The 576,716-nt window shown below is 42.7% G+C and overlaps 1 protein-coding gene across 1 annotated transcript; it reads left to right on the top strand.

Annotated features, from left to right (window-relative positions):
* Positions 1-179,765: 179,765 nt before the first annotated feature.
* Positions 179,766-433,224, top strand: MED13L (mediator complex subunit 13L; the record flags this gene model as incomplete). Its single annotated transcript, XM_084254298.1, has 31 exons — positions 179,766-179,837; positions 212,526-212,763; positions 305,873-305,957; positions 314,184-314,267; positions 378,690-378,835; positions 380,580-380,771; positions 381,161-381,349; positions 383,351-383,513; positions 385,793-385,897; positions 389,836-390,567; positions 391,369-391,594; positions 392,880-392,985; positions 393,294-393,418; positions 396,135-396,234; positions 402,207-402,427; positions 403,014-403,219; positions 407,773-408,710; positions 412,503-412,682; positions 413,282-413,505; positions 415,234-415,426; positions 416,125-416,551; positions 417,095-417,314; positions 418,694-418,882; positions 420,902-421,125; positions 421,314-421,456; positions 424,506-424,664; positions 425,883-426,059; positions 427,357-427,511; positions 429,844-430,005; positions 431,951-432,063; positions 433,092-433,224. The coding sequence occupies 31 exons, from the start codon at positions 179,766-179,768 to the stop codon at positions 433,222-433,224; spliced, it is 6,627 nt and encodes a 2,208-aa protein (XP_084110424.1).
* Between the last annotated feature and the right edge of the window lie 143,492 nt (positions 433,225-576,716).

Below are 576,716 nucleotides of genomic sequence, written 5' to 3'. Positions count from 1 at the left end.
AGGCAAGACACATACCAGAACCAAACCCGAAAGAGTTGACTTCCAACTTCTTTTGTTGAAAGTGCTTCATTCAAATAACATTGAGAGAGCTCCCACAATGGCCCAGGGAGGGGGTTACAATTTCCACTATTTCCTCACAGATTACACATTAAACCCAAGAGGGGCAGGAGGATGGATGTGTCAGGAGAGCCGGAGGCGTCAGCAGGCACCCAGAAAGGACAGCTGGTGCTGGCTTCTTTGAATAAACTCCACATCCTTTTCAAAGTTCAGTCACTTTGTTTCATTTCCTTTTCGAACAGGGGTCCTGGGGTCCAGCTCTGGTCTCCGAGCAGGAGGGCCAAGCCTAAGCCACAGCCAGCCCCTCCCAGCAGTCCCGCCCATCCCCATTTCCCTTTTCCAGTTATTCAGGCTTCGCAGGCCATTGCAGCCTCGAGTTGCCAAGTGAACATAAATCAAGAGGCCTCAGCTCCCGGCTCTTTGAGAAACACCCAGAGACTTTGCAGAGCCTCGGGGAGGGGGGCATGAGGAAGGAAGGAAGAAAGAGGCGTAAGGAGAAAGTGACATGTGGTTCCTTTAATCGCCCTGCGGAAGGAGAGAAGAGGACGTTCACACAGAGCCCCCCCAGCCCCACCGAGAAGCCAGCTCTGGGCCCCACTGTTTAAGTAACTGCTGTTGGCATCACCCGGGTTTGTCTTGGCCCAAACCTGTCCTGGGAAACAGGAGAAGCTCACGCTCTTGGAATTCGCTCTCCTAACGATTCACTCAGCAACTCGGCTTTGGTGGACAATTGAAAAAAAAAGGAAAGAAAGAAGAAAAGAAAAGAAAAGCCTTTGAACCAAGGACTGGGTGTGCCTCTCTAACTCCTTGGCGTGGGCTGGCCTGGTGGTGGAGGGAGAGAGATGAACTTTCCAAGAGACCCCACGGGAGACTCTCCCAGGGGTGAATGGCCATTTTCTAGAGAAGATCGAGTGACCCAGAGCAGCCGCGATCTAGAAAGGCTGAAGGCGAATGCTGTCTGCTGCGTTCCGAGGGCTTGGGAGCTGGGCGCCAGCCAAACGAGAGAGCGAGCTGGTGCTTGAACAGTTGTCTTTAACTGAATGCTTCCATACGCTGGCTTTTCACCAGAACTTTCCATTCCTTATCTCACTGGGTCCTCCAGCAACCGGCTAGGGTGTGTCCTCCGGTCCCCCTGGACAGGGAAGCCAGCTGAGTACTGACCTGCCCAAGGATGCATTTGGCTAAAGCCCAGCTTCAAAGTGGGGGCCGTCCAATGTCAGCCTGGTTTTCTTTGACTCCCCCACCATGTTCTTGACCACTCTACACGCCCCCCCCCCGCTTCTATTTATTGCTGGACCCCCAAATGTCATCCCTGTACTCTCCCTGATGACATGGAAACACCGAGGCATTCATTCAGCCGGTGACCCCAGGAGTATGCTCTCTGACCCTGTTACTGAGGCCTTCAGCACCCCTGGGTGCTCATGTCAAAAGCCATTTAAGGGCCTCCCTGGTGGTGCAAGAGGTTAAGTCGCAGCACTATGATGCTATGCACAGCCACTGCTGCATGAGTTCTATCCCCAGCCAGGGAGCTAACTACGTGGTGCAGCAGATGTGTGTAGCTGTCTCACGCGCTGCTCCCCTCAGCAGTGTGTTTCAGTAGATCTGCCTGTTCTGCTCCCCACTCTGTCTCTGGTCAATTCTTTCATCACCCCTCCACCCCCCACACACCTCTGGCCTACACCCCAGCTCTTGTATACATAGATAAATAAATCTTTAGAAACAAAACAAAAGCCATTTGATTAATAAGGGTCCTGGCCCTGTATCCTCAGACCCCCTGAGGGTGTACAGGTAGAACTCAGGGTCCAGTGAATTTGGCTGGGGGAAAATATTTATTTATTTACTACCTATTTATCATCTGTTTCACTAACCTCTCATAGAGAGGTAGCCTTTTCTCTTAATAGGAATGTCAGTGACAAGCCACTGCAGTACCGGCTCACGCACACACATTCCTGTCACTAACATGTCACAATATTGTTGGGGCTCCTCACAGCTTGGAAATTACAGCAGCAGACAGACTGGCCGCTACATCTTATTACTTAATGTATAATAAAGAAGCTTGCATATTGCTATTTCACAAATTTGGTTTTTCATACTTTGACATCGGTGTTACTCCATATTGGTTTCCTCTGCCATCCTACGTGCACAGGCGAGGCCCCAGGGGAGGGGCTGTGTTGAGCTCATGGCAGAAAACCCTATTGGTGTGGGTCTGTCTGCCCCTTTTGGTGCCTCTCTGAAAACCCCATGCCTGCACTATCTCCCCGGAGAAAGCACTATCTCACTTTTATGGTGCTCTGTGGAGGGGAGGGTGGGTGGAGGAAGAACTGGACACTCAGGCCCCGTGGCCTCCTGCCCCATCATGCCCAGTGGTGTGGTCAGTCCCTGGAGAATGTCTGCCTTGTCTCGCCAGGACGGCCTCACTTCTCCCTAGCTTACACACTTGCTCAGAAGATGCCCTGGTAGGGCCGGTGAGGGTCTGGAACAGCCTTTGAAAGTATTGGGCCTTCCCGGTGGCGCAGCGGTTGAGCGCTGGGTTGCGAAGCTGCCCGCAGCTTCTGCAGCACCAGTTCGATCCCCGGCTGCTCCCCGGCCACAGAGGAGGGTCCCACATGGCGTGCAGACCTCTCCTGCCGCCCGCTGCTCCCCTCAGCAGTGTACTTCGGTCCTTCTGCCTGTTCTGCTCCCCGCTCTGACTCTGGTGAATTCTCTCACCCTCCCGCGCTTCTGACTGTACCCAGTGCTTGTATAAATAAATAAATCTTAAAAAACAAAACCAAAAACAGATCTATTAAAAAAAAAAGTATCCAGTCAACTGAATTTAATTAACCTGCAGTTCTAGAAGCCAGCAGCATTTTCCTAAGAAAGCAAGACAACTTCGAAAAGTCTCCTGACACTTTCTTGTGGCCATTTCCTTTTCTTCAGACCGTGTCATAAAACTGTCTACAGGCTGGTTTTCTTTTGAAGATGGATCTGGTTGGCAAGACATTTTTTTTTTAAGCCAGCACCATTGTCTCATCTTTTGAAACTTAGGAGCACTGGAACCTTCCCACCTTTCTCTGCATTTGCTTTGTTTCCCCAAATTTGGTTCCTCAAATGGCCCAGGGGCCGCCATCTTGAATAGTCATGTCCCCACCAGCTCACGCCTGGGGCAGCATCATACTCGTGAGCCAAATGTTGATCATGGTACCACGCTGAGGAGGGCAAAGCGGTGGCTGAGGGATACTCCTGCTTCCAAACGCACCTGCTGTCTTCAATAACTGAGCCCTTACGATGTGCTAGGGGCTGCAGGTCAAAATATTATTATTTTTATTCAAGACTTACTTTTATTTATTTATGCATATAAGAACTGAGGTATAAGCCAGAGGTGCAGGGGGTGAGAGGATTCACCAGAGACAGAGTGGGGAGCAGAACAGGCAGATCTACTGAAATACACTGCTGAGGGGAGCAGCGGGCGAGGGATCAAACTCATCCTGCAGTGGCTGCTGATAGATAGAGTCATAGTGTTGATGCTTCACCCCTTGCACAACGAGGGAGGCCCTGCAGGCCAAAATATTAGCCAAGACAGAATGTTCCCACCTTCAGGGCACTTTATATGGTCAAGGGAGAGATAGAAAATAAATATGTCACCAAACAGACATAAAACAGATAAAGACTGTCATAAGGGCCAAGGAGGAAGAAACAGATGGCTGGAGAATGCAGAGGGATATTCTTAGATAAAGTCAAAGAAAATCTCTCCGAGAAAGTGACATTCAAGCTGAGACCTAAAAAGATGAGCCGAGCCAGGCGTGGGGAGAGCCAGGGAAGAATATCCCGAGGCAGCAGGAGGAATGTGGAGCATGTGCAAAGGCCCCGGGGTGCAAAAGGCTTGGGAAGGACTAGGAGCTGGCAGAGGCCAGGGCTGCTGCCGTGTGTGACCAAGGAAGAGCGCGCGGGAGGAGAGGGAGGAAGGTGCAGCCGGCCTGCTGGGCCACGGAGCATTGGACAAAGTTTGGATTTTACTAGAGGGGGCTGGGAGGGGACTGCCATTTCCAGGGGGGTGCCCGCGTGTGATTTACCTGGAGGGATGGATGCTTAGCCATCTGGCCCTTGGAAGCCTGGGCATCGACGTTTCAGCCTCCCATCCACACCGCCCAGGACCTGCCCGCTCGCTCACGCAGTTTCCCCTTTCGCATCAACACCCACACACGAGCTTGGGAGAAACAGTTACAGGGGCCTCAGGCCAGAGCAGGCCAACTCCACAGGGGTGTCTCTCTCATCGAGGTCCCACAAGGTAGCGCTGGATGCCAAGGTGCCCCCTCCGGCTATGCGCGCGGTGTCTGGTCCCGCTGGGCACTCGCCAGCTCGTGGCCGGGGCCAAGGTGGTGCTCCTCAGGGTCTGCACCCCATGCAGCCCGGGCAGGGGGTGCGGCACCTGCCTCCCAGGATGGCTGGCAACTTTCAAACTAAGGAAGCGAAGTCGCAGTACTTGACCTTGGTAAAGAAGGGGAGCAGCCGGGGTCCTCATGGGCTTCAGGGACGCGTGGGCCCCCACATCTCGGGCACGGGTGTGAGTGTGCACGTGTGTCCGCCGACGCGGGTAAGTGCATTTTTCAAAGGAGAGGATCCGAAACCCTCTTCCCAGTTTTCCAGAGACCTGCGGCCCATCAGAGAAGAGTGGGGTGCTCCGGGCTGTAGGGCCCGCTGCTGGCTCTTACAGCCCTTCTCTCGCTCTGAGGTCCAGTTAGACATTCGCTTGCCGTCGGCTTTGTGCCTCCCCTGAGTCTATTTCCACGGCTGACCCGGCGTCCACAATCCCGCCCAGCAAGGCGCCTTCAGGCGGGGCCCAGTCCCCCCACCACACTCACAGGAGGCCGCAGGGGTCGGAGGCACTTTGGCCAGGGGCAGATGAACCGAGCTAACTCAGTGCTGTCTTACTCCTCCCGGACACTCAGCTGCCTGAAGCCAGACTTCCCGCTCCTGCAGGCTACCCTCCAAGAGCCAGAGCCGAAGTGGGGGTTTCGGGGGCCGTGTTGGACTCGGAACAAAGATGGGCCCGTTTGCTGGAAGAGGAGAGTGCAGAGCTAGTAACGTCTCCCAGAAGGCCGGCCTGGGTGGTTTGTATGTATTATATATATCTGCGTTACACACGCATCCAGCGCAGCACCCAGCACATTCCAGGCACTTAACAAAAGCCATAAATAAATGATGGCCATTTCCAAGCCCATCCACCTACCACGCCCTCCAGGGACCCGTCTACTCACCTCTCATCCCGCTGCTTCTTAACTGGTTCCCCCACCTCTTTCTGACAAGTAATAAAATTAATGATACCTTATGTTGGTGTTGCATCTTTCTTCTGCAGAACTCCAAAGAGTCGGCTGTCATTATGTCTTCACCCTCATTTCTGGGTTAGATTAAAAAGGCAGGGGTGGGGTGCGCTAATCACCCCCACCTGCCTCACACCAAATCAATGTTATTTCAAGGAAGCCAAGACCTAGGACCCGACAGTGTTTGCCCGGATGTGTAAGTCACAGGCAGGTGGGGCTGGGAACAAGGAGCCACCCTCCAGATTGAATTTGATCTGTCCCAAGACTATTTAAATCTTTTTTGCCTGAAGGCAAAGCAGCTCTTTGTAATTCCGCTCATGTCCTTCATGACCCCTTGGTGCTTGAGGTTTCAGAAAATCCCTTGACAGGAAGATACCCACAGGGAAGAAGAGGTCTCCAATGGTGTGCTACCAGCTGTGGGGAATTTGCCTGCCACCTACACCACAGGGATTTCCAGCCAAGTTCTGCTGGCACTCCCCTGAGGGTTGAGTTAGGGATCTGGGTGGTCTTGGTCCACTTTGCAGCCTTGGACTTGTCTATCCTTCTCAGCTTCCAGAACAGAGTTCACGGGCAGTGAGAGGCTACAGAAGGGGAAGGAGCGTGACCCAGACCAGACAAGAGGCCTGCCTCAGCTTTGAGGAGCTGAGTAACCCAAGGAGAGAGTGGGCTGGGAGTTTCGGGCCTCAGTTACTCCATTAATTAAATGGGCTTGCTACCAGCCACCCTTGGGCCTCATTTGGAGTCAGTTGCTCACAGCAGAGTAACAGATGAGAAATTGCTTTGAAAAACTTAGATACTCTCTCGTGATACCAGAGCTGTGAAGTCTGTCTCAGGACAGATGCAGTTGCTCTTGAGGGTCACTTGCAGATTCCTGCAGCTGGAGGGGAAGGTGGGGCTCATCAGCCAGTCATTTTCCAGAAGAGGAGTGGGTACGGTAGGCTGAAAAATGGCCCCACCTCTCCAGGACAGCTCTGTCAAATTCCTGCAAACAGCAAATACTACCTTACTTAGGAAAAGGATCTTTGCCAAGTGTTATAATAAGATTTGAGATGAGAGAATCTGGGATAATCCACCGTGTCCTAAATGCAATCACATGTGTTTCTAGAAATTACACATATAGGGAACAGACATGTGAGGATAAGGCCACGGGGCCCGGGAGGAATGGTCAGGATGATGCAGCCACCTGCTATGGAGCACCTGGAGCCACCCAGGTAGACAAGGAAGGGTTCATCCCTCCAGGCTTCAGTGGGCGCTCAGCCCTGCTGACACCCTAATTTCGACCTTCTGGTCTCCAGAACTGTGAGAGAACAAATTCCTGTTGTTTTAAGTCACCCAAGTTTGGGATAATTGGCCACTGCAGCTCTCGGAAACTAATCTGAGGTGTGCAAATTCCTATCCATGTGGATGGCCCAGCGGGTGTCCCTCTGAGGGTCCCATGCCACCTGGTCTCTTTGACAGGCGAGGAAGCTGGGCCAGATTCTGCCCCAGAGCCCTCTCTGAAGTTCAGGGTCAAGGGAAGACAACAGCAAACTCTAAGCGCGATGCCCCATGGGCTGCACGAAAGGAGGGGAGAACGTGCCTCTCAGGAGCCGGCCGAAGCTGGAGCTCGCAGACAGCCCGGAGAGTGGCCGGCCAGCTGCTGGCCTCGGCCAAGGAGGAGCAGGTCTCAGCTGCGAACCAGGTGCCTGGGGCGCAAAGCTGCGTCCTCCCTGCCCGGGGCAGGCTCCACGCTCCAGGGCTGCCGGCACCTCCCAGCGCCACGGCCGTGGAGGAGTCCTCGGAGCAGGCCTTCCTGGAGCCCGCGCTGGTGCTCAGTGCCCGCCTGCAGTCCAGCCTGGCGGCGGTGATTCTCCTTCGCAGGGCCCCTGAGAATGGCCGCTTGTTGGGGGAACTCCAGAGATGGATTTTTAACCCAGAACAGATTTCCACAGAACTGTCAGAAACGAGCGCCTTGTAAGTCCCCCTATGAGCCAGCCGCCGAGGAGGGAAATTCCTGCTGAAATTCTGGCATCTTCCGGGTCCAGTGCCCTTGGTTTGAGTGGAGTGAGCGGGGGGAGCAGCTGCACTTGACCAGGGCCCGGCCACGCGGGATCAGGGAGCAGAGCGGCCTGAGAGGGGCCGGGGTGGGGGGAACCAGCCTTTCTTGCTGGGAGTCTAAGCTGAGCACTGACACCTCATTGTCCAGCCTGCACCAGGGGCTTCCTCCTGCTCATGGAAACACCTGTCCGCCCATCCGTCTGTCCGTCCATCTGTCCATCTGTCCTGGGCTCCCTGCAGGCCATGTCTGCTGCCACTCTGGAGGCCCGCAGGCTGGGAGGGCTCTGTCTACGCATGTTCTCAGCCTGGGCATTCTTGGCCTCTGCACTGTAAGGTACTCAGCTGCACCCCTGACCTGTGGCATCTTCCACCCTGTCGTGGCAACACCCAAATGTCTGCAGACGTGGCCCACAGTTCCCTGCCGGGCAAGATCGCCGCTAGTCTGGACCCATTGGTCTCTACACACCTGCTTTGCCTTTTGCTGGGTGGCAGAAGCTCCCTCTGGGCACAGTGACCCCCGTGGGACCTCGGAGCTCATGATTCTCTCCTCTCACTGCTATGTCCCCTCTACTGGAAGGCAAGTAAAAATAATGTTACGATTTATTGCATGCTTGTCTTAAACCAGTCACTTCATTAAACCCTTGTTTGAAACTCGATCAATTTATTCTGTGACAAGGCACTGGAGGATGAGGAGACAGAGGCAGAGACTGTCAGTGACCGTGGTCAAGAGCACGCAGCTTTTCAGGAAGGGAGTCAGCTCGGACCACCGACCTCTTCAGCTCCATTCTGCAGGGCAACTGCAGTGACGTGCAGTATTCAGAACAGGCCCTGGAAGTTTAAATTTTAAATTAGGCCACTGGTCCTAAGATGGCAGGTGATGTTATTAATGATATGACGTTACTTTTCGGATGAGGAATAGAGGACATAGTTCAGATGAGGAAACACCCCAAAAACATCCTGGGACTTGATTCCTGGTCTCCTGCATAGAATTCAAGCTTCTCCTACTGCACCCAGGATGCACCTGGACAGGACCTTTAGAGCAAGGGCTGACGATGCAAAGGCCCTTCACGTGTTCTTGCTGCTGTCAGATCAGGGAATTTCAAGTAGGAAACACTGTTTTACCACGTCAATCCCCCAGGAACCAGAAATGGATGTTCCACGTGGATTGCTGGGTGCTTGTGTATACTTGGCATATTTAATGGGGGGTGTAGCAGGTGAATTTGTCTTGTGCCATCCGGAGTCTCTTGGAAACAGCTGCTCCTTTCAAGGCTGCTGGAAACTGCTGGGAGGTGACGATGGCCAGAGTGATGACCTGCAGGTGCTTCCTGCGCCCCTTGCACACCTGCCCCCACCTCGCCTGCCATCTCACTGGACAGGTGTCACATCCTTTACCTGCATGGCCATCCTGCGGGGTAGTGATTATCTCTCAGGTTTTGCTGCTGAGAAGACAGAGACTTGGAGAGTTTTAGGGACTCGGTTAAGATCATATGTTCATACACGGGAGAACCAAGAGTAGCGTGTGGGTCCTCAAACGGCTTTCATGGGTTGCCCAAGCACCCAGTCCTCCAGTCTCACCGGGAGGTGAACACAGTGTAGTAGAGATAAAAAGCAGGGTGCTCTAGTACAGGCCTGGTCCTAAAGACGACCAACCTCCTGGCTATGGGAGTCCTGTCTAGGTTCTTCATTCATTTGACACATCTTCATGAAGTACCTACTATGTGCCTGGTGTTGTGTAGGAGGCAACAGACATGAATAGGTAGACAAGTTCCCTGTGCAGTAGGCTGAATGGTGACCTGACCCCCCCCAAGAGATAAGTTGTAGGGTAAGGAAAAATGTCAGGCTTTTCTGCCCTCCCGCCATAGGATAGATGATGGATCATTGTGGTCCTGCATGCATGCCTGATGGCGGGCACCTGGAGTAGGGTGTGGGCATAGGTAGATGGGATTCACCCGGGCTAAGACTGGGCTTTTAAGGGCAGTATCACGGGGACACCAGCAGAAGCCGAGAAAGAAGCCAAGAATGAACGGAAGACGAGAGAAGAAGAGAAGCAGAGAGAAGGCCAGAGAGCCCAGACAGAGTGAGGATTTGCTGGGGGCTGGGAGGCCTGCCAGCCTCCCGGCCCCCCAGCACCCCTGCCTGCTCTGTACTGGTAAATCCCAATAAAAGCCTGCAAAAGCCACTGAGGGCTCTGACTCCTCCTTTACCCGGTCTGCTGGATCAGAGAACATGCACTGTGGTCCTTCCTGCCCCTACATATGTCCACCTCTGAACCCCCAAAATTTGTGAATACAACTCTTTTTAGAATACGATCTTTGTAGATCTAATCAAATGAAGGATCTCGAGATGAGTTCCTGCTGAACCCTTAAATGCAATGACAAACAAACATCCTTATAAGAGAAAGGCAGAGAGAGGCGAAGACGGAGGCTGAGATTCGATGTGGCTGCAAGTCAAAGAATATGAGGAGCCCCAGGGGCTGGGAGAGGCAAGTAAGGACCCTCCCCATGAGCCTCTGGAGGGGGTGGGTCCCTGCGACTCCTTGATTTTTGGGTTGGATCTCCAGAACCGTGAGTCAATTTCTGTTAAGTCAATCACTCATGACCCATTTGTGGTCATTTGAAAAGGCTGCCCCAGAGTATACAATGTAAGGGGATCATTTTGACAATGAAAAAGTATTGGCTGGGAAGGGACTCAGGTAGCGCAGATTACAATTCACCAGAGCAGACCCTCTCACGCCTGTCTGAGCCACTCAGGCAAGGTCTTCCCGGAATCCAGCACAGTGGCGTCCTCAGGACCCCACACTTCCAGCTGTTACAAAAAGGCAGCCCTCGCGGGTAATTAGAGAGAAACAGGCTGCAGGTGCCAAAGGAAGGTGCTTCTATCCTTCTTCAGCTTTCTCTACAAGAAAGGGGCCAGACAGGAGTCATTCAAAGCATTTTCTGAGACCTGGAGCTGGACAACCTCCTCCCGCAGGGGTGCCAGCACTGTGGCTGTTGTGCAGGTCCATGAAAGGACCACGAGCTCAGCAGTTCCAGACACCAAAGACAGAACGGAGCCGACCTGCTCCACACTTAGCCATCAATTCAGTTAGTAAATATTTTTGCAGGTAACCACCAAAATGTGGTGGTGGGGAACAAGTCAGAAGTGCCCTTCTGGCACTTTCAGTCAACTGACTGCCCATTATGTGCCAGAATCTTATAAAAATGATGAAAAAGATGCCAATTAATCTCCACTCTCCCTACTGATTGAGGGCTTGTGCTATGCCAGGAACAGCCAAGTTCAAGTGTGTCCTTTCAGCTGATACCAGTGGTAACAGCCATCACTTTGTGCTGGGTTTTGTCCTTAAGCCCCCCGCAAGCCCTGGGGGCTAAGCATGCTGGCCCCCACCAGGCAGAGGAAGACTCACACAAACTGGGTGGTTGTGACTCCCCCAGCTAGGAAGTGCCAGAGGAGGAGTTTCAACTTGCCCAGATTCTAGAACAGATGCTTTTAATTATGCTGCCTGCTGATTAATTCTCAAAACATCCCTATAAATAGACATTCTTAGTCCCATGTTCCAGATAAGCAAGCCGAGGCTCCGAGAGGATTTTATGGCTGCAGCCCAGCGCCAGGACTCAGGTAGGTGAGTGCGACACCCCCCAGCTGCAGAAGGTAAAGCCCCACCTAAAAACTCAGTCATGGGGTGACTGGCATTTAATGGGCCCTTTTTTAAAAACTCAGCATGAATGCCCAAAAGTCCATGAGGGACAAAACATGGGAATTTTCAAGAAAGGCTGCCACCCTGAACTTGCAGGACCTCCCGGCCTCCCCTTAAGCCCCATCCTCTCGAAGCACCTCGTCATTTCTTCATCAATGACTTTTTTGGGCATTACTTCTCGGCTCTGAAAAATACTGTATCACAGTGGGATTTCTCGGGATTGCTGCGCTCCTTGGGATTTTGCAGCTGGGCCAAGCAATGCCCCCTCGCCTTGCCTGGCCCCTGCAGTGTCCTTCTCCTGGCCTCTTTTCTTGCGCTCACTCGGTGCCAGGCGCTCTTCTGGGGTTCCGCAGGGGGCGCCTTTTAGCCTCCCCCCCCAGTGCTGGGTGCAGACTGTTGTGCAGAAGCCGCCTGTTTCACAGCTGAGGCGACTGTGCACCCGCGAGGTCGCGCGCTCTGTTTCAGGCCACACAGCGGAAGGGCCGGGACTTGAACCCGCCGAGCGCGTCCCTCGGGGAGGGAATGAACTCGGGTGCCGGGCGCAGCCGGGGCCCAGGCTGGGCCGCGCCTGCCGCGGGGTGTCCGGGGAGCTCCCGCAGGGCGCGGGCGGCGGGACCGTGACCCCGAGTTCCCCAGCGCGCGATTCCGGCGCTCCGCGGTGCCATTGTTTGCTAAGAAACGATCCCGCGGCTCCGAGGGGAAGCCGCGCCCCGGCCGCGACCCGGACGCGGGGAGCCCAGGGCGGGGGACACCGCGCGCCCGGGGGTGGCGGGGCCCGGGGAGGGGCACCCCGGGGCAGGCGGGGCGCGCGGAGCCGGTTCCTCGCGCCCCGGAGCAGGCCCGGGAGGGAGCGCGCCGCGTTGCAGGAGAGCGGATGGTAACAAACAGAATTGGGCTTTAATGGGGTTCGCACAGATAGAGCAGAAATCAAATTAGGGCCTAATTGGCATGCACGAGGCGGCGCGAGCAGCGCAGCCACCCCGGGGACGCCGCGTGCGGCCTGCGAGGGGCGGGGGGGGGGCGGGACCCCCTCTCAGGCGACGCCCCCGCCGCCGCGCGGTCCCGGGAGAGCCTGGGCGCGCGAGCACCCCGAGAGGGCCGCACGGGGGGGCCGCGGGCAGCTCCACCCCTGACTTTGATCCGAGTCTTTCTGAACGGCTGGAGCGGCTGCGCAGGGCTCTCCCGGCTTGTGCTGATGGAAAAGAAGAAAAGGACTCGGGGAGGCGCGCGGGGAAGGGCGCGCGGGAGGGCAGAGCCATCCGCGGGGACCCGAGCGCCTGCGCCCCTCGCAGCCGCCCCCCGCCGTGGCTGGGCGTCCTGGCCGCGGGGCGCCCCGTCCACACCGCGACCCCGGGGGCCGCTGCCGCCCCGCTGCCCCAGGCGGCGTGGGGCGCACAGAGGGGGCTGGTGCGGTGCCCAGAGCGGCCCGGGAGGGCACCGTGGAGCGGAAGCTGCTCCCGAGGTTGTGCTTGTATCTGCTTCTGCCAGAACAGCTCAAGTAGTTGGATTTTTTCCCCTTGTCTATCTTTCAAAGTGCTTATAGGAGCCTCCGGAGAGACGGTGATGCCTTGGTTGTATTGTCATAATGCGAACGAAAAGTTCAAGCACTGCTTTGCCAGGTTTCCCAGTTGGGGTTGTCACTGTGTCGGAGGAATCTTAGGTCTGCCCTGTTTCCCTGGAGTGTCCGTGGAAGTCTTATGCCTCGGCAGGCCCCATAGGACCTGTGCCAAAAGGCACAGGCAGTGTTTGGGGGGCAGAACCCTACAGAAGCAGGCTTCCCGCAAGGGTCGAGTGACTCACGTTGGTAGGAGACCAGCAGCAACTCTCCCTCCTGCCAGCTTCCAGGGGTTTGTCTACTCAATGTTTGGGGGTGGCGGGGCGGGGCAGGGGAGGGAGGTATTTTAATAAAAGCCTCAGAGAGGTGCAGTGACTTACCCAAGGACACACAGCAAGCTGAACCCAGTTCTATCTGACCCCAGATCTCGGGTGGTTTTGGTGGAACCAAGTACATGGTGCTTAACAGTGATCCTGTCCCCTGTTCCAGAAAACCAAGAGTTAGCGTGGTGTGGCCTCTCAGCAGCTGGGAGGTAGGATGTCTTGTTTCCATCTGTGTCATTGCCACCTTTGGGGTATGGCCAGATTGGAGGAAGCTTGGAGCACCTAATTCTGTTCATTTCAAGCCTGGGGTGGTGCCTTGATCTGCCTCCAAGTAGGATCAGGCCTTTCTCGGTGGCAGCTGATTAAGAGCATTCTAAGGCAACATTTTCCAAATTATTATGTGAAACATGTCCAGAATTGTTCGTGAAGCAACAGGCTCTGTGATCAAATGATTTGGGGGAAATTTGGAATTGAACAACGTTAAACCTGCTTCTTTACTGCAGGACTTTTCAGAGCCTTTCATGTGTTCAGAGGTGAACACATTCCCCGCTTGGGAATGAGAAGTGTTTTCCAAATCATAAAACTCCTTTGTATGACCTAGTGTGTTTCAGAACTCCTGGCCTGGATTGGGGCAAGAGCTTGTCCTTTACACTGCTATCTACTGTCTCCTTTTGTTAGGCGAGACACTTTATTTATTTATTTATTTATTTTTGTGGGACCCTCGCCAGCGGCCGGGGAACGAACCTGCGCTGCAGAGGCTGCGGGCAGCCTCGCAGCCCAGCGCTCAAACTCTGTGCCACCAGGGGAGGCCCCGACCCTTTATTTTTATTTTTTTAAAGATTTATTTTATTTATACAAGAACTGGGGTACAGGCCAGAGGCACAATAGGGTGAGAAGATTCACCAGAGAAAGTGCGGGGAGCAGAACAGGCAGATGGACCGAAAACACTGCTGAGGGGAGCAGCAGGCGAGACAGGAGAGGTCTGCCGCGCCATGTGGGTATCTCCCTGGCCAGCCAGGAATCGAACCCGTGCTGCAGAGGCTGTGGACAGCTTCATAGAGCTGCACTCAACCTGCTGTGCCACTGGGGAGGCCCAGGAGAATCACTTTAAAAGTCCTGCTCAGGTAGAAAAGTAGTCACAGTTCCCCAAATGTTCCCAATCACGCTCTTCCATCAAAAATATTTATTGAACCTCTATGTGTCCAGAGCATCAAATCTGGAGACTGAAGTTAACTGGTGGATATAGGTTTTGCACTCAGTCAAGCGTGGTTAGTGTTGGGATTTCTGACATGGGTGCTGCTATTTGATCTAGTGGCCTCTTGGGGCTCTGCTGGGTGGAAGAAATAAAATACGCCCACCCACATAACTAACAGCTTGGCACATCAGTGACAAAGGCCAAGTACAAATGTTTTGTAAACAGAGCTAGTCTATTCCCTAAGCACATTTAAACATCTTTATTAGATTTTCAATTTTAATAAAATTAATACAAATTAATAAGCAAAAAATAATAAGCAAAAAGTTCCTTTTCATACTCTGCTGCACCATCTCTGATTCTCTAGAAGTGATCACTGTTCAGGCACTATGTGCCCTTCCAGACTTTTCTCTCTCTCTTTTTTTAAACATTTATTTATTTATTTATACAAGCACTGGGTACAGTCAGAAGCGCGGGAGGGTGAGAGAATTCACCAGAGCCAGAGCGGGGAGCAGAGCAGGCAGAAGGACCGAAGTACACTGCTGAGGGGAGCAGCGGGCGGCAGGAGAGGTCTGCACGCCATGTGGGACCCTCAACCGGTGTTGCAGAAGCTGTGAGCAGCTTCGTAACCCAGTGCTCAACCGCTGCGCCACCAGGGGAGGCCCCCCTTCCAGAGTTTTCTATGCATAAACAAACATGTAAATGTGGGGTTTTTTTCTTCTTGCAAAAAAACTGGGTCATAAGACACACGGCTTGTAACCTACTTTTCCCCACCTTAACTGTGTGTGATAGTCCTTTCTCATCAGCAAAGTTCAAGCTCCCTCTACTCCCAGCTGCTCCCACAAACCCACCCCTTCCCCATGGGACGACTGAGCAACTTTGGAACCCTTGGGGAAGAAGAGGTCATAAGAACCAGCTCATGTGTTGCCAGACATATGTGTGCTGGGGAGGGGGGTTGGGAAAGATGGAAAAGTATTTAGCTGGAGGGAACAGCATATACAAAGGTGTGCAGATGGGAAGGCAGGGGAGCTGCTCTGTGTACGACAGCCACTGCCATCCCCTTCTACACATACCATGAAGAATCTGTCCAGTCCTTTTCCTTTTGAAATGCCTTTTCCGTGCAAGGCTGGGATGTAGCTAGAACACAAGCAGCTACAAGACTGGGTCAGGTCTCCGCAGGCTTTGTCCAGCATCCTCTCCCACGTGGGTGGTGACTGTACCTCAAGCCACCAGTTTCCTGTTTTCAAAGGCGCTTTGAATTGGAATCACCTGGTGTGAGACACTTTTCCTTGGAAGTGCACAAATGGCAAACTTGGCGACACAATTGAGTGACTTGAGCATGTCACCAGCCACTTGTCACGTTCATTCATGCACTTGAGGGGTCAGTTGTAGCTGCAATTAGCTGGTTAACTAGCATCTGTGGGGCTCTCAGGAGCTGCTGAAATACAACAATGGTGGCAGTGGGAGGGATACGACTGCAAGGGCAAATATTTGTCCCTGTGGCAAAGGGAATAGAGAAGGGGCCCTTTAAGAGTCTCCCCAGCAGGCAGTGAGGAATCAGAAAGCAATCATAATTAGTCTTCAGAATGAACCACGATGGGCTGAATGTCAGACACGCATCCTGTCTGGAGGCTGCGGACACCCCCAGAAAGGTCCCCCTTGTTCTGGCGCTCCGGTTCCCTGCAAGGAGGCTCGAGACTCTATTAAAAAGCCCGAATAGCTGAGATTCTCCAGGATCAGCAAATCCACACCGAAGACCTTAAATCAGCAGAATCTGCAGGCTTCTGGCTTCGCTGGCTGGTGTGCAATGCTTTTCAATTGTCTCCATTCAGTTCGTCGAGTGCATCTCATAGGCCGAGTGAGATGTTTATCATTTGTCAGTCACAGGGGCGATGCTTGTGGCTGGGCCTGCCACCGCCGCCTCAGCCCCCAGCATAAAGACATCAGCAGCTAGACAGGACCCAGCACTCCTTGGTCGCCAAGTGTGGGACTCGGTGCCCCAGTGGAGGATGCCAGATGCCCCTGGCCTCCATGCCCTGTCCCGGAAGGGCGCCCCTCCTTTCCATCAGTTTCTGCAGTCCTGCCAGGGCCAAAGTGGAACCTCAGAGAAGGAAGTGCTGTTCTTTAGACCAAGGTGGCTGCTGTGACCCAGCTGGTGGCTCTAGATGGGCAGTGGGGAGGTGCTTGGGTGGGGGCTGTCCAAGAGCTGCTATTTTCTCACTGAGTGGCCTTGGCTTGTTGTGTGGGCAGGCAGGCGTGATGACCCCTCCCCGGGATCTTTTTTTTTTTCTTAAGATTTATTTTTATTTATGCATACAAGAGCTGGGGTGCAGGCCAGAGGTGCAGGGGGTGAGAAGACTCACCAGAGATGGAGTGGGGAGCAGAACAGGTGAATCTACTGAAATACACTGCTGAGGGGAGCAGCCGGTGGCGAGACAGGAGAGGTCTGCCGCGCCGTGTGGGTCAGCTCCCTGGCTGGGGATCAAACTCATGATGCAGTGACTGGCAATAGCTTGATAGCGCTGAGACTTTAAACTCCTGTGCCAGCCACCAGGGAGGCCCCCCCTGCCCCGGAATCTTGAGGTGAAATGATGGAGATAAAGTGGAGGCTTAGAATCCAGGACTGGTTCCAAATGAATAGCATGCCCTGTTTCTAGCAAAATTCACACAGTTAGATCTTCTTGAAACAATAGTAATAAAAACACTTATTGACACAATGTGAGGTACTAAAGGCCATTGAACTGTATAGTCTTAAAACTAGTTAAATTGATACAACACATGCCATTCTGTTAGGCCACAATTTAAAACAACACTTACGAGCATCTGCTTCCTGCTAAGTGTTTCACCTGCACTTCAGCTCAATAACTGTGTCAGGTGGGAGGCGTTATCTCCATTTTAAAGACGAGGAGGTGAGCTCCCAGCGGTCACCCTCTGCCGAGCAGCCGAGTCTGGTCTCAACAGGACCCGAGTGCATCTTGATTCCAAAGCCCATTCTCTTAACCTTGACGTTTTGATGTCTTGTTTGTAAGAGGCTGGTATCTTCGGATGCCAGTTCCGCACCGTAGTACCCTTATCGGTGGTTTCACTTTCTCTGCGGTCAAAAGCAGCCTGAAAATAGAACATAGTTTGAGAGAGAGAGATCACACTTGCAAAATGTTTTACAGTATCTTGTTATAGTAGTTCTGTTTTATTATTGCTGTTATTAATTTTTTATGGTGTCTAATTTATAAATTAAGCTTTATCATAGGTGTGTGTTAGGAAAAAATAGCATGTTAGGGCTCAGTACTATCTGCGGTACTGGCATCCACTGAGGGTCTTGGCTGGCATCCCCAAGGAGAAGGGGGTGCACAGCACTGCACACTGTGTCTGGCTCCCTTCATACCATCAGTCAGCCTTGCGTGAAATGCCTGGTGAGTTCCAGGGGCCATGTCAGATACCAGGGAAGCAAAGATGAACGAGACCCCTAGCACAGGACAGGGCAGGAAACAGGCAGAGGAATAAACAAAAGAGTGAGTTCTTCGGCAGGTTGTAAGCAGAGGGCCACGAGGAGGGGCGTATTGCTGAAGGTAGGAACATCTGAAGTGAACGTTGCAGGATGCAGATTCTTTCTCCAGGAAGTGGAAGAGGGGGTGGTGTTGTCAGAGGCGAATGCACAGTCTCTTGTAAGTGTGGGGAATCCTTAAAGGTCTGGGAGCAGGCAAATGACAAGATCCCATTTGTAGAACTGCAGTGAACAGGAGGTCCCACTTCACCATTTTTTTCTTAGTAAAATTAATATAACCAGAACAAGTCCAGTGTCTATCAACTGATAGTAGATCAACAAAATGTGCAGTCACGTGGGATTTAAAATGGAATATTATTTAGCTATGAAAAAGGAAGAACAGGCACTGCTACAACATGGATGAAACTTGAAAACGTGAATTAGATGAAAGCAACAAATCCCCAAAGGTCACATATTATGTCATTTCACTTTCTTTTTTTTTTTTTTTTTTTGTGGGACCCTCACTGGTGACCGGGGATCGAACCGGCACTGCAGAGGCTGCGGGCAGCCTCGCAGCCCAGCGCTCAACTGCTGTGCCATCAGGGGAGGCCCTGCCATTTCACTTTTAAGAAATGTTCAGAATAGGCAAATCCATAGAGACAGAAAATAAGTTACTGTGGCGGGGGCGGGGGGCTGGCGAGGACGGTCGTGACTTCTAATGGATCTAGGGTCACTTTTTGGAGTGAGTGACAAAAATTACATCTGGAATTAGAGCAACACATAATTTTGAGACTAAATGAAAAATAGTTGAATTGCCCACTTTGACAGGGAGAACTTGACGGTATGTGAATCATGTCTTAAAGCTTTTGTTAAAAAAACAGCATAACCATAGTAAATAGTGACTTGAAAATAGGAATCACCTGTAATCCTATACTCCCCCAAGGCAGCTATTTTTCATTCCTGCATTTCCTTCTTTGTCTCTGCACTTATAAATTCTGTATGCACAGTATCAGAGAGTATCATTTTTGATTTCTTCTCTAACGTAGCATTTCATCCCAAGTATTTGTCCACATTCCTATGAGGTTTCCATAATTGTTTTCAGATCTGAGTTTTAGCAAGATGAATGAATTCATTCAACAAATATTTTTTTGAGCACCTTTCAAGTACCAGGAACTGTCCTATGCACTGGACAAGGTCCCTATTCTCATGGAGCTTATATCTGACTGGAGAGACAACCAACCAATAAAACAATAAATGAACAAGATAATTTCTGCTAGTGAAGAGTATAATATGAAATCCATTCTGTTTATATGAGACAGTCACTATAAGGGGCAAGATGTGGAAATAACTTTAGAAAAGGTTGTTGTGAACAGAGGTGACCTTTAAGCTGAGATGTAAATGACAAGAGGATGCCAACTATGTCACTGACGGTTGTTCTAGGAAGAGCACACAACCTCTGCAAAGACCCTGGGGCAGCAACTGTTCAGGAACAGTAAGAATTTGGGTGACAATACAAAGGGCAGATTTGAGGGAGGAAAGATGTGGCAGATTTGGGGGCCAGGTAGGTGGCAACAGAATTTGATCCATGAACTTATTAGCCAGGACTAGGGACGAACAGTCCTTAGCGGTTCAAGTCCAGTCCAGGTGTAGTCAGCAGAGTTGTCTTCCAGCCTGTGCTTGGGAAGGAGCCTGGGGGGCCAGAGCTCAGTGGAGGCCCTGGATCAGAGATGGGGACTGCCCCTTGCTGTATTCTCTGGCTTCCCCAGGAGCCCAGGTGCTTTCCAGCAGAGCCACACAAGGCCACACCCAGAGAGCCCTGGAGGCCTGTGAAGCCTGGCTAGTGTGTGGGCAGAGCCAGCAAGTGCCAACCTGACAGCTGATGGCACCCGGCCCCTCCCTGCTGCCTCACCACCTGCACATCAAAGTGGCAGAACTCCTAGCACATCCGCTTCCTCTGGCCTTGAACCTAGCGGGGCGGGCATCATGCTCCCAGCAGGGCACCTCCTCCCTTCTAGCTCCCTGCTCTGCTCCAGCTCCCAGCCCAGGCTCACAACTCTCACGGTCCTCAGATCACCGGCTGGCCTTGGAGACAATCCAACTGGGTCAGGCCCCCTGTGTGAGCCCGCAGCTCTGGGTTTCAGCTGTGACGTGCTTTGTTGCCCATGAGCACCTCCCCATTTGACTGTAAGCTCCAGGAGGGCAGGAACTAGGGAGCCACAATGTTTAGTAGGAAACACAGGGCTGCCAGTAGAAATATAATATGAGCCACATATGTAACCTAACATTTCCTCCAGCCACATTCAAAAAGCAAAAAGAAACAGGTGACATGGATTTTAGTAAGATATTTTCTTTAACTTGCTACATCCAAAATATCATTTTGTCATGTGACCAATATAAAAATGTTAATGAGCTATTTCACACTTTTTTTTCCTCATACTAAGTCTTCAAAATCCAGTGTATATTTTGTATTACAGCACATCTCCATTAGGATGCTAAATTTTCATTGGAAATACTTTTCTTATTTAGAATTCATAAAATTTACAGGGGGAGTAGACTCACCCGTTTTTTTCAAACATATAAGTTTTCCAATAGCTGAAATGAACACTTTTTTAAACTGTAAGTGAAATTAAATCCAATTAAAAATACAGTTCCTCGGGCACTCTAGCCATATTTCAAGTGCTGGATCCCGTACGTGGTTGATGGCCACCATATTGGAAAGCAAAGAAGTATTGGGTGGCCGTACTTCTGATATGAGTGGTTGATGATAAATCAGGCTTTCACCATTTACCAGTAATAGCTGAGGCTCTGGGTGGTTTTTTTTTTTTTTAAAGATTTACTTTTATTTATGCATATAAGAACTGGGGTGTAGGCCAGAGGTGTGGGGGGGTGAGAGGATTCCCCAGAGACAGAGTGGGAGCAGAACAGGCAGACTAACTGAAATACACTGCTGAGGGGAGCAGCAGGCGAGACAGGAGAGGTCTGCTGTGCCGTGTGAGTCAGCTCCCCGGCCGGGGATTGAACTTGTGCTGCAGTGGCTGGCGATAGCTTGATAGCGCTGAGACTTAAACCGTTGCACCCCCAGGGAGGCCCGGGGTGGTTTTTAAATGCCCACATAGTCTTTGGTCTGCCTTCCTTCAGAAATTGGAGCCTGATTTTTTACCCCTGGAGTGTGGGTCAGGCTCATGAACCCCTTCAAAGGAATGGGATGTGGCTAAGTGACTGAGTACGACTTCCAGGACTAGGTCATCCCATGCACTCTGGGCCTTTCAGCCTCTGCCCAAGCTCCCAACTGTTCTGGTCTTGATCTTGGACTCCCCTGGCTCTCTGGTCACTGTGCAGCTAGGACACCTCCCTTGGACACTGCTGTCACAGAGACCATCTCTAAGACTTGGTCTTTGGACCAGGCCCACGTCCAGTCGACTGTGGTCAGAGTGGAGAGGTCATGAGGTCACGAGGTCAGCTTTCCTCAGAAGACCACCAAAACACGCAGGACATAAAAGTCTTGTCTCCATATTGACCTCGGGCCTCAGTTTCCTTATCTGTCCATGATAATAGTATGATGAGGACCACCTCCTCGGGGAGCCGGGAGGGGCCAATGAATAGACTCATGGAAAAGCCCGTTCCTGCTGAGAGGCCTCGCTTCAATACTATTACTGAGACGAAGGTGTATAGGAAGTAACAAATGTAGTCAGAGTAATATTAATCAGGACCCCTGTTCAAAGGAGTCTCAAAGACTTAGGACATGGGGTGCGCTTTAAACACCAGTGAGATGAAGGAGATGAAGTTGAGGGGTTTTTTTTTCAAGAAGCTGTTTCTTGCCTGTGGCGTTTTTAGCTTATGCATATCATCCCTGTAATATTTCTTCTTCCTTTTTTGTTAATGGCTTGGGGGTTTGAACACTATTTTGTTCAGCCACACGGGGAAATGTTTAATGAATCCTTGTGAATATTCATTAAATGCTGTTAATATTTTCTGGTGGGGGAGGCCCTGCTGCCCACCGCGGCTCTCTGCACAGAGGCAGGGAAGCAGCCCACTGCTTGATTGTGCTATTTGTTTTCCATTTCGATTGCCCTATTTTCCGGAGACCTCGGTGGTTTGCAGGGGCCAAGGGTGGAGGCAGAGCGGGTTTCCTGGTCCCTTATCCCCAGACCCACAAAGCTGTCTTATAGTGTAGTCAGTGAGGCTGAAGACGGGGCTACTCTACACCCCAAGTGATTACCCTCCTTGCAGGTGTCAGGAATATTGGCTTTGGGGTGTTTATGAGTAAAGAGGACTCGACTAAAATTAGCTGGAGTGCTATTTAATTCAAAGACTCGTTCATACACCTTCCTATAAGAGGTGGGACTTAATCTTTCTCCCCTGGAGTATGGCCTGACCTAAGTAACTTGCTTCAAATGAATAAGGCAGAAGTGACAGTAAAAGGCATCATGGCTTCTTCCATCCTCCTCAGATCACTGGTCCCTGGGGCCAGCTGCCATGTGGTGAGGATGCTCAAGCTGTCCTGTGGTGAGGGACAGCAGTTTCCAGTCAATAACCATGTGAGTGAACCACTTTGGAAAAGAATGCTCCGGCCCCAGAACACAGCCCTGGCCAGTATCTTGACTATAACTTTGTGAAAGGTCAACACTGAGCTGGGAACTTCTGGATGAGCTGCTTTTGCATTCCTGACTCCCTAACCTATGTGAGATAATAACTGCTTATTATCTAAGCTGCTACATTTTGGGGTTATTTTACACAGCAACCGATAACTTAAGTGACAAGGGATTTATAATCTCATACAATTTTCTTGAGGGAGGATATTCCATGGTGATAATTCAATGGCACATTGATGTCATCAGGGACCCGTGTTCTTGCCATCTGCCCACTCTACCTTCTTGAATGCGTTTGTTTCTGTCTTCGTGTCTGTCTCCTCATGATGTCACGGTGGCTGCCACAGCTCCACACATCACATCCCAGTGCAGCTGCACTGAGTGGAAGAGGAAAAGTACCCACAAGTGCCCCAGGAGACTTCCCCTTATGTCTCACTGGTCCAGGCTCATCACAGACTTCACACACACCACTGAGGAGAGTAGAGTCACTTTAGCAGATTTGGACTGATGACAAATACCTGAGGTGGGCCTGGAGGCAAGCCACTCAGGTCTCCCTTCAAGGAAACCTGTTAGTTTTCTAGCAGGTTATCTGACAGCTGGTAGGTGAGCAGCTTCTGATCCACTGCAGCATTCAGGTAGAGGTCCTGCTCTCTCGGGCTTCTCCCTGACAGTAACTATATATGGTGGGGTCCTAGAGCCGGGCCTGTCCCATGCAGAACTCAGGCTCCAGATCAGCCCAGCCAAGACTTCCTCCTTCTTCCGCCCACCTCTCTGTGCCAGGCGTCAGACCAGCATTGCCGTCCGAAGCTCTTCTGCATCCTCCTGCTTCCTCCCCTCAGCCTTCACAGGCATCTCCCCAATAAATCCCTCATGCTCATCTCATCGACTGTGGTTTGGCCCCTGCTTCCAGAGGACCCAGGTTGCCCCTGGAATGGTCTTTCTCCAAACAAAATCCAGGGAGAGGGGGTGGAGGGGTGGCTGATGGGCAGGTAACCCCCAGGGCGTGTGCAATGTCCAGCGGCCCTCGGTGTGAATCCCAACCCCACCTGGCTGCTCTTGGACCAGGAGACATGTTAGCCTCGCAGGTGACACTCTCAACAGCATGCACAGACCTCCCAACACGTGCCAGTCACACAGCCACCATTTGAGTGATTCCTCCTTTAAGTTCCGTCTTGTGGCTTAGTAATCCCCACGATCAGTCTTGGAGTGGGTGCTCTCTGCAACCCCCTTCTCCCCAAAACTGAAGCTCAGCGAGCAGAAGCAGTTTGCAGATGAGCCACGTGAGTCATGGCAGGACAGCTGTGGGTCCCCGACTGCCCCTTCCAGCACGAGTGTGAGCCCGGGCCCCTGAGGCTGCAGGTGCCTGGCAAATGCCGCTGCTGATATTGATGGTTGCTTTACAGGGCAGTTCAGCGTGATGATTGCTAACATTTATTGAGCACTAGCTGTGTGCCAGGTGCCTTAAATAAATTATCTTGTTTACACCTCGTAGCGATTTGTTGAGGGAGGTCTTTTGCAGCCCATCCGGGAGTCAGAGGCTCGGGACAAGGGACTAAGGTGGGACCCCAGCCAGGTGGTCGGACCTCAGAGTCCTCAGGAGCCACTGCACTGGCTGCTGCCAGGAGCTCCACTTCCAATGGAGGCTGAGCCCGCTTGGGGGCCTCACTCTGCATCTGAGCTCGAGGCTCCAGGCAAGCTGCTTGGTATCTCCAGGCCTCTGTTTCCCCAACTCTGAAACTGGGCATGAATAGCACCTACCTCACATGTATTTTGTTCTCATTTAAGTTTTGTTGTTTTTTGTTTTGCTAGATTTTTTTTTTTGCTAGATTTAAATGCAAAACATCTTTAAAGCTAGGACAGTGCCTATTATGCTAGTCAGCTCTTAATTAATCATCACAGGATTCTAGGCATTGTTGACATTTATCTCTGATTTTTGTCTCTCCAGAAATCATAAATCTGGTCCTGATTACCACCTCACGCACAGAGTCTTCCCAAGGATTCACAGTCTTAGTCTTTTATCTGTTCTCTAAAATATGATCCAATTTACAAAACTTTGACTTACAACTGCTTTCAAAGCCCAGCTGCTGTATAAAATGATGCACCCCGCAGCTGGCTGCCCCACAAAACACCCTTCTCCCCCTGCCGTCACCCCCCAGGGGCCTGTCAAGGAGTAGGATTCGCAGTGCTTTGGGACAATCAAGGGTCCTTTTGTAAAATGAATCACACCAGACTGTATATCAGTTGGGGCAATCCAGATTTTCCTGTTTCAAGTGAGCCCCCAAAACCTAAGACCCACTGGGAGGCCAGAAGAATAAAATGCCCATTGTCACACCTCTGATCCTTCCAGAACTCCTCAAAGGCGCAGGGCAGGGGAACTACCGCTCACTCCGTTTCCTCATCTGTAAGTGTGCGTGAGTATCGGCTGGCCATAGTGTCCTGCACGCCGCCGGAGGACGGAGTGCGGGCGTGTGAAAATACTCGATGTGGTCAAACAATGTGTAGAGTCTGGATGGATTTCATCATTCATGTTGTTTACCGAGGGCTCACAGGATCCCTTGGATCCAATAGAAATTCAACACGCCAGCACTGTCCTGTGAGGATTGCTGCCCCATTAGGAGGACACTTCCTTACCTACAGCAGTACTTCTTTAAGGTTCGGTTCAACTGGCACCTTCTTTATGTACATTCAACTTTTATCTAATATTATGTGAAAGCTGCAGGTAAATAAAACATGACTAGGAAAAAAAGGAAAGCAATCAAAACGTTAAATACTGCAAGGGACATGAACATATATGTCCATATAAAAATATGGACCTTAATGCTCATAATAGCAAAAAGGTGGAAACAATCCAAATGTCCTTCCATGGATGACTGGAGAAGCAAAAGATGGTCTATCTACAAAATGGAATATTATTTGGCCACGAAAAATGAAGTGCTGTTGGGTGCAGCAACATGGATGAAACTTGAAAACACGATCCTGAGTGAAACACATCAGTTCCCCAAGCTCATAGTTTGCATGATGCCGTTCATGGCAAAATCCAGAATGGGGAAATCTCTGACGAGAGAAGGTGGCTCAGAGATGGGGTTGGAGGGGAGGCAAAGCTGGAGATTGGCGAGTTAAAAAAGTAAAAACAATGAACTATAAACTATGCTTGTCATCCCTCACCCATTAAGATGTTTGCCCACCAGGGACAGCCATGAGTAGAAACATCTGCCCCCCAACTTGTCAGTGCTATGAAAGTAACCAAAAAGAGCATGGGCTACAGCTCTCTGGGGAGCCTTTGAGAAGATTGTAGAAGGGTAGAAAAACGGGTAGGGGCTGGGGAGGGGCACAGGGAGCACAGCCCATTAAAGGTTTGGGGTTGGGAATGAACAGCCTACATTTGGGGGTTTCAAAGAGACTGTTCTGGCTGGAGCAATGGGTTTATTTTGAAAGAAAACTCACAGATGATGGGCCTCCCTGGTGACTCAAGGGGTTAAGCGCAGCACTATGAAGCTATCTGCAGCCTCTGCAACCCGAGTTCTATCGCCAGCCAGGGAGCTACCCACATGGTGCAGCAGACCTCTCCTGTCTCACCCGCTGCTCCCCTCAGCAGTGTTTTCAGTCAGTCTGCCTGTTCTCTTCCCCACTCTGTCTCTGGTGAATCTTCTCACCCCCCACATCCTGGCCTATACCCCAGCTCTTGTATGCATAAATAGATAAAATCTTAAAAAAAAAAAAGAAAAAGAAAACTCATAGATGAGATCAAAGTGATAGATGGGGTGGGGTCCAGGGGGTACTGGGGAGCCATGACTTCACCTTGGAGTTCTGGAAGCTGTGAGAGGCTCTTGAGCAGGAACTTGACAAGAGTTCATGATTGAAGAAGGGGTGAATGGAAATAGCCTTTGGGTGGTGGTTGTCGTCAGATGTCGCCGTGGAGAGCTGGGTAACTTATGCAACATTATACACCAAAGTGATCTTGATAAAAAAAACCCACAGCACATTAAAAGTGGGGGGAAAGATGCAATGAAGCTGTCCTTATCTCTCAAGTCTTTACATGTGCATGCAGCAGCTGCAGCCACTGTAGCAGCACAGGTGTGAGGTCCCCGAATATGGAAGCTTTTTTAAAGAAAGCAACCAGGGGAGGATCCCCAGAGGAGAGACTTGGGGATCCACTTTCAGGACCTCCTGTCTCCAGAATTAGAAAAAATGGTTAAGCTCGGCCCAAATGACTCCATTTGGACACCCAGCACAAAGAAATCCCACGCCCTCCCCATCAGAACCCCCTTCCCAATAGCCCCTCATGTCGGGTCTGGAGCCCCCCCATAAACAGTGAGTCCTCACCGTGGGTGGGGGGTCAGGGAGACTGGGTCTGTGTCACCCACCAGCTCCAGCCTCACCCCTGGGGAGAGGACCGGCCAGGCGGAAGGACTGGGGGGGGGAGCAGGACAGGTGAAGGGGGCCGTGGACGGGGAGAGACCCCGGGGAGGCCCAGGGCAGGCAGGGCAGCGCCTGAGCTCTGCAGCTCACCGCGCGGGGGCTGCTTGAATAACCGAGCTAATCTGTGCACATCCCGAGGGGGAGCCCCCGGCGCCATCTCTAATCAGGTCGCTCCTCTCATTTAGAGGGTTTAATGTACCATCCTTCATCGTGGGACCGCGATGGCAGCCCGTCGGCTGCTCAGAGGCGCTGCCTCTGCGGCCTCCACAGACTTCCTCTCACCTGGTCCCTGGAACATCGCCCCCCTCCCTCTCTCCTCTGGGCTGTGCGCCCCTGCTTTGCTGGAGGTACCACCCTAAGGCACACACTGCCCCTACTTCACACCCTTCCCCGCTCCAGCTGGGATCCAGGCTCCAAGCCGAGGCCCACCTTGCGCAGCCCAGCCCCCAGCGCCCCTGGGTGCCCAGCAGACAGCAAGCCTGTGTGCAGCTTCTCCAGCGGGCTGGGGGCCTGGAGATGCTGGGGGTGGGCGTGGCAGGGGGCTGCTGTCCCCATGAGACGCTGAGCAGCATTCCTGGATGCCCCTGGCCTTCCTCTCCCTCTGTGTGACAACCAAAGAGGTTTCCAGACAATCCCGAGTGTCCCCTAGGGGCTGTCACCCCTGACTGAGAATCCCTGCTCGGGGCATGGACAGACACTTCGCCCTCTGCGAGGCACAGCCCCAGGCAAGTCCCTGTCCTAGTGGATTGGGGGAGAGTCACATGAGGTGACCCAGGAGACACAGCGACCTGGCCAGGTGGCATCGGCCCTGGCTTACGCCCTTCTGCTCTTCTTGTTTTAGTTCCTGGCATTGTCTCTCTCTCTCTGGGCCAGCTAACTTCTGTTTGTTCCTCAAGGTTCAGCTTGCGCCTCAGCGCCTCCAAGAAACCTCTCGCAGCCTCGCCCAGATAGGGGTCATTTTCCCGCTGCTGCAGCATTTCCCAGGCTGGAGGGAAGTTGTGTGTTTGAGAGTCTGGCTCCTGTGCCCCAGGCAAGCCCTTTGGGGCAGAGAGCCTCAACCCAGCACCTGCATTCTGGCTCAGCTCCTGCTTGGGATGAAAGGGGGTTCAGGTGGGGTGTGGTGTGGACACTGATCTGATCTGCAGGCTGAGGGCCAGGGATCTGCCTTGGGCAAGGCAAGTGGGCTGGAGTCACCCCAGAGCGGGTGGAAGCCCATTAGCTCAGCGGGAATGCCATCCACGCCCTCACCAGTGTAGATGCAGATAAGCAGTCCTGTCTCGTGGCTGGCAGAGTGGACTTGGTCCCAGCTTTACCCATCTGTACAAGGGGGATGATGGCAGCGACCTCCTGGGGTTACTTGGGGGGTGGAGGGAGGCAAGGCAGTGAGAGCGGGGGTCTTCCCATGATGCAGGACGGCGCTCAGGCCAGCAGGCCACAGCCCCTGGCAGGGCACAGCTTTGGAGAGCTCCTTAGGAACCCTCCAGACCAGCGGTGGAGGCGGTGGTGGATGGGCTGTGCTTTCTCATCAAAGAGAGTTTCTTGTCCTTTGTTTGCAATCTTAATCTAGGAGATGGATGGGATACACAGCTTATTTTTCCTGTTCAGATGTAGAGAGGGCTCTGTGTCCACAAAGGATAGAAGCAAAAGAAAGCCACTTAAGTCGTAGTAGCCGATATCTAGCTTGGAATCCAGGAAGAATTAATTGATAACAAGGGTCATTAATCCCCAGAGCAGGATGCCACCAGCACAGATAATAGAATTTCAATTACTGGAGGGTTTCTTGTCTATTAAAGTCCTCCTGTTTCTACAAGGCCGTGTTTAACTACCACAGCCCCCAGGACACCTTCCCTGCCACCTCGTTTCATGCAATTTTCATCATCCTTTGACCTCTAGAAGCACTTACTGCTTGTGTCCTGTGTGTGTGTGTGTGTGTGTGTGTGTGTGTGTGAGAGAGAGAGAGAGAGAGAGAGAGAGAGACTGATCCACCTGGATCACAGAATCCTTGAGTGTAGGAAGCTGTGCCCTATATTTTGCTACAGTTTTCTCTACTAAAATGCCTTTGCAAGGTAGTCAATCAATATCACTTCTCTTGTTCATTGTAGAAAAAAATCAGAAAAATCCTGACAAGCTACAAGAAGCCAAAAATGAAAGATCACCCATAACCCCTCCGCCCAGGGAAACCCAGTCTTGACATCTGTCCAAGATTCTTTGATTTTAAAATTCAGCCAAGTGTTACATGAATGCATGCAAACTCTTCAAAAAGACGCAGAATATGAAAGAGGAACAGTCCCTTCCCTGCTCCCCAATCCTTCTCCACGGAGGTAGTGACTGTGCGCTGCTCAGTGTGAGCCTGGGCAACCTCTGTCCTGCATTCGCAGACTTGATGTGCAGAGAGGTGCGTGTCATGTTAAAGAAAATACCACTGGGTCCCGTAATGTGTGTGTTTCTTTGATTTGCCTTTTTTAACCTAACACTGTCTTGAAGAGTCTTTTCTATAATTCCTTTCACATCTTTATTCTCTTTGACAACCAGATAACATTCCATTGCATCAAAAGATTACGATGTATAGACACACTCCCCTCCTCATGGCCATTTACATTGTCTTCAATTTATCACTAATGCAAAGTGCAGATTTTTGCCCATGTGTCCAAGTGTCTTTGTGGGAAAAACACATGAAAATGAAAGTATAGGGTCATGTGATATAAGTAATAATAGACATTTTCCAATTTCTCTCCAAAAATCATCCTTGCAGACCATGAGAAAGTCTGATCCTGTACCCTTGCCGATGAAAGCTGATCCATCCTTAATTATTTTTGTCCATATCATGCATCAGCAAGTTATAGCTCCTTAATCTGCATTTCCTTGCGTCTTGCCATCTTTTCTTATGTTTATTTGCCTTCATCCTTCTTTCTGTACTACTGCTGACGGGCACACTTTTTTTAAAAAAAGAGATTTATTTATTTATGGATACAAGAACTGGGGTGTGGGACAGACGTACAGAGGGGTGGTGGTGAGAGGATTCACCAGAGACAGAGTGGGGAGCAGAACAGGCGGATCTACTGAAATACACCGCTGAGGGGAGCAGCGGGCAAGATAGGAGAGGTCTGCTGCACCATGGGGGTAGCTCCCTGGCCCGCTGGGGATCGAACTCATGCTGCAGTGGCTGCCATAGCTTCATCGTGCTGAGACTTAACCCCTTGTACCACCAGAGGCCCAGACAGACATGCTTTCTAAGGCATTGCACGGCTTTGTCGTAATCTGCACTTGTGGCTCCCAGGACATCTTTCTACGTCAGCACACACACTTTTGCATCATTCTTCGTGGCTACATCACAGGTCAGCACCACATTTTCCAGCCAGTTCCTTATTGTTGGGCATTGAAGGACGTCCCCATTTTCACCTGTTTCAGCCCAAAGTGATGACTATCTTTATAGCTAAGTAACGCCTTAGACGCTTTCTTACTTCCTTGTGAAATAAGACCATTCCTAGGAGTGGTCAAGGAGCATATAGATTCTAAGCCTGTTGCTACTTAGGGCCAGAGCGCTCTCCAGAACAGCTGGCTGGCAGGTTTCCCTCCCCTTCAGCAGTGGCCAAGTGTCCCCCAGCAGGGCACAATCACCCCCGGTTGAGATCCACTTCTCTGCAGATGGAGAGGGTTGAGTGCCCAGGCAGCTATAGAGAAACACCCTTTTTCTTCCCTCCTATGGTCTGACTCAGTGGTTCTCAAACCTGAGATAACAGTTCTGAGACATTACCACATACACCCTACTTTATGAGCAGGGAATTTTCAAGGGTCATTGGACTCCATCCATCTTGGCCTTACTTGCAGACATGGGAACCTAACCCCTCCAATAGTTGTAGCCCACAGGCCTCCCGGAGGGCCCTGGCGTGGTCTTTCCAGCAAGGAATCTCTCTCATGCTTCTGTGAGGTCAGTGGGGATAACCGCCATTTTTTAAAAAAGATTTATTTATGCATACAAGAGCTGGGGTGTAGACCAGAGGTGTGGGGGGTGAGAGATTTCAGAGACAGAGCAGGGAGCAGAATAGGTGGACTGACTGAAATACAATGTTGAGGGGAGCAGCGGGCGAGGCAGGAGAGGTCTGTCGTGCCATGTGGGTCAGTTCCTTGGCTGGGGATCGAACTTGTGCTGCAGTGGCTGTGGATAGCTTCATTGTGCTGACATTTAACCCCTGGTGCCACCAGGGAGGCCTGATAACCGCCATTTTTGACCACTTCCCACGCCCCGGGCTCTCTCACTGCATCCTCACTTGGCTGCTGTGATGAAGGACATCACTGCCCCACTCCACAAAGGAGACACGGAGGCTAACATGGGCTTTGTGTGATGGTTTGCCCCCATCACACAGCACGTCATCGGTGGAACCCGTTTAACTCTAAGCTGTAGTGCTTGTCATTAGAAAGTGGGCACTAGTTAAAAGGGATGCCTGTGACCAGCTTTTGTTCATCGATTGACATGTCTGCCTTCGCAACTACACATCAAGTTGGTAGAAAATAAAATGGGCAACCTCCGTGGCTCTTTGCCCTGCGTGTCTTCAGGGCCAGAGGTTGGCACAGCATGAACCCTGTCCTGTGTGAAGGCCTTGGTTCTTGCTGGCATAGAAGCAGCCATGCCTTGAGGCAGGGCACTGAGCCCACGACCTCATAAAGTACCATCCAAACCCCAACCCTGAGTGTTTTGGGGGTCGTCTCCACCGCAGGCTTGTGTGAGCTGTTTGTACAGGATGCCGTTTAGAGTCAGGAAAGGATGCTTCTCTTGTAACTTAAAGGAACTTGGCCATGGAGAGTTCCAGCTTGCAATGGAGGAAACCACCTCTTGCCTTCCTTCCTTACCTCCGGAAAGATGCTTGACCCTCAGAAGAGGAAAGCCCGCTGGGTACCTCAGAGGAAGGTGCAGCTACAAAACCGAGACTGTGATTAGATCAGCTGAGGCCTCCTGTTCTGACCAAAGGAACCAATTAGATGATCTAATGGGAACCGTTTTTGTCATCCAGAAATTACATGATGCTGTGAAGCTGCCACTACTATGCATCTTTGATGGTAATAACAGGGTCTCCCTCCAGGGTCACAGAACAAAGTGTACCACACTCCCAGGCCTCCGCCTCTGGGGCCCTGCCCCCATTTTGCTGCTGGCTGGAGTGAGGGGCTCACCTTCCCTCACTTGTCCGGTGGCTCATGGACGGCAGACCTCTTGCTTCCTCTGCTGTCAGCCTCAAGTTCCAGGGATAGTGGAGTTTCCCTCAAAGTGTGTTCTGGGGAGCCCTCACCTCACAAGTAACTGTGGTAAGTTTGGAAGATGTTTCACTTCTAGGCTCCTGTAGGGTTTTCATAAGTAGATGAGCACATTAAAGGCCCCGAGGAGTCCAGCAGCAAAGGTATCTTCTTTACTGTGGTTAACCGGAAGTTTCCCGAACTTATGTGACCACAGAATCCTGCTTCCACATACTACCCTTAACATCCTCTCACAGCCCTTCCAGTAACTCCGCAGTTACCTCGACTGTCCTGAAGCCTTTAGCAGAGAGAACCTCAGGTGTAGGGAAGCAGACGCCGTCCATGGAGAGTGGCTTGTGATCAGGAGGGTGAGGATGCTTCTGGGAATCTTCCCCCTTTAACACCTGCCCTTTGTCGATGGCCTTGAACAGCCCCAGGATGTTAAGGATGCCTTTGACCACATCAGGCCAGACAGTGCCATCATTGGCATAGGTTGGTATTTTCATACTAGGACAGAATTGTTGCCTGGTGCTGATGTTGATGGGGTGTGACCTTGTTGATGGGGGTGGTGCTGGGTTGAATGAAGAAGGTCCTCTGGAGGGAATGAAAACAGAACCAGGAACACAAAGAGGGGCGTTGTCCCCAGCAGAGGCAAGCAGACTGGGCTAAGGCTGGGGAGCCCCTAAGCTCCACCTGAGATTATGCTACAATAGATGGTGTTGCTGGTATGAAAGAGGCCAAATGACACCCACAATGAGACAATATGGCCGCATGGATGTCTAGTGTCTGTGGGTGCACACCCTTCTACATCACGTTCCAGGCAGCCTGAGCTCTGACAAATGCAGTCAAGTGACATTGCCTGGAAGGAAGTGAAAGCTGGTGGTGGGGGCGAGGGGGAAACACAGAGGGAGGTGAACAGGAGACCGGACAAGGCTGATGACAGCCACCTTAGTGTCCTGGCTCCAGTTACCTCTCTGCTCACATGTGTTAGGTGTTTGTTTGTTTAGGTCAGCTGCGATTTATTGAGCACATACTATGCTGGTTGGTTCCTGTGCTAAATACATTGTCCACCTCTGGGGAAGACTTTTCTTCTCCTTAGTAGACGTGAGGAAACCAAGAGACCCAACGGCTAAGTAATAGGCCTCGTTGGGGCATGCACAGCTAGTAGCGACAGAGTTGGCATCTGAACTCGGACTTTCTAATGCCAAAGGCAAGTCTCTCCATCCTGTGTTGTACTGCCCAAGTCACATGGACAAACAGTTGCCCTCCTCATCCCTCTCTCCAGATCCTTTACCTGAGGGAGAACATATACATCTAGAAAAGGTCGTGAAACATATCTATATAAGAACAATTATGCATTGAACCTTCAGATATCAACCACATAGGTTTGGAAATAGAACTTAGCCAACAGTTTGGGGAGCTCTTGCGTGTCCCTTCCAGAGGTATCCCCCATTCTGACTCTCTAGATATTGGTTTTTAATTGTTTTGCCGTATATAGTTACATCCCTAAACTATTTTATTTTGCCTGATTTAGAATTTTATATAAATAGACTCATGCTTGTAAATACTTTTTTTCTTCCTTCTTTGTGCTCAACCAAATGCTTGGGAGATTCAAACACACTCTTGTTCTTGCTGTAGTACATCTCTTTTCAATGCTGTATCGTATTCCATTGTAGGATCATGAAACAGTCCATTCTTCCTACCACTCCACTGATGGACCTCTGGGTCATTTCCAGATGTTGGCAATCACAGCAATAACTCATTGTTACCTGTGTCTATAGATGCACATAGGTAAGAGTTTTTCTAGAACAGAAATTTAGAGTGAGATTTCTGGGTGACAGACTATGCATATCTACAAGGTGACTAGGAATGAGGTTGTGCATATCTGTGCATATCTACAAGGTGACAGGAACGAGTTCCTGTTCCTCCATGTCCTCACAGCATTTTTTGCAATGTCTATCTCTTGATCCACTGTCACCTCTCTGCTTCACCAACCTGTTCATAAATTTGCCAAGGCAAATGAAGAAGTTCAGCATCTACACTGGTCGGACTTTTGATGGACCCCATATTTACAGAATCGGGGGAGCAGGGCAGCGATCTGTTTTTACACAGCCTCCCCAGATAGTCACCTCCATCTGAAGACCACTGTTCTAGAGCCCTGGCACATTTTTTTTTTTTAAAGTCCTGGGGTCCTTTTTCCAAACTGTACCTTATACAAAACACAATATATAATATATAAAATATGTAAAGTAGGTAAAAATTGAAGCTGCCTGCTTGGATCAGGAAGTTGAGTGGAGCAGTCCATGAATCAGACTGGGATTCAACACACCCACCCCTCTGCCTCCCGGGGTGGGGTGAGACTACATTTCCCAGACTCCTTTGTAGGTTGGGTGTAGCTGTGTGACCTGGTTCTAGCTAGTGCATGTAGATGGAATCGGTGGGGAGCATTTCCGGGTCTGGCCCATAAAATCCCACCTCATCTGTAGGCTAAATGCAGCAGATGCTGAGGCTGAGAGGAGGGCCGAGTCGAAAGCTAGAAGAAACTAAATGATTGTGCAGAAGACTGCCTGCCAAACAGCCTCACCCACTTGGGATTTCTCATAGTGAGAAATAGATGTCTGTTGTGTTAAGTCATAGATATCTGGAGGTCAGTTTGTTACAGCAGCTGGCATTGCCTTAGCCTGTCCTTGCTGCCTGTTCCCCAGGGCACCTCCGTGGAATCCTGGTCTTCTGGGAAGCCCGCGTAGACGGCCACAGGTGCAGATAGAATGATCCAGCACATGCAGAGAACCCTACCTCCCTCAGCTTTTGTATGGATTTAATGAGATAATATATTTGGAAAGCACTCCGGGTGCAGTGAAAGGCATTTCAGATGTGAGTTATATTTAGTTATTGATACCGCGTTTCTGCATGTGTTTCTTTCACTACACCCGCAGCCAAGCCTCTCTCTAGTGGCTACTCCACAGAAACTGGAGAAGCATTAATGCAGTAAATCTAAAAACTCAGCCCCTCACTCCCTTCTGCAGGCAGGGCTGGGCCACAGTCCCCAGAGCAGCTGACCCTACCCATAATGCAAATCCTGCATTCAGCCTGGCTATTTTAAGAGGCAAGGAATAAGAGTCCCGCTCTCCCCATAAGAAATGTACATCATCCTCTGTTCTTTAATTTCCTTTTGATTAAAAAAAATCAGCCTATCTGAAAAATATCTGCTGAGAGAGATGAGAATTAAAAAAAAAAAAAAAGACAAATATGCTTTGTGGTCCTTCACAGTCACAGGGAGCATATAGGACTTTTTTCTGTGAAAGTTGTCTTGATTTTTTGGTGAGTGATGAGGATATGGGGATCTGATTTTAATAGTTTGGCACTTAGAATTATCTTGAAGTTCTCGGGCTGGAGAAAGAGGTAGGTTTAAGTTCTTCCGAAATGTGCATGACATCATCCGATCTCTGCCTCCACAATCACATCCTCTTCTCCTCCTTTCGTGTCTGTGTTCTCTTTTATAAGAACACCAGCCCCTGGATTTATAGCCCACTGGACATGCAGGATGATTTCATCTCTGGATTCTTAACTAATTAACTAATATGCAAAGATCTTTTTCTCAAGCAGGACACATTCTGAGGTTCCAGGTGGATATGGGGGCAGAGAGAAACACTCTTATACCAACCCCCCCACATCCATCCCATACACATTTGCACCCGCTTTCAACATCTGGATATGAAGCGATGGGCACTGGAAAATGGGGATGATTATAAACCCTCCCAATAAGTGTCATTTACATGATAAAATAGGGCATTGGCTGGCTTTGCACAGCGCCAGGCAGATAAAGAAGGAAATGCAGGGATGAAGACAGTAGGACAAGTATGTATTTGTAATTACCACAGTAATGCATAAATGGATGGATTTTCTCAAGATACTGCCTTCTCATCACTTTCTTCCTTAAAAGCCAACAAGGCTTCCTCATCGCCTGCGAACAAAGCCTGAGCTTGTTCGGTTAGTTAGTAAGGGCTTTGCAGTCGGAACCTCCATCAGACTTCCTCTCTCTAGGTCTTGCCCTGAAGCCTGATTGATCCTGAGTTCTTCCAGCCTTTTCTGCAGGTGTCTTGTCTACTGGACCCTATCAAAATCCTCTCACATCTGCTTAACGTGGAAGCTCGCCTGCCACAGTGAGCTCTGCCCCCACCAGGCTCCAGTGCCCAAATGGGTTTACTGGGAATTACTGACTCTGACTGGTACTTCATTTCCTCTCATCATTTCTCTGATCCACTAGGGATGGTAACTTCTTGAAGTCAGGGGGCTGTGTTTCTGACCAGGGACTTTGTGCCTCTGTGGAAAGTCCTTGAGCCGTAACCTCAGACAGCAGCCAGGGTTTCAAGCCCAGCTCTGCCCCTTCAGCAAGTTGCTTAACCTCTCTGCACCTCTGTTCCCGAATCTATGAAACAAGAGTAGCTGTCTCCCTCTTAGGATTCGTGGGGGTTAAGCAAAGCCACACAAGTAGAATACCTGGTACCAGGTAGTCAGGAAGTTCCCATCCACAGCTGGAGGTCACCCATGCATTGACATGTAATGGGTGGTGGGAGCTTGCAAATGTTTGTGGGTGATAGCAGTGGAGAGAGAAGGAGACATTTGGACATAAATTATTAGCCAAAATAATAATGATAAGTGATTATGCTCAGGTATGGTGCAAACTTTTCCATGCACGCACTGGTATTTAATCTTCCCACCTAACCAAGGACCTTTCGCCAACTGTCAAAAACCGAGCCTGCATGTTATGACTGTCAAGCAACGCAGCCCTGGGAAAAATAGTCCTGGTCAGGAGTGAATGGTGACTCTCCCCCTACCTTGTCTCCCCATCCTGTAGTCACGTGGCTGCAACCCTCACCTAAAATCTTTTCCTGTCCGCCCTCCCCTCCCCTCCCCTCCCCGCCCCCACCCAGTGCATCCCCCTGAGGTGCATTGGAATCTTGTCACCCAGATCTCCCAGGTGTCAGGAATCTGACCGGGTGAGGGGGGACGTAGGGAAGGAAGTTAGGAAGTGCCTCTAGGGAAACAGCAATATTCCGCCTTGACCTGGGTGCTTAGGAAACAGATGCTATCAATAGAGCGCGGCAGCCCTCCTCACCCTTCTGCGAGCCAAGCCGGGCAGGGAAACTGAGACACGTGACCCAGGAATGGCGCACAGACAAACATAAATGGACTAACAGCTCCTCCCGTTCCTCTGGGGCTCTGTAATTGCACAAAGTGCTTTCCGGTGGAGGCCAGGGGAAGTTTGACGCTCTTGCTTGCCAGTCTCTGGATTCCGATTTTGGAATGTGGCCGGGGGAGGGGGGTGGGGGCTGCTTTTTAAAACAGCCCCAGCTGCTCAGGTCAGTGACTGAGGCCTTCCCTGGGAAGGGAAGATTTTCACAGCAGCCTGGGGGAGACAGCCACCCGCTGCCATTGTGTTCCTTAAGGTCAAATGGGGGAAATTTAGACCAGAGGAGGCCAATGGGAGGGACCTCAGAGCAAGCCGAGCCCTTCACATCCTCCAGCAGGCTGCCCAAGTCAACCTGAGCCTGGGCCTGCCGATCACCGGCCCAGCTACCAACCTCAACATTAATATTTACAGCTGCGAGTGTTTGCACACTTCGCACAAAATGCCCCCAACAGCAGGCCTTGCACTGTGCTGCCGGCAAAGGAAAATTATGGCCTTGGATTTGAATAGCTTCCCTTTCCTGGGAAACAGCAAGGATATGATTTAGTGAATGTTCCAACCCACTGTTGCAAGGATCCAGAAAATGCTGTAGGTAGTGTTGCTCTCTTATTGCAGAGTGAGCCGGTTAGTTGGAGAGCTGTAGTTGGGAGTTCAGTTTCTGGAGAAAGGAAAATATGAGTCCCTCTTTGCTCGCAGGGCTGGCCCACCCCGTGCAATGCCACTGTGGAACCAGGGAAGGCCCCCGCTGAGTCCAGCCCGGGCTCAGCCCCTGTCTGACCCTGACTTCGTCACTGATCCCCTCTGGGTCTCCATGTCCTCCTCTGTGAAATGGGGACAAGAGAATCTACCTACTCACTCAACGAATGCTCCTCTGCATGGCAACTGTCCTGTCTCCCGCCTGCCGATAGGATAACCAGTGTCCTGATTTGCCCGAGACAGCAATTTCCAGGTACTCGGAATGTTCAGCGCTGAGACTGTGAAGTCTCAGGCACATGGGGAGGCGCTGGTTACCTGGACCACAAGCCTGGAGAGAGGGCAGAGGCTGTCCTGGCCTGAGGCACATTCTGAGGCCTTGTGGGCTGGTGCCCAAGAGCTCCGTCATTAGGCCTTTGTTCCACTTCCTGCGCTTAGTTCTTGGTTCTAGAAGTGAGTAGGGTCTATTTTGCTTGGCACACAGTAGGTGGTTTATAAAGCATCGCTGAACTGAGTGGAAGAGTGGAAGCCTTGCAAACACAAATCCATCCCTCACTGTGCCTTGGCCTTAGTCCGTGGGCTGGCGTTCATTGCCTGAGCACTCCCTTTGTGGCCTTGGGCAAACTCCTAAACCTCTCTGAGCTCCTGTTTCTTCACCTGTGAAGTGGAGATGATAAAATCTGGCTTGGAGGGTGGTTGTACTGTTGGAGATTTAAGCGTGAAGTCCTGATTTCATTCCTCGTTGGCGCCTAACCCGCTTCCTTGGAGTGCCAGCCTCGTGCCCGGCCACCGCCCGCTCCCTGTGCGTGCTTCCCACCTGCACCGGCTGCACCGCACCATCTTGAAGGGCAAGCTCTCACCTTGATTTTCACCGGTGGTCTCCACCCTGGTGACCGGGCTGAGCTGTGTTTGTCAGATTTCTCTCATGTCAAGTCACTTTTTTCTCCCTGAGAGTTATCTTTTCATCATCGACAATCAACATTCGTTGTAGCTAGAGGAACTTTCTTTGTTTCCACTATAGGAACTCTTCGGTACATTTGCAGGGAACAAGGCCCACAGCCAGGGTAGGCTGTATGGAGGAAAAACTGATGACTTGGCACAGGGCCCCCCAAACCGGGGTTTAACCCTCTGCTGTCACCATCTTGAAATTCTTAACAATGTTACTAATGACTTTGGATTGGTTTTGTAAGTGGAAGTTGACGGGACAATGCACAAGGAGCTCACAGCCTGGGCTCATGGGGGATGTGGCACCCACCTGCCAGGGCAGCCACTTTCCACTTGCTCCCCATCTATCTACTCCCTGGCCCCACCCAGTGACTGCTGCCTCCTCTGTCCCTGCAGACCAGTGGGGTTGGGCGCGCCTTTCCTGCAGCATCTCAGACAGCCAGTGCGACTCAGAGAGGTCGAGTCAGATCCCAAGTGCCCTCTGGTGAGGGGGGTGCACTCTGGCAAGGGGGGAAGGGGCTTGCCACACAGTGGGGGCTTGCCTGTCCACCGCTGATTGAGGTGGTGGTTCCTAGGAAAGGAAGATGCCCGACTTAATCCCTCCCCTACGCAGGGCACCACACAGTGGCCCGGGGACCGGGGACGGGGGAGGAGTCCCCAGCAGCCAGCGCAGGGCGTGCACGCATGCACGTGTGCCAAGTCATGGGCAGGGCATGGCCCCCATGAGGGTGCACGCTTGTCCCCCAAGCATCCCCATGCCTGAGAGAGCACAGTGTTAAGTGGCCAGTAATGACAGGTCGAGGGAGAGAGCAGAAGAAAGGAAAAAGCTTTTCTAGGTTATTCCTTTGAACGGCACTGTTCCCCCTTTGAACAAAGGCTCCACGTTCTCATTTGCATCGGGCACCACAGATCACATGCCTGTCCTCCCCTCACCGCTCAGCGTGGCCCCGCTCCACCCCGCACCCGGCGCCTTCTGTGGGCTGGAGAGTGGCAGCCTGGCGAGGGGGGTGGGGGGCACTTCTGAAGCCCAGCTGGCGCCAACCTGAGGCTACCTCAGAGCCAGAGGACACGGTTCTTCTCCGTCCTTCCAGTTCTGTCATGAGGCAGTAGAAACCGCAGAAACTGAGGCACAGAGAGGAAGGGCTCACTCCATGCATAGCACGTGAGCGAGGTCAGACGAGGGGCTTCTTCCAGCTCAACCCCAAGTTGGCCAACAGCTGTGAAGGGTCGGGGACTCCTGCCGCCGTGGGAGGAGGCCGGGCGGGGTGGAGGCTCAGCTCCGGACAGCCTGGGCCCGGCCTCTCTCTGCTCTGAGCCTTGGTGTGCTCCTCTGCTGAATGGGAGTAAACGACAAGGGGCCTCGGGCTAATTCAGCCAAGGGGGCGCATGCGGGCCCTCGTGCTGGAGGGCTGGCCGCAGGGTCCCTGCTGTGTCGACCAGGGATTTGCCCCTGTCAGCCCCACGTCCGGACAGGATTCGCCGTGTCCACACCGCCTGCCGGGGGCTGTGAAGGCCCAGAGAGCCGGACCCAAGTCTGCGGAGGCCCCTGCGGGCCCTGGGTCCAGCAGACCCGGGCTGAGTAAGAAGCTTGGCCCGGGAGGGAGCTGGGGGCGTCGCCGCCTCACCTGGAGCAGGCTCCTCGGTTTCAACTCCATAAACTGTGAAGGCGACAAAGCCCTTTCTGTATTTTGCGAGAGATACAGTTTGCAAATGATCTCATTACCCCCGCAGCCATGAGCAGAGTTATGTCGGGCCTTCTAACAAGTGGCAGTAAAACATTTTATGGGCCCCTCCGCCCCCCTGCTCCCCCCCACCGTGTAATTTGCTCTGTTTGGGATTGGACTTGGTGTTTCCCCCCTTCCCCGGCTCTTTCTCCTTGCACTTTCTCTCATGTTAATTATATTAGTTGCCATGGAAACAGTGATGTCATTGGCACGGGAGTGCTCAATGACATCCAAAAGCACAGTTTATAGCATGGCTCGAAATTTATTCCATGGCTCGCAGCCTTGAGGGGGGTTATACGGCGATTATATCGCCGGCACCATCTGGGCACGAGGGTGGGAAGTAGTGGGAAAGCAGCTGGGTTGCGGGGTGCTTCCCAGAACCCCAGATTCTGGGGGACAGCTACATTTGGACACATGCAGGACCCCTGGGGTGCCTGAAGAACGGCAGTGGCTCCCCCACCGCCCAGAGCCTAGCGGCACCCTGCCCCACATTGTCCTGGATTTAGCATTCCAGCATCCTGCACAGAGAGGGGCTTGAAAGTGCTAACTCAAGAGTGTGTGTGAGCAAGTGCTTCATGCACCCAAGCCATGCTGCTGGGGTGGAAATGTGATCTGCTGCATGCAATGCACGTTAGTTCACACGCAAGTTTCGCGTACACATGCACACACAAGCTTGCTCTTCTGTGTTTCCTTCCAGAAGGTACTATTGCATCCACATTAGTGCTTTTTGTGCCATGCCCCATCCTCCATGGCTCACTTTTTAGTAAGTTGCCTTAGACCGAGCTCCAGGGCTGAGCTAGGGGACAAAGCTGTGCACGGAGGGAGCGGGGTCGTGCTCCTTGCGGGGAGACGCACAGGTGTGGGCCACGCACGCTCGCCCCATGCCTGGTTTCTGTTGTTCTGTGAGGGGCCTAGTTCCATCTGGCGCTGCGCAGACAGACCCAAGGTGAGAGCCACTCAGCAGCCCCCTCTCCTCCCTGGGGACCAGGGGATGTGTCTTCGGTCCCCGCGGTAACCCTCCCCCTGAGCTCGCAGAGAGCCACGGAACTGTGCTCAGAGCTAAGGAGACCCCAGGTGTCCTCAGTTCTGGAGCTCTTGTGTCTGAGATCAGAAGGATAAAGGGCTCTCTGGGAAGGCTGACTCTAAAGAGCCAGCGGGGAGGCACTGCGGGGCATAGGCGCCGGTGGGGTGCGGGGGACAGGACGTGAGGGGACAGAACTCTCGCTACCAACAGTGTCAATGCAAAAGCAAAATTGCTGCTCCCAGAGTGTGGTGTTCGAGACGGAGACTTCAGGCACCCTGACCCCGAGGCCTCAGTGACACCGGGCTCTCACTTGGCTTCTGCCTGACCTCTCGTTCTCTCCTGCGCTGGGAATCTCTGCTTTTCTTGTAAGTCCACCTTATTCCAAAAAATGCCCTGGGGCCAAGACACGTGTCTATCCGAGAACCAACCATCGAGGCCAGGGGCGTGGCCGCCTCCCACTGGCCGGGCCCCGCGTCACATGGCCACGAGGCGCCTGCAAGAGCGGGCGCGGCCTCTTGGCAGAGGAGGCGAGGCCACCAGACAGGTGCAGTGCGGAGCTGTCTGTGGGAGGCACCTGCGTCTCTTCCTGCCCCTGTTCTAGGCTTCCCACCCACGGTGCTCGACCGCATCAGGATCCTCAGTGACACACGCCCACACCCCCAGTCTTTGTCAACCACCAGGACACAGATGACTCAGCCAGAACCCCGCAATGTCGTGGGGAAACTGCTTAGTAGACATACGAGCTTCTGCAGGAGCGCAGGGCTCCAGGCCAGGAGGAAAGACGGTGGAGAACCATGTCCTGGGGTGTGTGGCGACAGGTGCAGGTGGAGGAAGGGGCTAATTCACGGAGGGTGCAGCCACCAGGGGTCTTGAAAGGACATGCCGTGGCCAAACTAAGACTCACATGCAGGAGCAACCGCGGCAGTAGCGGCGGACGGAGTGGGCGGGGAGTGACTTTCTCATGAGCCACCTCAACACAGCCCCGTGAGACGGGTGCCGGGAGGTGCATGCATGCTCGCAGGGAGCCCTGACTCGGGCGTCCCATGGAGGTGTGTGTGCGACAGTCATAATTACAACAACAAATAACAATAATGATCCAGGGGTGATTTCACCAGGGGATGATTTTACCAAGGGAGAAAGAGAGAGTGAGAGATTGGGGTGGAAGGAAAAGGAGCAGAGATGGTTTAGAGCAGCAGTTTCCAGCCAGGGGTGATTTATGCCTCAGGGGACACTGGACCTTGTCTAGAAAATTTTTTGATTGATACAGTTTGGGGGGGTGGGGGGGCGGGCAAAGTGGGTTTGATGCTAGATGAGGTCGAGTACTGTGGGTGGAAAGCCTGGAACACTGGCAGGTGGTGGGTGGAGGCCAGGGATGCTGTGAAGCACCCCACAACGCACAGGTTAGTTCCCACCACGAAGAGTTATCCAGCCCAAAGGCCAATGGGTCGGAGGTGGAGAAACCCCTGCTCAGGTTAAGAAGGGTTTGGCGCAGAACATAGTATGGGCCGTGAAAAGGGCTCTAGGCAGGACCAGGCCCTAAGGTGGCAAAAGACTGGAAGAACCCAGCACCACCACCACCACCAACTTCCCCTCCTGACAGCGGTGTCCTGAGGGGCTGCGGCACCCAGGGGGCGGCTGGGAACGGCAAAGTCACTGAAAGTTCTGGAGCCCTGACAGTCTGTGGGCCGGGTGACCCACTCTCCAGGCAATGCGCAGCTCCCGAACCTCAGGCCCGCCTCATGTCCCTCGAGTGGATGCAGATGTCCTGTGTGTGGGCTCCACTTGCCACTGGGCACCCCCGGCCTGGAAATGTGGCGCCCCAGGCACTCGGCTTGCAGATCACACGGCCCAGGCAGCCCTCGAGGTCTCCGAGTCAGAAATGTTGCTCGGTTTTAGTAACATGAGCGCAAGGAAGGGAGAAGGGTTTCGGCGGGAGGAGGAGGAGAAGACGGGAAAGACAGACTTCGCAGGACCCTGAGAAAGAAAAACGCAGAGGTTGAGAAAGAGGAGGAGACCAGGAGAGGAGACCAATGGCGTGCGGGAGAGAGAAAACCGGAGAAAGAGCCAGACGGATGGAGATGATTGAAAAGAGAGTCAGAGATGGAGAAAGAGCACAAGGGAAAAAGAGCAAGTAGAAGGGAGGCTGGAGAAATGGTCCCTTGCAAAGCCCGTGGCCCAGTCCTGGGCCGCGCAAGGCCTCGCCAGCGTTCAGCCGGAGCCAGGGCATCGGGAAGTTTTCTGTCGCAGGCCCGGGACGAGCCAGCATTGTTCCCATTGTTGCTGGCATTCCCTGCCGACTGGACATTAGCCAACAGGAAATTCCTGGGACAACTCTTTCCACTCGGAGTCTTTTAAAACTCTTATTTATTTATTTTAATGTTCCTTTTTTCAGGGATGAAAAAAAGAGTGAGGGGGAAAAGGAAAAAAAGAAAAAGCAATGAACCACTTGGACAAGAAAAACATAGCCACAACCACCCGGGCCGGGCCGGGAGGCTCAGAAACCATTGTGTCCGCTCCGTCCCATTCTGCCTCTGGAAGGATTTATGACCTCACACTCCCATGACATCACAGTGCGTTGCCATGGTCCCTGCTTTATTATCATCAACAAAGGGCTATTCGTTGGGGCCCTGACGGGCTGAGCGGGGTGGGGGAAGGGCTCTGTGGGATGTGTCTTCTTGGGAAGGCAGCTTGTGCGGAAGTCTACAAAGCCGCCAAAATAGTCATGCTCACATTCCCTTCATGTAGCCCTGCAGCCCCTGGACAAGGTTGGGGATAGAACAGGAGGGGTGAAGTCAGCTCCCTGGGGGAGGCACCTCTGGCATGGAGTGTTCTCGCTGCTGAAGGGCAGCTTCCTCCGGCTCCCCTTGATGCCCCTAACAAAGTTCACATTCAGTCATCAAGAAGGTGTTGAGTGCCTACTATGTGCTAGGCACTGAGAACTGGGTATGTATTGATGAAAGGCTCAGCAGTCCAAGCCCTGCCCCTCTCAGACCTCTCAGACCTGCAGTGCTTGACAAGTGCACAAATAGATCAATAGGGGGGTGTGAAATTGTCATTGGGGGTGAGTACCCTGAACAGAGCAAACAGGAAATTAGGATGAGAAGAATGGAGGGAGGAGACTACTTAGATGTGCAATCCTGGAGGGCCTCTTGAGGAGGTGGTGTTTTAGACACGACCTGAAGGAAGAGAAGGAGTCAGCCATGAAGAGAGGGAGCCACAATAGGAACTGAGCGGGGACAGCTGTGCCAGGCGGCATGACATCAAGATTTACGTTCTCACCATGGGTGTCTTCCCACAAATTTATTCCCGGACAGCTAACCCAATGAGAGGACTCGTAGGTGAGTTGTTGCCGTGAATTCAAGTTGAATAAAATTTCCGGGCCCTATCACAACTGTGCAAACAAGGCCCTGGTATGGCACAACTATCCCTCTGGCACTTGGTGAAAACAAATTAGCCAGCAGCAAAAGCACCTCTAGGACTTGAGCTCACTCTCCCGCCTGAGTCAATGATGCTCTTAAGTTGAAGAAAGGGAAAAGGAAGGGCATGGCAGGGTGGGGATTCTGCAGAACAGCTGTGGGCACTACCAGCCAGTCAGGAGACCAGAGGAGGGACATCCCAGCCCACCTGAGAGATAGACCCAGAGGGAGCCAGGACTCTGGGCATAGAACAGATGAGAGCTTCCGGATCACCTGCCCAAAGATGGGGACAGTTGGGGCGGGGAGCCCAGAAGAGGGGCCAGGCCTGGCCTGGGTGGCAGAGGGGTAAGGTGCGGAGCTGTCTCGCTTCCTGTGTGCCCTTGGTGGGCTCACTTCACATCTCAATCCTGCCAGCCACTGTGCATGGGGTTGTTCAGACATTCAGTTCATTTAATACTTAAGGAAGCACAAAGAGGTTGGCCTGGCCAGCCCCATTTTGCAGATAAGGACAAAGAGATTGACTTATACGCCTGAGGCCCTCGCCCTGTCCTGCCTGACTTAAGTGGGGTGCGTGTTCTCAGCCACGGAAGCCTGGCCTGTCTGCTGGTGCATGGCTGCATGGGAGGGGGCACGGGACCGTGGCAACAACCACAGGGAAGTACCAATACCCGGGCTGCCCGAGACATTCGGGGTGAGCCAGAGACCTACAGAGAGGAGAGGACGGGGGATAAGGACTCCATTCTGCATGCTAGGTGGTGCACCCACGGTTCATGCACCGCCACCCTCGTGGGCCTCTCCAGATCCCAGTCAGGAAGACCAGGTTAGCACACGGGCAACTCGGCTGGTCGAGCCGGCTGGCAGAGAAAGCACCTGTACGGGAAGTGAGGGTGTGTGGACCATTAACTCAGCATCAGGCATCTCAGGTTCTAGGGAAGTGTCAGGTTTAATTAGTATCTACCCCAGGCTTAGCGCTTTACTGACCTTGCTTTATTCAATTCCCACCACGTTTTATAAGGTGGCGTCGTTTCCCATGTTACAGACACTGGAACTGGGGCCCAGAAACACGCCAGGCCTGGCTGTGTGCCCCTAGGCAGAGATAGAATGTCTCTAGGCCTCCGCTTCCTCTTATGATAAATGAGCGCATTGGTCTTCTCCAGGGATGGGTGAACCTTTTCTGTAAAGAGTGAGATCGTGTTATTTTAGGTTTTGTCGGTCATATCCTCTTTGTCACACTCCTCCACATAAACGCAATCCTCGACAATACGTACGTGACAAATAAGCATGGCGGGATTCCAATAAAACTTTATTTACAAAAACAGCTGGTGGGCCTCCCCAGTGGCGCAGCGGTTGAGCGCTGGGTTGCGAAGCTGCCCGCGGCCTCTGCGGCGCCGGTTCGATCCCCGGCTGCTCCCCGTCCACCGGAGGAGGATCCCACATGGCGCGCAGACCTCTCCTGCCGCCCGCTGCTCCCCTCAGCAGTGTACTTCGGTCCTTCTGCCTGTTCTGCTCCCCGCTCTGGCTCTGGTGAATTCTCTCACCCTCCCGCGCTTCTGACTGTACCCAGTGCTTGTATAAACAAAACAAACAAATATAATAATAAATAAATAAATAAAAACATGCCTCTATAAAAAAAAAATTAAAAAAAAAAAAAAACAGCTGGTGGCACTTCACATCCACTAGGCCGACGGTGATGCAAAGGTCACCCTCACCATGTGGGGAGGCTCCCAGCAGCATTATGCTTAATAGTCAAAAAGTGGAAATAACCCAAATGTCCGCCCACTGGTGAGTGGACACGCAAACGTGGCGCATCCACATTTGGAAAGTGTAGTGGCAGGGAGGCCACAGGGCAGGCTCTCGATGACTGTAGCAGACAGGTAAAGGAGGAGAGAGTCCTGGAGCCCTCGGTGGCTTTTGCAGGCTTTTATTGGGATTTACCAGGTACATGGCAAGCAGGCGGGCCGGGGCCCCCCCGTAAGTCTTCACTCTTCCTGGGCGTTCTCTCTATCTGCTTGGAGTCTAAAGAGTCCTGAGATGATCATCATTTAGACGCGGCGTTCTCTCGTGGCCTCTGCTGCTCTGCCTGTCTTCTCTCACTCGTTCATTCTCGTTCTGTTCCTTCGCTCTGCTGTTTGTCCCCGTGACGCCGCCCTTATAAGCCCAGTCTCTCAGCCCAGGTGTACCCACTCCATATGCCCACACCCTACTCCGGTGCCCGCCATCAGGCATGCATTCAGGGCTGCAGGCATCCACCATCCATCCTAATGGCGGGAGGGCAGAAAAGCCTGATGCATTTTGCCTTACCCTGCAGAAAGGAATGCAGCGCTGGGACCCGCTGCACCGTGGGTGACCCTAGGGTACATGATGCTCCGTGAGGGGAGCCAGTCACAGGAGGCCACAGAGTGTGGGATTCCATTTACATGAAATGTCCAGAATAGGCAACCCCACAGACACCAGAGTGGATTAGTGGCTGCTTAAAGTTGGGGTAGAAAGAATCAAGGGGTGGGAGTGGAGCTAGTTATAGGTTTCTTTGTGCAGTGATGAAAACATTTTAAAATAAACTGGGGGGTTACACATATCTGTGAATATATTAAAATTTATTTTAAATGAGTACATTTTATGGTATGTGAATCCTATCTCAAAAATTAGCCATTGTTGGGCCTCCCCCCCGTGGCGCAGCCAGCGGTTGAATGCTGGGCTGCGAAGCTGCCCGCAGCCTCTGCAGCGCCGGTTCAATCCCTGGCCGACAGCAAGGGTCCCACAGGGCGCGCAGACCTCTCCTGCCGCCCGCTGCTCCCCTCAGCAGTGTATTTCGTCGGTCTGCCTGCTCTGTTCCCCGCTCTGGTTCTGGTGAATTCTCTCGCCCTCCTATGCTTCTGAATGTACCCAGTGCTTGTACAAATAAATAAATAAATCTTAAAAAAAAAATTAGCCATTGTTTTTTAAAGCGGTGTATACTGATAAAACAGGGGGAGCATGAAGGAAATGGGGGGTGAATACAAATATTGCAAGTTGATTTTGGTGTTGGGTGCATGACTGTATATATTTACAAAAACGTATCAAATTATACGCTTAAAATGGGTGAACTAATTTATGTAAATACATTGAAAATGGGCAAATTGATTTGTGTAAATTATATTTCAATAAAGTTCTTAAAGAAGGGGGGAAACAGATGGCAGATTGGATCTGGCTGACAAACCCTGGCTTACTGACCTCTCGTCTAAATGATAATCATTTCAGGACTCTTTAGACTCCAAGTAGATAGTAAATGAAACTCAAGCTGGTCCTGGCAAAATGAGGAATTTGCCGATATACACAACTGAAAAGTCTAGCGGTTTAGTGGGCTTCAGGCACAGTTGTATCCAGGAGTACGACTATCACAAGCACCCCCTATCACTTCCATTCTCAATCTCAATATCAAATCTATAATTTGATATGTCTTTGTAAATATATACAGTCGAGATATAGCTACCAGCAGCTCTATCATATTCTCCCAGATTCAAGTTCAGCAGAATAAAGTAAACTTTTCCAAAGGCTATAGCAAAATCCACATGTCCCATTGGCTCTGATTGGGCCTCAGCCCCATCTCGGAGTCAAAGGGAATGCAGTGTTGTGATTGGCCAGTTCCAAGTCACAAGGTACCTAGAGCTGGAGGCTACATTTAGTGTTACCCAAGGACTATATGCATGGGGGGATGGGGACTTTTGGGGCTGGAGGGAAAGTGGCTCCCTAGAGGAAAATTGGGGTGCTAAAACAAGGGGACCCAGCAACAGAATTCAGGAAGCATTTCTTACACCAAATATTTTTGCTTAAGCAATTCCAAACACCAAAGGAGTTAAATAAACATTGTTAGTCATGTTCTGTCAATGACAAATTGAAGCCCCCAAGAGTGAAGACAGCCTGCAGGTCACCGGCAAAGCAAACCCCCTCCCCTCGGCCCCAACTATTTCACCTTTGCTCTCAGCATGGGGTTTAACTACCTGCAAGTCAAGACAGAAGGGGTCATTTATTCAACAGACGGTTATTACAGCCAGCCACGCACACCATGTCTGTAAAATTCTCTTAGATCAGGAAATTGAAAGGTCTGGAAATTAAGGGGCAGACATAAAGACTGTGCAGCAAAGAGCAGGCTGGTTCTGGAGTTCTGGGGGCAGCGCCCCACTGCCGAGACAGCCAAGTTTTGGAGGAGGCAGCAGAGCCTTGGAAAGTCGTCTCCAGTGCCTGCAGAGTTGCTGTCTTCACCTCCCTGGAAGGGGAAGCAGGGGCCCATGGAGAGGAAATCAGAAAGTTGGGGGTCCTGGGTCCAGGCCGGCTCTGATCTAATGAGCTGTGTCACGCCGGCAGCCGGTTTCTCTGGTCTCAGTGTCAAGTGAGACCATTTTCACGCACCTTTCACCTCTGCCAGGCTTTCCCTGACCCTGACCCCCTGCACTGGTACCTGCATTGCCCTCCCTGTCCGTGATGTACCTCCCCACTCCACCTGGACCCTCTGCTCCCCCTCTAAGCTCTGCTCCCTCCTCTGAGCACAAAGGCCATTCCCTCTGCCTGGAAGGTTCCTCCTCTCCCCACTTCCCCCAAGACGGTCTCTTCTGGATCATGGTGTGTGTGTGGTGGTGGTGGTGTGTGTGTGTGTGGGGGGGGGGGGTGTTGGCTCATGGAGAGGGTCCCTGGCCTCCCTCAGCCCCTTGGGTCCTGGGTCTCTCACCCTCCCCATATCAGGTTTGATTGTCCCTGCGCACTCGGCCATGTCTGAAACAGCCAAATCTTCCTTTGGTCCTCGCTGTCTTCCTCGGCAAGAACTCACAAATTTCATGACAGCAGAGACTTTGTCCTTTTCATGTCGCTATTTCCTGAGGTCTAGAACAGGAGCTTGTGGACAAAATGGTTATGAAATAGCTGTAGAGTGAATGTGGAAACTCTACCCAAGCTCTGAGTTCCTTCACGTAGCCCTTTGCACCGCTCCGCCGCCCCCAGCTGTCCCACCTGCAAAGCAAATCTCCTCCGTACCCCACCGGGACCCCCTAGTAACTTAATTTTAGACTTTGTGGAAGGTAGCAGAATGGGGGCTTCAGAGCCGGGTATGTCTGGGTCTCCATCCCTGCTTTGCCATAAACTGTGTGACCTTGAGCAAGTCACTTTATCCGGAGCCTCAGTTTCTTCATCTGTACAAACCCATCTGCTGAGGTTGGGGGAGAATGAGTAAGCAGCTCCATAACGGTGAGTCTTTTGTCTGTTTTGTTCTCTGCTGGATCCCCAGTGCTTAGAACACAGCAGGTGCTCGGTGAATGGGTGACCTCTCAGAGTTCTAGAAATCTGAAGTCCAAGGATAAGGTGCCTGGGAGGTGGGGGGGAGGGGGTTGGCTCCTTCAAGAGCGTCTCTCTTAGTTTCTGGGGCTCTGAACAATCCCTGGTATTCCTTAGAGCTGCAGAGCCCACCTCTGCCCAGCTCTAAGGCCATCCCCCCTTTTGTCTCTGTGTCTCCGCTTGTAAGACACCAGGCATTGGATTCAGGACCCCAAATCATCCGGGGTGATTTTCTCTTGAGATACTTAACTAATGACATCTGCAAAGACCCTATTTCCAAGTAAGGTCACACTTTGAGGTTCTGGATGGACATGAAATGCAGAGGGTTGCGGGGGAGGTGGACTCTATTTACAACCCCATACAGAGGATCAACATCTGCAAAAAAAAAAGTTGCTTCTTCTGAGGGACACCTCTGTGACAGCTGCCCTGGGCAGGGGACCTCACGGCCCTCCCGGCCAGCCCCGTGGACCCTCCCGACACCCACCCTGTGCCCCCAGGCTCCTGGGAAGTCTGATGGCTCCATGACAAGCCCCACTTGTTTGGGGGGAAGCCACAGTTGCAGAATCCCAGCGTGAGAAGGGAAGGAAAGTGCTGACTTAAAAACTGAAACCCTGACAGATGTAGCACTTTTTAACTCTGCGATGGGCCTGTTGGCACTTGTCAGCTCCCAGCACGATGCTAATGTGCGCTTTCATCAAAGGACGAGTCTGCTCCAGCTCCTCCTCCTGCCTGACCTCTCCCACAGGCTTTGCTGGGTGTCCTGCCTGCCAGCCCCCCACACTCCCCCTGCCTCCCCAGGTGACTTTTGGCCCCTCCCTTTTATATGAATGACCTGCCTTCCTTCCCCCTTGCCTCCCGCCCTCCCCCATCATCCCTGGTCTCTCCCCATGTCAGTCTCCGCCCCCCCCCCCCCCCCCAGTATTCCCTCTCTGCCTCCTTTTCTTTCAGTTCAGCAAGATAAACATTTGTGGAGCCTCTACTGAGTACCAGGGACTGGGCTAATGAGGAGGGTCAAGATGAACCCCCTGCCACTTTGTTCCCTTTCTCTCTCCTCTTGCCTCTCTTCCACCTCTGGGGGAATCTTCTCTCTTCCCCGGCTTTGGGCCTGTCCAACCCAGCCCTGGCTCTCCCTCCTTCTCCCCGCTCCCTCCCGCCTCTGCGGCTCTCCCTCTCACTCCATCAAAATTCTCCCCACCAACTCCATTTCCTCCCCTGTCCCCAATGTCAGGCTTCAACCCCCGAACTAGAAAGGTGGCCAGCTAATTGCAGGCCCCTGGGCCCGCTGGCGGATAGGGTCAGGCCACGCTGCCTTGCCTGCTGGAGCAGGGGGACAGCTGATGCAGATGGACAGACAGGGGTCCAAGGGCCGGCCCTGCCGCTCTGGCCCAGAACTGCTGAGCAGCCGGATTGAGGGCACAGGAGCTTCCCGAGGCCCCGGCCCTGCAGGCAGCCAGGACCAGCTGATGCAGGAGACACACAATCAGGGGCAGGACTGAAGCTTCTCGGCAGCCCTGAGCAGGACAGGCTGATTGCAATGGACGTGGGCGTTGCGGGCGGGCTGGACGCCAGGGTGCCAAGGGCAAATGGAAGCCATGATGTCCACGGTTATAAAGGGAGCCGGAATTGGGGGCCACCTGGGGCTGGAGGTCAGCGGGACAACCATTCAGGGATGCTTTCCTGAAAATCCCAGAGGTCAAAAGAAGATCACCTGGGGACAATGCTTGGCATTGCCCATTGCACTTGGCCCGTCTACGAATGAATGGACAAACCAAGCTCCCCATGTCTGCTCTGCCCCTGTGGCCATGCTGGGCATCTACACATTGGCAGTGCCACTGCCCGAGCCGGGGCCTCATGACCCAGTGCTGGGCAAAGAGACGCTTGGAAAAGTCTGCAGAGGCTTCTGGAAAGCTCTCCTCACACCTAAGAAGGGGGTGCTGAACTGAAAGTGACGCTGGGAGTCCCGCAGCCTGAGATGAAATGGACCTCAATGTTGTCAAATCCAAGACCAGAACTCGCGACAATGGTGATTCTCTGCGGCGGAGCATGTCTTCCCTTGGCTTCTTACTGCGCGAAATGACGGCTTTTGCTGCTGTTTAAGGCTGCCGGAGCCCGTCTGAAGCATGTCCTCTGTAGCTCGCAGGCCAGGCACCCGCAATAACAAACATGGTTCTTCGATTCTCTGAGCATCGCTAGTGATCTTAAAGCTCCCTCCCCCACCCCAGAATGGCCGTGAGAATCCAAGAAATCCTACATCTCACACAATGCCTGGCACATGGGCAGCTCTCAAGACACACAGTCGTAATTATTACTTACATATCAGTTCATCACAGTCAATGCATTATTTACAGTTGGTTATATGTGGTTGTTATTAGTGCACTTTGCCAAATATTTCTGGTTCTCTCTCCCTTCCAAGCATAACAGGATTGTGCTTCTTGGTCCCTTTGTGGGTGGGAGAAGCCATGGGTCTAATTCATACAGGCTGGCCCTGCTCCCACCCGCTCCCCGGACCCGATCCGTGTTACCCCTGCCAGCTCACCCAGCAGTGCTCTGGCAGAGCCGCCAAAATGCTGCCTCCCTCAGGGACACTCAGGCAGAGCTGTCCATGGCAAAACTGTCACACACAGTCATTTCCCCCAAGGCACCCACATTCCATGGGTGTGGGGTGAGGGGGGCAGCTTGCAATGCCAAAAGCACCTCCCACTCTTTGAGAATGGGTGCAAACTGGAGCTACTCTTTCTGTGGAGCTTTTCCAGAGTGGTGATCTCTTTCTAGGGGCCCCCAAATTGCTCCTCCTGCAATCTGGCTTTTGTCATTGAGCCCCAGCGGCAGATGGGGCTTATTTCAGTCCCCATGAAAAATCAGTGATTATTTAAAAAAGGAAAAGAATACGTGTTGGTGAGGATGAGAGTCAGAACCCGTATACATTGCTGGTGGGAATGCAAACAGGTACAGATGCTGTAGAAAAGAGCAAAAAGTTCAATGTGGGATTACCACATAGCCCAGCAATGCCACTCCTAGTATACACTCGAGAGAATTGAAAACATCTGGCCACAGAGAACCTTATACACAAATATTCATAGCATTAGTCATGAAAGTAAATAACTTCAACAGCCCAAAGTCCTTCAACGAATGAATGGACAAACCATGGCCTACCCAGACACAGGAATATTACTTAGCGATGAAAAGGGATGAAACATTGACATGTGTTACCATGTGAATGCACCTCAAAAATGTGAGGCTAAGTGAAAGAAGCCAGCCCCCAAAGGCCACATTTTGGATGATGCTATTTGTATGAAATATCTAGAGTAGGTAAATCCATGGAGACAGCAAACAGATTCATGGCTGCCGGGGCCTAAGAAGAAAGCGAGAAGGGGCGGGGGGCTGGGGCCGGGGGAACATATGAGTACTGGGCAGGGAGTTTCCTTTCTGAGTGATGAAAATGGTTCTGAATACCTGTCAGGCAGAGCCCGGGGCATAGCAGGCACTTAAGAAATGTTTATTCCTCATCCTACCCCCACTCTACCTGCTCCCCATAAAAGGGATAAAAATTCTTTTAAGTATCATAAGTGCCGCACTTGAACCTTTGGACTGGATCACAGCTGCCCTTAGGGAGGGTCTTGTTTACCTCTGTGCCCTGACCACAAGCTTGCACTTTGACATCTGCGTTACCTCCAGCTTGCAGGCTTGAGAAAACCCTGCCCAGCTCCTCTCCAACCTGTGTAATCACATGTTGTGCTGGGTCTCCCTGCCACTATTTACTTAGCCGGCATCATAATTAACTGTTTATTAGGCTCTTTCAGCCAGGCTGGGATTCCCCACTTATAGCAAGATGCAGTGTCCCCTGGCTGCCCCTCCTTTTGCTGCCTTTCTGGAAAGACCTGGTTTCTTTCTCCAGTCCTTCCTGAGGCTCCCTGGGCTGAACGCTCTTCTTGGGGTATTGAAGGGAATGGCAAGGACAAGTGAGTTGCTCTGGCATCTCTGCTGGGCATGGACTGGGAGCTGTGTCTTAGATCCCCACAATCTAGGGTGGGCCCCCAGTGAGATTCTAAGACCAGCTTTGTCATTTGGGAGACCCACTGCAAAATGAATATGCAGGGCAGTGACAGCAGAGTCATGCTAAGTCCAGGCCCTGTGTGACCTCATAGGCTGCCCCCCAAGGGATCACTGTCCTGGCTATAGATGTGAGCGCAGCACAAGAATCCAGCACTCACTGGCTTTCCAGGGCAAGAGCCTCAGACTCCTGAGTGAGATTCCAGCTCTGCTTCTTATTGTGTCTGTGATCTTGGACAAATCATGTGTCTCTCGGGCTCAGCTTTCTCATCTATAAAATGGGGCCACGCTTAGAGAGCACGCGCTGGTGTCTGGCCTATAGCAACTGCTGCAAAAGCATTCACCGTTATTATTTAATTGACCTGAGTGGATTCAACTCATCTCCACAGCAATCTAAGGGTGGGTGCTGTTATTATACTCATTACCAGGTGGGGAAACCGAGGCACAGACATTCCCTTAGGCGGGGAGGCTCCTATTTGAACCCAAACACCGGTACCAGATGTTGTATAAGAGGGAGCAGAACAAGTGGAGGAGCCCTAGAGGAGAAGGTGCTGTGCCCCTCAGTGGGCAGTGGAGGTGACCACACCCCCTAGGGGTCTGTTCCGGTGCCTGGCTCCTGCAGGTGCCAGTACACATGAATGGGATTGAAGCACCTAAGATTCTTTCACATCTCGGGGGGTTCTGAGCATTTCTGCTGTGTAGTTGGGGCTGAAGTATAGTGGTAAGAGGTCTTGGCCAGTCACCCAGCCAGGAAGGGACAGCCCTCCTGGGTCTCTCCAATTCCAAACTCCTAGCTCTTTCCTGCCTAGCCTGCTCCCTTCTGGAAACATGCACAGTTGGCATTGCTTAGCCGGGAGCCTCGGGTGGCCCAGATCCTGGGAACGTTGCCTGCACTATTCCTTCGGGTCAAGTCAAGCCTCTCCTCTCACCTCTGGTCCCTTCCCCAGGCAGATAAAATAGCAAAACCGCGAGCTATGTGCTCTCAGCAATGCTTCCCAATGGGGTGATGGGGGTGCTCCTCTAGCCCCTCAACTCCATTAGCCAGTGTTTTGCAGCCTTTGATGAACAGACGTTTCCAAAATCCAGGCAAGCAAGGAAGGCTGGGCTGTAAGCGAGGCCTTGGTAGAGTGCTCTGGAGAACTCCCAGGAAGGACTTCTCCTAACAGTCTCCACGATCCCCATCTCCATGGAGCCTGAGGATTCTCACTGTGAGAAATCCAAAACCCAGCCTGGCCTCCAGAGCCCCCTGGGCCTGAGCCCAGGGTGGAGGGGTGAGCTGAGCGATAGCGACTGATCCTTTCCAGGTGCCAGGCTGTGGAGCAGGCAGCCCTGGCGGCCAGGGGCTCCTGTCACATGCCTGCCACCAGAGGAGGCGAGAAAGGAGCAGACAGGACTATTTCCAGGGACAGCTAGCTACTCCCCCCCCCCCCCCCGGGAGGTTTGGGGGGGGGGCTCTTTGGAGACTCAGACTTTGTCTTTGGAGACTCAGACTCAGAAAAGTTACAAGAACAGTACAAAGAATTCCCACATACACCTCTCCGGCCTCAGTATCCTCCCCCCAGACCTGCCCCTCCATCCCAGTTGCTCCCTTCCCCACACCCTCCTCCCGCCCTCAAACGCTCCCCTTTTCTGCCTTCATTTCTCACCCTCTCCCTCCTTTCCCTCCATCCCTCCTTCTCCCCATCCTGCCCCCAGCACAGGAAGCTGCAAAAAAAAAATAAATAAATAAAATAAAAATGAAGATATTTTTAGCCTGTGGGTCCTAGGATCCCCATTCAGTGAGACCAGCAGTGAGAGAGTGGAAAGGGTTGGGAGGAGTTTTGGGGGAAACTTATTTCTTCTACATAACAAAGAGGTGGGCCGTGAGAGAGGAAATGCAGTTGGGGGAGAGGGTGGGGGAAGGCGGTCAGGGCTTGCCTTCGGTGGGGCTGTGGGGTCTGGACTACAAACTGAACGTTTAGTTATTACTGGAGAGCTGGACGCCAGCTCTTTGTATGCAACCAAGTCCACAGAAGGAGCCACATGGGGACCCAAAATTTATATGGGTTACATATTGTTATACACAAAACATCATAAGGGAGGTCACAGTTCCAGCAGGAATGTGTTCTTGAAGATCTTTACATAATTAAAACCTCAAATAATTCAAGCTCCCCCTGAAAGAGGTGGAAACATGTCTCTCTGTCCATTAAAATGTCACCAGTGTCACCAACACAGGGTGCCGTGCGCCGCAGTGAAACTGCGCTTGAACCACTAGGTTCGAAATGATACGATTACTGATTTTTTTTTAAACTGGGGAGATTTGCACTGTTCTACATGTTGCACCTAAAGGGAGGCTTTACTTCATGCATGTTTTATATTGCACTGTGTCAAATTTGCAATTCTACCTAATGACCTGTTCTCCCCTCCCGTGCAAGACCCACAGCGCTGCAGGACTGGGTGCCGGGGAGAAGCCCAGGGCTGAGGTTTCTGCTGCAGCCCCTTCATGAAGGAGACGAGAGGGGTTTGGCTCTGTCCAGGAGGGAACAGGCCCCTCACTTGAGCTCAGACATGTGCGCTCCCCCTCTGGGCCTGGCCTGACGATGTGGCTGGTGAGACCTTGGCTTTCGGAGCTTCTGCCACCTGCTAGCGTTCTGATCTTGGGGAAGCATTTTTCACCTCTCTGAGCCTCAGTTTCCACAGCTGCAAAAAGTGGTTACTAATAGCCACCTCAGAGGTGAGCTAACAGATCCCACTGCGCTTCGCACACAGCCTGGCTGGTGCAGAGCCTCACCCCCAAACCCCCTAATGCAGGGGCGCCAGAAACTGCAGATAGAGCTGAACCTTCGTGTGCTGTTTCTCCTCTGCACACATACCTGGGAACAAGCTACATTTACAAATTTGGTCGAGTGAGAGATGAACACCAGCGCTAATAATAAAACAGATTGCAATGAGTTGTATAGCTGTGATCCTCTCTCAAAATACCTTACCGTGCATAATATTTTTGGACCGAGAGTAACTGAAACCTCAGAAAGTGAAACCACGGAGGGTGGGGAGGGGCTGAAAAAGCCCACATCGCCTCCCTCTGCTGCTCCAGCCTTGCTTATCTGTTGGGGTTCAGTTTCCCCGCAGACCGTGGCCCCCCTTGGGCAGGACCTGTTTCTCCGCGGGGTCACAGTCTCGGCCCCGCGCAGAGAAGACCAGCAAACCGCTGAAAGCCGGGAGCTCCTGGACCCCACACGACACTCAGTCTGCCTTGGGGGCTCCTTTCCTTCTCTCCTGGACTCCAGCCCCAGGACGGTCCTCTCCCCCTCTCTCCAGGGGCGATGGGCGCGAGGAACACCGGTTCCAACCCCACCAGGACTCCGGAGCGCCAGACCTGCAAGCCCCCTTTCTGTCCGGCCCTCCCCTCCACTCCTGGGGAGATGAATTAGCTGATAAAAGTTGTTTACTCCTGGGCTCAGGGAACTCAAAGGGAGCAGATCTGCACTTTAAAGGCCCACTTTGGAGCCCGGCGCTGCTAAACCCAGAGAAAGTGCTGGTTAACGCAGAGGGAGAGAAATGCAGGGCTTGGGGCTACTACTCAGCCTTCGCAGAGCTGCTGCTGTTGCACCTTAATTATTGGTTTCTGCGCCCTGCTCAGAGGGTAAGAGACCCGAAGACCTGGAGAGGGAAGAGAGCGTCTCGCAACACCTGCTGTGTCTCTGACTTTGCGTCTTGCTAAATCCCCCATCCCCTGGCGGGAGGCTCTTCTCTGACCTTCGTTTTGCAGATGGAGAAACTCCTGCTCAGAGAGGTTAAGTGTCTGGCTGGAGGATGCACAGCTTACAGGCAGCAGAGCTGGGAGCCAGACCTGATCTGTGCCACACCAAGGATGCTGTTCTTTCTTGCATCTTTCCCTCAGGCAGCCACAGTCCCTGCTACTCAGCGGAATGGAATGTCTGACATTCACGGGCCTCTCTGATTCCCCCAGAAGCCCGGAGGAATCTTGACTCATGGGCAGGAAAGCAGTCCCTGCAGGCTCCTTGCCCCAGTCTGCCTCCCCACATCCACCAGCTGTCTCAGCACCCACCGAACCCACCTTGCATTCCTAGGTGCCTTGGTCTATATCTTCCCTGAGTCTGGTAGTCCCTGCCCCAGCCCCTTGCCTTCGGGGCTCATCTAGATTCACCCCCAAACTGATCCAGCTCAAATGTCTCCCTGGCCTTAGCTCACATCCTTTTTCCTCCCATAAAGCAAGATCACACCAGTGTGCACAGCACAACCCAGGGCACCATTTGCGTAGCCCACAGCGCACAGTCCAGATGTTCTCTGATAAGAAGTGTGATGTGTCTTGTTATGGTTGTAAACCTAAGGGCAGTGCTGAAGTCATGAGCAGCGCCACACCCAGCACCTGCCTGATGCTCATGAACGTAAATGAAAAGAATTCACAAATGGATGACTGCTACCAGGGAGGACCCTAACAGACAGAGGCAGCAAACACCCCAGAACTACCCTTCCAATCTAGCATTTCCCCTGCCTTCGTGCCCCTGGGGAAGGTGGGGGTTCAGTGGCTCTTTCCAGCACAGTTACTGTAACAGGGTGGTCCCCAGGAAAGGGGGAGGTTCCTTGCCCCACCCAAGGGAGGGTGGAGCTGAGCAGGAAGAGGAGAAGCAGAAGAAGAGACTGAGGAAGGAAGCAGGATGGAGCCAGGAGACCTGGAGGAGGCGCATGGAGCCTAGAGACATGTGAAGAAACTGCGCTTGTCTTTTGGTCGTGGACTGGGTGACACAGATGTGGGTGAGACCCGTGGGGAGGTGACCATGGCAGCTTTTATCTTGATGTTGATTTTGCTCTTTTCCTTCCGGGCTTGTCCGGTTGTTTCTGACCCTTTTCTGTGGGTCCCCACTGGAAGATGCTTTAGACTTGTGGCAGGCTTTGGGGCCTTGCTCTGGGCCGATCCCATATGGATGGACTTTTACCCACGAGGGGACGGGTCACTTTGGGTGCTTCACTTAGAAACTAGACTCTTGGCCTTACCTGTATTGTTTCCTAGTTTTATTAAAGATCCTTCCCATTAGTCTCATGTGTTTTGTGTTGATGCGGCGGATGGCCGAACCCATTTAGAATAGGCAGGTTTGCGGGGTTTGGGCTGCCCCTCTCCCTGTCCTATAACACTACCACAGCTCAAAACCCCGTCGGGGTTCCTCTCTGCGGAGTTGTCTGAGAGGCAGGTTCGCAGGCGGCTTCCTCTCCTACCTTGTGTCAGAACTGGCTCCATTTAACTTTGGGCTGTGTCCAGAGCTCAAGCCCACTCTTCAAAGAGGAGCACCAGCCACCCTTGAGGAAAATCAAGGAGAACCCATGTGCCAAAAAGCTAATCCTCAGCCCAGTGCAAGATGTGTCAGTGCAGGGCAGCCTGGCTGGCTCGCGTCTGGCCTCTGAGGCGCCGCCTCTGAAGGGCCACCCTGACTTAGGTAGATGTGTCTCGGGGGTTAGATTTGCAAGATCCACTCTGAATAAATGCCACAGTCAGGCTTACAAGGAACAAACTGGGCCTTCGTTGACTGGGCCTTCCCTAGCTGCTACGCTTTTTAATGAAACCTGTCTTGCGTCACCCTCAAACCCATATGAGGTGTGGACCTCACACTCCCCCATTTTACAGATGAGGAAAATGAGGCTCGGAGAGGTAAAGTGACGGGTCCAGGTGCTTCGTTGGGTCACGGAGATGAGACTTGGACCCGGATCTGCCAGGCTTCTGAGCCGATGTCTTTCTTACCACAAGCAGTGTCGGTCTCCGGTGTCCTGCCGACACCGGCTCCTGTGTGGTCTGCTTACTCTCCGGAAGCGGGAATCTGGACTTTGTGTGACTCGTCCCTCCCAGAGGCAACTGACAGCAAGGCGTCTCCTCCAATGGGGTTCATGTGTGTGAATCCCCCCTCTCTTGCCCCGCCCTTCTTGGCGTCCACCTCTGCTGGGCCGGGGATGCTGTCACTGCGTATGAAGCCAGGGATCCAAATCCTGGGCACGCTCGTTCTTGAGCTAAAACGGTGAGGACTCTTCTCACAAACTTGATTTATTCTTTTTTTTTCTGGTTAGACACCACACTTCTTCATGCTTGTGTAACAGGGTAATCCCCGGAAAAGGAGGCTTCCAGGTTCCCTGCCCCCCCCCCCAAGGAAGGGTGAGCTGGGCAGGGAGGAGAAGCAAGAGACGCCTGGGAGAAGGAAGGGAGGAGCTGGAGGAGTCCCCGAGGAGGCGCATGGAGCAGAGACAGGTGACGAAGCTGCACTTGCTTCTCGGCCTTGGGCTTGCACCTGGGACTTGGGGGTACATGGAAGGACACACTTGAAAGAGACAGAGACGTGGCTGAGACCCATGGGGAGGTGACAGCCTGTAGCTGAGAGACCCGTGGCAGCCTGTATCTTGAGTTTTGATTTTACTCTTTTCCTTCCAGACTTGCCTGGCCCCTTCTGCCCCGTTCCTGTGGGTCCCCACCAGAAGGGGCCTCAGCCTGGTGGCAAGCTTTTGGGTCAAAATGGCCCTGCTTCAGGCCAACCCTGTTTGGGTGGGCATTTACCCATGAGAGGGTGAGTAACTTTGCTTGCTTTGGAAACTATATTCTTTTTTTCTCTTTACTGCACACTAATTGTATTAGAGCTATTTTCTGTTGAAGGTCTTATGCACCAGAGTATATCTTGTCTTGATGTGGCACATGCATGGCAGAACCCATTAAGAATAGGCAGATTTGTCGGGGGGGGGGGGAGTCCTAGGGGTCCCTCCTGACACCCAGGAGAGTGCCCACCTTTGGATTCCAATAACCAATAACACCTGTACAGTATAGCTTATTCCAGAGTATGGGTCACAGAGCATTCATGATGTTTTAATTTTTTATTATTCTCTTCCCTGGGTTGGTCCTGCAGTTTCAAAGACACTGAGAATTAAAGACCAACACTTACTGAGCTCGCCCCACACCACGGCTAACTTCGTATTCTGGGACAAGTGTCAGGGATCCCTGGACAGATAATCTGTGTTTGTATATAAAGCTCTGTTGGAACACAGAGCCCGCTATTGGTTTACACAATGCCCGTGCTGCCTCCGTGTTCCAACGGCAAGACTTTAGCGGTTGTCACTATATGACCCTCAAAACCAAACTGAGTCACCTTATGACTCTTCACAGAAAAAAAAAAAAAAGTGTCACTCCAGCTAGAGAAGATATTTGCTGTTTTACAATGCCCAGCCTCAGAACTCCCTTCTCAAAATTGAAAAATCTCCATCGAATGAGGGTAGAGCTCACGGCCAGGTATAGAAGTTGAAAATGGAGATATTACAGGGTGTTGAATGGTGCCCCCCCCCAAAAAAAAGATATGTTCAAATTGTATACCCCAGAAATTGTAACTGGCACCTTATTTTGTAAAAGGGTCGTTGGAGATGTAACTAAGCCAAAGATCTCAAGAAGAGATCATTCTGGATGATCCAAGTGGACCCTAAATCCAATGACAAGTGTCCTTATCAGGGACACACAGAGAGACACACAGAAAGAAGAGGAAAGGCCATGTGATGATAAAGGCAGAGACTGGAGCACTGCAGCTAAAACCAGCTGACAACCACAGGAAGCCAGAAGAGACAAGAAAGATCACCCCAGATAACCCCAGAGGAAGGGGAGCCTGCTGACGCCAGGATTGTGAGCGTCCTACCTCCAGACTGTGAGAGGATAAATTTCTGTTATTCTTCTTTTGTCTTCTGTTCTCCCTTACCCCTCAGTATCTCCTTGTTCCTTTCCCTCCTCCTGCCCTCTTAATCTCAGAACCCTCATGGTGTTTGTTCATGTCCATGAGTTATTTTTTTTAAAAGCATTTTACACTATGGAATCCGTAACATTACAGATTCCACACATCTCTGTTAGTTCAAACCACCTGGTTGTTGGTAATTTGTTACAGCAACCCAGGGATCTCCTATACTCACTTTCCAGCTTCCTTTGCAGCTAGGGCACAGACATGTGACTCAGCTCCGCCAATCAAAAGCACCTTCCTAGATTAAATGGAAGCCAAAGGTGGGAGGAAGAAGGAGCCACACCCCTCTCACGCCTTCTCCATGCCGACGAACAGTGTCCAGAATTACTGCGGTAACAGAGTATTTTACTATAGCGGACCAGAGCAGACAGAAGCAGCATTTTCACTATAGAACTACTTCTGGGATGACTTGGGGTGTAGCGTCTGGGTCTACAAACACAAAGTCTAACTTGCCGGCTGGAAATTCTGCAAGCTACTCCCTGTCCTTGAGGCACTTTCCTTTGCTGATAAAATTAGCCAGAGTTGGTGTCTGTTGTCTCCAGGGGTGTGTGGGAGCTGGCTTACACCAGCACAGGAAAGCCAGATGTCCTCCTTCAGGGGTGTCACACTGGTAGCTTAAAGTCACAATGGCAGCATTTACACTATGGAAATTGGCAAGTGCTACAATTAAGAACTTTTTATTTTTGAAGAGTTGCATTATCCCACAAATTGTTTCCAGCTAAACAATTGATGGACAGAATATCTCATTTTGCCCTGTATCCAGCCAATAACAAATGTTTTATACTTGTCTTTCTCCACTGAGGAATCTAAAAGAGAGGAACACGGTCAATCTCAGAGTCATATGTCTATGAGGTAATAAATCAGAGATCTGGGCTTCTGAGTTCACATCCTTTACATCAGAATAAGGCTAATGGCCACTTTCTTTGAAAAGAAAGACTTAGAGTCAGACTGTACCAAAAAACCAACTAACAACAAAGACGATGCAAACCTCCACAGTCTCAAAGGATACCATCTGGTCCTGAACTCACCCAAATCACTCAGTGTCTTGGGCAGAGGGTAGAATTTCTGGCAGAAAATTGGCAGGTCAGAGTGCAGGTCCAGGGATGTTCAGATCTGGTTGGGAGCACAGCCTGCTTTACAGTTAAAGCTCCCTTGATGCTTCCAATGAAGAAAGAGAAAGCCTTCCACATTTGGAGGGGAGTAGATTGCAGGTGTAATTAACAGGCTCGAGGGAGGCAGACAGCCTCACCTTGATGCTCTTGGGGTCCAGGGCTTGCGCTGTGGGCGCTGACAGTTTTACCATTAGTGGGACATGTTGGGAGCCTCTGTGCCTCGTCTCCGGGAGAGAGATTTATAACACCGGCACAGCTGCGTGAGCACAGCTCCAGCCAGATACCACGTTCAGGGAGTGAAGCTTCCTATCTGAAGTTTCATCCTCACACCTGCCGGCTCCACCTGGGGATGTCCCCCTGCTGGAATCACACGTCCCCTCCTTGCCTCCTCTGGTGGATGCGCTCCTCTTGCAGGGCGTGCTCGTTCCTGGCCTCTGTCCAGAGGGCGGGCAGATGCACCCAGGGAGTGGGTGGCCATGGGTGCGGGAGACCGCGCCTGCACCTGGGCTTGTGGTGTAGTGCTCCGGGGAGTTGGAGGGGGGCTGGGGTGTCTGGTGTGTGTCAGGTGGAAACACCCTGAGCCAGAGCTTTGCACCAGCCGCTGGAGTCTGAGCAGCCAGGTGCTAGGGTGGGCCAATCCAAGACAGAGTCCTACAGTAATAAAGTTAAAGCCCATTTCCCCTTTGTGAGCCTTGCTGTCTTCTACACGCACCAGTTTCAATTCTTACTACATGCTGGGTGTGCGTTACACCCCCATTTTTCTGATGAGGAAAAAAGAGACCTTGAGAGGTTAAGCAGCCTGCCCAAAATCCACAGCACATAAATGACAAAGCTGGATTTGAACCCAGGACTTCAGGACTCCGCTGCTCAGGTTTTGAGCAATGCTGAGCAGTGTCCTTTCAACCCCCCAGTTCATGTCCTCTCCCAACGTGCGAGTGTGAATTTGGAAATAGCTTCTCTGCAGATGCATTTGGCTGAGACGAGCTCCTACTAGTCGGGTGGGTCCTAATCTAATCTGCTGTCCTTATAGGAGAGGAATTTGGACCCAGAGACCAGACTTTCAGAGGAAAGATGGAAAAGCAGAGATGGGAGGGATGCGGCTGCAAGCTAAGGAATGCCAAGGACTGCCTGCGCCCTCCACAAATTAGAAGCTTTGGAGGGAGCCGGACCGTCCCCAACTTCTTGTTTCAGACTTCTGGCTCCCATAACTCTGAGACGCCAAATTTCTGCTGTTTTAAACCACCTAGTTTGCGGTAGTTTGCCATGGTAACCTGAGGAGCGGGGGTGGAGGGGGGGTTGCTTACACGCCCTGTGTCCTCCACGGCCCTGTCTCTACCCAGGCCTGGCCTCTGCCAGCCAGGGCCAAAGCTGGGAAGCTGTAGGATCAGGCCACTTCTGGCCTTGACCAGAGGGAGACCAAAGAACTCTCACTTGGCCCCAAAACCTAAGGCCAAAGTGAAAGGTCCTTTCCCAGCCCCATCCTTGTCCTCAGGGATAAGGGTTTCAACCAACCTGCGGCCTCTACAGCCGTTGGTTGGATGTGGGGGGAGTAAAGGCTCTTTTCTGTCAGTAAACAACACTAGTAGGGCTTCCTGACGTAGTTGTGCCCTGGTGACCTTCACAGAGATTTTTAGTGCTGCTGGGAGACTCACTTTACCTCAGACAGGCCGAGTGCTGCCCCGGCTTTCTGGGCACTGACTGCGTTTTATGATTCCAAAGTGCAGATCTAGGTCCAGGGACATCCCTGCAACATTTTTCTTTTTCAGCTTTTTGTTTGTTTGTTTGGGACTGGAAAAATCCTGTGTCCCCAGAGAGCACCACAGCAGTTCCCTCAAGAGTCTGTGGCTGGGTCCACCCTCCCAGGAGGCCCGTCTGCCAAGGAAACATCTGAGGGGAATGCTTACCCTCTGCTCGAGAGCCTCTCCCGGGAGAGTTATCACTGTTCACTTGCATCTTCCCCTCATCAGACAGGGGCCTTGTTTCATTTCCCTTTGAGTTCCCAAGATCTGACGCGTAATAGGTTCTTTATAAATGTCACAAACCCTGGGCCTCCCTGGTGGCACAGGGGTGAAAGTCTCAGTGCTATCAAACTAATGCCAGCCACTGCAGCATGAGTTTGCTCCCTGGACAGCCAGGGAGCTACCACATGGTGCAGCAGACCTCTCCTGTCTCTCCCGCTGCTCCCTTCAGCAGTGTATTTCAGTCAGTCTGCCTGTTCTGTTCCCCACTCTGGCTCTGGTGAATCCTCTCACCCCCCACACCTCTGGCCTGTACTCCGGCTCTTGTATGCATAAATGAATGAAAAACTAAATCTTAAAAAAAAAAAATCACAAATTCTCCACTCACCATGGAGATTGAATTGGTTCAGCCAACAGAGCCACCATTTTGGATCTCCTACCATGCCCCTACGGTTGAATATATGTCGTAGTCATACCCAGAGAGAATATTCCTATGGCATCATTTGCTCAGTTCCACGTAGCTGAGATGTAACAGAGGTGGATTTGAACCCAGGTCTACAGAACCCAGGTGTTCCCTCCAAGCCCCAACCCCTTGCAGGACACCTATTCCCTCTAAACCAATCATTAATTTGGGGAGAGTGGACACACAGCCTTAGTCCAGATATTTCAGAAAATAAATCAAAAAGGTCTATTTTGAAGTCAAATAGTTTTGATACTGCGTTTCTCAGAATCTCTTCAGTCTGCGCGGTCCAGACTCTCCAAGCAGCCAGGGGACCATGACCTCTGGCCAGGAAATCTTTCTGTTGCTTTTCAGTTGTTGACCTTATCCTTCAGCGTCGCTGAGCCAGAGTGTGGGGGGGTGGGGGGGTGGGGGAGGCAGTGTTTTTAACCTCTCACATCTTTAAGCTTTGAAACTCTTGGGATCTCCGCTGGGGAGGCGGTTGGGGAGATAGATGATAAAGATGGTGACGGTGATGATGGTGCAATTGTAACTCTAACAACGACCACATCTCAGCCATGCCATACAGAGCGCTGGCCTTTCTCACATCTAGTTAGTCTTCATAATCTTCTAGTTAGTCTTTCCTTCACGGATAAGGAAAGTGAGGCTGACCTTGCAGGACTCAAGTCCCATTCTGACCTCTAAGGTGCTTCTCACTCCCTGGCACACCACTCCTCCAGACAGCTTACCAGAGAAGGGTCTTCTGGAATGTGCCAACATTTGTGACCACCTCCTTGGACTCCAGGGTTTTGGCCTCGAGATGTCAACAGAGACATAATTTACTTCTGTCTAGAAACCAGCGGGGCCTCCTTGTGTGGGGGGTGGGGGGGTGGGGGGGCAGGTGAGTGTGACCCAGCTTGAGGCCAGGGCTTCTGTGCCCCCTGGCGTCACCTTGGCTGGGAGGCACCAGTCTCCCTTTGACCTGTCAGCAGAATTCCTTCAAGTCACCCCGGTTTTCCTGTGTTTAAAAGGAGACTAATCACAGCTAAGCAGTTTGAAGTCCTGGTCTGAAAAGCATCATTATTACTTGCTTGAGGGTGTTGGGATTTCAGGGCCTCAAAAAAGAAAGAAAGAAGCCCACATTGATTTCTAATGCAAATTGGGTTCGAAGAGGATGTTAGGCTCTCTAGCGTTCCCAGTCACCCACAGAGGAGGGCACACCCCAGGGGGGACTGTTGCCTTGGGCAAAGAATTTTTTCACATCAAGACAAAACCCAGATACAGCCATTTGCCCCTTTCAGACCCTCAGCCTCTCCTTTCCTAGCCCTTTTCCTCTGTTGCCTCCACCCACCACACACACACACACACACCCCACATTTACATTCAAACACACACAGGCACTCACGCACACTCAGACACATGTACACACACGATGGTCCCAACTCTCACAGACCCACAAATGCACAGATTCACAGACACATTCATACACGTGCACTCACGGTTCTCACACAAGAAGCACAATGACATTCACACACACACTCACACACATTCTCATGTGGACACACATGCAAACTCAGATGTACACAGGATGCTCATACACTTGCAGGGACACACATTCACACGCATGAACATACGTGGGTGCTCAAAATCGTCTCACACACACACACCCTCCTGTGCACTCACACACATACACAATCTTCACACACACACAACATGTCACATACCCACATGCACAGACAGACACACACGGGCACTCACACCCAGACACAGGTGCACACACTGTTCATATGCTTACACACACACACACACACACACCACACAGTGGCACTTTCCTTTTACTTCTTGTTTTCCACGGGCATCTTTTTCCTTGTTTTCTTTGTGGTTTACCTGCTCATCAGCCCTTCTCCCCAGACCCATACGTGGATCCTCAGCCAAGAGGTGGGAAAACCTGCTGCTTGGTGAGTCTCCAATAGACTGAGCTCATGCAGATGCATTTGGGGATGTTCACTTCTGTTAAGCAGGCCCTGGGCTTTGGCCTGGCCCCACCCTGCGGAAATCTATGGGGGGGAAGCAATTCTCGATCTCAAAGGCCTTCCTCACTCATTTTCCCACCGCCCCTGAGAGAAAAAGATGATTTTCCTGCCAGTCTCAGATGGAAGAAATCAAGGCAGGGAGAAGCTCTGTGACTCATCTCAGAGGTATTCATCCTTTCACAAAGCATTTACTGAACGCCCACTGTGTGCCAGGCCCCATTCTGGTAGAGGGGTGCAGCACTGGGCAGGGAACCTGCATTTGGGCTAACAGTTACAAGGCTAGGAAGTGCGTGTGTGCTTGGAAGTCCTCCTTGGTTTGTGCGACTCTAGAACCCTTGATTTTTCTAGGTCCCTAGAGGGTCACATTTGCCTTTGAGAGTCCCTTCCTCCATAATTATATTTTATGTCTGTCTTGCTATAAAGACAAATCAACTCAAAGCAAATTAAAAATTAAAACATTTTCTTTGACCCTAAAATTCAGGATCTTTCCTTCTGATTTTAAAAGAAATTAAGACATTTTTGTGGACGCCCAACACATTGCCAGCTGAACATAATGGGTCAGCTGGTCCTGTGTCCCTAAACACCAGAGTGGGTTTCCCTCCCCTTAAAAAGGGAGTTTGGGATGATTCATCACAGTTGAGAAGTGGAAATACCCAACTATCCATCAGCAAGTGGGAAAACAACACATGGTCTACCCAGACAGTGGAATATTATTCAGCCATAAAAAAGAATGAAGTACAATACAGATGAATCGTGAAGAGTTATTCTCAGTGAGAGAAGCCGGGCACAAAGGCCACAGGTTAGATGATTCCATCCACATGGAATCTCCAGAATGGGAAAATCCAGTGTATTGGTCATTACCTACCTGGGTTAGGGGTACAGGGAATGGGGAATACCTATTTAACGGCTACAGAGTTTCTTTGCCGGGGGGGTGATGACATATTTTGAAATTAAATAGAGGTAGTGGTTGTACAACTTGTTGAATGTATGAAATGCCACTCAAGTGTTCCCTTTAAAATGGCTAATTTTATATTACATGGATTTCACCTCAATAAAAACAGCAAAACTGAAAAACAGTGAGCCGTGAGCTTCCCTTGCCAACTCACACTGGAGACTCTGTTTGAACTGCTGGCTGCAGGCCCATGATTCAACTCCATTTCCCTCCTCTGGGGCCCCCATCATCCCTCCTCCCACGTCATATTCCTTCTCTTGTCCTTTTGCTGGCATGATAGAAAGTTCCTTGGCCCAGGAATCCTGGCTGTGCTTCCCATGTGCAGTGAGGCCATAGGCCAGAGATTGCACATTGGCAACCTCAGGGCTGAGTCTGGCCTGCTGACATATTTCCCTTGGCCTGTACAATGTTCTTAAGAATGTCCAGTCAGTTGCCAACATTTCAAAACCTAGAGATTTCACATGGAACACATGTGAAATTTCAAACTTCTCTGGAGAATTCCAGAGGTGCTGAGAATTTCAGAGGTGCTGTGGGAAACAGGCTTTTGTTGCCCCTTCTCTCTCATTTGCCACAGTCCCCACCACTCCTTATAGTCTGAGGCAGCATCTGTTTCTCAGGATAGTCTCTATGGCCTTGGAGTTTGTAATCCCAGCCTCAAGAAAAGGATGGAGACTTGTCAGTCCTTGTCAGCAAAACCAGGAAAGTGGTTTAGATGATCTTGAAGGGTTTTTTAAGCTGAGAGTCTGTGATTCTTAGTTGTGTTGGGGGAGAGAGGGGGTGCAAAGGAAACTATTCTGTACCCCTCAGGGTTCGTCTAGGTTGGCAAAGAATCAAGCAAGCAATTTCATAATAACATGTGTACCTCCTGTCTACATGGGAGAGCCCCCGCATGACGGGGTAACTCCCCATTTGGCTAACCGGGAATAGCTAAGTCATCAGGACTTTGGGTTGGGGATTGGGGCTGTGGGAGGAAGAGAAGGTCAGGGAGTTTACCGGGGAAGGTATAGTAGACACAGGTATGCAGATTAAGTTTGGCCTTGTCCTTTGAAAAGGATAAGGAGGTTAGGTCTTCCTGGCTCAGGCCCTTACAGGCATTTACATGGAAACATCTTTTTCCAAAAAAGATGTTTTTCACCCACCCTTCAAAGACCCTCCCGTGAAATCCAGCTTTGCCTAGAAGACATATTAGGGGTTGGCAGGTTTTTTGTTGCCCTACAGTGGCAAACTTGACTTCACCACCTGCAAGGCTGTTCTGCCTGGGGGCCTACCTGAGGTGAACATTTGGGGATAGAGAATGAGAAGTTCATGCACACTTTTGGTGCCTGCCTAGAACCTCTTTCGGGGCCAGAGACCCACACCAGCCTGCTGCTGAGAGTGTTGGCTGCTGTGATGCTCAGCTGAGAAACCAATCAGGGTCTTCCTCACCTGGTCTGCCCCACCGCCAGAGCCCATAACCAATGACTGACTGACAAGGGATGAGAAGCTCCCCCCTTACCTCAGTGGAGGCAATAACTCTGGGGTGCAGAATTCTCGAGGAAACAGGCTGCTCAGACTATGGCAGTTTCTTCCTTCTGCAGCCCTGTCCCGCCTCCATCTCTCCCTTCCCATGAGAGACATTCCCTGAGAAAGCCGCCCCCCTGTGATGAACAGCTTGTGCTGGAACCCATGTGTGCGAGATACGTTCTTCATCAGTCTAGGAGGCGCAAGCAGAGATGGCCGGTGCCTCTCCCCAGGCTCCTGTGAGAACCTGCATCTCCACCACTGCACGTGGCACAGAGGACAGTGCTCCCATCTTCTGTGGTTTCCTCTCAAATTGTGAGCTTCTGAAGGACAAATACCCTGTCATTCATTTCCCAAGCGCCAGCGGCACCTAGCACAGTGCCTGACCCATCTTAATCACTAGAGACATGGCTGGTCATGCAGGAGCTCTCTCTGCAGACCAGGGGCCTGAACTCTGCCCTGGCGCCCCAGGAGGGAGGCTGCTGGGAAGGGGGTGGGGCTGAGCGGCCATGTTTGAGAACATTTACAAAGGAGCGAGGGCCATGGGCTTGCTGTCTCTTGGTCTTTAGTGCTGCCCTGGAAGTTGGGGCCACCTCAGGAGGCTCTGCCACACCCTGCTGGCACCTGCGGCCCCAACTCTACTTGGCACTACACATTTGGTGGGTAACTGGACATTGTCTTTCTCGCTCTACCCTGTTGGTTAGAATAAGTTGTTTCTCCCTGCCTCCGCCACTCTTTTTCGCTGTACCAAAGGCTTTTTTGTTTGCATTTGTGGTGGTGGGTGACTGGACCCAGAACTGGTGAGAGGGCTTCTTTACCATGAACCAGTGACAGTTTTTAGATACTTTGCCCAGTAACAGTTGCATTGACCTGAATGAAGTGTGTGTGTGTGTGTGTGTGTGTGTGTGTGTGTGTGTGTGTGTGTGTGAGAGAGAGAGAGAGAGAGAGAGAGAGCTGGGCTAGTATGAATAATTAATTGCTACTACTACTATCTTTGTGATGCCATGATGAGTGTCAGACCATGTGCCTCCTATTCACGCATTATTCCTAATTCTACTGCAACCCTCCAGGGAGGGATGACTTGCTTTATCCCAGGAGAGCTCACCAAAACCCAGTAAAGGGGAGGTGTGGTGCTGTGATGTAATAAGACATCCATATTTGCTTTTCCACTCCTATATCCTGTTTCTGGCACAAAGCTCTAAAAACTCCTTGAACCATAAGGGTGTATTTTTTATTATAATACTTGGTTTCTGTCCTCCGTGTCTGCAATAATTCAGATCAATGAAATTGAGAGGAGTATCTTTGCTCTGCATAATTAGCCCCTTTCCACCACACCTGGATTTGTGCTAACACGGTGACTTATGGTGGGGCCCCTAGATGGCCTCAGGATGGGGCCAGTCGCCAGAAAGACCAAGAGATTAGAGAGCTGGAGTTTTCAGTCCTACCCACCAGACCTCCAGGAAAGAGGGTGAAGGAGGAGGACGAGGGATTAAAATTCTATAGAAACTCTGGAACAATGAGATTTGATCAGATGGGTGAACTTGTCCTTGTGCCACGAGGGAGGCCCTCCCCAACGCCATGGCGACAGAAGCTCCTGCATCCAGGATCCAGCCTCTGAGCCACTTTGTCTGGCTGTTCATCGGTATCCTGTACAATAGCCTTTATAATAAACTGGTAAGCATAAGTAGATATATCCCCGAGTTCTGCAAGCCTTTCTAGCCAACTAGCAGCAGGTATGGGGAGTATGGGAACCCCTGATTTATAGCTGGCAGATCAGAAACATAAGTGACAGCCTGGATTTGGATTGGTATCTGAAGTGGGTACAATCTTGTGATACTGAGCCCTTACCTTTCGGAGCCTCTACTAGGCAGTTAGCATCAGAATGAATTGAGTTTGTGGGACGCCCAGCTGGTATCAGAGACTCAGGGAAGCCTCTCCAGAGAAGTCACATAGTCAATGAGTGACCAACCCAGGAGTCGATGTCAGATGCTTTCTACTCGGGACAGTTGAACCAATGAGAGGCCAAGGTTGAGTGCATGTCCCGACTACCTGTCATTGTCACCTCTCTGCGCAAGACCTCATTGTATCTTATATAATTACTTTCTTTGTCCCTCATTTCCACTCTTACTCTCTTCTCCAGCTGCAACCCCAAAAACTCAGCAGGCACTTATTCTGCACACGTTGTTCCAATCCATCTGACCACATGTCAGAAACTAACACTGTATGTGTTTATTTGCCTATAAGTGAAAATCTATACTGTTCTGTGTATGCGCAATTTACATAAATACTATTGAGCAGTAAACCCCATTCTCTTGCCTTTTTCACTCAACATCATGCTCTTGAGAGGCATCCATCAGAAATGCTTAAGCTCTCTCCTTCTAGGGTTGCCAGATTTAGTGAAAAACAAAAACAGCAGGTTCTAAGTTAATTGGAATTTCAGAACTGTGAGTAGCTTTTGTTTTTAGTATAAGTACATCCCATGCAATACTTGGGCTATACTTATGCTGGTCTTGGGTTTTATCTGACAGCACTCCCTTTTACAGATGAGGAAATTGGAGGCCAGAAGGGTGAGTCATTTTCCTTCTTAAATGGCAGAGCCAGGAGCCAGCCTCCTCAACCCTGGGACCTCCAAGGTGCTGAGAGAATCAAAGCAACTGATGCACGAAAAGGACTCTTTACAAAGGTAAGCCCTACCCAGGTGGGGAGAGCATCTGTCTTGTCTCCAGACTCTTCAGTTGGCATAGCATCCAACATGGTGCCCGGCAGCCACAGGAGGGGTTCTTGCAGCATCTTATCCCAGTGAATTGAACCATCAGGTCTGAACAGCCCTGACATTTAGCACAATGCCTGGTGCATAGTGGGTGCTTTATAGATACTTGATGACAAGTGCCACTTCTTCCTCTGACCACGTATCAGAGGCTAGTACATTCTAGACAGTCCCTTGGTGGCCACCTGCTCAAACCCAACATCTGTCTCCCTCACCTGCAAACATTCCCTGGAACTCACTCATAATCATGACTGAAAGCAACATGTTCCTGATTTCCATATTATTAGAAAGAGGTGGAGCTCGCCATAAATGATTCAAGACGTGTCAATCAAATGACAATACAAATGATGCTTTTATTTATTTTTGCCTCTCCTAGCGGGCTCGCTTTGTTCCAGGTTTTCCTTCTGGGGGGTTTCTTGTGCCCTCCTTTTCTCTTTGAAGTGCACCAGTTAATATTTTATTCATTATAGAATTCAACAAAGCCAGCGTGGTGGAAGAATCCAGCTTGGTGTCTGTGATTAAGGGCTGAGCAGAGCGTAGGGAGACCTTAGGACTCTAGTTAGTCCCAGAACGTTCTGGTTCTGCCTCCAAATTGATTTTGTCCTGGGGGCAGGAGGCAGTGGGGACTTAGCAGTGAAGAGAATAGACACCGTCCCTGTCCTCATGCAGTGGACATTCTAATTGTGACAATGAGTGTGTGTCTGGGGTCCATCTCTCTGGGCCTCCTTCCTTCTCTCTGATGTTTAATTGGGGACCAATTCCTACCTCAGCAGAACTCCCAGGTAGCTGTGTCCTAATGTGGGAAGGGACGAACAAAACCCTCTTTGACATGAAAGTTGCTCTCCTAAGAAGTTATCCTGAAGAAGCTCTTCAGAACATGTACACACTTACCCACTAGGGTCTCCCCCTGACCTCGCTCACAGGGGGAGAAAATGGAAAACCTCTGTCCATGCAGTGGCCTCACAAGGGAGCTGCTGCTGTTGTCCAGGGCTTCCTATTACTGAGGAGCTCCTGCCGAGGTGGTGAAGCAGCCTGTGCCTTAGAGCCTGCAGTCTGAGGCTATGTACCGCATACTCTTGGTATAGAGTTTCTAGAAAATTCTGGAAGATGCAGGCAACAGCAGTGCTCTCTGGTGTTTGGACTAGAGGTGCTTTTGCTCCTGTTGCCTTTTGGCCTGTGTGTATTCTGAGTTATCAGCCAAGACCATCTTCTCTACTCTGCCAAAAATTTGAAAAATAGCACTTATTTAAGCCAATCAATCAATCAATCAATCAATCGGCTGTGCTATTTTTGTGTGTCTCCTGTTGTGAATGAGACGCACCACCTCTCAGCCAAAACTCCCTTGTCCCCAAACATTGTGGCCAGAGCCCCACCCCAGCCCCGTGGTGTCACCCAGGGTGTGCATCTCAGGCCGCATCACCTCTTGGTGCCACATGGGCTTGTGAAATCAAGGCAGGTTGCGTAAGAGCAGCTTGCCCTGGAGACTGCAGGACTGTTTATCACCCCTGAGTTATTTTTATTGGTGTGTAAACTGAGCTCTCCTCCTTGGGAACTTCCTGGGGCTGCAGAGAATCCTGAGGCCCCTGCAGGGCGAGGATGGTGTTGGCCAGTCTGGCACGGGAGGGTCTTGACCTGGGCTTTTGCAAGGGACCTGAGGCAGAAAGGGAATCTATCAAAAGGAGCTTGGTGCCTGAATGGGCATTCTGGGCCTTTGCCAGACCTGCCTGGTGGAGGTGATGATGGTGGTGATGATGTTGACAAACAAATACAGCAGACAGTTCATGCTTTCTTTGCACAGTTGTGCAGACTGGAAGAATAACTCTAAGAGCTGCAATTGTGCAAATGATCTTTTTTTTTAAAAAAAGATTTATTTATGCATATAAGAGCTGGGGTATAGGCCAGAGGTGTGGGGGATGAGAGGATTCACCAGAGACAGAATGGGGAGCAGAACAGGCAGACTGACTGAAATACACTGCTGAGGGGAGCAGCGGGGAGACAGGACAGGTCTGCTGTGCCATGTGGGTCAGCTCCCTGGCTGGGGATTGAACTTGTGCTGCAGTGGCTGAGATTAGCTTCATAGTGCTGTGACTTAACCCCTTGTGCCACCAGGGAGGCCTGTGCAAATGATCTTAAAAATAAAAACCAATGGGATGAAATAAGATTATTCTGTGACCTTTAACAGTCATCAAAATATCTAAAACTCTTTTACTGTCGGTTATCAGTGTTTAAGGAAATGAAAAAATAATGAAACTAAAATGTACTTTACTCAGTCTACCTCAATTTAGGGCATTAGAAACAGAGAGTTTAGGTGTATTTCTTTGTATAAAAATGATCAAGAAGAGTTTTTACAACGCTCGTCGCCTTCTCTTTGTTTAACCAGAGAGGGAGCGTCTGCGTGCCTTGGCAAATGTGATTTTCCTTTCCACGAAGGATCCGTTTCCAACATTTTCTCCTCTGGACTCTCAGTGTCGTGAGATAGATACAAAGTTCCTGCAGGCCTGGCTTCCTCAGAGACATCTTCATCCTTTCCACACTACCCGCGGACAGTGGATCTATCTGCCACTGGTGGCAGATCTAAAGCCTCACTAAAGGAGGCAGTGTTGGGATCCCCAAGATCTTCTGTTTCTTCTATAAGCTAGAATCCTCTGCTGGATACTTTTATGTCATCTTGGCTGGACCACAGTACCCAAATATGTGGTCAGAGGCAACTCTGGATATTCCTGTGAAAATATTTTTTAGATGAGATGAACACTGAGATCGGTGGACTTTGAGGAAAGTGGATTGCTCCCCAGGATATGGGTGGGTCTCATCCAGCTAGTTCAGAATCTTGGTAGAAACAGACTGACCTCCCTGGAGGAAGACGGAGCTCTGCCAGCAGACAACATCAGACTCAGAGGCAGCATCTATGGGGCCTCTGATCCGCCAGTGTACTCTGCAGATTGTGCATTTAGCAGACTCCATCATCTGTCTGTCTGTCTAAAGAGTGTGTGTGTTTTTATTAGTTAATTTTTAAAAAGAAGGTAATTATGAACAAATAGTAACCCTAAAAAAGGTAATATTAACTGACTCTTGGGTACCTAAAGTCAACAAAATAAACTACAGAAGAGATTTCATTTACCATTGCATCATCTCATGAAAACCTGGAGCTTTTGTTTAAATATCCACCAAATATTCTATTTATTTAGCAATACTTAATATTGGGATGGGTAGCCTTCCTTAGGATTGGGGGCTCTTTCTGTTCTTGTGTTTTTTGTTTCAATAAAATAATTGGGGCAAAAAAAAATAAAGAGTATGTGCTTACATCATGTCTGGTTGTACATCATAACTGGCACATACATAAACATATGTGTGTGTATATGTGTGTGTGTCTATTTCAGCAGTTTCATAATCACGTTTCATTTCTTTGCGGCCCAGACTTTCGTCTTTTGACCCGTTCCTTCTTTTCACTCTTGTAAAGTGTCACCAGGTTATCACTGAGAGACCGGGAGGCACTTTATTGCCCATGTGTGAGCTGAATCACAGGTGCTTGGTGACCGATCATCAACAGACTTTGAAAGAAGTGGTGTGACTGGCCCCCGTTGGTGACGCATGTCTATTATTGACGTAGCGATCTGTGGGCTGAAGAGCTTCTGGCAAGAGGTGTGCTCCATGCCATTATTCACCATGGATAGGCCGTGGAAGAAAATTTGAACCACATTGCCGGGGGGCAGGTGTTATTGTTTAACTTGGTAGCTGGAATCTGTGCATTTGAGAACCAGGCAAAAGTGGAATCTGCTGTAATGATTACTGCCAACGTTTTAGAGCACTTGGTGCCAGGCACAGACCCAAACTCACACTGAACCCTGATCCTACACTAGGTGCCTCACTTCTACCAACTCCTTTGATCAACGTGAAATGCTTGAACCTGATCGAATGTGCTAGACCATGGGAGCCAGCTCTTTTCCTGCCCCTGGGCTCTGCTTCGCTGCACCATTTACCTGCTGAGGGATCAAGTGCAAGGCCTTCTGTGTTTCATCTGTTCTCACTTCCCCCATGCTCTTGGGAACCTCCAAAACTTTCCACTTGCTGGATATTTGGAGAACTCTCCTCTGTGCTGTATTGGGGGGCCCAGATTTTCCACGTGGGCCCCCTGACTTTGAGCAGAAGACTTGGCCCTTTGGAGTCTATTCAGAGTGTCAGCCTCCCCATCTGTAACAGGACACAGCAAGTCCCTCTGTAACAGAAGGATTCCCCATATGTAACAGGAAGGAGCAAGTCCTACCTTGTAAGGATCAAATGAGATAATAATACATGTAAAGTGCCTCAAAACTGGCACATGGTGCACCCTCCATAAATGTTAACTAGCCTCATCGTGATATCGTTACCAAGCAGACCTTCTAATACTTACACGGAATTGGAATTGTTCTCACTCCTGCCCTCCAGTAGACTGGGAGCTACTTAAGGAAAATGAACTTTTCAATCTCTGGCCTCATCTCCCAGTGCAGCGCCTGGCACAGAGTAGGCACCCATTAAATGCTCGTTAAATGAGTGAATAAAAACCAAGAAGAGCTTTGTTCCCAGCCTGCCCGTGTTGAATGTAACTGCAGATAATAGCCAATAACGTTTATTGAGAACTTGTCATGTGCCAGGAGCTAATGGTGCCAGGCCCTTTATGTGCATTATCTGGCTCACTAGCCAAGTAGCCCTATCAGGTGGGTGTTATTATCATCCCAGTATTTATTTTCAAGAGAGGCGAGGCTGGGATTGTAGCCTCATCTGCAGGACTGTCCCACAGAGGGTGTCTGTCCAGCAGGGTCCAGTGGGCCAGACGGTGGCGGGGATGGGGGGAGTGGGGGGTTATAAAGAGGGAGCTAGGGGAGGGAGCATCCATTCTCAGGGTGAGTCGTCACCTATGGGGTGCGCAGTGATTGTGGGAGTGCACCCGGCTCAGGTGTAGTCCAGAGAGGCTGTTGCCACAATCCTGGTCCCAGCTCGTCCTCACCACCTCCCACCTCGTAGTCCCTTCCTTCGAGTCTCCTCCCTGTCCAGACTTGCCCTGCCCGGGTTTCATCGCTCCGGGCTCCTGCTCCCTGTTGCTGATAATGGGTGGCGCTGGGTTACTCAGTTACACAGACCCACGCTCTCCCTCGACGCCCCAAGTCACTGCTGGAGCAATGGGGGGACACGAGGCCAGCACGGGATAGCTTGTCTGCTGCTAGATTGAGCCATTATTTAATTTTTTTATTGTTCTTCAAGTTTGCACAAGTGGGCTGTTTTGTAAGCTCTCCTTGCACTCCTGGAATGACCCTCCCACCACTCCAGGCTTGGTGCACAATGGATGTTCCAGTAATTCTTGTTTGGCTTTATTGTGGGGTTAGTTCCCGTGGCAAGGTGAGCACTTTGTATCTCAAGAAGAAGAAGAAAGGGGAGACGATCTGGCTGCAGCCTGTGGGGAGCCCGGGCCCAGGGTGCCAGTCACCCTGTCCATCCTCTCCTACCTCCCAGCGCTCAGGGCACCCCGTGAGCACCAGGGAACCAAGTTTGAAAAGCGCGCGACCATATCTTTCCTGGGTTCACTGGCTTCTGGGTTTTCTCTAAACGAGGGCAGCTGGGATAAACAAGAAAACACCAAGCACTTGGAGTCAGACCCAATTTGCTTCCTGGCTCTGCCTTTCGCCTGCTTGCCTTTCAGTAAAGCCCCTTTACCTCCACTAGTAAAGTCCCTGGTGAAGTGCAAGACAAATGTGTGGGAATCTTTCTCCCACAGCGGTCTATAGAGGTAGGTGTTATCGAAATAGATGTTGGCTGAGTGTAAGGAAATTGAGAGATCGCTTTTCCTGGGGACCTTCAGGAGCAGGTTGGATGGTGGAAATCTCGGGTGCATTAGAGCTTGTGTGTGATTGGGGGTGGGGAAGGACATTCTGAGTGCCCTCAATTGCAGGGCTACAACTCTGTCTTCATATTAGGCTAGTTTTGTCTCCAGGCTCCCTTGTTGGTCCTCATAAAACGAAACAAAAATGCACTATTTCAGGCCCAGTCACTCTTTGGGTTCAAGCAAAGTTTCTCCCCTAAGAAGGAAAAAGAGAAGGGCCCCCCTGGTGGCCTAGGGATTAAGTCTCAGTGCTATCACCTCCATGGCCTGAGTTCGATCCCCGCCCAGGGAGCTGACCCACGTAATGGCGCAGCAGACCTCTCCTGTCTCCCCCACTGCTCCCCTCAGCAGTGGATCTGCCTGTCCTGCTCTCCACTCTGCCTCTGGTGAGTCCTCCCTACTCCCCCATATCCCTGGCCTACACCCTAGTTCTTTTACACAAAAATAAGTTTAAAAAGAAAGAGGAACTGTGGCTTCTTAGACAGCATTGTCATACCCCACCTCCTAGGAACCTTGCTTCCCTCTGCCACAAGCTTCCTCTTCTCCTTGGCATGTGTAGGGTAAAGTCAGCTTCCTTGCACTTCCTTGTGGCCCCAGGAAGGGAAAAATGGGCTCCAGTCTATACCATCTTAGCTGCCTGAGGCTTGCCAGCTTATACATAGGTGATCTCTCCAAATACTTTTCTCATGAAAAGCACTTACTGTGTAGGTCCTCCCTGGCAGTGCAGGGGTTAAAGTGTCACCGTTATCAAGCTATCACCAGCCACTGCTGCATGAGTTTGATCCCCAGCCAGGGAGCAGACCCACAAAGTGCAGCAGACCTCTCCTGACTCGCCTGCTGCTCCCCTCAGCAGTGTACTTTGGTCCGTCTGCCTGTTCTGTTCCCCACTCTGTCTCTGGTGAATCCTCTCACCCCCTCCCCGTACCTCTAGCCTGCACTACAGTTCTTGTATACATAAATAATTTTTTTTTTTAAAAAAGCATTTACTGTGTGGACCTCCCCGGTGGTGCAGCTGATTGAGTGCAGTGCTGAGAAGCTGTCTGCAGCCTCTGCAGCGCTGGTTTGATTCCTGGTCAGCCAGGGAGATAACCACATGGTGCAGCAGACCTCTCCTGTCTCACCCCCTGCTCCCCTCAGCAGAGAACTTCGGTCCGTCTGCCTGTTCTGTTCCCCACTCTGTCTCTGGTGAATCCTGTCACCCCCTACACCTCTGGCCTCTACCCCAGTTCTTGTATGAAAATAAATAAATCTTTTTAAAAAAAAAGAAAAAAAGTTATATTTTTTAAAAAAAGCATTTACTGTGTGCCTAGAATTCTACATGTGCTCATTAATCCTCCCTGTAACCTGGTGAGAGAAATCCTGCTGTTATCCCCATCTTACAGATGAGAAATAGAAACTTAGCAATGAAAGGGAACCAGGAGAGGATCAAGTTAGGCTCTGGGGCCAAGTCTGATGGGCTCCAAGGTCCTTGGCTAACCGCCACCCTTCACTGCCCCTGCTGTCTAAGCCTCCCTGGGGACACAGTGCATACCCACAACCGCGCCTCTGTGGTCTGGGTGATGCTCACACTTCCCACAGGGATCCCTGGTTGGTCCTCATAAAAAGAAACAAAAATGGGTTATTTCAGGCCCAGATTCTGTTCTCGTTCCCCAGGAGCTTCTTTCAGACCTGGTTTGTGGTATTTTGCAGTTTGGTTCCCTTTGATCCTGTGAGGGTCCTTGTATCTCACTCATCAAGTTGGCATTTGACATGTAATGCTGGGCCACCCACACTATGCAGGGCACTGGGGGTACAGACATGGTCCCTGCTGCTATGACACATCATCAGGGAGGCAGTGATGGTGGACTTAGGGACATAGGCCCTCTGCCCTCTAATGATACAGGGCCCAAAGCAAACCCATACAGTCCCAGAATTTGGCAATCTAGCCTTCCCTCTCAGATTAGCTATCTATTCCCAAAAGCTTAGAGGCCTCAAACAACACATTTAGTAGCTTACAGTTTTTGCAGTTGGGAAGTCCAGGCAAGGCTTATTTTGGTCCTCTGCTTAGGGTCTGTCACAAAGCTGAAATCAAGAAATCAGTAGGGGCTGGGATCTCATTGGAAGCTCTGCAGAACAGGGGTAGACACACCCATTGTCCTCAGAGGGAAAAGTATATCCTTTAGAGATAGACTTTTTACTGAAATATTCTCACTGACTTTTCTACATCTTACCAGGCTAAAAGAATGTTTCCTTCCCAGTCTTAACTTGCATTACAATAATATCCTTCTCTATTTGCAAATTGAAAAACAAGGAGATACCATTTCACACCCATTGAATTATCAGAAATAGATGATTCCAAGTGTCTCCAAAAAAGGTGGTGAAATTAGAACTCATTCATTGCTGGTGGGTTGACAGTTGGTGGTAGATTAGAAAATTGGAACTATCAAAGGCACACTTACCCTCTGCCTTCACAAGTAGTTGTATTTAGATCCATTTCTAGATACATGCCCTAGAGAAACATACACAGATTCATGCAGAAAGATATTTATTATTGATGAGAACACAAATTAGAAGACGGTCTGTTGCTAAGATGGTAGAGTAATAAAATGTGGTTTATTTACATATTAGAGTACTATTCAGCAGTTAACATGAATAAACTAGGCTTTAACATACATATAAAAAGATAATTATGGATGAACAAAGCAAGTTGCAGTATCTTACACATACATATTTTTGTAGAAGTGTTAGGGTTCAGATGATGAGGTTTGGTGTGGGGGTTCTTGGGTTCCTCTGAGAAAGAATTCAGCAGCTGTTCCCATTCATCAGCACATGGCAAGTTTATTAAGGAAAGAGGAAAAAAGGAGACTCCTGCATAGACACAGGCGGGCAGTTTTAAAGAACAAATACTGCATTTTGCCAGGGCAAGGGGTGTCTTTTATAATATTCTTTGAATTATTGTGGAAATTATCGCCTTGGGGTCAGATTGGGTTGGTCTTCTAAAATCACCAATCCTCTTAGTCGGTCTCCACCTCTGGCTGATTATCTTTTCTGACCCCACCCCAGATTTCTGGAAATTTCCATAGCCAGGTTTAGTTTAAGATGTATTAATCATCCATGCCCTCACCTCTCATTTGTCCTTGTGAGACCTTCCATCCTAAATTTTTCAATTCTCAGATTCCATCAGAAGTACTTGCAGAATGGGGGGGTTGGGGGTGGGGGACAAGACCTCTGACAGTGTTCTCCTCCAGAAAAGCAAGGAAAGCACTATCACAAGCATGTCAAATCAACTTTTTAGGAGTTAATTTTCTGGAAATTAACTGAAGACTTTCAACAACCCAAGGTTAGTTTCATTTTAAAAAATGGCTGAATCTCAGTAAAAACAGAGAGCTGTGCAATGTTTTAATGTATCTAATTCAACCCTCCTCACCCTCTGTGGTAACCTTGAGAACCAACAATCTTGCAACTATCACAGCTATACAAAGCAGCAGCCTGGCAGCCACTGGATTGTCCAGAAAGCTTAAAACTCCCTAGATGTCCCATCCTCACAGAATTGTCACTGTTTGGCCTAGCTGGAAACTTGCTGGTAACTCCATTTTCAGGGCTTGTTTTTCTGACCTGACTAGGAGCTCACCCAGTTCTATCTTTAGGGCACTTTGCCAAAAACAATCAGCAATAATTCTTTGACATCCCAGTTACCTGAGGCAGCTTTCACAACTGATGCTGAAAGAGACTGACCAAGCAATTAGATAAGAAAAAATGAGCTATCAGCTATCCATAGCAGACTTTGAAAAGTTCCAATTATAGTGTTGGAAATTTAGGAGTCTGTGGACATATGCAAGGTTGTGTGTGCTCCCTCATCTCTGGCTGAGCTTGAGGATCTACAGTAACAGAAGTCTTCACTTTTTTAGGCAACTAAAGCAAATGGCAAGTTGTCTGCCACTGCATGGAAAATGTGCCCCTAGCAGACACCCACTGACCCTCAGCAAAGACTTTGAGACTAACTGATGCAAGGCATTTAAGAAAATCTTTGTTCAATAAGGAGCTGATCACTAAGCTAACCAAGCAAAGCATTCAGTATCATACATGATAGAAAATGAAAGACTCTAGAATTACTCCAGGAAAGTCACTTAAAAAACAGTAAGAATCACAAACAGCAAAATCCATGTGGAGGCAGAAAGTCGGATTTTCAGAGTTTCCACATTATTTCAAATGTCCACTTTTCAATAAAAATATGACAGAAAAAATAGGAACATATCGTCCATACGTAGGAAATTGTTCCTTCAGAAGCCAAGATAGTGGACTTACTAGACAAAGATTTTACCTCAGCTATTTTAAATATATACAATGACCTAAAGAAAACCATGTCTAAAGAATTCAAGCAATGTATGAGATGAAGGTCACCAAATAGAGTATATATAAAATGGTATATTATTAAAAAGAACCAATAGGAATTCGGGAGATGAACATTGGTATACGATAATTAAAATGAAAAATTTAGAAGAGGGAGGGGTTCAATAGCAGATTTGAGTTGCCAACAGAAGGAATGAACAAATTTGAAAACAGTTCTAAGCAAATGTATCTAATTTGAGCAACAGAAAGAAATTAGAATGTAGAAACAGAGCCTCAGACTCCGTGGGATATCATCCTGTACCCCATATATGCATTATTAATAAATGCATAATTGGAAATTCCAAAAAGAGAGAAAGGGGTAGAAGGATTATTTGAAGAAAAATCGCTGAAAATATCACAAACTTGAGTTATAAATTAACCTACAAATCCAAAAAGCTTAACAAACTCCACGTAGGGTAAACTGAAAGAGATCTATGTCTAGGCACAGATAAGTTACAGATAGTCAAGCTATCAAAAGCAAAAGGCCAAGAGAGAATCTTGAAAGAAGAGAAAAGTGATTCATCACCTCAGTGTAGTTAAAGTGGGTTTCTCATCAGAAGCCAAGAAGTTCTGAAAGCAATGGGATGATATATTCAAGATGCTGAAAGGAAAAGATTGTCAACCAAGAATTCCATATTCAGCACTCGATCCTCAAAAAATGAAGATAAAATTAAGACATTAACAAATAAGCAAAAACTAAGAGAATTTATGGCTGGGGTACTTGCCCTACAGGGAATACCAACAGAGTCCTTTAGTTGCTGTAAAAGAACACTAGAAAGTAACTATGATCCACAAAAAGACATAAAGACCACAGGTAAAGGTCTTTAAATATACAGTTAAATATAAAATAAGGTATATATGAATCTTTCTGCTGCTTTTTTATTTAAGACAATTGCATAGGATAATACCTACAAATCTTTGTTGATGGGCTTAAGATGTGAAAGATGCAAATTGTCTTTGTATTGTATTATGAAATAGTAAATGTATTATGAGACAGTAATAGCACACAGGAGGGGGGCAGAGAGCAAAAATATATTGAAATCAGTTTTTTTATGTACGGTTGAAATTAAGTTGGTATTAATCTGAACTACTTTGTTTTAAATGAAGATGTTATTTGTAATTCCCATGGCAATCACTAAGAAAACAACTCAAAAAATAGAGTGAAAGAAATTTAAAGTGACACACTAGGAGATTAACTATTTAACACAAATAGTAGACAGTAGTAGAGTACAGGTAAAAAGAAGACATAGAGTCATAGAAAACAAATATTCATAGACTCATAGAAAGCAAATAGCAAAATTCAGACATCAGCAATTACACTAAACTCACCTTATCAGTAATTATACATAAACAAACTACACACTTCAATCAAAATCTAGAAATGAACTGAATGAATTTAAATAGTTAATCTAACTTCGTGTTGTATATAGTAGACTCCCTTTAGATGCAAGTAAATAAAAAGAATGCAAAAATATATGCCATGCAAACAGTAGCCAAAGGGGAACTGGAATGGCCACACAAATATCAGACAAAATAGACATTACTCAAAAACTGCTCCTGAAACAAGGTAGGACATTTTATAATGACAAAAGAGCCAATCAATCAAGGTGATATATCATTATAAATATATACCAGCACCCCCAAAATGCACCCCAAATGAGACCCAGCACCCCAAAATGAGACAAAAACTAATAGAATTGCAAAGAGAACTAGACTATTCAACAATAATAGTTGGAGACTTCAATACTGTACTTTCAAAAAGGCAGAAGATTAACAAAGAAATAGAAGACTTGAACAACACTATAAGCCAAGTATTCCTCACAGACATCTATAGAACATTACACCCAACAATAGCAGAAAGCATTCTTCTCAAGTGCACAAGGAACATTCTCCAAGATAGTCCATATGTTAGGCCATTGAAAAATCCTCATTAAAGGATTGAATTTGTAATTAAAGAAACTTCCTACAAAGAAAAACCCAGGCACAGATGGCTTCATTGGTGAATTCTGCCTAACATTTAAAGAAAAATTGTTTTCGCTTCGGCAGCACTTACACTAAAATTGGAACAATACAGAGAAGATTGGCATGGTCCCTGTGCAAGGATGACACAGATTTGTGAAGTAGTCCATAAAAAAAAAGAAAAAGAAAGAAAAATTGACACTGATCCTTCATACTCTTCCAAAAAGTAGAAGACAAGAGAATACTTCCCAAATCATTCTATGTAATCAGTACTACTATGATATGAAAAGAAGACAAAGACATGAAAGGAAAGTACAGACCAATATCTGCCCTGCGTATAAAGGCAAAATTTCTCAACAAAGCAAACCAAACCCAGCAACATTTATAAAAGGATTCTATACCTCAGATGCTATACCATCTATCACCAAGTGGGATTTGTTCCAGGAAAGCAAGATTGGTTTAACACACACACACATACACACACACACAGAAATATTCACACACACACTTAATCAATGTAATACATCATATTAATAGAATAAAGGGGGAGACCACATGATTATTTCCATGATTATTTCAATGGCTACAGAAAGAGTATTTGATAAAATCCAAACTGTTTCATGATATGTTAAAAACTAACAAACAAACAAACCCAAACACTGAAAAGCTAGAAAAGCTAAGAGACTTCCTTAATCTTATAAAGGCATCTATGAAAACTTTGAAGTTAACATCATATTTAGTGATAAAAGACTAAATGCTTTCTCTGTAAGATCAGAAACAAAATAAGGATGTCCACTCTTGCCACTGTTACTGAATATTGTACTGAGGATTTTAGTTAGGGAAACTAGGCAAGAAAAAGAAGTAAAAGGTAGTGAAACAAGAAAAAAAAGGTATAAAGCTCTATTTTGCAGATGGCATGATATTGTACATAGACTATCTTAAGGAATCCACAAGCACAAAAAAATAAAAGCAAAAAACTATTAGAACTAAGAAACAAGCTGAGCAAGGTTACAGGATACAAGATCAATATACAAAAATCAATTGTGCTTCTATACATAAGCTATCAACAATCTGAAGGTAAAATTAAGATCACAACCACTTACAATGGTGTAAAAAATAAAAACTTAGGGATCAATTGAACTAAATAAGTGCAAAATGGCTATTTGAAACTATAAACATCAATGAAAAGTCAAAGAAGGCCTAAATCCAGACATATTTATTGTCCTTTGAAGATACTGTGATTTTTTTTTACAAATTGAGGATTTGTGGCAACCTTGCTTTGAGCATGTCACCATTTTTCCAACAACATGTATTCACTTCATGTATAAGTCATATTAAATTAAGGTATATATATATATATATATAGTCTTTTAGACATAATACTGTTGCACACTTCATAGACCACAGTATATTGTAAACATGACTTTTATATGCACTGGGAAACCAAAAATTTTGTGTCTTCCTTTATTGAGATAATTTGCTTTGTTGCAGTGCCCTGGAACTGACCCAGCAGTCTCAGAGGTATACCTATAAATTGAAAGACATCCTATGATTATAGCTTGGAAAGCATAACATGGTTAAGATAGGCTCAAATTCATCTACAGATTCAATGTCATCTCTACCAAAATTCTAGCTGCCTGTTGTTTTTTTTTTTTTGCAAGAAATTGACGTGGCGGTCCCACTATTCATATGGAAATGTGAAAGACTCAGCATTGCTGAAACAAACTTTGGAAGTTTGACACTTCCCAATTTCAAAACTTAAACAAAGCTACAATAATCAAGACAGTGTGATACAAGAATAAGTGTAAATGTATAGATCAGTGGAATAGAATCAAGAGTCCAGAAATTTACTCTTCCATATGTGATCAGTTGTTTCTCAATAAGGACATCAAGACAATTTGCTGGGGAAAGAATAGTGTTTTTTTTTTTTTACAAATTGTGTTGGGACAGAGATGTCCACATATACAAAATGAGGCTGTACCCCTACTGTAAACTGTATGCAAAAATTAACTAAAAATGGAACAAAGGTCTATAGTGTTAAGAGCTAAATCTACAAAATTCTTAGGAGAAAACATAGGCACAAATCCTTACAATGTTGATTAGGCTATGGTTTCTTAGAAATGAGACCAGAAGGGCCTCCCTGGTGGTGCAGGGGTTAAAGACGCAGCACTATCAGGCTATCTCCAGCCACTGCAGCACGAGTTGGATCCTCCCACCCCAACTCCCTGGCCACTAGGGAGCTAACCCACATGGCACAGCAGACCTCTCCTGTCTCACCTGCTTCTCCCCTCAGCAGTGTATTTCAGTAAATCCGCCTGTTCTGCTCCCCACTCTGTCTCTGGTAAATCCTCTCACATCCCCCACACCTCTGGCCTACACCCCAGTTCTTGTATGCATAAATAAATAAATCTTTAAAAAAAATGAGACCAGAAGTAAAAGCAAAATTGATAAAAGGAAAAAAAAACATTTTTAAAATCAAAATAAAAAATTTTGTGCATTCTTCCACAGAATGGGAGCAAATATTTGCAAATCATATATGCAATAAAGGATTTGCATGCAGAAAATATTTTTAAAACTCTTACAACTCAATAACAATAATTTAAAAGCAAATAACCAAAATTTTTAAATGAGCAAAGGATTTAAATAAATATTTCTCCAAAGAAAATGCACATATGGCCAATAAGCACATGAAAAGATGTTCAATGTCATTATCCATCAGGAAAATGAAACCAAAACCTTAATCAGATACCACTTCCCACCCGCCAGGATGGCTATCCTCAGATAGCCAAAACCAGCATTGACAATGAGGGCGAGAAACTGGGACTGTCATGTATTGCTGGTGGGTAAATAAAATGCCATAAAAAGGAATGAAATGCTGACACAAGCTACAGAGTAGACAAACCTTGAAAATAATATTCTAAATTATAAATCAATTTCCAAAGATCACATATATTTTATTAAAGAAGTGTCCAGTTCAGGCAAATTCATGAGGACAGAAAGCAGATTGGTACTACCCAGAGGGGGGCTTGGGGGGAGGGTGGGGAAACAGGAAGGTTGGGTGATTGCTCACAGGTATGGGCTTTTTCCGGGAAAATGAAAATGTTCTAGAACGTGATAGCAGTGAAGGTTGGATAGATCTGTGAAGATACTAAAAACCACTGAATTGTTTAATCTACTTTAAACAGATATGTGAATTATATAATGTGATTGTTTTATCTTTATAAAAGATGCTAAATTTAAAAGGATATATATAATATGATACCATTTATGTGAAAATTTAAAAACACACACAAATGAATACTAACCATTATTTAAAGTTACATACATAAGCAGTGACGTTAAAACAACATGCATAAGAATTTAAGACCAAATTTAGGATTGTGGTTATGTCTAAAGCCAGAAGGAGAAGGGGTGTGTTTGTAATGTTTTATATATTTTTTCTCCCCCAAGACAGAATTTGAAGCAATTACAGAAAAATGTTAACATCTGTTAAATGTGGGTTCTGGGTATGAGGGTGTCGATTTTTCACATTAGTCTGTCTTCCTTATATTTGAAATCATTAATGATCTAATTTTAGGGGGCAATGAACCCTTCTATTTCTTTAGCCTATAGTGGGTTGAATGGTGACCCCCTAAAATATACATCTGCCAGAAACTGTGAATATGACATTGTTTGAAAACGGGATCTTTGTAGAGGAAATAAAGTCAAGAACTCAAAATGAGATTGCGTGGGCCCTAAATGTGATGATAAATGACCTCCTGATAAGAGAAGGGAGGAAGGCTCACACATGCAGAGGCCAAGTGCAGAGGCTGGATTGATGCTACCACAAGCCAAGGAATGCCTGGAACCCCAGAAGCTGCAAGAGGAGAGGCAGGATTTCCCCCAAGTGCCTGCAGAAGAATCATGGCTTCTGGTCTCCAGAACTATGAGAGGAAAGTTCTCTGTTGTTTTAAGCCACCCAGTTTGCACTCCTCTGTTACGACAGCGCCAGGGAGCTCATACACTGTGCTCCATTTCTTTCTACTCACCTGGATTCTTTCTTTCCCCAGCACGGCCTGACCATCCCAGAGTCCACATCTTCCTTCTTACAGAGCCAGATCATTTCCCTGTTGCAAGGAGAAAGCAGGGTTGCCTTTGTGGCAGCGCCCAATAGGGACCATTTTCACTCTTTTTGTAGCTAACTGGATTTAGAGGCCTCATCTCTCATCTACCAAGTCTTCTTCCGTCTGCAGCTACTTCCGTGCCCTCTCCTCTCTCTACCAACAGACCTAGCCCCCATCTGCTGGGCTGCTTCCAGGCTGGTCTCCCCACACTGTCACCCACTGGAACACCAGCAGCTTCCAGCTGCCATCACCCTAACACTTTGTAGCTAAAACAACACGCAAGATGGAATGCAGTGAAACAACACGGGCGTTTCAGCTATTTTCATACATATCATCTCACCTAATCTCATGAAATAGGGACTATTACTATTCTTGGCTGCAGATGCTCAGAAGTTAAATAACTTGCCCAAATAGCCAAACTGACCTGGGTTTTGATCTGGGTCCTGGTAATCCAGACCTGCAGGCTTAGGATACTCGCCCAGTCACTTACCAGCTCTGTTCTTTAACCTCCATTTATGCTTCTGTAAAGAAGAGATAAAAAATATTTCTGTCTTGTCTGGAGGATTAAGGAGGTTCCTGTAGAAAACCCGAACTTGGTCTCCCGGAGGTTCTTGATCAATGTCAGATGGTATTCTCAACGTCTAGAGAATTAGAGCTGGTTCTAGAAATTTTTTGCCCAGGGTACATCCCAGTCAGCATCCCAAGGAAACGCAGTACACTGCAGTCAAAGGTTTTGTCTGGTTGGTTTATATTTTTGAATATTATGACTGATTTTTATTTTACTTGGAGCTAGCACTCTCTCTCCAAATGGACCTGGACATGGTATCAGGGTTTCTCCCATTTGCAGACTGAAGGCAGGACTGGGCTTGGGGCTCTTCCGCCATCTGTCCTGGATCAAAGGTCAAGTGCAGCCCAGGGCTCAGCCCTGCAGCCAACTTTTGCTTCAAGCTGATTTCCTTGAAAGAAGGCAGATCTCCCAGACTCTCAGGGCCCCTGCCATTGGGAAAATGCTTTCTTCTCTGGCTTATTTGCTTAGGGTTTAGACGGTATTTCTGGACTTTGGCTAAGAGGAAATTTAGCTTTCAAGCAAATCCTAGTGCACTGGTTTTCTGTAAACATCTGAACGGAGTATGTGCAGCTTGGAGCCCACTCTGCTTGGCTTTTCCTGTGTTTGACAGCCAGTTGGGATGGACTGAAATCAGCTTGGTATTTGTGCAGTGACGGCTGACTTGACAAGCAGGTTCTAGATGTTGTCTGCTCTGCGGCGGACTGGGGACAAGCTGAGAAGAGGACGAGGGTGAGCTGGCATGAGTATGGGGAAAGGATGGGCATTAGGTGGCATGAATAAGACTTTCTTGCCCTTGACCATTCAGGAAGCTTGCCTGTGGGTCAAGACCCTCTGAGATGGGGGGTTCACAAATATTTACAGAAGACCTGCTGTATGCCAGTCCTGCACCTGACTCTGGGGTGTCTGCGTTTGAAGGTCGAGTTCTGGTGGAGACAAGGCCTTCCCCAAGGAAACCTTGCGCCAGAATTTCATCACATCCTTCAAAATGCTTCTGAGAACATCTGTATGAGTGAGGGTCAGCTAACTGCTATAACAAAGAGTCCCATCTCTGTGGGTTGAGGTCCATTCCTCCTGGTTTTAAAATGAAAGGCAGAGGAAGCGGGAAACTGTAGACTGCCTGCATTTTGGAGACAATTTGTCCAATCCAGCCCAGTTGGGAGGTTGGGAGGGGCTGGGCTCCACAGAATTACTCAGGGACCCAGGCATCTTGCATTTAGTGGTTCCACCATCCCCAGGGCTTCGTAATCTTCCATGGGGCCCTCTGTATCTGGCCAGCTGATAGAGGAGGGCTGCCTTTTTAAAGGGCCAGACCAGGCAATGACCTTCCTGCAAAGTTCCATCGAGTCAAAGGAACCTGTCTAACTGCCAGTGTCCACCCGTGTGTCTCAGAGAATGAGAATGAGGGACTTTGTGGGCATGTGACACCATCTCGGTCCCAGGACTTATGTGCCCGGGACCACACGAGGACACCAGCAGACGACAAGAATGGGGCACTCATTTCCTCAGTGCCAGGCTCTCTGCTCACCGTGAAGACAGCTTGGAAGACGCCCAGCCTCCTGGATCTCCACCTGGCTTTTCTGGGTAATACCTGTGCCTCCCTGGGCAAGTTGCCTCACCTCTCCAAACCTCAGTTTGCTCAGCTGGAAAGAGAGATGCTAATCGCACCTGTACCGACGTCACAGGTTCATGTGAAGAATAAGTGGAATTGGAGAGGGGAAGCAAGTGCTAAGGCCAGTGCCTGCCACGTGGTCAACACCTTATAAACGTGGGTCATAATAAAAGGAAGCTACACTTGGCTTCCCTCTGCCACTTACAAGCTGCATAATGACTGGCCGGGTCACCTTGACCCCTCTGCGCTTCAGTCTCTGAATCTAAGATGAAGATAACAATCATTCTGCCCCAGACAACAGCATGAGGATTAAAGGCAATAAATTGAGCAGGTGAAAAGCCTGTCCTGCAACGTGACACATCGTAAGTGCTCAGTGAGTGAGGGACAGATCTTCTGCTTTTTGTTATTTAAGCCCTTTGACACACGTGTACAAATATTTACATATTTTTACTCCATTTAACCCTCACATCTACTCCCTGAGATGAAAGAAAGACCGTAGGTGAGGTTGTCCAGGACTTGTGTCTGCTAAAGAAACAGCAGCGTGCTCTGAGAATGAATGAAGGCAGGAGGAATGAATGAATCATCACCACAACTGTGTCTCCATTTCTCGGAGCCCTGGTGAAGCCTGCCAAAATAAATTAACTTTCCCACATCAATGACTCATTTGGCAGGAATAACAGCCTTGCAAACTGAATAGCGACGAGGGGGAAGAGGCCAGGCAGGGGTGGGGGGGAGGGGTAGGAGGGGAGCTCTGTAATGACTCAAATGAGTCAAGATGTGAAAGCCAGTTTCTTGTTTTCTCTCCCTCTTTCTCTTTCTCTCTCTCCCCCCCCCCAACCCACCCCTTCTCCTTGCTCTCCCTCTTCCTCTCTTTTTCTTTTTAACCAAAAAGTTGCCCTGATTATACGTTGAACCTTTGAAGTGGGGGAGGCAGAGGCTTTGACCTATGAAGGGCTTGGATTGTCTGAGCAGAGAGGGAAGCTTAGCGAGAACACCTTTGGCTCCTCACCAGGTGCACAGGGATCCAGGGTTCACCAAGACCACACCGTGGGTGGCAGACCCATCCCGGGTCACCTTGCCTCCCGCCAGGGCTCCTTCCTTCTCCCCCTGGTCAGTGCGGGTCCCTCCATACTGATGCTCTCCCTTGCCATTCTCACACCCTTCTCACGCCTCCTGAGTGAGTGGCAGCGTCAAGGCAGAGCAAGGAAAGATCAAAGGCTGACTGAGACCACAGGTCCGAGGAAGGAAGGGACTTAATTACCCACTTCTCCCTGCACAAGGGGGGGCAGGTTATGAGGAGGCCTCTAAGAGGGGTTCTGCCTGTCTCCTAGAAACCAGGCCAGAGGCAGCAAGCCTAGGATAAAAGACACACGAAACGGAACCTTTTGATCTTGAAAGGATGATGTTCCACCTGAAATAAGACTCTAATGGGCCTGCTCTCCTGCTCAAACTTTCTCCAGCTCCCCATGGCCTGCAGGACACAGTCCCTTTTTCGAATGGTGATTAAGAACCCAGACTTTAGGGTCAGAGAGACCTGGGCTGGAATCACTGTCTGGGAAACTGATTTAAGTTCCCAGACCTGACTCTGTGAAATGGGGTATTCATTCTTTAGGGCCGCCGTAGCTTAGTAGCACAAACTGGGAGGCTTCATTTACAGGAACGGATCCTATCGTGTTCTGGAGGTTAGAAGTCATAAATCCAAATGTCGGACCTCCCTGGTGGCACAAGGGGTTAAGCATAGCACTGTGGAGCTACCCGCAACCTCTGCAGCCTCTGCAGCACGAGTTCGATGCCCGGCCAGCCAGGGAGCCGACCCACATGGCGCAGCAGACCTCTCCTCAGCAGTGTATTTCAGTAGATCTGTCTGTTCTGTTCCCCACTCTGTCTCTGGTGAATCCTCTCACCCCCCTGCACCTTTGACCTGTACCCCAGTTCTTGTATGCATTAGTAAATAGATCTTTAAAAAAAAGAAATCCAAATGTCAACAGGTGCCTTCCTTCCGAGGGCTGTGGAGCAAAGATCTGCACCAAGCCTCTCTCCTTAGGGTGCACACGGCCAGCTTCTCCTATGTCTCTCCCCAACATCTTCCCTCTGTGTGTGACTGTATCTGTGTCCAATTTCTTTGTTGTCTAAGGACACCACTCATATGGGACGAGGACCCACCCTGATGACCTCATCTTAACTAATTACATCCGTAATGCGTCTCTTTCCAAATCAGGTCACATTCTGTGATAGTGGGGCTTAAGACTTCTGCAGATGAATTTGGGGAGAATCTAATCCAGTGCATAAAATGGGCATGATAGAACCTCTCCCATAGGTTCTCCCAGAAGCTTGGTGGGCTGTAAGTGTCAAAAAAAAAACAGTCACCTGGGATTTTGATCATGACGGTGGCGAGCACTGTTGCTCACTCCCCCAGTGACTCGTTCTTGCTTCTTTCTCGGTAAATGTCCCTCAGGACAGCAACCGCTCCAGGTCCAGCAAATGGGTCATGAATAAATTTATTAAAGAAAGAAAAGGTGGCATCGTGTCTCTTTGCTTCTGACTGGTCTAGAGTTGAGCATGTGACCTAGTTCTGGCCAGAGAGACAGGAGGAAGTTTGCTGTGGGCATCCTGGAATGATTTTCTTTCCCAAGGGACAGAGAACGGCGTGAGAATATCTCCTCTCCTTCCTTCTCCTCCTTGTCCTCCTGTTTCGTATGTGGCCCTGTCAGGTGATGTCTGGGTGTTCTTACAAACAGGAGAACAGATGCCACTGACGCCCTGGGATGGCAGAATAAAGTGGAACTAGCCAGAGTCTCTGATGACATTGTTGAGCCCTGACAGTAATGGGTCAGCGTGTCCCTTGACCCCTTGTTAAATGACTAGTGAAGATTCATATAGCTTTGGCTAGTGGGGTACACCCTTTGGCTAGTGGGTTTTTTATGCAGTCAAATACATCCCTGATTATTGAAAGTGACAGCCAAGCTCCAAGATGGCCCAGAGATCCCTGCGTCCTGGTCATCACATCGCTCTGGACTACCTCTGTGGTCCCTTGTCCTATTGAGAAGTGCTGAAAACGGTCTAATCAATAATGTATTGCAGATAGGATGTGACTTCCAGCAATGAGTCATAAATGACGTCATGGCTTCTTTTTCATGCCTTCTCTTGGGTCACTTGCTCAAAGAGAAAGCAGACACTATGTCATCAGGATGCTCACGCAGCATTATGAGTAGGTCCAGGTGATGAGGAACTGAGGCCCCCTGCCAATAGCCAGCTCTGATTTGCCAGGCACTCGAGTGAGTCATCTTAAAAGGACATCTTCCAGCCCCAGTGTAGCCTTCAGATGACCACAGCCGTAGCTGACACCTGCAAACTCATGAGATGCCCTCCACCAGAACCACCCAACCAAGCTGCTCCTGAACTACTGTCTCAGATACTGTGAGATAATAAGTTTAGATCACTAAGTTTGGAGGATACTTTGTTACACAGTACTAGATGGCTAATACACCCACCATTCAAAACCATCTAAGTTCTGTCCCATCCTAGCTTCCAAAGTGCCCTTCCTCTGCTCTACAGTACGACCAACTGGATCCATATACCTTCTGCTCTTTCTAGGCTCACGCTGCATCTCTTGCCCTTTTTCCATGCCCACAAGTTCTAGCCAAGTCATCCTTACAAACTCAGTGACTTAAAATGTCTTCCCCTTCATGAAACCTTTCCCCATCCTCCTTGAAAGTGATTTCTCCTCTCTCCACACTTCCAGGATATTTGCTATGTATTTTGAGGATCAACAAACATTTGTTGAGCACCTATAGTGTATTAGATGCTGAGAGTCCAAGTGTGAGTAAAGAATGGTATGCCTGAAATTGAGGAGCTTATGTTTTCAAGAGGTTGTTACAGTTATAGATGTAGTTCTTTGCATTAAGGAACCATAGTCCCTTGGGATCGGGTTCAATAGCTAATTCTAATCTTTGTATAACCCCATGGTCTTAGCATATGTAAAACCTCAATGAGTGCCTATCAAATGCGTGATTAAAAGAGGCTTTAATAGAAACCCAACAAAAAATGAGTTAAGCAGTATATATATAATTTAAAATTCCATAGGTAAACTTTCAGGTAAGGCTGGATCTAGGGGTTCAAATAATGTCATCAGAGCCTGGAATCTCTATCTCATGGTGCCATATCGTTCAATCTCAGGAAGGTCCTCTTCATACAGTTGCCTTTGGCAGTTCCCAACTCCAAGACCAAAGTACAGAGCACCTTTTCCCCTCTGACTTTGCAAAAGCCCAGGATCGGCTCTGATCGAATCACATGGACACCCCTGAATTAATTATTATGGTGTGAAGGAATGCAATGCTCTTGTTGGTTAGACTTGGGTCACATGTCTACCCTGTGTTAGTTACCTTTTACTGTGTAACAAATTACCCCCCAACTTAGCTTTTAAACGACCCCTGTTAATGATCTCATAGTTTCTGTGGGTCGGGAATCCAGGTACTGCTTGGCTTCATGTCTTCTTCATTGTCTCAGGAGGTGTTGGCCCTGAGTCTACTGTTTCATCTGAGGGTTCAACTGGGAAAGTGTCCACTTCCAAACTTACTCAGGAGTTGTTGGCAGACTCAGGCTCCCGTGTGAGGAAGTGAATCACCGAGGGCCTAGAATTCTCACTGGTTGTTGCCTTGGCTGGAGGCTGCTCTTACCTCTTTGCCATGTGGGCTCTCCCACATTTACATCATCAGAGCATGCAAGCTGAGAGAGTAATAAAGACTGTCTGCTAGTAAGATGGATATTGCCAACTTTGGCAATTTGCTCACAAAAGTGACATACCTTACATGTGCCATGTTCCGTAGATTAGCAGTCAGCCACTAGGTTCAGCCCACACTTGGGGGGGGGGGTGTTGCACAGGGCATGAAAAACAGGGGGAAGCGTCACGGGCATCATCTTGGAAATCTCCCTACCGCCTCATGTATAGGGTGAAGTCAGTCTTCTTGAATGTCAAGGATGGAGAGTGGAGGAAATACTTTAGTCAAGGAATATTGGGATGCTTTCACCAAAAGAGAGACTGTACCCAAGATGGACAAGAGCAACGGTCTCTATAAAGCTACTGAGGGAATTTGTAGAGAACGCCATGATAGACTTGGCATTATCTACTGTGTTTGTTCCTGAGAGCGTCTGTTGTTACCCTGAATAAAAAATGTCTGGCTCACCAAATTCTCACCAGCAATGACCATTATTGGTCAATTGATAGTTTGAATGTTTATAACAATAATTTCTAAGGGTCATTTTAGCCTGCATTTCTCTAATAATAGTAGTTGAATTACCTCCCTGTTTGTTTCATAGCTGTGTTTCCTTTCTAGCTGCTCTTTGATCATTTAATACACATCCCTTTGAATACCCAATAAGATAATAAAATTCCCAGGAGTAAGAATTATCCCTCTAGGCTCCCAGGCCAAGTTCTCTGTCCTCCTGAAGACTGGACAAATCATGTTTAACAACCAATGAGTGTCAGGCTTCTTTGATATTTGCTGAGCTCATGATTCTTTGACAAGAGGGACTTTGAATCTACATCAAAATACATGTGTAACTGAAAGAAGCGACAAATAGCACCAGGTCCACAGAGTTCAGAAGAGCTACAGCTCAGGTCGGTGATTAATCAGGTAATTTAACACCGCACCTCATCATTTGGAAAAGAGTGACTCGATTTGAGGGGGAGGCAGGAATGTTGTTTTATTCTTGGGATAAATGATTGATTTTTAAGACTTCTTTAAATAACCCTCAAAGAGGCGCTAGAGATGAAATTACTTTTAATTGGCCAACTTAGCGCTAGCTCCTGAACGCTCAAGTGAGTAGAATGAGATTGCTGTCTGCTGAAAACTTGAAGTTGTCTTTTTTTTGTCTCAGTCTCCTCCTTCCCAGGCCAAGGATTTCCCCTCTTCTCTCTGAATCACAGGCATTGCTGAAGCCGCTAAATGCCTTCTTCTGCTACCCACCTAACACAAGGCAGTGGCTGGAGGTCAGGTAGGTTGGGAAAGAGCGAGCTGCTGGGGTTTTTTTCTTGTTTCAGCAGACATGAAAGTATATCAATGCGGTGGAAATGGCATGAACTGGATCAAATCCAGGCCCCATCACTTCCTAGCAGTTGACCTTGGGCAAATCACTTAGCATTCCTGAACCTCAATTGCTTTATTTGTTCAAAGGGGATTATAATACCTATCACAAAGGTTGTGATTAGCGGTATGCAGGTAAATGTTTCATAACTGGCTCTCTGGAGGAAAACTCTGATTTGTAGCATTTGCCAATTACTGTGGTGTAAAGACTCCCACTGTGGCCAATTTCAAGATATGAATCAGGTCACTGAACATAGAGTTAGGTATATGCAGTAGCAAATATCCTATTTATGGTGTTTTTACCACTCAGACACGAGACTAATCTCAAGAGCATAGAGAAGAGTAAACTATAGTAAATGAATTAAGAAAAGGAATTTTGAGTACTAATTTCATTTGTTTTTAATGTAATTTATTTAATTGCAAGTTTATATCATATCTTTTTAAAAATAATAGCAATACCCCACCCTGCTCTCTCAAATCCTATACCCTGAGAGATATGAGAACCCAAGTTAGAGAGGAAGGGGCTACATCTGCAGGTAGCTGAAGTACAGGATAGCTTATTGGGAAGATTAGGGCCTAGAATGTGAAGTCAACAGACTTGTATTCAAACCCTGCCCCCCAGATGGGTGACTTTGGTCAAGCAGTTCACCTTTATCCGTAAAATAATTTGCTTGTATAAAATAATTATTTTATACTCATCTGCAAAATAATTTTCTTCTTTTCAGGTTATTGTCAGGTCTAGATAACATGGGGAAAGCTTTAAGCACAGTTCCTGGCACATAGTAACAGCTCAATAAATGGTAGCTGCTTTTAATTATTAATGTCATAGCTGCATTGATGGAGAAGCATGAGTATAAACGTGGCTTTGGAGCCTGGCAGAGGAACTGGGTTCAACCCAAGCACGAGGAAGCAGGTGGGGGCTGCAGTTTGAGCGGGAAAATTGGGCGGGGGTGGTTGCCTTGGACCATCCTTTAAAAAAAGGATGCAAAATAGGACCCTTGTCTCTTGCCTTGCCTTTAAGTGCCTTACGTTGGATAACCTGGGTTGGATCAAAGTCCCTCTCTGGAGTGGGAACAAGAATCAGGTGAACAAATCAATGGACTTTAAAAGTGAAAGCAGGAGGGGCCTCCCTGGTGGCACAGTGGGTTGGGACACAACCTATGAAGCTGTCTGCAGCCTCTGCAGCATGAGTTGGATCGCCCAGCCTGCCCGGGAGCAACCCACATGGAGCAGCAGACCTCTCCTGGCTCGCACACTACTCCCCTCAGCAGTGTATTTCAGTCAGTCTGCCTGTTCTGTCCCCCACTCTGTCTCTGGTGATCCTCTCACCACCCCCCCATCTCTGGCCTGTGCCCCAGCTCTTATATGCATACATAAATAAATCTTAAAAAAAAAAAAGTGAAAGCAGGAGTGAGACTCTGCCTTCTTCGCCCAGAATTGGTGTGGGGCCTCACTACGCCCTCCGCCTAGAGAATGTGACCCTATGGAGGTGGGAATAGGAACCACCAGAAGATCAGACCAGAGCTTTTAGAAAAGATCTACTGCTCAGATAAGGAACAGAATGGGTTGCTCAACCCCACCTTCTCATCTCCAAGACCCAGTTCAAGTCCTCTCTCGCTCTCACAGGTTGTGGGAAGGTGCGCAGCTCCTGTCATCAGAGCTGAGCGGGGAACAGGAACTGTGGGAGGGACTCTCTCTCCTGTGCTCCTCCACTGGGAAGCGTTCTGGGTGGTCCCCACTGCTCCAGTCCAGACTGCAGCAAGAGGCCTGCAGGTACAGCTCCCTGTGGAGGTGTTGGGGGGTAAGGATGTCCTGAACAAACTCCACAAATAGGTTTTATTGACCCCACCCCAGACCAGAGATCCAAGACACCAAGGACTACAAATCCCATAATGCCATCACCACCGAAGGGAGGCTTGCTGGGAATTGAGGGTGGAGTTAGCATCCAGGTTTGGTATATAATCAGACATGTGGACCTTGGTTTTTCGTGGGCTTTTAGCGTGCTGTTGGGGTTCCAGCCCAGTGGAACTGGTAGGACTTTTGCACCAATTTCTCTCTTCCTGCCTGAGTTATTCATTTCTCCATTTCCCCTTTTTGTAAATAAGCCCTTTATTAGCTTTTTTGTGTGTGCCTGCAAGTGAGTCTCATTATAAGTCCTTAAATGCGTGGGTGAGGACCCACAGTCAGGCCAACCCATTTCACATTGGGGTCACCCTGTAACAGAGGAACATGAAGATTCCCTAACAGCTTTGTACACGTGCGTCCTCAGAGATATGCCTCACCCCTCTGTTCTGAATCTGAGTTTTTCTTAAGCAAGAATTTACCAGGGCTAAAAAACAAAACCCACACATTTAAAGATCTAACTGGCTTTATGAAATGATACAGGAATCAGCAGGCAGAGTCCTGTGTAGGTGCTGCAAGCGCTTACACAAAATAGAGGGTATTTATAGACTGAAGGAAGGTGGGACAAGGTTATTAGCAAAAGAAAAGATCATCAGGTAAAGCCTCCTCCCTCGGGGGAAGGCAGGGGGCCTTATTATGCAGATGACTTCACTGGTGCTGATTAGGAAACTCCAGATTGATTGGTTTTTAGGCGCACTCTTTGGGCTGAAAAAGCAATATCAAGTCTGGGTGGGGGCCAGCATGGATTGCATTTTGGGCCTGATCTTTTTTTCCCCCCTTTTTGAACACCAGCTATTGTTAACTCTGAAGATACACCCCTCTATCTGGTCAGTTTGTGGTAGATGCAGCTGCCCCCTAACTCCTCTTGCTGAGCTGCAAGCTCTTACCGCAATAGCAAGCATTGCTGAGTGCAAGGCCCTCACTTAACCCCTACAACAACTTACCAGGTAAGTTTTATTTTATTGTTCCCATTTTATAGATGAGAAAACTGAGCTCAATGACAGAACAGACTCATCCACACTCACAAGTTAGTGTGTGGCTAAAACCAGGATTTAAACTCAGGTCTGCATGCTCCACTGCCCACTCACTGCCAGCCCAGCAGCCCAGAAGTTCCTCTGTTCCTCCGATAAATCACCCTGGGGGAGACCAGGATTGGTGCAGAATTTAAGGAGGTGCTGACATTCAGGTCCATGCAACCCAGGATGGGCAGCTGCATGCCCTGAGAACAAGGGCCTGCCCTTGGTGCTACCCCGGGCCTGCCTTCAGGCAAGTACTCAGTGCAGCTGGAGTAGATTTTGCTCCATGCTTTCTCTACTACTCCCTTTGCCTTAGGAAGCAGGAGGTTTGAGAAGCAGGCTGGGGAGGGTTGGGACTTGGGAGAAACATCTGGGGAATGTGCAGTTTGCCCTTTACCACCAGCTCTTAGCCTCAGGGAGGGTGTCAGAGACAGTGGGTTCTACCTCCTGGGCCTCTTCCCTTATTCCCCATAACTCCCTTGAAAGCCTGTTGCTGGCAGCCTGGAGCTTACACACGTGCCTCCTGTCCCATCTTTCACAGAGACTCCCACCTGTAAAAATGTCCCTTCGTGGCGGAGAGAGTGGTCCAAGCCCCAGACATAGAAATCAGACAGATCTGGATTTGAACCCTATCTTCACTACTACCATCTGTGTGATTTGGGACATTGGACTTTCCCCTCTGTGTCTTGCTTTCACATCTGTAAAATGGGGCTGATGGTATTATCTCTAATCTATCTAGATCCCACTAGATATACGCAAACATATATATATGGGGATATAGACCTGTTTCTTTGGAGACTCCTGACTATTATGAAGCTTCCCTCTTCTCCCCCCAATTCCCCATAGAAAGAGACAGGTTGCTCCCCAGAGCGCTGCCTTGGACAGCTGGCAAAGGTGCCCTGAGCCAGTTCCCTTTTCATCCGCATCTTCTCACTGGTTTCTGAGTAAGCACAGGGGAGGATGAGTCAAGGCCAGATTCTCCACTCTTCTGAATTACACTTTCCATGGAAATAGACTTTCCCAGAGAAACTCCCTGCCCCGTTATACTTCACCCAGGGCCTGAGTCAACAGCACCCTCAGGCCCGGGGACAGGCGCTCTCCTGGGAGCCTGGCTCATGCAGGGTTGCCTGCGGTGACACAGCCCATGGAAAGTGTGATGAGCGCAGGGAGCACAGCAAGGAGCCCCGGGGAACCCCACTCTTCAGGTTATCCATGTTTGAAGGTGATGCTGGTTGCACCCCAGCCCTCAGCACAGGCTTATCTGCATACTGAGTGCTCCCTCTTCATAGCTACCCTGCCAGGCTGTTGCCCCCCTCTGCAAACAGGGGGCTCTGAGAGGCTGGAAAGAAGGCAATCTAGCTCCCCAGTCCCACAGCTGTCAGAACCGGGGTCAAAGCCAAGGCTACCCACCCCTAAAGCCCTTCCTTGCCCTCTTCCTCTACCCCCTTCCTATTGATCTCCCACTTTTCTATCTCCAAGAGTCTTCCTATGTGGGGGCAGGTGTGGGAAGGTCTCCCAGGAGGGGATGGAAGGTCGCAGGTATGTCACGCTGTTGTCTGACCTGCGTTCTGCAGAGAATGAGAGCCTGGGCATGTGTGTCTATGTGTGAGAGGTGTGCTTTTATGCATGTTACTTGTATGGGCAGGGTGTGCATGTTTGCACACACGTGCGTGTGCCATATGAGAGTGTGTGACTGCAAGTGAGCGAATGAGTGTGTGCATGCGTACGTGTGTGTGTGTGTGTGTGTGTGTGTGTGTGGTTTTGCAGAGGGCAGAGCAGGGGCAGGGCTGGGAGCAGGCATTCCTCGGAGGTCGGGCCAGGGCTGGTGGAGGCCTGCTCCCCTCCTCTCGCCCCGCCCACTTCCAGGCCTCCCCCCCCACTCCCCTTGCCCCTCCCCAAGCATCTATCAGGCAGCCCGGGGGTAAATGAAAGGAGCAAAGCCAGGGCGGGCACCTCGTAGGAGGGGTAGGAGGGTCGGAAGGGGCTAAGGGGGTCAGGGCCCTAGTCTCTGCCTCTCCGGGTTCCTGAGCGCTGAGGATTACAGCTTCGACTTGGGCTGTTTAATCAGCTGGTAGCAATTTAACCATTACACCCCAGTGAGAGAATCCAAGACATTTCCTACAGGAGGGGGAACAGGACGAGTAAGATGGGAGGAATGCAGAAGGAGGGGGGTGGAGACACAAAACAGCTTTTTTAAAAAGAGAAGGGGGTAGGAACAGTATCCGCAATCGGTATCTTATTTGGAAATAAAGCTCCCAGGGCCGGGTGGGAAGGGGACCCCTAGATGCGCTGGGGGAGAGGGTCGGTCGCTGGCTGGGGAGTGGGGGCGGTGGCCATCAGAGGAGCTGGGATGTGGGATGTGGGAAGGAGTTTTGTCTCCGGCTGTGAGGGGCGGTCTCTAGATTTCGAGCAGGCCCGACCTGGTGGAACTGGAGCTGCAGAGCAGTTGAGCAAGGGCTGAGGAGCTTGGCACCCCTGGTGTCTTTGTAAGGGCTTGGAAAACAAGATCAGTGGGCGAGGAGAAGTTCGTTATCAAATGCATTTTCATTAAAAAGAGAGAGATAGAGAGAGACAACTTCCCCAGACCCTGGGCCCTGCCTGCCCTGCCCTTCCCCCCTGGGCCCTGCCTGCCCACACCTCAGTCCAGGTGGCTCCGCTGCCAGCTTCTGTCCTGCTGGGCTCTAGCCCCAAGCCAGGCGGAGCTTCCTCCCTCCGTAGCTGGATGCAGACTCTCCTCAGGGGACATACACAGAAGGGGCCTCCGGAGACAGCAAGGATGGCATTCAGGACCTAGAATGCACACCCACCTTGAAGTCTGGGGCTTCAGGTGTCAACCCCAGGCTGTCCTGGACTTGCTGGGTTACCTGGGGCGAGTTGCTAAGCTTCTCTGAACATCAGGTCTTCATCTTGATTTACAGGGGATGGCCTGTTTTTTTCTGCAGAGTCAGATGGTAAATATCTATGCAGGTCGTAAGCCTCTGGCCATGGCTCGACTTTGTCACCGAGAGCGTTGTGGTCAGAAATGAATGGATGAGCAGAGCAGAGTCTGATACAACTTTATTTACAGAAACAGGCCGCTAATGCATGACTCTGGGTTACTTACCCAAGATCTAGAAAATAGGAATGACGTAGCCCACCTCTTGGGGGCCTGGTGAGAGTTAAGCACAGTGGTGTGTGGTGGTCCACCGCCAGGGTCTGAAACAGGCTGACTGTCATCCAGGTGGAGTGAGCAAGACAGCTGAGACAACGGACTTTTTCTGGAAAACAAGCCTCCTACCAGCTTCCCATCATTTTGTATCAGGCGCTGGGCACAGGCAATTATTAATATTATTTATAATAATAATAATATTTAATATTATTTATAATTATTATTATAAACCATTAATAGAGCCAAGCAGTACACAGGATGGACACTAAGGAGCTGGGCCTTGCAGGGTGAATAGGAGTTTTCAGAGAGAGAATGTGGGTAGTTGAAGGACAGAAATGGCATTTCCGCTCTGGGGAATAGCACATGCCAAGACAGAAGCAGGAGGCCTGTGGGTAGGGAATGGCCTGAGATGGGCCTCTCTGTGTGTGCTGCCTCTCTGTGTGTGCTGCCTTGTGTTCTGGGCTGGAGGGCTTTCAAGTCCCGACAACCAGTTTCCTCAGCTCTTTCCAACTCCTTCCTCTCCCTTTCTCCTTAGTGGCTTAGAGCCTGAGGGATTCTTCACTCCCTCCAGGCACAGAGCCTACAGGGCCTCCTGGTTAGAAGCATGGACATTGGGGTCACACCCATGGTCTCAACTGCCCCATTGAACAATTGCTTGCTGACCAGTCTTCAGCCAATGTCTTTACCTCTCTGAGTCACCATCACCTCATCAGCAAAATGGGGTTATCCTCTCGCCTGCCGGGCAGGTGTCCTGAAGGGGATTCTGTGGAAGGAGGAGGCAGTGTCTGACACAGGGCTTCTGGCACGTAGTGTTTAATCAACTGAAGTGTCCCCAACCCCCACTGCCAAAGGACTGACATGAGCTATGAGTCACAATGGTGCCCGAGTCCAGAGGCCTGGTGGAGGCCTCAGCCTTCATTCTGCCACAGGATGTGGAACTTGAACACCTCCAAAGCACACAGCCAACTCTCTCATGTTAGGTTGGGGAAGAGGAAAACAGAACCTCTAAGTAGAGGGGTGAGGACAGTCAGTCAGTGACAGCACTGCCAACTCCCAGCGCTCACTGTGCCAGGCGTGGTGCACACATCTGCCAGATTTACGGCTCCATTTTCCAGATGGGGAGACGGAGGCAGAGTTGAAGTAGCTTCCTCAGATTCAAATGACCAGTATAGTTGTGGCAGAGCTGGAGTTTGAAACTGAGAAGAGGCCATTCCAGACCCAGGCTCCTTCTGTGTCCCATCAGAGACCCCCATCTCCTAAGAAGGGCCATTGGGTGGGCAAGACCCGCCATCTTGGTAGGGCGACCAACCAGCCTGCTTTGTCCAGAACCAAGGGGCTTTCAGGTTTCCAGACTTTCAGGGTGAAAGCAACCCCAGGGTCCCCCTACATCTTCCTGAGATGAACACCAGGTCCTGAACCACTGGCCTGCCTTCCATCACCTCTGCTGCCACCCCCAATTTGGATCCTCTTTCCCTTGTGCCAAGAGACGAGTGGGTAGAGCCTCAGTTGGCCTCCAAGTGCATCCCTGTTGATTTTCCAAAGCAACCCTTTGTGAAATCACCTTGGGGCACAACGCACTAAAATTAAAGCATTAGTTAAAATACATAAAACATGAAACAGCAAAAGCAATGGAAACAGCTGAAATAGTATAATAAAACATGTCATTATAGCAGATTAGGATGAAAAATAGTTCTTGCATTATGCCCCGAAGGTTGGCAAACTGGGACTTCGTAAATATGTCAAGAAATGTACACACAAACGCACACGCATAGATATTTATATACAAAATCTCAGAAGCGGTGGCAACACCCCAACGCGAGCGTTGAGTGCATTTCGCAGCGCGGAGCGCAGGGCTGCCCCGCTTTACACACGCTCGGGTGTGTGTGTGTGGGGGGGCGGGTTGCAGACCCACGAGGGGCCGAGGTTCTGGCCTCTGCCTGTCTCGGCGCGCTGCAATTTTCCATCAAGAGTTTTCTGGGAAGTTAAAAGCAATCTGGAGGGGATCAGCTTTCGGACGTCCGCACGGGCCCCCGTCCGAGGTCTCTCTGGACTCCCCCCCAGCCCCCCCACTTTGTGGCTTCTGCACAGGTCCCACGTGACACCGCATTCCTGCTGCTAATGGGTTCACAGTCTGTTTTGCCATATGGGGGGAGGTAGAATTTCTTAAAGGCCAGCCGCAAGCCAACTTTTACCCACTGTCCCTCCGGGCTGGGATTGACTGACGCTGGCACTTAGGGCCGGGTTGGGGGCGCCACTCCGTGACCCCCCCAGGCCCTGTTGGCCCTCGACTCTCACTGCTGGGGCCCGGGAAGCCCCCCTCCCGGGACACGCTCGTCCCAGGCCAACTGCAAAGGTTGGTCCCCGGACAGGCAAGTCCCCTGAGCTCCTGCAGCGCCCGGCTTCCCTCTCTTGCATTTTAAGTGGAAGATGGACAAGGGGGTGCGAAACCGCGCCCCACCCGCACCCCGGCCCCCCTCCCTGGGTCTTACTGCCCTGGACGCCAGTCGGATCATGGAACTGGGTTGTAAGAATTAGCAGAAAGATCTGAATTTGTTGGCGCGTCACCAGCGCCTTTGAGCCCTAATGTCCACGCTGATCGGCAAATTAGCAAATTGCTTCTGGGTTGATCTCTCTGGCGGGTCTGAGGGTCTGTTTTATTTAACTGACAGCGTCTGTCTCTGGGCTGGGCACTGGGGGTGATAAATCGCGTCCATATTTACTCTTCTTCCTAAAGCTAATTGGGGTGGGGGGAGGGGGTTTAAATACCTTTTTGATGTGCTAAGAGCTCCCGGTGAGGTAAATAAACAGTTAGGCTTTGACCAGAAGTGTCTGCAGAAGCGAAATCTCCTAATTCGTGGTAGTTAATGGACATTAACCTCTCCGGCTTCCCTCTCGCCTCACACCCTCATCCTATAATCATTGTCATTACTTATAATAACATTTTACACTTGTAGGTCAGCTTTTCTTTCTAAGTGCCTTGGTCTCGACTAATGAGTAGCTTTTGAATCTAAATAATGAAGTATTGGCCCTACTCAGCTTTCCACATCTAGGCTGGAGGATGCTCTTCTGCCAGCCTTTGGTTCAAGTGTGTCCCTGTGCACACACACATTCACACACATGCGCACTCCCTGAGTTACCAACATCACTGGTCACTTCCTTGTCTTCAAGGTGCAAATAATCCCAACGACCCTTTTCTTGAGCACTTGACATCTACCCAGTGACTGTGCTAAAGGCACCAACAGGCAAGTCACAGCCTGTGAAGGTGCCATCAGCCCATTCCACAGTCCGGGAAACTGAGGGTCAGAGCAGAGTGGTGACTTTCTAGGGTCACGCACTAAGCACTGCTCCCTCCTGACTCAGGGCCAGGCCCAGAGCCACCACAGACACAAATGACACCAGCTGACTTGGTCCTTCACATGCCCTTGCCTACTTCCCCTGGCAAGCCCCGGGGAGCAAGGAGTGACCAGAGTCCCCTTCTGATGGGACCTTGCAGCGACAGAGCCTCACGACAAGAGCCAGAAGAGGCACTGTCCTCTCTGGCCCTGGTGCAGCACTGGGGCATCTGGACCTGAGCTGCCATCTCCCGGAGGAGGCTGGGCACCGCCTGCACCCTGGCTGAGCCCTAGTGTGCTTTGCAGGTGCCATCCAGTCCATCTCTCCTGTCCTCTGCCTACCACGGGGACATAGCACTGTCCCCAGCCAGGAAGAGAATTCCCGGAGGCCGGTGTCACAGTTGCCGCCACAAGGCGAGGCCTCTGAGGGATGGAAGCCCAGATTCTTGTTCCTTCCAGCCCTAAGGAGTCCAGACTGTGGCAAAGGGGGGAAGCACCGGTGCCCTGGGCGTCCGAGCTGCTGGCAGCTGGAAGCTATTTGAGGCGTCAAACGTCCCCCCATTTGGTTTCAAGGCAAACGCCACTTGGCTGGGGAGGGGCCCCTTTCAGCAAGTGTTTCAGCAGAATGCCAGAAACCAAAATTATCTGCCTTCCCTCACGGCTTAAGAAGCAGCCTTCAAGAGGGTTTTGCCCATGTATAATTCAAGAAGTGCCGAGGCTGGAAACTGCAAACTCGGTTGGATTTTCCTTCCCCGGGAGGATCTTTGTCTCAAGCCACAATTGTTTAAAATTGCAGTGTCGTGTGCGTGGAAGGGAATGGCTTTGACCCCTTGTTCAGGTGACGCTTGTCAGGCCTTTCTCATTGACGAGCCTGCAAGAGGACGCAGAGCTAAAAACCCGAGTGGCTTTGGTCTGCATCCAAAGTTCTTTATCTTGCCTTTTCCTTTGTCCTTTGCAAGAACACAGAAGCAGGAAGAAAATAGCGACTTGCTCTGCTGGAGTTCAGTGCTCGGTGTCTCCCAGGCTCTGAGGACCTCTGGCTGCCTGGGGGCGGCAGCTTAAATGCCAAGAGACCCTCCAACAACCACTCAGCGCCCCTCCCTCCCCCCATATAGGCTGGTAACCAAGAAGCCAGGAGGCTGGGATCTGCCTGCTCATCAGTGGCACCTCATGGTGCCACACAAGCTCACAGGAGCTGACCCTGAACAGAATCGCAGTTTCTAGTCCCAAAAGGCATAAACACCCAGGGGTGGCTGCGCTCCGGGCTCTCTTTCTTCCTGGGTATGGTAAGAGGGCAGGCTTCAGAATCGGGAAGATCTGGGTTCAAGTCTCTGCCCTGCTTCTCACTGGCTGTGTGACCATGAGCAAGTTGCTGGACCTCTCAGGACCTTTATGTCATGTATAAAATGGAGCTAACAATGCCTGCCTGTGACATCAGGATGATGAAAGGATTACAAAATCCTTTTAGTATTTTATGTGGGGTAAAGGACCCATAAAACTCACGATGTGGTCCTGCTCCTAACATTGTCCTCATCTCCGGTAAACCCCAAACTCTTGGTGGTGGAGGTGGTGAGCCCCACTTTAGAGATGAAGAGTTTGAGGCTCAGAAGCAGGGTGCCTGTCACTTTTGATAAAGGACTAATGTAGCTTAAAAGAAAAAATGCTATATCCTTACCATGAATGGAAAACTGGGATCACATGCTACAATTAAATACTGAGACATTAAAAAAATTTTTAAGATATATTTTATTTATGCATACAATAACTGGGGTGTAGGCCAGAGATGCGGGGAGTGAGAGGATTCACCAGAGACGGGATGGGGAGCAGAACAGGCAGATCTACTGAAATACACTGCTGAAGGGAGCAGCGGGCGAGACAGGAGAGGTCTGCTGCGCCATGTGGGTCACCTCCCTGGCCAGGGATCGAACTCATGCTGCAGTGGCTGCGGATAGCTTCAAAGTGCTGAGACTTAACCCCGCCTGCCACCAGGGAGGTCCCTAGACATTAAAATTTAAAATGTTCACAAGAGCACCACCTGATTCAGGACTAATCTATAGTTAATGGGTGAGCATCAAGATCCAAGATCATGTTAATGGGGGCCAAGGTCATGTGAATGGGGTCAAGGTTATTTCAGTGAGGATTGGGATCTGATGAGTGAGGATAAGATCCATGCCTTTATTATAAATTTTGCTATGTGGGGTCTTTTTCATTGATATTATTTTTTAATATTGTTTTATGTTGATTACACATAAATGTTTTATGTTGATTACAGATTTTTTTGCTAGCCCCTTGAATTTTGGATGAGCCCCATCCTAGTCTAGGCACTGTGTTTCATATAGAAGGAACGTGCTTTGAGAAAGTCAGCCCTAGGTCAGGAATTCCTGGGCTAGCATTGTGGAGTAAATCTGACCAAGCCAATGGCAAGTGGACCAGTTCTGGGGAGATTCACGGTGGGGTTTGGGGTTCAGTATGGTTTGAAGTGGCCAGAAAATGGATTTTGAGAACTGTTTTCAAGGCTGAATTAACTCCCAGGTCTGGAAGGACCATTAACTTCTGCTCTTAGACGTCCCTTAATGGACTGAGCGCTGACTCCCCACCCAAGGTAAACTGGTTACCTCCTGCCTCCCTCTCTTGCCCTAGGCGTGGTGCTTATAAAGCCATTTGCACTCCCCAGAGAAGGGAGAGTGCATGGTGATTGTTTCATCATGAAGTTAACTCTGCGACAACTCAGACACAGGATTGTCCCCATTCCTGTCTTGCCACTGACCCACGAGAGGCCACTGTTTGTAAATACCACCCATTGGCCGTGAACAGGTGTAAGATTCGGCTGAATGAGCGCAGGCTGGGGCTGGAATGCACAATCACACCTCCAGTTTAGAGGGATCTGAGTCCACAGCGTTCCAAACATTTCACAGACCCTTTCCAGCAAAGCTAATTAACTTCCCACTCCCCCGGGCACCGGTGTAGAGCAAGGCATAGGAATTATTGATGTGACCGAGTTTCCTAACAGCTGGTGGGTTGGGGCAGCCTCCTTGAGCTGATCTGAGGGGCAACTAAACCTGTGAAGTATACATACCTGCACATGAGCTCAGACACATGTGCCTGAAATCCTGCCGTGTGATATCAGGAAGCTTTGGGAAGATTTCTGAAATATACTATGTAGATGCAGCTCTCTTGAAAGGGAGTCCCTTGACCCTTGTGAGTAGATAACCTCATATGGTTGGGGTGCAGCCTCAAAGTTAGGACTTGAGATGAAAGGGGCACCACAGGGAAATAGGGGAGACAGGCTGGGGGCGGGTGGGCAGGGATGAATCCTCAAAAAACATAAAGGGAATGTATTGAGAGAGTAGGAAGCCGAGTGGTAACATATTCATTTGTTGATTTAATAATATTTGCTGGATAACTGCCATATGCTAAGCTCTGGATTAGAGTTTAGTGATGCGATAGTAAACAAGACAGACAAGATCCCTACCCTTATAGAGATCACAGTCTAGTTGGAGGAAGTAAATAATGAACACCTTATTCCAGCCTGTAAGACCTTTTATGATCAGACCCATGGAATTTTCTCATCTCTAGCTACCCTCCCCAGGACTGTCAACCACTTCCTTCATTTCTATCTCTTGAATACCTCAAACTCATCTCTACCTCAGGCTCTTTGCACATGTGAATATCTTGCATCTGCCTAAAGCATTTTTCCCTGATTTTCATATGACTCCTTCTCAAGTCTCAGATTTCATCAAAAACATCACCTCCTTGGAGAAGCCTTCCTTGACCACCCCATCAAAATTTCCCTTCCCCTTTCTATCACTTTCTAGCCCATTGCCTTGTTTTATTTTCTTCTCAGCATTGTCCTGGAAAATTATTTGTTTATGGGCTCGGTGTCTTTCTTCTTCATTTAAATGTGAGCTCCTTGAAAGTAAAGGCCTTTTCTAGATAAAGGAAGCAAACAAAAAGTTAATAAGTGATTGTGACTTGTGACGCAGTGAGCAGCTTGACAAGGAAGAATAACACTGACAGGTGTGATCTGTACGGTGTGTTCAGGAGAAACTCAGGGAAGGCCTTCCCCAAGGGTGATGTTTAAACTGAAGTCTGCAGGACAAGAACGAGTCAGTCTAGGAAGCAGTTGGGTGTTGGGGAGAAGAGTTCAGGCAGAAGAGCCACATATGCAAGAGAATATCCAAGTGAGCATTTCTCAAGGGACTGGAATGACACCCCTGTGGACAGTTAGGCCTGGGTTTGAATGCTGACTCCACTGACTCCCAGCTGTGTGAGCCTCTGGCAAGTCATCTCCCTCTCTGGGCCTTTGTCTCTCCCTCTATAAAAGGGGGATTAAAAATGCCTTCTTTAGTGGGGTATTTTATTACATCCTAGTGTGCACCATCTTCTGAGTGTTTTCTTAATATTCGTGGGATGTGGACATTCTTAGGTAGACTATAAATCATCTACTAATGTAAATACATCATTGTCTTCATTAATGAGATGATAGTCCCCTGAGATGGGGGTTGTGCAGATATTTTGGTATGACCGTGCTGACTCCATGGTCTTTCAATAAATACTTTCTGATGGTCTCCAGTGCATGCAAGACCACTGGAATTTGCATTTGCCACTCGTTACCTGTCTGAATTTGAACAAGTTGCTTACTTTCTATGCCTCAGTTTTCTCATCTGCAAAATTGGGATAATAATGGAATTGGGCTTAGAGTGTTACTTTGAGAATTAAATGAATTCATACGTGCAAAGTGACTAGAACAGCTTGCTTTGCATATAGCAAGCAATCAATAACTATTAACTACATGAACAAATGAACAAAACAGGGTGGTTTATAACCAAAATCTAGAGAAAACAATGACCACATTTTCTTATCTCTGGAATAATGATTATGAGAGATTGTGCACTACATAAGCATGTTAAGGGAAATTAGTATATATCTTTTTCGATATGTCCACTTGGGTATTTCTATTCCTGAAGAGATTTTTCAGAAGGAAATTTTCATTCTGTATTTTTTTAAATGAAAAAAAATCTTATTATACTTACATGAAAAGATTTTTAGTATGCTCATGTCTCTAAACATCACTGTACTTTTGGATATGAATAATTAATAATAGTGTCAAATGTTCCTGACCTTGTTTTTCATTGTTTAGAAGATGGTATTTAAAAATGACAATTAATTTCAAATGATTTGCTCATGATATCTCAGGTTGAATATTTCTGTAAATAAAGTAAAATAACTTCCTTGAACCATCTTATAAAAATGATGAAAGGTAATATAGAGAGGGTGACACATAGTAGGAGCTTAATAGATATTCTTATCTATGCTCTTTCCCTTCCTGAGGTTGCCAGAAAACACCCCTGCTATTAGGACTGATCTCCTTGAAGAGACCACCCTCTCTGTCTCCATAAACTCTGCCCAGGCCTTTGCCCTCTCAGAATCTGCATCCTGAGACAAACCCCCCCCCCACCATCCCCCTCCACACACACATACCGGTGTCTCCCATCTGCACAGCCTCCCTGGCCCCTGTGGATCTTTTCCACCTGGTGGGTGGAACATCTGTCAGCTCAGAGATGCAGATGCTTGTCCCACATTAGCAACTGAGCTGGAACCAGGCCCCAGATAATCTAAATCCAGGACGAGCGTTCCCTCTATTATAATGTTATGCTCCACCCATCAGGTTCAAAACCCAAGAAGCCACAGTGCTGAACTACACACTCTTAAACGGAGACATCACCAACAGTAAATACCAGTTGACAAGCAGTTTCTAGGAGCTAGGTATGCTGCTAAATCATCTTGCCAACTTAGTACCCCTAGGAGTAAAGTATTATATTCCCATTTTATGGATGAACTCATCAAAACATAGAGGTAAAGTAAGTTGCCCAAGACACAGTGTTTATAACCTGGGTTAATATTCAAAATCTTTCATAACTGGCACACCATGGCCACTAGGCAATCTAGAAAGATATCAGCCACGAACAGCCAGCATGGCGCACCTGCTAATGAGCTGCCCATTGGCTCTGGTGAGGCAGACTGCAATCCATTATGCTGGGGCCCCCTGGGAAGACAGTGCCCTGTGGTGAAAATAAGGGAGCAACTTGCTAGGTCAGATAGCTTGCAAGCAGACCAGAGAGTGGTTTCGGCACCAAGACATGGAAAATAGATGTTGGATGTCTCCATGAAGAGGCAAAGCCCAGAAACACGGCCCTAACTCGGTGGGTCAGGTGGAGGGAGCCGTTGTCATGCTGAACTTGAGTAGATGAGCTGAGGCTGATGGTCAGACACCCACATGGGCCTGAGACCACTAAAGCAAGAGAGATCTGAACCCAGTTCAAATTCTGTCACATTATTTGGTCATAATTCCTTTATTTCCATGCAAGACCACAGCCCTTTTGTCTAAACTTGAAGGCCAGATCCACCACCTGGTAGCTTTGCCACCTAGTCCAAATTGCTTAACCTCGTTGTGCTCAGTTTCCTCACCTACAAAATGTTATTGCAGTGGTGATTAGATAAATTTGCTATTAGATAGTTCTACCTTTGAAGACTTGTGAATGGTGTTCAATAAATAAATAATAAATAAATAATTTTCCCAGGGTGAATTTATCAAACACCAAACACACCAAACTATTTGCTTTTCTCCTGATACTTTTACACCTCTCATTGATTAGTAGTGGTGCTCAGCTGCCAGTAACAGAGCTGAAATAACAGTGGTTTAAACAAGGGAGTTGTTAGTTTTCTTTTCACTTCAAACAAAGTCTAGAACTGGCATATTCCCTAATTCGTTAATGATCCATGTTCATTTTGTCTTTCTGCTCTAATATCCTTAGTCCCATTATTTGTGTCACAAAATTGTTGCCACAACTCCAGCCATCATGTCTTCATTCCAGGCATATAGAAGAAGGAGGAGGGAAAGGCCAAGAAATTCTAGTCAGCCTAATTTATCATCTTTATTGCAATCTCCTAACTACTTCCCCCATACTATTTATTGATCAGAAATGTCTTGGCAACATTATTAGCAAAGGAAACTGGAAAATGTATTTTTTTAAGTTGTTCTATTGCCACTCCTAATAACAATCAAAGTTTAATTGAAAAGGGGGTAGATATATTAGGTAGGCAACCAGCAAAATCTGCCTCTTTCTGTTTGTGATGCTTGGTGTACCTGTTATATTCCCTCCCTGTTAAGATCACTGGTCCTTTCTGAGGCCTGGACCAAATTCCACCCCTTCTCTCATGTCTTCCCTGGAAGCCTCTCTCTAGCACAAGTCCTTTCTACCTGTTCTGTTCAACACAACAGACACGTGACCATGAGCACTGGGATGTAGTAACAGAACTTTAAATTTTATTTCCCTTTAATTAATTTAAATTTAAGTTAAAAAGCTCCCACTGCATTCAGCTATTGGAAAACTTTAAGTTGTTTCTGAAACAGCTTGAATATGGGAGTCTGCTTTTTCCACTATAAATTCTATAAAGTCTAAATACAGATCAAATATTTTCAATAAAAACTTAGCATCTGAATTGAGACATGCTGTACTTACATAGTGATTTCAAAGAGGTAGTAAGTACAAAAAAAGTAAAATATCTCATTAATTTTTATTTTGATTACATGTTGAAAATAGTATTTGGCTGTATATTGGGTTAAGTAAGATATCTTATTAAAATTAATTTCGCCTGCTCCTTTTTACCTTTTTAATGGGCTACACGAAGAGATTTTAATTACATATGTGGCGCTTGATATATTTCTATTGCACCATTTAGCTTTCTACTTCTGTATTCAGGCCAGTTGTTAATAGACCTGCTTCCTTATTCCATGTACCATGGCTCCACAGAGCTGGGATCCAGGTATTTATAATTACTATTTGCTGAACACTTACTATATGCTAGTTATTGGGTTTTTTTAATTTAACTTAAAACTTTTTTTTGAAATAATTATAGATTTACAGTAAGTTAAAAAAAAAAAAAAAAGGTCAGTTACATCCTATGTATGCTTCACCCAGTTTCCCCCAATGGAAACATCTTATTAATCAGAGTACAATATTCAAATCAGGAATTGGCATTTATTCAGTGCAACTAATCAAACTGATCACTTATTCAAATTTTGCTGGGTTTAGGTATACTCGGGTGTGTGCACATGGATATCTGTAGTTTTACACATCGAAATTTCTGTAACCACCATCAAAATCAAGATGTAGAACGACTCCATCACCATAAGGCTCCTTCATACTGCTTCTTTAGAGTTCCAACACCTCCCTCTCAATCCTGACAATCACTAATCTATTCTCTATTTTTTATTTTGAAAATGTTGTACAAATGAAATCATACAATATGCGAACTTTTGAAATTGCATTTCCACTACTCATTTAGTATAATGCCTTTGAAATCCATCCAGTTGTTTTCTGTATCAAGATTATCCCTTTTTCTTGCTGTATAATATTCCACAGATGGATGTACCGTGGTTTGGTTTTTTTTTTTTTTTTTTAATATTCATCCCCCAATTGAAGGACAATTAGGTTTTTCCTATTTTTTGGTACTTATGTGTGAAGCCGCTCTAAACACTTATATCTAGGTTTTTGTATAAACATTGGTTTTTATTTCCCTGAAAGACCCACAAATACAATTGTGCACCGTGGGTTTTAATGTAATAGCATATCATGATATAATCTCTGTATGGCAGGGAATATGTTAGAGCAGTGGGAGGAATATGGGCTTTGCAGAAACACACCAGAATTAATATTTGACTCCACCATCTACCATAGGCCCAGCTGTCAGTTCACTCATCTACAAAATGGGCATATTCAATACAATCTCAAGATTTATGAAGCCAAGTGATAAGAATGCAATACCCATACCTGGTAGTTGTGTGATAAGTGAGCGCATTTCTTTCCCTGTGTCCCCTGGAGTTCCCAGCACAGTGCCCAGTAGATGAAAGGCAAAGGATTAGGGACGGAAGCTGGGGGTGGGAGGTGGAACCGGCAAAGAACAGAGCCCAGCTGGGGTTGCAGAACAGGTGGGCAGCTCACAGTCTGCACACAGCCAGGATCCGGCCTACAATGGAGGCCGCCTGCTCTGGCTGGATTGAAATTCCTTCTTGGAGTGGCAGGTGGCAGGTGCACACTGCTCGCTCGGCAGGTGCTTATAGCTGGCAGTGTCAACAGAGGGCCAGAATTGCTGGTTACAACCCCAGCCAAGGCTTTCAGAGCCCTCCCTTCCCTGGCTGCTACATCACACTGGAGGTCTGGAAAGAAAGCCCATCTTCTACATTGGGTTGTCAAGCACTAGACACTATTTCCAGAGCACATATCATATAGCAGACACTGCATAAAACCTCCACACAACCCTAAGAACAATCTCCCCAAGTTACAGATGAAAGCACTGAGGCTCAGAAAGGTGATGTTAATTTTATTGCCTGACTCTATCTAACCCCACCCCCTACACGATATGGTGCTGTATTGCTCCAGAATAACCACCCTCCCCTATCTGTCGCCTACATGTCATCACTCCAACCCTTCCTGTCCCAAAGCAACTGGTGGAGAAACAAAAGAACCAGTAAGAAACCACACAGGGAGGGTCACAGGCTAGCCCCATCCTGGAGGGTAAGGCTCGCCTTGCAGTGGTTATGTAAGTGAGGACTCTTAGTGAGCAGAAACTCAACTGATCAGACTTATATCAAAATGGAAATTCACTGACTCTATTAACTAAAATGTGCAAGGCACAGCTGGATCCAGGTGCTCACAAAACATCAGCAGAAGACTCTCTCTTTTTATCTGTATGACTTCACTGTGGAAATAGCTTCTTTCTCTGTGGGGGCAAAGCTGGTCTCCAGGGCCGCCGCCTGCCAGCTGAGCCATCTCAGGGAGAAGAGGGCGTACAGTATCTATTCCCTAAGGGGGGAGAGTGAAGGAACCACCTCACTGAACCATCATTTGAAACAGGCCAGTCCCAGTCCAGTTGTTGTGTAGCAAGGAGAATGGAATCCGTGGTCTGACCAAGCCTGGGACAGATGTCCACCTTTAGAACTGGGGGTAGGGGATGCCCTCCACCCAATGAGGGTGGGATTAGGGGTACTGTTTTCAGGATGCAAAATGGTTTCTGAGCAAACCTAGCAAGCAATGTGGAGTCCTTCTGCCCCCTGCCCCCCGCCCCAAAATCATCTCAGCTGTGTTACCTCTGCCCGTGCCAATTTGGGAAGGAGGAAGTCCCTGTGGTGAGAGATGCTGGAAAAATTCCCAGTGGTTTCAGGAGACCAAATCGGCAGGGTCATAGAAACCACCAAACAGTGCAAGGACAATTGTTTGGGAAACAGAAGCCTCCTGGGTGTGTGTGACTTGTATTTATCTATTTTCTCTCTACTGAAGCTTTCACTCCTGGAGATGCTGGACCTCAGCTTTCAGAGGTATTGAAATTGGGAACCTCACATTACCGGGAGCTGATTGCCAGAAGCCCACAAGTCAGGGGACTTGATTCCGTCTTTGCCAGTACAGCGGGGCAGCCCCCAACTTCCTACTCTGCATTTCTTTAGGTTTGGGGTTAAGATCATAGCCAAAGCTTCCAAAGACTTCCACCTGCTGATTCACAGAGTGGGAATCAGCCAGGGGCTACTTGGAAACCACTAAGCTGAAGAGATTCCTGAGGCCCCTATACTAGTTTGGAATTCACAGCTTCCCCCATGTTATTTTTTTGTTCAAAACACGGGTCAGCCTGAAGTGAAGGGGCAGAGGCTCACATAGAGAACAAACCCCCTCCAGTACCCGAGTCCTTCATGAATACCCTTTCCACCCCAAACACAAGAAATGCAGGAAACTGGCACTTGCTGACTTTTTAAAAGATTTATTTATTTATTTATATAAGCACTGGGTATAGTCAGAAGCGTGGGAGGGTGAGAGAATTCACCAGAACCAGAGCGGGGAGCAGAACAGGCAGACTGATGAAATACACTGCTGAGGGGAGCAGTGGGCACAGCAGGAGAGGTCTGCGTGCCATGTGGGACCCTCACTGGTGGCCAGGGATCAAACCGGTGCTGCAGAGGCTGCGGGCAGCTTCGCAGCCCAGCGCTCAACTACTGTACCACCAGGGGAGGCCCCAAACTGCTGACTTTTTTCAATGAAAGTCTGCACGCTAACAACAACAACAACAACAATAATAATAGCTTTTCAACTTGTCCAGAAGCTTGGCCACAGCACCTCTGGCCACATTTGGGCTGGGTCTTTGTGACATCAAGCCAGCAATCAGCCAGTGGGTGGGTGGCTCTGACTTCCTGTTCTGCATATTGTAATTGCATTGGTTCAGATTTCAGGACCTTCTGTAAGGCGGCCATTTCTTTCCATTCAGGGTTACCCAGCCAGCCGGACAAGACAAACTCCACTTCTGGCCCTCCTGCCCTGCCAGATTTAAGCACCAGAAAAGGGCAGTCAGTCCATTCTGGGAGAGGGGCCCCATGGAGGTTATGAAATCCATCAGGGCTTGAAAGGAGAAGTATTGGCAATCTGGAAGAGACAAAGCCAAAAGTTTGCACTGTGACCCCATCCTTCCTCTCTTGACCCCATCAACGCACTCCTCAGCACTTCCTGAGTGATTTAATAATCTATTCTTTATCTCAAACATGGTCAGCCCTGATATTTGGGTGAGGAAAAATCAGACACAATTTACTTGAATGATTACGCCTGATTTTATCTTGTAGACTGGGAACTCCAGCATATGAATTGAACATGCAAATGTGTGCAAAGCAACGTGCATAATTTAGGATCCTCAAATTAACAAGGGGGAAACAATTGAGTAACCTACTGCTTTCTCTGAAGCACAGTTTTCTGAGAATAGCTTAACTTTTTTTTTTTTTTTTTTTTTAGCTGTCTGGAAGGAGGACTTGGAAAACAGAAGAAATTTGAAGTAGAAGTGCGAAGGCACAGAGAAAAATGTAAGGTGATTGTAATTATCAAAATATAGTCAGCCTTCACTTGTTCAAACATTATTTAATTTGGGTTTCGTGTACATTATTCAAAGGAGTCTCCTTTTACCTTGGTACTATCTAAAAATACAGCATCTTGGGCCTCCCTGGTGGCTCAAGGTTAAAGACTCAGAGCTATCAAGCTATTGCCAGCCACGAGTTCGATCCCCAGCCAGGGAGCTGACCCACATGGCAAAACAGACCTCTCCTGTCTCACCCGCTGCTCCCCTCAGCAGTGTATTTCAGTAGATCTACCTACTCTGCTCCCCACTCTGGTGAATCCTCTCACTCCCTCCAACCTCTGGCCTACACCCTACTTCTCGTGTACATAAATAAGTACAAATAAATCCTTTTTGATTCAACTGATCTGGGAAGTGGAGAAATTTTAACTGGTGTCCCTGGTATTTCTGCCAGAAGGGGACTACGCTTGAGAGACTCTACTGATTTTTAAATATTTACCCCAATGATCTTCACAAACCATTGGAATATCTCAGCAGCTGAAATATTTTCACATGCAAACTTGATCTTTTCCATTGACATCCACACCCCAAAACTGCAGAAAACCCTAATCCAGACCATGGAAACTGAGCCACCATCACTATGAAGAGAGGGAAGCAAGTACTTCAATAGCCTTGCGGTCCCTTAGTACAGCACATGCACTTGATCCAGGGCACCAGATGCTCCTCTGACATCCCCAGGTCTGCTGCTCCCTGCACAGTAGCCATATGCCAAGGACTGTGCCAGAACTTTCTTAGATTGCACAGAGACCCAGCATGCTCCCATTAAATCATCCTTCTCTCACTCTCTCTTAGAGTCTGCTGGCTCTCTTAACTCTTCCTGGTTCCCTATTCTTTTCCCTCAACCAGACCTTATCCCTAATAAAATCCTTCTGCTTTATGTCCCATCTTGGCCTCTGCTTCTAGGAGAACCAGGACTAACACAAAAGGTTTTGACATAGCCATGAAGAGGGTGACAGGGTAACGTGATCATGTGCTCTGTTACTGAGAAGCCAGCTCCCCTCATTGCACCCTGGCTGCTTGATGGAGGGGAACCCTGGCCAGACAGGAAGAGGGAGGGAAAGCACTTTCTTGAGGACTTTATGTGTCATTTACATGAAAACAATTGTGTTCTATTATCCAATCAGCCTTCATTATTTAAGTCAACCCTCTGCCACTTCCTGGCACCGCTTCTCTTGTTGCTATCCTTTATGCCAGGGCTTAAATAATTTCTTTCCAAATAAATTCTATCATGTGAACCACTTACTTTTGGACTTTCTCTCCTTGCAAGATTCAAATTAGTGAGATCAAATGCCAAGTGACATGCTGTGAGCATTAATAAGAATAGGGACAGGGGAGATGAAATATCTATCTTTTTTCGCCTGTCCATGGCTCTTTACTCTGATACTGTCTCCAGGTCCTCCATGCTGCTGAGCATTTGGCTTCTCCCTTATCTCATGGAGGCAAAAACTCAGCTTCCTTCTAAATTTTTCTTCTACTTGGGGAGTTCTTTAAAAGCCCCATGCCCATTACTGGGGGCATAATCTACAGCTATTGCATTTTCAGTAATTCCCCCCAATTCTTTCTACTTTCCTGTCGGCGCAACACTGCTTTTGAGAGAGGAGGTTCTAGAAAGGCTTCCTCTGTGTGGAGAGGCTCTGCTTGGTCCTCCTTAGCTTGGTGCTTGTGTGGCTGGTGCCCCTCATAGTTCTAAAGTCAGAGCAGGCCCCTTGGGCAACAAGGTTTCTCTCTCCACCCAGAGAGGAAGTAGTTCTGGTGTCCTGCTCCGTCTCTCTGGGCAGCCAGTCCTGGGGTTTCCATTGGATCCCTTTGGATCAGGAACCCTGGGTCTAGATCTGATATTTCCTTGTTGAGAGGTGTTGGGAGGTTCTGGGAGCTGATGCTTTGGTTCTGGCTTGTAACAACATTGCCTGTTTGCTTGTCTGGCTCTCTGAGAGGTTTCAGTGTCTTGACTGCATATATCTAAGCAGCCATTACATCCTTATGGCCTGGCACATAGTAGGTATCTGATAAATGTTTGGTGAATGTCGAGAGAGATCAGGAAAAGCTGATGTTAGGAATCTACAAGTGATAGACATCCTGTTCTAGATCCTGAGGCCAGACGGAGACAGGAGAGAAAAGGCTACAAGATGCTGTGGACATAGGGTCCTGCATTTGGTCAAGTGTTAACCCAGAGCAGCCAAGGGTGATATAATCCAAGGGATTCACAAGAAACTTCATTGAGAAGGGAAGGCACAGCTCAGTGACACAACTGTGGTTTAGGATGTCAAGTGCAATCCATTGGCCAAGAGGGCACCTTGAGATCACAGGCAGTAATGTGGAATCAATCTAAGAGCTCACATAGGGATGACAGAGTCAGTGGCTCGTTTGTATTTAATGTGTCAGTGTGGGTGGGGGGTAACCTTCCAGCTTAAAGGCACATGGTTTTAAACATTGGAACAAGCCCAGTAATCAGGAATCTCACTTGAGATCCTTTCCAGGGGGTAGTGGAATCCACGAATCAAGGTCCAAGACCCCAAACCCAGCCTAACAGAAAAATCTATCAATGGTGATCCAGGGCACAGGAGTCAATCAATAGCAATTATTCCTGGAGAACCAAGGTTTGAGACTGGGAAGCTATTGTATTAAGAGTTCATCCATCATCCATCCACCCATCCTTTCTTTCTTTTGTGTGTTGGGCAGACAGGAGGACAATGCAGAATCCTACTCTCTAGTATACCATCCTGGGAACCTTGCCCCTGGCATTGAGGTCCTGATATCTGACCAGGGTCAGGTCTAATCTAACTCACTGCTGGGTCTTTGAAGCTATGTACTACCATGCAACTCTCAGAAGAGTTACAGATCAGAAAGTCTAGGTTAAGACTGCGCTGGTAGCTAGGGTTTTAAGTAGACTCTGTTTCCCTGAATTGACTAATTGGATAGCAGGACACCAGATGCATGCAAACACATCCCCTATGCTTCAATTATCACTCTCGTTGATCTTCCTGATATAGACAACTCTTGACTGCCAATACATGGATTATCTATCAAATGATCCTAACACCCAGCAAACTTCCCCCTCACCATCACTCAATCTGTTCAAAGTAATTTCTGTTAGCCAAAGAAGAACATAATTAGGAAGGTAAATTTGCAGAAATCAAAATACATATTGCATTCCAAAGTCAAATGGAAATTATTATGGATTAGCACAGATAGTAAGGGAATAGAATCTGCAGGACCCGTGCATTCATGCAAATGTTTATGCACAGGAGTTGGGGGTGGAGGGAGGGAAGGGACAACAAACAGTACCACGGGGTTTAAGTCTGCTGCTGTCCTATCAGTGCTCTCCCTTCTTCTGAGCAGCAAGTGGACAAAGGGAGAAGGTTGTAGAACAAGACCTCAGAGAGAGAATCTGAGAAACAAGATGCCAGAACCTATTGAGGAAACAGGGGTTTCTTCAGGGCATGCACTAGAGTGAGAACACTGGGTCCAGTCAGCTTCAGGGAGTTGGGCCCTTTTTTGTCTCTGCTAGAGACATATTCCTCTGGCCCCAGCATGTCCCATCCTGCCCAATTGGATGGAGACACTTCTACCTGCAGCCAATCTGCTGCCTTGTTTCTGGCTTAGCAAAGAGGCCTCAGTTCTTACCGCACTGCCAGGACCTGAGTTCTAAGTGGCTGAACCTACCCAGCAAGTGACCGTAGACCTTAGATTTGGTGCTTTGGTTTAGTGCTCTTGGTTCTGAATGATAAGCTGTCTCTAATCACCCCGTTCAACCAGTCAAGGTTGAACTTTGACACTGTCCCTAACGAAAACCTTTACAATGGCTAAACACATAAGGCCTTTTTAAAAATTATAGAATTCCTGGGTGACTCCATTATGGCAGGATCACGATCTCTGACAGTGTTCTGACCACTTGCTCATGATCACACTGGGCTGCCACAGCTCCAGCTATCACGTTCCCAACTCAAGGCAAGATGGTGATGACAGACGCAATGCTGGCTTTGACCTCATTTGTCAAGAAGGCAAAAGTCTTCTGCTTAGGTCTCATTGGCTAGGACTGAGTCACATGGCCAGATTGGTGCAGATTTTCAGCAACTCACTTTGCTTCCCACAGCTTCTGAGACTCAAATCCTCCACAGTGTAGACACTGTGGGTCTATGAAAAAAAAAAAAAAATCAGGAGTCTGGCAAGTCTTCCAAATTTTGCTTAAGAATGAGCAGTCAGTGTCACGGTGCACCATCACTCAGAGAAGGACCTGGTACTTCTCCCTGGTCCCCATCTGCCCACTTCTGTTTATCCTTCTAGGGCAACTCACACTGTTCCTCCTTCGGGAAGTTTTTTTCTTTCCACTTTATTGCATTCCTTGCAGAAAGGAGCCATGTCACTCTGCTAGGACACTGCTTAGAGCTGAGCTGTTTAGGAACACAATTTTGATGAGTTTTTTTGTTTTCGTTTTTTTACTTTTTAAAAATGTCAATGCCAACAGAAGAGTCCAAAATTTTTAACATGGTACGGAGAAGGCCATCCCTGTTGAGGGAGGGTGGGAGGGAAGAAAGGAAGGAATTATGATTTGCTTAGGTACAACAAGATGTTTGTTCCATTTTGGGAGATACAATTTGACCTGTAGTCAATCTGAACCCTAACCCCTGGGAATTAGGACGTGCCTACAAAGACTAGCTGCTGCTAGCACCACAGCTACTGACCAGGACACCTTGCAGTAAGCCAGATCCTCTTGTACTTTGTCTCATTTCATCCTCCTGACAAGCCTGTGATGGGGGCACCTTCACCCCACTCGCTGGGGGGCCTATGTGAACAACTGAGGTGGGAAAATTTGGGGGCATGAGAGACTTAGAAGGGGAGAGATGGGGACAAAAGTCTTCAAGATTGAGGGTGGTTGATAACTGGACAGCTACAGGGGATTTGCTATTTGGAGGAAACAGGTGGGTGATACAGGAGTTCTGATGGTGGAAATTTCTAGAAACCTGCAGTGAGCCATAGCAAGAGCCATAAGGAAGCAGCAGAGCTCACAGGCTTTCATTGAGTCAGGGGCTTTCGGTCACATATGAGGCATCCTCTGTCCAATATTTGTTTTCATTTCCCCGCATGGTTAATTATTGTAGCAAGTGTCTGATAAGGCAGCCGCCCTCCGCCGGTAGAGCCAGGGTTATCTGCAGTTTTACAGCTCTGTCATGCAGTAATGAAGCCGATAAGCTGCTAGGTGGCGGCTGCTGGGCCCGTCATTAAAAACTGCTGAGAAATATGAGGAAGAAGTAGGGAGTGTGGAAGGCAAAGGGAGACTGAAGAGTGATGACGACAGACGTTGTGATCCAATCTGGCCTGGCAGCCCCCACTGTGGAAACCTAGATATTGGCAACCCCAAAGGGAACAGCCTGTCCTGGGGTCTACCCAGAATTTCCTCAACACAACCCCAAGTGTTTTAGCCCAGCTTCTATTGCAGGAAATAGCTTCAAAGACACCAGTTGACTCCGCTGGAGCTTAAACTCTTGCCTGTCAGGACTGAGTCAAGTATTTCCCAGATCCGCCCAGTATGGCCCACGGTCAAGTCAGGGCTGTTAAACGGTGGAGAGAAAATCAAAAGAAAAATATTTGGCGATAGGTGAAAATGACATAAAATTCTAATTTTAGTTTTTAGTATCCACAATTAAAGTTTTTAAACTGTTTCACCCAAAAAAAAAATAATTGATTTATTATAAAGGTACACAATGCAATGCTTTTTAGTATATTTTTAAGGGGGTGCCAAAAAATGTAATGTCAAGATAAGTAATAATTTAATGCTTTTTAGAAAGAAAAATGAATGTCCAAAAAAGTCCTTAATAAACAAATCAGCAATAATTTAAATAAAGTCAGAATCGATATTGGGATAGCACCAAGCCAGACTGATGCAAAAGGAAAAGTCAGTCATACGGATCAAGTCTTCATTTAAAATTTTAATATTTTGTTCATTGTAGATTTCCCCCATTAATTTGGTTTTTTTAAAAACTATGACTTTCGAATATTTATCTTGATTGCTAAGTTTTATGATGTCCCCTTTAATTTCAAACTCAAGGCAAGTGCTCTCTCCCCTCAACCTGATCTCTGACCTGTGTCTGAGGGTAGAGGAAGTAGCATTTAAGGTAAAGGCAGTGGGATAGGGCAGGCATTAGTGGGGAGGGGACAGTTTTCTCAGATTCCTAGGATCTTGGCTCCATTATAAATGGCAAATTTTTCTCTTATAAAAATGTTTTAATGACATTTTAGATGTTTTTGCAATTTTCAACAAAATTTAAAAAAAATACGTTGTTTCTGATTCTAAAGGTAATGAATGTTCTTTGCAAAGAAAACCTTTGAATAATAAAAAGAAAATGCAATGCATCCCAAATCCCATCACCCAGATATACAGCTGCCAACCTACCTGGTATCTGTCCTTCTAGATTGTTCTCCATGCCTATGGATAGAGATGGATCCCTATCCTGTCTATAAATGAGGTCACATCAAACAAGATGGTCTATAATATGCCTTTTCCGCAATAGCGTATCATAAGCAGCTTTCCACCTCGGTAAATACAGATGCACTACATCATTTTTAGTGACTGTATAGTACTCCCTCATGAGGCTGCAGAATTTATATGACAAACTCCCTACCCACGAGCAACAGAGCAGTCTCTGTGATGAGAAGGGATTATTTTAAGAAAAACAAATTAGTCTCAAACAACGGATTTCATTTTACCTACTCTTCCTATCTGTATGGACATAACATGGTTTTACATGGTTGATATAATAGTGAGCACTGAATTTATATTCTGCAAATCTTAATGTATTACACACATTTTCCCATGTTGCTATATAGTCTTCATCCAGTTTTCTCTTCAGCAGGAAACTTCACGGCCCATTTTTGTTTGTTTGCTTGAACAATCTTTTAAACAACCCTTCTTTAAACAACTATTCTCAGCTTGCTGGCCGAATAAAAACAGGCCTCAGCCTGAATTTAGCCCATGGAATTGCCAGCCTATAGGTTATTTTGCCACCTACATCTCTATGCTGCAGAGAAGGTAACATACACTATGTACACAGCTTTTTCCTTCTTTTGAGCCATTTCTTTTAGATTTCCCAGAAATGAGATTGCTGGATCCATGGACTGCAATGTTTTTCATTGCCCCAGATCTATAGTGCTATATTCTATGACTGTGCCAGCCAGCAACTTGCAAACCTACAGGTTTCTTGCAACCTCACCAGCACTGAGTATTATCAGTTTAAATGCTACGCCAATTTAATAGATGCAAAATGATATCATGTTATTCATTCTATATTTGATTGCTCTCAAAGGAGGGGTCTTTGTCATGTGCACAGTAACTTTAGAGAAGCTTAATGTTAGAATCAACTGAAAAGGAGCTCTCTCCCCCCACCCCCCTCCCTTTATTCAGTTCAAAGATGAGATACTCCTTTGGTTCAAATATGAGTTTGCATGTAACTCCTCAGTGAGTTCTGCTGCATTAAAATGATAGAGAGAAGCCCAGTGAGACCTTATCACTCTGTGGCAGCAAAAAGAGCTGGAAAGTAGGTCGAGGAATTAATCCTGCTGGTTCCAGTAATTAGAGTAGACAAAGGGGTCGAAAGTTCAGGCTGAGCTGGGGAATGCAGCCTGAGTGTCTCTTACCAGGCCTGGACACAATGTGCTGCCCCCACGTCCGCTTGGCCCCTGGACATGGCTTGCCCATCAGCGTCCCAACATGCATTTTCATTTTGTTTTCTCCCTCTGCCGGTCTAGAGACATTTTTGACTTTTCCCTCCAGGAGAAGTCAGATGTTCTCAGATGTGGAAATGATGCCATTGAGAATCTTCTTTCCTTTCCAAGGGAATTCTCAAGGTTCTTTTCCTCTGGAGCTACAGTGATCTAAAAGAAGCGTTAGCTCACTGGTTGAGCCCAAAATAATATGAGATGTTCCTTCAACCTTCAATGCAGGCTTGCACGTAACTCTACCACATTAGATGTATCAAAATGACAAAGAGAGGGACAAATAAGGGACTCTGGCATAAAGATTTCAAACTCCATGACTACTATAAACCGGACAGGTACTGTGACTGAGGGAAGTCATTGGGTGTATGACAATAGGGAGTATAGAGGAGGACTATGTATGGTAAACAAAAAAGTACATTCCTACCCAAAAGCATGTATACTTGGATTTTTTTTAAAGCATGGTTCCAGCTCAACTAAACTTGTGTGCAAGGCCAAACTTGGTCTCCAAAGACCCCAGTTTGTGAATTCCAGAAGAGCCATCAGCCTCTTCCATCTCTCAGTCAGCCATCAACTATTAGTTTCCATTTCTCCCCTTCCCTATGCTTCCTCACTTCCTCTCTATGTAGGCTTACCTTGAATCCACTATAAAAAAGGCCAAACCTTCTCCAAAAGGATTAGCTTGGGGTAGTGGGGGAGACAGCACTTCTCTAGACAATGATACTGTGGTCTTGATTAGATAACACAGCTGTGGGAAAATCAAGAGCAGATGGTCTGGTCCAGACCTCTTGGGTTGTAAGGAACAGAGACCAGGTTAGGGTCCCCCAAGGAAAACAGGATTTATTGTCAAGACACAACTCTCTCAGAAACCAAGGACAGGGAACTGATAAAGACCTGAGAAAGCTACTGGAAGCATCCTTGGGTTGATGATGTAGAAAGGGTCTCAGAGATGGGACTGGGGGGCAGCAGGTATCTTGAAACATAAGATTTAGGAGCAGATAGGGCATTCAGTTTAATAAGCTCGGGATTTTGACTATTTTAGATCAAATATCCAGTGATTGCCCACCAGGAATACATCCTAGTTCTGAGAGCCACACAGACACACCCACCCATCTGTTTTCCCAACCTGCATGTAGAATTCAACTTTCTACCAAGGCATCAGAAATGAGTTGATAAAGGCTCATTAATTAAGCTTAACAAGCTGTGTGTGGCCACCAATTAAGAGAAGTGGTGGGATGTTTACTTCCCTGGTGCTGAATTGGAGCCCCACAAAATGAACCTGGGTGGTATTATAAGATGGGGAGAAAGTCCCCCTTGTCTAGTGCCCAGTGTTGGATTTCTAGGGGAGGGGTGTTCACACTGGGTCCAGGCTGATGTTTTGTCCCTGGGTCAGAGCTGGCAAAAGGGCTAACATGATCCCCCAAACAGCTGAGAGTCAGGTGAAGGATGATGGCACACTGGATCCTTAGAGAGGTGAATAGTCAGGGACAGTGAATCTGAGTTGGGTCGACAAGTCCAGGGAGAGGAGATGGAGCCGGAAACAAGTGTCCATGATAAAGAACTGGAGACCAGGAGCATGGGAACAGAGTGAAGAGTAAAAGCAATAATGTTCTACCTTGCTGGCCTTCTTCCAATTTCCTAAAATCCAAGTGCTTTTCTATTTCAGGTTTTTGACCCAAATGAACCAGGGTTGGGAACTGGTTGACTTGGCAACAGCCTGTGCATGAGACATTTACGACATTCCACTCCTTCTTGCTCCCTCGCTTCCCAGAATTTCCCTGGTTCCTCTCCCTCCTGTACTTTGTTTTCTTTTTCCATGGCTTCCAAGAGCTGCCCCCCATCTTTCCAACTAATTTCCAGCATCATTTTCTGTTGCTTGCAACCACAGCACCCTGGGAGATGCACCTGCATTAAACAGGTGCATCTCTGCTTCAATGCACTGTTTCATTTTTCAAGAATCTGGAATTATTTCATGGCTTAACTGTCTACTTGTGTAATTTCTTTTTCTGACACCAGACTGTAAGTTCAATGTAGACAGGGGATAAGAGAGGGCTGTGCTTCAGAACTCTCACATGCTGGACAGATTTTAGAGTCTTGATGATTATTTATTAAATGTGTGAAGGAGGTCTTAGGCATTTGAAGGTCAGAACTGGAATTTTAATGTTATTTATGGATACTTGTCTAAAGAGTGGTGTGTGGGTAATGCATTGTGGTTTAAACATGCAGAATCAGGACAGACATAGGGGCAGCTGAAAACGGGCGTGTGGAAGAGACTAAAGCACCCTGGAGTGGGGATTTGCAAAGTTACAGATCTCAAATTCTTTTGAGCTTCAGCTCATTTAGGCAAGGCCAAAGGCCCTTCCTCCTGTCCACAGCCCCCAATCCCACTTTCTGACTTGTGCAGTGAGAGTTTTACAATGTTGGCAAATATTGAGCAGGAGCCAGACTTCTAAGAATGCTGCAGCTCAGTTCTCAGTAAACCTAGTAACATACTAATTTTAGTGATGACTAGTAAGTTGTAGTAACTCAGTAGTTTCCTAGAAAGTGGCTTAGTCATGCCTAAAGCTGGAAATGGATGGATATACGTGCTTCTCGTTCATAAGAACGAGAAGTTCTTGTCAGCCAGAGTGTGGCCTTTTGAGATCAGTTTGTGGCCCTCAGGAGGAAGCTGGAGGCTCACTCCATGGGCCCAAGGCCACTAACCCAGAACTGTTCTTGGGTGACCTGCAGCCTTCAGAGGCAGGGGGCTGGGGGGTTGGGCTGTGGAGTCAGAGCAAAACTGCAGCTGGAACTGTCCATAGCATGAATACACAATACCTCCCACACGGAGACATATGACTAGATTTTCAACTTGAAATGGAAAAAAGAATTCTGATTCTTTCAAAAGCAGAGAATAATTCAAAGTGGCTTTTTGTTGTGCTTTTTCTCAAACAGGTTTGGGTGCAGGTGGGTGGGATTTGGAGAATTTTAAAAAGGGCATCCTGATGCCAAGCATTGGGGTGGCCGGGAACCATTGCAGCAGGGTTTGCAGAGAAGGGGGGAGCAGAGAAGGGCTCAGTTTTGTGCCTCCCTCAGCTACGGAAGCCATGAAGGAACAAATCCAGTCCTCGTTTTTTCCCGAGAGCACTCAACACCCTTGCTTCCTGACCATTGCACTCACTTCCTCATTGCTAAAGCCAGCTTGTAGAGTGGAATTTGCATAAGTTAAATGCAAGTATTTTGCAGCCCATGTTAATACGTTTTTAATGTTATTTTTTTCAAGTTACATATTTAAAAAGTCATCAGGAGCCCCTTTCTGTCCATCTCCCAGCTCTGCCTTCTTTGGGTTGGCTTCTTTTGCAGGCAGGACCTCCCACAGATGGCCCCCCAGCAGCTCCAGGCTCACATTCTACCAGTTTAGTAATCCTATGGAGAAAAGAAAGCCTCTCTCCCCATGGTTTCAGCCAAAAAATAGCTGCCATTCATTGAGAGCTTCTTCAGAGCCAAGCCCACCTCCTGAGCCCGTTCCAGGATTCTCTCATTTATTCCTCACAATGACTCTCTGATGTAGTTGCTATTATTATCCCACTTTCAAGTGAGGAGACTGAGGTTACATAAACTAGCCCAAGGTCACAGGGTTACTAAATAACAGCGCTGGAGCCCAGGCTGCTACCCCGGACTCTCCTGCAGGCATTTTCCAAAGCCCTGGGCTGGGCCTGCATCTAGCAACAGTTAACTGAGCATCAGCCTCTGTTTATGCCCATTTCCCAGATGCAGAAACCCAAGCTCAGAGAGGTTAATTAACTTTCCCAAGCTCACACAGAAAGAAGGTAGAGAATTAGACATTGGAACCCAAACTTGGGCTTCTCACTTAGAGCTCTGACCCAAGGCCTTGAACACCTTCTGCCAGGCCCCCGGCAGCTCATACCCCCAGCTCAGTCCATTCTTTCCTCCAACCTCTCCCCAGTAAGACCATGACTGAGTCCTCCATTTAAAACTGCAGTCCTCACTCTCCTGCACTGCTGGTGGGAGTGCAAACTGGTCCAACCACTATGGAGAGCTGTATGGAGATTCCTCAGCCTGCTAAAGATGGAGCTTCCATACGATCCACCAATTCTACTCCTAAGTAATTACCCAAAGGACACAGAAACATTAATTCAAAAGGGCACCTGCACCCCTATGTTTATAGCGACACTATTTACAATTGCTAAGCTATGGAAACAACCCAAATGCCCAAAAATAGATGACTGGATCAAGAAGATGTGGTACATATACACCATGGAATATTACTCAGCATTCAAAGAAGATAAACTCATGCCACTTTCAGCAACATGGACGAAGCCTGGAAGGGATTATGTTCTGTGAAATAAGCCAGAAAGAAAAAGAAAAACACCGGATGGTCTCACTCATAGCAGGAATTTAGAAAACCTAAATAAGGGCCCAGGAAAAAGACTAATTGTAATAAAGTAAAAATCAAAATCACCAAGCAACTATAAACCAGAGACACACTATGGGGGGGGGAGGGAGTAGGAACAAAACAAGGGGGGCTGGGAATCGTATGGGGACTATAACCAAGATGAAAATGCATACATTGTGCAAAAATGAAAAATGATGTAAAAATATATATATAATTAAAAAAATAATAATAATACAAGAAAAGAAAAAATAAAATGGCCACAGGATAAAAAATAAATTCCCTTTGGTGCAACATGTAGATTTTATTTTTTTTTTTATTTTTTTTTATTTTTTTAAAGATTTATTTATTTATTTATTTATTTATTTATTTATTTATTTATTTATACAAGCACTGGGTACAGTCAGAAGCGCGGGAGGGTGAGAGAATTCACCAGAGCCAGAGCAGGGAGCAGAGCAGGCAGAAGGACCGAAGGACACTGCTGAGGGGAGCAGCGGGCGGCAGGAGAGGTCTGCGCGCCATGTGGGACCTTCCTCCAGTGGCCGGGGAGTAGCCGGGGTTCGAACCGGCGCTGCAGAGGCTGCGGACAGCTTCGCAACCCCGCGCTCAACCGCTGCGCCACCGGGGAGGCCTACAACATGTAGATTTTAATTCTCCACAATATTAAAACAGTGAATGAAGAATAAAAAAGATAAAATAAAATTATAATGCATATCAGAAAAAAATAAAACTTCAGTCCTCTACTACCTCCTTACCTGGCTCTACTTTTTCTTCTAGAAAAAAGCACTATAAAGGCCTCCCTGGTGGCACAAGGGGTGAAGTCTCATCACTATCAAGCTATCAGCAACCACTGCAGCACAAGTTCGATCCCCGGCCAGGGAGCTGACCCACATGGCACAGCAGACCTCTCCTGTCTCACCCACCGCTCCCCTCACTAGTGTATTTCAGTAGATCCACCTGTTCTGCTCCCCACTCTGTCTCTGGTGAATCCTCTCCCCCACCACCTCCCTGCACCTCTGGCCTACGCCCCAGCTCTTGTATGCATGAATAAATAAATATTTTTTAAAAACAAAGAAAAAAGTACTATAAAATGTGCTTGTTTATCATGCTAGATAATTTGCTGATTTGTTATGATTTGTTACTTCTTGCTTATCTCCCTTTGCTAGAGTGTAATCTTGACAGGACCAGGGACTGGATATAGCCCAGTTTTCTTCAGAAGAGTCATGCATTGTAGGTACTTAATAGATATTTGGTGAATGAATGATGCTAAGTTGTGGGCCCTCACCAACAGCAGGTAAAGAAGTCCTCCCCATGTCATGTTTTAAATTCTGCATCAAGCTCAATCAGTGTGGGCAGGAGTGCAAAGAGGAGCTAAGGGCGCATAGACCCAGAACCTCAAAAGATCCATGATAGATGTGGGAAGCCAGGAGGAAATCTAGCCCCAGGGAGGTCAGAGAGCCCAAAACAGCAGGATTGGGGAGTAGAAAACAGAGTAAAGGGGGTTTGAGTTGATCTGAGCTGGCTGTTGATCAGCCTAGTTCAACAGGAACTCAGGAAGGTCCAGCGAAGCCCGAAAGCAATGGTGCTTGGGAACGTGGGACAAGCCCCTGCCTCAGTTTCCTCCTCTGCAAATAATTAAGTGAATGCTGGTTGTGAAGGCCAGTATATGCTTAGAGTTCTGTGATAGCAAGGAGCAGAAACACATTCACCCTAACAAAGAGATAATTGATTGGAAGGTGTAGATAGTTCTGGAATTAAGAGAAGCTGAGCCTTCAGACCTTAGGAAGAATGTGAACCAGGGAAGACCTGGAGCCCTTGGTAACAGGGAGCCAAGACAAAAGACCACAGGCACTGTCTGCTGTTGGCACTGACTCGGCAGATGCCCACCCTTCACTCAAAAGCCCAACTCCTGGGCAGAGTCCTCTGCTGGCCTTGCAAGGTGACATCTCCATGGCTGGGTCAGTTGAGACAGTTTCTTTGAGGCCCTGCTGTGTCCCAGGCTCTGCTCTAGGGCCTGGGGATATAGCTGTGAATAAGACAGACACCTGTGGGGCCTCATGCATGGAAGAGAGACCATAATCAAAACTAAGAAAGGGAATCTTAGGCCCTGACCAGAGTGTCGAGAAAAAGAAGCTAGGGGACATGAGGAAAAGGTTCTGGGAAGAGATGGCATTTGTGATGGACCACAGGGGATTTCCAGGGGAGAGATGGGAGGAGGCATTCCCTAGACTGGAGAAAGAGTAGCTTAAATGCACAAAGAGGAGAAAGTATAGGGCACTTCCAGGAATGGGAATTAGCCAACGAGAAGTGTAGACAGGTATAGAAATGGAAAAGAGGGAAAAGATTGTTGTCACTCCCCAGTGGTTGGGGAGTGTTTATACTTTACCTCTCAACTCAGGTGGATCATGTGGACAATATCAGCTCCCAAGTGGACCTCTCTTTTTCTTTCCTTTGGGGCCTGATGGAATACCATTTCACAATTACCATTCCCAGAGCAATTCCTAAAGGAAAATAGGCGCTGCTTCTAGGAGCAGGAATGACGGCATGAATGGCGTAGAAAAAGAGATTCACTATAATCTGGGCCTCCCCGGTGGCGCAGCGGTTGAGCGCTGGGTTGCGAAGCTGCCCGTGGCCTCTGCGGCACCAGTTCAATCCCCGGCTGCTCCCTGGCCACGGGAGGAGGGTCCCACATGGTGCGCAGACCTCTCCTGCCGCCCGCTGCTCCCCTCAGCAGTGTACTTCGGTCCCTCTGCCTGCTCTGCTCCCCGCTCTGGCTCTGGTGAATTCTCTCACCCTCCCGCGCTTCTGACTGTACCCAGTGCTTGTATAAATAAATAAATAAATCTAAAAAAAAAAACTTAAAAAAAAGAGATTCACTATAATCAAGTCCATTCGTTCATTCAACAACAAACATGTATTGAGCACCTACTACATGCCAAGTTTGTACTTGACATAGAGTGGCAAAATCTTGGGTTCTAGAATGTTCCCTCCTATTTCCTCTTCCCACAAATGGACTCAGTTTCTCTCTACTTACCTTTAATTGTGTCAGTTCTTCCAGTTCAAATTCCTGAAGAAAGCATGATTCTCTTGTGTTTTGAGTCTGACTAGATAGTACGTCATGGGCCCAGATCAATCAAAAACCCACCAAGGACACAAAACAGCTGACAGTGGCCGCCCAAAGCAAGATGGTCATGAGACAATAGGGAGTGTCCAGGACAGAATCCATCTCAACATAGCCACCTGCACTTACAGGGGAGGACCACAAGGGCAGGTGGGCCTCAAATTGCCCTTCACCAAAGCCAAGGCTTCCCTCCCAAATTGTACCCAGCCTTGTGTTGCTGGCACTGGCAAGAGAACTGTGTCAGGGTTGTGGATTCAGTCCCATGGGCTGAAAAAAAAAGGGTTATGCATTTTCCCGACACAGCCGGTGACAACGGCAGAGATGCAAACATTTGTTGAGCAATTTTTTACCACTGTCTTTGCATTAAATCATTCGAATACTGGGGCCTCCCTGGTGGTGCAAAGGGTTAAGCACTGCACTATGAGGCAATCTGCAGCTTCTGCAGCACGAGTTCAATCCCCAGCCGGCCAGAGAGCAACCCTCATGGCGCAGCAGACCTCTCCTGTCTCGCCCACTGCTCCCCTCAGCAGTATAGTTCAGTCATTCTGCCTGTTCTGTTCCCCACTTTGTCTCTAGTGGGTCCTTTCACCCTCCACATCTCTGACCTGTGCCCCAGCTCTTGTGTGCATAAATAAACAAGTCTTTAAAAAAAATCATTCGAATACTGTTAGATGCTTTATACTTTGAAAGGACCTCCTTCCCCCATCACAGGGGATAAAAGACACAGTTAGCTAGTGACCAGTCATTTCTGAAAAGGCAAGTTGGGGCAGAGTGGGAAAGCAAAGTCCACACATTGCTGTGGGATTCTACACTGGGCCTGGCCTTTAGAGGGATGATTTGGCATTAAGTAAAGAAGTACAGAGAACACTAGAAAAACACAACCTCTATGATCTAGCTGTTCTAGGAACTTATCCTAAGGACATAAGCAAAGATGTATGTGAAAATGTCCCCCCAAGGTGATTTATCACAGGGTTAATATAACACTGAGAAGTTAACATTAACCTAAGTGTCCAACTGTTGAGGATTAGTTAAGCAGATGATGGCATAGCCCCACGAGAGATTCATTGCTGTGCAAGGTACATTAAATGACCTGAGGAAAATGAGGTATAAGAAAAAACAGGCCATAAAAACATTAAGCACAAAATGCTGTTTTGATAAGGTCGGGTTTGGAAATCTTTGGGTGAGAGATTAGAGGGGAGGAATAATAGAGCGGATAAGGGTCAGACAGGCCCGATATCAATTCCCAGCTCCACCATTATCAGCTTGAAAGCTATGAACCTCAAAATTCTCATCTGGAAAATGGGGCTAGGATTGTGGCTGGTCAATACCCAGAGCCTGGTATTTATTAAATAGATGTTTTTAACTGAAATGGCGGTGGGGGGGTAGGAGGGCTGGGGAGCGAAGTTGTGTGTGTGTGTGTGTGTGCGCACGTGTGCACACACACTCACTGTGGATTCTTTCAGGATGCATTCACTTTCTTCTGAATTAGGCAGGTACTGCTTTTGTAACGAGGAACAAAGTCATTCATATAAAAAAAGAGAGGCAGAGAGGAATGCTGAGAATATTGTTCAACATCAGAAATGTCAAAGGACAGAAGGAATGTCAACTGTGTGCTAATTTGCCATCTCTGCCTCCTCTTGGAGTCATCTGTCTGTTTCGAATCACTTTGTGGCATTTCTGTTCCTCTTTTTCTTAAGGACTGGTTCCAAGAATTTTTAAAAAAAGAGAGAGAGAGAAAGAAAGAAAAAACCCCAAAACTTCAAGCCATGTGGGTGAGTGCAATTTGCAGAAAATATTTCCAAAATGTTGTAGCCAATACAGGCCATGTTTTAAACCTCAGATATCTAAGCAAATATCTAAATTATGCTCGTAAACCACATGAAGTTCCTCTGGTTGGTAACACCTTGCTTGTTGGAGAAAATTTAGAGAGGGTACAAGGACTTTCATTGGTCTTGCCTGCCCAGTGTATACCCCTCCCACAGCCCCTACCCCACTGTCTGGCATCAGAATTTAGCTACTCCTGTAGGAAAAGATCCTCCACTCCCCCTTGATCTCTGTGGATCATATGGGTCTGTCTATGTCTTGGTTTTAGAGTTAAGTGTGACCCAGTTTAGAGAAGACTACATTATTCTAGCTAGTGGGATTGGCTCAGGGGATGGGCATGTGACCTAAGCTGGGTCAACCAGAGTCAAAGAATTTCAGCCCTGGGATTTTTGCTAGAACTACTGAGAATCAGGTGCTCTTTTTCCTCTAGGATGCTAAGGAGAATGGAAGGCTGACACTGCCAGGAATCACTTTAACACCATTTAGGGAAAGCCTGCTTGAACGGGGAATGAATACAAAGGAAGAAAAGGCAGGACAGGGAGAAAGTTAGATTCCTGCTGATACCATTGAGGCCCAGGATTCAGCCTCGCAATGCTAGCAAACACGCCTTTCTGTTTAAGCAAATTGGAGTTAGTTTTCTGTTGCTTACAACTGAAAAAGTCCAGAGGACCACATAAGATCAGCCTGAAGTGGCAGATACATTCGTTTTTTTATAAGTTCTAAGGGCCTGTAGTGTTTGTAGTGTTTCAGGTGGTAATGGCTCATTCAGTGTTTCTTAAGTATAGCCCCTCCAGGACTGGCTGCAGAGAACACCTAAGAGCCCTTTGTAATTAGCTCATTAAAGGGACTCTTGTCAACTTGCTCTGAAACCGTTGTCCTGAGTGGGCTAAGCCTCTCCCCTGTACTCGATGGGGCCTTGCAAAGTAATTCCAGAGTTAGGGCAAACATAGGCCTGCATTCAACCCTTGGTCCAATTAATAGAATTCTCCCGAAAATGTTTAACTCCACATTTGTAATCCTTTCACATGAACAGAAACAGTAACGAAAACAAAACATTGCAAAGAGGTTGTGTTTTCCGTAGAGAGCGCCCAGCCACTGATAGGACTCATAATGTGCTCGGCAGATAATGGCAAAGCTATTTATATTTCATTTTATCACCCTGTTTTCACTCCTTTTGGTGTGTTTACTGAGCTAGAGATGGCCTCGAAAAGCTGAACTCCTTTTCCCTTGTCAAAATGTTTTAAGGGCCCATCAACCATTTCAGAGGTAGATCTGCACCAACAAGACGATTGAGATTCCAGGGTCAGACGTGATGGGCTCAGGAAAGATGAGAAACTGGGGGTCCCTGGTGTGGGAGAGAGGAAAGTGGTTGAGTGTAAGGGTCCAGGCTGCTTGGTTCTGTTACTTCCAGTGAGGTCTTTGGGCAAGTTCCCAAATCTGTCTGTTCCCACGTGTCTTCATCTGTGTGAGGTGAGGATAATGAGTGTCCCAACCCAGGAGTCGTGTTAAAATGATGAAATGAGTTAGTACATATGAACTTCATAGATCAATGCCTCACATTCAAAAGCTACAACACTAAAGTTGAATTTCTCATTTTAACGTAGTCTCTATAGATTTCTTATACAAGGTCTGACTTTTGATGGGCCCCCAATCCTTCTCAGGTATATCTTAGGAGCAAAGGTTAGCGTTTTTGGTGACAGTCACATAGATCTCCAATTACCCTCAAAATTCCCTTAGGAAGCAGCTGCTTAGGTCAGCACTGATTATCTCACAATATACTAAGTCTTGCCCAGCCAGTTACCCACCCATTATTCTTTTTTTTTTTTTAAGATTTATTTTCATTTATTTATGCATACAAGGACTGGGGCATAGGCCAGAGGTGTGGGAGATGAGAGAATTCACCAGAGAGAGAGTGGGGAGCAGAACAGGCAGATCCACTGAAATACACTGCTGAGGGGAGCAGTGGGTGAGACTGAAGAGGTCTGCTGTGCCATGTGGGTCGGCTCCCTGGCCGGAGATTGAACTTAGACCACAGTGACTGGCCATAGCTTGATAGTGCTGAGACTTAACCCCTGCGCCACCAGAGAGGCCCAGCCCTCATCATTCTTTGCCTGGGAACCAGAAGAAGCAATTTCCTTGTATTGAAGGGGTCAGACACATATGAGAAATGACAACTTTTGAAACATTCATAAACTGGACTCCCACTGAGGGCAGGCCTCAGATGAGAAGAGATTGTGATTCCCGAGACTGGCAAGGGGTCAGCCACACAGAGGCCCCTCCCCAAACTCACCCTGCAAATTCACTTTACCTTGGGAACCCTTCCTGAGTGTCACAACCTTGGGGTCTGGGATTCAAGACATGAAACTGGAGTCTGAAGCCTGATGCCACTGCTTTCCAGAGGGCGACTCTGGAACGGTCAACTTCATCCCACTCAGCTTCAGTCTCTTCCTATGAAAAAGGATCTTGAAAACATTCACCACCCACGGTGACTGAGAGAATGGAGATGAAGCGTGTGTAAGTGTTTGGTTAAAAAATGCCTTCATGTATTATTCACTAACTCCACAAGTGTAGTTTGGGACCGGGGTCTAGTGAGGATGACTGAGTCAGTCTCTGACCTCAAGAAACACCCAACCACGTGGGGAAATGTAGTAGCAAATGTGTAATGCTACTATGATGTGGCAAGTGGGATCGTGATTATTTTATAGTACCTGCCAACACTCCAGTCTTTTTGTAGCTCTGAATGAAATGATCTGTTTTGTTTTGACAGTTAGTTAATGCGTGTTGGGGTAGTTTCTGTTTTGTGTTTTGGAAAAGAAACACAATTTGGGTTATATATACATACCCTTCCTGAATATCCATAGCCTTACTAGCCGCGATGTTGGGAGGATGGGCCAGTAGAATTGGTCTTTTTTGGTTCAGAGAAATAATCTGCAATAACGGCTCATGATCAAATTAGGCAGATTTGTTTCCCACCAGTAAACAGTTGCTAATACTTATTGGGTGCGTTCTGTATTCTGTGCATATTTTCAATTGAAAAGCAGTGCAGTTTGGTGTTCAGTGGACTCCACCAATGACTAGCTCTGTGATTTGTGGCAAGTTATTTGACCTCTTTGAGCTCGGTGTCTCCTGCAATGGGACCAGGAATGGTGTCTGCATCTCAGTGTTGGTGCAGTAAGATGACCCAATGGCAGGGGCCCCAAAGAAGGTTAACCCTTTGATTTCACAGGGAAAGCCTGTGAGAGAGAGTGAGAGAGATTCCTGCTGGAAAAGTTCTCTGTGACCATTGAAATGGCTCTCTGGGAGGCCTGTGGGGTTAAATTTAAGGGAGAGGATAGGTTTTATGTCTGTACATAAGATGAAAATGAATGGACTTGTGGGGTCAGTCCCACCCAAAAGTGTGAGAGAGACTTTTCTCAATAGGCATCATCTTGGTATGGGAACTCGAGGTCAGTAAAGGCTCTGTGAACCTCCGGAGATCTATTACCATTACTTAAAGAATAAAGAATGTGTAAGAGCAGTGAGGACCCTGGAGGCTAGGAGAAGCTTCTGTTCTTGTCTGAGTCCTCCACTCCTCCCTAATTGGGGAAGAAATCAATGTGTCCTAAGCTTCAGTCCTTTTCCTAATCGAAGAAGCAATCACTGCTCTCCTTTTTATGACCTAGAAGAATGTAGTTTGGAGGTCCCATCCAGTTCTAGATTTATCAGCACCCGTGTTTTCTCTATCTAAGAATGTCATCTTTACTTTCTGAGTGAGGATGAGGTCAGGCCCTTCTTGTCTGTCATGTGACGTCTCCCCTTCTCTGTCCTTGGTGCCCCAGGTGCTAAAACACAGGGGATATATTTCTGGTCTGCTCCATTATTCTTTAGAATTTACAACCATGTGAATTCTCCATACGTATGCTATTAAATTCATTGATTTTCCTTTGCTAACTCATCTGATACTATTTTGATTACTTACCCAACCCGAGAAGAACTCAGAGGAGTACGGGATGATTTCTTTCGTGCTACTGTAGAGTCAAATGAGCCTTGAAAGTTTACTGCCAGTAAAGTAGAGTATATACGGTTATGTTTGAGACCCACTGAGTCTAACCTTACTAGGGAAAAAAGGATGTTTTATCTGCAGCTGCCTGGGCACTCAACCCATTCCATCTCAACTGGAAGAAAGCAGATCTCAACTGAAAAAGGAAATAGATTTTAACTGGGAGCAATTTTTCTCTCCCAGGGGACATTTGGCAAAGTCTAGAGACATTTTTGGTGGAGTATGCTATTGGGTAGAAGCCAAGGATGCTGCTACACATCCTCCAATGCATAGGACAGTCCACAGCAACAAAGAATTGTCCAGCCTAGTGGCACAGGGGTTAAGTCTCAGTGCTATCAAGCTATCGCCAGTCACTGTGACCTCAGCTTGATCCCTGGTCAGGGAGCTGACCCACACGGCGCAGCAGACCTCTACTGTCTTGCCCGCTGCTCCCCCTCAGCAGTGCATTTCAGTAGATCCACCCGTTCTGCTCCCCGCTTGGTCTCTTGTGAGTCCTCTTATCCCCTACACCTCTAGCCTACACCCCAGCTCTTACATGCATAAATAAATAAATCTTTAAAAAAAGAAAGAATTGTCCAGCCTAAAACATCCGTAGTGCTGAGACTGAGAAACTGCTCAAAACCACGTTTAGGGATGAGAGGTAGGCAGAGTCTACCAGGGTTCTCTGCTTATCACCAGGACTCAACTAGGTCTACTAGGCTCTAACATAGTGGGTGTATATTAGAGCCCTCAGAACAGGGTCTGGCATGCAGTTGTGGGTCCTTAGCAAATGTTTGTTGGGTGTAGAGTTGAATCTTGCTTGTTGGAGCTGTGGACACTGTTTTTGAGATGTGGTGGAAAAGAAGTTGGCCACCTGCTTCCTGTCTTTCCACGTTGGCACTTCCTGTTTTCCTCACTGATCAGCGAGGGTTCTTGGGGTGGCATCTTATTTGAGGTGAAGGTTCTGAAGCCAGCACCCAATTTAGATGTGATTCCACTGCATCGCCGTTACTGAAATTTCTGATTTGAACTCAAACGACTGATCTTTCACCTCTCTGTGGAAAGCCTTCACTTGCGACATGTGGTTTCTAAAAGGCACTCTCACAAACACAGACTCCAATTCCCCCCTAAATGGGCTAGGTCTGAAATAGGCATCCACATGTCCAAAGCAAAGAGAGGGGAGGTAGTTGGCAGTCACATCCTAGGAACTTCTCAAGGATCACAGAGGCAAGAAAACTGCTTTTAAATGAAAGAAGTATTTCCATTTCATTTCAACCCCTAATATATCACATAACTCTTGTATCATCCCTTGTCCAAAAGAAATATTTGAGTCCAAATAATTCTTCAGTCATTTGGACCCTATTCAAATATGAATTCATCTATTTAATCATCCCACCCCTTATTTTTGAAATAAAGATTAATATTGAAAATAAGGGGTCTACTTGTGGATTTTTTTTCACTTTATGATGCTTCTTTTTTAGTCATCCTTATTTGTTTCTTCCCCAGCATTACTTATTCATCATTGTCTTAAAAATCTTAAACTTGTTTTTTGTGTCCCTTCACTCAAATATTGACAGTAAATAAACTGAATAATGATGAGTATGATTAGTATTCAAACTTAATAAGTTTTATGAAAAGACCTTTTATACCTAGGAAGGAGCATGTATCACTTTAGGGAAACCCAATGGCAGAAAATGGCATGTTCTTGCTACACTGACCCCGAGAGGGAGTCACACATATGGTTTCCTATTCTAACACGTGCAGAGAAGGGGAGATTTTCCCGCAATGGTGTGTTTCTATGTCAAGTCTGTCTTGGGAGCTCTTTTGAATTGAAAGACTGATTTGGTCTATCTCTGAAATGGAGTGAGACATGTTTGCACAGATGTGCAGTACCTTCTCTCTGATATTCTTTTGCCCAGGACAGCTGTGGTAGAGAAGAAGACTCTACTAGGATCCAGGAGCGGTGGTTATACAGCTAATCCACCACCTTCCACTCCCCTGCCTGTGGAAGACATTACCCATCAATCACAGCTCTCCTTTTCAAAATCTAGGCACAAAGTCACTACCAATTGATCGCAGAGTAGGCACACAAGATAAAATCATTTTCTGCCTCTGTTAGGTAAAGAAGGATATACTTAGAATATTGGAAGAATATTTGGAAGGAAAAGGGAAAAGTCAGCTCTGCTTTGTACACAGCAATTTGGTTTGAAAACTTATCTCAGAGTCATTGGTACATGGAAACAAGCAAGTTGAATGAATTCATCTTTCTAAATAGAATCTGCATCCATAGCTTTTAAGCAAGGTGCATATTTATTTTATTTGCAGTTTTTCTCTGGAAGCCATATCAGGTTACACCCACCCCCACCTTAAAAAAAACCTATCGCTACTGTTTTCTCTCAAATTCCTGGAGTTTTTACTACAGTGATTTTTTTTTTTAATAAGTCCCTGATGCTACTTCATCCATGAGGCCTCAGTCCAAGCTGAGTTTTAGAAACAACCAAGAACCAAAATTAATTCTACTATTTTATAACTTGCTCAGTCAGATAAAAAAAAAAGTGTATGATTTTCATGTACTTTCTACACTTAAGACTAAAAACAGCAGATTTTTTTTTCTTTAAGCAAATGCAATTCTCTGGGTACTTACTGTAAGAGGATTTGAGTCATTGGAGACATTTAAAAAAAGATCTCAAGTAAGAATCTTTCTTCACAATTTTTTTCAAAAGGATATTTACTTTGAAAAATGCTACTTTTAGAAAAAGTGTGCCTTGGATGACAACTGGCCCACTAAGTTTTACTGATTTTTTTTTTTTTTGAGGGAGGCGGGCAGGGAGGCGAGGGGACTGAGGCAGAAGAGGCTACAGGCTGTGTGAAGTCACTTCTTTCTTTTCACCCACCAGCCAAGCATGACTTTGGAGTTCATTTTCATTCACTTATTTTCACTCCTTCACTCACTTATTCAGTCAATCAACAAACACATATGGAGGGTATGACGACTTGTCTAGCACATGTAGCACCATGCTGGGCAACAGGGTCATAGCATTGGACAAAGGACTTTCTTCGACTGCTTGCTGGGTGCTGCAGAGAATGATGCCTAGTGTCCCAAGGCAGTAATTCTCTCCTCTAGATGATTCTCTCCTCTGGGGGCATTTGGCCAGGCCTGGAGACCTTTCTCGCGGTCACAAGGGGAGGGTGGTGCTATTGACATTTAGTTGTTAGAGGTCAAGGATGGTCCCCATGACTAAGAATGATCCAGTCCCAGATGTCCACAGCACAAAGGTTGAAAAACCTTGCCCTAAGGCATCCAAGTTATATAATGAATTCGTTTCTGACTAATGGCCCTAGTTAAACATCATTCTTAGGAAAACTGAGAAAATTCCAACTCAGCTCATCTTACTGTCAGACTTTCTTCTCTCGTGGGACCCTGACTGAGAAAGGTTGATACCACTGCACTCAGGGTGTGTTCGGGGCCCAGCAGCATCAGCTTGCTAGGAATGAGGTGTCTCAGTCCTCTCCAGACCTGCTGAATCAGAGCCTTCATTTAACCCAGTCTCCAGGCAACTGATGTGCCCCTTATGTTTTGAGAAAGGCTCTTTAATCAGACATGAAACAGAAATTTTAAGGGACAATTTGATAAATGCTGCCCTGGGGGTGAATGTCTGTCTCCCCCCCAATCCACCCCCATCCCCCAAGGCCATTCATGAGTAGAAATCCTAACCCCAATGTGACAAGGAGTGAGTCCCTTTAGAATGTGGTTAATTCCTCCTGGCTGGTGAATGGAATCCACACTCTTATCAAAGCGACCCCAAAGAACCCCCTCGCCCATCTGCCACTCGAGGACCCAGCAAGAACACAGCCATTTCATCATCAGACACTGAATCCATTTTGGTCTTGGACTTCCCAGCCTCCAGGATGATGAAAAACACATGTTCATTGTTGAAACCACCCAGGCTAAGGTGTGTTTGTTAGCACAACCCGCATAGACTACGAAAGTGACAGAAGCATCCAGTCTGCGGGGTCAGGGAAGACTTCACGAGATCACCTGTGTGTGGAGTGTTGAACAAGGAGCAGGGCTCCGCCAGGAGGAGGGGGTTCCTGGCAGTGATGAGCGCAAACAAAGGCTCAGAGGCAGGCGAAATCTTGGTCAACTGGAGGATCTGAAGGAAGACGCTCTGCGTCTGGAGCCCAGTGAGCGAAGGGCAAACAGAGATGAGAATGACACAGGGAGTCGGCACGTGGGACTTTATTCCAGGAGCAGGTGGGGATGGTCCGCTGGATGGGCCCCTACGCCCTTGGCCTGTGCACCCCAGGTCGGATGCCATCCCTGGCCATGGGACAGGGTGCGGCCAATTCTTCCACCCTTTAAAATGGTGTTCCAAGCAGCTGAGCGAACTGGTCAGACCAGGGTCGGAATCCCATGAATGTAATTGTCCCGGGCAACCCGAGTATGCAGGAGACAGAGGAGACCGACACTGGGGTGGACAAAAGCCGCACCCGAGCCCTCTGACTTCAGGCTCCAGAGCCATTAGTCGATATATTTTTGTACGGATTTTGTAGTTTATGACACATCCTGGCAACGTTTAGATGCAATTTCAATGAGCCAGAATGTAGTACTGTAAACCTAAAACTGGATATCCCTTAAAGCTGTGAGAATCTGGCAGGAGACCTACTCCCAATTACAAGCACAGTTTCCAACTTCACTGTTCCCGTCCTCAAAGCATTGAAAACAAAATCCATTTTTAATGAGGGACTACTAAACATTGTGCATTCTATTAATGTCCCCTGCGGACTGCTAAGCTCCAGTCTGTCTTCCACATGGGAAAGGCACCCCTAACTGACTGCCAGGGCGAGGGAGACCCCGGGGGTCACGCTGCCCGTGCAAGCACAGCGATGAAATGAACAGGCACTCGTTCAGTCTGTTCTGGTCCTCCTGGACGCGTCTCAGGAGGAGCGCCTGCGGGACTGGGTGCGGAATCGGGCTGAAGAGAAGTCATTTGATCACATCAGCCCTTACACTTGACTTCCTGACTCCTCATCCCCAGCATCTAACGAATCTCACAAACCATCCATTATCCACTCGGTAACTGGCAAACGTGAACTTGGCCAGCGTCAGAGCTGGATAATGAGATCCAAGTTAGAAGAAGTGGGGGAAAGAGAGAAAGTACAAAGATGAGCCAGACGGTTTTCCAACCTGTAAGAACATGTTGTATTTACCAGGCCGGGGAGGAAAGCCAAGCTCTGTTCCTGTTATTTGTCTTCTGGTCTGGGCCTAGGGTGGTAGGAGCAGGTCAGTGCCCCCCCTCACTTCCATCCGATGATTGGCGTATTGTTTAGAGACGATGAGGAATGATCTTGTGCTCTGGAGGAAGTTGGCAAGAAAGTTTCATTCTATAAAAAGAAACGCGCGGTCAGGATACGGTTTCCTATTCTGAGTCAAGGCAGAAAAGAGAGTCAGAAATTCCAACCCAGAGGGTCAGGACGGGCTCCAGGACCTCTTGAATCACATCTGAAACATGTTCCCCATGCTCCTTTCTCCTCCCTGTTCTTACAACCGGCCAACTGGGATTACACAACGTGCACTAATTTTATTCCACATGTGCCTGTTTCTTATTAGCAGCCTGGACCTTATTTTTTCCTGTGCCATGTCATCTCTCCTGATTCAGGTGAGTCACCCCACTGCTTCTCAGGGGGATTCTGTTCACCATCCCAGCTGGACTTGGGGGGGGGGAAACTCGTACACTCCATCTTTTTCCTAAGGTGCAAACCTTTATCTTTGCCGGCCTGTCAGTGTCTCTGCTCCCCCTCGCATCCCGGCTTCCCCTTTCTGAAGAGCCCCACTCAACAGGAACCGCTGAAAAAGCGAACATATGAGTCCGTCCCCAGAAAGCTTTCTGGTCACCCAATACCCAACAACTGTTTCTACGGGGTTTTGTTTTCTCCCCCTCTGGACTGGCGTGTTTTCTTTTTTAACTGAATTCACCAGATGTTTTGGCTTTCCTGTCTTCCAAGTGGATGAAATAGGATCCAAATCACAGCACGTTGCCTCAGCTCCTCCGACCAAGTACTTAATGGTTCTTGAGAATAATGTAAAGATTGAGTTCAGTTTCCTTGAGGCCCGGGGACTATCGGATCCAGGTGTTGGCATTTTCCGGCCTTCAAGGCTTTAAAATGTTTCTAGGGAAACCCCAGATTCACGAGTATGAGTCGATTTTCCCACTGTTGCCTTACTCCCTCGTTTTTATTTCTCTGGCTGTGCATCAGAAACTGCACCCTAAAACCCCCGTACCGGGTGAGAGGCGAGACTTGCACACGCATGGTCCAAGCACATCTGGAGAAGAACTGCCCTGAGTTTCCCAGTGGCCTTGGAGTCCCAGGGCCCCCTGAGCCAAGGGGCTAGCAGGGCGCCCTGGGAGCCTCCGCTCTCCCTCCGCCCCATGCCCTGTTTTACTCAGAACAAGCCCGAACATGCCATGCCACCTCGCCAGGCCTTGCCAAAATCCGCGAATGGCACCCAGCACACATTAAACAGATGGAATGCAACATACATGTGAAGAAATAAGAGCCCTGCCAGGAAAGTTGGCAGCAGCTCTGGAATGCTTTAAACAGTGTGTGTGTGGGTAGAAGGAGTGAGCCCAGAGTCGTCCAGGCTGCCTCCTTCTCAAGAGCTGCTTCTTTTACAGCCATGACCTGTTTTGCCAGTCAAAATAAATACGGTGTTAAATGCCCCCTTTTACTGGCTCCTGATACCTTGGCAATGCAGTTTGAAATATGACCTGCTCCCATTGGAAAAATGTCCTTTTAACTGAGTGGAAAGGATGTGCCCCTTCTAGGTAGTAAGTAGGAGGGTCACGGATTGGGGGGGGACCTTCAGCCCACAGACATTCAGGAAGAAGAGACAGGAATGGCCATGGAGTCGACACTACTCGTTCTGAGTCCCTTCCTTTAGAAGGTCCTTTGCAGATGCACAGCAACGCCTTGGCAGTGCAAGGAGGACTTTCAAGCTTTCTGCCACCTTTGGCTTCAGCCAGGAGCACTCAAGTGCCCAGGACGGCTGTTTATCTCATGAGGCACCTGGAGAGAGCCAGGCAGTAGCCAGCAGGACCACAGGTTCAAGCCACTCCGGCTATTTCTCTTTGTGGGTTCCCTACAGCCACGGTCACTCCACAAGTGCACCAGCATCTCGCCAGGTGCTGGGAATGCTGGATAGATCGGCCCCAATGGGTCATCGACACAGCCACTCATAGGCACTTTCTGCATAGCAGGCACATCAGGTGTATCTTCTGAACCACCCCATTATCTCACAAGGTAGGTATGTTATACCCCTATTTTACATATGAAGAAACCAAAGTTCAGAGAGGTTGAGTCACTTGTCCAAGATCACATAGCTGTTATAAGGGGAGACGTAATTTTACCCCATGTCTGGGTGTAATGAACAGGTGGCAAGAAGCCCAGGCTGACTTCTACCAGGAAACCTGCAGAATCTTCTCCTTCATCCTCAGAATGGCCCAGTGGAGGCAAGTTGCTGCATTCCCCATGCAATAGGCCTTGGGATGTGTTCATTTTCTCAGGCGATGGTAACAAGTGATCACATGCCGGGTGGCTTAAAGCTACAGAAATTTGAGGTCTGGAGTCAAGGCGTTGGCAGATCCATGCTCCCTCTAAAGGCTTTAGGCGAGGATCCTTCCCTGTTTCTTCCAGTTCCCAGTGGTTGGCTGGTGTCTGTGCTGCTCCCATCTCTGTCTGCAGTCATGTAATCTTTCCAGGGCTGAGACTTCTCCCCTTCCTTTGTCTTCTGTGGGCATTTATATCAGACTTGGGGCCCCTCAAACCCAGGATGTTCTCATCCCAAAGTCCTTAACTTAATTGCATCAGCAAAGATCCTTTTCCCAGCAAGGTCACATTCCCAGGTTCCAGGGATTTGGCTCTGGGAATTGGGGGGGGGGGGGGAGTGGGGGGTGTGTGTATGTGAAGGGTGCTTTCCAGTCTACCATGTAAGGAAACGATGAAGCAATTTATTCAATAAGGGTCTTTCTGATTTTGCGGATCTGCAAGGCTTATCGCAAAATTTAAAAATATTTTTGCCACCCCATTTTCTCTTTTTAAAAAGTGACTGCAGTGCCACAACACTGAATGAACTCTCACCAAACCCTGGCATCAGTGAGCCTCACTCAGTCCTCCCAGTACCCTGCAACATACACACTGTCCTCTATCCACCAGGCAGAGTAGGAAACCCCAAGGAGAGGTTAAAAGCCTCATCCCGGATCACACAGCCAGGAACTGTGGTAAGGATTCGACTGGAACTCTAATCTGTCTGACTCTGGAATCCAAGTTCTTATGCAGGATGAAAAACTGCCTTTTCTCGGAAATTTAGGACTTGGAAGACTGTGGTTTGGAAGGGGATGGAGGTGTGGGGCAACAGGACAATTTATGCATGTTTAGCCAAGAATTAATCTTGGACAGAACATCCAGAAAGGCTGAAAAACAGGCACTTGGATAGTGGAGGCCATTGAAGAGGTGATTTAACTACAAAATCGAAGACCACTGTACTCTCTCTCATGGCTGAAATTCCTGCAGAAAAACAGGAAGTTGGAGGCAAATGAGAAAATGCCCATTAGAGCTGTCTTACAGATTTCGGTTCAGTAACATCTGCCAATGGTTATACACTTGTTGCAGGTAAATCTTCACTGCTGTTGTACCCCAGGAGACCAGATAGATCCCAGAAGGCAAAATCAGAACTGCTTTTTTGAGGCTGGCTGTGAACGGGTGGTGACTTCCTCCCTGTTGTCTGATGGCCACGTCTACTATTTAGGCTCCCTGGTGAAAAAAATCTGATTTTTCTTTCAGCCACAGCTGCTGATGGTTAAGTGTTTTTGCAGGCATTGTCTCAGGTGAACTTTGCAATAACCTTGTGAAGGAAGATCAATCAATAGTCGGCCTGATGTTCGTCATTTGTCCAAATGTGCCAACCAGCAAGTTAACAACTCTCCAGTTTGCCTGGGTCCAGAGTCTGAGATCTCAGTCACTGTAATACACTCTCTTTCCAAACCCATGAGCAAAGAATTCTCCATTAAAGAAATCCAGGTAAGATAAAAAGGAAATTCAGTCACCCATTCATTCACATAGTCATTCATCCATCCACACACATGTGTCTGTCTGGACCATGTGCCAAGAAAGCCAACAAGAAAATCCCTTCCATCACACCTGTGTGTCTGAGTTGTGTGTGTCAGACACCTTGCTGGACTCAGACAGGAAGTCCTGGCCTCAGCCTTAAAGAGATAGAGGAGACAGAAAAGTGTATCAATTAACAAGTGTGGTAAATGCTATCATAGAAATAAGGCAGGAGAGATGCAGAAGGAACAGGGGTCAGAGAAGCCCCTTGAGTTAGGATCTGAAGGAGAAGGAGGAAGATAGCCTGCATTTTGGGCAGCAAGTTGACTCTTGGCAGACACACTAATATGACCACAGCCGTTAAGGTATTTGATTATCTCTATAACTTAATCATAAATAGCCAATACCCGAAGCCCACCAAATGCCCCTACCCACCCTCTCTCAGGATCTGTCCACTTTCCCACTATGCAGAAACAAAAGGGTTAACACCTGCTACAGCAGGAAGTGCCAGAAACTCTGCTCCATTTGGCTTCTTAATCCTGTCTATTGGGTGCTGATGCCATACTGGAGGTTGCATATTTTAATTATTCACTCCTGGGCCAGGGAGCAGTTGAGTAAGAAGGCACAGAGGTATGGGGCATGCTGGTAGCCAGCACGGCTGGAGCTGAGACCAGATGATTAAGAGCAGGCCTCTGGGAAATAGTGATATGTGACATATAGTTTTTATCCTGAGAATAATGTGGAGACATTGAGGCTTTTAAAGGCATGCTATATTTTTTTTGATGTGTAATTAGACACAAAATAAGCATTCCTTTAAAGAGTATGGTTTGATGAGTTTTGACAAATGTTGACCCTCAAGTGATCACCATGCCTATGGAGATATAGAACAGTTTTCTTCCTCCAAAATGTTCCCTCTCTCCCATCCACAGGAGGATTTTAAGCAGGAGAGTTCCATAGCTACACATTGCATTTTGCAGGTTTGTGTTGGAAAATTCTCTTGCTCATTTCCTGAGTCACTCTTTATGCTATACACTCCTCTAACTATTGAGAAGAGGGATGGAGGACATATTTGGAGGGGAGATGTCAAACAACATCAATGGTTTGGAGAGCTGGCTTTATGGGTGTTTGGCCTATGAAGTCACATGAGGCTCCACATTTGGTTTTATGCTTTACTGTCACCGTCTTGAAATTCTTAATTTTTGAACAAGGGGATTCATGTTTTTGTTTTGCAACAGACTCCACAAACAATGCAGCTGGGCCTGATGTACAATGGGAATTACCAGGGAGCCAAGACAGGATAGAGAGTCTTACAGAGAAGACCTCAAGAGGGGTAAAGGTAGAAGCCAGACCCATAAGGAGTGAATGTGGCAAAAAGGATCCTATTCCCCAAAGTTCTCTTTCGAGGACAAGCATAGAGTGTGAGAAATGATCAGGTTCTGAATCTCACCTCTGCTGCTCTTCCTATAATTCTACCCACAGCTCCAGTAAATGTGTATGAGCTCAATTAATTACAAAGACTAACGCATCTGACAAGCCAAATATTAGCTCGCGAGAACTGAGTGCACTTATAAGTATTAAGTACAGATACAAATAATTAACAATAAGCTCACTGGCATTATTATCTTCTAATTAACTGTAAAAAAAATCACACCTTAATCCAAAGCAAAATGAAAACAAAAGGAAAGCAAGACCTCTGCTGGTGTTATAAACGGAGGTGATATAATAGAGATATGGGTTTCTGGATTTTAATTTGCACTAATGATGGATTTAATCAGACTACCTTCACTGACGTCAAAGCCAAAATAAATGCCTTGGTCTCTATTTCTCCCTGCTGGGGCCAGATGTCCAATGGGAAGAGTTTGGCAGACACCTTCCAGGAGGCATAATTACCAGAGGCGAGAGGAATGATGTTGGCATTCCACGGGAAAAATCCATCTCTATCAGCCTCAGAAACGACCTCTTGTCTCTGGAATTTGGAGCAAAGAGAAGGTGAGTTGAAAGGAATCCAACTGTCTCTTGGCAATTGATTCACCTTCCTGAAAAGGATTTTGGAGTTGAGCAGTTCAATCAAAAACTCCAAAATAAATACCTGGACTGCAATGATAAATAATTTTCAAAGCCAAGGAATTGAGAAACAAACATTTTCCCAATTGAAGTTGCTTTCCATAACTATGAGAAAGAAGTTTTTGCAATTATGCGAAAAACTTGGCCCTCAATTTCTATTTTGATCTAAATTATGTCATTTTGCTGCTTTGGAATCCCCAGTTCTCTGGATGGTACAGGAGCTCTGGTCTCCATTGTGTTAAAGCCTCGTTACCTTCAGTGGCCTTGTAACTCACTGCCAATCCCAGGAAATTTAATAGCTTTCCTCTTGTTCACTTTCTTTTTAGCTCCTGATCTGCCCCTATAGGGGAACATGCTCTGCCCACCCTGATAATAATCGTGGCACCTATGATTCTATGCTAACTACATTCAGACTCTGTGATAAGAGTTTTGCCCACATTATCTTATTTAATCCTCCCAACAGGAAATTGTGTTGGCTCTACCTTCTGAATGTATTCAAATCCCATTTGTTTCTCACCACCTCCATGCTACCAGCCTGATCCAAGACCACCTAGATTACTGTGGTCTGCCACAAACTGGTCTCCCTGCTGCTGTCCGTGTCTGTCCATGGCCTATTTTTAACACAGCAGATTAAATGATGCTTTTGAAATAGAAGTCAGCTCAGGTAGAAAAACCTGCAAGGGCTTCCTATGTAAGTAAAATCCAAAGTCCTCATGGTGGCAAAGTCCTCACACAATCAGCTCCTTCTATTCTCATGCACTCTGGTCCAGGCAACCAGTCTCCATGCCTTTCCACAAACAGGGCATGAGATTCCTGCCTCAGGGCCTTTGCATTCTTTAACTTCCAGATGCTCTTATACCTTTTCTTCCTGAAAGACATTGTTCAAAAATTACCTTTTTAGTGACCATTTCTGTATTGTTTTATGGCTTATGTTGATAACACCATTTACAATGCAGCCATTTTGTCAGCCCTCCTATTCTACCTTTTTCATAAAACTTATCACTATATAAATATCTTGTAACTACTTATTATGTTTATTGGTTTTTGTCCTCTCCCCACAAAGACAGGGATTCTTGTCTTAGTGCTGATAAACATTTGTTACATAGTAGGTGCACAATAAATGTTTGTTGAGCTAATACATGATTCACAAAGTACGTCCTATAATCAGGCCCAGATTATAAGAAAGGAAACTGAGGGACTCAGAAAGGTCAAAAAATTTTCCCAAAGTAAGTTAGTTAATAGCAGAACCAGCTACTACTAACCCAAAGCAACTCAATTACTAAGTTTTACTTATCACAAGTTAAGTCTACTTTAAAATAGGCTGATTATCATGGGCTACTATTCAGCAAAGTCCATTTAACGACCCTGCTCATCTGGCAGGATTTGGTCAGACACTTGAACAATTCACTTAGTCCTATTGTGAACAGGAATAGTCAGAATTTCTACAAGTGTTACGGAAAGGGAAGCTTACATGAGAAATCCTGGATTAATCATTTGATTAATGTATTTTGAATAACAGTTCCCCAAGTGCTCATGTACTAGCAATGTTTGGAATATCCTAGAAGTGGAATCTTAGCAGATGGTTTTTAAAGTATAGCTAGATAATTACATGGTAATTATCTTCATCTCTGAACTTAACTGCTTGGACTCAGGGGATATAATAGAGAAACACAGGGGGAGTTTCCCCACTCATGGCATGTCATCTATGGTCAGGAGACTAGCCTTTGGGGATTTTAAGAGCAAATCCTGATGAGTTAAATATAGAATTACCCTATGACCCCACAATTTCACTCCTAACCCTGAAGAATTAAAAACAGGTGTTCAAACAAAAACATGTGCAAGAATGATCATAACAGCATTATTCATAATATCTAAGAGAGATAAACATCCAAAGTGTCCATCAACTAATGAATGGATAAAGACATTTTGGCCTGTCCATTCAATGGAATATTATTCAGGCATGAAAATGAATGAAGAGCTGACACGTGCTACAACATGGATGAGCCTTGAAAACAGTATGTTAAGTGAAAGAAATCACTCGCCAAAAACAACATATGGTACGAGTCCAGTTTTATGAAACGTCTAAAATAGGCAAGTCTATACAGACAGAAAGCAGATTAGTGGTTTTTAGGGACTGGGGGAGGGAAAATAGAGAGTGATTTTATGGGCGCAGGATTATCTTTTGGAATGATGAAAAAGTTCTAGAGCCACAGAATGCTGATGCTGACTTAACATTGTGAATTTACCCAAGCCACACAATTCTATACTTTAAAGTGGTAAAAATGGTGCATTTTCTGTTTTGTGTATTTCATCTCAATTTATTTAAGAGCAAATCTTTAAATACTGGCCTTGGCAACAGGTTGTTTTAGTTTGGTTCTGATTTGGGTAGGCAGGTCGCTAAGAATGAAGTCCTCTTGTGGCAACTGTGGACTCAGGAGGACTATGACCTATCAGATTAGGTTGTTTAACAAACTTGCACTTATGACATGATTCACTGGTAAGCATGTGGTGTGGAGGCATGAATCTTTGTAGCCTCAGAAATTGTGCCAAGCCTAGCAGAGTAGTGTTCAGACATGCTGCAAAGCCCATTCTTTACATCCCTTTTCATTACCAAAGTCATATACCTTTGTTGTAAAAATTCTAAACCAAATAGAAGGCAAATTTCCTCTTTCACCTGTACTGTTTCTACCCCTAGTTTTAGCCACCACCATCTACAATATGGTGTGCATCCTTTCATAATTTTCTCATGTACAAACATCTACATATAAATGTGCATATCACTGTTGAAGTTTCTTTTTATAAAAATGAACTCATACTGTAATGTACATTGGCCTGCACCTTGCTTTTTTCCCCACTCAGTATCTTAGCACCAAAATTTTTCCATGTGAATACGTACAGATTTATCTCTTTCCTCTTAATCACTAAGCACATGGATAGATCACTATTTATTTAACTACTCTCTTCTTGTCTTGCTTCCAGTTTTCACCATCACAAACCAGGTTGCAGGGAACACCCTGTTCACATATTCTTGCATACTCGTGGGAGTTTTTCTGTGGGAGATTCCTAGAAGTAAAATTGCTGGGTGGAGGTAACATTCTTTCTGTTCTGTGACTTTTTTAGAGCATGTCAATTTGGGACACAAATGTATATTGTTTCTGACCTTAGGACAAAAAGGCTAGACCCTTCGAACTTATGATCAAGCTTTGCTTAGCTCCCCATTCCACCCTGCATCTTGCAACCATAGCTATTTTCATTCATTTTATAGGTGCACTGTCTCCAGATTGACTCCAGCAGAGGGAAAAGAAATCAGGTTCTTCTGTGCCATTCTTCAAACATTTAGAGGAAATTGATTTTCCACATGGGCTGGAGCCAAGCGAGGGATGAGCGGCACAGAAGTCCCGCGACAGGCTATTACTGTGAGCACTCGCAACAATTAGGCTCAACCCAACTTGAGATATTTTATTAGTGAGTGTAATTCCTCATCAGGCTAATATTGCAAATTGCCAAAAGCAGCAGCAGTTCTAAAATAGGATTTCCTTCATAATCCCTTTAAAGGGAAGAACTTGTGGAGACTTGAAGTATCTGAAGAATGAGAGCTTTTGTTCTCCTGAGCAAGGACAAAAGGCAGTTGGTCCAAGAAGCAGATGGCTTGCCTTGCCTTTCTGCTGTTACCTTTCTAAGGTGCTTTCTCGTGGCATCAGCTGCTATGCTGTCACCACACAGAATGGGAAAGCAGTGTCAAGCTGGCATGGGTAACACAGCAGTATCATGTGCCTCTTGAACCCCAAAATCCCCAAGTGAGGTGAAGTTTAAGGTTGGCTGGTTCAACATCTCAACGATGTTGTTGGGAATCCTGGTTCTTTCTCAATGGTGGTTCTAGAACCAGACTGGTATTGAATTCAAGGCCACCCTTTAAAAACTGTATGACCTTGGACAAATTACTTAACTTCTCTGAGCCTCAGTTCTCTCATCTGCAAAAAAAAAAAAAAAAAAAACAGGAAAATCATAGTATACCAACTGACAAGGTTGTGAACACTGATGTAAGCCTGAGCAAACTTTCTCTCTAACAGGCCAAATAGTAAATATTTTAGGCCTTGCTTCAGGCCAGGCGCTTTCTGTCCAACTACACTGCTGTTTAGCAGGAAAGCATATATAGAGCAGGTGAAGGAGTGCTCATGGATACCGAAAGTTGAATTTTGCATGACTTTCATATATCATAAAATATTTCTGTTATTGTTCTCAAAGCATTAAGAAAGGTAAAAATCATTCTTGGGCTGACAAAATAAGGGAGGTTATCCCCTTCTAAATGCATCTAATGCATTTAGAATAGTCCCTGGAAAGATTTAAATGTTCAAATAGAAGTTTGTTGCTGTTATTGTTGTTTTTATTATCATGTGTTATTTATTATTATTGCCAACCACCATCATCTTCCCTCAGCTTTTACCCTCTCCATGTTGGCGTCATGTGCAAATCCAGGAGCATGATGCTGCCACAGTTCAAGATGTGACACCCAGGAGGACAGCAAACAATATCCTTAAGAATCAAGGTGATGCCCCCAACCCCATCCCAGCCCTGCCCATCTGCCTCACTGGTCCCCACCCTGTCTGGGAGGCCAGAATGCAGTCACATGCCCTCCATCAAACCAATCACCGGCCAGGGGAGGGATTATCATTTAGCCAATTAATTTCCTGATGAGCCCCTGAAGCTGAGGGTGGAGTGTGTTTGCCCTCAGCCAAGGCCCAATCGCAGGCAACAAATCCCTGAGCTAAACAGGGTTCTGTGGGGTTGGCAGAGGTAGGGTCTGGAAGCTGGGTCGGTAACTGGCAAAGCCTGCTACCCCCACTCTTAAATCCCTATAAATTTATCAAGGCAGCAGACCCACTAAGCCAGTTTATATATCTGATCTTACAAGGAGAGCCAGATTTGAAGATTTGGTCTGGACAACATTGGCTCTGCTGACCTTTAAGTCTTTTTAAAGTCACTGTGTTCATAACTCACTGGAAAGTATGAATCGCAAACAACTTCATTGCATGTTTGAGTTTATTACACCCCCTCCTCATTGCCCAGGAAGAGGACATGACATGTGTAAGGTAAATTCTGGAAGCTGGATCTTGAACCTTGATTCCCAACCTCCCTATTCTGCTCCGCTTCCACCTCCTGATTGTAGCAGCAGCGGCTGCATTACCAGAAGCATCAGTGGCAGTAACAGAGGTGCAGTAACAGAGCAATCGAGTGGGTTTGGCCAAGTGTCAACACAGACCCAAGCTTGTGCTTTGGGTGAAGACATCGAGGTATAGTTGGAGATCTTCCTCGGATTATCCCAAACTTTCATACACTATGAAACCTCAGGGAATGATAAAATAAGAGCAATAATTATTCTGATGGAACGCAGACGTGCTTTTTTTCTGAAAAGAACATAATTGTCCATGCATCTCTTTGTATTTACCTCATAATTTAGCTCATAATTGTATGTGTGCCTGCTTTCATTTAAGTCCTGTTTTGGTTTTTGGTCCTGCAAGATGAGAAAGGGGGAATCTCCCCAAACAAAAGAAATTTGGTTGAGTAAATCAGGCATACCCAAGTGAAATAATATTATGTAACCATTCATTTTAATGCTTATGCAGAGTTCGTAATGCCTTCAGAAAACTTATGAGACAACACAAGGGGATAAAAGTAGGACACAATTACATACATACACCACAACAATATCATCTCTATGTTAAGGACGATAAAAAAAATTGGCAATAAAGAAACCAAAGCATTAACTGGGTTACCTCTGGGTAGTGAGGTCCTGAGCATTTTTTCCCCTCAGCTTCTTTCTATTTTTTCTCTATACTCTCCAGTCTTTCTACAATACTCATTTTTATGATCAAACAAAAACATAAAGTAGAAGCCAGAGGAAGACTGGGTAGTTTCTGAGGCTAAGGTTTCTTCTTATATAGACAGACCCCGGCAATAAAGGACGAAGCAAGGCAAACCAGGGCCACTTGCAGAGTGAGGAGATGAAAACTGCTTCTTGAAGGATGTTCCTTCTCTGGAGCCAGCTGTGCAGTCTCAGCACAGCTGGCTGACAAGGAGAAAATGGACATAATCCTGCAAATTATGTAGTTGGAAATTCACAAGCTGTGTGACTTTGGACAAATTTACCACTCTGACCTTCAGTCTCTTCATCTGTTATGTGAGGATAATAATGTCTGGTGTATAGGGTTGAAATTCTTTCACTCATGCAACAAACTGCTATTGAGGATTCTCTCCTCCCCATTCTAGAGGCTGGAGATGCAATGGTAATTGAAGAGACAGGGTCCCTGTCCTCCAGCACATTCATTCTAGTGGAGGGTTAGTTAGGATGGAGAGTTGATTTACTTCTTCTAGAAACAGCAAGTGCAAAGGGCCTGGGGCAGGCAAAATTTTGGTGCTTTGCACCAAAGAGGGGGCCTTATGTGTCTGGAGCATAGTTGAGTCTGTAGAGAGTGGGAGCAGGGTGGGGAAAGGTAGGAAGGGGCCAGTCTTGCAGGCCAGGGCAAGAAACGTTGATTTCTTTCTAAGCATAATGGGAAGCCACTTAAGGGTTTTTAGCTGCAGACTATCATGATCTGATTTAAAGTTTATGTCTTAAAAAGGCCACTTTGCTGCCATGTAGAGAATGGATGGTAGGACTATGTGAGCCGATCAATACACGAAAGCACTTAACATTGGGTCTGGCACAAAGTAAGTGTCTTAATAAGTGGTAACTGTTTTTCATTATTATCATCATTATCCTTATTATTATTACTACTCTTTTGTCTGCCTAGAACTGGCGCACAATGCTTGCACATTTGGCTTCAGACGATATTGACAAAGCATTCAGACGAGCTGTTGAATTTTCCAAATTTGTTTTCCAGGTGTTTTCACACCCTCAGAGAGGTGATGGTAAAAAGCCAAACTCAAGCTGATACCTGCAGCTGAAAACAACGGTGGACACATTCCTGGATCCAGAATTCTTTCATCCTTTCCGGGGCGAACGCTGGCTATCTCGTTGCTCACAGATGACCCTGGTCTTGATTACAGGTTTCTGCCTCCACCAAAGTACTGGCTGAGCACAGGCCCTGTTGTGAAATCCAGCATATTTGGGTCTATTTAAAAATACCTCCCCTCCTGCCAACTCCTTCCTCAAGGAAGCTCCAAGATGACTTTCTCTGAGAAGCCTCCCGTGCACTCATCCCTGGCCACACCCATGCAAGACTCTTCTCTCTGCCCCCCCCTGGCTCCAGCAGAGCCTTGGCATAACCTTTAACCACTCTGATGGATGTGAATTTCTTCACCTACAGTCAGCGTCCCTCGGGTTATGCTGGTTAATGCAGTGGCCATAAGCCCTGCGTGGCTACTTAAATCCACAGGGAAATGCATACATGTTTAAATAAAATTTAAAATTCAGGTGCTTAGTTGCACTGGCCACATTTCAGGACCTCAGTAGCTGCCAGCATGTAGCACAGTGGACAGTTTAGATATTGAATAAATCTATCATGGAAGAAAGATCTAGTGGCAGCAGTGCCCCAGGTAGGGAGGGATGAGGTGGTATTTATTGGTTTGGGACTAGCAGGGTGCTGAAGACAGGCCCTTGAGAGGTGGGTGGATCTTAGTTCAAATCCCGGCTCCTAATCTGTGATCTTGGTCAAGTGGAATTTCTCTGTGGCGACCCCCATAGGTGGTTGCAAAGCTTATAAAAATTAATACATAAGTCAAAAGGCTAAAAATAAAGCCCAAAGCAGGGGAAGCTCAGAGCGAGCATTTGCTGCTATTATCATGCCCTCCAGTGGCATGGACGGCACTTAGTAGGTCCTGTTCTATGCTGATGGATGACCCGAGAAAATGAATGAAAGAATGAGGGAAAGTGCAGAATTTATTTTTGGCTTTAAAGAAAACAAAATACCTCTTTTGAAACCAAAGATGATTGCTATTAATAATAAGAGCTTCTACTTATTCAGCATTTACTGCATACCAGGCCCTGTGCTAAGCACTTTCGCGCATTCCTCTCTACAGCCTTAAGGGAAAGGTATTGTCAGGAATGGCCTCCTTTTGGAGATGAGGAAACTGAGACTCAGAGGGAGGAAGAAATAGCACAGGAACTGTTGAGGCTGCACCTCTGCCTTGGCGGAGATGTAACTGCTTCTAGAATATTGGCTGCCATGATTGCTTCTGGAAGGATTTCTGTCTTACCCTCTCTGTTCTGCTCTCTTGGAGGGTTGGGGACTGGAGGCCCATGCAGGGAGGGGCTGTGACCTGGACTCTCCTACCCCTTGGGGAGCGACAGGACTCCCCAGCGTGGGAACACACCTGCAAAACGGAAGGCAGCTCAGTTTTCTTTCCTGTTCACAGAGAGACTTTTGACCCTGGTTTCTCAGATTCTTTTCTTCCCCCATCCATCCCCAGGGCGCCGGCCCTCTGGCTGTGCCCACCCCTCCCCACCGCCCCACGCGCACCCCTGAGCCATGGCGAAGCGGCAGACAAGGGCGCCTTTCTTCAAAGTGGTTCGCCTTCATCTCATAAATTCTCAGCCCCAGCCCGATTGGCTGCGACGAAAGGGAGCTGGCCCCCGCTCGGCTCGTCAGATACAAAGTGAGTTGTGTGCAGTGTGCCCACGTGAGACCAATCACAGGGGCCTGCGCCTCTCAGAAATCCCAAAGGATAAAATACCAGAGCCCCAACACAGCCAGCGACAATCCCAGTCACAGGATCAAAATTATCTATGGCCAGACAAAGGGACGCAGATAGCAGGGGAACCAGGACAACCGAGAGGCAATGGGAACAGAGTCATCCCTACTAACCTGAAGGCCTGAAGGCCTTTTAACTTTTCCCGGCCTTTCTGCTTCCGGTCAATGGAGTCTGTGTGCAGTGAGGCAGTGTCCAAACCCAGAGGGGACGGTCCCCCATTCAACCCACCTTGATGGTCCCTTTCACCACTTTCCAGAACTTGCCTCTCCCATGGAGCCGGTCCAGCGTTTCCAATTTTTAGGCACTAAAATTAGTCCAACTGTGCCTTCTAATTCTGTAGACACAACCCAGCTTGTGCAAATGTCCCTCTCTTCCATTTCTGGGTGAATTTTTGCATATTCCAGGCTGCCAATTTTGTCGAGTGTTCTTGGGGGAAGAGAGAAGTTTAAAATCATCTCGCTGCTTATCATGAAGCAAATGCTGCAGAACCCACAGTTCTGATTCAGAGAGGATGCTGTGCATAACAGCCGTGAAAAGAAAAATGCAGACACGTGGCGCCATAGATCTTGCTGCACACGCTGTAAGGAGACAACTAATTCTGTGAGCCCTTGCTAGGGACTCCTGGCTTTGACCTACTTGACACAATTTTATTTGCCCCTCACAACCACCTTCCCGGAGGTACATAGCAGTGCTTATCCCCATTGTACACATGACATGAGGAAACTCAGGCCCAACTAAAAAGCAAGTAACTTGTTCAAAGATGCAGCTAGACAGTGACAGTGTTGAGATTTGAACCCAGCTCTCCTTGGAAAGGATACCATTTAAACCTCAGTGCTTACTAAGTGGTCATTATTACGATCACTGTGGCCAAATACAGTATATTAGTTGCAGGAATGGAAAGAGGCTCACAGGGTACAAGTGGAAACACAAGCAATGAACTTACATATAGATTAGGATACGACTTTTAAAGGATGGATAAATGACAGCTAGATGGAGGGGAGAGAATATACTCAATCTTTGCCAAAAAGATTTTTTGTTTCCTTTCATGATTCTTGGTGAAGCTTGTGTACCTTTGGCCATTGGGAAAGAAGAGTGTGTGCATGTGAGTGTGTGCACATGTGTGTACATACTTTAAAAGCAAGAGGGAAGATGGCAAACTAGGCCAAAAAACCGGATTCTCAGTTGTTTAAATCCTGCCCCAAATTGCAATTTGGGAAGTTCAAAGTCATCTTGAAGTGATGAATCAAAAGTCTTAAGCCATCTGCCCCCTGGAGCAGGAACATCCAAGTGACAGTGATGGTAACCCTTAAAACAATGCCCTGGAGGGTGGTGTCTGAGCCAGGAAACACAGAATGGGGGAGGGGGTGAAGCTCACCTAAGCAAAGATAAAGATTTTCCTCAGATCACGTCCACTGCTCCCATTCAGTCAGCTCCAGCTTTATCGAAAAATACCAGAGCAGCCTGGCCCCCAAGACAAGCCCCTGTGCATCTGGCGGGAGGCAGCCTGGCTGATGCCAGGCCTATATTTTTCATTTCTTGTTTTAACAGTCATAAACGCCTTCCGATGCCAAAGCAGAACATGACTGTAATCCAGATAAAATAAAATGCCTAAACCCTGAAAACTATACAGAGATTTACAAGCCAATTTTAAAAAGCGAGAGCCTGGTTTCCAAGCCTGGCACATTCCACGAGGCAGGAGCAGAGTGTTGCCCTGTGGCCCTGCCTTCTGGGGAGGCCCAGGCCCAGGACAGGTCGCTCAGACCTGAAATTCACGGCCCCTTGGCATTCGGAACCCAGGCAGACGCTGCCCTCAACATGGACTCTGCTCGGATTTCAGGGCTGTGGGGTCGCTTGGCTTTCAGGAGACCTAATATGTTCCAACTCCCCCCATCTCTGCCTCCCCTCCACCCCCAGCTGTTGCAGAAAACCGCGGTCAACTCTTTCTTGCTCTCAGCAGCCAAGTTTTCTCTAAGTAAACACAGAATGTAGCAGAAGATCAGTTCTGTTCCATTCCTGGCGCTTTAGGTTGGGTCAAGGCTGGCCCGGGACCAATCCCAAGAATGCAGGCAAGGGTGGGTTCTGGGGTAACCATGGGCTGTCACTTAGCAAAGTCTCTCTATGTGCTAAGTGCCTTCTTCCCAAGAACTTCTATTGATCCCATGGGGTGGGGCCTTAATATATTGAATTTCACCTCTTCTGTCCAGGTCCACTCACTCCATTCTACCCTTGTTCTGAGCCTCAGAGACTGACCTGGGGGACAGCATGGAGTGGGCTCCTAAGCACTCTGGCCTCTAGCTGGTTTTGCTCAAGAAAAGTGCTGGCAGCAGATCAGAGGAAGGCAGACGAAGAGTTTGGGACATTAATCCCCCAGGCTCCTCCTTACTAGGTTGCAGTGAGAGAGCTGTATCTCTTCCAAAAGCCCCAGCTCCTGTTTGGGGGATTCTCTCCATACAGCATGCCCTTCCAGGTTGTAGAATTAACCCTTCTGCTACTCCTACAGCCCCAGAGATCAGAACAGCACCTCCCTTTGCTAGCCTCAGGTATTGCACTCTGTCCTTGCTCCCCAGAAGCCCTGTCCACACCTGTGCAAATAATCTCTGTATTAAATTCTCCTCAAATTCTGCAGTTTGAATGTACCCTCTGTTTCTTGCCAGGCTCTTGATCAGTGCATTTGTTATCATCTCTGGTTTATAGAAGAGGAAAATGAAGCTCAGAGAAATTAGGTCACTTGCCCAAGATCAGTCTCACTTCAGTTCTCAACCTCTTAACTGCTATAATAAATATACCACATACCATATACATATATTTTAATATATATAAAGTATAGGTTTATATAAATTAATCTTTTATTTGATGCCTGGCATGTGCTAAGCACTCTGTGCCTGTATTTCATGAATCCTCACCAACTTTACTATAGATAATACCAGTTCCATTTACAGTTGAGAAAGCTGAGGCTCAGGCAAGGGAATTTCCTTGCCCACCACTACCAAGTTATAAGGAGGCAGAGCTGAGGCATGAACCCAGGGCTGCCTCAGTCTCCTGACCACCTCAGATAACCTGCCATGTGCAGAAATTGTGAGGACATGCAGAAGTCAGGAGAGAGTGGGTAGGACTGGAGAAGTGTCTGGTTTATTAGGTCCAAGACACATGTTTGAGTGGAAGATGGGGCTAGAGGATTGTGGGAATGGAGGAGGGTGCCTGGCCAGGCCAGGAGAAAGGTTGGGTGGCCTGCAGCTCCTGAGTATTAGTGCTAGGTGAATGGAGCTCTTAGGGGGTTCATTCATGTTGACGGACAATCACTGAGTGCCTACTGTGTGCTCAGCACAGTGCTAGACTCTGGAGCAGTCTGTCTTGGGATGGAGGAGTCAAAATAAACCCATCCTACAATGGGGAACTAGTATGGCTTGGGGCTCAGGTGTGAGGTCCTTTGTCCTGCCCACTTCCTCATCCCTGGAAGCCCTATTATTCAGGGCCAATCTCCAAAACACATCTCCACACCAGGTGTCTCACTGGAGTCCACATATACCCAGCTCTCTGCCTTTCTTCCTGGTCCCTGGTGTCTGCTGATCACATTTCTCTTGTCTACCTCAAAATGCCAACCCTTCCCCCAACTGAGCTCACCTATCTATCATCTACTTTCTAGCCTTATTAAATTATAATTGACATGTCATAATCTACATGAATTCAAACTGTATAATTTAATGTTTTCACATATGTATATACCCATGAAACTATCACCTCATCCAAGATAATATACTATCACTTCCTAAAGTTTCCTTTCCACGTGTGTTCTGCCTTCCTGCCTGGCATTGCAGTATCCAAGCAACTGATAATCTGCTTTCTGTGTTAAATTTTATATGAATGGGAACATCCAGAAGTAGTCTGGCCTCTTTTAGTCAACATAATTTTAGATTCATCCATGTTGTGTGTATCAAGATTCCATTGTTTCTTCTTGCTGGGTAGTATTCGTTGTATGGATATACCACTGTTTTTTTCCTTCTTTCCTTTCTCTCTCTCTCTCTCTCTCTCTCTCTCTCTCTCTCTCTCTCTCTCTCTCTTCTCTTTTTCTCTCTCTCTCATTCATTTACCTGCCCATTCACTTCCTTTGGAAATGTGCCTGTTTGTAAAGATACTTATCTCAGTATTAACATTTAATAGCAAAAGCACTCATTAAAACATGCAGTCATTCATCACATAGGGATGCTTAGGTAATGATGGATCAGGTATATGATAATGGTTGCAATAGGATCCGCCACCTAGCCTAGGTGTGTACTAGGTTACACCATCTAGGTTTATGTAATTATACTCTATGACGTTCGTACAACAAAATCGCCTAATGACACATTTCCAGGATGTTTCCCCGTCATTAAATGACATATGAGTTTATATGTTTACCTATTGGGAAAGCAGTAAGTGAAGTTTGATACACCCAACCCAATGGAACTCAACATAGCCATCGAAAGAATGAGGTAGTTCAACATGGTATCAAACCACAACTGGCCACATTGTGCCAGTCTCAGCATGGTGCCACATTCCATGTCTCCAACCCTGGAAGAACTGGGAAATAATCAACATCTGAGCTGAAATCTCTGAGAAATTCTTAATATCCTTAAGTCTCTCTGATCAGCTGTGTTCCAAATATGTCTCCTCATTTTCCCCCAATCCCAGCCTGAGTTATTTTGTGTTCTCAAGCATTCCTTCCTCTGGCATCCCTCTACTTTTGGTCTGCTCTGTGCTACCGCAGGAGGCTTCAGGTCCTTCTTGATGCAGGTAAGTGTTCTCACTCTTAGTTTTTGATGAAATGAGCCCAAGAAAGAAGTAGGGGTTAGGCTGACAAAGGACAAATCCTCTAGAAAAAAGCATTGAGACAGTGGTGCTGAATACCTAGTAATATTTTTATCACTATTATGTATATATATAACGTGTGTATACATATATATATAAACACATACACATTGTACTCAACAAAGCAACACAATGTGTACCAAAAAATAAGTTACAAAATGCTCATCACTCTTGTAACTACTCCTTTAACTTAACTCATCTAGTCGATTATGAAGTCCCTAAACTCAGAGAATATAACTGTATTTTATCCCCTGTGTCCCCGTGCCTGGTAGGTCTTCTTTAAATACATTGCTTTTATTTCTTAATTCGATATTTACCAATATGCTGGCAATGGATATCAATGACTGATGGAAACATAGATCATTTTTATTTGCTCACTAATATTCTTCTTGTTTGACTCTTTATGAAGAGGGTGTGTTTCCTTTCATAATTTTCTTTTTAAAGGTGAATGGAATGATGGGAATTTGAGGCATTTCCTTGAGGAAGGAAGGTGACTTTTCGTATTCATGAAATAGCATGTAATCAGTAACACTGTGGTGGGAGAATCAGGATCAAGCATCATTGGCGCAAATCAACCCTTTAGGTTAATAGGCCCTTCACACTTTGTACACACAGCCACCCCGTTGAACTTTTCTTTAAGCTCCCTAACAGATTGGGATCTAGTTTTCTTGAGCTCCTCCTGTTGGTTCCCTACAGCCTTGGGACCTTGTCAGAGAAGCATCAAATACAGAGTCCTATTGTCCTACACTAGCTTGCTGCGAGTGGCAAGAAAGTTGTGGATCATTTGTTCACAACTTTTTGATATTCCCTGCCTCCATTTTTGATTGAATAGAAAGAGATGCCATTCGCTGACACCTAGCTAGAAAGTCCAAAGTGCAACCTCTCTCTGTGTCTTTGCCTGCTATCTATCTGTCCATCCATCCATCTACCCATCCATCCATCCATCCATCCACCCACCCATCCATCTGTATCATCTATCCATCCATCCATTCATCCACCCACCCACCCACACATCTATATTATCTATCTATCCATTCATCCATCCATTCATCCATCTACCCACCCACCCATCTATATCATCTATTTATCTGTCATCTAACTAGGTATCTACCCAGTCACTTATCATCTATATCTATTTCTTTATGTATATTTTCCTCTGATCATCCTTTATCTCTCCACTGATACCAGCCAATCCAAGAGATGCTTTTAATATCCTCCTATAGCTGGAAGAAGACACAGATTATTTTAATCTTAAATAAACGTATTTACTAGAAACCTATTTGTTACCGGGCACTGTGTAAGGAAATCAAATATGCTTAGTATACAGTCTGACACATACAAGTGTCATGGAAAAAAACATTATTTTGAGTCCCTTCCTTTGTTGGCGGTTGTAATCACAGATCTTTGCTACTGCTTCAATAAACCCTTATTCATTCATGACAATTGGTACGAAGGCAGGTTAAGAGATCTGTCTGCATTAGAGTGACTGTTTAGAATCCTTAAACAAAATGAACCTTTATGTCTTTTGAGTACAGAGGAGAACTTAACAAAGAAAGAGTTCACAAGTAGTATTACTCCCCGTCTGTGCTAATCAACGTTTAAAACTCATCTGGATTTGCCAGGAATTTATTTGGGTGAGAGTGAGATGCTAAAAGACTTAAACCAGTTTATTCTTTTAGAGACATGGAACATGCCTCGCACAATCTTTTTTAAACTATCACTTTAGTCAACTTTTCTTCACAGGTAGACTGAAGGTAAACTGCAGCTTAGACCAGGTTGAATTAAAACAAATTCCATTATTAGCACAGTTCAAATTAATGAGATTTTCCTTTACTTCGGTTTCAAAAGAGTCTCAAAGCCACTTAGTAACCTGAGACCTCTTGCGAATCTCATTACTAGAATAGTTTTTAAAACACAGTTTGGTCTTTGGTTACCATAGGAAATTGCAAAGGCCGACGATGACTGTGTCCCATGTTGGATCCAAGTTTTATGTCGGGTGATTCATTTACGTTTTGATGATTTTTTAATTTAAAAAATCCCTCACCAATGCTCAAAAAAAAAAAAAAAACCCCTATTAGCACACAGTGAGCACATGAAAGAGACACTGATCAGTGGAGTTTATTGTTTGAGTTCTAAGCTCCCCCCAAAAAATGTGGGGGCAGGGAAAAGGGGGGTGAAAAGTAAACAAAACTTCCAAACTTTACAGTATTTATCTTTAAGCTCTTAGTAGTCACACATGCAAAAGTTTTTCTTGTGTTTTATGTCTGGCAACCTCCTCAATTAAGTTGGATTTGTCCCAGGGACCAAATAAGAAAATTAATTCATGAACTAGGGACCTCCAGAATGCTTTCTCCCTTTCATTTTGTTTAGTCACTTTTATAGTCCTTTCCTTCTTCGAAGTAATTTGGATTTGATTGCTTCTTCGTGAAATTCTAATGTCAAGACTGTGTCTAATTTCTATTTTATGAAGAAATCTGGAAACTATACAAAGGAATGAATTGAGATGCAGAGTCAAATAAAATCTGTAATGTGATAACTCTATCAACTCTGCCTGGAAAGATACTGTATTTCAATTAGATCTCGAGACATGTTCTTACATAAACTGACAGCATCGGATTGACAGTGTTCATCTCCCCAGAAAACACAATTTACAAGGACAGGATGGTGAATTCAGTTCAGTGTATTCAGGGTTCCTGCCTCACCTAAGCCTGGATCAAGGTCTGATGAGCAGAAAGTCTCACTTTGAGTATTAAATAAGAATCTCAAACATATTAAAAATTCCCAACCCCCCAAAAAAAGATATTTAAAATTTAAAGTAATAATAATAATGCTTAGCATTTAGACCGTACTTTACATCTTCAAAGCACTCCATAAACATCTGTTCCAATTCTCCAGGCGTGCAGTGGTCTTTGATGTGGAGAAGAGCTGGTACACAGTGGGGGAGATAAAGAACTGGGCCCCAATTAGCTAATTGTAACACTTGCAGTTCCTCCCCTCAAGTCCCTGCTCTGTTTCATTTTTTCCAACTATCTTTTGTTTTTCTCCTACAGCCCTGGCCAGGTCACCTGCGAGGTTTGCTGGCCAAAGCAGGGCTCCTATCCAGCCCTTCTGCAAGACCTGCTGCCTTCTTTCCCCCAACACCAACCAAATAGCATAGTCTAAATGTCTTATATTCGATTTTTCTTTTTTATTCTCAGAGTTTATCTTCCTTTTTTTTTAAAAAAAAAGATTTATTTTATTTATTTATGCATGCAAGAGCTTCAGTGTAGGCCAGAGATGCAGGGAGGGTGCATGAGAGGATTCACCAGAAACAGAATGGGGGGCAGAACAGGTGGATTTACTGAAATGCACTGCTGAGGGGAGTAGCGGGTGAGACAGGAGAGGCCTGCTGCACCATGTGGGTCAGCTCCCTGGCCGGGGATTGAACTCGTGCTGCAGGGGCTGCGGATAGCCTTAGAGTGCTGAAACTTAACCCCGTGCGCCACCAGGGATGCCCGATTCTTCCCATTTTTCAATGGAGCAAAATGTCCCTTTATTCATAAGACAAGTAGGAGGTGCTGTGTTTTATAGATAATAGATTGGCTTTTGTCTGAATTTTGGGAGTCTTTCTTAGTGATATAAGAAGTTGATGGTCCTTCATTGCCTCCACATTTCTTTCTGGCGATTGTACCCATGTGCGAAAACTACAAATCGGGAAACACTGGTCTTGCTGAGCCTGACCCTCCAGCAGTGTGCTTTTCCCAGTAGGTGATGTTCAGCACACCTGCAGCCATGGAGAGCAGGTAATCTCCCCAAGTAGGCAATCTCCCCCATTCTTGGTGGAGGTCTAAATTGGTAGAATTCTGAGATATTTATGAAAGGTGCTATCTCTCCTATCCTTTGACCTAACAATTCTTCTTCCAGGAATTTGGTTTAATGAAAACTCACACACAAGTTTCAAAGCAATAAGCAAGTCAGTCAAGGCAGCCTTGTCTTGTGCTGAAAAACTGGCCCCACAGTAAGGGACAGCGGAGACAAATGAGACCTCTGGCCAGCAGCACACATGGAGCTGTCCCTAAAAGTCCATGACAAGGACCTGCATGTCCTCGCATGAAGAGAGGACCATGGGGCTCACTCATCCAATTCATTTTTCTTGAGCACCTACTATGTGCCAGGCACTGTTCTAGGCAGAAGATGCAGCTGTCAAGAAAGGGTACAGTGTCCTTGAGCTCATGGGGTGTATGTTCTGATGGAAAATTTTCTCACAAACAAATCCAAATGGTAAAGTCACTTTGGAAAACTGTTGGGCAGTTTCTCATAAAGTTAAATATATATTTGTTGTCTGGCCCAGTGATCCTACTTCTGGGCATTCTCCCCAGAGAAATGAAACTTACATTCACACCAAAACTTGAATATGAATGTTTATAGTGGCTTCATTTGTAATCGTCTCCCTACTGGAAACCACGCTAATGTCCTTCAGCTAGTGAATGGATAAACAGACTGTGGTATAAAGCCATACAATGGAATATTTATTATACAGCAATAAAAAGGAATGAGCCACTGATTCATTCGACAACATGGATGAACCTCAGATGCATGAGGCTAAGTGAAAGAAACCAGATCCAAGGAGTTCTGCCCTCTATAAGTCCATTTATGTGACATTCTGGAAAAGGCAAAGTATGAGACAGAATAGATTAGTCATAGCCAGAAGCTAAGGGCCAAGGAAAGGGTTGATTACAAAGAGGCACAGGGGATTAGGGAGGGTGATGGAACTGCACTAAACTTTTGTTGGGGTGGTGCCTAAGGAACATAGCTGTTTTGACAAAACTCACAGAACTCTACACAAAAATCCAGTGATGTTTCCTCTATGTAAATATAGCTCAATAAGCCTGATTAAGGAAAAATCATTCAGGTGCAATATATGACATGATCCTATTTTTATAAGTAATAGTAGCAAAAATGGAGGCTAGGTAGGATATGCTTAGAAAAAGTCCTTGATGTACATACCCAGTATGGCAAATTGTGAACAGTACATTTCTGGGTTGGGGGAAGGGCTGTTTCACTTTCTAAATGACACATTTCTTTGATGTTGGACTACTTTATAGAGCATATGTTACTTTCAAAATTAGAGGGTAAGTTCTGGACAGACTGCTGTGGAGGGGCACAGAGCTCCCTGGAGACACACAACTATCTTCTTTGACCTTAATTCTGACACTGGGTGGTGATTGCCCCCTCCTGCTATTGAAGGGGGGATATTGCCAATTCCTGCCCCCATCCTGGAATCCTGAGATATTCCCTCCTCTTTGGCTTAGCACCCCTACCCACTCTGGCTGAGGAGGCACTGCCCTCCTCTCCAGGCTGCTGCTGGGGGCTGCTGGCCCTCCAGGTCCCCTGGGACTGATTTTCTAGCTAGGAGTAGAGGGAGGCTGTAAGCTGCCAGGGCCCTCAGCCTCCTGCCAAGCTGCCTATGGCCAAAGGGATTTTTTAACACCTTTGATAATAACAGCTAATGTTTAAGGACACTCACTCTGTGCCAGGCACTGGTCAGGGACTCATTACTTAGCACTATTTTGAATTCCTTCATTGAACAAATATTTGTGAAACACGGGATGATGTTCCAGCAGTGGGGATACCGTGGTGAACAAAGAGGGAAAAATAAAACAAATTTGTCCCCATGGAGTTTATTTCTAGTAGTGAGAGGGGGAGAAATATGAACATATATAAAAAGAAATATATATATATAAGGCGATTTTAGGTGTGAAAGTAAACAGAGGGAGGGTGTGAGAGGGAGGGGCAGTGTGATGATGTCAGTACAGTGGTCTGGGAAGGCCTTTCCAGTAGGGGAGCCTCTGATAGTGGGGAGGGAAGCTGTGCAAGGGCCAGGGCCCCAAGGCTGGGCACAGGGCCTGTGGAGCACACACTGAGAGGCTGGCAGGACAGTAAAAAGCAAGGCCACACAGGACCCTACAGGCCATGGATGCTTTCACTTTGAATGAGATGGGAGCCATGGGAGGATTTAGAGCAGAGGAGTGATATGAGCTGACGTGGTTTTCAGTTTGATGCTCTGGCTGCCACATGGAGAAGAGATCACAGTGGGTCTGGGGTAGCAGGCCTGAGAGCAACAAAGAAGACTGAATGTGGGTAGTGGCAAATTCTGGATATTTCCATTTCCCCCTTCACTTTCCTTATCTGAAAAATGGGAGAACAATAGTTTATAGGGTTATGGGAGGATGAAATAAGATCATGGAGTAAAGTACATGACCCTGTGCCCGGCACATGGTCAGAGCTCAATAAATATGCCCGTCCATGCTTGGTATCAATATTGTTGATCTTCCTGAGAGGGCATTATCATTAGGCCCCTATTGTGAGGGGCCAAAAGGGATGAGGCTGTTTGTCTAAGAGCAGGTGGCTGGTCAGTGGCAGAGCTGTCTTGCCCCCAGCCCCCAAGGGTCAATGTGGGAAGGCACTCTGGGCTGATAAAGAAGACAGGAAGCTCAAAACAAGGGGTAGAGGGTATCTGAAGCATGGAGGCAGCTCTTTAGCCTCCTCTTAACACAGGAGGAGTGGAGGCTGTCGGTTTCCATGAGAACATGTCTCCGCTACCTTGCACTTTGAAGCTGTGTGACCTCAAGCAAGTCACATCACATCTTTGCTCCTCAGTTGGTGATCTGTAAAATGGGAACTGGGGTCGAACCCACCTCATAAACTAGTTCTGATGATGAGAAGCCTGACATAGAATGACCTCAATAAACACTTGGAAAATAGCCCCTGCTTGAAAACATGGTTGGGGGAGGAGAGATGGAACCAGGATGCATTTGGGGCTCATCTCAACCCGATGCCTTCCCTGTTGGTTATGCCAGACAGCTCTGCTAAGAGAGGAGAGGAGATAGTCTTTCTTCTGCTGGGATTTTGAGAAGTGACTGACTAGATTATAATGAACAGGCTCGTAGGGGCGCGCATGCTATGTAAACAGTGACCTCTTCATAAAACCACAACCGGAGAACAATGCAAAATGTGCTTTGAGTTACGGTGTGGTTAACGTGAAATAAAGTCCGCTGGTTGGAAAATCACTTTAAGGGTCTATTATTTTTTTTTAAGTGAGGGGAATATTTACTGAGGTATTTTTGGTGGCATAAGGAAGGGGCTTCTATGTTCAGTAACCGTTGTGAAATGCCGGCAGCCAATCCCCATAACACAACCCGCTAACATTTACAGAAGCTGTTGTGATTAAGTGGGAACCAAGCTACCGAAAAATCTACAACCAGAAGTCAGCAAAGTAAGATCAAGAGACTATAAAGTAAACAATATATAGAGAATGAAATGTAATTTATTTCCTTGGGGAAGCGATCTGTACCGACGGCAGCAACGGACTGGCTCTGTGGATGTGCTTCATTTCCATCCACCAAGACGATTGCACTCAGCACATTTGAAAATTGAGAAATGGTGTATGCAATTTTAAAAAGCCAATTGATTATAACTCACTGGCAGCCTAAGAGGTTGGTCGCCCATTTTAAAAAGGAAAGACTGAGACTCAAGTGGGAGAGAGGCCTTGCTTGCATCTTCCTTGCTGAGAACCCATAACCCAGGCAACTGGACACGCCCAGGGAACCTGTCACTGTGGTCAAGTGAAGACAAAGGGATGACTCAAGTGTCACATGTGGCATCTTTTATCGCCTGAGTAGGGACTCTGCTCTTTCCGAGGGTTGCTTTTCAATGAAATGATCTCTGCAGAAGGCATGATGTGGCCCCGGGGCCGGAACCCCACCAGCAAAGAGATAGCACATCTGTACTGGGGGGCAGGAAAGCACCTTCCGAGTTTGGAACTGGAAGGACCTGGTCTGAAGGGACCAGGTCTGGCCCCGGAGGATGGTCGCCTTTGCCTAGCGTGCCACGACCTGGATGTGGGTTCTCAAGGCGCAGCACCACACAGGTTGGGTGGCTACATCAACTGCCTGCTCCCCTATCCAAACCTCTGCGGAAGACTCTGATTTTAGGCCACCAGTGAAAAGACACTTGTCTTCCTTACAGAACCCCTGGATGGCTGGGTCTGGCCTGGAGCACAGGAAACAGAAAGGGTGAGATGTGCTGGCAGCATTGCCAGAGAAGTTGGCATCTCCCCTCCTGGAGCTCAACCTGGCTGTGGGCCACCTGGACAGGTTGTCTCTTTTATGAGCATTGAATTCCTGCTTGTAACCCCTGGAGAGGAAGAGCCACGGACTCCACCTCTCCAACACTTTCTTCTCTTATAAATAATCTTACCGACAGCACAGGCGCAGAGTTTGCTTGGTGCCTCGCGAGGTGGAATCGCGCAGTCGGTGGGTCTCCGCTGTGTTCTGGGGTGCCGAGCCATGGGCTGGGGTGCAGGCGGCATGTGAGACAACGAGGACAATTTTGATGGTGATGACTTTGATGATGTGGAGGAGGATGAGGGGCTCGGTGACTTGGAGAATGCTGAGGAGGAGGGCCAGGAGAACGCTGAGATCTTCCCCTCTGGAGAGCCCCACAGGCCAACCAGAAGCAATCACCACACCCTACATGACCAAATACAAGTGCGCCTGTGTGCTGGGCTCCTGAGCCCTGCAGATCGCGATGTGTGCCCCCGTGATGGTGGAGCTGGAGGGGGAGACAGATCCCTTGCTCATCGCCATGAAGGAGCTCAAGGCCCAAAAGATCCCCATCATCATTCGCGGCTCCCTGCCCGAGCTATGAAGACTGATGGGTGGACGAGCTCATCATCAGGGACTGAGCTTGACGCCTTCCTCACCTGCTCTGCCCCAGCTTCCTGTCTTTCTGCGTGTAAATAATAAACCGTTGAGCCTGAAGAAAAAAATAATAATCTTCACCCTAAAATGAGAGTTAGCTATTGTCTATGGTGGCCGTTCAGATTTTGGGGGTATGTGTCTGTGTGTGTCCATCCAGAGGAAACAGAAGTTCGTTTCATCTGATATATGTTGCCACCTGCCATGCAGAGGCCCCCAAATAATGAATATAGTCACCTGTCTGGCCAAGCAGCAGTGTAGCCAAAGAAAATAACAGGGGACATCATTCACATACTTCTTTATTATTGGCTACTTGAAAGCAATTCGTTGTGGGCTGCCAAGTTCATTCTCAAGTCAGTAGTACCGGAACCAAAGGCAGTCTTCCTTGGAGTGCAACAGTAGAGATAAAATGGCCCTAAATCCTGTTAATTTAAGCTTGCTGGAGTTTTTAACTGCTCAAATCATTGCTTCAATTATCTCCTTGGTGGTGTCTCTTGGAGTTCATCTCCTCCTACATTTTATAAAAAGGATCTCAGGATCTTCACAGTAGTGGCCGACATTTACTGAACACCTACTATGTGTTGAGTGGGTGCTGAGCGACCCGTGGGCACTCACTCATTGAATGCTCACATAGTTCTATGAGGAAGCTACAAGTAGGACCATGTGTTAGGGAAGAGAATGAGGAGGTGCAGAGAGGCTAAGCCATGGCCCAAGAGATCTAGGGGTAAGGGGCAGAGCTGGGCTTTGAGTCAGATTTTGTCGTGCTCTGAAGTTCTCGTCCTTCGCCAGCTAACAACAACTGCTATTGTTTTTACTTTATCCTCCGCAGTGTCTTAGGGGAGAGGTTGGAACAATTAGGAAATCCTTGGTGGTTATGAGCAAAGCTGTTATTGCCCAAGGCAGTGCAGTTTGATTGGTAGAAGACCATTCTCTCAGAGGGAACTTAAAATATTGACTTAAAAATTGAATTATGAGAGCAAAGGAATGAAAAGAACAGGACTGCCTCATGGAAGCATCCAGAAAAATCTTTATGGAATGATGGCATGAATTGTCTGTCCAGACCAGGTGAGAGAGACCAAAGACCAGTATTGGTCACTGTGCCCAAACCTGTCCCTAGTCTCACTGAAACTGCATTTCCTTCTCCTTTGTTTTCAGTTGCTTGCCTTGAGAAGCAAACCACTTAAGAGGAAATGCCAAATGGTCAAAAACACCTAACAGAAGACCTGCCTCACTGGAGTTTGGGGAAAGCAAATGCAAACACTGACACTATTTTTTACCAGTGGGTTGGCAAAAATCCTAAGAGACTGGCAGCATCCAAATGCTGGCAAGCTGGGGGGAAGTGGACACTCTTTCTGTCTTGCTCAAGGGAGTATGAATGGTTACAATTTTTGGGGGGAAATCTTCCAGCTGTATTTATTAACAGTAAAAATATACATTTATTAACAATAAAAAAGCAATCTTATTTTGGGGACTTTATTCTACAGAAATAAAAGTGTCAGTATATAAGGATATATGGATAAGGATATTTACTGCACCTTTATTTAGAGTAGGAAACAAGTGGAAACCACCTGAATGTTTAGGAATAGGGGAATAATCAGATAAATTATGGCACAGGTGTTCTATGAAACATTATACAATGAATAAAGGAATGGGTTAGATCCAGATCTATAGGCCTAGAGGTATATCTGTGATAAACTGTTAAGTGAAAACAGCAGATTGCAAAGTAATATATGTGATAAGATCCCACGTTCATAAAAAAATAAAAAAGTTCCCTTAGAGATGGGTCTTTCAATTGTATTATTTGGTATGAGCATGAAGGAGAGAAGGGATTCATAGCAATTTGTTAACTTTGATTAACCTTCGTGGGATAGAAAGAAAAGAACAGAATTGAGGTTAGGGGTGCCAACTTCCCACACAGTCTAAAATTCAAGCCTAACTTTTGACTCTCCCTCCCAAAACTTTGCTAATCGTCCACTGCTGATGGCAATCCTCGTGAATCACATAGTTGATGGACATATATTTTGTATGCTACATGTGCTGTATTCTTACAACAAAGTCAGCTGGCGGAAAAGCAATTATAAAGGACATCATCAGGAAGAGAAAATACATTTATATCAGTGTATTTGTTGACAAATAATCCACATTATGTGTAGACCCTCACAGTTCACGCCTGGGGTTGCTCAAGGGTCTCAGCACCTGGGGCCTTGCTGCTTATTTGTCTTGCATTACTTTTATTATTTACAAGAAAATAAATCCAGTACGACTAAGGTTAAAGGGAAAACATCTGCAAGTGGTGTGATTGGGTGCTTACTTCCCATGGTATACGGAGATCAGTGACTGTGATTGCTATAATTTATTGATCATAGTCTCTGGGGCCAGGCACTGTGCTAAGAACTTGCTTTGAGTTATCATTCCAGGGAGGTCAAGGCACAGGCTGAAATGAAGGTGGAGGGGGTTAAATGACCTGCTCAGGTTGCAGTTAGAAAGTGACAGAGCAGGGACTGGAACCAGGAGTGTCTTACTCTGAAGTGACAATCTTTGCTCTTACAAAGCTCTCCCTCCCTGCAGCTGTGGCAGCTTCCTATGGTCTTTTTGATAGATGGTTCCTCCTCTGGTCATATTTTTGCTTCCATTTTCTCTCTGCAATTGTATTTGGTAACCATGAAAGGGAACTAACCTGTCATTCTCAGAATGAGACCTGAGACCTGTGTGGTGTGGAATGACTGTTTCCTACCTGGGCAGAAGGCAATTTCACAAATGGGGAAACTAAGTCATGAGCATACTTCTGAAGAGGCCCCCCCCCCCCCCCCACACACACACACAGGGAACTGAACTCAGAAGTTCCAGTGCCTGGGGTTTTGTTGCTTCTTTGCAGTCGGTTGATAAGTTTCTGTTTTGTTTTGCTTTCATCTTATCTCTTGAGGCTTTCCATCAACTCCCATGGCTTTCTCTATTGAGTAAGAACTGCTTGGCTCTTTATCAGGCCTCTCAACTGTGCAGAGTCAAAGAATTCCATTGCTAGAAATCACCCAAAGGATCACCCCAGCTGCCCTTTTCACACACAAGGAAACTGAGGCCCAGAAAGGTTGAGAAGCTCATCTAAGATTAACAGGGCAGCTCAGTGGCACACCTGAGACTGGAAGTCGGCTCCCCTGGGTTCTCATTCTGTATTCTCGTTGCCAGGGAAATTGCACACTGCACTTCTGGCCTCTTCTCAACCACTCTGGGGCCTTGGCTTTGACATCCAAGGAAATCTCCTTGGATGAGGTGTTTTTTTTTTTTTTTCTTTCTTTTGTCTCATGTTGTTTATTTGCTTTTTAAATTTACTTTTATGGTACCATTTGATTGATCCTTCTGCTTTCAATTTTATGTTGACTGATATACTTGATATATGACTTATTACATTAAATACATAGTACACACACTTGGCATTAAAAAAAAAAAAGGAAAGAAAATGCAAATAGTGCAGTAAAAGTAATTCCCCTCCCCATCCCTAGAGGCTTGCTGAACCTTCTAGGGATACCACAATTAATAATGTATTTTTGAAATGACTATTATTATACATTGTATTAACTCATTATTTTTAATGGTTAGATGGGGTTAATTTATATGAACTACTCCCTGAATGATGGGCGTGTAGGCTGCTTCCATCTTCTGGCCCTACAAATAGTACTACGGTTCCATAGTTCATGACCTTGGACTATAGTATCTCTGCAGAATAAACTCCCTGAAGTAGAATCACTGGGTCAAAGGTTATGTGCATTTATGCATTTTGATATCCTCCAAATTCACACCCAAAGCTATGGTGTTAATTTATATTCCCACTGACAGTGCCCTGCTTCTCCCCACATTTGCCTAAGCTTTTAACTCATTATCAATACTCTGGTTTTAATTTCTGTTTTTCTTAGGATGGCTGTCTTATTCTGTTTGGGCTGCTATAACAAATTACCATAGCCTGGGTGACTTGGAAAACAGACATTAAATTCTTACAGCCAGTTTCTGGCTGCTCTGGTGTCTGGTGAAAGTTCTCTTCCTGCTTATGTCTCCACAAGGAAAGAGAGAAAGACAGGGAAGATGCGCTCTCCTGTCTTTTTATCAGGGTGTTAATCCCACCAGGAGGGATCCAACCTCATGCACTAATTACCTCCCAAGGCCCCACTTCCAAGCCATCACATTGGGGATTACGGGTTTAACACAGGAATTTTAGGGGGACACGGACATTCAGCCCATAGCAATGAGTGAAGAAGAGCATCTTTTTGTATTTTTAAAACCATATATCTTTCTTACTTTGCAAATGGTCCATGTCCTTTATTGATTTCTCTATTAAGTTTTGTTCAGGGCGACTTTTAAAAAAGTCACATACAAATGTGCTGAAGAACAAGAATTGGTGACCAGGTATTAGGATGACGGCTTCCTGGGAGGAAAGCACTGCTGGACCATCACACCTGGATATGCTGGACCATCATCACAGAGTTAAACTAAGTCGATCAAGTGAAACAGTGGTGGCAAAACTAACCACCCGGATCTGCCCACAGAGCCTTCTGGAGTCAGGCTTAGTCTGCGGAGTTAAGAGAGAGTCTGGTTTGAGCCACTGACCAACTGGAAGGCGATGCTGTTGCACTTCTGAACCTTGACTTATTATGAAGTCTAAGGAAGATAACTGCACCTCCTTGATGTGGTTGTGCTGAGGATTATGTGTAACCAAGTATGTACATTCCTTGTAACACAGCGTCGGGCACGATAATACCACGTATCCTAACATGATGCTTATGGGTTTTGCTTTGGCAGTTACTTGTGGTAGTTCCAAAGCTCAGTTCACATGTCTGCTCTCTCTCCTTTCAGGACACCCGGTGTTTCCCCTGCTCTCTACTCTTCGTCTTAGTCCAACCCACCTGAAACAGCTGGCCCAAGTCTGGGGGCTTGTTCCTGAAGTTGTTCTCTGCTCCCCACCCTTGCAGGGAGTAAACAAGCCCTGGAGCTGGGAGAGGTGCTTCCACATCCAGGCCCCCTCTGGGCTCCCAGGCCATATGCTCTCAGGAGCTGCTAGTTACTCAGCGGCCGGAGCCAAGACAGGGGGGGGGTCTGCTCCCGGCGCCATCCTGGTAGTGCCAGGCAGTTAGAGCGTTTTTTGGCACGTCGCAGGCGCTCAGGAAACCCTGACATAATGGACGAGGGGATGGGGCGTGCGCAGTGTTCAGGAGGAGAGGCTCGCGCGGCACTTCTGTATGAACGCACCGTGCCCGGCACACCGCGAGCGCTCACTGGACGACGGCCGCACACACTCGGCGCGAGGCTGACAAAACCCAGCCCCGGCGCTGGGCTGCGCGGTGCGCGGCGCCGAGGGTTCGAGACCCGCCTCCGCCTCTCGCCAGCTGTGCGCCCTCGGGCCGGCGACTTGATCTCTTTGTGCTTCAGTTTTCTCCTCGGCACGCCGAGGACATCGGAATGAGACTCCGGCCCGCACCCCCCCGCGCCCGCCGCCCGGCCCCCCGCGCGTCCCCGCCACGCGGGCCCGGCGGCCCGGGCGTTCGGGGCGCGCGCCGGGGGCCCCGACTCTCCGCGGCGGCCGCCACGGGCGTTCCCGACGCTCGCGGTCGCGCCCCGCCGAGCGCCGACCCCCGGGGGGGCGGGGCGCGGCGCCCCCGCGGGGCCGGCCCCCGCCGTCTCGGGCCGGCCCCCCGGCCGCCCCCCGCCGGGGCGCCGCGCCGCCCGCACTCCTTTCTCTCCCGCCGGGCGCCCGCCCGCCCGCCCGCCCGCGGCCCCGCGCCCGGCGGCCTCGGCTCAGCAGCGCCGCCCGCCCGCCGCCGCCGCCGCCGCGCGGCCCCTCCCCCGCGCGCCCCCGCCCCCCCGCGCGGCCGGCGCCCGTCACGTGACGCGCCGCCAGCCAATGGCGGGCCGAGCCGCGGTCGGCGGCCGCCATTGCTGTCAGAGCGAGCGAGCCCGGGGAGGGAGGAGAAGCGAGGCTGACTGGGGAGGAGGGGGGGGTGGGGGAGGAAGAGGAAGGAGGGGACGTCGCTCGGCTGCCGGGGTCGCCCGCTGGCTCCGTCCGCACCCCCCCCTTCGCGAGTTCGCGCTCCGCGGCGGCGGCGGCTCCGAGGCGGCGGCGGCGGCGGCTCCGGGGCTCGCCTCCCCTCACGCGCCGGCGGGGCCGAGGGAGTCGCGGCTGGAGATAAACAAGGCGGCGGCGGCGGCGGCGGCGGCGGAGCAGCGAGGGCGGAGGCGGCGGCCGGCCCCGCGCGCCGGCCCGGGAGGCAGCGGCGGCCCTGAGAGGCGGGGAGGGCGCCGGGCCGCGCGGACAGCGCCCCCCGCCGCCGCCGGAGCCGCCGCCGCCGCCCGAGCAGGAAGGAGCCGCGCGGCCGCCGCCGCGGACCCCCCCGCCGGCCCCGGCCCCGGCCCCGGCCCCGGCCCCGGCCCCGGCCCCGGCCCCGGCCCCGGCCCCGGCCCGCCGCCCCCGGCGCGGCGTCGCCGCCGCGGCGCCTCCCGCGCGCCCGCCCGCCCGCGGCCCCCGCGCCCGCCCCGGCCCCGGCGGCCGCCGCGGCCCGGCCGCCCCGCGCTCCCCGGCGAGGCGCCGCCGCCCGGCCCGGCCTCGCCTCGGACGCGCCGCTCCGACATGCCCCGCTCTGGCGGCCGGGCTCGCGGAGGATCATGACTGCGGCGGCGAACTGGGTGGCGAACGGGGCGAGCCTGGAGGATTGTCACTCCAACCTCTTCTCGCTGGTGAGTCCGCGGCGGCGGCGGGCGGCGGGCGGCGGGCGGCGGGCGGCCCTCCCCGCGCCAACTTTCTCCGCCCGCGCCCCCGGCCCCGGCCCCGGCCCCCGCCCCGGCCCCGCGCCCGGGCTCCGGCCCCTCCGAGGCCGCGGGGCGCGCGGCGCGGGATCGCGGGGGGCCGGCCCGGGCGCCTTCCCACGCCCCCCGCCGCGCCCCGCGCCCCCGGCCCCCCCCCCGGCTGGACGGCGCCCCCCGCCCCGCCCCCGCCCCGCCCCGCCCGCCGCCTTTTGAATCTGGAAAAAAATTCCATAATGACACCTGCAGTCGCCCGCGGGCGCCCGACGGAGCGCGGCGGGGTCGGGGCGCCGCCAACCGCGCCCGCCGCGGGGACCCCGGCTGCGCCCCCCGGCCGCGGACACGCTCCTGGCGCTCGACGGCTCGGCCGGGCACACGCGCCCAGACACACTCACACTCAGGCGCGCACACGGCCTCTCACACACTCACTCACGCTCACTCACTCACTCCCCCGAGCAACAAGCCGGCGCCGCTGCTCTCCGCCCGCGCCGCTCCCCGCGCTCTGGTCCCTGACAACTTTTCCCCGGGTTCGAGGCCCCGGCCCGGCTCCGGCGCTCAGGGTGTCGATTGTTCCCCCGGCGGCCCGGCCCCCGCCGACGGCGCCCGGATTCGTCGGAGCCGGCGCGCCTGGGTCTCCGCGGCGCCCCGGCCTGGCGGGAGCTCGGGGTGCACGCCCCTGGCCCCCCGCGGCCCGCCGCCGCCCCGGGACGCGCGCTGCCCCGGCCCCGGCCCCGGCCCCGGCCCCGGCCGCGGGGTGCGGGCCGCCCGCGCGTGCTTTGTGCGGGGGCCGCTGCTGGAGAGCCGCGCGCCCGGAGACCACGGGTTTGTTTAAATATTGAGCAAAGATTTGTAAACAGATGTAAGGCAATTACGTTTCAAGCGTAGAATATAATTGGAAAATTGGCCGAACGGTTTGTTTAATTTAGCCCTGGAAAAACCCAACTTATTTTAAGTTGTGCACCCCTTTTCCGGGGGACTGCCTCTTCCAGAGCGTGCATTTTGGAAATCGTTGCTGTGACTTAGGTGTAGGTGAAAGCATTATTTCCTCCCGATGCTTGTTTACACTGGATAAATAATTTAGTGTTCAAATTGTAATTAGTTACATTTAATTATGGGGAGCATAGGTCTTTTTTTTTTTTCTTCGAGACCAGTGGAGAAATAAAAATTCTTGCCAACTTTTCCAGGGGAAACGCTGTTTTGTTCAGTGTTTGTTTATACTGATAAAAATCAAAACATGCGATTTTTACCTACCAGGACCGGGTGACAGCGTGTCTGCGCTTTCACCGTAGTGAGATTAGATCGACATTTTCACCCAGACATTCAACCTTAGAATTCAGTTGTAAGTTGCAGTCCTCCCTCTCTGTCCTTGGTCATTTCCCCTTGATCTGTTAATATGTGGGAATAAAAGTCATTTTGCCGCCTTCCTCGCCCTCCCTATCACTCAGTGTTAGTCAGGTCCAGGGACTTTCATAGACTAGCACACATATTGATTAAGAGGTATTTAAAATGCTTTTTGTTTGCTGGTTGGTGACCACACTGACACTTTAACAGGTAATTAAAATTACCAAGTAGACCAATATTAGTGGGATGAAATCCCCCAAATTACCATATATCTTCCTAACTGGTAATAGCTTGCTTGCGTGTGTGTGTGTGTGTGTGTGTGTGTGTGTGTGTGTGGGGCTCATTTATTAGGTAGAATTTGTAGACAAATGAAAGTGTATGACATGTGTAGCCAGTCTTTGGGATGTATGTTTATCATGTCTCCCCTAAGCTTAAGTAAGGATAATAAGGTGAAGATAAGATGTTTGAGATTCTTTAGGGAAACAGTTTTGTAGGAGAGAGGGTTCTGTGCTTTATGACTGAGTAAAGGTTTGTGCTGGGCATAGTGCTCTCCTCAGCCTCTAAGCCAGGGGTTGCTTTTTGAACACTCTTCTTAAAAACAGAATTATGTTTAGGTAGTGACTTTGAAATGCAGAACTGCAGAAATGCATAGGTTGATTTGTTTTTAAGGAACTGGGTAGTGTGTACATTCTCTTGTATATGGAGAGTGGATGAAGTGCTAATTTTTAGAAAAATACTAATCGGTAAAAAGAACTGCCCATAATTGTAAATTTTTCTTCTACAAATTGAGAAATTTACTTGAAAATTAGATACGGCAGCAGCCTGGATAATTAAAAATATGTTGCCTAAAGTACATTGTACAGAATATTGAATTCCAAAGGAGATAAAAATCACCTGTTTAAAGTAAAACAAGTATTATAAGAGCTCTGTGTGCTTAATAATAGCAGATAGGTTTTTTGGCCTGCAGTGTTTTTTTGAGCAGAGGAAAGTATTGTTTATAGAGAATTTACCTATTCACATTAGTGCAGACTGAAATATAAACTAGAGATTAAAGTTCTACACCACACTAATGACGCACCCTCTTTCCATTACCTTGAGGTGCTCATTAGGGTTTAGCAAAGTTGATTGTGCAACCTACAACTAGTATCTTAAGATTTTTGTTAGTCTTTACTTACTTTGCTTTCTCATTTTCTACTGGATGGCATCAAATTTCTTAAATTCTCTATCAACCCCTCTCCTAATGTGTGAAAAATGCCACCGGTATCTATGATATGGGTCTTTGTATGTGTTTCTAGTTCTCACTCCTGTGAGATTTGTAGCTACTGCATTAAACACATGCCTGGCTGTGCCTTTGTGACTCAGAACTGTTTTCTCTTGGCTGTCCATCACATTTCTAGGAGACTCTAGTTATGTATTCACTGAGTTATAATTCTGTTAGGTCTGTTCAGTTTGCCTTTTTGGAAAGTCTAACAGTGTTCCTATGGTATGTCAACTTACCCTTGTGGGAAGACATTATGATTTCCAGATGTAAGTATATCATTAGGTTTTTTTTTTTGTTTTTTTTTTTTTTTTAGTTTTGTTTCTCTGCTGAGATGATATGGAGAAAAGGGTATCCTGTAACTAGATTTAAGTATATAGTCTTTGGCATGAGGTGTTTTAATTCTTAGGTGTGTATGCTCCACATTCATGTTGTTTCATTTGCTTAGATGCTTTCTGACTGAGTGATAATTTTGTGATACTAAATTCTTCCTTCCTGAATTGAAACACATACACATTCCTACTTAGTTCTTATTAAGACCATTAATTCTATATTAAATCTTTTAAGGTAATCTGTTGTTGACCTGCTTTCTTTTTTTTTTTTTTCTTAGATTTATTTTTTTTTGCAGAAAGGGAAGATAGTTGTAAATGTAGAAACTATTCTTTTGAGCTAGAACTAGATGAGGAAGACTATCAATTGAATATGAGGAAATGAGAGTGATTTCTCTAATCTTCTCCAGTGCCAGAATACATACATAGGGTATTTTTTCATCTCAATTCCAATTTTAGTATTTACATTTAAAACATCTTTTCATGATGTTTCATTTTCTTTAATGAAAATATTTATGATTTGCTAATGTGTGTTTTCTGTTTAGCATTTTGTTGTTCCTAGCACATGGTGTTGCAGTATTTATATATTTTTAATAGCAATAATTGCCACCCGGTAATAGTTGCCATATTAACCTCCAATTGCTAGTAAATATTTTTAAGTACATAATAGACAGCAATTGAAGGCATAGTGTAGCAGTTTACTGGACCGTTTTAAAGAGCCATTTGTACGTGTGATGAGTTCATAATTTTAAAGAGAAAATAATGTACCTAAGACTTGAATGCTGCAAAATATGTTGCTGTGTTATTACTTGAGGTGCTCATTGAGGGGAAGTTAGGTTGGGACTGTTTCTTCTTCTTTGTGAAAATAAAGAGGTGGGGGTGCCACCTTTTAGGACAATAAGTGTTTGTTTAGCTTTTGCCAAGTGCTTATCACTTTCTTTGGAACATTTTGATCATTTTTCATGATTGCATTAGGTAGTTATTTGGAAAAAAAGAAACTCTTAAGGCATTCCTTTAAGTAACATTAGGTTATAGTGGTGAATAATATTAATTAGGTGTGGAAAAAAATTGATTCATCTTTTTTGCTCAATGGCTAATTTAGCCTAGTTAATTGTGAGTTAATTGTATTCGTCAAGCACTTTCAGAGATGTCTTTTGCTTTTGAGATTAATAATGAAGATACTCTGCCACCAGTTTGTACTGTGTGTTATAAATGCAGAAGATAAGTGCATTCTATAGTTTGTCAAATGGTTTAAAATTGAGATGAACTTTATGGCAATGTAAACAGTAGTAAGAGTATTTGCATTTTTAAAATGAGCAGTTAATTCCGTTTTCTCGGAGTTTTAAGGATAATATAGATATTTTTTCTGAAATAATTTGACTTATTTTTGATAGGAGGAAATAATAGTGTTCCCTTCCTTTAAGCTACTAGTAGAAAGTACTCATTAATTTTTTTTTGAAAGCGGATGATATATTTACTCTTAGAAGCCAGCTACTATGAGACATTAATTAGATGAAGTTTATGAGAATTTGTAACATGGTTGAAGTTAGATATTATTACTGAACTGTACCTTGCAACCATTTGTAACAAGTGGAGAAAAGCATTTTTGTACCATTGCAGTTAATATAATTTGTTTAAAGTGTATTGTGTTCTCCACCAGGATTTTTGTTTTGTTATTTCATAAACATTGTTTTGAGAAATTAACACTCAGTGTACTACAGAGTCATGTATGTAATTAGGTAACCTAAAAATGTATGGTGGAGTAGAGTTAAAAAAAAAAATTCACACATGCAAGTGTGCTTGTTTCACAGGACCTGCTTAGCGATTTGGAATAAATGAATCAATATTTGTAATGTGTTTTTGGAATTTACGACTCTTTTCTCTTGAATCATTTAACTTCTTTCTGATCCTATTCAGATAATTTCCTTTTATAGTATATGCTTTCATTGTTTATTCGAAAGATTTGAAGGTGTTAGCTTTGTTCTGTTGAGGGAATTCACTTCATTACATAGGGGAGATGATTTTCCATTAATCTTGGTAAATATTAACATAAACGAGGAATTGTAAATTCAAGTTCATTTGCATGAATGAAATATGTATGCTTGCCCAGTTTTTGTTTAGTATAGTCACTTATGTATGTCACCATAATTTTCTGGTTTTGCTTTAGTTGATACAAAAATTGCCTTAAATTCTGTTAAAATGTTGTAATTGGTATTTGTTTATGTCAGAGACAGTCCTCCTACTTTACAACATTGTTATTTTAAAAAATAATCCGAAATATGGAATAGATGCTGTCTTCATAAATTGGATGTAATAGTCTTTCTTAGGAACTCCTGTTCCACTTGTCTATATACTAGCATACTTTAGTTATGCTCCATCGACTTGAGTTGTTTACATTTTGTAAGTTGATAAAATGTACATTTAGATTCTAGTCTGGGAAGAAAAAAAAAAAAAAACCTTTTTTCCTTTTTTTCTAGACATGAGTTAGGAGAAACAATTGTGTCCAAGAGAAAATGTTATTTCATTGGCATCTCCATACTCTGGCTGTTATGTATATTTTTTGATGTTTATTTTCTCATTCTAGATGGGTTGTAGTAGAATCTTACTAATACCGTATTTCTACTACTTTAAAGTAGCACAGTCCTGCTTGACAGCTTTCTACATTTCATACTTTTTTCAATACAGTGAAATTCCATTACTGTAAAAGAAACCTAAGTTGATTACATTAAACTTTTGTCAGTGTATTTTGCATCATGTTAAATTTGGAACTTTAGCTTATAAAGAAGAAAGGGGAACATAAAATGAATTAGGTAAACTTGCAGGTATATATTTCTTTTCTTAGACTTCACTAGATACTTTATTGTAATATTTAAGTCTTAATTTGTGTTAAACCACTGCACTAGCTGGATATATTTAAGACATTTGATGGACATCTGAGGGAAGAATTTGTTTCAAGTAAAGTATTTGTGAACAGAATTTTTATGATTGAGTGGAAATTGCTGAAATTGATTTTTTGAAAATTAAACTGCATGAAAACACCTGTGATTTCTGCCTCTCTCCCCTGCCCAATACCATTGATCAAATTTATGAGGAAGTATTTTCTGCTTAAGACACATGAAGCTTCCTCATATAGTTCCACATTATTTCATGAAGTAGGAAAGATGATTAAATCCATCTGGGTATACAGGAATATAATTGGAATAAAAAACATTTTGTGTTGGCAATTTTCTATTGAATCTTAATGTCCTAAAGAGAAAAAGGGAAAAAAATGCACATATCTAACTCAGGAACCAGTTTGTAGTTTTGTTTTGTCTTTTACATGTGTATATGCCTGGCACAGTCCTATTCATCTTTGAAGGTAGGTCAAATGTCACCTCTGTGGCAGCTTTCTTTGACTCCAACAGACAGAACTAGTCACTCTTGCTCGTTATGTGTTCCTCCTTCTATGTAGGTCTGATAAGCATGTGAGCTTCTGTAGGGCAGTGACCCTGTCTAAATCATCTTTGCATTCTCTGCATAATTAGGTGCTCATTAACTGTTTGTTAAATAAATGAGTTACTGACAAGTAGTCTTTTCTCTTATTCCTTAAAAGAGCTCTTAGGGCCCATTTAGGAGCTTCTATATTAATTTTCTTTGAACTTATTTAGATATTTAACTGCTCCGAACAGATTTTATCTAGGTTGTAGGTACTTGATGGTTTGGGTGGCTTGGTAGTTTGTATTCTAGAAAATCTTTTTTATTACAGAGAATTTGATCAAGAGATGTGTGCTGTTACCTCAGAGGAATAGGAATTCACATAGTATTTAAATTTCTGTAGTATGGTAGGCAACCTATAGATTTTGGACCCTGTCAGAAATTTTTTTGGAGGTTTGACTTGGAGAATTCCTTAATTTTCTTTCTTTAAGCTAGACAAGGTGGGGCTTTTCCTCAAGACTCAGTTATAATATTACTTTCCATGAGCTCGGTAAAATGAGCAATGAACTGGTAATAGGAAAAGTTGAGTGGCATTCACGTTTTTCACTAATGACTAGTTAGGTCAGATTGGCCCCATAGTGGTTCTTTGCCTCAGTTTCTCCTGTAAACTTGATGGAAATATGGAGGGCAGGAAGTGTAAAAAATAATTTTGAATGATTTTTAAGGCAACACCTTTGGGTAAGTAGGTAATGTTCTTTAATAGGAAGAGACTTCTGGCAAATTACATTAAAGTTATAGAGTAGCCTTAGGTAGTCAGCCAGGAAGTTGGAATGGCAAAATGACAGTTAATGTTATATTTGTACCTTTTGGGGATAGAGGCATGGGGTACCAGAACATTAAGTTATTCTGCTGTCTTTCCTTGTAAATAGGTTATGACTGAGAAGAAACACTTGAAATTCATCTTTTAGTGATAGATTTTTTGTTTGTGTATATGATTCACAGTTAACATGGTATATCTATTACGTAGGGTGTTTTTGCTGTACCAACCCTGAACTATGACTGGCGTAGGCTGGAAATTGAACGGTGGCTCTTATTTGGTGGTTTAAGCTATTAATTCCTTGGCAGCTCTAGAGTGCTCTTTGAACTTTAAATAGCAGTTCTATTAACATTTTGAGATTTGTCTCAGGGAATGTCAGAAATAGTGCTTAATAAATATCTTTTTCTTCTTAAAGACTAAATCACATTTTAGTCTGACACACATGTCACAACCCTCACTGTGTTTTGAACACAGTATATATATCCTCAACTACTGATTAATTTCTATTTTCTATCTAATAATGCTACATGTAAGAATATTAGCCCTTTTTAAAGGAAGGAGCCCTGTCCCCCAAATCTTTTTTAATTATTCATGTTGAATGTGAATAGTGTCTTAAATTTTTTTCTAGAAGTTTGCAATTTTCCATGTAGGTGGTCTCCAATATCTAACCCATTAGAAGAAATGAATTTGTAAATTTGTTTTCACATAAAAACCTACCCTGACTTCTGTTGCTACAAATGATGGTAAGCCTGCTTGCCTGGGATTGTACTTAATTGCTTGTATTATAGAACTCAAAGGCTATTTATGGCAGTATTTTATGGGAATGAACTCTTTCCTCAGAGTGAGTGTATAGTGCTGGCTGTCAGAGCAGGCACTCCCTAAACCCGTCTGTCTCACTTCTGGCGGTGGGAGTGGGGCTATCCCAGGCTCTACACCCCTTTCTAGGCCTGGTGGAGGCTGGGTCTCTGAAGGAGAGACTTCGAGGGAATGTTGGGGTCAGCTGCCCTCCCCTACAAAGGGGCGGCTCTGGAGTGAGCACTGAGGCGCATTTTCCCTCCTCCTCCTGCAGGGGCCTGCTGCTGCTTCCTGTTGGCTGCTGATCCACTTTATTAAAATGTTGAGAATACTGGCAGGGCCTGTACCGCCATCGGAAAAGATACTGTAATCCTTTGCTCTTTATCTCTTCCTTACCTTTCCCCCCTCCATTCACCCCTAGAGACAAGCTTTCTGTTTGCTTTTTTGTGTAGTAAATGAGGGCTGCTGAGAAATGAAAAGGGGAGCGAGGGTGAGATTGCATGGCGGTGGCCAATAAACCAGTAGTTAGAAATGTTAACTTTTTGTATTTTTATGTTCAAGACGTTTAGGGCATAAGAGATTCATGTTTAAATAATGTATGTACATTAGAAATGATTAAAGTCTGACTTGGACTTATGAAAGTCTAAGGGTCCGATAGGTGGGAAAGACCTCCATGTGCTGTTTAATGTCTAAGATGCTGTATGGGATGTACAGAGGGAGAGCAGCATGGACAGATGGCAGAGTACCTTGCAGCCAGAAAATATCAGAAGGGGACGTTTAAACTAGATCTTGAAGGAGTGGATGGATATGGCTTGCTGGAGAGGAATGGAAAGGACGTTCTGTGGAAGCTCAGTTGACAGCTCTGTGTCTGTCCTTGTGAATCTTTACTGTGGTGCTATGCAGGACGGCACTTCTGATTTGTGGTCGTGGTTCTTGTTTTCCTTTTAACAAACAATGCATGAACTTACTGAAATCTAGTTTTTGTTAGGTGGAAATTTGAAGAGTAAGCCGGCCAATTTAGATTAAGAAATGGTGATGTTAAAATAATCAGTTTTCTAAAATAATTCCGTTCTGAACTTTAAAAAAACAGTGCTATATTACGCAAAATGCTAATGACTAAAGTGACAAATATTTCAGAAACTGGACAGACGTGAATCTTAAATGAGCAGATGGGATATGAAACTAAAAGCGGGAGATAATCCAAGATGCTATAGAAACTATTATGAGAAATGAGTTGAGGAAAAAAAAAGTGTGCTAAATGGTATTGCATTTAATAATGTGTTTAAAAGCCTTTCTAGGATTGCTCTCTTACACAGACAAATTAGAATTGTTGAACTGTGTGACTCCTCATTGTTTAAATTTTGTGCATTTAAAACACATGAGATTTTGGTCCAGGATTACTTTTTATGAAGCCTAAACATTTTAGTCATGAGTGTGTATGTTATGTATGTTTTAAGTAGACTGTGTAATTTTCTTTTCTGACTTACTAATTAAAAAAATAGTTTTAAAATTCAAAGACAGTTGTGGTAAATCTTGAAGGAGAGAGGTAAGGAGTGTAAATTGAGTAAGTTTGTCGTCGGGCAGCTTGATACTTATTTGAAATCATTATATCTACTGTTGCCAGTAGATTGGCTTATAGGGTATTGTGGCATGAAAGAGAGGTTGCTTGTGAAGCTTGCAGGGGTATGGGAGTAGGGGAGGCTAAGAGGTTGAAAGGTAGGTTGAAGGAAACTTTCTAGAAGGCGGAGAGCTTTATTTGTGTTTGTTGACTTAGGAGCAACAATATAGAGGAGAGACAGAAAGAAAGATGGAAAATACGGTAATTGATGTAACTAGTCTGGCTGGAGATGATGGTATCAAGATCACAGGTGGAGTGGGCACTGGAGAGGGGTAAGAAGTGAGTAACTGAAGAAGTGGGGACAGTCCAGTTGTAGTGTGAGTGCTTTTTAAATTCACAGATTAAAGATCTTGAGTGTGAGCCTGAGAAAACATAATTTTAAGAAGTTTAGCTAAAATGTTTGCATTTTACCTGATGTGCTGGTTGTAGTCAACGGTCTTTAAACATTTTATCTTTTAATGGTCATTTTAACTAGGTCATATGTCACCTTCTTAAATTGTACCGTACTCTGATTTTGAGCCACTTATACATACCAGAACTGACACAAATCTGCCCAAATGAAATGAAAGTATTCTTCAGAATAAGCCCCCCTGATATGAGTGAAATACTGTTGCCATTATTCATAATACTTTTTGGTCTTTTTCCTGCAGAATTACTTTTAGAAACAGTGTAGTCTGCCATCCCAGAAAAATCTTAGTTTATTACTTATTTATTCATTCATACATTTATTTACATTTGTAGTGACTACATAAGTACATGTTCAGTTGTAAGATATAAACTAAATTTGTGACACAGATGCTTAAAAAAAAAAAAAAAGCCCAAGAACACTATAGAGTTAATACAGAATCCGAGGTATAATCTCATAGTTGCTAAGTTTTTTCTTCACTGAGATGCAGCTATTTCTAACACAGGTGAGCAGGCCAGAGTCATCAAACACTGGCATCTTTGCTTGCAAAGATATCAACTGGCTTGCAAACAAGAAGCCAAATAAGAATGAGAAAAATCTTACTTTAAAGGATGCTTCTTTGGACAGTGTCTTCTCTCTTTGTCATTTATGATTGTAGTTTGCTATAACTACAAGTACATCCTTGCTTTTTTTGCTATAAATTATTGCCTAAATCAACAATTCAGTGCCTTCTGAAGTGGTGGGCTTACTGATGATGAGCAAAAGTCCTGCTTGCGGTATAGACATTGTAGATACGTGCTGTCTTCCTTTCCTGATTGTACAGCTGCTTCTTAGGTTATGCGTCCAGTGTGCCTCAGTGTACTTTGATTACATATGCTTTCTGTGGAGATTAGGTGTTGTGACAGATTAATTGGAGAAGGCTTTTTTTACTTTCTGGGGATCAAGGCAAATTATCATGAAGAGAGAGTAGTATTGTTAAGTTGTATCTTCTCTGTTATATCAGTCTTGAAAATCTGGTATCACCTGAAGTACATTTTTGGCTAGAAGAAAAGCCGTAGGGTAAATGAAGAAGAGTGTTCTATGGAGATAATCTCTTAAGGTTTTAACAAAAAGTTTGGTCTGAGCCCAAAGTTCTTATTTTCACCCACTTAGCTTTGTTTTATTGGAGACTGCTTAGTAAGCCATCTAGCATACCTTACATGTTTTGCCAGCAGTTTTTTCCATGGTTGAAGATTAGGACAGCAGCCCTCATATGTATTTAGGATTTTACTTTTTTTGTGGACTGACTTAATATTCAGTGTTAGGGGAAGTGCAGAGGATGTACTTGTAACAGGCGTGCCAATTATTATCTTGACTTTTCTGACAACCCAATAGTTGTTTAGATAATAAGTTGCAATGGCAAGTTTAATTTTCTGTTTTTGAAATCCAGGAATATAATGAAATTTTGCTTAATCACTTTGTCTCTGTGTTTTTCAAATTACATAGATGACATAATTCTTTTTTTAATTACTTTTTACATGAAAAGGGGGAATTGAAATCCTTTCAAAAAGTGTATTGATATAGTCCTAGAGATTTATTTTAGGGGAATTTAGTTACATGAAACTTATTCTAAACAAGTAACAACAGGCATTTTTTAGTTTTACAGATTCATATAACACCTGAGCAGCTTAACATTTAGAATTTATACCAGAGCATAAATCTACATCTTAGCTATTACAGGGCATAAATATTTGCCTTCTGAAATGTAAGTTCTTAACTAAAATTTCAGTTACTAAAAACATTTTTTGAAGAATATTTACATGCATAGTGTAATCAAGGGGATAGATTGAATCTAGTTGTTATGATCCCAAGTAGACTAAATTCATTACTTATTTATAAATTACAGAGACCTATGAAAATGATATTTTGTTACTATTTGGTGATACTTTGGTGAAACTGAGTTTTGCAATCCAGACAGATGGTACTATTCTTGAGTCTGTCTGCAAGATCCTGTAACACTTAATTAAACAGCAGAATGATTCTCAGGAGAACTTACACATGATATTTGTAAGCTAATAAACTGGCTTCTCTAATACATTTTATAAATTTGAATTGAAGTAGAAGTATTTGTTTTTAGGGAATTTTTCTAATGAATTTGTTAAGATGAACAACTTGTTCTGAGTAGTTTATATTTTAAAGTCAAGGAATATTTTGGATGGAAAAATGAATGAAACTCACTAAGTTGGTAGGTATTTATCTTCTGAAGTAACTTTGATTTTCTTACTAAACTTTCTCATATGGTAGGGTGTACTATGTTAAGAACACAAAGAGCTGACTAATAATTTCTAGAAAACTGAGGCATTAGTGACATATGGTAATACTCATTTTAGAAAATAGCCATTGATAGAGTTTTTGTGATCCATCTTATATTTTAATTTTGGAATTGAAAATTGTAGTATTTTTAAATACTACAAGCTAATTTTAATACAGTGTGTGGATAGAACTCAGTCTAGCTGTTTTATATAAGTTTTTTTTTAAATAGTCTTTTTTTCTTTTTTTTAAGATTTATTTATTTATTTATGCAAGCACTGGGTACAGTCAGAGGCACTTGAGGGTGAGAGAATTCACCAGAGTCAGAGCGGACAACAGAACAGACAGACCGGCGAAATACACTGCTGAGGGGAGCAGCGGGCGGCAGGAGAGGTCTGCACGCCATGTGGGACCCTCGCCCAGAGGCTGGGGATTGAACTGGCGCTGCAGAGGCTGCGGGCAGCTTCTCAACCCAGCGCTCAACCGCTGCGCCACCAGGGGAGGCCCTGTTTTATATGAGTTTTAAGTTTGGTGCTAGCACTGAATTGTTGAGATTAATATGTTTGTCAGTTACATAAGTAATTACATAGATAATGCATTAACAAGTCATGAACAATCTTCACATCCTTGGAAATTACTCTTTTGTTAAATTTACTTACCTTTTCATGTAATGCCTAGTCATTAGTAGATGTGAGATCACCAAAAGGTAATGTTTGATGCCAGATTGGATGACATGAAGGAATTCGAAGTTTATTCTGTATTCATAGGGCACTGCCTGAAGGGTTTTATCCTAGTAGGGTAATGACATGATGAGATTTACATTTCGGAGAGAAAACTCATTTGGGTTCTATAGAGTGTGAATTTTAACTGGGGAGAAACAAAAGGCAGAGGGAAGGCTCTTAGAGTAGTCTAGATGTGAGAAATTATGCAGGACTAGGAGGAAGGGAGAGAAAAGTAGATTCAAATAATATCTTGGAGGTGAAATTCATAGGGCTTGGTGACCAATTATATATGTCATGGAAAATGAATCAAATGGCAAACATATGTTCTTGGTTTTATGGCATTTGCATTCTTGTGTATTCAAAACAAGGAGGAACAGTTGGCAGCATCCATGAGCTGTAGTTGTTAGAAGAGGTACACTCTGACCACAGGTGTATATAAGAAAGCATTCACTCAAAGTTGTAAAGTTAATTATGGATAATAGTTGAGGGCAAAAAGGGAAGGAAAATGTGAAGAGGAAGTAAAAACTAAATATTAGCCTTTATAACCCCTATTTTAGAAAAGACCTGAGGCAGTGAGAAGTTGAGAGTAAGATTTAATAAGAGAAAGGAGGTGTGGGGGGAAAAGGTGGGGGAAACTGAAGAAGGCAGATCTTTTTGGGTGGGTGGAGAAGGGCCTTTGGAGAGATACGGGATGGTGGTGATTGGAGGTGGGAATCAGAATACTTTGGCAGGGGAGGAGTGTACGAAATTTTGATTATCAGAAATGGGCCTGGAGAAACTTCCACAGGGAGAAAGAAAGTAGAGGTGGGTGTACCCTAACAGCAGCTGGCTTTCTCTGTAGAGCCAAAAAGCAGTTCAAGTTTTCCTCTGCAAATCTGCCTTTTTTTTTTTTTTTAAAGATTTATTTATTTTTATACAAGAGCTGTGGTGCAGGCGAGAGGATTTACCAGAGACAGAACAGGGAGCAGAACAGGCAGAAGGACCGAAATACGCTGCTGGAGGGGAGCAGCGGGCGAGACAGGAGAGGTCTGCCTTGCCATGTGGGCATCCTTGGCTGACTGGGGATCGAAATGGTGCTGCAGAGGCTGCGGACAGCGTCACAGTGCTGCGCTCAACCCGCTGTGCCCCCGGGGAGACTCAAATCTGATTTTTTTTTATTTAAAGGTTTTGTTTATAATAATTTCATATTTTTGGTAGTTGGATGAAATAGGCTTCTACCTCTGATTTTCTTCTTGTCTGTACCGAATTTGCTAATATTTAGGAACCCGAGGATAGACTAGAAAGGGCATCTGCAAAGACCACAAAACTATGTGTATCTTTGGTGCTTTTTCCTCATTCTTACTGAGTTCATTAAATTTTCATTCCTATCATTCTATATTCTTTGTTCCCTGAGCACTTAGTTTTCTCATTGTATATAATTTTTTTTTTAGAGTGTCTTCTTTAATAGTTTATTTCATTTTTTTTTTTTTAAACAGGTATACTATGTCATGTCATGTTTTTACCTCACACATGAGGGAAAGTTTTCCCTCCCTGCCCAGCCCTCCGTGCTTCCTTCCTTTTTTCAGCTCATTCTTGGGCTCCCTGGGTTTTGCAGCTTCCCTGCCCCTGCTGTACGTTCGGTTGGCAGCTCCAGTTCTCTGTTAAGCCCTAAAATGTACGCATGCACTTCAGAACCTTTTGATATAATCTCCTTGGTGTGGTGGGGATCCTCTCCAGTTGTTTTGAGTGCACTTACTGGCACAGCGTGTGCTGTGCATTGTCGATTGGCTGTAATTCATTCTGCCTTCCCATGTGGGTAGATTTTTCACTTGGCTGTCCTGAAGTTGGAGAGTTGGCTTTCTTGAAGCTATCATTTTCCCTTAATTTCTCTCCAGGTGAGGTAGTCCTAATGAAATACAAAGAAACAAAACTCCCAAGAACCTAAAACTAAAAAAAAAAAAATTAACAATAGATCAAATTTACCCCAACTCTTTTTATAAATATGCACTTTTTTTTAACATAGATGTAGTCATAGTATAAATATAGTTCTCTGTTCATCTGTCCTCACTAACATTTTCCATGTGGTTGCAGTCTTCATGATGATAATTTTAATAGAAAAGTCAAAAATTTATGTAATTAGACTCAAATTCAAACAGTATTCCATACGACATGGAGCCGTTTAATTTTTATCAGTCCCAAGTTTTTTTTCTTGCTTATTTGTGTGCATATGCATATATGCGGTTTCACAATGGTTTCATTTAGATACCTGTAGATGAGAGCAGCATGTGCACATCATACATGCGGTAGGAAGAGTCACAGGGCAGTGAACACCCATGTACTGAACACTCAGATGAAGAGACCATCCTAAGGTTTTTCTTCCTTCCCACTTTTTTCCTCTTCCTGCAGAAGTAACTATTTTATGTTTCTCATTTCCTATATAAAAAAAATAAGTTTTAATCACTGTGTTTAGAGCGTGTGTGTATAGTTAATGTGTTTTTAAACTTTTTGTAAGTAGAATATACTATGTTCCTTTGCAACTTACTTTTAGAGTTTAATATCATGTTCCAACAATGTGTGGTTTTGTAATTTACTCTTACGCCACAGTTTATTTACACGTTCTACTGATGATGGACATATTTGTAACTTTAAAAAAATTATAGGTAGGCAATTATTTTCCTGCAACATACCATTTCTACTTAACATTCTTAAAATACTTCATGTCAGAAAATTTAGATATTCCTCATCCTTTTTTAACAGTTGTATCCTGTTTCACAGGATGGATGCATTGCTTTTGTAATACAGCCTTTCTTTCTGTATAGTACAGTTGTGCATTACATTTTGATCGCTACAGCCATACATTCTGTACAAAGCTGGGTCAGTTTATGTTCTTATGGGCAACTTACAAATGCCCATTTCTTCTTTTCTGGCTTATAGTGAAACTTTCTCATTTTAATTTCTGCCACTCTGAGCAAAAAAAAAAACTCAATATTTCAATTTTCAATTTCTAATACAGTTATGAACACATAAGGGTATATATATTTTGTGACTTTTCTTATTTTTGAAAAGCATTTAATCTCTAAATAAAGTGTTTTTTTTTTGTTTTTTTTTCTACCTTAACTCTCCAACTACTCACTAATAGAAGCAGTGTGTTAGACCGTTACATGTTTTGCACAGTCTCACCTCAGAGCTCTTGCTGTTCTAAGAGTGCTTACTGAATGTCTGGGACTGTTGAATGTTTGCCTACTATATGCATTTTGTCATCAAGGTACTGATATTCCCATTTTTCAGATAAGAAAACTGAAGCAAGAAAGTCAAGTAACTTGCCCAGGTCACTCAGCCAGTAAAAGTTGGAGCTGTCACTGACCTCAGATAGAACCGTAACTCCTGCTCTTCCACCATCTGAACCTTTTAAGGCTTCTGTGGGGTTCCTCCTCACTATTCCAAACATTACTGCTCTCTGTCTTTTCTGAGCCTTTTAAAAATTAACAGTGTAGACCATATCATTTAGCACAAGCCATGAAGGTAGAAATCACTGGAGCATATAGATTTGCATGAGATTAATGGAGTGATAGTGCAGTTTATATTTTTTTAAAGTTTCATCAGAGATTAATGGGGTAATAATGCAGTTTAAAATTTCTTCACACAGATAACGAGATAGATTTTTTTTCTTAGACTACTTTATTTCAAATTGAGGAGTCATTTGGAAACTGAAAAATGAAGATAGTTTATTGTTTTGATTGATGACTGAGACAAAGTAAAAACCTAGGTAACAAAAAATAATCAAAAAATAAATTGATTCTTCTCTAAGAAGTCTTTTAGTTTTTTTTTTTTAAGATTTTTTTTATAAGATTTATTTATTTATTTTATACAAGCACTGGGTACAGTCAGAAGCGTGGGAGGGTGAGAGAATTCATCAGAGCCAGAGCGGGGAACAGAACAGGCAGAAGGACTGAAGTACACTGCTGAGGGGAGCAGCGGGCGTGGCAGGAGAAGTCTGCTTGCCATGTGGGACCCTTGCCCGTGGCCAGGGATTGAACTGGCACTGCAGAGGCTGTGGACAGCTTCGCAGCCCAGCGCTCAACCACTGCGCCACCAGGGGAGGCCCTCTTTTAGTTTTTTTAAAAATAAAAAGCTAGTTTCTGAAATTCTCAAATCAAAATTGATTTAGCATAGTAATATAATCATGTGCTTATTAAAAAAACAGACACATTGCTTAAATAAGATAAAAGTTAATTTTTTTATATACAAGCAGCCTGGAGGTAAGCATTTTAGAACTGGTTTGGTTACTTCTCTGTCATCCAGGGACTCAGGCTGGCTCTTGTTATTCCATCATCCTTAGTTTATCACAAGTAGCATATTGTCCAAGATGGCTGTTCAAACATGAGTCATCATGGTGGCATTCTAGATAGGTAGGAGGAGGAAATGTTGGGAAGATACACCCTCCTTTTAAAGGAAATTTCCAGGAAGTTCCTTACATTTCTGGCCATATTTAACCTTACGGAGGGCTATGAAATGTAGTGGGCATGTTGTTACCCTAGCAGTTTGGAGTGTATGTTGCTGTGATAGTAGGATTCATTCATGTTTGGGCAGGCAACAAACTGTCTACTGTACAGAGAAGATATGATAAGTGTCTGCTTACAGTGTGTTATTGCAGTTGGGCAAAAAAATTCCTAAAATTAAAATTAAGAACTTAAAGTCTCCTAGAAATTTCATAAGAATTCTGTTTTAGTTAAGGTTAATGAATATAAACCAGTGTTCTGATGTAATTAGGATTAAAAATAATTTTTTTTCAAACATATTGTTTACTTTGTAGAAGGGATTCACAGTTACCTTGGAGATGCACATGATGGCATTTTAGCTGTATTAGAATAGATTTTGTTCTTCGATCTTTTACATGGATTTTATCATAATACATATATTTTTCATTACTGTTACTGAGGTATAGTTTACATACAGTAAAGTGTTCCCATTTTAAACACCTACATCCTTTCATTAGTGTGTATCTGTTAAACCACTACTGAAATAAAAGTAAAAACATCTCTGTTGCAAAAAAGCCAACCTTTATGCCATCTCTAGGCTACCAATGACTTGCTATTCCATAGATTCACTTTGCCTTTTCTAGAATTTTTTTAAAATGAAATCATATAGTATAAAGCCTTCTGTGTCTTCATATTTTTGCTTGATTAATTCCTTTTTATTGTTAAGTAGCAGTCCATTGTATAAGTGTGCCACAATTTATTTGTAATTTATTTATCCATTTATTTATAACTTTAACAGCATCTGCTGGTTTTTGTGTGGGACATATGTTTTTATTTTTGTGAATAATGAGTAGAGTTGCTGAGTCACATGACAAATATAGGTTGCATTTTATAAAGAACTGCTAAACTTTAAAAAAATGGTTGCACCGTTTTGCATTCCCACCAGTTATATGTGAATTTTAATTGCTATTCCAAAGTAGCAAAGATTTTTCCTTATGATTTTTCCCAGAAGCATTATAGTGTTAGTTATTAGATTTAATTCTGTGATCAAGTGATCGATTTTGACATTTTTTTTGTGGTGTGAGATAAGGGTTGAAATTCACTTTGCACAAGGGTATCTACTTGTTCCAGCATCATTTGTTGAGATGACTGCTTTTTCCTTTGAATTACCTTGACATCTTTGTAAAAAATGGATCAAATGAATGTGTGTATATGTATACATAGGTTTATTTCTGACTTTGATCTACATGGTTCTTATCCCAATACCACACTATCATGATTACTGATGTTTTATATAATAGTATGTCTTGAAAAATCAGGGAAAATTCTGTAACTTTGTTCTTTTTCAAAATTGTTTTGGCTCTTTTGTTAAGTTGGCATTTTAAGATAAGTTTTAAAGCCAACTTGTTAATAAAAAAACCCTACAGGAATTTGATTCTGATTACAATAAATCTTATGTCATATTGGGGAGAATTGACATTTTTACAATTTTAAGTCTTCTAGTCCATGAATATGGTCTAACGCTTAATTTCTTTAGATTTAACTTCTCTCAGCATTATAGTTTTTGGTGTACAGGTCTGGAATGTGTGTTATCAGATTTATTCCTAAATAGTTTTTGTTTTTTAGTACTGTTTTAAGTGACCTTGATTTTAAATATTTTCCAGTTCACTGCTAGGATTATAGAAATGATTAGATTTTTTATTTATCCTACATAATGTAGTGTTCCTGAACTCAGTTATTAGTTGTAGTATCTTTTTGGGTAAGGGTATTTAATTTTTGTAAATGTACATAACTCTTGTCTGTTAATAAAGAAGGTTCTTTATCATTCTAGTCTATATGCCTTTTATGTCTTTTTCTTGCTTTATTGCTTTGGTTAGGACCTACAATAAGTACAAAGTTGAATAGAACTAGTAAGAGTGGACATCCTTTCTTTGTTCCTCATTTTAGGTGGAAAATGTTTAGTCTTCCCTCATTAATTGTAGATTTTCAGACGTTCCCCTAATCAGGTTGACGAAATTCTCTTTAATACATAGTTTGCTTTTTACTATTATTTTTTTACCATGGATAGGTTGTGAATTCTGTTAAATGTTTTTTCTGTATCTATTGAGATGGTCATAGGTTTTGTCCTGTTAATATGAGTTTTTTGAGCTAAGCTTGGTTCAATTTGCATTGAAGCTTTTTTTTTTTTTAAAACCAATTAAATGGCACTTGAATTCCCTAGAAAAACTCTTAGAGTGTGTTTTATTTTAATGTATTATTGGATTTGATTGCTAATATTTTGTTACTGATTTTTGAATTTGTGTTCATGAGGGATATTTGCTTGTAAATTTTTTTTCCTTGTAATGTCTCTCTGCTCTTACTAATGTTGAGTTGAAGACGTGATTGGGAAGTAGTCCCTGATTTTCTTACTGGTGGTGTTTCTTCCTTACATGTTTGCTAGAATTTACCAGTGAGGCTGACTTGCTTTGGAGAATTCTTTTTGGGAAGGTTTTATGAACTTCATTTCTGTAATAGATCCAGGACTATTCATATTTTCTGCTAGTGTGATGATTCTTTCAAAGAGTTTGTTTATTAAATCTAAGTAATATTTATTGGCATGAAGTTGTATGCAGTAATTCCACTATCTTTTCAGTGTCTTTGGGATCTGAAATAAATCCTCTTTTATTCCTGAGATTGGTAATTTGTCTTCCTCTCTTGATTAATCGACTGAGAGGTTCATCAGTTTTATTAGTCTTTTAAAATAAGCAGCTTTTTATTTTATTGGTTTTTATTATTGTTTGTTTTATATTTCATTTATTTCTTCTCTTTTTATTATTTCCTCCCCCACTTTTCATTTGCTTAGTTTACACTTCCTAGCTTGTGAAAGTAGAAGCTTAGAGCAATTTTATACCTTTCTTCCTTACATATAAATATTTAAAGTGTCAGATTTCTTTTTGAGCATTGTCTTAGTCGTACTCAGATATTTCAATATATTTTGTTTACATCATCAGTTAAAAATATTTCTAAGTTTCCCTTGTGATTTTTTTTGTTCTATGCATAATTTCAAAGAATTTGCCTAATTTTTAGATTTTCTAGGTGAGAGAGGGTGTTAACAGATATTTTATTAGCTTCTAATTATGTCTATAACTTTCAGTTTTGAAAACTATATAGTTGTTTGTTTTATGGTTCACCATATGGTTTCTCTTGGTGAATGTTGTGTGTAAATTTGAGAACCTGTTAATTCTGTTCTTCAGTGTAATGTTTCATAAATGTTAGTTTGGTTATGTTGGTTGATATATCATGTCCATGTTTTCTATCACCTTATTGACTTTCTGTCTGCTTGTTCTACCAGTTGCTGAGAAGAGACCTGGTGAAATCTCTAATTATAATTCTGGATTTGTCTATTTCTCTTTTTAAATTTATAGGTTTTTGCTTCATATATTTTGAAACTCTGTTATTAGGTGCCTATGCCTTTGAGATTTTATGTTTTTCTGAAGAATTGACCTTTTTATCATTACAATAATTTCCTTTTGTATTCCTAGTAATACTTCTTTTGGAGTGAGCTTTTTTTGATGTCTATCATTTTAGTTTTAATTTGATTTGCTTTTTAGATATAAAGTGTACTTCTTTTTTTTTTTTATAATTATAAGTCTTTTTTTGTTTTTAAAGATTTATTTATTTATACAAGCACTGGGTACAGTCAGAAGCGCGAAAGGGTGAGAGAATTCACCAGAGCCAGGGCAGGGAGCAGAGCAGGCAGAAGGACCGAAGCACACCACTGAGGGGAGCAGCGGGTGGCAGGAGAGGTCTGTGTGCCATGTGGGACCCTCCTCCAGTGGCCAGGGAGCAGCCGGGGATCGAACCGGCGCTGCAGAGGCTGCGGGCAGATTCGCAACCCGGCGCTCAACCACTGTGCCACCGGGGAGGCCCTAAAGTGTACTTCTTTTGGGACCTTTTAAAATGTAATCTGTTGGGCCCCTCTGGTGGTGCAAGGGTTAAGCACAGCGTTGTGAAGCTATCCACAGCCTCTGCAGCAGAATTTCCATCCCCAGCCTGCCAGGAAGCTACCCCCATGGCACAGCAGACCTCTCCTGTCTCTCCTGCTGCTGCCTTGAGCAGTGTGTTTCAGTCAGTCTGCCTGTTCTGTTCCCCACTCTGTTTCTGGTGAATCCTCTCACACACACACACCCCTCCCCCCCCCCCCCCCCGCCACACCTGTGGTCTGTACCCCAGTTCTTGTATGCATAAATCTTAAAAAAATAAAATTTAATCCGTTCTGAGAATTGATGTCTTTTATTTGCGGTTGTCAGGCCATACTTAATACAATATAATTATATTGATATGATTTGGTTTAAGCTTGCTATCTTGTCTTTTATGCCAGTCACTTCCATCCATTCTTTTTTCTCTTTTGACCTACTTAGGATTACTTGAATATTTTTCCAGTTTTTGTTTTCAGTCTTGGCTTGTTTTAGGTATACTGCATTGTTTTACTTTTTAGGGTCTGGTCAGTCATTTTTAGTATGCATTTGTACTTTTCATAGTCTAACCTCTAAATATTAAACTCCTTTACTTGTAATGTGTAAGCTTTAGAATAGAATACTCTTTTCTTCCTTTTGTCTGTTGTATTAGATTATACATTTCCCTTCCACATTAGTATGAGTCCATGGTGCATTCATTACAATTTTGCTAAACAGTTATTTGAAAGAAACTAAAAAATGAGAAGAGAAATGTCTTAGATTTCTTTATATCGATATATTAACTATTTCTGGTACTCATTATTTTAATATGTAGGTTCAGGTTTCTGTCTGATGGTTTTTTGGCACCTGAAGAACTTTTTCAAAAGCACTTTTTAGTTAATGCAGTGCAGTTCCATTGACTTTGGTTCATCTAAAGAAAAAAATCTGTATTTCACCTTCACTTTTGAAGGATATTCTTTCTTGAACGAGGATTCTAGCTCTGGTGATTTTTTTTCATTTTCATTGTTTTCTGGTTTACGTATTTTCTGATGAGATATCTGTTGTCTTTGTCTTCCCTTATGTAATGTGTCTTTTTTTCCCTCTTGGCAACTTTTAAGATTTTTATTTTTATCACTGGCTCTCAGAAACTTGGTTTGCTATATTTTGGTTTTTTTTTTTTTTTTTTTTTTTTGGTTCTTCTTTGAGTTTGCTGAACTCCTGAGATTTATTGTTCTGAAATTTCCAAATAATTTGGCCATTATTAAAAAATGTTTCATTGGTCCTTCCCTCACCCCTTCTCACATTCTAAGACCCTAACTACATGTATGTTAGACTACTTGATATTATTTTGACTGCTTTTGCTTTACTGATTCTTTAGTTTTAAAAAATTTTCTGTTGTTCAGTTTAGTTATGTTTTCAAGTGCTCAGACTTTTATCCCCCACCCCCTTTTTTTTGCATTGCCTAATCTGCTGTTAAACCCATTCAGTGAATTTTTTCATTTCATATTTTGAATATTTGAGGCTTAGAAATTTTGTTTTTAAATGTTTTCCATTTCTTTCCCTATTAAGTTTGTGTTTTCTTTTAAATCCATGACCATATTTATAATAGCTATTTTAAAATGTTCTTTAATTCCACCATCTCTTTCATTTCTAGTTGTGTTTCTCTTCAGAGATTTTTCTTCTGGCATGCATTTTTTTTTCCCCCTGAAACTCAGTTATTAGAGTGGATAAGAGCAGTCTTTATGCTAGGCTTTGTTTCTTGCATTTGAGACATGGCTATTCTGTGGTCTCTATTTAATGCCCAAGGTGTTTAGCAACGTTTTTTCACCCCGACTCTTCAGGCTGGACTGTCTCCCAGCTTTCTGTGAGCAGTCAGTAGGATAGTTCTCTAGTAGTTATTTTTCTAGTCTCATTGAATTTTACTATTTGAATGTGCAGCATGTTTAGTATTTAGGAACAGTCTCAAAAGAACTCCTATCAGATCTCTGGAGCTTTTTTTTCCTGCATAGCACTCGCCCTTCTGGTAGTCTGCTCTTACAGATTTAGCTGCTTCAGCCTTTGTGGGGCCCACTTCATTTGTTTTCCTTTTCTCAGAAATCCCATGTCTCTTCTGCCTGGTGTCCAGTGTCTGAAAACAGTGGTTTCATATTTTTTGTTTAGTTTCCTAGTTTATGGTGGGAGGACATTTCTGGTGCTGCTTGTTTTTATTTTAAATGTCGTATTTGCCTGAGTTTGTTAATCTAGTTCAGGGGTCCGGAGACATTTTCTTATAGGCCCATACAGTCTCAGTTGCAACTGTTCAACTCTGAGGAAGCAGCCACGGACAATCAATGGACATAGTTTATTTATAAAAAAGCAAGTGACCAGCCAAGAGCCATAGTACCAACCCTTGAGCTAGTTGGGAATTATGAAATCATATAGTTGGAAGGAAAAAAATCTTTGAGCTTTGTATTTCAGGTTTGAAAGGAATCTTTAAAATCTTAAAACCCCTTGATGTCTGAAACTACATCTAGTATTGACCAGCTCCTCCTTAACCCCATATCTAGGATTCTCAGGGACTTCAGTCAGGAATTCTTCCTTGAGGGAGTTCTCACTGTTGTTTTAAGCATCAGTTTTTTCATTTGTATCTGTGCTACCACTTGAGGTTGTACCGAGCAGATCTAATTCATCTTCCACATATTGGTCTTTCATATAATTGAAGACTTTCCAGATTTCTTCAGAATCTTAACTCCATGTTAAATTCATCCAGCTTAATTTAGTTGTGGCTTTATTCTTTTATTTTTACTGGTCTGTTTATTTGCTTGAAAGGATTGAACATCAGGCCATGTAGCTGTTAGCCATATGACAGGTTTAGATTTCCTCACTAACCTACTCCTTCTCTGTTAATTTGTTCCACTTTGTCTAGATTCCTTTCAAAGTAAAGATCTAGGGCTGAAAGCAATATTGACCAGTGACTTGATTAAAATCTGTTGGATAGAATTGAGATAAAGTACTTTTATTAATATAGTTTAAGATGGCAATGGCTGTTTCAGTAACTACTTTTAATTGTGTTAAACTTACTGTCAAATAAAACTTCTGAAAGTGGGAGGGAATGCAACCTGCAACTGGAAGTACATCTTTGGGCAGTTTTAATAGTCTGAAAAGAAAGGACACATGGTTTTAACTCATGCTAAATAACATTTTGGCTTTTGCAACACAATTTATATCACATGAACTAAGTTCTTAAATAATTTGTCTAGAATCAGTCTATAAAAAATGGTGTGAGTTCTCAATATTGGTAGTAACTTTGGGTTTTCATTAAGTGTGTTTTGTTACTACACTTTCGTTAGTTTTGTTTTAATTTTTTCATTTGAGAAATCAGTTGTACTTCTTAAATAGAGTTCAAAATTCTGCAGGGTTTATAAGAATAGTATTCTTAACTGGCCCTCTTCTACCATGTGACAGGTGAATACACTTATCCCTTTTTGTTGATTATTTAATTCTTAAATGTTTCAAACAATAAGCTTGTTACTTTTAGGCTTTATAGTATAGTCTTCACCTTTCACTGTTGGAGAGAAGGATTTGGCTCATTCTTTCTGTCTCCTAAAAAACCAACAAGCTTCTCATCCTTCCATTTTACCAAAATCATTATATAGTTATTTTGGTTAGCCTATTATTCAGTGTTACCATTCATTTGATTATGTTAATGTATGGTTTGGCCATCTAGGAAAGTCTGATTACTTTCCCTTTTTAACTTGGAAATGGTAATTATTTTATATTTTTAGATGTTAGGTGTTCTATCAGTTTCATCTTTTTGAAAGTCTTTCCTAGAGCCATCTAATCTCTCCTAATCCGAACTGGTTGTCTTCGACACTGCACAGATAGCAACCTAGAATCACCTGACTATGCCCTGTAATTTGAGGGATTCCTTTTGCTCCCTCTCATGGTGTGTCTGTTACCTAACTCTCATGACTACTTGGTTTGTTACTGCCTTTTTGGTGGGATGCATTTCCAGTAGCTTTCTGAGAAAAGGTACTTTATTTTTTTTTTTGGTGGGACCCTCGCTGGCAGCCGGGAAACGAACTGGTGCTGCAGAGGCTGCAGGCAGCCTCGCAGCCCAGTTCTCAACCGCTGAGCCAGGAGGGGAGGCCCTTGTTTTTTTTTTTTTTTTTTTAACTTTTTAAGACTGTATATTTTAAAACCTATCTATTCTACTTCCACGCCTCATAGTTTAGATGGTCATAAATACACCTAGTTTGGAAATAATTTTTCTTCAGAATTTTGGAGTTATTGCACCTTTGTCGTCTTTCGCTACTGCTATTAAGTCAGAAATCCTTCTGATTCTCGATTTCTTTCCTCTTTTATTATATGGAAGCTTAGAGGACCTTCCTTTTCTTTGTCTGCAGTATATTGAAAGTTTACAATAATAGCCTTCTGTATGTTTTTAATCTATTGTTCTAGATACTCAGAGAGCCCTTTCTATCTATAAATTTATATTCTTTGTTTCTGGGCAATTTTTATGGGTAATTTTATCAGATATTTCCTCATTTTCTGTATTTTTTCCCTAGAAGCTCTTCCTAGACTGCTCCTCCAATTTTAACTTCTCCACCTGACCTGTGTTTCCTTTTTGTTGATTTGCTTTACTTTATGGGAGAGTTCCTAAATTTTATCTTTCAGCACTTTTATTGAGTTTTGTCATTTCTTATTCTGGCATTATTATTTAAAAATTTCAAGAGCTCTCTTTTAGTTGTCTCTTCTTTTCTGAAATAGTGTCTTGGTTGTACTGTGCTAGATTTTAAAAACGTTTTCTTCTCCAGTTGTAGCCTGTCTCCTCCAAGTTGCTTTTCTATTTGCTTTTGCCTGTATAATTCCTCAGTGTTTTGCCTCCACTATTTAGTAATTTTTGGTTGTCCATGTTTATGAAAGGTGGACTGAAGAACTGCTTGGAAGTGCTGAGTATGTGAGTGAGGTATGTTTACTGAGCACATAGTTGATTTGGGTGGGTTCTTTGGTAGGGGAGCCTCTTATGGCAACATTATAAGGTCTTCTCAGAAAAGACTTTTCCAGGCATCATTCTGGGGTATGAGCCACCTGCTGCCACCTTTCTGGGTGCTTGTGGGGAGATGTTAGGAGGGTGGTTTTTGACCCTTCATTGTGTACATGCTCATCTGATACTTTGTTGTCACTCTAGTTCCCTGCCTTCAGTCATGCCTGTGCCCCCGGGTCAGGTACCTTCTGTTTGGCTGGCCCCAGAAAATGCCCTTTCGATTATTTGCTATGATAGAGAAGGGCAGGGCAGTGGGGAGGATACCTGTGCTGAGTGCCTTTTAAGCAGGCCTTTTCCTTGTTGAACCTCTTCTCAGCCTTTCATCTGTACTTCGAAAGTATTTATAATTTGAACTTCCTGAGGCTGAGGGGATTCTCTATAAATGGGTTTGTGTCTCTACTTTTTCCCCAGTTAAGATTCAGTTTTCTTGGGTATTTATTATAAGGCCCACTACCCCTTGATTATCAGCTTCTTAGCTTCCAGAATCTTTATGTTCTCATCTCTTTCCTGTGACTTTATGATTTACAGAAAACAAAACAAAGAAACAAACTTCTTTACTGTTTTAGATTGATTTAAGAGAGATCGAAAGCAGATGTGCATGTTTACCCTGCTGTCTTTACCTGGACTTGATTAGTTATGATTTAACAGAAGTTTTCTATTATATCTGACTTTTTCTCTTCCTGTGACTGAAGTTGAGAGGTGACTTAATATGTTTACTGTATTTCCCCGGTCTACTGAGTAGTAACCTTATCACTGGAGGGAGAGAGGTTAGGCAGACTTGGGATTTCCTAGTGCACTTATATAGCCTCAAATGACCACAGTTGCCCTTTCTACACACCATTCTAGAATCCTGCATGAGCTAATTGTTCTGTAGTTTGAGAAATCTTTCTTTCAACTATTTCTTGAAAATTCAAATGCCTTTAGGCCACTCTACTATTCCTGCTGATCATTCTAAGGCATCTAATAAGGGTTTAGTCTCATTTACAAGTTGCCTTTGTGAGTGGGATGTAATTAGCCTGGGCCAGGAGACTTGAATTCATTTATAGTATCTAGGTCGACTGTATCACTTTACAGGTCAGGAAGTTGAGGTGCCCTGAGATGGAGTAGATTTCCCAATATCATATAGGTAAATAGTTGAAAAGCTAGAGCCTGGATCTCCTGACCTCCACCCAGTATTCTTTCCATGATACTACACCTTGGGTTATGCTTATCAAGACCTGTTAGCTTTACTCTGTTCCATGATTGCTGAATACACTTTTAATGCTGGGAACCACGAGTCAGTGTAAATAAATGATCTTCACTGGGAGAATTTATCAGCATATTTTGTATGAATTGGACCTAAAGAATAGGATGGAAATTCTCTGGGGACTACACCGGAGGGGGGTGGGGAGGAGGAAACATTGTTTAAAAATGAACAGTGATGTGAAATATATATAAATAAAAAAAGAATCAGTGTAAACTTTCTTTAAATATACTCATATTGACAGAGGTGCATCTACTGATTCTGTTGTAATTTGTTGAATTCCACTCATTTTGAATGCACTGTTCTGTTTAGGCTAGGGGAATCTCTGCCAGTTAACGTCAGTTTTCTGAAGATGGTGACTTACCTGTACAACAAATGCCAGCCATTGCTGAGAAATTTTCCCTCCAGTTTCTCCTATTAAAATATTCATTTTCTTGGTATGTTATACATACCCTCTAAGGATTAGTCTGTGTAGATTAAGTCTCATAGTGGAAACATGTAAAGGAAAGCATAAAATTATCTCAGTGAAATAAAGTCTTCTATTCATGGAATGGTGTGCACAGTTACACTAGCTTCCTTCTTACCTCAGGAAGACTAAAGAAAGATTCGTGAACTTTCTTAAATTAGAAAGTATGTCCATGAGCTCCAGTCATTGCTAAATCGAGTTGATGACAGTTTCTTTGTACTATTTTATAATCCTCTACGGCTAATTTTTACCATTAGTCCTATGAAGCAGCCATGGCAGAATGGAAAGAATTTATGCTGTAAATTCAGTTATGCTTTAAGTTCAGTTATATTTGGTATCTGTCATTTACTTCCTGCGTGGTTATGGGAGAATTACTTAATCTTTCTGAGTCCTGATTTCTTTAGCTGTCTGTTTGTGAAAATTAGAAATTATACATGAAGACCCTAGTATTGGTACCTGCCATTTCATAGATGCCAGATAAATCATGGCTGTGATTGTTACACACACACATACAAATATGTGTACATATATGCATACATATACATGCACATGATTTTGTTCCTTAAATATATTTTTTTATTTTTTAAATATATACATATTTTTAAGATTTATTTATTTATTTATACAAGCACTGGGCACAGTCAGAAGAGCGGGAGGGTGAGAGAATTCACCAGAGCCAGAGCGGGGAGCAGAACAGGCAGACTGACGAAGTACACTGCTGAGGGGAGCAGCGGGCAGCAGGAGAGGTCTGCGTGCCATGTGGGACCCTTGCCGGCGGCCGGGGATTGAGCCGGTGCTGCAGAGGCATCTTCCTTATATATATTTAATTTCATCTTTTTGATTCTATGTTTTTAAACCCATGTAATTTTAAACTTAGTTATGGATTGTTCATATTTAAGATGAGAAACATTGCATTTTGGAGATAATTTGCGCCTAGAATTTTTTTTGAAGGAGCTGCTTTGTAAATTTGAAATCATAAAAGAATTTTTAGTCTTGGAGATACACATTTATTAGAAATTGGGTTGACAAGACTTTGTGTGGAATTGATTTTTAACTAAATAAGGTCACGAGGACACATTTAGTCTAATTGAATATATAACCATGACAGGAATTTTTGTTCTTAGGCACAGTATTTCGGTAATACTAAGTGGTCTTTCCTTTTATGAAACATTAATTCAAGTTTAAATCTAAGTCTTTGAACATTCATTTTTATACTTTGAACATTCATTTTATACTTGGTTATCTATTAGATTTGAATGGTACTTATTGTTACATTTTCCAATGAAGATGGTATAATATTTATTTTTAGCTTTCAGGTAAAAGAACTTAATTGTTTTAAAGTAATTGGACTGAATTAGTTATGGAGTGACTAAGTTTGCAGCTTTGCTGTTATGTCACTTGCATTTTTGCTATATCACGTCCTTGAACAATTGCATAAGGAGTATGGAGCAGGTGGCAGCAGCTTCCTATTACCACAAAGACATAGAAGCATTGCTAGGAAGTTAATGGAAGTGTTAGGGTTAGGAAACTATTTTCCTGAATCAAAGCCAAGTATTTTGTCAGCTGTACCATGCCGGATGTTATAGGTGCAAATCTACTGGTCAGTAATTGCTGTTCATAGATTTTCTTGGGGAACCACTCACCTGATGTTTAAATCTCTGATATATTTAAATTTTCTGATATATTTAAATTTTCTAACTTTCTAAATATGTTAATGGCAGTATTAGTGATTCATATTCATTGATACTTTTTATTTACCATCTTCTCTCTCCCCCTCTCTCCCACCCTTAGCACCGAACACTAGTTTAGGTGATAAGAAAAGTTAGTCTTCTACTTAACTTTTCTGAATTCTGCCTCTTTTTCTTTTTACTTAGTTTTTCTTTTATTTTGACGTTTACTTACAAGTTGGTGTTAGGCATTCTGACTAAAACAGTTTTTATCTGATGAAACAAAGGGCCTCATATGATAGAAAAATGCACAAAAGATATGAATAGACAACTGAAAGAAACAGATACTACTACTGACAATAATGTTTATATTTTTTTCTGCCAGCTAGTCACTGTCCTAAGTGCTCTGTGTATAGGCTAACTCATTTAATCAACCTCGTCACTACTACTATCCTCATTTTGCTAGTGAGGTGACTAAATAACTTACTAGGTATTTGCTACTTAGAGCTAGTTATAAGGACAGAACTGGGATTCAAACTTAGGACAGCTGGCGCCAGGTTATACTTCTGATCAAATATATGATTATTTCCTCTAAGCAAAACAAGGAAATACATATTAGTATAAAGACATTCCATTCTATTAAATTGGGAGGTGTTTAAAAATATATGCAATTTGGGAGGAGGTTATTTGTATTGGTGGGATGATTAATTGGAAAGGAGTACTTAGTGAATACTCATGTTCTTTGGTACTCATGTTCTTTGGTAATTCTGTGTCAAACAATTTCCCTAAGGAAATAATAATTAAAAAAAATCAATGTTCAAGAATGTTGACCAATTATAATAATTTTAATAGGGAAAAAAAAGGAAGACTATCCAGTTAGAGAATACATTTTATTTTCTCCAAACAATAAGTAGATTATGCAAACACTAAAAATTACTTTTGGGAAAAGTAAGGATATAAAACCATACAGTATGGCTCCAACTTTTAAAATTACATGCACAGAAAAATAGTAAGAACATACTGTAAAATGCTAATAGTTATTTCTGATGTGATTATGGAAAAATAAGTATTTCTAGTTTGATTAGCTTACTTTTTATTTATATTACTTCTTTTGGAGCCTTTTGTATTGACCATGTAGTACTTTTATAGTCAGAGAAAATTACACAAAGGGGAACCTAAATGATGCCAATGTCAGCTTTTGCAAGGAAAGATTAGCTTTGCATTCCTCATAATAAAAGTATAAGTTACTGAATTTCAGATGACTTTAGTTTGGATATTGTTTTTGGAATCACGTTCTGAAATGAAGTCTTTTTTTGGATCGAAGAAAATTGATATTTTTCCCTTAAATGTGTTCATTATAGTGATTGATTGTTTTACCACTTTAAATTTATTTCAGTTATGTTGGTAGATGATATGGTTATTTTTCTACCCTGTGGTACTTGTTTTTGGAAAAAGAACTTGACAGAAGTCATTGACTGGTGAGGAGCATGAGGGTGCGGGAAGATGAATAAGAATTGAATGCAGGCCCACATGGGCTATTTGTACAGAATTATATTATGAATCAGTTGTGCTGTTAGTTTTGAACACACAGTTTATAGCTAGCTACTTAAGTAAAGAATTCAGTATTCTTTTGTGTTGAAATTTCCTTGAAATTAGTTCCTTAAATCTAAAATTTAAGAAAATTTAAAATCCATGCAAAAATGAAGCAACCAGAAAGGAAGAGTGGCAGGGTGAGGGCAGAGGAGGGAGGAGTCCCACTTGGAGCATGGTGGAGGATTGTTGGGGGTGGGGTGATGGGCGTAGTGTGAAAACATACATTTACAGAACTTTGAACCTATAGCCCCTTAAACAATAAAATGATGTAAGCCAACTTTACCTCAACTTAAGAAAAAAAAAATTAAAATACAAATGTATGTAATTCTGGTTTAACATTCCCATGTTTCAAAATGTGTTTAAAAAACAAAAGACCAAATTACATTAGGGAATTCTTTATAGAAGCAGAGTTTTTTTTTTTTTTTGTGTGTGTGTGTGCTGTGCTACATGTTAAGTAACTTGAATAACTATATCACTTTTATTAGCAGTTTATTTTGGCTAACTGCTTCCCCAATTTAAAAGGATTTAAACCCTTGCTTCTGTGTGGGAAGAAATTGGGGAAATTATTGGAAAGAAATTATTTCAGTTCTACAAACTTAATTTTTAAACTCTAACTGGATTACTAAGTGTATTTGTGTATCAACTAAGGAATAATAAAATTGAAATTGGTTTTATTACCCGGGGACTTTATAGTAAATATTTAGGTGGAAGATGGTTGAGTAGGAAGTAATTTGTATTTTAGTATGTAATATAAAGGACTATGTCGAAATCTTGATAGAAAGAAATGAATTTTTACCCCCTTTAAAAATCAAGGATTGGGCCTCCCCGTTGGCTCAGCGGTTGAGCACTGGGCTGCGAAGCTGCCCGCCACCTCTGCAGCACCGGTTTGATCCCCGGTCACTGGGCAAGGGTCCCACATGGCGCGCAGACCTCTCCTGCCACCCACTGCTCCCTTCAGCAGTGTACTTCGTCAGTCTGCCTGCTCTGCTCTCCCCTCTGGCTCTGGTGAATTCTCTTACCCTCCCGCTCTTCTGACTGTACCCAGTGCTTGTATAAATAAATAAATAAATCTTTAAAAATCAAGGACTATTGACATACATTCACTAAGTAGGAAAATCTTATGATGTAAATTTAATGAAAATATTTATTTTAGCAAAATTGCTTATTTGTATTGGAAGCATGCTTTTACTGTTCTGTAAGTTGAAAGAAAGATCAAAACTATTTTAATTTTCTTGTCTTTTCCCAGGCGGAACTTACGGGAATCAAATGGCGTAGGTACAATTTTGGAGGGCACGGGGACTGTGGACCCATAATTTCAGCCCCAGCCCAAGATGATCCAATCCTGTTAAGCTTCATCCGCTGTCTGCAAGCCAACTTGCTGTGTGTATGGCGTCGTGATGTCAAGCCAGATTGCAAAGAATTATGGATATTCTGGTGGGGAGATGAACCCAACTTAGTGGGTGTAATACATCATGAGCTTCAGGGTAAGGTTTTTGTTTTTCCTTAAAAATTGTTTACATCATTTTTTTTTTTTTTTTGAACAATGGTGCTTTCTGAAAAGGTTATTAAGACTTGCTGAGCAGAGAAATCAAGTGTTTGATGGTTGTGTCTCTAAAAAGAACATCCCGATTCCAGCTTTTCTTTCTATTGCCATTGTTTTCCGATTTGCTTGTCCTTTCCCAGCCAAGCTGGCAGACAACTTTGTGGGCCACTTTTCTTCAAGGAAAGTATTGTGTCCTTTGGGCGTGTTGGGGTGGAAATAAGGCTAAGATCCACTGTTTTAAACTGAATCGTGAGTCATTAATAAGTGAAACAAACAGATTGTTTTTTCTTGGACGGTTGCTGTTGTGGTTCAGTGCTGGCTGAACTCTGGCAGAAAATTATCAAGTGATAATAGAAACATAGTGTAAGTTTATTGGAAAAAATTATGAGATTACATTGAATAGGATTTTGAAGAAGGATTAATCTGAGCCTGAGTTTGGCGTAGCACATTTTCCTTTGCTTGTTTCTACTTTTTATGTATTTAGGTGAGTCCAGGAAATAATTTGCTTCAGTGTTGCCTAATTTTTAACTTTGACTAGATTCCATCTGATATCTGGAAACTTTGAATTAATGTAAGAGTTTCTATATTTAAGCTATTTTTTGTATTTACCACAGACTTACAACCAGGGAGTTCTTTACATTTCTGGTAAAAAGTTTTTTACCTTTTTACCTGAATGTCTCTATCTATAGTATGTGAAGGAATTTTTGATATCACAGCTAATTTCAATCTTTAGTTGGGATAGAGCATTAATTCTTTGTAACTTACTCTCTTAGAATCAAATTTTGTTATATCCAGAATTCTCTGTATTTCGTTAATTTGTGATAAAATTTGAGGTAGTATTTGAAATGATAGTTGATCTCTAATATTTTTTAAATGAAGAAGTAAAACAAACTTAAAGGTATATTTGAGGGCTTATTCTAAAGCATGTAAATTTGCCTGAAGGATTTTTTTGCCAACTTCTGCCTGATACCTCAGCTTTTCTTTGCAGTCATTTTTTTTATCTGTGATATCTCCTGCCACAGCAGCCAGAGGGCAGTAAACCACAATAGACTAATTGAGCTGTTTACTTTGTGGTCCAATTTGTCTATTCAACTCAATTCTTTCTCCCCATATTTTTTAAGGTACTTGGTAATAAATACAAGAACCTATTCTGGGTAAGCCTTCATACTTAGGTGGTAAATCAGCAAAATCTCAGTATAGGCATCAAAACTTATTCCATATAGTTAGCAGTAAACTCAGGTAAGCTAGAAGAATGTATCATTTTGTTTTCATGATTTTTTCTGATTCAGTCTCCTTCCATTTCCTTACTCCATATTGATCCCTTATTTATTAGCATCACATATCATCATTTTATAATGATGATGAAACTAAACCCAACTGTTATTAGACTTGTTTAGTCGATGAATGAGTAAACTTATTTATCTATGCCAAGAAAGCAAATGCACAATGTGAGAAATAACTGAAGTTACTGTGTTATTTCTTAGGGACTTTGTTTCTGAATTAAGGGAAAGATGTAGGCTATTTAAATTTTTATAGTTGCTTTAGGTTGTATATGTAGATTCATTCTTTTTTGGTAAAGAATTAAATATTTCCTTTTAAATTGATTTTTTTAGAAATTATAGAACTACTGCATTTCAGTTAATCCAGGAAAACAGAACCACCAAATGAAGAAAACAAAGCAAAAACATAAAAGAAAAACCTGAGTTTCAGTTTTAACAATTGATGTTTTTATGTGTAAAGGAAATTGGTATACTGTTTTGTGACTCAATTTTTTTCACTTAATAATATATTGTGAATGTTTTCTCATGGGAACAATTACTTTTTATTTTATTTTCTCTCCTATTGAGTCTGAAAATGGTGTGAATTGTTCATTCCTTTGCGTGCTACCAAGAAAGTAATGGAGTGATGGGGTGATCAGGGCTTCCTTACTAAGTACTGCTACTCTTTGTAATATGTTCCGTTTGAGAAAGTTATTAGAGCAAAGCATATGAAGTGCTCATTTTTATAGATAAAAGTAGTCAAAAAGGATAATTTTATATGGTTCAACCTAATAATAGAAAGTATTTGAAACTTACAAATATGAGTGGCATAAATACAACTTTCAATGCTGGAGAACAATATGACAAAACGATCATGAAAAAAATCAAGGATATAAAAATGGCATTTTAATTGGTAGTCTTGGAAACTATTTCATTCTCTGTATGTAAGAGTCATTTCATTTTGGGTAAAAATAAATTTTAGCAGAATCCTGTAAACATTAGATATGATCCTACCTTTTTTTCTAATGTTATCTTTTGATCGGAATATTTTATTGTTCCTTAAAATGCTTTTTAGTTATGTTATTTGAAAATTTCCTTTGTCTTTACATGTACTCCAAACAGCAAGCTCATTAGAACACCTGTACAGAAAAATAGAATATCAAAGCAACTTTCTTGGATTTAAACATACAAATTATCCCTACAGAAAGAGACTCTCATAGGACACACAAGTATAGCTTTATCATACTATACTTTTGTTTAAATGCTTGAAGTATCTATGAAATAGTCGAAGAGAAGTTTAAAACACATTATAGCCTGTCCCTGTCACTTGGATAAACTCTTTTGGACTCTTGTTTGGAGAACGGCTGCTTATATTATATGGCATAGTGTTTACAGCATGAGCTTGGGTTTGATCCTGCTTACTTTGTATCCTTAGTCAAGTTGTTTAATTTATCAGTGTCTCCATTTCCTACCTATAAATAGCACATATGTCAGTTAATCTGTAACTATTGCTGCTGCTACTAGTGACAGCAAACATAAAAATTAAATCATTTTGGCATTTTTTAAAGCAGTTGATCTGTATTGTATAACATTCAGTGCTTGGTAATGGTTTACAAAATATTAATTATTAAAGTATGCTTTTAAGTTGAAGTAATTTTTAATGTTTGGGTAGAATAACCGGGAATAATAAAATGTTAAAGCAGTGAAGATACCCCTATTTGTATGAAATTTGTCTAGATTTAGGCTGTAAACAAAGTTTTATCACAAATCTTAAATTGTGTTGTTAAAAAGATCAGAATTTGCCTCTGTTGGATCACTGTAAGTTAGAATTGTAATTTTACTGCCTTCCCACATAATGTATTGAAGCAGGACGCTGGCTGAACACTGTGTGTATGTATGTCCTTTCTAGTGTCCACCCAGGAGCACTAGCATCTGTGGGTTCAAATAAATGGGCTTCACGATCAAGTTATAATGTAAAAGACAGCCACACAAATATGAATAATACAGAGAACACTGTATGTATATGAGACATGTGGTAGCTGGCTACTTTACTAAGGGCAGCATTAAATTCCAGGAACAATGAATGCATCAGTGTTCTGTAAACTTAAAACAAAAATGTTGTAAACCCTAGCGTCAGTGGTGGATGGCCTCTTTGGTTGCTGGTTTGTTTATTCAGCCTCCGACATTAGGTAAGAGTGGTGATTCAGTGCTGGATATGTAAATGAGTTCTTATGCTTGAGGAGCCTGCTGTTGGGGAGGAAGCAAGATGAATCCATATTTATTATATAATGGAGTAAGTGCTTGAAATGATTAAGTTATGGGGTCCTGCAAAACCGTCTGATTCACTTGGGGGAAGCCCAGAGTCTGTGAGACTTGAGGTGGGTCTGAGAGATTAAAGAGAATGGTCTAGCTTAGATGGAATTTGTCTTAGTTGGAGGAGGTAGCCTGTGTGGGAATGTGGGGCATGTTCTTACAGAACCATGATACTCTCTTCTCACCTAAGAAATTTAACATTGATATAATTGTGTTATCTAACATTCAGTCTGTCCAGGTTTCCTCTGTTGTCCTAATGATGCCTTTTAACCCATACTCTCCAGTCTAGGGTTAAGGACCATGCTGCATTTAGATGTCTTGTCTCTTTAGGCTGCTGTAATTTAGAACAATCTCCAAGTTGTCTCTTCCCCCCACCCCTTTTTTTTGTCCTTTAAGTAATGTCGATGTTATTTGAAGGGAGCAGATAAGTTATCCTGTCAAATATTCCATATTTTGAATTTATCTATATTCCATATTTTGAATTGCCCTTCATGATTAGATTCATGTTAAACATCTTTGGCAATAATACTGAGGTGATAAACTTTGTGTCATCTTATCATAGGCACATTAGTTCAGATTGTCCTAATACTGACCCCACTAAGTTTATACTTCTTTTAGGGTTTTTTTTTTTTGGCCAGATTTCATCATGTAAGGAAATCCTTTCCCTTTAAAATTAGTAGGAAATTTTGAGGCAAAACTTTGAAACTGTTTGTTTTGAGGAAGAACCTAACATTGAACCTATTTAAAACAAAAAAAAAAAAGATTCTTGAACCACCTGCCTTTTTAAAGCAGTTAAAAGAGCAAATTAAGTGAAGACTACATTATTAAATCACAGGAAGGGTAGGGAGGGCAGAAGAGAGAAGGGAAGAAAAGCATTAAAAATCTATTTAGCAGTAGCAGATGATGATGGTAAAATCAAACTCTGACGTTCAGTAGCCCCTTATTGCTAGCATACTAGCAAGAGAAGTGTTGACTGAGTTTTCTAAAATCACAGACAGTAAACAAAGTATGTAGGAATATTCATTTATCTTAGAGTCTGTGAACTTTCAGTGCTTCTCAGTGGTTCCTGGTTATCTTTGAGATAAAATAATTTTAATCAGCACTGTAAATAGGTTTGTTTCAACTAAAATGAAAAATTTGCTTGTACATATAAAATCAATAGATAAAATGTCATTCAGTTTTAAAATTTGTTTAAGAGAAAGTCTGATCCTTTTCTTTTTCTAACACTATTGATAGAAAATTTGTAATTCATTGAAATTAATCGTTGATTAAATGGGAAAAATAATTTTTTTACATTGTTTGGATATATTGTTCAGTATAAAATGCTGATGATTTTAAGAATAGGTAAATTATGTAATTCTATAGCATTCTAGATTTGCAGTGTTTTATATATCAACATTTATGTAGAGATTTTATTGTATGACCTTAATACCTGAGATTACTAGTATAAAGCACTTGAAAAGTAAATTTTACCTTATATTTGCTATTATTGTATGGTTAAAGTTAAATGTGTATTTCACGAGAAATGTACTTTTAGGGAAAACACATACCCAGTGGTAAATGGCTACTAGTGTTAAGAAGTTTATGAAGTAAATATTCCTTGTTTTTGTCGGGCCTTGACAAAAATTTTCTGATTATTTTAATAACTATACTACTGTTCTATTTTCCTATTTTGTGTTTAGTTTTGAAAGAATTAGTTTGTTAGACAGTAGTAATAGTTTTTATTATATGATTATAGTGTCTACATACTGAAATATTAGACTTAATGGATAAATCTAAATTATATCCTTAAAAGAAAAATACTTTGGTAAGCAGTACATTTATATTGTAAAATTATGGTAAGATCATAATGACTTTAGAATTCTTTCATAAGAAGAATAGGAAGAGATCTAATGAATCAGAATTATTAAGCTAAATGTGCTTGAAATTGGGAGAACAAACTAAAGTCTAACTTTTGAATGTAAATAAAATCGATGTGTTACCGCAGGCAACTTACTGAACCGTGTAATTAGTTTTTTCTATGAAAAATGAGACATTTATACTGAGATTGTGGTGAAATAGCATATAAAGGACTTATGTTCTAATGATACAAAACTTAAACAGTTGGTAAAAAATCATCATTTAAAGATTGTTGCTTTAGGGAAAATTTAAATCTAATCAGTTTGGGGGGAGGGTAGGAGGAAATTTATGCTTTGGTAAGTATAGGCATTATGGTCTAATATTTTTGCATTGGTATAAAGTCACCTGCTTGTACAAAGTAAACCTCAGTAAAATCCGCCTCATTAAGGTATTGAATCACCACTGGAACAAGTAGGGTTAAAACCTAGAACCAGGTAAACTGTTACTTGGTTTCTTTTTCCCTCCTGACATGTAAGTAATTTTAGTGATGAATATATTGTGACTGATATGTAAGTATTTAGTCCCCCAATTTAAACGATGACCTGTTTTGACTTTTCTCTGCTTGTGTGTATTTTATTTCAAAATTTTGTTCTTTATCAGAAAACTTTAAGATTTAGAAGAGGTTTTTATACATTAAGGTGGTAAAATCATTTTTTGCCCAGTGAAGTAATTGATGTATTTCTTTTTCTGGGAGGTTGATAAAAGAATGTGAGTGTGGTATATAGGGAAAAAAGTTTATATATTAGTAGAATTTAAGGGCCTAATTATAGTTCAAGGAAAAATTATATATTTGGCCATTAAAATGGAATGAAGTGGAGATAAAATACTATAAATGTTCAAGCGAATTTTATTCCTGATGGCATCAGGTCAGTTCTACTCTAAGAGTATTTTATAGGGATGATGGCATAAATAAAATGATGAAATAAGTAAAACCTGGGTTTTCTGTGGAAGGCAGCAGATGGAACTGGTTCTTGGTCATCACTGTGTCATCTGTTAATGCCCTCTTTCTTTCATACTTTTGAAATTAGCATACCCAAAAAGGAACAAGCAGAGAAGTCTATCATTTGCTCTTGTCACTGGTCATAGTGGCTCCAGATCTGTATTCTGCTCTTTTTAAAATTGAAATTATTGGGCCTCCTCTGGTGGCGCAGCGGTTGAGTGCTGGATTGCAAAGCTGCCCGCAGCCTCTGCAGCACCATTTCAATCCCCGGCCACCGGAGAGGGTCCCACCAAAAAAAAAAAAAAAAGAAAAAAAAGAAATTATCATCAGTAGGAAAGCCTTACATAACAAGAAATTATGTGATTGGCCCATGTAAAATCAATAAATCAACTTTACCAGATCTTTATTTCCTGTACTTACAGAAAAAACATTGACTTGTGCAATTCTGGACAAAGGATTTATCTTGATTTTAAATATTTTTTTAATGACACTTAGCACATGTTGACTCCAGTAATGTGAACTCATAAATTTAGCCTGGGCTCCTCTGAACTGAGCACACACCAAAATGGTAATGGGAAAATAAAAATAAACATAGTTTGGAGTCTTAAAAACTTCACATGACCACAATGCATTTGAATATTTAGACTTGATAGGAGATTATTATTTGTTTTAACTATCTTGAGATACCTGAAAAGCTAAAACTACATTTGTCATTAGAAGTTTTTTTTTTCCCACTTTAAGAAAAATACATTTATTATTTGGTCCCAGATCTTGAAAAATCAGAAACACATGGTAAAAGGACAGTGTAACTATGGTGAAGATAAGAGGTGGCTACCGAGGCTACTGTTCAGCTAGGTTCTATGTTTCTGAACCCTGATTAGAATATAGGCGACTAAGCTAATATATAATTATTTGTGCTTAACTTTAAAGGATAATTATCTGAAAAAATATGTTTTAAAAAAATTGCCTTTCAAATGGTTTCTGTTTTGTTTTGTTTTATGATATTTGAGCAAATGGTAACTAGAACTTGATACACTCAGCCATGGGCAGCATTATGAGGAGCTGAGATTTTTTTTGTTTCCTTTAAAAGATATTTTAAAAGCAGGAATAACACATAAATATACTTCTTTTTCTTCTTCCCCAAAGAATCCAACAGTTTAGAAATATGTTTTATCCACTAGAGAATTATGAAATTCAATACTGTTGCTTTAAGTATTTTATGTTTGAGCTGCTGTCCTGATGCTACCTGAAGAGATTCTCATTGAATATCATTATGGCTAGTAAGTGTTTGATAATTTTCTTTAATGCTCCATCTATGTAAATATTTTTGAACAATTTTCCACAAGTACTGGGCCACATACCTATTTTTATAAATCGACATTGATAAAATGCACTCTTTGTATAATTGGGTCTTGTTTTGATCCTGCCTCTTTCATATTGTGATTTGGCAGTGAGCTCAACAGAATAAGCATTATCCTCTTGAGGCCCATCTAGGATTGAACTAAAGGGCTTCTACGATATCCACATGATCATACAATTAGTTCTTTTTTTTTTTTTTTTTTTTTTTTGGTGCTGTGATAGTGTAACTGAATATGAGCTGGTTGCTAGGGTGTTGTAGAATAATACTCTGTAGTTTGTAGTTAATCATACAGCAGAACTCGCTTGATTTAAAAAATGTAAGAATAAGATGAGAATTGGAGAAAGATGAAGTATCTTTTTTTTTTTAAATATACTTTTTTTTTAAGAAGGCCCATTTATTTTTTTTCATTTATTATTTTTTAAACATGTATTTATTTATACAAGCACTGGGTACAGTCAGAAGCGCGGGAGGGTGAGAGAATTCACCAGAGCCAGAGCGGGGAGCAGAGCAGGCAGAAGGACCGAAGTACACTGCTGAGGGGAGCAGCGGGCGGCAGGAGAGGTCTGCGTGCCATGTGGGACCCTCCTCCGGTGGCCGGGGAGCAGCCGGGGATCGAACCAGCGCTGCAGAGGCTGCGGGCAGCTTCGCAACCCAGCGCTCTACTGCTGCGCCACCGGGGAGGCCCAAGATGAAGTATCTTTATGTTGATAAAGATTTTGTGTATGTAGTAGTAAAGTGCAGGCAAGTGCATTCACAGATCTGTCATCAGAAACTCTTCCTCCTGTTTAATATCATGTTTGCAAAAAAGATCTCATTTTTAAAATTACTTTTATTTATGGTTTTGCTAGCCTTGGGGGAAGTAAGACTTTTTGCTATTCTTATGAAGACTCCTTTCTATAATATCAGGAAATAAGTAAATATTTGTAGTTTGTCTGCCTGAGTAGGGAAGGTGAACTTCATCAAAATGAGGTTTCTTCATTAAACTAATTTTATTTTTCACAGGTAGCCTTGGGCTTCTTTATACCTAGGCAGTTTTGATGATTGCCCTTTCAAAAGGCCATGCTATTCACACTGAAATACGTTTAGTCTAAAAAGTATGAAAAATTTTGAAAAGTATGAAAAATTTTCATACTTTCAGTTCCGCTTCAGGCAACATGTTTTTAACTTATCTTAAAAATAGCGTAGTAGATCGATATTAATGATGGGAAAGGACATCTGTCTTGGCATCCTTGAACAAATTACCTAAAACTCTGATTGTTTAGGGAGGAGAGTAACATATGTTGACAATACTAAGGAAAAATTCATCCTGTTATTTATCAGTTTCATGAAGATTATAAGAGAGAGGGGTTCTTGATTTGTGTCACCAATGTGGGCAGGGCAATGATCCTCATTGCTGTAGTAGAGGCTTTTTAACCAGAACTCAGTTAGCCAGTGTCCTCAAACAGATTTAAATGTGTTCTGGCTCCAACCCATCCTGAATAAGCACACACCATTTTATAAAACAAGGTTAAATGACTTAAATGTATCATTATTTGTCATTAGTTCAGATAGGTACAGATAGCTTTGATTCCCAGTGTAGTTGGGGCAGTGAGCTTATAAAAGAAACTCAGGAGTGCAAACCATTTTCATGGGATGGCCTGGGTTTAGTACCCATTTGCTGAGTTCCTCACACATTTAAATTTTATAGCATTGTCACGGGCCTCCCCTGTGGTGCAGGGGGTTGAGTGCAGTGCTGTGAAGCTATCTGCAGCCTCTGCAGCACCTGTTGGATTCCTGACCAGCCAGGGAGATTCCCACATGGCGAGGCAGACCTCTCCTGTCTCACCCGCTGCTCCCTGCTCTGTCTCTGGTGAATTCTCTCACCCTCTGGCGCCTCCAGCCTGCACCCCAGTGCTTGTATAAATAAATAAGTCTTAAAAAAAAATTTATAGCATTGTCTAACAGATAAAATAATATATCAACAAATGTTTTAAAAAATTCTTTGAATTTAATAAATATAGGATGTTATCACTGTTTAATGATCTTTCCTATTTAGATTACCACCTGTATTTATTCAGTAGTTAAGAACCTGCGTTGTATTAAGTGCTGGACAGAATTTGTAAATTAATCAGAAACACTTTTTTTTTCCCCTTTCAGAGCTGACAATCTAAGGGGGGAGATAGAATATGTACATAGATTTGTTACAGTTGTCATAAGAGTGGCACAAGATATTTATTAGTGGACTTATATGGAGGGAAGCAGAACATTGAGGAAGAGTTAATTCTTGAATGAATCTTAAAAATGGGTAGAATTTGGATAATTGGCTATGTCAGGGCAGGCACATTTCAAGTATATGGAATTACACTTACAAGAATATAGAATAGGAAAATTTGGAATATCTCAGGAAGAGCTAAAAATGAGAAGTTAGTTGAAAATGCATGCTTATGCTTGATGGTGATTCGACTTTAACACACCAGACAGACGAGTTTGGACATAATAGATGGGGTTTTGAGAGTTTTTTTTAAAGATTAATTTATTTATGCATACAGGAGCTGGGGTACAGGACAGAGGTGCGGGGCGGGGGCGGTGAGAGGATTCACCAGTGGCAGGGTGGGGAGCAGAACAGGCATATTGATTGAAACACTGCTGAGGGGAGCAGTGCGGGTAAAATAAAGAAGGTCTGCTGTGCCATTTGAGTCCCTTCCCTGGCCTGGGATTGAATTCCTACTGCAGTAGCTGCAGATTGCTTCATAGTGCTGACACTTAACCCTTTGTTCCATCAGGGAGGCCCCTTTGAGAATTTTTGGATAGGACTAGATGGGGCAGGACCTCTATCTTGCTTTCGCTCTTCGTTATAATTCTAGGACTGCATAATTCCTGGTACATATTGACGACATTAGTTAGTAAATGAGTATAGTAGAAATTTATGTAAAAATAAACAGTCTAGCACCATTACATCCTATGAAGTCCTTTCACGGTATTCTAGATCACATGGAAAACATGCTGTTTTAGAAGATTCTTTTAAGGAAGGTATATGACCACATTTGAAAGTTAATATTTATGTATTCTTTTTAACAGCATTTTGAAAAGACAGTGATATATCCCCCCATTTTACAGATGCTTTTTTTAATAGTCTGTAGTTTCATTTAAAAAGTTCTGCTAAAATTGAGTAATTAAAATATATTTTTATGGTGTTTTAGATAGCAAGTTGTGTGGGCAGTTAGCAGAAGACTTGTGTTCTTATTGTTCTGTAGAATGGGCTATTGGAAGAGTATTGTTTACAGTAGACATGGTTAATGATATGCATGTGTCAGAAGCCTTGTTAACGTATAAATGCATCATGAAATTGAATGACCTTGAGTGTCCTACATATGTTATAAACTGCCAACCTAACAATAGAGTTAATATTTGCTGTGTAGCAAATATTATTGGCTAAGACTTGATTGAGACTCTGTCTGGGAACTGATTTATTTCACTATAGAATCAAATTGAGCTAAAGCTTACTTTCTCTCTCACACCAAGTCTGAATTAAATACTAACCTCTTTACATATTTTGACTTTAGATTATATAATAAAATGAGATATATATGATTGAAATTCTAAATAGACATTTTTTACTGTTAGATACATCTTTTGTTCAGTTTTCACATGAAGATAGCCCAGAGGCTATCCTCATTCACAAAGTTTCATCTATTTTCCAAATACAGACGTTAATACTTAGTACGTTCTGTAATTTTAAAATGGCATTTTCAAAGACTGTTGACAAAGTTGTTCTGTCCTCTCCAACGATGCACACTTGCACATATACTCACAGTAGCTTGAGTAGCTGGTGTTAATTTGATGTTTATCATCGGCAGCACATGGAATACATCTGTATCTCCTAGTGGATGCCTGAAGAGTCCTTCTATCATTAGTGAATCACACCTTCTTGGCCAGGAACTACCTATCATTTTCTTTTTGCATTGTGACCTTGGCTTAGCTGTACTTCAACAGAAGTATAGGTCATAGATTGTGGATTACTCTTTCTGTTCAGTTGCACATGTCCAAAATGGAACAGAGGCCAGGAAGAAATCTGCCATTCTTATGTTATCTTTACCTTTGGTAGAGGTAGGACCATAAGATTGGTATAGTGAGTAAACTAAAACTAATATTGAGTGTTCACACCATGCCTCTTCCAGTGACATACATCATCATAGACAAATAATTTAAGCGTGCTGTTTTATTCTTGGTAATAAATAATATGGTAATAAATAAATGGTAATTGCAGCTTTATGATATAACATGAAGTGAATATACAAAGTTGAGAGATTGAAATACTGTGTAAATATTTTATAGACCTACTTTATAATGAACTCAATTGTGGAAATATTTAATCTTCATGAATTTATTTAAAAATTGATAGTTTTGGTCATAATTTTTACCCAATAATAAAATTTGAATTCTTTTCCACCTGGCATGGTCAGTACCACTTTAATTAAATTTTATGCAAACACTTGATTTTTTAAAAATGATCTAGTGTAACTGACCATTTTCTGGCTTTGGCTGTGGATGGATTGTTGATACTACTTTTGTCCTTGTTCTTGAAGGGATTTGAGAATAAAATATTAAAATTATGTCTAATAATTGTTTCAAATAGGGATTATGATCTAATGCTTAAAAATTATTGTAAGTTAATGGCATATATTAATTATCAGTTCACTGGAGTATTTCTTTTGGCCCTCACATATACAGAATTGACACGAAATTTGAATAACAAGGATTGTTAGTCCAAACAAATGCTGTATGCCTAAATATACTTATTTCCCTTTCCACATTTGGTTTTTTATTGGCAAACTAGTTTTTATGCTTATTGCACCTACTTTTATAGTAGAAATAGAAATAAGTGATGGTTTGAAATAGTTATATCCTAAAACTAGGAAACAGACAATATTTATGTGTTTATAGTTTACTTGTTATGTACTCGGCATCATGCCAGGTGCTTGATGATCAATCTTGTAGCAGAAAATAGTGGGTTTAGGGGCCTTCCTGGTGGTGCAGACCTCTTGTGCCTTGCCTACTGCTCCCTTCCGCAGTGTATTTCTGTTCTGCTCCCCACTTTGTCTCTGATGAGTCATCTCACCACCCACCCAGCACCTCTGGCCTACACCCCAGTTCTTGTATGCATAAATAAATAAAAATAAATCTTTAAAATGTAAAAAAAAAGGTTAAAAAAGAAAGTAGAGGATTTATTCATTTTTGTACCTTTTTTGTGTTAGTTAAATTCATTTGTGTTTAATGTGTGGAACATAGTAGTTATGAAATAAGTAAGTAGCAGCCTTTACCATATTGAGACTGTTAATTTAACTAGTTGAACACTAGAGGGACTGACTGTAAACTAATCACTGACTTCTTATTTCAGTGGTTTTTAGTTGAGATGCTTTATTTAAATAACAGAACCACACAACTTTTTTCAGGTTTTTAATTTTCCCAAGGTTGAGTTTTGTGCCCAGAAATTTCCCTGGTACCTAATTTAGTTAGTTAAATTCTCAGGTGTGTGAGAATAAAATAAAATTCAACTCTGCCAGTCTAGATTTTTCAAAGCAAAAAACCTGTGATTGTTTATATCCTCTTTGAAAATCCAGTCTATTTAAGATGGCCTGCTGATAAAGAAGTGGGAGCTCTGGAAGTTGCCTGTATCTTTAATGACTTTATCGTTTCTTCTTGGAAATGTTTTGAGTAGAAAAAAACAATTTTGGAAAAATAAATATTTCCAGTAAGTAATTAAAATTATTTCATGGAGATTTAAAATGATTGCATGATTGTCTGGTATGTATTTTTGAAAAGATTCATTAATTTATAATAGCATTAACAAAGCTAAGATAACCTATTCATTATAGTTTTGGCTCATACAGGTAGCTTTATGGATACTTTTTGTCATTTCACATGGAGTACTTTTGACAGCTGAACTTAATAAGAATTTTCCAAAAATCAGTCTTTAGACTTTAAAAACTTGAACATGTCTTGAAAAAGAATGGCTGTTCAATTTTGATGTTAAATTAATTTTGCCTTAGAAATTATGTAGAATTTAAAGTGCAAAAATTTGAATTACTATGCATACAAACAGTGAATGCTTCTGAAAGTTTAGTTTAAGATCTGGGATTTTAACTGAACACACAAAAAAGGATCAATCTTTATATTCATATTTAAGATCACTTAAGGAATCATAGAATGAATGAGTTGGGCTGAGTTTATGTTCTTATGAAATAAACTTATTTCTCCACTTTTATATTTATAATGTTCATGTATCTTACATTTTCTCCCTAATTTGTTACAGTCCTGTAACACTGGTGAAAATAGGTATTTGCCTTTAACAGTTTGCTAGTTAGATTTTATTTTAATGTGGCAGAAATGTACACCAGTAACATAAATAAAATTTAAATTTACTTTATGTTTGTAAGTAGGCATCTTCTTTTATTTCATGTTCCTTGATTATATGTTTTATAAAGTTCAGTAAAATTAAAGGTAGATCCAGTTATATATAGGAAAATTATATTTTAAATTCCTAGCTCTTTATTATTGATACCCTGTTTCTAAAATGTTCTGAACTGACTAAAATGCTATATGGAATTAGTCTTTATATCTTAACTGTCCTTGACACTTTTACTTCATACTTGTAAGAAGACTCATGATATGAATTCTAAAATTTAGATCATTTAAATATTATATATATACTTATATATCTGTATAGCTCCAGTTTATTTGTGTTCCTTTTATAATTGAAAAAGTTATTAAAGTTATTCTTCATGACCTTTTGAATTTATGAAAATAGTGAGGAAAGTATAAATTACATTGAATTCTCAATGCAGTCAATTCTTTGGAAAAACTAACATTTAAATAGTTTACCACTTGTCTTAAGTGCTTTGCATAAAAATGACAAGTCTCTGTTAAATTGCAGATTTGGTCTTGGGTTATTTGGAGAAGAAATTTGAAATTTGAGAACCTTTTACAACTTTATTATCCTTTTCTCAGAAGTGTGGTCTTAATGTCATGAAAAAAATGCTGGTGTGTTAAGTATGAAACTGTTTTCTGAAGACTGACTTTCTGGAAAATGCCAGAAAGTACAGAGAGTACTGAACTGTGAATTCCAGAGTTAGGATAAAGGCATGTTGGATATAAAAAGCATGTTTTTGTTGTAAATGTTGGCTAGTTGACATAATTGTTGGCATTGCAATGAGCGTCTTCAAGTGCCTGTGGTTTTGAACAGAGTAAAAGCTGATCTTGGCTTTGTCATATTTGGGAGGAGGGGGCAATGATTGCCCAATGTGTTAAATAATAGATTTTAAAGAGAGTGTTTCTTTTTACTTACAGAGCTGGGCTAGGGACACTATTAAGGAAAGTAAGAAGAAATTAAAATTAAATTTTGTAGTGTTTCAGCTTTTTGAGAAAAAATATTTGAAGTAAATTTGATCACTTGGGTGCCTCTGGGTTAGAATTAAATTTGGTAGTTCCCACAATGACCTTGCAAAGGTTTAATTAGAAGCAGGCCAATTAGATAGTTCTGTATTGACTCTTACACTTGGATGAGAAGAAAAGTGTAGAATTCAGTTCAGTAGGAATTTGTTGATTGCTGGGCATTGTGATGTGTGCTGGGAATGACATTGTCTCTGCTTTCCAGGAGTTTGAAGTATATATTTAATTGTGCATTTTTCCCTGGGAATTTAATGAAAATTTGATTTCCAGTACCTTTTTTGGTTTAATTTTCAGGATGCTTGTGATGGTTTAGTGGTTTTCCTTATATTGCTCTGTTCTTTTTTTTAGTCAGTCTGCAAGTATTGTACTTTGAACATGGGCCAGATAAAATGCTAGGGATTTAGCATTCACTGATAAACTGGACAACTCAGTTCTTGACCTCTGAGTTTATTCTTTAGTAGGACAGTTAGATAAGTACAGGTAGATTATAGTGCAGTGAGATACAGGCTCAGAAAGGGCAGGGCTTTGCCTCTGTTCATGATTTCCCTGCCTCCAAGTTCTTGTTCCCGTTGGTGACATTGAGATCTGTTTCATCTGTTTAAAATATTCATCCAACTAAACTTTTTGTCTTATCTTTTGTAAGATGCCATACTTTGGGACAATAGAAAAATGAGCTAGGTATGAGGTATTTTTTATTGAATTGGTATATATGGAAGAAAGATAAGATTTTATCAATTTGTTTGAAATATAAGGTGGTGGTTTTAGATAGCTGAATTTTCAGGTCCAAAACATAAAGTTAAAAAATTTGCTTAATCATTTGCCCTCTCCCATATCTTAAATAATATTTTTCCATATTGTGCCCTTAATACCACAAAGTAGTTGCTTATAAAAACTCGACTCCTGGGGCCTCCCTAGTGGTGCAAGGAATTAAGTCTCAGAACTACGAAGCTCTCCGTGGCCACTACAGCACCTGTCAGGGAGCTGACCCACATGGCTCAGCAGACCTCTCCTGTCTCGCCCGCTGCTCCCCTCAGCAGTGGATTTCAGTAGATCTGCCTGTTCTGCTCCCCACTCTCTCTCCAGTGAATCCTCTCACCTCCCTCAACCCCCTCACCTCTGGCCTGTACCCCAGCTCTTGTATGCATAAATAAATAAATCTTTAAAACAAAAACAAACTCAACTTCTGTCACTGGGCTCTTATTTTCCCACAGAGGTTTTCTTCATCCAGGCGGGTTGTTGTCCAAGCAGTGCTCTTAGGTATTGTGCTGTCTTTGCAGGGCAGTGATAATCTTCATGGAGTGAGAACAGACATTTCCACATAATTGAGTGAGGGTCTTCAATTAATATTCTGTGAAGCTAAGGAAAAAAAAATTATCAAATTATCAGTTTTTTTCAAAAATGCCTTTGAGTAGAAGACAATGTATTTTGCTCAAAAAATTTTTTTAACATCAGTTTTGCTGTTAAGTATTATTATGAAATGATTTTATATTTAACACATACCAGATTGCTTTACTAATCAAATCAAACACAATAATAATAGCACATTGGTCTTTGTTATAGTTGCCATCACTGAAACCACCTTTTTCTTCACTAGTTATATTCCTTACTTGAATCGGATGTTTGAAAGTAGAAAATTATGAAAATAGGAAGTATGGAAACATAAGGGGGTGCATTCAGTGCCCACCATAGCAGCATGTTTCTTATATTGACCATTAAGATGACCTTTCATGATTTCCCTACTGGTATTTATTTATTTTTAAAAAGATTTATTTATTTTGATACAAGAACTGGGGCACAGGCCAGAGGCACAGGAGGGTGAGAGGATTCACTAGAGACAGAGCAGGGAACAGAACAGACAGATGGATGGAAACACACTGCTGAGGGGAGCAGCGGGCGAGTTAGGAGAGGTCTGCTGAGCCATGTGGGAATCTCCCTGGCTGGCTGGGAATTGAACAGGCGCTGCAGAGGCTGTGGACAGCTTCACAGCGCAGCACTCAACCTGCTGCACCACCAGGGAGGCCCTCCCTACCAGTATTTAAATCAACAATCAGCATGTTTATTTAATTAATTTATTTAAAAGATTTATTTTTTACTTATACAAGAACTGTGGAACAGGTCATAAGAGTGGGAGGGTGGGAGGATTCGCCAGAGACAGAGTGGGAAGCAGAACAGGCAGAAGGACCGAAGACACTGCTGAGGGTAGCAGCGGGCAAGTCAGGAGAGGTCTGCCGTGCCATGTGGGAATCTCCTTGGCTGGCTGGGAATTGAACAGGTGCTGCAGAGGCTGTGGACAGCTTCACAGTGCTGCGCTCAACCCGCTGTGCCACTGGAGAGGCCCATGACAATGTTATAAAATTTAAATGTGTGAGGACTGGAGGCCCTTCATTTTTAAATTTTTTGATCTTATTTATTTTATTGTTTTTAAAGATTTATTTATTTATTTATACAAGAACCGGGGTAAAGGCCAAATGTGCGGGAGGGTGAGAGGATTCTGCTGCACCTCCCCCTGCAGTGACCTTTAGGGCTAACCGGCCCTAGGTCCGGCTGGGCAACCAGCGTGCAGGGGAAGAACAGCAAAACCCTACCTGCTGCACCTCCCACCGCAGTGATCTTTAGGAATGGCTTTCGCCAAGGTCCCTAGATCCGGCTGGGCAACCAGCGGGGGGGGGGGGGGGGGGGGGGGGGCGGCGGAGAACAGCCTGAAGCAGAGGAAGTTCAGCCCGAAGTTCCCTGAAAAGGCAGAAGCTTAACAAAAGATAACGACCACCAAGAACCACTACAAGAATGCTAAAAATCTTATCCTGTCTTTCTAGAACTACAAACTTTAATCCCTTATCTGTCTTTCTAAACTTCCTTCTTTCTTCTGTAATGGTCATTGTTTGTTATGTAGATCACCTCCCTGATGGTGATAGACTGAGCCCACGAGCAAGCTAATTTCTTTGATATTTATTCCTGTGCTTTTGGAAAACATATATATACTGGTCACAAACTCAAAGAAAATTACACTCAGATTTTCAGTCTTGAAGTGTGTCTGTTTGTCATTTCTTTCACCGACGCCCTGACCACCCTGCACGCTTCTCTCAACCCTGAGGTGGCCTCATCGTCTACTGCTGTGCTGGTCCGTGGCAGATTCACCAGAGACAGAATGGGGAACAGAACAGGCAGATCGATGAAATACACTGCTGAGGGGCGCAGCGGGTGCAACAGGAGAGGTCTGCAGCGCCATATGGGATCCTGGTCGGCTGGCTGGGACCGAAGTGGTGCTGCGGAGGCTGCAGACAGCTTCACAGCATGGCGCTCAACCTCCTGCGCCACCAGGGAAGGCCCCCTTTATTTTTTAAAAAATATTTATGCATGCAAGAACTGGGGTGTAGGCCAGAGATGTGGAGGTAAGAGGATTCACCAGAGACAGAGTGGGAACAAAACAGGCAGGCTGACTGAAATACACTGCTGAGGGGAGCAGCAGGTGAGATAGGAGGGGTCTGCTGGGCTATTTGGGTCAGCTCCATGGCTGGCTATCAAACTTGTGCTGTAGTGGCTGTGGGATAACTTCATAGTGCTGTGACTTAGCACCCTTGCACCATCAGGAAGGCCCCTCAGTATGTGTGTAAAGTAAACTTGGTGTTCCTGAATAGCTTTTGCGATGGATTTCATTTTTCCAAAGTGCTTGAGACTTTTACATAACTTTCTTCCAAAAGCCTCTCTTCCTTTCATTTCTGAAGCATTGATTCTTGAGGTGATTAGATGCTAGTAGGAGTGATGATTATCAGTAACAATAATGCAAGTCACTTATCATGTCGTAGGAGCCATAATAGAGGCATAGCTGATGTGCTTTGGGAATTTCAAAGAGTAGAAATGACCTGCATTACCTGTATAAAGCCAAGTCTTTTGGAGGAAGTGACATTTAAAATTATACTTTACAGAATTGAATTAGGACATGTGGATTTCAGGGCAGGAAGAAGAAAATTATGTAGTAAAAGTGACTGATAAGATTAAAGGCATAGTAGAGAAGTATTGGTCATAGCTAGAATTTTAACTTGGCTGTTGAAAAGGTGTGATAAAGAAACAGAGGAAGGGCCTCCTCGGTGGCACGGCAGGTTGAGCGCAGCGCTGTGAAGCTGTCCACAGCATCTGCGGCGTAGGTTCGCTTCTCGGCGGGCAGGGAGACACCCACATGGCGCTGCAGACCTCTCCTGTCTCACCCGCTCCTCCCTTTAGTAGTGTATTTTGTCATCGGCCTGTTCTGTTCCCCCCTCTGTCTCTGGTGAGTCCTCTAAACCTCCTGCACATCTGGCCTGTACCCCAGCTCTTGTATAAATAAGTAAAATCTTAAAAAAAAGTAACAGAGGAAGAAATATGTTTGGAAAGGTAGCTTAAATACCTTAAATACTGGGTTAAGAAATTACCATTGTTCAGTTAGACCATTAGTGGAACCTCTTTAGAGTTTTGAGCAGTTACAAGGATAATCTGGACCTGTAGCATGTTAAATATATTTAAGCAAGGAAGTTGGTAGTAAGGAGCATCTTTGGAATCTGTTCCATCACTTGTTGAAACACGAAAACATTTTAAATCACATCTGGGTTTTTTGATTCTTAAATATTGAACTTTGTATGAAATTTTTATTCATTGATACTAAAATCAATCAAACTGAATTTTAGGAGAAAAGGCCAGACCCATGTTTTATCCATTAAGCATACATATAACAGTTACTCTTTTGTAAATACAGTGTTAGGCATTGTGGGTCTAAAAGTAAAAATGATATGATCCCAGCACTTTAGGTTTTTGTATTTTAACAGGAGGACAGAAGTTGACAAGAATTGAGAAATGTGAGCAACACCATGTGTTCAGGGGTTCCATGCTGTGTGGTAGTAGAGAGGACAATATAGGGGAGAGTTGGTTGAGGCTGGAAAGATAATGTAGATGGGAATCAGTTTGTATGTGACTTCCCTGACTTTTTCTCTTTGACAGGGGGCAGAACTTTTGAAGGTTACATGGCATGCCTGGTGACAGATTGTTCAAGTGCTGAGAAAGATTGCCTATAATATGCTTCTGTTGCTTCTAAAAGAAAGATACTAGGGAGTATTCTTTTAAAGGAAGAATTGATTGTCATTTCTTCAACTTATGTGGGTGAATAAACACAGGGTCATAGTTTAACATGCTAAAATATTGAGCATAATTGAAGCAAAGAGAAATATTTTTAGCTGCTTGCTGCCTCCAAAAAATCTTTTATTGGAACATTTGAAAGGAATCAACCTGTTTTTATTTCCATTTCTATTTGTGCCTATATAATGACACTCTTTTAAATTTTAATGTAGATTTTGATAATTATAAAATCCAGGATACTCTGAACTTTGTGCCACTTAACGGAAAATGCAGTGAGTTTTGTAATAATGTGGACTGGGCTGTCCTTACTGACTTTTGAGCGTATTGAATGAAGTGATTTTGAACCCATTACTTTTAGTCACTCTTCAGTTTGAAGAGCAAGAGAAAGAAACTCATCTTTTCTTTAGCTATTGCTGGTGCTTAAATGGGAAAAATGTTAGTGTTACCTGTATTTTATCCAAATTTGGCATGAGTATAAATATAGTATTGAAATTTTGATTTTTGTTGATTAGGCTTTTGGTTAATATTTTGAAAAACATTTTATCCACCCTCACACCATTGAACTAGGTGTTGTGAAACTTTTTCTTTTCTTTTTGAATCTTTTGACAATTTAAGAGACGAAAGATGGTTTCTTGGTAAGTAATTCCAGTTTTATTAAATGGCTCCTGACTCTCAGAACTGAGTTATTGCATAACAAGATGAGTCAGATGGTCCAAGAAATACTTTAGTTTTGTTGTTGTTGTTGTTGTTACCATAACTACAACACGTTGGCAAGAGAATGCTGTATTTTGTAGTTGTTATTTAACCTGACCCGTTAATTTAAAAAGAAAAAAGTTTCAGAACTTTGTAGCCAGTAGATTGTTTACATCACTAGGGGACCCCACAGTTTACTGTGTGACTCAACAGGACCCTCAGGGTTTCCCCCCAAGGGGTATGTGTGTGGGCATATGAGTGGGGTGCACTAAAGAGAATCTATGTAAGATTGATGAGTGCTGTGTTTACTAGATGGGACCTTTAAATTCTGGGCTTATGAACAAAGATTTCAAAAAGCCTTTGACTTTTTTTTAGCAAGTAACTAAATTAATTCCTGGAGACATGGCCCTTAAAATAAAAGATTCTCTTATTTGTTAGTGGTCATTATATGCAGGTAAATTAGAAGTATCCGATATAGGAGTTTGGAATAATTAATTACAAAATTAAAAAAAATAATTTTTGCATGTCAGGAGAAACTAGCAAACAATTTTACTATTTTTAATTCAAAAATATTTGCCTCTCCATACTTTCCTTTTGTCATTGATTTGGAAGCAATTCAAAGGTAAAAGCTCCTGATTTGTTTTCACATATTTTGGTGGTCATCCTTTCCCTCCCTCCCTCCCTCTTTATTTCCCTTGCAGCCCCTCCTCCCAGCCATTTTCAGTCCAGTGGTCCTGCCATCCCAGTGAAAGGGAATTGGTGGGAAGGAAACCTGCTTGGTTTGTTGAAGTAGAGTGGGAACTGAAAAACTAAAAGTTCATCAGACCATGCAAATTATGAGACCAGTAGGCTTTATGCTTTACTTATAAAATGACTTTTCTTGCAACACTGGGTTTGTTTTTAGATTTTAGTACTGAGATTTCAGTTGACAATAGTAGTTACCTTTTTCTTTTTGGGTAGCCATCTCTGATTGCCATAGCAACATCCCAGAAGACAATCTACTTGATATAATGGCACCATGTCAGGGAGTTGCTTTGAGCATAATTCTTGACTTTCTGAGATTGTGCTGGGATTTTTAGTTTCAGAAGGAAGAGGATAATGTATATTCTAATTCTGAGTGCTTTCTGGGTTAATTTAGTTATACACTAGAAAAAAGACTATGGGGCCTCCCTGGTGGTGCAAGGGGTTAAGCATAGCACTGTGAAGGTATCCGCAGCCCCTGCAGCACAAGTTCGAGCCCTGGCCAGGGAGCTACCTGCATGGCGCAGCAGATCTCTCCTGACTCGCCTGCACCCCAGTTCTTGTATGCATAAATAAATAAATCCTTAAAAAAGAAAAGACTGTATTTTTAGTAATCACTTGCGATTCCTGATATAATCTTAATTGAATTGTTGTTACGTATAATTTCATAATTACATTGATAAACATTTGACTTTGTTTTCTGTACATGTGTATTGCTTAGAGTAGCATAGGTTAGTTTTTTAATTTTTAATCTTTTTTGGTTATTAGAGCTGCAGGAGACTAGCTGTTGAACACTGTTGAATGTTGAATTCTATTACTAGATTGGGAGAGTAGATTTGATTTAACTTGCTTCATATGTACTGTATATATGGATGGAGTAACTATCTGTAAATTTGTGGCCTTTAAGAAACAACCTCTGTAGTCTAAAGGGCAGTTTATAAGAAGTATTGCTATTGTATACCTTGATGAAAAGACCAAAGAAAATTTGGAATTTAATTCTTTGATACTCAGAAGTTTTGATGATTTTTACATGAGAGAACTTAACTATTCCTGAGTTGTGTTTGTTCAAAGAGGAAAATAATAATAGAAGCAAGTTCAATCATTTATAAAAATTAACTTAATTATCATTATTAAACAATTAGTGACAATCTCATGGGTTTCTGAGAGGATGTTATATGCAAACTTTAAAATTCAATTACATAGGAATATGTAACTGAATCTGGTAGATTTGGTTTCCTCAAAGAAAATTTTATACATATAATTTAATAAACTCTTCAAAACTTTTTCATTATTTCAGCTTATTCTAGTAATTTACTGAACTACACTATATTTCTCGTCACATGTTGCATTATCATTTTCTTAAGAATATGTCACAATACTATTAAAAATATACTTCCTTAACACAAAACAAAAATTTAAAGCTGAATATGATAAAAGATTAAATATGAAATAGGGAGTAGGTGTAATTGAGAAGGGAATTTTTTAAATTAAGTATAGATTGGCTGTATGGGATCTGTAATGAATAATTATTTATGGGAATTTCCTAGATTCATTTTTCTATTTTGTCACTTAATCTTTCTTGTGTATCTTAAAAATTATTTTTTAATTCCCAAATTCAGTGGTATTGAAATTTAAATAAAGCGATATCAGGATATGCCTTTCAGTATTTATAAGTCTTTGTGGCTAATACTAAAAAAGATGTACTTCAAGAAAAGTTCTTTTTCTCTGAGTCATGCCTCTAAGTCAGTCACTCTTCTTTCTACCTTATTGCTACCTTTAGCATTGAAGTATCAGTGACTTTGACTCTAGCGCTGCACTGTTCGACATAGTAGCCACTTAATACTAGCCACTCAGCTACTTGAAATGAAATGAAAAATTCAGGTCTAACTTAGTCAGTGGGCACATTTAATTTGCTCTGTGTAGCTAAGCTACCCTCTTGGACAATGTAGATACAAAACATTTCCATTGCCATGGGAAGTTCTGTTAGACGGTGCTGGTCTAGGGAGGAGAAAAAAAACAGTGGCTTAGAAATGACAGAAAGGCTCCATCTTAAGGAATAGGCACTAAAGGTGTTTTAAACAGAATACCATTTAGCAGGACAGTGGTAGAAAGTTTTCTTCATCTGTCTTCATCTTCTTCATCTGTTAAGTTTTCCCCAAAACCTCCTTTTGTCCCTTCTCTCCTTCACTTCTCATCTTACTTTTTGAGAGGGTGGTGAATTCATTTATTATGGTAGGGAAACTGATTTTCTTGATGGTTTTCCTATGCTTGTCTAGTTGACAGCTTCAGGTGGTAAAACTGAGTATGCTTTTCACTCTACTTTTAAATATGATTTATGTTGATCTCCTGACGAGCTTTTATTTATAAATGCAACTCCAATTCCATTAGTTTTATTTAGGCTTATTTATTCATTCTCCCGATAGCTTACTATTTACATTTTTTCTAACTCAGGCCGGGTTTGTTTAGACTTATTATGGGACAGCTCTGCTGTATGCTAAAATAAATGTGTTAGATTAATTGTGTCAAGTTTTTGATTTTAGAATTCTTGGTTGCTTTTTGTAATGTGTTGTGCAATGAATGTGAGGTGCTATTACAGGACATAGCATATTCCTTGAATGACCCGTGGTTAGGTTTTAGGGCTGTGTGATACCCTTATAAAAATATCCTACAAGTATATGATTGACTCAGGGTTATTTTATTTTGGAGAGGTGTTACAAGAAATTTTCGAAGATACAGTATTTATTCCATGAAATAGGGCAGTTCATTTAAAAAAACATTAAATGCGGGCCTCCCCTGGTGGTGCAGCGGTTGAGTGCTGGGTTGCGAAGCTGCCCACAGCCTCTGCAGCGCCGGTTTGATCCCCGGTCACCGACAAGGGTCCCACATGGCATGACAGACCTCTCCTGCCACGCCCGCTCCTCCCCTCAGCAGTGTATTTCGTCACTCTGCCTGTTCTGTTCCCCGCTCTGGCTCTGGTGAATTCTCTCACCCTCCTACGCTTCTGACTGTACCCAGTGCTTGTATAAATAAATAAATCTTTTAAAAAAATTAAAAAAAAATTAAATGCTCTTACAGGGTTAAGAGAAGTAAGACTATTACACCAGTTTTTGATTTCCTTTAGGAATGTAAAGGTGGCAGCATTTCAGAGCAGTTCACTTTCCTTGAAAGTAGTTGAAGATCCAGATATGCAATCCAACTTACAATCTCTCCTGAAATGACTTCATTGAAGAATTTTTTTTTTTTTTTTTTTTTTTGCGGGGGGACCCTCGCCGGTGGCTGGGGATCGAACTGGCGCTGCAGAGGCTGCGGGCAGCCCCGCAACCCAGCGCTCAACTGGTGCGCCACCAGGGGAGGCCCTCATTGAAGATTTTGATCCCTTGAATGGAGGCTAGAGACTGTGTACATACTACTGATGATTGGTGATCATTTTAGGGAGCATCTGCTCACTAACCAAACTCACGAGACTTATTCTTTAGATTAAAACTATCTTCCTTTTCTCCCCTAGTGCCATATCTCATGTGTAATGTCTGATTGCAACAGGAAGGGAAGACTGTTGATTCAGTCCTCACTCATATTTGCTTTATATAGTTTATGACAATTGACAGTACATAACCTTACCAAAATTTAGGAAGGAATCTAGTAATAATCCATGTCTTTAGTTGCAAGTGGTGATGAGAAGAGGCCTCATCCTATTTGAGTGTCACTGAAAAGAAGCTAGGACAAAAGAGGTAAAAAACTGAATTGGAAAAATTTTGTTTACATCTTTTTGAAGTGCCATCTCATTTCTCATGCACTATCAGAACGCACAATTGTTGGCGGTTTGAAGTGCTTCAATGAGGGCAGAACTCTAGAAAGAAGAGGTGAATGTCAAATCTAACTTCTCTCTCCCTGTACTGGTATCTTTGCTCTTAGTATCACTGCTCTCTCAGTTCTGATTAGAGTTTGGCAGCAATATGAGTATTTTCTCTATGCCCCAAAAGGCAAATTCCATGTGTAATGGGTAACTGTAGGTAGTCATTTGCAGCTGATGGGAGGAGAGGATGCCATTAAGTGTGTTTGTGAGTGATTGCCGACACCACCAATAACACTTTTTTTGGGGGGGTGGGCAGTGCAACAGTATTATTCCCAGTTATTCATCCATTTTATACATTTTTAAAGGATCATGTCCTGTCTTCTCCCAATTTGGGTTAGATTCTGGCTGGGTTAATTTATCAAAGTCAGATAGCAAACTGGAGTTTGTCTTGTATATAAGACAAGGAAAGTTTAGGTTGAAGATCAGGAGCCAGGTAGAGAGAATGCAATGGTTAGAAATAAAACAGAAGTAGATCAAAGAAGTCATACAAAATAGCGAGCAAGAGCAAGGGAATGAGGCAAGATTCTAATTTAAAAGCCAGGGCAGAATCAAACACCAGGACACATACTAGGGTGAGGGAGTCGGTTCAAGATTGTTTATTGTTTTTAGTTTTTTTTTGAGAATTAAGAGTTTATTTACAAAGGCAAGTATCAGAGAAGTGAGAAAGTGAGAGGGAGAGAGTGGGTTAATTGGACAGCAGTCAAATACCATCCGTCCAACTAATGAGAGATACCAGAGAACAGGTCAAGGTACATAAACGGGAAAACGGGAAGCAGTTTGGATAGAAGTTGGATAGAAGTTTATAATTTGTAGGAATCAGAATATCTGTCTACACTGAAAAAAGAGGACTATCGAAGACTGGGTAGCAGCCACCTGCAGCAGAGCTACTGAGAATGTAGTCTTTCCTTGCCAGGGAAGTTCTTACCAGGTCTTCCTAGGCTGTAGCTTACTCCCAGATGATAGCAAACACAGAATGAAGCAACTCACTTTACATCTGGCAGCTCATGACTTCTGAGCAGCTGGTCTAAATCCCTGGAGTTTTATGGTAAGTTAGGTTCTGTTAAGTTCTCTCTCAAAGTAGATAGATTTATAGATTTTGGTCTATAAAGTCTTAATTTGCTTGTACGCGGAAACTTTGAGGTGACTTTTGGAAACTCATCCCTATATTTTGTGATATGGCACACCATTGACATTTGAAAGGGATGCATCTTAAATCTTTCCAAAAGGCCCATTTTTTCCCCTAAGTATCATTATAATAATTTTCCTCAATAAAACTTAATTTTTGCCGTGGCTTCTCTACTCACCAAACATATTTTTGCGGATGGCTTTTCTTTATTTCTGAGTCTGAATGATCCCCAGTGACTTTCTTTGAATTTTTGTCTGACTAGTCATGGCCTTAAAACTTCTTCACTTTCACCACCAATCCTAGCAATTGGCTTTTTATTTTTATGTCCATTTCTTATAAAAAATAAATTTTAAAACAATAGTTTCAGAAATGTTACTGTGTTTCTGGCAACAAGTGAAGAAAAATAAACAAAAAATTGCCAGTGACCCACTGACAGTGTTCATAGACTGCTGCTTTTCACTAGCCTACTGTGCCAGCAGTTCACTTTCAGCTAAACTGCAGAATTTCGGTTTACTGCTCTCACTGGCTCTTTCTTGCCTCTTGGCAGCTGAAATTTCTGAACACTTTAAAACTCTCAGTGCTAAGGATCACCTCTGTATTCTTCCTTTCATTTGCAGTTTGTCTTTGAGAAAATTAAAAGCATCTTATTTGTCAAGTAACACTTATGTAATAATTGGGTTGTGGGGGTTTTATAATTCTAACCATGTTAAATAAAATTCTTTAAACAAGCAGGGGAATCAAACAGCATGTATTTCTGTATCTGACTTTCTTGTCGGTTTTCTGGTACGTCTTCCTTTAGAACTTCTCAGAGGTAACATTTTAGATGTTATCGTTGGGCTAGGCCAGTATTTAATTCTGGGGATAAGTGTAGTGATATAATTCTTTGGCATTTTGTTTATATGGAAACATGTGTTTGGGTCTTTTGGGTTATTATCTACTTTTCTTATTTGGAAATTTCACTAGTTCATAAATAAATACAGCAGTCGTCATATGTTGGTGTACAACTTGACCCACTCCCATTATTCCCAACCCATTTTTCATATAAATACACTTAGTAACATGAATTTAATTGCCCATGGAAGCAAGAAAGTAAACACGATTGTTTGTATTCTTATTAAGGAGAAGCTAAGTATTTATTGGGATTTCTAGCATACCTTTAAAAACATAGTGAATCTCTTGTGTTATTTGCCTTTGAGAATATGGAGATCAATTTTAGTACTGCATTTGAAAAGCCATATTGTTTGCTTACTACTTCAGTGGTATAATGGAAAATTCTACCTGATGTAGAAGAATTTTGATGTTTAGAGTGTTTATTACGAATTTTATTGAATCAGCTCATTTTGAAATTATTTTGGTGGAATAAAATTGTGTTTGTGAAATAAATACCAAGACTTTTGTTTCCTCCTTCCTTTAACTTTTGCTGCTGAAAACTTGAATATCTGTAATTTTCAAGTTCTAAAATTTCTTTCAAAGTTTGTTTTTAAACATTACATACCATAATGCTGGCTCTCTTGATGCACTGGTTATATGAACTTTTATCCATCCAACCATCATTGTCTATGATCCCTATGATATAACAATTTTTATTAGTGGGATTTCCTTAGTTATAATGTCAGGCTTTCAAGGTCCTAACATTTTTAACTTTTATTTTTCTCAGTTCTGATTGAAAAAATTGATCAATTTTAGTATAAATTTTGACACTTAATCAAGAAATGCATCATTATTTTACCCATTCTTTGAACTGTGTTGAGACGTAACTAACTTTTATGGGTAGTACCACACCATCCATGCTACTAGAAAAGTAATTCCAGGTATCTGTAATTAGCCTGCATATAGCCTATTAGTGCATCTGTTGCAGAAGTTTCTGTAAAACAAACTCATTTTACTGTTAAATTCCATTTTAAAATGATAGTCATAAATTTTATAGCATGTTACAACTTTAATGGACCGTTTATTTTGTACATCATTTGCAAATGGTTATTAGCAAAACCTGCTTGTAAATCCAAATCTTACTTGGAACCCTTACATCTTACATGTAAAATGTAAAACAAATCATACATAAAGTGATAAAAGCTGTTACTGTTTCTCCTGGAAGGTGTGTGAAGAGACTTGACCTGAGGCCGGAGAGGCACTTGCACAAAGCCTGCAGAGGAGTGTACTTGGAAGTCCCCTCCAATTTTTCCCCTTGTAAAAACTCAGACTAAAGATCCTGCATACATTTCTGTGAAAAGCAATCATGAAATAAATCAGAAAAGTTTTAGCAAAGTCCGTTCCTCCGGTTTTCAAGTATGGCTACCATTGGGTCAAAAACAGCTGTGCTTTTGTGAAATTTTGTTACTTTTCTTCCTCATTTTGTAAGATATTCTTATATTTTTGAGAGTCTTCAAACTTATTTACTCCTAAGCCTTTTCTGAGAGGGAATTTTTAATTTTCCTGAGGCATTAGTATTGCCTTATTGAGAAGGACTTGAGTGAGTCTGTGGGCAGATATTGGTTAAAGAACCCAGTAGGCTGTGGGGGTGCTTAGGGGTTTGTGGTTATTAGGGGAGCTGAGGGTTTACTTGTGTGCTGTGTCCTGGGGCAGTTTGGAAATGAGTAAACCAGGGCATAAAGACGTGAAGTGACTTGCTCAGTTTGTTGGTGCCAGAGCCAGAATCTCAGCCTGATCCATAAGGCTGTTCTGCCTTTTCCATGGAGCACTTTGGCCTCAGACTGTTATCTGGATAACTATAGTATTTGAGAAGATACAGTGCTATGTTCCTCAAGTAGATGACATTTCATCCTTATATGCAAGGCTTAGGTCCTATAAATTGGTATTTATCTTTTAAAAAATCTTAAGCTGTGTAAAGTGATTCTGCTTTGAATGAAGGGCACTGATATGTGCCAAAATCATTATTGAGCTTTTCTAGTCATTATTTTCTTGAAATTGAAATGAAATTTTCTGAACACAGCCTTACTGAATATGGATTTCAGAGCCATAATAATGCTTCTTGCCTCTGCAGATTTTGAATTGATCTGAGTTTGGCAATGAATATGTGTGTGTTATTTCAGGAATTTTGCACATGCCCTGCTTTAAACCACTGATTATTTTTGTAAAATGCTGTTGTGTAGATTTGGCTCATTCCATTGACGCTGAACTCATCAGATGGCTATATTGTCTTCTAGGAATGTGAGTAGAATTGATTAAATGGCATAGGCAACAACATCTGTTTTGTGAAGTATAAAGCTAGTCTAGTTTCCTAAAACTTTAAATTTCCAAATTTTCAGCTTTCAAAGAGAATATAGAATATATTTCTTTCATTCTGTAAAAAGATTTCCAGAGTTTTGATGCTAGCTTGTTTTAATTTTACTGTTAATCTAATTCTTCTTATAACTTTTCTTACTGTACTGTTCTTTTAAGGAAGATTAACATTAGAATTGTTGGATATTTAACAGTTTTAGAAGAGTGGCTTTTAACTTTAAGTCATTTGTCTGTTGAAGATTTTTAGAAAGCTTTGAGTGGTCTCCAGCAAAAAGCACCTGTTTATGAACTTGTATATAAACAGTTGATGGGGGTTGTGTTCCCGGGCAGACCCCTTGACATCAGTTGCCTCTTGATTGGGATCCTCTGCTTCATGTGTGTTACAGAGAACATTGAAAACGCTGGTGACCAATGAGCTGAGTTAGTTCATTATATAGATTTTAGATTTGTAGACCATTTGAATCAGTTTTTAAAGTAATATGTTTTATGGTGTTGATCTATACATGTGTAATTTTTTGTTTTTCCCATCTTGTCTATTTCTATTCCTTTTTCCCATATCTTTGGAAGTTTTTTTCAGGGAAGGAGAAACATATTCACCAGGGTTTCTAGATTTATTACCACAGCCCTTATTTGTTTGGATATATTTGATCACCAAAATTTTACGTGCTAGATGATATGGTATATAAATAAAAATATGCTTACCTGATTGCATCTTGGAGAGATTATTTCATCTATACATTTTGTTTATAATATTTCAAAATGATATTTTCAATCTGGGATATGGTACTTTAGAGAAAATGGAGACTTAGGTAGAGTAGATGCTATCATATGACCAGCTGCTGGTTTCATCCATCAGACCTGGGGCTGTGTATTAACTTTGGTTGATTTGAGTAGTCTTTGTTTTCAGGTGATTTTACAACCTGGAATCTTACCAGTGACTTCATGGATATTTGCTCATTAATCTTGAGGCTAATGGTTCGTATTTATAATCTCCTGTCTTTAAGAGTCTTTATATTTTGAACTCATAGGATGAGCCCATTTGCATTCCCCCACCTTTATTTATTTGTTTGTTTATTTTTCCTCTCCCCTCTTTAAGTATAGCAACAGCTGTCATCGTCTTCACTGTGCAGGGACTTTTATGAAACTTTATTCCATCCCTTTATGTAAAAATTTTAACTTACTGACTAGTGTTCTTTGATTTCATCAATTATTTTAATCATTGAAATATTTCATATTTATTGATAGGAAATTGGTGTTCTTTGAGGATACTGTCTTTGAAGTGTGCTTCATGTATATCAATTGTACTTTCATAGGTTCTGTGCACTGGAAATGTTAGCTCATGGTCTTTCTTTACCTCCTAGTGAACTATATGCTTATCGAATAGAGTCTCCACACGTATTTTTGGCAATGTAACAAAGTAATTCAACAAACTGAACAATTTATAGTTGTGAAATTCCCAAGAGCTTTATAATTTTGACCTGAGAAGATAATTTTTTTAACCTGTTTCTCTTGATACCTTAAATTATTTTGAACTACAAAGGGTGTTTTAATAATAGGTGTGATAATGTATTGTGAATATAATATCTTGATTTAGCATCATTTATGCTGTATGGTGAGAAAGGCAACTAAAGTTATGTTAAATTGTTAGCATTGTAAAAATTCCAAAAATGCTTTGGAAATGTTAAATGACTCCTATGTGGATAGTATTATTTTTTTCTTGCCCTAACAAGAAAGTGAGACACTTGAGAAAGGAAGGGTATTAATGTCATTTCACCAAACAAATCTTAAATTGGTAAATGAATTTACTTACAGGTAATTTTTTTTTTAGTCAGCTAATTAAAATATTTTTTCCTCATTTCAATCATGGCAAAGTAGTCTAAATTATATTATTGGTTTTAAATTATATTTAAATTATATTACTAGAAAACATAATCCAGGATAGAAAATGCTCACATAATCTTTGACTTGATAGTAATTTCTCAGGATCTTTGAATCAATGCCCTTTACTGTATGGAGGTATTAATTTTAATTGATTGATTTCTTAAATGTTGGAGGTATGATGCTAAGGCCATGCATTTCCTTGTTTGGGAATGGTGGTAGAAGAAAGTAGGATTTGATCCTGGATCAAAATGCTGTATTTTTCCTGGTACAGGTCTAAATTAAAAAAAAGAATTGTGTTTAAAAGGTATGGAGTCGGCCTCCCTTGGTGGCGCAGGCGGTTGAGCGCCACGCTGTGAAGCTGTCCGCAGCCTCTGCAGTGCCAGTTTGATCCCGGCCGGCTGGCGAGGGTCCCACATTGCGTGGCAGACCTCTCCTGTCTTGGTTGCTGCTCCCCTCAGCAGTGTATTTCAGTCAGTCTACATGTTCTGTTCCCCGCTCTGTCTCTGGTGAATCCTCTCACCCTCCTGCAAATCTGGCCTGTACCTCGGTTCTTGTATAATAAAATAAATTAAAAAAAAATAAATAAAAGGCATGGAGCCTCAGTCTTAAAATGTGATAATTGTTAAACCAAATGGGAACTGTTTTCCTGGAAGTGTTTTAGGGTAATCAGTTGCTAATACTTTCACTCTTAGTATTGATAAAAGTAGAAATTTAGGTGTTTCATTAAAAAGTATTTCCAAATAGATAATGTTTAAAAGTCAGGTGATAAACTTCCGTAGACCTCATGGGAGACATAATTTAGTACTCCTAAATCGGGACTTAGTGTTTCCTGTTAGTGAGGATATTGCTAGAGGAAGCTATTTGGCATAAAAATAAAGTGTATGTGAAGCCTGTATCACTTTTGTGTAAACTCTCTTCTTGATTTTCTTAAACAGAAAAGGCTGAGGCTATGCTTACAGAGTCTGTTAAAATCAAAAATTTATTGTGTAGAATAAGATGTTTTTCTGGGCCTCCCTGGTGGTGTAGGCGGTTGAGCACTGCGCTGTGAAGCTGTCTGCAGACTCTGCAGACCTGGTTTGATCCTGGCCGGCCGGCTGGCGAGAATTCCACATGGCGAAGCAGACCTCTCCTGTCTCGCCCGCTGCTCCCCTTAGCAGTGTATTTCCTCAGCCTGCCCGTTCTGTTCCCCGCTCTGTTTCTGGTGAATCCTTTCACCTTCCTGTGCATCTGGCCTGTACCTGGTTCTAGTATAAATAAATTAATCTTTAAAAAATAATGTTTTTCTGGCTGGCTCTTGTATAAAATGGTTCCAACCTCTCATGTAATAGCTGATATAGGACAGAAGAAAGATAAGAAAGACATACAGGGCTGGAGAGTGAAGGGAATCATGGAGGTGGCCAGTATCAGATGCTCTTAGCAGAGAGAAAGAACAGCAGATAAGATGATAGCCATTATCCCGAGTGGATCAGACCATAACCTATACGTTATAGCCCCTAATCAGTGTGTCATGCTGTACACGTATACATTTTAGGCCCTGGTAGGGTAGACTGGATAGGAATTGGTGTTTAATTAAAGAGGGGAAAAACATCAACTTTGTGTAACTGTACTTAACTCTCAAAGTCTTTGTTCCTTTGCATCTCTGTCTTTATTGAGAACTATAGCTATAATTCATTGTACCAGTTTTCTTAAAGTGTATTCATGCATTCAGTTTTTACTATTCATCAGTTTTTGTGTGCATATTATGTGTAGGGCAGGTGGTAAGAGCTCTGACTGTAAGAAGTGTTTCTGGAGACCCCACTTTGAAGGACTTCTTAGCCTAGAGGAGAAGGTGTTGGCAGGGTCAGAGACACTAAGGAGAGGTGACTTTAAACCTCTCAGTTATGCAACAGTTACTAATATATGAGATGTTTTCTAGTTGAAATACTATGAACCCTCGGAGTGAAGTTAACAGACCAGTTTAAATGTGAAGAGGCAGCTCTAACGTTCCATATGGGACCATAGAAAACCAATTTTTTCTATTTGGTTATTGATGAGAATTTTGTAAAGGTCAATGTAACAGCTGCCTTTAAAGGAGGATTTTAGTGGTGGGAGAGTAAGGAAAGAGAAAATATTCAAAGAAGACAACTTAAGAAAGGCATGTGTTTTTTGTTTCAAGAATTTTATGTTAGCAGTGGAGGAAAGGGCAGATTGAGGCCAGGTTGTGATACAAGATTGATGGTACTGTTCAGCCTAAGTAGGAGAAAAGAGAAATGTTAAAAAAAAATGTTTTTACATTTTATTCTTTAGTAATTTTTTTTCTTTTTTACATTCAGTAAAAAGTTACTGGTTTCTTGGAGAGTGGAAGGAAAGTAACAAATAACAGTCATTGCTTGCTCATCTGCTGTACCTTACTTAAATAAACTCTACTGGTGATAATTTTTTTTTTAATAAAATCCCCTCCCCCCTTTTAAAAGATTTATTTATTGATACAAGAACCGGGGTACAGGCCAGATGTGTGGGAGGGTGAGCGGATTCACCAGAGACAGAGCAAGGAACAGAACAGGCAGACTGACTGAAATACACTGCTGAGGGGAGCAGCAGGTGAGACAGGAGAGGTCTGCTGCACCATGTGGGTTGCTCTGCGGCCGGCGGGGATGGAACCGGCACTGCAGAGGCTGTGGACAGCCTCACAGTGCTGCGCTCAACCGCCTGCACCACCGGGGAGGCCCGATATTTCATATTGTTAATGAGCTTTGACTCCATAGACATTTTCTAAGTAACTGTTCTCTTTTGTAAATATTTCTTATTGAAGAGACGCTTTTATGTGAACATGTTCATGTATATATGTACACACACATTTATTTGCCTTTCTGTAAAAGAGGATGGATTGCTGGGTGGTCAGTGCCAATTTGAAGTGTTATGCTCCTCTGATTAAAAAATCATAAAGTGTTGCCTTCTAATTTTCATGATTTTAGCTAGCAGCTGGTGAGTTACTGCTTTTGAAAAATTTGGAGTGCCCATTTTTGTCCCAGAAGAACATCTTTTTGATGAAAAGAGTAGTGGTTGTGTTAAATGACTGAAGAATGGAGAAAAAGATAAAGCAGAGAGCAGAGATAAGAGTTCCTTATGGCAGTAAGCCAAAGGCCTACTGACATGTACAGATAACTGAAGAAACCAAGTGGTGTGTTTCTCCTGCTGTCAGATGGCTGATGCCTGAACTGAACTGGTTAGCCAGACTAGCCTTTCTGTTGTGTACACAGTTCTATTTTGCAGGCTGTATTTTCATCCACTCGATTAGTGCAATTTTATGGATCACCTGGATAGAAATTTAGGCTAAAGTAAAATGAATATGTTGTTTACACTAGCAAAGAACTTATTTTGTCTTCATGGGGACATTGACTTGATATTCTCTCTCTAATTTCAGACGTTGTGTGGTTTCTTTTCAGATTACTAATATATCTTTGAAAAATTCCTGAGATAATGTTCCCATCAAAATAAATGATTGCTATGGATGGTTGCTTGAAGCCCATAGTACTAAAATTAATGCTCTTATATTAATCCACTAATCCTAAAACAAAAAATCTAGTTCAGATAAAGCCATCAGATTCTTCAGCCACATAGACATACTTGAACTATCTGAAAGAGTTAAAGCTTCCTCATATAAATGCAACCTGAATTTTTAATTTAGGGGGGAAAAGCTAATAGATAATAAAAATATAAATCTTACGATGTTACATAAACTTTAGCTGATTTGCCTTAAAGAGGGGAAATGCAATTCGTAAAGGAGAAATGCAAAAGGAGACTGGTTCCTTGAATACCAGTTTAGGTGGGATAAAACTTATTGTAAGTTGTTTATTATAAGACAATTCACAAATCTTGCTGTTTTTAGTAATTTCGATGATGGGCTAATAATGTCTTTTGACAAGGATAGCAGTAAGCTAAAAGCATAATCAGCTGACTGAATTTTCCTTTTTTACCTCTTGTCTGAGGTGGTAAAAATTATTAATAGTTTGGATATATTCTTCTTTCCTTTATTTTCCTTTTGATACTTCCCATGGTGATTTGCAATAATTGGGCTTTAAAATTTTGATGCTTTTTACATTTCATACTTAAATTAGATTTAGGTTTCCTTGCCTTTAAAATTCTCAATTTTAAATTTCAAAGTTAAGAACAGATACATGTTTAGGTTCAGAATTTGACTAGTGTTTTGTCAGTGGATCTTTGAGGGTACCACTGCACTTTTCAAACATTAAATAGTGATTAGAAGATAGAATTTTTCTGAGGTATTTGACACAAAATGACTGTTTCTTGACTAAACTGAGCTGTGATTTTCAAGGTAGCAACAGAAATATGCTAGGAGAGGAAAGCCTCTTATATTTTCATTGACAAGGTTAAGTTATGTTGTTTTTGTGTATTTAAAACAGTATACTATGGGGCCTCTCCGGTGGCACAGCGGTTGAGCGCTGCCCACAACCTCTGTAGTGCCGGTTTGATCCCCGGCTGCTCCCTGGCCACTGGAGGAGGGTCCCATATGTCGCGCAGACCTCTTCTGCCGCCCGCTGCTCCCCTCAGCAGTGTATTTCGGTCCTTCTGCCTGCTCTGCTCCCCGCTCTGGCTCTGGTGAATTCTCTCACCCTCCCGCGCTTCTGACCGTACTCAGTGCTTGTATAAATAAATAAAAATAAAATCTTAAAAAAAAAAATAAAACAGTATACTATGTCACAATTTATGTTGAAATTAAAACAAACGAACTTTAAAAAACATGGTGTGCTAAGTTTTGATGAATCAGTATAACAAAAAGTATCACATTATTTGACATGTTGCTCAAATGATTGTTTTGGATTGCTTCCTTAAAAAAGAAAATGCCTAGAAGCTGTTGATGTAAAGCATATGTTGTATAATAAAGAGGAATGTACTTTAATTCAGATATGATGTAGTGAGCAGTTTTCTGTATTCACAAGCTTTGTACTTAATAAAAATGAGTAGAATTGAAAACCATTTCAAAGAATTACTTCTTTATGAATTTACCTCACAAATTGAAGTTTAAAAATTAATACCAACTCATGATAAAAGCTATCAGAAAATTGGGCCTCCCTGGTGGTGCAGCGGGTTGAGCACTGCACGATGAAGCTGTCCACAGCCTCTGCAGTGCGGTTTCGATCCTGGCCAGCAGGCAAGAATCCCACATGGTGCAGCAGACCTCTCCTGTCGTGCCCGCCGCTCCCCTCAGCAGTGTATTTCTGTCATCTGCCTGTTCTGTTCCCTGCTCTGTCTCTGGTGAATCCTCTCACCCTTCCGTGCCTCTGACCTGCCCTAGCTTTTGTATAAAAATGAATAAATCTTAAAAAAAAAAAAGCTATCAGAAAAACAGTAATGGGAGAATTTCCTCAACTTGATAAAGAACATTGACAAAAACCTATAGCTAGTACATTTAATGATGAAAGACAATTCTTTACCCCTAAGATTGGATCTGCTATTACCATTCTTATTCAATATAATTTTGAAGTTTTAGCCAGTGCAGTAAGACAAGGGAAAAAAAAAAAAAAAAAAAAAGGACATACAAACCAGAAAGAAATAAAACTGTTCCTATGCAGATAACCTGATTTTGTAGAAAATTTCAGTGATTCAGTCTCCCTCCCTCCATTCCTGGTGCCTTTCTCTTCTCCCCCCATTACCCCCCCCCCAAATAAAAAAGAAAACAACACTATAAATTGCTCAAAAAATACTTAAGGTGTAAATCTAGCCAAACATATTTAGATCTCATATGCTTAAAACCCATATGCCTTTTCAACCATTGTTAGTGGTTATGTATATAATAGCTATGTATATAGCTATTATATAGCTATATGTATATAGCTATTATATAGCTATGTATATAGCTATGTATAGGCAAAAAAAGAAAAAGTGTCTTGATCTACATTTTACAAAAATTAACTCAAAATTATTCATATTTTGAATGTAAATTGTAAAACTTTTATTAAAAAAATGAGATGTGTGTCTGTGTGTGAAAAAATTTTTAGGATCTGAGACTAGGTAGAGTTCTTAGACATGAAAACAAAAGGTATAGTTTATAAAAGGAAAAGTTGATAACTTGATTATTAAAAATAATGACAACATCAGATGCTCAGAGTGGATGTAGAGAAGCTAGATCATTTCTGTGTTGGTGTTACTGAACAATGGTACAACCACTATAGAATACAGTCTGATAATTTCTTAAAAAATGAAACATACAACTGCCAGGTAAATTAGTAATTGAATTCTTAGAATTTATTCCATAGAAATGAAGGCATGTGTTCACACAAAAATCTGTGTTCCAGAGTTAATAGCAACTTTGTTTATGTATGCCCCAAATTGGACATGCCCCAAATATCTTTCAGCAGGTGAAAGGTAAAACAAATTGTGATAAACTTTATATAACATAAAACATATAATCCCTGGTGGCTCAGGGGTTAAAGACAGCGCTATCAAACTGTCCCCCACTACAGCACAGCACAAGCTGGCCAGGGAGCAACCCACATGGCACAGCAGACCTCTCCTGTCTTACGCTCCCCTCAGTAGTATATTGCAGTTGATCTGCCTGTTCTGTTCCCTACTCTTTCTAGTGAATCCTCTCAGCACCTGCACCTCTGGCTTATACCCCAGTTCTTGTATCCATAAATAAATAAATCTTAAAAATATAAAGTTTAAATATAATTTATGGTATATGTATACATATGTAATTATATAACAATGACATTCTACTGGTTAATAAAAAAGGAACAAACTGTTGATATATATTACAACTTATATGAATCTTCAGAGCATTATGGGTGTGTGTAGAAGCTTATTCCAAGGTTATGCATTGTATGATTGATTCCTTTTATATAACATTCTTTTTTTAAAAAAGATCTATTGTATTTATGCATACACCTACACCTATGGGGTGTAGGCCATAGGTGCACGGGGTGGGGGTGAGAAGATTCCCCAGAGACAGAGTGGGGAGCAAACAGGCAGGTCTACTACAATACACTGCTGAGGGAAGCAGCGGGTGAGACAGGAGAGGTCTGCTGCACCATGTGGGTTAGCTTCCGGATAGGCGATCTAGCTTGATAGTGCTGAGACATAACCCCTTGGGCCACCAGGGAGGCCCATTTTTATATAATGTTCTTGAAACGACAAAGTTATAGACATGAAGGACAGATTAGTGGTTGTCAGGAAATTAAGAAGGGGTTGGAGAAGAGGAGAGTTTGCATGGCTGTACAAAGGGAACATGAGGGCTCTTTGTGATGATATAAATGTTCTGTCTTTCAGTATCCTGGTTGTGATGTTGTACTTAAGTTTTGCAAGCAGTTAGCATCAGGGGACACTGGATAAAAGACTCAAATCTTTGGTATAATTTTTACAACTACATGTGAATATACAGTTACCTTAAAGCATTAATTAAAAATTAAGTGAATGTTTCATTTCACTAGATAGGGACTTCCTCCATTTTACTTAGCTTCTTGGCATCTGTGTAGTTTGATTTCAATTCATTGTATCCATGACTGTTGCCATCCTTTTCAACTATGGTTGAAAATTGGGGATCTTTGAACAGTGTGACTGGGCACAGATTTTTTTCCATTTCCTTTTTAACATGAATACTTAGCTATCTCAAACTACTGAAAGTGTAAAATTGGTCTTGTTGGCCATAATATAATTAATTTCTCCCTACATATTTAGACTTTCTTTTCAGTACTAATAACAGTACTGTGATGTGACAGTGATTTTATAATTTGTTAATTATGTTATATAAAGTTTGATACTGGTGACTCAGTCACACTGCACAGATATTGTATTCCTGAAAAACAGGAATAAATCCAGTGAATGAGAAAAGTGACACTATTGTTGGCACTCTGAAATTCTGCAGGGACTTACATTGTAGCTAAAATCAACCTTATCTTCTTGCTGTGTTCAAGAGGCTTTTCATTGATTTCTGTTGAGAGGAAAAGCCTTTTTGACTTAAAAAGAAAAAGAAAAAAAGGCAGTACTCTCCAGGTCCTGTGGATTATTAAGATCTTTTAGCAGCTAGTTGCTCTTTCTCTGGGAAATTGCCTGTTAAAGTCGAAAGGAACTCTTAATAGTTTGCATGGCGTTTGATTAAATGGAACAGTTGGATCAGTACAGATTCCAGATTTAATGGAACAGATACCTCTCTGTAATCTCCTCTGTTTAACATAGCTATATTTTCTGTATTATAGAAATGAAATTTTAGAATATGCTGTTTTGCATTATGAAAGAAATGTTAGAGAAAACCTCATTAATTGAACTTTTGGGGGAAGATTTAGAAGCATATCATTAAAACATTAATTACCAAAAGAGTACTCAGCATTGTGGGGTACTTAATAGTTCTGAGGAGATAAAGCTGTGATATTGGGAGAAATGACAGTGATAGCTTATAACATTGGGACACTTCCTATGAGAATATAACTTAAAAGTGTTCTTTTGCGACTCCATTTACTGTATCCTTGCGAAAAATTCCACCACCACATACAGTACTATTTCTGACAGGCTTGTGTAATAAATATTTGGTAGTGATTGTCAAATAACTCTACATAGTATTGAAATTTTTATAGGAATGACTTTTAGTTCTCTTGTAAAACTGAGAATGCCAATTCAAGTGATAAATAGTTAATGTTTTTTAGATATGTGATTTAAATCAAAATAATGGCTTTTATTGAGTGTGTGTGTGAGAGAGAGAGAGAGAGAGAGAGAGAGAGAGAGAGAGAGAGAGAGAGAGAGAGGATATTTGACATCAGAAAAGCAATTCAAACCTGCAGCTTAGATAGAGGGTATAATTGACATCTCTGGAAATTGTTCCGATTTCAGGTTGGGTAAATGATTTATTGTTACTTTACTGACATTTTGAGTATATGCCACAAATTTTTTTTCTTAAGCTGCATTTCTTTGAAGCCAAAAGTTTTATTATTATTCTTGCTTCCTGGAAAACCTCATGTTAGTGACAGATTTGATTCAAAGTGAGACATTGGCTAGTTGCCACTTAGTTGAAAACATCCCTCTCTTCTTTGTTATACAAACTCCACATTTCCTGAAAGTGTAGTTTCCATTTATGCACTTTGTAAAAGTCTATTTTGCATACCATCCGTCTTCTGTAATTGCTAATTTACTTCTGCTAGTTTTTGCTATTTAATACTGCAGTAGAATATCATCTACCACATTTACTTACGATTAATTATAATTATCCTAGACGTTTAAGATTTAACGTAAGATTGTGGCACCCCTTACCAGAGGGGCTCTGACTTTCTGAACATTGAATAACCTTCTTCAGTGTGCTTTCTGAAGCTAATGAAGAGGACATTTTCTGAAACCCGGTGTTTGTTTAATCAGTTCTTTGGATTCACCACCGAGGCAGAGGCATAGTGAGGTTAGATTGTAGGCAGTAATCCTTCTTAAATGAGGCTTATGAGGAGCTGGCATGATGGCTTGTATTTGGAGCTTTGCTGGCTTCTACTCAATATAGTGTTAGAAACTTTGGAATTTTGTCCTAACCCGGTTATTTCAAAGACAAGTCTTTCCTTTATTTGTCAAGGAAGCCATTAGTCTTTTTTCTCTCCCTCCCTTTTCCCTCCCCCCTTAGCTCCTTTCTTCCTCTCCTTCTCTCTCATGCACACATCCTTTATTCTATATAAGGAAAACTTATAACCCATTTATGGAAAGAATCTGATACTGATATCCCTCCCTCCAATTTTTCTTACCTCAAAAAAAGTTGTGCTGTTTAATTTCCTTGAATTGTATAAATTTTTAAGCAGAAATAAACTTCCAGAAAGTATGAACATATTAGAATGTAGGTCTTAAAGAATTGGGAAAAAAATGACATTTCACATTAATTGGTGTTTTACTTGTATTGCAAAATTGATGTAAAGATCTCAGTACCAAGGTACATGTTTTTTAATAAACACTAGGAATTAGTAGTTCATGAATTTATATAGTGGTGCTCAGTACTTATAATTTTGTATTTTAAAATAAAATATTCTTGGTGATACCTAGTTATTTTGTTACAGGGCAGCCCCAAAGTGCGCTTATGGTGACCAACACAAGGAATGTTACTTTGGGCTGGTCAACCACAGGTGTAACTTGGAAACCACGTTTCCAGTTTGGGCCCAAACTGTTACAGGGCAGTCCTGATACAAAACAGGTTGCCTGACTGTGGGTCCTCACCCGCGTGCTTAAAAGGGACTTAACACTCCACTGCAGGCACACACAGAAGGTTAATAAAAGGTTAATTTGCAAGAGAAGGGCAAATGAGGAAATGTACAACTCAGGGAGAAAAGTGGGAGATAAATTCTTAAATGCGTCCTACCCGATCCGTCCTACCCGATCCGTCCTACCCGATCCGTTTTTATACCAAACCTGGCTGCTTAACTCAGGTCCCGGCAACCTTCCCTTTGGTGGTGATTGGATTTGTCTTTCCCAATGTCTTGATGGCTTTGGTTTGGAGTGGGGGTGGCGTCCACAAAGCCTGTATGGAATTAGCTCAGGACATCCTTTCCCCCTAACAGTTTTGCTTTAGTATCCTTTATAATACTATTTTAAACATTAATTCACTTTTGCAGTTTTAGATTAAAAACTTTGCTGTTTAAGGGCCTCCCCGGTAGCACAGCGGTTGAGCGCTGGGTGGTGAAGCTGCCCGTAGCCTCTGCAGCGCCGGTTCAATCCCTGGCCACTGGGCGAGGGTCCCACATGGCCCGCAGACCTCTCCTGCCGCCCGACTTCGGTCCGTCTGACTGTTCTGCTCCCTGCTCTGGCTCTGGTGAATTCTCTCACCCTCCCATGCTTCTGACTGTACCCAGTGTTTCCATAAATAAATAAATAAATAAATAAATAAATAAATAAATAAATAAATAAATAAATCTTTAAAAAAAAAGATGAAAAAAAAACTTTGCTGTTTAAAATGTAACCTCCAAAAATAAATAAATAAATAAAATGTTATCTCCAGGTCCTATTTAAGTATCACAGAACTGATGGATTTACTTGTAAGTGATGTTTCATTTAAAAATTCTATTGAAATACGTTTTCCCACAGCATAGTTTGTGAAAGTCGCAGAAGTTATAGCACAGTGATAACCTGTATAGCTGTTTTTAACCGCTGTAAATTTAGTATTTGCGCACAAACAAGTAGCTGTTATGAACTGTTGTCAGTTGTGGACTCTTACTATTTTCAAATCCTTCTCTGATCTTTTTTAAGGTGGTTGTGATATATTTCAGTCAATTTTTTGGTCATTTTTTCCCAAACTTACAGAGTATAGGAAATAAATACAAAAATTCCTTCCTTCCTTTGGTGAACATTTACTTCCTGCCTGCTATGTGCCAGGCTGTGGCTATTAAAACATTTTAACCTCAAGGAGCTTAAAATCTCAAGAGAGGAGATAAGCATCCTTATCTTTGTGTTGTATTTGGAGAGCAGCACCTCAGCAGAGTGCCCTGCAGGACCTTCTGGTCTCTGTGTGCTGGGAGACTTCATAAAGGCAGTGGTCCTGGTCAGTGATCTGGAGAGTAGACTCAGTGTGTGTTGGGAGTCCCCTGGTCTCCACATGGTATTTTATGGATCTCTAAGTTTATAAGAAGGTATCTATGTATTTCTGCGTCTCCCTTTTCTCTTTAACCTTTATGTTAGGAATGATACAGTAGAGAATAAGAAAACTGAGTGCCAGAGAGAATGGGTAGAATTGGCTGGGGCATGATTTTTCACTAAGCTATAGGAGTGCTAAAAAGTTTGAAGTGAGGGTTAGGCTGTGGAGAATAGCACGGACCTGTCGTCTGTGGTATTAAGAGAGTAGGAGGTGTCCACGAGTACAGTGCAGATCGATGGTATACATGGAACGTGGAATTTCTCTTTCACTGGCTCTGCTTCTCATTGAAGAAGGACTCAAGATCAGCAGTTGAGGGCCAGGTAGAGGAAGAGGCAGTAGAAGCTGTGGAACCTACAGAAGAAAAGGGAGAGTAGTGAAGGGCCCAAGGAAATGTGATTTGATTCTCTGCCCACATAAGTGGTGGCTTCTGAGTTTAAAATAATATCAGTTTGTGTGGGTTTGAATTTTTTTGTTTTTTAAATATTCAATTGCATTAAAATAATTTACTGACAGCACAGGTTCAGGCACTGATTAGGTGGGGGGTTGAATTTCACTAGGGTTTTGGTAGAGCATACGAAGAAAAGAGAGAAGGCCAGGAGAGGGGGCTGATTTATACACAGGACCCAGTAATGATGGGCTACAGGGTTTGAGCTGGGAGGAGACATGAAAGTGAGAGACATGAAAAGTGGTGGGCCCTGTGGATTTTAATTTCCTTGAGTTTTCAGTTCCCCAAAGTTCACTATGCTAATGTCAATTCGAAATATGATTAGATCTCAGCATTGGTAGTAAGAATATGTTTAAATAGCCAACCAAAAAAAAAAAAAGTTTGCTTAGAATTCTTCTAGTGTTCCAATTTAAAAACAAAACACCCTTATCTATAGAAATTAGAAATATAATCTTAAGATTTTTTTCCTCTTTTAGTTCTAAGTAATGAACATTGTTTAGTTAAAATTTGATTTACTTTAAAGAAATAATTGTCTTACAGTGTAAGTCATGATGACATGAGTATTTTGTGTTCTGTTGTCTAAGTCGCCAATGCCAGATTGCAATTGGATGATGTGCAGTGGACATTTAGGGTTATATGATGTCATGTGTATTCTCAAACAGAAGACCAAATGCTTTGTTCCAAGCTGTAATCTTTATAGACTTAGTCAACAAGTAACATCTTTCTCTCTAAGCCGATGCTCTTTTTTTTTTTTTAAGATTTATTTTTATTTATTTACACATACAAGTACTTGGGTGTAGGCCAGAGGTGTGGGGGGCGGGTGAGAGAATTCACCGGAGACAGAGTAGGATGCAGAACAGGCGAATTGACTGAAATACACTGCTGAGGGGAGTAGCGGGCGAGACAGGAGAGGTCTGCTGTGCCATGTGGGTCAGCTCCCTGGCCGGGGATCAAACTCATGCTGTAGTAGCTGCCAATAACTTGACTTTAACTCCTGTGCCACCAGGGAGGCCCTCTAAGCCAATGCTTTTTTAATTTTTAAAATTTTTTTTTTATTTTTATATTCCCCATACAGTTGCACCTCCCTTATTTTGATCCCAATCCCTCCTTTCCCTGCCCCCCCCAAGTCAGTGCTCTTAATAAAGAAAAAGTTTTCATTCTTTTTGACTCTTTAACATTTTTTATTTATTTATTTAATTTTTGAACACATCTAACCATGTGTTATTTCCAGAAAATATTTCCTTCCTTGCCTTCTATATTTAGCCTCACTTTCTTTGTGTTATGTTTTCTTTCTTGAGCGCCATTGCACAGATAGCCAATAGTAGTAATAAACCTTCCTTTCTGTTTAGATGGCACCATGTTGAGGTTTTATAACCAAGGCAGTGCAGCCAAATCATAAAGACCGAGGTGAAATCCTTTCAATAGCTCCTATTACTGCAGTTAACTACAGCAATTTGGAGTGGGAAAAGCCACAGGGTAAGTCACCTGGATTATAGAGAGACTCTAATAAAGGACAGTGACAGTTACATGATACAACCTCTGTTACTGAGGCTTATTGGTATGTTGTTAGAATATTTTACAACAACTTTTTCAGGTAATTACTTATTTCTTTAATAGTTGTGGCCACAGACTCAGAGTATAACTGGCTGTAGTTGGTGAAAAACTAATTCTCTACTGAGGAACTGTCTGATGAAGAACAGCCCTGTCTGTGGTTGTCATCAGGACGCTGCTCTGATGGCTTTGGTTTCTCCTGCCTTCGCCCTATTCTTTCTTCCACTCTCATCTCCAGATTCATGAATGTCCCTGTTACCTGATTCTGCTGTTTGACCTTGAGAAGCCTTTCCAGTGTTCCTTAACCCATACACAAAACATTTTATTGTGCCCACAATTGCTCTGAGTTTCAATATAGGCAGAATTTGTATTAGATTCAAATTCTTTATTGTAGAATTGGGGGGGGGGGAGAAGGAGGAAAGATGATCTGTATACTTCTTGACACCAAAACATTCTCTTTTTAAAAAATTATGTGGGGCCTCCCCTGGTGGTGCAGCAGTTGAGTGCTGGGCTGCGAAGCTACCCACAGCGTCTGCAGCACCGGTTCGATCCCTGGCCCCTGGCCGCTGGCGAGGGTCCCACATGGCACGACAGACCTCTCCTGCAACCCGCTGCTCCCCTCAGCAGTGTATTTCAGTAGATCTGCCTGTTCTGCTCCCCGCTCTGTCTCTGGTGAATCCTCTCACCCTTACCACTCATGGCTTATAAAAATAAATAAATCTTTAAAAAAAAAAAAAAAAAGCCAGTCTTGCCCTTCAGTCTACACACTGCAGGGCCCCAGTTATATAATGAGGGCCAAAATTTTGCTTGGGATAAATCTTAGCACTTTTTTGGGGGGTGGGGTGGGTTATGGTGTTAGGCAATTATATTAAGTCTTCAAGAGAGTCCTATTATTCTTTATTTTCTGGTGGAGGCAATAGCTAGTATTTTTCTTTTTTTTTTTTTTTTAATTTTCTAGAGGCATGTCTTATTTATTTATTTATTATTTGTTTGTTTGTTTGGTTTATACATGCACTGGGTACAGTCAGAAGCGCGGGAGGGTGAGAGAATTCACCAGAGCCAGAGCGGGGAGCAGAGCAGGCAGAAGGACCGAAGTACACTGCTGAGGGGAGCAGCGGGCAGCAGGAGAGGTCTGCACACCATGTGGGACCCTCCTCCGGTGGCCGGGGAGCAGCCGGGGATCGAACCGGTGCCGCAGAGGCCACAGGTAGCTTCTCAACCCAGCGCTCAACCGCTGCGCCACCGGGGAGGCCCTAGCTAGTATTTTTCTATGTGAAAATACTTCTGCCTCTGCTTTCACTTGTTTTTTATTCATGTGATAGACCTTCACATCAGTTATGAAACCTTTAAAAGTTTGTAATTTGTTAGATAGGTGTTGGCAACTAGTAGTAACTACCCATATAGGTAATAATACGGAGATGAATATAGTAAACGAACTTTGGATTGGAGAAATTATCAGTAGCTCAGTCCAGGTGAAATGTCTCTATTGGCAGCAAAATCAAATAGTCAGTGCTTTGGATCTAGTTACTTTGAGTAAAACTTCTTCTGTTTCTTTTTTCTGGTATAGAAAAAACACTACAGTTTATAAACACTGTAGTGTTTCTTTGGAATCAACTCTAGCTTCAAACCTAGAAAAGGAACAACTTTTATTTTTTTTCTTTTTTCTTTTTATATTCCCCATACAATTGCACCCCCCTCATTTTGACCCCAATCCCTCCTTTCCCTGCCTTTCTGCCCCCCCCACCCCACATAGTGTGTCTCTGGTAGGAACAACTTTTAAATTTAAATAAATGCTTTGTCTCTCTGATTCTTCTTCCCAGAGTTTGTCTTAGAATTATTATTTATCTGTTCAGTTAAGGTACATTTAATTATTTAACTTAACTAATCACAACGAAGCCTGATAATATTATGTGATGACCTTTTCTTTGTATGTTTGTAGCTAGTACTTTTCTCTTTCTTGCATTTCTTTAGGTTACTATCCTGTTCATTGATGTGTTACAGAGCTTCTGTTAGCCTTTGCCTCTAAGGTGGAGTCCTTGTGTTCCCGGATTTAATATAAATGTCTGCACTGTTGTCCTGGTTTTTCCACTATTCCTCTTTCCCATGTGTAGTGGACGGTGAGACTATTCACTAAATTGGTCCTTTATTTAGACCTTTTTTTCTTTTGGTCCCTGAAATTAAGACAACTTATGTGACCTTGAAGTGTTCAGTTTCACTAATTGAGACGGAAGTGAAAATAGAATTAGTTGTATGGGTGATATTTCATTTGTCAGTTGTTAGGCCAAAATTTAGAAACACCAGGTTCACTGCTTTTTATGTTTCATTATTTTTTTTACTTAATAAATGTACACTCTGTAATGCAGGTGAAGAAGGGAAATACAGTATGTTAAACATCTCTGACTCAGTTGCCTTCCTGTGCTTGCGCAGGGAGGAGAAAGGGAAGGAGAAAACAAGTTGTGAAACAGGAATATATATTTCAGTGTAGCATATTTTTTATTTTATTTAAAATACCATTTCAAAAAAGATAAACACATGCAGTTTGCAGCAACATGGATGGAGCTAGAAGGGATCATGCTCAGCGACATAAGTCAGAAAGAAAAAGAAAAATACCGGATGGTCTCACTCATAGCAGGAATTTAGAAAACCTAAATAAGGGACCAGGCAAAAGACTAATTAATACAAAGTAAAAATCAAAATCAACAAGCAACTATGGACCAGAGACACACTACGGGGGGTGGAGGGAGGAAGATTAGGGTCAAAATAAGGGGGGGTGCAGTTGTATGGGGAATATAACCAAAATGAAAATGCATACATTGTGCAAAAATGAAAAATGATGTAAGAATTATATAAAATAAAATACTAAAAAAAATTACCAATTCCACAAATCTGTATCCTACCATGTTAAAATAAGACTGTCCCGTGTCTTTGTCTTTGTGTCTAGATTATGGTAACATATTTTCTTGGCTTTCTGTTTATAGTGAATTTATTGATGTGTTTGATAATTACATTTGAAGTTTTATTTAGCCATTGAAGTTTTTATTTTAAGCTCTTAAGGTCATTTTTAATAAAATTTGAGAAAGGAGTTTTTGATTAAAAAAAATTCTCTCGAATCTGTACTTCTGTTTCCATGGGCAGTAGATTTTTGTGTGTGTTTTTGTGTGTGTGTGTATTTGTGTGTTGTTTTAGTTTGAGGACTACTAGTTTGAAAAGCTTTTTAAGTGCTTCTAATGTGCCATGCTCCTATAGCCAAAGATGATGTTAAAAAGTACCTGGGAAACTAAGTTAAGGAATCAAAAGGTTATTTGGTGAACTCGGGATCAAAGGAATTGAACATGTTTCCGGGATATTTTATAAAGGTTATGAGAAAGATAAATACTGTATCTGCTAATTAATACTGCTTCTTTGGCTAGTTTATGACTTCTTGCCTTTCATTTCAGAGGGGTTTCTCTCCATACCCCCTCCCCTTGTTTTTAACATGTGGTAAATTTTTCTTTTTGGATTGTGCTCTTTCAGAGTATTTGAGTGTCTCTGTTATATACATGGCATTTCTTTTTCCCTCCCTCATACACCCATCCTTGGAATTGTTTGTATATACAGAGGTCTTTTTCAGGGATGCTGAGGAATGAATTTTTCTTTAGTATGCATCTTACCCTAAACCATCAAGTTCCAAGTAAGATCATAGGCGTTTACAGAACAGAAAAACAAGAAGTAACTAGCAAGATTAAAAATTGTTTATGTAGAATTAGTTGGATTCCACAGGTTTATGGACTGCTCACATTTAGGGCAATTTCGGTTTGTCATCCTTCTTATGGGAGGCCTGGTAATAAGTGGTGAAGTAGCTTAATAACTTCTCATTACAAAGACTTGTGCCAGTCATGTTCAGTAAGAAGACAGCTTATTAAGCACCAGCTATTTAACTGAATCTAGAAGTTAAAGAGTTATACTACTTCTATTTAGTACTCTTACCCTTTATGACTGATTTTGTTAAATCTTTAGAACGTTTATAATTTTATACTTAGAAATAAAAAAAATTTCCTCATTTTGAACCATGTGAACTACATTCTCATATAGCTCTTGATTTTGTATTTCGGATAGGTAGAGTGCATCAGATTAGGTTGGCTTAACAGGTGAAGGTGATAGCTCTGGTATATGTAGCTAGCTAAGATCGTCTATGAAAATGAAATGCGGTGAATTATTATAAAGTGTTAAAGTGATTCAGTTATGTTCTTTTAAAAAATAACATTTTATCTTGACTGTTTCAATTGTGGTGAAATGTCTAGAAAATGTCATTGCTTTTAATAAACATCATTAAATGAACTTATTTGTCAATTTATATGGATTTTTATAAAATACAGTCCATCAATTCCAGGCACAAAAGGCAGTTTTATAGCTATTGGTATGATCAATACATGTCAAAAGGAAATGTTAGCAATGAAGCAATAATGAACAAAAACATCAAGAAGATGAAAATCTGGAGCAGGAAGAACATACTGGAATACCTCCATAGCAGCAACACAATCTTTAAGATAGTTAAATTTAAATGGTTACCATTTGATACTGTATATTTGGGTTTCTCCATAGTAACTGTATTTTAATAGAATACATAGAATATGGTGAATTGACCTCTTTATCCCTCAGAGTGATCTCCATGTAAAATAACTACTTGTAAGTGATGGCCCTTACTTAAAAAACAAGATTTTTAGAAGTGTAAATATTAGGGGGAAATTAAACCTCCAAATCTTTAAGTCAGTGTAACTGTAACAGGGAAAAAAGGAAGATTATGTAGTATCCTACTGGGATGTTGATTTTAACCTTTTTATAATGTTAAATTTTTCAGAGAATGGGATCAAATCTGTGGCTTCCAAATGTTTAAATATCAGTTATTTTAGGTGCTTTTGTCCAAGAGATCCTTTTTATGAAAAAATTTAATATTTCCTGCTAACATTTTCATACCCTAGGGTTTTTTTTTAATTCTAACAGTAAATTAAAACATATCATTTTCTCTAAATCATTAATTCTCTCCAGGGAGTTTCTTTACTGAGTTTTCTTTTCAGTTCATTTTCCTATCCATTTCTTTATTGTTACAGATTCATCTTTAGTCTTTTGTTTCTTTAAAGCACAGTCTAGTTTTCCAAGATTTAAGTCTAGAAAATCCTGTTCTTTTTGTGAAATAAATTCATGTGTTCATGTATAAAAAAATTTAACTTCATGCTACATAAGTGAAAGCATGAAAGTAAAATTCTGTTCAAATAAATTGTTGCAGGACTGTGACAGAAATGCATTGATACATTTTCCTACTGAAAGACATACATTGATTTTTAAAATTCCCCTTCTCATTCATTCAACAAATATTTTTTTAAGTAGTTTATGCCAATCACTGTGCTAAGCACTAGGGAAAATGGTGAGTAGAAACAAACTTGGACTTGTAAGTCTTTGAAGTTAAGCTTTGGAAGAGGAGCACACATCAATATAATTAAATGAAAAAATTCACAACTAGGACAAGTACATCAACTGGACTGTATAGTGCTATATAAATAATATGGGGACTTGATAAAAGAAAATCAGAGTTAGCTGTGTAATTGTTATTTGAATTGAGATGTGAAAATAGACTTGAAGCAGATAAAGAGAAGAATGATAATCCTTTATGGCAGAGAAAGCAGCAGTTCTTGGTGGCAAGGTGGCCTGGTTTGTTTTTTTTTTAAGATATATTTTATTTATTTATGCATCTAAGAGCTGGGGTACAGGCCAGAAGTGCAGGGGGTGAGAGGATTCACCAGAGACAGAATGGGAAGCAGAACAAACAGGCAGATCTACTGAGATACACTGCTGAGGGGAGCAGCGGATGAGACAGGAGAGGATTGCTGGGCCATGTGGGTTAATAAGCTTCTTGGCCAAGGATTGGACTAGTGTTGCATGGCAGCTGATAGCTTCATAGTGCTGAGACTTAATCCCTTGCTCAACCAGAGAGGCCCAGGCCTGGTATATTCTTAAAATGAAAGAAGACCAATGTTGTTATAGTGAAGAGAATGCCTGGGAATGTGGATCTCAGTGTTGATAAGGATAGCCAGGTCAAAGGTATGCTAAGAACGAGGGTCTTAACTAATTTAAAGAACCAGGAGAATCCATGTTACCATTTTAAGCAGGAATTTAAGTACTACAGGAATGTACATAGAGATCAAGATTGACACAGGAGTGAGTGTGACCTTGGCTGACTTCAGGTGTATAGGTGTGCAGAAGTGAGTGCATCCCAAAGTGGACTTGACTGTTTTGGTGATGTCTGGTTTTGTAATCCAGAGAAATGATGACCCTGTTTGTTGCTTTAAGCCCATTTTCAATCTCTGCAGACCCTCAAAAGATGGGTCCTTTATTCTTTCTTGGGAATAGATTTTAGTAGGTTTTTTTTGTGTGTGTCTGGGAGCCTCTGTATTATTTTTCTCCTTTACTGCAGCCTCAGAGCCACAGAAAAACTGCTGTGTTTTTTGGGATGTTTAGCGTATACATCTAATCCAAAAGTTAGGTGTGCAGGCTACTATTTGTAAGCATCTATTGTAAATTTTAGAAGGCGGGTTCAAAGAAATATAATTATCTGAATATAAGGCAATCTTTAATTGGTTTATTTTCCTGCCACGCTTCTTGCTAGTCTTTGCATTAGTAGTAAAAACTTCTGCTATGAGCTAATGACTAAAAGTAAACATAACTTGAAATATTTATTAGTGCAGAGTAGTCTTTGAATTGCATATTAGTTATAACCTACATTTAAGGCATTTAAAATTAATTCTTGGGTGTTAAATTGTGCATTTTGTTGTTTCTTTGTAACTAGCAACAGCCTTAAACATGTAAATAATGGTACATAAAGTAACAGTGGTTAGTAGGTATGGCCCTATGTGTAATTGGTTGTATACCCAAGGCTAGCAGAAAACTAGTGCCCTTTCCTTTGGCAAATGTGACTGAGCTAGTGGTGATGCCTGGAGCTTTGAGCGGAATGGCCATCTGTTTTAAGCTTCTGTTTTCAAATGTAGCAACTCATGTCTCATCAGTCAGAAAGAGGCTCCTGCAGCTGCAGCAGCCTCTGTTTGGTTAAATAAATAAACAAAAAGGGTTTCTCTTTCATATTTTTATCGCTCTATCCTTTAGTCTCCTTTGTGGTGTTGGCTTTTTTTCTTTTGTATACATGGGATTTTGGTTAAGGAAATTGAATTGTTTATAGAGAGGTAGGGTCAGCTCATGAATGAATGATCTGAGATTGTTAAATATATTTTATGTTAAACTCTGAAGTTCTAAAGTAAAACTGTTGGAGAGAACTACCGCCATGTGCATGTTCATGTGCCTTGCACTAGTATGATAGTGAAGAGACACGGATGGGGTCAAAAGTTATGTTGTAGGAGCAGCAGATAGGTCACTGGGGGTAAGCAAGCCTAAAGCCTTTGAGCCCAGTCATGGCTTCATGAGTCACAGACCTATTTCGTTTTAAATCTGTAAAATTTTCTGATAATGCTACATAGGACAACTCTTGCCATCATCACTTAAAGTATTTTCCTTTTTCAAGAGTTTGATCTTTTGTTGTGTGCTGCCTTCAATAAATGTAAAAAAAAATAATTTATTTGATAGCATAGCACTGAAAATATACTTTTATTATGAATTTTATTTCTCCTATAGAAAAGGCTTAGCAATTTGAAGATATTACTGGAAGATTAGTTTATATTTAGATAACAGTCTGTTTCATAAAATGTTAAAATCCAGTTTCCATTTAATTCACTCTGAGCAAATATTTTATGCGATATGTGTGTCTCTTTGTATTTAGAAGAACCTCACTTTGAATTTTTGTAAAAATTCTTTCCACATACATATTTATTTACCTTATAATCAATGCAGTTATTATTCTTTTTTTCTTCCATAGTGATTATTATTTTTAATGATGTAACATTAGTTTACAGGATAGCATAGGTCCCATTTTTCTCACTGTGCATGCCACCACATTTCTAGTCACCTCTGCCACCAGCCAATAGACTCCTACCCATTCCTTCCTGCTCCTTCTCCTTTGGTAACTATCATTCTGTTGTCATTGTCTAAGGACTTGTTTTGTTTAACAATGCAACCATTAATAAGTTTTTATTATTGTGGAAAGAGAAGTATATAGTTAATGAATGTCTTGAACTTGACCTTTTTTTAATTAAGAAGGATGAGATTGTAATTATTGATTGTAAATGCTTGCTTTGGATGTATTCTATTATACCTAAACCTTTGTGGGTTTTTTTTTTTTTTTTGGTGCAAGTATAATAAGCAGTTTTGTTTATATTCTGTTAATATTGGAGAATCCTAAAATGTGTTTTGCACTAAAAAGATTTAGTAAGAGTTAGTAATAAGATTTTAATGGCCAGTTGTTTTAGCAACAGAAATGTTAAGGTGTAATAAAGGAGAAAAACTGATTAAAAACCACCAGGCTTGATATAAAATTGATGGTCAAATAACAAATTGATCAAGTTATATTATTTCCCTGATAAAGTTATTGGAGGTTATTCTGAATAAAATCTCATAGCTGGGCCTCCCTGGTGGCGCAAGGGGTTAAGACACAACCTATGACGCTAGCCATAGCCACTGCAGCACGAGTTTGATCCCCAGCCAGGGAGCTACCCACATGGCGCAGCAGACCTCTCCTGACTCGCCCATTGCTCACCTCAGCAGTGTATTTCGGTCAGTCTGCCTGTCCTATTCCCCACTCTGTCTCTGGTGAATCTTCTCATCCCCCACAACTCTGGCCTGTACTTCAGCTCTTATATGCATAAATAAATAAATCTTAAAAAAAAAAACTCATAGCTAATGCACATAGTTAATATATATCTTCTCAGAGCATTGATTAAATTGTCTCTGAGTCAGGTTGAGGTATGTGTCAGCATTGGAAAATTTAAAGTATCTTTGGACCTGAAGGATATTGCACACGAAGTACCCCTTACTCTCAATAGAAAACACATGGATAGAGTTTATATAAATAACTATGCAGGTGTGTTAATCCTTAATACTCTTTTATCCACTCACACTACATGGATATTTCCATAATAGCACTCACTCTTAAATATATGGTAATTTTTTTCTCCTATGTTGTCAGCTTTACTCAGAACAATAGATTACAAATGAGTAGATTGATGTAAAGGGGATTCTTGGTGTGGGGAGGAGTTAGAAAAGTGAGGGCATTCATGCTGGTTAGAATACTGTCTTTTTTTTTTTTTTTTAAAGATTTATTTATTTATGCACACAAGAATGGGGGTATAGGCCAGAGGTGCGGGCGATGAGAGGGTTCACCAGACATGGAGTGGGGAACAGAACAGGCAGGTTGACTGAAACACACTGCTGAGGGGAACAGTGGGTCAGTCAGGAGAGGCCTGCCATGTGGGTCACCTCCCTGGCCGGAGATCGAACTTGTGCTTCAGTGGCTGTGGTTAGCTTCTTATGTTGCGTCTTAAGCCCTTGCGCCACCAGGGAGGCCTCCCAGAATACTGTCATTTAACATTCATGCCATGTATATATATGGTTTGTTAGCCTAGATGTAATTCTTTTTCTCTGGTAAGACTTTCCTGACACCACCAGTTTTGAGTAAGCTGACTTCCTATGCTTAGTAGCACCCTCTGCTACCCTCCAAATAACTTTGGTTTGTTGTATATATTGCCTCCCTTGCAGCTTGCAGACTCCTTTTTAGGGAGGGGCTGTGTTTTTGTTATTAATCCTTAGGATTTAGCAGCTGGTAGACATCCAGTAAATATTTATTGAATTTAATTACATTACTTAGTTTCTGACTGTATTTTTGGGAAGGGCAATATGTGTTTGTGTTAATTTAGTCAAAGCACAAAGATTTTGGGGGTTCATACAAGAAGGTACTCCAGAGGTAATGTGTATTTCCAGACTCCCAGATTTCAGACTTCACTCTACTTAAATCCTAGGTGCTGCCCACAACTGCTTCAAGGGATGCTTCTAGAGAAAGTTAGTGCAGGTCTACCTTTATTCATTTTATGTTGGAGACTTGATTGTAGCAAGCGTTCTACTTAAACATTTGCAAAGCAAGAATCTAATTCAGTTTCCTTCTATAGATGAGTACCATTGACCAAAGGGATTTAAATTATCTTGTCCAGTTTCATATAACCAATTAGTAGTAGGAGAGGTAGATCTAGGTTCCCACTGTTTTGCACTGTGCTGTTCCCTGCTGCACTGGGCTGCTTCTGGGATGTCCATTGCATGCTCTCACTGTTGTGATGCTTTAGGTTTTATTTTGACTCTTTTTTGGTAGCACTGATATAAAACCTGAAAAGCCCTATTACTTATAAGTTGTACTTTTTTAAACTATAAGTTAGTGAAGACTCATATTCCTTTGTGGAAAGTGAAAATTTTGTTGTTTTCATTGTAATGAGGTTTGATCTGATGATATGTTAAGTTGATGTAAACAGAATTATTAGGAAATTCAACTATGATACTGGTGGAAATTATTTCTTAGTTTATATTATTTTTTTCTATGCAAGTGAAATAATATTTGTGGAGAAGAAATCACACAATCTGCATAACTGATTCCATATGGCCAGAAGCATGTAGTGAGTCCTTAAATAGGACAAAGAGATGAAATTTTAATGAAATGTACAGTAATTCTCAGGACCACATTAACTCTTTATAATTTCACACTAATGCCTTGAAAAAAAAGAATAGAGTGTAGCACATTTATAATTCTTTCCTCTTGAGAATGAGTGAAAGTTAATATTTAATTGAAAAAGCCAGAGTTGTTATGGAGTAAAAATATAGATGCTGCACATATGATCTATAAATAACTTTGTTATATTTAGATAACATAGATATCAAAGTGTAGTCACAGAGTACACCTTTCTTTTTTCCAGACAGTTAAATGTTTTCCCATATATGCCATTTTAATATTATATCCTTTCCACAGATGTCACCTTATAAAACAAGATATTGATATTAGTGGTTTAGTGACTTATTTCTTTAAATTTCCAAAATTCAATTAAAATGTATGTTTAACATACATAGGAATGTGAGCTGTAGGTTAAAGGGATAAGAAATGAATTATGGGATTTAAAAAAAAATGGCTTGTTCACTTCCTAAGTTTAATTATATGTAAAAGTAATGAGAGAGGAAATTGTATTGTGATATTATTTAGACTTTAGTAGATTTAAAGTAGTTTCACATCCACCCCACTTCATTTTCTGTCCTCTTGGTTAAAATGTTTCTTGGCATTCTCTGGGCAGATAGCCAATAGTAAAAGAAACACTATTGAAACCTTTATGTAATGCCTACATAAACCCTGAGATTGGACATCATAATCTCAGCACCTCTATTTTGACTCTGTTGTTTTCAGTAATAGAAAACACATTTATTTATTTATTTTTATTTCAAGAGGCTTCAGAATATACTGTGTATTTTTAATGCTTAAAGTTGCCCCCTTTTTTGACAGATTTTTTTCCCCTCTAAGTGCATGTTCCATTCACCTTCTACCAAACCATTGTGCCTCTTCTTTTAACACTTAGAAAAACTCAGTAAAGGAAACCTTTTCTTAGTAAGTTGTGGTGGTGGGTTTGTTGTTGGAAGCTGATCCTGAATATGTTTTTTGGTTTCCCTAGAGAAATGAAATGTTAAGAACCATTTCTTTTTAAATTTCTGGGTTTGTTATGGAATAGAAAAACAATTAAGTCCAAATGAACCACTCACTATCCACATGATCTTGGATACTTAGTACTTCAGCTTTTTGTGCCTCAGTATCCTTATCTATAAAATGGAGGTATTAATAGTATTGCCCTCACAGTGTTACAGAAAATTTTAAGTTAGGTAATATATAACTTTAAATATATTACCTATCTAGTATTTGTTAATCTAATCAGTATTATCAAAATGCTAATTATATATGAGCAGTAGTTTTGTTTCCTTATCTCTTTTTTCCATTTCATCACTCTGCCTGTTGGTATTAAATGTTCCTTGTTTGCAAACTTTAGGTCTTTTGTGAACATTCTTTTAGAGTGTATCCTATACTCATTTTTTGTATTTCCAGTTTCTAGTTAATGTACATTTTTAAAAATAACCAAATATTACTGTTGCTCATTGATTCTGCATACATACACATATAATTGTTTACCTTATGGTGCTTTGGTACTTGCGTATAAGGGGGAGGTTGGAACTTAGAAAGCTGGCATGGGCCTTTAGCATTCTTAACCTTAACTTGTTACTGATAATTTACTTAAATAGCACTTTCCTTCCCTCAGATGTATTGAACTTGATCTTGGGCTATTATAACTTTCTGAGGAATTAAAGACTCTTCACATTTATACTGTTTTGTCCTTAATGTACTAGTTCATTCATTAGTTAATTTGAAGTAAAAAAAAGTGGCCTCATGTTGGATAGCCTCATGTTATATATAAAACATGCAGTGAAAATTGCAAGTTATTTTTATTTGCTAGAGAACATTCATCATATAATTGGGGAGATATTTAGTGCCACTAGAAAAATAAAATAAACTTATGAACTTGGATATTAATATATTCCTAATAGTAATTTATTTTTTTAAAAAATACTTATTTATGCATGCAAGAACTGGGGTGTAGGCCAGAGGTGCAGGGGAGAGAGGGGTGAGAAGATTCACCAGAGAGGAGTGGGGAACAGAACAGGCCGATCTACTGAAATACACTGCTGAGGGGAGCAGCAGGTGAGACAGGAGAGGTCTGCTGCACCACGTGTGTTAGCTCCCTGGTGGGGGAGTGAACTCTTGCTCTAGTGGGTGGTGATGCTTGATAGCACTGAGACCTTAACTCCTGTGCCACCAGGGAGGCCCCCTAATAGTAATTTAAACTTAAAGATTTTCACTTTTTTGGGAAATAAATTCTTGATCATTGTTTATAATAGAATGAAGAAAAACTCTTAGGATAAACAAAAGGCTTAAGGAAAACCACTCTAGAACAAATTGTCTATAGAAACATGGATATAATGTGTAGTTTTCTTCTACCAAGTTGAAAAATAATTGGAATATAAATTTATATGTACAGTAATGGAAATGATATTTTAATTTCTCCTTACTACCTTACTATTTTAATTAGAAATATGTGATAAACTTTATAATTATGTCTGGTCATTTCATTAAGATGAAAGAACAGATACTTGGATACAGGAATTAATATGTTTTTTGTGTTTCAAAGGACAAAAAATATCTATGAATAGAAGAAATAAAGACTATTTAATGTCAGCAGTTTAAAGTTCCTTATTATTATTTAAAAATCTTGACTGTGGATAAGAGTGAACCAGATACTCTTGAAGACTTAGTGTGGCAAAATGCTACTCTAGCAGTTAAGTGAACCACAGCCCTGCCCATAGTCCTAACAGAGTTGGATCAAAGGGTCTGTCATTTTTCAGTGCTGTGAACATTTTCATGAGCAAACAGGAAGTGCACATGCTCAGACCTCTGAACTCTCGAGGTCTGGTGTGTTTGTTCTAACTTATTGGCTAAATTTAATTTTAATTTTAAAATATATATGGAGTTTGAAAGTATTCATAGTCTAAACAGGAGTATTTTTAATCCCAAAAATACCACTTAAAGTACTTCTTTCTTGGGGTTGGAATGAAATATCTTTTAATAGATATTAAAAAATAAAACTCAAGAGTATATTTTATGCTAATTTGGTACTATACCTGTTGCCTTTTGGAATTACAATGCTTCTCTTAAGCATCATTGGCACAAATTTTCCATTCTTAATACAATAATACTTGAATTATCTGAAAACCTGAGAAAATAGTCTTTCTAAATAGAGAGGTTTCTGGATTTTTATTTTTATTTTTCCACAACATGGAAAAATAATACTTTGCATGGAACTCCATCTTGACAAAGAGAACTTCCTTTCTTCTAAAAGTATATTGACTAGAATTAACTTTGAACAGTTTTTATTGGGAGGTGGAAGATAATTCTAGTTTATCATTGTCAATGCCACTAATTGACCTTGGCAAAACCAGTCATTGCCCTAGGCTTATGACAAGTGTTGAGATACAGTCCAGAGAGACTGTATAGTTCATTAATTAACAGCAATAGATTTGGGGTCAGATTCTGGTTTAGATTAATCTCTTGGATACTAACTGTATGACCTTTGACAAATCACTGAATTTCATTTTTTTTACAAAGTGATCTGAAATTTAGATCTTACTCAAAAAGTTTTATTTTAACCAATGTTTTCCAGTCTCTTTAACTTCTATTAAGAAAAATTGGAAATATATGAAAAACAATGTAGAATATTTTACTGAATAACCCACATATGCTTCACCTAGTATTTAAAAAGTTAATAATGTTTTGCCATTTTTGCTTCATTAGTTTTTTTCTTGAAAGTTTGAAAGCAAGTTTTGTATAGTGTGATATTTCTTTTTTCATCCATGTCCCTCATTTTTCTATACCAGTGGGTTTTGAAAAGGCCGGGTTCTGTGATTGCATTTTCTCACCAATGATACCTTTCTGCTTTCTGAGGAACCAGTGCAGGGGGTGTAACAAGGAGCAAATGAGTAGAAAACTCCTAAGGTGTCTTGTAAAACATACTGATTTGTGGCTTGCATTCTTTGAATGGTCAACTTATGCTGAAAGTTTAACCTTATCTGCAGATAAAATTTGACACTTTAATTGCCCATTTCCAAGCACCAAAGACCAAAAAAACTAACCAACACAAAAATAGTATCTTTTTATTACCTCCATCTTGTTGGCAGGCTGCTAACCATTGTTGCTATTAAAGTTTAAAGGGAAACAGTATAATTATGCTAGAACATAATCATGATAAAAATACTTCAGACTTTGCAAAATCTGCTTTTTTATTCTCCTTTCATTCAGCAGACATTTATTGAATATTTACTCTTTCCACAACCCTTTTGGGACTATAAGAACATTCTGCCCACAACAAGTTTACAATTCAGTAGGGGAGAGAGAACTTCGATATGAAACAAAATGCATTTCTATGTGAGATGGAGTATTGCAGCTGCAAGTCAGGGTAGGGAAAGTGCTTAGGAGATTGTGATAGGAGAGGGACTTACAGTTGAGTATATAAGGGAGTGGGAAAAAATGGTATTTGTGTGCTTCCAAAAGCAGAATTTGGCATCTGGGTATTTTGGGTAAACTGAAAAAGGCAAACAAGTAGAGAGGTGAAAAAGTATGGGTAATAGTGTTGATTGTTAATGTACTTAAATGTCCTTAGATTTAAGAAATGTCTTTGCAAAAAAGCCTACATTACCTTTTTTCTCCCTATCTTTCTGTTTTTGCATTTATTGACTTTCTTTGTTGGAAATGTTAACGATAGGCATACATTGGTTCACAGGTTTCCATGCTCACTGTAGGTAAATTACTTTCTGAATTGTGGTTAATTGTGGTTAATTTCTGAATTGTGGTTAATTCTGATTTCCCAAAACTTGCTGTAGATTTGTTCCTCCAGTTAGGTCTGTTGTAACATGGCTTCTTGTCACTCAGGTCATCCAGTTCACAGGATCTATCAAACCCACATTTTCCTAAAGATTGCATATAATATGTTTTATTTGAAAATCAATGTAACAAAGGAATTCTGTGTATATGTTTATTATTAAATCTCTGTATTAAACCCTTTCTAATGGAGACTTTCATGATACCTTTTAAAATAATTTTCTTTTTCACTGAAAAGGCAATTTAAAGATGGGGCATAAAGAAGCATTTTTCACTTAAAGCATTTAACAGTTCTGACATTTCTATAGTAACTTAAGACATCTCTGATCTCTTAACCAATTATACATGAAAATTGGCTTCTTCATGAAGACCTCTTTATACACACTTCTTTTGAATAACAATGTTGTAACTGAATACTCTCCCCCTTAGTGATACCGGTTGCAGCAAACCTGCTTCAGATGAAATTTAAATTATGGACCTAGTTTATTCTTTATAACTTAAGGTTTCTCATTTTTTAACGAGGTGATGGAAATGTGGGGTAGAAGAGACCACAAAATCGAATGATGATAATAAATACCATGCACAGGTTCTTACTGTGGGTCTAATATAGTGCCAGATGTTTTTCATACACTCCACCCCGGTTCTCAGCACAACTGATAGTGATATGTTGTGGACTACATTTACAAAAGAAGTTTATATTGAGAGAATTAAGTGACCTGCCTAAGATTTCCCAACCAGGGAACATCAGATCTGACTTTCAAATCTAGACTTAATTTCAAAGCTTATCTGTTTTTCTTCCATAGTTCTAGAGTGTCCATCGATAACTTTTTACCATCTTCCTGGCTTAGATTCCTACAAACAGATGACAATAAAGTCTAGATGCACTCAAGTCTCTGGAGGTCAGAGAGAGGATGATGATTTTGAGTGTCAGTGGCTCTAGTATGGAGAGCAGTCAGTGAAATTTAGCTCTAGCATAGAGACACCTTAAAGGAGCAGCGGGTGATGAGACTGAACTAGATTGTCAGCCCTGGTTGTAGGGTATTTGAAATGCCAGCCTGGTGAATTAAGAGGTTCTCACCTACTTCATTATAGAAATTTGGTTTACTGGATGATGATAGCATCTAGAAGTTAATACAAAATAGAAATAATTTTGCTTATTTGGGTTTCTTTCTGAGACTTTATTGTCATAATTTGAGTATGTTGATTGATAAGCTGGCCCTACTGTCAGTGAAGGGTAGACGTTGGCATTAGACAGATACAAGAGGACTACGCATTTGGTGGCTTGATGCATGTGTGAGGTAAATGTCTGGTGACACGGCTTGCGTGGAAGGCCAGAACAAGAGACTTGGTTTAGGGCCATACTGGTATAGCAGTGATCACAACATCAGCTCTGATTTCAATTAGGTCTTTTTGGAGATTTTTGCAGTTGAAACCATTCTTTTGACAGCTAAATCTCTCCATGTGTGAATTTATTAAATGTATATACTTAGAGGTTTTTTGGCATATGATCCAGTAGAAGGGAAATTAGTGTATCTACTTATGTCACCAACTATCATCATTAAATTTGTAAAATGTTATTATCAGAGTCCAAAATGAAAGAAATGTGACCTCTTTCTCTTTCCTTCTACCTCTCAGCCCTTCTTCCTTTTTATTCCCCCTCCTCGAACCTTTGCATGTCATTTTATCATTCATTTAGCAAATACTCTTTATTGCCAACTAGATCCTGCAAGGGCATATGAAGGGAACCTAATGTTTCAGACTCATCTCCAGCCAAACCATAATCAGTGCTTTTTCTCTGTGCCTTTATTAGTGGTGTTTCCTCTGCTGAGTCATGTATTCTCCCACCTCTCCTTAATCCCCAGGCTTCCTTATTCTAAATACTACTTTTGCTACAAGTCCTGATTTGGTGGACTTTGCATTTGTTAAACTATGAAAAACATCTGTCACAAATACCAGGTATCATTATTAAAGTTCCTTACTTGTTCAATCAGATAACTTGGACATAATCTGGGCACTTATTTATGAAGCCAACTTTCTTTGTCAAATGAGAAGAAGCAAAAACATGAAAACATGATTCATAAGACGGACTCAAGGGTGACTCAATCATTTATTATCTAAAACGTAGAATTCTTTTTCAGAGTGTTGAAGAGTATGTTAAACAATAGTTCATGATTGCAGACTAGGTACCTTTTTCCTGTAATATGTTGGGGTGTAAGACTTACTGTATATTGCTGTCATACTTGACAAGATGTGAGACGTTCTGTAATATAATCAGGATTCTTTGAGAAGTCAGGAAAGAAATTATTTCCACTTGGATATGAGATGAGTGTTATGGAAAACCAGGCATAGTACTAGGCAGAGATGGGAGCAGACTCTTGCATTCCATACAGTGTACGAACAGAGGTAGGAATACTGGGTTTGTTCTGAGTATATCTAACTGGGGAGTTATTAGTGGCTGGGAACATACACATAGAACAAATAGGTGGAGCAGAGAAAAATATACTTCTAAGGTCTTTGGATTTTATTTTCAGTCAGTGAACATTTTCAAACAAGGGAATAACATGACAGAGAGCTAAGTCTTTAGCCCAGTAACACTGACAGTGATGGGAAGAATGGATAACAAGAATGGATAACAATAACAAGGAACAAATTTTGTTGGGAAAACTAGACCTGCGAAAGATTTGAATGTGTGGATATTGATTGGACAGATAAACTGTATCCAGTTCCCTACCTCCTCAGAGCAAGCCCAACTTTCTCCAGAAAATACCCTAAATCCTTGTCCTTTCCCTTTCTTTTACTCTTCCCCTCACCCCCACCCCCAACATACAAAATCACAATCAGCTAATTTTTTTTTAAATGTGGCGTGATTTTATCTAGAAAGACAAAGCAGGTTAAAAGTTGGATAGAAACGAGCTAACAGGTTTTCAGTATAGTCAACACAATACATCAGTTTTTGGATGATTTTATCTAGTGGTTACTATATAAAGTACTTCGTTGCTGTTGACAGAAAAGTTTTTCAAACTTCATTCCTTCTTTTCCCTTTTTGAGTCACCAGCAGTAGTCTTTCTCATTTTGTGGAAGATTAATATAACCCACATGTATAAAGCTTCACAAGCCACAATTATGTAAATAATTTTAGTGTAAGATACTGCATAGTTTCATAAGGAACTATTCATTCTTTAAAATATATATATATATATATATATATATATATATATTTGTAGGGGGTAGTTGACAGTTACTAGCACAGTAACTCAGAAGGTAAGTTGAATACTTTTAATGCTTTTTCCCCTCCTCTTCTGAACTTTGATGCAATTAAATAAATAAATTTGCTTATGTATATGAAGAATGGATACAAATGACTTCAATACTAAATTACTAGCAGCTTAAAGAAATTAACCTTTTAGCAGTATATTTAATAGTTTAATGTCACCAGCATAAATAATATTAATTAGGGTAGTTAGATTAAGAAATCAGTTTTATTTTGAATTTATTCTTAATGACCACAAAATTAACACATGCTCATATATTCTATTTAAGGTTTGGATTTTGTATCTGTTACCTGAGTTCTGATTAGGTCAAAAAGACATGAAAAAAACTTTCATTTTTCCTTTTTCATCCTATAAATATGTCCTACAACTATGTGGCTATGCAACTATGCGTATTTTAACCTTTGCTTCCCCTCCATCCACCCTCTCTCTCCCCCCACCCCCCCATTCTCTGATTTTCATTTTGTTGTTACCTTTTCAATGCTATAGTGACAAGGGTGATGATGCTCAAATATGGTGAGGGAGAAATGGAGAAATTTTATTGCCACAATTAGGGTATTAATATCTTGTTATCAAGATTTCTCTAGCAGAGTTTCAGTGCAGGACTGCCCTCTTAGGGTCAGAGCTGCCCTGTGGCCTTGAGGGCTGTTAATAGATGTGGGCATAGTTCACCATCCTACAATGGTCATTTTTAGCAAGGATAGCGTAACAGTAAAGGAAATTGTTTTATGTTTTATTGCCACTGATAAAAAAAATAATGTAGCAGAATATAGCTGTCCGGTAGTTCTCTAAGTTTCAGAGTCAGAGATATTTACACCCAGGACATGAAGAACTTTAGATGTAATGTTGCCAAATTAGACAAGTATAGGGAAGGAGGTGATTTTTTTTTTTTTTTTTTTTTTGTAGTAAATGGCATAATGAATGCTATCAGGACTTTAGAAAAATGGCTTTTTTTTTTTTTTTTGCAATTGGGAAAACAAACTGGTTTTGGTAAGTTTTTAATCAACTTAATTTCTTTGTGTTTATCATAACCTGATTATAGTATTATAGTATCCTGGACCAGCCACTCTTTTTTCCTGTGCTTTCTAATTAAGCACGGAGTTTTCATGGTAAATATTATTTAAATGAATAGTCTTTTCTCTGAAGGCCGGGGCCTAGGGATATGATTATTACTCTTATAGCTCCAGCAATACCTTCCTGCACATAGATGGCATACCATAAATATTTCAGAGATAGTTGTCTTTGTTGTATTTATAATACACACGTATTTGATGCTTTTTTTCTTTATGTGAATTCTTGCCACTCTTTTGAGTTGGGACTATTTAGAGTTTTATCAAAGTTGAAAGTTATTTTCTTTCTGGCACATTTTTAAACCTGTCACAAGTAGGAAAGAATTCAAATTTTCTTATTTGTTGATTTGTTTAGCTATTATAGAGAACCTGGACCATGCTGTGAAAACATGTGGGGAATTAAAATTTTTCCCCTCAGCAGGCTTAGACTAAACTGATAAAGTACTTGCAGTAGTTACTTAGGAGCTGTTGTATGCCATTTACTTTGAAAACTACTTAACAGTAGGAGAGAACATAGAATTTCAGACCTGGAAAGGATCTTTAAAGATGAGCTGGCCAAGCAGCCAGTAAGCCTAGGACTGAGCTCTGTAAAATCCATCTTAAGTTGTTGTTCAGTCTGTGTTAAGGATATTATTGTATGTACACTATGGTGTCCCTTTCTTATGGAATGCATTGTGATTATGGAACTTAAGAGCCAGGATTCCTTGTCAAAGATTTCTGTCAGCCACCTACCATTGATTTAGTTGGTTAGCGTTGACTTGTCAAACAATATTATAGAGAAGAACTTACCTTCTCCCCATAGCCCCCAAAGAGCAATTTGTCTTTTAGAAGTTTGGCTACCTTATTTAGTAGCAGACAGGTATTCATTTGCTGATCTGAAGATGATGTTGATAAGCCAGCTTTATGTAAATGACCATATGAAGAAAATGGGATCATAATGTGAAGTTAGTGTACTGACAGCAGAGTCATGTGCCCCACAATGCTGTTTTATTAAATGTGCAGACACACACAATTACCTTTGTAAGTGGTATGGGATAAATTAAGTGGAGCAACCACAGGGCAGAAACGCTGCACTGATACTGTGAAGTGTATCTCGAAGCAGTGTAGCATAAATGTTGATTATTAGATAGCAAATAATTAAATCTCTTAGATGTTAGATTTATAGTCTTATGTGCAGTCTCATAAACTTTTATAGAACATTTACCTTTGCCAGAGACACATTTTTAAGTACCTTTAGATATTATCTTATTTAATCCTTAAAAGTCTCTCCACAAAGTGGTTGGCTCTTTAGAAAACATACATTCATAGTGGCTATGAATTTGTAGCAAAAAACTACAATAGGTGAGCTTTGGTTATATTAGCCAAGTTGATTAACCATCAATATGGAGAATTTAACATTGCTTTGAGCAAAAATTCTATTTTGGGGCAAGATTTATTAAAGCGGGCCTCCCTGGTGGTGCAGGGGTTAAAATCCAACACTATCAAGCTATCACCAACCACTGCAGCATGAGTTAGGCATGAGTTCAATCCCCAGCCAGGGAGCTGACCCACATGGCCCAGCAGACTTCTCCTGTCTTGCCCGCTGCCCCCCTCTGCAGTGTATTTCAGCAGATGCACCTATTCTGCTTCCCACTCTATCTCTGGTGAATCCTCTTACCCCCCACACCTCTGACCTACATCCCAGTTGTTGTATGCATAAATAAGTAAAAGTAAAAATAAACCTTAAAAAAAGATTTATTAAAGGAATTTTTTTGATTTGGACAAAATTCCTCAGACCAATAATAAAACTTAGTGTCAGAACCACTGCAGGGTTGGACTGTTGGGAGCCAGGAGATTCTTTTTGGGACAGTGGGGGATGGAATGGAGGCAGTTTGAGGAATACATGTGTATCAGCTTTGGTTTCTCATCCTGATGAAAATGTGGTCTTGTTCATGCTAATGATGATTTAGGAATCAGGGAAGTTTATTGTCAAATACTACTTTAAATGGAATCATGGTGTGAGTACTTATAAATGGTGACTTGGACTTTTGGGACACTGGAGTACCAAGAATATCTCAGCCTAGTCCGGATCCTTCCTTGGGTGAGGCATCTAGAAGCCACGAGTGAAGGAAGAGCCAAGCAAAGATAAGCTGTGGATTTGGTGGTTCTGTGTAGCCTCCTGGCTTTTATTAAGGTTTGTAGCACTGGCTGAATCACTGGGGATTTAAAGGAGGTGCACGCATATGTTCTCTTCTAGCAATCCATGCCTGTTTTTATTTTATTTTATTTTTTTAAAGATATATTTATTTATGCAAGAACTGGGGTTACATGCCAGATGTGCGGGAGGGTGAGAGGATTACCAGAGACAGAGCGGGGAACAGAATAGGCAGACAGATGAAATACACTGCTGAGAGGAGCAGCGGGCGAGACAGGAGAGGTCTGCTGCACCATGTGGAATTATCCCTGGCCACCTGCCCGGGATGGAACCCACACTGCAGAGGCTGTGGACAGCTTCACAGTGCGGTGCTTAACTGCCTGCGCCACCAGGGAGGCCCCATGCCTGTTTTTATAAAAGTATAAATTACTTTTTGCTTGGAAATAGGTTTTGTATTTTATATGCTTTAGAATTTGTGGTAGTAATACATCTCCTTTATGAACATGAACTCTTTACCAAGGTCCAGCCTTCTCCAGAACGTGAAGAACAGAAAATATTCTTCGTTATTTTCTTGTTTTGCTGTAGTGGGTGTTTGATTGTTTTCATAATAGTAGATATCAAGCATAGTGGTTATAATCAATTAAATGCATACTTTAATTGAAGCATTTTAAAAAAAAATTATTTATGCATATTAGAACTGGGATACAGGCCAGAGGTGTGGGGGGTGAGAGGGTTCACCAGAGACAGAGTGAGGAGCAGAACAGACGGATCTACTGAAACACACTACTGAGGGGAGCAGTGGGCAAGACTGGAGAGGTCTGCTGTGCCATGTGGGTCAGCTCCCTGGCCTGGGATGGAACTCATTCCTAACTTACGCTGCAATGGCTGCCTATAACTTGATAGCTGACTTTAATCCCTGGGCCACCAGGGAGGCCCTCTTACAGGCAATTTTGTGACTTTTGTGGAAACATATTCAAGAAGTATGCTAGATGAAAATACTCTTGCCACATGTAACAGTTAAGTAATAGTGATCATTTGTCACATACTTTTTAGATGTGTTCTAAATTACTTTTTTTAGAAGTTAACTCTAATATTGATCATCCTAGCAAAGGACATGTGAACATTTTAGAGGTGTTCCGTATTTTGCAAATTTCCGTGAGGTTCTTTGTATTTCCATCTCTTGCCCAAATGTTTTTTCTGCAGTATGTAAACAGTAAAGAAAATAAAGTAAATCTGGGAATTTCATAATCAGTGGTTAGCTACTAATGTAGTTCAAAACTAAGCAATCAACACCGATTATAGAGTCATTTGGCAGAGAGCAAACCTGTAATTCTTTCTGTTCTCAAACCAGCAGAGCTTAAACCCACAAAGCTCGTCAGTAGATAAAATACAATATAACAGGCAATTTTGAATTTACCTATTTGATTTGAGTATAAAGAGTTAACAATTCTCATACTTAGAGATACCATAAATTTTTTTAAAATTTAAAATATGTAATTCTAACCCATGGCCACCATTGTTACAATTACTTAAATTTACATTCTTTCAAATGCATTATAAAAGTGTCACTTTTTTTACACACACACACACACACACACACAAAATCCTCATACTTGGACTTAAAAAGCAGTAATTGAATCAATCATGGCCTTAAACTTTTAAAGTAATTTATTGTTTTGAGTAGAAAATAGCTATAAAAACCATTGTTACATGCTTGCTTGACAGTGGGAGACTTTTCCTGACAAATAATTTGACCTTCACTGCTTACTAGATACTGTTCAAGTCACTGTGAATAAAAAGTTAAAATCTTGATTCTTGTGGATTTTAAGTTCCCATTGGGCAGATAAAGAAGTTTCAAATAAAATGTAAAGTCTGTTAAATGCTGTTGTCATGAAGAAAATGAAAGACTGTGATTGATGTTTTAAAACAGAGTGGTCATAGAAAGTATCACTGATTAAGGTGGCATTTGAGCAGAGATCAGAGGGAGATACGGGGCGGGGGGGGGGGTGATTATATGTAGAAGAACATAGCAGGAAGAGAAAACAGCAAATAAAAAGGCCCTTGTGGTGGAGGAGAGTGCTTGACCTAATGAAGGACTGTTAATGGGTGGGGTAGAGTGAGCCCAGGACACAGGGGATGGTGACAGTAGTGGTGGTAGTAAAATCGGAGTAGTGTGTGTGGGGACATTTCCTAAATGCTGTTGAAGACAATAGAATCTTTCTCCTAGTACAGGAATGAGGTGACCTAACTTTAAAAGTGTCCTTCTAGTTAGTATGTGTAGCGTATACTGGGTTTGGGCTGGGATGGACAGGGGAGGGCAAACACAGAAACAGGGGAAAACTGGTGGTAACTTGACTGAGGTGGTGTGGTAAGGATGCTAAGTGGTCCATATTGTAGATAGAATTTTGAAGTTAGGACCTGGTGCCTGGATGTGGAATGTGAGAGAACTAGGTGAAAACACAAAGGGAGTGCATTTATAGGAAACTGCCAATGCTTCTGGATATTGCTCAATTATTTCATTATAGAAATTTTATCAAAAATCTGGGTACAAAGGCATATTATTATTATAATGCTTTATTTTTTTAATACTTGGTTTTTGTGTTTTCAGTTCCTTTTGCATATTTTATTTATATGTGAGACTATTTGTATCATCCCATTTATATTTTCTATATATGAGGATATAAAAAAACAAATTTCAGTATTATAATAGAGTGTACAACTGCTGCCACCTAATGTTTACAGCCTTTCATTTATGTAATTACAATAACTGGCTATATATTTAATACTGGTTTGAAACATAATGTTAACAGATTAATTGAGGCTTATTTAATTGCCTGCATATTAGGTTCCTGCTTCATACATTTAACATGATAATTTAATTATCTAGAATAAGGTGGTAGATTGAAGATTAATTTTATTGACATCTTGATCTCTATTGAATTCCCTTCAACAAATACTTGTCGTTGATTCTCTCATCTCTGCCCGCAAGATTTTTATGTTCCCTAGGCAGGGGACAGATTTTTTTTTTTAACTAAGCAAATAATGAAATGAGTGATATTTGAAGGAAATCAACAAGACAGCCCTGTCGATAAGAAATACATAGTTTAACAAGGCAGACAAACATGTGGATAGTATTTAGATTAAAATGGGGTGACTATCATTTTGACCAGTTTTCCTGCTGTTTGGGAATATCGTTAGTTAGAAGCAACTGAAGACGGTGCACGGTAATAATATTAGTGCTGTGAGACTGAGTCCCCGAGTTCTGAATTAGTGTTGAACCAGGGTCTTTGCTACATGAGAACTTCAGCAATGACCATTTGTTATCAAGACTACAGTTTTAGACAAGTTTTTGTAATTGTCTGTTTTTTTTTTTTAACTTTATGTGGTCATTAGATGAGGATGTCATTGATGTCTCAAACATGCCCTTTTTTTTTAGGTACCTGCTATATTATACCTCAAAGTAGCAGTTTTTTTGCAAGTGATGAAATAATTTTTGTTTACCTGCATTTGTATCTGAAATACTTGTTTGTTACTCTAAAGATGCTATTGGAAGAAATAAGAACACTGTTAATGAGCCCTGAGGTGGATTTAACAGGTACTTATTGAATGTCTAATGTATTCCGAGGAATGGACTGGACACTGGGGATATAGCTTTGAAACAAAGCAAGCAAATCTTTGCCTTCATTTAGTTTACATTCTAATTGGGGGTGGGATGAGGAGACACAATCTACGTCTAGTATGTCAGATGGTGGTAAATGCTCTGGAGGAAAATGAAGCAGGATAATGAGGGTAGAGCATGCTGGAAAAGGGGAGTATGCTTTTTGCCCACTTTATGCAAATTTTCCTTTTCATAATAATTTTATTCCTAGGTGATTTATAAAAGGAAAGTATACTATAAATTGCTTTAAAGGTCCTATCTGCCTTGGAAACTTGAACAGTTCACATCCATCTATTTATCTAGTAAATACTTAGCAAGCATATTACCTTGTAATATGGCACTGTATGGAAATAAAAGATAAAAGACATGTTCTCTCTCTTTAAGGAGCTTAAAATCAGACTGGGAAGATACTGAAAAATAGTAACATTTTTATGGTAACTATAGTAGAGTCATTTGTCTTTTTTTCTTAAAAAATGGTTAAGTATAACAAAGCATTTTAGCTCTGAATTCGGTGACAAACTGTTTTACTTTTGAGCTGGGAACCCCTTGGTGGGATTGTAATATTGACCGCTGAAAGCATTATTTTTCTGGAGATAGTGATATCCTTTGAAAGAAAGGAGAATCTGTATTATGATTCATTGTTTCTTGCTGGGTGTAATTCAAAAAACCTTTCAGGTTCTCATCAGTCATCCTTAAGTCACCTTGTGATTTGTCTTTTAGTTTATGCAATCCGTAATATATAGGATACTATGCAGTTTCCCTCTTCAAACTTTGAAATGTTGGCATAGCTGAAATTCAAGAAATACAGTCTTGATGTTCTTGGTTCTAAGGGCCTTTGGTTAGCCATGTGAAGGCTTTGCATATTATTGCTTTTCTGATAAAAGTTCAGTGTCTCATCTCCAGCCCAGCCTTTTCTTGATCCCTTTTTAGGACTCAAGCAGTAATCATTATGGATTTAGAGAATCCAGAAATATTCTCTGTGGTTTTATGGTTTTATGGTATCCTTCATTGATTGTGTTAATTGCTTTGAATTTCAGCAGTTACTATAAAATAGGCATTAAAGTAATGTTTGATTTGAAAATGCTGGTTCTGTTCCTTTTTTCTTAGATATTAAAGATAGCATCTTAAGAGATTTTAGTTGTTTTAAGACACCTTGAACCTGTGGTGCCTTAGAAACATGGGTTAAACAAAATAGACAAAACATGCTACACAATAGTTTTCACACCTTTCACAGCCAGCTAAGTAAGTAGCCTTTGCTTTGAATTTTCTGGTGGGTTACAATATGGTGGTTTTTTTTTTTTTTGAGGATTTATGACACCATGAAGGTCAGATATGTGTTAATTGAGCTTTCCCAGATTTATCCTCATGTCTGGTATGGGAAAACAGCAATTTAACTCACCACCCACCTCACTTAATCATGAAACTCTGCAGTTAGGTGGGACCACTGAAAAGTTATTATTACTTTGGGAGCATTTCTACTTGGCCTCTGCTGCTTTTGCAGACTAGAGCATGGAGAGGGAATTCTAGGTCTTCAGTTCTTTCATTTTCTTTATTTTTTTTTACCCTATTACCCTTCCATGTTACTGCTATGCTATTCTCTATCCTGTTTTCCAGTCTGTATACCTAACAACATCAATAAACACTAATAAGTTAAAAAAAAAAAAGGAAAGGAAAAGAAAAAGAAAGGATATCCTTGAAAATCATGGCAATTGTAATTATGTTCTAACATAAATAGCAAGAGTATGGGGACTTGTTCTTGGAATTTATTTTATGAAACAATTAGACCTTTAACAACTATAAAGTTCAAGTAAATGCTTACTTTTATTTGTTAGTATAAAAGCGTGGCAACCAATATTTTTTTAAGCTTTTATTATTTTGAAAGGTACAATACTATATTCTTTAGGTAAGAAGGGCTATATGAGATGGTATTCTCAAAAAAAAAAAATAATCTAGGTGGAAGCAGAATAACATTGGGAGCAGTGTGTTTTTCAGGATATGTAAGAATGTATTTGGGAAGCTTGTTACTAGGTTACTTGTTACTAGGTTCCTAAACCCATTTCCCTGAAATTTTACTGTAATTTGGGGCACCTGAGTATTCCGATCTTTCTTTCACATCCTGTGTGATTCTGATAGAAGTTTTCAAAGGCCCATGCTTTGATCAACACTAGTGTTACAAAACAGAGCAGAGTTTTTGAATTCAGCTCATTCATTCATTTACTTTTGTGCCTTAAGAAAAGCACAAATTCGGGCCTCCCCGGTGGCGCAGCGGTTGAGCGCTGGGTTGGGAAGCTGCCCGCAGCCTCTGCAGCGCCAGTTCGATCCCCGGCTGCTCCCCGGCCACCGGAGGAGGGTCCCACATGGCGCACAGACCTCTCCTGCCACCCGCTGCTCCCCTCAGCAGTGTACTTCTGTCCTTCTGCCTGCTCTGCTCCCTGCTCGGCTCTGGTGAATTCTCTCACCCTCCCGCGCTTCTGACTGTACCTAGTGCTTGTATAAATAAATAAATAAATCTTTAAAAAAAAAAAAAAAAAAAGAAAAGCACAAATTCTTGTCACCTCATTTTCTTTGAAGAGTGAGTTTTGTTTATGGAACATAAATGATCAGTTGGTAAATGATAGCTGATGCCATTGTGTGTGTGTGCATGGGAGCATGTGCTCATGTACACACACACACACAGAGGTCATCTGAGCAACAAGAATGCACAAAATAACCACCAATGTTGGATAGCATGTATAAATATGATGTACTTACTATACAGTGTCTGGTAGTTTAGAGGTATCAAAAGAATTAGGGCTGGTATGCTTCCACAGAGAAATGGTACTTGATTTTATCTTTGAAGAATGAAAGAGATTTAGCCAAGTAAGACAAAGTTACAAAGAGAATACTATTCTTTAAAACATATAGCTCCCCCAACAGTAAAATAAAGTGTTGATAAGTCACATATTATGTATATGTATAATATGATGATGTGTTACACTGTGTGACATATTAGCATTGTTCATGAAAATGCCTTGTTACATTTTGATTTTAGAAATGTCCAGCTGATTTGGAAAAAATGTCTTATGTTTATAGAATACATAGTACAAAACTGAAAATAATTTTGTGTTAAAGATAGGTATAACCAACAAACATACAGATTAACAGCATTGTATGATGTGCTATCAATACTAAATTGCAAGTTTCTGCTCATGGTGAGAATTTGGTACTATTTGCTGATAAACAGATCTTTTAAATTTTGGCTTAACTTTTCTGTTGAGGATGGTGTGATGATTTAGTTCTCCTGCCAATTTCTTTCTGTTTGAATTACTGAAAAACTTTATTTTGCACAACTTACTGTAGCTTCATTTGGCCCTCATTTTGGGTGAATGCATCATATGTATACTAAGTGTGTTTTCTCATAGCCCTTGATGAAGGAGCACACATGTAGGAGCACATGCTGTGGACTAAAACACTGAAATGTAGTGGTGGTGTTCAGTTATGAGGAGGCCATTGTGATAAACCCAAATAGGCAAAATCTACTTAATTTTGAAAAAATACAAGATAAATATGTTGTGGAAAGCTTAAATTTTTTTTGGAGATCCGGTTTGAGAAGCAGTGAGTCTGCACTGTAGAGCTAAAGCAATCATATAATTCAGTTTCCTCATTTAACATCAAGAAACACACAGCACAGTACTATTTACAATAGCTAAGAGGTGGAAACAATGTAAAGCCTCCGAAAGAGACTAATGGGTCAAGAAACGTGGTTTATATACACAGTGAAATACTACTCAGTGATCAAAAGAGTGAAATAAGTCAAAAGGAAAAGAAAACTATCTGATGGTCCCACTTAGAGGGGTACTGTAAGGAAACTGAACAAAGGATCAGGAAAAAGACAAAGCTTGAGGCAAACCATAGATCTGAGGCATCCAGTAAGGGAAGGCAAGGGAGAAGGTCAGAACCGGAAGGAAGAGCACAAGGGGCTGTGGTGATAGTTCACAGGTGCCATGGTGTTTGGAGAATTGTGGTAGGGGGAGAAATCAAATATTGTACAAAAATGAATGATGATGTAGGACAATTAAAAATGAATTAATAAAAAAAAGAAAGAAACACACAGCAGCCATAAGGCTCTTTGAAAAATTGTCCCACTTGATTGCTTGAAAAATTGCAGTGTCTTCCTTGTACACTGAAAGTGTAAATCATCAAGGTATATAAAGCTGTGTCATCTAGCCTTTGCCATCTGATTGACTTAGTTCATATCTTGTTTCCTTTCTCTATTTGTACTTGCTGTTCTCCATTTTGGACAACTTTTCTCAGTTCCTCCTAAGAGCCTGGTTATTTGATAGGATTAGGTGTCATAATAGATAATCCTCCTTGTAATCTCCCCCTTATCACTTGTTCATTTATCTATTGTATGACCTCCCCAAACTTGGTGGTATAATTGTAATTTTATTATTCTTGTAGATTCTTTATGACAAAAATTTAGACAGGGGTTAGTGGCTATGGTTTGTTGCCACACCATGCTATCTGGGGCTTCTGTGGGGGAGAAGGAGGAAAATCCAGGGGCTGTGTGTTACAATCATGTGGAGGCTTCTCAATCTGTCCTACCCCAGAGTTGGAATGGCCTGAGGGCTGGGCTCAGCAGGGATTGCTGACTAAAGTCCCTACAAGTAGCCTTTCCATGTTGTCTGGACTTCTTTCAGCTAGTGGCCCTCAGGGGAGTTAGGCTACATTAGGACTTTCATAATAAGTGTACCAGTGAACAGAGCGGAAGCTGCATGACCTTTATAACCTGGCTTTAGGAGGAGTACATCATTTTTATCTTCCTCATTGGCTGAAGCCTCACAAATCCTCCTAAGCTTCAATGGGAAGAGATAAAGATCCTACCTCTCAGTGGTCTGATTGTCAAAAAATTTAGGTCATGTTTTAAAACTGCCATATCATCTTATATAAAGCGGTACCCCATATGCCATATGATCCAGCAATTCCACTCCTAGATATTTACCCAAAGAACGTATAAGCACCAGTTTGAAGGGGTATATATGATCCTTTATTCATTGCAGCACTGCTTAAAATAGATAGGTTATGGAATCAACCCAAATACCGAGAAACTGAGGAGTGGATTGGGAAGATGTGCTCTCTATATACAATGGACTACTATTCACATACACAAACGACAGATTATTGCCATTTGTGACAAGGCTGATGGAACTGGAGGGTATTATGCTAAACAAAGTAAGTCGGAAGGAGAATGACAGATACTAGGTAGTGTCACTTATATGTGGAATATAGAGAAACACAACAAATGGTGAGATAAAAACAACTAATAACAAACCTTAGAAATCTGACTTTAGAATTGAGGCTACCAGAGGGAGGAGGAGAGGGTGGGGAGCAAAATGGGGAGGTGACACACTCTTTCTGTTTCATATAACTAAGCACACTTGTAGTGTTTGTTAATGGGAGTTCTCTCCAATTCCCTGTGCAACCTGGTGAACAGTTTAACCTCTGAATCTTTAGATGACATTTTCTCTTTTTAGTAACATGTACTTAACTGCTTCATGCCATATAGATTGTTTAGAGTTTGATTACTTTGAGTATAATTCCATAATATTTTTTTCCATAAATATTCTCTTCCTTATATTCTCTGTGGTCCCTTCCTTCCCCCTACAGAAACTAGCATTGCAGAGTGCAATGCTAGACTTACTTCTGTAGTGATTCTCACCCCAAGGTGGGTGAAGGGTAGAGGGGATGAGGATTTTGTCCCTCCAGGGGACATTTGGTAATGTTTGTGTACTTCTTGTGATTGTCACAACGAGTGGGATGCTACTGGCCTCTCTGAGTAGAAGGCAGGGACAAGCACCCTATAATACATAGGTAGCCCCCTACAATAAGAAATTATTTCACCTGAAAACCGAACCCACAGTGCATGCTTTCTGTGTGTGTATACACACATACATACATATACACATATATATATTTCTAGTTTACCTGCTCAAGAAGCTCTAATAAGCCTTTGAGCAATATATATTTTTCATGTGTTTTTATATGAAATATGCCATATAAATATATTCTTTTCTGATTTTTTATTGTTTCTCAGCTTTTCCAGTTTTTTAAATTTCCTTTTTTGTTAAAGTCACATAGATATTTACAGAGAACTTATATTGTACAACAATCCACATATATTCAACACCTACAGACTGTCAAAGGACTGCACACAGCTACTTGCTTAATGCCAGGATTGCTTGCATTGTCTGTTGTAGAACTTCTGTAGTCGCTAAATTATCAGTCCCTATACAGAACCTCACAGGAAGCTGGCAGATACAATGATCCATCTGTTATCACACCCATCAAGTGCACTGGCTAGAGGGAACTGGCTGCAGATTGGAACTCTGTGTGAAAGAAGTAGATTCCAAGATGCTTTTCATTCTTTCCAGAAAGTCCTTTCTGGCCTTTACAAGCTTAACTTGCTCATTTCTAAAATCAACTTTCAGTTTATGGTATTATTACTTTTTTCATTAATATTTGCAGAAAAACAGGACATTTTTGAAAGATACTTATTTTTCTGAGGATGAGATTTCAGAAGATCATATCCCCCACCCTGAGGGAAATTCTTGCTCAGATTGTCATAGAAAATGAGCAGTGGAAAATTGAAACTCACAATCTGGAGGGTTTTATTTTTAAAATAACTGTTCTTAACCTGAACGAAGTAAAGCAAATATGAGTCATTTTTATGTTTTCCTGTGTCACCAATGACTTTTTTAAAATTAAATGTACACATGCATGATCATCTTTAAAGGAGGAGGTTGTGATTTTCATAGTTAATAAGAAATGTTTAAACAGTTTTTCTTGTGAGTTTAAGAAACCTGTTTGTTTCCTGAAAATTCATAGATATTTATGACCACAAGATCATTTATGGAGTCTCTAAGATCTTTTAAACTAAAGCATTGATGCTGTGCTTAATGGTGCTTTGAAGTTTTGGAGACTACCCTGGAGGTAAATGGGCATGTGCTGTGATGCTTCCTATCTTGTGAATAGTCTTATTTATACAGAGTTTCTCCCTTGGCAAGGCATAATGTCTGGTTTGGGGAAGCAAAAATCCACTTTGAAATTACTCTCTCTGTATTATATGTCTTTGACTTAATTTAAGTTCACCTTCAAAAGGGCAAGATGGCTAGAGAAAAAATTAAACAGGACAGGGTATGACTAATTGAAAGTTAGAAGGGCCTTCCCTTTTCCAGACTAAAGGATACAAAATGAATCTGAATAGTGAATAATTGTCCACACACTTTAAAAGAGCCATTGTATTTCCATTTCTTCTCTTTCCACCTTCATTTTTAAGCATTTCTGCTGAAATATGAATCTTCAGTAATTTAGCTCAGTATATTTGGGTTATCATCAGATAGGTAAAATACAAATTTTCAGTGTTGTCTCAGAGAATTTATTATTAATTCTCATGTTTGTTATTCTTAATTAAAATAATAAATTTAGTTTAAAATAATTGAAAAGGAATCACAAAAATTTGTCTATCAGTAAACAAACCAGAGATTATTGAGGATAATGATACTGAAGCTGATTTTCCAGGGAGAAAATCATATAGAATTGGTGAAATTACCCCAAAATGATTTTACAGTATTTTTCTGCAAAAATTGGTTTGTGTTGTGTTCCCCCCTTACTCCCAAAGGAAAATAAAATCTTTCCCTGGGCTTTTGTAGATGTGGCTTTAGAGAAATACATAGATCTTTTGAATCACTGTACCTAATAGAATGGAGCAAGTCGCACAGTTACTCTATCTTATTGTTTATATACAGTTGTATTAATATATAATATAATTTCAACAGTTAATGTCACCTCATAGTTACGTAGCTGTTTTGTTACTCCAGACATGATGAACATGATGGATAAGTCATGGAAAGAAAGAAAATAATAGTAATAGTTTATAGAATTGATAATTAGAATCAGTTCTGCCTAGGAAAAGACAAAGAGTTCATCCATTTCTACATGTTGCTTATTGGGGATAGAAGTTTTATAATTTAGTATTGTCTGATTTTAATACACAAAATTCGTAGGAGGTTCTCTTCATGACAGTAACTTCTTTGAATTGTGATAGTTTATTGTCATTATTGTAAAGCATTTTAATTTAATATAATTATCTTGATTTTCCCCTCAAGAATCCTTCTCATTAGTCATTCTAATCTTGCTAATTACTGCAAGTTCAATAAGATATTATTGCATCACATTTTTTCATTTATGCTCCATTTCTACAGAAATGTTTTTGTGCTTTAATTATGATATTTGGTTTCCATGGAAAATAATGTAAAATTTGAATTCTGAGAATGTGTACGATTTTCTTATATCTTTAGTAGGAAAAAAAGCTAAGTCTGTTTTGCTGTTTTACATAGTATTAAAATCTGTAGAGAACTCATAGATACCATACGGCCGTGTCCTGTTTTATTCCCTTGTTCGAAAAGTCAACTAACAATTTATCTTTTGGTGGTTGGTTGCCTTTTGTTCCACTTTGAGTGTTTTTCTTGTGGTCGTATTATTATTTTTCTTTGGGGAAGATTCTATGCAGTATGGTAAGCATGCAAATATTGACATTGCCCCTGTGCATATAGAGTTGTCGTGCTTTTGGTGGCTGAAAAGATCAGGATACTGCAGAGCAACTGATGAGAAAGTGAGTCCCTGAGAAAGGACAACTTTAGATACTTTAGTTACGTAAAGCCTATTGGAGGAGGTTATATTTGAGTTAAAACTTAGAATAAGCCAGCCATACACACAGAAAAATAGGACAAAGCTTTATTGGGGAAACAGGAGACTAGTGCAGTTGAAACTGGTACACCAATGGGAGGTGGAAGAGGTAGAGATAAGATCAGTGGGGCCTGGTAGGCTATGGTAGGTAAAGACCCTGGATAGATTTTTAATGCCATGTGAAACCATTGGAATAGGGATTTGGACAGAAGAAAACTATGGTGTGAATTAAGTTTTTGAAAAGACTACTGACTGCCTTGAAGAATGGACTTAGATTGTGTGGAGTAGTAGCAGTTAAAAAGCTTTTTGCTGAAGGTGGATTGTAAAAAACAAAACAAAAAACCCCAGTATCAATGATTATCTGTACTTTCCAGAGTATTAGTATGTCTTTTGTCTAGCAACATTTTTTTTTTTTCATGTTAACCACATTTCTTTTTTAGGCTTCTTTCCCTATTATTAAATAAAAATTTGAATTGCTTAGTCATATTAAGAAACTCTTGCATTTGAACATATACATGTTTTAGTTAGGATACTTATTGTTATTTTAAGGACTGTATATAGGTATTTAAAAAATATTATGCAAAATTTGTTTAAAAGTTTTTTGCAATTGGGCCTCCCCCGTGGTGCAGTGGGTTGAGTGCAGCACTGTGAAGCTGTCTGCAGCCTCTGCAGTGCTGGTTCAATTCCCAGCCAGCCAGCCAGCCGGCGAGAATCCCACATGGCGCGGCAGATCTCTCCTGTCCTGCTCACTGCTCCCCTCAGCAGTGTATTTCAGTAGATCTGCCTGTTCTGCTCCCCACTCTGTCTCTGGTGAATCCTCTCACCCTCCCACACCTGTGGCCTGTACCCTGGGTCTTCTATAAATTAAAAAAAAAAAACAACTTTTTTTTTTAAGTTTTTTGCAATTACAATTTTTGTTTATTCCATGTCATATCATAGATATTTGAACATGCATCTTGAAAGTTGTTATCATGGTGTGTGTGTATAATTAAGCTCTTAACCTATATTATTCTGTATGTAATTTTGTTTTTCAAGCAAATTTAAAACTGTGAGCTATAATAGAGAATTGCATGCAAAGTAATTTAATTATTGTCCAACAAATTTCTAATGCATAGTCCACAAATTTCTAATGTATAGTTCACCAGAAGCTTTCTGAATATTCTTTTTCTATGAAAACACTCTCTTCCCTAAGTGGTAAGTGCTAATTAAAGCAACTTTTAATTGTTTTACCTTATAGTAACTGGTATTCAAACTGTGGAAAGGGAATCAACATTGGCAAACATCAGTGGGAAAATATTAATACTTTGTTCCAAAAGATTGTTAAGTCAGTTATTTGGGAAATACACCCCTCTCAATGAAAAATATAAATGGTGGATAAATTCTGAGATTAACCTGTAAAAAACTGATTTAGCTTGTAATACTTACCTTTAGTGTTGGTTTGGGTTCTGAATTTTGTGATGAGAAGGAGTGGATGAACTAGGACTTTATAAATATTTGAAGTCCTCACTGTATCTTGGAAAGTTTTCCCACATTCCGTATACTTCATTAGCATCTTGCGATTTGAAAACTGGGAAGAATCTCAATGAAAGGAGAGATGATAAGTAGACAAGAAGCAGCAGAGCCAGAGAAGTGTTAGTGTAGTAGAGTGACCACGTTTTCTGATTCTGTTTATTCCCTTTCATTTTCCAGTGCTTTACAAATTCTATCCTTTTTGCAAACTCTCTTGTATTTATGTTTTTAAATAAACACCATAGAACTCCTTTGTTTATCATGGATAAAAATGTATAACGGCTTAACAGGGCAGCACTACCAGCTGGATGTAGAGATGGAGAGGGCCAGCGACTTGGTCCAGGCTTTTCCACAGGACGTAATGCTGACACCACGAGAAAACCCATTGCCCCATGTATTAATGAGGTTACACAATCCTGTCCTACCCCAGATTATGCCCTACACAAAATTCCTGGGTCATCTCACCCTCCAATTAAAATGCCATTCTAGCTAAAGGTAGAAAGAAAATACTATTGAACTCATTCCCACCTCTGTGCAAATAAACGTCTTCATTTCCCCGTGCACTTGCAGTTTTCTTAGTTGAATCCTGTTACTGCAAAGGATCTTGTAGTGTTGAAACAAAAATGTTGGTGGTGTTGGAATATTTAGGTCATTTAATACATTTTTTTTATTAGTTGGAAACTGCTTAGCTTGTTAAAAGTTTAGAGTAAAGATGACTTTTTCCTGGATGCGTTTCAATTTAAAGTCTTGAGAAGCTTTTTATTGTTTTCCAATAAGTTGTTTTTGAATTAAAAAAGCATAACTTAATTTTGAAGCCTTGGGGGGAGAGTTATACTTTCTGGCTTTTAACAGTGAAGGATAATTTGTGATTCTTATAAGAGCCAGATGAATATGATAGAAATTCATTTATACACCAATCATTTATTAAAGGAAAAATGTTGTGATGACTGAGAATTCACTTACACTAAATTTTTAAGAGTTTTTTTTGTGGTGGCATATTTGCTATTGATGATTGCTTTTGTACTTTCCAAACAAGGGAAACTTATACTAGTAATTTAATTAGTTTTTGGGGAGTCATGCTTTTATACATATAAAAGATCAAAAGAAGAGAGGACACGTTGGTACTTACATTGTAGGAATTGTATAAATATTCTCTTCTGTGATAAAACTTACAATTTTATTTCAGGTGACAAAAAGTTTAAATTTGTGTAATGCTAACACTGCGGTATGCATCAGGCGTCTCTTCAAAACACAGTTTACATTAGAATTCAGTTATAGACGTATTCAATATACCCACAAATTTTCTGGTTTCCAATTTGGTGTGGTAGTTCAGGTCAGAAGACTTTTAACATCCAGCAGCTTACTACTGCTCAGGTATTTTGCTGTTCTACAAAAACTTGTTTGGTTTTTTATGAAGCTATTTTAGGTCTCAGGATTTGAGAACCAGGCTTAACTTTTTCTGTTACATTCTTATTTTTGTTTCATTACCCTCCCTTTTTTTTAAAAGATTTATTTATTTATACAAGAACGGGGGTACAGGCCAGATGAGCAGGAGGGTGAGGGGATTCACCAGAGACAGAGCAGGGAACAGAACAGGCAGACTGATGAAACACACTGCTGAGGGGAGCAGCGGGTGAGACAGGAGAGGTCTGCTGCGCCATGTGGGACCCTCCCTGGTAGGCCAGGATCGAACCTGCGCTGCAGAGGCTGCAGACAGCTACACAGCGCGGCGCTCAACTGCCTGCGCCACCAGAGAAGTCCCTCTTTACCCGTTTTAACAAATTTTCACATGTGCAAGTCCTTTGGCTAGTTTTGTAGCATATTCTATACTGTATTGCCATAAAAAAATCTAAAAAGAGAGACTAACCATTGAAATGCTTAATTATACAGTCTTAGTAACCCTGAAAAATTGCTTTTCAATATTTTGGTTTAACTATAATCTTTCAATTACTGGCTAATATATATTTTTCCATCTGCCATTAAACTCCTCATAAATAATCCAGCAATGTCTGCACGAATCCACAAAAGACTACAATTCAGTGGCAGTGTGGAGAAGTTTCACTTTACAAGTTGTCAGTTTAGTGTGGCTGTGACTTTTGTCCAGTTTAAAATAGGGACTTTCATATTTACAGTTCAGGTCTTCCCCAGGGGCAGTGGTTGATGGAAGTTGGATGAAATGATAAAGTGAAATAAAATAACTCTATATTCCCATTTCTAATCAAAATTACATTTTTTACTGTTTTTCTTAAAAAGAGGTTTTCTGTTCTGTCCTGGCATTTTATGCAAAAGAAAACATTTTGTAGTAAAGCTAGATTATGGAAATAGTGAAGAGGACTAGTTATTTTGTAGTGAAAGTGAGATAATGGAAAAAAAAGAGAAAGGGACTCATTACACTGTTAAATTTTGTAGTCCTGTCAAGAAAAAAGTGGCCAAAAGGCACTTCAATAATAATTATGGTTAAATTGATTTTAAAAAGTCTGAAATTTTTAGCTCCAAAGCTAAAAATGAGTGAGATTGCTTAATGAGGATCTGTTCTCTTTGCCATGAACTGGAACTGTGCAACTCAAATATAAGCCAAAGCACCATCAAGTCTTAAAGATAAGGCAAAGAGCATGGCCCCCAGAAAGGCTTCATAGTAGACATGTCAGGTCATGTCATGTCTCCTCTTCCCTCCTCTCCTCTTCCCCCTTCCCTCCCCCTCCCCTTGCCCCTCCTCTTCCTCCTCCCTCTCTCTCTCTGTCTCTGCAGATGTTATTTTTGCTACATTTGCTATTTTAACCTGTCAGTTAAAAAATAATTACTATGTCAGTATGGCTGGCAGCTCATATAGGAAAAATATGCTGTCTCTTAATCAAAGGTGATTACAGTATTTTCCTGTCTATAAATGTGCTTGTTGTGTAACGAGAATGCATTAGTCTCAGCCTGATGTACGAAATGAAAGGCAGCAAGAAGCAGCACCATTGTTATCACTCCAGGCGTGTCTAATGAATCTTGTTTCCATGTTCTCTGGTCACGCCGTAGAGTGCCCTCAGCTAGGGCTAAGCCTCCTGTAAAATGCTCTTTAAGATTATTGTAGCAAGAACAGAAATGCTGGATGAGTGGGGGTGGGGAGAGAATGCCAAGGAGACAGCTGCATTTCAAACAGTTACAGCTGCAAGGATTACTCACTGTAATGGCAGTGACAGACAACTGTTTGAGCTTTAGTGTAAAAGGCAATTTGGGGACTTGCCCTGTCAGAATTTTAGTAGCAATCTGGAGTGTGTGTTTCAAATCAGGTTGTGTCTGAGAGTGAAAGGAAATATTTTTAATTTTTATTGCTCATTTGTGCCAGTGTTGAAATCAATAGTTGAGTCATTTTGATGAAAGTTAGTGTCTTTGAAGTTGATGTTTATTTTGTAGTATTGATGGATTTAAATATCAATGTTTGGACTGAACCACATACCTGGTTTTCTTGCTCTAAATTTAATTTTATCTTGGTGATTCCTCTTCTGAGAATGTTGTAATGTCTGAACTTGTAGCTGATTAATAAATAAAAGTAGCCTCATTTTAAAAAGAATCTATTTTAAATATGATGTATACTTATAAAGGTAATGTTCACTGCATTAAATCTGAAAAATACACTGAAGAAAAAAACAGTTATTATTCCAGCAGCTAAAGATAACTTAATTTTGTTGGCTGGCCTTCTAGGCCTTTTTTAAAAACGCATATTGAATTACCAAATTAAGAACATATTAATAGCTTTATAAAAGGGAAAATGTAGTAATAATTTAAAATCATTGAAAAGAGTAGCAGATGGAGGCAAGTTTGATCCTTAGGAATCAGTTATAGCCATTGTGCAAGATTTCGTTTTCATTGGGGGCACTTATTAAAGTAACATTTGCAGCCTGATTGCTGTGTGTGGTTTTTTTTTTTTTTTTTTCTTTTTCTGTAGTAATTGTTTTGAAGGTCTTTTGCAGTTTACCTAGAAATTTCGTTTTATGGTCTTCTTCAGTTTAAAGTTTAGTGACTTTACATGGGATCCTGTGATCCATTGAAATGCTAACTTGGATCATGTCTTAACAATGCTGTCTAGAAATCATTGAAATTCTGGTGATCTTGCAACTGGCAGAGAACTCATGCTGTTAGTAATTCCTTAGTAAGACATTATACTGTTAAAATTTTCTAATGACAGCTGCTTCTGTGTCTAACAAAGGTTATCAATATCTATAATCATTTAAAGTTGCAAATAAATAAAAAAGGAGCATTTTAATATATTTTATTCCTAATTATTACTTGATTTGATGAATTGACATTGGTAAAGTTAAAATCCATTTTCAGTATAAATTTTAAATGATACCAAACATTCTACCCCATGAGCAGTTCAAGGACGTCAGAAGCTTTAAGTGGGTTGAATTTGATATTAGTAATAAGCTCATTTAGTTATTAATGATTTCAAATATAGATTTTACCAGGTACTCCATGGCAGCATAACTATGATCAATCAATAGTGTGATGTGTAATTAGATTTTTTATGGGACTAACATTATATTTCAGAATTACATAGTATTTATATTATTTTGATAGTCAATTTTTTGTAAGTCAATTTTTAAGAAAACAAATATTTCAAAATTATCTCCATTTTAAAGTGTTTCATTTGATGCAATCCATAAAATAAATTGATAAATGTTTTCTTATTGTAGTGTCTGCTTAGTGCAATTTTAGATTTTATAACTTAGAACAATTTTTTAAAAGTTGGTGTGTTTTATATATTGTGAATAGAGCTTGAAAACAAAGGCAGTGGGTAAATTTTAAGTCCTCTGTTCAGAGCTGCACTATCTTTAGCAGGTTGTCACAGAAATCTAACTGGAAGTAATCTTGTTTCATGTGCCGTGCTTTAATCTATTTGTATTTCTGGAGTTTGGAACAAAATTTGATTTTCAGTAATTTTAATGGCTGAATAAGGAGTGCCTTTCCTGAAAGTGCCCCTCCCCCCTCCAATATTTGCAGTGGCCAATGTGGTTACTGAACTCAATGTTCTGGATAATAGGTTTCATTAGTTTTGATGCCTGAGGTAAAAAAGCAGTAGGTGGGAGTAAGAAGTGTTTTTGATGTCTAGACGTTCATTTCAGCTGTTGCTGCAATATGATACATTAAAAGGAAATATGTATCATAGCTCAGAGGAAATATGTATTCTTTGAAAGTAATTCTACTTTTAAACTGTGGAAAGCAGGTGACCTGAATTCTAAAAGCATGGGCTTGGATTTCTTAAAGGCTCCACAATCTTTATGCTCCTCCCTCCCCTATTCCATTCTCCCTCCCATTTTTCTCCCTTCAAGTAAAGTATGTCAGTTTCATTTGTGGGATTGGAAGGGATATCTTTCCAAGATCTCTGCTGGGAAACACAAAATCATTGAAGTATGTTTTGCTTTGATATTTTGCCATATTGACTTCTTTCCCCTGAACCTTTTGTATGGTTTTTATTTCAAAGAAGCTTATTAATTCTGCAAGGAGCCATGTTTGCAAAGTTGAAAGAAGTTGTATTATAATTTATGAGGATTTTGAAAAATTATTTGGGCACTAAATAGTAATTACTGCTATAAACGTTCCTTCAAAACATTGTTTATTTTGCTAAAAGAAAAACATTTATATAGTACTTTTACAGATTAAATATTTGATTATGAGTATTACTATATTAAAAAGGTTAAATAACAGCAATTTAAGCAAATTCTGATTATCTTTTGCAATTTAAGTGAGGTAACTTTAGTGCCAAAATAGTTTTTCTTTGCAAATAGGCAGTGGTAGTAGTGCTTAGTTTTATTGTTCAGTGTTAGTCTGGCTATAATAAGCAAACTAACAACAGGAGAATCTTTCAGTTTAGAAATTTTTTGTTTTGGTTGATTCTTGCCACTCATTTAGTGTACATGCAGTTCAGATCTGTTGGCGCTTTCTTTTCTGAGACTAAGTTAAAAAAGATTTTCCATTACATGTGAGTAGATTTATAGTTGTGTAAATCTGTGTGATAGTCTTGCTGCTACTTTATATTCTTACAGAATCAATAAGCTTTTAAGTTGGAATTTGAAATATCGGATTAGAAAGTGTGCTGCTTCCTTTTTTGTGTTTTTTAAAAGATGAAGACAGCGTGTTTTGGGATGATTGTCGGTTTCATAAAGATAGTGCCCAGCACCTGCAGGCTTTCTATAAACGTCTTGGCTGTTGGTTTTCTTCTCAGTACACCTTGAAGGCGAAAGAGAGTTAAGTAGTAAACGCACCTTGTATCATTTAGAGAAACTTGATAAAGACAAACTGTTTCTGATTGCCCCTCAAAAAGGACACTGCCTGAAGAATCTGAATGTCAAGTGAATGAAGTTTTTTTTTTTTAATTTAACTTTGAGAGGTGCCTCAGTTAAATTAATTAAAATACTAAAACTGTAATGTGATTTTCTCTGACTTTTCACAAATCATAAAAGAGATTGCAGAAGCAATTTTAACATTGTTTATCCTTTGGGAAAGTTACCAGCGGCTATTTGGAAAACCTTAAGGCTCAACTTGTGGCGCAAAAGGGAAATTTAACTTGACTGTTGAAGGTTGCCTTTCTAGCAAGTGGTGGGTGGTTAACCAAACACTAACCCTATGGAGAAGTGCGGTACCTGTAGTGGAAAGAGCAGGGGCGTTAAGTCAAAATTTTGGATTTCAATCCCATCTTTGCTAGTACTCCTTTTAATTAGATATGAAGAAGATTTTTAGATTGAAGCTAATTCCCATGAAATTGAAAGGCACATATAATATATACACATATAATATATGCACATATAATATCTGAAATGTCCTACCAGTCACTGCGGCTATGAAAGTAAGCCCTTCCCCTCTAGGAGTTCCATTAATGGAATAATTCATATATTCACTATTTATAATGGCAGATATAAAATAATCCTGTCAACTGAAGAGTATAGTTTTGCTTGATTTCAGATTCTTGGACTTATTAGTTATATGACTTTGGGCAAATTTCTTAGGTTTTTTTTAAGTCTTAGTTTTCTCATTTTTAAAATGGAGACGAGAATAAGTTGTCTGTATCGGAATTCTTAGTTGTAAGCTAAGAAAAGGAGGTGACACCATCAGCTGTACAGAATCGGTTCAGTGAGAAAACTAGTACCATCCTCTTGATAGTACTTGATGCTATATTATCTCTGCTACTTTATCAACTGGAACTTGATCTTGGAGCTTCTATTTCTGGTGCTGACAAGAACGATTGCTTCGCTCTTCCTTTTGTGACACTAGCTCAGAGTCAGGGTATGGTGCAGGAGCATCCAGTGGAATTTAAAATTTCTAGCCTTGTCCAGATTGCAGGAGAGGGTGAAAAAGAGAGAATCAGATGTTTTTAGCTCCTGTTAGGGGTGTTCATCTTTGACGCCCAACTGGAACTCATGAAATAGACAATCCCCAGTGACAGGAGGGAGTTAGATGCTGAATGGCTAATGTGAATGTCCCATGTCCTTTACTCTGTCTCATAGTGTTGTGGTGAAGAGTTCCCCATCCTTTTATATATAGTGCTTGATTCAAAGCTTGGCACATAGAATAAAATGAGAAAATTAGAGATTGTTTTCAGTGTAGAAAGCCAGCCGTGATTATAAGTTATTTTTTTCATTTTAGCTGGCTGTAAGACTTTCAAAGTAGTTGTCTCTCAGTGGTTTTCAAAGTATATATTAGCCTTTTGAGAGCACTCCTAATTTCTAGTGTGGTGCTTGAAGCATAGCATTAGCCAAGAATCATTGGCCAGTGAATGTTGGCCAAATATTTATTATTAGTTTCCCAAAAGGTTGAACTTACTTTGGATTTTGACACCACTCTGCATTTCTGGAAATTGTGTGCATGAAATTTACAGATAAGTATTTACTATATATATGACAGGAAGGGTTAGCAAATTAATGCGTTATCCTTAAATTCAGTGCCAAATTGGTAGTATTTTTAGAATGGTTAATCATAGTTGTTGATTTCTAGTGAAGTATTGACTGCTCTTGAATCTTATAATGAAACATGTAAGACTTACAATATTTAACAGTTGATCTGAAATCTAAACACTGTTCCCTTTTTAATTCTACTAAGTTATATTTTAAATTTTACTAGTTAACATAGTTTTTTGAAGAGCACAGTTCTTCATTTTGATGAAACTCTGTTTACCAGTTTTTCTTAAAGTATCATATTTAAGAAATCCTTCCCTAACCTAGGTTATAAAGAATTTTTCTATGTTTTTGAGGTTTTATAGTTTCAGGCTTTGCCTTTAGGTCTATGGCCCCTTTTGAATGAAAATTGTTATGTAGTGTGAGGGTAGGGTTTGTCTCTCAGTGTTCTCCTTGCTCCCTCCTACTTCCCTTCTTTCCCATAGCACCCCGCAACCCTCCCTCCTGTTCATTAGTTTCTGAAGAGACTGTTCTTTCTCCACTGAATTGCCTTGGTGTGCCTTGTGGAAAATCAATTGGCTATGCGTTTGTGGGTCTGTTTCTGGACTGTTCTGTTCTGTTGATCTGTGTATCTATTGTCTTTTTAGTAGCACTCTGTCTTGTCTGCTCTGGCTTTGTAGTAATTCTGGGAAGCCATTGTTGTAATCCTACCAACTGTGTTTCTTCTGCAGTGTTATGGCTCTTCTAGTCCCTTTGCTTTTTCATATAAGTACATAGACTCAGCTTTTCTCTTTCTGTAAAAAACCCTATAGAGAGTTTGATTGGAATTGAGCTGACTCTGTAGATTGGTTGGTTTGGAAGAATTGACATGTTAACAATGATTTTCCCACCTACCAGTATATATTTTCTGCCTTCTGATTTCTTTCAAAAGTATTATAGTTTTCATGTAGATCTTGCACATCATTTAAGATTTATATTAAAGGATTTTATATAGTTTTTGGTGCTGCTGTTACAGTACTTAAAAAAGACTCTTGATTTGTAGTTATTCATTCCAGTACATAGAAATATGATTTTGTGTCTATTGATCTAGTATTCTGTGAGCTAGCTAACCTCAGTTTTAGTTCTAATAGCTTTTATTGTTACTTTATCATAGTCACATCATCTATGAATAGACAGTTTTCTTTCTTTCATTCCAACCAGTTTGCCTGGTGTTTTTCTTGCCTTATTTTACTGACTGAGCCCATCACTAAGTGTGGAAAGAGCATGTATCCTTGCCTTGTTCCTGATCTTAAGGGTTAAATACTCAGTTTTTTAACATTCAGCTTTTTAACTGCATTGTGATGTAGTTGGCACTGCCTGTGCTTGCTCAGATTTGTTTATTCCATATTGCATGACTGGAGCATTCTAACCATTCACCATTTTACTTAATGGAATATAAGGACCATTTGAGGAAGAAATAAGAGGTGTGGTTGTTTAAGAACTTTCCATTCATATCTTCTGTGAAGGTCAAAGTATCATCAACATTACAAATGATATCATGAGGGAGCAATTACAAGTGAATGAGATGTTCTATAAAAACAGCTAACCTGGGTTCTTTAATAAGTTAGTGGTATGTTTGAAAAACAAGGAGATGAGGTGTTCTAGATTAAAGGAGACTTCATAGAGATAATTGCCTTGTAGAAACCAAAAATTTATTTTTCTTTTATTTAGTTCACCTGTTTGTTTTCTCTGTACCACATGTAAGTGAAATCATACAGTGTTTTTTCCTCTTTTGGCTTATTTCACTAAGAATCATACCTTTAGGTCCATCATGTTGCAAATGAAGGATTTCATCTTTTTTTAACTGTATGATGTTCGTGTGTGTGTGTGCGCGCGCGCGCACTACATTTTCCTCATCCAGTAGTCAGTTGAAGGGAAATTAGGTTGTTTCCAACTCTGGGCTATTGTAAATGATGCTGTTACAGACTTGGTGGTTCATTTATCTCTTCAAACTTTGTTCTTATATTTTTGTAGGTTAGTTCCCACAAGTGGGTGAAGGGGGCCATATGATATTTCTAAATTTTTTTTTTTCTTTTTGGCGAAATCTCCGTACTGGTGGGAATGCATCATTTTATATTCCTGCCAACACTGTATAAGGGCTCTCTTCTTTCCTTATCCTCTCCAACACTTGTTTCCCTGTCTTTTATAGAATAGTCATTCTCATAGGTGTGAGGTGATAGCTCTTTGTTAACTTTGATTTGCATTTCTGTCATAATACAAGATGATGCATCTTTTTCCACGTGACTGTTGACCATATGTATGTCTTCCTTATCAATATTCTTTATGAATCAAAAGGCTGCTGTGTAGAAAAACACTGACGTAGGTGACAATGTTGAAGAATGGTTCAGAGTTAAGATTCTTGAGTGGCTGATGACATTTTAGCAATTTTAAACTTTATTATTTTGCTTTTATTTTGTGGACATGCAATACTATATGAAAAACATGTCTCAGTAAGCTCTTTAAATAATTGCAAATTAGGTGTCCTAAGTAATAAGAGTCATTTTATAGTTTCAATTGCTAGCTGCTTCTCATCACTTCAACCCTCGTGATATATAAAATACTGGTGCAGTTTGAAGTGGATGGTTTCTTAGAGTCAGTGAAACATGAACAGAGAAAAGCAAATTATGGAGTATTCCTTTTATTAGCTATTTTTCTCATCCAGGAAAAGTTCTGTCTAAAACATGTGTTAAAACAGATTCTTGACACTTTCAAAGAATTGAAAAAACTTTGGATGTTTTGTCTTGAACAGAGATAATACATTGCTAGCAGGAATTATTTGCTGTGCTTTCATTTTATTTATTTATTTTGTAAATTTATTTTCATTCTCTAGTTATAAAGAACATAAAATGTTGATTTGGTTGGGAAAATTTGCTAAGTCATGATTAGCCACATAGGAAGGATAATACATATAAGAAAAAAATGCCAGTTTTATCATTTAAAAGTAAGTCTGTAGTAAAAACCTCTGAATGTAAATACACTTTTCCAAATTTTTTTCTGATTAGGAAATATGGAGATGCATTTTGAAATGTCTGTTGGTACCGTAAAAACATTCATAATGCATTGTGGATTTAACAGGTTTTAATTCCCTGTCCAGATTTTCTCTGATGAGTGCTTTTTTCAAAATAACAAGTAAAATGGAGAGAAATTTTTCTTCTGCAAATGTTTTTTTAACCATCTTTCCAATTTTTTTGCTATATTGACTTGAAATAATGAATTTAAAAGTAAGTCAACTATCATGAAAAGAATGTTAGGAATGCATGAGGCATTGCTTATTGGATTCTTGTTAGTTACTTGTGGCTCAATGTTATATTTCAAAGGCAAATACGGTATTTCCCAAAATGTCAAACATTAATGAAATTATGAGTTCAGGAAATAAATTCAGTGTTACATTAAGATTTAATTTCCTGACATCCCTCCTAGAAATCAAATCCTTACAACCATATTTTAGATATTGCCTTCAAAACATTAAAAAAAATCATATAACTTCAACATATTTAGAAATTTTTCACTTGATTTTCCCTCTTTAGAATATATACAACCTTGTTATTAATTTGTGACATTCTTGTTACCTTTAAATAGTATGCTGACAAGATTAATTTTCATGATGCTATTAGGTAGAAAGGTTAATTTGATAATTTTGGGGAGATTTTAAACTGAAACAGGATGGAAAGGGGTGGACTTATGGGAGGGATTGTACTTGTCTATATCTAAGAGATTTTAAAATCCAAGCATATTTCCTTCTGTATAACATTGGGCATTATAACATTATAACATAACATTATAACACTGGGCATATTTTTAACTTCTGTGTTAGTGTGAGATAAGTTGTTTAAATTCATTCATTAGGTTTGCTTTAGAAAAATGTTTTAAAAGTTTCTTTTATTTTCATTTGGATTCCCTGCTTACTGTTTCATTTTTTTTGTTTTGTTTTGTTTTTAGTTGTGGAAGAAGGACTCTGGGAAAATGGCCTTTCCTATGAATGCAGGACGCTGCTCTTCAAAGCGATCCACAATCTGTTAGAAAGGTAAGAGAGGGACAGCATAATGGCAGTCTGAGACACCCAAGTTTATGGGTGTATTTCTATTCTCAAGAGAGTTTCTGTAATTTTTCAAAAAGTTTTCACATGCAGTTTTATAAAAACAAAATTTTAGAAATCTCATAATCTCATGTTTCTTTTGATACAATTTTAAACTTACAGAAGTTTCAGGAATAATACAAAGAACTGTCATAAATCTTTTCACTCAGATTCACCAATAATTTTTCTTTTTCCTAATTTTCTTTATCGTTTGTGTGATTGCTTGTCCTCCTCTCATTCTCTCCCGTGTGTGTGTGTGTCTCTGTGTGTGTGTGTTTGTGTGTTTTAGATAAAAAGTTATTCCCTGAGCTATTTGAGAGCAACTTGAGATTGATGAGTTGTCCCCACCCCCCTCCCCCTTCTTTTAACTCCTAAGTATTTAGGCCTACATTTCCTAAGGACAAGGCTATCCTCTCATGTAAGCATAGTACAGTTATAAATATTAGGAAATTTACCATTGATAGAATTGAGCATTATAGTTTAGTTCAGCCATTACCAGTTGTTCCCAGACATGGCTTTATGGCCTCTGGTCCCTCCCCCCTCAAGTTCCAGTCCATGATCATGCAGTATACTAGTTTCATGTCTTCAAATCTTGAGCAGTTCTTTAGGCTTTTTCTTTCTTGATGTTAGCATTTTTGATGAATTTAGACCATATGTTTTATATAATGTTCTTTAGTTTGAGATAGTTTTGTCATGATTAGATTCAGGTTATGCCTTTTTGTAGGCATACCATGAAAGTTGTGTTGTGTCCTTCTCACTGTATCACAGCAGGAGACCATGGTGTCTGTGGCCTATTATTAATGCTATTAATGTGGATCATTTGTTTGATGTGATGCTCTGCCAGGTTTCTGTACTGTAAATTGATAAGTGCTCTATTAACTATAATCTTTGTTAACTCTCTCTCTGTGATTAGTAAGTAATCTTTGGACAGATAGGAAATTGTGTAATTGTCCTATTTGCTATCAGATTTTCACTCAGTCATTTTTCCTTTATTGGTGATTACTGCTTTAATGAGTCATAATTATTATGGTTGTAATGTTAATTTTCAAATGCTACCATTCCTTCTACTTTTATTAGTTGACATTCTATTGTATGGGCAAGCTTTATTTATGTTTGTAAGTGTGTATGTACCTACATTTATCTATATACAGATAGAAATGGAAAAGTGGATTCCTGTCTTACTCATTGGATTATAATTCAATGCTATCATTTATTTTGATACTGAAATTCTTCCAGATTTTGGGTAGGGGAAAGCTCTTTCACAATGGTTCTGACGTGCTTTTGAGCTGTGCTCGTCATTGTTGGAACACCTCCTCAACAATATGTTAACATAACTGTATGTTCCAGGATCTGGATGGTGGTGTTTTTTGTTTGTTTGTTTGTTTGTTTGCGTAGAAGAACTGGGGTATAGGCCAGAAGTACCGGGGATGGGGGTGAGAGGGTTCACCAGAGATGGAGTGGGAGCAGAACAAGGTGGATCTACTGAAATACACTGCTCTGAGAGGAGCAGCGAGTGAGATGGGAGAGGTCTGACCTGCCATCTGTAGGTAAGCTCCCTAGCCTGGGATCTAACTCAGGCGGTAGTGGTGATAGTGCTGAGACTTAACACTTAGCCCACCAGGGAGGTCCTGGTTGGTGTTTTAAGGGGTGAAATAGATGAAAAGGAATGGATAACTCAAGAATTTGTATGGGAAAAACTGTTATTCATTTCTCTTCCTAAGTCTATATATACAGTATTTTCAGGTGAGCAAATCTGTAAGGACCCTAACTTATATGAAAGACCCCTGGGCAAGTGACTTTAAACTCCACAAGCCCCTATTTCTTTATCTATAGAATTGTAAAGGGTTATTTTGTTCAACATATTATCTTTCTCATGAACTTCATGAGAGCTCAGTAAATGGCCAACTACTACTAATATTAGCTAGTAGAGGTATTGGCATTACTATTTCCAGAGCTGGACACGTTACAGGTTAGTTAGTCCATTTACCCAGCTAATTCTGGAATTCCATTTTATAATATCCTTTTGATATGGTCATCCATATGTTTCCTGATTCCTTCTGGTCATGGGAGCACAGCTTCCTAAAGGAGTACCCTATAACTCTCATGTCTTCATCTTAATTCTATTCTTTGGGGGTTGCATGTAATTCATCTATGTGTACTTAAGTGTGGCGGTCTACTTAGTATCTTGGTCCCCTGAGGTTTTGTTTTTTTTTCTTCCCTTGTTTGTGGCTCTTATATAATACTGAATCTTTTTCCTTCTACCTCCTCTCCCTGATCTCCAGATATCCTTTTCCCAGACCAGTTCTCTTCATTTTGTTGCTACTGGTCTAAGATGTAAGTGTTTCATGAAGTGTTGCTGTGGCCTCTTTCACCATCAGGTTGTGCTGCAGTAACAAAAGATGTGAAAGATTTTACTGTATTACAATATTGATGTATATTTTTTACTTTTGCTTTCTGTCCATTGTAAGTCATAGGCTGTGGCATTGCTCTCCCTTTTCTTTCTTTTAAGCAGGATGCATGCTGATGGGACACCCCTGTCAAAAATTTGCTAGATTCCTGGTAGAGAGCAAAGAACGAGGGCAAAGCATGTCATAATAGCTCATTGAAGTTCAGAAAGAGTGTGTGCCATTTCTACTCATATTTCATTGGCTGAGACATTTACCTTGAAGTCAAACAGATGAGAAAGTGTTACCCATCAGTGGGAGATACCAAAGTCACATGGTCATACTCCACATCACTGGGGCAGGGAAGGATAGTACATGCTTGGGCAAGGAATACAATCTACCATCTCTCTTAATGGAGGGCTTCCCCTTTCTGATAATCTGCTGGTGAAAGAGGCCACAGCAACACTTTATGAAACACTTACACAACTGTGGATGCATTTATCCTTGTAAAAATTCGACCGACCCATGTTGCTTTCTTTTGGAATTTTCTTCACTTGTGATTTCTTACTGTGAATTTCAGTATCAGAGAGTGTTTAGTCTTCGAAGTTTTATAGTTTTGGATCATGCACTCATAATCTCTCTTCTGAGAAAGTGTGCTTCCTTTTTCTTAATGATCGATTATCCCTTTTTGGCAAAATGCCCAGAATGGTAAAGCATCGTTAATTTGGTTTTACTTATGTGGAATCTCTGCTAATTTGACTTGACTCCCCTCACTCCCCTTTGCCCTCTCTTCCCTCCATCATCCCCTCCCTCCCTCTTTTTCTAGTGCATTAGTTCAGATTGTTCTTCATCAGTCAGTTTAGTGGGATTTAGTTAGGTATTTATGATGGACTTCTCAAAGGTTACACTCTGTATTTTAAATTTAGATTGTCTCACACTCCTCACTAATGGAAAAGTACTTTGGCTCTGAATAGGTTATAGAAAACAAAAATCTGCAGTCATTTTCTGGGAGTTTCTTCATTTAGCATTTTTAGTATTGTAGATCTAATGGCTATTACTCATATGTTGTTCTAATTGCCATAATCTTCATAATATAACATATACTTCTCACCTAACTATTTAAATGAAGTAAAACAGTGGGTTGAAAAGCTTTTTTAAAAAGCCAGGAAATGTGTGCCAGTTCATATATAGCCCAGAGTTTTTATTATTATCTCAGTGATTTGCACCACATATGGGACTTATGAAAATCTTGCTTTTGTGGCTTTGTAGAAATACTTAAAATGTCTAACATAATGCTGTCAAATTGGCTTTTGTATGGTAGTATACTTTAATTTTAATTTTCTTATGTTTTTAGAATAAAATGCATAGCTGATTTTGATGGAAAGGTATTTTTTTCTCTCTAAAATGGAAATCCTGGCTTTGCACACAATAGACAATTGTATGGGTCCTTTGGAGCTGTTGTACCCTACCCTGTCCATGCTTACTTAGGGGGACTTTAACCTGTAGGTATTTGACATTTGTAAAGCATAATGGCTCTTCAGAGTAGTCCGCCGGTGGTGCTGCTTTCCTAGTGGATTGTCAGCGTAGTCTCTCCATGGTAGTTTATAGCACAGCTGTACAATTGTCTTTGACCCAGAACTTCTTGGTTGGCCAAGAGTTTCTGTTTAGAGTGAAGATATTCATTTGGAAAAGTCCAATTAAAAAGAAAATTAGCATGGATAAAATTGGATTAATAATAATAATATTGTATTTGTAAATTCCTAGCTTTCAATGTACTATGGTATTGTGATCTCAATTTATTCATTATTTTGGTGAATGGTGGTAGGCGGTAGGGGGAACTTCTGTAGGTACAGATGGAGTGGAAGAACCAGTGCTATCACTGAGGCAGTGCTTGGGTATAATGCAGATAATGGGTAGTAAATGAGCAATCAAGAAACGCCTATTTTATTGAATTGCCTTGGTGTGCAGTTCTCTAAAGGAAGTAGAAAAATGAGCCTTTAGACCTAAGGGCCAGACAGTACACACATTGTAGACAAAATTGATGGAAAGCACGTATCTCATTGTAAAGATCTAGAGAGAAATGTGTTCACCCCAAAACTAATCAATTTATCTATGTATTTTTAATGTTTTTAGGGTAGGGAATGATTAAGACACACATTTTTAATTAAATTTTTTGCGTGTGAATGGAGAAAGGAATTAGATACTGAAAGTTTGAAACTAGAAGAGATCTGTGTTCTTTGAAATTGCATTAAGTTGGCTGTTTCAGGTGAGGTGTAGGTCCACTAAAGAGATGTAACTTTATAGATGTTTTAGAGAGGATGAGGGTGACAGGGCTTGCCTGAGCAGAGGAGATAACACCCACCGGTATATAGTAGGATCCCAACATAATGAAGATAGAAAGAATTGAAAAACAATCTCCAACTGCTGAATTATATGGGCTTATATTATTAGGAATTGGGAACACTGTTGTTTCTGGAAAGGAGGCTTCTTTGTATATGTGTGAAACATACTGGAATGATGAGGCAAAGGCTTTGATGCTGGTGTGGATGTTCTGGTGTGAACTTATATAAAATTTAGTCTATTTGAACAGCTCTGTAACTGGGTGAAAACATTAAGGGTGTGGTAGAGAAATACTATCCATGGATGTTTTTATCTATAAAAACTGTCGTAACCACATAATTTGAAGGACGCAGAAGGAGCCAGTGAGATTTCTTTTTATCCTTCCCACTGTCCCATGTGGGAGATGGCTTGCAGAGTTGGGCTGTGACTGCTGATGTGGGACATACACACAAGAAAACTTAAACAATGTAATGAGCCTGCCTCATAACTTATAAATAAGTGTATAACTTACTATATTGTGAGTAGGAAATACTCCTTGGTATATAGCATTCATTTTTCTGCTCTACTAGTATAGAGCAGAACATAAAACATATTACATGATAGGCACTTAAATATTCATTGAATATTTTCAGTCATAAGTTCTGCACAGGTCTTTCCCCGTATTTGCTCATGGTTTCTAGTGACAGTGCTAGTTTGTAGATATTAGCTTACACTGCAGACTCATCTGTGACAAGAAAGATGAATAAAGAATAGAGGGAGCAGGGATTGAGTGGGACAAGAGGGGGATTCCAGGCCAAAGCACAGTTACTGCTGATAACTGTTTGTTTTTGGTACGGAAGTTCTTAATCTAGGGTGTGCTTCGGAGAGTTGACCAACCCAAGGGAATTGTAGGCATAGTTTGCTCTGCATTGCATTCTTCAGGACAGTTTATAATGTCTTTCACTTTTTTTTTTTTTTTTTAAATAATGGACTCATTACCCAAAATGATTGAGAACCCAGGGCTTAGTTTCTCAGTATAGTCTGTTATTGAGCTACAGGCACACACATCAATCAGGTGACAGAACTGTTTTAGCAAAGACATACCCCCTCTTTTCTCATTTCCTTTTATAACTTAAAGTGCAAGATATCAGCTGGAAATACTTTCTGTATTGTCTAGTATTGGAGGATACATGAGTATTTATATAGCTCTGTGTGTGAGAGAGAGAGAGAGAGTGAGAAAGAGAGAACACTTTATTTAAAGTGGTATTTATTTAAGTGAGAGTGTGTGTCAGTGGAAAGCTATATTTAATGTTTGATGTGATTCTGCACCTATTATATGCTCTATTACTTTCATTCTAAGAATTGCAGATTTTAAGATACACCTTCAATTTAGTAGCAGCTTTTAGAAAATAAAGAAACATTTAATAGGCTTAAAATTACAAGATGCCTATGGATTTAAAAGTTGAGTAAGCATGGGCATGAGAATCAGTAAATGTCCCAGCTCTGTGATCAGATATGCCTGAGCATTATAATCCGTTTTGCAGTCGGTTGGTTATGTGACCTTCTTTCTGGGACAGTCTCACATACCTTGGCTTCTTCACATGTGAAAATTGACACTGTAACTTATCTTCTTAATTATTGCGAGAGTTAAATGACCGTATTGTGCTGTTAGTCCAATGTGGTTGTGGTAGATATGGTAGTGGTGGTATAGTATGGTAATTGGTTGTAGTAACCAATCATATTATTGGAGGAAGGAACCTTATGTCAAACACCAGAATTTTTCAAGGGGGTTAACTATTTATACGTAGTCTAGCTAAAGCTACAATTAGTGTCTTGGCTAGTAGCAAACTGTAGAGATTGATTTTTCAGTTTTACTTCTTATTTTCACCTTACTGTTATTTCATATTTCATAATTCAGATCTTAATGGAATCACATAGTCTTTAATCCTAAAAGCAAGTTGACTCATAATGTTAGGAAAACAGATGGGGTTACTTTGAAATTGATTTTCTTCATTGTGGGCAAGGAAGATTGTTACAGAAATTCATTTTCAGAATCAAACCAATTGAAACTAGTGACTTTTTGGTGTGGCAGTACTCCAGATTGACTCTGCCTGTAGGGAGGTACATTGTGGTCAGCAGAAATGATTGCCATTTACTAACCCATCTAACCTGTAATGAGTTGGATGAGGGCTTGAATTGTTTCCATCCTCCTTAATGGTGTGGAAATTACAGAGGCAAAAGCCACGTGCAGAACTGCCTGAATATTGAACAAAGAATTGCTAAGCAGCTTTTTTACTGGTAGATGATAGAACCTTGTGTAAAATTTCATCCAGCTTTCTGACAGGTCTTCTTAGAAAATATGTGTCGTTTCATTGAATAATGTTTGAGATTACTGTATTTCATCAATTTCAGAATGTGCATTTCCCCCTCATTTAAAAATTTTTCAAATCAGGGATATTCCTTACAAATGGCATTTTACAATTGACCAGATGGCAGTTATGATACAGTGATTATTTGCACACAAGTGAACTTGGTTTTAGCTGTTACACTTGGTTATACTGTTGTCACTTTAATTGAATTGTGTGCATTTTTGGTATCATATGAGTTGAGTTCAGTTGCCATTTAACATGTCTTCAGAAAGAATACCTTGTGGCTTGACTCTGAAATGCAGTGTACACACAGCAACATGGAAACAGAAAGAAGGGCAACTTAGATATGAGGAAAGTAAATATTCATTTTTGAAGAAGTGAGTGTAGTTCTTGTCTTGCAAAGCCACAACCAACTGTTTTTACCTAAGTATAATGAGACTGTGCTATGTGGTTTTTACTGAGATCCTTTCTGAAAGCTAGCTTATCATATAAGATGCAAAGAAAAGCCAGCATTAAAACTTGCAAAATAGGGGGCCTCCCTGGTGGCACAGGGGTTAAGATGCAACCTATGAAGCCAACCCCTACTACTGCAGCACCAGTTCGGTCCCTGGCCGGAGAGCAACCCATGTGGCGTAGCAGACCTCTCCTGACTCGCCTGCTGTTCCCCTCAGCAGTGTATCTCAGTACATCTGCCTGTTCCGTTCCCCACTCTGTCTCTGGTGAATCCTCTCACCCCCACACCTCTGGCCTGTACCCCCGTTCTTGTATGCATAAATGAATAAATCTTTAAAAAAAAATAACACTTGCAAAATAGGGAAAAATATCTTTGAGGTACTATTAAAAAATGCTGCCTTGTGTTCCCAACATTTCTGAAGTAATACAGAATTGTAAGATGTTTCAGGAATACTTCAAACAATTGATTTTGCTTGAATAATAAATCTATGCTCAAATTCAAAAAATTTTTTTAAGTATAATGTAAAAATTTTCAGTAATAGAAGCGTGTTTTGTTGGCTTAATTGTATCTCATCTGTGTTATTCATTCAGTGGTTTACTAATTTGTAATTGAAACTATAAAAGCTAATTTCTTGATATAATTATTGTAGGTGCCTAATGGATAAGAACTTCGTTAGGATTGGGAAATGGTTTGTCCGGCCCTATGAAAAAGATGAAAAACCTGTCAACAAAAGGTGAGTTGTTAGCTCACTCTTCGTTTTTCATTTTCTTTTGCTTGACCCGCTCTTTGGGGATGATGTGGGTTGGAAAAGCAGCTTATTTATTTTTTTATAATGTTAGTAGTTTGGGTATACTAAAATAGATTCCTGGATCACGTTTTTTTTTTTTTTTTTAATTTATTTAGGAAACTTTTATTGAATATTAAAAATTGAACTAGGAAAAAAAAGATAGTTAATATACCCGTAACTAAACCATTTATTTTCACATTATTTGGACCTGTAGTAATCTGTTTTGTTACTTTCATTATCTTTCTTTATCTTTCATCCTTAGTGTGTTAAAAATTTAAAACCAGTCAAATGAATTCAAATGTTGTGAATTTTTATAGAATTGAGACCCCCTTGAAATTGAGTCAACACATCCTTAACAGTTTTCAGACTAGCACAATAAGTTACTTCTATAGACAACCCTAAACTCTGAATCATCATTTATTATATATGCATTGCTTTAGAGGCAGTTCTTGATACTAAACAAGCATGGAAAGCTTTGAGGCAACCAGAATTAAAAAACATGACTGTCAAAATTGAATAATTACTTTACTTACCTCTGAGCACAGCATTGACAAAGTTGGAATCATAAGTTGTTGGTGATCACTACATGCCTAAAGAGCAATCTTGATTTTATTTTGCTATCTGTCAACTTGAGCCTGAGCTAAGGTTCCAGCTTCTGGCTGCAGATAAGAACTCTTGAAACTTTATGTGGTAGTCTTAAGATTAGACCTACGGGGTCATTTGCTAGAATTTCAGCTGGCCACTCCTGTCTCTGCTGGAATTTTTACTTTCTTTCATATTTTTATCAGAGATTTACTTATAGTCCTCTCTCCAACCTGCATGACTCAAGGTTTTGATGAATTTATAGTGGAATCACCTAATTAACCAAACCTGATTTATGAAAATCAGTATTTTCAAACAAAAATCAGATAATGGGGGTTGGATTTTTTTTCACTTTCAAATCATGAATATCTTGAAATATTTTTCCTTTTTTATTGTATTTAAAATTCATTAAAGCATGTAAAAATTGTATTATTTAAATATGACTTAGGCATTGTGTATATTAAAATTTGCTTGAAAAGGTTAATAATGGTTTTAGAGTTACCAGTGCCAGGGTGTATGGCTGTGTAAAATTGTGATACTGTTTACACATGCTTTCGTTGATGGAAAGGAAGTTTAAAAATTTTATTTACATTGAATTGGTCTAGAGTAATGTATATATTCTATGGATTTTTAAAATCTTAGTGTTTACTGGAAAGTTACAAAAGATTTAAATTTTCTGAGAGGTTGAAATTTTAGCTTTTTGTTCATGAGTCTAAATAGTTAAAGTGAAACTGCTTTGGCACAGTGATCTTCTTTACTATTCTTAGGGTACCCCTTCATGCTTAGTGTGGTCACTGGTCACTGATGAATTAACTAGCCGGTCCTAGAACTATAAGGCCTTGTTAAAAGAAAGAAAAGATACACAAGAAAATGGAAAGATATTCCATACTCGTGGACTGGAAGACTTAACATTGTTAAAGCAGCAGTGTTACCCAAAGCAATAAGCAGATTTATGCAATTCCTAGCAAAATTCCAATGCCATTGTTCATTTAAGTAGAATATGCTTTACTGAAGTTTGTATGAAACTGGTAACTAAAACAATCAAACAAAAAAAAAAGAATGGAGATATGCTCCCAGACTTGAAATTTTGCTACAAAGCAATAATAATCAAAAACAATATGGTATCAGAATAAAAACAGACACACAGATCAATGGAATAGAATTTAGAGCCCAGAAATAAATCCATACTAATATGAATAGTTAATTTGGGGATAATGAGGAAATGTAGAAATAAAATAGGAATGATAGAGTAGCAATTAGTATTTATTTTAGTCGTACAATATTGTGCTTGAAAATAAAATGTAGTTATCAATCTATTTTATATAGAGTTTGTGTATCTTTATTCTCTAGATTCTAAATGGCTTCCTTTCTACTTTTAGCAAACCAAATGTAATAGCCAGATATTTGATTTTGTGTAACTGGGAAGCTGTTGATTTTCTGAGCAGAATTACTAAATTATTAGTTTTAGACTTTCTACCAATGATTGAACCTACACCTTGTTTTCTTGTAATTTAGATGTGTTGACTTTGAAAAATATTTCAGAAGATTTTTTTTGTTAATGATTAAAAAATTTTTAAAACAAAGATTGAATTTAAAACCTTGGCACTTGTTATAATGAAACTTTATTAGCTATGATGACTTTTCCACTTTTTCCTCCGAGTGGAAATAGACCCTCTTGTTGATTAGGAGATTTGGGACCATATCTCTTCTCTTTATGGATTATTTGCTTGTTTAGTTTTCCTAACCGAACTTTAATGTTTGGCTGCTATTGAGTTGATAATAGTAATTACTGTCTTAAAAGGTTGTTATGAAGATTAAATGAGATAATTTACATAGCTAGGTTATAATTTAGTTGAGACGAGACAAAAATTAATCTTTAAGCTTAATTGTGGTTTTTGTGCATATCATTTAGTGACCAGTAGCAAAGAAAATTTGTTGCCCAGGATTAAAGGATTATATGTGCACGTTAATATTGTAAGGACTGCTTTTAATTGATGCCATTAGCTATAAATGAAAAGAATATACTTTTAAGAATAGTATTGTGAGCATAAAGTAAGACTAACATATGGATATTTTTGTTTATTAGATACAAATATGATTTAATGCACTGCATAGTTTATGTAGGTAAAATTATTTAATGGTGGCAACAAATATATTCATCTGTTGGATTATGGTTTCTTGAGCTGTAATTTCTCTGTATTGATATAAAAGTTAAATTATTTGCTTATGAACTTTTTTTTTTTTTTTAAACATTTGAAAAGCACAGGCTTATTAGGAAAATGAGAAAAAGAGAGTCACCTGCATAGCCGCAGGTGGACAGGAGAGTTGCCCCTTTTGAACTGTTGAAAGTACTCTTTGTGTTTCATATGAGATGATAGTTTAGAAAAATTATATATAGTGCAGATATATATTTAATATTTTATATTGTATCACATATTTTAAAGTACATGTTATGTAAAACCATATATTATATCTCATTTAATATCATGTAGTTATGTAAATTTAACTAGGCAGGTCTTCGAAGAGAAAAGTAATTTATTCATGTCATTTTTTTCTTTATAGTGAGTGACTTTTTGTTACTCACAAATTTGGGTAATATATTAAGTAGGGAAGAAAAGTAACATTGTCCTAAAGAGTTCTATCTAGTCAAATAAAACATTAAAAAAAAAAACCAGTTCTGGTTTCTAAAGTATGTTGAACTTGAAAGTGCCAGAATGTGTGTAAAAACAAATCAATGAAAAATATATTCTTTTAGAAATAATTTCAAAATTATTCCAATCTTGGAGGGTTTTTTTTTTTTTCTGTTGGAAGGATATTAATTTTTTAATTTATGTTAGGCCCACTTGATTTGCATTCTCTACACTTTAGTTTTTGAATGCCATTTTTAGCAAACCAGTTGATTGCTCCCAGTGACAGTTTAGACTTCATACTTTCTGGTATCAAGTATACAGTAGCTGAGTTAACACATGTAGCCACTTGCTGGTGTGTTTTCTGGATTGATTGGACATCTCGTCCTCATGTGCAGACCTGCCCTGCTCTCAGATGATATATTCCAAATAGCTTCACATACTCTCAAATATTCTTACTTTTTTTTTTGTTATATGCCACTAGCGTGTGTTTGTGCACCTGTGTGTGTGCACAGGACACATACATAAAGTTGGAAGTTTGTTATTTTGACTATGCTTTAGTGTTGTTTTACGTGGTTATTTTCTGTATACTAAGGCTGCAATTATTTCTTACATTTCTTTTGTATGTTCTTATGTACAAAATTCTAATACAAAAATTAGGTTTTTTATGAAAAGATGAAATATTTTGATGTAGGAGAATATTTTTTTGCTACTTTAAAACTTCTCTCTCACCTCTGCCCTCATCCTCCCCTTCTTCAGGTTTCACTTTTCTCCCCATCGTCCTCTCTTCTGTTCTCTCTTTGTTATAGCCCAGTCATCTGTTTCCTTCTAGAGATGGACAGATGAAAAGATGGAAAGGGATCTCTCACCTGGAGTATGTAGACAGATACCTGGGATGTGAAAGATAAAGGCAACCTCTTCCTACTGTCTAGGAAAATAAGGTCATAAGTGATTTTTTTCCGCTTTCCTCATTAATTTTCTATGCACATGTGGTGCCTCTTGTAACATATTTCTAAACAAGGCTTAGCTGATGGGAAATCTATAAAAAAATATTAACGGGGCACTTTGTACTTACTTAATTATGCATATAATTTTATAGCTTTGGGGGGAGATAGATCTATGAAATAGTCTTTCCTGATGGTATATCGGATAGAAGAAATATCAAAAGGTACTATATTTTATTACTTGAATATATTTGAGTATTGTGTGAGAAATGAGGAGGGATGAGGGTCGCATCCTTGAGAGCATCAATGTTTATGGAATGGGTAGAAAAAGAGGGATACATAGAGACTAAGAAAGGTTAGTGAGAAATGAGAACCAATGACTGTTATCACCCAAAGCATGGGTTTTTAAAGTTTCAAGGCTAATCAGCTGTGTCTGCTATAGAGGCCATGTAAATATATACTGAAAGGCAATGATAAAACTGATACTGTCAAAAAACAAAACCTGACACTGTCTGTGGTTTTTAAAAGTATCTTTCATGTGCCCAAGTTTGTACATTAATGCATTGATTCTGAATGTCGCATTTTAAATTTTGTGCTCATGTATCTCTTGCTTTGTTAATGTAGTTTAATTCATTGTACTTTGTTAAAGTATCTTAATGTTTAGAAAAATTATAAACATTATAATGTTTATAATGTTTATAACCCCTGGGAGGGTTATTTCTATTTATCATTTCTCTTAGCTTATCAACAGTATTTGGGAAACTTTTATGTCAAGTTAAAAATAGATATATTTAAGGGGAATGACTACTATTTTTCCTATCACTGTTTTTGCCATTTACATGTATGTATGTATGTATGTATCCTTATTTAGAAAATGAGACAGTGTAAGCTATCTGTGATGTAAGCTATCTGTGAAGGAGTTGAGGGGACATTTTCTTAATTTTAATTCAGAAAATCTTAGCTACTCTTGATTGTAAGTTAGTTTTCCAAAGTGGTTTAAAATTGGAGACTGTTATTTGTAATTTCTTCCTAAAGTCTGCCATTTATATCTACTACCTAAATTATTAATTTTGAAAGATAGGCTATTATCACAATGCATTTCTTAAATAAATCATTGGTTTTCTAATATCAAATGATTGTTTAGAAGATACTTTTCACTTCCACTTGTTTTTTAAATATATAGTCAATATTTAGTCAAAATAATTCCAGCCTTGGCATAGAAGGTAGATTCTGAAGGAAGATCTAAGATTAAAAATAATAGACTAAGGCGTATTTTACTTTTGATATGGTAGTTTTTATTTTTTTTTAAGATTTATTTTTATTTATTTATGCATATAAGAACAGGAGGTTCGGGGGCTGAGAGGATTCACCAGAGACAGAGTGGGGAGCAGAACAGGTGGATCTACTGAAACACACTGCTGAGGGGAGCAGCGGGCGAGACAGGAGAGGTCTGCTGTGCCATGTGGGTCACCTTCCTGACCAGGGATTGAACTAGTGTTGCAGTGGCGGTCCATAGCTTCATAGTGCTGCATCTTAATCCCTTGTGCCACAAGGGAGGCCCCCAGACTCCAAACTCTTAACTTATGTAGTTAGTAGCAGAAATCTCTTTACTTCTTTTAGCCACAGGTTTCTCAACCTCAGCATTATGACATAATGGACTGGATAATTGTTGTGGGGGACTGTCCTATCTATTGTAGGATACTTAACCAGCATGGCTGGCCTCACTTACACATTGCAGGTAGCGCACTCCTCCTTCACAATGTCTCCCGATACTGCAAAATGTCCCTTGGGCAGCCAAATTGCCCCTCTTTTAAATCCTATCTGGGCTGAGACTGACGCAGGTACATGATTCAGAGAATCAGCCAAAGATTTGGATAGAGTTTTTATCTCTAACTCTCTCAATCATAGGGTTTTTTTGTTTTTGTTTTTATCTTTTTCTAGCTCAAGAACTCTAGCTCTAGAACTCAATCCTCTGTCTGGTTCATCAATCCTGTAAGACTGGAGCTGGCTTTCTATCAGATTGAACCCCATCTGGGTCAAATCTTTCTTTATGCTGAAAGCTCTGTTTTTGCTTTTGTTTTTTTTAAACATTCAGTAATTACTTTCTCCCAAATGCAGACTTTAACCCCCTTCCCAAGTTCCTTCCTACATTTAGTAACTAAATATTTGCATTTTTAAAATGTAAAGGCAGGACAGATCTTTATTTTTTCTTTTTGAGTTGATATTTCCTTGTCCTGGGGACACATTTAAAACTTTGTAAAATTGTTCCTAATCAACTCATATTAATTTCCTTTAGAGAATGAGGTAGGAAGACAAATGAGTTAGGAGAGTAAGTGGAAAGAAGGAAAGTCTAGGAGATGACCAGGTGCAGTTCTTTGGTGGGTGTGACGAGGCTCAATAAAATGTTTGACTAGCATCTGTGCAGCAAGTTGCCAGCAGGAGGAAAACATTACAGATTAGTACTTTATTTTAGAATGCTTTTCCTTCCCAACAGACAATAATGTTCATTTTTTACACTTGATCTTAGCCAAAAGGCCGAGAAGTGATGGAGAATGTTCATTTTTTAAAAGGTTTAAGTATAATTTGATATAAAATTTTGAATGATTTTGTATAATTTTAATATTTTCCCTTCACAAGTTTAAATTTAAAGTTAATTTAAAATGTCTTAAAATGTTAAGAATTTATAACATTTTAGAATTTAAAATATTAAGGTCCAGTCAAAATTAGTGAACTTAGGTTTGCTTATTTTTGTAGACTGGAGAGTGTTTTGAAGATTGTTGACATTTGAGTAAAATAAAGTGGCTAAAACAAAACTTAAAACAATGCAAAAGACAGTGCTTAAGTAGGGAACGGGTTTCTCTCTGTGGGTTCTCACACAGGTGCTAACAATCACAAGACCACACAGATTCAGGAAACAACAGTGGGGTTTATTTTACTAACAGGAGACTGGGGAAACAAAGAGTTTCTAAGGCCAAAAGTGGCCAGCTGTCTCACCTCAATAGTGTCCAGGAGTCTCCAAAAAAAGGCTTCTCATGCAAGATGGTGCTGTCCCTTTAATTAGGGCCTGGAGCTAGTGGCACAGTCAGCAGTGCACCAGGGTCCAATTCGCAGTGGCATCTGGAGGTGCTCACAGGTGGGGCCATTGGGGTTATGCTGCAGCAGCCCACAACAATATTCTGAAGGCTGAACTGTACAGAATCGTGTGCTGGATGGACAGCAGTGGAGGCAACAGCAGTTAGAGGCAGTGCCAGATCATTAGAAGCAGTGACAACTTTCAGATATGGCTGGACACAGAAAGTGTTAACAGTGCTGATTAGCACTGGTCACTGGTGCCAGTCACTACTAGTCACCAGGAGGCAGTGTCAGAAACATCATTATTAGAGATCTCTGTGAATTGTTGGCCTACACCAGATCTTTTTTTGAGACACTGGGCCAGGCTAGCAGTGCTCTTTGCAGGCGGTGTCAGAGGCAGGCCCAGAGTCATATGCAGTGGTTGGATCTCTATGAAGGTCTACAGAGGTCTGCAGATCTTTTGAATCCCATGATGGTCCTTCCCTCTTTGGAAGCCAGGAGCAGAATGAGTCAAGCTTAGTCTAGCTCTGCCTTATATCCTCTTCAGGATCTCCCACCTTCCAAACCTGATTGGACTATTTTCAATCCTAAGTGTCTGATTGGACTATTCAGCACTAATCAGCTTGCTATCCATTCTCAATCTGAATAAGTAACCCAAAGTTGAGTGGCAGCTGGAGAGCTTGAACCTGATTGGCCATTTAATTTGAACCTGATTGGACCTTTGAGCTAGAACTTGATTGGTCCATTTAGGATCCTGGAACCAGATATATCAATGGCCAAAGCCAGCTTTGCTGCATCTCCGGGAGGGGGAACATCCTTATAGGGTGGTATTTCAGGCCAGCAGGCCTCAGCCCCAACAAAGTTACCTTGTCCCACAGCCTCTGGGTGCTGTAGGGGTCCAGTTACATGACTTGCAGAGACACACACTTGTTATTTAGTGGTGGTTATCTGCCACTAGTAGTGAAGGTGAGAGTAGTAATAATTAGGAAAAAATAAATTAATACAACATCTTATCTTTCTGGTAATTCATCATATAGGATGAAGCTTGCTATTCGTGTATTTTTGAATCAGTATTTATAGACATGGTTTGTAATACATGAATTATATATTCCCACCAGTGATCTTTCTAAATAATGGCAAAATATTATATGAGAAATGTCATAATGTATATTGACTTTATCTCTAAAATACTGACATGCACTCTTTTCTATTTTTAAGTTCTTTACTAAATGTTTCAATTAGTTTTTGAAATCTTCTTGATTCTGGTATGAGTTTTGAAATATGATGTTTATTGGCATTGTAGGTCTGTTGCCAACCTTTTATGGAATCAAAGGAAAACATTCAAGAGTACATAATGTACTTTTTATAATCATTTGGTTTATCTCCTTGGTGTATTTGGAGTGTTAGACGATATTATAAAAATCAAGCTTTTTATTAAGTGTGGTTCTTAGAAATTATTACATTTATATCTGAGAGCCTGTCACTAGAGTGTGATAGTATACTCCATTTAGGGTTTTATTAATGGTTGTTGAAGGTTGAACTCATATTAATATTCATGGCTAAAGAGTATGGGAAGCAGTGAGTGCTACAATGAAATATTATGAAACTGTAGAATCTCCTCCCTGTAATGTTCATATCTAGTCTGATGTAGTCTTCTGCTGTCTGAGGTTTCTGACTTTGAGTTTCTCCTGTTTCTAACCACTCTGTCCTATTTTACATATTTCTGTTGGATTTCTTTCGGTGAAACATGCTTCCACATAGGAGCGTAATGTGACAGTTGTATTTAGGATCTTAAATGAACTTTATATGGCATTCCTTTCCCTAGTAAAAGCCTTTCTGTTCAGAGTTGCCCTTCGCAATTCCCAGCACAGTCTCAACTAATTTTCTTTTGTTTGTGTTTTTTTCCCTCACCCTTTTTGTCTTCAGTGGCAACTCAAATTAACTTTGATCTCTCTTCTTTGAGCTTCTCCCCTGAGGCATCTGTTCCGTCTGTTCTTTTCTGACCTCTAGATTTTTCACTAACATGTTTTTACTACTATTCTTACTTTTTTTGTTTTTAAAGTTTATTTTTCTCTTGAATTGATACTATGGAAGATGAAAATTTAGTCTATTTCTTTCCCCATTTTATATTATTTCTAAATTGATTCTTTAAAACAAATACTTTATTTTGATGTCCAAGGTGTAGTATTTTTCCTTTTGTGCAACTCCACATCAGCTATAATTCCTAGTGCAAAAGATAATACAGATTTGGTTGAACTGAATAGATACTTCCTTTCCCGTAGATCTATTCAGTTTGCCCCAGGATCAAAATGGAACATGAAGTCTTAAAAGTTATCCAACATGAAACAAATTACTGACTTATATCATTAAACCAAAAACATTATCTTTACCATTCTTGATGTTAAAAGATGATTTTAAATATATTTGATAAATAGATTAAAGTCTTTGAGTCTTTAACATGAGTTGTTGTTCTCAGTGGCATTTCTTATTGAGTGGTTGTTCAGGCTTCAGGTTCGAGCAGTTAGGCTTTTTATGATGCTCACTTTAGTTCAGCTATCCCAAGTAGAAAGCTTACACTGGCTTGCTGGGCTTTGCTGGCCTTTGAATTGCAAATCTACTAGTAGAAACAGCCTCAGCACATTTGGAGATCTTAACATGCCTCATAGAATAAAAGAGACCTTCTCTAATAGGTCGCACAGAGAGCCAAGAAGAAGCATTGTTGGGAGCACTTTGGTCTATCTCCTGCTACTAACTTTGGCCAGTGCCATCTGTAGAGTATGACCTGGTCCTGAGAATTTAAGAAAACATCTTAGCGCAGATCACTGAAAACAGATATATAGTATTTACTATATTATATCAATGAAACTGATCAGCGTTTCAAAATTAAATAGTCATAATTTAGGAGTAGCATTGTGTATCACTTTTATTTTTCCTATTTCAGTTTATTTGATATTGTTTATATACATTTTCTTAAAGTACTTCCATAAAATTTACCCCCTAAACCAGGTATTTCCATAGATTTGATTTTGGCTTCAGATGCACATGCAGTTGCAAAGGGGTCTTTTGACTCATATGGTTCAGTACAAGTATGGCAGTGTAGTTTTGATACTTTACATTTAAAAGAGAGTTCTAAGTTGTGTCAAACCAAGTGTCTTTAGTAGTCAGATGAGATCTCTACTCCGGGTAATAAGAGGACACAGCCTAGGTGAAGAGCCCCCTAGACAGAAATGGGTCTAGTAGGCACATATTAGCTGAGGAAAGGTGGAAACTTCCAACAAAATACCAAAATTTCCAGAATTTTCTTGTCATTTGGATGGGCATCACTCAACATATCGAGAAACATATTTATGGACTTGCTTTTTACTTTGCCTTTTTCCCTACCATTCTTTATATGGGTATCCAAAAAAGGGAAAGTTTTTCCTATTCTTTTTTCTTCCAAAGCACATTTGTCACTGCTGTAGCTTAAGAATGATCTAGAGAATGTTTGACATAAGGTGAAAAATGGGAAAAAAATATAAGTAGGTGCTTGAGGGTAAAAAAAATTACCAATATTTTTAGTGTTCTGGCATAGTCTGGCATTAAAATCTACTAGTTATACAAAAGTAGTCATTTTTTCTTTAGTCCTAGTGCTCTGTTTAATGAATAAAATAAAATGTTTCCTTGGAGGGAATTTAATTCCATTTTATTCAATCACTTTTCGTACTATCATTATTATTATTGTTATTTCTATCACACACATATAGAATTTGTTTTTAGATGCATTTCTACCTGCCTGAGATCCCAGAACTACTGGGGTCTACACATTGGGCTCTGTAAATAGTTCCCTGCTCTCCGGTTGCACATCTAGACCACTGTCATGCCCATGTACAGGTAGGCTATAGTCTTGATCCCATAGTTGAGTGTGCATTGCTGGTCAGGCCCTGGCACAACTTCTATTGAATGAGTTCAAGAGGTCATCAGTCTTCTCAAGTAGGCCTGAGTGCTGATACTGGAAGTCAGGCCACATGGCACCAGGCACCAGTGGCAACTGTTGTGAATGTGTACTATCCTGACGTTACCATTACTCCTTCAAGGAAGGAGTCTGGCGGCTTGAACATGACATTGTAATCAAGATGATCAGACCAGCAGCACTGCCCGTATTGATCCTGGTATAGGCCTTGGGTGGCACTCACTGCCCTGGGGATATCTAGGTACTGACCAGAGTGACTGCATCTTAGAGACCTGGCTAACGCCCTGAGCTTCAGGTCAGGTGCTACGTGCTCTCTTCAGCCCACTTTTTAAAGGTCTCATTAATACTGCCTTTTTGAAGAATGTGTTCATAAATCTTCCTAAATATTAAAAAAATCTGTTGTATTTTTTTCTTTAAGATTTATTTATTTATTTACGCACTGGGTACAGTCATAAGCGCGGGAGGGTGAGAGAATTCACCAGAGCAAGAGCAGGGAAAAGAACAGGCAGACTGACGAAATACACTGTTGAGGGGAGCAGCAGGCAGGCGGCCGGGGATCGAACCGGCGCTGCAGAGGCTGCGGGCAGCTTTGCAGCCCAGTGCTTAACTGCTGCGCCACCGGGGAGGCCCTGTTGTATATTTTTCTGATTAAAAAAGGGCTGAATATATTTATTAAAAACTGAAAAATGAAAAAAAACCCCTGAAAAATGCAGAAGACCCCATAAAATTATGATACAGGTAAGTTGTATTCTTACACATAGATATGTCCTTTATTTGAACACGAGTATGTATGTAGTCTTTTTGATACCTTGTATGTTCCTATGTATATGTCCCTCTACATTGATGACTGTGAAATACTCAGTTTTTAAAGATAGTTACTTCTAGACACACTGGAAATGCACAATCCCAGCTTATTAAAGTATTTACACATGGTAAAATTGGGTATCTATTGGGACTCTAAAATCAGTTAATAATGCTAAACATTTTAACCAACTCATTAGTTAATGGAGGAACAGGTAAGATGTTAAAACCAGTTCAAAGAGCATTTGAGTAGGTAGGTTTTTTACTAGAAAATTAGTAAAATTTACTCTTAAATAACCACGCCTTCTTATTAATAGGATATGGATGCCTGCTGGGCATTGTACAACTTCTCAAACCTTTGCAGTCAGATTGGGCACCATTCTTACTTCTTGTTCATACTGATTTGACTTCACATCACAGTCAACACTGAAAATGTAGATTCACAAAGATCAGAGTTTATACAGTAATTGCAGTATCATGTAATGCTGAAACTGTGGACTTCCTTAAGCTAGAGCTCTGCAGTCTCTGACAGATACTCCTTTGTCTCTAACCACCCCCAAATTTAAAATATCTCACCACACCCCTGTGAATTTGCTGCTGTGTTCTTGAGTGTTTTGTGTCCAGTTGGGGGACTGAAGTAGTAGATATGCTTTGGGATGGATATGTCCCCTGAATTACTTTGAAAGGACAGCTGTGCTCACCTGTCCACTTCCATACTTATTCTATTGTGACATCGGGCATCATGTAACCTCTGGAAAATATTTTGCATTTGGACAAAATGAGAACTGAAAAGATTATTAACGCCTTTGTGTTACTCTGAAAATAGTTTTCACCATCTCCCTACTTGGAGTGGCACTTTATATGTATTTATAAAATTTTCAAATAAGTGTAGTTTGTGCACATTTTATTGTGAGGCTAGGGCAGGCAAACTTTTTCTGTGAAGGGCCAGCTAGAAAATATTTTTGGCTACATAGGGTATATGCTCTCTATCAAAACTAGCCAAGTCTTACATTGTACTATGAAAGCAGACATAAACAGTGTGCAAGCTGACAGGCATGGATTGTTAAATAAAATAAAATTTTATTTACAAAAAATAGGTGGCATGTTGAGTTGGTACGTAGCCCTACATTTGCTGAACCTCTGCCCGTGTGAGGGAGGTTGCCATCTGGGTAGGTTAAGTGACTGGCTAAAGAGCCACACGGCTAAGAAATTGGAGGATTAAAATCTAGGTGTTACTAGTTTCACATTCGCTATTTTTCTTAGCTCCTAATGTTGTCTTCACTAAGTAAAGTTACTGGTTACAAATTTAATATAGAACTGAATATTGATGATAAATTGTTAAAATAAAAATTTAGTTACAAAGTCATAGAGGGGTCAGCATCTAGAATCTCCCTGATTACCCAAGAAATGATTGGATGAGTGTGAGTCTTTACTATATGATAAATCATACACACAACACATCATTTTAATTCTTAGGTTCACTAAAATGTACATATCTGAATTTTTTTCTTTTCAATGGACAGGTTAAGTATTTTACCCTATTTAAACTACTTAGAAGGAGAAAGACAGATATAGACTATCAAATTAGCACAGAAGTATAGATGAAAAAGTCAGTATCTTTACTATTCACGACTCAGTTTCTTTCCTGACCTTTAATTCTATTACCAGTTTCAGTTTATCTTTCCAGAGATTAGTTTATGCAGATATACGCAAATATGTATGTATGTATTTCCCTTTCCTATACAAATAGCATATGTAGGTGGCATATATGTGCTACTCATTGTTTCATTGCTTTATTTTACTTAATAGGTAATGGTGATGGTACGCTGGTGCTCATTCCAAGTTTATGTGTGTGGAACTGTTAACTCTTTGGAAGAGAAAACTTGCTTTCTATTCACTCTGAATATTTGTTCTATCGGAGTTACTAATTTCAGAATTTAATTACTATCTATAGTCTGTGAGTAGTTTTTCTAACAGTAGTGTTTTTTGTGTAAATGATCTTGCTTGGCATTTGGTGGATATGAGTGAAATAACTTGACAAAGTCCTGCCAAGGAACTTGATATTATTAGGTAGGTAAGACAAACGCCTAAAGCAATTACAGACAAGACACTAATATAATTAGTGAAATAAATAGTAAACACTGTAGGTGAAATTGGGAGTGAGATATGACGTGGGCTGAGGTAAAAAGGATAGCTTTCGTAAGTTAAATGAATTTGACACATCTAAGGTTTGAATGACTTGAGGAAGACTAATGGAGAGGAAAATTGCATTAGTGTGAGACTGAGGGGCAACCAGGGATCCCAAGCTATTGAGGGGATCCAGCCATCTAATGCACAAAGGCATGGCTGATTAGCTCCATCCCTAGTTTGCAATGACATCCCTCCCCCAGTTCAGGAAGTTCAATTCATGGCATGCTGGGAGTTGTGATCCTCTGGTCATGGGTGTGGGGTGGATTCCAAGCAGGACCTCATTCACAGGCTGAGTTTGCTGTTTACTCCAACAGTGGCAATAACAGATACAGTCACCATGGTGTCTGGAAGACTTGACTGGGAGGAAACATTACTGGCCCCTGACCCAGGACAGTGGGTCCTTTTTCCTCCAGGGAAAGAATTTACCAGAGAGCTCTAGGAGTAGTTGAACCAGACAAATCATTATTAGAGACTCACATACGAGGGACCCAATATGGAAAGGAAATCTTGATTTAGTCTGGCTCTTGAGAGAATTAGGGGGAGATATTTTGGTAGGTCCAGGAGGGGCAGAGGAGAGCAGTGTCAACACCGCGCCTAGGTGTATGCAGATGGGGTTACACTCCAGCTGCACATGTGGGCTCTCTGCCTTCTCCCTCTAGGAAACGTTGAGATAACCAGTAGTCAGGATCTGCGGCCTTCTGTCTTCCTGTGCGCCCTCACAGCCAGTGTGTGGGCTGAATTGTTTAGACCAGACTCTCCAGCCCATGAGTTAGTCCACCTGTTTGAAGTCCTATTCAAATGGGATTTTGGGCAACTCATCTTACTAGCTTGAAATTTCTTTTACCTAGGCTGTCTCAGAAAGTACATGCTTGGCAACAGTGGGCTATCTGAAGACACAACTTGTAATGGTAGGACTCCTCCGGTGATCTAGAATTACACAGAAATTCTTTCATGTTTGTTTCTGCCTTGGGCCCAAGATGTATAAAAGATGGGGAATTGCTTTGCAGGATCTATGTTTGAAGTTATGGCTTTGTATTAAGAAACACCTGCCAACTGTGTAGATGTTCATTTGTGGTAGAGGACTGATCTGCAGTGAATATCGCTCATAGGCACTATACCGCCTTATGCCACAAAGACATTGAGGTTTTTGTTTAGGTATTTTGGTGAATGATATGAGCAAAGAGGACGTTCTTTGGGAATCCAAAGTTCAGAACTATGATAAATTTCAGAAATAATGGAACTTAGATTAATTGTGTAGTCATGTGGGTAGAGATTTCTAATAATGACTGAAACCTTGGAATAGTTGCTTGTTTCAATCTAAGAATTGGCTAATTCCAGAGCCACAAATAAGCATTGTCTTGAGAGCTAATGATTTTTTTAAAAGCTCAAAACAAAACAAAACAAAACAAAGCACAAACAACCCTCAGAAAATAAGCTGCCTTCTGAGGGTCTGGTCCCAACTTGAATCTAAATTATGGTGATATTTGTGTAACTTTTTCCCTATGGCTTTTGCAGGTTTTGTTACCATGGCCTGGGGCCTTTGTTTTTGTTTCCTGCCAAAGATTTTACCATTTGCAGTCTATAAGCTCTCACTTTAATTTTTTGAAGTTTGAATAAATCTCACACTATTGGCAGTTAAGAAGCACCTAAGCCCTATTTTATAGCATAACCGGAATTTCTTTACAGTGCTTACTGATGCAGCCTCTCTGTGTGAGTTTAATCAATTGATATCTACTTCAAACTTGAAGGTAAGACAGACAAAAAGGCAGTCATGCTTCCTGGAGCTCGCAGTATAGGTTTGGATGTATATTGAAAGACAAATTGAAATAGTAAAATAAAAACAGCAGAGGTAGAGTTATTTAGTAGAGAAACTTCAAGTTGAAAGGAAAGGGAGCTAATATTTGTAAGATGAGACTAAAACTAACATTTATTGAGATATTGCACTGACTGTTTTACATAAAGTAATTCCTGCCTTCATTGTACACTTTGGGGGTGTATTTTTGTTTGTTTTACAGATGAGAAAAGGAGACCTAGAAAATTTCAGTAATAGAGTTAGAAATTGCTAAGAAATCTCTTTTTACATCATATTTTTAAGGAGTAGGGCAGGACTTTATGCATACTGCTCATTAGGTATTTTGTGTCTTGTTATTCCTCCCTAAAACACTGAGAGACACAGGAGGAGTAAGAGAACTCCTGCTTTTACTTAAAGGAATTGAGAGAGAGAGATAACTTGCCAGGGTCACACTGCTACCAAGGGGCAGAAATAGGTCATTCCAAGGCTCTGGCCCTTAATTTTAGGACCATATTATAAGTACTATTTTTTCCCCAAAAAATGAAAAGGAAAGATAAAATGTAGAGATTTAATGTTAAGTAAGAAGTAATTAGAAAACAACAAATAATAAGCAGGCGGACACTTTTTAGATCCTGGGCTAGAAAGTCTAACTGCAACAAGAGAAAGCTATTTGTGGAAACCTGCCACAAAGAGAAGACTGCAGTCTTGGAAGCTTTGAAGGAGATTCCTAATTGTGCTTTTCTTTTATGAACCTTGCCCACACAATAACGACTCAAGTAGGGTATTTAAATGCATATTTAGAAGGAAGAAAGAGGTTCCTTTTCTTGTACATTCTCTCAATTAATCGGCAGTAGACAAGGCACTTGCCCTAAGGGGCTTAAACTGGATGCTGTTAAATCCAGGACTCCCTTGGTCATCACAGCCTGCACACTCACACACACAGCTGTCACACTGAAATCTTTAGTGTGCTCATGTATCTCAGGTCAATTTGATCTTTGGGTCAAGGGAAGAGAGATCAGGAGTGCAAGAAATGAGGTTTTCTGACTTTCCCCTGAAGGATTTCCTAACTATTCAGTGACTGTTTGGAATAGCAAATTAAAAGATGTGATTTTCTTTTTGTGGCATTTAGTCAAATATAGAGTCACAGAGAAAAAAGTTATTTTCCTTTTATTCGTTTTTTCCATGAAGTGAAGCGTAAGAAAAAAGGACATTATCTTAAAGCTCAAAAATTTAGCATAGCCTCAATACTTAAGATCAAGATTTAATATTTAATAATATATTTTATTCAAGGTATGTGAAACAGAATAAAACCACATCAGAGAGATACATATTAGTAATAGGTTATGAGAAAGCTGTGACCACACAACCACATGATTGTTATTGGTCACAGAGTTTAAGAAAAATACAATAATATACCTTATTTTTTCTCTGATACAGGATGAATGTTAAACTACAAAGGACAATTTCATGCATTCAGATCAGTCATTAGGAGAATTAATAATTGAATTAGTATATAGAAACAAAGTGTGGCCTACCAATCCATTAAGAAACAGAAGACAATATCCTAACCTGATCAGGGCTGTACTTGATGTGATTTAGAACTATCTTTAATTCAATTATTTTATGTATATTTGTTTGGAAAATGTTCTTATAAAACATTAAGGTCATGGTCTGAATATGTATTTATTTACTTTTCTTGGTGTTCTAGATTTTGGGGTTTCACCAAGTTGTTAAAATTTCTTTTTCTTCAGCAAATTAAACATTTCCAGAACACTGATAGATTTCTTGGCTGTTATTTATTTTCATCACAAGGAAATTAATTTGCACTTGCTCTTACTTTTGTTTTATTCCTGCTGTTCTTTCAGTATTTGATGGATGTACCAAATGACTAAATGAGAGAAAAATAACTTAAGACCAGTTAATATAAAAATGAGTCCTGCAGGATGGTGGCACAGCATGGAGTCTCGTTCTTGTTTTCATAAGAAAGCTAGAATGTTTTATTTCAAATATATTTCCCAAGGTCATTGAACTTGACAGAGCCAGGCTAGAAATCTTTTCTAGTTCATTTTATTTTCTGCTACATTACATTGCTTTCAGTGATTTAAGTGCTTATACGCTTTTCATTACTGAAGTAGTACATGCCCCTGAAAAAATTAGGCAGTTTCAAAGGAGAGAAATACTTTCCCTTCTTACCTCTTTTGCTCCCCCTTTTCTACTCACAAGAGGTTTTTCATTATGATCTATTAAGAAGTCTTTTAGAATTTTTTTCCAGAACACTCTAATATTGTACCTCTTTGTTAGTAATTTTTTAAATTTAAATTTAAAGAAAATTAAATACTTCCCATTTTAGCCCAGTTTCCTAGTATAGACTTTCAAACTACTCAGTGCTACTTTTCGAATTTTTTTTTTATTACTGGGTTTGGAAGGGCCTGTGAGGTAAGACAGTCAATCTTTTTAAATAGCAGGTTAAACAAGATTTTCATAGACCTTCACAGTATTAATTCCACTAAGTATTTCTAGGACCTAGATTTCTGTCCTCACTAATCCTTATCACCTCTCAGTTCATTTTATAGGTTTTAAAGTAAATTGTGTGTCATAAAACAGCAATGTTTCATGTGTAAAACAAAGGAGTCTCTTTACCAAAAATCTCATCTAAAAACTAATATGTGGTATTTGTCAGATACTTGAATATTTGGATGGAAATAATATAAATTAATTCACTACCATAGTTTCTCAGGAAAACAAGGGAGTTGCCCATCATTTTAAAGGACCTTCCCCTAATGATTGTTTATGATTGTAGTTTCATTCTGTCCTTAGAATCAAGCTGTTTTTCTTTAGACTCCTGAGCCATTGTGTTCAGTGGCTGGTCCTGACAGTACTTTCCTGTGTGCATGAGGCAACCTGTGTTCTGCCATGTTGGGTGCACGCTAGTGCCAGGTTACCTATTAATCCATTTCCTCTAGTTGCTTGTTATGATTAAAGGGAAATTTCATAAGTGTAGAAAGTTGCAAAATGGAACCAGGATTGCTTGGGCAACAGCCCATGTGAATAAAAATCCAATTCCACACATTTCAGATAACAACTCATCCTGCACACTTCAGTGAATTAATTTATACGCTCCTCATACTAGGGGAGAAGGGTGTTTGTGTGCGTGCACACACATGTGCACATGTGGGTAAGTGTGGGCTTGAAGTTGCAACTGACTGAAATTTAAGTGATGGTGCTGGTGTTGGTAAATTGTGAGAGGGATAAGCCCTATCTCTATTTTATATAGGGTGACCCAGGAAAAATGTTTACTTAGCCCAGATTTAATGTTAATCTACCCATCACCTTTACATGCTGTATAATGTAGTGTGTTAATTATAATTAGCCTTGGACACATAGACATATGTGAAGTTTATGGAAATTCATCGGAAGAGTTACTGCTTTGTTTCATCATTATTCATGAAACATGATGAAAAACATTTTAAACAGTGTTTAAGAAACAGGGCATAAAGGATCATTTAACAAGAGTATCTGCAGAATAACAAACCCGCTTTTCTTCTAACAGTAGAGCAACAGCTTGCTTAGAAACTCATTTGAGTACATGATAAAAACCAGTGCTTGCTTAGCAAAAAGTCAAGTGAAGTGTAGAAACTGAAATGATCTTTTGCGAGTAAAATTTTCTAAGGTGTGAGGTATCATTTCCCAAAAACGAGGCGAGGTGCATACTCAAATATGTTATAGGCCTGGACCCAAAAGAGTAGATCCTTTGCCCTCTGGGAAAAGAATTAACCAAAGAGCTGCAGGGATAGTTAATCCAGGCAAGGCTTTATTAGAGAGACTCATGCATGAGGGAGTCAGTGCCAGAAAGGAAAATTTCGCCTGACACAGTTACACCTAGTTCTCTCCGGTCAATTCTTTCACTCGAAGGGAAAGGATCCACTTTGGTTTGGGGCTCCTAACACTAAGATGCAGATGAGTTAGTCAAACTAACTGGTTTATTTATAACAGATTGAAAATATTTTGGTATTTTAAAGAGTCATTTTAAATGTTAACTGTTATTACTAACTTAGAAAATTGGAAAGCGCATGAAGAGTCTTATCTGCCTCGTAAATTAGAGTAAAATAAGTATCAAATGAGCCCTTTAAGTTCTGTGGTGGAAACCCAGAAAGATTCTATAACACATCAGAATGTGGGAGAAGGAGAGAAGGACTATTTACATGACTACTTTATATCGCAGCAGTCCTTGCTTTTCACTGTCTGAAACAGGACTTGGATTTTAAGGTCAGGCATTGGGGGATATTAATTGCTTAAGGTGTAAAATACCTTTCAAGTAGGTATACATCTAAATAGTATTTGGTTTGTCTGAAAGTTTGTTTTCACAAAACATTGTATTTAGAAGAACAAAAGTTACTTTTTTTGTTCCAGTTTGTTAGCATATCCAGAAACAAATACAAACATGCTTGAGTGATGTCCTTAGAGTGAGTTGGCCTTATCTGAACTGCAGAAGTGAATGAATTTTAATTCCAACGTTTGTCATTAATTAGTAAACATGACTCTCTAAACATGACTCTCATCAAAGTATGTTTAAATTGTTTTAAAAAACATTGTGGTTGAATTCCGCCATTCATTTTTGTTTACTGAACTTAGTTTGCAGTAAGCATAAAAAGTGTGGAAAGCATTCATTATTTAAAAACAAGTATAAGCAGATTTAATGTTTCTCACCCATTAGAAGAACATTTCTTTCTGAAGCACCTTGACAATAATTACATTGGTTAGTGAAATTTCATGTTTTCAGACTTGAAAGAAGTCCTCATCATCTGAAAATTAAATTTCTCAAATATGAAAATTAATTTCTCAAACTGCATTGAAAAGTAAAGATAATTAAGAATTGTTGTTTTTTTTCCCTTCTCTATACCCCTGTATTGCTGAGTTTTCTACGATGAACATGTATTACTTTATTAATCAGAAAAAATAATGATCTTTTAAAAAGTAAACAATATTTTTTATTTTCTTTTTAATCTTGAGTATACTTTTACTTCTAAAAATTAGCACCTTTAATTTATAATTGAAATTGAGTGTTAAGTATTGATAGGACAAAATATTTATTGTAAAATTTATCTAACAATGTTAGGAACTAAAATCTAGGCTTTTGGTGCTGAGTGAGTGATTTAAAATAAAATAGTCTGTTAATAATTTCTTTGTAGATTTCCAAAGCAGTAGTACTAATTTGTATCTTTAGAGACTTCTAAACTATATACAGCAAATGTGTAAGTACTTTATGTAGGTTTTCCAAGTCATTTTGGTCAGTATTGTGTCCCCTACCTTGGGCTTCTTGGGAGCTACATGCTCATTACCATTATGCTTCATGTCAGGCAGGTATTCTAGGTGTTTTGAGAAGAACTTCAGTGTGATGCTTGAGAACATGAACTTTGAGGTCAAATGCTTGGATTCAAATCCTGGCTTTGTCACTTCCTAGCTTTGTGGTCTTGAACAAGTGGTAGTTAACCTCTTCGTTTCAGTTATCTGTAAGAGTTAATTATTATCCCTATTTCATAGGATTATTATGAGAATCAAATGAGTTAATATTTACAAAGTGCTTTGGAGAGTGCTTGACATATTTTCTGTTTGTTTATTAATCAAATAAACATTGCATTCAATCCTCATCATAACTGTGAGAGAGAAATGATATTGTTCCTGTTTTACAGATATTAAAGGTAGGGCTCAAAGATATATTTTGTTTAAGGTTACATTAAGTGTCTGTCTTATAAAAGCCATTACTTTTGGAAGTGTCTCCTAGCACTTTCTTGTTCCAGTCTAGCCCTAACTTAATGCATCGTGCGTGTCTAGAGTGGGTGATATTTATGCTTTATAATGTAGTCAAGTGGAAAAATAATCTGACAAGATTCTAATGAGTAAAAAGGGCATATATGGGATTGCTTTACCTGTTTGTAAGATATTAAAAAGGGAAAGTTGTCTGAAATTAGGATACTTTAAAACTAAGTAATCTAAAAAACCAATTAAATTAAAACACATAGTTTAGAATAGAGGCAACTGTATGTGGATATAACAGTACCTTTTTTACCTGTTTTGGTGAAACAGTATCACTGGCAAGAAACATAAATATTATGGGAAAAATGTAAAAAACCTGAAACTGGTAATTCGAAATATATGCACTACAGTCAAATACAGAGTGAAACATCCTCATTAAAAACACATATACAAGAAGGATCTGTTTGTCTTGACTGCTTCAAAAGCTTTTTAAAAATCTTACTGAAAGAATAATGTATCTGTATTTTAGTAGTTTCATTAAAAATCTTCAAAAAATACTTGAAAATCAACAATACTAAGAAAAGAAAAACAACAGGCTGATCACGATAATATATCAAGTATAATATATAGAAAATCTTAAATAGGAACACTTTAATTATATTTCTCTGTACAAATAGTTGATCAATAAAAACAACCAGTATTTATGAAGCAAAGAGAAGTAATTCGTTCACGCATTGTATCATTTTAAAAGTTAAATAGAAGAAAACAAGTGGAGAGTATAAATGTACACCCTCCTTCCCTGCCTGCATCTCCAGATACATGACTGATTACAAATGTGTTAAGCTGAATGCTCGGTCTTTTGCATAGCATCATAAGTCACTGGAGCCTAGGTGAATGGATGAAGTTATGCCTGGTCCTTTGATAGTTTTTATTTACCTATTTATTAAAATTTTTCTCCAGCTTTATTGAGATATAATTTGCATTTACTTTTTTCCCTTTTGTAAAGCTGGTTACATAAAGAACATATATTTCTTTTCCAGTAAGTCTTTTATTTTTACAACACAATGTAAATGAGATAATACCTCAAGATTTATTGAGTACTTATTATGTACTAATTTTGTAAGCATTTTTCACAGATTGTTATTTAATCCTGATAACAATTCTAACAATCCAGTGTGTGGAAATAAAAATCTAAGGTGCCAAGAGGTTAAGTAACTTATCTCAAGCTAGATAGCACATAGTTTGGTAGAGCATTAGACTTCCAGCCAAGCAGTGTGGCCACCTGCCACTGCACTGCAGCCTCTCATAACGCACTTCCCTCCCCTTGTGTGGGGTTTTATAGGCCCATTTTGAGAGTGGCTGACCTGACATAGAATGTGGGTCAGACAGGGTTTTGCCACTAGATCCCAGGCAGTTAACATGTTACTTGGAGTTGGGGAACCCTAGCCAGTTGAGAAAAGTGGTCAGGATTTGAAGAATTGAAGGATTCAAGGTGAGACAACATCTTTTAGGGAAAAAGAGAAAAGCTTGATTTTTCTAAATGAGGGATGAGTTTGGCCAACAAATCTTGTTTCCAAGTATCGCATCTAATAGGGCAGCTCAGGAATCTTTTCACGTTATTGTCCATTTCTACCACTAAATTTCTGGCTTAAAAGCATCTGACTTGTGGGCTGTTGTAAGGAGAGAAATATCTAAGACAAATGAGACAGTGTGCCTTGGACCTTGAGTTTTCTCCAGTCACTTTTGGGAGTGATTTTTTTCATTTTTTATCCTTTATCGCCTTGATCATTCATTCTTATGGGCTAGATCATGACATCAGTACCGCATTCTCCTGAGTCCCTTGGCTCTTGTATTCAGATCATTTCCCAGGTTACAGCCAAAGCTCCTAAATGGTGAACTTCAAATTGGGACCTTCCTTCTCTCCCTACTTTCAGGTTTTTGTACCTTTGACAGTATGCTCTGTTACTGCGGCCACCGTCAGTGCATAACGACTAAGGCCAGTGCTAGCATGCGTTGTGCACAGCAAATCATAGACAGCTAGTATTTCAGGGTGTAATCTTAATAGATCCAAGGAGAGCACAGACTACAGCCCTTGTCAGATCCAAAAGAGTGACATTCTGAAAAGTGTACATGGAGAGTCATTTCAAGGTAGTAGATAGAATTCAGATTTCTTATTCTGAGAATAGCTGTTGCCAATTCTCAAGCAATAAATAGAGGCAGCAGGGGTCAGGAAACAAATTTATAGGCCAGCGAGTCTATTGTTCTTTTTACCACAAATGTTGTCAATATTTTGCTATCCACATTTGGATTTATGCCAACGTAGAATTCTTTAGTTGATCATTTTGGAAATCCTAAAGTGCATTATCAGGAATGTTTGTGTTTGGAAATGTTAGTGAGTGATGTTAGTGTTTTAAAAGTGGGAGTCCATGAAATACAGTCTTACAGAATGGATTATAAATAAATTCTTATTTAAACTGATAATTAAAAAAAATTCTTGTTAAGAAAACTGTCATGTTAATGAGCTCTGCTATTTTGGAGATTCCTGTGACTTTGTGTGTTCTTGTGTGTTCCGCAGTGTGCTTTGCTGTCCCTTTAGTACCGCCAGCAGTCAGATGCATCTGAGGGCCAGGGAGCTTTTCCCAGTTCTAGATTAGTAAAGCACCCCACCACCCTAAATCTAATTTCAGATAAAGAGGGCACTATGTAATTGTTGGTGCAGTTCTCTCATTTGATCTTTGGTCAAATTTTTATGCCAAAATAGATTTTGATTTGAACATTTGTCCCATTAATAACTTTGTGTCAGTGATTGTGACATCTAAAAGTGACCTTGGTGAATAAAAGTTGTTTTAAGTCAGATACTTTTAGATATCAGTTTTCTATCTAACACCTCAGATAGTCAATCTAAAGTAATATAACTATTGTAATCAATGCCTATTGATCCCTATATTGGCATTGATTAAGTTTCATTATGGTCTGAGCATATGATATAACCTTTATGTGCATGTAGTTATTATCCCATCTTAATCGGACAAGGTGAAAACTGTTACCTACATTTTATAGATGAGAACACTAAAGTGTCTGTGGTGTTTTTCATATTGAGTGGCTTAGATAGCCATATTGCAAATTCAGAGTTGTTGCAACTAAAATCTGTGTCCCTTACCCCTACCTCCATATTACCTAAATGAATTTGGGGTGGGGATACTTTATTGGGAATATCTATTATTTGCTTTTTCTCTGTCTCTGGTTGAATTTGTCACAGATAATGTTCATGAGATGTGTAATAAATATAATAGAGCATCTGTTTCATTTACGAAGTATTTATTCAGATCTTAAAACATTGCCTTCTTTCAAAATTTATTTTGAGAGGGCCTCTCCAAACTGGTGTGCAAGAGGCAGTCTGTTAAGTACAAGAAAAAATGTTACACAGGTTGTTTTTTTCTCTTTTTGTAAAATATTAGAACTTTGTACGTATTATAGAACATACAAAATAGAGTAGTATTAGTCAAATACCATGCTTCACTGGCTCTAAGGTATGTTTTCCCCATATATTTTAACATCTCAAATTGTAGTGTTTAGTACATGAGAGTTATAATTAGTGGTTTTTTCCCTTTCTTAGTGGTTAATAAAATGACAGTCTGTCTACAATTGGTGATTTCTTAGATTCAGTGCCATACAGAGGTACACATAGAAAATTAGAAAAATATACATACTTACGTATTGGGGATGTCTGCTCACTTATTTTTCAGCTGACAGAAGTATGTAATCAAAATGGTTTAAATTTTTTCCCCTCCCTGTGTAGAATTCTTTGATCTCCTGTCATTTATGCTACCAGGTATGCTTTTGCCTCTGAGTGCTATCAAGCTATCAGACCGTGCCTTCCCCTCCCCCCAATAGAATTGTTGAGGCTGGTAAGCGCCCATCTCCCTTTTGATGCTCTGCAGAGGTGTCAGTGTTCCTTTCAGTGCTGTGCAGATTTCATTTTGCCTTGATGTGTTCGTTGAACTCTTCCTCTTTAACATTTTGACCCTGTTTATGCTCTGAATTCTCCTGAATTAATACTGTTAGGCGAGTAAACATTTAAACTCTGGTTGATAACTGATCTTCATGTTATCATGCTTTCCCATGTTACAATTTTTCCTCATCTCTTGTTGATTATGTTTCAAATGGTTCAGTTCACTCTGGCCTCCAAAATTAATCATTATCTACTCATCACTTTTAGTTGTTAAATTGATCTCTTATTTTATTTCCGTTGCTTATACATTTCTTTTTGGATTGCTATTGTGTTTGTTAACATGATAGAGTCAATCTTTTCTTTTAAATTTCTCAGAAAGCATGAACCTTCACAACTGACAAGGATAAAATAGCAAGTGTTGGAGTGATTGCTTGTGGCCACCGATGCCATCTGTTGGTGGCTGGTAGAGTTGATTTTCTTACGCTCTGGAGGTTTTTCTTGACTACAAAACATTTTTCGAGTTGATAATTTGTAAGTAGGGATTTCCTGTATTTTGTTACAGATAAAACTCTTAAACAGGATTTTGTGAGGAGATTACATATGTAATGAAAAATCTCTTGCTTTGTTTAAACCATAGTAAACCATAGGAGCCTCATACTTTAAACAGTAAACAGAATAGCAGTGTGCAAAAAATAAAATTCTCACATAGTATTTTAAGATAACAAAATAATGAGGTCAGAGTACAGCATTTGACCTGTCTAAAATATGACCTTTAACAACATCCTTCAAGCCAAGTTAGAGATGTGAGTCCAATTTTATTTTCTGAATTCCATGAAAATAAATCACATTTCTTACCATTTACCTGTGCGAGGTATGACGCAGGTTAGGGTTTTTTTTTTTTTTTTTTTTTTGGTTTGTTTGTTTGTTTGTTTGTTTTTGGTATAGGGATTGTGTTCTTAGATTTCAGATCACATTAGAGAAATATCCTTTAGTTTTATTTCTTAGCATTTTCATTGAAAATATTAATATTCCCCTCATAAAAAGTATTTAATATTTTTACTTGTTTCCAGTGAAAGTGCTTTTTTCATTGCAGTTGCCCATAAGTCTTACTTACTTTGAAGGGAAGGGAAATGTGCGCGTGTGAGACAGAATCTGGCTTGAAGTAGCTTTTACAAAATGCATTTATGCTCTGCTTTTCAATCACCTTTTTCCTACATGTGCATTTACGCCCAGTTTCTGCAGAATTATGTGCTTGTATAGCTTCTCTCACACTCGGCCGAGTGCTCTACTTGAGCAGAAGAACTACAACTGATGCACTGTTTTCTTTCCTGCAGTTGTCCAGCTCTGCAGTGGAGCAGCTGTCATTGTTTTGCACAGTTCTGTTTTTTTCTCTCAAACTGCCTGTGGCAATTTGTACTCATTCTTTATTACCCTAGGGTTTTGCAAGCAATAAAATAATGTATCTGACTACTTAATGGCCTAATGTGATTCCCGTTTCAAAGAAGCAGCAAAGTAGAAGACTCCTTTCACTTTTCCTCTTCGCTGACCATGCGTTATTAGGCCTGTTGGGACAGGTTTTTTGATGTGCTGCCAGAATGCAGAAAGAGATTCTACTGTATTGCAATTTTATTTTCTTCAGATTCTTATAAACTGTTTATCAAATATTTTCCTGGTCAGGAAAATATTAAATGTACATGTAATCTTGCCTTGTAGGGAAATTTATTAATGTGATATTTCATCTTTAACGTAATTTAAAAACTGTATCCACATCATATTTGGTGTGAGTGAAAATGTTTTTGTTTATTCTTGGCATCCATTTTATTATACCCCACATATGCCTGCATATATGTGCATATGTAGATACGCACAGAGAGACAGAGTTTTCATCTTATAAAAGACCTTACTGTGTGCCATATGTTATAATATATTGTGCTAGATGCAGGGAGTGTAACAGTGGACGAGATTGTCATAGCCTCTGTCCTTCCATCACTTGCAGTTGAGTGGAGACCAAGCATTACTGGGTGGCGAGTCTCAGTGTGCTGTAGGAGTGTCAGTTGGAAGAGCCTTTAAGGAGAGGAATCTGGTCTTTTGGCAGCTAAGTCTTGTAGGCGACTCCGTGGCTTTGTTGTGTGTTTAAGCAGTCCTCCTTGTCTGCCTTTGCCAAAGCAGTCCCTCTGGTAGACATGCTGGGTATTAATGAGACCCTGAGAATACCCTTCTCAGTCTAAGACATAACTAAGCTGTTGTCAAAGCCTCTTGCTTTCTTTCTCAATTGCGCTTTCTTCCCCAGGCAGTCATGCTCCAGACATCTAGGGCACTACATTTCAGAGTTTTTAAGAGCAGAGAAACTTAATGAAATTAACGCTCTCTGTGAGAAATAAATACTATTGTTTATATTTTTCTATTAGTAATATAACAGTACCACAGTTAATGGTGGTGGTGTGTAAAAAAGGCCTTTGGCAAGTAAGCCTTAGACTCTATTGATGTCAATTTATGTAGTACAGTGACAGTCAGGTTTGGAGGCATGAGAAACTAGATTTATACTATTTAAAGGAAGCAGTAGCTTAGGTAATCCAAATAGGATTTAATTAAAATGGATTATGATTTTTTTTCCTCCCTCAATCACGTTCAGTACCTCCTGCTATCACAAAAGGGTATTCTGCCGGGTCTTCTTCAGGGCTGCTCAGAGGCAAATGCACACCTTATTCTTATGGTGGGACCAGGTGTGGACAGACGACAAAAGCTCCGTGAACTGACTAATATCAAACAGCAAGATGCTATCCTAATGGTCCAGATGAGTGATCAGAGGAGGGTATTGTTTTAGGTTATATCTTTTGGAGCCTGTACAGGAACAATCTTGAATCTATTTTGAGGAATAAAGTAGACAAAAAGGTGGAGGAGCCTGTATTTTGGAAGATAGCATGCAGTGTGTCTACTTTTTGTGGGGGACATGATCTGAAGGGTTCTGGGCCTTTGTGCAGTGTGTATGACTATGAGGCCATGATTTACAATAGCCTTTATTCCCACTGGGTCCCTCCACTTGTTTCTTCCTCCTCTATTTAAACTTTAGTGGGACATAGTGCGTAATTTCTTATGAAAGGAAGGCAGTATTGTTCTAAAGAGTTTGAAAACCAGTGGAACAGAATTGATTCAAGGTCTTAGTGTTTGGATGTGACCATGTGATACTTTGTTATTTGTATTTTGGAACAAATTTTCCTTTCTAGTATGTTTTCCAGTGTTCATTTGAATTTTAAATTTTATATTACATTCCCATACTCACATTAGATAATTTGGGATGTGAGCTGACAAGTAGATGATTTCATTCTGATTTGTGGTGGGGACTTTGATTAATTTTAATAATTATTATACCCAGAGCATGATCACTTATCTTGTTTATATCTCTCTGAGCTAGGCTCTATTATCTCTGTTTTCTAGCATTGAAACTGAAATACAGAGAGGTTAATTGACTTAAGGCAACAAATAATGACTAAGATTTGAACTCAGGTTTGCCTTATCGCGTGACACTGATGTCGCCTTAGTACTGATCAATTTAGAATTGATTGTGGAAATTTATGTTAAAGTAGGCATGTTATTTATAATTACTATATATTTTTAAGTAAATAAAAAATGCATCTGGGTAAAACAATTTATGTGGACAGTTTTTTAAGATGGAATTTTTAAAAATCAGAACAAATTTTAATGAAAGTTTATCTTTGGAAGTGTCTGATAACTTGAAAGAAAGAGAAACTTCCCCTCCCAAATGATTTTAAAATTACTAATTTAAGATTTTCTAAACTAAAGATGAAAGAAATAATCTATAATCTTACCAAGTTAGTTTTCTGAACATCATGTAGAAGCCTTTCAGGTCGTGTTTGGCATGCTTGGAGGTGTGAACTGGGCCTCAGGGATGGAAGGGGAAGGAAAGGAGGGATTAGACAATAAAAGGTGGTACGAAGATGACACCATGATTTTATGTTTTTGCCTTTCTTTTTTTCGGTGCTTTAGCTTCCATTTATCTCAAGTGAATTAAAATTCTGTAAAAGTCAAAGCTCCATAAAATAAGTGTCTTTTATGCTTGTGTGTCTGTATGCTTAGGATATGGTTAAATCTAGAATCCTCAACCCTTAGCACTCCCACTCTCTCCCTGCCATGCACTCTAATAATCTATGATCAGTTCTTCAGATGATTGGCTGTTGCTCTTCACATCTCAGGTCTCAAATAATTTCCCAGCTTTTAATAGTAAGAGCATTTAACACATGCAGCAGTTCTCCTGGCCATGTATTTTAGTCAAAAAAGTGCATAATAGTTGTTTTTCAGCCTGTTTTTTCATTTAATTTCTTCAAAATTAAATTTTTGAAGTTTTGAAACTTTGTAGAAATTTGCTGAATTGAGTTAATGTTGGTGCCACTTAGGATACTTCTGTATCATGATACAGAAAAATGCTCCGAGTTCAAAAAATAGTGAGATGACTTTGGACTGCATTCTGTGAGGTTTACAGAAGCAATCTTGATTTTATTTTGCATTCTCTCAAAATGTATCAATTTCCTCTTTCAAATTATATACCATTACTTCAGCATTTGAAAGGTTTTTGTCCCACAGTTGAAAACAAAGATTTTTTTTCAGGTATCTTAAGGTGAATGTTTGATTTTAAGACGATTTGTATTTGTCATTTCTGTATCTTCATTTTTACAAAGCCAGGGGCATTACCTGCTTTTGCTGAGTCACCCACCTCAGCAAGCCAGGCTCAATGGCCAACCCTGGTACCTCAGTGGCTGGGTTTGTGAGCCAGCTCCAGCAGCATTAGGCTGGGCTGTGCTGTGGCTGTGCACTAACAGGCTGCAGCGGGTGCTCCAACAGTGGCACTGCTGACCTGTGTCCAGCCAGCCATGAGAGCTGTCCACCACTTCTGATCCTCCAGCTCTACCTCCTGATGCTATTGTATTTGGCACTGTCTAGTCTGGCATCTAGTGCTGTGCAGCCTGGCTTTTGGACTGCTGCTGCAGGCTGCTATGGTGTTACCTCAGTAGCCCCACCTATGATCACCTCCAACTGCCACTGTGAGTTGGATCCTGGTCCACCACCTGTTGGACCAGCTTCATACTCTTGTCAAAGGGACAGTGCCATCTTGCATGAGCCTCCTTTGTTTCGGACTATTGGACGCTATATACACTATCTGGGTTAAGGACAGCTGGCCATTTGTGGCCTTAGAAACTCTTTTTTCCCCCACCTCCCCTTTTAATAAGCCCTGTTGTTGCACCCTGAGTCTGAGTGGTGTCTCACAACTGTGAGCACATAGTTGAAAACCCACAGTGACCTGTCCCCCCAGCCTTGGCACTGTTTCATAAGTGACAGTACATAAATGAGATTTAAAATATTATTTCAAACCCTTTTCTTGTTACATCATTTATGGTTTTGCTCCACAATCATTTTTTTTTTTGTTTTCCACCATCCTATTATTTCATGACTTTCTTAAACATAATACCTTAGTAATTATTAGTAAAATCTTTATGTATTTGTACCATATTATAATCTTTAATGTGTTTATATTTTACATTTGTGGTCCTGATTCAACTTAATAAAAGGCATGAAAGACTGTTTTAGAATGTTATTAAGGGGGATGGAGAAATATGATAATATTGAGAATATATAAATGTTAAATATAGAAGTTCACAAAGCACTATATATTATGAAGTCATTGTTTTACAGTTGGCTAGATTGTTTTTAATTTCTTTCCCTACCAAATGGTATTCTTTTTCTAGCAATATTGAGTAAGGAATGATTACTGGCAGCTTATCTCTAGAAGATAGGTTTTATCTTTTTATGACCTTATGATCTTTTGATGACCTTCAAAAAGTGATTTTGGGAGTTAAAAATAGTTTATAAGTGGTAAACAAGATAATAGATCAATCTGTGTTCTGTTTCTTTTCCATTATAGAAAGAGATTATAAGGTGAAAGGTCTTATTGCCAGATTATGCCGTAGAATAAACTTTTAATTTCAACGATCATGATATTTGTTTCAATTTCATTACATATCCAGACATATAAGTGCAACAACTCTGCAGACATATTTGTAGAATACATATGGGGAATGTATTTTGAATTTTTTAAGTTTAGCATTGCTTACCTTGAAAATAAACTAATAAAGGTATATTTTCTTTATATCCTTGTTCATTTTTTCAAGTGCGATATCAGGCACATGCAGGATGTGTGCCTTAAGTGAAACGGGAGCTCTTTATATCCTGATTCTCAGTCTGATACCTTTTATTTAGAACTTGCTAAGCAGAAAATAATTGTCACTTCTCAAATTAAGTGTGCTAGCTGATTCCTTTTCTTGGTCAAGAAGAAAATATATTTCCTGTTGTTTGATTGACTGTCATTGAATCCTTTTAGTAATTTAAAGCGTTTAAAGCTTTTTCTATTAATTATCTGCCCAGAAACAAGTAAGAATAATAAATGATTTTTTGTTGTTGTTGCTTAAATCCTTGATTAAGTGACAGAGCTATTTCAGAGTATATAAGAATTGGCTCCTAAAACATTGTATGAAGCAATAAATTTTAATGGGCTGAGTGCTATTCATAAATGTACTAGATATAGATAACTCAATAATGTAATATAGGCCTGTGAGGTTCCTTTTGTAACTATCAGAACTTTCTTATTTAAAAAAAATGCCAAGTCTGCCTCCTAAATTAGATACTTTGAATGCCATATTTTTAAAAATCAGGGCCCATTTTTGATCTCTTGAGAGTCAACTTTCATAGTCGAAGTAAATAATCATATTTTGCCAGATGGACATAAAGTTATTAGAATCTGCTTTTGGACCTTTTATCTTGATGTGTGAAATGTTGCAGAGAACCTGATAAAGACCATTAGTCTGAGTTTGAGATTGGGTAGGCTTATCCAGCAGGAGAAAAGATTAGTCACCAATATCTCATAAACAGAATGCTACATCTTCATTTATTTGATCATTACCTAGAAAGCTCTCCCTGGAATCTGTGCTGATGATGGCATTCTGGCATCAGTTAGTCAGACGATATGTGACTCTGGATGTCATGTGGATATTGAATCACCTATAATGCAGTTAATTAGCTCTATCCCTGAACAAAATAACTGATAAATTACATACAACTTTGGAATTTGGATGCTGGAGATTTGGTATCTCTTCTCAAGTTTACTGCTACTTTCTTTGTCATCCTTAAGAGTATATTGTACCTTTCATGAAATTTGCCTCTGCTGTTTCCAGAGGATTATTAAGTGTAATCTCTTTAGGGCTCTTGCCTGCTTCATAGGGCTTTATTTAATGGGCTGTGTGTTTGAGCAATTTGGAATAATCTACTATGATTATTCCTTTAGGTGTTCGCCAACTTCATTTTATGTTAAATGATTCCACTAGTGTTCTCCAGGGATTCTGCTATTGGTCACTTTTGAATATAAGTTAACTTAGTTTCTGGGGAGGGGAAAAAGGACAATTTTTGTTCCTTAACCAGACTGCTTGGCTCTGTTACTGTTTACGTCTTTCGTGAAGGAAATAGAGTAATCAAATACAGATAAAGTAACTGCTGCATTTTTATTTCAGTAAATCTGCCAATTTAGAAAGACAAATTAAAGAGGTCTGTTAAGCTTTAAGGGACGAAATAAAGATCAGAAACCAAAGCAAAGTTTATCTTTTATCTCAAGTAATTCATTTCTCTAGGATCATTAAGTACAATTTGAATTAGTACCCAAGATATTAATTTTATCCTATAATTAGGCAGTCATTTAAGATTAGATAAAACTAATTTCATAAAGAATCTTAGAGAATCTTATCTGATAATGCTTCTCATATTCATCTTATTGCTACTTGGAGAATTCAAGAAAACAAATGTAGTTAGATTGTGAGTTTATCATCACCAACAATAGTCGAAATTGACACTCAGACTTAATAGTGTACTAAGATCCTACAAATACAGAGGCATGAATAAGGGGATTTTACTTTTAAGTTACTTAGGATGTACTTGTATTTATAGGTAAAAAATTATTTAATCGTTGGTATACTATAGCCAAATATTATTTCTCTGTTGAGTGTCTTTGGAGCTGTTACAACTATGCTTACTTACCTGTTTTCATGCCTTTGCTGACCCTAGAAAAACACTTTGAAAACTAGCTACTTCCCTCTCAGATCCCATTCTTTTTGACTTGTAGCTTACATTTGGAACACTGCTACCTCTGCATCATCGTGTTGTCATCACTACCTACTATAGCCTCTGTGTACTTGGCACTAAACGCTTGTATATGTTATCCCCTTTAAACAGTAACCCTAGATTATGATCTAGTAGGTCTCATGTTAATTGTGCAGATAAGGGTAAAAATCAAGAAAGTTTTGCAAGTTCAGGACTTTCTGGAACACAGATTGTAAGCATCAGTTCTGATTTTAAAGAAGTGGGTGTGATGTGTAGCATTTGACTTGTAGACCAAATGATTTCCTCCCCTACAAGTGCCTCCTTGACTTTGAGCAACTCATTTAACTTCTGAGTTTATATTATCATCTAAAATGGGTATCAACTAATATACCTCTAAGGAGCTTTATAACACAAAAAGAGCCAAAATGAGCTGATGTTGTGAAAGCCTTTTGCTAACAGTTATCAAAATATAAGTAGCTTTTTCATTTCAGTTCACCTAAGGTGTACAGCTCAGTATAGTGAATATAGGACTTTTGTCAGTCACATCTGAATTTGAAACATGACTTAACCCTGACCAACTGTGTAACTGTTAGTAAGTTACTTAACTCTCTGCATCTGTTTTCTTATTTCAAAGTCGGGATAATAGTATAATCTTCACCTCAGACTTACTTCAAGGAGTTAAAATATGTAAAGCACTTAGAGTAGTAGTTCCTTTAGCTATGTTTGTATTTCTGTCCTCACAATGTTTTTCTTTCTAAGAGTTTAGCTTCACATTATCAGAATCCTAAAAATTCTTGAAGGCTCAATTTTAGTCCTAACTCTCCTATAAAAGCTCTTTATTCTCACTGCTAGAGTAAACCATTTCAAAATTTTATACATTCCTATGCTTTTCCTCTGGTATTTTTCTGTGCACTCTATTATATTTACCTATGGCAATGTTTTATATTTTGTCTTAGAGTACAAGTTCCTTGAAGATAGAGGTTATGTTTTATTGTTTTCAATTCCTGATTATGTGGCATTTCCCCCAAAATTGAAGTCACCTATCAAATAAGAAACTTTCTGAAAGTTGTATTGTACTGTCGTTTTCTTGATTTCTTATGTATTGAATGACAAATGGAAAAAATGTTTTCCATAGATCTTTCAGAATGCTAAATATTTGCATAGTAAATGGAAGAAATGGGTTATGTATTTTATTTCATATGAAATTCTAGATTTTTTCAGTGTTTTTTGTACGATATTAATGATGAAGCTTATATTACTTACTACACATTGCCTATTGTTTTATTGAAATATATTTTACTTATTCATTTTCTCAGATTACTTTAAACTCTTACTATTCACATATGGATTAATTGTGAATTCTTCTTGATTAATTTTTTATACCTGTTTAGCTGCTTCTGTGCACCCTGTTCTGCTGCTTCTTCTTCCCTGTGTGAGTATGTCACTGAGACTGAGCATATAAACAGGTTGCAATATTAACTTAAACCAAACAAGATAGTAAGGGTTAATTTGCCAAAACCATGTAATGTAAACCAGAGTTCAACACATTATTAGCAGTTTTTGTTCTTAAGAGGCTCACATTTAGGAGTAAATGTTGCTTTCTAGCTTCTCCCCCAACAAAGATCACAGTTGCTTTAACACCCTTTTAGAAAGATAACAAGGGCCTCCCTGGTGGCGCAAGGGATTAAGATGCAACATATGAAGCAAACCACAGCCACTGCAGCACGAGTTGGATCCCCAGCCAGGGAGCTACATGGCACAGCAGACCTCTCCTGACTGGCCCGCTGCTCCATTCCGTAGTGTATTTCAGTCAATCTGCCTGTTCTAGTCCCCACTGTGTCTCTGGTGAATCCTCTCACACACACATATCCCACCAACTCTGGCCTGTACCCCAGATCTTGTATGCATAAATAAATAAATCTTAAAAAAAAAAGATAACAAGATATTTTTCTGAATGGATGATGAAGAATAAATTTCTGTAGCATAATTCAGTAAAATCTTGAAGCAGTTTTCCCTTTAATTAATGGCTTAAGGTCCCATCTCCTGCAGAACCAAACAGATGCCTTCAGGCATTCAAAATTGAGTTTTTGACCCAGTAAGTCCCACTTCTAATAATTTTGGACCTAACAATACTGCTTCTCATCCTTTATATTTCCTAATCACTTTCATCATCCTTCTAGTCTGACCTTTTTGTTGCCATATCCTGTGTATCAGGTCATCTCTCCAAGCTAACAAAAGACAAATCACTCATGGCTTTGCATTCTAATCCTTGCCCCTTAATGAACCCTTTGCATCGTGCAAGACATTTAACCCTAAGAAACTGTCTAGCTGCTTCTCGATATGTAGACTGTACTTTTGAGGTTGATTAAATACATAATAATTTAGACTTCAAAAACAGAAAATTTTGACTGCGAGGTACAAGCTAGAATTTTTGGCATTTTGTCATGTGATTTCTTAATGCACACACTGTTTTAAATGCTAGAACTATGGATTTGTTTCACCTTATTCCTTACTTTTATATCCATTAATGTGGATTTTCAGTGTTTCTTTTGTGTGATTGGTTGCCATTTATCATTTCTTTTTTTTGCATATTACCCTATAGCCAACTTTAATTAATTAATTTTAAAATATTTTGTTTTATATAATTCTTACATCATTTTTCACCTCTGCACAATGTATGCATTTTCATTATGGTTATATTCCCCATTCAATTGCATCCTCCCCCTTATTTTGACTCTAGTCCTTCCTCTCTCTGCCCCTTCCGACCCCCCCCCCACCCCACAATGTGTCTCTGGGTTATAGTTGCTTGTTGATTTTGATTTTTACTTTGTATTGATTAGTCGTATAGCCAACTTTTATTCCTTCATGACTGAGGTTAAATCTAGGCTAATTAAAATTAAATTTTCATTTTGATATTAAAAGAGACTATGGAGACAACTCCTTTATGGTGAAAGTAAAATTGTAGTGTTACAAAGGCATTTAAGTAAACTACTTAATTAAATTCTATTATTTTATCTTAGCAAAATGTATCTTCTGTTTCTTTATATTATAATGTCATGTAATTTTCTTTCATATTTAAATTCTGTGGACATTGCTTATGATACAGAATTTCCAAGCAACCCATTTTCTTAGGGTTGACTATAAAGTATTGACTTCCTAAGTATTTTTATGTTTGTATTTTATCCAGTAAATGTTTTTAAGTGTATTTTAAATATTTGAAAAATGAGCATCTTTATTAAGTTGAATAATGTACACTTTTTGAGTTACAAACTTGAATGAATCTGGATGTCTATAAATGAAGCTTCATAACTATTTGATTTAAATAAAAGATTCCATTTTCTAAATAGGATGTACTTTTAATTCAGGGGAGAGAAATCTTTAGTTAATTTTATGGCTTTTCTTGCCACTGGTTATTAGAATGTCTCTGTGGTGTTTGTTCTTAATTTTTCATTCAATAGATAACATTTAGTTTACAGGTTTTCCCCAGTATCCAAAAGTACAACATTACTATTTGTTATGATTTGCTAGGTTATTTTGGGGGTCTCGAAGCACTCAAAAATTTTTCCATATAAATTAATGGTAATAGTGTTACCCAGATCCATGAATTAACCTACCTAACTATATCAGCTAGAAATATTTTACCTGTAGATAGTGGGGGAAACCTATTAATGGTGGCTATTCCATACAAACAGAAAATCCATAGCATGATGAGTCTAATAAAATTTGGGTGAAATTACCATTTCAGTTTTCTAGTTTTATGCATTTTCCCAGTTATTTCTTAAACACATATACTTTTTTTGCCTACTAGGGTGCCCTTAGCAGGAAAACTGTGCTATATCTTGGGTCATGAAGGAGTTTAGTCAACTTTCAGAGTTAAATGTTAACTTCCATGACTATACCCGGAAGAATCTAATTGCAAACTGTAGTTTAGGGCAATAACAGAATGGTTTTTTTTTTTTTAATAAAGATTTATTTTTTTATGCATACAAGAGCTGGGCTACAGGCCAGAGATGCAGGGGTGGGGGTGGTGGGGGTGGTGAGAGGATCCACCAGAGACAGAGTGGGGAACAGAACAGGCAGATTGACTGAAATACACTGCTGAGGGGAGCAGTGGGTGAGACAGGAGAGGTCTGCTTCGCCATGTGGGTTTCTCCCTGGCCGGCCAGGAATTGAACTCGTGCTGCAGAGGCTGCGGATTTCTTCATAGTGTGGTGCTTAATCCCTTGCCCCACCAGGGAGACCCTATAACAGAACGTTTTAAAAGGCTAGTAGAATAAAAAAAATCTTCATGTTATCTTGATAGTGATGCAGGGCAGCAAGGGTCACTAAACTGGCTAAGGACACTGCCCAAATACTTTACTGGTCACTGTCTGAATTCTTCACCCAGGCGCACAATTGCACAACTTCTGAGGCTCAGGGAATAACAACAGCAACAACGATGGGATTTATTTAACAAATCAGAGGAAAACAAAGAGTTACTGAGGTCAAAAATGCCATTACCTCACCCAAAGCAGTGTCCATTATTTTTAAGTCCTAAACAAAAGTAGCTAAGATGGCGTCTTCCTGCCAGTGAAGACTCGAGCTCCTCCCCCGAACAATAGGCCACATGCCCAAGATGGCGTCTTTCTGCCTCTTGCAACCTGGAACACGTGGCAACCAAACTACAGGCCAGATTCCAAATCACAAAGATAACGGAAGACACGACAGGAGATGCTCCCGGAGCTGCCGTGAAGCCCCAGTGCAGCACCAGACAAGTGACACTCAAAACAGCAGCTGCAGTGGCTGAAGGACCCGAAAAACAGCCACAGTCATCCATCTCAGGTTTTCACTTTCCCTGTCAGGCCATAAGAACAGCAAAACCGGAAACAGTTTCAGTAGCTTGGCTACTTGCGAAGCTTCTGAACTTTTCCTCTCTAAGGTTGGCTTCTGGAGGCCTCCACCTTCAGAGATCCATAACAGCCTTCTGGAAGATCACTGTGGGTGTGGGGGTCGAAATCAGCTGACCCCAACTGCTGAATCTGAGATGCTGAACCCCAAAACACTGAATCCTAAAGACCGAATGCTTTGGTGCCCCCTTCTGCAGTCCCTTATGTTTTGTAGCCATTGCTCCACCCCAAAATGCGATGCTTTTTAGCATTTTCCCAGGGGCTGGCTATCTTCACCAGTAACCTCCTCCAGGGGACACCACCTGTAACAGTCTATGGTTTCAGCCACCAGTAAAATAGTCATTTGAAATTTACCACAGTGTTTGATTTTACATTGCAACCTGATATGTGTGTTTGTGTCTCTCTCTTGCTCACTTAAAGCATATTTAAAATTCTGTTTGTTTTTTATACTATTTAATTAAGAAATGTGGGTTGAATCCACCATATTGATCTCATGACCCCTGTTGTAGAGTGGTTCCGAAAGAGTAGATCCTTTACCTTTTAGGGAAAGACTTCACCAGAGAGGCTAGGTGTAGTTGAATCAAACAAGACTTTACTAGAGACTCAGGCATGAGAGAGCCAGACGCTAGCCTGGATCCTTGAAGGGAGTTAGGAGAAAATATAAAGGATAAGTCTACTATGCCAGGCAGAGGAGAGCAGTGTCATAGTTTGTTCTGGGTTGGACCATGCCCAGGTATATGTAAATGGGCTAGGCTCCAACTGTGCATTCAAACTCTCAGCCTTGTAATAATCATTAATCAATAATCTAATAATAATCAGCCAGGATCTAAGGCTTTCTGTCTTGCCTTGTCAGTGGGGTAGGCCAGATTGTTTGGGCAGTGTGTTCCAGTCCATGATTCAGTCCACCTGTGCAACAGGACTTGAGGCAATGCATCCTGCTGGCTTGCTATCATTTCAAAAACCCTAGAATTTTATTCCCCAAGTATTTCTGTAGTCAGTGTTTATTTCAGCTTGTTCAAGTATCTTGGCAAAAAAATGCTAAGTTTTTAGTTGGTCAGCCCTCTTATCATTTGAATATTTTGAGTGGAATAAAATGTCCATGGTTATTTTATTTTTAGACCTAATATCAGTTATGTTAGAACTGCCTGCTTTGAATATTTATAAATGTTTAACAAAAAACAATTATTTAGAAATGTAAATTAGAGTTTTTGACAGTTGATTATGAAAAGCAACTCTCCATATTTCATTTACTTTCCCTAACTCCACAAATGGTTCTCTATATCACTGGTTTCTTTTGCTATGCCAAAATTTTCAGTGCTTTTTGTAGACAAGGGGCTGGTTATAAAATGTGCGGAGATTTGTAGTTAACATAAAAATTATGTAATGTAGTCACGAAGATTTGTATGATTTGCTGTTGTGGTTTTTGCTAATATAATTTTAAAAATTTAATCATTTATTCTTAAGCCTTTCAGTCAAGGGAAATAGGTTTATCCATGAGGGTTTATGAGCAGTTATTGCCACTTAGGTTTTAACAAGAATGCCTTCAAAGCTGAGCCTCTTAGAAAAGAGATAGTTGCTAATACTTGAAAATAAAGGTGGTATCAGTTGTGTCTTTGTTTTAATCTAGAATAGAATATCACTGAAGATAATAACATTCTGTGTGTGAGAAAGTGTTATGTGGTGTAACCTGTTCCTGTCAACATGTTTAGTAGAAAGTACTGGTCTCTTTCTGAAAATCAGAAACTTTTGCTTATTAATAAGGCAAAAAATTAAACTGGTCATTTTTGTTCTGTCCAAGTGCAAATGTCTTGTAGCATATTTCCTTTGTAATCAGTAATTATTCAGGGTCTGATATTGAGACATTTGCTGTTTCCTTGGGAACAAGGTTTAAGTAGAGACAGTGCAAGAATATCATTGTCTCTTCATTTTAAAAAAAAAAAAACAACTATTTAACAGTGATTTTAAAAATAGGAATTAGTAATAGTAGTGACTGCCTGTAACTTTGTGGCATCTCCCAGTTAAAAGGCATAAGACTGCAATTAAGATAGGACTACTTTAGCCCATTTTTCTGTACTTACCCAGAAAAAAATAGTTTTTCTGGATATTTAAAGAAACAAAATTTCATCCCCATCTATAGATTAGTTTATGTCTGAAGCATAACCAACCGGAGAATGTACCTATGTGGTATTTACAAAGTTTGTTCCATGGTTTGTCTGCCTGTGAAATGTATTTCCTTTCCATTTTGCCACGTTCTGAGTTTTTATCACTTCAGTCTAAAATCTTGTACTAGCCTTTTAATATTTTTAATTTTACTGCTCCTTTCCCCGAACCTTACCACACCTCACACATTTCCTGACATGATCATATGCAAACCTGAGGTTACAGTTATAGGTGTAGTCTGCTGGAGAAACGCTCTCTCTCTCTCTTAACCCCGAGTCTAGTGCTAGACGGAACTGTGATAGGCAGACTAGGAGTTGGTACCTGCCTTTGGCTCAGCTCGCTGGGCTATATGGTGGTTTCTGAGGAGCTGCCCCTCTAACTGTTGCTACGCTCAGTTCTCAGCCTGTGGCTCACCTCGGTTGTGACCCGTGGGAGTCATGGACTGATTGATTTATTCTCTTCCAAATTTTGCTTCCCAGATTATTCAGACAGTGGTAAATGGGTTTTAAACAGAGGAACTAAAAGTAACGTGTCTTTCCAGGAACAAGTCTTACTGGAGGTTTCTCATAATGCTAAACAAAAACTAACCTTAATATAAAGAAACATTCAATAAATATTGTCAAGCTTTTCTTAACCTTTTTTTTAACATTATCTAGTTTTTCCATACTATTAAAAGAGATAACCAGGAGGAAGACTGGCCTTAATTTTTTGGTGTTTTAGAAAGACTAGACAGATTATGTGGACAGAAGGTTAAGGACGAGAGTTCTAGTATTGAGAACCGAGATCTGGGCTAGAGGACCTTGCTGGAGGGAGGGTAGAAAGAGACATGAACTGCTAGTAAGATCCTAGATCGAGCGGAACACCCTGAAGAACACCCTGGGGAGCTATCTGCAGACAGCATCAGCCCTTACTACCTCATTGTCTTGATTTATTTTCTTTGTTGTTGTTTTTATCACTATTTTTTTTGCCTTAAATAACGCTATGGTACATATTACATGTACCATATAGCTGCCTATGCAGCTTTCTTGCATACAGAAAAATAAAATGAAAGCAACAGTATTTTCTTGCTATAACAATGATTTATATAAATCTGTAAAACAACAAACTTGATATTTTTTGTCTTTAATTTTCTTATGTCCTTGTTACAACAGCTTAAGGTGGGTAGTTGTCCTACTTGTGTGTTTAATTAACTCTCTGCAGGTGGAAATAGAAAATATTACACTGATTTCCCTGCTATTAAAATTTCCCTTATGAATTGAGAGATGTTTATTTAATTGTATTTTTATGTTTTAATACATAGAGTATATACTGTTAAAATATTCTGGTGCACATCAAGTACTGTTGGAGTTGTGTTTGAATGTTGTGTTAGTCCCAGTTAACGAAGAGGATAGCAGGATATAGAATAAAGGCATTAAACAGCCATTCCAGCTCTTATTTTGGAGAGACAGAATTATTTATGTATCTGTTTGACTTTGGATTATACATCACAGTATTAATTATTTCTTTTGTAATTGTCAGTGGAGGGATGTTCAGTGCCTTTCATGTTGATACTCAGCGTGTTTGTGTTTAATATTAACTGATCCAACATTCGAAAATAAGAAAATAATCAAAATTTCTTTCTCTTGTGTGAGTGACTAGACTACAAACCTGCCTATCCCATTTTGGTGTAGACATGTTTTGTTAAACAATATATAGAGGATCATAAGACTAAATTTTAATGTTTGCTTTACGAGTAAGATATTTTATAACTTATTTTTCTTTTTTGAAGCGCTAGTCTCTTTCCAGAGTAGATTTTATACATTGTCTTGGAAATGTCACCATTCGTTCACATAATTTTTTATTATCTACTCCATATTTAAAATATGTCTTGCTGTTGGTGATTTTGAAGGGCTAGTTTAAAACTTTTTATATACTAACAAGTTCTGTTGCATTAATGCTCTTCCCTTTTTACTTGTAACTTACCAGAAGATGGCTGCTGGCCTAATAGTAACTCTAAATTAGATCCTGTTTGGTAATCATAATGCTCTCTGGGTTTGCTGTTGATCAAATTATGTTTAATATGAGGTTTATAGAGTACAGCCTGCGCTGCAGGATCATTTGTCCACAGAGAACTGCCCAGAGCTGCTCAGGTGGGAGTTGAGTCTGAGAGAGGAGCACTTTGGGGATGTGGTGAGGCTTTCATTTTTTGTCTCAGCCAGGAAGACTCCATGCTATTTGGTCCCAGAATTGGGATGGCTACATTAAAAGCAAAGAGAAAGAAAGAAAATGCACACCAGTGTTCAAAAGAACTGTGTCTGGCATTTTATAATATTGTTTTGAACACTGTCTTAAACTGAATCCAGAGACATCATATAGCTTTTTCCTTCTTAGGATCCACCATCTGAAAGTTATAGTCAAGCAACTGAAGAGTTCATTTTGTCCAAACACGTACTAGAGGTTTGGTTTGGTTTCCTCTTGTATTTAACTGCTGTGATATATTTGTGTGTTTTGTGGTGATGTGTAGGAGATCTTGCCATCCCTGTGTCTACATGTGACACTTCTAATTCTCAGTTGGCAGGGAGAAAGTAGACAGAGGAGTTGAATGAACCCACACAGATCTATCCCAACTACCATGAAATCACGAGACATCCTGCTGACTGTGACTTGTTAGCTGGTGAGACTTCATACTCTAGAGACGAGATGATGATTTTTGATGATGAGCTTTAGTTCATTTGTTTAGTTTTAATTAGCAGTGTTCTGTTCCAAGGTAAAAAATAGACAAAAGACTTGTATTCTTTTCAAATATTTCTTTGATGTGACTGTTCTGGAGATTAGAGAGGAATGATACTCCGTATTTTTCCACCTGATGATTGTTTGTATGTCATAGTTGTCAACCAATGTCTCAAAGATTGTCACGGTTCATACACCCAGAGAAATAGTCCCTCATTGTGACAGTTAATATAGTTAGGGTTTTGAATTTCTGTCTTTAGATGCTGTATACTCCTGTGAGTTCAGATTACCACCTATCATACGGGCTCTTTTTTTCACTCTTCCGCTAGTATCACAGAGATGATCTTAAACTTTTACTGCTTGAGTTCTCTGCTGGTGTGAAGTGAGCCCACAGCTGATGTTCACTGTGTGCTTCCCGTCATTTGGAATTGTTTGAACTGGCAGAGCTCCTGAGTCCACAGTGCATTTGGGTTATGCCAAGATGCAGACTTTTTTTCAGTTTTGGATCTACATGGAAAGTTGATGAGTTAAAAATTTTTGAAAGCACTTGCTTATGGACCATTTGGAAGGTTTGCCTTGAAGTTTCTGAAGCTACTGCATGCATTTGTAATCCATGGTGTGGCCACTGGAATACAAAGTTGACTTACTCTTGTGATGAATACAATCCAGGAACAAAGGCGGGAGGACCTTCTTTCTTCTCTTGCTATTGGTTAAAGAAATGCAGTGTTGTCATTCTTAGTCACATGGACTCTAAAGGCTTTCTTGACACATTTGTTTAGAGCAAATATTCTTAAAACATGGACATCTGCTTTTACATGCAGTGGTAAGAATCTTTAGATGACACATCACTATTCCGTTGAATTAGCCCTATTAATTAGGCTTCAGACTTATTCAAGGAAAAGGACACAGCTTTGTGGCAAGGTGCCAAACACATGCCAGTTTGAGTAAAATACATGCTTTTCTGTTACTTTTCCCCTTCCCCACTATTTGAGCGTCATCAAGTCATTCTGCTTTTAGTTATGGGGGAAAGAGGGAATTGACAATAGTGGGGGGAGGGGTTGTGTAGAGTGGTTTCATTCCTGGATATACATTTTGTATATAATCAAATAGATACTTGCATGCAAACATACTATGAAAAGCCAGATGAATGGTGCATTCTCAGATCCAGGTTTAACATGCCTGTTTTAATTAAGAAAATGACGACACACAGTGATTATGCAAACACATTTTAGAGCATGCTCGACTTTCTGTACTAGGCTTCTCTGAGAATGCATTTCTTTCTCTATTACCAAACATGATTAATGTGCCACACAGTGTTAACTATGCTCTTTCCCCAAAGAAATCAAATGGGAGGCAGCATGTAGAAGTTAAATTATTCGGAGAGGAGTCAGTGATTGATTTAAATATAAAAGGATTAATTGGTCCCTGAACCAGACTATTAAACTGTACTGTGATCTTGACTGAAAGTGGAAGAATTACAAGTGCATTGCGTAGAATAAATTAATACATTTTTCATGGGTTTAATCCTTTTTTTCTGTATTGCTTATTGTAGTTTTATGTACTGTACTCTATTGTATGCTTAATTGATGCAGAGGGGATTCAGTTTATAATGATTAAATGGGATAGAAGATAGAACCATCCACTGAGTTTTAAGGTAGTAGTTCTTCCAGGGTAGCTGAAAATATCTCCACAAAAAGAATATTTCTAGAAACTCTTAACAGTGATAATAACCTCAGGCAAGAAGTTAAGTGTTACTTAATAAGAAATTTAAAAGTTTACATTCTGTGAGTACATTATTCAAGAAGAACATGAGCTGAAGGTGGATAAATGCAGCCCTTTATCTTTAGAAGAATTGAATTGAATCAGTCTTCAGCTCTTGAAAGTAAACAGTATAATGGCACCATACCCAGAGAAAATTTTCTTCTTTTTATAACTATTTCTATTCAAACACTATCGATTTTTCTTATTCCATCTCATGGGCCGATACTGCAGTTTGACAGAATGCTGCTCTTGAAGGCTATCAGCCTATCTCCTTCCCAGGGAGAGTAAGTTTGTGTTCATTCACTTTTGTTCTATTGGTGCTATCATATTTCGGTCTTCATATAAGCTCTGCTTTCAAATAGTAATCCTGGTAATAAAAAGAGAACAAAAAAGTTCAGTACCATGAACTGATTTAAAAATATATGTATTTGTAACTTTACTAATTATACATTTCAAGTTTCAAAATGGTGTCTTTAAGATATATCTTGCCATTATCATTTGATATGCCTTGCCTTTCAGTATTCTATTTTCTGAGTAATCAGTCCTTACAGGATATTTTAGTACAGGCATGAAGATAGAGAATCTTAGAATTTCAGGATTGAAGTACCATGAAATGTTATTCTGTCCCTCTCCCCTGTCAGTGTGCTCGAGTTTCCTCCACTGTACCTTCAAGGGCTAGCAAATATATCACCTTTACGTGTGAGTCCTTTTTTTCTTTAAACAGCCTAGTTAGTTAATATTTGTATTGAATTGGAAATCTTTTTTTCTGTGGTGTCTACATCAATGGCACTTGACTGCTGTATCTGAGTTCTCTTGGTGTACTGTGAAGTATTGACCAGTGTGTTGCCACATTTTAAGCATTGTGTAAAATTGGTACTTGCATATTTGAGGACAACATATATACACTGTTCCAATAGTGATTGTAAAATACCTTGCTGAGCAAAATAGTTTCTGTGGCACAGTGCACTTGAGTGTAGCTCGTACACAAAAGACTGTTGATGAGTCTTAAGTCGTATCATCTCTGTTAAATATTCCCCCTTCTTTCTGTTGTTATGGGGGTAGTTTTCAGTTCTTTGGGTCATTTTCCTTTGAATGTGTTCCATTTACTAAGTACCCTTTTAAAATGTGGCATCTAGAATTAAACTGAACATTCCAAGAATGGTGTGACTAGCAAAGAACTGGAGTTGGTTGTTAGCTCCCTTGTTCTTAACTGGCGATTTTTAACACTTTCTGCCCCAACTTATCACATGGACAGAACAGAGGCTCATCAGTGACAGCAACTCTTCTGTTGGCCTGTAGTTTTTTGGGAAGGTATACTGATTTGAAGAGCAGCCTCCCACAGAGACTCTAATTACCATGCACCCCCACACTCATGTTATTGATACTCTCCATCTTATTCTATTATTGCATCTTATGACTGCCCTAGCTACTCTTGGCAATCACCCTGAGATACTTTCTGTTATCAGTAAAATCCCCCTCTAGTTGTTCTTTGGGATGTCCTGTCTTACATGAACTAAAGTTGAATTTCAAGTTAACTATTTGCATTTACTTGAAAGTTTTTGAAAAATATTTTTTCCAATTATGTGCTGTTTCATTTAAGCAGTTTATCAAAAATTTAATAGTACAGCATGAAATCATCTCCTTTGTCTCCCTCTTAATACTTCCTCGTGGTTGTAATCTTTATTTATTTATTTTTTTTTTAAATAAGGGAATTTCTTTTTTTTTTTTTTTTTTTGAGGCATGTTTTATTTATTTGTTTGTTTGTTGGTTTTTGTTTATACAAGCACTGGGTACAGTCAGAAGTGCGGGAGGGTGAGAGAATTCACCAGAGCCAGAGCGGGGAGCAGAGCAGGCAGAAGGACCGAAGGACACTGCTGAGGGGAGCAGCGGGCGGCAGGTGGGACCCTCTTCCGGTGGTCGGGGAGCAGCCGGGGATTGAACCGGCGCCGCCGAGGCCACAGGCAGCTTCGCAACCCAGCGCTCAACCGCTGCACCACCGGGGAGGCCCTCGTGGTTGTAATCTTTAAATCTAGCTTTGAAAGTAATATTTAACTCTTGTTTTTTTTAAAAAAAGTGAGATAGTCTTTGAAATAAGTTAGAATAAATTTTTATTCAGCTATCTCCTTAACAAGAATGGGCAGCTGATCATTTTCTACAGGGTTCTTTAGAAATTTAGAAATGATTTTAGAAATCTTATTTTACATATTCTTTGCAGAATTCCATTTGAGTCTTCCTCGACTTTGGAATACCCTAATTTTCTGCAGACCAAATTATAAGTTAGAAGTTTATATGCCGATGTGCCAAGTTGCATTTTTCCCTATTGTTTTGCTCTTGAGTATTTATTGAACAGAATGATCTCTTACTTCCCCCATTCAAAAAGTCATTTATTTATTAGTGTTTTGTTCACTAAATTCAGGATAACATAAAAGTTCTTTTAAACATTTTTCAGGGGAAGGAAATAAGAGATTGACTTTGTTAAAAATAATTGAGCTAATTCCATGCAGTGGATGAATTTGAGAACACGAGTGTTGATGAAAATGGAAATGCTCTGATTATTAGAGGAGTTAAAGGTACCCTCCAAAAATATGAGAGAAATAGTAGCTACTTTAGCAGTTATGAACAGGGTACTTTTAGTATCTTAACATTTTTTTCTATGTTTTCTTTAAAATATGCATATTGTTTAAAGTATGTTTATTTTGTATAAATTATGTAATATTCTGATGATAAAGACAAAAAGTTATGTTTTCCTCTTGTTGCTGTAACAAATCACCACCAGACCTGTTGTTGATTTATTATCTTACAAATGCATTACTTTATAGTTCTGGAAATAAGTCTGAATTGAGCTTTTTTAGGTTAAAAATCAAGATGTTGGCAGGGTTGCATTTCTTTCTGAGTGCTCTAGGGGAGAATACTTCTTTGCCTTTTCCAGAGTTAGAGGCTGCCTGCATGCAATGTCTTCTGGCCCTTCTGTTTTCAGTGCTGGCATGGCTAGTTGAGTCTTTCTCACATCAATCATATTGCTCTGATACCTGAGTAATCTCACTCTCTTGTGAAATTACAACTCCTTGTAATTACATCAGACCCATAGGATAATCTATTTTTTTTTAGAAAAGACTTACTTATTTATGCATATAAGAGCTGGGGCTCAAGCCAGAGATGCGGGGGGTGTGTGTGTGTGTGTGTGTGAGAGAATTCACCAGAGATAGGGTCGGGGACAGAACAGGCAGACTGAAATAGACTGCTGAGGGGAGCAGGGGGCGAGCCAGGAGAGGTCTACCTTGCCATGTGGGTTGCTCCCTGGTTGGCCGGGGATGGAACTCGTGCTGCAGAGGCTGCAGATTGCTTCATAGTGTGGTGCTTAACCCATTGCTCCACCAGGGAGGCCCATAATCTCCTATTTTAAGTTGATTAGCCCCCTTTATCAATCTGCAACCTTACTTTCCCCTTGCTATATTCACAGGTTCTGTGAATTTGATTCTGGGAGTTAGGAAGTTTTCTTTGGGAAACCATTATTTTGTCTGTTGCAGATAATAAGATAAAATACTAATGTATTTACAACTCAGATTTAACCTCCAGTTTTTTATAATACAAAATGTTAGTGTTGTGATATATTTTTTCAGATTGTATTTGTACAACTGTACATGTATCATAAATGTTCAACGACTTTTCCATTATTGAGCCACACATGTAATCTGTACTCAAATAAAGAGGAAAAATATTACCAGCAACCCCAAAACTTCAATCTCCTTTCAACTTGCTGCCTTTCTCCTCCCAAACATAAGCACTATTCTAACAGCTTAATTTGATTTTGTGCTTCATGAAAATAAGAGTCATGAGGTATGTATTCTTTTCCTGTTTTCTCTTGTTCAATATTGTGGTGTTTATTTAGGTTGTGGAGTTGTAGATCATTCTGATTGCTGTATGGTATGCCATTGCGTGATGTGAACATACCCCATTTTTTTAATTCCTACACTGATGAGTGTATGTGTCGTTCCCAGTCTTTATACAGTTTTCAAATTAGTAAATAAGATTTCATCAGAGTCATTCAGGGAAAATGTGGTAGATTTGATGGAGTAAAGATTTGTTCTTGAGTAAATGCCCTAGCCTGATTCAGATAAATGTAATGACTAACACATTTCTCCCCTACCTTTATTAGCAATGTGAAAGGGGAAAGTGATGTTAAGAGGAAATCTCAGTATTTAATGTAAAATAGTATGATTGCTTCATTTATTGTAACTTCAGATTGTGATCTTAATCAGATTCATAGGTGTGATTATTAATTAGAAAAACTGATATTTATTCAGATGATAATTTGATTTGAATAGTATTTTATAACTTCATTATTTGTTTTCAGTGAATTTTGTTACTGAAGTTTGTGAATTCTACTTTTTATTTTTATTTTTTATTTCTTTATTTTTTAAAGATTTATTTAGTTATACTTACAAGAGCTGGGGTATAGGCCAGAGATGCGGGGGGTGAGAGGATTCACCAGAGACAGAGTGGGGAACAGAACAGGCAGATGGACCGAAGTACACTGCTGAGGGGAAACAGCGGGCGAGTCAGGAGAGGTCTGCTGTGCCATGTGGGTTGCTCCCTGGCCTGCCGGGGATTGAACTGGTGCTGCAGAGGCTGCAGATTGCTTCATAGTGCAGTGCTTAACCCCTTGTGCCTCCAGAGAGGCCCGAATTCTCCTTTTTTAAAATGATAGTTTGAAAGGAGAAAATGAATGTTAGAGTTAATGAAATTCAATAAATTGGGTGGTGAAGGGATGTAGTTCTGTTATACAATAAAAGAAATTTAGAAAACATTTTCCTTTTTACCTATTGTTCGGAGGAATATTATTAAAATTATATACTTCACATTCTGGCTTCCTGGAGACACCTTAACTTATTCCTATTTCTGCTCCTTAAAAGAACCCGAGAATGACAACGGTTGAGTTGCATCACTTGTTCCGTATCTGCAGTCTCTCAAACTCAAAACCTAGGTGCTCTTATTCCCCACCTCTGGCTTTCTTGGTCTGGCTGCCAAACTGGCCTGTGGCTTTTCTTCCTGATACCACTCAGAACTCCTTCATGATGATTCTCGCTAGAGTAACTAAAGTGATCTTTCAAATATAAATGTGAGATCAAGGTGATTTGTTTGCTTAACATCCTGCGGGGTTTATCAGTATATTTAGAACAAACTTCAGTCCCCATCCTATAGTTGAAAAGCTTGTGTAATTCAGTTCCTCCTCAACCTCTTTGACCTCATTTTGTATCTGTCTGCTTCAGAATTACAAGCTTCAGACGCTGTGACCATTCTGTTCCCCAGACACATTAAGCTGGTTTCTATACGTCCGGCCTTTTTATGTGCCCTCTGCCTAAATTCCATGACTGCCTACTCAATCCCCCTACCCCTGCATCTGTTGTGTCATCTCTTCTCCCTTGGCTCTCTCCACTGCCAGTCTCAGATACCTCATCTTGTTTTGTTTTCTATATAACTCCCCCCACCCTCCTTCCGCCAGCTATCTTTTTAAAATGCTAAATCCAATTGATTGTTACACAGAATGTTAGCTTTGTGAGAATCAGGACTCTTGGCCTTCTTCATGATGGTGCTCCTGCCATCGAGGGCAGTATTTGCACATTTGTTGAATGAACAGATGAACTGAAATTTCCCTGATTCTCGATAATGAAAGGAGATTTTTCCATCAGAATCTTTTTCTAGTGAAACCTTTTGCAAATTCATAGTCTCAAAAAAAAATTGAGCATTCATAATTTTAAGCATTTGTATTTTTTTTGGTTGTGACCAGATGCTGATAGTATATGATTGTCCTTAAGTATTTATTGATATAATTACTCCACACATTCCAGCAGAATGAGAATGGGTATTTATTGAGTATTGCTGGCATATACATTGATTTTTTTAGGTGCTTCATCAACTGAAGGACCGAGTGTCTTCTGTCTCTCTTTAATGAAATACTAATGCCTTCCTTGTATTCAATAAATATTATCTTTCAAATTTGTAACACCTCATGACTCTTAGGTTTTTCCAATATCTCCTTTGTCTTTTTATTTTCTTGTTTGAATTTTACCTCATTAGAAGAAATTGCTTCTAAGATTCAACATTAATTCTGTTCAGAATTTGTGTAACATCGTACAAAGCATGTAGCTATCGTGACTTTGTAATTTTAAATAGACTAGACCAGAAGAAAAATATAGGCACATCTTATGTTTATTTTTTGGTTTGAGCCATCAGATTTGTTTTTCTTATGTTCAGGGATGGGGGAGTTGGTATCACGAACAATACTGGTGATTAAAGGCTGCATTTTTTTGATTAAACAAAAAGAAAACCTAGCTTCTGGTGCAGGCCTGTGGCACAGGAAGAAGAGTCTGGAAGATAAATACTTGCCGATAACAGCATTCTACCCAATACTGTCAGCTTCAATTTTATTTTCCGTTTGCTGGGAAAACTGTGACCTCCTTTTGAGTACTGGGGAGTGAAACATTTTGCAGCAATGCTGAGTATAAAAGGCCTGCTCTCTGGTAGGTTAATGTAAAACGTTGGAAAGCCTTTAAAGAACGTGCCAAGCCACATTGAGTGTCAGCTGCCAGATCAGAAATAAGACACATAAGAGGTAGGGTTTTTTCCCCCCTGCTTTGTTTATAATAGGTAATGTCTTTTAAATAAATATAACTAGAGCCATTACTGTGACTGGAAATAGAAAATCATTTTTTATCACATACTATTTAATTTGTATATAAGCCCATTAAATACATACTGTGACACTATAGTTTCTTAGTTAAAATTTGATTATGAGAGACCAAGAGTATCTCAATATGGATCCTTCTTATTCTAGAATTGTTTTGGAAATATTCGAGATAGTTTACATATAAGAAGTATAATGAGGCAGCAAAAAAATAATACTGATTGAAACTCATGTGTGATATGATGAAAAGTACAGGAATAGACTTTGGAAAAATAACATTATGAAAGCAAAGAGGCTATATCCCAGACCAGTCTTAATGGATTTTCTTTTTTTTTTTTTTTTTCTTGTGTTTGTTTGACCATGTAAGTAAAGTCTACTTCTTGTTGTTCACTTGATGAATGGCAACATAGTGGAATTCCCATCAGCCCTATGATTTTTTTGGCAGGTCATTTCTTCTGCTGTGAACTGGCAAGTGTCAGAGGTCTCTAAGTTTCTTTCAGGCTGACAGGAACTTCACCGTGACTGCCACACAGGCTCCTCTTTCGGTGGCAGAATCTCATAGTGGATGGTTGTCTTACAAAAAATAAGCAAACATACCTGATTTTAAGATGTGCTTTTACAAATACATTTTGTAACTTGGGAAGATGCAACATACTAGTTTAACAGGAAAGCCTATTTTATGCTCTCAGGCAGAGGCAAAAGGTAAAGTCTTAGCATCTTAGCTATTTTAGTGTCATTTGAAGTGAACGATCTTTATTGTTCTTATTAATATATAATGCCTTAGTATTTAATGAGAAAAATGATGAAAAAACATATGTGGTTCTCCATTACCCACATTGCTTCTATCCTCCCACTTCTCCCCCATCCCCTATAAAAACATAGTAACCACAAAATGGATGAATGGTTTTGGTCTCTTCTTTAGGGGGAAAAAAAATCCAAGCATAAAGTGAGCAATAAAAATACTTTAGGAGGCTACGGGTTATCTAATACAAATGTCACTTTACTCTGTAGTCTCTACCAGGCACACTCCATGCATTTTCAAAAGGCTGTTCAGAGACTCTGACTAGATAATCTGACCCAGTTTAGTAACCTCAAGAGATATTTTAATAAGATGACTTTCACAAGCTTTCTCAAATTTTGTGTATGTTGGCTTCTGCTTTTCAAGCATTCATCACTGACTACTACAACTCTTGTGTCTATTTTGTTATCTTGGAAATTATCTGATACAGTTTGTACCATCAGATTGGGAACCCTCAACTCTTCCAGCCTTTGCATCAAGGACATACTCAGTCAGAATCTCTGCATTGTCACTTGCTTCTAATAAGTGAGGTACCCGGGGATAACATAAAGTCCTTTCGGCCACTAGAGCATTATTTTTGCATTAATCCATTGTGTCCACTGCCCTGTCACCTCTACACTGCTAGGAATTGTATCCTTGGGATAGAGAAGAATTAATACACCACCCTGTGCCAAATTTACTGCCAGCGAGTGACTTACCTTTGAGGATGGAAGAGTAAATGAAGCAATAATAGAGCTTGCTAATTTATTTTCTTGGGTTTGTAAAAATATATAATTCATGTGTACATATAAACATTTGTATATATTTATACATATGAAGTAAAAATTGTTTACTGAGGCAATTTTGTATTGTAATAGTGTACTTGGTAACTCCTAGGATGGTGATTATTCATAGAATTGTGACACTAATTTAACAGTTATGATCCAAGTATTATTTCATTTAAAAAAAGATTATATACTGTTAACATTCCTGGACATTTTCATTGCCTTTGTTATCAGGTTTAACTTATAATTTAAGGAGAAGATATTTGAAATAGGGGGAAGGTATCTCAGAGTTCCATCAAGTCTTGTTTAATCAAGTCTTGTTATTTGACTACTGTTATGCCATCCTCTTTCAAAAAGGATACAAAAGTTACATTCTGTCCAGTAAGAGAAAGGGCAGTATGCTAGTGACAAAGGATCTCAACATAACCTTTGTGAAAGCTGCCAAAGTAAGTGGTATATTTTTAAGGAAAGAAAACTATAAAGAAACATTAACAAAATATTCCCAAATGAGTATCTATAGAGTAAGGCAAATTACTGCTGGCAGGAGATTTGGTTCATGACAACTTGGAAAATTTTAAGATAATAAGTTCATAACACAGAAAGCATTTAGATAAAATTACCTAAATGTGTTCTGCATTGTGAATCTGTTATCAAAACACTTTTATACCGTGAAAAGAACAGGAGCTTATTAATATTCATAATGCATTTGAAAGCACATGTAATACTTGCATCCTGAAAACTCAGTGTAAGATGTAAAAGAATCGTTTTTTTTAAGATTTTAAATTTTGTAAGAGAATAATCTGGAACTCTAGTCCTTCCTTCTTTGTATTTAGCAGGTCCTTTCCCAGTCACAACCTGCACCAACCCCTTATATTTCTAAGGAACCAGTTTTAAAAGCTGCCCTTTTCTATCACTGGAAATTGCATACTTCCTCCATCTAATAATAATAGACTTATTTCCATTTTGAATATATTCATGTCAGCTATTCTTGCTGTCCTCATGATAGAACTTCCTAAGTAAAAGTGATCTTTGGGTGTGACTAAAGCTGCATCCATCCGGTGAGTGACTGTTCAGTATTGTGTGTCATGAGCTATACCAGGGCTGGGGATATGGAGGACAGCGGGCCAGACATGGCTCTGCCTTTCAAGGAGCTTATTTATGGTGGGGGAGACCATCAAAATAAATAATTGCAAATTATGACAAGTCCTCTGAAGGAAACAAATTGGGTGATGGCAACGTTGGAGGTATGACTTAGTGTAGCAAGAGATGAGGCTGGAAAGAGAATGAAACCCCACTTCTTTCCTTATTGGAATGTTGCTTTAGCTTTGCTTATATTGAATGTCTGAGACTGCATGACTTTACCCAGTTACAACAGTGGGTGGAATAGATAATATTTTATAAAATTAGTAAGATTTTTAATTTTGTTTATTTTGCTAGCCTTTCCTCCTTTCCATTGGTTCATGTCATTCCTTTTAAACTGATAGTTCTTTAAGATTATGTACAGGAAAAACCAATATAAGACATCGCACTACAGTTATATCATGAAGTTTTTTCCCCCTGAGATTTACTATAAAGGCACAACATTTTGAATGAGGTACCCTACCAGAATTTCTCCATCTTCATGTTTCTTGTCTTTCGCTCCTGCCGTGCATCTGAGAGTGCCATAGTTCCACATTAGTACATTTGTTCCTTTTGAAGTTTTTAAGTGCTTTGCTTAAGGAAACTATTAAATACCCAAGGATTGATCCTGGTCTTGTTTATTTTCATATTTCTGTAAATCCAGCAGTGTCTAGTACAGTGGGTGTGCTTAATAAATATTTGTTTATTGAATGATTTCTTCTGATGGTATGAGTGCCAAGCAAGAAGTAAAAACTCTTAGTAGCAGAGAAGAAAGGAGGTCTCTGTTGAAAGAGCCAATAACCTGAGGAGGTTAGACATGGTGTTAGACTTTGAAAGATGGGATTTAAGAATGCCAGAGTAGGAAATTGTGTGGAGTGACAGGGACGTAAGTGAGATATGTGCAAAGTACTAGCCATTCCACACTGGTTTTCAGTAAGAGCTTGTTTGTGCAGGAAGTGTGGTTTAGAGTCTATTAAAAAAAAAAAAAGTGGATTGTTCTGGTAAAGAAGGCCTGGGCTGAAATGCTACAGAGTGATTTAAACTTTCCCTGTGGACCATGGGGGCCTGTGACATGGGGTTGAATAGTATAGGTTTTGACTACAAATGTGTTTTAGGAGGATTGATTTGGCAATACTAGTTAGGATGAATAATAGAGCACAGAGGAAGAGAATTCTGTAATGGCATTTACTGAAAGAATACTCCATTGATCTGTATGTCTAGTCCTTATTTATTTTGTGCTAGTCTCCTTTCTGGTCCAGAGAATGTATACTATCTTGGGTCCCAAAGAGAGTCACACTTTCATTGTACTCTATAACTGTCGGTAAAATGCCCCGAGCAGACTTCCTCTGCAAGAATGGTTGTAAGAGATTTTCTGAGGTTCTCAAGATTAGAGGTAAGTATCCCCTAATATATTCCTGCCTGGAATATCACAGTTTTGCACTCATGTTCTTCCCTACCTCATGCCTCAGAATTCTAGGCTTATTTCCAGTTCTTCTAGTCAAATGCCAGACATCTTAGAGGAATGATAAAACATAAAATATCACAAAAATTAAGTAATAAAGTAGCATCTGTCCATGTCAAGCACTATGTTAGGTACTTGGGTTCAACTGATAGATACAACATGATTTCTGCCCTACACTAGACTTAAACATTGGGGTGCTCTGACTGAGATGTACCCAGTGAAGTACAGGAGTACATAGCCCCTGTTCTGGGACTTAAAAGATGATTTCTTGGAAAAGAATAGTAGAATTTAGGTGAAGAATAGGGAAAGTTTATTTCAGACCAAAGGATTACATGAGCAGAAACAGACATGAAGTGGCCTTGCCGCGCAGTAAGTGTTCATTCTTGAGCAGTGTGTCAATTAAGGTAGAGTTGTGGAGTGATAGTATACCAGTGCTAATGTAGGACGCTTAGTTTTAGCATTCTTCTTACACTGATTGCCAGGGGGAAATAAGTTTATGTGCAATTTCCATATATATAATCATTCCTAGTTTAGAGAAATATAAATGTGTTGCTTAAAACCCAAATGTCTAGGAAAGCTCCAAGGTGAAGGCAGAGTGAATTGCTTTGACTGCTCATAATAAGACATTGCCATCTTTACCCAGGGGCTACTTGGAAACGAAATATTTTGATGGCTTCTCTCTCAGTTTAATTCTGGAAAAAATTAGATCTTTGAAGCTTAGAGTAGAGTCGCGAATATGTGGTGAAGTGTTTTGAGATCTACTTATAGCATGGGTAGGATATAATAAAGCACCCAGAGAGTGAGTGGAGAGAGAGGAAGGTAGAAAGGGAAGAGACTAAGAGAAAGAATGAAAGAAGGGGCGGGAAGGAGAAAGAGGAAGAAGAGAAGAGAAGAGGAAAGCGAAGGGGGAGGTGGAGAGGCCACTTCCAAGGATTTGAAGCTTGAATAAGCCTCCTTGAGTCATAATATGTACTTGAAATAAGATTTTCTTATTTTGAAAATAGTTTAATAAATTACGATAGTGATTTCTTATCAATAGTGTTTGTATAGGGCCTCCCTGGTGGCGCAGCGGTTGAGCGCTGGGTTGCGAAGCTGCCCGCGGCCTCTGCAGCGCCGGTTCGATCACCAGCTGCTCCCCGGCCACCAAAGGAGGGTCCCACATGGCGCGCAGACCTCTCCTGCCGCCCGCTGCTCCCCTCAGCAGTGTACTTCGGTCCTTCTGCCTGCTCTGCTCCTTGCTCTGGCTCTGGTGAATCCTCTCACCCTCCTGCGCTTCTGACTGTGCCCAGTGCTTGTATAAATAAATAAATAATAAATAAATAAAAAAAAAATAGTATTTGTATAGGGCACTTAAAATGTCATTCTTGTAAATAAATTCCAGATGTAACGTAAGCCCAGGTGTTTATTAGTCATAAAATAATTATCTAGCTTTTATTTTATTTTTATTCATTAACACCCTCACATGTTGAAAATTTAATAAAAACAAGTGACAAATGCTAAAGCTATAGAAAAAAGTCTGTAGTCCTTAATATGAATGCTTTCCAGCACTATAATTACATCCTTGAATGTGATTTCTAAAAAGAAAACTCAGTTAAACCCCTGAGACAAAGTTATAGATAAAATAAAAACATAAAGTTATAGATTCAACATATACATGGTCACACTCCAAAAACAACTGCTTCCACCTCATGGTCTTGTTAGTGGATAGGGTTAGGGGATGCTGGGATCCCTAAACCTGCACACTCTCAATAGGTTCTGCCACCTGCCACATCAAGACAAAAGGTACTCTAGAGCCTAAGACCTAATAAAAAGGAACTTTAATACAATTAGTGTGCAATAGAGAGACTGTCAGGGTGCCATAAAGAGAAGAGAAAGGAAATAGTTGAAATAATTTACACGTGAAGCACCCAAAGTTCCCCATCCCCTTGAGGGTAAATGCCCAGCCATACAGGGTCAGCCCAAAGTGGGGTCACCGAGGCCCAAAAGCTGCCACAAGGCTGAGGCCCCTCCTGGTGAGACCCACAGGAAAGGGGCAGAGTGGCCAGGTGAGTCTGGAAGGAAAAGAGCAAAATCAAGACCCAAGTCACAATAAAGGACACCATTGTCAGCCTCCCGGCAGGTCTCTCACCCACATCTCTGTTTCTTTCAAGTGTCTTCTTCCATGTCCGCCAAGTTTGCAGCCCAGTTCTAAGCTGAGAAACAAGTGCAGCTTCTTCACATGTCTCTGTTGCGTGTGCCTCCTCCAGGTCTCCTCCTTGATCTCCATCTTCTCTGCTCTCCTCGGCCAGGTCTTCTCTTCCCTCAGTCCTCTCAGTCTTTTCTAGCTTCACCTGTCTGCCCAGCGTCACCCTTGGGTGGGACAGGGAATCTGAACCTTCCCTTTCCCTGGGGATTACCCTGTTACCCTCTCTAGCTCCTTAATTCTTCTCCCTCTCCTTCTCCTTCCTCTTTTTCCCTCTCTTTGAGATGGGAAGCTGCTGGAGTTCCCTGTTCTGTTTCATCGCTTTTGTCCTCAAGTTATTACTACTATTGTCATTACTGTGATTTAATAATAAATATTGATACTGGTAGGTTAGGTCTCTTCCTTTGTTCTTTTTCAAGAGCACATTGGAGGGCCTCCCCGGTGGCACAGTGGTTGAGCGCTGGGTTGCGAAGCTGCCTGCAGCCTCTGCAGTGCCGGTTCGATCCCCGGCTGCTCCCCAGCCACCAGAGGAGGGTCCCACATGGTGCGCAGACCTCTCCTGCCGCCCGCTGCTCCCCTCAGCAGTGTACTTCGGTCCCTCTGCCTGCTCTGCTCCCCGCTCTGACTCTGGTGAATTCTCTCACCCTATCGCGCTTCTGACTGTACCCAGTGCTTGTATAAATAAATAAATAAATAAATATTTAAAAAAAAAAAAAAGAGCACATTGGCTATTTTTTACTCTGTTCTTCTATATTAATTTTAGAATCTGCTTGTCAACAACCTACTGTCATACTGGTTGAAATTGCATTGAATTTACAGATCAATTTGGGGAGGGTTGTAATCTTTATGATACTGATATCACATCCAAGAATATGATGCCTCTTTAAAAAGGGTTTATGTCTTCCTTTTTAGTTTTTAAACCAAATGATCTGTAGATTTTCCCGTAGATGTCTAACATGTCTTTTACTAATTTATTTTCTAGGTCCCTTTCAGCTTTCCTTGCTATTTCCCATGCCATTTTTTTCCCCCACTATATTTTCTAAATGGTATGTAGGGCACAGCTGCTGTTGATCTCGTATCTACCAGTCTTGCACATTCCTTGTTCTCTTGCTAGTTGTGTTAGTCTATCTTGTCTGTATAGAAAATCTAAGAATTATGTGATCTGCAGATAAAGATAATGCTACCTTTTCCTGGGAGTTTTTATACCCTTTTCTTGTTTTATTGCATTGACTTCAGTTGCGGGGACCAATGTTGTGTATAAGGTCATGCTTGTCTTGTTGCTTTTTTAAAAAGGAGGTGAGGGTCTTTCTAAATTTGAATACTACGCAATATAATCGTTTTATCTGTTGAAGTTAGATAGTTCCTTCAGCTTCCCATTTGCAAGAGTTTACTTTAAAAATAATGATCATTGGATCCTTTGAATTGTAATTACCCTTTTTCTATTTTGAGATGGATTTGATTGTTCTTTATCATCTGATAATGTGCTTATATTAACTCAATCTTGTATTCCAAAATAAACCCCACTTGGTTGTATTATACATATATGGATCTTTTCTGAATTCTGTTATTTAATTTAGTATTTTTGCATCTTTGTTCATGTCTTAAATGGGTAGGTGATGACGTTCTCTTTTTTTAAGTAACTCTTCAAGAAATTTGCTATCAAAGTTGTGCATTAGAAAGGGTAGGGAGACTTTTCCTTGTTTATCGCCTGTTGAAACAATTGAATACATAGATTATTCCTCATAGTTATTTTTTTCAAAATGTTTTCTGAACCTTCTATTTTTATAGAAGTATCTATTTCACGTGTTGTATATTTATTGGCATAAAGCTTTGTCATTAAAAATGTTTCTACTTTATCTGCAGTTACTTCCTCTTTTTGTTTCCCAGAGTTGTTTCATGTTCCTCCCTCCTTGCCCTGGCACATTCCCACGTCCCTCCTCAAATCAGTGCGCTGTGTGATCTGTGTTGTCTCAGTCTGCTCGAGGAACACATTTTGATATTGTTAATCCTTTCTATTGCATTTTAAATTTTTAGTAATAATGTGCTTTTTATCCTTTTGTTTTCATTGAGTTTACTTTTTGTTTTTTCCCTCAACTTCTTGATTTGAATGTTGTTCTCATTTATTTTAAGACATTATCCTAGGCACATACGGATGTAAATTATTCTCTCAGTGCTATTTCCCTCAGATTTTGACATGTATTAGTTTGTTGTCATTTAACTTTAAATATTTTGTGATCTCTATTATGATATCCTCTAGAACCCATGGTTTATTTAGAGAGTGCATTGTAAGTTTCCAAACAAAGGAATTTTATTTTAACCTTTAAAAAAAAATCTGATTTCTAGCTAAGTTGTGCTTTGATTAAAAAATGTGCATGTAGTCTGTGTGGTATTAGTTTTTTGGAATTTAGGACTTGTTTTGTATGTGTCCTGTACCCAGTACATTTTTTGCACGTTTCCAGGTGTCTTGGAAAGAGAATAGATTATTTCTGGAAAACCAAACATACATGTTGAAGTTCATATTTTTTGGTCATTCCTGGGTGGGGTTTTTTTTTTTTTTTGTATTCTTAATAATTTGCTTATTCTATTAAATACTAAGAAAAAGATTTAAAATCTTTATTAATTGCAGATGTCAGTTTCTCCTTGTAATTCTACCAACCTTTTTTATGTGTCTGAATTGCATGCCATATAGCTGTGTACATACACGTTAAAGATGATCTAAATTTCTTGTTGAATTCCTCTGTTTATTATTATGTAATGATGAATGTAAGTTTTAAAACTAATGTTTTTATTTGTTATTTATATACCAGCTTTATTTATATTCACATTAACCTGGGATCTCGTTTTCTGCCTTCTCTGTCATTCTTATGGTATGCTTTATTTTGTGTCTCTTTTGTGAACAGTATATAAAGAAAACTTTATTTTTTCAGTCACTTGGATTATCTTTGCCTTTTCCATAGGTACAATTTGTTCATTTTCTGCCTATCTTTTAATTTTATTTTATGCTAGTAGTCTTCATTGTCACAATGATGTGGCCATATTGCCTCTTTTAACATTTTTTTAAGATGCCAGACTCTCTCCATCTCAGTGCCTTTGCACATCTAATTTTCTCTTCTAGATTCAAGTCCCAGTTTAAATGTTCCATCCTCCCTCTCCTCACATACTTTTGAAGAGTCTCCCCCCCCCACAATGAATTAGAAATGCATCAAATTTGATGATCTCTAAAGCCCTTTTCAATTTTCAGATGATGAAAAATGACATGAAATAGATGGAATTGAGTGATTAAAGATTCACATAAAAGTGGGTGATGGGTGAGGAGAGACACAAACAGGTCTGGAGCTTGTAACTTTACCTCCTAACTAACGTCGAGAAGCATTGTATTACTTGCTTGTATCTGTGATGGTATATATACAGCCCTTTGTTTTTAGTGTTCATTCACAAATCTGAACTCATTTTGCCTATATAAAAATATAAATTAATACGGGCATAAATCAGTATCCCCATTTATAGACAAGCTCGCTTTAGGAAAGAAATTAAATCTCAAGTCTAATTCCAGTTGTGTGTCTAAGAATAGCATTGGCAAACCAGATATTTTAGTCCTATTTTTTCAATGGTAAAATGAGGGGTGCTGAAATCTCAAGTACCTAAATTTTATTTTTAGGCAGGTTTCTAGTTCAGAGAAATATGATAGTTATTATATATCTGCATTTTATCAATGTGTTTGACATATTTTTTCGATTATCCTTCCTAGACAAGACATAGCATGTGGATGGCAGCACCCTGGGGAATTTTAACTTGGGAATTATCTGATAAGATGACACAGGATTCTTTTTCTACCCTCCGTGTACTCTTTTTCACCATTTTTAGCAATGACATGAATAAAGATGTTGACGGCTTGCCCATCAAATAGCTAGTGTATTGGATAACAGAATCAGAATCAAAGATGATCTCAGCAGGCTTCAACCAAGAGCCAAATATGACAAGATGAAATACCATGGATTCCTCTAGTGCCCTCCTCGTTGGGCCAACAAGCACTGTGCACAAAGATAGGACGCAGGGGCTTCTTTCAGATCTTGTCTCCATTACTTTCTGTGTGACATATGGCCCCATGTTCAGAAAGTATAAAAGACTATATTATGAATTCTCTGTTTCTCCCCCAGTTATACCCCTTCATTCCCTGAAGGCAGCCAAGATTATTAGGTTTTTAAGAGTGTACCCATCCAGAGAAATTTTATGCCAATGTAAGCAAATTATATGTGCATATATCGCCCCCTTTCCCATTTTTATACAAATGAGAGTGTATTATTTACACTGCTCTGTACTTTGGTTTTCCCCCTTAATGTTTATGAGTTTATGTTGGAGGTTTTCCCATATCAGTGTGTTAATTATTTTTTAAGTGGTTGTACAGAGTTAATTTGTAGGGCTCTATCATGATTTAGTTAACCAGTCCTTTATGATGGATATTTTGACTCTTTTCACTTAACTATTACAAGCACTGGCATAGTACATGACTATGTGATAGTTTTATCTGTGGGATAAAAGTATTAGATGAGTTATTGCTAAGCCAAAGGGAAATTTCTACTTTCTGCTGTCAATATCGTCATCCCTGCCCTCTTATTTTATGTATTCTTAGAAAAAAATAGAAGTTTGTAATGGAAAAGGGATTTTGCGCCATCAGGCTCATTGGTTCTTAAGGTGTGGTTCTTGCTGTAGGAGTAGAGCAGCAGCACTTGGGAGCTGGCACAGGTGCATCTTCTTAGGGCCCACCAGGGACCTCCTGCATCAGAACTCCGTGATGGGGAGGCTCGTTAGCACCTTGTACTAAAGAAGGAGTTTACATATGAGAAACTATGATAACAAAGGTGAAGTAACTTACCACAAATGATGCAGTTTCTGGTGGCTTCACTTATATTTCCCCTATAACTTGCTGTTTTTTCAAATCTTGTTAAATTTTTCTCTTTATATATTTTATTTATTTATTTATTTAAGATTTATTTATACAAGCACTGGGGTACAAGCCAGAGGTGTGGGAAGGTGAGAGAATTCACCAGACAGGGAGCAGGAACAGGCAGAAGTTCTGAAATACACTGCTGAGGGGAGCAGCAGGCAAGACAGGAGAGGTCTGCTGCGCCATGTGGGTTATCTCCCCAGCTGGCCAGGATTGAACTTGCGCTGCAGAGGCTGTGGACAGCTTCATGGCCCTGGGCTCAACCACCTGCACCACCAGAGAGGCCCAATTCATCATTCTTAAGAGTTATCTTGCGAAATAAAGATGTTATGGTTAATTTAGGACCAAAGTTTAATTAATTTGAATGCACCATTATAGTAAATTTGAAATTATTTTTTCCAAGACTCATAGTTTTTATCAATTTTTAACGAATTGTTTAGAAAACAGAAAAGTGAAATGTTTACAAACATTTTGTGGTCACAAGTACATTGTGAAAATTAAATAGAGTAGATTACCAGTCTCCCCAGAGACTTGCATTACCTTAGCAGTTATGTATTGGGAATACACATCAGTGTCTTAATTGCTATTTTTAGGTCAATAGTTTTAACCTTATTGTAACGCTGTAAGCTTGTAAATTTGATGTTACTGTTCTGTCATACCAAAGATAAACAAAACTATTTTATCAGTGTCCTTAGAATCAGTTAAAAACCACTTCAAACTAGTACATGAGAACAAGTGGAAAAATGCTATGATTTCTTTGTCCTTTTGAATTTATAGTCAGCATAGGAAACGGTGCAATTGAAGCAGGAAGCATTCTCAACTATTGCTTTCAACATTTCACAGTGCAGCATAACTAGTGTTTCAGATTTATCTGACAGCTTTAATTTAGTTTCTTAACAAGTTATTATCATATTATTTGTTCAAATTCAAGTAGAAGTTTGTTGTTAACAATCAGGGACAAGCCTTGCTGGATGGGTAATAAAGTAATGGTTTATCTCTTCTGTAGTTTGTTTGTAGTATACATTTCCTAACAAAATGTGAAATTGAGCTTCTCGGTTTTGTTTTTTATTTTTTAGTGAGCATTTGTCCTGCGCTTTCACATTCTTTCTTCATGGGGAAAGTAATGTATGCACAAGTGTGGAGATTGCTCAACACCAGCCAATTTATTTGATCAATGAAGAGCATATACACATGGCTCAGTCTTCACCTGCACCATTTCAAGGTAGGTAAATGGTGATCTCCTTGCTCTGCACCCCTCTTCCACCAAGTGGATAGCCAGCAGCCTTGCCCACTAAGGTTTTGCAGAATGAGATGCTGTCTTAAATGGACATTTTATTATTTTTATTTAGGTAACATTGGTTTATAACACTGTACATGATTTAGAGGTATAGGATCAATTCCTTCAGATGTTGTTGCCACGTCGTACCTATCACTAAGACACCCATAGTCGCCCACCATAGTCCATAGCTAAGCTTAGAGTCAGTATCTGAAGAAGAAAGGAAAGGCCACTATTTCACAGTTGAGTAGTAATAGCTCACTTTTTTTTTTTTTCCTGAAAACGTCATATATAAACATGGTCTTCTGTGAAGTTATATTGAGGGGATAAAGTGATGAAATTTCCTTCAGAACAAAGCAAGGTCAATAAGTATTTGAAAAAATATAATCCAGTGAGTAATGGACAAATCTTATAAATGACAGGTTTGCATTTTTCTGTGATTATAATTATTACCTACTTATTCCCCCCATCTTGCAACACAATTTAAACTATGAAATTTACCATGCTGTAATTTTGGGTATTTCATGTATGAACTAAAATAAAATTTAAAACAACCTTCTCAAACTGCATGCTTAGGAGTTTACAGCATGTATGCATTATGGATTGTCAGAATTATTTAAGTACCTTATTTCTTTGAGTATGAAAGTCCTGAGGACCATCTGACTTCCTCCTAAACTTTATCACTCAAAATAAAAGCATTTATTTATAATAATAACAGAACGAATTGCTAGACATTAGGAGATGGAATTAACCTTCTACTTGGGGAAAGATGTTAGGAACACCAAGTCCTTATAGACCCCTTATTTTAAATTTTACTGGCTGTTACTGAAAGCTCTCAAGTCATAGAAGACTTTTGTGGGGCATTATCTTGCTTATTTCCATGATTAGTGTGGAAGAGCTATATTTTTAGGGTAGATGCTGGCCTGCAGATAATGTTATATCCTAATAGTAACATAATTAGCCATACTGATGTGGGAATTTCCTAGAACTGCTAAAGCAGGAAAATTGCCTTTGATGAATGGTGTTAGTTGGAGACAGTGTTTTTGTTCCATTTGGATCATTGAGGCATAGCAGCTTCTCTGTCTTGATTGATATGACTTGACATCTGGCTCTTAAAAAGAAACGAAGGCCACCAAAAAAAGAGAAAGTAACATCCCCTCTATGACTATGCTGAAATTTTTGAAAAATTTGGGTTAAGAAAAAATGACCTTTTTCATAGACAAGTGTTATTCAGATAGTTGAAAATAACCCAAGGCTAAGAACTGGTTGGGTTATACACAGTACTATGCACTTTGTGTCCAGATCAGTGAAGATGAAAATCACAGTAAGATATAGAAAGATAGAAATACTTCAAATCCATAACTTTGAGTAAAATAAATTTAATTTAAAAGAATTGTTTCATCAGCAGACCTCCAAAATAGCAAAAACTGAAATTATAACAAAGCATTATGTTTCTGGCTTGTTGCATTAAGATTTTCTGCTTCTGAAGGTATTATTTATAGATTATTTCTTAATTATCCAGATATTTAGGAAGTCTCAGAAGCCATAGCAAGAGTGTTCAAATTTTAGGCAGTTTGGGGGTATATGTATTTCTGTTAAGTACTTTAACTTAAAATTACCAAATATGTAGTGTTACATGTAAGTGAGAATGATCACTGTAATCTGTAACATGTTTTTCCTCCCCACTTAGTACTGGTAAGTCCTTATGGCTTAAATGGCACGCTAACAGGCCAAGCATATAAGATGTCAGACCCAGCTACCCGTAAGCTGATCGAGGAATGGCAGTATTTCTACCCAATGGTGCTGAAAAAGAAAGAATTGAAAGAAGAGGAGGAGTTGGGATATGATGATGATTTCCCCGTGGCAGTTGAAGTAATTGTTGGTAAGAGAAAATATTTTGCCTGAAGAGCTTTATTCTATCTTCTTTATCTTCCTTAATTTAAAAAGATAATCATTCGGATTCATCAAAAATAACCTCCATAATTTTCCCATCTTTTTTTTATTCTCTTGACACAGTGGTATATGCTGAGCAGTTAACTTGCCTGAAGCACCAGTGGTCTCTGTATTACAAATGCTATTATCATAATGTTGGGACACATGTTTCAACAGCTATTAACTCATAAGAGAAGGAACCTGTCACTTTTGGCAGTGCTCAGTGAGCATCTCATTTTCCTGATTAAGCTTTGACTGTGACCACTGGATAATCAAGTCAGCAGTCTTTTGGGAACTTTTTCTTAAGCCCACTTTTCTCCTTGCTCTCTTTCCTTACAGGTGGTGTTCGGATGGTTTACCCCTCAGCTTTTGTTTTGATCTCTCAGAATGACATCCCAGTTCCTCAGAGCGTTGCCAGTGCTGGAGGCCACATTTCAGTTGGGCAGCAGGGACTTGGTAGTGTGAAGGACCCAAGTAACTGTGGAATGCCTCTTACCCCTCCCACCTCTCCAGAACAGGCTGTCATAGGTGAGTGCAACAGGGATGTTCTAGATGGAAGGGATTCCAAAAAGTCCTGTAGTTCCCTTGCCACAGAACTGGTGTGCAAACTCACAGTAAGGAATTTCAGGTAGAAGAGATTAAGTTTAGGAAAACATGGAAATTTTGCAAAATGGGGAGGGAAAAATTTAAACAAACAAGTTATATGCTTTAGAATTTTAATCTTGCCTATACTTAAACAGTTTAAATTGTTTCTTAAGTTTTGCATGCTTACCTGCCTCTTTATAGACACCTTTACACATCTACCACCACATTCACACACACACACACACACACACACACACACACACACACAGAGTCTGAAGACAAGATATAGTTTGCCCCTAAAATGGCCAAGAATCCTAGGTTAGCAGGGGATTTGGAAGGGCTAACCAGTTTTGGTGAAATCACTCATGCCTCCTGTGGATAGGTAGATCAGCTTGCCTCTTCTGCTTATGGCAATAACCGTGGCCAACAGCGTTCCATATATATTTAATAGCACGGAGTACATCTTTCATTTAAGTCTATTTCAAATATCACTTACATTTTAGTTTAATCATTAACAGCTACTAAAAAGCATTAACCCAACTTTAATCACAAAAGACTGGCTTATTGCTCTCCCCTTCCTCACCTCCTTTTTTTGTCAGAAACTATTCTCTTATGATACCATGGGCATACAGTATACAGTCCCTTTCTGTACTAGGGGGTGTTTGGGTGTGAAGGACTACATTATCTGTTGCTGTTTGTTTCTTCACTTTGACACCTTTTATAATAGGCATTTGAAAACCCATTGTAAAGTCGAAATGAATTATTTTGCACCCTGAACCAAATCAGGGAACTTTCAAGATGAAAAGAAAGGTAACAAGGAAAGACCAAATTTCTTGTCTGTTTTAATATATTTATTTGTAATATAACAGTACTTTTTTGGGGAAGAAGAAAGCGTTAGTTCCTAAAATGTAAGCATTTGGGGTTGGTGTTTTCATTCTCTTTTTAAAAACTCAGCCATAACCATCCATTTCATATACTGGTTGTGTTGCATTGATACCAAGAATATTAGTTTGTGCTGTAGGCTGCTTGTTTCTTTTTCAGATGAAAGAAGAAGTTTTCACGGTGCTTAAGAATTGACTATTGCTGTCAAGATGTTTTGCATTCTGCTGAGAGTAAAACCTACAATATATTTATTAAATCGATTTAAAAAATTTGAATCAGAATTTAAAACTGGAAATTGACCCCACTATTTGCCTTGTACAAGATAGAAATAGTAAAATACTTAAAATGTAACCAATAACCAGCATTATCAGCAATCACAATGGACATAATAGAAATAAATAGATTACGTAGCAACTGTAGTTGGGAAAACTGAGTGGCGTTATTAGAGAGAAACCTGGAGTTTTTAATCCCCTGACATAGAATGTTGAGAACGACTTTCAGTGTTTTAGTACTAAGCTTTTTTAAGTAGAGTCAGGCATAAACACAAACAGTTCCACACACAGATTTGAAATTTGACCTTGTTAAAAGCTTTGCCATTAAGTTCTTCCTCTTACTCAGGATACTGTGTGCAGTTGTTACACAACCAATCAGCTCAGTGAACATGAAGCTCCCTCTGCTGGCTTGTCTGCTTAGAAATTTACTGCATTGGAACTTAAAAAATCAAAAACAATCCATGCATCTTTACATCTTTCATATTGTGATGGGTTGTCTCAAATATCTGTGAAGTAAGAATGCCTCTGTATAGGTATATTCTTGAGGGTTTGTGAGGGTTGATGTGATTAACTGTTTTAGGGAGAACATAATCATAAAAGTGCCAGAAAAAAAGCTGTTCTCACCAAATTATCCTCATAGCTAAATAAAGTGTTATTGCCATGGGAATAGCAGCAAAGCTACATGAATAGGAGTCTCAGCATTTAAAATTTTTATGTAAAATATGAAGCAGTCTGTGCACTGGAAGACCTTTTCAGAAAACTCTGACATTCCAAATCATCTTTGTTACAGGTGAGAGTGGAGGTCTGCAGAGTGCTGTCAGCCACCTAGGTTCCCAAGACGGGGGGATAACTATGCACAGTCCAAAGAGATCGGGGAAAATTCCTCCAAAACTCCACAATCATATGGTCCATCGAGTCTGGAAGGAATGCATCCTCAACAGAACCCAGTCCAAGTATGTTTTTTATTTTTTTAAAGATTTATTTATGCATACAAGAACTGGGATACAGGCCAGAGGTGTGGGAGGTAAGAGGATTCAGCAAAGACAGTGCGGAACAGAACAGGTAGACTGACTGAAATACATGGCTGAAGGGAGCAGTGGGCAAAACAAGAGAGGTCTGCTTGCGCCATATGGGTAGCTCCCTGGTTGGGGATCGAACTCGTGCTGCAATGGCTACAGATCGCTTCATAGTGCTGAGACTTAAGCCCTTGCACCACCAGGGAGGCCCCACCAAGTATGTTTTACGCTTTATGACTGAGTCATGGTTCAGGAACCATCTCAGATTATTACACACATGAAGAGGGCCAGTCATGCTGCATATTGTGTGACCATCCTGACAGGCGTTGGATTGGTATTTCATCTTTTTGAAAGTAGAGGATAAGATTCAAAACAAAAATATTAAAGATTCTTCACTTGATTATCTAGGATTTTTGAAGATCCTGATCATCTCAAGATTAGCATGGTATTCATTCATCTGACTTTTGCTTTAGCACTGATGGCTTGGAGATTCTCTCTGTCAGAACAGTGATCTGTGAATTTGGCTTTCTTTTCAATACCGGTTTATGAATGCTTCCTGTTTACAATAGAAAACAACTTTCTTTGCTATACTTTGTATTATACATTGATCTTATGTTTTAATTAACAATGCATTTCTGAAATGAACGGATGACAACTAAAGGAATATTAACTAGCTGTTGTGTTTCAGTTGGTTGTTTTGTGAAATTATATATCGGGTTATTGGAAAAGTCATCACATGTTTTTTCTATGTTTTCTATGCAAAAATGCATCATGATTTTTCTGACCACCCAGTATTTTTCTTCTCTTCATTTGCTTTGCTTCCTCCCTCTCCCCCATTTTCCCTTCCTCGCACTTGTCTTTCTCCCCCATCCCTTTCTTTTTTCCTTTCCTTTAATCTCCGCTCTCCCTTCCTGCCTTCCTGCCCTCCTTCCTTCCTTCACATGTTTTTGGAAAAAAGGGAAGAACTGGTTCTTAACAGATAATTCATTGTGTGGTGGTAATGCCATAATAGTCAGTAAATGCTAGTCCATTTACCGAGGTTTATGTAAACATTTGGCATATTTTTAAATCTGTTTTGATATAACTGAGATATCCACTTCCTTGACTGATGCAGGTAAGCAACTGAGTCTTGTTCCTCTGGAACACAGAAAATTCGGGCTTTCTTGTCTTGGTACTAGGAACTCCACTTATTTAGGAGTCAATTAAAATGTATCTGAAATGACCACTGTTCAAAGTTTTATATTCAAGTTTCAAACATGTTCTTTGGACATAGCTTTGAGCAAATTCATACTATATATTTATTTCTCGGTGAATTAAATCCAGAATGGGCTGCTGAAGAGAACGTAGTAGACAAAATCTAAAATAATTACAATGAAAAGTAATGTCATTTTCTAGACATATCACTTATAAACAATACTTTCCTTTAGAATAATTGATAGAGATCTTTTCATTTCTATTCTGCAATGCCTAGACATGTTCCAAATTAATTTTCTTTTCACTTACCTTCTTCGTTTTTAACTGCCTCTAACCTTTTACCTCTGCCATCTCTTAACGGACCATAACCCCTCTATCAGCAACACAAATGGCATTTGTAAGATCCCAAAAAGGCATGGGAGGGAGGAGAGCAAGAGAAGTCTGGGCAGAGCCATTACTGAAACACTATCAACTATAGCAAAATCAGCAGTACAAAAATATGGCCTAGTGTTCTGGTTAGTGATCCACTTAGCTTTTTGCTATTAATTATCAGCGCTGTGTAGGAGTTATTTTTGTTTCTTTTTAGTTCACATTACAGGTACGGAGTGCTGCCCATAAATACTAGTAAATATAGGAGTTTTAAGAGTGATTTAAACAGCCTAAGGGCAGACTTAATATAGGTGCTGTGAAAAGAGAATTTTAAAAAATTAGGTTATTTCTAACAAAAGTTGGGTGGCTCATTTTAAGCAACAATTAATAGTGCCAGAGAGTGTTTTAATTGCTTTCTATACTGTTCGTGTTAAAATGTACATCAAAATTTAAAATATTTTGAATCTTCTTTTAGTGCACAGAACAAGTCGTTATTCCCCTAACACTCCCCCAGCTACAGTTCCTTGAGTTGCTCTGAATGGTCTCAGCAGGATGCTGCTACTATGTAAAATGATTTGTAGTTTTAACATCAATCCCTAGAGGTATGAATATTAGCTTATGTTTACACCAGTCACATTTTTAACTTTTTTTAGGAGGAGCCAAATGTCAACTCCAACTCTTGAAGAAGAGTCTGCTAACAGTCCTGCTACTTGGGATTTTGTGGATCCAACCCAAAGAGTCAGCTGTTCCTGCTCTAGGTAGGTAATGGAAAGGGCAAAACAGTAGTGGGCTGAGTGATGGCACATTTTGCTAACTGTCTCAGACCATTTCTTCTCTGTTATTTTGTTTTGTTTTCTTTTAACTATGTTCCTTCAGTAGAGAGGGAAAAAAAGATGTCTTTTCTTACATGTGCATGTTAAAAATTTATTGTCAGGACTCAGAATGAATCTTATTAGACAACTGGCCATGTTAAAAAATTGCTTCAACAGATTTCTTCAGGGAAGTGTCAACCCTAGGGAAATTCCCCCTAACCCATCTTGGTGTTCTAAGGCTAGGGGAGCAAGCAAACGCCAGACAGATTAGTAGGTGAAAACACCAAAATTTAATAGCATATGCATGGAGAGTTTACATGGCTGTAAATTCTGAAGAATAATGTAATGGCCCAGAGATATTTATCCTGGGTTTAGGGATCTGGGGCATCAAAGAGAAAGAGGGGGAGACTTCACAAGACAAACAAGGAGGGGAGCACTTCATCCTTACTCTGAGATTCCCAGAGAGAGAAGACAGGTTCACTGACTTACAACTTACAACTGGATGAGAACCTCTACCTCCCCGCAAGATGCATCCTTCTAAGTGTTAAAGGGGAAGCAGTGATGGCTTCTCTGATCAGGAAAAGGGAAGAAGCTTCTCCCAGCCTTTAGGGACCTCACTCTTCTCAATTCAATAATCTGCATCCCTTAAGTAGTGGTAATAGACTTCTGCAGGCTCACAGGGACTTTCTTGACGTTTAGTTCCAATCCACACTGACAAGAGGCCTACTCTGGACAACGAAAGAAAAGCTTACCTGGCCCTTTTGGGGAGACCTGGCCCTTTTGGGGAGACCAGTCCCACAGCAGTTATCTCAAAACTAAAGGGACTGATTTGACAAAACAGTCTTGCTCTTTAAATGATTTATTTAATTATTTTCAATTTTAATATTAGACATTTGGCTTGAGTTAATAGAATTTGAATAAAAAAGACCTTCATAGATAATTTATTTTGCTGGTGGTGGTATGGTTTGATGACTGAGGCAGATACTTGGTAAAATCTGTCAAATGCTGAGATTGTTGTTTTTTCATCTGATGTTTGTATAGGATCCCAAAATGTTTCCTGTACACAAATTTTACATTCCTCAAGGATATTCCCTTGTCCTCACTGCCAGCTCAGTTGAGTGTTGGAGCATGTGGTCATGATTATCCACTTAATGAGCAACTTAGGGTATCTTTGCTTCCATGGTATCTGTTTTGACATTTGATATTGCTCAGTATTTATAAAATGTTCAGATGAGATGAGTGTATTTAGGAGATGGCCATTCATTTCTCTGGTTTAGAGCCGAGTTCTTAAATGAATTGACTACAACATAGGGAGAGAATCCATATGCCCTCTGAGAATATAAGCAAATTTTGGGGTCTGTATACATTAATGCAACAACGTTGACACCTTCTTTCTATTCTCTATTGCCTCTTAAGTTAATTTTCTTTATTCAAGTTCTCTCTAAGAAGTCAGATACTGTCAGTCTAATGAAACTCATGATTGATTTTTCAAGAATGTTTTTGATGAAGTTATTCGCTCATTAAGGTTCTTCTCTCTGAGCCTGTGAGACTCTTTTGCGTCAGAATGGGTGTGATATACCAACTGAATTCCTGTTCTATTTTTTGTTTCTGGGCCATTGTAAATTGTGTGACAAAAAAATATTTTCCTATTAACATTGATTTCTAAACAGCTCACAACCAAGTTTTGGTCCATCTTTAACAAGTACATAGGATGTAAATTTTAGTGTATTTAACTTGTGCCTTCATCTCATGTTGTAGATTTTTTTCACTTTTGAAAAATAACCTTTTTGCTGATTTATGTAACATTTTTATTTGCTGCCTTGAATTATTTTTACCTCAAGTGTAAGTGAACAAGTAACATGTTTTGCCCTGGAGTTAATGCTCTGTTTCCTCACCAAATTGTTCTACCTTTCAGTCTTTTCTGTACTTATGCATTTCATTCCATTGACTTTCAGACATTCACTCTAGACCCAACTGCTCACATGTACTCTAGTCTTGTCTTTTGGGGGATGCTGTTAAGAAACAGCCTTAATAATGGCATATCTGTTTCCTCAAACCAGGTACCTTTTTGTGGTCATTTTTATCACAATTTTCCCATGTCAACTTAGGAACTTTCTCATTTTTATTTTCTAGATCTCGTCTGTCACTGCATTTCACCATAACTTCTTTTAAAATATACTGATTTTAGTCATTATAGTTCCTCAATCTTTTAGCCACCATGTATTTCTGTACCATTTGGCCTAGCTTCTGGTTCTTTCCTACCACTAGACCACACTTATGTTTAGCTTTCTGAGCCTGATCTTCCTGCTTCCTGCCTTAGTGAGATCCTTTTCATACTCAGAGACATGCAACCATAGTCTGTTATTTATTAGTGTAGTTTTAATTCTAGCCATTTCACAATATGACTGAGTTGTTAAATGCAATTGAAAAACTGACTTTTTAGAGATTATCCACTTTGCAAGTGATCCTTACTTTGAAGGGACTACCATAAAATGCCCATCAAAGGACTGGTGTGGTTAAATAGCCTCTGTGAAAATCCAAATCAAAAGTTTTATGTAAAGGATTTTTAGAGCTTAGGTTTTAAAATAAGCACCCTTAGAAGATATTACTGAGATATCTTCAGATGAGACATCCATCTATTATTGTGGTACTGTTCCCTGGGGATCTAAAGCGTAATTTTTGCCTTATTGGCAATAGCCGTTATGCTTAGACAATCTTCTTCAAAGTCAGGATCTTAAAGGGGGGAAAGGAGGAGGAGGGGAGGTAATAGCAGAGATTTTGGCAAGAGTGTTTTCATATTATCTACTGCAGGATTACCAAATCCATTATGGAATGGTCCACTTCTTACACTATTTAATAGCCTTATGGGGCAGGGTAGCCATCCTGCTGTCCCACTAAACCATCCCATTATGCCACACAAATCCATTTTACTGCCCACCAGGGCATCATTTAGTGCAATACAACAGTAATTTAATGCCACCCTAGTGGCCTCAAAGAGTTACTGCTACACTGGCAGGAGCGCTTACATTTTTCCCTGGGAATGATTTATATATTGGGAGGAACTGGCTGACCTGCTATATAACTTTGTTACTCACATTAAACCTTGGCATCATCTAGTGGGCCCTTACTGAGCAATTTCTCACACCCATGCCTGCCAAGATGTGTGTTTGTATATGGGCAGACTTTCTTTTCCTGCTTAGATAGTTCAGATGCATTTTAAGTGTGTTAATATTCATTTAAAATCATCTTACTAATATTCATTTTAATGTGTGTCTATAAGATACCTTCTTTTATCCCTTCTTTCATAGACCGTATTTAAGGTTTCTAGTATATTATCCTGTTAAATGTCCTTAGGATTGACCCTCATTATCTTAGCTTCACACTTTGGGGTAGAGCTTCAGTTATCTTATTTTCAATTTACAATACTTCAAGTCATTATAAACTGTTGTATATTGGAATTAGTAGAGTGTTGTAAAATAGAAATTGGAAGCATATTTTGCTTTTTTTTTTCCTTTGGCAGATGATCTCATTACTCTTGGGTTTAAGATGCAATGTGAATAGAATATTTGAGGCCCTCATTAAATATGAAAGATTTGGGGATTTTTCAGACCAGTAGTTCTGTAAGGATTAGCAGTATGTTAGCTTTTAAGTCCATCTTTTCCCTGTGTAACTTGTATGTAATTGGTTCATCACTTTCTATCAGGATGTGTTGCAGTTTCTAGTCATTATAAATTAACACCTAGAGTCCTTTTCAACGTATTAGTGCATCTAACCTGTACTTAAAAAGACGTAATCTTATTGGAGCCCTCTCTTTTACAGTGTTATAACGATGCAGTTATTTTCATCTGCATTATTTGTTGACTTCAGTTTAATTCTCATTTCAGGCATAAACTTTTAAAACGTTGTGCCGTAGGACCCAATCGACCTCCCACAATATCTCAACCAGGGTTCAGTGCAGGACCGTCATCATCTTCATCTTTACCACCTCCTGCTTCTTCTAAGCACAAAACAACAGAAAGACAGGAAAAGGGAGACAAGTTACAAAAGAGACCCTTGATACCATTTCACCATAGGCCCTCTGTGGCCGAAGAATTATGCATGGAACAGGATACACCAGGACAGAAGCTAGGGTTGGCAGGGATAGACTCCTCCTTAGAGGTGTCTAGCAGTAGGAAATATGATAAGCAAATGGCCGTGCCTTCCAGAAATACAAGCAAGCAAATGAATCTGAATCCTATGGATTCACCTCATTCCCCTATCTCCCCTCTGCCACCAACACTCAGCCCTCAGCCACGAGGTCAGGAAACGGAGAGTTTGGACCCACCATCTGTCCCTGTGAATCCAGCCCTTTATGGAAACGGAGTAGACCTCCAGCAATTGTCTACCATGGATGACAGAACTGTCCTCGTAGGCCAAAGACTGCCTCTGATGGCAGAGGTCAGCGAGACAGCCTTATATTGTGGGATTAGGCCCTCAAACCCAGAGTCATCGGATAAGTGGTGGCACAGTTACCGTCTCCCACCCATTGATGATACTGAGTTCCGGCCTCCAGAGCTCCAGGGTGAGAGGTGCGATGCCAAAATGGAGGTAAACTCAGAGAGCACTGCATTGCAAAGGTAAGGCAACTCTCATGCCATTTACCTCTGGTCACCCACCAAAATGGCGTAGGCACCCAAGAATTAGGGACTAGCCTCTTCCTCTCTCCTTGCCAAACCTTCACATCCAACGTGAAAGAGGTTTTTCTTCAGCATTCCAGACTCTGCACTGGGAAAATGTTAAAGTCAAATGCTTTGTCCTTCATGAGGTTTAACACACATTATTATTTATTATGTAATATATATATAGAGAGAGCATACATTACTCGGTATTTAAGTATGTTGATATATTAGGGTCTCATTGTGGCATTTAGAACACCATTATGTATTAATTTATTTTGGGCTTGCTGTTTGTTATTCAAAGACTATAGCTTTATGAGAACTTTTAATATTTTGGTCAGTGCCTTTATATGTTGACTCTTTTAAGGCAAGCTTTGTGTGTGTCCAGGTGATATCATGTATGTAGTGATAACACTTAATACTTATATCACTTTTGAGCTACCCATTCTAAACAGTTTACACAGATGATCTCATTTTTAATTTTCACCACAACCATATTATTACCATAATTGCATAACTGAGAAAGAAACTAGGGCCTTTCAGCTAGGAAATGACACAGATGGAATTTGAAGCTAGGCAGTCTATTCTCAGAGCCCGTCTATGCTCTTAAGCGGAATTGTGAATATAGTCTCTAAAAGAAATTCACTATGCAGATGAGTTTTAATTTCTTAAAAATTTCATGTAAGCCTTACAAATGCTACTCTTTATTGTTAAACATGGTCTTTTTAATCTTTGTTTGTCATTATTTATTTTCCCTTTTAGACTCTTAGCACAACCTAATAAACGGTTTAAAATCTGGCAAGATAAGCAGCCCCAGATGCAGCCACTCCCCTTCCTTGACCCATTGCCTCTATCACAACAAACTGGAGACAGTTTGGGAGAAGTCAATGACCCGTACACCTTTGAAGATGGTGACATAAAATACATCTTTACAGCAAACAAGAAATGCAAACAAGGGGCAGAGAAAGACGCCCTGAAAAAGAATAAGGTACCATTCAGCCTAGACCGCAGCATGACATGGGTTTGATCTGTGTCAGAAAAACGTGTGTGGGAAAATTTTTGAGGCAGAATGTTTGAGACGGTCTTGCCTGATTGCTCTGTCCCCATGTTCATGCTCTTGGTACTATTGTATTGAGCAGTGTGTCATTCCTTTTTATATCATGGCTCACCTTTGTTTAAAAGTCAGCCAAACATAAATGAAGTCTCATATTTTTTTTAGGCTATAGCTTACACAGTGCATGCTTCCTTTCATATGCTAATTCTTATTGGCCTATGCTCCCTGCTTAATTCTTTTTAATTACTATTCCAAAATATTCAACATATAAAAAAATGTTGATAGTGATATTTACTGTTAATTGAGCGCTTACTCTGTTTACTGTGCTAAGCGCCTTACCTTTGCATCTCTCTGAATTAATATCAACACTTCCTAGACTGTCTCAGTATGAACTTTACTGGTTTCATTGTCATAAAAATGAGTACTGGGGGTGTCTGCTGTCTTTAGTCTTACATTTAAAACATTCTAATATACTGGACCTATTATAGAGTTATTCTTGAGAATAGAGGACATATGGCAATTAAAAGAGGCCAGTATATTTCAGAAGAATGGTTCTTGGATTCCTTTACAGACATATCTAGATCCAGAAAGCTTGATCCATAATTTAGCATCCAAAATGTTATTAAAGACAGCCTTTGGGCCTCCCCTGGTGGCACAGGCAGTTGAGCGCAGCACCGTGAAGCTGTCCGCAGCCTCTGCAGCACAGGTTCGATCCCGGCCGGCTGGCAAGGGTCCCACATGGAGTGGCAGACCTCTCCTGTCTCGCTCGCTGCCCCCCTCAGCAGTGTATTTCAGTCAGTCTTCCTGTTCTGTTCCCCACTCTGTCTGTGGTGAATCCTCTCACCCTCCCATGCATCTGGCCTATACCCCAGTTCTTGTATAAAAATAAATAAATAAAAATCTTTAAAAAAAAAAAAAAAAACCAAAAGCGGAAAGACATCCTTTAACACCATGGCACGTCTTTAAACAAATGCCATTAATGCCGTTTAATCATAAAACCCTGATTGACTCAAATATCCCATAGGATTAAGGGGAAAGTATGGGAGTTCTTGGTTCTGTTTAAATTCTACTTAAATTTCCTTGGTTGCATAGACCATTGTTTATCATACTTGTGCTCATAACAAGTTCCATTCTACCCTCTAATTCTTTGTGTTCTCCCTCATATTCCACACTTTGGGTTGGTGTTCATGTGTTTTGTTTGGCTGAATTTATTATACAGTCAGAGGATGGATTTGGTACCAAGGATGTCACTACACCAGGTCATTCCACGCCGGTGCCTGATGGGAAAAATGCCATGTCTATTTTCAGTTCTGCTACTAAAACAGGTGTGTACAATGATTATTTGCCTCACTTGGATTGTTGCTAAAATAAAATACAAGGGAAATGCTTATCTATTTAAAATTATATTCTTATTCCAAATAGCACTAAATTTGATCTCATCTTTAATATGTTTTTCATAGTTTATTTTTTAGTTCCTTTCGAACATACTTGGAAATAATTGTCTCTGAATTTAATTGAAAACGTAGGAAAAACTTCACCAGCAGGTCTTGTTCATTAAGACCTGCATCTTCACTTCACTTCTTCTCCAGTGAGGAAATCGCTCATTCTGGGTTTTTTGCCTCCTTTCCCGCAGATGTCCGGCAGGATAATGCTGCTGGCAGAGCTGGCTCCAGTAGCCTTACACAGGTGACAGATTTGGCACCTTCCCTGCATGATTTAGACAACATCTTTGATAATTCTGATGATGACGAACTTGGGGTGAGTCTGCTGTAGCTACACAAAATTTTCCCTAAATAGAAGGAATGTCAGTGTTTCAGTTTTCTTGCAGAGTTTGGACTCCTGAACTTATTTTAGATTTGAATGTTCTTCAAAAGGATTCGAGTTAGTGGTGTAGACCCTAGCACTCTGTTTTGTTAGTTGATCACTCGTGTTTTCATTAATGTTATTCCTCTTGTAAATAATAAAATCTTTCACATTGATTTTAATCAATCCTTCTAAATATCATGAGACTAATAGAAATGTATTTTTGATCCCTCTAGGTCAGATTTTAAAAATAATGCCCATATAACTTTTAATTCATCTGATAAGTCAGAGATCAGTCTACAAGTATGGGAGGTGGACAAGCATGAGCTACATTTTTTAGGATTTGGGCATCATAGTAAGAAAATAGAATTTATGTACACAGTTTAAATAATGCTGTAAGACAGCATGTGATTGAAGTGACAGATAAAAATGATAACTTTTTTGGAGGATAGCTGAGCTGAGTCAGGAACTTTGTGTCCTCCTCCTAGCCAGTTCTCTGGGTAAACAGTAGTGCCTGTTATTTCTGGGAGACCTACAGATAGGTAAGAGAGGCTCTCTTTTCAAGGAAGTCACTTTATTAGTTTATTGTTCTTTCATTAATATACTTATCCTTTCTATTCATCCATTTTACATACATTTGTTAATGATTTGATGGTCGATTCCTTTGTGGCAAGCACTCAAGCTAATCATTGAGGTTACACATATTATTCAATTACCACCCTTATACTTGAGCCACTCACAGGCTTAGGGGAAAGCAATAAAATGAAGTTAAAGTATACTTATTGTTGTGATTGCAATAATTGATCTAAATCCTTTAAGTACAAAGTGACAGTCAGACAGCAGTGTTTAAGTTACGGCTTGAGGGTTAAGTAGGAATCAAATTTCTAAAACCCATTCTCGCTTTAAAATAAAATGTATCTGATTAACAGATATTATACAACATTAGTATTAGAAGTGCTTTGAACATGGTGAGATCATAATGGCCATGAAATGTGGAAAGACCGGGAGAGTAAGAGCTGTGTGTGAGGGGCATTAGTTTGAGCCTGGAATGAGCCTTGTTAAGCAACAAGAGTGAATTAACTGGACCTTGGGGGAATAATCAACAGTCTGTATTCTAAATAATGGGTAAAGATTCCTAGAGCTAGGAAGTTTTTGGCCAAAACTAGGGCTTTGACCTTTGAACTCTACTGGTAATGTGTTCCTCTGAAGGCTGCTAAGTGTAGAATTGAACTGGTGCTGTTTTTCATCAATCTTGCTACACAGAAAACAGGGTACTATTTGGTTATTTTTGCTGGATTGAAACAGGAGGCCCTAAATTCAGGCAGTGGCTACATGAAAGAAAAGGACATGGCAATGTGAAAAATTCTTGGGTAGAAGAAACGACAGATATCTTTATTCTTTTAATCCAGGCATGGGAGATCATTTTTGAACTTGATTATTTTCCTAAAGCCAGGCATTACCTAGAGTTGGTTTTAATGATCCTGAGAGTTCAGTTACATGGTTTGATGGTAATAGTGGGAATAAAGTATGAATAATAGGAACCAGAAAGAAATAGTCGAAAGAAAGAAGAGAAAAAGGGAAAAAAAAACAAGCATTGCAGAGTAACCTTTTGCTATTTACAGCCAAGATCTCTGATGATTATTTTCTCTACTCTGAAGCATTGTACTTAATCTCTGTACAAATAGTGAATTACTATCGGACTTACTGAGGAAGTATATACTTTGTTTTTTGAATATATTCTTAGTAATGCTAATAATCAGAGTAGAGTTGGACATTTCTAAGATAATTTTATTTCTGTTATGGGAGTGTTCTTTTCCTGTACTCCAATTTCTAATCTGGCATTTAGTCAAGGAAACAGTTCACCTTAGAATCATTTGCTACGTTTATCTTCCTTGTAACTGGAGTTGGGAGACACTGTTGGCTATGTTTTTTTCACAAATGTCTTTGGATCTAATTTTACATTTCAACTCTATGATATGGAAGAAATAGTAAATAAAAGTTTTCTGTTTGTAAGAATCTTGTTTTTAGCTTTGTTGTACTTTAGCTTACCACCAATTCACTTGCATTCTTGAAGATAACCTTTAAGATTATCTTAATTTGTAAGGGACTTAATTTGTTTTGAATAACAAATCAAGAGAAATCTCTGTATATTTCAATAATTACATGAGATAAGGCTATTTTTTATGAAGATAAACAGTGAGTTTAGAAATAGTCAGAATTTTTTTGTATTCTTGTGATGAAAAATAAAATAATAGTTGGGGAAGGCTTGAGCTCATCTCTTTCACAGATGCCTGCTGCCAGACAGAAGGAGAACCAGGCTGGTAGCAGATTACTACCTGGAAGCACCACTTTTATGTAGTCACTGTCCTGAAACTACTACTCTAATCATCTTGAGGGGGTCGAATTTGTTTAAGGTCTGCAAACTCTGCTTTGATGGTGCAGTCTTTCTTCCCAGGTCCATGAGCAGAGGCCACGTCACTCAGTTGCTCATGCTTGATCGCCATCTCCTTTGCTACACCATTTGCTGGTATTTCTAGATGTTCACCTGTTGAATACTTTGGAAGGAAGCATCTTTCCTTTATTTTTAAATGTCAGTAGGCACACACTAAGAAATAGTTGACTGCTGCTCTACTTAAATACAAATGGTTTACTGTTTCAATAATGTCTTTAGGCTGTATCACCTGCACTCCGTTCATCAAAATTGCCCACAGTTGGGACAGAAGACCGACCTCTTGGGAAGGATGGAAGAGCTGCTGTTCCTTACCCACCAAGTGAGTAGAGTAGATGGACTGAGTTTCGGTTGCTACCTGTTACTTAAATGTAATAGTCTCACATTCATTGATGCCTTATCTGAAATTCTCCTCAATTTTTTTTTTTCCTTTTGCCAGGATAATTTGCTATGAATTAAATTTTGTGTAAGTTAGTATTCCTGAGATGGTGGGCAGCTAAGAAACCATCTGCATTTGCATTCCTTTTCCTTTTTTCAAATTAGTAATTAATACTTAGGGTTTAAAATGTGGAAAAACTTGGGTTTCCCCTGGTGGCGCAGCGGTTAAGCCCTGGGCTGCGAGGCTGCCCGCAGCCTCTGCGGCACCGCTTCGTTCCCCAGCCGCCGGCGAGGGTCCCACCAAAAAAAAAAAAAATGTGGAAAAACTTATTTTACATTTGCTGTTCTAATAACCTTTTCTAGTAGGATAAATGCTGCTCAGGAGACTTTCTGTAAAAAATGTTTCCATTTTCATACATTTAATTCACATGGGATAATGAATAGTTGTTTTCTTCACCCATTTTTAGATTCATTCTGAAGTTTGTGTGTTTTCTTTTGAGGTCAACTAGTTTTATTAAATATGGTGACAAGATGAGAAATTTCCTGTTTATGTCGTTACTCTTTAAGAAACCACAGTATTCTGCATGAGAAAAGAAAGTCAGGGTGTAGCTTATGTGGGTACTCAGAAGCAGAAACATAATTCTATTGCAAATCATTTTTTAATACCTTCTCATTAACTTCAGCTGGTAATGAGAACAAATTGAGAGGAAAAACCACCATGTCATAGGGATGAGTCAAAAAGTTTTATGAACCTATAAATGTAGTGCTGATTTACTCAGATGTAGAAGTTTGAAGTATACAGAGATTGGATTTTGACAGCTTTAGTGGATCCATAGCTTTTTAAAATATGCAAAGCTTTTTCAAGCATGACATGTATGAAAATGAATAATGATGGCCAGCCAGTTGCTGTAGTTTTTTTTAATTAAACATTTTTCTTCTTTTATTACTCTGTACTGCAGAATTTTACAAACATGGAAGTCACAGATTAAATGAAATAGCAAAGTAGATGCATATGGAATAGGTCAGCTAAGTGAGCTTTATCCCTTGTATTGAAGCAGCTAATCCTCTACTCTTGTTGACACTGTGATGCATGGCAATCGATGTTAAATGTTGAAATGTCCAAGATTCACTCACAAACCATCCTGCTAGCATACATTGCCCAGTGAAGTATACTGTGTACTCTGTTCATTTTCTCATTTACTCACAAAGTGGTTTCATTGTATTGGTCTCAGGTTTGGAACATTAGTAGTTCGATATATGTATGTATGTGCGCATTGCAAAATGACCACCACAGTAAGATAGCTAACATCCCTCACCACACGTGGTTGCAGGTTTTTTCTCTTGTGATGAGAACTCCTAAGATCTACCTTAGCAACAGGAGATTATTAAGTCCCAATTATTTACAATATTCATTTGACTTCTTATGTGCAGCCTTAAGGGTGGAATTAAAAAAAAAGAACAACTATGCTAAGGTTCCTATGTACATCAATAAAGAATTGGTTATAAATAAATTCTATTGAATTATTTTGTGAATTGTTAAAACAATTTTAAAATAATCAAGGGAAAATAATTTATAATAAATAGTAGACATGTTTCTATCTGTGCTTAAGAAAGGTTAGTCCTATTTTTATGCTTCACACACACACAGTGAAAATATAGAGAAAAGGAATTGAGAAGACCTCTCCCATGTTATAGTGATTGTGAGTGAGGAAGGGTATTTGGGATTGTGAGTGAGGAAGGGTACGGCATTTTGTACTTAGCATACTTTCTACTCTTGCATTGGAAATTTTTGGAGATGATAAAAGCATGATTATATCACTGCCATCATTTAAAAAATGTTTTAAAAAGAAATGACAGGTTATTAAAGTTAATGACTTTGAAATAAAGCATGGAAATTTTAGCATCAAGAAAACATAGATTAAAAAAATATATAGGGCCTCCTCTGGTGGCGCAGGTGGTTGAGAGCCGCACTGTGAAGCTGTCCGCAGCCTCTACAGCGCCGGTTCGATCCCAGCCAGCCAGCGAGGGTCCCATGTGGCACAGCAGACCTCTCCTGTCGCGCCCTCTGCTTCCCTCAACAGTGTATTTTGTCAGTCTGCATGTTCTGTTCCCCGCTCTGTCTCTGGTGAATCCTCTCACCCTCCCGTGCATCTGGCCTGTACCCCAGTTCTTGCATAAATACACAAACAAACAAACAAACAAATAAATTGTAAAAAAAAATATGGACATACGGGAGTCAAGAGGACCTGTTCAGTGTCTACAGGGGTGTGTGTGTGTATATATATTTGTTGACATGTTGTGGACATATATGCAGTATTTTCTCCCAAAGCATGGCAATGAAAATAGTTTTGCAAGAAGTTCTCATCTTTGTGATAGCTTTTCATTATACATTGACATAGAAAAACATATTATAAAACTTAATGTCTGGAACAGTACCATTCAGTAGATATACAAGGTGAACCACAAATGAGAGCCATGTAAAGTAACTTCAAATTTTCTAGTAGTTATATTAAAAAGTTAAAAAGAGCAATGTGCAATTAGTTTAATTGTATATTTTATTTTGCCTACTTTCTCCAATATTGTCATTTTTACATGTAATCAGCTTAAAAATATTGAAAGTCTTACATTCTTGCTTTTGGAATCTGGTGTTTATTTTGAGTGCTTAATAGTCACATGTGGCAAGTGGACACTGTTGGAGACTAAGTTCATAGCTATTTATTTGTGCATTTAACAGTGAGGAAAGCAAATGCAGGAACAACTAGGTTCGTTGAGCATCGCAAATCAGTGGAAGAGAGTATTGTGTTGTAAGTTTTGTGATTAACTATTTGTTTATATATTTTGTCTTTGCAAGCATGTGAGTTTGAAATATGAATCTTTGAGGAGGTGAAATGAAAGAGTTGAACTTGAGTTGCTTCATATAAATGATTATAAATAATTATAAATAATTCTACAAAAGCAACTCACTATTTTCATGGGACCCTGTAGGTACTCTGGTTTAGGGACAGTATTATGAGGGCTGTGATCATGCTTGTATTGGGGGACTTCAGTCCTGCACATGAATACTTGAAATACAGAATAAGAGACAGTTGGTGTCCTTAATAAGTTCCATCTGAAGTGGATTTTGAAGGACAAGCAAGGTAAAAGTAAGGAGCCCTGTGGGCAAGACACCAGTCCATTCTGTTCAGACCCCCACTTCAGCCATTTTCTCAGAAGAAAACTGAATAAACAAATTGTGGTTTTCTGTTGTGGACACAAAATGTTTCTCTGGATCTCTGTCATCTTTCTGCCTTACCCATTTTGATTTATCTTCTCCTCAGATTGTCTTAAACCTTCTTTAGTGTCATCTTTCCCACAAATTCTCTGTAACTTAATGGCATTTCCATCTTTCCCCAATTAAAGCAGAAATGAAAGGGAGGACTAATTTATCACTTACTGAATGTCTAGATGTACACAGCAAAGGATTCTCTTCTATGCACACATTATTTCATTAACATGCTCCACAAATGTGGGATGGATATTATTCCCATTTTACAGATGTAGAAATTGAATCTAGCAAGAATAAGAGTCTTCCTTAAGAATATATGTTAATCAGAATGGTGAATACCACTTTTTAAAATGAATCTCTGTCAGGTAGAATCTCATATTACATGTTTTTTTGTGTGTACTTTTTACCTTTGCTAAAAATTATCAAGGTGGTTGAAGTTTTGAAAACTGAGATACATAAATAACTGTATTAGAAAAGCGAGCTATTTATCTGTATAAGTAGCATCAAAGAAGCCCAGTGATTCTAAGTTAAAAAATGCCTTTATTATATTTCTTAGAGGAAATTCGAAAACTAATTTAATAAAATAAATCTTAGCAGAATTTTGTACCATAGCCAGAATCCTTGCAAGTGAAAGAAAGGCTTTGTTTATGTTCCTTATCATTTTAGCTTAAAGAGAATTTTCTAAAAATCTACACTGGTGATTAAGATTTATAATGTAATATGAGTTATAATGTAATGTGAGTTTGAAGAATTTATTAAGTAGTCACAGTTTAAAAGATAGGCACAAATTAATCATATTAAAATTGACTAGTAGCTAGTCAGTCTTTGGATTAAGAAAAGAAATGGAGACTAACAGTTAAAGGTGATAGATGTATTCAAGTTACCTTGTTTAGGTTACAGTGTTCAGCTTTGTTTTTTTTTTAAAAAAACATACTGATCTGGCTGCTGCTATGGACCTGTTTTTCTGCCCTAGCATGTGTCAGTTATATAGTATGTCCAGTGGTTCTGTAGTTACTCCCAGCTTGGCTTGGCTTGGCTTGTATCCTAGTTCTGTGCATTGTTAGGTTCATTAAAGGTGAAATGCTCTCATAGCAAGATAGGACCTTGAAGGTCACCTGATTGTTAGTTTTTTTTATTTCTTTTCTTAGCAGCAGCAGGTGCCACTTTTTCAAATGCAATCCCATATCAAATTCTACTGTAGAAAATAAATAGAAATGGAGCTTCTCTAATGGAAGCGAAAGTTGGAATCTGAAACCTTACCTATTGGCCTTTTCCTCCCCACCCCCCCTTCTTGGATAAGCACCTGAGGCCCCTACACCTATTCAGGATTGTATGGTAATAAATTAACATGGAAAACCATTTAACTTGATGGTAAAGATCGTCTGATCCAGAGGTTGTCACCTTTTTTTCTGCCTTCTTATGGTGGAAGCTTTTCCCCTTCCCCATAACCAAAGGAAAGAAAGCGAGCCTGATGAAAACTCCACAGCTAATCACATCTTCCCTTTGAGAGGAAGGAACTGAGGCCTGAGGGAGAAAGTGACCTGACATAGCAGCGCTGCTCTAGGAGCCCTGGATAGCAGGACCCAGCCCCGCCGGCCTTCTTAGCAGCTCTGCCTTAGGCTATGGCCCAGGCAGGATGTGTACAGTTATTCTTCATTAACTTCTGATTCAAAGCTGGATCTGAGTCTATTCAGTGGTTTCTGTTTGCCTCTTTAGATGTTGAAAATGCTAGAGAGGATATTGTAATTGAAAATTGGTACATCCAATACAATTCCAAATTATGATTTTAAATTGCTGGCTCCATACTTTATTAAAAAAACTTGCTGTACTGAACACCCCCTAGTGGCACAACTACAACTTTTATTTCATTACATTTACTTCTACTTTGAATCAGTACCTTAAGGAGCCATCATTAATGATGATGGTTAAACTCAGGCATATTACAATGATATTAGAAGGGTTAAGAATCACTCTTTTAGGTACTTATTAAAAGATATGTCGATACCTCCCTTAGCCCCCAGTTTATTTTCAGTAAATTGTCCCTCAGTTCTACGTAGGCTTATTAAGCTGAACTAGGAAGTTTCATTTCAGTGTCAGTTTGGGAAGAGTATGGAACCATTTCCCCAAAAAAGCAGCTGTGAGGATAGTGGGTTGTCAAGCTAGCTGAGTAATCTACTACATGTAAATCATCATTCTTGCTTCAAACAAATTTTATTTTCTGGTAAATTTTCCATGTAATATTTACTGTGTTACATTTGTTGTCTAATTTGGGAATCTTCAATGCTTACTGCTAAGCAGGCCTAGAGTTTTAATAAAGTGGTTACTCCATCTGAGTGCTTCCAGTTTCTACTTAGTTCATCTCCTTTGAATTTTCAGGGAATCATTTGTTGGGAAGAAAAATGTATGTCATGGAGATTTCATTCACTTAATTAATATGAATCATAAAGCATCAAGAAGATTGGCAAAATCCCAGAAAAGGATAATTTTCTGCTGATGGCCTCTTTATCAAAGACTTCTGTCATTAATAATCTATTGTGTAACAGATATGACTATTCAATTAACATTATTTTGGATGTCAGATAGGGCACCTGGCTATGAACTGGGATGTTATTTCTAGAAGTCCTGCCTATTAAAAGAGATTTTTTTTCCAGCAGTTGCAGACCTGCAAAGGATGTTCCCCACCCCTCCTTCTTTGGAACAGCATCCTGCCTTTTCTCCTGTGATGAATTATAAAGATGGCATCAGTTCAGAGACAGTGACAGCATTGGGCATGATGGAGAGCCCGATGGTCAGTATGGTTTCAGCACAGCTCACTGAATTCAAAATGGAAGTGGAAGATGGATTAGGAAGCCCCAAGCCAGAGGAAATAAAGGTAGTTGCCAGTGTGTTAATTTTATAAGGCAGTGTGGTTTTCCAGTGGATTTATAGACATCTTCTTTATGCCACATGTATACAAGTTTCTAAGAACCCTTTGAATTGGATGATGAGGTACATTACATGGTAAATTAATTAGTGTCTTGATTTGAGATTTTGGCATTAGCATTTTCCATTGTCAGATAAGCGAAATGCTGAATTATGGTCCATTTTGTTACTGTCAATATTATGGTGTAAGGCCTCCCCGGTGGCGCCGTGGTTGAGCGCTGGGTTGCGAAGCTGCCCGCAGCCTCTGCAGTGCCGGTTCGATCCCTGGCTGCTCCCTGGCCACTGGAGGAGGGTCCCACATGGCACGCAGACCTCTCCTGCTGCCTGCTGCTCCCCTCAGCAGTGTGCTTCGGTCCTTCTGCCTGCTCTGCTCCCTGCTCTGGCTCTGGTGAATTCTCTCACCCTCTCGCGCTTCTGACTGTTCCCAGTGCTTGCATAAAATAAATGAATAAATAAATCTTTTTTTAAAAAAAAATATTATGGTGTATGCTGTGTTTTTTACCAGCATTACTATTGACCCTATTTTGTTGTCACAGGACTTTTCATATGTGCACAAAACTCCAACTTTTCAACCTTTTGTGGGATCCTCCATGTTTGCTCCACTGAAGATGTTGCCGAGCCAATGCCTGCTACCTCTGAAGATACCTGATGCCTGTCTGTTTCGGCCTTCATGGGCAATTCCTCCAAAAATTGAACAACTGCCCATGCCACCTGCAGCCACTTTCATTAGAGATGGCTACAAGTATGTGCAAGGATTGTGTCAAGTTATTGCTGTATTTAATGTGATTTTTATTTTAACTACATTTTTATTTAAAATGATGACAATTGTTTATCATTTGAAACTTTCCTATATTTGCCATTCATGTTTTTAGGCATAATATTTTATGATGACAATGTATATTATTTTCTAAAGTAGATGTCCTACACGTGGAAAAATTAAGGGCTATTTATTTGTATAGAGAACCATGATGTTCATGTTCATTCAATAGCATATGAATGCCAACCACAGAATGAACCGCTAGACTGGAGTTGGTAATATTTTTTGGTTGGTGGTGGTAAACACTTTGTTGTACATAAATGAGTGGTTTCAAATTTGTTTACTTAAGGTCCCTTAATACAAGTATCAGTGGTAATATAGATCATTTTCTCTGCTACTGACCCCACATCATGTAAAAAAGCAGCGGCACACTGGTGGCTCAATATGAGGGAAGGAAAAGAAGGTGTTTATTTGCAGCTTATGTTTCATACTCTCCCAAAGTAATACTTATTTTTTTAAGAATCATTATATATGCATACAAAAGCTGGGGTGCAGGCCAGAAGCGGGAGGGGTGGTGGTGAGAAGATTCACCAGAGGCAGAGTGGGGAACAGAACAGTTAGATTGACTGAAACACACTACTGAGGGGAGCAGCGGGTGAGACGGAGAGGTCTGCTGCTCCCTGGTTGGGGATTGAACTCACGCCTCAGTGGCTGCAGATTGCTTCATAGTGCTGAGACTTAACCCCTTGTGCCACCAGAGAGGCCCTCCGAAGTAATACTTAAATCAATACTGCAGAGTCAGTTTTCCTTGTGATTAATAAATTCTTAACAAAATAACTTAAATGATATAAAATGAAAGGCCATAAGCTCAATTAGGACCAGGTGAACAATATGTGGATCTGAGTGGTGGTAGGAACAACCAGGGTCTATGTTGAGCTGTTGCTCCATTTAAAGGGACATTTGCAGGCCTCCCCAGTGGTGCAATGAGTTGAGCGCAAGGCTGTGCAACGAGTTGAGCTGTCTGCAGCCTCTGTAGCGCGGGTTAATTCCCGGCCAGCCAGGGAGCACAGCTCACATGGCTCAGTAGACCTCTCCTGTCTCGCCTCCTGCTCCCCTCAGCAGTGTACTTCGGTCCATCTGCCTGTTCTGCTCCCCACTCTGTCTCTGGTGAATCCTCTCACCCTCCCGCGCCTCTGGCCTGTACCCCAGCTATTATATGAATAAAAAATAAATCTTAAAAAAAATGAATAAAGGGACATTTGCTCTTCAATTGCAGGAAATTGTTCAGGCAGGAGTGTGGGAGACTGGAGATGTAGATTTTGATGTAAATTTCCTTTTTAAAAATTTTCATTTTGGGAGCCAATGAGAAATTTGTGATCCAGAGTCTGTCTTCATCTTGATGAAATCTCTACTGTGATGAACAGGCTTATGCTTGCATAAGTAAAGTCAGTATCAGAATGAAAATTTTTGAAGAAGAAGTAGCATGAGAGAATCCTAGACTTGGGGAGGTAGGGCCACCATGCCACAGGACTCAAATTCCCGCCTCTTTGTTTTTTCTATATGACCTTAACTGACCATTTTACCTGAGTTGTCTTCCCGTCTTTAAAATAGGATAATTCTGTCATGCTTCCCACACCAGAATTTTGGGAGGCTCTACAACTAAAGGTTGTAGAAGTAGCAACTCATGCGCAGTATGGGAGAGTGTGCTAAAAGCACCCTGTTGTGAGCACCTGACCTGTGTGCTGACTGCTGCGTGCTCCAGGTGTACCTGGGTTTTGTTAGGGATACTGCAGTAAAACTGGAGCGCTCCAGCACAGGAGGCTAGAACGTGCTGGCTACAGACACATGATGCAGCAGCTTTAGAAACCCACTTAACATTTCAGTCTCTGACATACGCAGGCTCTCAAAAAGGTGGCATGCATCTCTTTGCTATATTGTTTAAATAATAAATAATTTAAATAATTTAGATTTAGATCTATTAAATAAGTGATTTGCCATCCCAAAGAGTCTAACCTGGCACAATGAACAGAACTTTCAATGATGAAGGAAGGTCATATTGCATCTTCCAATAAGGCACATGATATCCTGGTCATGTACTTGTGAACCGCTTAAATTTGTCTACTTAAGCTCAAGACCGAATTTTTAGTTTTATTTACATGAATTAACTGTAGCATACAGACTAATGGCAGCACAGTCTTAGATTATGTGAAATCCTTCTGCTGTGGTTTCCATTACACTTCAGTGAGCCTCCCTACTCAGCAGACCAGTCTTCACTTGCTTAACACTTACCATCCTTGCTATGAGCTAGCTTTTCTTTCTCTTTTCCACTGTTGAATTTTTAGCATGTAGCACGTGGTTGATACTCAGTTCATTCTTTTTAATTAATTTAATATTGGCTTACAATGGCGTTTGTAATTTAGAGGTATAGGCTCTCCCACTTCAGGTGCTACCACACCAGACCCACCATCAGAACACCCACAGTCCTCCCCCACAGTCCGCTGTGCCCCTCCCCACTTAGTTCTTTTGTTGATTGGGAAAAATCGGGTTACTCTACAGGATAAACCTTTCTTACTACCTAGGGATCAATCTGATTACTTAGATTTTTAGTTAGTAGTCATAGTTCCTTTTCTGATATGAATAGTATAATAATTTTATGGTTTCATTGGATGGAAAAAGTTGAAAGAAGTCTAATTAGGGTAAAGATCACTATTATACACTTACTATTTTGGTCTCTGAGATAGCAGTGATTACTAATCAAGCTTTTTAAAAATCTGTGCTCAGGGTCTCCCCGGTGGCGCAGCGGTTGAGCGCTGGGTTGCAAAGCTGCTCGCAGCCTCTGTAGCGCCAGTTCGATCCCTGGCTGCTCCTCAGCAGTGTACTTTGGTCCTTCTGCCTGCTCTGCTCCCCGCTCTGGCTCTGGTGAATTCTCTCGCCTTCCCGCGTTTCTGACTGTACCCAGTGCTTGTATAAATAAATATATCTTAAAAAAAAAAAAATCTGTGCTCAAAGGTTCCACTCTACCTCAGATTTAAAAGTTCTTTATAATGTCTGAGGATTTTCAGGCTGGTAGTTTAGATATAGCTAGTTAAAAATCACAAGAAAATTATTTGAAGAGCCATTACTTTATGACATTCTTCTTTCAAGTTAGAAGTGAATAAACATGGTTTATCAGCAGAATATTGGTTTAAAGCACAGTATCAATAGATATCAAGAATATTATGAATTCGGGCCTCCCCTGGTGGTGCAGGCGGTTGAGCGCAGCGCTGTGAAGCTGTCCGCAGCCTATGCAGTGCCAGTTTGATCCCGGCTGGCCGGCGAGGGTCCCACATGGCATGGCAGACCTTTGCTGTCTCGCCTGCTGCTCCCCTCAGCAGTGTATTTCAGTCAGTCTGCCTATTCTGTTCCCCGCTCTGTCTCTGGTGAATCCTCTCACCCTCCCGTGGATCTGGCCTGTACCCCAGTTCTTGTATAAATAAATAAACCTTTTTAAAAAAAGAATATTATGAATTCAACTAATTCTGTATTCTTTTGTTACCTTCCAAGTAAAAAGAATTGTCCCATACTTTGTTTCACATGTCCATCTAAGAATTTATATCAAGAAACTGTTTACAATAATAAAACAGCAGAGCATTGCAGGTACTTCTGTTTTCAATGTGGTTACTCCCAAATGAAGTCACTGCTTATAAGAAAATGGACAACACGGTGTGATTAGTCTCTGGGAACTAAAAATAATTGTGCTACAGGTAATGCATGGCATATTGAGAGATGAAAAATGAGCTAGAATTGCCTACCACCCTACAGAAATCTCTTAGAACATTGGAAGCTGTGATGTAACATGTACATGTACTTGTAGCCACCTAATGAACACTAAGGCCACTTAGCAGCTATTAATTAAACAACAATACCGACCGTTTTGGATTTCTTAAAATAGCATTCCTTTGTGGTCACTCATTGCTATAAAAATACAAACATACATAGGGCTGCATTTTGAAAAGTAGAAAAGTATTGAACATTCATGTGTTTTTTATTCTATCAATACTTTAAAATCATACATTAATGGTAGCTTCAGAGAAGTACACTGGGAGACTTTCAATTTCAAAAAATGACAAAAATGTAATTGCAAATTAGATGGAAGTTTCATCCTTTGGTCTTCTAGCTAATTTAGCATCTGAACTCATGTGTTAAAGTTCCATTTAGTACTTCTAGTTTTTCAGATTCTGTTCACCAGCATCATGCTTTCTTATAAAAATAGTAAACATTCCCTCAAATGATTAAGGATGAGAATTGCTAAAATGTGGAATAAATAGAAGGAAAGTACTGAATTAAATTATTCTTCATACTTTGCTTCTTGCTTTTCCACAGACCTCACTTACGTAATCCTTTGAATCCTTTTTTTTTTTTTTTAAGGAGAAAATTGAACATACCAAGTGATAGCACACACAAATGATAAGAAATGCTCAGCAAGTGATTGCAATGCCTGCGTGTTCAGCATCTGTGACATGCTCCAGCCCTCACTTGTTTCTGTTTGTCTGTTGCAGCAACGTGCCTAGTGTCGGGAGCCTCGCAGATCCAGACTATCTGAACACGCCTCAGATGAACACACCAGTGACATTAAACAGCGCTGCCCCAGCCAGCAACAGTGGAGCAGGAGTCTTGCCATCTCCAGCAACCCCTCGCTTCTCTGTCCCCACACCACGAACCCCCAGGACCCCAAGAACTCCCAGAGGTGGGGGCACTGCCAGTGGTCAAGGGTCTGTTAAATATGACAGCACCGATCAGGGGTCACCAGCCTCTACACCCTCTACTACACGGCCCCTAAACTCCGTGGAGCCTGCCACCATGCAGCCAATACCCGAAGCCCACAGCCTCTATGTCACTCTGATTCTTTCAGATTCTGTGATGAATATTTTTAAAGACAGAAACTTTGACAGCTGTTGCATCTGTGCCTGCAACATGAACATCAAAGGGGCGGATGTTGGCCTTTACATCCCCGATTCTTCCAATGAGGACCAGTACCGCTGTACCTGTGGGTTTAGTGCGATTATGAATCGTAAACTTGGCTACAATTCGGGACTCTTCCTGGAAGATGAGTTGGATATTTTTGGGAAGAATTCTGATATTGGTCAAGCTGCGGAGAGGCGCTTAATGATGTGTCAGACCAACTTCCTCCCTCAGATGGAAGGAGCCAGAAAATCCCAGGAGCCACCTATAAGCCTTCTCCTCCTCCTCCAGAATCAACACACACAACCTTTTGCTTCACTGAGTTTCCTGGACTACATTTCTGCTAATAATCGCCAAACTCTCCCCTGTGTAAGCTGGAGCTACGACCGGGTGCAAGCAGATAATAATGATTACTGGACGGAATGCTTTAATGCCTTGGAGCAGGGCCGGCAGTATGTGGATAACCCCACGGGTGGAAAAGTGGACGAAGCTCTGGTGAGGAGTGCCACTGTGCACTCTTGGCCTCATAGCAATGGTAGGTTTCCCAGAGTACATATAGCTTTGAAAATTATCTTAGTGTGATGATAACTTGCAAGCTCACCATACTTTCTAGATGACAGAAATTTTAATTTCATTTCTTTGAACAAAAAAAATAAGATGGGAGTAAAGTATGACCTATATTAGGTATCCTATATCTGTGGTCTGGGGGAAAGTCTTATTTTGAAACACCTTTGGGAAAGAGTAATTATTTCATGGAAGTTTTCACTTATATTAATTTTTAAGTAGGCAACTCATAATGGAAACCAGTGACTGCTGAGTGGCAGAGTTGCTGAGAATATGTAAACTGATCATTTGTACACCCTTGCATGTTTAAATCTACTAGTTTACAGAATATTTTCTCCTTCTGGTTTCCCATTAGTTTTGGATCTGTAGCTATGACAAATTTTACTTTAGTGACATGGTTCCTGGGGCACACCACTAGCTCTTCCGTTATAAAGAATACTGTGGCTTACGAACATTTTTGGAATTAAGCTCTAAGAGTGCCAAGCAACTTGCTGTTCCCTTCCCTTACTCATTTAGTAGCTGTCTCCTGTGGTGCAGCCTGGGAAATAAAATGGTAACTGAGAGAGACAAAAGTACCTACCTATTCTCAGGGTCGTTTTAATCTAGTCTGTAAAATGGAAATTAATCAAACTATTACACAAGTAAGTATATTAGTGCACATCATCATTACACATAATGTGATAATATTACACATAATGTAAAAGGGTAGGACGACTACCCTGGGATGGAGGTCAGGAAAGACTTCTTGAAGAAGTAACAACATTTAAGATCTCAGTGGTGAGATTAACTGGATAAAAAGGGTAGGGAGCATGGACAAGGAGCTGTGTCCCAGGTAGAAGGAAGGCAAGTCTGAAGGTCTAGAGTTACATAGAGCTTAGACTCTTCAAGAAACTGAAGGAAGCATAGACACCAGTAGGGTCTAGATTTACCAGGAGCCTTTTGAGATATGCTGCGGATTGGGTCTTCATCCAGAGAGCAGAAACACATCATTCAAGAGTTGTATGAAGAGACATTGCCATCAGATTTATATTATTAAAAAGAAAAAAAGAAAAGAAAATGTGCTTTGGCTGTAACATGGGGTGTTGGCTAGTAAAAGGCAGGGATAGATTTGGGGAGACTGGAAGATTACTGCAGCTGACCAAACAAGAAGCAATACCTTGGCTTAACCTCCTAACAAAGAAGGTGGGAAAGTAGAAACATTCAAGAGTTGTTTTAGGGAGTGTTACTGCAGAGCTTGGTAATGGGATGAATTTGGGAGCTTGGAGTAGTTAAGGATAGAACTCAGGTTTGTGACTTGTACGCTGGGCGCATAGTGGTGTCCTTCAAAGATAGGTATACCAAAGGAAGATCACATCTGGAGAGGAAGTCTATAAATTGAGTTTGCCAAGTTACAGAAATCCCTTTTGAGAGACCCACGTAAATACATCAAGTAGTCACCGGGGTTACACGAGCCTGGAGCTCGGGTAATGAAAGGGACTAGGTCTCTAGGCGGTAACTCAGGCAGCGGCACAGATACCCATTGAGGAGGAGGGAAGTGTAGAGTGAGAAGAGGGCCTGGGAGAAAGCTCTGCTGGTCCTGTGTTTCGTGTTTCAAGAAAGGGGAAGTGATAACAAGCATTAAAATGCAGCTGGTAAGGATTAAATGTGTCTTTTGAGAATTGCTTCCACGGGGTAGTGAGAACCCAGGGCAGACTGGAGGGGTAACATGAATGAAACACGGACCCCATTTCTGACATCTCTCCACATAGGGGGAAAGGTTTCGTAAGCTTCTTAAGTCCAGTTCAAAATCTAGAGCAGTGAAACAGATATTAATAGAGTAGAGAACGTGGATGTTTTCTGAGCAGGCCGAGCAGGCCGCCTTTTGGGGGTGGAGACTCTTAAGAATTCAAGAGTTGTATTCATCTTTATAACTGCTTGGATTTAAGCAGGACCTCAAACTTATTTATTTATTTACTTACCTATTTATTTATTTATTTACTTGCCTATTTATTTATTTATTTTTGTGGGACCCTCGCCGGCAGCCTCGCAGCCCAGCGCTCAACGGCTGCACCACCAGGGGAGGCCCCCTTAAACTTATTTAACAAGCCTTTAATTAAACTTACTTAACAAGCCTTTAATTAATGTCTGTTGGATGACTTTATCAATTAAAGTAGTTTTTTCCCACTAAAGAAATGTGGATGATTATCTTGGTGGTTCCTTTTATTAGTTAGTGGCCTTCAGACTGAGCAGCAGTCTTTATAGGGCGATAGGTAGTGTCCCTTTGTGGTGCAAGAGGAGCACAGTGCATTGCAGGGGCCATGTGAGTTTCGAATTGAGATGCTTAAAAGTACCAGAAAGATAATGTAAATGAAGGCTGTGGGGAGCCATATTTGCAAAAAGCAAGGCCCTATATTGTATCCATTCACTTTCTATTTTGTATCCACAGTGATAGCATTCACCAAAAAAAAAAAAAAAAAGGAAGAAAGAAAATAAAAATACTGCTTTAATTTTTTCTCAAATCTTTGGTTCTCTTAGTCTTTCATTTCCCTACTTTTAATAGAGCTGTGGGTGCAAGGAGTGCTTCACTTCTTTGCTATGAGAGAAAAATAACCCCACAGGCTTAAAGATCAGGGCGATTAGCACTGCCTCAGTCTCAGGCAGGTCTCAGGGCAGGGAAGGTGGAGAACTGTCTGAAGGGTTCAGGCACACCCCAGCTCCAGCAAGTGGTGGTTAGGCAGGAATATGGATTTCAGCCCAAAGTCGCCAGGTTTCTCGCCATTTTTCAAGAGAAGCTAGATTAGTATATGATATCTCTGGAGAAATTCATTCTGAAGTTTAAAGAAATGCTCTTGGGGGCCATCAGTTTGCAGTCTGTGCTAGATTTAGGGAGATGTCTTAAATGTCTTAATACCCCTGATGCACCCTTTGAGGTTTGTTTGGTAGATAAATCTTAGATTTCTATCCATGCCCCGTTCCTAATTCAACTTGAAAAGTAAGACTAAGGAAAGGTCTTCTGCTCCAGCTGTGTGGCTTCATAGCTGATGACCTCAAACTTTTAATTAGCTCTTTCTTCAGGTCTTTTTGAGAATTTGATGAGAATTATGAACAGTTGAGAATTATGAGAATTATGGACAGTTTGCATTGTTTTAGAGGTTTTCAAATTCTGGGTTAGGAACCCATCCTGCTGGCAGGCGGATCACCTGTTCCAAAACTGTGCTCACCCCCCTTCTTTTGTGTGTGAATGGCTTTCAATCCCGTCACTGCTTCTGCCGTGTTTCCATGTGCCTCTGGCTGCATTGTCTTTCTCCTTCTGCATTTTGTATTTTGTGAAAATGTTACATTGAAGTGTTTCTAAAAGCTTCTACTTATGTTCTTATTTACCCCTACTCATCATATAATAAAACATTGATATTTGTAAATAAAAGTAATATAATAATAAGGAAACTTTTGCAGCTCTCTTGTGAAAAGAGAAACCTTGAAAACAGGTTTATATGATTTTAAAAAGTCAGACCCATCTGTCTTTCCAGTTCAGTTCTTTCAGGCAGAGCAATCTGTTTCCTCCTTTATTATTTCCAGTGATAAATTATAAATTGTTTTCTCCAAATGTAGAAGATCTTTCCTCTTGATTCCTAAGTCAAATAGCTTAAATCTACCAAGAATAGAATCTGTAGCCAATGATGTCTTTGTCATGGACTATAACTGAGGTCCAGAACAACACAGGCAAGGGGAGCGTGCCCGTCCACCTTTATGATTTCTGTTCCTTTTCATTTCATTTCTCTTCCAGTGCTAGACATCAGCATGCTCTCCTCCCAGGATGTGGTCCGCATGCTGTTGTCCCTGCAGCCCTTTCTCCAAGACGCCATCCAAAAGAAGCGCACGGGCAGGACCTGGGAGAATATCCAGCATGTGCAGGGGCCACTCACCTGGCAGCAGTTCCACAAAATGGCAGGACGGGGAACCTACGGTAGACTCTTTTCCCCTTTACATTCCTTCTAACTTTTTTGTCATGAAAATGGACAGAAGTCCTTGCTTCACTAACAAAGTGGAATCTTTTCCTTCATACCGCTAAGTTTTTATAATCTCTTCTCTTTCTATAGTCACTTTTGGAGTAAGTTTTCTGAACACCCTTGGCATAGTCAAGGTCAATGAGGAAAATAATTCCTGTGTAGAGTATTTACTAAATTCTCTTCATCTTCCTGATCCTCATTGCATTTTTTTCTGGAAGGACTTCTGAACAAGTTCTTTCAACTTGTTTATACTTAGGATCATAGTGCTTATCTTAGAAAAATAGTTTGCTTGGAAAACTGACTTTGGCTTACTGTGTGATCTGCCCTCTGATCTAACTGAACCTTTATGAGAACATCCTGACTCATTTAAACAAGGTTCTTCATCAGGGGCTGTTTAAAGAGAGGACTTGAAGAATACCTTCGAGAAAGAGTTATGTCCGCCAACAATAAAATTTCTGATGAAGGACTTAAAACTAATGTACCAGGAACTTCTAAATTTTCCAGATGGTGGGAAGCATACTTGCAAGCCTTTTCCTAAACCACAATGTTGTTTCAGGTTCGGAAGAGTCTCCTGAGCCATTGCCCATCCCCACGCTCCTGGTGGGCTATGACAAGGACTTGCTCACCATCTCGCCGTTCTCCTTGCCGTTTTGGGAGAGGCTGTTGTTGGACCCATATGGGGGCCACCGTGATGTTGCCTATATTGTGGTGTGTCCAGAAAATGAGGCCTTGCTCGAAGGAGCCAAAACTTTCTTCAGGGACTTGAGTGCTGTTTATGAGGTAAGAAAGATACAGAAGACTGACTGTTTCTAGTTATGGCTAAATCCTAAATATCCTTAAAGTAGATCTCAGGGAAGATTTGCAAATAGACAATGAAGAAAAGAACTAAATGGGCAAATCTTTCTGGAAGTTCAATTCCTTTCCCATTTTGGTCTTGCATTGGAAGACTTTCCTCTACCAGTCATACCACACACCTTCAGACCCCATCAGCTGTTTTCTGCCCATTTATGTGTTTTAGTTTAAAAATGTTGTTTTCCAGGGGAAAGTGACATTTCAGAAGATGAACTTTGTGAAAAGAAAACAGTATAGAAGATTTTTTAGCTTAAAAAATTCTGAGTCGGAAGTGTAATGAATCATATCTTCTTATTCTTATTTAACATGATATTCACCTTGATACTAAAATTGATACAGATTAATAATGTAATAACTATAATAATGTAAAAACCAGGTAGATCACTTTATAAATTTAGCATATAAACCCCTGTTACTTTTGAAATACTAGTCGTGTCTGTCTTTGAAGAGTGTCGCATATCTTTCCCCAAAGTACATATACAATAAATACTTGGCAGTTTTGTATTGCTAAGATCTTTGTATTTGGCAAGACTAAATGAAATTAATATCTGTAAAGCACTTAAAACTGTAATGGGCATATTGTGAGTGTTACAAAAGTATTACTTAAATAAAATGCCAAGTTGAATTTCAAAAACATTCTATAACAGAATATAAGTAAACTTAGGTGTTGTTATAAAGTAAGGAGATGCTAGTGTATGAGGTAACAGCATCAGTTAAATCACTGAAGGAAACTTTTGGATACAGTAATTTCTACATAGTGCCTGGTCCAAGGATGTTTAATATTAATTCATAATTACCCTAACATAGAAGACTTATCTAAGCGATTTTAAAGCCCAGCCATTCTCTCAAATAAAGCCTTCAACTAAATTACAGAACATAAAGGGATCGCCAGATCTCCTCAGATCTTAATGACTGTTCTAGGATTGCTCACTTGGCAGTAATGTATGCCTGCTACAGAAGAGTGTACACTGGAGAATTCTGTCAGGGCTCAGTAAGCCTGCAGTACATTAGCAGTAGTAAGGCTTAATAACATGGCCTGTCCTGCTGGTGAGCAGGTGAAGTAGCTTACTTTTTGCAGTTTTATTAATTCTCTGTCTTTAAGCACCAATGTTTTGTCTTTATGCCTCACAACAGGAATTCATTGTGCCAAAACAGTTTACTCTTAAAAAATGATCAGCATGCCCTCTGCTCCAGTGACCTCTGCTGTTGGTGATCTCCAAATGTCTGTTACAGTGGAACAGATGGCCCATAAAATTTTAATGTTATCTTATGGGAAAACATTATGGGCAGGGATTACTTAAGAGGTTTTAGTGGATCTATGTCTCAGTCAGCCTTAGTAGGCAGAGGTCCGGTTAATTCCTTAGTTGATTACCAGTAATCAGGTGGTGCTCCGCTGTCTCTTGTGCAGGAAGAATTGGCTGAGGTGAAGAAACTTCTTTTCTTCAGGGCACCTATTCTAGATCTTGGAGAGAGTGACAACTGACATGTACATGATAGTTAAAAGACCAATAACATTGTCAGCTTGGTTGTGCCTGGTGATGCTCAGAGAAACAGGGAGATTCTTCTATGTGTGTGGTGAAGCGTCTTCCCCCTAGTGCTCTGTGTTGAATAAAGGGGTGTTCCTGTGGTTGGCAATGACCTTTCTTGTGTGATCAGATGTGTAGGCTTGGGCAGCACAAGCCCATCTGCAAAGTGCTACGTGATGGGATCATGCGTGTGGGGAAGACCGTGGCGCAGAAGCTGACTGATGAGCTTGTGAGTGAGTGGTTCAGCCAGCCGTGGGGCAGCGAGGAGAATGACAATCATTCTAGACTGAAACTTTATGCGCAAGTTTGCCGACATCACCTAGGTGAGTGGGAATTGATTTGACAAAGTAGAATTTGAGAGGTAAAATAGCAAGTTACTTTTCATTCATGTCCCCCTCCTCCCAGCTGTTAGGGGTGCAACATTATGCTGCTTTTGTCTCAGTTGATGTGAGTTTTCCATTACTGTATTTATTTTTAAGGTTTAATTTTTACATTCTAGATAGTTACATACTAATTTTTATGTGCCCATAGATGCTTTAAAAATAATTTAATGTTGCCTAAGGAATTTATAATCTGATTTACTCCACATTTTGAAAACTTAGCAGCATGACTTGGTATTAACTGCTTAATTTTAACCCAGATCCCCTAAAAGAATCTTTGAAGCTTGTAAAGCCCAGTGCACATAGAAGCACAATGAACCACGGTGGCTATAGAATCATGGCCTTGCAGTTTTCAATGAGGGCATATGGAGTCATTCTACAAGGAAAATGTTACAAATGATTAATTTTTCTTCCTTTTCAAGTAAAGGTCCTTTCAGTATATTAAGTTATTCCTGTTTCATTCTCAGGTTCGCAGAATATATAAACATGTGTCCAAGTGTGGAGATAGCATTTTGGGTGTCAGGATCAGCATATTGCAGCCTGAAAATATAATTGTTTAAAAAGTGACCCTTCTAAATTTCTGGTTCAGTCAGACACTGCAGACTATCACTAATGTCTCTTCTCTGCATGTACTCTTTCAGCACCTTATTTAGCCACTCTGCAGCTCGATAGCAGCCTATTGATACCACCTAAATACCAGGCCCCACCAGCAGCAGCACAGGGACAAGCTACACCTGGGAATGCTGGGCCTTTAGCTTCAAATTCAGGATCAGCAGCTCCCTCAGTTGGCAGTGCATTTAATCCCACCTCTAATGGTAGTTCTACGAACCCTGCTGCAAGTAGTTCCACATCTGGCTCCTCTGTGCCACCGGTCTCGTCGTCTGCCTCTGCACCCGTTATAAACCAGATAAACACTACCTCTTCTTCAGGATTCAGTGGTAGTGTTGGAGGGCAGAACCCCAGCACTGGGGCCAGTTCTGCAGATAGGACACAAGGCAACATAGGCTGTGTTGGAGACACTGAGCCTGGGCAGAGCTCCTCTCAGCCCTCACAGGATGGACAAGAAAGGTATGTGACTCACTGAATGAGGCACACGGCTTCAGCTTGAACTCCTCACCTACTCTCCTTCTGTACCCCTGAACCTTACAAGTCTCTCAATAGAGTTAAGGGCTCTCTTTCTCTTCCCAGAAGAAAGTAACAACTGTTAATACGTAGCTTTGGTGTTAGGAAATTTGGGCTTTTATAACCTAGCTCATAAGCTTAACTTATTATTAAACTTACTACCTTATTAGTAAGCTGTTATTATATGGATAATGTATACCTATAATAGTAATGGTAAGTTATTACTACTAACATAATAATAATATAAAACATCTTTGTAGACTCTAACTACAGGGGAAAAGAGGAATTTGAAAGATATCCCATTATTGCCATTTTCATTTATCTTGTCTTGGTGCTTGCAGCTTGGTTGCCTTCATTTTGGTAATATTGTCTATATTAATGTTCATTTAATCTATAATTGTTGCCCATGGAATCAGTGGGCTATAGAATTGATTTATTTTGTGTAATCTGTATTTTTTCTGTCCATCTCATAAGTGACTCTCCCTACAGTGTTACAGAAAGGGAGAGAATAGGAATCCCCACGGAGCCAGATTCTGCAGACAGCCAAGCCTATCCTCCAGCTGTTGTTATTTATATGGTGGACCCATTCACTTACACTGCAGAGGAAGACTCCACTTCTGGAAACTTTTGGCTCTTGAGTTTGATGCGCTGCTACACAGAGATGCTGGATAATTTACCTGAGCATATGAGAAATTCTTTCATTCTCCAGGTAACTGAAAGTTTTTTACTTTTGGTGTTTTTATCAAAGTCAGTACAGGTTTGTGATTTTAAAAAAATTGTAAGTACCCCAAAACATAAAAGCAAAACTATTCATAATACTGCATTTTAGGCTCAGCTGTCATACCCATTTTGGTATATTTCTGGCTTTTTTGACTGTATGCTTGCTTGTTTACATAGTTGATACCATGACTTTGATATAATTTTTAGTCTTTTTGTACTTAATATTATTCATCACTAGTCTTCCTTGTTATTTAACATTGTCACAGGTAACATTTTAAATGACTGCATATTTTCCACAATTAACTGTTAGCTATTTCATTTGTTTCTACTTTTTCACTATTTTGAAGTCATAGTAAACATTTAAATTTGTAATATTTTTTCACATTTCAGTCATTTCTTAAAGTGATTCTTAGATAGAGATATGTATCTGTCTATGTATCTGTAGATAGATATATAGATTACCAAGTAGATTATACATGTCACATTTCTTTCTGTTGTGAATGAGCATGTACATTTCATCTCACCCTTGCTAACTCTGCAATTTAGTAATTTTTTTTTAAGATTGATTTATTTATGCATACAAGAACTGGGGTACAGGCCAGAGGTGTGGGGGGGGGGGGTGAGAGGATTCACCAGAGACAGAGTGGGGAGCAGAACAAGCAGACTGAGTGAAATACACTGCGGAGGGGAGCAGCGGGCGAGGCCGGAGAGGTCTGCTGCGCCATATGGGTTGCTCGCTGGCCGGCCAGGGATTGAACTGTGCTGCAGTGGCTGCAGATAGCTTCATAGGTTGTGTCTTAACTCTTTGCGCCACCAGGGAGGCCCCAGTTTAGTAATTTTTAAAAAAAATCTTATAATTTAATAGGTAAAAATTGATGTCTTGGGTTTTTGAGTTCTATTTTACTGTCACTTAAACTAAAACAATCTTATAGACTCAAAAGATTGGCATTAAAGTTACTTGAATAAGTTGTTGAAGCTATCATTTTATTAAAGTTTGTGTCTCAAATGATTAGACAGTAACTGCAGAGATGCAAGTTTAAATTTGGGGACCAGAGGAACAATAAATTGAGAATTTTCTCTTAAAATGAGAATGTAGTAATTTCTAAGTGATAATGAAACTTGACCAACAAAATGGCACCTATTCTTAACTTGCTGGTGTACATTTGGAGCATAGTATTTTATGTATCTAGTATTTATGGAAGGAGTTAAGACTGAATTTTATTATTGTGTTCATGGTGTGATGTATTGTAAAACTAAAGTTCCCTGGTTTCCTCCCCAATTCAAGTAAAGAATTCATGCCATTTCGTTTTCTTTCTTGTTAGCATGTTTGATCTCAGTTTCTAGTTTGGTTTGCATTTGTGTCTGTAGATTGTGCCTTGCCAGTACATGCTGCAGACAATGAAGGATGAACAAGTTTTCTACATTCAATACTTGAAGTCCATGGCATTTTCAGTGTACTGCCAGTGCAGGCGCCCTCTGCCTACCCAGATTCACATTAAATCCCTCACAGGATTTGGGCCTGCTGCCAGCATTGAGATGACCCTCAAGAACCCGGAGGTAGGTAGTAGCTGGGCAAAAATTTGCAAAATGAATACTTTTACAAAGATGTAAGCCAGGAGAGTTTGTGCATATCAGAAATACAAAATGAATACTTTTACAAAGATGTAAGCCAGGAGAGTTTGTGCATATCAGAAATACAAGCCAAGAGAATTGGTTGCTTGTTGATCCTTCTTTAATCATTAAAGTAGAGGAGATATTTCTGAGCTTTTAAGTTTTTTGAAAAAAGGGGCAAGCAAACTCTTGCTGCTTATTGATGTACCACCTAAGGCAGTAGATGCCCTTATCACTGTCACCATACAGATGTTCAGCTTTTCTAAATTAACTCTGTTCTTTCTTTTTTGAAGCTTACCTACATCTTAAACTTCATACCTCAGTCTCCTGTAGCTCTCTTTTCTCCTGGTAGAGAGTTGTGTGTTTACTCTGTGGAACCCCCTCTCATTTTCTGATACTCCTATAGGGAGTTGCTTTCTCCTTGCCTCAGTGCATCTGTATATAAATGAATGCTTCTATCCCTCTTAAATCTGTTTCCCACAGATATGTACCTTGCAGGAGTTGTAAGCCACCAAATCCAAAAGTATTTTAAACAAAGTTTTACACTTCCTTTATTTTACTAATCACCTTATCCTGAAGATAGATACATAGCACAAGGTTTAGAATTTTTAAAGCCTGCAAAAATTAGTTCCCATGACTTTATTGTATGAAAAATTATATACTAATAAAAGCCAGCAAATGCCTCTTCACCTTAAGATAACTTCTAAAAATAATCAAAACCTGATCTTGGTTAGTAATATAAATTTTTCTGTAAAAGTCTATGAAATGCTTATGTCTTTTTGAAGTAAAAACTTAGAGGTCAAAATGATACAATAATACATTATTGTGGCTTTGTTTATCTTTGGCAGTTTTAGTTTAGTTTATTCTGTTGTGTTTGGATTTTTCATTCTTGTGATTGTTCATCTGTTTTCTTTATTAGCTTTTTCTAGAATTAAAAAAATGAATTGTTTCTATTTCTTATTTTGTCCCAGAAATTGTTATTTCCTTTGTTAATATATATAATCTTTTAGTTCTTCACCTCTTGTGTCCATTCTGCAGTTCAAATGCAATCATTCCTTATGCTTTTTTTTTTAAATCACAATTAAAAATGACAGCTAGTAGTATTCTACATTTTCATAGAGAGTAAAGACCAATGACTTATTTAAGATCCTAAGGCATTATGTAAGATCTTTGAAGATTATAGCATACTGGCAGAACACCATGAGTAAGTGAAGATTAGATTAAAATAAATGCCAGAAATACACTTTTCTCCCACTTGCATTGAAACAAGAAGAAGGAAATACATCATTTGACTTTACTAAAAACAAAAGCACCAGATGTTTTGAAGAATTACTGAGGTTTATAAATTTCTTCTTGCATTGAGGGAATGGTTAAGTACTAAATACTGTCTCTTCCTCAGTCTGCAGCTAGAATATTGCACTTTCGTTTGTAAAAAGAATATTTACTATGTGTCAGGTGCTGTATTAGGTGCTAAGGCAAACAAAACAGCCAAGCTTCTGCTTCCAGGAATTCTAGTTGTCTATGGTGGCAGTCTCATTCAAGCACATTTTCACATTTAAAAAGAATTTATTTAATACTTAGCATGCATTGTCAAATACTTTTTTGCAAAGGGTTTGTATCAACAGCGTTGTATAAAAATAGTTAATAGTTGCTTCAAATTCTCACCAATACTTGGTTTTTTCTGTCTTTTCTTTCAGACATTCTGGTGGGTGTATGTGGTATCTTGTTGTCGTTTTAGTAAGGAAGTATTGGCTTGATTAGGTTCCCTAGCTTAAATCATTTAAGAAATCTTTTTGTTACCTGTTAGCATTCCTGTTTATATATATGATACTGAACTGGATGGGGGTGGGTAAGGGCAACCTACTGTCATTACTTTGTTGGTTTTACTCAGTGCTGTTCTGGGTTTTGTTGTAAACATTGGGTTGAGTGGCTTTGTGTTGCTAAATTAACTGATTTTGATTTCAGAGGCCCAGCCCAATCCAGCTTTACTCCCCTCCTTTCATATTGGCGCCAATCAAAGATAAGCAGACAGAACTGGGAGAGACCTTTGGTGAAGCAAGTCAGAAATACAATGTACTCTTTGTGGGCTACTGTCTATCTCATGACCAGCGCTGGCTTTTGGCTTCCTGTACTGACCTCCATGGGGAATTATTAGAGACTTGTATTGTAAATATTGCTTTACCAAACAGGTGAGGAGCCTTGGTGTTTATGGTCTATGTAAACTGATGTCATGACTGTCCTCATATACAAGTCTAATTTTCCTGTCTAACTGCAGTGGCTGCGGGTGGGTGGATTCTTAGGCATTTTCTTGGTTTTGTCTTACAAAGTGATCGCTTTGATTCATTTGGGAATTCTTTCCTCCAATTTCTTTGTCTAGATCACGGAGGAGTAAAGTATCTGCACGCAAAATTGGACTACAGAAGTTATGGGAATGGTGCATAGGTATTGTCCAAATGACATCTCTGCCCTGGAGAGTTGTGATTGGACGCCTTGGGCGTCTTGGCCACGGGGAGCTTAAGGGTGAGCCATTCCCGGAGTGGTGTGTACAGGGGGTGGGGGAGGTGCTATGCTAATGGAAAGACTACAGTGTTGGTAGCAAGAAAAAGATGTTTTCTGGTTCTTTCACATATAGCATAAACCAGTGGTTTTTAAACTTTTCATTAACAACAAAACTATTTCCCCAAGTTCTTAATCAGACCCTATTATAAAAAGCAGAAAAATAATGTTTTATTAATAAAAAAGTGGTACTCAGTAAATTAGGATTTCTAATTATTTGAATGAGATCATCCTTCAGATTCATTCTTTCCTTCGTTTGTTTCTTTTTATTTAGGGTGGCTGATGGTGATGAGTTTTTTATTTCTTTGTTCTGTTTTAGTGGCACAATAGCAAGATAATCCTGCAAATTCCACATTGATCCTGTCTAGTACTCAGTTTGGAAACTGACAACATATTTTTTAAAGGTTAAATTGCCTAATATCTGCCTTGTCATAAATTATATATGTACATGCATATAAATATTATATCATAAATATAATAGTCACAGAACCCTGTAACTGTAACAGTAACACAGCTGACCACCTACAACTGCCTTCTTTGACATGGAGTCCTACTCATTTACTGTTCTGCTGTAATTCCTGGATAGTTATACAGGAGCACTGGGGACATGCCAAGACCTTTTTTTAAAAAAAAATATTTATTTATTTATTTATGCATATAAGAACTGGGGTGTAGGCCAGAAGTGCTGGGGGTGAGAGGATTTATTAGAGACAGAGTGGGGAGCAGAACACGTGGATCTACTGAAATACACTGCTGAGGGGAGCAGCAGGCAAAATAGGAGAGGTCTGCTGCGCCATGTGGGTCAGCTCCATGCAACATTGGGTGGTAATAGCTTGATAGGGCTGAAACTCTAACCCCTACACCACCAGGGAGGTCCCTAGATCTTTTTTTAAGCCTTATTAGTTAATGACATTTATAAAAAGTTCAGTATATGCATATACATGGGAGTTTTTCCCCTAAGTTCTGTGTAAACTCAAGGCGAATGTCACAGATTAGCTTGTTGGTTTTTGTGCATTCCAAGTATATTCATGCAAAGTCAGCAAACTCTCTTTGGAACAGCCAGATAGTAAATATTTTCAACTTTGCAGGCCAGATGGTCACTGTTACAACTATTCACCTCTGCCATTGTAATGTCAAGGTAGCCTTAGACAATACTTAGGAAAATGGATGTGACTGTTCCAGTAACATTTCAGTTACAAAAACAGGTGGCATGCAGGCTTTGGCTTGCTGACCAGTTGGCTGACCTCTGTAGTACAGTATATATATTATTCCTCTATATGAAATTCTTACCAGGTATTTTTGGAACCCCTGAAATACAATTCCTGATACAGATATAACTTATATTGTAGCAAGCACCTGATTGAGTTAGCATTTAGGGTTTAATGACTATTTATACAAATACTATATGGCATGTATTAAATAAGTGCTTTCTTCAGAATCTATTATACAGAGAAACTTTTAGTAATAAGGTATACTGTAGATGGGTAGAAAATATTACTCTTTTCATTTTTAAAGTGTATCACTTCAATGAATCTTGTATTAGTAGCCCAGAGTCTAATACATTAAGGGATTCATCATTTTATTCTGTCAGAGTGCCTTTTAGTGACACTTACTTCTTAGAGACTTTGAGCTGTTCTTAACCTTTGGGAAGAGGTGAATGTAATAGAAATAACAAAGGGGAATAAAAATGTAGCCTAATCACTTGGTGTTTTGGAAAATTAAGGCCAGTGCCTTCTCTTGTACAATTTCTGAAAGGGGCACACTCTTCTTACCTCTTAGAGGAGAGGAATGTATGACTAGAGGACACCATTAAAGATGGGAAGAAAATGGACTTTAGAGGAATAAAAATACCGAGAAGGGCCTGGTGTGCAGATCTGTTTACTAATGTATGGTCCCTCCCTTTGGGGATCTGAGGTTTGTACCACATTGTGTTTCTGTGGTTCAGTATCAACTGTGAGTCCATAGATCTTAGAGTCAACTTTGTGAATTTTTCTTCCTTATCACCAGATTGTTTGTGATAAAATCTCATATTACTCTTTCCTTTTTATCTGTTTTTAAACTCAGAGGTCACACCTCTTTTTCTATGGCTTTTAGAAATAATTCTAAAGGGTCTTCATGTTCCTGGCCACTTTTACTTTAGTCGCTTCAGTTTGAGGTTTGTGTGGAGTATGAAGCAATTTTTCCTTTCACCTGCTCTCCCAGGGGAGAACATGTTTGAAAGAAATGTGTGGAGTAGGTGGCATTTCATCAGGGGATGTCCTGTGACCGCAGGATGCTGTGCGGGAACATGGCATGCTGCCTCGGGTGTCAGGGAGGCCAGGAGGGGGCCAAGTGCCTTCCAGTTCCCAGAGTCACGTGACCTCAGCAGGTCTCTGAGTAGACGTAGTGCTTTTGTTTGGAGGCAGTAAACAGCCATTAGAAAGAAATTAGTGCCAACTTTTTAGTCTAAGCAATTAATGTGGCATCATTTGGAGCTCTTTACTCACACTCATTGTTTATCAATTCTTTGGGGCTCGCTAAGAAAGGACCCCTTTTGTTTCTGCCGCTGCTTCCCTTTCACAGAAATAACCCACCTGCAGCTGTAAAACAAACAGGTTTGCCCCCTAAATGTGCACTGAACTAGAGAAAAATGCTTCTGAGGGCACTGAAAGTCTCAGACCTGGAGGAGGAGACAGCGAAGGAGGAGGAAGGACAGCACAGCTCCCGCTGGTGCATCATCACCCACAAGCTGTCGCATGTCTCGACGTACCTGGGTGTGTGCTAGATTCCCACAGGCCACCTCAGACATGCCTGCAGTCTGCAGGATAGTAGGCCTCTGTGTTTCTGCTCGTGAAGTGTAACAGAGGTCAAGTAACACTCTCTTTGTCACAAGGAGGAGAACTTGTGTAAAGCCACATTCCTTTCAGTGGCCAATCAAGGAAATTCAATTACAAGACAAAAGTAGTAAAATGCTCGAACCTCATATCAGTGTGAATTTCTAAAGAATGTGTTTGACTGTGCTGTTTGATTTTAGATTGGAGTATCCTCCTTGGAGAATGTTCACTACAGACAATCAGCAAACGGCTCAAGGACGTGTGCCGGATGTGTGGAATCTCTGCCGCAGACTCTCCTTCTATCCTTAGTGCCTGCCTGGTTGCCATGGAGCCCCAAGGGTCCTTTGTAGTGATGCCAGGTAAATCTCTACTTGACAGTTTCATTAATTAGGTTCATATCAGTTCAGTCCATTCAAACTTAAGTATACAGGAGGGCACATGTGAAATATCTTTGATACTATATAAGAGAAGATTGTGCTTAGGGTTCAAAAATGGAAATCGTTTGGTCTTCCCCAAAGGGAGCAGTTTGTGATCGCATTATCGTTGTTGACCATCACATGGGAGAGAGTGTAAGTTCCAGATGTGATGAGAGCTCTTGGCAAGCTACTGTTACCTGAACTCAACTTGATGTTAGAGCATAAAGAGCACCCTCCAAAAACAGCTAAGGTCGAGACAAGAATGATACATATTTGAATATCTTTTCGAAGACAGAATCTCTAAGTATCCCCAAGAGGGGATTTAGAGTCTTTCGGATATTTGAGGATGAACGGTGAAGCTGGGGGCGGGTACAGCATTTAGCATAGTGCCCGACTGGCATATGCCAGTCTGTGAATAGCCAAAATGTCATGACCACAGTATTTTAAAAACATTGACAACTAAGCTGTTTTATAATACTGTAACTAAGCAATTTTACACTTTTTAACTCTGTGCTATCCAGATATTCCTTTGTCCACTCACTCCCTGTAAAAGTCGGTAACGTCGTGATATGAGAAGGAGGTCACTTGTCATCAGTCCAGTGAGAGACTGATGTCCTGTATTGGCCTGCCCCCTGAACTTTAGGTTAGTTGTTGCTGGGCCACCTGTGGAAATGACATAACTTCTTTGTCCATCTGTCATCATCATGAAATGGGAATAAAAGTTCCTATCTTGAAATGGTTGTGATGGTTGAATGGGGCAACACGAATAGAGTTCAGCATGCAATGTGGCATGCAGCAAGCGCTCAATAAATACTAGTTCCAAGCATAGGAGCAAAGCAAGTGGGAGGTTTATTTTAAAAAATATTTCCTATATAGACAATTAAAACTTACTTGGTGGACTCAGTCCAATTTTATCTTTACCTTCCCAGTGTGAAATGAGGCTTGGGTTATCATAGCTATATGAGCTATATGCTTGGAGTCAGTTTCTTCGAAGAGCATTGAAGCACTTGGGCTCAAATTTAAATGTGTCTCCATCACGAATGGCATTTATGTCAGGTTCCTATCACTCCAGCTCAGGTCCTCATAAAACTTGTTTCCTGGAGTTACTCACTCTGCACAAAGGAATTTGATACAAGGCTTTTGTTTGTTTGCTTTCTTAAGATGCTGTCACAATGGGCTCTGTTTTTGGCCGAAGTACTGCACTGAACATGCAGTCATCTCAGCTTAACACCCCGCAAGATGCTTCTTGTACACACATCTTGGTGTTCCCGACATCATCAACAATCCAGGTGGCTCCAGCCAACTACCCCAATGAAGATGGGTTTAGCCCCAACAATGGTGAGTGGGAGACCCTGTGTGATAGCGATCAGCTTCTTCAACAAGTTGTGCAGCTGGAGAGTGGCATCAGGCTGCTCAGGTTTCCCTGTGGTGTAATGAACAATGTGATGAAGAAGGGATTGAAGGTTTGAGAAACTTTTGGTTTAGAAGATGTAATTTGTGTGCATAATTACCAAGACCCAGTAAATACTTTACTCTCTTGGGTAATTAACTTTCTCCTGTTTTTCATTAAAGCAAAAAAATAACTGCTCAGTCATGTCCTTCACATGGTTGTCACTTTTTCAATAAATACTTATTGATCTGATTTGAAATGTGTGAAGGCTAACTACTAGGCAACATGAGGACAATACCTGTCTGTAGCTAACCACTGAGAATTTAATTTGCTATAAAGCAACTTCTTATTTACAGCTCCTGATTTGATTATTCTTAATGGATTTTTGGGGTTTGATTATGTGTTAAGGTGAATTTTAAGAAATGACTTTATAAACTGTAAAATGCTCAGTGTTAGGCAGCAGTACGCATATATTATTTTTTTTTTCTTTTTGAAGAATTTTTAACTACCAGAATTTACCCCTGTTGAAAGGGAGGGGTAAAAGGACAACATACTGTATGTATCTCTGTATAGTATTGTGTGTGAATATGAGTGTGTGTGCGTATGTATAATATATATGGTCTGATCACAGTGGAATAACAAATAGGAGAAAAAGAAACAACCATAACAAAAATGGTGATGGTAGATGGGTTATGGGTGATGGTTTTCTCCTTTTATACTTGCCAATTTTTTTGCTGTGAGTGTACCTTAGTTTTATTCTGTGGCAGAAGATTTCTTCATGAAACATCATACTTTGATCTGTTTTTGGGCGAGGGCCTCTAGTTTCAGGGCAAGTTCACACCTATTAACATGCATTAATTCAACCTCCAGTATTTTAGATGCTAATTAGATGCATAGATAGAACCTGTTTTCTTGTGTGGTGTCACTTTTAACTTTGCTTAATAATTAAATTACTTCTTTGACTGTTTGCCATCTTTTCACATGCCTTTGGAGGCTGTTCAGAGTGGAGTTTTATGTTCTTTATTTCTCCATTTTGTTAATACCTCATTTTAGGAGATCACTGGAGAGAATACAAAATGAAAGAATAATTTGCAGCACTTTGAACTCAGTAGGCACACATTAAATCTTACTGAGCTGTTAACAACATGTGTCTGTAACCGTCACGGGCCAACAAAAAAGGATATTGGGTAAGTTTGGGATATAGATTATTTTTCTGACTCTGTGCTTTTTCCCTCTCCCTTCTAGATGACATGTTTGTTGACCTTCCATTCCCAGATGATATGGACAATGATATTGGCATATTGATGACTGGGAACCTCCATTCCTCTCCCAACTCCTCCCCAGTCCCCTCCCCAGGCTCTCCTGGAATTGGCGTGGGCTCTCACTTCCAGCACAGTCGGGTAAGGACCGTGTGCAACAGGAACTCAATCCTCTGAGACTCAGTGTGATCGTTTCTACCACGTACACCTTCTTGCTGGTCTTGGTTCCTGGTGCATATGAATAAAAAGTGGGAAAGTGACTCAAAGACAAGAATTCCAAAGAAATGTATTATTATTCTTGATAAATACATTTTATCAGAATAACATCTGATTACAACTACAACAGTTTTGTACAATGATCGCGTCCTTAGCCAAAATTAATTTTGGTTCTCTGCTGCTTCCACTTATTTTTTATTTTTTGCCAAAATATGATTTTTCATAGGCTCGTTCAACAGTCGTTTAACATGCAGTAAAGCTGTGTTAATCGAAGAACATGTTGTTGATGGTTAATTATTCTGAAAGGAGCCTGACTGTTTTTGCTTTACGTCATGATGCCTTTACTTCTGTGGTCCCGGTCTTTTCTGCAGCCGCCTATAGGAATGGGGAGAGCCCCCTGGAGTCCGATTTTGGAGCAATTTCCAGGCTTAATGCCAGAGTATTAGGGGAAAAATCAGAGTTTACAATTAGTTTCTTCTTAAATATCTCACGGACATGGGAGGTAGATTAACACGAGATTGAAGAGTTAAACATTCTGCCATAGTGTGTGTTAACCTTTTTCAAAAGCTAGCTGATTCATGACTTATCACTGCATTGTCCTTTTTATTTAAAATGTCATGAGATGTGAGGGGTAAGGCACGCAAAGATAAGTATGTCTTACTACCATAAACTGCATGAGTGTAAGTACCCTGCTCACACTCAGGCACAGAGCTGCACTTCCCGGTCTTGGGTTTCTGTCACCTGGGACTTAAGTTGTCAGCCCAGAGTTCACTGAAGACCCACCAAGGGAAAGAAGGTCTAAACTTAGTCACAGAACAGCTGAGACCAAGGCAGGACAGCTCCGCAGACTGCCTCATGTCACTCTCCCCACAGCTCCCTACTGAAGGAAGTGCTTTTAAATATTGTTTTTACCTCCGTGTTCACTTGCCAGCTAATGACAGCTTACTAGTTCAATGGAGATTGTCATGCTAGGAGTCAAGAACACAAATTTTACATTTTGAATAGTTTTAATATAGGATTAATGTGAATTCTTGAAGCATTTAGCCTAACAACCCAGAATGCACGCCCGAAAATGTGGTAACTACAGGTCTGAATTAGAGCTTACTAACTTTGTGACCTTAGACAAACTTATATTTTACCTTCCCCAGCCTTAGCTACCCATAGTTATCCTCAGCCGTAGTGATCTTAGTTACCTGTGAAGTGGAAGTAGTAGCAACTACTTCCAGTGCCAGTAATTGTAATTCAGTTTATTCATTAACAAAGAGTTGGTAATTGAAGTGCAACGTTAGTTTTGTAAGAAACAGAAGTATGCTGTTTTCCCCTTTGTTGGAACCTCAGGCGCTAAAGTCTTTAATTGAATGTCCCAGTTTACAGCACTGTTCTGAAGTAGCCAGGTGGCCTTTTTCAATCCTGAGCACCTGCAACCAGGTGACCCCTGAGAGGCTGTCAGTATTTCCTCTTTCTGAATCATTAAACACCCTTTGATATCCAATTAAAACATTACAACAGGAAAAAGATTTTGCTCAACATTGTACTAAATTTTTGTTTTTTAGCCAACTTAAGAATTAATGCAACTTGACGTAATAATTGAGGATTATTTTTTCTTTAGAACAAAAAGTTTTTGCAAATAAATGGATACTTTTTATATACATTTTCAACTCCTGAACTAGCTAAAGATGAGGAAGATGTCAGTTTCAGAAACACATAGTAAGACTCTTACAGGCATCCTTATTTAAGGGGGTCACTGCACATGAAAACGAGGCCTCTTCACAAACAGAGCTCGCGCTGCTGGAGATCAGTGTCGGTGCTGGTGAGGGACTCTCCTGCTCAGTGCTTGGCAGTAGGCGCTCAAGTGTGCCCTTGTATTTTTGGTGGGTTGCTGGTGAAGGAGCACGCGAGTGTGGTGGTGCCTTCAAAGACTCCACTCTTGCCATTTTAGTCTGTTACCCAGTAAGCCCCGGAAGAGATTATACATTTTACAGAAAAGAAACAAGTGCAAATATATCTGTATTCACTTAACTGATGTTAGTTTTGCTAGTACCTTCTGCCTAAGCCATAGTATTTGTCAGAGATCTGTGCGTGCAGCTAAGAAGTGCTCTCCTGTTGACCTTTCTTGGTTAACTGCCGTTTTTTAGTAAGATGCTGCCAGAAAGAGATTAGTCAATACAGAGTGCAGGGTGAATTGCTAAGAAGTTGCTTTTTTAATCCTTTATTTGTTGATTAGTGCTAATCATGCTTTTGGGACTTTGTTTTTCAGAGCCAAGGAGAGCGTCTTCTTTCCAGAGAAGCACCTGAGGAGCTGAAGCAGCAGCCTCTGGCCCTTGGGTATTTTGTATCAACTGCCAAAGCTGAGAATCTCCCCCAGTGGTTTTGGTCATCATGTCCCCAGGCTCAGAACCAGTGCCCCCTCTTCCTAAAGGTTGGTTTGAAGTTTGGGGGATGGGTATCTTTTGCTTAAGTTCAATTTTGATTGAAAAGTTCTATCTTAGTCACTGTAGTATTGTGTTACCTGTTTCTCTCACACATACTTATAGTCAGAGGGTATTTGAATTACAGTTGCAGATGGAAAGTAGAATTTAGGAGCAGAACCCCAAGCCATGTCATAATGAAATGAATCATTTAATGCAAGGAGGAGACTTTGTGGAGCCCAATGGGTTTACATCTAAGGTGGGCGCGCTACTCTATGTGATGGTCTTTCTCCACGTGCAGATGGCGTTGCCATCGGTGGAGTAAGCCTGGTGGAGGTGGTGACCGCTAATGTCCTCTCCCCCCCTGCTACAGTGCTCTTCACTAGAATAGGGTAAGAGCTAGCTGCAAAGTTTTACACTTACACTTGCTTCTTCCTCTGTGTTTCCTGGAAACTTTCAATCCAAATGACACATTTAAAACAAAGATCTCACACTTCCAGTCTAGGTGAAAGAACCTAGAATGAAATCCATTTCTTACCCATAGATTGGCAAATGAAGTGAAAGGTTTGACATCATGCTCTTTTGGCAGGGGTGTGGGGAGAAGGCCCAGGTGCCAGTGGGAAAGCCATGCAATCAAGCCCTACAGATTTCCTTTTTGTACAGCAGTCCCACCTCTAGAAATCTATTCAAAGGAACTTCAGCAAAAACAATAAGTGACAAATGTAAAAGATTAAGAACCAACCTAAATATTCACCAGTAAGGCACTGGTTGAGTGAACTAGAACACGTTCATACAGCAGAGCGCCACTCGCTATACACAATGAGGAGTGTTTCTATATAGCCACTTGGTGAATAGATTCACGTGGAGTAATCTGTAAGACACACGCATGCACGCAAGCACACACACAGACCCTGAATGGTTAAAACTAAAAATAATTGAAGCAATTTTCTTTTCCAAATGACTTCAACAGGTTATGAAGTAAAAGAAGTTACATAAAAATCCACGTAATCTTTATTTTGAGTCAGAATTATCAGTATAAACCTAAATTTATTTTTGCCTGTCTAAAAAAGTACATTCTTTTTTTAGTTCTGTCTGCTGCAAAAGCCTTAGGAGAAATGACAGCTCAGAAGCAATAAACACTGTCATGGACACTAAGTGTTGTAGTTCCTAAATGCTGTCTGTCATTCAGAAAAAACAGAGTTCTATCAAAGGACCAGGAGTCAGCCTGGATGGTTTCCCATGGGTTATCAAAGGACAGTGGTAGCAATAGATTGAAATAAACATGGGTTCATATTTGTGCTAAAAAAACAAGGCATTTATCAGTTACTTTTTGAATCAGCAATTCGTGAATCTGAAAATTGCAAAATAAAGACAAAGAATCAAGCATATATATTGTCTCACCTTCACATATTAGATTTCTTGGTTATTTAATAACATACTAAAACCATTAGGTGAAAAATGATGGGACACTATATGATGGCGCATATACCTATTGGGTCGGCTGGTCAGTTACGTTACCTCACGTGGGACAGTAGGCATTAGGTGCCTTTTGACGGGATGCAATAAGGACACAGAACCAGCTATTCTCATGTGACCCTGCCCCCTAATCCCCCTCAACCAAAAAGAATCTAAACCTAATTGAACTATCAATTGATAAGAAGTCTGGATAGAAGAACCCCACAAGGATACCATCAGCCCTATCCATACTGTGAGCCTTCTTTAGATTCAGATCTTAAGAGGCACATTATTTAATCATTTGTGCTATGTTTGCATTTTCAAAACTAACCTTTTTTTTTCAATTCTAGGAGGTGGAGTTATTTGGGATCATATTGGGGTTATTGACCAACTCAAAATTCATAGACATAATAGAAACCCTGGCTTCTCAGGGCTGCAGAGGGCATTTGCTTCTGGCAGTATGGGCCTGGGAAGGTGACTCCATCTTTGTTCTTTCACCAGGCTTCATTGCATCACCACATTTCTGTAGCACAGACGGACGAACTCCTCCCTGCCAGGAATTCTCAGCGGGTTCCACATCCTCTTGACTCCAAAACCACATCTGATGTTTTAAGGTAGATTCTAACTTAGGTGATATGACAGTACAGTTTGCAAGTCAATTCCTTTACCCTGGTGTTTCCAGGATATTTTAATTAAAGTGTTATATTCATAGAAAAGATGCTCTTTTTGTGCAGAGCAGGATTGTCTGGTTAACCAGTGAGACTGCAGTCCTGAATGTGCACAGGACAGACAGCGCAGCACACTCTGCTGAATTAAACAGTCACAGGCAAGTGTGCCTGACGGGGCCTCCTTTTAGTGGAGGCGTTTCATGGAGATGAAAATAGATCAGGATTGGCCCAGGGTGGGGGGAGGCGGGGGGGGCGGGGGAGGGGATATTAGAAGACAGCCTGGAACTTAAAGCGCTTGGCTTTGAAAATTTTTTTTACCCTCCCCGACACAGATTATATAAATAAAATTAACTGGAACATAAATTCCACAGTTGGGAAATACCTCCCACAGTGTAAACGAATTCTCTTGCACTTCAGCAGGCCATAAACATTCTTCATGTACCTTGAGAAAACATACAAGCTTTTCCTAATGTTCTGACTCTTAAATGATTTGGAAGATACAGTTAAGCAAGAACCTGATCAACGGGATTTGGCTTAGAGAGCCCCCGGAGCAGCTGCCTGTAACAGAGATGTGGACCACGTAGCCAACTAAAAATGCTCTAGCAGCCACGTTAAATAGTAAAAAGAAGTCAGTGAAGTTAATTTCAGCATTACATTGTGTTTGACTCAACATGATCAAAATTAATATTTTAACAATAACCAGTGTGAAAATACTTGAGCTATTTGATAGACTTTTTAAAACTGTGCCTTTGAAATCCAGTGTCAGTTTTCCACTTAACAGCATGGGGGTTTCTCCATGTGGTGGAGGCTGTGCTGGTGGCTGCACTACTGGTCTAGAAAGAAGGGGGTGTGAGATGAGAACTACAGGAAGGAGCCTGCGGCCACTTAAGGAGTCACCCCAGGCCACCTTCCTGCTGGCTTAGCGCAGCCTCCTCTGTGTCGCTGGTGCCTCATCTGTGCGTTCTCTCCGGCAGGTTCGTGTTGGAGCAGTACAACGCTCTGTCCTGGCTCACGTGCAACCCGGCCACCCAGGACCGTACCTCCTGCCTTCCCGTCCACTTTGTGGTGCTCACTCAGTTGTACAATGCCATCATGAATATACTTTAATTGGAAAAGCACTTGTTCTCTCTGGCTCATTCCTTCTTTCCGCAACCTCAATCCAAGGAACTGCTACACTCTGCAAATACCCCACATCCTCTTCTCGAGACCACTCTCCACAGTCCTGCACTGTGATGATTTCTCAGCAGGCACATGTCATTTCTGCAGTGTTCATTACCAGAGTGACTCATTGACACTTCTCTCATGGACCTGGAAACTTCCATAAGCAGTGACTTTCAGCCAGGGTTAAGGTGTGTGCAACCCCAAACCACTGGTCCACAGGAAGTTTTTTTGTTGTTGTTTTTTAAGAGGGAAACAGAAGAGATGGTATCCTTTTGCACAAGAGTCTGTTTTCAGTCTCTGTTTAAAAATCAGGGCACTTTAGCCCTTTGGATGAAATCCTCTAGCTATTGGTATATGGCCTGTGGGTTACCTGAACTCCATAATCTCAGACTTTTGAAAAATAAGAACCAGCTCAAGTACATGATTTCACAGTGGGGTTTCCGTCTCCCTAGTGCCCCCATCTAGGTTGGCATGAGTGCTTTGGTTGACTTCATACCTGTGTGTAGATAAAAGGTCTGGAGACATCTTTGTTTTGTTTATTTATTTTAAATTGTTTTGTCATATAGTTTGTGTGACTTTCTTTTAATTTTTTAATTCGCGAGGACCAGGTACAGTAGCTAAAACCCAACTCAGATCCACCATAGGATTCTTTGACTACATACCTCTGTCCTAGAAGCCGGAAAAAGAGTGAAAGCAGACTGGGGAGATCATGCCTAAAATGTACTATCTTCAAACCACCCAGCAGCAGGTTTTGTTCAGAACAAACTGGGTGGACATTCTGCCATGTTCCTTATTAAAAGTGGCCAGCGTCGCGTGAAGGATCACATTTTTATATCCAGGAGGCAGTCACGCTCAACCCAGAGCCATGGAGGCAAGTTCCTTCATCAGTTTTATATAGTCACAATGGAAATATATTTTCTAGTGAATTCTTATCGAAAGCCAGGTCTCTCCTCTCAGATCAAAAGCGACTCATGTACATATCACAATCGAAAGTGTTTGATCATAAAACCAGTTATAAATATGGTGAATTTTTTCTGGAACCATAGGAATATTATTTCAAAGAAATATTACAACTTAACCATTAAATTAGTACTTGAAGTTGAGCCTTTGTGGTGGGACTTTTTTAAAATATGCCTTTTTAAAGCATTAATGGCTAACTGAAGTATTTTAAGACTCCTCATTCCAGGCCTCGAGGGTTGTCTCTAAGACCCGGTTGCTAACCCTCCTGTGCTGGGGGGTGGCGCCGGGCAGGCTCGCCTCCTGGGAGGCGCTCTGGGCAGGCTGGTGAGCTCTAGTCTGTGGAGAGAATCATGCAAATTTTAAAAGTTCTTCCAAGAGACTTCCATATCCTGGTTATTAACAAAAAAAAAAAAAAAAAAAAAAAAGAAAAATGTAATAACTGGTATGATTTTGTAAAAGTATTTTTCTTGAAATAATCTAACGTTTAAAACATTATATTAAAAAAAGTTGTGTGGTGGGAATGTGAAAACAGAGAAATAACTTGTAAATGGATAATTTTGTTCTCTGTACCACCAGTTGAAGGGGTGGGGGGTTGACTTTCGAAATGTATAGGTTAAACAAATCTGATATATCAACCATTTGTATCTAATGTGTACAGTGTAAAATTGACTTTAAAAATATTGCAGTGCTATTTTTTCTTAATCAGAAAGGAAAAAATTCTCAAGGCCTTTTGAAGAGCATAAGATGATGAAGATTGTAAACTTGTATAAAATTATCTTGGTGAGAAGACAAATTGTAAAGTAGATATTTGTAATCTTTTACCACTTTGGGGTTGCTTTTTTTTCCCAGAATACATCAGAACTTTGAATTTTTTTTTTAAATGGGCTGTTTTTAATGCAGGGGCTTTTCTTCCCTAGAGACCCAATTCTAAGCAAAAAAAGAAAAAAAACACAAAAAACAAAAAACCCCTACAAAAATTAAAAAAAAAAAAAGGCAGCAAAGGGTAGTTTTCATCTGGTGTCTTTTATTTAAGTTTTTTAAGTTAAGAAAAGCTGGTGACATATTTATACGTTTTTGTGCAAAAATAAATGAATGGCAATAGATTTTAAAAAATCTTATTATGTACTTCTGTGTGAAAAAAGTCTGTATAATATTTCCCTTTAAATATGCATTATTTTACTTGTGAGTTTTTTACTGAATTAATCTGAAATGTACAAGCCCTGGATTTGCTACAGAGTGAGAAGTTATTTTTTTTTTTTTATTTTTAATTTTGGAAATTCTGCAGAAATCAGAACTCTTACCATGTTTGAAATAAAAAAGGGGCAGTGGGGAGGGGAGAGGGCGGGATTGTCCAGCATGCTTGTATGTATATTTCAGAACCTTTTTTAAATGTAAAAGCTGTACATTTCTGGGAAGTTCTGAATTTCTTTTGTTTCCTTTTTCCTTCAAGCATTTTGCAGTGAGCTTCTTTTATATATAGCAAACAATTTGAAAGACTACAAGAATATGTGAAGTTCATTTAAAGACTACAGTATAGCGCTGGTACAGTACACTAAAAGACTTTGATAAGAAGAAACAATACTAAAAGGCCTCCATTTTAAATGTCATTCATATATACCTTGTGAATGAGAGCTATATACTTTTACACACTTTTTTAGAGGAATAAATTATTGAATTACTGAAACCTTGCGTGGCTTTTTTCCTTTCCCATCCTACTTTTGCAATAAAGTGATCTGTGGCTCGAGAAGTAGATGTGTGTGTATCGTGGGTTGAACCATCCTTGACCAGAAGCAGGCTCGGCCTTCAGATTCAAATGAAATAGGATTGTATTGCCCTTGATTACCCCAGCCAACAAATGGTGTTCTTGTACTCCCAGGCACAAGCCCATCCCTAGGTCAAAGTTTTGCACCTAAACACACACACACACAATTAGGAGCCCTGGGGTTGAATTTTCAATAAATCTGTTTTTGAATAGATCAGATCTAACCGTGTCTCCCAACTCTAACATTGTAGTCAGCCCTAGGACAGACTACAAGTCAGTTGTTCAGGTCCTTTCTCGTCATACTCTCAGCCAGCTTCTTCCGATGTTCCTTGGGCAGAACAGATGCATCTCTGCTGGTTTCCTGATTCACATGCTGCTGACCGCAGCCTGCAGCACACACACAAACAAGGTATTCATGGCTGGCCCCACTGCCTTGTTCTCGCACCCTTGGGCCACTCGGAAGGAAGAACCACATGTTCAAGGGGGCTGCACCTCACAGTAGAATGGAAAACCCCAGGACTTGGCAGAACCTGCAGGAAAGACCTTGCTTTTTAATCATCCTCCATCTGTTTAGAAATACACATTTTTGTGAGTCTCACATTGTTAGAATCTAGAAACAAAGCCGTTGAGACTGTTCTGCCTCAGTTACTTCACCTGAGAATGAGGGAAGAGGACAATTCCATGAGAAACGCTTAGTTATGCCCATGTTGTTCTAGTTGTGCTGTTGAGAGGTTGAGAAAAGTGAGGTCACATTTTCAGTTAAAAGATGTTGGTCTCTATCATCCAGTCACCACTGCCTTTTGCAGCGGGTCCTCAGGATAACATTTTGTGATGAAAAAGCCAGCTGACCTTAAGCGAAATGACATCCAAGGACCTGCTTCCATTATCTGTATGTCATTTTGCTTCAAGTTACAGTTTTCCAGTAACTAGACATTGATGACCTACTGGATGCATATGTCAGAGCCCTGTTCGTATTGCTTTTTGCAAAAAGCTTGATTAAATCTAATTAAATCGGGCGATTCCTATGTCCCCTTAACTAGAACAAGGGGGTATTTTTACAAGCATTTATTAGCGTGGATACTTGGCTCACATTGGTAGTACTTTATCCAGCAATTAGTGAACATTGGATTTATTTATACTAGGAATTTTGCTTTCTTAATCACCTCTAGCTGTACAAATTCAGCAACAGTAGCTACATTTATTTGAAGTAGCAAAATTTGTTCAGCACACTTAAACATTTTGCAAATTAGATGTAGATAGATCTCACTTGGCACTCAAGAACTACCTGCCTCCAGCCATTGACATTGCTCAGGTTCTGCTTAACACCAAACAATTCAACCCTGCAACGCTGCCTAGCTGAGTTTTACATTCCTGCTATTCAGTAAGTCACAGAGCAAGGGATTTGTTCCCAACTGGTGTCGAAGAGCCAATAAATACCTTTATAAAAAGTGCAGTCTGTCAACAGAAGTTTTAAAAGCAGACTTCTCATAAGACAATGCTGAATCTGCTTGTCATTTACACACAGGCCATTACGTGAAGATTTCTTTCACTTGAATTCACTACACACTAAACTATGAAGATGCAATTTTAATGTGTTACCGTGTCGTCTTGGCGTTAAATGACTCTTGTTTATATCCCCTTGACAAAAAGATCCCTTTAACAGTAATCATTTCATGTCATTAATACCTAATGAGACACCATTAGAAAATTCTCTCGTGCCAGGTAATTATGTGGTTGGAGCACTGGCCCTGGGCATCCGTACGCCTCTTGGAATCAGATTTACCAGTCTCCAGCCACTTGGCTTGAAATACTCAGGTCAAGTTTAAAAAAGATCTGACATTCACTGCTTCTGGCTAGAGCTCCAAAGTAACAAAGCAGGCAAAATAGGAGAGGTCTGCTGTGCCACGTGGGTCAACTCCCTGGCTGGGGACCCAACTCGTGCTGCAGTGGCTGGTGATAGCTTGATAGCGCTGAGACTTTAGCCCCTGCACCACCAGGGAGGCCCAATACATTCTTTTCGGTTACTATTTCTTGGATCACTGCAAAGCTCAGGAAGTTACCTCCCTTGTCAGGTGTAGGGGTCAAGGTCATGTTTGCTTCTCAGGAGGGAATGATGACCTTTCCATGCCTTCCCTGAGACACAGCAGAGTTCACCTGTGACAGTGACATGATGTTGAGCTGACTATATGTCAATTTGGGAGTGGACACCCAGGAAACTCTTGAACACACACTGTTGACAGGATGGAATGCACCTCGAAAGCTGGAATAATTTATGAGTAAATTCATCACATCTTGATGCCTTTGGGAGAAGCAGGGAACATATTTTATATATTAGGAAATATTTTTGTTGATTTAGGTTTTCTCTTATTTTTTTGGTCAATTTTGGTAATTTGTATTTTTGCAGGAAAAACAAAACTGGTTTTCCCAATGTATTACTCTGCTGTTGTACAGTTTTCCTTTAATTCTCAACCTGTTATTTTTGATAACATGCTCCATCCCGTTTCTATTTATGCTTTTTTTTTCCTTTCTCAAATGATTTGTCTAGCAGTTTGCTGTTTTCCAGCTTTGTTTGATTTTTCCAAAGAAACAGCTCATGAATTTAACAATTCTGCTGTTTTTAGTCTGGCTTTTATCTTGCTGTCTTTTTCTAGTTTCCTTGAGGGTTTTGTTTCATTTTTCTTGAATCTTAATTGCCTGCTTAGTTAATTTATTTTCACTTTTGATGGTACAGGCTTTTATGGCCTGAGGGCCTGTGGGTGCTTGCAGATCCTCAAATTATATGCAAAATTCTTCTGTGTATACTTTTTTTTTCCAAGGAGAAGTGCTTATTGTATCAGAGTCTCAGAAGTTTCTGATCCTAAAAGTCCTTTTAGGAATATTTTAAAATTGATTACATCCTGCAAGTTTTGATGTCTAAAGTTTTCATTTTTAGACTCCTTTTTTGTGTGCGTGTGCATTTTTTTTTTTTTAATGAGGGGACATTCTCTTTGGATTTAAACCTCGTTCTATAACTTCTCTTCCCACAATATAAACTAGCAATGATTGGTTTTGCAAACATTCTCTGAAACCTTCAAAACCAGGTGTTTCCCTTTTCGTGGGCAGAGCTGTCCCATAGAAATATAACGTGAGCTCTAAATGGAATTTTATATTTCCTAACCATATTAAAAAGTCAAAAATGTCAATTTTAATATATTTTATTGAATGCATTACATTCAAAGTCCTATTATATCTTACCATGAAATATTATAAAAATGACCAATGAGCTCTTCAGCATTCTTATTTTTGCAGTGTCTTCAAAATCCAGTATTTATATTCTGTTTATAGCAGGTCTGAATTCAGGTGCTAAATTTTCATGGTTAAAATAGAATGTAGCCCAACCATTCAAAGTTGCACCTAACAGCAAAAATTTTTGACACTGCTTCAGTTTTAAAATTTAAATACAAGCGCCTCAGTTGCACTCCCTGCATTTCAAAGTGATCAGCAGCCTGGTGGACAGTGGGCACTGGGCGTGAGACCGGAAATGGATTCATTCTGCCTTGAGAACACTTTATCTTCTGCAGCCCTGTTTGGCCTCAGGGTCTGTCCCAGGGGGAATTACAGTTTCCTATACAGACTTTGTCCTGTTCTTTGTCCTTTTGTGAGACGGGTGGATGGGTGCACGGGGGCTTCTGATACACCTCTGTTATGTAATATGTCTCTGGAGAGTGTCCCTTTGTTCTGCAGGTTGCGTTTGGCTTTAAATTCTCCTCGGCTATTCCATCCCTCGGAGGGGGCTTCTGGTGTTCATCATAGCTTTGGCCATTTCATGTTAAGTGTCCTTCTTCACACGACTAGTTGCATTTTGTTCCTTAATAGGAAATCGTTTCATTTCAGTAGGGTAAATTTTTACCATTTGCATTTCCTGTCCTGTGTTATACTTTGACTTAGTCAATTCTGATAAATACACATTTTTATTTCCCATCATTATTCAGTTTTGTCTTTTGTGTATGAACTCTGTCTGCTGTTTGCTCTCTTAAAGCATTTTGGAAAGAAACACTCATTTTCAAATTCTATTAATGATTACCTTAAACAGCCCAGAAACACATTCTTAAAAAAAAAAAACACCTCTTCCCACCAGTCCCTGCTCTGTACTCACCTCCTGTTCTCACCTCAGGAATGACACCAGGTGACTCGCCTCCTAGGCCACAGGGATGAGAGACCTGGATTCAGGGCAGGTTTTTTTTTCCCTCTAGGTTTATTTTATTTATTTCATCATACAAGAGCTGGGGTACAGGCCAGAGGTGCAGGGTGAGAGGATTCACCAGAGACAGAGTGGGGAACAGAACAGGCAGACTGACTGAAATACACAGCTGAGGGGAGCAGCGGATGAGGCAGGAGAGGTCTGCTGCGCCATGTGGGTAGCTCCCTGGCCGGGGATGGAGCCTTGCTGCAGTGGCTGCAGACAGATTCATAGTGCTGAGACTTAACCCCTTGCAACACCAGAGAGGCAGGGCAGATTTTTTTTTTTCTCCCAAATGTTGTCATCATTTCCCTTGACCCCTGCCCTTGAGTTGGACACCTCAAAAACTGAAATAATTTATGAGTAAATTCATCACCTCTTGATGCCTTTGGGAGAAGCAGAGAACATATTTTATATATTAGGAAGTATAATATGTTTCCCCAACAAAGGTAGAAGGTACCGTGGCCCGGGGTGTGGTACCCCAGGTCTGGTTCTGGCTGTTACTTGGAACCATGAAAAGTCAGAATCTTGCTTCTGCTGACACGTGTGCGTGCCTCTGAGGTGCCAGGGCCTGTGCTGGGAGGTAAGTGAGCAGGGAACCCCTATTCGGACTCCTTGGAATCTAGACTTGAAAGTGAAAACCTATGTTATCCAAGCTCCCTCCATAACATGTCAAGAATTTTTTGGTTTTGAGCCCAGGTCCGTCATCAGCGTCGTGAGTTCAAATCCCGGCCCCGGCGAGTTCAGGCTGTTTCCTCATCCGTGAAGTGGGGTGCTGATGGGGCCTCCCTGGCCCCTGCTGGAGGACTCCATGAAAGGGTGCGCGCATTGATAAATGTCAGTTCCTGTTTTTCTTTTCTAGAAAAGTGAGGAAAGAACTCCCTTTATCCCACTACGGTTTGGCAAATACGCACTTCAGACTCGGAGGAAACGAGACTTTAATTTCGACCCCTCCCTCCACACATCTCTCTTCCTCCAGGTATTCGGGGCAAACCGAAACCTCGGGCTGCTCCGGGCTGATCTCCTCTGCACACCCCCGCAGCAGAGGCTCTGCTGGTCTCGGCCTCAGGAGCTCCACCTTCCCTGCCCCGCAGCCCCTCAGCCGGGACACCCAGTTTTCTCTCCGGGGACCCAGCCTCTCCTCTCCTCCCTCAACCTCGGGCCCTGCACGCTCCATTCGGCCTCCCCAGGTCTCTCAAGAGGGTGCTGCGCCTCGTCTCCCTCAGCTCAGAGCCCTCCGAGGCTCCCCACCTCCTGCAAACCCCGAATCAGGCCCTGACACGCGCTGACCCCAAGCCGCATTCCAGCCACCCCGGCCCGCCCCCGGCCCCCCCGCGCCCCGGGTCCCGCCTCGGACCTTTGCACACCCCGCTGCCGCCGCGGCCCCGGCTCCTCCGCCTGCGGGCCCCGCGCCCCCCGCGCGCCTCCCCGGCCGGGGGTCCCTTCGCTGCAGTTTTCATTTCTCCTGCCCGGAAGGTCCTGGAGCCTCGCGAGGAGGCGGGACGTGCCGACGGCCGTGTCCCCCGGCGCCCGCGCGGCGTGGGCTCGCAGGGGTGCTGCTGCCCGGGGGCCGCGTGAGCGCTGAGGGCGCGCGCTCCTGGGTCGGGCCGCCGCTCCGGTCACCGGGGCGCGCCCCGCCCGCCCGCCCAGGCTTTTTGCTTGCGGCGGGGATGGCTCAGCCCCGGGGGCCCGCTCGGCGGGGCTGCGAGTTGCCCGGGACCCGGGCGCAGCCCCAGCGCACGGAGAAGCCCCTCGGCAGGGCCTGGCTGCTCCGTTTCGAAGCTCCTCTGGGCACCCGGGAAAGCTGCAGAAGCCGCCGGCGCCGGCTCTCCGGGCTGGGACGCCGGCTTCTGGGTTTCTCCACTGTCGAGTCACCTTTTCCACCCTCAAGTACTTGGGGTGGCGCGTGTGAATTCCAGGGCGCTCTGCGGCCGGCCCCAGTGTTCGTGCCATAGCCCAGGCGGGCCACCAGGGGGCGGCCTCTCACCGAGGAATGTGGGCAAAGTCCGGGCGTGAGTTTGGAAGCGAGGCCGAGGCTGGGGGGCCTGGGGGGCCTGGGGGGCCTGGGGGGCCGGGCGAGTGGGGGCGCGGGTAAGGAGGGCTGGTCTGAGGCCGCTCTCCCGGGGGCTCGCCTGGTAGAGTGTCCCCCGGGACAGACACCCCATGGGGCGGTAGGCCTGGGTGTGGGGTGGCATCGTGTGTGTGTGTGTGTGTGTGTGTGTGTGTGTGTCCCGGGACAGACACCCCATGGGGCGGTAGGCCTGGGTGTGGGGTGGCATCATGTGTGCGTGTGTGTGTGTGCGTGTGTGTAAGGGGTGGGGTCATTAATGCTGTTGCTTTCAATACCCGGGCATCTGATGAGAAATTAAGACGCAATAGTCCTTGCTCTGTTTCCTCCCACCGTCTCAAAGGCCTGGGGGGCCCGGGGACGGAGGGGGCCCCCTCCTTGCAGCCACAGAGGCAGGCTTGGCCCGGATCCCAGGGCAGCAGGGAAATCACTCCTCCTGAATTAAACTTTAATTCAGCAGAATGTCTAGAGCCAGTGTAGACCACAGTGGGGAAGGAGGGACCTTTCTCGGGGGAGGGAAATATTTCTGTTTTGATTGGGGCAAAAGCCCAAGGAACTATAAACCTGAAAAGGGGCGATTTAATTTTTAATTTTTTCATGGTGAAAAGCACGCAATGCAAATTTTAACCGTTTTCAGGGAGGCAGTAATGGCGTGGCCTAGATTTACATTGTTGTGCAAGGTAGCGCCCTGGATGTTTTTTCCTCTTGCAAAACTGAAATACTGTCTCTGCCAAATACCTCCCCCCTCACCCGTGAGCCTGCTCCGCTCCGTCTCTGTGACGTGCACTGCCCCAGAGTCACCGGGCAGTATTTGTCTTTTGCAAAAGGATTATTTCACTTAGCCTCTTGCCCTCAGGGGCTCATCCCTGTCTAGCATGTGATACGATTTCCTTTTTTTTTTTTTCAGATTTACCTATTTATGCATACAAGAGCTGGGGTACAGGCCAGAGGTGTGGGGGGATGGAGGATTCACCAGAGACAGAGTGGGGACCAGAACAGGTGGACTGACTGAAATACACTGCTGAGGGGAGCAGCGGGCGACACAGGAGAGGTCTGTTGTGCCATGTGGGTAGCTCCCTGGCCAGGGACAAACTCGTGCTGCAGTGGCTGTGGATAGCTTCATACGTTGTGTCTTAACCCCTTGCGCCACCAGGGAGGCCCACATTTCCTTTTTAAGGCTGAATAATATTCCATTGTTTAGACAGACCACATTTTGTTTGCCTTTTCATGGACCCCTGGTTGCTCCCACCCTCTGTGTGTCATGCTGCTATGAACATGGGGGTGCAAATCTCTCTCTGAGACCCTCGTTTTGATTCTTTTATGTAGATGCCCAGCACTAGAATTGCTGGCAGTTCTAGTTGTAATTTTTTTAAGATTTATTTATTTATTCATACAAGAACTGGGGTGTAATCCAGAAGTGTAGGGGAGGGGGCGAGGATTCACCAGAGACAGAGTGGGGAGCAGAACAGGCAGATCCACATACCCTGCTGAGGGGAACAGTGGGTGAGACAGGAGAGGTCTGCTGTGCCATGTGGGTAGCTCCCTGGCTGGGGATTGAACTCGTGCTGCAGTGGCTGGCAATATCTTGACAGCTCTGTCTTTAACCCCTGCGCCACCAGGGAGGCCCCCTAGTTGTAATTTTTGATGTGTCCCCATACTGTTTCCCATAGCTACCACATTAAAATAGCGTTTTGTTTTGTTTTGCTTTGTTTTTTAAGAAATTGCACCTCATTAAAAGGAAGGACTGCTTTTTCAACAATGTGAATTATCCACTTTTGCAGTGTTGGTGACCCCTTCAGACTTTAAACATCACGTGACCCAAATCCCCACGGACACGCTGGGTGGGCTGGGTGCAGGCGGGGAAGGCCCGTTTCTTCCTCGCTGGATCACTGGGGCAAAGTATTGAAAAAGCCTGTCCGTGCCCTTTAGCGCTAGGCTCATTTTTGGCTCGAGTTTTGCCCTCTTTGAGCAGCAGGAAGATTAATAGGCATCTTTTAATGGTTCCCAGGCTCGCAGTCCCCCAAAATAGAAATAAACATCCCTTCCTGGGCTAGCCCCACAATGGGCCCTTCTCTGCCTCCTGCTGCTGCCCTGGTTGCTTCCAGAGCTGTGTGTCTTGCTTGGATGTTGCCTTAGCGACCGTTGGCAACAGAACCCCGACAGGCTGGCTACCCCGGTGCTTCCATCCAGCCAGGAAGATGGTGATTCGCAAGGGGCATCACAGAGCCTTCCTGAGGGTCCCACTCAGAGAGGCTCGAGCTTGTTGGCCAGCAGGAACATGAGGCCAGGTGTTTGGGGGACAATTTTGCTTTTTCCTCTCAAGCAGAGACTCCCCTGGGCCTCTCTCCCCAGTTTCAGGCTAAGAAGCCTGACAGGCCACTTGGCCTAGGCTGGTGGCAAAACTAGCCGCCCCCGCCCCGCCCCCCTACTCCCCAGGGGATATTTTGGCTAAGACCTCTGAACCTCGTGAAGGCTCGGGAGCAGAGATGCTGATGAGGATCCTCCTGTATCAGTGTTCTTGATTTATCCATCACTCTGTGGACTTTCTGTAGCGTGGAAGAAAAGATCAGTCCCCCTGAGGATGAATTCCCAAATAATCTCTGTGCTTCTGCATGGACGGAGATGCTCTGGGTAGAGGGAAGTTTGCAAATGGGTGACTCTTAGGCCTGATGTGGCCTGCAGTCATGGGTGATGGGGTTCAGGTCACACAATGTTAAAAGTCTGAGTGAGTAGCTAATGCTGCAAAATTAGGTAATTCACATTTTTGAAAAAGCAAATTTTCAGCTTTTCTTGAGCAACCATTTATATCTCGGGGCAAGTAGATCTGCATTTCCATGTTATAATGATTAGCTGAAGCAGAGCAGAGGCACCTTGCCACCTCCTCTCCTGGTCGTGGTATAAGCTTTCCCCATGCTGCAGTCCCCACCGCTCCTTAATGTCTTGCACTGGAGGTTGCTTTGTTCGTCACTCATCTACCTGCCCTACACAAGGGTGTGCATTTGTGAAGCCAGATTTTGACTTGTACATTTTTCAGAGTTTAAGCAGCCTTTAGTGACAGTCTAATTAAGGGGTCAGCAAACCACAACCAGAGGTCAAATCTGGCCCACCATCACTTTTTGTAAATAAAGTTTTATTGGCACACAGCCAATCCCACAGGATTAGCCCTCGTTTATGGTGCTTTCCTGCCACCATGGAAGAGTTGGGTAGGTGCCATGGAGACCCCTGGTTCACAAAGGCAGAAGTGTTACTATCTGGCCCCGAACTAGACTCCCCCTTTTTTTTTAAAGATTGATTTATTTATATAAGAACCGGGGTGCAGGCCAGATGTGCCGGAGGGTGAGAGGAAACACCAGAGACAGAGTGGGGAGCAGAACAGGCAGACTGACGAAATACACTGCTGAGGGGAGCAGCGGGCGAGACAGGAGAGGTCTGTGGCGCCATGTGGGTTGCTCTGCAGCCAACCAGGATCGAAGCGGCACTGCAGAGTCTGCAGACAACTTCACGGCACTGCGCTCAACCGCCTGCACCACCAGGGAGGCCCTAGACTCCCCTTCTTTTGTTAGTGATGAGCAAACCCAGGCCTGGAGTTACAGGATGGCAGCAGGCCCATCTGGACTATGAGTCCCCACCTCTTCCCACTAGATCCCATGTGGAGGGGCTCCAGCACTCCTGTTTCCACCCCAGGCCTCGAGGACCACCACCTGCCTTCACCTGGCGGGTATTCCTGAGTCTGTTGGCTGCTCCAGCGTGCAAGGCCCCAGGCTTTCTCCTGGCCCTGGGCCTTCCCGGCTGGGAGCCAATGGGGCCAAGGGGTCTGGTTCCCATCAGGGCTGACAGTCAGCCCTCCACACCAGCCCGGCCCCAGAGTTTGTCTGTAAACCCTGACATCATTAACACCCCATCAATCGCCTTGCCCGCACTGGCGAGGGCTCCATCTGGAATCTGGCCCTGGCAGAGATCAAAGTCCAGCATCTGGAGCCTGGCCTGTGGGAAGAGGAGGCGGTGGTGGCCTGGGGCTCAGTTCTGTGCCCCCTCGGGCATGGCCTGGGGCGTCGTGGAGGGAGGGGTGTCTCAGGGTATGGGGGCGAGTCCTGATAGCCTGAGCCAGCCCCCACGGCGCATCTCTACCCCTTGGGTCCCCTCACCCAACCTCAGTTTCCATGTGCACAAAATGGGGTTACAATCCCTGCCTCTCAAGGGAACCCGGTGGGGTGTAACCCAGCTGAACACTGTAAAGTTTGGGTACAATGATAGGAGATTGACTTTAAACAGATTTATAGGGGAGTAAGTGTAGGTATGCGGGTCAGGGCGGGGAGGGGGTCACAACCGGGTTGTTAGGCTCTTGTCTCTACTTTTGAAGACATTCCCATGATAGAGTTAAATATAAAAATCCATAAAACTATGTAGAAATGAGGGACGTTTTCATGTTTTTAAATTTTTTGAAGACTGGCATTTCCTGATTATAAACAAAATATCCTTGATCTCTCACACTCGTTCTCAGGCTTTGTTTGGGGAAGACGGATTGGAACTGCGTGTGCGTGTGTGTGTGTGTGTATTGCACGTGTGCGTGTGTGTTTATGTGTGTGCATGTGTGTGTTCAGCTGAACCCGCACTCCCTGAGGACCCGTGAAGACACAACCTTCCCCTTCTCCGGGGTGACCTTCCTGACTCGCCCATCCCTCCTGCGGCCTCCTCCTCAGGCCCGCTGTCTGTCTCCAGGGGTCCGAGATGGGAGGCTGGTCCCAGGCCCTTGACCACCTTCCCCAGGTCAGACACTCCAAGGTCAAGCTTTAGATAGAATCTCTGTTCTTGTTGCCACATCGCCCGCCATGCCCACCTCCCCGGCAAGCCCAGGCCCATGTTCAAGTTCAACCTGTCTATCGTGACCCCTTCCTGTCGTTTGCTGCAGGTGTCTCTGCTGTGTGGCTGCAGATTTAACATCTAGAAACATAAGGCGTCCAGTTCAATTTACGTTTCGGGTAACCAACAAATGATTTTCAGAGTAAGTACCCGCCGCACCCCTTTGGGGATGCACTTCAGGGGAGCCATGGTGGTCTCTATGTAGAGCTTGGCTGCGTAGTGGGCGCGGGAGACTCAGTCTTGGTTTATGTAATTATACTCTGACGTTCACACAGCGTAGCACAATGCATCTTGCAGAACACATCCCTTTGTAAAGTGGAGAGTGGCTGTACTAAAAAGTATTCATTATTTTCCTAAAATTAAAATTTAACAGTCTTTTTTTTTAACCCACTGAACTTCTTGACCTGCCTCTGACCCCCACCCCTGCCTCTGATCGCCACCCCTGCCTCTGTTCGCTATACTTCTGACCTTGGTGTTTATTTATCTACTCATTCCTTCATTTCATATAAGCGGTAGCATACAGTATTTGTCTTTCTCTGTCTGGCGTATTTCTCTTAGCATAATGTCTGTAAGGTGTGTCCATGTTGTCACAAATGGCAAAATTTCATTCTTTTTAATGGCTGAGTAGTATTTCACTGTATACATAGACCACATCTTCTTTATCCATTCATCTGTAGATGGACACGTTGGTTGCTTCTATATCTTGGTAGAGCTGATAAGGGAAGTTCTCAAGGAACTTCAGTTCCAGGGATGTGCACAGAGAATGAAATAAACTCCACAACAGAAGCATTGCAGGGCATGGCTTTGGGAATTCAGAGCAGGAAATGAGACAGTGCTTAGTTAGCATCAAGTGGAGGGCGCTGAAGGCTGAGAAAACACTCTGAGTAGAGGCAGCGACGTACAGAGCCAGACTGAGATCGGCTGGTTCAGCAGGCTGACCATGAATCCAGAACAAGAGCTCCAGAATGTCAAGAACGGTGTAAAACAAAAATCAGTAAGCGGAGAAGCCAGTGGACTTTGGAGTTGTTATTAAGATGTTAGAACAATGACGATGCGAGCGGTAGTTCTTGGGAGAGAAGACACACTTTCTGATCATTGGATCAGAAAGCTCAGTTTGGTGTGGCAGACCTCTCCTGCCCTGCTCGCTGCTCCCCTCAGCAGTGTCTTCGGTCCATCTGCCTGTTCTGCTCCCCACTCTCTCTAGTGAATTCTCTCATCCTCCCGCGCCTCTGACCTGTACCCCAGTTCTTGTAGAAATAAATAAATCTTAAAAAAAAATAGCTCAGTTAAAAGCTGTGAGCTAGGCAGAGGTGAAGGCTTGCGGGAGGGAGCAGTGGTCATATTTCATGCGAGGACAGTATTATTGACTTTGCTCTAGAAATAATGGGTTCAAATATATTTATGCTAATTGTTACTATGTAAAGATGACATAGGATAAATAAATAGTCTAAAGATATATGACAAGCAAGTCACTAGAAAAGAAGGAAAGTAATAAAAGCCAATGCAGCAAAAGATAGTATTATAAAGAAGAGAAACAATAAAAAGTATAAAAATAGGAAGCATATAATAAGATGATAGTAGTTGTATCAGACAGATTGCTGGGAGAAATATGAATGTTTCCAGTCGCCCTATTATAACATGAAGATTACTAAGCGAGGCCTAAAATCAAAGATCCAAATGTTGCTGTTTACATACAATACTTACTTCTAAAACTAAGACTAGACATTAAAATAACAGAATGAACCAATGAAAGAATTGCCTTCTCTTCAAAAGTGCACATTAAATGTGAAGAGAGATGTATTTTGTATGATGAATGAAAATTGACAAGTCTTTAAGAGACCTACTAACAGTCTATGAAAATAAAATACATCCTAAGGGAGATGATCTAAAGAGATATAGACCTTTAAAAGATAAAAAACTTCCGGGAAATATTTGAAGTTCAGATTGGTCCTGTGCTTTCTCAGAAAATGCAGAGTCGTGGGCCTCCCTGGTGGTGCAGGTGTTAAATTCTAAGTGCTATCAAGTTATTACCAGCCACTGCAAGCATGAGTTTGATCCCCAGCCAGGGAGCTACCTACATGGTGCAGCAGACCTCTCCTGCCTCACCCGCCGCACCCCTCAGCAGTGTATTTCAGTAGATCCATCTTTTCTGCTCCCCACTCTGTCTCTGGTGAATCCGCTCACCCCCCTGCATCTCTGGCTTATACCCCAGTTCTTGTATGCATAAATAAATAAATAAAATCTTAAAAAACAAAAAAGAAAATTCAAAGTTGTGATGTAGCTGTGAGGAAAGATGGTAAAATATCCTGTTGTAATAATTAAACAAGGTACTGCAGGATACTGCATAGTTAGAGGTATCTGTTTATGTATAAATTTCATATTCCACAGTAATTCTGAAGCAAAGTAGGCACAGTCTGCATGTAGTTTAAAAAAAATTGAGTTGCCTTATTAAACTGAAATGTAAATTGGTTTTAAAAAATAAAAGGAGGACTCATTAGACTGCCGTGAGGATGGACAATTTGTAAACTCTAAAAATTTTGTACCTGTGTTTTCTTACTGCTGAGAGGCAGACTCTGCACCAAGTTACGTTTGCTAACAAGTGGGTGAGCACTTGGGAATCTCAGTTTCCCCATTAAATGATATAGGTCCTTTCCCTTGTTATGCTGTGAACTCCCCAATGGTGGATCCACACCTTGTACATTGCTGTTCTCTCTGCCCCTGCCACATAGGAAGGCTTTATCCCTACTTCTTTCTTTCTTTCTCAGTTCTCAGTCTTGGAGAATTCCCTTCCAAAGAAGACATCTTTGGGTAACTGTCACATTATCTTTATTATTTGTGCCTCTTATGTCCACCTCAATGTCCTGCTCTATGATAGGGTTAATGAAAACCACACTCATTTGGTAGAAAAGCCTGGGACTTTCCTGACTTCATTCCCGATGCTACCAGACCTTCTATGAACTCAGAGTCAAGCAGTATTGAAGACACACTTGGGCATCTCCAAGAGTGATTTTAGCATTCTTTTTTTGGGCAATACTATAAACAACCAAGCCAAAACTCTATGCTTACAAAATACTTGACATTTTTGGACCATATATTAAAATCACCTGTTTAGATCAGGATGTCATTTTTGTGTGTGTGTGTGTGTTGTTATCTCTTTGGCAATCTATCGGAACTGAGAGATTCCTTCTCAGAGTGATGTTCTGAATGTTGAAAATAAAATACATAAGAATACAAAGAAAGTGAATGACTGTATTTTAACTAAAGGTAAGTATTAAAAAAAAAGTTCTGATGTAGTAAATATATGAGCTTCTTAACTTAAGGCATAAGACAATATTTACCAAAATATTTAACAATGATCATATCTTTGGAGTAAACAGAACAAATGAAGAGCACAGTAGGGAGCAAAGGACAAATGTAATGAAATACCCAGTATGCTAGCCAAAGATACCAAGAAAATATTTGAAAATTGGTTAAGAGGCCTTAACATTAGAATGAGAAGCTCTGGCAGGTCTGGCAGGACTTGTAGCAGGAGCAAGAAGAGAAAATTAGACAGAGGCACCATTCAGAGTGTCGTTCATTGATTTTGAAGTCCTCAGATTCAATATGGACAAGTATCCTCAAGCAGTATAAATAAAAATAAATCTGTGTCATTATACAGCTGCAGAACTTGGGGCCAAAGAAAAATTATAATCAGTGGAAAAGATTTCAGTCAATTGAACAGAAAGACTGTCAAGTGAAACCGGACATCACACTTTTGAAAGAATCAACAAGAGAAACGCCACTGTGAAGTGCTAAGACCACTTCTGTACCCAGTCAATCTAGCACTCGTGGTAAGGACCGAGAACCAAATGATTGACAACCCAGAATTTCATACCCAGTGAAGATAGCACTCAAGGATGAAGGCTGAAATAGAAATTTTCACATAAGAAAAGCTTTTATCATTAGCCGATATGCTGAAATAATTACTGATGCATTTATTTTAGACAGAAGGAATCCAAATTCAGTAGGAAGCCGTGGACTATGTGAAGAAGGGAGGAAAAGAAATTTTATAGATGGGGCCAAATCTGAAAGCACAGTTTGTATTAAACAGTAATGAGCATTTTTTTAGTAATGAGCATTTTTGAGGGTATAAAAATGTGGAAATAAATACTGTCACAGGATAATCTGAATAAAATTACTTAGAGTTTTTGTATGACCGGAGAGGAAGATATAGATGTTGATTAACTCAATTGTCCACAATTAGTAATTCAAGCATAGGTACTAAAATACTTGGACTAGAATGTATAGCTCCTGACCCATAGAAAGATAAAAAGGGAAATAGAACAAAACTCAATCAATTTGTGGAAGGAGTAGTAAGGGGGAAAATAGGAAAGGGATAAGAGTGTAAAACTAAGGTGTTAGATATTGAGCCAAATATATCAAGAATAAGAATAAATATAAATATATTAATTACACCAATAATAAGTATTTTCTTATTGAATTAAGAGCAACAACAATAAAAATAATAACAATAACCAGCTAGCCATTACTTATAAAAGACACAGTTAAAACAGTAAAACCACAGAACGATTCCAAATGCTAGGATAGAAAATGTAAGTCAAGCAAATACTAAAAACAAAATTACAACTATATTAATATCTGACCAAAAAAAAAAACTTTATGGCAAAAAAAGCTGTCAGAAATAAAGAGACTTGCAACATAATGTTAAAAGATATAATTCACAGGAAGCCATAATAATTATAAACTTGTATGCACTTAACATATCCCAAACCCCCAATTATAGTGGAAGATTTTAGCATGCTCTTCTCAGTAATTGAGAGATATATAAAAAGTCAGAACACAGAAGATTGGAGCAACACAATTAACAGTCCAGATCTAATGGACATGCATAGAACCCAACAATTAGAGACTACACATTCTTTTCAAGCACATGGACATTTATACAAATTAATCATGTAACTAGGTCACAAAACTAGCCTTAACAGAGGACTAGTGTTAACAAGGAAGACAGCAGATACGGGAGGATAGCGAATCTAAAGTAACTTCCATTCTCTCAGCTCCCAATTCTAAGAGCTTTACCTCTTGGAAGTAAAGAGCATCCCATACCCAAAATATTGTGGTTGTGTCGGAGACCTTGGTCTCCTCTGAAACCCTTCAGATGGGACTGGTTTGTAGCTTGCACTTCTGTGCACCAGGCAAATGACTAAAGAACAGAGTCGCAGTCTGTGGGCAAGACCAAGGAGGCTTTGGATCCCAGAAGCCTGCCCGGGGGATTGACTGTCTGGGAATGGACTTGGACAGTCTTCCATACAGGAAAGCTCAGCAGCCAAATCTGAGCCGCAGTGTTCTGACACATAAAATAACGCCTGCTGGGGAGCCCAGCGGTGTGGGCAGAACAATCAAACCTACCACTAGTATAACACAGCAACTGTTGGCAAGTTATTGCAGAGGGGTGAGGGACACATCTGGCCCATTAGCTGCTTTTATAAATAAAGTTTTATTGAAACACACTTTCATTATTGTGATTACCCCTGGCCGCTTTCTCACTGCAATGGCCAAATGGAGTCATGAGAGACTATGTGGCTTGCAAGTTTAATCAGCCCTTTGCTGACTCCTGAAATAGAAACTGTGGAGGAGGCAAACTCCTGAATAGTAAACATGAAGGCCATCTAAAGCAGCATGAGAATAGTCCTAAAGAAAAAGACTTTGAAATTAATAAAAGTTTTGGAGAGCAGTTTTATAATATGCACTAATGCTGAATATGGTAGGTTATAAAAAATGTCCACCTGTTCCTTCCATCTCTGTTATGAATGCAGTGTGATATTTTTAGTTCCTTTCATCAGGAATGAGTGTTCATTTCCCCACTCTTGAGTCTGAGCTGACCTTGGTGCCTTGTGAAAAGCAGGGATGTGGCATAGGCTTCAAGAACCTTTTAGCTTCCTCTCTCAGTCCTTTGGTGCCTTGAGACAATCATTTGAGAATCTGAACTACCTTTCTGAAGGCGTGAAGATCTTTACTCCTAGAGGCATAAGAAACTAAACTCATGCCTTGAGACTTGTTTCAGCCTGTTCAGAGCTTTATTATTTGTAATGACATTCAACTAAACACAATCCAAATATCAATCGACATTGAACTATGGTATAGTCACATGATGGAATATTATATAGCTCCGAAAATGCACAAAACATGGCATATTCACCGACATGGCTAAATATTTTAAATGAGTTAGCCAAAGTAGTAGTCACTGAAGACTATATAAAATGATTCTTTACTCAATTTAAAACTACAAATGGTACTATACATGAACTAGAGACCACACACACAAATTATAAAGGGAATCAGGGATGATTAACATGAAAGAATACTTCTTATCGTAGGTTGAATTATAAAGACACGTTGAAGTCCTAATACTCAGTACCCATGACCATCACCTTATGTAAATGGGATCTTTGCAAATTTCATCAAGTTAAAATAAGGCCATTTTGGAGTTGGGTGGGCCCTAAATCTGATCACTGGTGTCTTTGTAAGCAAATGTGTGTGCACACTGAAAATGACCATGTGAACACAGAGCGGAGATTGGAGTAAGGCCAATGACCGCTGGCATCCCCAGAAGGTGGAAGAGATAAGGAAACACACTCCTTGGAGCCTTCAGAGGGAAGGCTGTTCTGCCAACACCTTGATCTTCTAGCCTCCGGGGAGAATAAATTAGTTGTTTTAAGCCACCCAGTTTGTGGTACTTTGTACAATAACTCTAAGAAACGAAGACACTGGCAAAAGTCATGTTAGAGGGGCTCGATGAAGAGGCTCCAGAAATTTCCAGGATGCTGTTAGTGGGCTATATCTTCAACTGAGTGTATGATTAACCCTTCTATTATTCTTTAGACTCTACCTATATTTATGCCTGTGGCAGACACCAACGAGCTGCTGTTCACTGAGCTGTTCGCCTTTCCCTCTGGGTATGTAGCTAGACCCAGGAGACCTTATTTTCCTATCGGCATTTGGCTGGCTTTACAATACCCCCCAATGATGCCTACCTCCTGGTGTGCACACTTGCTAAGGACCAAATGTGTATGTTGCCCCACGCCCCCGCCCCAGTTTATAAGCCGAAACCTACACCCCAGTGTGCTGGTATTTGTTGGGGCTTTGGTACTTAGGTCGGCAGGTGGGACCCTCATGAATGGGATTAGTTTGCTTTAAATATTTTTTGGAGAGGAGAAACCACTCTTCCACTGGATTCAGAGAAACATTGTGACAGTCCAGAGGCCTCTAATTTTTCCCACACATCATGCCATGAATTCACAGGGGATAGGTTCTAGCAGCTGGGGCTCCTTCCCAGGGGTTCCCACCCAGTGTGCTTTCTGGGGGGAGCAGGCTGGTGCCTCAACTAAACCTGAGTTCCTTTCTCTTTGACTTCCTTTTTTGGTATCTTTTTTTTTCACCTCTAAGGAAGCTATCTTGGCTCTTAGGGTGCTTAATATGCACAATACAAACTTAATTCTCTTGACAAGAATTTGTGTTATTTGTGTGTTTACAGCAATGCCAGATGTGTGCTGGGTAACAGTAGAGACTCTTCCAGTTTTGCCATGGCAACATTTGCAGGGCCCTCCTTCTTGGACAGTGCCCATCCCCTTGGTGTCTAAGTATCACCTTTCCTATAGATTCACATGTGTGTGGCCAAAGGAAGGACTCCAAGTTTCTAAAAGGCCTAGAGAACACACAGTAGGTGCTTCTCTCCCCCTCTGTGTTGGTCATTTTGGTGACTTATTGGAAGATGGAGGTTCTGGTGAAAGGCTAATTTAGCTCATTTAAAAGCCTAAATATGGAAAACAAAACTTTAACATATTTTGAGGACAACAGTGGAGAATGGGGGAGGGGAGAGGGTTTTAAACAACACACATAGAGAACCATCAATCACAGACGAGAGGTGGATAAGTTTGATGATATTAAATTTTTTGAAGTTCTGTTCATGAAAATGACAAGTCACACAGAGAAATTTATTAAAAAATCTGACTAAGGATTAGCATCTTTACTATATAAAGAACTTTGACAAATCAACAAGATGGCAAAACCCAATAGATAAATGAGCTAAAGATACGAATAGGCAATTTTCTAAAGAGAAAGCACGAGTAGCCAACTGAACATATAAAACTATCCTCAGACTGACATGTCATCAGTGAAGACAATCAACCCACTTGGAGAAGCCTGTTAGCACTGTTTGGGAACTTTGAAGATGGACATATTCTGAGACACAACAATACCACTCCTAGGATTATTCCCTAGGGAAATAGTTGTGCACACACGAGGAGAAGTCCAAGAATCACAGCAGCATTGTTGATGTGAAAAGTTAAAAGCATACCTGCAAATTAACAGGATATTGGATACATAATTTGTATTAAAATCATGTCGTGAATACTATGCAGCAGTGAAAATGAATGAGCTGAAATGATGTATACCTAAATCAAGTCATCTACACCTGGCATCTAAGCCTGAGTGCCTACTTAAATATATTCATACTATAGATTTATATTTGATATATTTTATACGTAATATAAAGATTTTCTCAAGTTGAATTTGTGCATGGCGGATGGACATGTGATTGGACCACAAGGTTAAACATAATGAGGCATGTTATTTAGATATAATTGTAGTTCTAATTTCCAGTTCCTGATTTGATCATTCCTACAGAAGTGATAGTCATGAAAACCAGATGAATTGGTTCAATTGGCCTCATCTAGGGGTTCCTGTCCCACTGAATTGCATTATTAACCTGGCCCAGCTTCTCTTCCCATCCTGGCTGCACACACCCACTCCCTACCGGTTATAGGGTGTGACCGTCTTCCACTAAACCCTAAACTAGGCCTTTTCTTGACACAGGTCACCATACACGTTGGCCAGCAACCTTTTCTCCACCTTTAGCTTCTCCCTTTCAACTGTAGCTCAATTTTCCAGTTTCTGCTCAGTTATCTCCTCCAGGAAGCCCTCTAGGCTGGCTCCAGGGCTGCCCAGCCAAGTCCCCTGTACCACTCATTATGGATTATGATCTGATTATGGGACAGTTCATAAAACAGATGAACTTTTGCCAAGTGATGACATAGATGAAACTGGAGATGATGCTCAGTGAAGTAAGTCAAAAAGAGAAAGACAAACACTAACAACTCACTCATAAAGAAACAACACAAACATGGTGAAACAAAACAAAGGACCAGGAAAACTAAATCAAAACAAACCCTAGAAATATGATTGCTGAATTGAAGCTGCCAGAAGGGGAGTGTGTGTGTGGGGGGGCAATGGGTGGAGGGTAATGGATTGTGGTGAATTACTGACACTTTGGTGGTGGTGGTGGTGGTGGGGTGTGTGTATGTGTGTGTGTGTGTGTGTGAGAGAGTGTGTGTGTGTGATAATATGTATTTGAAATGCTGTGACCTTACACCTTAAATCATATACAGTGTTGTAAACCAATGTTATCTCGATAAAAAACAATACAATAAAAAAAAAAACAACAACTGTTCTTTAAAAGTCTGTTTGCCCTCCAACAAGTGGCTTACATTAATCCGGCCAACCTTCCTCTCTACACTGGACAGGTGCAGCCTGTCCCATGACCTGTTATTAAAAGCCACCCACCAATGCGTCTCACATGTTGTCACAACACAGGTGTATCACACAGTGCACCTCCCAAGGCGCCCACTTCTGTATTTGGGGACCTTACAACTAATCCACCAGCAGGGGGCGCCCTGTTGGGTGCCACACAGCCTGCCAGCAGGGGGCGCACTATTCAAATAACGCACAACCTGCCCTCCCAGGGGCTTGGACCAGTCCCCACTATGCCAATGTCCTCCCTAGGCGGGGGGTAGAGGGGGGCAGGCAGAACCCCAGCTCCTGGATGAAATTTTCAGTCCCTCTCTCCTAGAGGCGTGTCTCTGCATCTCATCTTTACTTTAGATTCTTCTGTGCAGATGTTTCAGCCCACCTCCACGGAAGGGGTGCGTTTCCAAGAGGGAGTGGGGGACGTGCCCGAAGGGGCAGCACTGTGCCAGCCTCCCTGCTGGGGAGGGGACCGCAAGGCCCTCTGTGCCCGCCTGGCGCCTCTGCCCCCCTGCCCTGCACGACGGCACAGGCGAGACTGGGGCGCGGTGCCAAGCACTAATGCATCTGATGCTGTCCTCGTCTCCGGGGTGCAAACATCGAAGCTGGTTATTTTTCCAAAGGGATGGGAGGGAGGTGACAGGAGGAAGAAGAGCAGGGAGAAGAGGGGGACAGATGAGGAGAGCAGGGAAGTGGGGGGGGGGGAGAGGGGGCAGAGAAGCAGAGGAGGGGGGAGGAGGGGAGAGGCCTGAGGTGGCGGCTGGGCAGCCCCTTCCCCAGGATGGGCTGTGCCTGCCCGCAGCAGCTAGTGGGGATCAGGAGGTGTAGACCCTCCAAAGGATCCAGGAATGGCAACCACCACCCCGAGGACTGAAGTGGAAGGCAGCCCCCCACCCCTCCCCAGCTTGCCTCCAGTGAGGCTGAGATCCAGAGCTTGCTGGCAGGACTCGTCCCGGGCTCACTAGGTGGCAGAGGAGCTCTGTGGGGCCATGGCAGAGGGATTTGCTGGAAACCCGGCCCCCAGGCTCCCAGAGAGAGCTGCTGTTGGCGGTGTCTCGCTGGCCGAGTCTGCTACACAACAGCTGGAAGGGACTGGCTGGGGGTTCTGGGGGAGCAGGGGGAGATCCTGAGGCAGTGCACTTGCAGGAGGCAGGCGCTGGGGGGGCGCCCTGGAGAAACGGGGTGAGCAAGCCTGCCCCAAGAGTGTCCTTTCTCCCCCAGTCTTTTCAGCACCCTCTCCTGGCAGAACCTGACACGCCCTCCCACCCCCTGCCACTTTGCAGCTCGAGCCCACCTTTTGATCGCCACCTGCTCCCTGACTTCTGGGCCTGCTCTGCCGCACACGTCTTTGTTTCATACCCCGCAACAAGACGACTTCATGTTCCTACCCAGCAGGGTCCAGCCACGCACCTCACAAATACATAGTCACTCTGGCCTCCAAAATGAGGGGCTGCAGGAAAAGGGCCATGGTGTCTAGAGCCTGCTCCCTAGAGGCTGAAGTGTGACGTCCACTTCTGGGTATGTGCAATAAATAAATAAACATGGGAGAAAAGGACTGTGGCTATAAAAACAAGGACAAGCTTTTCCTGGCGCCTCTGCGGAGAGCATCAGCCGGGACCTCCACCACGAAGTTATTCTTATCGGAGCAAGAAATGACCCCATTTGCATCTCTTTCTGCCTGTCCACACCTGCGTTTCCTGGCAGCCGCTAGATGCCAGGAGAGCAGAGACCGTGGCACCTAACACCCAACCCCGCACGTAGTAGGTGTTCGAGAACGAATTTGTGACCCGAGGCCTGTAGTCCGAGCCGGGCTGGTGTCATCCCGCCGACGGCCAGCAGGTGTCGCCACAGACCGGGAGGAGGCGGCGCGGCGCGGCGGGCGGACTCACCTGGCGGCGGCCCCACCTGGCAGCGGCCGGTCCGCCCCGCCCCGCCCCCCACGGAAGCCGGGAGCCGGGGCCCTGGCGTCACCTGGGCAATCGGGACGGCAGCGCCCGGAGCCACGGGGAGCGGAGATGAAAGGCGGTGGCGGGTGTGGGCCGCCTGCAGCGCCAGGTGAGGGCCGGAGCCCCGCCCCGCGCCGGGACCAGGTGAGTCAGGCCCTGGCGAGCGCAGGTGGAGGAGGTGGCCGGAACCCGGATGCCCGCACTGCCAGAGGCCTCCGCTCCGCTGGCTGACTCAGTGCGCCCGCTTCGATGGCCCCCGAGGCTGGTCTCATAAATCCCTGAGGGGCGAGCCTGGGGCTCACGGGGCTGGTGACTTTCACTCCAGAGCGCGCTGCATTTTCTCTGAGGGTCTGGGGGGGACTCACCGGCCCTACGTCCATTTTCCAGAGGCACAGAGAGGATCAGAGAGGTGAGGCCATTTGTGAGGGGTCACACAGCACTCAGCAAGTTGCGGGAGGGGGCTGTGAGCGCAGGTTTGCTCCAGCGTGGGCGCTCTGCCCCCCGCGGGTCCCCTCGCCGGACCGGACCGTCAAGTCTGGACACACCTTGTTTTCAGTTGCCTTGTTGAATATTATCCTTTTCTCCATTCTCGTGCTGTCGTGAAGTAGGCACAGATGGAAAGTGGACAGTTCAGTGACGATCGGCACAGCCGCAGCGCTGTGTGGTTGTCACCTTTTTATCGGGGCTGCCCTATAACAACCTCTGTCCAGATCCCCATCATTTCATCACCCCACAAAGAAAACTAGGACCCACTGACCCTTCTCCCAGCCCCCGGCACTGCGGCTCTGCTTCTGCCTCTGGACCTGCCTGCTCTAGTTATTTAATCTTGGTTTGGGGTCAGTATCTTCCTCCGAGGCCAGGCCGTCCTCGTGGTGTCCTAGGAGGCCAGGAAATTGGGGTCCCGAACATGGCTGCATTTTGGAATCACTCAGAGACATCAGAATGAATGAATGAATGAATGAAACAGGGCAAAACAAGAGGAGACCCGTGATACCTGGTCCCCACCCCAAGGTTGGGTCTCGTTGAACCCGGGGTGATCAGGGCAGCAGGTGACAGGTGTTTGGGAGCCGCCGTCTCAGCGCCTGTGGCCCACACAGCTGTGCCCCCCTCCGGGACGGGAAAGCCAAGGCCCAGAGGGGCAGGGCCGGGCCCTGGGGTGTGCTGGCTGCTGGTGGCTGATTCCTTGCCCTTCCCGACGCCCCTTCCCCCTTCCCCCTGCTTCTCTCTGCTTTGAACTTCTGGCCTCACTTTCCTCGGGGAAGCCAGTGCCCCCGGGGGTGCGAGCCGTGGGGTGACCTCCTGCCCCTGAGTGCTGAGCACGGGCCGGCTGGCAGCAGATGACGTTCGACTGCTGCTGAGTGGGGGCGACTGAGATGAGTGGGTGCCCGGGGTGGGGGACGCTCACAGGAACGGGGCAGGGATTTCTCTCAGGGCCTGGCGTTGGGCAGAGACCCGATGCTGTGCGGGATGGGGCGCCTGGCTGGGTCTCGGCTCCCCGCCTGCTGCGCTCAGACTCAGTCCCAGGTGGGGTCTCTGCTCCCCACTCCTTCCAGCCCTGCCCACCCTTGAGGCCCAGGGCGCGGGGAGCAATGGCGGGCGCACCCTTTCCACAGTCCAGGGCGTGCTCCCTGCCAGCACTGACTGCACGGACCTCTGGGGGGTGTGGGGGGTCACCTGCCCTGGCGGGGCCCCTGGCGGGCAGACCCAGGTGTGTGCACACGGGAAGCACCTACTAAGTCCCACCTGAGGCCTTGATTGGCCTTCAGCTCCAGGAGAAGGGGCGCCGGGTCCCCTCGGCCCCTCCATTTGCTCTACCCCACCCTTTCAGGGCGGGGAGGAAGATCAACCCCCCCCCCCTTGTTCTTGCTCACGAGCCCTCACAGTTTCAGGGGAGCAAGGGGGGCGTGTGTCTGGTCTCCATGGAGGGCGGGACGGTGGGCCTGTGAGTGTGACCGAGACCCTGTCCCTGCGCCTGGCCTTGGCTGATGGAGACCGGGGGTTGGGGGTGACTCAGGGCAGCTAAGCAGGGTCTTCTGGGGCAGCCCCCACCTCCTCCCCCCGCTGCTCTCGGAGGCTGGCAGGGGAGGGTCATGAGAGCTGAGTCGCCATGGAGGTCGCGGGAGCTGCTGTGGGGACGTCGTGGGAACCGGGCGTCGCTGCGCTTCCAGGCTCGGGGGCCGCCAGTTCGGGAGCAGTTAGCGGGGAGCAGCCGGGGTTCAAGGCATCCTCAGCGTGGTGCCGTCGCCGGCAGCCCGGCCCGCTCCTCACCGCCTCGCCGCCCCTGGCACAGGGAGAGACCGGGGACCCGAGGCCCGGGGTTCGCAGCCTCACGCTCTCCTCCTGACCCTTGACCCCAGGACTTCCAGCACCTCCTGACAGTCCCGGCCTTGGAGCCTCTAGGAGGGCCGCTGATCCAGGCTGGCGCTTCTGACGCGTCCTCCGGGCCGGGCTGTGTGCAAGACCTTTGGTGTAACCCTCGTGGGGCGGCCGCTGGGCCCCGTGGCAGTGAGGAGCCGGGGCCGGGGAGGCCAGGCTGGTGGTGAGGGCAGCCTGTGGGCTGCAGACAAAGCCTCCTCTGTCCCCCTCATGTCCACCTGCCCGCTCCTCTCCTTGCTTCCTTTCTCCCAGGGGCGGTCGCTTGCACAGGGGGGCCTGATGGAGGTGATCCTGAGGCACCATCCACGCCTCTCTCCATCACCCCGGGAGTCTCCCTCCAGCGCTTCCACCACCAACGACTACGTGCAACCATCCCCTGCGGGAAGGTCTCCTCCAGCTGTGTGTGTTTAGGGGCGCGTGGGGTGGAGGTAGAGAGAAGATGGGATTTGTCCTCGGTCAAAATAGCAGCTCCTGTGAATGAGTCCAGGGGTGCCCTGGGCTTCCTGTGGGTCAGTGCCAATCCTGCACTGTCCTGGGGGCAGTAACTCTCCTGGCATGGGGGTGATCCTCTCTGAGGTTGGCTGCTGGAGGCCTCTCCTGTCCTCAGAGGCCAGCACCAACCTTGCGGAAGGTCGTTGTGGTGGGGGCCGTCGTGGCTGAGCCGGAATCGCTGCAGATTGGAAGACAAAGAAATCCGGGACAATCAATGCCCCAAGGCATTGATCTCCTTCCATGAGAATTCACTGAGCACCTACTGTGTGCCAGACACAGACCTTGCCTCTGCAGAGCTCGCTTCCTGGTGGGGAGGGAGCCATGGGCGCCATTCCCGTGTCAGTTTCACCAGGCAAGCGCGGCTGAGCACTAAACCCCTACTGTGTGCTCTGCAACCCCTACTGTGTGCTCTGCGAACATCTTGTTTCATCCTCCTGGCGCCTCTCAGCTGGTGCCCTCATCTGATTCTACTCGGGAGGAAGTGAGGGCTCAGGAAGCTTTGGCCCCCAAGCCCCTGTACCAAGTGAGGGGCTGGGATGCTGAGGCCCCATCTGAGTCTCTGGAGTTCTGAAGATGAAATTCTTTCAGAAATCTCCTTCTTCTCAACTGTCACAATGCCAGGCTCCTTAACAAATTACTGGGAGTTGATGAATATGTTATTATTTGCATTTTGGCGGAAGCTGCCGTTTGTGCTGGTTAAATCCACACCCGGCGTCTCACACACCCTGTTTTACCTCCAGTTTCTTGTATTGGCTCCATTTTGTGGATGGAGAAACCGAGACTCAGGGGCAGAAGCAAGTTGCCACGGCCACAGGTTCATGGTGGAAGAGCCAGGATGTAGACACACGTCTCTGGCTTTGTTCCCAGAACGTTTTTACCACCTTGAAAAGGGGGTGAGGTGTTGGTAAGCTTTCAGCAGCCACTGCAGCACCAGTTCGATCCCCGGCCAGGGAGCCGACCCACATGGCGCGGCAGACCTCTCCCGCCTCACCCGCTGCTCCCCTCAGCAGTGTGTTTCAGTAGATCTGCCTGTTCTGCTCCCCACTCTGTCTCTGGTGAGTCCTCTCACCCTCGCACACCTCTGGCCAGGATCCCAGCTCTTTTATGCATAAATAAATAAATCCAGCACCCCTCCAGGGAGGATGGAGAGCCCCAGGGAAAATGTGAAGGAAGTATCGCATTTGGGGTGGAGACTGATAAGAAATACACGGGACTGCAGAGGCAGCCCCCAGGAGTCACCGTCCCGGATTTCTTTGTCTTCCAATCTGCAGCGATTCTGGCTCAGCCACGACGGCCCCCACCACGCCGACCTTCCGCAAGGTTGGTGCTGGCCTCTGAGGACAGGAGAGGCCTCCGGCAGCCAACCTCAGAGAGGAAAAGTTCGGAGGCTTTGAGGGAGCCGAGTGACTGAGACTGTCTGATTTGGCTGCGGCTGCAGCCGGCGGGGAAGGCCAGGCCCCGGCGCCGGGCCTCGCTGAGCGGGGAGCAAGGCCGATGGTCGGGTGGTTGGGCCGCAGCTGCTGTTCCCAGTGTCACTCGCTCCTCTGGGGCCTCGTTGGGGCATCTCGGCAGCTCTGGGGTGTCTCCTGTTGTGTCTCTGCTGTCTTCGTGGGTCGGATCCGGGCCTGGAGTCTGGCCGCCGCCCTCGGCGTCTGCGCTGCGGGAGGCACCATCTCCGGACCTGAAAACCCTGGGCTTGGCTTCAGGCAAGGTGAAGGCCGTATTCGGCCTCAGTAACTCTTTGTTTTCCCTGGTTTGTTAACCCCCATGATTGCTGTTCTCTGAGCCTGAGTAGTCTTGCAATTGTGCGCGTGGGTGAGGAGCTCAGAGGGTGCCTGGTGAAGTGTTCGGACAGTGTCCCTGGCCACCTCGAGTGCCCCTCGCGGCCCTGCATCCCGTGGGGCTAATGCGTCCCTCACGACTGATTTCAAGCTGGCAGCCCTTCAGGCACTCACAGGCCTCCTGTGTGACCACCGGCTTCCAGCACATTCCCGGATGGCCTTTCAGGTCAGAGGGCAGGCCAGCCACGCTACCTATTACAGCGCAGGAGGCCCCTTCGCATGCCCTTCCCCGGGGAGACTTACCAGGCATTTTTGTCAGCAGGGTGCGCTCCCCTGAGGCCCCCCAGAGATGTGCTATGCCCTATCTGTGAAATGGGGCCACATGGCCACCTCCTCTGTAGCTCTGCACTGGCACCTGTGGTGAGGCTGAGCTCTAGGGGTCCAGCAGACAGATTTATTTCCTTAGTTGGGTCACTGGGAGGGGGTGAATGAGGTGGGGCTGGCTGAGCATGCCTCTCTGATCCCCCTTCCCTTCCACCCCAAAAAGCTTTCATGGTGATTAGTTCCCCTCCTGGAGGGATCCTGTTACCCTGCTGCCAGGAGGGCCTCTGGATCTCCTACCTGAGATAAGAAATCTCTTTTAATCTCCCAGCTAAGAGAACACGTTCCAATATTTAAGAAATGGTTTCCAGGCTTGGGGTGGGGGGTGGGAGGGTGGAGGGGTGCAGGAGGAATGGCTGGCCGGGCCTCACTGGGTTTTGAAAGTGCACATGGATCAGGCCTTTCTGCACAGCTTGCCTGGGTGCTGGCAGCCCCGGCTCATGACTTCAGTTTGGATTTTAATTATACAGGGTGTTGGGGTGACCTTGCAAGAGGCCTGTATTTATGGGGAACCCCAGCTGGATGGGGGCTGTCTGTTGGAAGGTCTGAGGACAGGCGTGTGGCCACCCTAGCTCCCAGCTCTAAATGCAGGAATTCAAGCCCATGTCTCTGGGCTCCCCCCCCCCCAGGGGCACACCCCTGGCAGCAGGGCCACCAGCACTGAGGGGCCCCCTCCCCGTGGGTTCTGAACGAGTCAGGCTGGCCGAGCCGGGTTTGAATTTTGCCCTTACTTATGTGCTGTGTGTTCCTGGGCGAGTCTCTGGACTGCTCTGAGCTTCAGTTTTCTCCTTTGTGAGTGGGTGATGTGGTGCTACTTTATGTGGTTGTTTTTAGACCTTGACAGGCCCTTTCAGTGCCTGCTCGCAGGCTTGTTTTGTTCACTGCTTAGAGTTAGTTCAAGAACCATGCGTTCATTGTAACACCTGCCGGTGGGGCTCAGCCTGCAGCCAGCTTTTGAAAGGGACCTGCAGGGAGAGGGCAGGAGAAATAACTGCAGGCCACACTCTTGGTTCCACAATTATTCTAACTTTGCCCAGAATAGCCAAGTCTGTGGACAACCAAGGTGAGTGTTAGTTCCAGTGTTTTCCTTCTTCTTCAGGGAAAGAGGATTTTTGAGCTGTTGACATGATGAAAATAATTGCTCAGAATAAACTGGACAGGTTTTCACTTCAATCTAAGAGAGTCCCCCGAATCACAGCCCTCTACTAAGAAAACAATTACATGCAACACAATATTGCAAAATAGAAGGGTTTTTTTTTTTGCATTTAAAAAGCACAAAAAGGGGACTGTATGTTTTGTTTCTTATTCAGTGTGACGTCACCAGCTCTTCTTTGTGGGGAAGGTGTTCTTTTATCCCTATCCTGTGATGTTCTTTTCATTTTTCCTTTGATGATTGACAATGCCCTTATGAAATCACAGTGATGATGGTGTTAAGTGTTTGAAATTTCTTCAGAATAGGTGATGCATGGATGGAGCCCACAGTGTTGAGAAGGTCACCTGCTAGCAATGTTATCTTCTTCTTCCCTCCCCTGGCCCTCCATCAGTGCACCTGTCCCCGATGACCAGAGAAGACAGTCTCTTGATGTCATTTCTCTCCTAGTCCAGCCTTTGCTTCCCATGAAAAGAGGGTGGCCATCATTCCCAGCTGGCAAAAATTTGGTTCTTTTGTGAAGCGGAGGATATAAAGATCTTAGATGCTATTTAAATTTTGTAACTGTGTGCATGGTACTACTTTCACTACGTCTTGCTTCGCCTATTCGTTGGACCGGCACAGCCCTTGTGACATTGTTCCTATGGAGACACAAGATGTGTTGTGCTAACATGGTCGCTTCTCTCTCTGGAGCCATCTCTGAGGTCTTTCTAGTGACTTTGCACCATACAACGTGTATGAGAACAGTCAGCTTTTTTCTCTCTTGCGCCCTTTGGAGCTTCGATCCAAGCTCAGCACTCTATATCCTGAGCTCCTTACTTGAAATATGCTCTCAAATTCTTCAAGGAAACCAGCTCCTCCTTGAGATTGCCTTTCCCATACAGCCTCCTCAGTGAGGCTGTGTTTCCCTGCTGAGTCCCAAACAACTCTCAAGGATGGAGTCAGAACACTCTTTATTCCCGATTGACTCCCAGAAACTATCTCTACTCCTCCCTCCATCAAAATTCCCGGCTAATGTGGAGGGTTTTTCAATAAACCCCTGCCTGGCTTCCCAGTGGCCTGTTTTCTACCCCTACTCTTAATGTCATGCTTTATGGCTTCATCCTGACTTTGGACATCTAACACTCAAGGCTCAACCTTCTTAGCTCCAGTGATTATCTTCCTTGTCCCACTTCTGCCTTCCATTTACATGGTCGTTACTCTGGGCTTGACTTAAATGTCATTTCCTCGGAGAAATCTCTTCTGAATTCCCTTGCTGCCACTCTCAAGTCAGTCCCTTTCCAGGAAATACCCCGTTTTATCTACCCCTAGCACTAGTAAGTATCTGGAAGGATCTTGTTTGACTATGAACTCACATTTCTATTGTCTAATGTTTTAGGTCCAATTTGCTGAAAACAGATCCTATGGTGGTAGAAATGTTACTTGAATGATTTAAGAGACTCCTGTCAGGAGACAAGTGAAGGAAACATGGCTAGGATATGATCTCAGGGGTAGACAAATATCAATAGATCAATGGAACAGAACCAAGAAATAGATTCACATAAATAATTTTCAACAAATGCTCCAATTCCATTTGAAAAGGAAAGTATTTTCATCAATGGCACTGAAAAATTGGATAAGTGAAAAAATTAACCTCAATCCCTACCTCACATGACACATACACAAGTAATTTGAGAAGGATCATAGATCTAAATGTGAGAGTTAGACTATGAAATTTCTGGTAGAAATTAGTGATTATATTAGCACTCTCAGAGGTAGGGAATAAAACTTTTTAGAAAAGATACAAAATGCAGTAATCATAACAGAATAAAAGATCAATTGTACTTCATAAAATTAAAAACTATTTACCAAATGCCTCATTAAGAAAATGAAAAGATAAGATGCAACCAAAGAAAAAAAATACTTGCCGCGTATACATCTTTTGTGGCCTTGTTTCCAGAATATATTAAGAATACCCACAAATCAATAGTAAAACAACAAATAATTCAACAAAATAGGTAAACTACTTGAACAGACATTTTATAAGAAAATATACATGAGTGGTTTATAAACACATGGAAAGATGCTTAGCATTGCTAGCTATCAGGGAAATGGAAATTAAAACCACAAGGATATATTTCATACCCATAGCTTGGCTAAAATTAGAAATATGACAATATTAAATGTTGACAAGGATGTGGAACAACTAGAACCCTTATACTTTATTGGTGTAAAATGGTACAGCTACTTTGGAAAACTGTTTGGAACTTTCTTATAACGTTCAGACAATGGCCTAGTCATTGCCCTGTAAGTGTTTATATAAGAGTTCACAAAAAATCTTGTCCAAGAATTTTTATGGCAGCTTTATCAACAATAACTAAAAGTTGGGAATAACTCAGATTTCCTTGCATAGAAGAATGGATAAATAAACCTTTGGGTGTTCATACTGTTGGCTGGTACTCAGCAATCAAACTACTGATATGCACAACAACACAGAATAATCTAAGAAATACTTTATTGAGTGAAGTAAGATACATACAAGAGGGCAGAGGGGTGTGATGGAAACAGTCACATTTTAATTGGGGTGTTGGTTAGGTTGGAAGACATTTGTCCAAACTCATTAAATCACATACATGATATATGTGCTTTTTACTGTATATAAATTTTATCTCAATTAAAAACAAACAATAAAGCATCAGAGAAGTAACAGGAGACAACTTTGGTCTGATCCCATAGGGGAACTTGGGACATAAATCATACCATGGAGTTGGTCTTCCTTGAGGCAAGGGGGCTGGGCTTGCACCCCCATGTGATTTAGTCAGTCCCCTCCAGGGAGGGTGGCTTAGCCCTCTGGAACAGTTGTCTCCAAGTTGGATAAAGGGTCAGCCATGACTTTTTTTCACTTCATAATCATGAGCTGGATCTAGTAAGGAGGATCTGGGTGTGGCTCCAACTTGGCTGTAGTCTTCTCCCCACAGAGCCTGGTTCCATTTGCCTCTCCCATAGGCCCACTGCATCCAGATGTGGTTTCTCCAGAATTCCGGTTGGTCACGGCTTCTGAAGAAACTTAAGAGAGGAAGGTTTTGGGCTGAACTAGAGCCCCTGCCATCACCCCAGTCTTGGTCATCACTAACCTCACCATGTCCCATACCCCCTATACTGATCTGGGTGGCAGGTCAGGTGGCATGCCCCAGACCCTTATCCTGGAGGGGTCTGAATACCTGGCTACCATGTCCTTATTCAGCTGGGGTGCAGGCATTGCCCATTTACAGCTTCTCTAGGCATGGGGCACCAAGAGGCTCCATGGTGAATCACCCCAACACCAAGCAGTTCCCTCCCAGTCTCCATTGCGTAGTTGCAGCCCTGCCTTTTCATGCAGGCTGAGGCTGTTGCCTTTGCAAGAGTGGTGATTACTTTGTCTTCTGGCCAACTGGCCCAAGTTGCCCAAAACGACCAGGGCAGCTACAGGTTCAGGTTGAGTGGGGTTGTCGCTGAGACCTGGGGGGAAGGATCCTCCCTCTGGGGACTGATGCCACTGGACCCACAGAGCTCCAGGTCTGGGGGTTGGGAGGAGTAGAAAGTACAAACCTCTTAGTGGGCTCACTGGAGAATGGTGGTGAGGGGAGTCACCCATTCCTGTCTTCCTGCCATTGAAGTGTCAACCCTTTGAGGTCAGCAGGTGTCCTTGTTCACCATATCTGCAATGCCAGGGATGATGCCTGGCTCACAGTTAGCTCACGGCTGGTCCTTATGTTCGCATTGGCAGAACCTAGCTAGATGCTATTAAGTGTGTTTAAGGACTCTCAAAAAATACTCATTTTCTTTAAGGTACTCAATTTATTTTATGGTTACAGAGTTATAAATGTTCATGACAGAGGATTTAAAATACATAAAATACAGAAGAAAAAATAGAGGCACCTGGAGATAACCTCTGTTAGCCTGCACTACACCACGACCGTGGTCCACACTCACACTTTCTGCAGCAAAGGTGCTTCAGAGAGGGAGCCCCAGGAAGTCTCTTGAGAGTAAAAGGAAGGGTGGGTCTCCCTAAGAACAAGAATCCAAAGTTTTCTTTGAAAAACAAGGGTTTGCAACCAATACAATAGGAATGGTTAACACCCTCCGGTTGACACGATGAAGCTGGCGGTTCTCATCGAGCTGACATCCGGCTCCCACTCACCATCAGTGAGCAGAGCAGATGGTCCGAGCGCTGCTATTGTGCGTGGCAGTCACCAGCACCTGGCCAGCCCCCGGCACGGTGCCCTTCCTCCCGGAGCCCGCAGACTTCACGACAGACAAAAGGAACCTTTTACTGCAAAGAACCAGATGTTGCCGACTGGAAGAGACCAGTGGTGGTTGAAAACAGCCATGAATGAGTCATGTTTAATCATCTCAGACAAGCATAAAAGTATATAAAAGATTAGTGCAGAAGAGAATTTATACCAGGCTCTGTGCTGTCTGGGAACATGATTTACATGAAAAGGGGAAAAAAATCTCTGAGCCACCTGGAGCACCGTCGTCAGAGGCTTTCAGGGTTTGGATTTCAGTATCCATCATTGTAACCTCTTATTTTTATTTTTGAAAGCCATTTGGATGCCTAGCAGAACAACCGACGCTGAACAACTCTTTACAGTGTTCTAATGTGACTGTCCCTAACCCGCCAGCTCCTGGGATTCAAGCCCCGAAGCCGCCTGAGATGGTACATCCATTCTCTGCCCCTTGGCTTTGGCAGTGAGGCCAAAATACAGTCCTATGTCAGGGGCAGGGAGATGTTCTGAGAAATGGGTCGTTTGGCGACTGTCATTGTGCAACCATCATGGAGTGTAATTACACAGCCCGGATGGCAGGGCCCGTGGGGGGACCACCATCCTCCAGGTGCTCTTTTAGAATCACCATGAAATGGTGCACAAGTGTACAAGGCCTTATTTAGCTGTGCCTGGGCTCACTGCTTTAACTGAGCAAACCAAGCTGGGTGAGTTGCTAAGGGGATAGAATGGGAGGTCGGGTGGATCTGCCTGGTTTTGCTTTTCTATTGAAGAGCTACTTTGCTGATTTGAAGTCTCCGACCCATCGCTGCTGTCTTCTGCCCTTTTGATTGGTGAACACCCTGACTTCTCATTCAGGAACCCAGTTACCATGCAGCTTGGTTTGGTGAGAGATGAATGCTGTGGCTTCATATCCTTGCTAACACTTGGTGTTGTCTAATTCTAGAATTTAAACCACTCTTGTGGCCATGTGGCGGTATCCCATTTTGGTTGTACATGGTGTTCCCCTGGCATGTAATGATGCTGTGTATCCTTTTGTGCATTTATTGGTCATTTGGAGAAATTATTTCGTGACCTGCCTCTTTACCCAAATATCCATTAAAGTAGAATGGAAATTTTGGACTGTTTGTCCAGTGGAATACTATATAGCAATGAAAATAGGAGGCCCAGGCTTTTATACCCCTGTGTGGTTCAGCTCTGAAACATGGGCCTACCTGTTTTAAGCATGTCTTGACATGCTTTGACATCTGGGACGTGCTGGCCCTGCAGGGACTGTCCCCCTGAGGGCCAATTACTAGATGGTGAAAGACACACCTGAAAGCTCACCTGGCATGTACAAACCAACCAGTCCAGAGTCCACACTCAACCACCTCCTTGATGAGACTCTTACACGCTACAATCCACCTGTCCTAATCACCCCAGAGTCAGATGTCAGACAGACAACTAGGCCAGCCCTCCTGCCCCTGAGCCCACCAGACTAGATCACACTACTAATCCCAATACTGCTGACTCTGCCTCATCGATTCCTTCTTGTGGAAACCACAATAAAAGCTCTTGCCTCCCCTTCCCCACCTACTCCCCTGGCTCTTGACAGACCGTATGTCCCTGCCTGGTGTGGCTGGCCCTCCTCTTGGAGTCTGCGGGCATCTCGATCGGCAGCTATTTCCCGTGCTGTCGGCCTCACCACACCTGAATAATAATAAAAACCGCTTTCTAAAACCACGCGCTGGTGGGGCTGCCCTCTGCCTCCAGGGCCATCTTGGAGGCACTGGGAGCTGGGTCCATCTGCCGGGCTCTCCAGAGGGCCAGGACAAGACCATCCGTGGGTAGAGTGGTCAGTGTCCACCGCAGAGTCTTGCCCTGAAGACTTAATCACCCTTCCTTCAGCGCTGGGCTGGAGTGAGGGGGGCAGGCGAACACCTCCTACACTCACCCTAGTCCCTCCTCTCTGCCCAGAAGCTCAAGTGAGCCCTGCCTCCCCCCGCCCCCCCCCCCCCCCCCCCCGCTGCCTTCTCATTCAGCATAAAAGCCTCTGGCCTCCAAGAGTGACCTGCCTGCTCCTCTCCCGGGGCCTCTCCTGGCCTCCCCGGCCTGCTCCAGGCCCCCTGGCCCCTCACTTCCTCCACAGGCACCCCTCGGCCCAGGACATTTGCACTTCCTTTGCCCTCTGCCTGAGATGCCTGGCCACGCCTCGCCGTCTCCTCCCGGGCCTCCTGCTCCAAGATCCCAGCGAGCCCCACCTGACGCCTCGCCCCTGCCCTGCTCTCGCTCCGTGCGATGTGCCATGCGTGTCAGCTGTTCCTTCATGTAACATCTGTTCCCTCCCCTTGCATGAAGCTCCAGGGGTAAGAGAAGGATTTGTGTCTATTTGTTTGTCGGTGGAGCCCCTGCCTGAAACGGTGCCCGGCGCACAGCATCGACAGGTGACTTGTTGCCGGAGCAGGAGGCGCACGTTTTGCAGAAGGTCTTCAGGTGCTCAGGTGGGCGCCCGCTGCCCGGGCTGAGGCCTGGGCTGGCTCGTGCAAGGTGCAGTTTAATTACAGATGCGTCTCATCTCACCCCCCTGCTCGCTCGCGACCGTCTTTCATGTCTCCCTCCCTCTCCTTCCTCTTTCATATCCATTTTCTTTCTTTCCCCGACTCCTTCCCGCTTTTTGGTACTTGATGGAGTCACATTAAACTAATAAAGCTTTCATTACTTGATTGTACCCGTAATTACGCACACTGAGAGCGGTTTGTTTTGATTTTCTGTGGACTTTTGGTTGCTGATGCTTTTGAACACGCGCTTTTATTCTTCAGTTGCCACTTGACCCCCCCCCCCGCCCTGTTGTTTTAAAAAGGATGAAAAGCTTAGAAAAACATCAGAAATATCCTTTTATTTTCCCTGCAAATTGATGTGGAGAGTTTTGTTTTGATTCTCCTCTTGGACAAGGCGGGTGTTAAGGGAGAATCACACATGTCTCAACTGCCCACCAGGCTATGGACTCTGAGGTGGGAAGGAGATGCAGTTACCATTTACTGGGGGCTCTGGAAGAATCCACAATAAAGGGGGGGTTTGTTATAATCCCGACCCCTCACTGGGCTTCCAGGGGAGGTTGGTTCAAAACAGGGGTTCCCTACCACAGTGCTGCTGACATTTCGGGCTGGATCGTTCCTAGGGGGGCCCTCTGTGCCTTGTAGGGTGCTGTGCAGCTTCCCTGGCCTCACCCACTAGATGGAAATGCACCCCCCTTCATTTATTTATTTTTAAAGATTTATTTATTTATTTATACAAGCACTGGGTACAGTCAGAAGCGCAGGAGGGCGAGAGAATTCACCAGAGCCAGAGCAGGGAGCAGAGCAGGCAGACTGATGAAGTACACTGCTGAGCACCCCCCTTCATTTATAACAATCAAAAAATCTCCAGACATCGCCAGAGGTACCTGGGTGTAATGGCAGGAATGACACAGGGCAGGATCTCTATGACCCGAGCAGACAGAGTAAGGAGAAGAGAGTCCTGGAGCCCTCGGTGGCTTTTCAGGCTTTTATTGGGATTTACCAGGTACACGGCTGGCAAGTCTTCACTCTTTCTGGGCTCTCTGGCATTCTCTGGTGGTCTTGTTCTCTGCTGCTTCTCTGCTCTTGTGGTTCTCCTGGAGGCCCCATGATGCCGCCCTTGTAAGTCCAGCCTTAGCCCAGGTGTACCCACTTATGCGTGCCCACACCCTCCTCCAGGTGCCCACCATCAGGCACTCATTCAGGACCACAAGGATCCATCATCAGTCTCAATGGCAGGAGGGCAGAAAAGCCTGAAAATCACTTACCCTACACTGGGCACAAAGACTCGGATGGGGAACCCTTGGATTCCATCTGAACTTGGAAGATGAATGTTCAGAGCAACATTCTTCACAAGAACTGAAAGGTGGAAACCGCTCAAATACTTGTGGCCCGTCCACACAGTGGACTATTATTCAGCCACAAAAAAGAGCAAGGTGGTGACTGGGGTTAGAATGTGGCAGAAACTTGAAACCGACCTGCTGAATGAACGCGACGTATTGTAGATTTCGTTTGTGTGCCGGATCCAGCACAGGAGAATCCATGGAGACAGAAAGCAGGTGAGTGGTTCCCAGGGGCTGGGGTGATGGGAGATTGGGGAGAAACTGCTCAGTGGGTGCAGGGCTGTTTTTTATAACATGATGAAAGATTTCGGAGCTAGATGGGGTAGTGGTTGCATGACGTTGTCAGGGTGCTAAATGTTACTGCATTATTTGCATTGAAATGATTTTACTTCATTAAAATGATAAATTTTATCTGTTATTTGCCACAATTAAAAAAACAACTCTTGTGGGCTGCTTTTGCTGGCAGGTACACTAGCTGTTCACGCGTCAGGTCCTTCCTGCCACCTCCCATCAGAACCAAGCTCCTCCCTGCCCCCTTCACTATACCTCAGGGATGGGAATTTCTGATTTGTGTAATTAGATTCTGATGTATTGATCTGGGAGCTCTTTCTTGGGGATGGCTATTTCAGGAGCATTGTCTTAGTTATTTCTTGTTATAACAAGAGGTAGTGGCTTAAATAACAACTGTTTATTGGCTCATGAGTTTGTGTTTGCCTCGGGGCCGGGCTGGGACCAGTGGTTTCCATGGTGTTGGCTGGTTTTGCTCACTTTTGCTTTGCCTGCTGTTGGTTGGGGCCATTCACAAGGCAGCCCTGGGCTAGGAGCTTGAGGGGGGCTGGGCTGTCCAAGGTGGCTTCGCTCACCTACCCCCAGTGGTTCTGGCTGTTGTCTGGGGGAGCTCAGTTCTCCTCCACGTGGTCTCTCATCCCCCAGTGTGCTAGACCAGCTTCCCCAAAGCATAGCGACTGGGGTCAGAGAGATGAAAGTGGGAGCTGAAAGTTTCTTAAGGCCTCGACTCTGAAATGCCCAAATATCACTCCTACCATCTTCTATTGGTCACATTGAAGCAGGAAGTTTCCCAAGTCTTCTGCTTGGGGGAGTCTGCTCCTTAGATTCTGCTGCTTGCTGAAGAAACTGCTTGTTCACAGTGGTAGCAGTGCTGCCTTCACTCCCTTCCCGAATAATAAAGAATGTGTATGCTGTCATGCATGGGGATAGCAAGTTTCCTCATGCAAACTGTATAAAACCCTGCCATTTTTACTCTTGGGTGCTCAGCCTTTTGGGAGCTATCCCACACCCCCGGTGTGACAAGGAAATCTCTACCTCTCTGAGTGCCATCTGATTTCTCTGGGAAATTGCCATAACAACATCTCAAGACAAGTCCATGTTCAGGGCTGTGATTCTGCATCTTGATGGGAGCTACACAATATGGTCGTCGTGTTCTCCAGTCCTCCGTGAGGATCAGGGCATCAACAGGTGTGATGCTTGTAGAACCTATGGCTAGGCAAGGGGGCTTGCAGGTAACTCTTATGATTGAATCCTTTTTCTCTCCCCCTTGCCTGGCTCTGTGCTTCCTACCTTGAGAAAAAAAAGTGAGTTCTTGTGGGTCATCTTTTGCTCAACAACTATTTATTGAGAATAAACCTGTGTCAGGCACTGCTCTGAGACTTAAGAGATGCAACAGGGAACAAGCATACAAGGACCATGGGCTCAGGGTTTCTGTGTCTGTGGGAAAGTCAGCCTTTTAAGAAATAAACCAAAAAGTCAGCAGAAAATATAGGTGAAACACTACGTGATTTGCATATCAAAGACATCTTTACAGACACATCACCCAAAGCAGTGATAGTGAAGGCAAAGATAAACAGCTGGGACCACATCAAATTAAAGAGCTTCTGCACAGCAAAAGAGACAATAACAAAAACAAAGAGAAACCCCACCAACTGGGAGAACATTTTTGCACACAACACTAATGATAAAGGACTGATCACAAAAATCTGCAAAGAGCTGATGAGACTCAGCAACAACAAAGAAAATAACCCAGTCAAAAAATGGGCAGAAGAGCTAAAAAGAAACTTCTCTGAAGAGGAAATGCAAATGGCCAACAGACATATGAAAAAATGTTCAACATCACTTGTAATCAGGGAAATGCAAATCAAAACTGCCATGAGATACCATCTCACACCAGTGAGAATGGCACATATTAAAAAAACTAGCAACAACAAATGTTGGCGAGGGTGTGGAGAAAAAGGAACTCTCCTGCACTGTTGGTGGGAGTGCAAACTGGTCCAACCACTGTGGAGAGCTGTGTGGAGATTTCTGGACCTACTAAACATAGAGCTTACATAGGATCCAGCAATTCCACTCCTAGGTATTTACCCAAAGGACACAGAAACATCAATTCCAAAGAGCAACTGCACCCCTATGTTTACAGCAGCACTATTTACAATAGCTAAGCTTTGGAAACAGCCCAAATGCCCAAAAATAGATGACTGGATCAAGAAGATGTGGTACATATATACCATGGAATATTACTCAGCATTCAAAAAAGATAAGCACATGCAATTTGCAGCAACATGGATGGCGCTGGAAGGGATCATGCTCAGCGAAATAAGCCAAAAAGAAAAAGAAAAATACTGGATGGTCTCACTCATAGCAGGGATCTAGAAAACTTAAATAAGGGACCAGGAAAATGAATAACTATAAGAAAGTGAAAATCAAAATCAACAAAAAACTATGAACCAGAGACACTTTTTGGGGGGTGGGGGCCGGGAGGGGAGGGATTGGGGTCAGAATGGGGCATGTGCAGTTGTATGGGGGAATATAAAAATAAAATTTATTATTAAAAAAAAAAAAGTCAGCAGAATAATTAGAGAAGGTGCTGGAAACGGAGTCAGCCTTGGAAGAGCTGGAGGGGCAAGTGCAAGGTGAGGGAGCCTGGAATGTTTCAATAATAGCAGGAACCCCAGGAGCCTGGATAGAAAAGAGGGAGAGGGAGGGAGGGGATTAAGTTTGAAGTGGGGAGGAAAAGTCTGGATCTGTGGGTATGAATCACTTAGGAGTTGATCAAAGTGCAGATTCAGATTCAGTAGGTCTTTGGTGACATCGGTATTTCCAAGTCCCAGGTGATGTCATGTACCTGGTCTTTGGACTGCACTTTGAGTAACAAGCGCGTAAGGTCAGTGGCTGGTTAACTGTGGCTTGTGGGGTCAATTCAGTCCACTAGTGTCCACAAATCAAGTTCTATTGGAAAAATATTGTGCTGCTTCATTTGCATATACTGTGACTTATTTACATATTGCCTGTGATTCACTTACAAGTTGTCTGTGGTTCATTTACATATTGTCTGAGTCATTTACATATTGATTGTCTGATTCATTTACACTGTCTGCGATTATCTTTGTGATGCACATAGAGGAGTCACAACAGACACAGCATGACTAGAAAATCTGAAAATATTTTTGGTGAGGCCCTTTATGGGAGGTTGACAATCCCTGGTCTAGCCCATGTAGGTTCTTGAAATTTGGATTTTTTCCTAAGTGTGACAGCAAATCACTGGGGGGCTTGAATAGGGGACAATGTGATCTAATTATGCTTTGAGAAGACCTTTCTTATGCTTTGTAGGGAATGAATGCAGCGAATAAGACAGAAGAGAGATGTGCCTCTCTGGTGGCCTGTGGGTTAAATCTCAGCGCTATCACCGCTAAGGCCTGAGTTTTATATTGTGTGAATATTTTCTCCCAATCAGTGGGGATGTTTAAAGGCAGAATTTTCTCTTTTAGAGTAATTCTGTCCACTCCCTCCACCCCCACCTCCATTTCATATTTACTTCACTTCTCCGGGTGGTTCTGCTTCTTAAGTTATGAGCACTTGAGTAACAGGTCATTCTTTCTGTATGATATTATATTGGAATTTATATGCCTCTTCTGCAGATCATCTATTTATGTTTAATTTTTAAAAAATTTGGTAGAATGACTATAATCAAAAAGATAAAAGGTAGCGAGGGTTCTGGAAGATGTGGGACAAGGGGAACCAACCCTTACACACTGTTGTTGGTGGGATTATAAATTGCTCTATACATATGGAGAACAGTGTGGAGGTTCCTCAGAAAACTAAAAATACCACTGCCCCATGATCAAGAGGTATTTATCCAAAGAAAATGAAATCAGGATTTCGAGGGGACATGTGCTCCCCTTGTTCACTGCAGCATTGTTGACAATAGTTGAGACAAGGAAACCACCTAAATATCTTTCAACAGATGAGTGAATAAGAAAAATGTGGCTTATACACATAGTGGAATATTACTTAGCCTTAAAAAAGGAAACCTTGCCATGTATGCCAACATGGACGAACCTGAAGTACATGATGTGAAGTGAAATAAGTCTAACACAGAAATAAAAGTACTGTATGATGTGATCTCACTGCTGTGTGGAATCTAAAATAGCCATAGAAGGGAGAGTAGAATGGCAGTTACCAGGGGTGGAGTGGGGAGGAGAAAATGAGGAGATGTTGGATCAAGGGGTTTCAGTTTCAGTTGTACAACATGAGTAAGTTCTGGAAATCGAATGCATAGGTTGGTCACTGCAGCTAAAAATACCATAATACACACCTGAAATTTGCTAAGATCCTTAGGTGTCCTCACCACACACCCATAGCGCTCATCACATGAGGTGTGGATATGTTAACTGACTCGATGGAGGTAACTATTTTCAGTGTACGTGTATATCCAAACATCAAGTCGTACAATTAAAACCCAAGAGACCCTTTATTAAACTCTTCTCAGGTAAACCCTTTGAACAGGCTCATCCTTTCCTGGGGAATCTGATACATCCTACTCTTGGAGGAGGGGGGGTCAAGGGAAAGCAGGACACGTGCATTTAGCAAAGGTTCCCTCCACCTGTTGCTGTTGGCATTAGTCTTAGCGCTGCTGCTGTTGTTTCCATGACTCCTATCTCAACGTGACGAGAATCAGAGACTCTGCTATTTGGAAAGAACCACGGACACAATTTCCCACCCACTGCTAGGAAAAGAGTGGCCTGGTCTGTTGGGTGAATAGCTAATTTTTTTCCAACAGGGGGAGGACACATCTCCTTTCATACTTCTCGGCATGGGGAGCTCATTACAGAAAAAGGAGCTGCTTATTTCACTGGCTGGCTTTGTGAATCCTTCCATGAAGATGGACAAGCCGTGAGGCAGGGCATGGAGGATTTTGCTATGGTGGCTGAGTGGGTGGGTGGGGGCTTCCAGACAGGAGTCTTGGGCCACAGCCTCACGTGGTCCAGGAGAAAGAAGTCAGCTCCCTATTCGGAGACCCCAAGATGGAAAAGCATGACCTTGGCAATAGGATGCTCCCACAAAACCAGCTACCAAGGTGTGCAGATTGTTCGAGAAGATGCGCTCTCAATTTTCTTCTCTTGGAGCCAGAAGATGCTGGAGAGACGTGGCAGCGCTCTAAAGGATTCTTACTGATGCGGTCGCTGAGATGTCGCGGGGCACCGGCTGGCGTGGCCCCAGGTGCAAGGGACGGCGCGGCCCTGCCTCTGCCAAGCAGTCAATGCAGCGGGCGGAAACGGGAGGAAATTAATTTTTCCCTCCCTCTCCGCTTTCCCTCCCCTGCGTCCTCCTGTTTTTACACAAGGGCCTTTTAAAATGTTGGTTACTCTCTGATTACAACGCAAAAGAGGTTTGCAACAGCCTCTTTTTGACTAAACTCCCTCTGGCCTTAACCAGAACGATTGGCCGGTTGCCTTGGTAATTGTCCTCATTCGCTGTGTAGAAGCCACAATTACGGAGGTTTTTCTGGGTACTGATCCTCTTAGTGCCTTTTTCTTAGAAGTTCACGACAAGATGGGACAAAGGAGACCTAATAGATTTTATTGCTCCGGCTCCTTGGGGTACTCAGGAGCCCGTGACATGCGGACATGGGCTGTGAGTGCCATTTAAATTGCTTGGCTTTGCCTGGAGAGAAAGCTTTACGCGCAGGAGAGTGGCTGAGGTTCTATTAGCTAGAGGGCCAGGGCCAGAGAATGAACTCCCAGACCCAGCTCCTCCACCTCGGCTGGTAATGGAAAACCCTAGATGGGCATCTGGGGCCGAGAGCCGGGCCACTTAACCTTTCACTGATAATCGAAGAAAATGGACATGTAACTGCTCTCTTGAAACTCCAGGCTGATTCAGGTTCAAGGCAGGAGAGCGTCATGGGCTGTTACAAAACCCACACTGGAAATGCCTGGGGCGGAGGCAGCCTTCTGCCCTCCGGAGGGAGCAGGGGCAATTGAGAGCAGACAAAGGGGAAACAGCAGGGATGGTGACCCGCTGGTCGTCATGATCACAGGAAGCATGTCATTCACCTGGAAAGGATCATTACCTGAGCTGGCCCTCACAGTAGCCTCGGGCAGTTAACGCCTTTTTATAGATGGGGACACTGAGGCATGGGATGGTAGAGGGACTCAACCAGGTTAGAAGGAGGCAGAGACGTGTTTAATCACCATTCTAGGCCTTTCCTATCATCTTGATCCTTCTTTCACTAAAATAAAATCAAGGCTCAGTTTGGGAAGGGAGGAAGTGTGGAGCTTTTGAGCTCTGCTTTGTGGAGGAGCTGCAGGGGCTAATGTGTCTTCATCAGATGCTGAACCTTGATGAGTCCTCAAGGAGAGCAGAAACATCTCTGAAAGGGGCCAAGCACGCCTCTCTCAGGCAGAGACCCAGCTGTTTGGTTGGTGGTAGCTGTGCTGAGGAGGATCCCGAAGCTGTGTCTAGATTTACTGAGAAGGGACACGGTCTCCATCGATCCTGTGCCTGTGCTGGAGGGAGGGGAGTCCGTCACCTCTCCTGCTTCTCCGCTGATCCCCTGCTGGACCAGCTCCCCAGTTTGCTTTGCAGATAGAAGCATTATTTGAGAGCCCACAATGATAACAGTTTCACCTTACAATTTGCAGAAATCTTATTGGGAAATAATTTCAAACCTATAGAAAAGGAATTTGAATAGTTCAAGGTGCAGCCATATGTCGTTTGGGCAGGTTTACCTGCTGTTCCATTTTGCTCTGGTGGCCTTTTCTTTCTCCTACCTACAAGAGGCCCACACAGCCGTGTTTTATCTGTGTGTCTCCACAGCTGTGGTGTTTCTCCTCCACCCTCTGGCTTCTTAGGGGGCTTTCCACTGGCTGGTCCTAACTGGACCAGTGAGAAAGCAGGGTGCCGAGTGGGGGATGCAATGGACGAGGTCAGCCTCTAGTGGTGGGGGTGGCAGTGGGTGTTGGGGGGACGGGCAACAGCAACTGGTGCATCAACATAGTTATGCGTCCCCAAGAGAGGAAAGTAACCAAGGTCACCCCTCCAGCGAGTGGTGGAGGGAGAATCTGAACATGCATCTGGCTGACACTAAAATTGTACCTGGGCAGATAGATCATGTCTCCTCTGTGAGACACACACACACACACACACACACACACATATACATATATCTATTGCCTATAGACATATATATTGTGAATAATCTTAGATGTAATAATTTCTGAAATATTTGCTAGCGATTGCTTGTTATATCATGCATCGAAACTTTTTACCCCTAAAGGTCTTAGGATGTAGTTCCAGAATCTCTGAGCAACCTCATGTAACCACACTACAGTTCTTATCAACCTCAGAGAATTTAAAAGGGGTCCAGTCCTTTCATCTCCTCTGCCATCTGGGGTTCGCGATCCTCTTTGTTCACGAGCCAACCCAGCATCAGGCATGGCGTTGAGCTCATGTCTCTTTAGCTTCCCTCTGCGATGCTGATGGATCAGACAGCCCCACAGTTGTGAGGTGTCCTGGCAGAGTAGTTTAAAATGTTCATTTATGTCTTCAGTAGTCATGAGAATCAAACATGTGTGCTCTGCTGGCTGGTTGGCTTAATGAAGATAAATCTGACAATTCTTGTCTTAAGAGAACATTAGGACAGTAAAGCTGGCCTTGACTGAGGGCTTGTGACATCCCTTTACAGTATCTCATTTAAAACTACAGCGGTGCTATCGGGTCGGTGATACAATATGCACCATTACAGATGGGGAAACGGACTGAAGGTGTGAAGGGGTTTGCCGGAACATTCTGCAGGCGGTAAATGGAGCCAGGATTTGATCTCATGATCCTCTTCTTAGAAACTACACTTTTAACAACTGTATTGTTGTCTTGAGAAATAATTTCAATATAAATGGATAAATAGCATGTGACCCATTGTTTCGTTCACTGCTTCGCCAATTAATTCAGTAATTCATTGATTTTAAAATTATGCATTTTTGTGTAGAAGAACTGGGGTGTAGGCCAGTGGTGTGGGGGGTGAGAGGATTCGCCAGAGACACTGGGAAGCAGAACAGGCAGGCAGACTGAAATCCACTGCTGAGGGGAGCAGCGGGGAGATAGGAGAGGTCTGCCGCGCCATGTGGGTCAGCTCCCTGGCCCAGGATCAAAATCTGGATGTGGCAGTGGTGATTGCGCTGAGACTTGACCCTTAGGCCACCAAGGAGGCTCTGATTCATTGATTAATTGATCTATTGCATCTTGTTTCCTTCCTTCCTTCTTTCTATCTACTCATGACTCTCATAGTCAAGCCACTGTGCTAATTTTCTGTCAATACAGTAGTGAAACAGGACCCAGTGTCTATCCTTATGAAGTTCACTGTTCTAAGGAGGAAATTGGGATGGTCAAGAAAGTATAAATAGTGCTATAAGAGTAAAAGTACAGGGAGTGGGAATATCCAGCCTCTTCCAGGGGGTCAAGGGAGGCTCTCCTGACAAACTGACCTTTAAACAAAGTCTCAGAGATTATGTGGGAGTCAACTCAAAAGAGGGAGGGATTGGTTCTATTTAGGAAAAAGCAAAAGGAGGGTCTTCCTGGTGGCACAAGGGGATAATCACCGCACTATGAAGCTGCCTGCAGCCTCTGCAGCATGAGTTCAATCCCAGGCTGGCCGGGGAGCAACCCACATGGCGCGGCAGACCTCTCCTGTCTCCCTGCTGCTCCCCTCAGCAGTGTATTTCAGTCAGTCAGCCTGTTCTGTTCCCCACTCTGTCTCTGGTGGGTCCTCTCACCTCCCCACATCTCTGGCCTGTACCCCAGCTCTTGTATGCATAAATAAATAAATCTTTGGGGAAAAAAAAGCAAAAGGAGCCTCCTGGAGGAGGTTGCATGTAAGCTGGGTTTCCGCGACTGGGTGGAATGTAAAGATTCAAAGGTGGGCGAGACATTTTCCAGGTGGAAGTCACAGCGGGAGCTAAGGTGGGCACTGGGGTGAATGCATCCAGGGAAGTCCCAACCATTTATCAATTCTAGCTGCACAAATCTCATCATGGGGCCTCCTCTCTCTGGGACTGTTAATTGAGAAACTCCGCACGTGCAAATGAAATACTCTGAGAATTTTGTTTTCATGATGCAGTTCCCCAAATGGATACCCATTTTGGGTGTAGAGTCTACCCAGGTCTACCACACACCTCTTGAATACAGGCACAATTGCTCCTCAAAGCTCATTCCATTAAAATGCACTGCCCGCCTGCTACCAGCCAACGGCTGTGTTAGGGTGCAGTGAACAAACAGAAAGCATCACAAACTTATTTATGTTGTCTGCATTACAAACATATTTAGACTTTGCAAATAAAGGGCATTTTAGAGTTTGAAGCTCTCCCTGGCTGGAGTTTGGTTGTCCAGACAAAGTGGGTCAGGCACTCAGCATGCAGGACCTACCCTAGCTAGAAGCTGGGACAGTCACCCTCCTCTGAGCCTCAGTTTCCTCACTTATCATGTGAATGTTCTCCATTAAACCTTTAAGCCTTTTTGAGCTCTGAAAGGAAGAGCAGATATACCCAGAACGCCAGGCGACTGTTTCCCCTTTGTTTTCATAAGGGGCTCCGGGGTCCTACCTGACAGTTCACCCCTCTGAAGGTGAATCAGAATCCTGTCTGCTTGCTTTCTGCACTTTGACTTGTACCATCAATTATTCTGTCTCTCAATGACAGGCGTAGGTGAGTTTCCGAAAGGTCACGCAGAACCCCAATCGATCCCAGCTGCTATAATGACTTTAGGACTAGTGTGTGTGTGGGTCCCAGCACCGTTCTCTACAAAAGGGGCTGGTGTCTCTTCGAACAAATGAACCCCATGGGCGTCTGTGTGCAGGGAGGACCCATTCAGACAGACCAGGCAGTAGACACAGATACGAGAGGTAATGTGTTTGTGGCCGCCTCACTGGTCTCTGCAGGGTCATGATCAATTCTGGAGATAAACAAAGGACGAAGCTAATATGAAACTAAGATTAAACTGGATAGGGGCCTCCCTGGTGGTGCAAGGGGTTAAGAACCACACTATGAAGCAATCCGAAGCCTCTGCAGCACGAGTTCAATCACTGGCCAGCCAGGGAGCAGCCTACATGGTGCAGCAGACCTCTCCTGTCTCGCCTGCTGCTCCCCTCAGCAGTGTGTTTCATCAGTCTGCCTGTTCTGTTCCCCGCTCTGTCTCTGGTGAATCCTCTCACCCCCCACACCTCTGGCCTGTACTCCGGCTCTTGTATGCATAAATAAATCAATCTTTAAAAAAAGGATTAAATCAGATAGAAATACTTATTAAATAACAGCTCCCATTCCCCCTCCCCTTATGCTGGAGACCAGCTCTGGTGAACAGGGTTGAGGAGAGTCACTGAAAGACCTTGGAAATAAAGAACTGACAGACGCAAAAATAGAGTTTAAGAGAAGTGGGACCCAGGGGATGCAAGGCCTCTCAATCTGGGCTCAAGCATCCCCAGTGCCTGGTGCAACTCATATTTATTGCGCTAGACCATCCCCTAAGTTAGTTACAAGACAATAGTTTATTCTTTTATTTCTTAGTATTCAGCATTATTCTGGCGCACATTCACCGCCAAGGTTCTGCATCATCAGCTTATTTTGTTCTCTTTTCTAGTCTGCTTGTTTCCAAGGCATAGTTCCACTGACACAAGAAAGAACATTCTATTCTGTGCACCGGCCAGTCTTCCCACCTGCGCTGATCAATAGTGTAGCCATGACCGTCTTTCAGCCATGACCCAGATATTTTCCTTGTCTCAGCACTTCACGCCTTAGGAGTCTCCAACACCCTAATCCCAAAACTTTGTCTCAAAGTCCCCATGGAGGGTCTAGATGTGGTGTCTCATGTAGTAAGAATTTAGAGGCGGAGCTCGCTGCGGTGAGTCAGCCTGGCTGTGGCCTCCCGTGTGGCTGTCTCCCCGTGGCCGGCCACAAAGGAAGGTATTTTTAAAGTCAGCTTCTTTGGCAAGGGGCACAGGTCTTCTTTTTTTTTTTTTTTAAATAATAAATTTTATTTTTATATTCCCCATACAATTGCAATCCCCCCATTCTGACCCCAATCCCTCCCCTCCCGCCCCCCACCCCCCAAAAAGTGTCTCTGGTTCATAGTTTTTTGTTGATTTTGATTTTCACTTTCTTATAGTTATTCATTTTCCTGGTCCCTTATTTAAGTTTTCTAGATCCCTGCTATGAGTGAGACCATCCGGTATTTTTCTTTTTCTTTCTGGCTTATTTCGCTGAGCATGATCCCTTCCAGCGCCATCCATGTTGTTGCAAATGGCATGTGTTTATCTTTTTTGAATGCTGAGTAATATTCCATGGTATATATGTACCACATCTTCTTGATCCAGTCATCTATTTTTGGGCATTTGGGTTGTTTCCAAAGCTCAGCTATTGTAAATAGTGCTGCTATAAACATAGGGGTGCAGGTGTTCTTTGGAATTGATGTTTCTGTGTCCTTTGGGTAAATACCTAGGAGTGGAATTGCTGGGTCATATGGAAGCTCTATGTTTAGTAGGTCCAGAAATCTCCACACAGAAGAGGCACAGGTCTTAAGAGCTTTTGGGAAAGGCAAGGCTTTGCATGCTGTTTTCGTTGCTTGTGAGGGGATCCTTTTCTTTGCTCCCCCATTCAGTCTCTCCTTTATGAGAAACCATATCATAAAATAATAATAAAACAGTCATTTATAATCATGATATTATTACACAAGTGATAACCTCAGCTGGCTTTTGAGTGCTTTGACATGCGTTCTTGCAAGCACTTTGCATTGGCTGTCTCGTTCAGTCTTCACAGTTGTTATTATTCCTACTTTACACATGGGAACCTGGGGTCCAGAGAGGTCACATCACCTGCCCAAGGCACCCAGCTTGGAAGGGACAGGGCCATGGTTAAAGCCTTGGCTATTGGGACCAGCCACAGTAACAGCTGAATTTGATCTCCGTGTATTGAATTCTAGGAACAGCACTTAGTACTTTGTAAGATGTGGGGATTTTCCTGGCCACACTGTGAAGGTGGTACTTTTATTATTATTTTCACACAGAAATATTTATGATTTATTGAGACTGAAGGAAAATGATTTAGCGAAATGAATCAAAGTTATGATGCTCAAAAAAAGGATAGCTTATTAGCTTGTCTTGAACATAAATTACTTATCAACATTATATAAACATAGGCAGATGGTCTCATAGACTCAAAAAGCCTAATAATATAAATAAAACTCAGAAAATAATCTTGATTGAAAGAGGTTCTCACATACTTCTTCTCTACATTATTTTCTGAATGTTCTCAGCAGGGGACTGAAGCTCAGCAGTTAGTGACATATGCAGGGACACACAGCACAGGGGAGCTGGGATTTCATAGATATTACAACTGAATCTAGATCTGGGGCTGGTAAACTAATGGCCCAAGTTTTGGTTTTGTAAATAAAGTTTTATTGGCACACAGCTATGCTTATTTGTGTACTCTCCACGGTTGCTTTTGTTCCATGGCAACAGAGTTCAATATTTGTCTCCGAGACTGTCTGGCCTGCAGGGATAAAAATAGAAGTTTGCTACCCCCAGCTCCAGGCCTGGTGTTCCCGACTCCTTCTGTTTTGGGCTATTTGGTCCACGATTCCTAAGTCTTATGGTTCCACTGCACTGGTCTGATATTAGACAAAGCCTGTCTTAGCAGAGTTGGTGAATTCCTGCCCCCTTTTGGGGAGACACTGATGTCCTGGGCTTCTGAATGATCACAGAGTGCGTGTGTCACAGAATGACATGAAGACATGAAGAGAGCACAGGACTCCTTGGAAATGCCCAGAAATACTTGAAAATTCTCAATCGTGGGCCCCACCCCAGTGCCTATGGATTCAGGCTTTCTGGGGATGGCCTTGGGAATCCGCACTGATGACTAATTTACTGTGAATGTTCGTTGCCTGCCCGGTGCTATATGGTTTATTGGACTGGTGTACAGGCCATTATCTCATGGATTTCTCTCCACATCCCTATGGATCATGTTCTGTTGACAGTTTCGATTTACAGGCGGGGAAACAGAGTTTCTGCATGATAAGTGCTTGTCCAGGTCATAGCTAGATTTATGTGGCTTTGCTTCCAGAAAATCTCTGCTCCCTGTTGCTCAGTTGGAAGCAGCGCCCCTTGGTTAGCTGCCCTTGACATTCGTAAGACCCAGGATAAGAGGATGTTGGCTGGCAGATACACTAAATGTCCAAGTTACAGAGCAGACTAGCAAACTGTTAGACAGAATGCATCCTGGGCATTAATCATGGCACATCTCAAAAAAAGACAAATGTTTGTGTATAATAATGATAATAATATTAATAACATGTTTTTTACTAACAGAAAGTGAGCAAAATAGCAAAGATTGGATTTAGCTATAATCATGCAAGAATTGGTGTTCTGTTAATGGTCTGATGATGTTTGGATGAGCAATAAAAGAAGACAAGACATATCTATAATTCGTAAAATGCTATGTATTCATATAAAACACATTACTTTCACTTCAGCACGATGACTAATTATGGAGTAACGTCAATATTTAACATAATTTGTGATGATATTGCCAAATTAGAAAATCCTTTCTTCAGGCATGGTATTTCTTAGGTGGCTTTTTTTCTGAAATGAATTTTTATTTTTTTTTCTTTTTCACTTGCGTTTCACTTAAATACACTAAAACTCACACATTCTAAATGTAACACTTCAATGAGTTGTGACACATATGTATAGACTCATGTAACTACCACCTCAGTCAGGTCTTCCAGAATTAGTTAAAAAATTAATTTCACGTTGGAGAAACTTTGTTCTGTTGCGACAATCACTACTGGAATTGTCGATAAACATTTTAAAGCAATTCTCATGTTGGGAAACAAACTATGGATTTTGATTAGCATGTCTTAATACACTGGAGGCACCTATGATAAGGTGCTGGTGGGGCAAAAAGTCCCCTGTATTTATTTTACACTCTGTCTATCTCTCAGCCCTCCCCTGGCTCAGCCTGAAGAATGTGAACTCCCAGGCACGAAAGTTTGGGCTTTTCTCTTTCCTTCTTGCTTTAACGATAGTATCTCCACTGTTCAGGACAGTGCTAAGTAGATGTAAATAGTAATTAAATAGCTGCTGAATGAACGCAGGTAACATGGGCTCATAGGTGTTCTGAGCGGCATGTGATTTGGCGTCATCTCCCACAGCACACCTTCATTTTATAAAAGTATTTGTGGCCCAAGGTCAACCCGCCTTAGGAGGGGAGACACGCCTACTTAGATCACACAGCACATGCCTGTCTGTATCGCAGAGGCGAGTCTATGCCTCTCTCAGGGCTGTGCAGAGATGCGGCACTGGACTTGCTGTGCTTTCCAGTGGGGCGCTGGGCTGGGTCTTCATGCTGCAGGTCTTTTGAGTGGGAGGGCAGATGCCTCCTTTTTTGATATGCCAATTGTAGAAGGTTCTGCTGAAGCCACGCCACATGTCCATCAGTGAGGCAGGAAGTCTCTCAGATGACTCCTCAAGACCCCCCACCTCCTGGTGTTCACACACCTGTACGACCGCCTCCCCAGGATGTGGGAAGGACCTGTGACTTGTGTCTAACCAATGGGAGGTGGACAAGGTGATGGGACATTTCTTCCACGATTGTCTAGATTGCCACTTCTGCCTCGCTGGCTGACTCTTCCCTGCTGGCTTTGATGCGGCTAGTGACCTCGCTCGGGAGGCCCAGGTGAAAGGAACAAGAGCAGCTTCTGGCCAACAGCCCCCCGGGAGATGAGCACCCCTGTCCAACAGCCCAGAGGGGACTGAATCCTGCCAGCAACAACATAAATGGGCTTTGAAGGAAAACGTTCCCCAGTTGCACCCCCAGATAGGACCCAAACCCTGGCCGATATCTAGATGGCAAGCTTGTGAGAGGCTGTGAAGGAGGGAAGCTGCAAAATTCTGCCCGAGTTCCTGATGTGCAGAAATGACGAGGTAATGAGAGTCTTTGCCAATTCACTTAGCCTGTCATTTGATTTCTTCCCTGTTGCAGCGTTTGTACACTGTATTAAATTATCTAGTATGTGTTTCTTTGGTGAACTGGGGAGTTCATGAGGTAGGCAGAGTCTCATTCATCCAGAACTTTGTGGGTGCCTAATCGAGTTTGCTGGGCGAACGCAGTTCCATAGAGCAAGCAAGACCTAGGACCAGTTCGGATTCTGGAGTCACTTGTCTAGGTTGTAAAACGTTATTTCTGCCATGTACTAGCTGCATGATTTAGGTAACTGACCCAGCCTCTCTGAGCCTTGGAACTTATACGGGGGTTTTTGTGATGACTGAACAATGTAATCCATATAAAATGCAGCCCAGAGCTTGGTACATACTAAGCACCCAGCAAAATGTCGGTTACTCTTATTGTTGCTATTTGAAAAAGAGGCATTCTAGGAGCCAGGGAGACAACGACCCCTGTCTGTGTTTTGGCAGGACGGGCTCTGCCTATGCCTCAGTTTCCACATCTATTAAGTGAGGAGAGTTTCCACTGCAAAGTTTCTAGCCATCAAGTTTATTTTTTTTCTATTTTTGCATAGAACTGGGGTGTATGCCAGAGGTACAGGGCTGGGGGTGAGGTGAGAGGATTTACCAGAGACAGAGTGGGGAGCAGAATAGGCAGATCTACTGAAATACACTGCTGAGGGGAGCAGCGGGGAGACAGGAGAGGTCTTCTGCGCCAAGCGGATCATCTCCCTGGCCGGGGATCGAACTCAGGCCATAGCAGTGATAACGCTGAGACCTAACCCTTAGGCCACCCATTAAGTTTCTTTTTTTTTTTTTAAAGATTTATTTATTTATACAAGCACTGGGTACAGTCAGAAGCGCGGGAGGGTGAGAGAATTCACCAGAGCCAGAGCAGGGAGCAGAGCAGGCAGAAGGACCGAAGTACACTGCTGAGGGGAGCAGCGGGCGGCAGGAGAGGTCTGCGCGCCATGTGGGACCCTCCTCCGGTGACCGGGGAGCAGCCGGGGCTTGAACCGGCGCTGCAGAGGCTGAGGGCAGCTTCGCAACCCAGCGCTCAACCGCTGCACCACCAGGGAGGCCCCCATTAAGTTTCTTGCCTACTTCCCACCAGCTGTGAGCCAGGCAGGTGGAGTCATCTGTGTATCCGCCCAGCTGTGACAGCATCACTTCCAGTCTCACCAGTTGAGCTTGTTGGGACGCCCTCTGCCCTGGGCCGTGCTGGGAAAAACAAACAGTGAGCACAGAATACCCTTTCCCTGCACTTTAGGAATCTCTCAGCCCTGGCAACTTTACAATCCCCAAGCTCCAGATTGCACCCATTTCCTCCCAGCAAAGTGGATGAGGCCAGCCTAGATTCACAGACCTGGGTTCAAATCCCAGCCCCACCACTTAACTAGCTGCATCACTTGGGTGAGTGACTTATCCTCTCTCGGCCTCACCTGTAACGCAGGAATGTGAGTAGGTGCCTCTTAGCCTCACTCTATCAGTGAGATAATACACATGGGGTTGGGGTCGGTCAGTGGGAATCTCTGATATGCAGAAGTGATGATACAGGCTCTGTTTGTTCTGTTCAAGTCATTACTATTCCAAGGTAATTGGAGATTACCTTGAGGACGCCGGGGGGATCCAGTACTGCCTCAGTTTCTCCTAGGCAGTAGTCTTTCTAAGTAGATTTCCCAAAAGGAGTTTCAGTTTCCTCAAGGTCAAAGTGATCCAGGCAAGGCTTCCCAGATAGGACCCAAACCCCTAGGGGGCTGGCCATCGCGAGCTGGAGAGAAAGCCTTTCCTCGAGAGACCTTCTCTTCCGGGACGAAGCACATTGTAGGTGCAGTTAGAAAACTCATCTCCTTCCTGGATGTTCTGTTGACCAGAACCCAGCAGATTTCCTTCCTGGGCCCTTGTTTCTTGACCTTTTAAATGCCCTGGAGCCAGCCTTTCTGCTGCCAGTGCCCAAGCTCCAGCAGTGGTCAGCAAGGCCCCCCGCCACACCCCTGCCCCGAATCACGATGATGGTTCTGAAACTATAAGGGGAGTTGCTCATTCTCAGCTCAAGGACATGTAAATGGACCTGGGAGAAGATGCAGACATTTTTTGTTGTTGGTGGTGGTGGTGGTGAGGGTGTGGGGAAGCTGTGGATGCCAAAGTTTGCGAGATGAGATCACCTCCTTTCTCCCACGTACCTGCCCCCTCTGGGGCCCACGAAACAGCCTCATTTAGCCTTTAGCAGTGCAGGCATAAGCCTCTTTGCATAACGCTGGCTGTCCTAGGAGTCATCGCTTGGACCCTTCCTGCATTTTGTAGGTTGTCTGCAGCAGCTTGCAGACCACCAGGGGCGCTAGACATGCGTTGGGATGTGGGTACCTAGGTGGGGGCCATTTATAAAAACTGGGCTTGGAGAGCCAGGCATCACAACGGAATCAGTTTGTTTCACTGCCTTCATCAGGCCCTTTAAGCCGAGAATGCCACGAACCAGTTCTCAGAAAGCGAGACTTGAGACTGGAACTCACGCACAACCTGGGAACAGTGGCTCCACGTTCTGTCTCCCCCAGTTGGACAAGTTGAGAATCAGTGCCTGGAAGTCCAGTAATCTGAGTTCCATTTCTGCCCGTTCCACTGAATGTTGTCTGAACGCTGTCACCACCTAGAAAAGGAGGCTATGTCCTTCCCTGCAGGGTGGATGGCTGGTTAAATGAGGTCATGTGTATTAAGTTCCTTGCCAAGTACCTGCCACAAATGTCTGCAAAAGGTGGCTGCTAAGATTGCATCACTATCATCTCAATCATTATCCTCAATCATTTCTATTAACTATTTAATATTATTATTAATCTTCTTAAGATAATGACTGTGGCTGGGCCCATCTGAGGAGCAAACACAGGCCCCTTCACTGCTGTGAGGTTTCCCGGGTCAGTGACTGGATAAACCAGTGCTGCTTGGGCACCAGAACCAGGTTGCAGGAAGACGGTGCTGACGTGAGCGGGGCCAGTGGCCTGTTGCCCAGACTCAGTCTAATTACCCCTGGCAGCCCCTCCTCCCTGCAGCGCCACCCACAGGAGGGCAGGTCACGTTGCTGTCTTTGAGAACACTGTGTCGTCTTCAGAGTCCAGCAATGTTCTCCCCATCCCGCCCCACCTGCTGCACTTCGGCTAAGCTCTCAGTTGGGCAAGCGAGGGGTGTAGGGCAGAGGATGGCCGTGGGTGGACTTTGTAGCGGGGAAGAAGTCACCGAGCTCCTGGAAGCCACTTCTGCATCAGAAATAGAATGATCAGGAATGTTCAGCTGTTGGTGGGTCACTTTGACCTCCTCCCAGGTCAGGCCACACATGTGCTTCTCCTGGCCTCGCCCACCAGCAGAAAGGAGGTGCCAGACACACGCCCTCTCCTGACTCTGGCTTGTGTGCAAAGCTCCAGCTGTGCTCACTGGTCTCTCCCCACACATGTGCTCAGTTTCTCTCTCCTTGCTTCGGGGTGAGCTCCATGGAGACGCAGGCTGCCCCACCATGCACGCGGCTACGCCAAGCACGAAGGGAGCAGACTGCTGCCGGGGGTGCGGCAGCCAACGACAGGGACCGGCACGTCCCCAGGGCTCCTGGTGTAGTTCTTGTCCCATCCCCGCTGGGCCACCCGACTGCCCCATGGGCCCCCCAGCTGGTGACTGAGAGAGGACACTGAGGCTGATTTGTCCTGGCGTGACATCCTCTTTCTGCCAGCGACTTTGCCATGGGACTCCCCCAAGGTCTTGCTGACCCTCCTTAGACTGCGTGGTGGTCTAGATGCTTCTACCCAGTGGATTCCCTCCCTCTTTCCTCCACTCCAGGCAGATTCTCAAAGTCTGTCTCTGTCCGAGACCCTTCCCCCAATAAACCCCTTTGTTCATGAGCCTGCTTTGGTGGCTGCTTCTTGGAGGCCCTGGACTTACACCCACACAGTGTCCCAGCCCCAGGGCTCCTGGGGCCACAGCATCTGGGAGGGGGTCAGGGGGCAGGGATTGAGACTTGGGTGGAATACTTGGCTTTTATTAAGTTCTTTGCCTGTTATGGAAAGACCAGCTCCCTCTAGCTTTCTCCAGGCGAGAGGAATGGTTTGAAGGGGTATCTCAAGGCTCCCCGGAGGCCCCTCTGAAAAAGCAAACTAGCCCGGTCTTGGCTCCTTGTCACACCATGTGTGGGCTGGCTCACTCTCTCTGACGCTCGTGTTCCTCACCTGTGAAGTGGGGTGAAGTCCCCCCTCCTACGAGGGTTGTAAGGAGCATGAATTGGAGCAGGAGTGTAATTCTCTGTTCTGAGAAACAGGAAATTCCCAAGATATGATGGCAATTTAGGGTCCCAGCTCCTGTGCTCATTCACATTTTATTTTTTGAAGCTAAGAATAGGTTGAGTTTGATGGCAAAGTCTTCTCAAATTTCCAGAACCCTTCAAGTCCCTAGAAATATCGTCACAGGTAGGAGCTGACAAAGCTTCGGTTCACATCCAGAGCTGCTCACATTCTGCAGCTATTGCTTTGAGGAATGCATCTCCGTGCCTAGATTTATCTGTAAAATGGGGCTAATAATAGAACCTACCTCATAAAGTTGTTGGAGGATCCACAAGGTGGCGAATACAAAGGGCTTAGTCCAACACCCGGAACATACTAAGGTCTTAGTAAGGAACAGTCACATCTACATTCATTGTTGTCAGTGCTGTGAGTAAACCTCTAAGCCTAAGGCAGCCTGGAGCCCTGGACAGGACCATCTGAGCCCCATGGGTGGCTATCTTGGCTGATCTGGGACAAGTTAATCCAAGTTTGATTCAGTTTCCTGACTATTTTCTGCCCTTATCATCTTAGCGGATAAACGTGGGTGAAACATGCCCTGCTCTCGGGTGCTCACCTGCGGGATCTGCCCCTTGCCACATGGTCTTCATCTGTATGACGGGAACATATGCTCAGTCCAGGCACCCGAGGGTGATCAGTGAGGGGCTCTGAAAAAATGAATGAGACCCATTCAGCCACAGGAGCTCAGGTTTTGAGTAGCAGGAAGGTTTTGAGTAGTAGGAAGACTGGGACTTAGGGTGTCCAGGGACTGTGGCTGAGGGTTTAAAACAGGTCAAGACCAACTTCACCTACTCACCAGTCTGTGAGCTTGGGTAGGTACATGCCCACCCTTGTTTCTCCTCTCTGTAAAATGGGGCTGGGGTCCACAGAGAGTTGTTATGGTGATGCAGACGCTGCGTGTCGTATCTAGCACACAAGATATGCCCAGTAACACCTGTTTATATTAATGTCCAAGTTCTACTTTTTTCCTGTCTTGAATGTGGATCTGATCGTAGGAGCTACAGCAGCCATTTTGTCCACACCTTGGTCAAGACACGGTTGAGTTGCTGAGGTAGAACACGGAGCTTACTACTTCCAGAATTCTTGTTATGTAATAAAAGTGAACTCCTGCTAATTTAAGGTGATATGGTGCGTTACTACTGGATAAAAAGATGTTTCCAAACCCTTCCCTAGCATGCAAAATTAAATCCCAATATTTATAGGTTTCAAGGGACCCAATTCCCCTCCTTTCAAAGACTTTAAGATCTTTTTATTTTCTGTGCCACAATCAAACATTGCTGCACCCATTTAAAAGATGATAACACAGAGGAATGAGGGACCGAGATTCTCCATTCACAAATTCAAAGCGGATCTGAGATCTTTGAAGCACACACTGCGGCTTCCACTCGAAGACCACATGCCGTCTGTCGCTGGCTTAACACACCATCCGTATCCCTTGGAAGGATGAAAGGGCCACGTTGATGCTGCCAGAAGCCCAGACAGGGGTTCCAGGGAGGCTCGAGGGTTGAAATCCAACCCTTAAGGCTTCCATTCTGTTCTTCTAGCTTGGAAATTTATACCACAGCTTTGAAATTCTGGAATCTATTGAAGAGTGATTTGCCACTGTAAGAGGTGCTTATGTTGCCTGCACCGTCACTGAGGCTGGCAGATACTACCCTGGGCCTCCAAACTGCTCCAATTGTGATTATTATCTGTGAGTACACATCCATCCCCGTGCAAGGCACGCTGCATTGAGAGAGTGTTGTTGAAAGCAAGGGGATAGGAAAGAAGGCTTACCAGGAAATGTCAAGATATTTTCTTCCCCGAAGGAAACCACCAAGTCATCAATTCCAAATGTTGAATACAGTGGAGCTTTCTCTAACAAAGAGGCTGACTTATATCCAGCCTTTCAAGCCCGATTCCTTTATGCATTTTCAGCATCTTTTCACTTAGTCAAAACCCATTTTAACTCAATTTTGTTAGCTATAAATATCTTGGTCCAAATCCTAATCCTGTCATCGTAAGACACTTTATTTTCAGAGTTGTGATTTCCCTTTGTTTTTTATCCAAGTCTTTATTTGTTTTTTATTTCAATGAAGATGACTCTTACGTTGCTCTTTCCCCAGACATCTTTACTCATTCCATTTCTCTTTTGTACTATTTCCAGAAGCTTCCTGTCCTTTATAGTCATTAAAAAATAGCTAATTCTAATATACTCTTTACCATATGTCAGGCATTGTTGGGATTGCTTTCTATATACTAATTCATTTAATCCCCACCACATTCTATGGGGTAAATAATAATTCTATAGAATTATTTAGCCTCATTTTACAGGAGAGGAAACTGAAGCACAGAGAGGTTGACGAACTCACCCAATGACACCCAGCAAGTAAGAGATCAGGTCAATTCAAATCCGGCAGTCTTGTGGCAGCTGATGACAATAATGACAGTCACAGCAGCTAGCATTTTTTGAGCCCTTAATCTATATCAGATGCTGTGAAGCCCTTTTTACACACTTTCTCCTTCCATCACCCCTATAATCTTATGAGGCACTAATGATTATTGCCACCATTTTATACATGAGGAACTGGGGCCTGGATAAACCCCCTGGCCTGCTCACTTTCACGGCTGGCTCTCACCTGGAGTCCTCTCCCTCCACCCTCACCTCTTCATCTGGCTGACTGCTCTCCTCTGGGGACCCTTCCATGGAACCCCCCACCCCTGTCTGATTCAGACGCCAATTTCTTCATCTATTTCCCCTAGCAGATTGAATTCTTCCTACGATCTATGTTCCTAGTAAAGCAAGTCTTAGAAACACCAAAAAACAGAAAGTAAGGGAATGAAAAACTCCCAACTCCCTAATAACACCTAGGTAGCTCTCCTCCTTTTAAAAATTCATATCTAACCTAAATACATCACACAAAACTGTTTTAATCATTTCTGTGTACCCAGTTTAGTGACATTAAATATATTTACAATATTGTACAACCATTTCTACTGCCAATTTTCATAACCTTTGCAGATTCAGAGGTAAAAAACTCTGCACCCAGCAAACAAAAAATAATCCCACCTCTCCTCAGCCCCTCTGGAGGTTAGCCTCTATTCTACTTTCTGTTTCCATGGATTTGCTGGCTCTAGGCACCTCATATAAGTGGAATCTGGCCCAATCTGTCCTTTGGTGAGTGCCTTCTTTCTCTGAGCAGTGTTTTCAAGTCCATGGTATCCTAGGTGTCAACACATCCTTCCTTTTTCCAGGCTGTGTGATACTCCGTGACAGACCACAGGAGGGTTCTGATTTCTCTGTATTCTAGCCAACACTTGCTACTTTTTTGTTTTGTACCTTCGGGCAATAGTCATCTTAGGAGGTGGGAAGTGGTCTCTCATGGTAGATTCGATTGATATTTCCCAGTGACTAAGTATATGTGTACAGGAGTCTTGGACTGTCATTTAAAAATTTTCTGTAACTTGAGGTATAATTTTAAAACAGTTGAATTTACCCACTTTAGTGGATAGTTCTGTGACAAATGCATCTCGTCAGATATCCACCCATATCAGTTTCCTGGGACTGTGGCCCAACAAACTGGTAGCTCAAACAACAGAAATATGTTCTCTCCCAGTTCTGGCAGCCAGAAGTTGAAATCAGGACATCAGCAAAGCTTGCTCCCTCCAAAGGCTCCAGGGAAGCGTCCCTGCCTCTCCCAGCCCCAGGCCTGCCTGGCTTCATGTCTATCCCTCTCCTGCCCCCTCCGAGGACTCTCACGTGGACTCAGGGCCCACCTTGCCCATCTTGATTTTACCTGAATTACAGCTGCAAAGGCCCTACGTCCAAAAATGCCGTGGTCACGGGTCCTGTGGGTTAGGACTTGGGTCTGTCTCTTCTTGGGGGGCCTACAGTTCAGCCCCCTATGTAGCTCCACTATAGAGATTTGACCCATTCCATCACTCTGCCCTCAAATTCTGTTATTTTTCTTTTAATTAAAAAAAATCCAACTGCAGCCGGAGCGTATCTGCTCTTTCGTAATCTGCCTTGTGAGATGAGAGATTGCACATGCCTCTCCCCTGTCAATAAATCCAGATCAAAGTGTCCCATCGTCACCCAAAATAAATGCATATAAGAAATGCGAGTTTCCTGAAGGTCTAGCTTACGTCACACTGTACTGGACTTGACCCCTGGGGCCTAGCCTCATGCCTGCCCCGTCGTGGGTGCCTGAGCCACGTGGGTGGGGTGAGTAAATGAAGGCCTGGCCTTCCAGGGCGGTGGGCTCTCATTGTTCCCAGCCCCCTGCCCTTTGTAGGTGCAATTTGCATTGTCCAGTCCTGCGTCGAACCAAGAGGACTTGCTCTCTTGGCTTTGCTGGAAACCTCCAGAGACTTTGAAGCTGACTGCCTGGGAGATCAGAGGTGCGTTTCTCCCCACTGTGGGCTCTCCCCCCTCGAAGGCTTTCATTCCAGAGAGGGCTAAGTCAACTCTCTCCTGGTTTTATAAGCTGATAGAACAGGGCTGTCAAATGCTTTTTATGGGAGAAGAAACAGGAAGATGGTTTGTTTTGCAGACAGCGGGTTATTGGGTAATTACATTTTTATAGAGCTGTTGTGGGACAAATCACGGCCCTGCTGTCTCCTTTGATGCTAAAAGGCAGACGGCCCCATAAAGATCAGAACAAGGGAAGGTGAAAAGGGTCAGGGACAGAGCTGCCCCTTGGGGGTCAGCTTCTGCCTGGAATACCACACCCCCACCCTGTCCTAGGTGCCCCTTCGGGAAATGCCCTCCTCCTGTTGCCACATGTTTTGGCTGGAGCCGTGTCCGTGCCAACCTCCCCTACCTCTTTCTCTGACTGCAGGGAGACAAAAGGAGAAGCAGGGGAATAGGATTAATGGCCGGGACCACCCAGGGCACCGTCCCTGCTCATTCTCATTCTGTCACTTACTTGTTCACTCATTCATTCATTCGCTCACTCATTCACTATTGAGCACGCGCATTCACTTATTCACTCATGCATTCCTTTATTCAGGGATTCATTCTTCCACTCACTCATTCAGCCACTTACTCATTTATTCACTCTTTCACGCCCACATTAAGGTCTCTGGACTTTCCAGGAGAGGTGTGCTCATGTACGTTTCCTGAGGGTCCATTTATTTATTCACGACACACATAAATTGAAGGCCTACTGTGTGTCATGTATCGTGTGCCACATGGTGAGTGGGAAGAATGGCAGTGGACAGTTGCTCCTATATAAAGTGTGAAATGCCTCTGAGATAAGCACTGGCCGTGTGCAATTTGGGGTGGGGTGGATACAGGAAAGCCCTTAACAAGGCACCTGAACTTGTCAGAGTTGTTGGAGAGGCTTTCCTGGTGAGTGGGGGTATAAAAGGTGAGGAGGTTGCTCAGGCCAAGGGATGATGCTGCTGGTGGTGGTGCTGGTCATGGTGGTGATGGTGATGGTGCTGGTGTTGGTGGTGATGACGGTGGTGGTGGTGGTGATAGTGGTAGTGGGGTATGATGCAGGGAGAAGTAAGAAACCCCCACGCAAGCTCCAGGGAAGGAGAGAGCATGACCTTTTCAAGGAAAGAGAGCAGCCCCATCCAACCCAGCCTGGATCTCAGAGAAGCCCATCCGGGGTGCACCGCTGGGAGCTGTGGCCAGGAAATCCCTTGCAGGCCTTGTCTTGGCTGCGTTTCAGAGACAACCTCCCTTAACAGAAAGAAACGCACGGCTGGGCCATCGCAGCCCTAGCCATAAATTCCGAGAAAGCCAGTGGGCACAGTGTGGGGAAAGCCCAGGTGGAGAGGCCTTTCTTTCTGCCCTGAGAGTTTCTAGAAAACTGTTCATTACTCTTCCTTTTCCCGAGAGGCTTGGAACCAGACTGAGTGCCTGGGTTTTTACTGGTCCCATCTGGAGATAAGTGTTTCAAATCAAGCTTCCCCGCAACCTTTAAAAGATGGCTGCCTCCGTGTGGGCAGGAGCCCCCACCCCTGCTGATTTCCTGCTGCAGAGACAAGTACCTTAATAAATGACTATTTATTTGGCTGGGCCGCCCCTTCTGTGTGAGCCTGACTTCCCGCTGGGATCTCCAGCCAGAGCCCCGAGGTGTCTTTCTTAAAGGGGTAGAGAAGACACAGGCCCTTTCCAGCTTTCCTTCTGTTTATTTGCTGTGAGCTGTCAATGTTCCACAGGCAGCTTCCCTCTGGGGACTGGCCCCCCAGGTCTTCCCCTTGTTTTATTAGATGCAGGCCCTCCCACGCCCCAAAGCTGTTGGCTGGGGTGAGGAGGAGCCCCAGCACTGGCCTCACATCCGTGGCCCCGGAGGCATCTGTGGCCCCAGGAGAGGGTGAGAGGGGCAAAGAGCAGAGATGATAAAGGTCCAGTGAGGCATCAGGACAAAGCATCTTACCTGGGCTTCCGAGGAATCACCCTCCGAGCTTCCCGGTCCACAGAGGCCTTTCTGGCAATCGAGGGGCTCCTGGTGTAAGAAGGCGCCCTGCTGGGATCTCAGTCTGTCTCCCACCCAAGGCCTCCGCTAGGCCCATTGTGCCCACCCTGCCCACCCGCCTCTGGGCCTCTGGGAGAGCTGTCATTTAGGGGAGGGTGGGGGCAGCTTTCCTAAGCATTGGGGATGCAGCAATGAACACAACAGCCGGCTTCTGCTTAAGGACAAGAAAGGGACACAAAGAAACAGGCGGTGGTGATAAGTGCTGGTGGGAATAACCTAGCAGTTTAAGGGGGACAGGGGTGTCCAAGATGGTGCTTGATAAGTGACCCTTGTGCAATCTCTGAGTGCGGTAGACTCTGGGTAGGTGGTGGAAGACCAGTCCTGCAGCGGGAACTAAACAGCCTGCAGGCAGCACTGAACTTGGCATGTTGCAGGCAAAGCCAGGAAGCAGGGTGATGCCTGAGGCGTAAATGCAAGTATGATAACAGAACAAATGAGAACAGAGAGGAGGCAGCTGACTGCTGGCTTTGCTGGGCCCCTGGGCTCCCTGTGTGGATTGGGCTTGTATCCCACATGAGCGAGGGGCCCACAGAAGAGCTGCAGCAGAAGAGTGATGTGATCTGATTTATGTTTTCAAAAGGGCCACTGGTGCAGTAATTAGCATTTGTGAGCTCAGCTTTACAATTCTAGGGTATAGTATATTTATCTTCCCATTTTATAGATGCAAAAACTGAGGCATAGAGAGTTTAAGGAACTTGTTCAGAAAGCGAGAGGCAGAGCCTGTAGTTGGGGCCACCTCCTCCAGAAAATCTCCTCCCTCCAGGGAGAGGAGCCGCTATGCACTTAACCTACCTGTACCTTGATTTTCTGTGAAACGGGCATGTATCTCCTCACCACATTTAATGCACAGAGCTGTGGGCAAAACCGAGTGAGATAGTTGTGAAATAAATTATTCCACTAAGAACTTTCATAATAAAAACTAGTTCCTATTTATTGGGCACCCATGAGGAGCAAATTTCTGCACACTGGGTCTCATTTCACCACCAAACAACCCATAGCATAGCTGCTGTTATGATCCCAGAGAAACTGGAGCAGAGCAAATGGTCAAGAAACTTGGGGTGAATTAGCAGAGATGATTGCCTTTGATTCTTTTCATTTTGCCCCACCGGATGCTCTGTTCTGTTTCCTCATCTCTCAGGGATATCATAATAACATCCCCTACCCAGAGAGGTTGTGAAGCTGCTTGGGAGACTCCAAGATACTCTCCTGGGAAGCAGTCAATTGCCTATTTCCTATGCTTCCTGCCAGCGATATTTTATGCAAATAACGCCTGCCAAGAATTCACATTACTCTAAATATTTTAATGCAAACGATATCAAAAATACCCTCTGGCTCATTTCATTTAACATAGGCCACGGAAATGATTTCATTATAATACACATAGACTATTTTGTTCTTTTTAACAGCTGCCTAGAATTCTATCATATAATTTGTAATTTTTTCTTTGGCTATTGACTGGTGCTGCAATGATTATTATTATGTCTCTCTGCATACATGTGACTATATCGAGTGGGTAAATATCAACAGGAATACTTGCTGTGTGAAACTAGATGTACATTTGAATGTTGGGGAGACACTGCCAAATTGCTTTTCTTAAAGTCTCCACCAGTAATGAATGCGGGTGCTTATCTGCACCATCCAGTATATTTATGGGAACTTAAAAAATCATCCTGTGAGGTCTTGTTTGCATACTGTTTGGTTGCTATTCTTATTTTTGACTTCACATCAAACTGCAAATATGTGTTTTAATAAATATTTTTCAACAAAATTATTTTTCACAGGTATATAATATTCCATCACCTAGATGCACCATAGTTTATTCAATCAGTCTCAATTGTCAGATTTTTTTTTTAATTTGACTGTAAAATTAAAATTTTTGTGATGCTATAACTGGACTTTTGCCAGGGGCTTAATGGAGTATATGTTGATTCTCAGTGATGCCTACCTAAAACTTATATAATGTTATGCGGCAATATCATGGCAAAAAAATTTTTAACAGTGTTTTATTCATTAATAGATACTTTTTAAAGTTAAAGGTACATTACAAACTGGGGGGAAATACAATCCATACATCTAGCAAAGGAGAATATTATAAAGCATATGTAAATAATTTTTAGAAAGCCATCAGGGTACCTCAACAATGCAAAGGAAAATGGGCAAAATACATGAACAGATATTTCAAATGAGAAAACACACGTGGCTAAAAAAACCTATGAAGAGGTGTTGAGCATCATTAGTGATGAGGCAAATCTAGACCAGAACGAGGTGTTATTTTACATGCAATTGTTTGGCAAAATTAAAAAACAAATTTGAGAAGCCCCAGGTCAGAAATGCTGTGGGGTACAGAGGAAATACAACTTGGTGCCTCCACTCTTGAGAAACAGCTTAATGTTACGTGCTCATGTTGAAAAGTCATCCATTCTCTGATCTCATGTAGATTTTTCTCTCAGATGTATACCCAAGAGAAATAAGACAGGTTCTAGTGCTGGTGTTTATAGTTGCAGCTGGAAATAAACTCAATGGCCATTGGTCACAGAGAGATATTTAAAATTAATGAAATAAAACTATGAAGGGTGATGATGACAGTGATGTCGGGAATGTAGGGGCAGGTCACACTGTTGGTATCTATCCTACCTGTGACCTTGTGCCTGCATCTTCAGTGCCCTCAACTGGAGCCCACTGGGCCTTCTCCATTGTAGCATAGAAATACTGGGGAAGGAGGGGGCCTCCCTGGTGGCACAAGAGGTTAAGACGTAGCACTGTGAATCTATCCACAGCCACTGCAGCATGAGTTCGATCCCCGGCCAAGGAGCTACCCACATGGTGCAGCAGACCTCTCCTGTCTCACCCGCTGCTCCCCTCAGCAGTGTATTTCAATAGATCTGCCTGTTCTGCTCCCCATTCTGTCTCTGGTGAATCCTCTCACTCCCTGCATCTCTGACCTGCACCCCAGCTCTTGTATGCATAAATAAAACTTAAAAAAAAAAAAGAAATATCAAGGAAGGAGCACCCTTGGGAAGAGTTCTCAACCACGGACCAGAGTTGTATAGTAACTCCCCAGTTCCTCGCTACCTGGGTGAGATAATTCTGGCATGTGCCTTCAACACACCCAGAAATTACACTCCTATGGTCCTTAGTGAAGCTTGGTTTGACAATGCCCTAAAAAAGATTGAAGATGAGAGTTAGCTGATCCTGCCGGGGTAACATTTCAACATATATGTGAATCAAACCTTCTTCCCATATGCCTTCAACTTATATGGTGATGGTGGTACATTCTTTATCAATAAAAATGGAAAAAAGGGAGGCAAAATCCATGTATCACATGTTAAAACCATCTTCAAGTGAACAATTCAGTGGTATTGGGTATATTCATAATGTTGGCCACCTTCCACCTCTTCCTAGTTCTGAAATATTTTCATTATCTCAAGAAGAAACCTATATGCACTTGGCTGTGGCTTCCCAGCTCATGTGCTGTCACTGGCTCTGTTCCCTTCTGCCATGGTTTGAGTCTGTGTTCCCTGGAAGTCATAGGTTGGAGATTATTCCCCAAGGTGATGGTCCTAGGAGGTGGGGCCTTTGTGGGTGATGAGGTCCTGAGGGTGGGGCCCTTGCAAAAGGATTAGTGTCCTTCCTTACCAGAAACAGACCATGCTGGCTCCTTGAGCTGGACTTCCAGCCTCCAGAACTTCAAGAAATATATTTCTATTCTTTATACTATCCAGTGTATGATATGTTGTTTTAGCAGCCTGACCAGACTCACCTGCCTTGTCTCATTTCTTTACCTCTTCCCAAAAAACCTACTTGCACATGAATCTTTGTGCTTAGCTAGTTTCTAGGGAAACCCAAAAGAAGCTCCTTGGCTAAGTCATATTAGGTTAAAAAAAATCCCAAGAAGTTACATATAACTTGGTATCCCTTTAAAGTTAAAAACCAAACTCAAAGAATATATTTTAGGAATCCATATGGATATAAAAAGATGGTGTGAAAAATGCAAGCAAAGGCATTAATGAACCTAAGATTTGGGGTGGTGGGCACAGGGGCATGGGCCAGGGGGACCAGGGGGATGGCAGGATCCTGGGCTTTGTTGTTAGTGAGCTCCTATGAGCTAATAACATTATTTGAAAATGACTAATAAAATCATTAAATAAAAATATGGTCCAATAATAATGATGAGTCATACCAAGGATTATAGAATCCAATTGTATGCAAAAAAATATAAATCAATGTAACCTAAGTTAAGAGAACAACTTTTAAATTTCCTGAGTTCCCTGTGGTAGACTGAAGAAAGAGGTTTTTAGGAGGTGTTTTTTTGTTACTTTTATTTGAGAAGGGATTTAATACACTCTTCTTGTCTCTCCCCCCTGCAAAGTCATTAAAAGGGTCATAATTGAAATGCTTGTTATTAGGGAATAAGTTGTATGGATGAATACTGTTCCCCGTGGAATATGATACAGCCATGCAAAAGACCAAGTCAGTTAGAGGTGCTGAGATACAACAAAGTCCAAAATTCCTTGTTAATTTAAAGAAACAAGTTTTTAAAAAACAATGATTCATATGATCCTAGTTTTGAAGAATTTTTTCATATAAAATGTAATCTATATAGTTTTTTATTACATGTATGTAGAGAGTCATTTTTTACATATAACAAACATGATTATATATTTGTCAGAAAGGAAAAAAATTTGGGAGAACCTATGCAATGGTAATTTTTTTCTATGTGATAGAATTATGAAAGTTTCCATTATCTAGTTTATACCTATCTAAATATTGAATACTTGTAGTCAGAAAACCAATAAAGACAAAGAGCCAAAATTATTTATTATTTAAACATATGTAAGAAGTTCTTTTGCTTGTGTTACTGTGCTCCATTCTGCAAAACATATCCTCAACCACACTCCCCGTTGCAAGAGGGTAAATCCACGCTGTTTTCTAAATGATGTTGCTTTCATCCCACAAAAATCCACATTTTATTGCCAGTGACTCTTCCTCCTGATCTTAAAAGCTCTTTGAAAAACATTTTCCCTTTCTACTTGCTTCTTTTTTCCACTCTCTTGGCCAAGTCTATATCCTTTGGTCTAAAGTTGCTCTTCTTTTTTTTTTCTTTAAAGACCAGTTGCTGTGAAATATGAGGTTCCTCTGTGACATAGATGAATGTTAACGGCATTGTTGACCAGTGTGTAATTTGATGACAGGGTTCTGGGAGATTCTGTATGGTGAGAAGCCTTCTGCCTCTGACATTTGAAAATCCGGAGATGTAGCAATTTTAGAAAATTGAAAACATGAGTGGCAACAACAGAAGCAAATGAAAATAGCTTGTGTGTCTTGGAAGCAGTGGTGATGCATCCCCATCCTGTCTTGACTAGAATGATTTCTTTTTCATGTGGCCCTCAGCAAACCATTCTTCTTCTCACTTGATTCTTGAGGGTAGGGCTTTTTTAGTGGCTGAAATAGTGAGGAAGTTAGACACAAACATACTTTCAAAGTGTACTGTTCATAACCCAGAGTGCATCCACACTGCTGTGCAGCCATCACCACCGTCCATCTCCAGAAACGTTTTACCATCCTGACATGAAACTCCACACCCCTGAAACATTAACTCCCCAGACCCCTCTTGCCCCAGGCCCTGGCAACCAGCACTACTTTCTATTTGTCTACGCTGAGTCATATAAATGGAATCATGTAATATTTGTCCTTCTGGATCTGGCCCATTTCATTTAGCAGCATGTCTTCAAGGTCTGTCCATGTTGAAGGAAGTTAGAACTTTCTTCCTTTTTAAGGCTGCATAATATTCCATTGCATGTTGATAACATGTTTTGCTTAGTCATCACTTGATAAACATTTGGGTTGTTTGTACCTTGTGATTATTGTGAATAATGCTGCAAGAGGCGTGGATGTACAAATATCTGCTTGAGTCCCTTTCGATTCTTTCAGATCTATCTAAGAGTGGGGTTGTGGGAACATATGCCAGTTCTATATTTGCTTTCTTGAGGAAATGCCATACTGTTTGCACAGTGACTGCAGTATTTTACATTCCTACCAGCAGCAATGCATGAAAGCTCCAATTTCTCCACAACCTCATATTTGCTTTTGCCTTTTCTCCCCCAATTTTTTTCTTTTTATAGTAGTCATCCTCATGGGTATGAAATGATATCGCATTAAGGTTTTGCTTTGTAGCATGTGTGTTTTGAATAGTCAGGGGACCTTTCTGTGGGGATGCTTTTATACATAGAATGGAAAACCTGGGAGGCGTGGTGCTGAGAATACTGAGTTCTAATAAAATGTACTTTCACACCCAAGAACAGCGCATACTGGCTATGCACATTTCTTGCCTTGTTTCGAAAATTCTTTTCTCTCTGCTCTAAACTACCTGAAAATACTTTGAATACCTTTTCTTTTTTCTTTTTTTCCTAAAAGTCAGAATGAAAAGGACCTGACCTTGTGTGTATAAAGAAGAAAAGAAATGAATATCTCACATTTTCTGATGCTGTCTTCCTTTGAGAATTTCTCCCAGTCTTGTTGTTCTATCACTGGGTCACTTCTGCAAAAGAGGAGCTCAGGCTCCCTGGGAACACAGAAGAGGGGCACCTAGCATGGAGGAGTCATGGAAGGCTTCCAGGGGAAGGTGAGGTTTATGTTGATGCATAAAGGGAACTGGAGATGTCTAGATAAAGACAGAAAGGGAACAGTGTTAATAGTTGAGGGACCAGTCAAAAAGGGGGTCCAGCAGTGAAAGAAAATGCTGCGTTTGAGCAAATAGACTGAGTTTTGGGGGGAGAGAGAGAGAGAGAGAGAGGGAAAGCTGCAGGGAGATTGGTGGGCAAGTCAGGGTTGATGAGTTCATCCTATGGGCAGAGGGGAGCCACTAAAAGGTGAGTGACATACCGGGGTTGCGTTGGGTCCTTCTGACATCTTGATTTTAGCTCAGACACCCCTCTCTAATCTCTGGAGCTAACACCACGTACCCAGCACAGTAGCTGCTCAACAAATAGCCTGTGAATAACCTTGACATCTTTGTTCCCATCTTAACCACCATCTACCCCAGCACCCATACTGGAAACTCAGTCTGCTTAGTTATCACCCCTGCTTAACATGGCCAATTCTACCACCTTGATTGTCTCACATCTATCCCTATGTTGACATGGCTGATGGCTGATTGAGACTCTGCATGTCTTCTCTGGAGTACTGCTAAGGCCTCTGTGATGACTGAGAGGGAGCAGCTCTCTCTCCTTTACTCACGGCTGTAACCGTGATGTCCGTATGAGCTTCTTCTGGCTCCTATAACAAATGGCCACAACCTGGGTGATCTAAAATAGCAGAAATGTTCAAGAGGCCCGCAGTCTAAACCCAAGCTGTCAGCAGGATGGATTCCCACTCAGAGCTCAGAGGGAGGGTCTGTTCTGCCTCTTCTCCTGCTTCTGTCTTGCTGATGAGCCCTGGCATTTCTAGGTTTGTAACTGCGTCCTTCCGGCTCTGCCTACATGGCCGTGCAGCAAACCTGGCCCATGTGTCTTCTTACTACGCATAAGGTGTAGGGCTCACCCGAATCCATAGGACTCCAGCTTACCTTGATGACATCTGCAAAGATCGTATTTCCAAATAAGGTCACAAACACAGGTCCCTGGGGTTAGGACTTCTACCTCTCTTCTGGGAGGACACTACTCAACCCCCCAACCATGCCCGGCATGTTTCTTTGTTGTTTGATGAGTGAACAACTGAACGGGGGCGGTGGGGGGCGGGGAGAAATGAATATATGGCCGTTCTGGGAACCCCTGCTAGAGTAGGAAATGCCCAATCTGAGCTGGCATGGGAAAGCCTGGTAGAGAGTGGAGAACAGGAGGGAGCTGAGATGAACACACACTCACACCCTCACACATGCTCAGCCTCTCTACGCAGCAGAGCCTGGGCTGGAGGACAGGGTGGGGTCCCTAGGTGGGACCCCAACAAGTCATCCCCCCTCACATCCCTCAGGGCCAGGCTGTGGTGGTGCCCCCAGCCCTGTTTTATTAGTTGTGATCTACTGTGGTTAATTCCCTTAATCTAGACTTGCTTGCTCATAAAGCCCAGGCCTCAGGTATTGGATTTCCCTGATCAAAGCGCAGTGTGTGGGGGGCGCTGCCCAGGAGGGCTCGGCCAGCTCGTAAACACGGCGGCCCAGGACGCAGCACACACCCACCTAAGACGTGGGGATCAATGGCTGAGCGAGCTGCATGAAATACTGCTGCCACTTACGTGCTGCTTCTGGGATTTACGGCAGGGTATTAATCTGCCCTGCTTAATGCTTTGACCTTTGCCCTGCAGCCATCCAGGGAAGGTGCTAGTGGGGCCAGCAGCTAATTCCCTGGATTAAAGCAAAAGGAACCCCAGCATTTGGAAGTGTCAGGGACAGTTTAAGCACCCGTGAAATGTCTCCAGCTCTCCCCAGCACGGTTGCGACCGGGGCATGCCAGGTTGTGTGGAAGAGCCTGGCAGGACCACTGGTGTCTGTGGACCCTCCTTGGCTGGCAGAGCAAATGACATGATGGCATGTCACCACTCTCTTCTCAGCCCAGACTTTGTACACCTGCTTTGTCCCCCTGGGTTTTTCCTCCTCCATGCATCCTTGGGTCTACCTTAGGTCACCTCCTCCAGGGAGACTTCTTTATCCCCAAGTCTTGTAAATGCTCCTCATCATGATCTGAAGTAGTCTCACCATTGTTATCTTTGTAGCCTGGATCATCCACCAAACTGTAAGCTGCATGAGGGCAGGATCTGAATGGTCACTCAAATCTACTCTGCACAGCCAAGCTCACAGTCGACACTCAGTAAATTTTTTTTAAAGATTTATTTATTTATTTATATAAGCACTGGGTACAGTCAGAAGCACAGGAGGGTGAGAGAATTCACCAGAGCCAGAGTGGGGAACAGAACAAGCAGACTGACAAAATACACTGCTGAGGGCAGCAGCGGGCGCAGCAGGAGAGGTCTGCGTACCATGTGGGACCCTCGCCAACTGGCCAGGGATCAAACCGGTGCTGCAGAGGCTGCGGGCAGCTTCATAGCCCAGCACTCAACCACTGCGCCACCAGCAGAGGCCCCACTCAGTAAATATTTTTTGCATAAAGCCAGCAACAGCCAAGAATGCAAATTACAGGTGTTAGTGATAATGTAATTGTGCTTGACACATTGTCTTTTGATCATGCACCTCCTCTTTGTGCCTCAGTTTCCACTTCTGTAAGGCTCAAACAGGAGAGTCCTAGTTATACAACTGTTATGTAGCTGTCATTCGTTCAGTCAACAAATGTTTACTGAGTGCCTTTACAATGTGTGGGGCTGATCCGGGCACTGGGGATGTGTGAAACAGACAAAATTCCTGCCCTGGTGGGTGAGGGGCTTTCTGGTGTGTGTGTGGGAGGTTGGGGAGGGAGAGAGAGAGGAGCAGGTGTTGAGTGTTAAGCAGAAAAAAAGAACAGAAGCTGCATGTGAAGGACTAGGGTAAGGGTGAGTTTGGGCTTTTAGCCAGGGCAGCCTCACTGACAAGGTAATGCTTGAATGAAGACTAGGGGAGCAGACAGGAGGCTCCCTGAAGTGGGGGGGGGGTGCATGGGATCACACGTGCCCCCAGAACAGCTGCAGAAGTAAGCCTAGCAGACACCCTGGATTTTAGTAATAACATATCAATACTGGCTCATCAGTTGGAACGGGTACCCCACTAATGCACGATGTTAGTAATAGGGGAGACCATGGCAGGGGGAGGGATCTATGGCGGTCTCTGCACTTTGGCATCATTGTTCTATAAACCTAAAAGTACTCTAAAAACATTAAGTCTATTACAAAAAACGAAAACAAAACACATGGTGGGAGCCACATTCTCTGAAAATGTTGTCAGCCACAGGTAGGACTGCTTGAGGGGCCACACAGATTAGCACAAAACAGCCACAGCAACCATAAAGACCACATCCCCCTGCTGGGACCCAGCCCTGTTTCTGCCCACTGAGTGCACTCGAGTCGTGGATAACCCTGGATAACCTTAGAAACATACCACTGCATGAAGGGAGCCAATTGGAAGTCTCCAGACTCCAGGTCTATGACACACTTGAAAACACAAAACTGAGGGGACAGCAGGAAGGTCAGTGGTGGCCAGGACTTGGGGGCAGTGGACGGAGGGGATCTGCACTGGCAGAGCACCGGGGATTTTTTGGACAGTGAAATTCTTCTGAATGGATGATAGTGGTCGGTGAGTGTCATCACACATCTGCCCAAGCCCATCGAATGGACAGCAGCAAAGATGCCCCATGATGTAAAGGACAGACTCTGGGTGATGATGTGTCCTTGCAGGTTTATTGGTTGTGATGACTGTCTTCCTTGGTGGGAGGCATTGGCAGTGGGGGAGACTGTGCAAGAGTGAGTGTGTGTGTGTGTGTTTGTGTGTGTAGGGTTGTGTAGAAGTCTCTGTGGCTCACGCTCAAGTTTATTATGAAATTTGGAACTGCTCTAAAAAACCAAGTTTGTTTGAAAACAATCTACTGAGCTGACACTACATGTCAGAAGAATTCATATAACTTTATCAGTGTGTCCATTAGCTTTAAAAAGTGTACCGTCAAGCCCTACAGGTCTCATATCCTGACTGGCAGCAATTGGCAGAAGGCGAGAAGAAGCAGTACTTTCAGATGGGACAGGTGGTTTCTATTTTGCCACAGTCCCCACTGCTCCATAGTGTGTGATTAAGTACTTACACTCAGAAGCCTGTGCTCTTCCCTCAGGAGTGAGCCAGGGGAGAGGACAGATACAAGAAAAGGCACAGAGTGCAGAGCAGGGTAGGCTTCCTGCAGGCAGAGAGGACAGAACCTCTTGCCTCCTTGCTGTCTTAGCCTGATCGAGAGGCGGACTGGGCTGGGCTCAGCTGGACATGCTGCAGGTAGAGCTCCAGGGAGGGACTCTGCCCTCTGTGGCTCTGCACAGATATAGGGAGCCATTGACTGATAGTGGAAGATGAGAACTTTCCAGTGGAGGGAAGAACTTGATGGAGAGAGAAGCATCCTGATCCCAGATGACAGTCACTCAAGGGAATTTGCCTTCATGGATAACCTGTGCTGTCCAACATAGCAGCCGCCCACTGTGTGTGGCTAGAGGTCTGGAAGCGTGGGCGGTACAAGCTGAGATGTGCTCTAAGTGCCCAACACACACTGGATTGCAAAAACTTAGAGCAACACAGCTGTAAAATATGGACTATTTTTCAGTTTGATCACGTGCTGAAATGATTTCACCTCTATGTAGAAGATGCTTTGGGGGCAGAGAGCTCTTTGGGGTGGCTGCAAGAATGGGATAAGAGGGTATTGGTAGGAAATCTGCTCACTGTGGGTGCTTCGGATCAGGCTGCTGATTGTAGTCAAGGGACAATGCACCCCACAGATTAAAAAAATCAAAGCTTAGCATTTATGAGATCCTTAGTATATGCCAAGTCCTTTATACAGATGGTCACATAAAATTTTTCCACTATTTCTATGAGACTAGAACTCTCCCCATTTTACAGATGGGGCACAGAGAAGTTAAGTAAGTTGCCGAAGGTCGCATGGCTCGTAGGTGGTAAGATATGAAGTCAAGTCTGTGCTGCCTCCCTGTGATTTAAGTCCTTGCTAATGCTGATGTGCTTCGAGGAGGAACTGCGGTAAGAGGTATCAGAGAGTGATGCAATGTTTTCTGGATGTAGCCTTTACAAGGTGCTATAATCTAGGTTGGTTTAGATAAATCTTTATAAAAATAATTTAGGAACTATTTAGTTTAGGATCCAGTGGATCTGTGATGGTGATGAATGATACAGCCAGAAAAAAGTTCTCTGTCTTAAGATATAAAAACGGGGTGAACAAGTCTTATTCCTTTCCATGGGTCTTGTCCCTGAGGACAAGACCTCTTCACACAGCAGGGGTGCTGGCAGTGTGGGTATTTGATATTCTCCAGAGGTCAAGTGTGGTTAAGGCTCTTGAAGAGAGAGTTCGAGACCCAGGGAGCATCAAATATCCCAGGTTTCCTGGGCACAGACTAGGCCCTGGCTTGGAAACTTCTGACCTCCCTAGGGACCCTGAATGGAACAATGGGAAGGTTCCATCCAGGCTATGAAGCCACAAGAGTTGGGGTGAGATACCAGCTGAGCTACTTCTCAGCTTGGTAGCCCAAAGAATCTGACCATCAGTTTGTTTGAGGGCAGAGAAAGGGGCACCCCAGAACCCCCAAACCTGCCTGCTCTAAACAGGTTCTGCCATCTGCCCTATCAAGACAAAACATAGAAGACCATTAATGGGAAGGAACTTTAATACAATTAGTGAACAATACAGAAAAGACAAAGAATATAGTTTCTAAATCAAGCACCCAAAGTTACCCATCTCCTTGTGGGTAAAAGTCCACCCAAATGGGATTGGCCCAAAGCAAGCCCGGAAAGCTTGCCCCAAGTTTAAAGCACCTTCCTGCGGGGACCCACAGAAGAGGGTTAGAAACAGCCAGACAAGTCTGGAAGGAAAAGAGCAAAATCAAAATCAACATAAAAGCTGCCATTGTCAACCTCTCCACGGGTCTCTCCCCCACGTCTGTCTTACCCAGTCTAGGACCAAGAAGCAAGTGCAGCTTCTTCATGTGTCTCTCTCTCTCTGCTCCATGTGCCTCCTCCAGGTCTCCTTCTGGCTCCCCATCCTGCTCCCTTCCTTCCCCAGGCTCCTCTCCAGCTTCTTTTCCTCCCTGCTCAGCTCCACCCTCCTTTGGGTGGGGCAGGGAACCTGGAACCTCCCCCTTTCCTGGAGACCACCCTGTTACAAGTTCCCTTGTCTAGAATTGAATTCATAGGAATTTTTACTTAACTGTGTTGTGTTATGGAGAGGATTTTTAAAAAGCTCATAGTTATCATATTTTCTTATATTATTCCTTCAAAAAATATTTGAGTGCCAACTTTTGCCCAGGCAGTAGTTAGGTACAGAGGACACAGCAGTGAATAAGGCAAAGTCTCTCATCTTGGTGGGGTGTACCTTCTAGTTTGGGGAGCCAAATGAGAAAAAGGTGGTAACAAAAGCAGGATTATGAGGCTTTTGTGCACAGGGCAGGCATAGAAGGCCTTGCTGATAAGACGACATTTGGTGGAGACAAGTCGCAAGTCAGGGAGTGAGACAAGCAGCGTGTTGCAGGCAGAAGGACCTGCAGGTGCAAAGGTCCTGGGGCAGGTTGGGCATGGCATACTCACAACAGCCAGGAGGCCCATGTGCAGAGCAGAATGAGTAATGGGGAAGGGGTTAGAAAATGCAATCATGTAGAGACTGTGGCTGGAACTGGGGATTGTGGTCTATGTGAGACTGGAGCTAATGGAAGATTTTGTATTGAGGAAGATCTTACAATTTTATGAGACTGACTCTTGATGGCTATGCTGAGGGTGGGCTTTCGGGTACAAGAGTAGGGACAGGGAGACTTAAATTATTGCAATAACCATATATATCATTACTAATAATGTCTTAAGGAGATAAAAACATCTCAACAATTGTATACACCAGCTTTAGTACATATTTGGCGGTATTTTTTTTTTTTTTGATACAGACTCTTTTTGGGGAATCAAGGAAATATACCACATAGAGTTTATTATTTTTTAATACTTTTTAAAATTATGGTAACAGTGGTTTATAACATCACATGATTCAGAAATATAGGATCCCACCTCTTCGGGTGTGTGTTACCACACCACACCCATCAGCAAGGCACCCAGAGTCCTCCATCATAATCCATGTGTCCCATCCACCCCCCACCCCTGCCCTGACCCCCTGTAGCCTCAGTTTTACCATCAGATTATAGGGGTTCATATTGGTTTGGTGGTGTTTGACCCTTTGTTTTGTTTCTCTAGCTTCCACATTTGAGCGAAGCCATAAAGTATTTGTCTTTCTCCCTCAGTTTTATTTTGCTTAGCATAATTGAAAAGGTCTGTCCTGGGAACTCAATGCTTGTTGCCCTGATTTCCAAGTCTGATCTTCTTGGAAGTTTATCATAAGTTGACAATAATAATTATGCTTCTGTAGCATCACTGCATTGCATTCTGTAACATGCTTATTACATGCACTAACTCATTTGATTAATAAAGAGAATCTCAAAAAACAGATGATTTGGATTTTGCGACTACCCCCATGGGCTGGAATAGGATATGTCTGCCAGTAGCACATTTTTGAATACAAGCTTCTGATCAATCCCATGTCCTGGTTGACTGAACTTTATATTTTATAGCATTTGGGGATGACACTGTAACTCTAATGATGCTAAAGAAGGGGTAGAAATTGGACCCTAAACAATCTCTTTGGCTCCATGACATTTCCCAGATCCCTGATGTTCCCTCCAAATGTCCAATGACCAGCAGCATTGGCATCACTTGAGACCTTGTGAGAAATGCAGAGTCTCAGGCACCAACCTGAATCTGTACATTAACAAGATCTCCAGGAAATTTGTATGCTTTTTAAATCTTGAGAAGCATGGGTTTGGCTTGAGGGAGTAACCCTAAATTAAGATTCTCAGCACTGACTGTGCATTAATTTCCCCATGGTTGACAGATGCTAACATGACCCCCCAAAGCCCCACCTCTGATATTTCACACTATGGATATAACCCCCTCTCCATGAATATGGGTGGGACTGTGACTTGCTCCCCTTCAATAGCACAAGGCAAAACCTATCTTCTGTGATATGTTACAGAAGGCTATAGCTTCCATCTTGCTAGTAGACTCTCCCTTGTTGGCTTTTATGAAGTGAGTGACCACAGAGGGGAGGCCCACATGGCAAAGAACCAAGACACCACTAGTCTAGGCAGCAAGGAACTGAGTCCATCACTCCTACATCCTGCAAGAAATTGGATCTTGCCAACAACACCAGAACTTCTGGAGCAGAATGTTCCCCAGTCAAGCCTTCAGATGAGACCTGCACTTCTGGTAGGCTCCTTGATTATTGTTTTATGAGCAATGATGGGGCAGAGTCTCCAGCTGAATTGGACCCAGATTCAAGAGCCACAAAAAGCATGAGAGAAAAAGTCTGAGCCATTTTGGCTCCTTCATGTGTGGAGCAGCAGAGAACTCACAGCCACCTCAGGAACTTAGAAAAACGAACTCAATATGAGCTACTGATGGTCAAGCCCAACTTCTGGACGATTGAATTATAATATTCAAATCTTGGTCTGAGCAAGAGTATTTAAGGAATTCCCCCAAGGTGATGTGGATGCACATCTGAGGTCCTGCCCAGATGTTGCTTTGGGAAAAACAGCCTGCAGTGACCGTGGTTTCAGGGGCTCCTCCCCCAGCTCCTCCCCTGATGTGTGGTCATTTGAGCTTTCTGATTGCCCCCCCCCCCCCCGGGCTAACAGTTTCCTCTTTCCCAAGCTTTCTTCTGCTTGCCTCACTCTGGGGTGAGGGGGTTCTGGTGCCCTTTCTGTCAGAGAGACCAGGTCCATTGGGAAGATGGCGCCAGGGGGACGTGTGATGGGGCCATCCATCCATGTGTCCATGGCAGAGCTCGGGACTGAGAGGCCAGCACCTCTGTCCAACGGGCTTTGAAATTGGAGCTTTCATATCATATTCACACATCTGAAACAGATCAGAGGGTGGGGGTGACCGCGGGGTAGTGGCTCAAAGGGGGTCAGGTGAGAATGGATGTCTTGGGGACAGAGGAGAGAAGACCTGTGGGGACTTGCCTGTGGCTTTGCTCTGGGTCAGGCAGAGGAGAGGAGGGGGTTCAGCTGCCACCGTCTAGTGGGAATATCAGGAGCCTCACCCGCCACCCCGCCCCTGCTTTACAGCTTGGCCTGCCATTCCCCTGGCTTATCCAGCTCATGGCTTCCAAAGATAAGCTGCTAAGGGGCGTATCAGAGTCGGGGGATTTATGGCCAAGAAGCTCAATTTCCCTGGCCTGGCTGCCCCTGACCCTGCCTGGGGCGGCTGACACTGACCTATGGAAGAATAATGTTTGTAAGAGGATTTCCAGGAAGCTGGGCCTAGGGATGGGGGGTGGGGGTTTACACCTGAGAACTGCAGTCTTCAGAGCTGCAAGGGGCTTGACCCTCAACTGGTGGGGCTGTTGGGCAAAATATGCTAAGGGCTAGGATTAGAGGGCCCAGGCTGCCAAGCTCAGCTTGCTCCCTTGGGCAAGTGGTTTTGTGACCCTCAGCTTGCTCATCTATAAATTGGGGGCAACAAGAATAATTGACAGGGGGTTGATGTGACACGTAAGTGGGGTGTATGTCAATGTCCATAAACATTAGCAGGGTGTCTGGGAAGACTAAGGTAAAGGTATAAGAGTAAAAGAAAGGCAGCTGCTAACCCAACTGTTCTGCCCCCACTGTGACACTGAGGTGTGCTCCTGGGATAGACATCCTTGGGACAGCATGACCTGGAGGAGGGGCCACACGCTGTCCCCGCAGAAGTCTGTGGCCACCCGTGCAAGCAGACACTGCTTCAGTTTGAGGGTGCAAATGTGTTTCACCTGATGAGCCAAAGGTTCACCCAATAGTTGTCCTCCAAAGGGGCTTGTTAAAGGTGTTTTCAGAATGGCCCGGTGCTTTGTCTGGTGCCTGCAGTTGGCTCCTGTTTTATGAGGGAAATTCTGGAAGGTGGTTTATTCATCATTTTGAACTGTGGGGTCATTGTCCAGAAAGGCTGCAGAGTTGCACTGGCCACGGGGAAGGCCAGCTCTCCTGGCTCTTTCTACATGCTGCTCCCCCAGATAGTCCATCCCTGTTTCAGGTCATTCTCACGAGTCTTAAGTGGCCTTTTTACAAAACAGCAGTTTTTCAGGACCTCCCTGGTGGCGCAAGGGGTTAAGTCTCAGTGCGATCAAGCTATTGCTAGCCACTGCAGCACCAATTCTGTCCCTGGTCAAGGAGCTACCCACATGGCGCAGCAGACCTCTCCAGTCTCACCCGCTGCTCCCCTCAGCCATGTATTTCAGTGGATCTGCCTATTCTGCTCCCCACCCTGTCTCTGGTGAATCCTCTCACCCCCCACACCTCTGACCTGTACCCCAGTTCTTGTATGCATAAACAAATAAATATTTAAAAGTGAAACAGGGCCTCCCTGGTGGCGCAGCGGGTTGAGTGCAGTGCTGTGAAGCTGTCCGCAGCCTCTGCAGCACCGGTTCGATTCCCTGCCAGCCAGGGAGATTCCCACATGGCACAGCAGACCTCTCCTGTCTCGCCCGCTGCTCTCCTCAGCAGTGTATTTCAGTCAGTCTGCCTGTTCTGCTCCCCACTCTGTCTCTGGTGAATTCCCTCACCCTCCTGTGCCTCTGGCCTGTACCCCAGTGCTTGTATAAATAAATAAATCTTTAAAAAAAAATAAAAATGAAACAAAACACAACAAAACAAAAGTTTTTCCTCTTCTCCCCTCACCCCTTATACTTTGGTGTCAGGTCACAGACCCCACCCCAGGCTGTTGGGCCTGTAAGAATCATAACAATGACCGCAGTTCCTGCTTGCCTGCCTCCTGCCCTCCCCAACAGGGGGTATCATTCGACCCATTTTAAAGATGAGGCGCAGAACTCACCAGCATCACACCTCTGTGCCTCTCTGGGACTGTAGGCACTGCTTTAAAAACAGGAAATTATTCTCTTAGCTCTGGTGCGAGAAGTCTGAGGTCAAGGAGTGGGTGAGGCCAGCTGCCTCTGGAGGCCCCAGGACAGGCACCTTCAACTCCCAGGCTCTGGGGGCTCCCGGCATGGGCGGCAGTGAGGACCCCGCAGTCCCCTCTTTCCTGTCTCCACACGACCTTCTCCCGCAGGCTTCTCTGACGTGGTCCCGTTCCTGCTCTCACGCCCTCCTCGGAGGAAGGGCTCACCCAAGCGCCCCCAAGCCCAGGGTGACCTCTTCGCCAGAGCCTTAGTCACCTTTGCAGAGTCACTGATTGCAAATAAGGGCACATTCGGAGGTTCCAGGGAGACGTATCTCTCTGGGGGGACAGGGTGAGTGTGGTGCTGTCCTACCCACCACAACGAGCCCACCGGGGGCCCGAGCCGAGAACACACCTCAGACGGCTCCGTTGAGAGACTTTGGCCCCGTCCTTAGGAAACCCACAAGGGCAGCGATGTCCTCACTGACCAGGAGCCTGGGGCTGCGCTCTTGATGCTGCCTTTTCTTGTCATGTAAAGTTGAGTCCGTATCGAATAGAGATGCAGAATTTTTAAACAAAACTGGGGAAACTTGGCTCGTGTTCTGATTCGCCCGCCTCCCCCCCCCCCACCAGGCACCACATGCCCCCGCAGCGCCGTGAGGTGTGTGTCTGAGCTGTCCCTGCTGCACCCCCTGGCTCATGTCGTGCCTGGCTGGCCCCTGGCTTCCTGAGCTCCTGCCGCAAAGGGGAGCCAGCAGGGTAGCATGTTAGGTCTGGGCAGAGGGGAGGGAAAGGGAAATGCTGGGGTTACTTGTTGGAGGACATTGTTACAAGAAGCCGGTCCCTTGCAGGAGCTCAAAAGGACATCGGAGGAATGTCCACCTGTCTTCAGGGGCTGCACCAAATTATATCCCCCCCAACAGTGCTTGAGGGCTACCTTTGTTGGGGGGAGAGGATGTCCTGAACGAACTCCACAAACAGGTTTTGTGGACCCCACCCCCACCCCAGACCAAAGAGACCCAAGACACCAGGGACTGCACATCCCATAATGTCTTCACCGCCGAAGGAAGGATGCTGGGACCTGAGCGTGGAGTTCAGCAGCCAGGCTTGGTCTATCACCAGACATGTGGGCCTTGGGGGTCCTGGGGTTTTCACGGGCTTTCAGTGTGCTATTGGGGTTCAGCTCAGCAGAACTGGTAGGACGCGTTCACCAATTTATCTCTCTTTCTCCTGAGTTATTCATCTCTGCATTTCCCCTTTTCGTAAATAAACCCTTTATTAGCCTTTTCGTGTGTGCCTGTGCTTGAGTCTCATGATAAGTCCCTTTGAAGCTCGCTGGTGAGGACCCAGAGCCAGGCCAACCCATTTCACATTGGGGTTGCCTGTAACACCTCGCCACCCCCGTGGTGGCACTGTCCCCCGAAACAGGCGTGGGGTGATCTTACCTGCTTTTGGTCTGCATGTCCTGATGGTGCTGAACACCTTTTCATATACTTGTTGGCCATGTCTCTGATGTCTTTAAAGAAAGATCCAACTTCTCAGTTGGGTGTTTTGATTTTTTTTTTTTTTTGCTATTTTGTATAAATCCCTTATATAATTTGGATACTAGTGCTTTATCAGGGGCTGGCAAATATTTCCTCCTACTCCAAATTTTCAGTTCCGCAAAATGAGTAAGTTCTGGAGACCTTGTGTATAGCCCGTGATTATAGTGAACAAGACTGTGCTGGAAACTTGACATCTGCTAACAGAGTAGATCTTAACTGTTTTTACCACGAGAAAGAAAAGGAGAATGGTAACTCTGTGAGGTAATGATATCTTAATTAGCCTGATTGTGGTTATTTCACAGTGTGTATATATATCAAAACATCATTTCGTGCTCCTTAAGTAAATACACATTCTATTTGTCAATTATGCCTCAATAAAGTTGGGGAAAAAAAGGAAATTAAAGTGCCAATGAATGAAAGGGAGATTTGTTCCAACCCTGCTGGGCTGGCTGGGTTAGTCAGGGAGCCTCAGAAGGTAGAGGATGTATCACTTGGAGGTCATTGTTGCCAACGACAGAATCTACTTTAGGTTGAAAAGGATTGTGTTGAGGATACGAGAAATTTCACAAAATTTCCAGAATGATTCTCCTGGTCCCTGGGCCCTCTTAAGACTGATGTCAGGAAACATTCTGGGTCATCCCCATTCCACCCAATGGAGTCTGTTTTTCCTTCCAATACTGTGATTGACATAATGAGAAGTTCCTCACATGTAGGAAAGTTACTCAAAGGGGGATGGGTGGCCACCAAGCAATCCTTGGCCCCCTGCCGAAGCTGGTGTGTTTGAACTACCAGAGCAACCTCAGCACACTCTACAGAGTCATGCCCAAGAGGGTTCTCAGAAAGGCCGGGGAGATGCTCCACTCTGGCATTCTGGTTAGGGGATGCATGTATATTGTTGATTTTTTTCCACTGGGAATCTTAGAAATTTGTCTTGTATCTGCCCTACCAAACAGCCCAAAAGAAGACAGAAAACAGTATCGTGGGTGAAAAGAGGAACAGGAGCATGTAAGGAGTCACCAGAGGCATAGGGAGCCAAGAATAGATCAAAGATTCGCTGAGTCTCAAACTCTTATTCACACCACCCAGATTCGTTCCCTCTTAGAAAAAGAGACTCGGGCCTTCCTGGTGGCGCAAGGGGTTAAGTCCCAGCACTATCAAGCTAGAAAAAGAGACTCAGGCCTCCCTGGTGGCGCAAAGGGTTAAGTCCCAGCACTATCAAGCTATGGGCAGCCACTGCAGCACAAGTTCGATTCCTGGCCAGGGAGCTACCCACTTGGCACAGCAGACCCCTCCTGTCTCCTTGCTGCTCCCCTCAGCAGTGTATTTAAGTAGATCCACCTGTTTGGCTTCCCACTCTGTCTCTGGTGAATCCTCTCACCTCCCTCCCCCCACACCTCTCGCCTGTACCCCAGCTCTTGTATGCATAAATAAATAAAAATTATCTTTAAAAAAAGGACTCAAAGCCTATAGTCCTTCCTAACTCCTTAAGTAGTGTGAGGCTGTGGCAAAGACTCAGGAATCAGAACTGGGCTGGAAAGCCAGGTGTCTCTCTTACAGCTGTGCCATCTAAGGCAAGTGGCTTGATGCTTCTGAGCCCCAGCCTTTGATCTGCAAAAGCAGATATTACCATTAGGCTTTGCGTGTGTGCTCAGTCCCGTGGTTGCGAGAGTTTACCACCATGCCTGGCACCCAGACAGCACTCAGAATAATGGCAGCGAAGACTATGATGATTATCTCCCTGCCTCGCTCCCCTCCCCTCCTCGTCCTCATCATCTCATGGCTCCTCAGAGTGGGAGGAAGGTGGCGATTCATGTTCTTTCTCCCACCCAAATGGGGCAGCTCCCTGAGTTCCGGGGACTCTGTCCCTGTGCCCTGAGCCATCATGGCGTGGTGCCACCCGTTCCCATTTGCTGTGGAGCACGTGGCTCTTTCTCTGCTTATTTGTTCTTTCCTGTTTGCCTAGAATTGCTGCCATTAGTTGAATGCAGGCTCCAGACAGCAGGGACTGCGGCTCTGTGACTTGCTTTGTGTGTATTCTCCAAGGATGTGCGGCAGTGTTTGGTGGCGATGCTCTATGACAAATGGCAGCTGAGTCAAGAATGTGCTTCCACTGGTCTGGATCAGCCAAGGGAGGTCCTGCATTATCATTCTGACCACAAACAGATGTTTAACACATAATAAATGTTAGGGATGCAAAGACGATGAGGGTAGGTCTCTATCTTGTTTGCTTGTCTGTGTATAATCTGAACTTTTCAAAGTCAGGGGCTGTCAGTCCAGCAGCGTCTGGCGCGTAATGGGTGACAAATACCCATTTGGGTTTTTTTTCTCTGTTAATTTGAGGGCTGCTTTTGATACCCACTGTAAGGGAGGCTCTGTGCTAGACTTGGGAAATACAAACAAAACGGGCACTCTTGGGGGTGACAGGTGTGGAATGGAGGAATTAAATTTGCAGGGGAAGTCCTGGGGGTGAGGACAGCTCATGTCCCAGAGGCAGAACCAGGATTGGGGTCGGGTTTTGATGGAGGAGTAGGAGCCCATCGCAGGCAGAGGAGTGACAAGATGTTCTAGGGAAAAGGGATGACATGTGTCAGGTCCTGGACACGAGAAATACCTGGTATTTCAGCAAATGGCTTCTTGTAGCCAGACCTAGATGAGTAGTGAGGGAATGAATCTGGGCATGAGATTACCTTCTTTCTCAGAAAGGGAAAGTAAGGCTTAGAGAAATAAAGTGACTTTCCTGGAGCCTTCAGCTTGTCTACGTCCCATCAGAGTGGAGAATCCAATCTCTTGACTCCCTTAGTGGAGTCCATCCTCCTGCTGCTGGCAGCTGCTGCCACATTCAGAGTCCTCTTGTCCTTTCTTTTCTGGGTGCACTGTTTGTGCTGGATTTTTTTGGAAGATTTATTTATTTATGCATACAAGAACTGGGGTGAAAGCCAGAGGTGTGGTGGCGGGTGGTGGTGAGAGGATTCACCGGAGAGAGTGGGGAACAGAACAGGCAGATCTACTGAAATACACTGCTGAGGGGAGCAGCAGGTGAGACAGGGGTCTGCTACGCCATGTGGGTCAGCTCCGGGTATTGAACTCGTGCTGCAATGGCTGCCAATGGCTTGATACTGCTGTCTGTAACCCCTGTGCCACCAGGGAGGCCCTGTTTGTGCTGGATCTTTTCTGCTTTACCCTCCAGTTCACTCTCCATCTTTTTTCTGGCCTCTTCCCAGGTAGCTGATCGATGTGAGTTTTAACACTGGATTCCCTTGCCCTCTGTTTTCTGGTTGAGTTTGACCAATGGTGTCCCCAGGAGGACGTGGGAGGGAGGAAAGGAATCTGGCTGTTCTTATTTCAGTGTCTTTTACCTTCTGGGTTGCACTGGTCTGGCCATGTCCTTGGGCTCAGGCATCTCCTCCGTGCAGGAAGTCCTTGCTCTACAACTCTCTTTCCCTAGGTCTGGTGCCCACCCAGTGTCTCCTCCGTTCAGGCCCCCAAAATGTGTGCATCAGTTAGACATTTTACTACTTAAGCCATGAATTACAGAGAATAAGCATTTGTTTTAGGGGCAATGTTGTATCTGCGATGCAGCTGAAGACCCGAGCTCTGGAATGTGACATGTAGAACAGATCACGTGAGCTGGAGGATTACTGGTGCCAAGAGTATGAAAGACACTTGAAACAGACCTGATCCCCAACTTCCAGCCTGCATCCCAGAGTCAAAACCTGGAGCCTGAAGTCTAGCCTAGCTTAGTTGGTTGTAGTCAATTCACAAGTATGTGAACATGGAACACTCTGATTATTCATATCATCTGTTGAACATCAGGCTAGTTTGTTACGCAGCGTTGCTGTGGCATCACCGACTGATCTAGATGGTTTGGATCACTGGGGTGATGGCTCTAAGATAGGATCCCATGGATCATTCCCACTTGTGTGTTTGCCAAAACAATCCACGCTTCCCATTCCAGCTTTGCAGTCATTTGCCTGCCGTAAACCTCAGGCACACTTAACTTTTCTTTCTTTTTCTGATGACCTCTGTCCTCCATGCTGGGTCGGACAAGACCTGTGGGATAATGAATCAAAGAAGCAGGAAATGCGCCCTCCCACACACTCATTACCCCATTTTTCTGATGTCCATTAAGCCCTGTAATTCACGATACCTCAAAGCTTGGAGTGACACAAACTTAATTGGGGGAAGGACATGTGAACGGTGTCCCGTGGAACCAATATTGATGTTGTCATTGAAATGGAGGAAGACGGAGCCCCACAAACTCCTACGGGACATTCTTCTAGGAAACGTTTGCCCTGATGTATTGAGTGTCCGACTTTGGTACGAACACAACTTGGCTTTTCTTTTTATGAAAGTAATAAGCATTTGTAAAATTCCACCCCTTCCACCCCTCACCTAACTTATGAGCCCTCTGGCTATAACCTTCTTATGACCCGCAGCTTATATAGACCCAAGTCACTTAAAACTCAATCCAAAGTGAAACACATTTCAGTGAAGGCAAAATTAATTCCCCCACTCTTCATTGGCCTGAGACCTCGTGGAGGGATCTGTGGCTTAAGGGGGGCTGGGGAAAAGGTAAAGGAAAGTTTTGTGAATAGAGAGAGACTTCTAACAGGAAAGATATTTATAAAGCTGCATTTGGGTACTGTTCAGTTTGGAAGGAATTTGTTATAATGGCAATATATAAATCTTTGAATGGTCTCATAAATCATAGCTCTCTGCCCAGCCAATCAGAAGCCACGGAAACCTGGCGCTTTGGAGCATTCAGTCGTTACTAGAAGGATCCTGTGTGGCTCCTTGGAAGTGGAATCGGAAAATCTGGCTACATTTGGGGGTGTGTGGAATGTCTTGAATTACTTCTCAAACATTTTAGATTTGATAAAACCCAAGACATGGCTTTTCCAGCCCCATTTCTTTCTCCCCCACCTCCAATAATTATTAAACCCATGTGTACATCAAGAGAAGCTTAATCCATGTGTTTCTGATTCATTTACACTTAACTCATCAAAATATTGTTTTTAAAGGGCTGTTTGTTGTCCAAAAAGCCTTTTCCCCCTAAGCTTGAAAGCTTTACTTCGCAGAAGCAGGAAGCTGCTCTTTGCCAAGAGTAAATGGGTGAGAAGTCCAAAGGGCTTGGGTTTTTGAAGTATGTGCAACGAATGTTCAAACAGGTTCTGAACGGAGCCAAATCTGCTTTTCTATCTCTGAGAAATCTCGAGAGAGCCACGGGGCGGAAGTTTCAAGGAACTCATCTCTCCCCAAACCGCATGAAATTGCATTCCGACGAGAACGATGGTCAGACTCACCAGAAATACAGAATGCTGGAAGGGAATGAGACCAAACACGGCGACCTTGTGAAATGAGAGAGAATGAGCTTGCGAATGAGCAAAAGTCACATTTTATGGCGGAGCTCCATCCTAATGGTGCTTCTTCCGGCAGCCTCCACCCCCCAAGGGCTGCAATCATAACTGCTGTTGCATTCTTGCCCTGCTCCTGACCCCCAATATCCATATTTTCCATGTGTAGTAAATCACTTGACACTCTATTTTGCAAAGAGGGAAACCAAGTCATGGAGAAGTTTATTCCTATAGATGCAGTGGAGGGAGGATTCAAACCCAGTTTGTTTGCCTCTGAAACCTGAGCCTGTACATCCTCATTCTAGTTTGTGGTTAGTTTGGGACAGGTTCGTTCATTGCAAATAGGAAAAGAGGTCCTAGTGTGTGCCAGGCATGGGAGATCCTAGCCCTGCCACTGTGGAGCTTTCTTTGGTGATGGAAGACAGGCAGAAGATAAATAATCAATGCTCTGAGAAGTGCAACCAAAGAAAAGCACAGGTATAATGAAATGAGCAAGAGCAAGAGCGAATTGGCTTTGGGGGTCAGGGAAGTCTGTCCTGTGTAAGTGACATTTTCATTTCAGACCTGAAGGTTAGTGTTAAGGTGTTGTGAACTCGTCCCCCAATTTATATTGAAGCCCTAAGCCCCAGCACCTCAGAAGGTGACCTTATTTGGCAGTGGTGTTGTGGATGTAATCAGATGAGTTCCTTCTGCAGTGGGCTGAGCTCCAGTATGACTGGTGTCCTCATGGAAAGGGGAAGTTTGGAGACGGACAGGCATGGCAGGCTAAAGCTATGGGAACATGAAGGCAGAAATTGGGGTGATGTGGCTACAGGTCAAGGATGGCTGGAGACTGCAGCACAGCAGAAGCAGGAGCCGGGACCAGGAGCACGGTCCTGCCACAGCTGACGTTGGGCGCTCACACTAAGGATTGTGGGACAACTCCAGGGGTGAGCTTTCACCACTCAGCCTGCAGCGCTTTGCCATGGCAACGCTAGACACATCATTCAGATAGGAAGGGGTTCGCCAGGTCACCAGGGTGTGGGGGACAGAAAGAAGGGGAATGTCCTGAGAGAGGAGGGAGCTCGGTGCATCTGGGAGAAAATGGGTGGAAATGGGGCAGATTGAAACCTGGCACCTCTTGGGCATGATGTGGAATTTATATAAAGGACAGTGTGAATCCAGTGAAGGGTTTTGACTAGGTGTGAATTTTAGAAGCAGTGCCTGCTGGCTACGTGAACACTGAGCTTGAACAGTGCGGACAAGAAGGGATATGGAAGTTTGGAGCCTGCTGTGGTCACCCCAGGAGTTCCAGCTTAATTCTTCAGTGTAATTGCTCTCCTTAAAAGACCATTTCCATCGACTCATTTCTCCACTTGAAACACTTATTCATTCATCAAGCTGTCTGTTCACTGCTGTGTGCCAGGTTCTAAAACTGTACTGTCCAACAGGGTAGCTGTGAGCCACATGTGGCATTTGAAATGAAATTGAATAAAATGAAAGAGTCAGTGACTCAGACTCAGTGAGATCAGATCTCCATGCCACATCATTCCAGAAAGCTCTGTGGGGGCAGCACTGGCCTAGGGAAGCAGAGGAATCTAGCACCATCTCAACTGTGTTTTTATGTCAGTAGAAAAGTCCCAGGCTTTGGATTGGTAGGAAATTTAAAAAATATATTTAAAATATATTTTATATATATAGAGGTATCAAAAAGCCACTCGTGGGCCTCCCCGGTGGCGCAGCGGTTGAGCACAGGGTTGCGAAGCTGCCCCGCAGCCTCTGCAGCGCTGGTTCCATCCCCGGCTGCTCCCCGGCCACCAGAGGAGGGTCCCACATGGCGCGCAGACCTCTCCTGCCGCCCGCTGCTCCCCTCAGCAGTGTCCTTTGGTCCTTCTGCCTGCTCTGCTCCCTGCTCTGGCTCTGGTGAATTCTCTCACCCTCCCGTGCTTCTGACTGTACCCAGTGCTTGTATAAATAAATAAATAAATCTTTAAAAAAAAAAAAGCCACTTGCAGAGCTGGAGAAGATATTTGTAACACCTGTGATAGACAGGGGACTCCAGGCAGAATATGTAGAGAACTTCCCCAAAATTGACAGGAAAAAGATAGGGCAACCAAGTAGAAAAATGGACAAGAGACTTGAACAGGTACTTTTTAAAGGAGAATAATGTCTGGGTAGTCAATACACTTATGAAAAGGTGCTCAGGATTTTTTTTTAATGACAAACATTTTTTTCCCACAATTTTAGAGACTGAGAAGTCCAAGGTCAAAGTGCCGGCTGACTCAGCTCCTGGTAAGAACTCCTCCTGGCTTGTGGACAGCTCTCTTCTTGCTGGGTCTTCATGTGGCAAAGAGAAAGAGAAAATGAGATGGAGGATGAGAGAGAGGAAGGAAGAAAGCGGGGTGCTCTCTTCCCATGAGGCACTAATCTCATCATGGGGGTCTACCTCCATGACCTCATTTTAACCTCATCATCCCCAAAGGCCTTACCACTGAATACCCTCATATTGGAGATAGGAAAAATGTACTCAGGCTTATTAGGAGTAAGAGAAATGCCAATGAATACCTTAAGAAGAATGCTACCCACACCCAGCAGAGTGACTTAAATTACAAAGACTGACCACTTGAAGTATTGGTGAGGGAGTGGAGAAACTAGAACGCTCTAAATGTTGGTGACAGTGTGATTGGCATAACCTCTTTGGGAAGCTCCCTTGAAGATAGGTAGGCCATCACTTTTATTGTCCAAACCACTTCACCTTCAAGAATGAAAGGGGCAACTGTCTGTTGTCAGTGGCCACGGATTGAGGCACTCCTCAGACATCCAGAGAAAGGAGTGAAAGTCAAATATATTGGTTACTAGGACCTAGCAATACCACACCTGGGTGTGTGTGCACAGATGTCTATACTCACCAGCGATGTATGACCCCAATGACAAGGCGTATGGTCCAAATGTTCCTAGAGCACTATTTAGCTCCAAACCAGAAACAAGTGGAATTATCCATCATGCGTCAGAATGTTGTGGATCAATGACATAAATGAACCCATGCTAAATGCGACAACATTGATGAATGCCAGAAAAAGTTGGATTAAAAACCCAAAAGGACCAAAACAACCTCCCAAACCAAAGCAAACGACGCAGGTCCAAAAGAATCTGTAAGGTGTAATTCTGTTTGGAAAACTTAAAACAGGGCGGTTGTATTAGAAATCAGGTATTTTGTTCTGGAGACGAGGGAGGTGGTGATGAAGGCTGAGAGACCACAGAGGGACATCTGGGGTGCTGGCAATATTTTGTTTCTTGGTTCACATCATGGTTGTACAGTTATCATTTTATGATAGGTCAGCGGTACAGCTACGTTTTGTGTTCTTTTCTGTATGTGTGCGATATTATTTCACAATCAAAAATTAAAGCCAACATATTGCCCGGGGGCTTGTCACTGAATTGTCAGGCTTTTATTTTGCCTAACAAATCTAAAAGAATGATGGTTACCTTCCTTTTAAAACCATAAAATCATTTTGTAAAAAGAAAAAGAATCAAAGATCAAAGTAGAAGGGACATAATTTCAAAATTAAGAACAGCTTTGTCAATCAAATAGATTTTTGCATTTTGAAAAACTTACTGGATCAACATTTCTTTGATCATTTCATGGAGGGTGAGTGGAATCATTCCCAGAGTCTGGATTTTGGAAAGCCTGTTCACTGACTCCCCAGCATTTGCATGGGTTTTCTGGTCTCTTCTTTGGAAACTAAAGGTGTCTTATGAAAGAACAGAGGGGGAGTCTGGGGGATAAACATGGCTCAGTAGGTTTCCTGCTGCAGGACTTGTCAGAGCCTTTGCTGGACTAGTACGTGGTCACTCTCTGGGAGACAGAGAATCTCAGCTCTTCCCTAACTTGCTCACTGACAGAACCATGTTTCTGCTGAATCATATTTAGGGACAGTGGTTAAGGCAACACACTTTCAGGACTGTCAGCCTATTGCAGAGGTCAGCAAGCCAAATGGACTCCTATTTTATAAATAAAGTTTTATTGGAACATAGTCTTGCCTCTTTATTTACCTGTTATCATGGCAGCTTTGCTCTGTGATAACAGAAGAGTCAAGCAGTTGCGACAGAGACCATATGTGGTCCCGCAAGCCTAAAATATTTGCAGTCAGGATCTTTACAGAATAAGTTTGTTGATTGAGCCTAAGAGGACAAAGTTGTAACTCTCAGAGTTTGAAAGTTTGCAGAATCCGACCCAACCCACTTGCTTTTCAGTGTTATTGTTATCAGTTTCCTATGTGTGAAAAAAAATCTATTTCAGTCACATATATTGAATGGAATGCTCTGGCTTTTGCTTCCCTCAAGCTATTTTCTTTGGCTGTACAGATGGGCCTGCTATGCATTCCCGTCTCTTTCCCATCCTACCAATCCTGGCTCAAGCACACCCTACTCTGTGAAGCCTTCCCTGATTCTCCATCACCACGCAGCTCAGGATTTTGGCTTCCTCCATGTCCCATTGCTTTTGCTTTGAGTCTCTACTGTTGGTTACTGCTTATGAACTCTGTATTATTTAGGATTAGACTGTAACCAAAGCCCCAAATTTCACTTATGTAAATAGGCTAGGTATTGATTTCTCTCTAATTAGAAGACCAGAGATGGATGGCCAACGTTGAGTTTGCTGCTCTGCCATACTTACACATCTCCATTTCCAGAGTTACCTCGTGGCCCAAAATGGTTGCTCTGGCTCAAGCCATCTTGCCTTCATTCCAGCCAGCAAAAAAGCAAAGATGCTTTTACTTCATCCCTTTGACCAGAACTTGGAATTTAATTAGGGAATCACTTAGCTGTGAGGGAAGCCAAGAGATGTAGTTCCCCCTTCCAGGCTATTGAGGGGCAGCAGCCCATGTTTATGCATGGTGAGCTCTGGTGGTGTTCTCTTCAGCTTTGCGCTCTAGCACATCACCTACAGTGGCAAATCTGTTTAGCATCCATTCCCTCTTCTCCAGAAACACTACTCCAGTTTTGCTTGGGGGAAGCCCCCGGCCATCAAAGGATGGGCATGCCAATCAATGTATCATCCTTTCTTAGTTGTGGGGTGAGTTTAAGACCCAGGAAGATCAGCTGGATTCTCCAGGAAATTGAATTCTTGAGTAGAGTGATGCAAGGACTCAAAATGGTTGGAGCTGACTCATCTAGACTATAATGGCTGGAAGTCTGTCATTGTTACCTCCTGGTCACCTTACTCTGATTCTTGAGTTCATTGTTTTGAGTTCATTCTTCAGGATCTGTGAGCTATTGAGTCATCTTCCAAGTATTTCCTGCTTTGTTTACATACTCCAGAGTTGGCATTGGTTGCTTACAACTGAGAAAATTCTAAATGAACACCTTTGTATATTCCGTGCTTAAATATGGAGGGGTGGAATTAATCAATAGGGATCATTAAACTCTCTTCTTGCCAGTTTCAGAAAATGGTTGTATTTGAATTGGGTCAAATCATGGATGATTTATAGGAAACGAGGCACCAGGAGGAGAGGATTGCTGAACTCATGGGGTTTTAGATGTCACAACCTGGAGTCCTCCAGTCTAAGAGAGTTTTGTGTTTTACTTGCTTGTCAGAGTTATAAATCTGCGATAAAGAAGGTCCACTCCCTGGAGGTTTATGCCAAGCCTTTCCCTGCCCATGGATTTTTTATCTTTGGATGCTCATTTGTTTGGATCTTTGTAAGTGTCTTCTACTAAAGGTGCTGTACTTATTTTTGGACCACTGAAGTATTCCTGGAGAGTGAGCAATGAGATTTAACAAATCTTTTAAAATAATTAAACACTCAAGGACTAGGCTGCCTCCTGCACCTTTCCTAATGTGGGATAAGACACCTCTGGGAGTCTTCCTGCCTCATCCCAACCACCACTGCCACCATGCCATCTTAGGCCCCATGCTCTTGAGCAATTCAGAGACATGGCAATTCCTGAGCAAGCTGTGTTCCAAAAATGTAGAGTAAGTCAGATAATGAGAATGAAGGTGTCTTTTGCCATAAAAGCAACACTACACCTGTTCAGGGTGGTATGCATAGCAGGGTCCTATTTTTGTTACCCTCCAACACTCACAGTCACACTGTCATCTACATCCAGGTCTATGTAAAGATATAGATGAATAGAAAGGCAGGCACCAGATTGCTAATATAGATACCTTTGAATAATAGGACAATGGCAACTCCTCTTTCCATCTATTATTGACATTTAATATATTTTCCTTCAAAAAACATGATTAGTGATAGAATAATCAAATAATTCATACTGATGAAAGGAGATAATGCATGATCAAGGATGCTATCTCAAACCTGCACTATTCTTGTAATTTAAGTGTAGTTGTTGTCAGAATATTAATATTTATAAGCCAATATACTTAATACTTATTCTTTAATAAGCTTATTTTAGACATGATTTCTGCAGATAGCACTAACCTGGAGGTTCCTGAAAGCAGGGACTATGTGTGTTTAAGTATGCTATCACCTGTAATAACATGTCATAAAGGAAGAAAGGTGGGAATGAAAGGAGGAAGGAAAGTGAGAGGGAGCCATGTGTCATGGCTGCGGTTTAGTTTTGAAGTCAGTGGTATTAGTTTTGAACTGGAGTTTTGCTCTTGTGGCCTTCGGCAAGGCATTACCCCCCCCCCCGAGTCTTTGTTTTCCCATCTATAGAATGAAAAGATGAGAATAAATTATTCTAGACCACGGCTTGCCAAACTGTGGGCCAAATAATGTTTTTGTCAATAAAGTTTTATTGGAACAACCCACACTCATTCCCTTACATATCACTCATGGCTGCTTTCATGGTGCACTGGCAGAGTTGAGTCATTGCTACAGAGATCTTATGATTGGCAAAGCCCAAAATATTTACTATCTGGCCCTTGACAAAAAAGTAGGAGGACCCTTGGTCTAGAGGATTCTTAACTGAATCTGTATGTGAATCTGTATTTATTGCTTAGGGTTTGGCTTTCCATCCTGTGTCTTTGAGGGTAAGGTTTGTATTTTCCTCCCTGATTGAACCCAGGGGCAGGGGTAGGGGTAGACTTTGAACTTCTGCACACCACCTTGTGCATGGTCCATGTCTGCATTTGCTTCTGGAGAGTGGGCAGAATCGACCAATGTAGGAAGGAGGGTTTGAGGGGTAGGGGCAGATGGATGTTGCCTTTTGGTTGATGCTCCTAGAGTATAAAAATCACCTGAGTAATTGATTGTTCTGTCAGCACCTTTAAACGATCAGTAAAATAGATACTCAGACCCTTCCTGTCCTGTCTCTTAAGCCCGGTTATGGATGTTTCTGAACAGTGTCCTTCATTGATTCTTGGAGACATTTTTCCTTCCTGTGCAAAATAATCATAATTATTTTCCTGAAGACATTCAGGCGACGGAGGCCATCCTGCACGTGGGCGTGCTTTTCCCTCTGATGTAGTTATCCTGCTCTTGCTGGGCTCCTGAATTATAGATTATATTCTTCTCTTTGCCTTTTAATTTGACTCATGAATGCTGAATCCATTTCAGTGGACCCTGCACTTTGCCCACTTAGGGCTTAGAAGACAAGACAGCCCTGATTTTCTGGGCAAAGGATCCCTTACTGCACCAGCTGTACCTAATCAAATTCCAGAGCCTTCTCCCCACTAAAGACAACACTGATCCAGAGGTAGCCACACTTATTTCCTCTGGTAAGACAGACCTCTGGTCCTGAAGGCCTGGAGACCTTGAAACAGCGTGTGACTGTGCTGGTAACTGCTGCCCTTTTTGGTACACTAGAAGCACTTATTAAAAGTATTCTCCCAGCCGCAATTAAAGCACACCACCTTAGACTCAGTGTGGCTGGTTGGTCTTGATTTGCCTGGGGTGGGCATGGAGGATTGACTTTTGGGATGACCTGACCAGGAGAGGAAGATGACACATTTCTGGATTTCCTCCCATCTAAGTCTGATGGGTGAGCCCTTGCCAGGACCTCAGTCTTTCTCCCGAGTCCTGCCTGCCTCTGCAGCCCATCTCATTATTGCATTTCTCTGGGACCAGTGAAAGGAGTTGGCGTGTCCAAGACGATGGCATGGAGAGGGGGGCATGGTCATATTTGGCATGTGGGTTTACATCATTTGATGCCTTTCTTCCGAGAAAGAAAGAACATGATGGATACTGTAGGGTAAAGAAAATGTCAGGCTTTTCTGCCCTTCCGCCATCAGGAGAGATGATGGATCCTTGTCCTGAATGCATGCCTGATGGCGGGCACCTGGAGTAGGGTGTGGGCATAGGTAGATGGGATTCAGCTGAGCTAAGACTGTGCTTTTTAAGGGCGGCGTCACGGGGGGACGCCAGCAGCAACAGTAGCAGCAGTAGAAGCAGAAGCCGAAGCCGAAAGAGAAGCCGAGAAGCAGCAGAACGAACGCTAGAGAGCCCAGATAGAGTGAAGACTTGCTGGGGGCTGGGAGGCCTGCCAGCCTCCCAGCCCCCCAGCCAGCACCCCTGCCTGCCATATGCCTGGTGAACCCCAAATAAAAGACCTGCAAAAACCCACTGAGGACTCTGACTCCTCCTTTACCCGGTCTGCATGGGATCAGAAAACCTGCACTGTGCCCAGTCCTGCCCTTACAAAGTATTTTATAGTGCAATGAATCCCAATCTATAATGTCCACACAAATCTCTTAACATGCAGGTTCTGATTCTGTGTATCTGGGCGGGACCAGGGACTCTGCCTTCCTAACAATTTCCTTGGTGAGGCTGATGGGTGGGTCTGAGGACCACACTTTGAGTAGCAAGGTTGGGTAACATAACAAGGACTGAATGAATGGCATCCAGTCAGCTACATGTTGCCCTCCCCTACACTTACAGAAGATCCTCAATAGCCCCTGATACTGGCAAGAGGTGAGGCAGGGATCCAAACCCACATCTGTTGAAACAGCCTGCTATGGTGCTCTAGGGACTTCTGGTATACCTACATCAGCTTGAGGGTGATGGATGGCGTAGATGAGACTGGCACAAGACTGACTGAACAGGTGAGTGGTTCTTCTAGTCAAGCAACAAATAGTTATTGCTTAGAAAGCTTCCCTGACCATCTGGTGAAAAGCAGCCTCCCTACCCCTCATCACTTTCCATCATGTCACCTATTAATATTTTGTTTCCTTCAGAGTCCTTATTACTCTTTGATTTCATCTTGGAGTCTTTTTTCTTTCTTTCCTTTTGTTTTTGGTGGGTGGGGTGGCTGGTTACCTTCTGTCTCTCTACACTAAAACACCAGCCCATAAGAGCAGGACTTGCTCTGTCTCATTTTCCCTTGCTTGTCTGGGGCCTGTTACAATGTCTGGTACATGCGGGGTGCTCAGTAAATGTTTGTTGAATGAATGAATGAATGACCCGAAGAAAGGTAATAGGGACAATGTTTAAACTACTTCCAATAATCTTTCTGATCACTCATACTTGGCAGGGTTTACAGGACAGCTGCTAATATCCTGATGGTAAATTACTCTTCACTGAGCTAATAAAAGCTGCTTCCGTGCAGATCTTTGTGGTACATCAGTATTAGCAGGGTCCAAGCTAATATGTATAATTGAAAGTCGCACAACGAGATACACTTGGTTCTGAGTCTCCTTTGGGCTTCCAAAATACCACAGACAGGGAGGCTTAACCACCAGACTTTTCTTCTCTCACAATCTGGAGGCTGGAAAGCCTAAGAACAAGGTGCTGGCAGGGGGCTTTGGTGGGCCACTCTCCTTGGCTTGCAGAGGGCAGCTTCTCACTCTGTCCTCAGTGGCTGGAAAGCGTGAATGCTGGAGCTTCTTCCTTGTCTTTCAAGGACTCCAGCCCTAGGTTAAATGAGGATTTAACCTTAATTACATCCTTAAAAGCCCCATCTACAAGTGCAGTCACATGGCGAGGGGCACACAATTCAGTCCGTAACACTTGATGTCAAGAGATTCTGATTTACTCGGGCTGTCTCAAGGTAAATGGGATCATAATAGGAATATAAGGGAAATTTAGGAGAGTTTCTTGGTGGAAGGGGCTACAGGGTTTTCAGCAGCTAGTCTGTGATTTATATTCTTACATCTATTATCAGATGATGGGCTCGGGACTGTCTGCGGCGAGCATCTACTTCTTCCTGTTTCACTTCATTTTTGCTCCTTTAAAAAAAAATCTTTATTGTGTTATGATCAACATACACAAATCTGCATATTGATTGTAGAACTCGATGAGTTTGGAGATACATAGGCACCTGTGAAATTCATCACCTCAAAAAGTATCCCCCTGCTCTATTTTATGTTGTGATAGAAACACGACATCGGATCTACTCTCCTAGCCAAATTTTAAGCATCCAATACAAGATTGTTACTTTTAATTGTGTTGTGCAGTGGTCTCCAGGAATCTTGTATAACTGAACTTCATACCCTTTGGCCATCAACTCTGCTTTTCCATCTCTCCCCAGCTGCTGGTAACTACTGTTCTACACTCTATTCTATGAGTTTGACATTTTAGATTTCACATATATGTGAGATCCTATCGTATTTGTTCTTCTGTGTTGATTTATTTCACTTAGTATAATGTCCTCACTCAGTATAATGCCACCCATGTTGTGGCAAATGGCATTTTTTCCTTCTTTTCTAAGGCTGAATACTATTCCATTCTATGGATCTGCCACATTAAAAAAAAATCCATTCATCTGTTGATGGACATTTAAGTTCTTCTGTGTCTTGGTCATTGTGAATAATACTGCAGTGAATATGGGAATACAGACACCTCTTGAGATAATGATATCCTTTCTTTCAGTTATATAATCAGAGTTAGATGGCTGGATCATTGGGTTGTTCGATTTTTAATTTTTTGAGAAACCTCCATATTGTTCTCCATAGTGGCTGCACCAACTTCTTTGCCATCAACAGTGGACAAGAGTTCCCTTTTCTCCACACCATCACCAACACTCATCTCGTGACTGTTTTGATAATAGCCATCTTTACAGATGGGAGACATTATCTCATTGTAGTTTTGATTTGCATTTTCCTGAAGATTAGCGATGTTGAACACCTTCCCATATACCTGTTGGCGATTTCTACATCTTCTTTGATGAAATGCCTACTCAGGTCCTTTTTCCATTTTCTAGTTGGGTTATTTAGGCTTTTTGTTTGTTTTGCAATCGAGTTGTAGGGTTTCCTTATGTACCCTGAATACTAACCCTTTATCAGATATATTTCCCCCATTCCATGGTTGCCTTTTCACTTTTGATATTTCCTTAGCTGTGCAGAAGCTTTTTAGTTTGATCATGTCCCATTTGTCTGCTTTGGCTTTTGTTGTCTCTGCTTTCTCTCACCCCTAATTGCATTCCTCCACATCACCAGCAGCATTTTATTTTGCCCTTTTCACAAATTTTATCATGTTGCCTAATTGCTTCTTTTTAAACTCTAAGCTCCCTTTTTAAAGTCTAAGCTCCCAGGGGTAGGGAGTTTGCAAAGGCCTGTTTCTGTTTTGCTCACTGCTGTAATCCCAGGGCCTCAAGATGCTCAGTAGTTTTTGAAGCTTTAGACTGTGATTAAGTGCTGCAATAGAGAGCTGCTTCTGGAAATTTCGGCGCTTAGGGCACCGGCGAGATTTCTTCTATTTGAGAAACTAGCAAATAATACTGTCAGGAGCTTGCTGGGTGCGGAGGATATTGCAGTGACAAGAAAGTCTGGGTCCCAGCTGTCATCAGGTGAATCCTATGGGGGGAAGAGGGAGAAGGTAGATGACAGACCTAAGTAAATCACAAGATAATTTTAGATAATGACAAGTCCCCCAGAGGAGGTAAAACAGGATCATGTAGATACACAAATTCAGGGGTTGTTGAATGAATCAAAGACGAAACAAATAAAGGGAGGGGAGAACACAAACCATAGCCAAGGTCTCCTCATTGGTGTTGCACGTAAGCCCCCGCCAGCACACAGCTGGCCAGACAGACTCATCCACCCCACAGGCTCCGCTGCTTTCTCAAGAACAATGTATTTCTTGGAAATGTCAATATCAAAAAAGTGAATATCCTAAGTGTAAAGCTTGATAAGATTTTACAAACTGAACATATCCCCGCCAAGAACTGCTACAGGGCAGGGTGAAGGGCAACCTGCGGCCGCCAAACCCGCCCGCTCTAAATGGGTTCTGCCATCCGCGGCATCAAGACAAAACAAACTCTAGTGCCTACGACCTTCAATAGAAAGAACTTTAATACGATTAGTGCCCAGTAAAGAGCAGGAAAGAGAAAGAATAAAATAGGATACTTTTTTACACAGAACACCCAGAGTTACCCATCCCCTCGTGGGTAAATGCCCAGCCAAACACGGTTGGCCCAAAGCAGGGCAGCTGAGGCCCAAAAGCTGCCACAAGGCTGAGGCCCCTTCTGGTGGGCCCCACAGGAAAGAGGCAGAAGGGGCCAGGCAGGTCTGGAAGGAAAAGAGCAAAATCAAGACAAAGGCCCCCATTGTCAGCCTCCCCAAGGGTCTCCCACTCCACGTCTGTTTCAAGTGTCTCCTTCCATGTCCCCCAAGTCCCTGGTCCAACCCCAAGGCCGAGAAGCAAATGCAGCTTCTTGACATGTCTCTGCTCCATGCGCCTCCTCCAGGTCCTCCTCTGTCTTCCCTTCCTGCTTCAGTCTCCTCTCTAGCACCCCTCCCTGCCTAGTTCCACCCTCCCTTGGGTGGGGCAGGGAGATGGGATCCTCCCCTTTCCCTGGGGACCACCCTCTTATGGAACTAGAGAGTTATCTATAAAATCAGCACTTCCAGAGCCTCCCTTATGCATCCTTATAAGGATTATCAACCCCACCCTGACTTCTAATTTTTGCTGGATTTTAAACCAAATAGTAAAGAGCACAATTCTAAAACAGCATGGCTTCTTATTTGCAGACTCTTGCAAATACTGGGACCTTTGCAAAAACTGGAACCTTTCACCAAATAGCAGGAGTTGGTTGTGTTGTTCTGTCCCAGAAAACTTATTATGGGGGGTCTGTTCCCCCTCCTAGCCCTACTTTACGAGTTCTCCTCTCTCTCTTTGGTCTTGATCACACAGTCTTTGACAGATAAGGAGTTCTAAAGATACCCTCTGTGGACAAATGCCTCAGCATCATCGCCAGCTTTTCCACCCCCAGGCCTCCAGCCTCACCCAGCGGAGGCGATATTCTCATTTGGTTAATTTCAGGGAGCGCGCTCCTCCCCCTGGTGCTTTTGATTTGTTTTTATTGTTAAGTCTAGACTCAAGCCTGCTTTGGTGGTTTTGAGTAGAGATGCAGAAGGAGTTTCAAATCAAATTCCCATCTGTCTAGAATCTAGGAAAAATTCCACAGGAGGTTATGTCAAAGGCCATGGGACTCTCTTTCGTTTCTGGGGAGGGTGGAAAAGCCTGGGGGAGCAGTTTCTTAGAATCCCCCTGACTTCCCTGCTCTCAGGTCTTGGCCAGGAGGCCTGGGGTTAATCATCCTAAATGACAATTAACAGGTGGGACATCTTGAAATCCCTGTGGTGAGACCTCTGGGTCTATAAATCTGCAATGGGACCAACACACTGAATTCTTAATCAAGCCTGTTTCCTTTATTAATCTCCAAGAGCGGCAGTGATTTATAAGAGGGACTTCCATTTGGTCCAGAAAATGAAATTCATTTCACAAACCCATAAGTGTGGTCCAAATCAATTGGCCACGATACTTTCCTATTTCATGCTCTGCGTCACACTGATCTTTTAACTTGATTGTTCTATTACCAAGTATTCACTTAAAAGCCTCTGCTGGGTCTCTGCGCCTCACGAAAATAATATTAGCTCCGGCGCAAGGATCATTACTGATACTAAGACTGAGTTTCAGATGGCTGCAGTGGGGAAGGGGCCGTGGAGGAGCTGACAAGAGGCAGGGGAGAAACACAAACCCAGGTCATTCCAGCAGGGCAGCGGTTCCCAGACTGATGGGGAGCCAGGTGATCTCACGAGCCCATTCTAATGTGCATTCTGGACCCCACTCCTGTGCTACTAAATTAGCACCTCTAGAAATGGGAAATTGACTTCTTGAGAATCCTACACATGAAGTCAGAGAGTCTAGGGATACAGAGAGCTTCTCGCTCAGGCTAGCAAGACCAGCTTGTTTGCTTATTCAGTACATATATGTCGAGTCCCTACTGTGTGCTGGCACCGTGGTAGGTGGCTGGGATATATCGGTGGACAAACCAATGAGAATCCTTGGCTTTGTGGATATGGTGACCACTTAATTGATCACAGAGGATATAATGATTAACGTTTTTACTGAATAGGCATAAGAATGGCTTACTCAATCCTCACCGTACCTGTAAGAAATGGTGTGTGCTATCCTCTTTTAGAGAGGGGACAACTGGGACTAGAAAGGTGAAGTTACCTAAGGTCACTGCCAATAAGGAGTGGAGTACAATTCTGGACCCAGGTTTGCCAAGCTAGTCTGCCATGGCGTGCTACAGACTGTGTCTGCAGCTGCTTCCAGTGTCACTGGTTTAAACCGCAAATAGTTATCGAGCATCTACTAAGAGGAGACTCCTTCTTCCGGGAGGAGACAGGGTGAGTGGGATATCGCATCAGGGAAGAGGCACATCAAGTCACAGCCAACATGGGAGGAAAGAGCTGCAGTGGTTGCCCGGGACACACCTGGCCGCGGCCATGGTCGGGAGGTCTATGAAGGACTTGTGGGGGAACACGAGCGAGCGGCCAGTAGACATGGGAAGCTCCAGTTCTCAGCCTGGCCTGAGGGGCTGATGGGAGATGAAGCGAGAAGACAAAAGCCGAGAGCTTTGTGGATGTTCTAGGGAGTCGGGGTCCTCCCGTGGGTGTCAGGAAGACATCAGAGGGTTAAGAGTTTCAGACTTAAATTTTAGAACGTGCCTTTCCACTAAAACGACCTTAGGGGAAGCGAGGAGCTCACCCAGCCAGGTCAGCCAGGGGAGGGAATGGCCTCAAAGGAGAGCTCAGCAGCCTCACAGTCTGTCCACCCATGGGAAATGCATCTTTGGAGAAATGGTGCTGTGTCCCTCTCTGCCTGGCCGTAGCCATCTGAGAAGAATTAGTTCCACTTTGGAAGAGCTTCCAGAAATCAGGGGCCAGGATGAGGCAAGCACTGGCTTGATGATGTCAATCCTGATAGCCTGGAGCCTTGTCAGTTGGTGTTAATAATAGCCAGATAATTTGGACCCCTATTCCCTCTATTACCCAGGCCATGGCCCACTTGGTGTGGGCAAAAGGCCATGAGTGCAGAACACTTGATATCTAGGGAGCAGCTTGCTGGATCCAGGGTACCTGCTGATATCAAGAGGAAGCAAAGCCCAGGATCTTGTAAGCAGAACAAGTGTCAGCCCTGCTAATGGGTGCCACCTGGTGACCTTTTGGTGACAATGGTGTCAGACACGTGATAAAGACTTGTGATGGCAGGAAACACCCTGTGTTGACAGAGCAATTTTCTCAGCATGGGTTCAAAGTGCAAATTGCTTATGTTAATTTGGAAACCCTCAGGAAAGCGCAGAAAGGTCAGAGTATGTCTGTACTAGCCTGGGTGCTGTTGCTGGAGGGCTGGATACCATGTCCTCTTGTGTCACTGTGATGATCACCCTCAGTAGCAGCATCCTCAGTAGCATCAGTAGCATCAGCAGCATCTTCAGCATCAGCACCAGCGCCAGCACCATCAGCACCTCCACTCTGTCATCATCCTCACCATCCTTCCACTTCTTAGAATCTTCTATGGGTCAAACGGTGCTAATAGCTTCTCATGCTTCTGTTGTTCTGGTGGCCACGAGACCCTGCAGTAGCTGCCCCTTGCTCCTTCTCTGTCCATTTTCTTACTCTCTTCTTTAGCCCCAGTGGTGTCTTAGCTGAGGTTCACTACACCAGCCCTGCTTCCACCTCTGCACTTTGCTCTGGCTATTCCCTCTGCCAGAAATACTCTCTCCTTACCATCTTGCTGCTTCACTCACCTTCTTCAAGTCTGCTTAAATATTGCTTTCTCATTGAGACTTTCCACAGTTGTCCTATTTAATACTGAACTTTCTTTCTCCTCCATACTCACCCTAATTTCTACCACTTTGCTCTACAGCTCTCTCCCATGCCCCCCCAACCCCCCCCAACAATAGAACTTATCATGTAACACTCAAGGCAATCTACTTATTTCTTAATGTCTACTTTCTGCTTTCCCTGCTAGGATATAATTCTGTAATGGTGAGTTTTGTTATTTTTTCCCCTTGTATGTTTCCTAGTGCCCAGCAATCTGTTGATGCTCACTCAATTAATGTTGAATGTATGATTATGGCATCTTCAGAACAATCCTATGGTAAAAGTCATTTAAATGCAGATTATGGATAAGAAAATGGGTGTTCAGGGACCTTAATTCCCTACCCCCATGTCACAAGGGAGAGCTGCCAATTTGAACATAGCTCTGATTCCAAAGAAGCTGTGCTCTCTGTTGTGCTGAATCAAGTGAGGGGCTTAGAGAGGTCAACTGGCTTGTTTAAAATTATTCCTTGAGATTAAGAAAGAAATCTATTCTTCTGGGACCCAACTCACATATTTCCTATGAGAGCAAGCCTCTTTTCATTAGCAATGGGTCTTAGAGTTGCCATTTAAACCAAGGTTAAGTCAACTGAGTTGGAAATACAAAAGTATTAGCAGATTTCAGAATATCAGGAAATGGGGTAAAATCACAGAGAGGCATTAATCTATCTTGATCAGGTCTTAAGAGAATCATTGAAATTAGCCTCACCTCTGTATTCACTACCACTAGGATCTAAATTTTTTCATGTAGAAACCCAGAATTCTTTATTTCCATGAGCCATGTAGGGTCCTGCTTTTCTTCCTTTGACATCTGCAAGCAACTTCCTGATTTCCTACGTTGGAGGAAAACCAGGTCATGTGGCTTGGGTAGGACTGACCCCCACCAGATCCAGAGCTGGGCTCCAGACTTAGTCTGGCCAGTCTGGGTGATCTATCCCTGAACCCCAGTGACTGGTTGAGGGATGGGTATGAAACACAAATGGATCCAATATAGCTTTGGCTGGAGCTCTCGGGAAAGAATTATTTTCTTTCCAAAGGGGTTACTATATGTGGAACATTGATCTGGTCTAGGAATGAAGTCAACAAATAGCAGGGAGAAGAGTTGAAAGCTGGAAAGAGATTGCTGAAAACATCATTTGAGCTGCTGGATCCAGGATTACCTGAAGTAGACATCTAAATTTTAAAGCTACGTGAGCCAGTGAGGTCTCTCTTTTGCTCAGGTTGACTTTGGTTTGATTTCTGTCACTTGCTATTCAAAGATTTCTGCTTAGCACAAATGGACTTGATTACATATGTACCAACACAGTTTTATCAGGAAGGTCCATGAAAAGGGAGGAAATGATTTCAGACCCTTAATAAAGAAACATACCTAAGTCATTTTCTAGCTACCTACATGAACCTATGCTCTATTCCTTTAACTAAAGGTTTGAACTGGAAGGTCCATGCTTTTTTGCATTTGGGACCCTTTTAATCAAACCAAGATTGCAACGAGTTTGTTACTTGGGCCTTTTTCCCTCCTCATTTAGTGTCTTCATGTTCTCTCCACTGAAACCTGCCGTGCTCCAGCTGTGCAGAGAACTGAAGACCTCTGTACTCTCTGTCTAGCATCCTTCTGCCTTCCTTTCCCCTGCATAAATTTCTATCTTCTGAACTTATCCTTGTATGCATTGTTTCTAGAGCCTTCAACAGAGTGGTCAGATTAATTCATGCTAGAGTGTAAATGACTAACAACTCAATGTTTTAAGTGGGGTATCTGGATAGACCAGTGCTTTAATCCAAAAGATGGGACTTATTGGAGATTATGGGAGGGGAGGGGGTGAGGGTTAAAGGAGATTCCTTTTGGAAGGAGTGGGTAGATTCCCAGCATGGTGGGTCATCCATTCCACCTGCATGTGCATTTAGCCCTCCTGTGTTGGAGGAGAGCAGGGCATGTCTTCCACCAAACCTTATGTGGTGTAAAATGTCAGAGGAATAAGGAGCAATGACAGTCCAGCCTGGGCCTCTACATCTTTCTCCCCTCCTATAGGGCTGGGCGTTGACATGCTGCTGACCAGCAGCTGAGAATAGCTTGGCACTGGTCCCAGAGGCTGTCCTCTCCATCAAGGACTCCGAGGACAGAACAATCCATGCTCTGTAGAAGTAGGTTTCCCACCTCGCACCTGATAAGCTGGAGCTGAGTTTAATGAAAGCCCATCAGATGGGACATGTTTTCAGGAATAAGACGCCCCTATCGGTCCCAGGTGGGGGGTGATGGAGACACTGGTGGACTTAATGCATTGCTGGCCCAGACCCAGGCTCTGGCGGCCCATTCCTCTCAAATTCCTCTGTAATCAGCTAAATTAGCCCATTGATAGAACAGCTCATCAAGGGGCAGCTCGGAGGAGGGATTGATGGACGGTCACCTTTTCAAGGAGCTCCGGACTGGGGGATAAATGGGCCATTTACTCATGAGGTTGCAATTGAGTGCTCTCCCTAGGTCAATAATTTTTCCTTTCTTGCCCTCACTCTTCCTGGTCTCGGGTAGAAAGCAGCCATGTCACATCAGCTCTGATGCCTTCCCAAGCCAGAGTGCAAAGCTTGTGCTTAACCCACTCACTGCTGGCTGAGCCCAGACACCCTCTCAGAAGAGGGGTCTTTCCATCATAAATACTGCACACACACCCCTGAAACCTGAGCGCCCCATCCTGTAGGCATCCCCTGGAGAGAAGTTACAAATAATCAGGTCCCTGCAAAGTCTGCCCCAATTGTTTTATTTAGACCCACTGAGTCCTATTTGGGAAAGACTTGGACATCAAAGCCAGATTTCTGGAAGGGTCCAGCATTCACCTGTCAGAACCAAAGAGACTTAGTAGTGACTCTGGAGCAATGACCAGAACTTCCGGGGTTTCATGTCATCCAGACAAGTCATCTAAAGCCAATCTACAAACAGCACAGCAAGTGGTGATGCAGACACCACAGGTAGACCCCCTAGCCCCATGGGAGCAGCGAGGTGGGAAGCACGATTGTCCTGAGTGTCCCTGTTCTCATGATCAGCTTTCGTGGCTGGGATACTGCACCCAGTGACAGCACAATGGCTGGGTTAAAAATGGCCGAGTGTCTAGACAACTTCGGCAGAAGTGCACATGGCATGAGCCTGGAGGCGAGGTGAGCTGTACAAAATATGAATTTCTTTTTTAAAAAGATTTATTTTTATTTATGCATACAAGAACTGGGGTGTAGGCCAGAGTGCAGGGGGTGAGAGGATTCACCAGAGAGAGAGTGGGGAGCAGAACAGATGGATCTGCAGAAATACACTGCTGAGGGGAGCAGTGGGCGAGACAGAAGAGGTCTGCTGCGCCATGTGGGTTAGCTCCCTGGCCGGGGATCGAACTCAGGCCATGGCTGGCAATAGCTTGGTAGTGCTGAGACTTAACCCCTGCGCCACTAGGAAGGCCCAAAATATGATATTCTTAAGACAGAGATGCAGGCAAAGAGTTTGCATTAAATTGATTCATGATACATGATGGGAGAAATTAAATTTCCTATATTTCCATTATTTTACATGTTGTTAAAATATACAACACACTAAATTAATCAATGACGTGATGTTAAAATATATGGCACACTAAATCAATGACATGTGATAAATAACCATTTGATTTCTTCATCTGTCCCTAAAAATTTATAAACTCAAGTTACTTTACTATATATAATAAAAATATATAAGATTACTAAACTTGATTTTATTATAGTCTATATTTTCATATAAATAATAAATCAAGTTTAGAATGCTATTTTAAAATTTTAACATTTGAATTATTAAAAATTTTGAGTTAGATCTTTTCATTGGGAAAAGCAGACTTGTGTTATATGTCATTTTATGTTTGGTGTTGTCTTCAGGTATACACTGAAGGATCTCGGATATCTTGTAAGGAACAGGAAAGATTTGGGGAGATGTCTGAATGATTTTTCCAGCTATTTCAGATTTTAACATGTTTAAGATTTTCTGCTATTTTTAATGTGCTTGGATAAACAAGTAAGAAAAGAGAAGGCCTATTTGTTTTAGTATAGGGGATTCTGTAATTCTGTTCTGGGATATGCGCCCTAGGAAAGAGTTCTGTGAGCAAATCAGCTTGGGCACTCTTGTACTCAGTAGCGCCCTCTTGGGGAGTGAAATGCAGGTGGGATTTGCAGAGCCTCCAAGGCTCTGACAATTCCTGCAATAGGAAGGCAACCACACAAACGAATTTAATCTAGAATGCCCTAAAATTACTAGCCCTTGAAACTCTTTTCTTACGAGACACTTACTGTCATCACACAAAAATCAAACCAGAAACAATTTGGGAAACTCCTAACCAGGGCTACTAAAAAAATTTCCAGGGAGGTCACAAATATGAAAGAATTTGTGGTTTGGTCTTATTCAGCTACTAGAGATCATATAAATGTTGAACTGACCATGTAAGAGAAGAGTCTATCCCCTTTCCTTTTGACAGGTTGTTACTGGGGACCTCATGAAAGGCTTAGATTTTGTGCCTAAGTAGATTCAGAATCAAATCCTGGCTTGCTGCTGTGAGCTGTGTGCCCTGGAGCAAGTGTCTCACCTCTCTGAGTCTCAGTTGCCTCCTCTGTTTAAAGAGGACCAATCAGTTTGCACCTTAGAGGATTTCTATGAAAAAAGAGATGAGAGGGTGCAAAATGGTAGCATCATGCCTGCCAATTGTAAGTGCTCAGGAACTTCTCACAGCCCTGGAACTTTTGTGCACATGTTCACCTGGTCCAGCTTCATCTGGTTAGCCTGCTAGCACAGACATGAAAAGAGGGGACTGTAGGGATGGTTGGGTCCATCCCGGGAGTGTGCACACGCCCTCCTGATTGCAAGTTGAGAGATCTTGGGAGTCTCACTCCCCAGCTCCCCACCATGGGGTAACCTTCTCAGGAGGGTGGCAATATCACAGTTAGCTCTCCAGAAATGAGACCATTGGGATCCCAGAATTCATATGATCCCTTTCAAGAGAAGGGTCAACTTCATTCATGTACACCCCCCCACCCTTTACTATATTTAAATGACAGGAGTGAAATAGACACCTTGGAGAAATCCAGAGATGATCAGTGTATCACCTAAACAGCGAATGTTTCCCTCTCCCCAAGATTTCTCCCCAGAGGTGAACCCTGGGAGAAGTTTGCTTCATTTCCTCATTTCCTTTCTAGCCACAACCATTTTTTGAGTGATTAATATGTGCAGACAAGTGAAAATGCTTATTTCACCCTCATGCCACTGTGAATAGGGCAGGTACTAGTGTTTCTCCTTAGTTTGCAGGTAAGGCAGTTGGGGCTCAGAGAGGTTAAGAAAACCCAAGAGCACACACAACTAGGAATTAGTGGAGCTGGGGTGTGAACTTGTTTGTTCCACCAGGGTCTGTAACTTAGTCATTATTACATATTTTTACACCCCCCCCCCACAATTTTTCATCCCCACCATAGATCTTATTATTCATATTATTCTCTCCTGATCTATACCTTGCCTTGCTTCCTTAACAGGATATAAAAAACCCTGTTCCCTAGCAGGCCCTACAGTTCTAGCCCATTCTTTTTAACAGCTGTGTAGACTCCATCACAGCGATGAACATAATTTATTTAACCAGTTCCAGCTGATAGGTATCTGTCCATTTGCCACTCTTCTTTGTCCCTTCATGGCCCCAGAAGGGCTGGGCTTCCTCCAGCTCTGACGTTAAGAGGAGAATCAGCATCACGTCTCCATCAATCTAAGCTATGTGGTCTTTAAAAATACATAACCCAAAAAAATAAGGCTCCATTAAACAAACTTATAAAATATGAATGGAACCTTACCCTGCCCCCTGTCCAGGAGCATAAGGTCACCCCCCGGGAACACAGAAAGGGAAGCTTCTGAGGTCTCCTTCCAGAAATTTATGATGGGATGTCACTGTCACATATGGGGTCTTGAAGCCAATGACATTGCGAACCTACTGGAAAGGACTCAAGTAATTTGTTGAGCCAGGAAGTACAGCTAAATGTGGCTGTGTGTGCATCCAAATCGCACACCACATCAAAATGTGTTCAAATAAACCTGGTCAAGAGAGGCCAGCCGACCCTGTATACAAGGAGGGTTGCCTTATGGTCAAGTTCATGGACATGAAGCCAGACCCCCTGGGTTGGAGGTCTCGCTCTGCTGTTTGCCAGTTTCCTTGAGCAAGTCCCTTCGCCTCTCTGCACCTCAGTTTCCTCATCTGAAAAATGATGACAATCCAGTCCTTACCTTGTGGGGTGATTGTGATGATTGGGTGAATTCAAATAGTTGAAGGAGTAAGTGCCTGGCATGCAAGTGGGGTTTTCTATTATTAAATATTGCACACGATTTTAAATCTTTTAGAATCACACAATGAAGGCATGGTCACTGCAGAAGCACTATTGATTAGCTTGAGCAAGAAACCACACCCAGGCTCCCTCTAATTACCTTTAATTCCTGCCATCTAGAAAGACTCACTTTATAGAACATTCTGATGTGGAACATTCTAAACATTTTCCTCTGTGGGTGTACACTTTGTCTTTTGCACACACACACACAGTTATACTGGATATGTGATTTAATGACACAAAACCTGTTATTATGTACTCTTCCATAACTCAGTGTTTTCGTGAAACAGTTGATCAAGATACCATTGTGTTCGTCTGCTCAGGCGGCCACAGCAAAGTACCACAGACTGGGCGGCTCAAACCACAGAGCTTATCATCTCAGTTCTGGAGGCCAGACGTCTGAAATCAAGGTCTTGGCAGGGCTGGCCTCGTCCCCCTGTGTCTTTTCTTCCCTCTGTGTGCCTGTGTCCACAATTCCTCTTCTACAAAGACACCAGTCGTATTTGATTCAGGTCTAAGAACCTCATTTTAACTTAACTGTTTCTTCTCTCCAAATGCACTTACATTACAAGGGGCTGAGGGGGACAACATGTGACTATTTGAAGGCTACCACCCAACTCATAAGACCTGCTAACGGGACATCATATATTCTCTGAAACAGGGATCACAGATCCCTGTTCTCCTGCGCTATGGCTCTGATCGACTGAAATGGGTGGCTGGAAGTTTCAATGTTGTGCAGGATTCTGAGGTCCTGTTGGGCATGCGGGGAAAGACCAAGTTCATGGCTCTGGGGGTGGTGATTCGCATGTAGTGGTGGTTTCTTTGGTGGAGCTCAACTTGAGTTGATCTGTTTCATGATTTGGTTTTTGCCTGTCACATCACAGAGAGCTACGGAGTGTGGTAGCCATGCCTGGAATGTGACTTTGCCCACAGCGGCTCCTCCCGGTCTGACTACCAGGGTGATAATGATAACAGGGAGTGGATGCACATGGTTGAGTCCGCAGGGCTGATACCCCTGGCTGTTAATCACAACTGGCTTGATTTGGTTTTTCTCCTCCTCTGAAACGATCTGTTGCTTTGGGATCATTTGGCCACCTAAGCTGGTGTTTAATATACTTATGGCGCTCAAGTCCTGATTAAGGGTGTGGAATGAGGGTCCATGTATCCTTCATTGGCTCATTCATTGAGAGGCCCCAAGCAATTCATCATTTTTTTTTTTATAATTTTTTTAAGGTTTATTTATTTATTTATACAAGCACTGGGTACAGTCAGAAGCGCGGGAGGGTGAGAGATTTCACCAGAGCCAGAGCGGGGAGCAGAGCAGGCAGAAGGACCGAAATACACTGCTGAGGGGAGCAGCGGGCGGCAGGAGGGGTCTGCGCGCCATGTGGGACCCTCCTCTGGTGGCTGGGCAGCAGGCGGGAATCGAACCAGCGCAGCAGAGGCTGCGGGCAGCTTCACAACCCAGCGCTCAACCGCTGCACCACCTGGGAGGCCCAATCATTTTTTTTTTTTTTATCACAGCCTTCCAGTGATTTCAGGATTGAACATGGAAAAACTTGTGGGAATGGGTTTTCTATATCATTCCTCCGTTCATTCCATAACTGAATTCAACAATGACTTAGAACTGAAACATATATACCATGATAGCTCATTTCAGAAATGCAGGAAGTGAAGCAGAAGAAAACTTAGAAATTCTATTGTGTTTGATGGTTGACCCTTTTTTTTTTTTAACTCTCATCCCATTAATCTTTCCCTTTTGTGCAGAAAGGTTGCCATCTGCAAGGCACTGGGGAGCCCCCTCACCGAGAAAACAATAAAACAGCATGTCAGAGTGGTGGGGGGAAGGTCTTAGAGATCATATTTAGCTCCTTCATTACTCAGGGGGTGATATGGAGGTGACATTAAACAATGTGTCAAGGTCATCCAAGTTGTTGGTGGCAGAGGCTGGGCCAGGAGCCAGGCATCCTCATTCTTGGTTGAATTTCATTCTTGTGGATTATAGATTGGACTCTCTTGGTATCTTGGGGCCCCCGAAAATGTAGAAACCATGTCCTGCTTCCTAAGTATTGGTGAAGGATTACTCCATCTGAGGGAGTTGCCTGACATTCACCTGATAGGCTTGCAAGGAGTTTTTCAGAAAGGATGAACTAGCTTACATTCCTCTCATCTGTCTTGGGAGAGCCCAATTTACTTCATGTCCATTCTTAGTGGATGTAGCCATTCCCAGGAAGAAGAACAAGGGCAGAAACAAAATTTTGTTGATTTGAAAAGGAAATGGTTGTTTTCCATTTTCACTTCTGTAATTGATGGGATGGTGGGGCATCGTGTCATAGTGTTAGTTATATGTGTTTATCCTGTTCTGTATTGTCTGTGCATGTTCTTTACTCATTTTTCTATCACAGGTTTTAAATTTTTCTTATTCATGTGCACCTATGCCTTGTATAGGAATATTAACAACTAATTTTTGTCATTAAAATGTTAACTTTCTGGATGCTGCAAATAATTCAGCATTGATTTTTGCACATGCTTTGTTAAATCTTGGCATCTTAGTAATTATTGCACTGAATATTCTGTTTCTTCTTGTGTGTATCTTGCTTATTTTGTCTTGATTATACTGCTTGGAGTTTTGTACCTTGCTTTAGATTTTGAAATTTAAAATCGTGGATTTCTTCTTTCCTTATGAATAGTTCTTAGCATTTTTCTTTGGTTGTTTTGTTATACTTTTCTAAGTTCCTGAGTCAATGCTCAGCTCATTTCTTGGTGTCTTTATAATAATGGTGGCATTTTAGTACTATGACTTCCGCTTCTGATTACAGCTTTGGACACTCCCTAGGTGATTTGAAAAATACAGTATTCTCATCATTATTTTTCATTACTGTAGTTGTTGATTCTGATTTCCTGTCTCAAGTAATTTGGGAAAGTGCCCTGAAATTTCAAAGTGTTTAAAGCTTTTGAAACACTTCAAATAATTTCAAGTTTTATTAACTTGTGGTCAGACCATTCACTTTGGAACAACTGCTCACCTTTTGGCAACTTGAATTCTAAGGTCTGTGTGATTGAGTCAGGCCTATGAATGCCCTTTGGGAAGCTTCAAGTCAGAAGGGTTACTCCACGTAAACCCTAAAACAGATGAAATCTCCAAGGGTTCCTGTCTGTAATCACTCCTAGATTCTTGTGCTGGTTATTAAGGAGTCATGGGTTAGGGGGGACCAGCTTCTGAATCTGCTTTTGCATTTCCCTCCTATAAATTTTAAAGCTGGTGTTGTCAGAGGCTAGAATGCCACCCTTTGGGCAGATGAAGGTCTGAGTGACATAGAACATAATGTCTCCTCACTGCAGAGACCCAGGGTTAGAGGCAGCTCATGCTGCTCCATCCAGGGAGGTTTCCAGAACTGGTGATGTTTCTTGGGGACTTTCCCTTACCTTGTGCTGGGTTCCCACTGTACCCGAGAAGAACTATTGGCCCACCCAGTTCATGTCTTGCTACCTTTGGAATTGAGTTTTAAGAGAGAGCCTAGCCAGCTGGCTGAAACTACCTTCTTGATTCACTGGCAGTGCATGCTGTCGAGCCATGGATTTTCATTTGAGAAGTAAAAATGTTGCCCATTATAGAGTCCGCTTAAAAAAGGGAGCAAGGGAGAGATTTTTCATTTCCATATGGATTATGTTAAGCAATGTGTGTGTGTGTGAGTGTGTACACCTACATAAGAAAGAGAAATGGCCCTATTATAGGAAGCCTCATTAAAAAGGCCTGGAAAAGGTTAGTCCATTTGCAGACTATACATCTTAATCTCCCTGCACAGCACACGAACCTGGACGGAGAGAGGGAATCTATAGCCAGAGAGACCCTGGCTTCAGTCCAAACCCTGGATCAAGTAGACCTTGCCTTTCCCCGCCAGCTACCCCTCATTAGCACTATATATTAACCTGGAGAAACTGTGCTCCCAAGGGGCTCCAGGAAATGGAAGGACATAGAAGCCAGTGCAAAGTGGGGGAGACCTGAGTCTCCCCTCTGGCCTCTGCTCGTTGTTGGCAGGTGCATCTGGGGCTAGGGCCCCTGGAAAATGGGGAGAGGAAGCAAGAGCCTGCTGCAGCTTAAGGCAGTGCTGATAGGTTGAGCGGCATTTCACCTGTTGCTGACTGGTTCCCATCTGTGTTAACAGCTTCCAACTGGCCTCATTATTTGAGAAACTGGAGACCTTTGGACAAGGGCCCTGCAGTTGATTCTGCACAGCCCCCAAGAGCTCTCCAGGCCCTTTGCAGGGTCTGTGTTGCAACAGAGAGAAGGGACAGTGGCTTCTGGCACTTTGGCTTCCTCACCCAGCATGAAAACTATGCCTATTTACTCATCCTTCCGAGCCTCAGTTTCCCCATGTGAAAGGTGTGTGTTGGTGTGTGTATTGGGGTGGGTGGGAAGGGCAAACTTCAGTTCCACCTACTTCTAAGTCCAGAAGGATTGAGGAGAGATGACAGGAAGGCCCTCTTGTCACTGTTGAACATTGTGTTGCTGTAATAATGCAAGCTTCAGGTACTCACCCTTGAGAAGCCACTTGTGCATCTACTGTGTTTAGTTGACTGCTGAAGGTCCAGATCCTTCCCCATAACATTGTCTTCCTTTAGTTTATTTTTTATATCTTGCATCAGGTTTTGGACCATTGCACTCATGCACATGGTCAGCTCATTTCCCCCCATCCCTGGTCTTTGCTGGGCAGCCTCCCCCTCTTGCTGGACCTCTCCGTCTCTCCACAGCACTCACTTCGGGCCAAGCATTCTAGTCCTCTGTTACCCTGCGCCTTGCTCCCCAGAGCATGGTCGAAGACCCACACCATCAGCACTACCTGGAGGCTTGTTAGAAAGGCAGACTCAGGGCCTCCCTTGTGGCCTCGGGGTTAAGTCTCAGTGCTACCACTGCGATAGCCCACCTCCATGGCCTGAGTTTGATTCCCAGCCAGGGAGCTGACCCACATGGCACCGCAGACCTCTCCTGTCTCACCCACTGCTCCCCTCAGCAGTGTATTTCAGTCAATCCACTCTGACTCTGGTGAATCCTCTCAACCTCCAGTCCCCACAAACACACCTCTGGCCTAAACCTCAGTTCTTCTATGCAAAAATAAAACATAAAAAGTCTTAAAAAACAAAAAAGGCTGACTTTCCAGCCCTGACTCGCGTCTGCCAAATTAGGCTCTGCACTGTAACAGAATCCCAGGTGTCTCCTGGTGAGGTCACCTGTGCTGTGAAACAGACTCTTCTCCACCCGTGTGCATATGTTGGCAACCTTCCAGAGACTCTTGTTGTGTGACATCTGTTGTGGGCATTCCAGAACAGGAGGACCAAATGTGCCAGTCCTAACATTTAGGCAGAAGAGGGTGTGTTCTAGATATACAATGTCTCTCATAGCTGGTCTCATCCAAGTTTTCCGAGTACATCAAGAAGGGAGATTTTACTTAGGGCTGGTCTGGGTTTATCACCTTGTCAAAGGTGCCTGAACCAAAGGGCAAGAGCAGAGATAGCCATATAAGGCTAACGCTGTTCCTAGAACCGAAGTTAGTGAAACCTGGAAGAACTGGGGAGGGCCACTGGGTGTGTTTGAGGCTGAGAGTCTGTCATCCAGATGCTCTCCCAAATGTCTGGTCTTCCCAATTAAAAGTAAGCTTCATGACAGAACAAAGCTTGTGTTCAGAGCTTCATTTTGTCTGTTCTCCTTCAGGCCCCAGCCTTGATGGATGCACAATGGGTGTTTGAACATTTATTGCTTTGACCTGGATTTTAGCATGTTAGATCAGGAAGGTGTCATTGAGATAGTCAGTGAGTGAGAGGCAACACATTGCAAACATGCCCCTAATCTCCTCGCCTGGGTCCTGGGCAGACATCACCAATCAATTATCACACTGTTGCATGGTGAGCTCAGATCTGGATACAGTACTATAGACCATCAGCCACTGATAAGATTTGGTTTGACCTCCATCAGCATAATTGGCCTCAGTCCAGCTCTCCTGAGTGCCAGGGATGCTGTTTGGCAGGTCTGTTTCTGAACAAACCAGCTGAATGCCTCCACGTTAAGCATTGGTAGTGGTGATGGACTTGATGGAGATGATAATATCACCGTCCCTTTGGAGAGGGCAAACGCTACTCCAGTGTGGAAATGGAGATAAGAATGCTCTTAAAAATGGACTCATTTAGCAGTTGGGACACTGGAACTCATTGTTTTAGTTTTCCAGCATCCACCACCCTAATCTTCTTTGGGAAACCCTATTTTTTGTTCTAGTGGTTCAGGGAGGATAGATCCCACCTCCCCCAATCAGAGCAGCCCTCCCCCCTGGCCTCAGTGATTGGTTCAATAATAGGCATGTGACCAATCAGAACATTCCTTCCCTCTGGCTTTAGTGATTGGTTCAGAGGAGGGCCTCTGACTTGAGGCAGGTGTGGTAGACTAGATCACAGGGTTTAGTTGATGTGTGAAGATGGCCAAGCTTAAGCCCATTGGATTTGGAGATTTTCAGTTTTTGCTTTACTACCAAAGCAGTTACTGATCAATCTAAAGGATATGCAGACCACATGCCAGTTGGTGGTGAATGTGGTTGGCTATTGGCATCCCTCTCCCCAATCTCATTGAGGTACCTATGACCCTTCATCTTCTCAGTAGGGTTAATTGACCATCATGGCAAAGGTGGGCAAAACAGTGGGTAGCTCAGAAACCACATCACCAAGTTCTGAGACTGGAGGCCTTGAACTCACCACTAGTTAACATCCCCTCATTTGCATCTTTGCTGTAAGGGGCAGGAGATTTTCACTGGGGGCTTTGCAGCAGGCAGGCCTGGACGGAGCCCATCCCCCAGGCTATTGTACTCAGCTTCCCTCCCAGGACCTGCTGTCCTGTTGACAAAGAAGTGCTCCCTCTCTCCTGGGGTTAGCTCTGAAGGGAAGTAAACTGAGAATTACTATGAAAGCTACAGAGAGGATTTCTCGGAGGGAAAAATGAAGCACCTTGCCAGCTTTATACCACATATCTGATGTGGGCGGGTTGCTGGGCCTGGACAAGAGACCCACCTGGGCTGGGTCACCCTTGCAGGGCTCACCTTAAAGGAATAACATCTTTTAGAATGGAAGCACATGTGTGTGCCTATGCAGCTAGGGTTGACTTCAACCCTATTCAACCCTTCAGCTTCCATTAATTAAGCCACTGCTTAATTAATCTATTTTATTTTATTTTAAAGATTTATTTATTTATGCATACAAGAACTGGGGTAGAGGCCAGAGGTGTGGGGGGTGAGAGGATTCACCAGAGTCAGAGTGGGGGACAGAACAGGCAGACTGACTGAAATACGCTGGTGAGGGGAGCAGCGGGCGAGGCAGGAGAGCTCTGCTGCGCCACCTGGGTAGCTCCCTGGTCGGGGATTGAGCTAGTGTTCCAGCGGCTGTAGATAGCTTCATAGGTGGTATCTTAACCCCTTGCGCCACCAGGGAGGCCCTTAATTGAGGTAATACTTCATCAGGTATTGCCACCACTGTGCGTCCACCACCCAATCACCCATAGTCCATTGTGCTTCCTTCCCTCTTTCTTCTTACCCCTCCCCTCCTCCTTCTGGAGGCTTCAGTTGTGTGGTCAGCTGTCAAAGGCTAGTTTTTAAGCTTGTCTTTATCTGATTCTTAGATGGTTTCTCTATATTCCACCTATTAGGGACACCATCTGGTGTGGCTTATTTTAATCAGGCCTGTTATCATCACATTTTTTATCTTACTGGTCCAATTTTTGAAAGATGCAGCCTCCATGCAGATGCTTTCCTGCCTCTTACAAAGTCTGCAGAGGGACACTGAGGCAGGTGGGTCAATGATAGAGATGTTGGATATTTGCATGATCTCAACAATTAGTATCTCCCCAATATATTTATAAAAAACAGAGACGTAGACAGTGGCGTTACAGTGGAAAACCTGGCAGACATCCTATGAATCAAGCCATCAAGGTTAAGGTCACAAGTGATCAGACCTCACAACATCTTAAACCTCTTAACTGTTGCACTGAGAAAGATGCAACCCCAGGCCTGTGGTTTCTTGTCTAAAATGCCTCCCTCCATCCACTGCTGAGAAAAGTCAACGAAAACAAGTCGAGGTCATCAACCCAAGTAGCTGGCCCGTCCTCTTCAAGCGTCATCAAAGGCAAGGGAGGGTATTCATTGCCACATAGTGGAGAAGATTGATGATGCATGTTCACTAATAGAATGCGACATCCTGCCTTGGATTCTGGGACAGAAGAAAGGACCAAACTGGTGCAATCCAAATAATGTGTGTAGATTACTCGATAGTCTTGTACCAGTTTAAACTTCCCGGATGCCATCAGGGAAGACTTTGGCATCTGAAGCTGGCTGAGGGGTGCAGGGGAGCTCTCTGTACTATTTTTGCAACTTTACTATTAAGTCCCAAGTTACTTTAAAATAAAAGGTAAAAAAATAAACCAAATTCCAAACAAACCCTGATGCTGCCTCTTTCTTCACTGGGGAGATGAGGATGTGGAAGAACTGGTGTTTTCCCACCCTGTGGCAGGTGGAGGGGGGGCATGTGGAGAAACAGGATCAGCAGACTGAGGGGTGTATACTCCGTGCCTTCAACACAGGAGCCCTTTGCAACCACATTTCCAGGAACTGACTTTAAAAGCACAGTAGGATGGGGACACAGATGTAGGGATGACGGTGTTCATTGCTATGTTGTTCACAGTCTTAAAAAATTGAAGAAAACCCTAATAATGACTGTTAGCAGGAATGGGATGGGTACAGGGAGCCCCCCAACAATGGAATACAAACAACTACTTAGAAACATGAGGTATGGGGGCCTCCCTGATGAAGCAGGGGTTAAAGTCTCAGCGCTATCAAGCTCTTGCCAGCTGCTGTGGCATGAGTTCGACCCCAGGCCAGGAGGCTGACCCACATGGCACAGCAGACCTCTCCTGTCTCACCCACTGCTCCCCTCAGCAGTGTATTTCCGTAGATCCACCTGTTCTGCTCCCCACTCTATGTCTGGTGAATCCTTGCACCCCCCCCCACACCTCTGGCCTGTACCCTGGCTCTTGTATACATAAATAAATAAATCTTTTTTTAAAAAAAAAGAAATATGAGGTATGTGTGTTGGATTGTCTGGAATAGATGCCTGTCCTATATTTAAGTAAAAAAAACACAAGTAACAAAATCATATGTATAGTAAAATCTTTTTTATCTTAAAAAAACTTAAAGAGGCTGGAAGAATATGTCAGACTGGCAACTACAAATATCTGTAGGAGCTGGACTCAGGGGACATTTGAATTTTCTCTATATTTGGATTTTAACAACGCTCATCAGTTATGGGGGAAATGAAGATGTGCATTTTCGAGAAACTGAGGCATTGAGGACCTCGGGGAAGTAATGATGTCAGTGCTTCCCACTGTGCCACCTGCCGAGGGGCTTTCCATGTGATTCTTCCTTATCTAGCCCTTTATCTGCCTCCATCAGTTGGAGTCTGGAGCCCAACCAATGGGAGGGAACAAACCTGTTAAGAAAAGCTGCAGAATTGCAGGTGATTTCTGCCTACTGCGAACTTGGAGCAAGGGTCAGGGCGTGCGTCCACCCGAGCAATGTTGGGGCAGGAAATGATCTCACCCTCGTGGGCTGAGCTCCTGGAATTATGACTACTGCTCCTTAGGGAGCCCCCCCCAGAACCCTCTTCTGGGGCTCAAGAGCAGGAATGGGGAGAGGAGGAAATAGGAGAGAGTTTCTTGAGCCTCTGAATTGCAGGGATGGTGCCTCCTCGCTTTCCTTATCACCAGGCCTGATGAAAAGGACCGCTGGGGAGGGGCGTTCAGTGGCAAAGCCTCAGAGCTGCCTTAGCCCCAGAGCAGGTGCAGAGAGACAGCCCAGCGCTTAGCTGCACTTTCATGTCCAGGCCAGTCACAGACCTTTCAAAGCTCAGTTTCTCCACCTGCAAAATGGCTGCGACACTGTCCCAGAGTGTGGCTGTGATGGTGCCGGGTGTCATAACCAGTTTCTTCTCTGCCTGGGAAGTCTCCGCAGCTTACCTCGGGGTCCTGCCAGGGACACTTGATTTCTTTATTTATGAGTGTAGAGTATGAGGTTCCAGGGATTCAGGGGGTCACGTGGAGCTTAGGCTCTAGAAGGGAAAGCTGGTATTAGATAAGGACCTGGGCAATAATTTAAAAAAATAGTTTTATTCCTTTATTTTTAAAATTGCTTTTTTGGGGGAGATAATATTGGTTTACAACACTGCATTTGCATCTTCTTACCACCACACACCCACCGCCAAAGCATCCATAATTTTTCCTTTTTTTAAAGTCTTACATAATTTATTTCATTATTATTATTTTTAAAGATTCTATTTATTTATGCATACAAAAGCTGGGGTGCAGGCCAGAGGTGTGTGTGGGGGTGAGACGATTCACCAGAGACAGAGTGGGGAACAAAACACGCGGATTGACTGAAATACACTGCTGAGGGGACCAGCGGGTGAGACAGGAGAGGTCTGCTGCGCCATGTGGGTCAGCTCCCCAGATGGAGATCAAGCTCAGGCCTCAGGGGTGGTAGCGCTGGGATTTAACCACCAGGGAGGCCCAGCACCCACAATTTTTCAAATATGATTTTGGTAAGTTCCAGTAAAACAGGCACAGGGGCCATGAGAGTACACTGTATAAAAGGGCCCTTCATCTACCAGGGGGTGGTGTCTAGAATATGCGTGGAAGTTAACTAGGGGGAGAGAGGAAGGCTTGCACAAATGTCCTGGGGTAGGTGGGGATGTGGAACTTTGGAGAGAAGAAGGAAGGCCACTGTTGCTGCAAGCTTGGGGTGAGGGGCAGTGTGGGGTGGGCTGGGGCTGGAGAGATTGGCAGGAACAGGAATGTGGTGAGCCAGGGGAAGACTCCAGATTTTGTTCTGGGGACAGTGGTGCAGGAAAGGATGTAGGATAGCTGAACTACAGCCACTGGGTACCTTCTGAAGCCCTGGGAATGCTGGAATGCCCCTGGTCTCTTCCCACGTGGAATTTATCAGAGAAACATCTCAAACATGGGGCTTCCCACATAAGGTCAGGCATGTGGCCAGGTAAAGATGTCATCACCCAGCCCCCTAGGAAAACATGAGCCCCTAAGCCTGGAGAGGGGGAGCAGTATGGGGATTTCCATTTCTACCTTCAAATACCAAGGAAAGGCCAGCCCAGGATTAAGGGTGATGGTGTGAGAAAGGAAAGGAGGTTGAGGGGCAGGGCAGTGGGCTTGGTTGGAATCCCTGCCATGTACCACACCCACTACCCACCTTGTCTGCGCTGTAAAATGGGTGCAAGCACATGTACTATCTCACTTCGGAAACTAACTGAGATTAAATAAATGTTCACACAAAGCCTGGTGCTTAATTGCACCAATAATTCTCCCAATTAGGAAATGCAATTCCTCCTCCAGGAAAAACCCATGACTCGGTACGTTGACCACTATTTCATCTTGTTTTATTGTTGTTAATATTTTAATCTCTAAACATTTTTTCCATTTCTATCATTTGAGCTTTGGGGGATATATCTTTAGCCTGGGATATGAAAGGAAGGTCTCCATAGTGGTTGGATGTGACTTCAAATCCCACTGAGATAGCATATTTCTCCCTTGGTTTACCCTCCCCCTCCCCCAAATGTTCACTGCACTCCTACCCATGTCTGTGTCCTCTGTGGTCTCCAACTAAAGTACCCTGTCCTTCTTCTTCAGTTCAAATTCCATTAATTGCAGGACCAGCTTTAATACCTCCTACTACCTCTAAATGTCCTATTCATCACTAGGTCTTCTATTTCTTCCATGCTTTCGGTTATGTCTATCTTGTCTCCTCTTGTGATCTTTGATGTCAGAGACATTAGTTCTTCCTCATGGCTGAAAAACAGTTGCAGAGGCTCCAGACCTTGCGTTTTCTCAGCCTCATGTCCACATGAAAAGAGACTTTTGAGCTTTTGCTGGCCTGATGTGGGTCAAATTTCATCTGTGAACCAACCAGGGGATGGCCTGGTTGATTCAATTTGACTAGGGATTGGCAAATTTTTGTTAGAAGACAAGGTGGTAGATATTTTAGACTATGAACCATATAATCTCTATTGCAATTATTATCATTGTTATAACATGAAAAATGTCATGGAGCACTTGTAAATAAATGGGTAGACTGTACTTGAATCAAACTTTATCAACAAAAGCAGATGGCTGGCCCATGGGTTGTAGTTTTTGACTCCTGGTTTGGAACAGTTAAGCCCCATCCGTGGAATGAAATGGACCCACAACTGGATGGTCTGAGTGTGTGGAGTGTCCACAAGGAAATTCAGAGTATTATTTTACCACAAGGAAAATTAAAGATTGATGGGTAGGAAAATCAACTTATTCACTACAAGGATCATTGCTTAAAAAAAGTCTCTTAGTCATTAATCAGTCTCTTCCAGAGCATTTGCTGCAAGAAGAGAACCAGATTTATATGCTTAGAGAACCATCTGATTCCCAATGGTCTCTCCCCATTCATTGGAATGAGACAGATGGCTGGGTAGCTCTCACATTTATGTACATCCTATATCTGAAGTATCTTTGAATTTATGAATTCAGGCTTCCTATGAGGCAAGAAGGTCAAACAAAGTATTATCCTCCTTTGTACATAAGGACACATACTCTAGGTGTGAAATGGAGGTGTGGGAAAAAGAAATAATATATTCTGAATATGGGCCATACAAGATTAACAGCCTAACTATCCACACCACTACTCCCCATCCAATTCTCATGGCAGACATCAATAATCCATCACCACACTCCTTCCCAGTGAGCTCAGATGGTGTCAGGACCCTGGGAAGCCACTTCTGCATGATCAGAGTTGACGCACAAGAGGAAACTCATTTTCTTTTGAGTTGACCATGTTGTACTGGTGGAATTGTCCAGTTATGCACCACTTCTACTCACAGCTATTGCTTATTGAGGGCTTACTATACACCAGAAGTGGTGCTCATCTCATTTATTTTCTTAGGAAGAATTCTAGGCAGGTATCACAGGTGGCTGGCATATCCTGTTTCACATCTCCTCTAGTCCCTTTTGATTTCAGTCTCAGCCACAGTGGACAGTTCTGTGTGAACTGAAGCATACCTTACATTGATTGTTTGCTGTGTTTCTGTTTGTCAGACTCTCTGATTCCTGGAGAGTCTGCTAGGTGGCACCCAAACTCTGTCTAGAAATGCTGAGATTTAACCAATCACCAACATGGGATTTTAAGCAAGTGATTTTATCCTTGGGATTCAGTTTCTTCATTCAAAAAAATGGGAATAGACACATTTTCTTAGGATTGTTGTGTTAATTAAATGAGACAATGTGCATTAACTTAACAAGTTTCATTATAGCCCATCTCATGATAAGACCACATTCTACTTTTGATGGCAGTTGTTGTCACCATCATGCAATAATTGGTTAGTTCTAACAATTGTTAGAACACATCCCTTAGTGATGGGATGTGTTCTGATAAATATATTGTCAGGTGATTTCATAGTTGTGCAAGCACTTTAGAGTGTAATTCCACAGACCTAGCTGGTCATCTTGTAACACCTGGATTGTCAAATATGTGGTCTTGTCATTGAGCAAAACATCCCTCTATTGTGTCCCTGTGTTATTGGGGACTATCGTAGACAGGTATTCCAGTCACCTGTCTCCCTTCTCTGAATGAGCACCTTGTAAAGCATACCTGTTTCATTCATCTTTTTATCTGAAGGGCCTCAAAAATACCTTGCACTTACGAGGTGCTCAATGCAGACTTGTTGAATGAAGGGGTGGATGGTCACATTACCAGCAGCTGCCCTAACCATCTAATTCTGCTTCATTTCCCCCCTGGCACATAGGAAAAATGCATTTCCCTGCCTTCTTTGCAATTGGGGTCATGACATTGTGTTCTGGCCAAGGGAATGTGGATAAACTGATGTATACTCCTTTCCATACTGGGCTGTAACTTGAATGATCTTCTCATTCAAGTGTCAGCAAACTTTTTCTGTACAATGGCATATTTTTTTTGTACTATGTGATGCCACTCTGCCATTGTGACACAAAAGAAGCTGAAGGCATTATGTGAATGAATGAGCATGGTTGTGTTCCAATAGTACTTTATTTCCAAAATGAGGCACTGGACTGGATTTGGCCCTTGGGTTGCAGTTTGTTGACCCCAGGCCTAGTCTTTCTCTCCCTTTCATGGGGATGGCATTGCCAGGATGAGGGTGCTTGGATCTCTGGATGGTGAGAGGGAGCGGGGTCCCCAATTCACCACCATGCTGGAATGAGTGATGTGTTTACATGGTAAGTTACTCAGATGCTGGGGTTGTTTGTTACAGCAGCAAACCTATCCTGAGTCATACACTGGTGATCCATCACCAGTGACACTCATGTCTATAGCTGGGAACAGCAAGACATAAGGTTTTATGGTGGGATTGCTGTGAGAATAATAGAGAATAATAGTAATGACAGTAACAAAGTTTTCACATATGGTAAGTGCTCATTTAATATCACAACAGGTTCTTGGAAACTGTGACTTTGGGTGAATGACATAACAGTGTAGAGCCAAGTCATTGAAGTCTTTTGAGTATTTTTCAAATGCTAACACCTTGAGTAGAATGTCACTTTGGTCTTTATAACAGCCCCACCAGGTAGGTTCAGCAGAGGTGTCCACTTTTATGCATGAGAGGTTGAGGCTGGGGGTGGGGGTGGTGAGTGACTGGCCTGAAGGGGGCAGGTCCCTAACAGAGCTAGGAGTCCCATCAAGTCTCTGCCTCCCAGTGTGGTGCACTATCTGCTGCCCCCTTCCTCCCCACCTCCCTGCTCTTGGTATCTACTATCCAAGGTGTTACTTATTTTGTTGAAATCTGATTCAGAGATTGCTAACTTTTCTTGATTCCCACTGGTGCCAGCCCCTGCCCTAAGCATTTTGCATGTACAATCTCCTTTATCCTCACCATAACCTGGTGAGGCAGCTTCCTTTTTTAATCCAATTTTACAAATGAGAAACCTGAACCTCAGGCTGGGTAAGCCACTGGCCCAACACCCCTGAGTTTGTGGGTGGTAAAGTTAAGATTTGAACCCGGGCCATTCTAAATTGAAATTTGGTCCTCTCTGAATTAAAATAAGAAATTTGAGTGGAAGTAACCTCAGCTATTTTCAGCTTGATCCAGTTTGAAAACAGTTTTGCTGCTCTTTTTAGTCATCTATTCCAAATGCAGCTCTCAATGATTGATAATCTCCCCATGGACTGTCCCCTGGGCGAGGTGCTGAGGTCAGAGCAGAGGAGCAAACAGGCCTGTCCTTCTCATGGGGCACTTGGAGAATAGTGGGGTATCAGTGAGAGCTTGGGGGCAGTTCAGGCTTGTTTCCCCTGGGGGGTAGGGGCCCAGGATAGGCCCCCCAGATGGCCATCCAATGCACTGTCTGAAGTGGGAAGGCCTTTGCTCCCAGCGAAGAGGGGAGGAGACACGAGATGAACAGAACAGTATCATTTACAGATGCTTAACACAGTCAGGGGCGGGGGGCATCAGGGAAGTTTCCTGAGGTGGTGACATCTGTGCAGAAGAATGAGTAAGTGGTGGCCTGTGATGGGCGAGAGGACGCAGCAAGTCTGTGCAGGGAAGGGGGCATGGAAGCACTACTATGCATGGGCTGGAGGGGCTGAGAAGGGAACAGTGAAAAGAAATGAAACTCTTGCGTCAGGTCCAGAAGTTCTTTGAACAGAGAGAAGTGTCCATGGCTGGGCAAGCAACTCTATCAGCCAGGACTCTGGTGACTGCAAGCAACAGCACGGCAGCTCAAACCTTTATTGTCTGGGGATCTGAGAAGCTGAGGCGGAGGCCGATGCTGCCTCTCTCCCTCTCGCTTCGCTGTGGGCCGCATTCTCTCCGACATGGCTTCCTCCCCCTTATGGCCGGGGGCGGGGAGCAGGTGGGGCCCGGGCACAGAAAGCTCTGAGCTGCTGACTTCCTGGTTCAGCAAAGTCAGAACAAGTCCTTCCCGCCCACTTTGGACCAGGGAGGGCTCTGATTGGCTGTCCTGGGTGACGCACCCACTTCTTGAACCAATCACCGTGGCCAGGAGGTGGCGCCCTACACTAGGAAAGCGTAGGCTGGAGTCATGTGACCCAAGTCACACGTGACCACTGTCATTATGATTTGTGTGTGTAATTCCATCAGGAGCTCATAAAAACAAGAGGAAAAATGAAGTCTGGGCAGATAATAACCGCGTTATCTTACAACCACCCCCTTCCTCTTTCCTCCCTGCCTCCCACGCGGAGAGGGGATCTGTCTGTGCTGGGTAAACACGGCTCCTGCCCGGACCTGCTGGGTTCTAGAGGGAGCTTCCAACATGCCCGAAATCAAATTCCAGCTTTTCCCTTTACTGGCTGTGTTACTCTGGGCAAAGTACACAGCTTCCTCTTGTTGAATGAATCCAGTTTCCTCTTGTCCAAAATGGAGGTCATGGATGAACCTTATGCGGCAGTGGTTAACATCGTATAAAAAGATGGTACATTAAGTGGTAGCCAGAACAATAATAATTACTATTATTATCCTAATTATTACTATTAGTAATAGGAGTGGAGGTGCAATATTTGGGGTAGAGGTGAATGCACAGGAATGGATTCCAAGAGCAGGAACTGAGAGAGTCTTAGGATGTTAGTGTTGCACTGGACATGATGTCAACCGGTTACTTCATTTCAGAGATGGGGAAACAGAGGCCCCACAGCTGGCTTAGCCTGTGGTAGGTCCATAGGACTGAACTGAGGAGCTACAAAGATGAGTTCTTTGTAGGAGAAAGAGCCTGGAGCCTGTTAGACTCACCGAGAACATTCAGAAATTACAAGGCCACAAAAATGCTTTTGGGTTTGAAGCATCCAAATGGGCCCCCCTCCCCCATCTTGCTTAGTGGCAGGCTGGACCCTGCGTTGCCAGATGGAAGAGCCTAAATCTCCATGTATTTTTTTATAAATAATTTGTTGTTGAAACCACATAGAATGACTAGGTCTTTTACTGTGAGGATGAGTGCTCTGAAAACCTTGGTTTCTGGCATGACTTTTCCCAATACCCACATAGGATGCCTTCCTCCCTTCTCTTCCTCTTTCTTCCTCTCTTCCCCCCTCAGTCCCTCGCTCTCTCCTGTCTTTTAACATTTAAACATCCAGTGCATTGTGCTAGGCACTGGGCCAAGGAAGTCAAAGAATTGCTCATTTATACCCTTGCAATATTTCTCAAGTTCATCTCCTGTGCCTGGCCTTGTGCCAAGGACCCTGGGCCCAAGAGATGGAGCAGGAGACACAGACCCTCAATTTCAGTTCCTCTGGGGTTCCCATCCTAGTGCCCCCTGTTTGTTCAGTGAGAAAGGCCTGAGAATGGTGGGGAGCTGGAGGTCATGGTGAGGTCGTGAGGCTGTTACTGAGGGTTTCTAGTATCCAAGGTGTCACCAGACTCACACGGACCCTGCCCCTTACAGCATGATGTACGGTCACTCTTTCTCGAACTCTCCAGGCTCCTGTTCCTCTGGCTTTTTCTCAGGCTCAGACCTTTTCTCAGGCTCAGGCCTTTTCTCAGGTGGATTCTCTCTGAATTCACCTACCTCCAGGCCTCACACCCCGCGACCCCTTGGTCTAGTTAGCGCCTCTTCCTTAAATGTTCACTCCAATGCTTCTCCCTCTGGGAAACTTATCCTGCTTCCTGCATTCACCTTTCTCTGCTAGACTAAGTTGAGTCCCTGATCTATGCTCTCAAAACATACAGAATTTCTCCTGTGTTGCAACAATCACACTTCAAAAGAAATAATAAATCGTGTCATCGTTGGACTCAGTTTTTTCTGTGTCATGTAGTCATGTAGACAGGGCTGGGTCTGTTTTGTTCATTTTTATGTCTCTAGCACCTAGGACCATGCCTGCCCCATAGAATACACAATGAGTAAACATTTGTTGAATTAAAATGTCACAACAGAGAGAATGAATGAATGAATGAAGGGGTAGATAAGCAAAGGAGTCAATAAATGAGGAAATGCTCCAGAGTGAATGACTAAATGAGTGAATGGATGGATGAATGAATGAATGAATGAATGAAATATCGCCCCCAGTGTTTAGAATGTGATTAAGCTGATGCCCAGGGTTTTCGCAGGGTAACTCTTCTCCTGACCTCAATGCTTTTTCAGCAGGTACAAAACCTTATGAAACATTTACTGGTCTTGTTCCCACATGCCAAGTGGAAAGTTGTTTTCATCCCTGTGTCCATGGTGATCAATTGCTCATGGCTGCTGAGAGCCTTGAGAAGCTGCTTAGGGCTTGGTGGAGAATGCCACCATTGCTTAGTAATGTCTGCCCTGGACGCATAAGGGAAACAGCATCAGTGTTCTTCCTATTTGTTAGCTTCTATCTTCTGATAGGAGGGTTCCTTGGAATCCTACAACCAGCTTTCTCTCATTATTAAGAAAAAAGTGCCCTTGGTGATGTGTGCTGACCTAAAATATCAATTGCACTACTACTATTTGACATGATATTTTTACATATATTTATCATATATATTATATATTTTCCTCTCTCTCCTCTTTCCCTTCAATTCTGATTTCTTACAGGCTTGATTATTAGCCCCTTGAGGGCCCACTTAGCCCCATCTGCAAAACTAAATAAACAAATTCAATAGATTTTTTTTGTCTCTTGGGCTGAAACCAGAAAGTAACTCAATTCTCCTAGGGAAAATTTCTCAAAATGCAGTGTGGGAACAGTTGCAGTGGAATCACCGGGAGCTCCTGAGCAGCAGGGAGCTAGACCTCACCTTCCTCCCTTCCCTCTCTGTTAAGCTCCAGGAGGTGGCAGTGAGTGAGGTCTGGTGAGGGCAAAGTGAATTCTCTGGCTTTGTAAAATGAGCCGAGGAGAGGGAAGGCCAAAGCTGCTAATGTTCAGCCGCCACCTGCAGTTCCCAGTTTCCTTCAAGTCAAATCCTTCACTTATTTTTAGCTCAGAGCAATGGAATAGGCCCTGGTACCCCAGATTTCTAGTTTTAGCTATGCTGGTCATTAGCATATGACTTTAGGGGGGCCTCGATTTCCTTGCTATACATGGAGTACATTAACACCACCATCATCATCTACTTTACCTTTCAAACCATGGTCACAGCTATCAGCACAATCGCCACTTTCATCATCACTTTGTCTTTACTTTTTTACCATAATCACCTCTGCCATCAGCAGCATCACTACCATCATCACCCTCATCACCACTGTACTCATCATCAACTCCATCACCACCAGCTCCATTTTATTGGGGGTGCCACTTACTACACATCTTCTTTTTCTAGAACTTCACGAGAAAGCAACGTTTTAGCTTCACAGCCACCCTATGACATATGCACATATGTGTGTTTATATAATGATGGCGATGATGGCTATGCTTAATCCTGTTATTCTAATTTTTTAGGTGAGGAAACTGAGACTCAGAGAGGTGAAATCCCACTTTGCAGGGGAGTGGTACAGACTGAACCTAACCGGGCTGTTTTTGTTCTTAACAACTAAACCACAAAATCTCTCTAAACGATCTCTTAAGGTCCATTCCAGATTAAAAAATTTTTTTCTAGTGTCTTCTTATGTTTTCTCATCCCTGGGGTACAGATGCCTGGTGAATTCTTAAAAACACTCTTCATGGGGAGCCAGAAATGAACTGATAAGGCTGTTTTATGGAACCACTCTTTATGGCCTCCCTAGTGTTGTCCAGGGGAAACTGAGACCCCAGGGGTGTACCTGTGATCACCTAGCCAACTGGGGCCAGTCTTGAAGCCATTCAGTTCTCTGCTCTGCAGGGAGAAAATTAATAGCAAGTCCCTTGGTTCACGTCCCCCAGGTCTGTCAAGGAGAAAAATCAGACAGCTCATTCTGCGGGTCAGGGTTAAGAGCCTGCTAATTTCCCTACTACTGTGTGATCGTGGTTGGTAACTGGCTGAACACTCTGGGCCTCAGGTTTCCTCCTTACAGAATGGGGATCATCATACCTACCTCGTGTGTGACTGGTCACAGATTCAATAAGATAACGTACTCATCGTATTCTGCAAATACTTACTACATTATGATTATCAGGACTGTTATTAGGATGCTATATCGTTTACAAATATATATACCAAACATACCAGTACTGTATCTTGTATTAAATCACCCACCTCTCTCGGCTTCCCCACTTGCACTATTCTGTTCCAGCTGGAAGAAGCAGAGCCCAGCATTACTGTTGCAACTCAGCCTGCAGGTTTTCAGTGCGTCAAGCTATCGCTGAATTACGCATATCGGGGCCTCCCGATGCCCCTGACTGTGTCTGCGTGTAGCTGAGAAATTGACTTTTTTCCTTTGCGGTCAAATTATTAATTAGTTGCCTTATTGACTCATTTCTAAGCACTCAGTCAAATTGGTAACCAATCCAATTTGGAAGGAGAACAGCGTAGAGCCTTCTTCATCTGTTTTCAAACGGGTACGAGCTGTTCGCTGGGAACGAGGCCCAGAGCCTGGCTGGAGCCTGGAAAGTCTGGCATCGTAGTTACTGAGCTGCCTGATCTTATCTGCCTTTCTTCTCGACTTGATTTCCTACAATAAAAGAGGGGGGCGAAAACCTTTCCAGTTTAAAGATGGGACCAAAGAATTGGAAAGGCTGTCTCGCTATTAGGATTAATTATTCGCTGTTGGGTGTCTTGACTCCTTTGTAATAATCATCAGGTGCTTTTCATGCCCTTCTTTTACATAGTCTTTGCCATCCAAACCAACAAGATGTTGGGAAAGGAACAAAGGAGGTGCTCATACTGCTGTGTGCTTAAAAGAAAAAAACAAAAAAAACCCAATTCACTCAGTATTTTGATATAGCAACTTGCTCTGAAGGACTCCCCAATCTCTGGCGAGCCATCGCGGCCATCTTCCAGGGTGGCAGCAGTGAATACCGCCGCAGTGTTGAAAAAGGGAGGGGTGCCAGGGTGCAGAGAGTCTGAGCTGTTTTCTGAAGAGTCACAAATGGTGCCCCAACCCTGTGCTGTGGGAGGGAGCCTGACACGGCCTGTGAAATGAGACAAAGACAAAACGTGTGCGGTTGGTTGGTGGACCTGGCCGAGGGGCCCGGGCTTTCTCTTTCCTTTCTGGGTGCACTGGAAGGGACAGCGTAGCTCCGGGGACAAGAGGACAAGAGCAGACGAGTTCCCCGTGTCCCCCCTTAGGAGTAGGAACCAAGGAAGGTGAACCCAACCCAGCTCCCTCTTGGAAAATCCTTCCCGGGGAAACCAAAAACAAACCCAGCCTAAACAGTTGGCTTTCAGTTTTGGGGGGGGTGCGGGGGGGCTTCCTGGTGCCACCCCGCCACCCCAAGCAGGCTTTTGATTTGGTTTTATTGGCAAGTGAAAAGAATCATTTAATAGTCAAGAGCCAAGCAGTGACAAAGGCGTTCAGGTAAATTAGTTTCAGTTCTTACATAGACAGTCCCTCTTCTTTGGAATTTGAGCTTTAGAAAAGAAAGCCTCCTTTGCCACTTACTCCCTCCACACCCTGCTTTCCCTTAAGCCTTTTAAAAAGGATTTTTCTTCCCTTTCTAAATCTCTGCAAGAAAGAGTTTTTTTTTTTTCTTTCATCCAGTGGGTTTGGGGAATTAAATTCACTAGAATATCCTAACATCAGTGCCTGCAGAAAATTCAATGAAATCCAAATTAGGCGCATTAAAAAAAAAAAAAGTTGTTTTTTTGCCGGGACCCTTAAAATATGCAGACGTACACCAAGAGAGAGCTTCAAAGCCCATTTTAATAACTAACTATTTACCTGCTCAAAGTCTTCATTCACAGGTTCCCCCTCTTCCACCCCAGCCCCCAATACTTAAAGTGCAGTTAAAGTTTAAGCTTTCAGTCCCTGAAAGTACAACAGTCACTTACACAGAAGCAGAGTCCATAAAATCTACAAGTCCGGTTTTCCATTACTTCGTTGTAATTAACAATCCAGTAGTAAATTAATGATCTGGAATCCACAAATGGTGTGGAACCAGAGGGTTTAAATATTTCGGAAGGGCTTCTGACCATGTGCAGGAGTCTATAATTTGATTTTGTAACTGAAACCTTCACAAAGGCGTGACTCCTTGACGGTTAAATGTTTTTCTGGGCACAACCCAAAAGATCTCCACTGACAAATCTTGGGGGGCCCCCTCCTCAAGTCTCCATTTTTCCCTTTTGATCTATCTTTTCCTTTTCATCTGTGCTACCCCTTCGGTGGGTGCCTGAGTTCTTTTCCATTAGGAAACTCTGATTCCCTGACTCTTCTCTCCTCTTCAGGATTCTTCTTGAAGAGAGGAATTCAGTTTCCCCAGAAAGCGTATCGGTCACTGGGGTTAAAAGGCAATCTATACATTTTAGGTGATGGGAAGGGCCAGCAAAGATCTAAAATAGAGATGGGAAACCAAAGGTGGAAAAAAGAAAAAAGCACCTTGTCCAAGGCCGGCTGACATTTAAATTACAATTTGGTGTGTAGACGCGGAGAGCCTGGAAGCCAGGAAGTCTGAGGTTCCCCCAGATCCTCGGAACTCTTAAATCTGTTGTCAGTAACAGGGCACAATGGTGTGAATTTTTAGCAAAGCATCAGTTCAACTTCAAATTTCCTGGGTTTTTGTTGGATTGTATCGCAGTGAAACATTATATTCTTTTCCCCCAAATATATATCTAATTTCCTTTACCAAGAGCAAAAAAAAATTTTTTTTTTTCCCACCAAGTTACAAGAAAGCATAGTTTATCTTTCCCAGCAGGGCATTATCTATTATTGGCTTTTTTTGGAGAGCTAGAGAACATGTACAAAAATAATGACCCAGACCGGTTTATATTGTGTTTTGTCAGATTTAAAAAAAACCTGATTTTGATTTATGATTGCATGTAGATATTCTGTAGACGTTCATGTTTGACATTTCCTGAGAAATAGTTCCGTCTCTGAGGTCTTTAAAAAAAAATACATATTTTAAAAGACTAGGTTTTCTTTTCTGTGTGTTTGTGTGGTGGCAGATGGGAGAACTTTCAAGGTTTTTCATGTTTTAGATGTTTATTAACTTAAAAGAATTTACTGGGAAATTATGAACTTTATAAAAGACAGACATTTCTTGAGAGTCAATTGCTTCCAATAATCCTTTTCTTTTTAAAGCCATTTTTTCCTAGTCTTTCTTCCTATAATTACAGAATGTTTTAAATATGAGTAATTATACCTTGACGTATCTCTCTGATTTAAAATGGACCTTGGAGAATGATAGTAAAGTGGTCCCTGCGTTTCGTAGTTCAATAAAATCAAAAGCAGTTAAAAAAAAAAATAAGTATACAATTGGGTTTGTTATTCTTTCAAAATCAGCCCTACATATAGACAGACCTTTGTCGGGGTTTGGGGGGCGAGGGTGGGTGAAATTTCAGATCAGAACGAAGTTATAACCCACATCGGGAAAATCGGCCCTTTAATGAGAGAAATAAAAAAGACTTAATCACCAAAATCCCTACAAAGTGACACTTCAGATTACATCAGAACTCTACAGGGTAATGCAGAATGAGCGCCTTTCATCTGAAAAATGAAATACTTAATGATTTCAATGAATTCGGACCTTCCCGGGGTTGGAGATCTGCAGAGAGCCGGGAATTTTTTTTTTTTAATGTATCTCAAAATATTTATGGAAATGACTCTTTCTCTTCTTTCCTCTCCCCTGCATTCCCCCAGCCCCCCTCTTTTTTCTTTTTTTTTTTTTTTTTTGGACATGAAGATAATTTATTTCCTCTGGAATAGTGGGGGGTGGAGAAGAGCAAGTAGTTACAGAAAATACCAAAGAGCCTTTGCTCGCTCTGACCAGTCCCTTTTGCCATGGGCCACATCTGCCCAGGCCAGGAAAACAGCTAAGATCATTTTTCTCTGCTGGGTTTTAATGATTGCATGTATTTGTCTGAGCAATAAGGAAAAAAGAAAAAAAAAGAAAAAGAGGGGAAATGAAGAGGAACAAGAACAACAACAACAACAACAAAAAGATTTAAACGTGCAGAAGGCGCCTAATGAACTGTCTGGTCTTCCCCTCGGGAGGGAGGGACCCCATTCACAGATAAACAATCTGCGCCGCCTGCACCCACACGCACACTCCCCCTTCAGCTCCCTTTAGCAATTTGGAGTGCAGGAGATTAACGTCCTTTGGAAATTTCCAAGGTCAGACCTCAACTAAAATAAGATTAAGGGGGTCAGGGGGGAGGAAAAAAAAATTGAAGAAGGAGGAGGGTTTAATTCCCTCCTCGCTCTGCGAAATAAATCGGAAGTCAGCTCTGAAATCTCCGCTCTCGTGGCCAGGGGCAGCTCTTCAAAAGGTTTTGAGGTGCTTTTAAAATTTTCCAACCTCATTCCCTGCACCCCCCACCCCCAACCAGCCCGTGCAGGGCCGGGCCGCGGGCGTCGGGCCGGGCGGCCGCCAGGGGGCGCTGTGGCTCCGGGGCCGCTGCAAGGCGGGCGCTGCTTCCAGGCGCCCGGGAGGAAAACCTCCAGCTCTGCAAGCGTTTTCTCTTCAGATGTTCCAAACCAGTGTTCCAACAAAGGAAATGAAAAGGGGAAACGAACTATTTCCCCCCTTCTTTCTGTGTTCCATATGCAATGTTTAATTTCTGCACCAACGACACGGGGTTTGAATAGCAAAACACACCCAGAGAAAAGAACTCGTGCAAATGTTTTTCTCCTTCTCCCTCTGCCTGCCTCCCTGCCCTCCCGCTCCACAAGTGCTTTGCTTTTCCTTCCTCCACCTCCCAGCCCTCCTTTCTTGCCTCTTTTCTGACGCTTCTCTGCAAGTGGACATGAGCAGAAACCTTAGCTGTAAATGTTGCATCTACCTTGGAGGCTTCTCTTCTTATTTGGAGCCATTCTTTTAAAAAGTCCTCCTAGACGTCGCTGGGCTTTTCATGCTATCAGATGTGAGCGAGGAGCGCGCTCTCCCAGGACATGTTGATGGAACTTAACAGTAATTACTTCAAAGCCAAACTATTTGTGTGTTTTTCTCTGTGTGTTCTCTCTCTCTCTCTCTCTCCCTCCCTCCCTGTCTCTTCTCTCAGCTCTCTCTCTCTCCTAACCCCACAAAACCCAAACAAACAAACAAAAAAAAATCCTTTTCAAACAGGGCAGAAAATTGGGTTGAAGTTACCAGCCAGTATTTCAGCTGTATGATGATTGCAAAAACCTCCCTAAATTTCTGGGGCCATAATGAAAGGACTCTGCAAAGAAATAGAACTTCTTATTTGGTTAGTTTCAATTAAAAATGTTATTTGATCATGCCTCAAAATGTCAACATTTTAGACCAGGGCCACGAATACTACACAATGATAAAAAGAGAGACTGTGACATAGATTTAATTAGGTCTGCCAGAATTGAGTCTGGTGCTGGCATGAACTTGTTCTTAGGGAAGGATTTGGTCCTAGCAAACTTGTGTCTTTTTTGAAAAAGAGCAAACATTTTAAGTAAGAATTTTACATCTTAAAAGATAAAACAAAACAAAACAAAACAAAACGCCATGCTATCCAATTCTGCTTTTAAATAACCAGAGGCCGGGCTCCAAGTTTCAAGGAAAAGAGAAAAAAAAAATTCATTCAATAAAATAATGAACAGCAAAGCTGGATGTTTCATTGACGAAATGTTTTCCAGGGATTTTGACTTTATTATAAATGAGGTTTTATCTCAGGAACTAAAAATACTAGAAAGGAAGGAAACCAACGAAGGGGCTTAAAATACTAGGAACTATTATCCAAATCCTCCCCTTATAGAAAGGACTGGAGCCTGCAGTTCCTTCTGAAAGCTGGGTAAAGCACAAAGAAAAGGAACTATTAGAATCTAAAGACTTGCTTGGTTCAGAGAGCTTATACCCACCCAGCTAGAAAGCAGGGTCCTCCAATGCAGACACCCATCAAATCCATCAAGGCATAAGGAAACCTCTGTGTGTGTGTGTGCGTGCGTGTGTGTGTGCTTACAGAGTGTGCTCTTTTCCCCATGTTTGTCCAAACTTCTGAAGATGGTCATTTAGAAAAACTCCCATGTGGTACAATTGGAAAGAGGACGCTGAACTTGAGTATATCATGGACACATTTCCTGCAGAATATTACAAAGAAAAAATATGTCAGAGGCTCTTTGAAAGTGAGGCGATCCTTTCCCGTCTGTCAGTTTTGCCAGTGCACCACCAGATTGGAAAGGATTTGGAAGGACGGCAGGCAAAGCAAACTCTAAAAGAAGGACATTTAGGTGTGTGATTTTCTGTTTTCCCTAGTAGAGTCCGCAACGTTATTTTCAAAGGAGAGCCCCAGTGGACTACAAAAATGGAATAGCCTGGAAAAAAGAAATGAGCTGAAGTGGGAATGCTTATTCAGTGATTTCAGTGGGAATGATTTTTGCATGTGAAATAGATCAACCTAGTCACAAAATATAACTTCACTAGCTGTGTTCTCACTCCTTTGGAAATGGACTCACTCCATTTTAGTGTTATTTCTTTGCTCGCTATTTATTTGTTTATCTTTGTCTTTGTTGTGTTACAATCTTGTAAACTTGCCGAGGATCATAAATTCCTTTGCAAACTGCGATATGCTGATTTAGGGGGTCTTGATTACAAGTGTGTAAAACTGAAATTCCAAAGAGTTTATTATTACTATTCACCAATATAACACGGATGACGGTGTTTTTATTGTTATTAAGCAACAAGAATAGCAACAAAAGCAATTATAAGCAGAGTTAATCTCTCCCAGATTTCTGATCTTAAAAACCTAAAAAAAAAAAAATGAAAGAGGAGACTTTATTCCTAAATGTCTATTCCCAAGAGTAGGATATAATTACAGTAAAAAATCATTTGTTCTCATGCCTGAAGCGGCCATCAAATTCTTTCCGAATCTTGAAATGGGGGAATAGCATTTGGTAGTGTGGGCTGAGAAGCAGGAAGCGGCCTTCTAAAAAGGACCAGCAGGTGGCACTCCACCCCTGGTTACGGCTCCAGGGCCTGATTTTTGGTGTGGTTCTTGGTCTTTTGGAGGAGGGTGTGGACAGTCAGTTCTGAACAGTCAACAATCGTCAGGAGACCTAGGAAGGAGGAAAGTGATTGAGCCAAGGAGCTGCACTTGGAGGTCGTGGGCCTGGCTTGCTTTTGAGAAGCTTGCTAGAGCTAGAAAAGAACATTTATCTTGGTGTGGGTGTATTTTGGCCTGCCACCATTGAGCAGAAAACAAAACTGTGACTTTGTAGGATTATCCAAATCCTTTCAGGCATTCAGGAAAGATGGATTCTTTGGTTAGTGGTGTAATTACAACACCTTCACACACCCTGTGGTAATGAAAGGCATTTTGTTTTTTCTCAAGCCTTTTAATCAAAATTTTTGTTAAGCGTGAATCACAAGGACAGGGAGGCCTGTGGTGGAGGGAGAGGCAGGAGGTGACCGTGCGTGGGTTTGTGCTGTGTCATTTGTGTATACGTGTGTGACATTGTTAGAAGTGGGGCTGGCGATGGACATGAGAATAGACTAGTTGGATTTGCTGGGGATACTGGAGGAAGGAAAAGGCTGGAAGATGTGAATCAAAACGGGGATGCATGAAGCAACAAAGGATTTTTCTCGACCTTTCTGCTATGTGAGAGAATTATAGTTCAGATGCCCAAAAGCATCATTTCTGGGCCCACTGATGACCACGGGCTCGCAGCTACAGAGAGTTTTGAAATTGGACAGCCCTCCAGATCTGAGGGGTATTTGGCCAGCATACGCCAGGGAGAAAGGGGGAGAAAAGGAAGTTTTCATTTTCGTGGAGGCTTCAAGGTTTTCATAACATAGCTTCCAAATGCAGTAAAAACCTCAAGAAACTGGAACTCGGCCAGTAGGAACCAAAGAGGCGAATAACCAGGAAGCAAGTGGCTATCAGGAATGTATTAACAACAGAAACGACACGACTTCTTCACGACACATCCTGGAGTCAACGTAAACCAGTTCTTTGTCTCCTTTGCATTCTCTGCGGTTCTAAATTTATAGAAGACAGAAAAATTTATTTTTGTTTATTCAACATCCTATTTTAGGATTGCGGAATTCCAGGTAGGAAAGATGGAGGTCTAACCGGGGCTTTCATTCAAGAAAGGAATGCCCGTGACACAGGAGTAGTAATTGCTGCTGACAGGTACTTGCTCAAGCCAGGAGCCATGCCCAGAGCTTTACACACGTGTGAAAATTCACGAGAGAGGACTATTCATCTCCCACTCTACAGACAAGGAAGCTCAGGCACAGAGAGCTTGTGTCACTTGCCCTGGGTCACACAGCCTGAGGCAGAGTCGATCCTGGGAGAACGAGCTGCAGACGGGGATATGTTAGCCTGGCCTTCAAGCGTGTGTGGGGAAGGGCCTCTGTTAATGAGGGAAACCCAGTGGCCCTAGTCCCTTTGCCTTGTCCTTAGAACTATGGCCCGGCAAAGAGAGAGGTTTGGGTGCAAACCCAGTGTCCTAAAACGATGTCCAAGGTGGAAGCTGAGAGAAGTGAATAATGAATAATGCTCGCTGGGCAGGAGACTGCACCCCCACTTTCCTGGCACAGGAGGACCCCAAAACCCATTTAATACCTGTCCAGTCCGCGTGGGACACGGGAGACAAAGGGACAGGGAGCTCTTGGATTCCCGGCGTTTTGAGGGAAGACTCTTGCACGTGAAAGAGTCTTCCCCCACCTTTTCCCCACTGCTTGTTTCTTCCTCAGCCCCGGCCCTCCGGCACCGGCTCCGCAGGAGCATGACTGGAGCCCAAGGCTGAGGAGAACGGCTCCTGTCCAAGTCTCTGTCCACCTCCCCACCTGCGGTGCCATCCCTGCTCACGCCAGCCTTCCCCGTGACCTTGGAGGCTCACTCCAAGCGGCTGCTCTGGGAAGCCAAATTTGCTGGTTCAGGCTGTGGGGCAACGTTAGCTTGCATGGAGAACGAGGAGCAGACCTGTTCGGCCGGAATTACCTTGTCGGTACAAGTTGGTTCCCTTGTTGAGACGGTGGTAAGGGACATTTCGTTTTCTGAGTTGCCTGGGGTTGGAAAAGGACTTGGAACATGAGTTTCTTCATCATAATGTCCCTATCCTGCAACTCAAACATTTTAATGAGGAAAATTCTAGTCCTTTCTACCTCCATACTATACTCCCTCCCTGCCCTGACTTATGCATGTATCCTGTTCACTCAACAACTCTTCATTTAGGGCCTGCTAAATGCCAGGCTCAGCACTTAAGGGATTCTGGTGGGGGTGATGGAGAAATAAATGGGCATTTATAATAGTGCTTCTGATTTGGAGGGGGGAAGCTGTGGTAGTGCTGGGGAGGGCACTTAATTCAATTTTTCCAGTGAGTGGTGGGGGGAAGAAGCCTGGAAGTCTTCCTGGAGGAGGTAACCTTTATGCTGAGACCTGACCCTGAGTAGAATTAACCAGGGGAAGACATGGGGCAGAGAGGATGTTCAGGGAAGGGGAGGTCACATGCTCGGGTGTCTAGTGTTGAAGGGGGGAAGCAGGATGCTGGCAACTGCAGACAAGTTATTTGGCTGGGGCCCAGCAGGGAAGGATTGAAGTCAGAGGAATAGGCAACATTGAGGTCTGCAAGCCAGACTGAGGCGTCCATTCATTCTCCAGATGGCAATGGGGAGCTAGGGGAGAGTTTTGGAGATTTGGAGAATCCTGTTTTCTTAAGGAACATCACTGTCCAGAAGAACAAGGCCATCTCCACTTCACAGCTACTGCGCAGGTACTGCCATGTTGGCACCTGAGAGAGAAGGTGGCGAGCGATGAAACCCAGCAGACACGAAGACCAGAATGTCTGTCCCAGTTGCCACAGAAATCAGGAAGAAATAAAACCACCCAATGAAACAGTATCTTCTAGATGGCTCTTGAACTACTTTGGGAGGGAAGCTAGATCTCAGTGAGAAATGTTTGGGGGCAGTTCTCAGCGAGCAGCCTGCGTCCTCCAAAGAAACACTTCAAAAGACACAGCTTTTAAAAAGCCCTGGCTGTCCCCTCTCCCCAAAGGGTCTTACACTCCAACATCTTTTACAAAGGAAAACCATCTAGTGTGTTGCGGCCGGTGGCCCGTCCGCCCGGCCGTCCTGCTCCTATGGAAGTAATTGGGGGAGAAAGGTCTGCGGAGCATAAGCTTTGATGTCTGGGGGAGGGGGGACACCTTTTCACCAGTGTCCGCTGCAGACACAGTGATTGAGAAAGGCACATCCGTTTTGGAAAATGCCTGCTAATTAAATGAATGTTTTCAACTGGAAAGCATGTCTGAGCCGTTACCATACATCCCGATGCAGTTGGAAGGAATGCTTTAGATGTTGGTGTTTCATATACCTCGGCGTCCTCAGCTCTCAGCGATCACATCTCATGCATTCAGTCATTTGGTCACCCATCAAGCAGTGTTTGGGGAGCCCTGGCTCCCCAAACCATGGGAGGTGCTGGGGGTTCCCCTTATGGGAACCCATATTCCAGGGCACAAGACTCATCTTGATTGAGAATCCTTCAGTGTCAAGGGTTCTCACCACCAAAGATGAATAAAATGATAAACCTGGGTCTTTAAAATGGACAGATGTGGTTCTCAGGCGAGTCTCCCCTGCTTGCTGGCTGTGTGACCTTGAACAATGGCTTAGCCTTTGTCCCAATCTCACCCCCCATCCCTAAAATGCTCATAACAGTGCCTGCCTGCTCACCTGCGAGTGAGCATTAAAGGAGATGGTGCACAGGAGGTGCTTACCTGAGTACGTCATCCGTGATCAGAGCTTAACACACGTGAGTCACATTATTATCAAGACCAAGGACATCGCCGTTTTTAGAAACCAGTAAATTCATAGAAGAAATTGAACCAACACAGAGCCCCCTGAAATAG

Source organism: Talpa europaea (genome assembly GCF_964194135.1).
Source record: "Talpa europaea genome assembly, chromosome: 14".
NCBI lineage: Eukaryota > Metazoa > Chordata > Mammalia > Eulipotyphla > Talpidae > Talpa > Talpa europaea.
The sequence above is the reverse complement of the archived record's forward strand: the minus strand, read 5'-3'. Positions and strand labels throughout refer to the sequence as shown.